Source organism: Haematobia irritans, chromosome 4 (assembly GCF_050003625.1).
Source record: "Haematobia irritans isolate KBUSLIRL chromosome 4, ASM5000362v1, whole genome shotgun sequence".
NCBI lineage: Eukaryota > Metazoa > Arthropoda > Insecta > Diptera > Muscidae > Haematobia > Haematobia irritans.
The window spans coordinates 169,628,759-170,197,058 of record NC_134400.1 but is presented as its reverse complement, the minus strand read 5'-3'; the positions used below and the strand labels follow the sequence as shown (position 1 = coordinate 170,197,058).

The 568,300-nt window shown below is 34.3% G+C and overlaps 9 protein-coding genes and 1 long non-coding RNA gene across 16 annotated transcripts; 6 read left to right on the top strand and 4 right to left on the bottom strand.

Annotated features, from left to right (window-relative positions):
• The first annotated feature begins 96,852 nt into the window (after positions 1–96,852).
• LOC142236159 (uncharacterized) lies at positions 96,853–385,864 on the top strand. Of its 2 annotated transcripts, none has more exons than XM_075307418.1 (4): positions 96,853–97,102; positions 97,271–97,971; positions 189,936–190,073; positions 385,734–385,864. In XM_075307418.1, exons 1-4 carry the CDS (start codon positions 96,976–96,978, stop codon positions 385,752–385,754), a joined length of 987 nt encoding a protein of 328 aa, XP_075163533.1. In that variant the 5' UTR covers positions 96,853–96,975; the 3' UTR covers positions 385,755–385,864. The 2 variants fall into 2 exon arrangements, with proteins under 2 accessions (XP_075163533.1, XP_075163532.1); XM_075307417.1 differs by having other exon boundaries at positions 96,854–97,102; positions 189,933–190,073.
• Positions 385,865–497,639: 111,775 nt separating this feature from the next.
• sowah (ankyrin repeat domain family member sosondowah) lies at positions 497,640–524,302 on the top strand. Of its 2 annotated transcripts, none has more exons than XM_075307419.1 (4): positions 497,640–497,710; positions 511,993–512,082; positions 520,823–520,849; positions 522,200–524,302. In XM_075307419.1, the coding sequence occupies exons 1-4, from the start codon at positions 497,662–497,664 to the stop codon at positions 522,907–522,909; spliced, it is 876 nt and encodes a 291-aa protein (XP_075163534.1). In that variant the 5' UTR covers positions 497,640–497,661; the 3' UTR covers positions 522,910–524,302. The 2 variants fall into 2 exon arrangements, with proteins under 2 accessions (XP_075163534.1, XP_075163535.1); XM_075307420.1 differs by lacking the exon at positions 497,640–497,710 and adding an exon at positions 520,189–520,240.
• A 1,614-nt stretch (positions 524,303–525,916) lies between these two features.
• On the top strand, positions 525,917–527,769 carry LOC142236158 (kelch domain-containing protein 4). The gene is made up of 4 exons (XM_075307416.1): positions 525,917–526,139; positions 526,193–526,498; positions 526,551–526,971; positions 527,036–527,769. Exons 1-4 carry the CDS (start codon positions 526,026–526,028, stop codon positions 527,725–527,727), a joined length of 1,533 nt encoding a protein of 510 aa, XP_075163531.1. The 5' UTR covers positions 525,917–526,025; the 3' UTR covers positions 527,728–527,769.
• On the bottom strand, positions 527,724–528,649 carry Pmm2 (phosphomannomutase). Its single transcript, XM_075307421.1, has one exon. It carries the CDS (start codon positions 528,562–528,564, stop codon positions 527,803–527,805), a length of 762 nt encoding a protein of 253 aa, XP_075163536.1. The 5' UTR covers positions 528,565–528,649; the 3' UTR covers positions 527,724–527,802.
• A 481-nt stretch (positions 528,650–529,130) lies between these two features.
• On the bottom strand, positions 529,131–533,374 carry nst (phosphoglucomutase 3-like protein nst). The gene is made up of 3 exons (XM_075307415.1): positions 533,130–533,374; positions 529,513–530,953; positions 529,131–529,452 (listed from the first exon to the last, which is right to left on the bottom strand). The coding sequence occupies exons 1-3, from the start codon at positions 533,228–533,230 to the stop codon at positions 529,345–529,347; spliced, it is 1,650 nt and encodes a 549-aa protein (XP_075163530.1). The 5' UTR covers positions 533,231–533,374; the 3' UTR covers positions 529,131–529,344.
• A 4,831-nt stretch (positions 533,375–538,205) lies between these two features.
• On the bottom strand, positions 538,206–541,747 carry Tsf2 (transferrin 2). The gene is made up of 7 exons (XM_075307414.1): positions 541,520–541,747; positions 540,986–541,413; positions 540,788–540,921; positions 540,572–540,732; positions 540,027–540,514; positions 539,807–539,971; positions 538,206–539,747 (listed from the first exon to the last, which is right to left on the bottom strand). The coding sequence occupies exons 1-7, from the start codon at positions 541,572–541,574 to the stop codon at positions 538,674–538,676; spliced, it is 2,505 nt and encodes an 834-aa protein (XP_075163529.1). The 5' UTR covers positions 541,575–541,747; the 3' UTR covers positions 538,206–538,673.
• A 2,130-nt stretch (positions 541,748–543,877) lies between these two features.
• On the top strand, positions 543,878–544,738 carry LOC142236155 (uncharacterized). The gene is made up of 3 exons (XR_012721920.1): positions 543,878–543,971; positions 544,036–544,141; positions 544,207–544,738. It is a non-coding gene; the product is annotated as an uncharacterized LOC142236155 (long non-coding RNA).
• Positions 544,739–546,981: 2,243 nt separating this feature from the next.
• On the top strand, positions 546,982–548,327 carry eIF2beta (eukaryotic translation initiation factor 2 subunit beta). The gene is made up of 2 exons (XM_075307409.1): positions 546,982–547,158; positions 547,306–548,327. Exons 1-2 carry the CDS (start codon positions 547,144–547,146, stop codon positions 548,110–548,112), a joined length of 822 nt encoding a protein of 273 aa, XP_075163524.1. The 5' UTR covers positions 546,982–547,143; the 3' UTR covers positions 548,113–548,327.
• A 1,102-nt stretch (positions 548,328–549,429) lies between these two features.
• On the bottom strand, positions 549,430–552,352 carry ver (verrocchio). 5 transcript variants are annotated; one of them, XM_075307412.1, is made up of 2 exons: positions 552,027–552,352; positions 549,430–550,256 (listed from the first exon to the last, which is right to left on the bottom strand). In XM_075307412.1, exon 2 carries the CDS (start codon positions 550,179–550,181, stop codon positions 549,552–549,554), a length of 630 nt encoding a protein of 209 aa, XP_075163527.1. In that variant the 5' UTR covers positions 550,182–550,256; positions 552,027–552,352; the 3' UTR covers positions 549,430–549,551. The 5 variants fall into 5 exon arrangements, 4 of the variants coding, with proteins under 4 accessions (XP_075163527.1, XP_075163528.1, XP_075163526.1 ...); XM_075307413.1 differs by lacking the exon at positions 552,027–552,352 and adding an exon at positions 551,582–551,756; XM_075307411.1 differs by lacking the exon at positions 552,027–552,352 and adding an exon at positions 551,081–551,372.
• A 120-nt stretch (positions 552,353–552,472) lies between these two features.
• On the top strand, positions 552,473–556,263 carry Gcn5 (Gcn5 acetyltransferase). The gene is made up of 3 exons (XM_075307408.1): positions 552,473–553,867; positions 554,524–555,179; positions 555,295–556,263. The coding sequence occupies exons 1-3, from the start codon at positions 552,624–552,626 to the stop codon at positions 555,822–555,824; spliced, it is 2,430 nt and encodes an 809-aa protein (XP_075163523.1). The 5' UTR covers positions 552,473–552,623; the 3' UTR covers positions 555,825–556,263.
• Positions 556,264–568,300: the final 12,037 nt, after the last annotated feature.

Sequence of the window (568,300 nt, the reverse complement as noted above, 5' to 3'; positions counted from 1 at the left end):
GAGACCACAATTGCTTATATCACTTTAGTGTTGCCGTCTACCGGTGTAGCATTTTTAGAAAATTCTTCCTAAATATAAAGGGAAATATTTTTGATTTTAAGAAATAATTCTTTATGAAAATAATTTAGTTAGTATATAAATTTTGAAGATGGAAACGCTTGAGTTGTTTGAAATAAAAAAAAAAATTGAAGCGTCTGTTATCATTTGGATTTTTAAACGGACGTTTATTTGTTTGGCAACATAGAGCTATGTCCACTGAAAAAAGCATGTCTTGTTCCAATGATTTTACCTTTACTCTAATGATTTGGGTATTTATTCCGAGCCAAAGAAGGGGAGAATTGAAGTAAGGACACCTTTAAGACACATTTTTTTTAATTTGAGTTTTGGTACTAGGAAACAAATTTGAATTTATTCCATTTTTTGCGTTTTTCTTCATGTGCTGTTAGAACTCTGCTTCAAGTAAACATAATGCTATGTTTCAAGTAAAATATATAAAGTGTTGAAAGACATGTACTTTTTTGGAACGTTTTTTCACTTTGTAGTCAAGATGTAAAAATGCAACACATTTAAATACAATTTCATTAATTTTGAAGAGTTCTCAGAATTATTAAAGCCTAGATGACTTTAATCAAACAAAATTTTCTTTCATGTAAAGATACCCATTTTTATGTCTAATCAATTTAACTATGAAGACAAAACGACTTCATTGAAAGGTTTATCCACTTTTGGACAAAATTTGCAGTTGTAGTTTAGGGACATCTTTGGCCTCAGTTTCCATCTGTCTCATTATAACAATGAGACAGATGGATATCGCTTGATTGTCTTAGAATTTTACCCTGATCAAGAAGAACTATAATAATTATAAATAAAATAAGTAAATATTTTTTGTTAAATTTATTAAAAACAAAATATTTTTAAGAATATTTAATATTTTGTAGGCAAGAAGTTGGAGTCGTAAATTGATAAAATGTCTTTAGTGTTATACAAAGTTTAAGGCAGACACAATTTAAATAAAATTTCTCATTCTAGATACTTTTGAACACAATATAATTAAAATTTTCTCATTTTAAATAATTAGAAACTATTTTGTGCTAATTTCAAATTTAGTAAAATTGTGTACATATTTCATTTGTATAAAAAATTGCTCTCATTTTTTTAGTTCATGCCATTAAAATAACAAAAAAATAGTTAAAATAAAGAAAATGTTTGCATATTTGGCAAAATTTAATTAAAATCAAATGTTCATGAATTAATATAACTCTAAATCCGCTATGGATTTTTTTCTAAGGGTATTATTGCAAAACGTTCTTAAATTCGAAGATTTTTTTGTAAGCTGAAACGTATTCAGAAATTTGTGGTTATCACGTTTAAGAGGAAATCCTTGCAACTGGACAACTTAATAAAATAAAGCACCAAAGTTTTGCTTACGAGTGATTTTGAAATAATAACATTGCTACCATGCACCAATTCCGGATTCAAAAAGAACATTTTCAATGCTTTTTTGGCGATTCTTTTTTTGCTGGGATTTTTGAAACAATTTTTATCTTTAATATACGTTAAATTAAATATCAAAGTTTTCATTACGAAGAAAATGCATTGGTAATGCGAGTTTTAATAGTGGCAACACTTTTATTCTCACATCACCCTCTGTGCTCACACTCTTACTCCTTCTCTTTCTCACACACACACACTACAGGGTTATTGTATTCAAAAACCATTTCCCCTTTGGCTTTAATAAAAAAAGACTGGAATATATTAATATTGTTGTTGCTTTCGCTTTACCATCAACCAATGACAAGCACCCAATACACCGGTCGTTTTATCGTGGGGTTTCTTTTTTTCTTTCTTGTTGTTAACTTTGATTCTTAATTTTCTTCAGCTTTGTTATTTTCTTTTGTGGACAAAGGCAGGTGTATGCTCTTGGGTAAACATGAGAATACGTTTGTTTGTGTGTGTCGGGTGGTCGTAATCCAACGAAGATGGTATCCAGTGTTTTTCGTTTTTCTCTTCTTGCTGTTGTTGTTGTTATTCGTAGTTTGCCAACGGCAAAGAAAGCATTCAACAATGAACAACCATTAATTTTCACTTGTGTGTTGTTGTTTTATGTGTAATGCTTGGTTGGCTTCTTTTTTTCTTCTTTTACTCAGGTTATTTTCAATTGGAAGAGGGGGTATGTTCAACCACTCTTCAATACTTGTAAGAAGGGTTACTCGTACACGTTGTTGTTGTTCGAGTCTGACTTGAGTATTGGTGGTAGTCGCTAGTAACGATATTTATTTTTGTTGTTTTTTGTTCCTTTTGCATTGCATGATAGACACTAGACACGCCTTTAGTTTCGTATTTTGTTGATTTTGTTTGCTATACCCCGCCAAGAGTTTTTCAATGAAATTTTTTATAGAATTTTCGCTATGGGCCGCGAGGAAACCACAAAAGTTTTGTCATCGGTATTGTTATTGATGGATGTTTGTAGGTTTCTCTCAATTCACATTTTGTTAATTATTATTGTTATCCCATTTGTTGTATGGCGACGGGTTTGGTTAAGTTTTTCTCTTTTATTTTCCCCCTTTCATAGTGGATTTCATATTGCGATCAAGTTTTGTGTATGGTTTTGTTAATTTATTTGTGGTTTCCAACCATTTTGTTCTGTTGGCTTGCATGCATTTTTTGTTTTTGTAAATAATTTTTCATTTTTGAATATATCATACGAATAGATATAGTAGACATATTTAGTTGTTTTTGCAATTTCTTTCCGCTTTTTCCTCCCAACTTTTTTCTTTGATAGAGTGCTTAGATAGACATCTGGAATAATTAATATTATATCAAGTAAGGCCGCATCTGTAGGAGTATTCTTCAACTAAATCTAAGGATTGTAATGCAAATCCAAAGACGAAAATAAATAAATAAAATGAGGGGAGTCATATCATATATAGTGAAACCTCTCAGAAGTGGACACTCCCGATCGCCTAAATTGTGTCCACATTTGGGAGTTGTCGACTTAAGAGAGGATATTTTCAGATATTTTTGCAAACATTCTGCCTCGATCAAGGCTAAACACACGCCGGTACATCAGCAGAATATAGCAGATTTGCAACTTGTAACTCAACATCATTTCTTTAGTAATGTAAAATATTATGTAATATTACATTGCAGAATTTATACATTTTTATTCAAATTAATAAACATCTAAACTATCGTGCTTTACTTGATTCCTAATTTAACGACCAAAAAAAATCTTTGTGCTTACAATATTTTATAAGACTATACAATGTTCGTCCGCCCATTTCTCTTTTGTAATTACGCTACAGCCCACACAGAAAACAAATTTCCACTAAATTTAACGTATTTTTATTGTAAAAAGCTTATTTGTTAGTGGTTAAATTTTATTACTTTTTGCGAAATTTTCCACAGCCCAATGAAATTTTCGTTTTTTTAAGTATGTCTCAAATATTTTATGTACTAAACTAAAGTTCGATGACGGTACACATAAGTTCAATATGAAGTAAAGCAAATGAAAATTTTCGTACGATTCCCAAAAATAGTAAGAATGTATGGTTACAATGGTCATGATTTAGCGCCAATGATTTTCTTCTTAACTTTTAGTTAATATTTTCTTCTATTAGAGGGTGTAATTTCGTGAACTGCAGTTAAAAAGTACAACAGGGCATTAAATTTTAAAAAGTACAACAGGGCATTAATTCGGAAGAACGTTATTAATATAGTGGGATTTTTTGTAACACTAAAAAACTGTTTGGAAATGAAAGAAACTTATTTCAGAAACATCGTTAAACGGGGTCACTAAATGCACATGTTCAGTCAATATTCCCAAAAGGGAAACACTACCATGTAATACGACATTCACATTACACTTCCGAAATCCACTTTAACTAGATTTCATTTGTCGTATGCCCTATAAATAAAGGCTTTGAAACCCAATTTTAAGATTTCAAGGTATAAGGTATAAATTTGAAATTAAATTAACTATCTTAAAAAAGGTTGGAATTTTCTTATTTCATAAAAAACATCCTTGCAATAATTTGAAATTTTGAAATTATGCAATTGCCAACGTGGGCTTACTCAGTCTACCAGTCTATCGGAATGTCGGGTTACAGAAATATGACAACCCGTGTAAAAATTGGTGGATCTGACCAGATATTATTAGATCTGCCGCCATATCTGATTAGATACGGTAGTATATCTAGGCAGATGTGGTCAGATCCGAAAAATGGTAATATCTGATCAGATCTAATTCTAAAGGAGTTAGATCTGACCAGATCTCAAATTTGGCCCACATCTAATTATATCTAATCGGATATAATTAGATGTTAATATATCTAATTATATATAATTTTATCTAGAAATTGTAACACTTCCCCGTTACATATAATATTACCCTATTTAATAAAACGAATTATATAATATACTATATTAATAATGGTAAAACTGTATTATTTAAATTACTATTGATATCGTACATTTTATGTATGTTAAGTAACTTAAGTTTTAGAATTCATTAAAAACAAAAAACGAAAAAGTTAAACTATAGTGGTCTATTTACTACTTTTGTCGTTTGATCTCGCCAAAACGTTCGGACATTGCCCTCTCGACGTCTTTTTTCGATTGTGGCTCCCAATTCCGCTCTTTCGCAACCCGGAATGAAAAATCTAAAGACAGAAACAGATTTATCAGTTAATTTGAAATTTATAGATTTGGTATAAGGGTATACTTACCAACAATAGCTTCTCTGGCCCTGTAATTTAGGGCAAAAACGGGTTCTAACTGTCTCTCCAAACCCTGTGCCCTTGGGGGTTGTCCAGTGAGGGTGGCTTTCTTAAGTACATTTCGTTTGAATACGCCTTCCAGCAACTTGCGAGCCACATGCGAAGCCTTGTGGGACGTCCCCAATGCCATGTTGTGAATGATGGCACGACAATATATGTTGTTCCCAATACATATCATCTGTAAAGAAACAAAAATAAAATTACTTAATTATGTTGAAATCATTTTATTCATTATTCCATAAAACATTTATGTATATTTCTATCAAATCTTATCAACCTATGGATGGGAAGCATCCAGAGCATTGCAAAATATTTAATTTTGTCTAAATTCATTGTTTTAAAAAAAGTAAAAGTAGGTCCAACAAAACACTTTTTACAACTATTAGATTTGCTCTTGATACTTACCTTTTCATCAAAATTTCTGCCAAGAAGCTGCTCCTCATCATCACTACATTGGACGGATTGCTTTACCGTAATTTCTGTTAAAGCCTGGCTTTGTTTTAGAGCTTCTAGTTGATCCTCCGTCTCCCTTATTTTCTTTTGCAGAACCTCAATTTCATTTTTCTGAAAGAAAAACCATTTATTTTTATATTTATATATAGATAATAACAAAATACAAAACTTACCTCGTCACTGGACGTAGTTATACGTCCTTTTATGATTTTTTTATTTGAATTTGCATTTCATCAATATATAAAAATTGCAACAAAACAATAAACTTACCTTATCACAGCTTCTCTTACTCTTTTATCTTCCTCGAAAAATGAGAAGATATTAGATTTTTATATGAAATAAAAATATCAAACTCGCATTATCAAATATTTGATATATATTTTTTTTTTAATTTAATAACAACAGGCGTTGCTAATGGTGATAGTTATGGGATGACATTTTTGAAAACAAAAAGACAGTTGTGTCTGAAAGTTAAGCATTTTATGAAGACTCTTCAAAATGATATTTAAAAGGGTTTCTTGAAACTGTCGCAATATATAAAGATTGTTTGGTTATGTTCACCACTTGTTTTGATGTGCGACCAAACATACGTGCTTGTAACCAAGTATATCACGTTAATATTCTCGTAACAAACACATTATTTTTAAACACAAACATATACAAATATTTTTTTATCCGTGTTACAGAACTGGTTCATGATTTAATGCGATATATATATATATATATATATATATATATATATAAATATATATATATATATATATATATATATATATATATATATATATATATATATATATATATATATATATATATATATATATATATATATATATATATATATATATATATATATATATATATATATATATATATATATATATATATATATATATATATATATATATATATATATATATATATATATATATATATATATATATATATATATATATATATATATATATATATATAATTAGATATGATGTCATATATGGAGATATACAATTAGATCATACCAGATATGACTGATATAAATAGATATAACAACATATATAATTAGATCTTGAATCAGATCCAATCATATATCACACTATACATAACATATCTCGGTAGATCTATTTATATCTACAACCATATCTGAGCAGATATAATTATATATACTTTGATATTATTAGATATGATTAGATCTCTCACTTTTTACACGGGAATCATAAATTAGGTTAGGTGGCAACCCGATGTATCAGTCTCACTTAGACTATTCAGCCCATTGTAATACCACATTGTTGAACTCTCTCATCATTTTTTTATACCCACCACCATAGGATGGGGGGTATATTAACTTTGTCATTCCGTTTGTAACACATCGAAATATTGCTCTAAGACCCCATAAAGTATATATATTCTGGGTCGTGGTGAAATTCTGAGTCGATCTGAGCATGTCCGTCCGTCCGTCAGTCCGTCCGTCCGTCCGTCTGTTGAAATCACGCTAACTTCCGAACGAAACAAGCTATCGACTTGAAACTTGGCACAAGTAGTTGTTATTGATGTAGGTCGGATGGTAGTGCAAATGGGCCATATCGGTCCACTTTTACGTATAGCCCCCATATAAACGGACCCCAAAATTTGGCTTGCGAGACCTCTAAGAGAAGCAAATTTCATCCGATCCGGCTGAAATTCGGTACATGGTGTTAGTATATGGTCTCTAACAACCATGCAAAAATTGGTCCACATCGGTCCATAATTATATATAGCCCCCATATAAACCGATCCCCCGATTTGGCTTGCGAGGCCCCTAAGAGAAGCAAATTTCATCCGATCCGGCTGAAATTTGGTACATCGTGTTAGCATATGGTCTCTAACAACCATGCAAAAATTGGTCCCCATCGGTCCATAATTATATATAGCCCCCATATAAACCGATCCCCCGATTTGGCTTGCGAGGCCTCTAAGAGAAGCAAATTTCATCCGATATGGCTGAAATTTGGTACGTGATGTTAGTATATGGTCTCTAACAACCATGCAAAAATTGGTCCACATCGGCTCATAATTATATATAGCCCCCATATAAACCGATCACCAGATTTGACCTCCGGAACCTCTTGGAAGACCAAAATTCATCTGATTCAGTTTTAATTTGGTACGTGGTGTTAATATATGGCCTCAAACTCCCATGCAAAAATTGGTCGATATTGGTCCATAATTATATATAGGCCCCATATAAACCGATCCCCAGATTTGACCTCCAGAGCCCCTTGGAAGAACAAAATACTTCCCATTCGGTTGAAATTTGGTACGTGATGTTAGTATATGGTATCCAACAACCATGCAGGAATAAGAAGTTTTAAGATACCACAACCCAAGTAATTCGATTGTGGATGACAGTCTTTCGTAGAAGTTTCTACGCAATCCATGGTGGTGGGTACATAAGATTCGGCCTGGCCGAACTTGCGGCCGTATATACTTGTTTTTTTTTGTATTTATTAAAACAATTCATTATAAAGATATAACAATATAATATTGAGCCCCTGCGCCTTTTGGGCATTGTTAGGGGCGAGTTGGCAAATAAACAATGTTATACTAAAGTTTTATAAAAAATGAGATCGAATTACAGATAATTAGGATTTTAATATATTAATTCGAAAATATTAAATACAAACGAAGCATTCTGGTGTTGTTAAGCAGTAGTATCTTTGCATTGCGCTTGAATTGTGATATACTCGATAAATTCTTTAAATCTTCAGGTAGGTGATTGAATTCAGCACAGCCATTGTGCTCTATTCTCTGTTTTGCTATTTCAAGGCGACATCGTTTTACTCTTAAATTTGATCTATGACGTGTATTAAATAATGATTGATTTACAACAAATTCAAAAGACCTTGGTACAAAATTGTTAACTGATTTAAACATGAATGTAATTAGTTGCATTTTATATAATCCATAAATATGTAGGATTCCTTTACAAACGTAGGAAGTGCAAACTTCTTTTTAACAATTGTGTGCCCGTTGGAATCTGGATTAGAACCCACGACTATGTATGTTCCACAAGGCAACTACTACGACTTGGTACCATAGTTATTCACATTACACTTCAAAAAAATACACCTTAACTAAATTTCAACTGTCATTGGCATTATAAAACCCTCTATTAACATATACATAAAATTTTGTAAAGAAAACTTCCCGGGAATTCCCGCACTTCATTCACGGGAAAGCGGGAGTGAAAAAATAGCAATTTCCCGGGAATTCCCGGGAATGTAACATACTCCCTAGATCTGTAGTAGTAGTAGTAGTAGTTCTTCTTTATTGAATTCATTACAATACATTACATTTTTTGTTATTACAATTTGAAAAATTTAAAAAGTATGCCATAAAGAAGTGCAAAACATATTGTTTGTAACGACAATGCTACATGGTAACGTCTGTCTTTAAATTTAATATATAATATATCTTAGTTATATTCTGATATCAAAAATTTTCTGTATCTTAGAGTGTATTTAAGATAAAGAGCTAATTTATTCCAGTGTTCAACTTCTTGACCATCCAAAATATCAATTACTTCTCTATCTGAAAGCAATGACTTTCCAAAAATGCTAACTCTGTTTTCATTCATTACAGGACAACGTCCAATTAGGTGATTAATGTTCTCCAATTCATTTAGATTACAAAGCTTGCATTTTCTGTCTTCTTCTGTTGCACCAAATTTATTAGCATTTAAGCTTATTACACCGGCTCTGGCCTTTAGTATTATTGAAACGCAGTCTTGTGAATATGTCTCGTTCATATAATATTGTGCTCGGTTGTGATTGAGATGCCGATATATTCTCGATTGGCTAGATTCCTTCTGTTGTAAATATGTGTTATGAGACTGTTCTTTGGTTTTTGCCAGCAAATTTCTACTGAATCGTTTCCATTCATTGTACGTAATATTTTGACCTGGCCATTCAACGCCCATTCTAGCAGCATGTAGTTTTATTTCCTTAACCCAAAATAATTCCCTTTGCAAAAGCAGTTTAGTGAACTTATTTGGAAGTCTACTATCGTTATATAAATATAAAGTTTTTCCGATATATGAAAGATGTAGACCTAATGTGTATTGGTGACCATCGTCTACACCTGTTTCCAACATGAGGGCATAATTTGGAGTATGACTTGGTAGTTCTAATACTTTTTTAAGAAAATATCTCAACAAGGAGTTAACTTCTTCAAATTGACTGAATCCCCACACTTGGGCCGCATAAGATTGTACTGATCTACATACTGCTAAGTAGATATTCCATTTCATCCTCAATTGCACTTCTCTTTTTCCCAAGAAATTCCTCCATGTACAATTTATGGCATTTTTTGATTGATTATTTCTATTTTCGATATGTTGCCTGAAACTCAATTTTGGTGTAAGTATTACTCCTAAGTAGTTATATTTGTTTGTTATTTTAACTTCAGTTCCTTTATATATCCATTTTTCATCTCTGCGGAGTGCTCCACCTAGATCTGTATTTCTAAACACAAATATGTTTATAGGCTATTTCTAAATTAATATATGTTTGCATTCAAACATATTATATTTACAAACATTTTATTTCCCAAACATAATATGTTCGAACATATTAACATATATGTCCCAAACATGTTATGCTAGTTTATGAACATTATATGCTTGCACTTAAAAATACTCTGTTAAAAAATTTGAATTCCAAACATATAATTTTTACACCCAAACATATGAAAAACAGTCTTTTTCGTCCATGTGGGATCATTACAAATCGATAAAAACCGATTTAAGTGTAATTGTTTGAGGGTGAAATTGACATCACAAATCAAATTTCAAATTTCAGGCGGTTCGGATGAAAACTAGATCTTTTATATGCTCGAAAAGTTATTTCTGGCAATCGATCTAATATGTCCCAAAGAGTTTTCTTCTCTGAGGAACGAAATTTCAGACAAATAAAGTTTTTTTTTGCCACTAAAATATTTTTTTTTTTTTTGTGAAAGCAAATAAAATTTAGAGACAATCGTTGAATTCGGGTTTATCAGCTTTACAAGAATATAATTTGTAAGAAAGGGGAATTTCGTTTGTCTAAAATTTCGTTCCTGAGCTCTGTATATTTTCTTTGGGTGCATTTGAGGCTGGACGGAACCCACTCACAATTTCACAACGACCAGGAATATACTCTAATGGAAAAATTACGTTCCGAAAAAAGATGTAATTTACGATAAATTAACAAAAACGATTTTGAGTTCATCGGTATTAACTTGATTTCAAATCCTGTAGAAGGCGTCAAAGTCTGTTCTATACTTTTGAACAGTGCAAAGAAAATAGCATTGTCTAAAATTTCTTTTGGGAGTAATTAATGTTGCGTGTGTGTCTAGTATTACCAACTACATGATTTTGTGGCGCTAAAAAAAATTCTTCTAAAGCTAATAAAAATAGTATCTAATCGTTGCATAGATTGTTGTAAACTCAGCGTTATTTGTTCTTAAAGAATATATGTAAAGGTTGATTTTTTAGTTATTATTTCTTTTACAACTATGGGTTAGACAGCTGATGCATGTTTCATGCTTTGTTTCAACGTCAAAAATTTTAATTTTGGCTTATAATTGAACAAAAAATCCTCTTATATTATCTTATTTTATTATCAAAATTTGTGTTCTGTTAATAAAGTTCATCGTGCGAAAAATTGTGATCAGCGGCGAAGCTCATTTTTGGCCCAATATGTATGTAAATAAGCAGTATTGTCGATTTTTGAACATCAAATGTCCAAGTATGGTGCGTGTTATGGGCTGGTGTCCATCCAAAAAAATCCAACAAGTGGGTTGCAAATAAAAGAAAATTCGCTGAAATTTTTCGATTATTGTTAACAACTATCGTCAAAAACGCATTTGCTTTTTGCATTTTTCTTTTATTTTAAATAAATACACCCAAAAAAAACATGTATATATGGCCGTAAGTTCGGCCAGGCCGAATCTTATGTGCCCTCCACCATGGATTGCGTAGAAACTTCTACGAAAGACTGTCATACACAATCACATTACTTGGGTTGTGGTATCTTAAATCGTTTTCTAAATTGTGAGTTAGTCCATACGTGGTATATATTAGACAAAAAAGTGTAGGTAGGTCTACAAATAATTACGAATCGATATCGACTTTTGCAGGGTACGTAGTGAGCCAGAATTTAAATATGGGGGTCGCTTATATGGGGGCTATATACAATTATGAACTTGATATAGACCAATTTTTGTGTGATTGGGGATCTATTTATCTGAGGGCTATATATAACCATAAACCGATATGGACCTAGTTAGGCATGGTTGTTAACGGCCATATACTAGCACAATGTACTAAATTTCAACTGACTCGGATGAAATTTGCTCCTCCAAGAGGCTCCAAAACCAAATCTGGTGATCGGTTTATATGGAGGCTATATATGATTATGGACTGATATGGACCACTTTTGGCATGGTTGTTAAATATTATATACTACCACAACGTACCAAATTTCAACCAGATCGGATGAATTTTGCTTCTCCAAAAGGCACCGGAGGTCAAATCTAGGGATCGGTTTATATGGAGGCTATATATAATTATGGACTGATATGAACCAATTCCTGCAAGGTTGTTGGATACCATATACTGACACCATGTACCAAATTTCAGCCGGACTGGATGAATTTTGCTCTTCCCAGGGGCTCCGGAGGTCAAATCTGAGGATCGGGATTATGGACCGATGTGGTCCAATTTTTGCATGGTCATTAAAGACCATATACTAACACCATGTACAAAATTTCAACTGACTCGGATGAAATTTGCTCCTCCATGAGGCTCCAAAACCAAATCTGGGGATCGGTTTATATGGGGACTATATATAATTACGGACCGATGTGGACCAATTTTGGTATGGTTGTTAAGGACCATATACTTACACCATGTACCAAATTTCAGCCGGATCGGATGAAATTTGCTTCTCTTAGAACCTCCGAAAGCCAAATCGAGGGATCGGTTTATATGGGGGCTATATATAATTATGGACCGATGTGGACCAATTTTTGCATCGTTGTTAAAGAACATATACTAACACCATGTGCCAAATTTCAACCAGATCGGATGAAATTTGCTTCTCTTAGAGGGTCTGCAAGCCAAATTTGGGGATCCGTTTATATGGGGGCTATACGTAAAAGTAGACCGATATGGTCCATTTTCAATACCGACCTACATTAATAACAACTTTTTGTGCCAAGTTTCAAGTCGATAGCTTGTTTCGTTCGGAAGTTAGCGTGATTTCAACAGACGGACGAACGGACGGACATGCTTAGATCGACTCAGAATTTCACCACGACCCATAATATATATACTTTACGGGGTCTTAGAGCAATATTTCGATGTGTTACAAATGGAATGACAAAGTTAATATACCCCCATCATATGGTGGAGGGTATAAAAATACTAACCACGGGAACGAAATTTTAGTTAAACGAAATTCCTATTTAATGTAAAGTATTTTCTGTAAGAGCAAATAAACCCGAATTTATGACAAACGAATCAACGATTGTCTCCGATATGTTTCATTTGTTCTTAAAGAACATTTTTTAATGTTAAAAGAAAAATTTGTTTGTCTAAAATTTCGTTTCTCTGAAAAGAAATCTCGAATTTGTTGTCGCCATACTAAACAACTAAAATGCTTGTTCTTAATAAATTAATCAGCTGTGGTGAAGAAATTGAAAAGCAACCACAATACATGCGTCATTCGTATTTTCCACCATGCTACTATTTAGACCGAATTGTCGCCAAACATAAAATGGTTGTCGAAATCAGATACAGAATGTTCGAGAAAATAACATGGTTGCGGAAAACATATCACATGTTCGCCGTCCAAAAATAAAAATTTGTTCTAGTATGTAATCATATTCCTTCTCTGTGTGTACCATGAGATGATATCGAACTTATTTTTGTTCAAAATGCAAGAGCTTGACTTGCATGCCATTTGGTTTCAACAAGACGGTGCCACATGCCCTACAACACGCGTAACAATAGAGTTATTGAGAGGCGAGTTCGGTTAACGTTTTATTTCACGTACGAGACCGGTCAATTGGCCGCTTAGATCGTGCGATTCAACGCATTTAGACTATGTTTTGCAAGGCTATATAAAATCTCATGTCTATACAGGCAAGCCCGCTTCAATTAACGCTTTGGAATACAACATTGAAGCATTTATTCGTGGACTGAGCGGATGGACCATTTGAGGCGCTGTCGCGATCAACGTTTACATGAAATAATCTTCAAACATTAAATTATGTGGACCGCCTTGAAGACTTCGTGTATTTTTTAGAATTTGTCTTAAAATAATCACCCTTTAGTTTATAACAAAGCGAAATTTCGGTTGTCTAAAATTTCTTGCAGAACGAAAATGTTTTTCTTTTCTTGGTGTATAGTATTATAAAGTCTGTATCACCGAAACTGTCGATCAAATAGTCGTTTTTTATTTCGTGCCATAGTCAACTATTCTCAAAAACACATTTCAATTATTTTATAAACATTACGAAAAAGTCAATCAACATATCATAGAATATGACAAAACCTCTCGATAATTACTGATAAATCTCATATATTCCTATTCAAAATAGAATAATAAATTCCAAAAAAGGGTAACCCATAGACTCCTATGGGTTACCCTTCTCAGAACATAACCCCTAATCAAACTACAATATTTTGACAAGGCAATAATTGCAAGGTATACAAATGTTTTTATTTATTACTGCCCATAGTCTCCTTTTTTCCTGCATTATCCTTAAAACCCAGCAGAACAAAAATGCAAAACTGCCAGACCAATTTCATTTGATTTAAAAGGCAATTTTACAGGCATTGTAAGAAAAACCACAGCGACAGATGTTGCAATTAAAAGCGAATAAAAATGACTCAATTTTCAGTCCAAATGCTTCATCGGCTAGTTCCCCCGACCGTCCGTCCGTCCGTCTGTACGCCAATCTATCCCTGTATCCGTGATATGGAATATGAATCAATACACAGCAGAAAATCTCGGTACAGATCATTTACGAATAAGGGTTGATGATGGTGGCAAGGACGTTTAATGCCAGCGTAAATGGAGTGGAATATCTGTCTAAATGCCTAAAGAACAACGGCATTGTGTATGACAACCACTCACTCATTGGATTGATGTCACCGATATCACTTAAAATGCTCTAACCGAAATATGGAAGCAATTACCCTGAAAAAAGGCAGTCAGCCAGTATTTGGTCTACAGGAAAGTAGTCCTTTTTTCCCTGCCAATATGAGGGTAATATTTTAGGCTCTAAAATGGGCTCAAAATATGGATGTGAGTAAACTATGGCATGGCATAATAAAAGCGAACTGTAACAACACGGCAGTAATGAATTCGAATATATGTCTGTCCGTCCATCCATCAGTTTTTCCACATGAAGGATATAAAATTGTTCGGGATTTGTTTTTAAAAATCATGCCGTGTAACGTAACCTCATTTTGGAGTGCATATTCCACTCCTCTCATTGCCAATACAGATTTGTTGTGAAAAATTGACATTCTTTTGTGACACATGACACATCAAATGTCAAAATAGCATGCATTGTTTTTAGTTTGTGCTTTTTAATGCCTTTGTTTACGTCTTCCAGCAAAGTTTTTGGTTAGGAATAAAACTAAGATTTAAAGTTGAATCACTAGCATCCCTAAAAGAAAGTTTATATCACGAAGTTATGTATTGTAGTTAATGCAGTTAACTGATACAATCAATTTTTAATAAAAAATAAAAACAAAGAAAAATAAAGTCAGTTAAGAAATTTAGTGAGATTTTTATACCCTCCACCATAGGATGGGGGTATATTAACTTTGTCATTCCGTTTGTAACACATCGAAATATTGCTCTAAGAACCCATAAAGTATATATATTCTGGGTCGTGGTGAAATTCTGAGTCGATCTGAGCATGTCCGTCCGTCCGTCTGTTGAAATCACGCTAACTTCCGAACGAAAGAAGCTATCGACTTGAAACTTGGCACAAGTAGTTGTTATTGATGTAGGTCGGATGGTATTGCAAATGGGCCATATCGGTCCACTTTTACGTATAGCCCCCATATAAACGGACCCCCAAATTTGGCTTGTGATTGCTCTAAGACAAGCAAATTTCATCCGATCCGGCTGAAATTTGGTACAGGGTGTTAGTATATGGTATCTAACAACCATGCAAAAATTGGTCCATATCGGTCCACTTTTACGTATAGCTCCCATATAAACGGACCCCCAAATTTGGCTTGCGGAGCCTCTAAGAGAAGCAAATTTCATTCGATCCGGCTGAAATTTAGTACATGGTGTTAGTAGATGGTCTCCAATAACCATGCACAAATTGGTCCATATCGGTCCACTTTTACGTATAGCTCCCATATAAACGGACCCCCAAATTTGGCTTGCGATCGCTCTAAGAGAAGCAAATTTCATCCGATTCGGCTGAAATTTGGTACATGGTGTTAGTATATGGTCTCTAACAACCATGCCAAAATTGGTCCATATCGGTCCACTTTTAGGTATAGCCCCCATATAAATGGACCCCCAAATTTGGCTTGCGGATCCTCTAAGAGAAGCAAATTTCATTCGATCCGGCTGAAATTTAGTACATGGTGTTAGTAGATGGTCTCTAACAACCATGCAAAAATTGGTCCATATCGGTTCATAACTACGTATAGCCCCCATATAAACCGATCCCCCGATTTGGCTTGGGGAGCCTCTAGGAGGACCAAATTTCATCCGACCCGGCTGAAATTTGGTACATGGTGTTAGTATATGGTCTCTAACAACCATGCAAAAATTGGTCCATATCGGTCCATAATTATATATAGCCCCCCTATCCGTGTTAGAATGTGGTCTCTAACAAACACGCAAAAATTGGTCCATATCGGTCCATAATTATATATAGCCCCCATATAAACCGTTCCCCAGATTCCCTCTTGGATAAGCAAAATTCATCCGATCCGGTTGAAATTTGCAACGTGGTGTTAGTATAAGGCCGCTAATATCCATGCCAAAATTGGTCCATATCGGTCTATAGTTATATATAGCCGGAAAACATTGTCAAAATGTTATTTCTATAGAAAATTTTGTCAATATTTTATTTCTATAGAAAATTTTTTCAAAATTTTATTTCTATAGAAAACATTTTTCCAAATTTTATTTCTATAGAAAATTTTTCCCAAATTTTACTTCTATAGAAAATGTTGTCAAAATTTTATTTTGTCAAAATTGTATTTCTATAGAAACTATAAACTTAATTATATACGTATTTAATCGCCTTTTTTTAGTTTAATATATACTACGTATGGACTACCTTGTAATTTAGAAGACGGTGTTAGGAAGTTTTAAGATACCTTGATATCGGCAAGTGTTACCGCAACCCAAGTAATTCGATTGTGGATGACAGTCTTCAGTAGAAGTTTCTACGCAATCCATGGTGGAGGGTACATAAGCTTCGGCCTGACCGAACTTACGGCCGTATATACTTGTTTTTATTAATTGAAACAATTTTCAGCTTATTAATCCAGAATCTGATCTAGTCATCATAGATAGAATCTTTAAATTTGTCTTCGGGAAGCGTACTGTTGAACTGATCTGCTTGGGAGAATACATATCTGTCATCAAATTCCCTGAAATTCTATATATTATCAAGTAACCCGCTACGACTAAGAGTTTTTGATTTGAAATCTAAAATCCTATTATTCAAATAATTATGAGAAGTAAAATTGGAAAATTTTACATTCAGTTTTGAAGTAATTTTCATGATCAGTGCGCCACCAAATGGACCTAGAAAAAGTAAATCAGGTACAGATTTTTGTGGCCAGTATATTTACAATTTCACTCAAATCGAATAAAAACTATGGTTTCTAGAAGCCCAAGAAGTAAACGCAGGAGATCGGTCTATATGGGGGCTATACCAAAACATTTTCTGAAAACCTATTTATGGTCCTAAAATACCTCTAGATTTCAAATTTCAGGCAAATTGGATATCAACTAGAAACTCAAGAAGTAAAATCGGGAGATCGGTCTATAAGGGGGTTATAGCAAAACATAGACCGATACACACCGTATGCGGCACACCTACTTATGATCTTAAAATACCTCCATATTTCCAATTCAAAGCAAATCGGATTGAAAGTACGGTTTCTAAAAGCCCAAGAAGTAAACGGAGGAGATCGGTCTATATGAGGGCTATACCAAAACATGGACCGATACACTCCATTTTCAGCACACATGTTTGTGGCCCTAAAATACATCAAAATTTTCAATTTCAGGCAAATCGTATAGAAATTACGGTCTCTACAAGTCCAAGATCCCAAATAGGGGGGGGGGGGGGGGTTAGGTTAGGTGGCAGCCCGATGTATCAGGCTCACTTAGACTATTCAGTCCATTGTGACACCACATTGGGGTTTATATGAGGGCTATATCAAAACTTGGACCGATATCGCCCGCCATCGAACTTGACCTGCCTACACTGAAAAAAAACAGCATACTCGGTTCCAAAGATTTTGTCTTTACATTAAAAAATTTGGTATTGATTCCGAGCCAAAGAAGCGGAGAATACAAGTAAGGATACTTTTAAGACACAATTCTCTTTTAAATTTAGGTTTTGTGTACTTGCTTCTAGGAAGCAAATCTTCATTTTTCGCTTTCGCAGCTTTTTTTCTTCATATGCAATCAAAGTCCTTTAAAAACGAGTTAACGGCAACTTTATTTTCCAAATTAGGACTCGACTTCCAGTAGAAATTATGCTATGTTTGAAGTAGAAAACTTCTTTAAAATAAAGTTTTGAAAAACATGTCCTATATTTGAACGATTTTTTGCTTTGTAGTCAAGATGCAAAAAGACAACAAATTTAAAGACAATTTCATTAAATTTAAACAATTTTTCTGAATTATTAAAGTCAAGTTGACCTTAGCCTATAAATTTTTTCTTTCATGTTAAGATACCCATTTTTAAGTCAAATCGCTTAATTATAAGGACAATACGACTTCATTGAAAAGTTTATCGACTTTTGGACAAGGAAAATAACTTTATTTTAGAGAAATGCGTCTTCTATGCTAAGCAAAATTTGTATTCGTATTTTAAAGACATGCAATCTTTGACCTCACGACAATATATTTTTCAGAGTACAAATAAAGAACGAAAATGTGTCAAATGCAGGACGATAGTGCCATTATTGAAAGCTGTATCCTGATTACAACAGGCAGACAGACGGACTTGATGTCGAATCCTAAGTTAGAAATTTAAGGTGTCATTAACACATTTTTAAAGGACTTAACACATCAATAAAACAAAGTTAAAAATCGAATAAATTAAAATTAGTTTCCTAGAATCACGTATGCAAAACTCAAATTTAAAAGATAATTGTGTCTTAAATGTATCCTTATTTCAATGCATCGCTTCTTTGGCTCGGAATCAATACTACAATAATTAGTGTAAAGACAAAATCTTTGGAATCGGACGTGTTTTTGTTTTCAGTGTGAATTCATTTATTAACCGATTGAATATGGCCAAAAAATTATCAACGATTCGTTATAATAAATGTAAGTTTTATACCATTTTAGGTCCACAGCAAAAAGCTTCACACCAACCATTGTCTTTGAATAACATCGTATTCAATTCTTTCATATTGCCCATTTGAAAGTTTTTGTATGAAATTTAGTAAACGCCGTCATCATTACATTTCATATATATACTATATTACTCCAACCGTTTTCAGTGATCAAAAAATAAAAAAACACTTCGGGCAACTTCATATCTCAATGGGTGGTAAATTTTGCCAATCATTCAAGACTGTGATTAATGTTTCTATTTGGAATTTGCTAACTATTCCTCCCATTTTTACTGGCATACAAAAAAAAAAAAAACAAACAAACTACACTTTATATGCCACCAACTAATCTACCATATGTTAACATAGAAAAAAATGCAAAGCAAAAATATTTAGAGAGTGTTTTTTTTATTTCTCTCCTATGTCCCACAGTGATTCTTTTTGTTTCCTCTCACCAGGATATCAATGACAGCAAACCGCAAAATTGTTTTCATTTTCATTTGGACAAAGTGCCACATCGTCAGCACTTACGAGGAACAAAAATTGAATCAGGATTATCACCATCGTCATCGCCCTCGTCATCTCCATCATCATCATCACAGTCACCGCCACCGCTGAATGTTCATGTCGGGGGCCGTCAAGTGGGACTTTGTTGCGATAAAAATCAACACTTGAACTTCACAGCTTGAAGTGGAAATGTAGTACAATGAATATTTGTTTTGCTTTTTGTTCTTTGTCCTCTGTTTTATTTTAACTCTTTGCAATATGATTGCCACATTCAAGATCAAGTATCAAATGAACAAATTGAGTTCTTAGAAAATTTTTAAAATTTTAATACAGATTTAAATTAAAACAAGTATATACGGCCGTAAGTTCCGCCAGGCCGAAGCTTATGTACCCTCCATCATGGATTGCTTAGAAACTTCTTCTAAACACTGCCATCCACAATCGAATGACCTAAGTTGCGGTAACGCTTGCCGATGGCAAGGTATCTTAAAACCTCCTAACACCATCTTCTAAATTGTATGTAAGTCCATACGTGGTATATATTAAATCAAAAAAGATCGATCTAATACGTATATAATTCAGTTTGAAAAAGTAGACATAAAATTTTGACAACATTTTCTACAGAAATAAAATTTTAACAAAATTTTCTATAGAAATAAAATTTTCACAAAATTTTCTATAGAAATAAAAATTTTGACAAAATTTTCTATAGAAAGAAAATTTTGACAAAAATTTCTACAGAAATAAAATTTTAAAACAAATTTCTATAGAAATAAAATCTTGGTAGATTATTTTTGGCTCGAGTGGCAACCATGATTATGAACCGAATAAAATTTGAACAAAATTTTCTCTAGAAATAAAATTTTGGTAGATTATTTTTGGCTCGAGTGGCAACCATGATTATGAACCGATATGGACCAATTTTTGTGTGATTGGACCAATTTTGGTGTGGTTGTTAGAGACCATATACTAACACCACGTTCCTAATTTGAACCGGATCGGATGAATTTTGCTCCTCCAAGAGGCTCCGGCGGTCAAATCTGGAGAACGTTTTATATGGGGGCTATATATAATTATGGACTGATATGGACCAATTCTGGCACGGTTGTTAAAGATCATATACTAACACCATGTTCCAAATTACAACCGAATTGGATGCAATTTGCTTCTCTTGGAGACTTCGCAAGCCAAATCTGGGGATCGGTTTATATGGGGGCTATATATAATTATGAACCGATGTGGACCAATTTTTGCACGGTTGTTAAAGACCATATACCAATACCATGTACCAAATTTCAGCCGGATCGGATGAAATTTTCTTCTCTTGGAGACTTCGCAAGCCAAATCTGGGGATCGGTTTATATGGGGGGTATATATAATTATGAACCGATATGGACCAATTTTTGCATGATTGTTAGAGACCATATACAAACACCATGTACCAAATTTCAGCCAGATCGGATGAAATTTGCTTCTCTTAGATGCTCCACAAGCCCAATCTGGGGATCGGTTTATATGGGGGCAATATATAATTAAGGACCGATATGGACCAATTTTTGCATGGTTGTTAGAGACCATATACCAACATCATGTACCAAATTTCAGCCGGATCGCATGAAATTTTCTTCTCTTGGAGACTTCGCAAGCCAAATCTGGGGATCGGTTTATATGGGGGCTATATATAATTATGAACCGATGTGGACCAATTTTTGCATGGTTGTTAAAGACCATAAACCAACATCATGTACCAAATTTCAGCCGGATCGGATGCAATTTTCTTCTCTTGGAGACTTCGCAAGCCAAATCTGGGGATCGGTTTATATGGAGGCTATGTATAATTATGAACCGATGTGGACCAATTTTTGCATGGTTGTTAGAGACCATATACCAATATCATGTACCAAATTTCAGGCGGATCGGATGAAATTTGCTTCTCTTTTAGGCTCCACAAGCCAAATCTGGGGATCGGTTTATATGGGAGCTATATATAATTATGGACCGATGTGGACCAATTTTTGCATGGTTGTTAGAGACCATATACCAACACCATATACCAAATTTCAGCTGAAGCGGATTAAATATGCTTCTGTTAGAGGCTCCACAAGCCAAATCTGAGGGTCCCTTTATATGGGGGCTATACGTAAAAGTGGACCGATATGGCCCATTTTCAATACCATCCGACCTACGTCGATAACAACTACTTGTGCCAAGCTTCACGTCGATATCTTGTTTCGTTCGGAAGTTAGCGTGATTTCAACAGACGGACGGACGGACGGACGGACATGCTTAGATCGACTCAGAATTTCACCACGACCCAGAATATATATACTTTATGGGGTCTTAGAGCAATATTTCGATGTGTTACAAACGGAATGACAAAGTTAATATACCCCCATCCTATGATGGAGGGTATAACAAGTAAGGAAAAATGGGCTGAACCGATTTCTACTAAATATAGCACAGATAACGATACTAATAATTGAATTCCATTAGCAAAATTTTATGGCATTCAGTTTCAAAATCTCCCATCGTCGCCAAAATAGTAGTGAAAATGTTCTTTTGGATCTGGAAGTGGTGCAAAATAGGTTTGTCATAGGATGGATGTCCATCATTTAACCAGCCGTTGCACTGAATAACTTTTAAGGTGTTTTGGATGTGAATTTAGAAATTTTGTGATAAATAAATAATTTTTATATTTTTTAAGATTTTTAAGTGATTCGTACGCTTATTTGAAACATTTGAATTCAAATATTTTCAAAAATTCTCAATTTTTCCAGAATGAATTTGAACCAAATATTAGGGTTTCCTTTGAAATTTCAGGAGGGCTTGAGGACTTGAGGACACTTCCCGAAGATACATTTAAAGATTTCACCTATGGGGACTATAACAGATTCTGGATTTATAAGAACCATTTTTGTTTGAGTTTTTGAGAAATCATTAACATCTCTTGTAAGTGTGCAAGAAAATTATAAAATAACGTCTTGATTTGAAATCTTAAATCTGTAGAAGTAAAATCTGGAAATTTTACATTGAGTTTCAAGCAATTTTCATGATCAGTGCGCCTTCTACACCCTCAAGAAGTGAAGTCGGTCTATATGGAGGCATTACCAAACGGACCGATAATAACTTAATCCGATACACGTTTTTGTGAGCCTAAAATACCAGAATATTTACAATTTCAGGCAAATCGGATAAAAACTACAGTTTCTAGAAACCCAAGGACTTAAATCGGGAGATCGTTCTTATGGGGGCTATACTAAAATATGGACCGATACTCACCGTTTTCGGCACACCTCTTTATGACCCGAAAATACCTCTAGATTTCCAATTTCAGGCAAATAGGATAAAAACTTCGGTTTCTAGAAGTCCAAGAAGTAAAATCGGGAAATCGGTCTATATGGGGGCTATACCAAAATATGGACCGATACTCACCATTTTCGGCACACCTCTTTATGGTCCTAAAATATCTCTAGATTTCTAATTTCAGACAAATTGGATAAAAAACTACGGTTTCTATAAGCCCAAGACCCCAAATCGGGAGGTCGTTTTATATGGGCACTATACCAAAACATGGACCGATACTCACAATTTTTGGCACACGTATTTGTGGTCCTACAATACCTCTAGATTTCCAATTTCAGGTAAATTGAATACAAACTGCGATTTCTATAAGCCCAAGAAGTAAACTCGGGAGATCGGTCTATATGGGGGCTATTTCAAAACATGGACCGATACTCACCATTTTTGGCACACCTCTTTATGGTCATAAAATACCTCTAGATTTCAAATTTCAGGCAAATTGGATAAAAACTTCGATCTCTATAAGCCCAATACCACAAATCGGGAGGTCGGTTTATATGGGGACTATATCAAAACCGGGACCGATATAGCTCATCTTCGAACTTGACCTGCCTGCAGACAAAAGACGAGTTTGTGCAAAATTTCAGCACGATTGCTTCATTATTAAAGACTGTAGCGTGATTACAACAGACAGACGGACTGACGGACATCGTTATATAGTCTTAAAAGTTCTCCCTGATCAAGAATATATATACTTTATATAGTCGGAAATCGATATTTCGATGTGTTACAAACGGAATGACAAACTTATTATACCCCCGTCACCATTCTATGGTGGTGGGTATAACAAGTAAGTAAAGTCTAAAGTTGGGCGGGGCCGACTATATTATACCCTTCACCCCTATGTAGGCCAAAATTTTGTGTTACCATCTCTCAACTACTTCACATAAAGGAGACAATTTTTTTACTTCTACAAAATCTCTAGAATTAAAATTTAAATCGGCAAACGCTATCCAGTTAATTGGAGGAAACTTCCATTGGAATGGGTCTAAAATGTATAACAGTCTACCATAACATATTTCCCCAACTCTGGTGTACGTATATATGGGAGCTATATATAATCTGAACCGATTTTGACTAAATTTATCATGTATAGTTAGAATAATAAGTCTGCTATCTATGCGAAATTTCACGTAAATGGGAGTATAACTTTGGCCCACCTGGTCATATGAGTGCAAATCGGACGGAAGATATATATCTAAATCTGAACCGATCTCAACCAAATTTGGCACAATTACCGATACTTCTAAACGTACTCCTTGCGCGAAATTTGAAGCAAATCACGGTAAAACCCTGGATTTTGAGGTCCTATAAGTTCAAATCGGACGAAAGATATATATGGGAGCTATTTCTAAATCTGAATCGATTTTGACCATATTTGGCACATACAATAGTATCGTTAAAAGTATCGCTTGTGCAAAATTTGAAGTAAGTCAGGGCAAAACGTTGGCTTTTGAGACCATATAAGTCCAAATCGGGCGAAAGATATATATGTGAGCTATATCTAAATCTGAACCGATTTTAAAACAATTTGCCACACTTAACGATACTATTAAACGTACCCCTTGTGCAAAATTTGAAGCAAATCACGGCAAACTCTGGCTTTTGTGACCATATAAGTTCAAATCGGACGAATGATATATATGGGAGCTATATCTAAATTTGAACCGATTTCAATCAAATTTACCAAGCATTGGTAGAATGTCAATTCTACCCTCTGTGCAAAATTTCACGAAAATCGGTAGTAAACTTTGGCCTCTGTGGTCATATGAGTCTAAATCGGACGAAAGATATATATGGGAGCTATATCTAAATTTGAACCGATTTGGATGATATTTTTCAAGATTTTCGAGATGCATAAAATATTCGGATGTACGGTATTTCAAGAAAATCGGTTGATAAACATGCTAACTATGACCAAATCGGGGATAAATATATATGCCAGCTATATCTAAATCTGAACCGATTTTTTCCAAAACCAATAGCGATTGTCTCTATCCCATGAAACGGCCCTATGCCAAATTTGAGAACGATCGGACTTAAATTGCGAGCTGTACTAAAAGATGGGTCTATGACCACTATTTCTTGGTGTTACATACAAATGCACTAACTTATTATACCCTGTACCACAGTAGTGGTGAAGGGTATAAATATGGGAAATATAAAGCTAGGGCAATTTTGATGCAATTGTATAAAATAGCATTTATGATTTATCGGGCAATACATATGTATTCGAGATATAAGACAATTTGAGTAATATTTACAATTTTTGCTACTCAGCAGTGGCGATTTTACAAGGATATTGGTTAAATCTCGCCAAGATATGTGGTCAATTGTGGGTTGTGATACATTATTTGGGCAATTCGGACGATATTTCCACAAGTCGGAGGTTTATTGAAAATTTGACAATTCTGTGGAAAGTTTGGCATTACAGTGTGTAGAATATGACTACGATATGGGGAAATCATCACAGAATTTTGTGTAAAATGTGGGTATTTTGGCCATATTAGATCAAGATGACTCACTTAAATAGCATATTAAATGTATTCTATGTGGAAACTATCGAATCAATTGGAGGAAACTCCCATTGAAAATGGGTCTAAAATATGAAACATTCTACCATATTTCCCCTAATCTGGCATACATATAATATATGGGAGCTATATCTAAATATAAACCGATTTTGACCAAATTTGACATGCATACACGCAAAGAAAAAAAAAAAAACTTTGGAAAACGTGTACCGAAAACGTTTTTCTTTTCTTAGTGTTTTTTGAATTGCTTCGAAAAGAATACACTTTTATCACCAAAAAATTATTTTGTTACAAAATGTTTATGTTTTTAATAAAAAAGTTATTTTTGAACCAACAACACATTCCATTTCGTTTATATCAAACACTGTTCTTTTCTGACTTTAGGTTTTTAATAACCCGTGTAAAAATTAGAGGATCCAATCCTATGTAATAATATCAAATTTTATCTAATTGGATCTGTTCAGATATTGGTTCAGATGTAATTAGATCTGCACAGATATGCTATATATGGCGCTAGATCTGGCTAAATATAATCGCAGATCTCATCATATATAGTGTAATATCTAATTATATCTCCCATATCTAATAATATATGCTTGGATAGACCCATGTATAGCACTATATCTAATAAGATATGGTATATATAACATCATATCTGACTATATATGGGGTTAATTACGGTCCAAAAGGTAAAAAAAAATTTGATGGAGTTCGTTGTTTTTTATTCGCATTGATGTGGATTGCATCCTTTCAAATGTTCGAATTTATTGGACACTTCTATCAAAAGTTATTGTTAATATTGACGCAGTCTGTGACTAAAGTTTTACAAATTTCCAATCCAAAAAGAGCAAAAAAATTTGTTCGGTCTAAAGTGGTCTAAGTTCCAAAAAAAAAACTTTTAACTTGTTTCCTGTAAAATTCACTTTTTAGAGTTTTTAGCGTACTTTGGAATAGAGACATCGATATTTTCTAATAAATGGGTTTTATACATTATAAGAGTCCTCCATGTTTCCATTAAATTCGACAAACCAATTCGGCCTTTAGTGTGAACGACCCATTAGTCTCAACAAAAACCCATTAATAACATAAAGATAACACAAGAAAGGCGAGAAAATTAAGAAATACTTGATTGTTTTAATTTGGTAAATTGTAGTTTCTTTTATTACGGAGATTATGTAGGTAAGTAGATTGTATTTGTCATTTCCTTCGTAGTCCTTTTCATATATTGTTTTAATACTTTCTAGATTAGGAAAAAGGAAACCACGGTGGTATTGGTTACCATGCCCGCTTTGCATTCAAAAAGTCATGCGTTCAATCCCAGTTCCGACCAAAAATTATCTCGGCGGTGGAGCGGAATCGGACATCACTCGATATGTTGATCACTGTTCACGAATTCTCTTTAAATGTGAGCATTAAAAGCAACATAAAATTATAACCTTTTTTTGCAACTTTCATTACAGATTGCCTTAAAAAAAAAACAAACGAAAAAACCCCTGGACAACAATACCTCCTTAATTGACTTTGATGGAATTCAATTTATATTAAAATTTTTTCAGTGTATGTAATGGTTATGGTTAGGTTATGGAGTGTTTGCATATACTTTTTGTATTTTTAAATAAATTAATTGATCTCATATTATATACAAATTATGGGCTTTTATTATGAACAGGTATCCTATGCTGTTGACAGATCTCGAAAGATACAAATGTATCAAATAATATACAATTATATCAAATTAGATCTGATTAGATGTGTCTCATTTTTGAGATCTGATCAGATCCAATTTCATAGTATTTAGATCTGAGCAGATATAACCATTTTTCGGATCTGCTCAGATCTGACCATATCTTGGCACAGATCTAACCATATCAAATAAGATCCCCCAATTTTTACACGGTAAGACACATTTTACAGTTCATAGTAAAAATTTAATATATTAGAATGTAATGTTGAACATTTTTTCGGAATCTTCCGACCATATATGTAAAAAAAAAATGGTCGAAGCAGGGATCGAACCCACGACCCTTGGCATGCAAGTCGGACGTAGCAACCACTGCTCCACGGTGCCCAACTAAATGTATTTTTCTGTTAAATAAACTTTGTTTAATCGGCTCGTGGGCGCCGCAAGCTATGCTATATAAATATAACTTATATGGGAAATTGTCTATTGATGATAATAACGGCTACTTGGCTCAGTGGATAGTGTGTTGGCTTACAAATTGCATGGTCCGCGGTTCGATTCTCCGTCCAGGCGAAAGGTAAAAAAAAAATTGTAAAAATTTATAAAATCGTATAATTTCTTCTACATTGTTTGTATTACAGAAAAGGGTGCTAAGAACTAAAAAACTTCGTGACAGTAAGAAAGATATGAGGGAAAATGCAATTAGCCAGTAAAAAAATTTTTGAGTTAGTGTTTATGAAGTTGTTTTTACATCCTGGAAAAGAATAAACGTTTATCACAAAAAGTATATACTTTTCTTCCAAATACACTAGCTTTCAACTAAAAGCAAATGAGAAACGAACTTTGTTTGTCTAAAATTTCGTTTGGGAGGAAAGAATTATTTTTTTGAGTGTAGTTAGAATAATAATCCTGCTATCTCAGCAAAAAACATAAATGGGAGAATAATTTTGGCCTCCGTGGTCATATGGGTGTAAATCGGACGAAAGATATATATGGGAGCTATTCAACCAAAATTAGCACGCTTAACGAGACTACTCATACGTACTCCTTGTGCAAAATTTGAAGCAAATCATGACAAACCTCTTGCTTTTGAGGCCATATAAGTCTAAATCGGGCGAAAGATATATATGGGAGCTATATCTAAATCTGAACTGATTTTAACCAAATTTAGCACACTGAAGTATACTCTTAAACGTACTCCTTGTGCAAAATTTTAAGCAAATCAGGGCAAAACTCTGGCTTTTGAGGCCATATTAGTCGAAATCGGACGAAAGGTATATATGGGAGCTATATCTAAATCTGAACCGATTTCAACCAAATTTAGCGCAATTAACAATACTATTAAACGTACTCCTTGTGCAAAATTTGAAGCGAATCAGGGCAAAACTCTGGCTTTTGAGGCCATATAAGTGAAAATCGGACGAAAGATATATATGGGAGCTATATCTGAATCTGAATCGATTTGGCTGATATTTTGCACATCTTACGAAAGCCCCAAAATATTTGGCTGGCCGAAATTTTGAAAAAATACGTTGATAAATACGTCAATTATTACCAGATCGGTGATAAATATATATGACAGCTATATCTAAATCTGAACCGATTTTTTCCAAAATCAATAGCGATTGTCGTTGAGCTAATGTAAAACTCTGTGTGAGGACGATCGGACTTAAACTAAGAGCTGTACTTTGCACACAAAATTACATATACACTGAAAAAAATATTGTCGTGAGGTCAAAGATTTCATGTTTTTAAAATACGAATACAAATTTTGCTTAGCATAGAAGACGCATTTCTCTAAAATAAAGTTATTTCCCTTGTCCAAAAGTCGATAAACTTTTCAATGAAGTCATATTGTCCTTATAATTAAGTGATTTGACTTAAAAATGCACGGATGAAAAAGACTGTTTTTCATATGTTTGGCTATAAACATTATATGTTTGGAACACAAATTTTTAAACACAATATTTTTGAGTGCAAGCATATAATGTTCATAAACTAGCATAACATGTTTGGGACATATATGTTAATATGTTAGAACATATTATGTTTGGGACATAAAATGTTTGTAAATATAATATGCTTGGATGCAAACATATATTAATTTAGAAATAGCCTATAAACATATATGTGTTTAGTAGCTTGGAGCGCTATTTAACAGGGAGCGATATTGAATTAAGTTGGTGGTTGTTGCTTGTTATTACAAAATTAACATTTTATTATTCCTTGGGCAATTGATCAGCTACTTCTTTGATCCTTACAAACTGTGTGGTCCGCTGTTCGAATCCCCGTCCGGCAAAAGGTAAAATTAAAATAAAAAAAAACATACAATTGAATAATTTCTTCTACAATGTTTGTATTACAGAAAAAGGTGCTAAGAAGTAAAAAATCTCGTGGAAGTGAGAAAGATGTGGGGGAATATACAATTGGGCAGAAACAACATTTTGAGCATTCAGGTCGAAAACCTATGTTGTTAGCACCTATATTACCTGTTTATTTTCATAATTCATTATGATTGTAAATATATAAATAAATAAATAAAATTTTGAGCACAATATTGTTTGGGAGAATTTTTTTAAGCATATAATATTTTTGGGTGCAAAATGCTTCCAAACATATTATATGGTCACATAATAACATATTGTTTTTTGGAAGACAACATTATTGAATTTGGATGCCAAAATACAAAATGTTTGGAACTTAGACTACCCAAACATATATTGTTTAGACCAATATGCTTTCAAACATATTATATATTGGAAGAGATCAAACATATAAATGTTTGGGCAATACCCAAAAATATATATGCTTGAAGCAAAATATGTTTGGGAGTATATGTTACAGAAGCGATTTTTTGTGAGCGTGTGGGTATCTTAACATGAAAGAAAAAATTTATAAGCTAAGGTCAACTTGACTTTAATAATTCAGAAAAATTCTTTAAAGTTAATGAAATCTTCTTTAAATTTATTTACTTTTTGTATCTTTACTAAAAACTTTATTTTATAGACGTTTCCTACTTGAAGTCGAGTCTTAATTTGAAAACTTAAGTTATCGTTATACGAATAAATGAATTTGGTATTGATTCCGATTTTGGTATTGATTCGATTTTGATAATGATTTTGGTATTGATTCCGAGCCAAAGAAGCGGAGAATTGAAATAAGAATACTTTTAACCCACAATTCTCTTTTAAATTTGAGTTCTGCGTACTTAATTTTAGGAAACTAATTTCAATCTATTCGCTTTTCAACTTTTCGTCAGATATCAAAGTCGTTTAAAAACGTGTTTACGACAATTTAAATTTCCAAATGCAGACTCGATTTAAAGTAGAAATTTTGCTACGATTCAAATAAAAAACGACTTTAAAATAAAGTACTGAACGCTTTTTTGCTTTGTAAAGATACCCATTTTTAAGTGAAATTACTAACAACATATAAGGACAAAACGACTTTATCGACTTTTCGGACAAGGAAAAAACTTTATATTACAAAAATGCGTTATCTAATCTAATCAAAATTTGCAATCTAATTTTAAGAATATGCACTCAAAAAAAGTTTACTGGGATCCAAAGATTTTGACCTTACCTTTAGGATTGATATGGGTATTGATTCCGAGCCAAAGATGCGGCATCTTTAGAATAAAGAAATTTTTTAACAACCTATTTGGCTTTAAATCTAGGATCAATAAATTTAAGATTGAGATGCAGATCTCATTTATCGAATTTTCATTCTCTTCTCCTCTTCTTCTCATTGGCAGTATATTAATAAAGCTATTCACGTACAAACAAATGCCAGTTTAAAAATCCAAATTATAACGAATACTTCAAAGTAAAAATTGTTTTCTTCACTGAAAAAAATATTGTCGTGAGGTCAAAGATTTCATGTCTTTAAAATACGAATGCAAATTTTGCTTAGCATAGAAGACCCATTTCTCTAATATAAAGTTTTTTTCCTTGTCCAAAAGTCGAAAAACTTTTCAATGAAGTCGTATTGTCCTTATAATTAAGTGATTTGACTTAAAAATGGGTATCATAACATGAAAGAAAACAATTTTGAACTAAGGTCAACTTGACTTTAATAATTCAGAAAAATTCTTTAAAATTAATGAAATTGTCTTTAAATTTGTTGTCTTTTTGCATCTTGACTACAAAGCAAAAAATCGTTCAAATATAGGACACGTTTTTTAACACTTTATTTTAAAGGTGTTTTTTACTTGAAACATAGCACAATTTCTACTGGAAGTCGAATCTGAATTTGGAAAATAAAGTCGTCGTTAACCCGTTTTTAAAGGGCTTTAATAGCATATGAAGAAAACAAGCTAAAAAACGAAAAATTAAAATTTGCTTCCTAGAATCAAGTACACAAAACCTAAATTTAAAAGAGAATTGTGTCTTAAAAGTATCCTTATATGTATTCTCCGCTTCTTTGGCTCGGAATCAATACCAAAATTGTTAAAGTAAAGACAAAATCTTTGAAACCGAGCATGCTTTTTTTTCAGTGTTAACGCCAAAAACACTTTAAACCAAAGATGCCACACCCTCAAAATACGTCTTAGCCTATACTTGAAGCGTTTTTATCTTAAATCTAAAGATTCAATATTTCAGATAATTTAAGGGCGATTTCTTTAAATAAAACAAGTAAGGAAAGTCTAAAGTCGGGCGGGCCGACTATATTATACCCTGCACCACTTTGTAGATCTAAATTTTCGATACCATATCACATCCGTCAAATGTGTTGGGTGCTATATATACAGGTTTGTCCCAAATACATTCATTTAAATATCACTCGATTTGGACAGAATTTGATAGACTTTTACAAAATCTATAGACTCAAAATTGAAGTTGGCTAATGCACTAGGGTGGAACACAATTTTAGTAAAAACATATGGGAAACATTTAAATCTGAAGCAATTTTAAGGAAACTTCGCAAAAGTTTATTTATGATTTATCGCTCGATATATATGTATTAGAAATTTAGGGAAATTAGAGTCATTTTTGCAACTTTTCGACTAAGCAGTGGCGATTTAACAAGGAAAATGTTGGTATTTTGACCATTTTTGTCGAAATCAGAAAAACATATATATATATATCTATATTTGAACCGATTTCAATCAAATTTCGCACACAATACTATATTACTATTTGTACTCCTAGTGCAAAATTTCAACCAAATTGGGCCAAACCTCTGGCTTCTGGACCCATATAAGTCCATATCGGGCGAAAAATATATGTGGAAGCTATATCTAAATCTGAACCGATTTCAATAAAATTTTTCACACTTGACTATACTACTAATTCTACTCTCTGTGCAAAATTTCAAGCTAATCGGGATAAAACTCTGGCTTCTGGGTCCATATAAGTGCATATTTCAATCAAATTTGGCACGCATAGCTACAATGCTAAATCTACTCCCTGTGCAAAATTTCAACCAAATTCGGCCAAAAATCTGGCTTCTGGGGCCATATTAGTCCATATCGGGCGAAAGATATATATGGGAGCTATATCTAAATCTCAACCGATTTCAATCAAATTTTGCACACTTGACTATACGACTAAGTGTTATGTTTGTACAAAATTTCAAGCAAATCGGTATAAAACTCTGGCTGCTGGGTCCATATTAGTGCATATCGAGCGAAAGATATATATGGGAGCTATATCTAAATCTGAACCCATTTCTTCCAAAATCAATAGGGTTCTATTCTGACCCAAATTAGGAACATGTGCCAAATTTGAAGGCGATTGGACTTAAATTTCGACCTAGACTTTGATCACAAAAATGTGTTCACAGACAGACGGACGGACGGACGGACGGACGGACGGACAGACGGACATGGTTATATCGACTCAGGAGCCCACCCTGAGCATTGTTGCCAAAGACACCATTTGTCTATCTCGTCTCCTTCTGGGTGTTGCAAACATATGCACTAACTTATAATACCCTGTTCCACAGTGTGGAGCAGGGTATAAAAAGCGTGTTTCTTTACTTCAAAGAAAATTTGCTTGGTTCAAGGACATGCAACTTTAAAGGAAGGACGCAAATTTCCAAATTTTGTGTGTAAATTGAATAAACAATTTTTTGAAGCAAAGATTATAAACTTTATTTCAATTAAAATGTATTTATTTTAAAGAAATGTGTCCTTAATATTTTGTAAATTTCGCATCCTAAAGTTTAGGTTGCGCAATCTTAATAGCACGAAAATATTTTTTTTTCAGTGTATAGTAAAAAAAAACTCTTATTTCGTATCTGGTTTCAATAGGATTGTATTCCAACTGACTTCGAACATACGCCTTTTATATTTCGGGATTACACTCAAAAAACAGTGAACCCTGTATTTCACTAAAGCTGATTTAATTACAGTCGACTCCGCTTTAGCGCAATGCGCTTTACTGAAAAACCTCGGATAACTGAAATCGATCGCATTCCCCAGTTGTTTTTTCTGTCCATTTCATTTAAATTACTCCGCTTTAGTGAAACTCCGCTTAACTGAAAAAATCGGATTACTGAAAGTTTTTTTGTGTTCAAATGAGTTTCGTCACATTAGTATGACTTCGCTTTACTGAAAATGCCACATTCTCGCTATTGAGAGAGAGTACATTTTCTTCTCCGTATTGAGAACGCTTTATTTCAAGTGAAGATGGCACTTTCAAAACAGTTTAAATCACTCTGTAAATAAAATCAACTGAAAGGTAAAATTGTAGATGGCACACACACGGAATCAAACACCTTGTTTTTATTATTTTATGTACATAGCATTGGTCATAAGTTCGGTTAACTGAAATTGAGTGGATTTTTTCCAGTTATACGGAGTCCGCTTTACTGAAACTTTTTCAGTTATCCGAAGTTCGCATTACTGGAAGTTTTTTTCAGTTATCCGTAGTCCGCTTTAGCAAAAACTTCGGATAACTGAAATTAAATGGCTGCATTTTTAACGTTTCAGTACAGCGGAGTCGACTGTATCTTTTAGTTCATGGACTTATTACGTTTTAAGAAAGTTTCCATGACTTTAATAATTTTTGGGGTACCTAAGTTAACTTAACTAAAGCAGAGGAAAAAATTATACACAAATAAAGTATCAAGATCAACTAAATTCGTATCTCCCACAAAATAGTTCAGAATTCCTTAATATTTGTAAATTTTATCAAAAATGCGCCCATCATGAACTTCGTATGGCACTAAAGACATTTTTGCAATTTTGGACTCCAATTTTTTTCTTCAACCTACGAAATTTTCTTTAATAAGTGAAAAATAATATTTTGTTCTAAAAAATTTTCTTGAATTTGTCGAAAATTGTTTACATATTTTTGTGAAATCGGCGCGACATCTGCGTTTATAATACAGTTTAGTTAAAATTTTCTACAATTAATTAAATTTTCCTAAAATTAACTAAAATGTTCTTTCCTTGTGGGTTCACTGTTTTTTCAGTGTAGAGAAAGTGTACCTAATTTGGTTGAAATCGGATCAGATTTGAAATTTGAGCTGATTAATTCCTGTCTAGATGAGACATTTGCGATAAAAATGAGCTAGTAAAAGGTGAAAATCAAAAAGTAAAGATTTTTAAAATACACCCTTAGGATATGACCATGTAACATTCTTTGATTCTGTACCACTCTCGAATCCAAAAAGGACATTTCATTGCTTTCGTGGCTACATTTTTAGCAACAGGTGTGGTATCACAATCGACTGAATAGTCTTCTCTATCATAATAATGATTAAACTTTATCAGTTTAGAAATTGTTAGGAGTTTAATTTTTTGCTAAAAGTTTAGTAGACAAACAAAGAAACAGACATCAGTGTTTGGAAAAAATATATTTTTCCGATACGGCAGTGTCCATAAATCTTTTTAGTTGAGTGGCGAATGCGAATTGGGATGTCCTTAAGGAAAGACTCCAACACTTTTTGTGGTCATTTGTAGCATGTTTTACACCTATGTATAACGTTTATGACCAAGTCTACAAAAAACAAGCTAACAAAAACATATCCACATGCCTTTTCAAATGTGGTATTGTTAACGCTGTATGTGTACGCATGTTTGCATATGCCGCTGTCTGTGTATTCAGGATATTACGTATAAAAGAATGGTTGGGAAAAAATATAGATCGAATATTCAATTGGTTTCAAGGGTACTGTAGATATGAATGCCTCGACCATAGGTTGCAACACAACGAAATATTGGTCTCAGACCCCATAAAGTATATATATATATATATATATATATATATATATATATATATATATATATATATATATATATATATATATATATATATATATATATATATATATATATATATATATATATATATATATATATATATATATATATATATATATATATATATATATTCTGGGTCGAGCCAAACTTAATTAACACCGAAAATTAAGATTATTTAACAACTTAATAGCGCCAGAAATACAGATTTGAACACAGTTATTTTTCCAATGAATATTGCGCACATTACAATATAAATATGAACTGAATAATCATACACCCTCAAAAAAATCGCTTCTCTAACATATGTTCCAAACATATTTTGCAGGAAGCACATATATTATAGGATACTGCCGAAACATTAATATGTTTGTTTTATGTGAGCATATTATATGTTTGGAAGCATTTTGAATCCATAAGTAGTATATGCTTGGAAGAATTCCTCAAAGAAGATTGTGCTCATTTCCTCAGATAATTTTCACTTCCACGAAATTTTTGAGTTCTTCGCATCTTTTTCTGTAATACAAATATGCTGTTTTTTTTCTCAAATGTCTATTCTCTTGGTTCCGAATGTCTATTCTCTTTATTCCGAATACTCATTCTAATATTCAAATTAAATAATATTGAGACTTAAGCATATTACATTTTTGGCCTTATCATGAAACAGTTTTCCGAAACTACATACAAGCGGTTTCACAGAAATTGCTCTCATTTCATTCTCGCTGTGTTATGTTGATATCTTTTTATTCAACCCTCCTGGTTTCCATCTCTATTTCTTTCTCTATACTAACTCTCTCTCTCTCTGTCGCTCTCTGAATAAAGTATCACAACATATATATGTTTACTCGAAATTTGTAAATTTATATATGTATACATTCACACATATTATTTTTATGAAACATTCATGCCCCAAACATAATATATTCTAACATATTAAAATATGTGTCCCAAACATTTTATGTTAGTTTAGGAACATTACATGTTTGCACTTAAATATATTGTGTTTAAAAATTGTGCCCGAAACACATTTTCTTTATATCGGAACATATGAAAAACATATTTTTCTAACAGTGTATCTACTATTTTTCTGTACTGAAATTCATCATAGTTCTATTATTCTACCAAACAGTAAAAATTATACCATTTTTGATAGATTTTTACACAGCAAAAATATTTGTTGCCTTCAAACACGAATTAATCAATCCATTTAATTTTTAATTGATATTTCTGCAATTGCAAAAATTAAGCAGTTAATAGATGCAGTTAAAAACTGATACAATTAAATTAAGTTAAAATATTACCCAGCAAACAAAACATCTAAAACTAAAAAAGCAATTAAAATGTTCGGTTTAAATTCGAAAGTGGTACAAAATCGGATCAGAAGCAATGAATTTTATATGAGCTTGCCATAGGACTACGTAGTGGAATCAACACAATTATTGATTATTTGAAATAATTCAAATAAAATTTAATTGGAGAAATGTTGTTGATATTTTTTTCTGTTTACCGATTGTAGCCCCGACAACCATATTGGGGCAGTCAACACCGCAGACGATTATGTCGCATCATCTTGACTGAAATATAGCAGCCAATTAATGAGACAATGTTTGTTTATATATAAAAGATAGATTTTATATTCTCCCAACCACAAGTAAATCTTTGTTGTTAATTAATCTGACAACAGTTGGCATACCAATAATTTAATTTTTTATCCCAGCAACAAGTATATACGGCCGTAAGTTCGGCCAGGCCGAATCTTATGTACCCTCCACCATGGATTGCGTAGAAACTTCTACGAAAGACTGTCATCCACAATCGAATTACTTGGGTTGTGGTATCTTAAAACTCTTAACATCGTTTTCTAAATTGGGAGTTAGCCCATACGTGGTAGAGAGCCAGAATTGAAATATGGGGGTCGCTTATATGGGGGCTATATACAATTACGAACTTGATATGGGCCAATTTGTGTGTTGTTGGGGATCGATTTATCTGAGGGCTATATATAACTCTAGACCGATATGGACCTAGTTAGGCATGGTTGTTAACGGTCATATACTAGCACAATGTACCAAATTTCAACTGACTCGGATGAAATTTGCTCCTCCAAGAGGCTCCAAAAACAAATGTAGGGATCGGTTTATATGGGGGCTATATATGATTACGGACTGATATGGACCACTTTTGGCATGGCTGTTAAATATCATATACTACAAAATTCTTCCGATCAACCAGATCGGAAGAATTTTGCTTCCCCAAAAGGCACCGGAGGTCAAATCTGGGGATCGGTGTATATGGGGGCTATATATAATTATGGACTGATATGAACCAATTCCTGTATGGTTGTTGGATACCATATACTAACATCACGTACCAAATTTCAACCGAATCGGATGAATTTTGCTCTTCCAAGGGGCTCCGGAGGTCAAATCTGGGGATCGGTTTATATGGGGGCTATATATAATTATGGATCAATTTCGTCCAATTTTTTCATGGGTGTTTGAGGCCATATTTTAACACCACGTAGCAAATTTCAACTGAATCAGATGAATTTTGGTCTTCCAAGAGGCTCCGGATGTCAAATCTGGTGATCGGTTTATATGGGGGCTATATATAATTATACACCGATGTGGACCAATTTTTGCATGGTCATTAGATACCATATACTAACACCATATACCAAATTTGCTTCTCTTAGAGGCTCTGCAAGCCAAATCGGGGGATCGATTTATATGAGGGTTATATATAGTTATTGACCGATGTGGACCAATTTTTGCATGGTTGTTAAAGACCATATACAAACGCCATGTACCAAATTTCAGCCGGATCGGATGAAATTTGCTTCTCTTAGAGGCTTCGAAAGCCAAATCGGGGGATCGGTTTATATGGGGGCTATATATAATTATGGACCGATGTGAGCCAATTTTTGCATGCTGACACCATGTACGAAATTTCAGCTGGATCGGATGAAATTTGCTTTTCTTAGAGTCCCCGCAAGCCAAATTTGGGGATCCGTTTATATGGGGGTTATACGTAAAAGTGGACCGATATGGCCCATTTGCAATACCATTTGACCTACATCAATAACAACTACTTGTGCCAAGGTTCAAGTCGATAGCTTGTTTCGTTCGGATGTTAGCGTGATTTCAACAGACGGACGGACGGACGGACGAACATGCTCAGATCGACTCAGAATTTCACCACGACCCAGAATATGGGGTCTTAGAGCAATATTTCGATGTGTTACAAACGGAATGACAAAGTTAATATACCCCCATCCTATGGCGGAGGGTATAAAAAAAGCGTTGCCAAAAAAGTAGGGAAAATGTTCTTTTTGGATCCGGAAATGGTGCCAAATTGACGCAGAAGCGATGAATTTAACATGGGCTTGTCATTGGACGTATGTCCACCATTTCAACAGCAGCTGCACTGAATGTGCATCACTTCTTAAGGTGTGAGGCGAATTTAGTGGTTTGGATGTGAATTAAGAAATTTTGTGATATTTTGACAAATAAATAATTAAAAAAAAAAAATTTTTAAGATTTTTAATGCATTATAACGCTTGTCATCAAATATTTTCAAAAATTCGCATTTTTTCTAGAAAGGATTTAGCGTTTTTTTGCCTAAATTTAAATAATTTATACAATTTTATTAATTCTTAATATGTTTTAAACCTATTTGAAACCAAAAAAATTAAATTTTTCATTAAAAATTTGAAAAAAGCTAGTTATAAATAATTGACTAAAATGAGCTTCCTATGCAGTCACAATAAAGAACATCTTTGGGAGGGAATTTCTTTAAAATTTGTGAATTTTCCCCATAAAAACAGACTTCCCAATTTGGGATCTTGTACATCTAGGCTCCGCAATTTCTATCCGATCTGCCTGAATTTAAAATCTAGAGATATTTAATGTCCTGAACATAATGTGAATCGGTCCATGTCTTGCCATATCCCCCATATACCATGATGTCCCGATTTGACTTCGTGGAATTCTAGACCCCGCAATATTGATCAGATTTTCCTGAAAATGGAAGTCTGGAGGTAATTTAGTCCATAGACAAGTGTGCCAAAGATGATATGTTCCAAAATTAGCAAAATTTTATTGTTTGAATTGAATACTAATAACAAATACAAACCAAAATCAAAAAAGAAATTACATTCAGAGTTATATTTTTTTGTTACAAGTTCTCAAAGTACCACCAAAATGGCCAAAAATGGAAAATTTTTCATTTTTGTTTTACAAACTTTTGCAAAAATGACGCTACGTTTTCAAAATTAGCCAATTTTTTTTATTTTTGATAGAAAACACAAAAAAATTAAATGAAATACACGCTTAATAAAACTAGCAGAAAACTCAATACACTGAAAAAAACAGTGAACCCACCAGGAAGAAAACTTTCGGTTAATTTTAGAAAATTTTGAATATTTGAAGAAAATTTTAACTCAACAGTATAACAAACGCTGGCATCATGCCGATGTCATAAAATAAGTAAATATTTTTCGACAAATTCAAAAAAATTTATTAGACATAATTAAGTTTTTTCATTTGTTAAAGAAAATTTTGTAGTTTGAAGGAAAAAATTGGAGTTCAAAATTGCAAGAATGTCTTTAGTGGCATACGAAGTTCAAGATGAACGAATTTGTAGTAAAATTTACAAATTTAAAGAAATATTGAACTATTTTGTGGAAGACACGAATTTAGTTAATCTTTATCGTTCATTTGTGTATATTTTTTGCCTTGGTTTTAGTTAATTTAACTAACGTACACAAAAAATTATTACAGTAGAGGAAACTTTCTCCAAACATAATAAATCCATGAACTAAACGAAAGTTAAATTGGCTTTAGTGAAATAGAGAGTTCACTTTTTTTTAGGGTACATGATAAAATCTTGTTCATCCAAAATCCCTTTTGTTGTTATACCCTCCACCATAGGATGGTGGTATATTAACTTTGTCGTTCCGTTTGTAACACATCGAAATATTGCTCTAAGACCCCATAAAGTATATATATTCTGGGTCGTGGTGAAATTCTGAGTCAATCTGAGCATGTCCGTCCGTCCGTCCGTCTGTTGAAATCACGCTAACTTCCGAACGAAACAAGATATCTACTTGAAACTTGGCACAAGTACTTGTTATTGATGTAGGTCAGATGGTATTGCAAATGGGCCATATCGGTCCACTTTTACGTATAGCCCCCATATTGACGGACCCCCAAATATGGCTTGCGAATCCTCTAAGAGAAGCAAATTTCATCCGATCCGGCTGAAAATTGGTACATGGTGTTAGTATATGGTCTCTAATGACCATGCAAAAATTGGTCCATATCGGTCTATAATTATATAGAGCCCCCATATAAACCGATCACCAGATTTGACCTGCGGAGCCTCTTGGAAGAGCAAAATTCATCTGATTCAGTTCAAATTTGGTACGTGGTGTTAATATATGGCCTCAAACACCCATGCAAAAATTGGTCGAAATCGGTCCATAATTATATATCGGCCCCATATAAACCGATCCCCAGATTTGACCTCCGGAGCCCCTTGGAAGAGCAAAATTCATCCGCTCCGGTTGAAATTTGGTACGTGATGTTTGTATATGTTATCCAACAACCATGCAGGAATTGGTTTATATCAGTCCATAATTATATACAGACCCCATATAAACCGATCCCCAGGTTTGACCTTCGGTGAATTTTGGGGAAGCAAAATTCATCCGATTTGGTTGAAATTTGGTACGTGGTGGTAGTATATGATATTTAACAACCATGCCAAAAGTGGTCCATATCAGCCCATAATCATATATAGCCCCCATATAAGCCGATCACGAGATTTGGTTTTGGAGCCTCTTGGAGGAGCAAATTTCATCCGAGTCAGTTGAAATTTGGTACATTGTGCTAGTATATGGCCGTTAACAACCATGCCTAACTAGGTCCATATCGGTCTATAGTTATATATAGCCCTCAGATAAATCGATCCTCAATCACACAAAAATTGGTCCATATCAAGTTCATAATTGTATATAGCCCCCATATAAGCGACCCCCATATTTCAATTTTGGCTCCCGACATACCGTGCAGAAGTCCATATCGATTCGTAATTATTTGTAGAATTACCTACACATACCTTTTTGGTCTAATATATACCACGTATGGACTAACTCATAATTTAGAAAACGATGTTAAGAAGTTTTAAGATACCACAACCCAAGTAATTCGATTGTGGGTGACGGTCTTTCGTAGAAGTTTCTAAGCAATCCATGGTGGAGGGTACATAAGATTCGGTCTGGCCGAACTAACGGCCGTATATACTTGTTATAAATGATGGGGTTTTACCGAAAATATACTCCAAAAGTAAAAATATTTTCTGCAATAATATGCTCCATAATCAATAATGTGCTCCATAATTAATAGTGTGTGAAAAAAAATTAGAGATATAATTTTTTTTGTTGGCGTCCTTTGTAAATTATTAAATTATTTTTGGTTAGAAAAATGCCAAAAATTTAAAAAATTGTCAAAATTTTAATATTCTCAAATTTATTTTTTTGTTTTACTTCAAAAACCACCACAAATACCTACACAAAATATTTTAATACTTGGCTAATATCGGACCATTCGTTTTTTTACACCATACACGTGATTTAACTCAATTTTCGACCTAAAAAAGCATACATTTCAAATATTTTTTAAAAATAGTTCTTGTCAATTATAGCAAAATTGTATTTTTTGCATTCGAAGCTCGATATTATAGACTATTAAAAATAGAAGTTAGAATACAAATCGAAGCACCGCTTTCGAAGCGCTGTGCGCCACAGACGCCTGTACCGAATATTGACTGACAGCAGTCGCCAACCAAAATAGTTCGGCTTCATCCGCAGTACACTGATAACACCTCATGACTGGCTCCAAAGATTTTGTCTTTACTTAAATGATTTTGTCATAGATTTCAAGCCAAAGAAGCAGCGAATTGATGTACTTAATTTGGGAAACAAAGTTTAATTTATTCGCTTTTTCAGCATTTTTTTTCTCCACGTACTATCAAAGTCCTTTAAAAAGGACTTAAATTTCCAAATTCAGACAGAATTATGATATGTTTCAAGTCAAAGACGTCTTAAAAAAATACATTTCCTATTTTTGAACGCTTTTTTGATGCAAAAAGTCAAAAAACTTAAAGACGATTTCATTAATTTAAAATTTTTTTCTGAATACTTGTGGCAACCTTCGTTCTTGAAAATTCGGGATGGCTTTTGCTAAATAACCGAGTTATTATTTTTTGACATCTCTAGATCAGATTAAAATTTCAGCAATGATCCATTTTATTCCATAAAAATTGACTCACTTTAATGTACACATTTATATGTATAGGTGTGTACTTTAGTATGCATATGTATGTGCGTTTGATTTTGTCCATGTGCCATTTTGTGGTTTTGTTGAAAATTTTGTTATTTATTTTGTTTAACATGTTTTCTCATTTGTGTAAAATAATAAAACACCACGCCACATTGACAACAACAACAACAACAATGACATTATATCACACATTCTCATACAATAGCACCTTTTTTTAGTACAATGTGTTCTATTTCACCCTAGAATCATGCAATGCACAATCACCCTATAAGTACGAGTATGTCTCATATTTTTGCTACTCTATTGAATTTTCCACTTGTTTTATGTGTTTACGCTGTTTGGAGGTCGTTCCTAATGGCCCGCCCGTATAGACCTCATGTTGTGGCTCAGCGCTTTTTTTTTGTATTTTTTGCCATGCTTTTTTATCATCATTGTCACCTCCAGCCATTACCTCCTGTTTTACGCACAGCTCAGTTCTTATGTGCTCTGTTGGCTGTTTATAGGTTAATTCGCTTTTATTAGATTTGTCTCATAAAACCAGACCAGACTTGGTGTTAGTCGGAATAGAGTGGTGATGATGGGTGTGTAACTACCTTAATTCCTGACTGGGGTGATAAGTCTATTTTGTTTTGCATCATCATCACCATCATAGGATGGTTGTGATGACATAGTAGTTTATTTCTAGTTACAAAAAAGTGGCACTCATTCCCTAGAGGAGAAGGTTTGGTCGTTTTTTTTTATTTTTTTGTTTCCCACCATTCTCTAGTTTAAGTGTGAAGATAAAAATAAAATCTTTAATGCTATTATTAATGGAAAACTTTGCAAATTTTTATAGCTTTTTAATGGAGTTATAAAAATGTCCTATGACGGTTGATGTTTTTATACGGAAAGCCTAGTAAAGAAGCCCGCATCTAATGCTGAATAGTAAATATTATGGTATTCGTCAAAAATGGGTTTCTTCCAGTTAAAAGAACATGGTCACAACCTAGAATGTTTTGATCTTTATGAAAAAACTATTTTCGTGGTCGAAAAAAGGACGCCACTTGAGAAAAGAAAACACAAAATTAACTTTATTTATTTATAAACTAATTCATTGTTTATTTGTATTTATAATGTTGTGCAAACAAACATCACATGTTTTTGTACACTCTATTTTGGCTCTATTTCAATAATAACACCCTCAAAAAAAATCGCTTCTCTAACATATGTTCCAAACATATTTTGCAGGAAGCACATATATTATTGGATACTGCCGAAACATTAATATGTCCGTTTTATGTGAGCATATTATATGTTTGGAAGCATTTTGAGTCCAAAAATAGTTTATGCTTGGAGGAATTCCCCAAAGAAGATTGTGCTCATTCCCTCACGTAATTTTCACTTCCACGAAATTTTTGAGTTCTTCGCATCTTTTTCTGTAATACAAATATGCTGTTTTTTTTTTTCAAATGTCTATTCTCTTGGTTCCGAATATTCATTCTAATATTCAAATTAAATAATATTTAGACTTAAGCATATTAAATTTTTGGCCTTATCATGAAACAGTTTTCCGAAACAACAAACAAGCGGTTTCCCAGAAATTGCTCTCATTTCATTCTCTCGCTCTGTTATGTTGATATCTTTTTATTCAACCCTCCCGGTTTCCATCTCTATTTCTTTCTCTATACTAACTCTCTCTGTCGCTCTCTGAATAAAGTATCCCAACATATATATGTTTACTCGAAATTTGTAAATTTATATATGTTTACATTCACACATATTATTTTTATGAAATATTCATGCCCCAAACATAATATATTCTAACATATTAACATATGTGTCCCAAACATTTTGTGTTAGTTTAGGAACATTACATGTTTGTACTTAAATGTATTGTGTTTAAAAATTGTGCCCGAAACACATTTTGTTTATATCGGAACATATGAAAAACATATTTTTCCAACAGTGAAGTAATCATTCCATATTTGCGTCGTGCAAATGAAAAAACGCAGATAACATGTAACTGCAAATAAAAATAAATGATGTCAAATATCAAAATGCAGAACAAACAAGTATATACGGCCGTAAGTTCGGCCAGGCCGAAGCTTATGTACCCTCCACCATGGATTGCGTAGAAACTTCTACTGAAGACTGTCATCCACAATCGAATTACTTGGGTTGCGGTAACACTTGCCGATGGCAAAGTATCTTATAACCTAACACCGTAGTCCATACGTGGCATATATTAAACTAAAAAAGGCCGATTAAATACGTATATAATTAAGTTTAAAATTTCTATAGAAACAAAATTTGGCAAAATAAAATTTTGACAACATTTTCTATAGAAACAAAATTTAGAAAAAAATTTCTATAGAAATAAAATTTGAAAAAAATGTTCTATAGAAATAAAATTTTGACAAAATTTTCTATAGAAATAAAATTTTGACAAAATTTTCTATAGAAATAAAACTTTGACAAAATTTTCTATAGAAATAAAATTTTGACAAAACTTTCTATAGAAATAAAATTTTGACAAAATTTTCTATGGAAATAAAATTTTGACAAAATTTTCTATAGAAATAAAATTTTGATAGATTATTTTTGGCTCGAGTGGCAACCATGATTATGAACCGATATGGACCAATTTTCGTGTGATTGGGGATTGGCTATATATAACTATAGACCGATATGGACTAATTTTAGCATGGTTATTAGCGGCCTTATACTAAGATTTCAACCGGATCGGATGAATTTTGCTCCTCCAAGAGGATCCGGTGATCAAATCTGGGGAACGGTTTATAAGGGGGCTATATATAATTATGGACCGATATGGACCAATTCTTGCGTGCTTGTTAGATACCACATTCTAACACCATGTTCCAAATTTCAACCGGATCGGATGAATTTTGTTCCTCCAAGTGGCTTCGGAGGACACATCTGGAGATCGATTTATATGGGGGCTATATATTATTATGGACCGATATGGACCAATTCTTGCATGGTTGTTAGAGACCATATACTAACACCACGTACCAAATTTACACCGGATCGGATGAATTTTGCTCCTCTAAGAGGCTCCGGAGGTCAAATCTGGGGATCGGCTATATGGGGGCTATATATAATTATGGGCCGATGTGGACCAATTTTTGCATGGTCATTAGAGAACATATACCAACACCATGTACCAAATTTCAGCCGGATCGAATGAAATTTGCTTCTCTTAGAGGCTCCGCAAGCCAAATCGGGGGATCGGTTTATATGGGCTCTATATATATATATATATATATATATATATATATATATATATATATATATATATATATATATATATATATATATATACCGATGTGGACCAATTTTTGCATGGTTGTTAGAGACCATATACTAACGCCATGTACCAAGTTTCAGCCCGATTGGATCGGGGGATCGGTTTATATAGGGGCTATATGTAATTATGGACCGATATCGACCAATTTTTGCATGGTTGTTAGAGACCATATACTAACATCATGTACCAAAGTTTAGGCGGATCGGATGAAATTTGCTTCTCTTCGAGCAATCGCAAGCCAAATTTGGGGGGTCCGTTTGTATGGGGGCTATACGTAAAAGTGGACCGATATGGCCCATTTGCAATACCGTCTGACCCACATCAATAACAACTACTTGTGCCAAGTTTCAAGTCGATAGCTTGTTTCGTTCGGAAGTTAGCGTGATTTCAACAGACGGACGGACGGACATGCTCAGATCGACTCAGAATTTCACCACGACCCAGAATTCATATATATACTTTATGGGGTCTTAGAGCAAAATTTCGATGTGTTACAAACGGAATGACAAAGATAATATACCCCCATCCTATGGTGGAGGGCACTTTTTTTTCAATTACACTTTCCTTCACATAAAACCACGTGCCACTTCTGAATAAATAAATTAACACAAAACACAGTAATTCCGTATTCTCCGTCCATTCCAAGAAACAATCAACACACGACTGACGCGCAAAATGAAAATCGTGTGTACCTGCTCAATGTTTTTATAAAATTATTTTCGCTGCAAAAAAATTAAATGGTCACGAAAATAATGTACATGGTCTTTATGGGCATGTAATGCTTCTAGACATGTCTATATGTAACCTATTAAAATACTTTTTCCCTGCAAAAAGTTAATTGGTCCGCGGTTCGATTCTCCGTCCAGGCGAAAGGTAAAAAAAAATTTTAAATTTTATAAAATCGTATAATTTCTTCTACATTGTTTGTGTTACAGAAAAAGGTGCTAAGAACTAAAAAACTTCGTGGAAGTGAGAAAGATGTGAGGGAAATGCAATTAGTCAGAAAACTTTTTTTTTTTTAGTTAGTCTTTATGAAATTGTTTTTACATCCTGGAAAAGAATAAACGTTTATCACAAAAAGTATATACTTTTCTTCCAAATACACTTTCTTTCAACGAAAAGCAAATGAGAAACGAACTTTGTCTAAAATTTCGTTTGGGAGGAAAGAATTATTTTTTTGCGTGTTTCGCCTTTTCATAGAACAAGCTACGAGATAAATGAACCCTTAACACGATGTCTCAATTTATTTAGTTCCATTGCCAACCGAATAGATTATCACACAGAACGACACATTTTCAAGAGAATGCTTAGAATTTTGTTTGATAATGATAACGTAAATTTTGTATAATTTGTTTGCAATGTATAAATCATATTTCAACATTATTATGAAAATTTAAGAGCATAGCTCGGTAGATGTAAATAAATAAATAATCTACCAAAATGTTATTTTTATAGAAAATGTTGTCAAAATTTTATTTCTATAGAAAATTTTATCAAAATTTTATTTCTATAGATAATATTGTCAAAATTTTATTTCTATAGAAAATTTTGTTAAAATTTTATTTCTATAGAAAAGTTTGTTAAAATTTTATTTCTATAGAAAATTTAGTCAACATTTTATTTCTATAGAAAATTATGTAAACGTTTTATTTCTATAGAAAATGTTGTCGAACTGAATTACATACGTCTTTAATCGGCTTTTTTTTTTTGTTTAATATATCCCCCGTATGGACTAACTTACAATTTAGAAGACGGTTTTAAGGATTTTTTAAGATACCTTGCCATCGGCAAGTGTTAGCGCAACCCAAGTAATTCGATTGTGGATGACAGTCTTTAGTAGAAGTTTCTACGCAATCCATGGTGGAGGGTACATAAGCTTCGGCATGTCCGAACTTACGGCCGTATATACTTGTTCTTACTGATTTAGTTTTCACTTTAGCGATTTTAGCGGCTAAACTCGAACTTAATACTCACCTTAAGGGAAGGTTAAAATCTTTGGATCCAAGTAAACCTTTTGTTTTTGAGTGTAGGTAAAACTTACATTCGTATTTTAAGCACAAGAAATCGTTATGACCACACCAAAATTTTTTTAAAGCTGCCACCATATCAAACCTAACCTAACACATATGGCTACCAATTTCACTATATGGTATTATCGGTAATATTGTTAGATCGAATATTTTGCTTTTTGCTTAGCTTTAAATCCCATTTAGTTAGGAGGTAAACATATTAGGATATATTTTCTTTCCATATTTAAACGAATGATCTAAATTCATTCGCCTCATATTTGATATCACTTTAAGAAAAATTTCAGATATTTCAACATCAGTTATGTGGACAATAAATGATTGAGGGGAAAATCACCTAAAAAAGAAGCTGATTTCAAAGAATCGTAAAACTATGTTTGATTGTTATTTCTATGATAAAGCCGCAATGGTGATGATGACGATGGCTTAAACAAAAATGGTTTAATTGCATTAAATCGCAAACAATATTTCAACATTTCGAAATCCATCTAAGTTTCGTGTGTGTGTGTGTGTGTGTGGGGAGCGGAAGGAGAGCACTCCGTGAAGTTATAAAACAAATCGAAATAATCCCAAAAACACATCTTGGAATAGTTTTCATGATTTCTATGACATGGCGTGAAGCGATCACTGACTGACCGTATGGCTAGACGAGACGAACGTCTCGTTTAAATCGAAGTCAATCGTCCAACACTTAGATGTTGGACATGGAGCCGCAGAACTTGCTCCTTCCTGAATCTGGAATAAAAAAAGATCACAACATGAAGTGGCGCCTGATAATGCAGCAGCTTAAATCTCTATAACAACTGGTTGCCAATGACGTCTGTCTGAATGAATACATCGCCGCCATGGCTTCGTGTGTTACATTGCATTACCGCAGACGGACAATACATAGTTCCTTTCTCAGCTCAACCGATTTGATATTGGTCGCTCACGCTAGCCTGGAATGTCTTAAAATGGCGTTATTGGCACTCGGTATTGATGCGCTCGATCAAATGATTTATTTTTGCAATTGCTCCATGTCGAATGACGATGATGTTGATGATGACGATGGTTGTGGTGGTGGTGGTGGTGGTGGTGCTGCTGCTGGTGGTAGTGATTGTGTCTACAATTGCCAACTTGCATGTCATGGTCGACGCGACGCCACCGATGGTAATGTCTGATGCCCTGGCAAACCAATAACAAGAACAAGATCATGCATCCCATTCACTGGCCATTGATGGACAATAAGAACGGGTACTGTGAAGCGCATCTATCAAAAATGTGGTCAAAAATTTTTTATGAATATTGTCACAAAAATCGCTCCTGCGCAAAAGTCCAACGAATTGGTAGAAACGAAGCGAGAAAATTTCATGCAATTTTTAAGACATTCTGTGAAGCGCGTCTATTAAAAATAACATAGGGTCAACAAATTTTTGGGTAAATTTTATGAACTTCGCTAAAAAAAACTCCGTTCTGAGACGTATATTTGAAGATACCTTCTGCTACAAACAAGGGCCGATGTTGATTTCAAATAAAACACAAACTATTTAGGAAATTATTGTAATTTAATTTTATTGTGATATATTGGTATTACTCAATTATGTATGGAACAAAATATCGGCCAAATGGGCGCCGCGATACAGTGCCGCGTAGGTCTTCTTCAGTCTAACTGCCGTATTCTCCAGCCAGTTTAGTATCGAGTCTAGGACAACTCCTAAGTACTTAGCCGATTTTGAGAGACTCAATCTCGTCCCTTGAAATTGTGGGTCCTTATACCCGGTCATTTTTCTCCCCCTAGCACCGTTCTCTTTGGGCTAACACGTAATGCGCACCGCCTACAATTTGTAAGGCCTCACTCATTGTCTGATGCGATTATGACAATATCATCCGCATACGCTACTATTTTTGTCCCTTTGTTATCACCCCTCCCTGAGGCAGTACCCTTGTCGTAGTTGCGTTCCTTGTAGCATTCGCCAGTTCCGCTTCTATATTCCTGTGCAGTAACATTCCCTCGATCCAGTTCTTTATTTATATAGTCACTTACACCAATTCCTCCCAATACAAGTAATACCACTTCAATCTTCGTATTATTAAAAGTTCCTTCAATGTCAAGAAAAGCCGCCAGTGTATGTTCCCTGTATCCCACTGACCTCTCAATATATGTCATTGCTCTCAATGTAGTGCAGAGTCTACAGATCTGTCCTTTAAATGGGCATGTTGACAGTTCGATAAACTCCCGTTCAGTTGATTCCTTATGTGATTATCCAGTATTCTTTCTAGCGTTTTTTGTTTGCAATCAACATTAATTAAATTTTTAATTGAATCAATTAATTGAAATTTTCTAATTAAATCAATTAGTTTTTTCATCAAAAATTTTGTTATACCAAATTAAAACCGTGACTAATACTATCATTTTCGTGATTGAAGAAAAAAATTTTTAATGTGCGATTTGTTAATATGTTTTACACCAAGATGCTTTCTGGAATACAATGTCAATTATTCTTGCAACATCACACTGTGCGAATAAGTATTCTCAGTAGATATATAGGGAAAGAAGGTAAATATTTTGGTTTTACAATTTCTGTAGCTTTAGTGTTCTTATTTTCTGATGCGAGTGCATTGCTATAGCTGTTGATGACCAGATCGATGGTGAGAAATGGCTATTGTCCATGTCGCATCACCTAAAATTAAAAACAAAAAAAGAACCTCAACCAACTTGGACTCGCGATGTTATTGATTTCTCTTCATAACACACTACGAATGGGAGTTATTTCGTATTTGCCTTATTTTGGCCAAACCCCAATGAGGAAGAAGCATGTAACTTCACATCCAGATACATTGCAATCACTCACTCTGTTTGGTTTAGATCGAATTTCTTACCTTCTACAATATGTTGGTTGGGGGAAGGAGGGAGGTTGTGATCATCTCGTTTGTTGTTGTACAGAAAAGGCGTCAATTATGTTATCTTTAACACCCTATTAAGGATATGTGAGTTCGCTTCCTAACCGCATGTTATCATTGCAATAAGATACATTTTTTTTAATTTTCATACACATTCATTGGAAAAATCGTGATAGGATTTCAAGTCCATTTAACTCTTAAGAAAATCATTAGAAAATTGTTCATGAAACCATGATGTTAATGTTCTAGCAATGTGTGATTATGTATAAATATAGAGTAAGAGTATTAAATTTCTCCTGGTCCGATGTTTTATTCCGTATTTATATATGATATATTTTACATTTATGAAAGCACAGATTGGATGGACAACTTTGTAAGGACTGTGAATGAGGAGCTTTCTTGAGAAGACATTTAAAATTCTTCAAAATCTAAATTGCTTATTTTCATCTCTTCCGGACACGGAAATATCTATACTTTACCCTGGGTAATTTAAATATTGCGCGTTAGTTGAGAATTCTGGAATTCTATAACAATAAATACATAGAAGAAATATCTCGGTGGATCTAATTATAACATATTGTTCTAAGACCCCATAAAGTACACATGGATATTCTGGGTCGTGGTGAAATTCTGAGTAGACCTAAGCACGTCCGTCCGTCCGTTGTTGAAATCACGCTAACATCCGAACGAAACAAGCTATCGACTTCAAACTTGGAATAAGTAGTATTGATTTAGGTCGGATGGTATTGTAAATGGGCCATATAGGACCACTTTTATATATAGCCCCCATATATACCGACCCCCAGATTTGGCTTGCGGAACCTCTTGGAGTAGCAAAATACATCCGATCCGATTGAAATTTGGTACGTGGTGTAAGTATACGGTTTCTACCAACCATGCCAGAATTGGTCCATAGCGGTCCATAATTATATATAGCCCCCATATAAACCGATCCCCAGATTTAACTTGCGGAGCCTCTAAGAGAAGCAAATTTCATTCGATCCGTCTGAAATTTGGTGCATGGTGTTAGTATATGGTCTCTAACAACCATGCAAAAATTTGTCCATATCGGTCCATAATTATATACAGCCCCCACATAAAGCGATCCCCAGAGTTAACCTCCGGAGCCTCTTGGAGGAGCAAAATTCATCCGATCTGCTTGAAATTTGGTACGTGATGTTAATATACGGTCTCTATACGGTCTCTAACAACCATGCCAGAATTGGTCCATATCGGTCCATAATTATAAATAGCCTCCATATAAACCGATCCCCAGATTTGACCTCCGGAGCCTCTTGAAGAAGCAAAATTCATCCGATCCGGTTTAAAGTTTTGTACATTTCGCTAGTGTATGACCGATAACAACCATGCACAAATAGGTCCATATCGGTATATAGTTATATATAGCCCCTAGATAAACCGATCCCCAATCACAGAAAAATCATGATTGCCACTCGAGACAAAAATAATCTACCAAAATTTTATTGCCATAGAAAATTTTGTCAAAATTTTATATTCCTATAGAAAATTTTGTCAACATTTTATTTCTTTAGTAAATTTTGTCAAAATTTTATTTCTATAGAAAATTTTGTCAAACATTTTATATTTCTATAGAAAATTTTGTCAAAATTTTATTTCTATAGAAAATTTTGTCAACATCTTATTACTTTAGTAAATTTTGTCAAAATATAATTTCTATAGAAGGTTTTGTCAAAAATGAATTTCTATACAAAATTTTGTCAAAATTTTGTGTCTATACACAATTTTGTCAAAATTTTATTTCTATAGAAAATTTTGTCAGAATTTTATTTCTGTAGAAAATTTTGTCAAAATGCTATTTCTATAGAAAATTTACGAAACACCTCATAGTTGAAGAGGTTCGGCCAGGCCGAATCTTATGTACCCTCCATTATGGATTGCGTAGAAACTTCTACAAAAGACTGTCATCAACAATCGAATTAATTGGGTTGTGGTATCTTAAAACTTCTTAAAATCGTTTTCTAAATTGTTAGTTAGTCCATACGTGTTATATATTAGACAAAAAGTTATGTATAGGTAAGTCTACAAATAATTTCGAATCGATATAGGCTTTTGCACGGTACGTAGAGAGCCAGAATTGAAATATGGGGGCCGGTTATATGTGGGCTATATACAATTATGAACTTGATATGGACCAATGTTTGTGTGATTGCGGATCAATTTATCTGAGGGCTATATAGAACTATAGACCGATATGGACCTAGTTAGGCAAGGTTGTTAACGGCCATATACTAGCACAATGTAACAAATTTCAACTGACTCGGATGAAATTTGCTCCTCCAAGAGGCTCCAAAACCAAATCTCGGGATCGGTTTATATGGGGGCTATATATGATAATGGACTGATATGGACCACTTTTGCCATGGTTGCTGGATACCATATACTAACATCACGTACCAAATTTCAACCGAATTTTGAAATTTGGTACGATTTTATAATCTTTGCATGGGTGTTTGAGGCCATATATTAAAACCACGTACAAGATTTCAACCGAATAGGATGAATTTTGCTCTTCCAAGGGGCTCCGGAGGTCATATATGGGGATCGGTTTATATGGGGGCTATATATAATTACGGATCGATTTGGACTAGTTTTTGCATTGGTGTTTGAGGCCATATATTAACACCACGTACCAAATTTCAACAGAATAAGATGAATTTTGGACATCCAAGAGGCTCCGGAGGTCAAATCTGGTGATCAGGGCTGTACATATTTATGGACCGATGTGGAGCAATTGTTGTATGGTTGTTAGAGATCATATGCTGACACCATGTACCGGATCGGATGAAATTTGTTTCTCTTAGAGGCTCCGCAAGCCAAATCTGGGGATCGGTTTATATGGGGACTATATACAATTATGGACCGATATGGACCAATTTTTGCATGGTTGTTAGAGATCATATGCTGACACCATGTACCAAATTTCAACAGGATCGGATGAAATTTGCTTCTCTTAGAGGATCCGCAAGTCAAATCTGGGGACCGGTTTATATGGGGGCTATATATAATTATGGACCTATGTGGACCAATTTTTGCATGGTTGTTAGAAACCATATACTAACAAAATTTCAGCCGGATCGGATGAAAGTTACTTCTCTTAGAGGATCGGCAAAACAACTTTGGGGGTCCGTTTATATGGGGACTATACGTAAAAGTGGACCGGTATGGCCCATTTGCAATACTATCCGACTTACATCCATAACAACTACTTGTGCCAAGTTTCAAGTCGATAGCTTGTTTCGTTCGGAAGTTAGCGTGATTTCAACAGACGGACGGACATGCTCAGATCGACTATGAATTTCACCACGACCCAGAATATATTAATGAACCAGATGACGAAGATGAGTCAATCAAAATTTCAACTAGGACAGAAACCTTGAGTGCGGTGCACACATTAAAACAGTATTTACGATATGGGGGTTCTGATATATAAGAGAGTTTATATAGTTCCGTTGAAACTATTGAAAGTAAATTATTACAAGAAATTCTTGTAAATAGAAAACAAACCACAATTCTAAACTATTTCCAATCTCAATAAATATGAATATACATGATAAAAAAAGTATATACGGCCGCAAGTTCGGCCAGGCCGAATCTTATGTACCCACTACCATGGATTGCGTAGAAACTTCTACGAAAGACTATCATCCACAATCGAATTACTTTGGTTGTGGTATCTTAAAACTTCTTAACATCGTTTTCTAAATTGTGATTTAGTCCATACATGGTATATATTAGACAAAAAAGTTATGTATAGGTAAGTCTACAAATAATTACGAATCGATATGGACTTTTTGTACGTAGAGAGCCAGAATTGAAATATGGGGGTCGCTTATTTGGGGGCTATATACAAATATGAACTTGATATGGACCAATTTTTGTGTGATTGGGGATCGATTTATCTGAGGGCCATATATAACTATAGACCGATATGGACCTTGTTAGGCATGGTTGTTAACAATGTACCAAATTTCAACTCACTCGGATGAAATTTGCTCCTCCAAGAGGTTCCAAAACCAAATCTCGGGATAGGTTTATATGGGGCTATGTACGATTATGGACTGATATGGACCACTTTTGGCATGGTTGTTAAATATCATATACTACCACCACGTACCAAATTTCAAGCAGATCGGATGAATTTTGCTTCTCCAAAAGGCACCGGAGGTCAAATCTGGGGATCGGTTTATATGGGAGCTATATATAATTATGGGCTGATAGGAACCAATTTTTGCATGGTTGGTGGATACCATATACTAACACCACGTACCAAATTCCAACCGAATGGGATGAATTTTGCTCTTCCAAGGGGCTCTGGAGGTCAAATCTGGGGATCGGTTTATATGGGGCCTATATATAATTATGGATCGATATCGACCAATTTTTGCATGGGAGTTTGAGGCCATATATTAACACCACGTACCAAATTTCAACTGAATCAGATGAATTTTGGTCTTCCAAGAGGTTCCGGAGGTCAAATCTGGTGATCGGTTTATATGGGGGCTATATATAATTATGAACCGATGTGGACCAATTTTTGCATGGTTGTTAGATACCATATACTAACATCACGTACCAAATTTCAGCCGGATCGGATGAAATTTGCTTCTCTTAGCGGCCTCGCAAGCCAAATCGGGGGATCGGTTTATATGGGGGCTATATATAATTATGGACCGATGTGAACCAATTTTTGCATGGTTGTTAAAGACCATATACCAACACCATGCACCAAATTTCAGGCGGATCGGATGAAATTTGCTTCTCTTTTAGGCTCCGCAAGCCAAATCTGGGGATCGGTTTATATGGGGGCTATATATAATTATAGACCGATGTGGACCAATTTTTGCATGGTTGTTAGAGACCATATACCAACACCATATACCAAATTTCAGCCGGATCGGATGAAATATGCTTCGGTTAGAGGCTCCACAAGCCAAATCTGAGGGTCCCTTTATATGGGGGCTATACTTAAAAGTGTTCCGATATGGCCCATTTGCAATACCATCCGACCTACATCAATAACAACTACTTGTGCCAAGTTTCAAGTCGATAGCTTGTTTCGTTCGGAAGTTAGCGTGATTTCAACAGACGGACGGACGGACGGACATGCTCAGATCGACTCAGAATTTCACCACGACCCAGAATATATATACTTTATGGGGTCTTAGAGCAATATTTCGATGTGTTACAAACGGAATGACAAAGTTAATATACCCCCCATCCTATGGTGGTGGGTATAAAAATTAAAACTACTGTGTACATTTATTTGGATACAACGACGTTTGGTTATAACGACGTATAATTTCGGTCCCTTGGCGGTCGCTATAACCTTTGGCGGTCTACTGTACTTTATGGGGTCTTAGAGCAATATTTCGATGTGTTACAAACGGATTGACAAAGTTAATATGCCCCCATCCTATGGTGGAGGGTATAAAAATCACCCTTTAGTTTGATTATGAACGACTATCTTCAAATCCTTTATGAAGGATACATACGAATCAGCTTGACCGAATTTTCGGCATTCTCTCCGTGTTATAAATAATTTAAATTCATTTATCAAATATTTATATGAATATATTCGATATCATCACTATATTCATTTCTCCAAATTGCTTTATCGTACACATTACATGCATCAACGATTTAAAATGACATGTTTTGTGTGTAAATATCTTAATTTGTTTATTATGTTTTATTGGATTTGTGTGTCATTTGGTATTTTTCTCTTCTCTAGTGTTTTTGTTGATTTTGGATTTTAAGCCATAATCTTTAGCTTGAAAATCATTAAACCAAGCACTTGTTGTTGCTGCCAATGCTTCTATGTTTACTAATACTTTAATGACAATTGCACTTACAACAATAGGATAGTAGTAGACCAATCACAGTAGCAAAGATTAACAGTTGGCCAGGACAACAACATCATCTTTAGACTCAGGTGTTACATTTTCCACACTCAATTTACGGCTCTTTAATGCGTAATCTTCTTTTCCTCCAACCCCTACGCAATCAAGGCTGTGGTAAATAGCAACAACACCATTTGTTCAATATTCACACATGCACACACACCCAATCGCATGAGGATGATACGCCAGAAACCAACTAAAGTCCTTTTAGTAAATACATATATATACATATATATAAATCACCATTTTCCCCTCACAAATTAACGTGAATTCACGCACCCATTATCCTTAGTTACAGAGAGAAAAAATAACTACAGAGAGAAAAATGTTGTCCGTATCATTATAAGAAAAAAAATAAAATTTTGATTTTAATAAAACAACCACCCATGAATGAGGTTGAAGTTGGTCCCTATCTCTATATATTTGAGACAAAACACTCCTATACTAGGTTATGACGCTAAAACAGGTCAATCGAAAAGTCCTAGGCCAATGGCAACAATATTCCATTTTCTTCCAAGGAATTAGAATAGATTTTAATTTGGCGACAAGCCGCTAGCCATCACGGTATCCCTAGCGATTTTCTAAATCTATATGAAATTCCCTTTAATTTAAAATCATTTAAGGCTATTCCGCCCGACTGAATTCTTAAAATCGTCTTTAAATTTGTTGACTTTTTGCATCTTGGCTACAAAGCAAAAAAAGGGTTTAAATAAGGAAATGATTTTAATACTTTATTTTAAAGACGTTTTTACTTGAAACATATCATAATTATACCCTTCACCACTACTGTGGTACAGGGTATAATAAGTTTGTGCATTTGTATGTAACGCCAAGAAGGAAAAGTCTGAGACCCATCGTTTAGTATACCGATCGTCTTAGAATTAAATTCTGAGTCGATTTAGCGATGTCCGCACGGATGAAAAAGACTGTTTTTCATATGTTTGGCTATAAACATTATATGTTTGGATCACAAATTTTTAAACACAATATTTTTGAGTGCAAGCATATAATGTTCATAAACTAGCATAACATATTTGGGACATATATGTTAATATGTTAGAACATATTATGTTTGGGACATAAAATGTTTGTAAATATAATATGCTTGGATGCAAACATATATTAATTTAGAAATAGCCTATAAACATATATGTGTTTAGTAGCTTGGAGTGCTATTTAACAGGGAGCGATATTGAATTAAGTTGGTGGTTGTTGCTTGTTATTACAAAATTAACATTTTATTTTTCCTTGGGCAATTGATCAGCTACTTCTTTGATCCTTACAAACTGTGTGGTCCGCTGTTCGAATCCCCGTCCGGCAAAAGGTAAAATTAAAATAAAAAAAATCATACAATTGAATAATTTCTTCTACAATGTTTGTATTGCAGAAAAAGGTGCTAAGAACTAAAAAATCTCGTGGAAGTGAGAAAGATGTGGGGGAATATACAATTGGGCAGAAACAAAATTTTGAGCATTCAGGTCGAAAACCTATGTTGTTAGCACCTATATTACCTGTTTATTTTCATAATTCATTATGATTGTAAATATATAAATAAATAAATAAAATTTTGAGCACAATATTGTTTGGGAGAATTTTTTTTAAGCATATAATATTTTTGGGTGCAAAATGCTTCCAAACATATTATATGTTCACATAATAACATATTGTTTTTTAGAAGACAACATTATTGAATTTGGATGCAAAAATACAAAATTTGTGGAACTTAGACTACCCAAACATATATTGTTTAGACCAATATGCTTTCAAACATATTATATATTGGAAGAGATCAAACATATAAATGTTTGGGCAATACCCAAAAATGTAAATGCTTGAAGCAAAATATGTTTGGGAGTATATGTTACAGAAGCGATTTTTTGTGAGGGTGCGTCTGTCTGTCTGTCTGTTGGTGTATTTTTGTGTGCAAAGTACAGCTCGCAGTTTTAGTCCGATTGTCCTAAAATTTGGTATAGGGTCCTGTTTCGGCTCAAAGACGATCCCTATTGATTTTGGAAAAAATCGGTTCAGATGGCGTGTATATCAACCGATCTTCCTCAAATTTCGTACATCCGAATATTCTATGAGTCTCGAAAAACTTGCAAAATATCAGTCAAATCGGTTCAGATTTAGATATAGCTCCCATATATAGCTTTCGCCCGATTTACACTCATTTGCCCACAGAGCCCAATTTTTTGCTCCGATTTAGTTGAAATTTTGCACAGGCAGTATAATTAGCATTATAGCTATGCGTGCCAAATTTGGTTGAAATCGGTTCAGATTTAGATATAGCTCCCATATATAGCTTTCGCCCGATTTACACTCATATGACCACAGAGGCCAATTTTTTGCTCCGATTTAGTTGAAATTTTGCACAGGGAGTAGAATTAGCATTGTAGCTATGTCGTGTTTTTCTGATTTCGACCAACATTTTCCTTGTAAAATTCCACTGCTTAGTCGAAAAGTTGTAAAAATTACTAATTTTCCTAAACTTCTAATACATATATATCGAGCGATAAATTATAAATAAACTTTTGCGAAGTTTCTTTAAAATTGCTTCAGATTTAAATGTTTTCCGTATTTTTTACTAAAATTGTGTTCCACCCTAGTGCATTAGCCAACTTAAATGTTGAGTCTATAGATTTTGTAGAAGTCTATCAAATTCAGTCCAAATCGAGTGATATTTAAATGTATGTATTTGGGACAAACCTTTATATATAGCCCCCAACACATTTGACGGATGTGATATGGTATCGAAAATTTAGATCTACAAAATGGTGCAGGGTATAATATAGTCGGCCCCGCCCGACTTTCCTTACTTGTTTTTACTTGTAAATAGTCGAGTATAAATTTATTAACAAGTATGAAAAAACGAATAAACTAAAATTTGTTTCCCAGAATCATGTTTGCAAAACTTACTTCAATTTTCCTTCATTTTCAATAACAAGATCATTAGTCAGAAGAATTAGCTGACAGATACGCTCCCAAGTAGATCGGTTGAAATGGTACGCTTTCCGAAGATAAATTTAAAGTGCATACATGGAAACTACATCACTTTTTGGATTTATAAGAACAATTTTTGTTTGAGTTTTAGAGGAATCAGAACAGACAGATAAATCACACCCTCAAAAAAAATCGCTTCTGTAACATATACCCCAAACACATTTTGCTTCAAGCATATATATTTTCAGGATTGGTCCAAAAAAAATATTGTTTGTATTGTTAAAAACATATTATGTTTCACCTTAGGGCATACACTGGTAGAAAAAAATTTTAATGAAATTTTCTTTGTGTGGATATATTTTTAAGGCGCCAATTGGTTACTTCCATTATTTTACTTGCAGCATACTCTAAAGGGTGATACGGTCAAAATTTGGTCAATATAAACTTGACGTATTTCTTTCAATTTTGCATTTAAAAAACCTGAACACCCTTCATTTTGAAGGTGTGTGTGTAGAATGTTGCTCTTATTTTGATTTTGGAATTCACTCTTCAGTTGTCAAAATGCCGTCCAAGCAAGAAGAGCAGCGTATCAAAATTTTGCTCGCGCATCGCGAAAATCCGAGCTACTCGCACGCAAAGCTGGCAAAATCGCTAAAAGTTGTCAAATCAACCGTTACAAATGTAATTAAAGTGTTTGGGGAACGTTTGTCGACAGCAAGGATGTCTGGATCGGGGGGAAATCGAAAACCGGAAGCCGCTGAGACGACAAAGAGAGTTGCCGGTAGTTTCAAGCGAAACTCTAACCTCTCTCTCCGAGATGCCGCAAATAAGCTGGGTGTATCGTCTACAACCGTGCATCGAGCCAAAAAACGAGCCGGACTATCGACTTACAAGAAGGTAGTGACTCCAAATCGCGATGATAAACAAAATACGACGGCCAAAGCGCGATCCCGGAGGCTGTACACGACGATGCTGACGAAGTTTGACTGCGTGTTAATGGACGACGAAACCTACGTCAAAGCCGACTACAAGCAGCTTCCGGGACAGGAGTTTTATACGGCAAAAGGAAGGGGAAAGGTAGCAGATATTTTCAAGCACATAAAACTGTCAAAGTTCGCAAAGAAATATCTGGTTTGGCAAGCCATCTGTACCTGTGGCTTGAAAAGCAGCATTTTCATAGCTTCCGGGACTGTCAACCAAGAAATTTACGTGAAAGAGTGTTTGAATAAACGTCTGCTGCCTTTCCTGAAGAAACACGGTTGTTCCGTACTGTTTTGGCTGGATTTGGCATCTTGCCATTACGGTAAAAAGGCCATGGAGTGGTACGCCGCCAACAACGTGCAGGTGGTTCCCAAGGGCAAGAACCCTCCCAACACGCCACAGCTCCGCCCAATTGAGAAATACTGGGCTATTGTCAAGCGGAACCAAAAGAAGACCAAAAAACTGCTAAGGACGAGCAGCAGTTCAAGGCAAACTGGCTTTCTGCGGCGAAGAAGGTGGACAAGGTGGCTGTACAAAATCTGATGGCAGGTGTCAAGCGTGAGGCCCGGCAATTCGGATTTAGAAAAGCGAAAGCCTAACTGAATATTTTTCCTGAATTTTATACTAATTGAACTTGAAAAAGAAATTTAATTTGATTTTTTAAATAAACGATTTCACCGATTTACACGCGTTTTCCCTTGACCAAATTTTGACCGTATCACCCTTTATAGGTCTCTCTGTCTAAACACATATATGTTTATAGGCTATTTCTAAATTAATATATGTTTGCATCCAAGCATATTATATTTTCAAACATTTTATGTCCCAAACATAATATGTTCTAACATATTAACATATATGTCCCCAACATGTTATGCTAGTTTATGAACATTATATGGTTGCACTTAAAAATATTGTGTTAAAAAATTTGAGTTCCAAACATATAATTTTTACACCCAAACATATGAAAACAGTCTTTTTCGTCCGTGCAGATGAAATAAAGCCTTAATCTAGAAGCCCACGAAGACAAATCGAGAGGCCGATCAATATAAGGGCTATACCAAACCATGAACCGATAAACACCATCTTCAGCATACCTATTTACGGACCTAATGTACCTCTAGATTTCCTATTTGAGGCAAATCGAATAAATAGTTCGGTATCTACACGGATGAAAAAGACTGTTTTTCATATGTTTGGCTATAAACATTATATGTTTGGAACACACATTTTTAAACACAATATTTTTGAGTGCAAGCATATAATGTTCATAAACTAGCATAACATGTTTGGGGCATATATGTTAATATGTTAGAACATATTATGTTTGGGACATAAAATGTTTGTAAATATAATATGCTTGGATGCAAACATATATTAATTTAGAAATAGCCTATAAACATATATGTGTTTAGTAGCTTGGAGTGCTATTTAACAGGGAGCGATATTGAATTAAGTTGGTGGTTGTTGCTTGTTATTACAAAATTAACATTTTATTTTTCCTTGGGCAATTGATCAGCTACTTCTTTGATCCTTACAAACTGTGTGGTGCGCTGTTCGAATCCCCGTCCGGCAAAAGGTAAAATTAAAATAAAAAAAATCATACAATTGAATAATTTCTTCTACAATGTTTGTATTGCAGAAAAAGGTGCTAAGAACTAAAAAATCTCGTGGAAGTGAGAAAGATGTGGGGGAATATACAATTGGGCAGAAACATAATTTTGAGCATTCAGGTCGAAAACCTATGTTGTTAGCACCTATATTACCTGTTTATTTTCATAATTCATTATGATTGTAAATATATAAATAAATAAAATTTTGAGCACAATATTGTTTGGGAGAATTTTTTTTAAGCATATAATATTTTTGGGTGCAAAATGCTTCCAAACATATTATATGGTCACATAATAATATATTGTTTTTTGGAAGACAACATTATTGAATTTGGATGCAAAAATACAAAATGTTTGGAACTTAGACTACCCAAACATATATTGTTTAGACCAATATGCTTTCAAACATATTATATATTGGAAGAGATCAATTTGGGCAATAGCCAAAAATATATATGCTTGAAGCAAAATATGTTTGGGAGTATATGTTACAGAAGCGATTTTTTGTGAGCGTGTAGAAGCCCAAGAAGTCCAATCGGGAGATTGGTTTATATGGGAGCAATACCAAAACATAGATCGATAAACACCATATTCGGAACATAATTTTCTGGACCTAAATACCTTTTGATTTCAGGCAAATCGGATAAAGGAAAGATTTCCAATTTGAGACAAATCGGATGAAAATTGCGGTGTATATAAGTCGAAAAGTCAAATCCGGGGATCGGTTTATGTGGAAGTTATATCGAAACTTGGACCGATATAGCTTATCGAACTTGACCTGTTTGCAGACAGAAAACTAACATGTGTTAAATTTCAGGACGATAGCGTCATTATTGAAGGCTGTAGCTTGATTAAAACAGACAGACAAACGGACATCGTTATATCATCTGACAATTTCTCTCAAGAATATATTTTATATAGTCGGAAATGCATATTTCGTTGTGTCACAAACTTATTATAGACCCTTCACTATTCTATGGTGGTGGGTATAAAAATGTAGATTAAACTCCTATATAAACCATTTTAGTTCTTCTTGGGTTAATACAGAAGAGTCTATAAATAACAGGTTGGCTGATAAGTCAAAATTCTTTCTCTCTTAAGCCTAGTACTAAGATCACGATTTCGCACGAAAAACTGTTATACTCCATATAAAACAACGTTAGCGCGGAATATATGCGAAATCTTTGTTTTGCGCATTTTTAAACACATTTTAAACAACCCTGGATTTTTCGCACGAAAAAATAGGCAGGCATATTATTTCGCATAAATAAGTTAACATCCCTGCGTTTGAGACCCTGTTTACGGAGATAGATGACGATATTCGTTTTTCGCAGAAACGAACTTAGTACTAAGCATTAAAGGGAACTATGTTGAATAATATTCATTCATAGTAGTACTCCTTCGGTTTTGCCTCAAAATAGGCCTCAGTTTCAACGATCACCTCTTCCTTGCAGCCAATTTTTTTCACTGCGAGCATCCTTTTGAGGTCTGAGAACAAGAAAAAGTCGCTGGGGGCCAGATCTGTAGAATACAGTGGGTGGGGAAGCAATTCGAAGCCCAATTCATGAATTTTTGCCATCGTTCTCAATGACTTGTGGCACGGTGCGTTGTCTTGGATGGGGCCATTTTGCCGCGATTTCGACCTAAAAACGCTCCAATAACACCATATAATAGTCACTGTTGATGGTTTTACCCTTCTCAAGATAATCGATAAAAATTATTCCATGCGCATCTCAAAAAACAGAAGGCCATTACTTTGCCAGCGGACTTTTGAGTCTTTCCACGCTTCGGAGACGGTTCACCGGTCGCTGTTCACTCAGCCGACTGTCGATTGGACTCAGGAGTGTAGTGATGGAGCCATGTTTCATCCATTGTCACATATCGACGGAAAAACTCGGGTGTATTACGAGTTAACAGCTGCAAACACCGCTCAGAATCATCAACACGTTGTTGTTTTTGATTAAATGTGAGCTCGCGTGGCACCCATTTTGCACAGAGCTTCCGCATATCCAAATATTGATGAATGATATGACCAATACGTTCCTTTGATATCTTTAAGGCCTCTGCTATCTCGATCAACTTTATTTTATCGTCATTCAAAATCATTTTGTGGATTTTTTTGATGTTTTCGTCGGTAACCACCTCTTTCGGGCGTCCACTGCGTTCACCGTCCTCCGTGCTCATTTCACAACGCTTGAGTTTTGCATACCAATCAATTATTTTTGATTTCCCTGGACCAGAGTCCGGAAACTCATTATCAAGCCAAGTTTTTGCTTCCACTGTATTTTTTTCCTTCAGAAAACCGTATTTTATCAAAACACGAAATTCCTTTTTTTCCATTTTTTTTCACAATAACAAAAGTTGCTTCACAAAAGACGTTCTATCTCACAAACTAATTGACTTACAGACGTCAAATTTTGACACGAATCATTTGAAGGTTGGTACTATAATATGCATTTAATACTAGCGACGCCATCTATGTATCAGACCGGGGACTTGTCAGCCAACCGTTAATTTTGAACCGATATGAACCAATTTTGGCTCAATTAGAGGCTCAAATTTCAAGCCGATCGGATGAGTTTTCTCCTCCAAGAGGCTCCGGAAGTCAAATCTAGGGATCAACATTATATGGGATATAGACCAACATTAACGGTGAATGGAATCCTCTATAGAAAGAAAATAATCGGATGTTTATAATCGAAGACAACGTTTACTGAAAGTTTCTCTCTCCTTGCGACTTCTTTTTTGAGACCACAAGAAACAGTGTTACCAATTTTTTCTGATTCTTTTCCCCAAAGTGCGATTGTTTACTCTTGCAATGTGGATTTACAAAATTTCATGAAAAGGCTTGGAATTGGCTGATATTTATTATTTATTTATAATATATTAAAAGGGTATACTTTTAATATGAATTTAAAATTCCATCCATTATTAAGATTTTTTTCAGTGTAAGAAAGGCATCCTTTTGACACCTTCCTCAGTTTCCGGTGGCTTATAAAACATTTAAACATCATTATAAACGCATTAAACTACAATCGCAACAACAACCCCAACAGGATATATGTATATCCTGCCGTATCCCTTCTCCGTATGTATATTTGTATGTGTGTGGTATACGAATTATTGAGCCTCAATTCAATTGGAATCGAATAGAGTGGAATGAAGTGATGCAGTCACTGAACCGTCATAAATAAATTATCAAAATATGGCACCAGAGCCGTTTAATGCAATTTACACACAAGCGAAAAAACACAAGGCTATGCAACATTTAGCCAACTACCCTGGGTAAGACCACCATACATGTCCTTCGGATTCTGTGTATTGGGGTGTCTGATTGATTCCATCCTATAAGAAGGATGTAGCCCTTTTTTGTTAATAGATTTTCCTTGATTTCCTTTATGCACCCCTCATTGTTATCCAGTATGGACCTTAAACGATTTCGGTTTGGGTAACCTTATGGTCGGTTTTTCTTCGAGTGCCTTTTTGTCATTTGTTTAATGCTATGCTGCTGTGTCATATCTTTTGCTCCCTTGTGCGGTCATATCGTTTAAATCCCTGTGGAATTTGGCTCTGCTTAGACGAGAGAATCCTTCAAAGTGATTTTGGAAACACTCATCAGCTTAGCCTTGGAGATTAGTTTACTTCCCAAGTGGGATTATGTCACTTTCGCTCGTTCTTTTGACATTTGCATTTGCAAAATGATTGACAGATTCATGTGAGTGAGGAAGCTGTTTTACGCTCCAGAGAAAATGAACAGATTTTATGATTTCTTTCCATATGAATGAACAATTTGAGGGCAGAAGTAGGATAGACATGTAAAAGAAATGGGAAATTTTCTGACGAGCCATGAGGATAGGTGAGGAGTTTTGCATTGATGACCTTACCATGACTTCCGAAAATTAAATTTAAACAAAGGGAAAGAAATCAAGCTGACTTACCTCTGCTTTTACGCAAATTACGCTACTATTACTACTTTTGTTTACTTAACTTACTGCAAACGGAGATCTTCTGGTCCTATAGATTGTCAAGGAATCTTTTATTTTGTAGCCAGCAGCTAGCTTTACATATGTTATAGCTTATTTGTTGATATATAATGCATCACGGTTAGGTTATGGGGGACAATCCGTGGAAACTGATTTGTTGTTCACTCATACCATGCTCCATTGCGGTTCCTCAAAGTCCTTTTCTCTTTCTCTTCGTGACTGTTCCATTCTGTTAAGCATTTTCGTGTAATATCTCTTCAGGTTTGACTAGGTCCTTCACCCAGAAGTCTTGATGAAAGCGAGTATACTCCTCAAACTGCAGGAAGAAATAAGAACCCAATATGTGGCTTATTCTAAATGATAATGTTGGACACACGCAGAGAAGGAATACGATCAGCCCAACCACACTGAAAAAACAGTGAACCCACCCGGAAGAAAACTTTCGGTTAATTTTAGAAAATTTTGAATATTTGTAGAAAATTTTAACTAAACAGTATTACAAACGTTGGCATCACGCCAATGTCATAAAAATAAGTAAATATTTTTCGACAAATACAAGAAAGTTTATTAGGCATAACTAAGTTTTTTCACTTGTTGAAGAAAATTTTGTAGTTTGAAGGAAAAACTTGGAGTTCCAAATTGCAAGAATGTCTTTAGTGACATACGAAGTTCATGATGAACGCATTTGTAGTAAAATTTACAAATTTAAAGAAATATTGAACTATTTTGTGGAAGAAACGAATTTAGTTAATCTTTATGCTTCATTTGAGTATATTTTTTCCTCGGGTTTAGTTAATTTAACTAACGTACACAAAAATGTATTAGAGTAAAGAAAACGTTCTCCAAACATAATATTTCTATGAACTAAAATAAAGTTAAATTGGCTTTAGTGAAATAGAGAGTTCACTTTTTTTTTTAGTGCATGTTCCAAAGCAAAATGTTACTTTTTCACGGAAAACATGTAGCATGTTTGTCGAAACCATGTTCTTTTCTCCGAAATTATGTATCTGATTTCGGAAAGCATGTTATGTTTGATGAGAAAAGAATATTTTTGCGACAAAAATTCTACATAGTCGCTGCGAAAAAGTAACATGGTGCTCTTGAAACATGTTTGAAGTGATCATATTCCTTCTCTGGATACACAGAAAATGATATGAACTTTCCAAAGCCTTCATTCCCAACTTTTTGCAATACATGTGCCCTCGGCAATTTTTGATCCATCCCTGTAAATATCCCTATGTTTGAGTTAAGATTACCCTCATATGTTGACATGTTGAGTTGCCATATGGTCAGTCCCATGTTATCCAAGTGTCGCCACTAGTTCAGTATGTCTGAACTCTATCGATTTCTGGTTTCTATAGAAAATTTTGTCAAAATTTTATTTCTATAGAAAATTTTGTCAAAATTTTATTTCTATAGAAAATTTTGTCAAAATTTTATTTCTATAGAAAATTATGTCAAGATTTTATTTCTATAGAAAATTATGTCAAAATTTTATTTCTACAGAAAATTTTGTCAAAATTTTATTTCTATTGCATATTTTGTCAAAATTTTATTTCTATAGAAAATTTTGTCAAAATTTTATTTTTATAGAAAATTTTGTCAAAATTTTATTTCTATAGAAAATTTTGTCAAAATTTTATTTCTATAGAAAATTTTGTCAAAATTTTATTTCTATAGAAAATTTTGTCAAAATTTTATTTCTATAGAAAATTTTGTCAAAATTGTATTTCTTTACAAACTTTAGTGAAAATTTTATTTCTATAGAAAATTTTGTCAAAATTGTATTTCTTTACAAACTTTAGTGAAAATTTTATTTCTATAGAAAATTTTGTCAAAATTTTATTTCTATAGAAAAATTTGACAAAATTTTATTTCTATAGAAAATTTTGTCAAAATTTTATTTCTATAGAAAATTTTGTCAAAATTTTATTTCTATAGAAAATTTTGTCAAAATTTTATTTCTATAGAAAATTTTGTCAACATATTATTTCTATAGAAAATTTTGTCAAAATTGTATTTCTATAGAAAATTTTGTCAAAATTGTATTTCTATAGAAAATTTTGTCAAAATTTTATTTCTATAGAAAATTTTGTCAAAATTTTATTTCTACCCAGCAAAAACTAGGTAACCACATCTCATTACAATTGGCATTACCAGAAGTACAGCAGTCATTACACGTTGCATTACATTGCGGTGAGTTATAATGACTAACTTGTAATGAGAAAAATAAATACTTCTCGGTAATTTTCGAATTGTTATTCTCAAATTTTTATGCAGTTGGCTGTTATTGACTTTATAAAATAGAATAAATGTTGGTACTATTAGGTATAATTATTCACATAATTGAGTTCAACAATCAAAAAGAATATGTTATGTAACAGTTATTCTGAATATTTTTCCGTTAAGAAATTTTTATCACAAATATCTCATAATAATTGTGCTTTAAATTAATGCTTTAACATATTATGTTTTAAATAAATGCTTCATTCACATTACACTTCCAAAATGCACTTAAACTAGATTTCAAATGCCATTTGCCTTATAAAAAAGGGACTTAAAATCCATTTTTAGTAGATTTCGAACCTAATGTGAATTGACTATTGGTTATATTATAACGTAATTCACGAATCCAAATCCCTTAAACAACCTACATTTATTTCTATTTTAAGTGTGAAATTAATTTGCGTGTAATCTTATTTAGATGATTTATTAAATTTTTTGTTTTATACAATATTCGTTTCTATTCAAGTAGTGTTCCTATCAAAGCATTACTCGCCATAGTTTGATCCATTGTAATCGGCGATACACGCAGAGAAGGAATATGATCACCTCAAACATGTTTCAAGAGCATAATGTTATTTTTGTATGGTGACCATGTAACATGTTTGTCACTAAAATGTTATTTTCTCGTCAAATATAACCTGCTTGCCGAAATCAGATACATGGTTTCCGAGAAAATTACATGGTTGCGAAAACCATGTTACATGGTCACCACCCAAAAATAACATTTTGCTCTTAAAACATGTTTGAGGTGATCATATTCCTTCTCTGGGTGTAGACACCAATATTTTCGAGATTTGGTTGTCTGAGACAATAAGTGGCTATTCTGCAAATTTTGGTGTATCTACGAATAAGTGATTACATATTAGGTGATTATATGCTCTAAAAGCACTACTTATTTCATGGCCGAAAGTATGCCTGGGGAGAAGTACTTTCCTCCTAGGACATGCGTATGTAAATGTAATCCGGAGCGATGCCAATTAATAAGTGGTTATTAATTTTTAAATAGGCTTACATGCAAGATTACCGGGTAATGAGAGTTTTTGCTGGGTTACCATACTTAGATACTATAATTCTAAGGCACAGAAATGGAATAAAAATTAACTGCTATCAAAAGCCAACAGCCACAGGACGATTGATAAATTTCAACTCCAAACATCCTAGACGAGTTATAATGAATACGGCTACAAATTTTATAAGAAGAGTACACGATATCAGCGACAAAATATTTCATAAGGACAACGAAGATAAGATAAGGACCATATTGCGATTAAATGATTTCCCGAATAAGACGATTGACGACCTAATACAACATGTAAAAGAACGACAACATATCAAACATGACGAAATTGAACCCAAAATTTATAAACCCTTGACATATGTCCCCCAATTCTCGGAAAGATTCAAATCATCAAACATGCTAAATAAGGACAAATTTCAAATTGCACAAAGGACTGATAATAATTATTTCTATAGGAAAATTTGTCAAAATTTTATTTCTATATTAAAGAAAAATGCGGAGTCAAGGGTGAAATATTCTACACGGTTTCATTTGCCATTCCGTTTGTGAACTATTGAAATATCGATTTCATAAAATCTTTTTAATTAGAGTGAAATTTCAAATTGCCTTGAGCATTTGAAATCGCCGCGCCGCATAAGTGGCTCCTCTGGAAATTCAATGCCAAAATATACCATTGACAGATTCTCAACATTTAAAATAAACAAAACGGTTTGGACTACTCCCCCAAATAGAAATGGATTTAATATGTCTTTCGAAGTGTTACACCAAATGCAGATATTGAAATCCAGCAAATTTGTGGATATTGCAACAATATTGCAATCTACATATAAATAAATCCTCGTACATTATATGGAAACAATCATAGAATCTTTATTTAGATTCATCTAACATATGCATCTATTCATTGCAACGATATTGGCAATGTTGATGAATGGTACATCTTCCTTTTAACTAAAGTCAATAACCACTGTCTATGACTATAGATATTGAAATTAATACTGTTTTGACTTATGTCCAACCGAATGGTTATGAAGAGCTGAGAATGTGGAATGGAGTGGGCGACCATTGATTCTGCGAAAATAAAAATATTCTAAGTGAGACGTAATTTGAAGTTTGTGGTAGTTGCAGAAGTTCTAACTGAATTGCAAAACACAAATTTAGAGCTCAAATACAGAGGACTATCGAACTTAATGGTTCTGTACAACAATTGGATAACTCTAAAATCGATATATTTCTGGAAAGAGCAGCCAAGGAATTGTAAGGCGTAACATGTTGACGGTAATCCAAATTGAATACGAAACGAACAATTCGATTAAAACAAACGTTTAATCTGTCCAAACTTCCTTGGGATGCAACGGACAATATTTCAAGCCCACACAAGATATGTGGTAATAATATCGTCCATCGGATATTGAAGGATAACACAAAAACAGACGTATATATTTTTCGTAACAAAAAATATATTCGGGCCATTAGCCTGTTAACATGACAATCATACTTCAAATTAGCATCGATATAGAATCCCAAAATTCTCATTGAATGGACATTTACAATATCTAAATCACCTAGGGAAAAGTACAAATTTCCGTGCCCGGAAAGGTTGAAAATTATTGATTTAGATTTTGTGGCATTTATCTGTATAAAATTAGAAGAACACCAACTGTCTAGTCTAGAAAGCTCCTCATTCACCCTCCTTACAAAGTTATCTACCCTATACGGAGAGAAAGCCGCAAAAACCAGCAAATCATACACGCAAAAAATAATTCTTTCCTCCCAAACGAAATTTTAGACAAACAAAGTTCCTTTCTCATATGCTTTTCGTTGAAAGGATGTGTATTTGGAAGAAAAGTGTATACTTTTTGTGATAAACGTTTATTCTTTTCCAGGGTGTAAAAACAGTTTCATAAAGACTAACTCAAAAAAATTTGTTTTGGCTAATTGCATTTTCCCTCACATCTTTCTCACTTCAACGATGTTTTTTAGTTCTTAGCACCTTTTTCTGTAATACAAACAATGTAGAAGAAATTATACGATTTTATAAATTTAAATTTTTTTTTTTTACCTTTCGCCTGGACGGAGAATCGAACCGCGGGCCATGCAATTTGTAAGCCAACCAGCGTTGCCAATTTAGCTTTTTTCCCGCTAGATTTGGCTTTTTTTGAAGACGTTTAGCGGGAAAAAAATGCATTTAGCTTTTAGCTTTTTTTCTGGTTTTTTTTCATGACCCTTTTAGCTATTTTTGGCTTTTTTTATTTTCGACATGTTTCTATTGAAATATGGATAAATCGGCGTTTTTATCTAAGCCTTGCTGCAAGTATAAGGGTTTCCACATATTTCAAAGCTCAGTTGAAACATTAATAATGAGTCCTGCCATTATGCTGGCATTTTTGTACCAAATACACCTTGTTGTAAAGTTTTTTCATTATATACATAAACGTTATCGTAAACTTTAAATCTACTATTACCATACAAATTTGTTAGATAAACTGTCAGTAAATTATTGGGAATATTATCATTTGACCCGTTTATCCTTTTTATGTTATTATAATATTCTAAAGTTATTACGATATTACTAAATTAAAATAGTAGATGTGAATAGCTTTGTGCACTGAAAAAATATTGTCGTCTCCTTAAAATACGAACGCGAATTTTGTTTATAATAGCATTTGTGAATTTCTTTTATATAAACTGTTTTCTTTGTCCAAAAGACGATAAAGTCGTTTTGTCCTTATAATTAAGTGATTCAACTTAAAAATGGGTATGTTTTCATGAAAGAAGGAAGAATTAATGAAATAGTCTTTAAATGTGAGGAGTTTTTGCATCTGAACCACAAACCAAAATAGCGTTCAAAAATAGAAGATGTTTTTCAACACTTTATTTTAAAAACGTATATATATAATAATTTCTACTTGAAGTCGAGTCTGAATTTGGAAATTTAAGTTGGCGTTAGCACGTTTTTAAAGCACTTTGATAGCTCATGAAGAAAAGGAAAATGTTTTTACTGGAAAATGTAAACTATAGGTATTTTCTACAATTTAAATAAAAGTAATGTATTTCGAATTTTTCACAATTTCAAATCCAAACTAAAATTTTATTTTAAAAAATGACAAATCATTTTTTTACCAAATCCAAAGCATGCTTAGATCATTTAATATTTTAAAATAACAAGTAAATAAAATAGAGGTGTTGGGAAGATAGCTCCCACAAAACGAAGGACTTCCAGTAAAAAAATTGTGATAGTAATCAAAATTTATCGAATATGCAAACAGAGCTAATATGCCTTAGATATTGTTACAGTCTCACAGAAGTGGAATTAAAATGAAAATAATATGCATTGTAAGTGAAATAAAGCATTTAAGTTTGTTAAATTTCAATAAAAAATGTGACTTTTGATACAAAAAAATTTAGCTTTTTTTCTAGCTATTTTTTAGCATTTTTTAGCTTTTTTTAGCTATTTTTTTGGACAAATCTAGCGGTTTTTGGTGAAACAATTCTGGCAACGCTGAAGCCAACACACTATCCACTGAGCTATGTAGCCGTTATTGTCATCAATAGACAATTACCCATATAACTTATATTTATATAGCATAGCTTGCGGCGCCCACGAGCCGATTAAACAAAGTTTATTTTACAGAAAAATACATTTAGTTGGGCACCGTGGAGCAGTGGTTGCTACGTCCAACTTGCATGCCAAGGGTCGTGGGTTCGATCCCTGCTTCGACCAAAGTTTTTTTTTTTGTTGTCCAAAAAAATGTTCATATTAAATTTTTACTATGAGCTGTAAAATGTGTCTTTTTAAAGACCTAAAGTCAGAAAAGAACAGTGTTTGATATAAACGAAATGCACTGTGTTGTTGGTTCAAAAATAACTTTTTTTATTGAAAAAATAAAAATTTTGTAACAAACGAATTTTTTAGGTGATAAAAGTGTATACTGTTCGAAGCAATTCAAAAAACTCTAACAAAAGAAAAACGTTTTCGGTACACGTTTTCCAAACGTTTTTTTTTTCTTTGCGTGTGTGCATATAAATGTGCTCCCATAAATGTTAATGAAGTTAATATATCTTTTATATATAATGGAAAAAAAAAACATTGGAAAAAACAAAATTGAGCCTTGGGGAACCCCTCGGTATACCATCCTCAATCTTGAGTTTGCCCCATTAACCTGAACATACTGAGTCCTTTCACAAATGAAACTTTTAATCAGTCGACATAAGCTGCTGGAAAATCCGAAATTATGATATAATCTATTGAGCAAAATCTCATGACTTATGGAATAAAATGCACGAGTAAGATTAAGACTAACAATAGCCACACATCTTCTCCTGTCTAACTCTTCTCGAATGGAATCGGTTACACTTAACATTAAAGTCGTTGTGCTGTGTCCCCTTCGAAAATCAGACTGGTATGGGGAAAGCAAGTTTCTCCCTCGTACACTCAAAAAAAAGTGAACTCACTATTTCACTAAAGCCAATTTAACTATATTTTAGTTCATGAACTTATTATATTTGGTGAAAGTTTCATTTACTCTAATAATTTTTTGCGTACGTTAGTTAAATGAACTAAAAGACGGGAAAAAATTATACACAAGTTAAGGATAGAGATTTACTAAATTCGTATTTGTCATAAAATAGTTCAGTATTTCTTCAACTTTGTAAATGTTACTACAAAAGTGTCCAATATGAACTTCGTATGGCACTAAAGACATTCTTGCAATTTTGAACTCCAATTTTTTCCTTCAAACTACAAAATTTTCTTTAAAAAGTGAAAAAAAATATTAAGGTCTAATAAATTTTCTTGAATTTGTCGAAAAATATTTACTTATTTTTGTGATATCGGCGCGATGCCTGCGCTTGTAATACTGTTTAGTTAAAAATTTCTAAAAATATTCAAAATTTTCTAAAATTAATCAAAAGTTTTCTTCCTGGTGGGTTCACTGTTTTTACAGTGTATATGAGCAGATGTGATGATGATATCCAACACCTTAGATAAAGCAGGGGGAATGCTGATAGGACGAAAATCAGACTATGAATTCGGAGAACTAACTTTCGGTACCGGGATTACCCTTGCACGTTTCCAAACTTCAAGAAAGCACGAAGTCGTCATCATAGTATTGTATATGTGGACCAAGTGGCTTGCAATCGACGGAAAAATCATTTTGATAAATTTAAGGTGAATGTCATCACAGCCTACAGCATTTGTTTTTATTCCACACATTGCGGCCCAAATCTCTGAAACGTCAGCGAAGCGTATATCCATCATACATTTCAGCAACTGTCGTTTCAAAGTCTATCGTGGTAGGACTAGCTAAAGGGTGATACGGTCAAAATTTGGTCAAGGGAAAACGCGTGTAAATCGGTGAAATCGTTTATTTAAAAAATCAAATTAAATTTCTTTTTCAAGTTAAATTAGTATAAAATTCAGGAAAAATATTCAGTTAGGCTTTCGCTTTTCCAAATCCGAATTGCCGGGCCTCACGCTTGACACCTACCATCAGATTTTGTACAGCCACCTTGTCCACCTTCTTCGCCGCAGAAAGCCAGTTTGCCTTGAACTGCTGCTCGTCCTTAGCAGTTTTTTTGGTCTTCTTTAGGTTCCGCTTGACAATAGCCCAGTATTTCTCAACTGGGTGGAGCTCTGGCGTGTTGGGAGGGTTCTTGTCCTTGGGAACCACCTGCACGTTGTTGGCGGCGTACCACTCCATGGCCTTTTTACCGTAATGGCAAGATGCCAAATCCAGCCAAAACAGTACGGAACAACCGTGTTTCTTCAGGAAAGGCAGCAGACGTTTATTCAAACACTCTTTCACGTAAATTTCTTGGTTGACAGTCCCGGAAGCTATGAAAATGCTGCTTTTCAAGCCACAGGTACAGATGGCTTGCCAAACCAGATATTTCTTTGCGAACTTTGACAGTTTTATGTGCTTGAAAATATCTGCTACCTTTCCCCTTCCTTTTGCCGTATAAAACTCCTGTCCCGGAAGCTACTTGTAGTCGGCGTTGACGTAGGTTTCGTCGTCCATTACCACGCAGTCAAACTTCGTCAGCATCGTCGTGTACAACCCCCGGGATCGCGCTTTGGCCGTCGTATTTTGTTTATCATCGCGATTTGGATTCACTACCTTCTTGTAAGTCGATAGTCCGGCTCGTTTTTTGGCTCGATGCACGGTTGTAGACGATACACCCAGCTGATTTGCGGCATCTCGGAGAGAGGTTAGGGTTTCGCTTGAAACTACCGGCAACTCTCTTTGTCGTCTCAGCGGCTTCCGGTTTTCGATTTCCCCCCGATCCAGACTTCCTGGCTGTCGGCAAACGTTCCCCAAACACTTTAATTACATCTGTAACGGTTGATTTGGCAACTTTTAGCGATTTTGCCAGCTTTGCGTGCGAGTAGCTCGGATTTTCGCGATGCGCGAGCAAAATTTTAATACGCTACTCTTCTTGCTTGGACGGCATTTTGACAACTGAAGAGTGAATACCAAAATCAAAATAGGAGCAACATTCTACACACACACCTTCAAAATGAGGGGTGTTCAGGTTTTTTAAATGCAAAATTGAAAGAAATACGTCAAGTTTATATTGACCAAATTTTGACCGTATCACCCTTTATCGGCGGTAACACAAATTTATCGTTGCACCCATCTGGGTCAATGTCATATCTCCCACGACTACCACATTTACCTTGCCGAACAGCTAGTAAAAAAATTCTGGAAATGCCTAGCCCTTTCTCTACGGATGGTCCTCTTAAGCCGATTCCGGTATCTGCAATAAAAGTCCAAAAGGAGAATTTCTAAAATTTTCTAGGAAAGTATTTTTGTTTCTGTACACGGACGAAAAAGACTGTTTTTCATATGTTTGGGTGTAAAATTTATATGTTTGAAACTCAAATTTTTTAACACAATATTTTTAAGTGCAAGCATATAATGTTCATAAACTAGCATAACATGTTTGGGACATATATGTTAATATGTTAGAACATATTATGTTGGGGACATAAAATGTTTGTAAATATAATATGCTTAGATGCAAATTTATATTAATTGGGAAATAGCCTATAAACATATATGTGTTTAGAAAGAGAGACCTAGAGAGTATGCTGCAAGTAATATAATGGAAGTAACCAATTGGCGCCTTAAAAGTATATCCACACAAAGAAATTTTCATTAAAATTTTTTACTACCAGTGTATGTCCTAAGGTGGAACATTATATGTTTGAATAATACAAACAATATTTTGTTTGGACCAATCCTGAAAATATATATGCTTGAAGCAAAATGTGTTTGGGGTGTAACATATTTGCGAGAAGCGATTTGTTTTGAGGGTGTATAGAAGGATTAATAAACGCTTCAGCAACTACCACAAACTTCAAATTACGTCTCACTTCGAGTATTTTTATTTTCGTAGAATCAATGGTCGCCCACTCCATCCCAGATTCTCAGCTCTTTATAACCATTCGGTTGGACATAAGTCAAAACAGTATTAATTTCAATATCTATAGCCATAGACAGCAGGGATGGAAAATACAATTTTTAAGAAAGTACAAAAAAGGTATTTTTTGAGCGGAAAGGTACTTTTTACTAAATTTCACTGAAAAATTATTGTCAAGAGACTAAATTTTAAAGAAAATAAAATTTTGACAAAATTTTAAAGAAAATAAAATTTTGACAAAATTTTCTATATAAATAAAATTTTGCAAAAAAAAAAAACTGTAGTTGCAAAATTTTTTCTATAGAAATAAAATTTTGCAAAAATTTCCTATAGAAATAAAATTTGTACAAAATTTTCAATTGGAATACATTTTTGACAAAATTTTCTATAAAAATAAAATTTTACAAAAATTCTATATAGAAATAAAATTTTGACAACATTTTCTACCGAAATAAAAAATCGATAATAAAGAATCACATTCTTTTTTCGACTAAAACATTCTTGAAGTTCAATAAAATCCGGTTTTTGACTATGTATTTTACAAAATCGAGATTTTCTTCCCACATGAACATGTTTGTTTTGCCATATTTGTAAAAGACTATTAGCAAATAAGGTTGATAAAGACTTTCTCAAAATATCAAAATATTTGGTCAAAGCTATTGTACCATAAATCTGATATCGACTCAAAAATGTCTACACAAAAGGTACTAAATCATTCGCGGGGGTAATACGGTACTGACCGGGGTGAAAAAGTATTGAAAAAAGTACTATAGTACTGCATTTTGCATCCCTGATAGATAGCGGTTATTGACTTTAGTTAAAAGGAAGATGTACCATTCATCAACATTGCCAACATCATTGCAATGAATAGATGCATAGATCAGTGTGGCCAGGTTAGGGGTTTTACCCCCAAATTTAGGGGGTTTTTTCACGTTTAGGGGTTTTTTTAGGGGTAAAATTTATTTGGGGGGATTTTTAGGGGTAAAAAATTATTTCAGACCTTATAAAGTGGTGCAATTCTCAAGCAAATTGGGAACAATTCTAGCATGAGTTATGAGAAAAAAGATGCGGAAAGTCAACAAGAAGATCCCTAATACAAACAAGTATCCAATAGCATTATTTTCGTTATCTTTTTTAAACTCTTCTGTTGAAAGGGCATTTTTAATATTTGACAAAATTAAAAACAATCGTATTTTAACTTAGCAGCTGAAAGCTTTTTAAGAGTTAGCCCGCTTTTAAAATTGATATACATATTGTATTATTACATCCATAGAAAAAATAATTTCCTCAGGGATGAAATTTTAAACAAACGAAAATCTCTTTTGATTTAAAGTATTTTCTTAAATAGCAAATTTTATTTTTTATTTACTTCAAATGAAAAAAAAAATTGCATCAAAAGAAAACTTAGTTTTTCTAAAATTTCGTTTCTCAGGAAAGAACTCTTCTTTCAGGATATATATTTGTGTTAAATTTAATATTTAAAGTGTATCACTAGAGGATTTTTTTTCACGTAATTTTGGGACCACTTTTTGTACTTTTATATTCTGAAATTTTTTGGGAGTTTTTGAAAAAAGCTTAGACCAATTTAGGCGTTTTTTCTTAAGATTTGGGGGGAAGAAGCAAAAATCACCTGGCAACACTGGTATAGATGAATCTACATAAAGATTTAAACCAATATTAGTCGATTCTATGATTGTTTCCATATAATGTACGAGGATTTATTTATATGTATATTGCAATATTGTTGCAATATCCACAAATTTGCTGGACTTCAATATCTGCATTTGGTGTAACACTTCGAAAGACATATTAAATCCATTTCTATTTGGGGGAGTAGTCCAAACCGTTTTGTTTATTTTAAATGTTGAGAATCTGTCAATGGTATATTTTGGCATTGAATTTCCAGAGGAGCCACTTATGCGGCGCGGCAGTATTCGATTTCAAATGCTCAAGGCAATTTGAAATTTCACTCTAATTAAAAAGATTTTATGAAATCGATATTTCAATAGTTCACAAACGGATTGGCAAATGAAATCAAATGAAACCGTATAGAATAACAGGGAGTCACCGTGGTGCAATGGTTAGCATACCCGCCTTGCATACACAAGGTCGTGGGTTCGATTCCTGCTTCGACCGAACACCAAAAAGTTTTTCAGCGGTGGATTATCCCACCTCAGTAATGCTGGTGACATATCTGAGGGTTTCAAAACTTCTCTAAGTGGTTTTTCACTGCAATGTGGAACGCCGTTCGGACTCGGCTATAAAAAGGAGGTCCCTTGTCATTGAGCTTAACATGGAATCGGGCAACACTCAGTGATAAGAGAGAAGTTCACCAATGTGGTATCACAATGGACTGAATAGTCTAAGTGCGCCTGATACATCGGGCTGCCACCTAACCTAATAACATATTTCACCCTTGACTCCGCATTTTTCTTTAATTTTTTCTAATTTTTTTTTTATTTCTATAGAAAATTTTATTAAAATTTTATTCCTGGAAATTCTATGTCAAAATCTACCAGGACAAAATTTTCTATAGAAATAAAATTTTGCAAGATCGGCATGTTAATTGCACCACGGTGGCTCCCAAGGACTATACCGACTCAACTGGGCACCAAGGGCTAGATCGACTCAGAAGCACGCTTGCCACAGTTGGCAGAATTCTATCACAACGAGTAGATTTTTTATTGTTTGATAAATTGGTAGAATTCTTGATGTTTTGGTAGAATTTGCAAAATGTTTCTCACCAACTGAGAGGTACTTTACAAATCCCATGGAAATAAAATTTTGACAATTTTTTTTTTTGCTGCAAGTAGAGGATGCTGATGAGGAATGTGGTAATTCCGAAACGTACGTCCATCCAAATTTGACAAACATTCTTTTCCTCTGTTGGTTAAGCTACACTTGTAGTTTAGTCAATGTATGGTTTTAAGCTGCAATAAAAACAACAACAAAATTTTCTATAGAAATAAAAAATTTTACAAAATTTTCTATAGAAATAAACAATTTTACAAAATTTTTCTATAAAAATAGAACTTTTGTCAAATAATATTTTTTTGGTAGTTATACCCTACGCTACACTGTGGAACAGGGTATTATAAGTTAGTGCATATATTTGCAACACCCAGAAGGAGACGAGATAGACACATGGTGTCTTTGGCAAAAATGCTCAGGGTGGGCTCCTGAGTCGATATAGCCATGTCCGTCTGCCCGTGAACACATTTTTGTTATCAAAGTCTAGGTCGCAGTTTTAGTCAAATCGACATCAAATGTGTTTTTGTCAAGTATGTGTTTTTGGCTCAGGATAGAACCCTATTGATTTTGGAAGAAATCGGTTCAGATTTAGATATAGCTCCCACATATATATTTCGCCCGATATGGACTTACATGGCCCCAGAAGCCAGAGTTTTACCCTAATTTACTTAAAATTTTGCACCAGAAGAACAATTTGTACTATAGTCAAGTGTGCCAAATTTTATTGAAATCGGTTCAGATTTAGATATAGCTCCCATATATCTTTCGCCCGATATGGACAAATAACAACCGGTCCCAGAAGCCAAAGTTTTACCCCAATTTGGTTGAAATTTTGCACTAGGAGTACAATTAGTAGTGTAGTCAAGTGTGCCAAATTTTATTGAAATCGGTTCAGATTTCGATATATCTCCCATATATAGCTTTCGCCCTATTTACACTCATATGACCACAGAGGCCAATATTTTGTTCCGATTTAGTTGAAATTTTGCACAGGGAGTAGAATTACCATTGTAGCTATGCGTGCCAAATTTGGTTGAAATCGGTTCAGATTTAGATATAGCTCCCATATATATGTTTTTCTGATTTCGACACAAATGGTCAAAATACCAACATTTTCCTTGTAAAATCGCCACTGCTTAGTGGAAAAGTTGCGAAGTTTCCTTAAAATTGCTTCAGATTTAAATGTTTCCCATATTATACCCTCCACCATAGGATGGGGGTATATTAATTTTTTCATTCCGTTTGTAACACATAGAAATATTGCTCTAAGACCCTATAAAGTATATATATATTCTGGGTCTTGGTGAAATTCTGAGTCGATCTGAGCATGTTCGTCCGTCTGTCCTTCCGTCAAGCTAACTTCCGAACGAAACAAGCTATCGACTTGAAACTTGGCACAAGTAGTTGTTATTGATGTAGGTCGGATGGTGTTGCAAATGGGCCATATCGGTTCACTTTTACGTATAGCCCCCATATGAACGGACTCCCAAATTTGGCTTGCGATTGCTCTAAGAGAAGCAAATTTCATTCGATCCGGCTGAAATTTGGTACATGGTGTTAGTATATGGCCTCTAACAACCATGCAAAAAATGGTTCACATCGGTCCATAATTATATATAGCCCCCATATAAACCGATCCCCAGATTTGGCTTGCGGAGCCTCTAAGAGAAACAAATTTCATCAAATCCGGCTGAAATTTGGTACATAGTGTTAATATATGGTCTCTAACAACCATGCGAAAATTGATCTACATCGGTCCATAATTACATATAGCCCCCATATAAACCGATCCCCCGATTTGGCTTGCGGAACCTCTAAGACAAGCAAATTTCATCCGATCCGGCTGAAATTTGGTACATGGTGTTAGTATATGGTCTCCACCAACCATGCAAAAATTGGTCCACATCGGTCCATAATTATATATAGCCCCCATATAAACCGATCAACAGATTTGACCTCCGGAGCCTCTTGGAAGACCAAAATTCATCTGATTCAGTTGAAATTTGGTACGTGGTGTTCATATATGACGTCAAACACCATTGCAATAATTGGTCGAAAGCGAAAGTTTATAGGCCCCATATAAACCGATCCCCAGATTTGACCTCCGGAGCCCCTTGGAAGAGCAAATTTCATCCGATTCGGTTGAAATTTGGTACGTGATGTTAGTATATGGTATCCAACAACCATGCAGGAATTGGCTCATATCAGTCCATAATTATATACAGCTCCCATATAAACTGATCCCCAGATTTGACCTCCGGTGCCTTTGGAGAAGCAAAATTCATCCGATCTGGTTGAAATTTGGTACGTGGTGGTAGTATATGATATTTAACAACCATGCCAAAATTGGTCCATATCAGTCCATAATTATATATAGCCCCAATATAAACCAATCCCTAGATTTTGTTTTGGAACCTCTTGGAGGAGCAAATTTCATCCGAGTCAGTTGAAATTTGGTACATTGTGCTAGTATATGGCCGTTAGCAACCATGCCTAACTAGGTCGATATCGGTCTAAAGTTATATATAGCCCTCAGATAAATCGATCCCCAATCACACAAAAATTGGTGCATATCAAGTTCATAATTGTATATAACACCCATATAAGCGAACCCATATTTCAATTCTGGCTCTCTACGTACCGTGCAAAAGTCCATGTCGATTCGTAATTATTTGTAGACTTACCTATACATAACTTTTTTGTCTAATATATACCACGTATAGACTAACTCACAATTTAGTAAATTCAAGAAGTTTTAAGATACCACAACCCAAGTAATTCGATCGTAGATGACAGTCTTTCGTAGAATTTTCTACGCAATCCATGGTGGAGGGTACATAAGATTCGGCCTGGCTGATCTTACGGCCGTATATACTTGTTTTTTTACTAACATTGTGTTCCACCTTAGTGCATTAGCCGACTTAAATTTTGAGTTTATAGATTTTGTAGAAGTCTATCAAATTCTGTCCAGATCGAGTGATATTTAAATGTACACACAAAAAAATAACTGCAAATAAATATTAACAACTTTATTTGTATGTAGAATCTGCTTATGCTCAACAAATTTGTCTATTGAACATGAGGCATTTGTTGTTGAAATGTGTTTGTAGATGCTTCACAGAGGAAATAATAGAAATATTCTGAATTTTCAACAAATTGCTTTGTTGCGAAAATAGTTGACTGCTAGCGATATGAAAACAAAAATACAAGTCTGGTTACGCACACATCGCTGAGAATATGTACGAAAGCTATATTTATATATTTTATATATTATTTGTATATTTTTCAATATGGTAGTTTCTTAAATGTGTTTTTGTATGAGATAAATAATAAAACCATATTAATATCGGGATTAGAGTTATTACAATTCTAATTAACTAGAATATATAGCACTGGGAAAAAAGTTGTCAAAATGCTTGCTAGACCCGGGACTACTCAAATTTAAAATTGTCAAACATTTACAAAACTGAATAGGATTTTCGACACAAAAATGTTACATGTTCCCCGTCCAAAAATAACATTTCGGTCATATTCCTTCTCTGTGTGTACTTAACAAAATATCTCCAAAATTGTTCCGGCAATTTTGCAATTTTGGTGCAATTCATAGCAAAATTCTGTCAACTTTAATTTCAATTTAATTTTTTATCAATACACCAATAAATTTGTTACAGGTCATTGATAAACTCCAACAAACCACAATCAAATTTTTTCGTTCAAATTCAAAAATATTTGTTGAGGATTAAACGTAACGTTCAACAACAAATATTTTGTACTGTTGGATACTCAACAAATTACTTACAAATTATGTTATTGAGAACACAAATTATTTGTTGCCTTCTGATGGTGACGATTGCTAACAACTTTTTTGTAATAATGGTTATTAAAAGTACAAATTAGTTTGTTGCAGGAAAATTAACAAATTTTGTTATTGGTTTTCCAACAAAAGTTATTGGTTCTCAAACTTATTTTTATCTGTGTACGTATTTGGGACAAACCTTTATATATAGCACCAAACACTTTTGACGGATGTGAGATGGTATCGAAAATTTAGATTTACAAAATGGTACAGGGTATAATATAGTCGGCCCCGCCCGACTTTAGACTTTCCTTACTTTTTTATACCCACCACCATAGAATGGTGACGGGGGTATAATAAGTTTGTCATTCCGTTTGTAACGCATCGAAATATCGATTTCCGACTATATAAAGTATATATATTCTTGATCAGGGAGAAATTCTAAGACGATATAACGATGTCCGTCTGTCCGTCTGTCTGTCTGTCTGTCTGTCTGTCTGTCTGTTGTAATCACGCTACAGTCTTCAATAATGAAGCAATCGTGTTGAAATTTTGCACAAACTCGTCTTTTGTCTGCAGGCAGGTCAAGTTCGAAGATGGGCTATATCGGTCCAGGTTTTGATATAGTCCCCATATAAACCGACCTCCCGATTTGGGGTCTTGGGCTTATAGAAATCGTAGTTTTTATCCAATTTGCCTGAAATTTGAAATCTAAAGGTATTTTAGGACCATAAAGAGGTGTGCCAAAAATGGTGAGTATCGGTCCATGTTTTGGTATAGCCCCCTTATAGACCGATCTCCCGATTTTACTTCTTGGGCTTATAGAAACCGCAGTTTTTATTCTATTTACCTGAAATTGGAAATCAAGAGGTATTATAGGACCACAAATACGTGTGCCAAAAATTGTGAGTATCGGTCCATGTTTTGGCATGGTCCCCATATAAAACGACCTCCCGATTTGGGGTCTTGGGTTTATAGAAACCGTAGTTTTTATCAAATTTGTCTGAAATTGGAAACCTAGAGGTATTTTAGGGCCATAAAGAGGTGTGCCGAAAATGGTGAGTATCGGTCCATGTTTTGGTATAGCCCCCATATAGACCGATTTCCCAATTTTACTTCTTGGGCTTCTAGAATCCGAAGTTTTTATTCAATTTACCTGAAATTGGAAATCTAGAGGTATTATAAGACCGCAAATACGTGTGCCAAAAATTGTGAGTATCGGTCCATATTTTGGTATAGCCCCCATATAGACCGATCTCCCGATTTTACTTCTTGGGCTTATAGAAAACGCAGTTTTTATTCAATTTACCTGAAATTGGAAATCTAGAGGTATTGTAGGACCACAAATACGTGTGCCAAAAATTGTGAGTATCGGTCCATATTTTGGTATGGTCCCCATATAAAACGACCTCCCGATTTGGGGTCTTGGGTTTATAGAAACCGTAGTTTTTATCCAATTTGTCTGAAATTGGAAATCTAGAGGTATTTTAGGACCATAAAGAGGTGTGCCGAAAATGGTGAGTATCGGTCCATATTTTGGTATATCCCCCATATAGACCGATTTCCCGATTTTACTTCTTGTGCTTCTAGAAACCGTAGTTTTTATCTGATTTGCCTGAAATTGTAAATATTCCGGTCCATTTGGTAATGACTCCATATAGACCGACTTCACTTCTTGAGGGTGTAGAAGGCGCACTGATCATGAAAATTGCTTGAAACTCAATGTAAAATTTCCAGATTTTACTTCTACAGATTTAAGATTTCAAATCAAGACGTTATTTTATAATTTTCTTGCACACTTACAAGAGATGTTAATGATTCCTTTAAAACTCAAACAAAAATGGTTCTTATAAATCCAGAATCTGATATAGTCCTCATAGTTGAAATCTTTAAATTTATCTTCGGGAAGTGTCCTCAAGTCCTCAAGCCTTCCTGAAATTTCAAAGGAAACCCTAATATTTGGTTCACGGTGGTGGGTATTTAAGATTCGGCCCGGCCGAACTTAGTGCTGTATATACTTGTTTTTTGATAAAATTGTCTCCAAATTTTAGTAGATTATTTTTTGGCTCGAGTTGTCGAAAATTCAATACTAATCCTCATTACAGTCTCTAGTTTGTACATCTCTGCTATATTCTCATCCTAATGGTTTGGATATATTCGTCATTGCCATTCATCTAATGAATGCATTGGGTATGGTGTGCATTGGTGGTGATTGTATCTTTCAGTTGCATTTCAAGTTGTTACAAAAATGTCAGGCGTTCTTTGGTTGTCATCATCATACCTCGACACATATTTTCCAGCATCGTAGAAAACTTCTTGTCAATGCCATAACCATTGTACTCTCCACCTCCACCTTTCATCTACATACCCGATAATAGAACGATGCACCACTTCTATTCATGTGGTATCAGTATTTTGTTTGCTCTGCATCACTTACCATTGCTATGGACCATTGATAAGTGGACACACACATGCACACACTTAAATCACAAACATTTGCCCAAATGAAGGACAAAGACAAATCTCTTCTAGTATCCTTTTTGTGTGTTGTCAAGGCATAATGGTGGTTTGGTAGCCAAGTCCAGCCGAGCTATGCAAATGAATTATTGCATTATTCTGCAATGACTTCCAAATGCACATGCATTTGTATACTCCTTGCATAGTGAGCATCATGATATGAATGGATGGGCCTAAAGCACAACTTGATTTGTTGTTGGCCATTTCGATGTTCATTTCAGTTGGTTTCATTGTTTCTTGTCATTTCAATAAAAATGGTATAAAGATATCAAATGTGGATGATTAGATGGGTAAAACGGCAAGACCATATATCCTTCGTTTGAAGTATTAACAGATTAAGCCTATTTCACAGTGAAAATCTTTTCTATATAGTTTTGAATTTTATGAGCTACACAGAACAAAATATTAACGTGGTATTAAAGATTACCCAACCTAAATTTTAGGATGCGCAATATACATAATATTAAGGACAAATTTCTTAAAAATCATGCAATGTTAATAACAAGAATGTTAATAACCTTTCCTTCAACATTCTTATACCCTCCACCATAGGATGGGGGGTATATTAACTTTGTCATTCCGTTTGTAACACATCGAAATATTGCTCTAAGACCCCCGAAAGTATATATATTCTGGGTCGTAGTGAAATTCTGAGTCGATCTAAGCATGTCCGTCTGTTGAAATCACGCTAACTTCCGAACAAAACAACCTATCGACTTGAAACTTGGCATAAGTAGTATTGATTTAGGTCGGATGGTATGGCCATATCGGTTCACTTTTACGTATATCCCCCATATAAACGGAACCTCTAAGAGAAGCATATTTCATCCGATCTGGCTGAAATTTGGAACATGGCGTTGGTATATGGTCTCTAACAACCATGCCAAAGTTGGTCCACATCGGTCCATAATTATATATAGCCCCAATATAAACCGATCCCCAGATTTGACTTGCGGAGCCTCTAAGAGAAGTAAATTTCATCCGATCCGGCTTAAATTTGGAACTTGGTGTTGGTATATAGTCTCTAAAAACCATGCAAAAATTGGTCCACAACGGTCCATAATTATATATAGCCCCCATATAAAACCAAACCCCAGATTTTACTTGCGGATCCTCTAAGAGAAGCTAATTTCATCCGATCCGGCTTAAATTAGGAACTTGGTGTTGGTATATCGGGCAATAATTATATATAGCCCTTATATAAACCGTTCCCCAGATCCGATCCGGTTGAAACTTAGTACGTGGTGTTAATATATGGTCTCTAACAACCATGCAAAAATTGGTCCATATCGGTTCATAATTATATATGTCCCCCATATCAACCGATCCCCAGATTTGACCTCCGGACCCTCTTGAAGGAGCAAAATTCATCCGATCCGGTTGAAATTTGGTACATTTCGCTAGTGTATGGCCGATAACAACCATGCCAAAATTGGTCCGTATCGATCTATATTATATATAGCCCCCAAATAAACCGATCCCCAATCACAGAAAAATCACGAATGCCACTCGAGCCAAAACTAATCTACCAAAATTTTATTGTCATAGAAAATTTTATATGTCTATAGAAAATTTTGTCAAAATTTTATTTCTATAGCAAATTTTGTTAAAATTTAATATCTTTAGGAATTTTTTTCAAAATATAATTTCTACACAAAATTTTGTCAAAAATTTATTTCTATAGAAAATTTTGTCAAAATTTTATTTCTTAGAATCTTATTTCAGAATTTTATTTCTGTAGAAATTTTTTCAAAATGTTATTTCTACCAATCTAACAAACAGTACAGAATCTGCCATTTTTGGTGGACTCGTGTTCATAATTGTATATAGCCCCATATAAAGCGACCCTCTTATTTCAATTCGGGCTCTATAATTACAGCACAAAAGTTCATATCGGTTCGTAATTATTTCTTCCCTATATATACCGGTCCAGAACTGAATATATAGGTTTTTAATCGACCTTTATTTTGTCTACTATATAACCTGCATGGAATTGATACAATTAATTTTTAATTGAAATGTCTTCAATCACAGAAATGATAGTATCAATCACCAAAGCCAATTAAAAATTAATTGATGCAACAAATTTTTGTGTTTTATTTTTGTTTCAATTAAAAAATTGTTAAAGCAATTATTTTTTAAACTGAATATTTTTTAAAATTCAATTAAACATTTAATTGGAAACATTTTTCGGAATCAATGTCAAAATCATTAATGTAAAGACAAAATATTCGGAATCGGGCATGCTTTTTGTACAGTGTACCCCTCCAAGGGGCTATGAAAGTAAAATCTGGGGGTCGGTTTCCATGGGCGATATAAATAATTATAATTATACCTATACATTTCTTTCGTTATCTATCTCCGTCGCCATCTTTATCTTTTTAGTCCATTCTCTCTCGCTCTCTCTCTCTCTCTCTCTCTATCTGGCGTTTCTAAACATATATATGTTTATACGAAATTTCTAAATTAAAGCATGTTTGAATCCAGAGACATTATATATATGTGTGTCCCAAACATAATATGTTCTAGAATATTAACATATACGACCCAAACTGTTATACTATTTTATGAACATTATATGCTTGCACTTAAAAATAATGTGCTAAAAGTTTGAGTTCCCAACATATAATTTTTACACCGAAACATATGAAAAACAGTTTGATTCATATGTGAAGGCGCTCCGGAAGTCATTTCTGCGGATCGCTTTATGGTGGGCTATGTATAATTTTGGACCGATATAGACCAATGTTTGCATGGATCTTTGATCTGCAAGTGCATGATCTTAGTTGAGCCAAAACTACCCTAGTCTGCCGTAGAAGGTATTTTTCCTCCGGTGCTATGAGCGGTGGTCGGACTCCGCGAACAGGCTTAATGTTGTAGCTCCTCACCGCTGCAGCTACAGTATCCACATGACTCCTGTCGAGATCAGTCTGATCTAGCAGACCACTTGAACAGGCTGTTGAATGTGACTCTGAGAATCTTGGGGTAATTTGTGATCGGAATCGTTTTGCCACATGTGGTGAACTTATACTTGTCAATGAAAGCTGCCCTATTCTATGTTTAGCTCAATGGCATGGGCATCCTTTTTATAGCCGAGTCCGAACATTTTGTGAAGTTTGTCAAAATTTTATTTATATAGAAAATTTTGTCAAAATTGTATTTATATAAAAAATTTTTGTCAAAATTTTATTTCTATGAAAATTTTTTTCTATAGAAAATTTTATCACAATTTTATTTGCGTTTGGTAGAAACTGGGATTGAACCTATGACCCATAAAAGTTGTCCGATATAGCCCATCACGGTAATCAATCGTGCCAAAAATAATCTACCAAAATTTGAAGAAAATTTTACCACACATATACCAAATTAAATAAAAACACATTTCTTTGAAGTTTGTCAAAATGTTATTTCTATCGAAAATTTTGTCAAAATTTTATTTCTATGAAAATTTTGTAGAAATGTTATTCCTATGAAATTTAGTCCAGATTTTATTTCTATAGAATTTTTTTTTTCAAAATTTTACTTCTATAGAAAAATTTCTCAAAATGTTTTTTCTATGGAAAATTTTGTCAAAATTATATTTCTATAGAAAGTTTTTAAGCATTGTTGTTGTTTTTATTGCAGCTTAAAACCATACATTGACTAAACTACAAGTGTAGCTTAACCAACAGAGGAAAAGAATGTTTGTCAAATTTATTTGTTTTAAATTTTAGTTCTATAGAAAATTTTGTCAAATTTTAATTTCTATGAAAATTTTGACCAAATTTTATTTCCATGAAAATTTTGTCAAAATTTTATTTCTACGAAAATTTTGTCAAAATGTTATTCCTATGAAATTTTGTCAAGATTTTATTTCTATAGAAAATTTTCTCAAAATTTTATTAATATAGAAAATTTGGTCAAAATTTTATTTCTATAGAAAATTTTGTCAAATTTTTATTTCTATGAAAATTTTGTCCAAATATTATTTCCATAGAAAATTTTCTCAAAATTTTATTAATATAGAAAATTTTCATATTTTCAAAATTTTATTTCTATTAAATTAAGTTTATAATTTTCTAAAACTTTAGTTTTTATACCCTTCACCACTACTGTGGTACAGGGTATAATAAGTTTGTGCATTTGTATGTAACGCCAAGAAGGAAAAGTCTGAGACCCATCATTTAGTATACCGATCGTCTTAGAATTAAATTCTGAGTCGATTTAGCGATGTCCGTCTGTCTGTCCGTCTGTCTGTCTGTTGATGTATTTTTGTGTGCAAAGTACAGCTCGAAGTTTTAGTCCGATTGTCCTAAAATTTGGTATAGGGTCCTGTTTCAGCTCAAAGACGATCCCTATTGATTTTGGAAAAAATCGGTTCAGATTTAGATATAGCTGCCATATATATTTTTCACCGATCTGGTCATAATTGGCGTGTATATCAACCGATCTTCCTCAAATTCCGTACATCTGAATATTTTATGTGTCTCGAATAACTTGCAAAATATCAGCCAAATCGGTTCAGATTTAGATATAGCTCCCATATATAGCGTTCGCCCGATTTACACTCATTTGCCCACAGAGGCCAATTTTTTGCTCCGATTTAGTTGAAATTTTGCACAGGGAGTAGAATTAGCATTGTAGCTATGCATGACAAATTTGGTTGAAATCGGTTCAGATTTAGATATAGCTCACATATATAGCTTTCGCCCGATTTACACTCAGACCACAGAGGCCAATTTTGCACAGGGAGTATAATTAGCATTGTAGCTATGCGTGCCAAATTTGGTTGAAATCGGTTCAGATTTAGATATAGCTCCCATATATAGCTTTCGCCCGATTTACACTCATATGACCACAGAGGCCAATTTTTAACTCCGATTTAGTTGAAATTTTGCACAGGGAGTAGAATTAGCATTGTAGCTATGCGTGCCAAATTTGGTTGACATCGGTTCAGATTTAGATTTAGCTCCCATATATATGTTTTTCTGATTTCGACCAACATTTTCCTTGTAAAATCGCCACTGCTTAGTCGAAAAGTTGTAAAAATTACTCTAATTTTCCTAAACTTCTAATACATATATATCGAGCGATAAATCATAAATAAACTTTTGCGAAGTTTCCTTAAAATTGCTTCAGATTTAAATGTTTCCCGTATTTTTTTTTACTAAAATTGTGTTCCACCCTAGTGCATTAGCCAACTTAAATTTTGAGTCTACAGATTTTGTAGAAGTCTATCAAATTCTGTCCAAATCGAGTGATATTTAAATGTATGTATTTGGGACAAACCTTTTTATATAGCCCCCAACACATTTGACGGATGTGATATGGTATCGAAAATTTAGATCTACAAAGTGGTGCAGGGTATAATATAGTCGGCCCCGCCCGACTTTAGACTTTCCTTACTTGTTTCAATTGTGTCTGTATAGAACTTCGTTAAAGACATTTTACCAATTCCACAGTCATGATAATTCCAAATATCTATGCAAAATAAAATATTAATTATACCATTTAAAATGTTGATCAATTAATTAAATCAACAATCAATTAATTAAACTATATTATAAACATTCTAATAGAAACAGTATTGACGATGTGTTTTTGTATAACAAACCATCATTTTATTATACTTAAAAAGTCGGTTAAACAGAAAAGGATCAGCAAAAACCGCAGTCGGTATCTGGCAGGGATGGAAAATCCAGTACTTTAGTACTTTTTTCAATACTTTTTCACCCTGGTCAATACCGTAGTACCCCCGCGAAGGATTTAATACATTTTGTGTAGATATATTTAAGCCGATATCAGATTTATGCTACAATAGTTTTGACAAAGTATTTTAATATTTTGAAAAATCTTTAACAAACTTATTTGCTAATAGTGTTTTACAAATTTGGGAAAACAGACAATTTCATTCGGGTAGAAAATCTCGATTTTGGAAAAGCCATAGTTAAAAACACGTTTTTTTTTTTTTGAATTTCAAGAATGTTGTTTTAGTCGAAGAAATCATGTGTTTCTATATTACGCTTGCACACGAACACTTTCTAGATAAGAAGTTATCGATCGCGTATTAAAATAATGCGTACCATTACAATCACGATCGAAACTTGAGACAAAAATAATGTACCAACGTTTGGAGAAAATCTTACCAAAAAAATATTATTTTGCAAAAATTTTTTTCTTCAGAAAGTTTATTTCTTTTATTTCTTCAAAATTTTATTTTTACAGATAATTTTGCCACAATGTTTTCTTTTGGAAAATTTTGTCAAAATTTTATTTTTATTTCTATAGAAACATTTGTCAAAATTTTATTTCTATAGAATATTTTGTCAAAGCTTTATTTCTATAGAAAAACTTATCAAAATTTTATTTTTATAAACAATTTTTCCAAAATTTTATTTCTATTGAAAATGATGTCAAAATTTTATTTCTATAGAAAACTTTGTCAAAATTGTATTTCTTAAGAAAAGTTTTTAAAAATGTATATATGTTGAAAATATTGTCAAAATTTTATTTGGGTAGAACATATTATTTCTATAGAATATTTTATCAAACTTTTATTTCTATAGAAAATTTTTGTAAATATTTTATTTCTATAGAAAATTTTGTCAAAATTTTATTTCTATGGAAAATTTTGTAAAAATTCTACTTCCATAGAAAATATTGTAAAAATTTTATTTCTATAGAAAATCTTGTCAAAATTCTAGTTTTATAGAAAATTTTATCAAAATTTTATTTCATTAGAAAATTTTGTCAAAATTTTATTTCTTTAGAAAATTTTGTCAAAATGTTATTTCTTTAGAAAATTTTGTCAAAATTTTATTTCATTAGAAAATTTTGTCAAAATTATATTTCATTAGAAAATTTGGTAAAAATTTTACTTCTTTAGAAAAAGTTGTTAAAATTTTATTTCTTTAGAAAATTTTGTCAAAAATGCATTTTTATTTATCTACAGAAAATTTATGAGGTACCACGAAGTACAACTGCGGCTACAGTGATTACAATACTACGGCATTTAAAATTGAGGAGTTGAGAGACACAATTTTATTTTCTTTAAAATCTAGTCTAAAGGAGCTGTTGACAATAATCTTCCAGTGGAATTTTTGTTGAAAATTAGTGAAAAGTACTTTTTCGCTCAACAAAATACCTTTTTGTACTTTCTTAAAAATTGTATTTTCCATCCCTGGTATCTGCTCTTGCCAGATACACAATTTGTAAAATGATTAGGTTCTAAAATACTATGCAAACGATTTTGAAGAACGAAAAATAGTTTTTGTTTTTTTTACATATATTCCAGCCCTCTAACATTCTTAAAAGCTTCTAAATGTAATCTTTTTTCTTAAGTTTAGATAAATTCAAATTTTTGAATAAATACAAAATATATTATCTTTATTCTGTCAAGATAGCCGCTGGATTATATGTTTTAATATAAGCGAGTTTAAATAGTTGCAGACAGTGTTTGCTATTTTAGCAAACAATGACTACTTAGCCTTTTTCAGCCGACTTTTTGCCGTTGTAGCATATTTATACCCTTCACCACTACTGTGGTACAGGGTATAATAAGTTTGTGCATTTGTATGTAACGCCAAGACGGAAAAGTCTGAGACCCATCGTTTAGTATACCGATCGTCTTAGAATTAAATTCTGAGTCGATTTAGCGATGTCCGTCTGTCTGTCCGTCTGTCTGTCTGTCTGTCTGTTGATGTATTTTTGTGTGCAAAGTACAGCTCGCAGTTTTAGTCCGATTGTCCTAAAATTTGGTATAGGGTCCTGTTTCGGCTCAAAGACGATCCCTATTGATTTTGGAAAAAATCGGTTCAGATTTAGATATAGCTGCCATATATATTTTTCACCGATCTGGTCATAATTGGCGTGTATATCAACCGATCTTCCTCAAATTCCGTACATCCGAATATTTTATGAGTCTCGATTTAGATATATCTCCCATATATAGCTTACGCCCGATTTACACTCATATGACCGTAGAGGCCAATTTTTAACTCCGATTTAGTTGAAATTTTACACAGGGAGTAGAATTAGCATTGTAGCTATGCGTGCCAAATTTGGTTGAAATCGGTTCAGATTTAGATATAGCTCCCATATATATGTTTTTCTGATTTCGACAAAAATGGTCAAAATACCAACATTTTCCTTCTAAAATCGCCACTGCTTAGTCGAAAAGTTGTAAAAATGAGTCTAATTTTCCTAAACTTCTAATACATATATATCGAGCGATAAATCATAAATAAACTTTTGCGAAGTTTCCTTAAAATTGCTTCAGATTTAAACGTTTCCCATATTTATTATACCCACCACCATAGAATGGTGACGGGGGTATAATAAGTTTGTCATTCCGTTTGTAACGCATCGAAATATCGATTTCCGACTATATAAAGTATATATATTCTTGATCAGGGAGAAATTCTAAGACGATATAACGATGTCCGTCTGTCCGTCTGTCTGTCTGTCTGTCTGTCTGTCTGTCTGTCTGTTGTAATCACGCTACAGTCTTCAATAATGAAGCAATCGTGTTGAAATTTTGCACAAACTCGTCTTTTGTCTGCAGGCAGGTCAAGTTCGAAGATGGGCTATATCGGTCCAGGTTTTGATATAGTCCCCATATAAACCGACCTCCCGATTTGGGGTCTTGGGCTTATAGAAATCGTAGTTTTTATCCAATTTGCCTGAAATTTGAAATCTAAAGGTATTTTAGGACCATAAAGAGGTGTGCCAAAAATGGTGAGTATCGGTCCATGTTTTGGTATAGCCCCCTTATAGACCGATCTCCCGATTTTACTTCTTGGGCTTATAGAAACCGCAGTTTTTATTCTATTTACCTGAAATTGGAAATCAAGAGGTATTATAGGACCACAAATACGTGTGCCAAAAATTGTGAGTATCGGTCCATGTTTTGGCATGGTCCCCATATAAAACGACCTCCCGATTTGGGGTCTTGGGTTTATAGAAACCGTAGTTTTTATCAAATTTGTCTGAAATTGGAAACCTAGAGGTATTTTAGGGCCATAAAGAGGTGTGCCGAAAATGGTGAGTATCGGTCCATGTTTTGGTATAGCCCCCATATAGACCGATTTCCCAATTTTACTTCTTGGGCTTCTAGAATCCGAAGTTTTTATTCAATTTACCTGAAATTGGAAATCTAGAGGTATTATAAGACCGCAAATACGTGTGCCAAAAATTGTGAGTATCGGTCCATATTTTGGTATAGCCCCCATATAGACCGATCTCCCGATTTTACTTCTTGGGCTTATAGAAAACGCAGTTTTTATTCAATTTACCTGAAATTGGAAATCTAGAGGTATTGTAGGACCACAAATACGTGTGCCAAAAATTGTGAGTATCGGTCCATATTTTGGTATGGTCCCCATATAAAACGACCTCCCGATTTGGGGTCTTGGGTTTATAGAAACCGTAGTTTTTATCCAATTTGTCTGAAATCTAGAGGTATTTTAGGACCATAAAGAGGTGTGCCGAAAATGGTGAGTATCGGTCCATATTTTGGTATATCCCCCATATAGACCGATTTCCCGATTTTACTTCTTGTGCTTCTAGAAACCGTAGTTTTTATCTGATTTGCCTGAAATTGTAAATATTCCGGTCCATTTGGTAATGACTCCATATAGACCGACTTCACTTCTTGAGGGTGTAGAAGGCGCACTGATCATGAAAATTGCTTGAAACTCAATGTAAAATTTCCAGATTTTACTTCTACAGATTTAAGATTTCAAATCAAGACGTTATTTTATAATTTTCTTGCACACTTACAAGAGATGTTAATGATTCCTTTAAAACTCAAACAAAAATGGTTCTTATAAATCCAGAATCTGATATAGTCCTCATAGTTGAAATCTTTAAATTTATCTTCGGGAAGTGTCCTCAAGTCCTCAAGCCTTCCTGAAATTTCAAAGGAAACCCTAATATTTGGTTCACGGTGGTGGGTATTTAAGATTCGGCCCGGCCGAACTTAGTGCTGTATATACTTGTTTTTTACTAACATTGTGTTCCACCCTAGTGCATTAGCCGACTTAAATTTTGAGTCTATAGATTTTGTAGAAGTCTATCAAATTCTTCCAGATCGAGTGATATTTAAATGTATGTATTTGGGACAAACCTTTATATATAGCCCCCAACACATTTGACGGATGTGATATGGTATCGAAAATTTAGATCTACAAAGTGGTGCAGGGTATAATATAGTCGGCCCCGCCCGACTTTAGACTTTCCTTACTGGTTTTCTATTGGGTTTTGGATGTAGAATTGTCCATATGATCCATATCCATAAGAACTTTTCCTGTTTGACTTCAGCATCGACTTATGTCTAAATATATTTTGTTTCATTGGCAGCTAAATTGTAGTCAAAGTGAGTACACCTAGACCTCGCTTTTCGACGCAGATACGTTCCAAAAAAAAAAAACGACGCAAAGTGAGGTATGAGTTTTTGTGGCAAATTATGCAAAGATTGGAGATAGATAACAACTATAACAACGCAACTTCGAAACAACGCAAAACGAAACGACGCAAAGCGAGGTCTAGGTGTAAATAGTCGGCGACGTCGACTGGCTCGATTCTTTGGCTCCTTTTTCTGGTTTTCCATCAACTCTTTCTTTTCCTTCAAAAGGCAATATTTTACCATTTTAGTTTTTTTTTATTAATTTTTGTTTCAATAACAATAGCAAACAATAACAAAAATTTTCGCACTCAATAATATGTTCTTGTAAAATGTTTTACATATTCAATTTCTTTCTTTGTATAACAACAATCTTAGAAAACTTACGAAATGTTACTCATGCAAATGTGCTTTTGCTTTTCCACCTCATATCCAACTTGTTTCGTTAAACATGACATGACAACTCTATAAACAATAGCTTTGGCTGAAAAACCGCTGAAACGAGTACAAATTAGTATAATGTTGGCACTACTTATGGCTTCTTTGACATTTCATTGCCACAGCTGTTCGTTTGTTTAGTTTCTGGTTTGTTTATTCGTCTGAGTTGTGTGCATTTTGTGTTCTTATTAAACAATTTGTGTTTTTAATTGAAATAAACGGGAAAATTTCGCGAAAAACTAAAATGGAGGGACCAAAAGAATTGTCTTTAAGTGAAATTCGCAAATATATGCTAGACAATGGCTGTAAAGTGACCAACCATTCTTTGGTCAAGCATTTCAAACGTTTCCTAACACATCCCGATACCCAAAGTATGTGTGAGTCATGCGCCGTGGTTTCGTTGGTGCTTATTTTGTTTTGTTTATCGACAAGAAATATCCATGACGAAATGCAAATACTAGATGATATGACTTGTTGCTTCATCTGGATAAATTTGGTTAATTCTGATGATACTTTCTATTTGTTTTGCATTCTTTCAGTTGAGGCCCGTAAGGAGTTCAAGACTTATGTGAATATTTTGGCTACCATTAAAAATGAAAACAATCAAAAATATTTGATACTTCGCAAAAAGTATCTAAACGAATGTCCCTCTGAAGATGTGGTGCAAAAGGCAATTTCCCAAGCTGGAGGCTTGTCGGATAGTGTGCCCGGTAGTCCAGGTGGTTTATCCTTAAATACTGAGGAAGCTATGGCTTCTCCTTTACGTAAGCCTCCACCATATATACCACCACCAGAGGTTAATAGCCCTGCTATGGCTTTAAAAGAAACTGCCCCTGTAGTTCCACTGGCCATGTATGAAGGAACACCACTAGCCCCATTGGCTCCAATTGTCCCTGGGCCCACTGAAGATGTTGACCCAGAAACAGCAAAACCTGAAGATACGGCAGACAATAAAGTCACCGAAAATATGGAGAAGAAAGCCGATAAGGAAAAAAGTGTATCTCGTGTAAACTCGGTTGATGAATCGTCGAATAAGGAAAATATTCCACGCTTTTCATTTTCCTCGGGATCATCGGCTACCGATTCCACCGATACCGGTAATGGTACTGGGGACAAATCATCTGATGTTGATACCGCAAATCCCATAAGTGTTAAAGAGGCGACTCGTAAATTTAATCGAATGGCCTCAGAAGAAGAGGCAAAAATCATATCGCCGCCTTCAAAGAAGAAACCTGAAAAGGTAAGTGAAAAGACAGTTAGTTGAGGTTCTTGTTCAAACTTTTTTGACATGAAGAAATTACCAAATTTACGTTTACGGCTGGGATTGTCATTTTAGCAGCAAATATTTTTTAAGTGAGTTTTTGCAGCGGGGTTAAAAGAGTCACACTCTTAAAAGTGAACAATTTTCATGAGAAAATCGATATTCAGTGAGACCGTTAGAAGTTGGAAACCTCTAAAAGGGAACAACTCACAAAAAATTAAAGTTTTTGTGAGACATTTGAAATATCACGTTAAAAATACTTCCACTTTGGATAAAATTTAGCGATTGGATTGTCTGAAACATAACTAGGTACTTTATCTATGAGGCATTGTTGGTCGAGAAGAGATCTTGGAGGGTTTATCGTAAGCATTTTTTTTTTAACACGAGGGGGTAAATGTTTATTTCAAAGTTTCAATTTCAATTTATTTCAAACATCAATACATAGGAAACCTAATAAGGCCTATAATACATGTATTGTAAGATTAACTACTACGACTAAGTTGTAGTATAACTAATTTAATGGTAAATTTCTTATCAATGATAAATACATTACAATTAAAACTTAGAAACCTTTAAACAAACGTAGTTACAATTGGCGTATATGTCCCAAATTTTGCTATACATTTTTGTTGCATAGTTTAGAGACCTATAAAAAAACTCTCAAACGTTATAGTTTGAGAAAAGCTAAGGGCAGTCCAGGTCGTTGAACAATTCTATCAAGTCAATCCGATATCATGGGGTACACACACATAGCAGAGTCCATTTTCTAAAACGGACCCAATTTCATAATCTATATTTTCATATTGATATCTGATTGTGAAGAGAGCCTAGAAAAAACCTGTTACTTTTTCCTATATGTGGTCGGAGATGTGGACCTCCTCTTTGTCCAATTTTTTTTTTTAAAGTATAGTGAAAAAATAAAACTTCTCAAACTTACCTGATATTTTCAGAGGACATGAGTGATGTTATGAAATTAATATGGGTACTTGATTTTGTGGTATTTTGGCGGCGAGGAGAATCTCCCCCATTGGCCGACACGCTGGACAGCGTGGTCTCTAGACAAATATCCGCTGCTACAATTTTCGATATCCGTAGTGAGGTCAAAATAACGTAACTAATTTTTTGATTTCTGCTCGGAGAGTGGGGCATCCCTCGTACGACTTTTCAAAAAATGAACGTGAGTTTTCCATTTTCTTTGAAATTTCCTGTGAAGTTCCCTGTTAAATTTCCTGTGAAATAGGTGATCCCTAGACAAGGATCTCAAATTGTTTTCCCTTTTCAGGGAATAATTAGGGTAGTCTCTAGAAAAAATCCGATTTAACATATCCGATATATTTGCGGGGAGATAAATATCCCCTTTGCACGATTTTTTTTTTCAAAATTTAACATTAGCTCCCCGATATTCTTGTAAATTGAAAAAAAGGAAAGAACCACGTCCAGGTGGTTATTTCCGTGGCTCTCCGATATATGGCCGGGAAAGACATATCTGCCGTGTCTGCCTTTTTTTATGTAATTCGTTTTTTCATGAATTTCTTTAGAATGCACAGTGAAGGTAGAGAGCGGTCCTTGACATAAATATAGTAAATACGTGGAGTGTAGAACTTTCCCGATGTTCGACTCTTTGTAGCTATTATTTTCTCCGAATTATATATAATGCATAAAGAACATAGGCGGTAATTTCACCTTAAATATTCAGATTTCCTTAAAATGCAGTACTCCCATTCCAATCTTTTGTTATATATTTAAAATATTAAACAAAAATAGTTTCTCCGCTTTAATTGACAATCAGAGAGAACACGGGCGTTTTTATACGTTTTAAGTAAGCTATTAATCTTTTGTAAATTTCAGCAAGTCACCTTTAAAATTCAACTAGTTTTATCCCCACTTGACTGGAATTGGAAGTATAGGCTTCAACAATATGGTACTTTATTTTTTAAGTGGATCACCCCCATCCCTTTTTGGGTATATCTATGAAATCCTAAGTTTTCCGAATTGAATAAAGGACACCTGCAAGGAAACCATGTCGTGAAAAAGAAGCACTTGTTTGGGGCCAATAGGAGGACTACCTCCTTGACAAAACTTTCTATAGAAATAAAATTTTGACAAAATTTTCTATAGAAATAAATTTTTGACAAATTTTCTATAGAAATAAAATTTTGACAAAATTTTCGATAGAAATAAAATTTTTACAAAATTTCCTATAGAAATAAAATGTGGACAAAATTTTCTATAGAAATACAAATTTGACAAAATTTTCTGTAGAAATAAAATTTTGACAAAATTTTCTATGGAAATAAAATGTTGACAAAATTTTCTATAGAAATACAAATTTGACAAAGATTTCTGTAGAAATAAAATTTTGACAAAACTTTCTATAGAAATAAAATTTTGACAAAGTTTTCTGTAGAAATAAAATTTTGACGAAACTTTCTATAGAAATAAACTTTTGACAAAATTTTCTATAGAAATAAATTTTTGACAAATTTTCTATAGAAATAAAATTTTGAAAAAATTTTTATAGAAATAAAATGTTGACAAAATTTTCTATAGAAATAAAATTTTGACAAAATTTTCTATAGAAATAAAATTTTATATTATGGATGTTTTTATTATATTCGACCTGTATATAGATTTTCCAATTGATAATTGTTCAGACCTCGAGTTCGTTTTTATCAACAATTATCAATTGGAAGAAATAAAATTTTGACAAAATTTTCTATAGAAATAAAATGTTGACAACATTTTCTATAGAAATACAATTCTGACACAATTTTCTACAGAAATACAATTTTGACAAAATTTTCTATAGAAATAAAATGTTGACAAAATTTTTTATAGAAATAAAATTTTGACAAAATTTTCTACAGAAATAAAATTTTGACAAAATTTTCTATAGAAATAAAATTTTGACAAAATTTTCTATAGAAATACAATTCTGACACAATTTTCTATAGAAATAAAATTTTGACAAAATTTTCTATAGAAATAAAATTTTGACAAAATTTTCTATAGAAATACAATTTTTTTATGTTTTTTGTTGATATTGTTGACCTTTTATTTTAATTTTTATGATTTTTATCTCATAATCTCGGCTGTAGGTCTATAAATTAAACTCGAAATTGTTGGTTTCTAGTTTTTTATTTTCCGATATTTCGGTTGACTTCGTCAGACCGTTTTCAAGGCTACAAATTACAAAATTAAACAAAAGTTAATTACAAAATTCACAAATTAAAGTCAAACTATTGTCATTTACATTTTATCCGATGTCTTGTTACTTCGCTGTCTGGTTTTCTACTGGTGATCACTTTCTCCTGTGTTTTTGTATCGTATGTCGATATATTCTCGCGCAGTTCTCAATATCTTTTTTATAGTTTATTCTCTCGTTAGTGAGAGTGTTAATTATGTGTAACATTTCCAGAGTAAATCTTCGTCTGTAGTTGTTTTCCTTGCATAGGATTTCTACGTTATTAAAGTTAGGTTTGTGACCAGTCAATGTACAGTGGGCCGCAAGTGCTGTTTTTTGTTCCATTGGTTTGTCTGTTGTTTTTATATCCGATTTGTGTGAAGACAATCTTGTTTTTAATTTTGTCATTGTCGTACCAATATATGTCTTTTGGCATAAGTTGGATTTGTCACCGTTGCATTTTATCTTATATACTACGTTGTGTTGGTCTTCATTCTTAATTTTTGTTTTTGTTTTACTAAATAATCCGTTGACAGTGTTTTGTAGTTTTTAACGCGAGTTGATATTTTTCTTTATTGTATATGTCAGACTTGGACAGTCTCTCGGAGAAGTTTGGTATATATGTCACTGGTTTGTAGAAAATTTTGTCAAAATTTTATTTCTATTGCATATTTTGTCAAAATTTTCTATAGAAATAAAATTTTGACAAAATTTTCTATAGAAATAAAATTTTGACAAAATTTTCTATAGAAATAAAATTTTGACAAAATTTTCTATAAAAATAAATTTTTGTCAAAATTTTCTATAGAAATCAAATTTTGACACATTTTTCTATAGAAATAAAATTTTGACAAAATTTTCTTTAGAAATAAAATTTTGACAAAATTTTCTAAAGAAATAAAATTTTGACAAAATTTTCTAAAGAAATAAAATTTTGACAAAATGTGCTATAGAAATAAAATTTTGACAAAATTTTCTATAGAAATAAAATTTTGACAAAATATGCAATAGAAATAAAATTTTGACAAAATTTACTATAGAAATAAAATTTTGACAAAATTTTCTATAGAAATAAAATTTTGACAAAATTTTCTATAGAAATAAAATTTTGACAAAATTTTCTATAGAAATAAAATTTTGACAAAATTTTCTATAGAAATAAAATTGTGACAAAATTTTCTATAGAAATAAAATTTTTTATAGACATAAATTTGTGACAAATTTTCTATAGAAATAAAATTTTGAAAAAAATTTTCTATAGAAATAAAATTTTGACAAAATTTTCTATAGAAATAAAATTTTGACAAAATTTTGTGTAGAAATAAAATTTTGACAAAATTTTCTATAGAAATAAAATTTTGAAAAAATTTTCTATAGAAATAAAATTTTGACAAAATTGTCTATAGAAATAAAATTTTGACAAAATATGCAATAGAAATAAAATTTTGACAAAATTTTCTATAGAAATAAAATTTTGACAAAATTTTCTATAGAAATAAAATTTTGACAAAATTTTCTATAGAAATAAAATCTATAGAAACAAAATTTTCTATAGAAATACAAATTTGACAAAATTTTCTGTAGAAATAAAATTTTGACAAAATTTTCTATGGAAATAAAATGTTGACAAAATTTTCTATAGAAATACAAATTTGACAAAGTTTTCTGTAGAAATAAAATTTTGACAAAACTTTCTATAGAAATAAAATTTTGACAAAGTTTTCTGTAGAAATAAAATTTTGACGAAACTTTCTATAGAAATAAACTTTTGACAAAATTTTCTATAGAAATAAATTTTTGACAAATTTTCTATAGAAATAAAATTTTGAAAAAATTTTTATAGAAATAAAATGTTGACAAAATTTTCTATAGAAATAAAATTTTGACAAAATTTTCTATAGAAATAAAATTTTATATTATGGATGTTTTTATTATATTCGACCTGTATATAGATTTTCCAATTGATAATTGTTCAGACCTCGAGTTCGTTTTTATCAACAATTATCAATTGGAAGAAATAAAATTTTGACAAAATTTTCTATAGAAATAAAATGTTGACAACATTTTCTATAGAAATACAATTCTGACACAATTTTCTACAGAAATACAATTTTGACAAAATTTTCTATAGAAATAAAATGTTGACAAAATTTTTTATAGAAATAAAATTTTGACAAAATTTTCTACAGAAATAAAATTTTGACAAAATTTTCTATAGAAATAAAATTTTGACAAAATTTTCTATAGAAATACAATTCTGACACAATTTTCTATAGAAATAAAATTTTGACAAAATTTTCTATAGAAATAAAATTTTGACAAAATTTTCTATAGAAATACAATTTTTTTATGTTTTTTGTTGATATTGTTGACCTTTTATTTTAATTTTTATGATTTTTATCTCATAATCTCGGCTGTAGGTCTATAAATTAAACTCGAAATTGTTGGTTTCTAGTTTTTTATTTTCCGATATTTCGGTTGACTTCGTCAGACCGTTTTCAAGGCTACAAATTACAAAATTAAACAAAAGTTAATTACAAAATTCACAAATTAAAGTCAAACTATTGTCATTTACATTTTATCCGATGTCTTGTTACTTCGCTGTCTGGTTTTCTACTGGTGATCACTTTCTCCTGTGTTTTTGTATCGTATGTCGATATATTCTCGCGCAGTTCTCAATATCTTTTTTATAGTTTATTCTCTCGTTAGTGAGAGTGTTAATTATGTGTAACATTTCCAGAGTAAATCTTCGTCTGTAGTTGTTTTCCTTGCATAGGATTTCTACGTTATTAAAGTTAGGTTTGTGACCAGTCAATGTACAGTGGGCCGCAAGTGCTGTTTTTTGTTCCATTGGTTTGTCTGTTGTTTTTATATCCGATTTGTGTGAAGACAATCTTGTTTTTAATTTTGTCATTGTCGTACCAATATATGTCTTTTGGCATAAGTTGGATTTGTCACCGTTGCATTTTATCTTATATACTACGTTGTGTTGGTCTTCATTCTTAATTTTTGTTTTTGTTTTACTAAATAATCCGTTGACAGTGTTTTGTAGTTTTTAACGCGAGTTGATATTTTTCTTTATTGTATATGTCAGACTTGGACAGTCTCTCGGAGAAGTTTGGTATATATGTCACTGGTTTGTAGAAAATTTTGTCAAAATTTTATTTCTATTGCATATTTTGTCAAAATTTTCTATAGAAATAAAATTTTGACAAAATTTTCTATAGAAATAAAATTTTGACAAAATTTTCTATAGAAATAAAATTTTGACAAAATTTTCTATAAAAATAAATTTTTGTCAAAATTTTCTATAGAAATCAAATTTTGACACATTTTTCTATAGAAATAAAATTTTGACAAAATTTTCTTTAGAAATAAAATTTTGACAAAATTTTCTAAAGAAATAAAATTTTGACAAAATTTTCTAAAGAAATAAAATTTTGACAAAATGTGCTATAGAAATAAAATTTTGACAAAATTTTCTATAGAAATAAAATTTTGACAAAATATGCAATAGAAATAAAATTTTGACAAAATTTACTATAGAAATAAAATTTTGACAAAATTTTCTATAGAAATAAAATTTTGACAAAATTTTCTATAGAAATAAAATTTTGACAAAATTTTCTATAGAAATAAAATTTTGACAAAATTTTCTATAGAAATAAAATTGTGACAAAATTTTCTATAGAAATAAAATTTTTTATAGACATAAATTTGTGACAAATTTTCTATAGAAATAAAATTTTGAAAAAAATTTTCTATAGAAATAAAATTTTGACAAAATTTTCTATAGAAATAAAATTTTGACAAAATTTTGTGTAGAAATAAAATTTTGACAAAATTTTCTATAGAAATAAAATTTTGAAAAAATTTTCTATAGAAATAAAATTTTGACAAAATTGTCTATAGAAATAAAATTTTGACAAAATATGCAATAGAAATAAAATTTTGACAAAATTTTCTATAGAAATAAAATTTTGACAAAATTTTCTATAGAAATAAAATTTTGACAAAATTTTCTATAGAAATAAAATTTTGACAAAATTTTCTATAGAAATAAAATTTTGACAAAATATGCAAAAGAAATACAATTTTGACAAAATTTTCTATGGAAATAAAATTTTGACAAAATTTGACAAAACAAAATCTTGTTGGGTTCCAAAAATGCTGTCTTTATACTAAGGATTTTGGTGCACTCTAAAAAAGAAACTCTATTCAATTACATTAATTTTGTGTCATGGAAATGATTATGCTTTAGTTAAAATTTCCTCAATATGAGAATGTTTCCTTCACTTTAATAATAAACACTCGGTCACAAGTTTACAAAGTCGTTTTTTCCGCTACTGTATTGTGATTGTGTTGATCGTGGATTTACTTTTTACTTGATTTCAAGCCTACCATCATCATTTCGTTGAATATTCTATCTAATAGTAAAGGGAAAACAAAAATACTGCTGGTTAGTAATTTCGATTCTTTGCATTTTCTTCCCTTGTTTTTTATGGCTGCAACTCTACTGATGGTTTAGAGGGATTTTCTTTTGGCCATATATCTATGTCATACCAGTAATTTTTGTCCAAGTTCACATAAAGTGCTGGCTGGCATTTTTGTTGTTGCCATAGTTTTTGGCTGATTTCTCCGTTGGGTTCTTGTAAACTGTCACTTGATGTCACGTAACAATTTGAAGTTGTTTTTTCGGCTATTATTACCACACATTTTCATTTAATTTCATGGCCTTGGCGGCAATGGAATGGCAAAAGGGGGGAGGTATATATTTGTGGAAAATATATGGAGACAAGGAAGAATTCTTCAAATGAATATGGGGACCACCAATAAGACAATTTCGATGTTGAAGAGGATGATTATGATGATGGCGACCAGCAGTTTTCTATGTGACAGTGTTAGCATTTATGTTTCACATTTGTCCACAACGTGGTATGCGACAAGAGACGTTTAACTTCAATGTTGTTCTATTCTATTAACAAAATCCATTTATTTTATTAGCAGACAATAAAATAATCCAGAAGGAAAAACAGAATTACTTTTCTTGTAGTTGTTATGGACTTGGACACTAAACTCCTGACATATGTAAGCAATGTATAGCGATGAACTATTTTGACTATTTGTTGTTGTACATATGTACATCCCCATATTTGTGTATGTTCAGTGTGAACAAATGGGAACACATGTATGAAAGCCGGTGCCTTGGAGGGAAGATGATGGGACAAAGGAATAAAAGGCCTTCCTAAGGGAATGGTTAGGTTTTGTTAATACGATGATATGTTCCTTTTATTATTTAAATCCTTTACGATTATATTTTAGAAATCACCAATTGTTTTTACAAAATAGTGCAGAATTTTCGAAAATTGTTACATTTCACCACAAATGCGGCCACCTTGAACTTCGCATGGCTCTAAAGACAGTTTTTACGATTTCGAACTCAAGTTTTTCTCATCAGACTACGAAATTTTCTTGCACAAGTAAACAAGTTATTTATGCCTAAAAGCAACTCTACTCTCCAGTTTAGGCGATTGTACAAAAAGGCCTTTTCTTGACACCTTATTCTGAAATTTCGCTACTGGATGATAGAATTCTCCTTGAAACAATGTATGAATGGCTATTGTTTGTTGGTAATTACAATCAATGGTAAGACTAATTTACAAGTGAGTTTTCCATTTTGTGATGGCCTCTTAAAGACACAAGAATGGACTATCATTACACCCTGTAACAGAAATTATTGCCTTGAGATCAAAACTATGCAATTCACCAGATCTGGAGTGGGATTGACAAGAATATCAACAACAGAAGCCTGTGCCGGTACTCGGGAGTTCATTAAAGATACTCGCTTTGTTATTTAGTTCGCTGGATGACAATGATGCACATGACCAACAAATAGCCCAGCTAACCCACCGAGCGACCGACCAACCAACCAAACAGCCTTTCAGCCAAACAAACTTGTAGATAAATTCATAGACCATAAAATATTTACATGATGTTAATGTTAATGCTGATGTTGCCATCGCTGGCGATGCCTTGACTGTTCTTGTTTTTGGGGTTGCTGTTGGAAGGTTGTTTGTTAGGAAGTTGTTGTGTTTTTGGAATGTATTTGATACGCTTTGGAGATTTTTCGGTTTTGGCCTAATTCATACTATCGTCGACATCATCGTCATCTTCATCAAGAGCGCCATCATTGCTGTCGTTAGCCATGATACTTACGCTTCAGTCATTGTTGTTGTCAATGTTGTTTATGGCAATGTTTGAAATGTTGCTGCATTTGTTGTTAACTCCAATAAACACATCTAATCGCTTGTTTTGTCGTTGTACATGTTGAAGATGTATGATGATGATTATATGGCCCACAGTCCATACTGGAAGACTTTGCATAGTGCAGGATGGCTACAAAATATTCAAATATATAAATATGCAATTGTCGTGCAAACGTTAAAAAAAATTTCTAATAACAATCTGATCCAATGGATCCATCCTTATACCCTACAAAATAGAATGGATAGTATAAAAAGTTTCACACTATGTTTTGTACCACATGCGATTATGGTTTTCCAATTATGAAATTTATTTTTATTCTAAAGACGGTCACATATCCTATAGATTAGTTTCTTCAAACTTTTTTGGTGGTCTTCCACGTTCTTAATTTCTCACATCAATATCATTATTTCTGAACAGGTGACACCATCGTTTGGATGTTGCTTCTGATAACAGGTTGGCTGATAAGTCCCCGGTCTAACAAAGAAAAACCCATTTTATTTTTTATTATTCAACATAGTTCCCTTCAAGAGCGATACAACGATTATAACGACCTTCCAATTTTTTGATACCATTTTGGTACTCCTTTGGTTTTGCCTCAAAATAGGCCTCAGTTTCGGCGATCACCTCTTCATTGCATTGCAAATTTTTTCCCTGCGAGCATCCTTTTGAGGTCTGAGAACAATAAAAAGTCGCTGGGGGCCAGATCTGGAGAATACGAAGGGTGGGGAAGCAATTCGAAGCTCAATTCATGAATTTTTTCCATCGTTCTCAATGACTACGGTGGTACGGTGCGTTGTCTTGGTGGAACAACACTTTTTTTCTTCATATGGGGCCGTTTTGCCGCGATTTCGACCTTTAAACGCTCCCATAACGCCATATAATAGTCACTGTTGATGGTTTTTCCCTTCTCACGACAATCGATAAAAATTATTCCATGCGCATCCCAAAAAACAGAGACCATTACTTTGCCAGCGGACTTTTGAGTCTTTCCATGCTTCGGAGACGGTTCACCGGTCGCTGTCCACTCAGCCAACTGTCGATTGGACTCAGGAGTGTAGTGATGGAGCCATGTTTCATCCATTGTCACATATCGACGGAAAAACTCTGGTGTATTACGAGTTAACAGCTGCAAACACCGCTCAGAATCATCAACACGTTGTTGTTTTTGGTCAAATGTGAGCTCGCGCGGCACCCATTTTGCACAGAGCTTCCGCATGTCCAAATATTGATGAATGATATGACCAACACGTTCCTTTGATATCTTTAAGGCCTCTGCTATCTCGATCAACTTCATTTTACGGTTATTCAAAATCATTTCGTGGATTTTTTTGATGTTGTCGTCGGTAACCACCTCTTTCGGGCGTCCACAGCGTTCACCGTCCTCCGTGCTCATTCCACCACGCTTGAATTTTGCATACCAATCAATTATTGTTGATTTCCCTGGGACAGAGTCCGGAAACTCATTATCAAGCCAAGTTTTTGATTCCACCGTATTTTTTCCCCTTCAGAAAACAGTATTTTATCAAAACACGAAATTCCTTTTTTTTCCATTTTTTCACAATAACAAAAGTTGCTTCACAAAAGACGCTCTATCTCACAGACTAATTGACTTACAGACGTCAAATTTTGACACGAACCATTTGAAGGTTGGTACTATATAAAAAGTATATGCATTTAATACTAGCGACGCCATCTGTGTGTCAGACCGGGGACTTATCAGCCAACCTGATAGAGCATGATCACCATATGCCTCGACAAGCATTCGATGCGACTCCGCAGCACTCTTCTTTAAGTGAAAACAAAAAATGTATGCTTTCCGCAAATCATCACGGGTACAAAATTGGAAATTTTTAACACGATGAAAAAATATAATGTTGTCTGTTCATATTTTTCACAGATGTCATATCAAACCAACAAAAAATAATAAGGAACCGTTCACAACAAATGTTCCCTATGGAGACATTTGCATCTTGACGCTCACTTCATACCGGTAATCCTGGTGTACTTAACCAAACTTATTATATAGGTGACCAGGGTGTTCCAATTGGTTTTGCCGAATAACCTCCTTTAACAAGGGTTAGTAAAAAAAAAATAATAATCTCCCAAATCGCTTTAGTGTTTATCAAAATATTCCGCAATAAAATCTACACTGAAAAAATATTTACATGATATTAAAAATTAGGCAACCTAAATTTTAGGATGCGAAACTTACAAAAAACAAAAAAAATAATCAAATCAAAAACCCAAATCGCTTTATTGTTTATCAAAATATTCCCCAAAAAAATCTACACTGAAACAAATAATTACGTGATATTAAAGGTTCGGCAACCTAAATTTTAGGATGCGAAACTTACAAAATATTAAGGACAAATTTCTTAAAAATAATGAAATTTTAATTAAAATAAAGTTTATAATCATTTCTTAAAAAAAAAAGAAAAAATCATTAAATTTAGGACACAAATTTTGTAAATTTGCGTCCCTCCGTTAAAGTCCCATGTCATCGAAATAAAGCTAATTTTCCTTAAAATAAAGAAACATATTTTTGATTTAAAGAAATTGTCCTTAAATTAACTGAAATATTGAACCTTTAGATTTAAGATAAAAACGCTTCAAATATAGGCTATGACTTATTTTGAGGATCTAGCGTCTTTGGTTTAAAGTTTGTTTGGCATTCAGAAAACATTTTTTACTTTGAAGTATCCGTTATAATTTGGATTTTTAAACTGGCATTTGTTTGTACGTGAGTACCTTTATTAATAAACCCCGAAAAGAGAAAGAAAATTTGATAAATGAGATCTGTATCCTAATTTTAATTTTATTGGTCCTAGATTTAAAGCCATATAGGCCGCTAAAAAAATTCTTTATTTTAAAGAAGCCGCAGCTTTGACTCGGAATCAATACTAAAATCCTTAAGGGATGGTCAAAATCTTTGGATCCAACTAAACTTTTTTTTTGAGTGTATACACTTTTGCATCCAATTTTGACCCAATTGTCGAAGAACTTCTGCCAAAACATGCAGTCGAACAGTCGACTGCTGTTTACTTCCGGGCTCAAATCTATAATTCACCACCTGTCACGATGTTATAGACGTGTTTCGAAGCACCGCGATCGTATTTTTGGAGCATTTCTTTCGGCCAATCGACACGAGCCTTTGGTTGAGCGATTGACAAATTGTGTGACTTTTTTAAATGTATGCTGGTCCCACAAATGATAGGTCACATGACGATCTTCCAGATCATCAATGGTTTCCGGAACATCGACTGATTTTGGACGATATTCTCGAAATTAGTCTTGGAGTGAACTACGACATCGGTTGTATTCACCATTCCATCGTTGATGGAGCTTTATCTCCAAAAAATTGAATTAAGTTGATCGATGCACTATTGTTGAGATATCTACGTCGAAAGTTTTAAAAAATATAATCGCACTAAAATCTTCACGAGATAAACAACACAAATAGCATCCGTATGTCACAACGCGTTGAGTACACTAAAAAAAGTTTACTTGGATCTAAAGTGTTTTACCTTTCCTTAAGGATTTTGGTATTGATTCAGTACCAAAGATGTGTCTTTTTTGAAATAAAGACATTTTTAGCGAGTCAGATAGCTTTAAATTCAATAGGATCAATAAAATTAAAATTAGGATACAGATCCCATTTATCGAATTTTCAGACAAATCTCGTTAAAAACAAGTAAGTAAAGTCCAAAGTCGGGCGGGGCCGACTATATTATACCCTTCACCCTTATGTAGGCCAAAATTTGTGTTACCATCTCAACTACTTCACATTTGTTGGAAGCTATATAAAGGAGAACATTTTTTTACTTCTACAGAATCTCTAGAATTAAAATTTAAATCGGTTAACGCTATCCAGTTAATTGGAGGAAACTTCCATTGAAAATGGGTCTAAAATGTGTAACAGTCTACCATATTTCCCCAACTCTGGTGTACGTATATATGGGAGCTATATATAATCTGAACCGATTTTGACTAAATTTGACATGTATAGTTAGAATAATAATTCTGCTATCTATGCGAAATTTCACGTAAATGGGAGTATAACCTTGGCCCCCCTGGTCATATGAGTGCAAGTCGGACGGAAGATATATATGGGAGCCATATCTAAATCTGAACCGATTTCAACCAAATTTGGCACAATTGCCGATACTACTAAACGTACTTCTTGTGCGAAATTTGAAGCAAATCACGGCAAAACCCTGGATTTTGAGGCCATCGACCAGTCGAAAGATATATATGGGAGCTATATCTAAATCTGAATCGATTTTGACCATATTTGGCACATACAATAGTATCGTTAAAAGTACCGCTTGTGCAAATTATGAAGTAAGTCAGGGCAAAACTCTGGCTTTTGAGACCATATAAGTCCAAATCGGGCGAAAGATATATATGTGAGCTATATCTAAATCTGAACCGATTTTAACAAAATTTTACACACTTAACGATACTATTAAACGTGCCCCATGAGCAAAATTTGAAGCAAATCACTGCAAAACTCTGGCTTTTGTGGCCTAACTAACTATGACCAAATCGGGGATAAATATATATGGCAGCTATATCTAAATCTGAACCGATTTTTTCCAAAACCAATAGCGATTGTCTCTGTCCCAAGAAACGGCCCTATGCCAAATTTGAGGACGATCGGACTTAAATTGCGAGCTGTACTTTGTGCACAAAATTACATATACAGACAGACGGACATCGCTAAATCGACTCAGAATTTAATTCTAAGCCGATCGGTATACTAAAAGATGGGTCTATGAGCACTATTTCTTGGCGTTACATACATTATAACCTGTACCACAGTAGTGGTGAAGGGTATAAAAATACGAATTATACTTCCAAGGATGTTTCAAAGTAAAAAATGTTTTTTTTTTTCAATTTCAAAAAAACTTTAAAAGACTCTAAATCCTCAAAATAAGTCTTAGTTTATATTTGAAGCGTTTTATCTTAAATCAAAAGATTCAATATTTCAGTTTTTTTACAAACAAATGCCTGTTTAAAAATCCAAATTGTGGCGTATACTTCCAAGCAAAAAATATTTGGAAGTATCCGCCATAAAAAACTTTAAACCAAAGATTCTAAATCCTCCAAATAAGTCTTAGCCTATATTTGATGCGTTTTTATCTTAAATCTATAGATTCAATATTTCAGTTAATTTAAGGACGACTTCTTTAAATCAAAAATGCATTTCTTTACTTTAAGGAAAATTTGCTTTAGTTTAAAGACATGCAACCTTAAAGAAGGGATGCAAATTTTTAAAATGTGTGTCCTGAATTTAATGAAAAAAAATTTGAAGCAAATATTATAAACTTTATGTTAATTAAAATTTCATTATTTGAAAGAAATTTGTCCTATATAGGGTCAAAATAAAATTTTGGCGATTAACAGTGCTTGTAATAAATTATGTTTTAATTAAAAGAAAACCTCGTTACTGTAAAATTCGTTCGTTTCGAAGAAAAATATTAGTTTTTTTTTTTGCACCAACATTGTTAAAACCGAAGTGATCGTAGGCTCAAATTGTTCAGCACTAGACATGATGGTAAAACGAAAAATAATGAAGTCATTTTACATTCGTTTTAATTTCATCTTTCACTTGACTTAATTAGCTTAAGAACAAACAAACGGGGAAATGAACAAACCTCTTATTCGTATCTGACCCAGTTGGATTATAGTTTGCACCTAATTCAAATACAGTGCCATGCAATTATTTATGGGAGCGCCGTTATTATCCATTACCGCGAAACACGCAAATATTTCACAAATAAATCCTTGGAATTTTCTCTAATTAATCAAAATGTTTACAAAACATAAGCTCCAACCATATTCTATATGACTTCGGTTGCATGGGACCAGTCTGGTTTTTTGCTAGTTTTTCTAAGATTGTATGTTTTTTTATTTTTATTTTTTGTTCTTGTCTTGCAGTGGTCGGGTGGTGGGATGCTATCCCATACCATTGCCTTGCCATTTTAGCTATATGAAGATTTTTATGATTAACAAAAAATCATAAAGACCAGAAAAATTCTGGCATTGCCATGTCTTCTATGTTTCCTTAATTTGCATTCTATGGACTTGCGTCTTCAACATGGTCTTCTCTCTTCGATAGAAAATAGTGAAACTCCCACACATTAATATGCATTTTCTTTCTGTTTAGATTTGCTTCGTTCATCATCATCATCATCGTCGTCATCATTGATATTACTGTCGAATGATAATGAGGCTAGGGGCGCTTGTCTCAATGACGGTTACTCTGTTCTCAATTAAATTTCAATTTTTTTTGCTGTAAATTTAAAAGCCACAAACAGAACAACTGAATGTACTTTTTCTGTTGTTTCTTTTGTGGTTCTCTGTTAACTGTCACAATTAAAATGGCTCTGTACAATGCCAAATGATAGCTGGATGATCTGTGATGTCAGTGGCGTCATTTGATCGGTATTTTAGAAGGAATACTTTGTTGCATCTTCTACCGCTATAAGACAGTCTTCGATAACGCTTTTATGCCCGAAAAGATGCCATTTTCATTAAACTACTCAAAAAAGTTTAGTTGAGTCCAAAGATTTGAATTTTCATTTTGTTTTTGTGATATACTAAAAATCCAAATTAGAATACTAGACACTTCAAAGTAAAAACTATTTTCTTAGATTCAAAAAACTTTAAGCTAAGGATACAACATTTCTAAAATGTCCTAGCCTATGTCAATATGTCAATGAATTAAAAAAATAGTTTTTAAGTCAAAAATTTTTTCTTTGCTTTAAGGAGAATTTGGAGAATAACGGATCCGCCATTGAAGTAAGGCAAAAAAAAATTAATCTAATGGAAAACAAGGTTAGAAAAGATTATGGAATTCCCTTTAATTATATATTCTTTATTTTAAAGAGAATTGTTCTAATATGCTATACATTGCGTATCCTAGAAATAAGGTTGTCTAATCTTTCTCATTAGGTCAATATTTTTTACTGTACCATATAGCTCAGTATCTGAATTATAATCGGCAGCCCTTCACCTGCCGGCAAAAGCCTCAGTTTTTGAAGGGAAGACCGAAGTTTCAGTGTTTGAAGTGCTGGCACGGTCGCCACTCGAGCCAAAAATAATCTACCAAAATGGGGATAAAATTTTACCAAAACAAACTACCAAACAAAAAAATTGTTGAAAATTTTATTTTTATAGAAAATTTTATCAAAATTTTATTTCTGTAGAAATTTTGTCAAAATTTTGTTTCTATAGAAAATTTTTTCAAAATTTTATTTCTATAGAAAATTTTGTCAAATTTTTTTTTCTATAGAAAATTTTGTCAACGTTTTAATTCTATAGAAAATTTTGTCAAAATTTTATTTCTATATAAAATTTTGTCAAAATTTTATTTCTATAAAAAATCTTGTCAACACTTTATTTCTATAGAAAATTTTGTCAAAATTTTATTTCTGTACGTTAGAAAATTTTATCAAAAATTTTATTTCTATAGAAAATTTTGTCAAAATTTTATTTCTATAGAAAATTTTGTCAAAATTTTATTTCTATAGAAAATTTTGTCAAAATTTTTTTTCTATAGAAAATTTTGTCAAAATTTTATTTCTATAGAAAATGTTGTCAAAATTTTATTTCTGTAGAAAATTTTGTCAAAATTTTATTTCTATAGAAAATTTGTCAAAATTTTATTTCTATAGAAAATTTTGTCAAAATTTTATTTCTATAGAAAATTTTGTCAAAAATTTATTTCTATAGAAAATTTTGTCAACATTTTATTTCTATAGAAAATTTTGTCAACATTTTATTTCTATAGAAAATTTTGTTAACATTTTATTTCTATAGAAAATTTTGTCAAAATTTTATTTCTATAGAAAATTTGTCAAAAATTTATTTCTATAAAAAATTTTGTCAACATTTTAATTCTTTAGAAAATTTTGGCAAAATTTTATTTCCATAGAAAATTTTGTCAACATTTTATTTCTATAGAAAATCTTGTCAGAATTTTATTTCTAATGACAATTTTGTCAACATTTTTCTGTATGTTAAAAAATTTTATCACAATTTTATTTCTACACAGACAAAATTTTCCGTAGTTAAACTAACGCTAAATTTAACTTTTTTTATTGTAAAAAAAATATTTGTTAGTAGTTAAATTTTATTATTTTTGGCGAAATTTTCCACAGACCAATGAAATATTGGTTTTTTTAAGTATGTCTCAAATATTTGATTAACTAAACATGACTATAAAGTTCGATGACCGTACACATAAGTTCACTATGAACTAAAACAAATGAAAATTTTCGTACGATTCCCAAAAATAGTAAGAATGAACTACTGTACGGTTAAAATGGTCATGAGTTGGCGCCAATGATTTTCTTCTTAAATTTTAGTTCATTTCTTCTTCTATAAGAGGGTATAATTTCGTGAACTGCAGTTAAAAAGTACAACAGCGCATTAAATTTTCCTGGTTTTAACAACGCTTTGGGGAAATCTCAAAATGTGAAGTAAAATTTAGTTCAATTTTCATACGAGCTAGTTTATTCTTCCTATAAAACAGTTTACTTTTTTTCGGTGTACAGAAAATTTTGTCAAAATTTTATTTCTATAGAAAATTTTGTCAAAATTTTATTGCTATAGAAAATTTTGTCAAAATTTTATTTCTATAGAAAATTTGTCAAAAATTTATTTCTAAAGAAAATTTTGTCAAAATTTTATTTCTATAGAAAATGTTGTCAAAATTTTATTTCTATAGAAAATGTTGTCAAAATTTTATTTCTATAGAAAATTTGTCAAAAATTTATTTCTAAAGAAAATTTTGTCAAAATTTTATTTCTATAGAAAATGTTGTCAAAATTTTATTTCTATAGAAAATTTTGTCAAAATTTTATTTCTATAGAAAATTTTGTCAACATTTTATTTCTATAGAAAATTTTGTCAGAATTTTATTTCTATAGAAAATTTTGTCAAAATTTTATTTCTATAGAAAATTTTGTCAAAATTTTATTTCTATAGAAAATTTTGTTAACATTTTATTTCTATAGAAAATCTTGTCAGAATTTTATTTCTAATGACAATTTTGTCAACATTTTATTTCTATAGAAAATTTTGTCAACATTTTATTTTTATAGAAAATTTTGTCAAAATTTTATTTCTGTATGTTAGAAAATTTTGTCAAAATTTTATTTCTATAGCAAATGTTGTCAAAATTTTATTTCTATAGAAAATTTTGTAAAAATTTTATTTCTATAGAAAATTTTGTCAACGTTTTAATTCTGTAGAAAATTTTGTCAAAATTTTATTTCTATAGAAAATTTTGTCAAAATTTTATTTCTATAGAAAATTTTGTCAAAATTTTATTTCTATAGAAAATTTTGTCAACATTTTATTTCTATAGAAAATTTTGTCAAAATTTTATTTCTATAGAAAATTTTGTCAAAATTTTATTTCTATAGAAAATTTTGTCAAAATTTTATTTCTATAGAAAATTTTGTCAGAATTTTATTTCTATAGAAAATTTTGTCAAAATTTTATTTCTATAGAAAATTTTGTCAACATTTTATTTCTATAGAAAATTTTGTCAACGTGTTATTTCTATAGAAAATCTTGTCAGAATTTTATTTCTATAGAAAATTTTGTCAAAATTTTATTTCTATAGAAAATTTTTCAAAAATTTATTTCTAAAGAAAATGTTGTCAAAATTTATTTCTACAGAAAATTTTATTTCTATAGAAAATGTTGTCAAAATTTTATTTCTATAGAAAATTTTGTCAAAACTTTATTTCTGTATGTTAGAAAATTTTGTCAAAATTTTATTTCTATAGAAAATTTTGTAAAAATTTTATTTCTATAGAAAATTTTGTCAAAATTTGATTTCTGTATATTAGAAAATTTTGTCAAAATTTTATTTCTATAGAAAATGTTGTCAAAATTTTATTTCTATAGAAAATTTTGTAAAAATGTTATTTCTATAGAAAATTTTGTCAACGTTTTAATTCTGTAGAAAATTTTGTCAAAATTTTATTTCTATAGAAAATTTTGTCAACATTTTATTTTTATAGAAAATTTTATCAACATTTTATTTCTATAGAAAATGTTGTCAAAATTTTATTCCTATAGAAAATTTTGTCAACATTTTATTTCTATAGAAAATTTTGTCAAAATTTTATTTCTATAGAAAATTTGTCAATACTTTATTTCTATAAAAATTTTGTCAAAATTTTATTTCTATAGCAAATTTTATTTCTACAGAAAATCTTGTCAGAATTTTATTTCTAATAACAATTTTGTCAACATTTTATTTCCATAGAAAGTTTTGTCAAAATTTTATTTCTATAGAAAATTTTGTCAACATTTTATTTCTATAGAAAATTTTATCAACATTTTATTTCTATAGAAAATGTTGTCAAAATTTTATTTCTATAGAAAATTTTGTCAACATTTTATTTCTATAGAAAATTTTGTCAAAAATTTATTTCTATAGAAAATTTGTCAATATTTTATTTCTATAAAAATTTTGTCAAAATTTTATTTCTATAGCAAATTTTATTTCTACAGAAAATCTTGTCAGAATTTTATTTCTAATAACAATTTTGTCAACATTTTATTTCCATAGAAAGTTTTGTCAAAATTTTATTTCTATAAAAATTTTGTCAAAATTTTATTTCTATAGAAAATTTTGTCAACATTTTATTTCTATAACAGGTTGACTGATAAGTCCTCGGTTTAGCAAAGAAAAACACATTTTTTTTGTTAAAATTCGTTTTTATTATTCAGCATAGTTCCCTTCAAGAGCGATACAACGATTTTAACGACCTTCCAATTTTTGATACCAGTGTGGTAGTACTCCTTCGGTTTTGTCTCAAAATAGGCCTCAGTTTCGGCGATCACCTGGTCATTGCAGCCAATTTTTTTCCCTGCGAGCATCCTTTTGTGGTCTGAGAACAAGAAAAAGTCGCTGGGGGCCAGATCTGGAGAATACGGTGGTTGGAGAAGCAATTCGAAGCCCCATTCATGAATTTTTGCCATCGTTCTCAATGACTTGTGGCACGGTGCGTTGTCTTGGTGGAAGAACACTTTTTTCTTCTTCATATGGGACCGTTTTGCCGCGATTTCGACCTTCAAACGCTCCAATAACGCCATATAATAGTCACTGTTGATGATTTTTCCCTTCTCAAGATAATCGATAAAAATTATTCCATGCGCATCCCAAAAAACAGAGGCCATTACTTTGCCAGCGGACTTTTGAGTCTTTCCACTCTTCGGAGACGGTTCACCAGTCGCTGTCCAGGGGTGTAGTGAAGGTAAAAAAGGTATTTCGTGTTTTGATAAAATACTGTTTTCTGAAGGAAAAAAATACGGTGGAAGCAAAAACTTGGCTTGATAATGAGTTTCCGGACTCTGCCCCAGGGAAATCAACAATAATTGATTGGTATGCAAAATTCAAGCGTAATGAAATGAGCATGGAGGACGGTGAAAGCAGTGGACCCCCGAAAGTGGTGGTTAACGACGAAAACATCAAAAAATCCACAAAATGATTTTGAATGACCGTAAAATGAAGTTGATCGAGATAGCAGAGGCTTTAAAGATATCAAAGCAACGTGCTGGTCATATCATTCATCAATATTTGGATATGCGGAAGCTCTGTGCAAAATGGGTGCCGCGCGAGCTCACATTTTACCAAACAAACAACGTGTTGATGATTCTGAGCAGTGTTTGCTGCTGCTAATTCGTAATACACCCGAGTTGTTCCGTCGATATGTGACAATGGATGAAACATGGCTCCATCACAACACTCCTGAGTCCAATCGACAGCCAGCTGAGTGGACAGCGACCGGTGAACTGTCTCCGAAGCGTGGAAAGACTCATAAGTCCGCTGGCAAAGTAATGGCCTTTGTTTTTTGGGATGCGCATGGAATAATTTTTATCGATTGTCTTGAGAAGGGAAAAACCATCAACAGTGACAATTATATGGCGTTATTGGAGCGTTTGAAGATCGAAATCGCGGCAAAACGGCCCCATATGGAGAATAAAAAAGTGTTGTTCCACCAAGACAACGCACCGTGCCACAAGTCATTGAGAACGATGGTAAAAATTCATAAATTGGGCTTCGAATTGCTTCCCCACCCACCGTATTCTCCAGATCTGGCCCCAGCGACTTTTTCTTGTTCTCAGACCTCAAAGGGATGCTCGCAGAGAAAAAATTTGGCTGCAATGAAGAGGTGATTGCCGAAACTGAGGCCTTTTTTGTGGCAAAACCGAAGGAGTACTACCAAAATGGTATCAAAAAATTGGAAGGTCGTTATAATCGTTGTATCGCTCTTGAAGGGAACTATGTTGAATAATAAAAACGAATTTTGAGAAAAAAAATGTGTTTTTCTTTGTTAGACCGGGGACAGAAGTAAATCTGAAATTTATCAAAGTATACACCCAGAAAAAAGTGACCCCTTCTTTAAGTTAAAATGAGCTCATTGTGAAGAAAGTTGAACTTCGTATAGCGCCAAAGACATTTTTATTGGTTTGAACGATGTGATTTTCGTAGAAATTAAGTAGAATGCATTCCATATATTAGTTAACATTTTCCTATATTTATGTACCACTATACTACAGAATGAACAAATTTAACTGAATTGAATTCATATATGGAATGATTTTATTGAACTTTTTTCATTCATTTGGACAAATCTTACATATTTGTGGTAAACCTTCTACTTCAAAGTTAGAACTGCTTACCTTCGTTTTGAAATACATTTTTATGTATTTATATAAGCAATTTTTCCTTCAGTAAAAGACATGTTTTATTAATACATTAAATATATTTATTTAAAATCAACAGCATCGACTGGCCTTGAAATATTAAAACACATTTTTTTCTTCTTCTAGTACCTTTCACTTAGAAAAAGTTGCTGCCTAGCAATTTTGTCCACCTTTTACAATGTCAATACCTACAAATATAAACAAAAAAAATCCTAAACCAATTTTTTCACAAAAGGTTAGCGTCACTGAATATTACCTGATAATTGAAGATTCCAAAATGAAGTCGAATGAAGGGGTTGTTATACTGCTGGTGTTTTCTTTTTTTATAAACAAATTTACAAAAAAACGAACATTTTTCTCACTAATTTAAAATAACAAATATTTTATATATTTTATTTGTTTTTTGTTATATTAATTTACTATATTATATTTAACAATCTCTCAGTATACCATAACAACGCGATTCCAACTAAAAAAACAACCCACGCGCAAAGACATCGATTACATCTATGACAGGTATCGATTACAGGTAGATAAAAGAAATGTAGGAAATTTTCCTATATTCTAACAAGTGTGTTTCCTTAAGTATTGAAAGGATTGACTACTTCTTAGTAGGAATGAACTAAAATATTTTTCTATGCCAAGTGTTATTCGCATGTATGATAAGCTTTCTATAATAAAGGAAGTCAGAATTATCATTTTATAAGAAATCTTACTAAATTTGAGGAAACTTGGTTTTAGTTCGGTTTTTGTTTATTTTTACGAATGCTTTGTTATCAGTGAATAAAATTTTCTTTTTCAGTAGTAAATTCTTATACCCTCCGAAGAAAACAGTATTAGTAAAATGCCATGCCTTATTCTAGTTAATGAACTATTCCTTACTGCTTTCAATTTAGGATTTTTTACTGAAACGAGTAAATTTTATTATTTCACACAAAAAATTAACTGAATGGAAATAAAGTGGCTAAACTAAATTGATGAACATTTTTTCCTTTAGTTTCGAAGACACTTTTTTCTGGGTGTAGAAACTTTTCCAAAATACCTCAAAACAAATTGCCGACTTCGCCAGATATCGCGAAAGTTCATATTTCCTTCAGCATGGATTTCAGTTATAAACATCTCTGGTCAGTATTTTAATAAATGAAATGAAACCGATTTACATGGAGTGGACGATGCTAGGGACAAATACCTGTTGAAATGTAGCAACGCATCCGTTTTATCATGCAAAGGAATTTAAAAATTAAACATATAGTATTAGAAATTGGGGTGTATCCCAATCCGGTTTGGGGCATATAATGTAATCTGGACCTACCTGGTGTGTCCAACTTTTAAGGTTGTTTTTGTAAAATGATGGAGGTTCATTTTACAGAGCTGCTGTTTCAATTTGTGTTGTTATTCTGACATATAATATAACCTGGTTTCCCTGCATATGTGACTCACTGACCATTGAGGAAGCGTATTTTTCATCCTATCTGTTTCATACAGAATTCTCCAGATAATTTGGTGGTTGCTTAGATGATTAAAAAATTACCGCAGCTGAAAATTCTGGCGTTTTAATTTGAAGTCAAAAAAAAGTGTTCTTTAGATATGAAATTAATATTTTAATAGAAATGACATTTGTAAAATAATTCAAATGAAATTTGGTTGTGAAAACCATCCGTTAGTGGTGATAACTAAGTGACAGTTACGACAGTTTAACGCAGGTCGTGTCATCCGAATTCAAGCATAATTTTTCAAAGTAGAGATATTCAGTTCCAACAACTGTCTGTCGTCTATCACAAACGTAAATCCATTGAAATACTAGAAACATTATAGTAAAGACCAACGTATGATTGCAAATATAGTACATAGATTGGGGTAATTGATATTTAATTATAAATGTAGAATTTTCATTACTTCAAACGATTTCCACACTGAAAAAACAGTGAACCCACAAGGAAGAAAACTTTTGATTAATTTTAGAAAATTTTGAATAGTTTTAGAAATTTTTAACTAAACAGTATTACAAGCGCTGGCATCACGCCGACATCACAAAAATAAGTAAATACTTTTCGACAAATTCAAGAAAATTTATTAGACATAAATAATTTTTTTCACTTTTTAAAGAAAATTTTGTAGTTTGAAGGAAAAAATTGGAGTTCAAAATTGCAAGAATGTCTTTAGTGACATACGAAGTTCATGATGGGCGCTGTTGTAGTAAAATTTACAAAATTAAAGAAATAATAAACTATTTTGTGAGAAGTACGAATTTAGTAAAACTATTTACTTCATTTGTGTACAATTTTTACCGTCTTTTAGTTCATTTAACTAACGTACGCAAAAAATTATTAGAGTAAATGAAACTTTCTCCAAATATAATAATTTCATGAACTAAAATATAGTTAAATTGGCTTTAGTGAAATAGTGAGTTCACTTTTTTTTTTTGAGTGCAACCGACCTCTTCTCTATGTGTGGTTAGCATACACCTCTGCTTGTTGGAAAATTGTGCTTTTCATTTCAACTTTCAACCAAAGCAATGGCAAATGGCCTCAAAATATGTTAATGACCATAAAAAGCATTTTGCTGCCCCCATGATGAGAGTTCTTCGTCTTACCTGAATGATGGCTTAAGACAAAAAGACAAAAGAAATCTTTGAAAACATGCAGGTTGAAATTTATTTAATTACCTTTGTAAAAATGAACTTGGTGGATTTGGTTTTTTGTTTGTGTTTGCTTGTCAGTCATTTTAAGCCAAATTGAAATGCCCGCAGAAAAAAATTAACTTCCCATTCGGAGTCTGAATATCTGTGGAGAAAAGTCAATTTATGACACAACTATTATTGACCTTCTGAACTAGAAAAAGTGAGTCTTAATGCATTGCATGCAAAAAGAAGCACGAAAACACTGGCAAAGTAATTCCCATATAAATAAAAAGATATGGGGAACTAGAACTTGTCACTTACAAAGTGCTGGAGCTAAAACATCATTGTCAACGAAAATGCTTTGCTAACATGAATACAACATTAATGGATTCATCAACCCTCTGCCGCCTTGGCAAAAGCCTATAATGTAAGAGATTATTCCATAGTTGAGGCTCTACATCATTGCCTACTCTATTTGAATTTGAGACAACGCTGTTGTACCGTACCGTGTAGCAGGCAACAATGATTGCCATTCTGGCACGTATAGAGCAGTGGCTAGGTACATTTTCTGCTCAATTCCTGACAGTCGGTCTGACTGTTATGCATTGAAAGGTAGAACAGAAAATGTTACAGAAATTTGTCAAGCGTTACGAGAAAATCGTTTCAGATCAGTGTTAACCAAAAACAAAACAGCACAAAAGCAAACGAAAAAACGCAAACAAGGAAATGTGCCAGTTCAGCTAGAACATGCGAATGCATCAAATACCAACCATTCAGTCAGTCAGTTTAATGCGCAATGAGAGAAGTTCAGCAGACCTAAGTATATTGACAAACCCGTCCCAGAAGGGAAAGGAAGTTTTCATAATTGTTTGAGCTTATATCGTGTTTCAAGTGCAAATTCATTGGTCTATGACCTGTGAGGATAGAGAGATAACACAAAATGTACATTTGATCAGAGGTGACCTTTTTTTATGAATATTCATCTGGTGAATTCGACTTTTTTATGGAACAGTTTTTGAGATATCCTTATATTTTCATTTTTATACCCTCCATCATAGGATGGGGGTATATTAACTTTGTCATTCCGTTTGTAACACATCGAAATATTGCTCTAAGACCCCATAAAGTATATATATTCTGGGTCGTGGTGAAATTCTGAGTCGATCTAAGCATGTCCGTCCGTCCGTCCGTCCGTCTGTTGAAATCACGCTAACTTCCGAACGAAACAAGCTATCGACTTGAAACTTGGCACAAGTAGTTGCTATCGATGTAGGTCGGATGGTATTGAAAATGGGCCATATCGGTCCACTTTTACGTATAGCCCCCATATAAAGGGACCCTCAGATTTGGCTTGTGGAGCCTCTAACAGAAGCATATTTCATCCGATCCGGCTGAAATTTGGTACATGGTGTTGGTATATGGTCTCTAACAACCATGCAAAAATTGGTTCACATCGGTCCATAATTATATATAGCCCCCATATAAACCGATCCCCAGATTTGGCTTGCGGAGCCTAAAAGAGAAGAAAATTTCATCCGATTCGGCTGAAATTTGGTACATGGTGTTGGTATATGGTCTCTAACAACCATGGAAAAATTGGTCCCCATCGGTCCATAATTATATATAGCCCCCATATAAACCGATCCCCAGATTTGGCTTGCGGAGCCTCAAAGAGAAGAAAATTTCATCCGATCCGGCTGAAATTTGGTACACGATGTTGGTATATGGTCTCTAACAACCATGCAAAAATTGGTCCATATCGGTCTTTAATTATATATAGCCCCCATATAAACCGATCCCCAGATTTGGCTTGCGGAGCCTAAAAGAGAAGAAAATTTCATCCGATTCGGCTGAAATTTGGTACATGGTGTTGGTATATGGTCTCTAACAACCATGGAAAAATTGGTCCCCATCGGTCCATAATTATATATAGCCCCCATATAAACCGATCCCCAGATTTGGCTTGTGGAGCCTTTAAGAGAAGCATATTTCATCCGATACGGCTGAAATTTGGTACATGGTGGTGGTATATGGTCTCTAACAATCATGCAAAAATTGGTCCACATCGGTCCATAATTATATATAATCCCCATATAAACCGATCCCCAGATTTGGCTTGCGGAGTCTCAAAGAGAAGCAAATTTTATCCGATCCGGCTGAAATTTGGTACATGATGTTGGTATATGGTCTCTAACAACCATGCAAAAATTGGTCCACATCGCTTCATAATTATATATAGCCCCCATATAAACCGATCCCCAGATTTGGCTTGCGAAGTCTCCAAGAGAAGCAAATTTCATCCAAGCCGGTTGTAATTTGGAACATGGTGTTAGTATATGATCTTTAACAACCGTGCCAGAATTGGTCCATATCGGTCCATAATTATATATAGCCCCCATATAAAACGTTCTCCAGATTTGACCTCCGGAGCCTCTTGGAGAAGCAAAATTCATCCGATCCGGTTCAAATTAGGAACGTGGTGTTAGTATATGGTCGCTAACAACCATACCAAAATTGGTCCAATCACACAAAAATTGGTCTATATCGGTTCATAATCATGGTTGCCACTAGAGCCAAAAATAATCTACCAAAATTTTATTTCTATAGAAAATTTTGTCAAAATTTTATTTCTAGAGAAAATTTTGTTAAAATTTTATTCGGTTCATAATAAAATTTTCATCATTTTCAAAATTTTATTTCTATAGAAAATTTTGTCAAAATTTTATTTCTATAGAAAATTTTGTTCAAATTTTATTCGGTTCATAATCATGGTTGCCACTCGAGCCACAAATAATCTACCAAGATTTTATTTCTATAGAAAATTTTATCAAAAGTTTATATCTATAGAAAATTTTGTTAAAATTTTATTTCTGTAGAAATTTTTGTCACAATTTTCTTTCTATAGAATATTTTGTCAAAATTTTTATTTCTATAGAAAATTTTGTGAAAATTTTATTTCTATAGAAAATGTTGTTAAAATTTTATTTCTGCAGAAAATTTTGTCAAAATTTTATGTCTACTTTGTCAAACTAAATTATATACGTATTGGATCAATCTTTTTTGATTTAATTTATACCACGTATGGACTTACATACAATTTAGAAGATGGTGTTAGGAGGTTTTAAGATACCTTGCCATCGGGAAGCGTTACCTCAACTTAAGTAATTCGATTGTGGATGGCAGTGTTTAGAAGAAGTTTCTACGCAATCCATGATGGAGGGTACATAAGCTTCGGCCTGGCCGAACTTACGGCCGTATATACTTGTTTCGTCCTATTTTCAATTGACAAATCGATCTAGAAATTTCCAGTTGTTGGTACTTAAATGCAAAGCATTGAACAAGATGACGAACAAACGTGTACAATTGGATCCGTGATCAGTTAAGTGGTTTAAAATATATCGATGAATATAGGACACATTTTCAAAAAAAATCATGTTTTACAGTGCTTCTATGCCGGCGGAAAAGTTAAAACCGTTGACAAAACGTCTTGTTTCTGTTCGTAAAGATGATGCTTTAACGTAAGAACTAAGAGCAAATAGAAGAAAAACGACCGAGAAATGACAAAGTTATAAGCAATTGAGTGAATAAATCCAAATATTCCACATTTATCAAATTCCTCAACAAAGGCAAGGGTTTCGCTGTACATGAATGGTCCTCTAAGTACTTAGTTTCGAATTACTTGGGTTGTGATAACAGTTGCCGATGGCAAGATATCTTAAACTTTCTTAGAATTGTCTTCTAAATTGTAAGTTAGTCCATATGGAGTCTATGTTTGATAGAACCGGCAAATTATATACCTTCATATATAAGCCACTTTAGTTCTTGATCGGTTTTTATAGAGCAGTCTATAAATATACACAAAAAAAAAAAAAAACTACTTAAATTCGAAAATTTGACCTTCCCTTAAGGATTTTAGTATTACTTCCGCGTCAAAGATGCAGATTCTTTAAAAAAACACATTATTGAAGGGGCTATCGTTCTCTTCTTGCGATATATCAACAAAGGTATTCACGTACAAACAAATTACAGTTTAAAAACAAAATTATTTAAAAGCAAGAAATAGTTTAATAAAAAAACAAGTATATACGGCCGTAAGTTCGGCCCGGCCGAATGTTATGTACCCTCCACCATGGATTGCGTAGAAACTTCTACGAAAGACTGTCATCCACAAATTTAAACTCACTCGGATGAAATTTGCTCCCCCAAGAGGCTCCAAAACTAAATCTCGGGATCGGTTTATATGGGGGCTATAAATGATTAGGACTGATATGGACCACTTTTGGCATGGTTGTTAAATATCATATACTACCACCACGTACCAAATTTCAACCAGATCGGATGAATTTTGCTTCTCCAAAGACTCAAGAGGTCAATTGGATAGCATATACTAACATCACGTACTAAATTCCAACCGAATGGGAAGAATTTTGCTCTTCCAAGATGCTCCGGAGGTCAAACATGGGGATCGGTTTATATGGTTCCTATATATAATTATGGACCGATATCGACCAATTCTTGCATGGGTGTTTGAGGCCATATATTAACATCACGTACCAAATTTCAACTGAATCAGATGAATTTTGGTCTTCCAAGAGGCTCCGTAGGTCAAATCTGGTGATCGGTTTATATGGGGGCTAAATATAATTATGGACCGATGTGGACCAATTTTTGCATGGTTGTTAGAGACCATATACTAACACCGTGTACCAAATTTCAGCCGGATTGGATGAAATTTGCTTCTCTTAGAGGCCTCGCAAGCCAAATTTGGGGGTTCGTTTATATGGGGACTATACGTAAAAGTGGACCGATATGGCCCATTTGCAATACCATCTGACCTACATCAATAACAACTACTTGTGCCAAGCAGAGATGGTCTGTATCACACTTTTTTAGGTTTGCGACTGTCGCAAAGTTGTAAACGTCGTAAACGTCATATACGCGTCGTAAATGGAGAAAAAGTAACAAAAGCCGCAAACTGAAAATACTTTGGTCGCGTCAGCTAGGCAACGAATTCGATGATATCCAAGACGATGGTATGTGTGAAGAAGTGCCTTTGCACGAGTACAGGGTAACCGTGAATTTTCTCGTCCTTTCTTAGCTTTAAGTTCAGTCTCCTGTCCAATATAACCCCAAGGTATTTTGCACACTCACCAACGGGAATTTCGATACCACAAATTTCTGCAGAAACTCACAGCGAATGCTGTCAAACTAAATTAAAAAATGTTCAGGATTTCTTCTATTCAAAATTTGATTTTCTACAGTAGGTTTACGACTTTTGCGACATACGTATTATACCGTCGCAAATGTATGTCGCAAAAGTCACAGTTTGTGACAGGCCAACCCTGGTGCCAAGTTTCAAGTCTATAGCTTGTTTCGTTTGGAAGTTAGCGTGATTTCAACAGACGGACCGACGGATATGCTTAGATCGGCTCAGAATTTCACCACGACCCAGAATATATATACTTTATGGGGTCTTAGATCAATATTTCGATGTGTTACAAACGGAATGACAAAGTTAATATACCCCCCATCCTATGGTGGAGGGTATAAAAAACAAGTATATACGGCCGTAGGTTCGGCCAGACCGAATCTTATGTACCCTCCATCATAGATTGCTACTAAAGGCGGTCATCCACAATTAAATTAGTTGGGTTGCGAACGATGGCAAGGCATCTTAAAACTTCTTAACATCATCTTCTAAATTGTAAGTTAGTTCATGCGGGATATATAGTAGACAAAAGAAAGGTCGATTAAATGCGTATATATTCAGTTCTTGACCGGTATATATACGGAAGAAATAATTACGAACCGATATGAACTTTTGTGCTGTAATTATAGAGCCAGAATTGAAATATTGGGTCGCTTTATATGGAGGCTATATACAATTATGAACATGAGTCTACCAAAAATGGCAGATTTGTACTGTTTTGTAGATTGGTAGAATTCTTGATGTTTTGGAAGATTTTGCAAAATATTCCTCTCCAACTATGAAATGCTTCATAAATTTTCTATAGAAATAACATTTTGACAAAAGTTTCTACCGAAATAAAATTCTGACAAAATTTTGAATAGAAAAATAGAAATAGAAAATAGAATAAAAAAATTGACAAAATTTTCTATAAAAATAAATTTTTGATAAAATTTTGTATAGATATTTTATTATATTATACGTAATATATGTTCGTTATTGTTAGCGAAGAATATGCCTTATAGAAGGCCTTACAAATTCAAATCCACCGTCATTGTTGTTTTTTTTTTTTTTTTGTCAGGATGTGAATCAAAATCAGAGTGTTGCATTGAGAACATATCTCCCCGTGCGTAGTGCTATAAGTAGTGCTGTGGCTGCCTGCCGCAGCATTGTTTACCCATTATCCAATTCAATGTTGTGAATTGTCAAACAATTGTCAACCACTCAGAGCTGTCAATCAAAAAATAGGGAGATACATGAGACCGACCAACGGAACCTGACAATGGCTGATGGAAGTGGCCGCCTTCAATCAATAGTAAAACGAGTCAGTTAAGCAGCCTACGACTGTAAACTAGATAATAAATGAGAAATAAATCACACAAATTTAATATTGTAGCCAACAGGCGGATGGACGGACACACAGACATACAGGAGGTTTATACGACTGATGATACCCAATCAGCCAGTTGTTCTCACATTTGTAAAAATAAAATGTGAATTGATATCTTAGTATTTATGAGTAGACGAGATGTTTCGTCTAAATTTTATGTGACGAGTGGAAACTAATAGATCACATAAACTCTTTTGATTCTTTGCAAATGAAATGGGTACAGTGCTACAAAGAGAAAGAATTGCGGAAACAGAATAAAATGTTGTTTTTGATTCAATAAAGGAAATTAATTGTGAACCAATTAATTTTTAATTGAAACTTCTCCAATCACGGAAATGATACTATCGCCAAAGCCAATTAAAGAATTAATTTCCTTCATTGATTTTTGTTGTGTTAAAAAATGAATAGAATTGAGAGAGAGCAACTGTCAAACCATAGTATCTCATGATGTTTATGATGGACGCTTTATTGGTAAAATTTACAAATTTTAAGAAATTCTAAACTATTTTGTTGGAGAAACGAATTTAGTAAATCTTTATGCTTTAGTTGTGTATAATTCCCCCCCCCCCCCCCCATGTAGTGCCATGTAGGGCTCACTTTTTTGAGTGCATATGGACATAGAAAAAATAGCGTCTTTCGTTAACGAAAACGTTATTTCAAAAGTTTAATAACATTTCAGACAATAACCGCGAATTTTTTTTAGTTCTTAGCGCCTTTTTCTGTAATACAAACAATGAAGACGAAATTATTCGATTTTATATATTTTTTTTAGTTTTTACCTTTCGCCTGAACGAAGAATCGAACCGCGGACCATACAGTTTATGAGCCAAAACACTATCCACTGGGCTACGTAGCTGTTATTGTCATCAACAGACAATTATCGCTATAACCATCAACGCCCAAGCAACACAAACAGTCAAACAGTTATATTAATATAGCATAGTTTTGGGCACCCACGAGCCGATGTAAAGAAACTTCATTTAACAGAAACATACGTTTAGTTGGCCACAGTGAAACAATGGTGATGGGTTCAATCCATGCTTTAACCGAACACCAAAAAGTTTTTGTTTTATATATTTTCCAAAAATTTTCGGACGATTTCGAAACGATGTTCGACATTACATCCCAGTAAAAAAATTGGAAGTTGTTGCAAAGGTACAACTTTAAACGCACTTCCAAACATGTCCTCTCAAAGATGTTCTTTATTTTAACTACACAGAAAGTTATTCTAACTAAATTTTTTACAAGTCGTGTATTCATATTTTTAATGGGTAATTTTAACTTGTTTTGTTTCAAATGGGCTAAAAACAGAGTAATAAATAATAAAATGGTACAAATATTTCAATATTTTAAAATAAAACAAGTACATACGGCCGTAAGTTCGGCTAGGCCGAAGCTTATGTACCCTCCACCCTCGATTGCGTAGAAACTTGTACGAAAGACTGTCATCCACCATCGAATTACTTGGGTTGTGGCATATTAAAACTTCTTAACATCGTTTTCTAAATTGTGAGTTAGTCCATACGTGGTATATACAATTATGAACTTGATATGGACCAATTTTTGTGTGATTGGGGATCGATTTATCTGAGGGCTATATATAACTATAGACCGATATGGACCTTGGTTATTAACGGTCATATACTAGCACAATGTACCAAATATCAACTGACTCGGATGAAATTTGCTCCTCCAAGAGGCTCAAAAACAAAATCTCGGGATCGGTTTATTTGGGGGCTAGATATGATTATGGACCACTTTTGGCATGGTTGTTGGATACCATATAATAACATCACGTACCAAATTTCAACCGAATCGGATAAATTTTGCTCTTCCAAGGGGCTCCGTAGGTCAAATGTGGGGATAGGTTTATAAAGGGTGATACGGTCAAAATTTGGTCAAGGGAAAACGCGTGTAAATCGGTGAAATCGTTTATTTAAAAAATCAAAATAAATTTCTTTTTCAAGTTCAATTAGTATAAAATTCAGGAAAAATATTCAGTTAGGCATTCGCTTTTCCAAATCCGAATTGCCGGGCCTCACGCTTGACACCTGCCATCAGATTTTGTACAGCAACCTTGTCCACCTTCTTCGCCGCAGAAAGCCAGTTTGCCTTGAACTGCTGCTCGTTTTTTTGGTCTTCTTTAGGTTCCGCTTGATAATAGCCCAGTATTTCTCAATTGGGCGGAGCTCTGGCGTGTTGGGAGGGTTCTTGTCCTTGGGAACCACCTGCACGTTGTTGGCAGCGTACCACTCCATGGCCTTTTTACCGTAATGGCAAGATGCCAAATCCGGCCAAAACAGTACGGAACAACCGTGTTTCTTCAGGAAAGGCAGCAGACGTTTATTCAAACACTCTTTCACGTAAATTTCTTGGTTGACCGTCCCGGAAGCTATGAAAATGCTGCTTTTCAATCCACAGGTACAGATGGCTTGCCAAACCAGATATTTCTTTGCGAACTTTGACAGTTTTATGTGCTTGAAAATATCTGCTACCTTTCCCCTTCCTTTTGCCGTATAAAACTCCTGTCCCGGAAGTCGGCTTTGACGTAGGTTTCGTCGTCCATTACCACGCTGTCAAACTTCGTCAGCATCGTCGTGTACAGCCTCCGGGATCGCGCATTGGCCGTCGTATTTTGTTTATCATCGCGATTTGGAGTCACTACCTTCTTGTAAGTCGATAGACCGGCTCGTTTTTTGGTTCGATGCACGGTTGTAGACGATACACCCAGCTTATTTGCGGCATCTCGGAGAGAGAGGTTAGGGTTTCGCTTGAAACTACCGGCAACTCTCATTGTCCTCTCAGCGGCTTCCGGTTTTCGATTTCCCCCCGATCCAGACTTCCTGGCTGTCGACAAACGTTCCCCAAACACTTTAATTACATTTGTAACGGTTGATTTGGCAACTTTTAGCGATTTTGCCAGCTTTGCGTGCGAGTAACTCGGATTTTCGCGATGCGCGAGCAAAATTTTGATACGCTGCTCTTCTTGCTTGGACGGCATTTTGACAACTGAAGAGTGAATTCCAAAACCAAAATACGAGCAACATTCAACACACACACACCTTCAAACTGAGGGGTGTACAGGTTTTTTAAATTCAAAATTGAAAGAAATACGTCAAGTTTATATTGACCAAATTTTGACCGTATCACCCTTTATGGGGGTTATATATAATTATGGACCGATTTCGACCAATTTTTGCATAGGTGTTTGAGGCCATATATTAACACCACGTACCAAATTTCAACTGAATCAAATGCATTTTGGTCTTCCAAGAGGCTCCGGAAGTCAAATCTGGTCATCGGTTTATATGGGGGCTATACATAATTATGGACCGATGTGGACCAATTTTTGCATGGTCATTAGAGACCATATACTAACACCATGTACCCAATTTCCCTCGATCGGATGAAATTTGCTTCTCTTAGAGGCTCCGCAAGCCAAATTTGGGGGTCCGTTTATATGGGGACTATATGTAAAAGTGGACAGATATGGCCCATTTGCAATACCATCCGACCTACATCAATAACAACTACTAGTGCCAAGTTTCAAGTCGATAGCGTGTTTCCTTCGGGAGTTAGCGTGATTTCAACAGACGGACTGACGGACATGCTCAGATCGACTCAGAATTTCACCACGACCCAGAATATATATACTTTATGGGGTCTTAGAGCAATATTTCGATGTGTTACAAACGGAATGACAAAGTTAATATACCTCCATCCTATGATGGAGGGTATAAAAATAAATAAAATAAAAAAATGTTAAATCTATTCTAGGTTAGGTGGCAACCCGATGTATCAGGCTCACTTAGACTATTCAGTCCATTGTGATACCACATTGGTGAACTTCTCTCTTATCACCGAGTGCTGCCCGATTCCATGTTAAGCTCAATGACAAGGGACCTCATTTTTATAGCCGAGTCCGAACGGCGTTCCACATTGCAGTGAAACCACTTAGAGAAGCTTTGAAACCCTCAGAAATGTCACCAGCATTACTGAGGTGGGATAATCCACCGCTGAAAAACTTGTTGGTGTTCGGTCGAAGCAGGAATCGAACCCACGACCTTGTGTATGCAAGGCAGGCATGCTAACCATTGCACCAAGGTGGCTCCCAAAAAATCTATTCTAGAAAAATTGCAAATGTTTGATGGCAAACGTTTCAGACAAAAAAAAATTATTCATTTGGAAAAATATCACAAAAAATTTTAATATGATATGAATCCAAAATAGTGACTTCGGATCACACCTTAAGAAGTGATGCAAATTCAGTGCAACGGCTGTTGAAATGATGGACATCCGTCCTACGACTAGAGGTGTGCACGGGAGTAATATTTTACTCACGCTAACGCACACTCACAACGGAAAAATCTTACTCACGCACGATACGAACAATTTTTTGAGTAATTTACCTTAGCGACGTGTCTGAAAACATGAACATTATTAAAATCGAGAGCGTTATTACACTCTTAACATCCCAGTTGTCACTAAAATTGTAAATAAATTTAACTCTTAAGCGTTTTATGTTGGTGAGCGGGATTATTTTCGTGAACGTAAATCTTTACTCACGCACACTCACTCAGGCACGACATTTTGGTTTGTTATCACGCACACTCACGCCGTCGCCGTGAGCGTGACTCACGACTCATGCGTGAGTCACGAAAATGTTCGTGAGTCACGACAATTTCGTGTCGCTTCTGCGCCAATTTTGCACCACTTCTGGATCCAAAAAAACATGTTCACTACTGTTTTGGCGACGCTTTTTTATTGCTGGGATACTAATATATTAAATTGTTACTACACGGAAATAATTTTCTTCGTAAAAAGAACTTTTCTTCTTTTTACGAAGAAAAGTTCTTACAAATTTTTCGTAATTTTTATGGAAAAGTTTCATACTTTTTATGAAACAATTTCGTTCTTTTTATGAAATTGTTACGTAGTTTTAATGAAACAATTTCGTACTTTTTATGAAAAACTTTCGTACTTTTTGTGAAAAATGTTCGAACTTTTAGAAAAAAATTGTATAGTCCGAAGGGCATTTGGTTGTAGTAACAAGTTTGAAAAGTGTCATCACTACTTTAAATCTTAAGTTTTTGAATAACTTTTTGTTTGGTTGCTTCACTTTTATTCATAATATGCTGTCACCCAAATGAGAAGTAGTATAGACATGCATTAAAAAATTCAATAAAGGAATACACTCAAGCCCATTATCAAAGACAACTTTATGTCGCGAACGGAAATTGTTTAACTTCAATGAAACTTCTTCGTTATTTCAAAGAAAATGTTTCGTACTTTTTATGAAGAAATTTTAACGTAGAATGTTTCGTAAAATATTCATAAATTCGTAAAAAAATTTTTATAAACGAAATGGTCTGTGGTTTTGGATCAAGAAATTATTTTTTTGTTATTGCAAAAATCAAAATTTTGTAACAATTTTTTTTAGTGACAAAAGTTTGAAAATTTCGAAGAAATTCAAAAAAAACTCTAACAAAATAAAAACGTTTTCGCTACAGGTTTTATTTTTCTGTCAGCTGTCAGAGGAGTGATTTAGAGGCCTGTTGTTGTTCTCATAGACCACTGTGCAACATATCCGTTTTCTTTTACCACATGCGTATGTCAAAATCAACTTGTCAACTATATGTCAAATTGTTGATATTGCCAAAAGTGTAGACATTCAGCTATTATTGTTATTCCTTGTTGTGATGTCAGTGATCTATTCATTCATGCAGCCGCCTTCAGTCATTCATTCCATCTTTCCAACATCCAATCATGAAAGATGCCGCCGTAAGGACTTAAGTGATTACAACACATTTTTGTTTGAACATCGAAAATGGATTTTTATCACTTTTGATATAGGGATTTTGTAGACATTTAAAATACACCCAATGAGTATGACAAGCATATGTCCAATGGCATGACAAATGCTGGTCTTATGCCTGATTGGAGAAGACCTCACTTATCAACGAAACACACAAAATTATATTGGTAGAAATTCTCACGTTTTTCATGTTTTGTGTCACTATTTATCCATCATTGATAAAAATTACATAAAAATAACATCTAACTTTAATATGTACATAGGCACGAATCATCATCGCCATTATCGTTTGGGAAAATATGTCTGATGACATATTGGACACATTTTGAAATATATTAAACGCGTGCTATTATTTCCCGTTCAAAACGTAGAAGTAACATTTTTTTGTTATTCTTGTTTGTGTTATAGGTTTACATTTAAAGGTGGCATGAGAAATATTTATTCAAATTTGCTAAAAACTATAAAAGCCAAATAAATTGCTTGTCGAAAAAATATGTTGAACTTTAATTCTATTTCTTAAGTTTAGTTTTAATGGCAACTAATCCAAATTAATTTAGTGCAATTCATTTTGATTTGGTCTTAGCTTATACGCCAACAAGCAAAGTTCTACTAAAGACTGTCATCCACAATCGAATTACTTCCACTGAAAAAAATATTGACCTAATATGGAAGATTATGTAACTTAAATTTTAGGAATCGAAATTTACTAAAAGTTAAGGACAAAATTCTTTAAAATAATGAAATTTTAATTAAATGAAGGTTTATAATCCTTGCTTCAAATTTTTTTTCATTAAATTAGGACACAAATCTTGAAATTTTGCGTCTCCCTGCTGAAGTTGTAGAACTTTGAAGTAAGGCAAATTTTCCTTAAAATAAAAAAAAACCTTTCTGACTTCATGCGACTTTTTTAAAATATGCAAAATATGCGACTAAAGTCGCACAAAAAGGAAGTGCTTCAATTTGAAGCAATTTTTATTAATGGGAATTCATCACCGTACACCTTGCGTGGGAGCCACTGTTGTGCAATGGCCCTCTTTGGTCATGTATTCATCCCCAGTTTCGTTCAAACAGCAAACTGTTTTCAGCGGTGGATGCTGAGTGTTTCAAAGTTTCTCTAAGTACTTCACCGCAATGTGAAACGCCTTTTGCACTTGGTTATAAAAAGGAGTTCACTGGTCATTGAGCTACCCATAAAAGCACTCATTAATAAGAGAGAAGTAAAGTAAATCACGTATAGTATCACAACACAGAAAAAAATTTCACGAACATTTTTCCAATTAAAATCTTAATTGAGTTTTAAAAAATATTCAATTAAAAACTTAATTGATTCAACAAATTTTTTAATTGAAATAAAAATCGATCACACAAATTAATATTATCAATTAAATATTTAATTGGATCAATTAATTTTTTAATTGATACTATCATTTCTGTGATTGAAGACATTTCAATTCAAAAATTAATTGGATCAATTAATTTCGTGATTGAATCAGAAAAAAATTTTTTTGTGTGAATGGACACTTAACCTACGATACCTAACCTACACGGTGTTCTGGTTTGTTCAGCTGTTGTTTCTTGCATATGGTATTCAAACAATAGCTCCGTTCTAGTATCAAATAATTTTTGATAATTATCACAAGGTTTTACTGGAAGTCGTACGTTTACTCCAAAAAGTCTGCAAAAGAGAACCAGAGAGACTTCAAATGTGACATTTGAGATATACAGTAGTTGCAAGTTTTTGCTAGGGATTTTTTGCCAGTGAAAATTTGCAAGAGTTTGTCATAAACAAATCATATGTGCAATATATTTCGTAGAGTTAATTAAAAGTGTAGTATAAAAAATAAATTTATTTATTATTTTAATTGATTAAGAAGCTTTAAATTGGCTGATGGTAAATTGGTACTGGACGGCGTTCGCGTACATTTCTGCTAATTTTAGCAAAGAGAAAAATATCCATTTTTACTCTATTGAAAGTTTCCGTTTTACTGGATTTTATGTTGGCAAAATATCTTTGTATGTTAAAGGGACTGTTCCTTTATTGTTTTTGTGTTGTTTTATAGAACATTTTTTGTAATAAAAAGACCTCACAAATGTAAGCGACTTTTTTATCATTATGCGACTTTTTTGTGCGACCTTTTTTTCAATATGCAACTTTGTTTGCGACTTTTTCAAAATTTCCAACGGTAACACTGCAGGGAGGTCCGTCAAAGATATCTTAATTTTAAAGAAGCCGCATCTTTGGCTCGGAATCAATACCAAAATCCTTAAGGGAAGGTCAAAATCTTTGGATCCAAGCAAACTTTTTTTGAGTGTAGTCTACGTTAGATAAAACAAGTATATACAGCAGTAAGTTCGGCCGGGTCGAATCTTAAATACCCACCACCATGAATCAAATATAATAGTTTACGTTGCAAATTCTTCGTCATAGCGGGTTACTTGATAATATATAAAAATTCAGGGGCTTTCATTACAGATATTCTCTCAAGCAGTGCAGTTCAACCAGTACACTTCCCGAAGATAAATTTAAAGATTCTACCTGTGAAGACAAAACCAGATTCTGGATTTATAAGAACCAATTTTGTTTGAGTTTTAGAGAAATCATAAACATATCGTGTAAATGATGAAATAAATCCTTGATTTGAAATTTTAAACCTATAGATTTTTACCGCCATTATTTAAATGATTACGAGGAGTAAAATCTGGAAACTTTACTTCCAGTTTCAAGTAATTTTTATGATCAGGGCGCCTGCTATACCCTTAAGGAGTGAAATCGGTCTATATCGATGCCTTACCAAATGGACCGGTAAAAATAAATGCGATACAGGTTTTTGAGGTTCCAAAATACATGTACAGTATGTCAAGAAAGTGTTTTGACAATAGGATAAAACTTATGTTTTGTTCCAAAATTAAATATAATTTAATTTTAAAAAATATTTTATTATGTATTTTGCAAAGTATACATATTTTATTTTTCTCAAAACGAATTAACAACTCGATTTTTACTTCAATTATTTCTGGAATTTGAAATATTTGGCAATGTCAAAAGACTTTCTTGACATACTGTATATTTAGGAGTTAAATCGGAAGATCGGTCTATGTGGAGGCTCTACTAAAACATGCACGCAGAAAAAAGTGACCCCTTCTTTAAGTTAAAATGAACTCATTGTGAAGAAAGTTGAACTTTGTAAAGCGCCAAAGACATTTTTATTTGTTTGAACGATATGATTTTCGTAGAAATTAGGTAGAATGCATTCCATATATTAGCTAATATTTATGTACCACTATACTACATATATTTCGCCCGATATGGACTTATATGGCCCCAGAAGCCCGAGATTTACCTTGATTTGCTTAAAATTTTGCACAAGAAGAACAATTAGTACCATAGTCAAGTTTGCCAAATTTTATTGAAATCGGTTCAGATTAAGATATATCCCATATATATCTTTCGCCCGATATGGACTAATACGGTCCCAGAAGCCAGAGTTTTACCCCAATTTGGTTGAAATTTTGTACTAGGAGTACAATTAGTAGTGTAGTCAAGTGTGCCAAATTTTATTGAAATCGGTTCAGATTTAGATATAGCTCCCATATATATCGTTCGCCCGATTTACACTCATATGACCACAGTGGCCAATCTTTTACTCCGATTTAATTGAAATTTTGCACAGAGAGTAGAATTATCATTGTAGCTATGCGTGCTAAATTTGGTTGAAATCGGTTCAGGTTTAGATATAGCTCCCAGATATAACTTTCGCCCGATTTAGACTCATATGACCACAGAGGCCAATTTTTGACTCCGATTTAGTTGAAATTTTGCACAGGGAACTAGCATTGTAGCTATGCGTGCCAAATTTGGTTGAAACCGGTTCAGATTTAGATATAGTTCCCATATATAACTTTCGCCCGATTTATAATCATATGACCACAGAGGTCAATTTGCTCCGATTTAGTTGAAATTTTGCACAGGGAACTAGCATTGTAGCTATGCGTGCCAAATTTGGTTGAAACCGGTTCAGATTTAGATATAGTTCCCATATATAACTTTCGCCCGATTTATAATCATATGACCACAGATTTGCTCAATTTGCTCCGATTTAGTTGAAATTTTGCACAGGGAGTACAATTAGCATTGTAGCTATGCGTGCCAAATTTGGTTGAAATCGGTTCAGATTTAGATATATCTCCCATATACATGTTTTTCTGATTTCGACAAAAATGGTCAAAATACCAACATTTCCCTTGTAAAATCGCCAATGCTTAGTCGAAAAGTTCTAAAAATGACTCAAATTTTCCTAAACTTCTAATACATATATATCGAGCGATAAATCATAAATAAACTTTTGCGAAGTTTCCTTAAAATTGCTTCAGATTTAAATGTTTCCCAAATTTTTTTACTAACATTGTGTTCCACCCTAGTGCATTATGCTTGATGCTTCTTATTTCAACCGTCGAACGGAACGGACGTGTTTTTTAATAGCGGATAAAATCATCGTAATAAGTACCTACTACTAATTTCAAGTGTGGTGGGATATTAGGCCACCATGCAGAGAAATTCAAAGACATCCACTGGGTTGCTAACTTCAGGGCCCAGTGGACGAGTATCGACTGGAGTTATAGATTTGGGCAATGACCAAGAGTTAGGCCCAATTAGTCGACCTGTAGACGGGTCGACAGGTGGCGACAATTTGACAAGTCGGACCTTTTCCAAGGTAACGGCATCAAAAGGAGGTAATCCCTCACGAAAGAGATTCAAAGAACGCAGAAATGCTTTGTTTATCCCAAAGAAATTAGGATCAGTCGACCCAAGCACGTTGTCGGCTAAACAAAGCGATTCCTTAAAATGGGCTCAAGGAATTCTTGAGGCTGAAAAAAGGGAACGATCACCGGATGAGCTGCCATCCTCCAAAAGGGATCAACGATCGTTTGCCTCAGTTGCTAAAGACAGCCTTGTGATGGCTATCATTAATAAAGGAGCATTGGACGGTATGGTTCCAAAGCAAAAATGGGGGGAAATTGAGAATGCTTTGTCTGGCGTCTACTCACAGGTGCTGGAAAAGTTTCCCGGCCCAGATCCTCGACACCAAGAGGCTGGTTGGTATCAAGGACGATTTAAGCTAGTCGCATTTGAGGACCAGAGGTCTATAGAATGTTTTAAAGCTGCTCTGATACTAATTGGTGAAGTTTGGGAAGGAGCTGCTCTAGAGTTAGTCGAGAAGAAAGACATACCGGCTAGACCAAGAGCACATGCGTGGATACCTGCAAACCCTCCTGACTCTGAATCTATTTTAAATAGACTGAAACAATGCAATCCAGATCTTCCAACAGCTGATTGGAAGGTTGGCCGTTTGGATGAAGTGGATGGGCCAAGACGGCATGCAGTGTTTATATTGAACACTCAGTCTTTGCCACATCTAGCAAAGTCCCAGGGCCGTGTATGTTATGGCTTTCATTATATCCAAATGAAGGTGTATAAAAACGATCAGCTAAAGGATTCAGAAATGGACAAGCCTCTGTCTGAATCAGAAGTAAGCGGATCCTCTTGCGAAGTCGAGGGGGATACCAAGACATTTGAAGACATGGATAGATACCGTATGCGTGAGGAGGCTTCTACTGCCTCAGAACTCACCAAAGTTGAACCTATGGTTATTGCGAGAGTCACCGATATCTCTGAAGAGGACATTCTTGATGACTCGATTGAAGCGGCTGATGTGACGGTTGTTGAAAATCTCGATGGTCCTACGGATCCTCCAGATAAATCTTCATCATTGTAAGGCTGCATGTGCTGCCTTAAAAGTTCTCCTGATGAAAGGGGACATAGATATAGTTCTTATTCAAGAACCATATGTTTATAAAAACAAAATATGTGAATTAAGTACTCCGGGGTTCAAACTATTGCAGTATAGTGGTAATGATGTAAATCGAGCCTGTATAATTGCTAAAAACGAGCTCAACTTGTTTCTGCTTCCTTCAATGTGCAATACAGACACTGTCGTTGCCAGTTTAGAAATAGCCAAATGCAAATATTGGGTATCTTCGGTCTACATGGGACATGACAGGGAGATGCCTCCATATGCCGTTAAGACCTTAGTGGAGGAGTCACGGAAAACAAAGACGAAACTCATTATGGGATGCGATGCGAATGCACATCATAGTATATGGGGAAGTAGTGATACTAATGCAAGGGGAGAGTCGCTAATAGAGTTTATTTTGCGTACTAATCTGGTAGTTTGCAACAAGGGAGATGTCCCAACCTTTGTCACTAAAAACAGGCAAGAGGTTTTGGACATCACCTTGGCCTCGCAAGAACTGAATGAAATGATATCTGAGTGGCATGTTTTAAGTGAACACAGCTTCTCAGATCATCGCTACATCAGTTTCAAATTTGATGTTCATACCACCAAGACCATATTTCCGCCAAATGCAAGGAAAGCTGACTGGAATAGGTATAGGGAATCGTTCAATATGATGATACCGGAAATACCAGAGACAAATATGAGAAATGTGCAAGATATCGAATACGCAGTGGAGCGGATTACTAAGGCCTTCAACATCTCACTGAAAGCTGCATGCCCTAGAGGAAAGCCAAGGGGGAAACATCGACCACCATGGTGGTCTACGGAATTAAGTAATATGAGGAAATCCTGCAGGAAGCTCATTAACAAGGCAAAGTCCACCAGAGCTTCTGAGGACTGGGACGCTTACAAGAAGATTCTGAGAGGATACAAGCGAGAACTGATAAAGGCTCAGCATAACTCTTGGAATGCTTACTGCAGCAGTATTGAGAATACGTCCGAGGCTTCCAGACTACGGAAGGTTCTAGCATCCACCAACTCCGCTCCAGGTTTCATTAAAACATCGGAGGGCAATTGGACAAAGTCCAGTGAGGAGACGCTGGAGGTACTATTGGACACACATTTTCCTGGAAATCAGACGGTTGAACCATGTACTGGCGGTGCCACAGTTGCTCAGCGGTCGTTTCCTGTCGAGGAAATTGTATCGGAAACTAGAATAAGATGGGCGCTAAATAGCTTTGGACCATTCAAATCCCCTGGACCTGATGGAATTACTCCGGCGGAGTTACAAGCTGTAACTGACAAAATTATCCCCTGGTTGTCGGTGATATATAAAGGATGTATCAACTTATCATATATCCCAGGAAAGTGGAGGGAAACAAAAGTCGTCTTCATACCTAAAGCGGGAAAAGCCTCTCACTCAAGGGCGAAGGATTTCCGACCAATCAGCTTATCCTCATTCCTACTTAAGACTCTGGAGAGGATGATAGATATTTATCTTAGAACTAGCATCGATTCAAGTTTGTTCTCGAAACGACAGCATGCATACTCGAAGGGCAGGTCTACTGAGACCGCACTACATGAACTAGTCAGCTTTATTGAAAGCTCACTATCTGTCAAAGAATATACAATCGTGGCGTTTCTAGACATCGAAGGGGCGTTCAATAATGTCCATCCGAGCTCGATATTAAATGGACTGACAACTCTGAATGTTGATCCATGTATACTCAGGCTGTTAGACGAACTGCTAATGAAGAGACGTATTTCAGCCACACTAGGACAAGCAAACATACAAAAGTATGTGAACAGAGGCCCTCCCCAAGGAGGAGTTCTATCACCTCTTCTTTGGAATGTTGCTATAAATAGCCTTCTGGTTACTCTAGAAAAAGAAAGGATAAAAGTGGTGGCATACGCAGATGATGTAGCTCTGGCAGTCAGGGGAAAATTCCCATCCACAATCAGAGATATTATTCAGAGGGCCCTCCGGATGACTGAAAAATGGGCGAAAGACAATGGTCTTGGGGTAAATCCCGCAAAGACAGAATTAGTCATGTACTGCAAAGATCGCAAAACTCCCACGGTTAGGCCTATTTCCTTAGGGGGTATTGAAATTCCCTTTGGTGATTGTGCAAAATACCTTGGCGTTATTTTGGACAGGAAGCTGAACTTTAAGCTTAATATTGAAGAAAGGGCGAGGAAGGCAACTGTAGCTTTGTACTCGTGCAAAAAGGCAATAGGAAAAAAGTGGGGACTAAAACCAAAAATTGTGCATTGGCTATACACGGCAGTGGTTAGACCTATAATGCTATATGGTGTTGTAGTCTGGTGGCCGGCACTTCAGAAACCGACTGGTTTAGATAAAGTTCAGCGTATGGCGTGTTTGTGTATTTCAGGCGCATTCAGCAAGACAGGAACAAATTCCCTTAATGTCATGCTGCATCTATTGCCTTTAGACATTTTGGCCAAACAGTCAGCTGCAACAACGGCTGTGCGGTTGCGCGAACTATCGCTGTGGTCGGAAAAAGGTTACGGTCACAGTTCTGTCCTCAAAACAATGTCAGATGTGCCTAACGTAGTGGATTACACTTTGGCGAGTCCACTTTTCGACAAAAAGTTTGAGACTCTAATCCCCAACAGTGAGGCGTGGTGTACACAGACCCCGGGGAATAAAGAATATATAGATTTCTACACTGATGGCTCCAAATTGGATGGACAAGTGGGTTTCGGAGTATATTCTAATGATTTGGAACTTCAAATAGCGAAAAGATTACCTAATAACTGTAGTGTTTTTCAGGCTGAAATATTAGCAATAAGAGAGGTGGCGAATTGGCTGAGAAGTAATGTTCCAAAAAATGTGGGCATTAATATATACTCAGACAGTCAACCTGCAATAAAATCCTTGGACTCTGTGTTCCTCAACTCGAAAACGGCCATCGATTGCCGCAAATCTCTCAATGAGATGGCTGAGCAGTACAATATTCACCTAATATGGGTGCCTGGCCATAGGAACATACCGGGGAACTGCGAAGCCGATGAGTTGGCAAGGCTAGGGACTACCTTACATATTCCAGGGGAACTAGAATTTGTTGGTATGCCCCTAGCTACCTGCAAGCTCATGCTGCGTGAGAAGGCTGTTATGATGGCAAATGTTCGATGGGAGAATTGCAAGGGTTGTAACGACACCAAGCAAATATGGCCCCATTTCAACTTAAACCGCACACTAGATATGCTAATGTTCTCGAGACGTCAGATATCACTCCTGATATCTGCTATAACGGGTCGCTGCCTGATAGGAGATTTTGCAAAAACTATTGGCGCGAAGTATAATGACTATTGTATGAGCTGTCATGATGCGGAGGAAAAAGAATCAATTAAACACCTCTTGTGTGAGTGTCCTGCATTTTGTGTAAAGCGCAAGCAACTTTTAGGAGCATATAGCTTCAGATTACTGGCGGATCTGGAAAACGTTAACTTAAGCAGTCTGCTAATGTTTTTGGAACAATCTGGTTGGTTCAACAAAGAAAAATAATCAAGAAGGTTCAGCGGTTAAAACTAGAAGTGCCCATATGTAATAGGTACTTTTAGTTAATGTGGTATCACAATGGACTGAATAGTCTAAGTGAGCCTGAATCTTAATCGGGCTGCCACTTTAACCTAACCTAACCTAACCTAGTGCATTATCCGACTTAAATTTTGAGTCTATAGATTTTGTAGAAGTCTATCAAATTCTGTCCAGATCGAGTGATATTTAAATGTATGTATTTATATATAGCACCCAACACATTTGACGGATGTGATATGGTATCGAAAATTTAGATCTACAAAGTGGTGCAGGGTATAATATAGTCGGCCCCGCCCGACTTTAGACTTTCCTTACCTGTTTTCTTTACTAACATTGTGTTCCACCCTAGTGCATTAGCCGACTTAAATTTTGAGTCTATAAATTTTGTACAACACTCAAAAAAAAAGTGAACTCTCTATTTCACTAAAGCCAATTTAACTTAATTTTAGTTCATGGAGTTATTATGTTTGGAGAAAGTTTCCTCTACTCTAATAATTTTTTGTGTGCGTTAGTTAAATTAACTAAAACCGAGGAACAAAATATACACAAATGAAGGATAAAGATTAACTAAATTCGTGCCTTCCACAAAACAGTTCAATATTTCTTTAAATTTGTAAATTTTACTACAAATGCGTTCATCATGAACTTCGTATGTCACTAAAGACATTCTTGCAATTTTGAACTCCATTTTTTTCCTTCAAACTACAAAATGTTCTTTAACAAATGAAAAAACGTAATTATATCCAATAAATTTTCTTGAATTTGTAGAAAAATATTTACTTATTTTTATTACATCGGCGTGATGGCTGCGTTTGTTGTACTTTTTTGTTAAAATTTTCTAAAAATATTTAAAATTGTCTAAAATTAACCGAAATTTTTCTTCGTGGTGGGTTCACTGTTCTTTCAGTGAAGTCTATCAAATTCTGTCCAGATCGAGTGATATTTAAATGTATGTATTTGGGACAAACCCTTATATATATGGCCCCCAACACATTTGACGGATGTGATATGGTATCGAAAATTTAGATCTACAAAGTGGGGCAGGGTATAATATAGTCGGCCCCGCCCGACTTTGGACTTTCCTTACTTGTTTTTTAACATAAAATCGGTCTGCATTGGTACCAGGCTAACGTAAACAATAGCATACATTGTTTTATATTAATTCAATTAGTTTAATTTAATATTAATTATAATATTATATAACACAATTAAATTTAATTTAATTATACTTCAATAAAATTAAATCAGTTTTTTGTTTCATTTAATGCTATATGGTATTTTCATATAGTTGATGCTCACTTTGGAAGATTTTTAAGGTTCAGCTCGTACATGTTTCCTAGCGTTAATCTAATCAATGTAGTGTTATAAAAATTTTTAACTTCGGCATATTACTACACCAAACTATACTCAACTATATGCATTCCCATAACTGTCGAACAAAGTTTGATGAATGAATCACAGAGAAAATACCATCATATCATGACAACTACTTCATCATCTATATCCAATACAAAAAAAAAAATAATCAATCAATTATTATTTGGTCTATCCCAGCCACCACATAGGTAATAAATGTATGTCATGTAGCTTTTCTGTGGTTAAAGTTTTTTATTCAATAATCACAAGAGAAAAAATTCGGGACCACCAACGAAATACCATATCATCAACCATGAAAACAAATTAATTAATTTCATTTTGATAGCGGAGATATTTGATATACAAGCATTGCGATGGCTTCCCAAACATGAAATGAAATTAGAAGTTTATCTGTAGTTTCATAGGATATTCTTCTTATATTTAAATATGGTATGAAATAGAATTGAAGTGTACTATATGAACTATATGAATTTTTCATTTATATGAATTACACTAAAATATATTGAATTGACAGTAGCTATAAAAAGTAATTGCACAGGAGAAAAACGTCATTTAAAGTAAGAGATTCTTATATTGGACCTCGTCTTTTATATTAAAACAAGTATATACGGCCGTAAGTTCGGCCATGCCGAATCTTATGTACCCTCCACCATGGATTGCGTAGAAACTTCTACTAAAGACTTTTGTCAACAATCGAATTACTTGGGCTGTGGTAACCTTGCTGATGGCAAGGTGTCTTAAAACTCTTCTAAATTATAAGTTAGTCCACACGGGGTATATATTTGACAAAAAGCCAATTAAATACGTATATAATTCAGTTCTTGGTCGATATGTATAGTAGAGTTACGAACCGATATGAACTGTTGCGTGGTAAAGGGTGAACTTGACGTGTTTCTTTCAATTTTGCATTTAAAAACCAGTAAGGAAAGTCTAAAGTCGGGCGAGGCCGACTATATTATACCCTGCACCACTTTGTAGATCTAAATTTTCGATGCCATATCACATCCGTCAAATGTGTTGGGGGCTATATATAAAGGTTTGTCCCAAATACATACATTTAAATATCACTCGATCTGGACCGAATTGGATAGACTTCTACAAAATCTATAGACCCAAAATTTAAGTCGGCTAATGCACTAGGGTGGAACACAATGTTAGTAAAAAAATATAGGAATTTAAATCTGAAGCTGTTTTAAGGAAACTTTGCAAAAGTTTATTTATGATTTATCGCTCGATATATATGTATTAGAAGTTTTGGAAAATTAGAGTCATTTTTACAACTTTTCGACTAAGCAGTGGCGATTTTACAAGGAAATTGTTGGTATTTTGACCATTTTTGTCGAAATCAGAAAAACATATATATGGGAGCTATATCTAAATCTGAACCGATTTCAACCAAATTTGGCACGCATAGCAATAATGCTAATTCTTCTCTCTGTGCAAAATTTCAACTAAATCGGAGTTAAAAATTGGCCTCTGTGGTCATATGAGTGTAAATCGGGCGAAAGCTATATATGGGAGATATATCTAAATCTGATCCGATTTCAACCAAATTTGGCACGCATAGCTACAATGCTAATTCTACTCCCTGTGCAAAATTTCAACTAAATCGGAGCAAAAAATTGGCCTCTGTGGTCATATGAGTGTAAATCGGGCGAAAGCTATATATGGGAGATATATCCAAATCTGAACCGATTTCACCCAAATTTGGCACGCGTAGTTATAATGCTAATTCTACTCCCTGTGCAAAATTTCAACTAAATCGGAGTTAAAAATTTGCCTCTGTGGTAATATGAGTGTAAATCGGGCGGAAGCTATATATCCAAATCTGAACCGATTTCAACCAAATTTGGCACGCATAGTAACAATGCTAATTCTACTGCCTGTGCAAAATGTCAACTAAATCGGAGCTAAAAATTGGCCTCTGTGGTCATATGAGTGTCAATCGGGCGAAAGCTATATATGGGAGCTATATCTAAATCTGAACCGATTTGGCTGATATTATGCAAGTTTTTCGAGACCCATAAAATATTCGGATGTACGGAATTTGAGGAAGATCGGTTGATATACACGCCAATTATGACCAGATCGGTGAAAAATATATATGGCAGCTATATCTAAATCTGAACCGATTTTTTCCAAAATCAATAGGGATCGTCTTTGAGCCGAAACAGGACCCTATACCAAATTTTAGGACAATCGGACTAAAACTGCGAGCTGTACTTTGCACACAAAAATACATCAACAGACAGACAGACAGACAGACGGACAGACAGACAGACGGACAGACAGACGGACAGACAGACAGACGGACATCGCTAAATCGTCTCAGAATTTAATTCTAAGCCGATCCGTATACTAAAAGGTTGGTCTATGATTACTCCTTCTTGGCGTTACATACAAATGCACAAGCTTATTATACCCTGTACCACAGTAGTGGTGAAGGGTATAAATATAGGAATTTAAATCTGAAGCTGTTTTAAGGAAACTTTGCAAAAGTTTATTTATGATTTATCGCTCGATATATATGTATTAGAAGTTTTGGAAAATTAGAGTCATTTTTACAACTTTTCGACTAAGCAGTGGCGATTTTACAAGGAAATTGTTGGTATTTTGACCATTTTTGTCGAAATCAGAAAAACATATATATGGGAGCTATATCTAAATCTGAACCGATTTCAACCAAATTTGGCACGCATAGCAACAATGCTAATTCTACTCTCTGTGCAAAATTTCAACTAAATCGGAGTTAAAAATTGGCCTCTGTGGTCATATGAGTGTAAATCGGGCGAAAGCTATACATGGGAGATATATCCAAATCTGAACCGATTTCACCCAAATTTGGCACGCGTAGTTATAATGCTAATTCTACTCCCTGTGCAAAATTTCAACTAAATCGGAGCTAAAAATTTGCCTCTGTGGTAATACGAGTGTAAATCGGGCGGAAGCTATATATGGGAGATATATCCAAATCTGAACCGATTTCAACCCAATTTGGCACGCATAGTAACAATGCTAATTCTACTGCCTGTGCAAAATGTCAACTAAATCGGAGTTAAAAATTGGCCTCTGTGGTCATATGAGTGTAAATCGGGCGAAAGCTATATATGGAAGCTATATATAAATCTGAACCGATTTGGCTGATATTATGCAAGTTTTTCGAGACCCATAAAATATTCGGATGTACGGAATTTGAGGAAGATCGGTTGATATACACGCCAATTATGACCAGATCGGTGAAAAATATATATGGCAGCTATATCTAAATCTGAACCGATTTTTTCCAAAATCAATAGGGATCGTCTTTGAGCCGAAACAGGACCCTATACCAAATTTTAGGACAATCGGACTAAAACTGCGAGCTGTACTTTGCACACAAAAATACATCAACAGACAGACAGACAGACAGACGGACAGACAGACGGACAGACAGACGGACATCGCTAAATCGTCTCAGAATTTAATTCTAAGCCGATCCGTATACTAAAAGGTTGGTCTATGATTACTCCTTCTTGGCGTTACATACAAATGCACAAACTTATTATACCCTGTACCACAGTAGGGGTGAAGGGTATAAACACCCCTCATTTTGAAGGTGTGTGTGTGTAGAATGTTGCTCCTACTTTGATTTTGGAATTCACTCTTCAGTTGTCAAAATGCCGTCCAAGCAAGAAGAGCAGCGTATCAAAATTTTGCTCGCGCATCGCGAAAATCCGAGCTACTCGCACGCAAAGCTGGCAAAATCGCTAAAAGTTGCCAAATCAACCGTTACAAATGTAATTAAAGTGTTTGGGGAACGTTTGTCGACAGCCAGGAAGTCTGGATCGGGGGGAAATCGAAAACCGGAAGCCGCTGAGACGACAAAGAGAGTTGCCGGTAGTTTCAAGCGAAACCCTAACCTCTTCGAGATGTCCTACGTCACCTACGTCAAAGCCGACTACAAGCAGCTTCCGGGACAGGAGTTTTATATGGCAAAAGGAAGGAGGAAGGTAGCAGATATTTTCAAGCACATAAAACTGTCAAAGTTCGCAAAGAAATATCTGGTTTGGCAAGCCATCTGTACCTGTGGCTTGAAAAGCAGCATTTTCATAGCTTCCGGGACTGTCAACCAAGAAATTTACGTGAAAGAGTGTTTGAATAAACGTCTGCTGCCTTTCCTGAAGAAACACGGTTGTTCCGTACTGTTTTGGCCGGATTTGGCATCTTGCCATTACGGTAAAAAGACCATGGAGTGGTACGCCGCCAACAACGTGCAGGTGGTTCCCAATTTAATTTGATTTTTTAAATAAACGATTTAAATTGATTTTTTAAATAAACGATTTAAATTTAATTTGATTTTTTAAATAAACGATTTCACCGATTTGCACGCGTTTTCCCTTGACCAAAGTTTGACCCTATCACCCTTTATGGCACTAAAGCCAATTTGATTCTATTTTAGTTCATGTTATTATTATATTTTGAGAAATATTCCTTCACTTCAATAATTTTTTGTGTACGTTAGTTAAGTTAGCTAAAAAAGGGGGAAAATTAAGAATAAAGCATAACGATTTACTAAATTCGTGTATCCCACAAAATAGTTTAGAATTGCTTAAAATTTTTGTTGTTTTGATGTAAGCTTACGTTGACTAAACTACAAGAGTAGCTTACACTCAAAAAAAAAAGTGAACCCTATATTTCACTAAAGCCGATTTAACTCTAGTTTAGTTCATGGAATTATAACGTTTTAAGTAAGTTTCCATGACTTTAATATTTTTTTGCGTACGTTAGTTAAATTAACTAAAACAGAAGACAAAATTATACACAGATGAAGCATAAAGATAAACTAAATTCGTGTCTCCCACAAAATAGTTCAGAATTTCTTAAAATTTGTACATTTTACCTATGTTGAACTTCGTATGGCACTAAAGACATTCTTGCAAATTTGAACTCCAATTTTTTCCTTCAAACTATAAAATTATCTTTAACAAGAAAAAAAAAACAAATTGATTATGTCTAATAAATTTTGAATTTGAATATGTCGAAAAATATTTACTTATTTTTGTGATATGATGTCAGCGTTTGTAATACTGTTTAGTTAAAATTTTGTAAAAATAATCGAAATTTTCTAAAATTAACCAATATTTTTTCTTCCTGGTGGGATGACTGTTTTTTTTCAGTGTAACCTGCAGAGGAAAAGTATATTTGTCAAATCCATTTGGGCAAATCAAGATAGTTGGATGGAAGGTCGTTTCGGAATTACCACATTCCTCATCAGCATCCTCTTGAAACGGTTTTTGGTATACAGAAAAATTTTATAACCTTTGAAGTTCTGGAGCTCGCCAATACTAGTCGTTTGTGATTTTCCGTCCAAATATATCATATTATCACGAAATTAAATGATCGAAGTAATTTTTTAAATTAAATTGCTACAATCTAGAGAATGATAATATCCAACGCGAAATTAGAAATAAAACATATACGTGATCAAAAAAAAAAAAAAATCACTTGTGGTTTGTGTCTTGGCTAAAATATATTGATATACCAACTTTTTTTATTCACACCCTTGTTTCAATGCATTCGTTTTTTTCTTTAATTAAAACCCGTTAACCTCTATTCTACGTGATCACAGATATTCATCAATCATTGTAGTTATCTTGAGTCCATATTTTTTTAAGAAACCCTCTTACAAACGAAACAATAAAATGAAGAACAACAACCCAAAGAAGTTAGTCAACAACAAAAAAAGTGATTATGAAAACAATGAATAAATTGCAAATCATGGAATTAATTACAAACGATCATAACGAATTTAATTGATCGCATTCCGGATCCCACGATGTCGATGAATGGCGCCAAGGTGGCAATGGCGCCAAATGCTCGAATGATGATTGACCGGCAAGGACTACATCTTTCTCCTGTTCAAATTAGAAGACAGAAGCATAAACAATATATATATTGTCTGGGGAATTATTTTTTTTAATGTTGATGGTGCCTTTTGTTTTCGCCTTGTTTGTTTTCATTTGTTTTAGTTGGATTTCTATGTTAGCCCACCTTCATACAATATCCATAGCTATTTCATTATGATTGGATTTCTATAATAGTGATGATCATGGCATGATTCAGTAGTTTCTTTTTATCCATTACGATAAGGTGTTTATTACTAGGGTTTCCATGCATGTTTGTGTGCTGTTAAATGAGGTATGAAATTGGTTGAAAACAGCGGAAGGAGTTGCAAGATAGTTTTATAATGTAAAAAATAAAACACGGCTTTGTAAGAAAATTGGGTAGGCAACGCACATATTTTTTTGTAATTTTGTTTATTTGCACTCTAATTTCTAGAAATAATTAAACAAAATATTTGTTACATATCTAAATATTAGATCTCTATTACATCTCTAATATTTACAAGACATTACTAAAATAAAAGGGAGATTAAGAACATGCCGCCTCTTAAGTACATTAGAGTGATATCTTTATCTATTCAGATAAATACTACAAAACCTTTGATTTTTGAGATCTTTGTGAAATATCCTTCAGGAAAGTCGTCTTGAAGTGAATTACGACCTTGGTATGGTGAATTCAACCATACACACAAAAAAATTTTTTTTTCTGATTCAATCACGAAATTAATTGATCCAATTAATTTTTAATTGAAATGTCTTCAATCACAGAAATGATAGTATCAATTAAAAAATTAATTGAAGGTCAATTAAAAAGTTTATTGATCCAATTAAAAAATTAATTGATACTATTATTTTTGTGATTGATTTTTATTTCAATTAAAAAATTTGTTGAATCAATTAAATTTTTAATTGAATATTTTTTAAAACTCAATTAAAATTTAAATTGGAAAAATTTTCGTGAATTTTTGTTTGTGTGTACCATTGATGAACACTGGTCCTTGAATGAGCTTCATCGCCAAAAATTCAATTAAATCCATCAATGCACTGTTGTTGAGTTATCTCCATGTCGAAAGTTTTAAAAAATAATCGCATAATGTTTCATAATTTAATTCCATTTTTTAAGCGAGATGAATCTTACAAGTTGCTGTAAATAAAACACAAATAGCGCTCGTATGTCAAAATATTCTGAGTATGTATAACCTCACAACTGTTGGCAGATTTGTCAAAATTTTATTACTATAGAAAATTTTGTCGAAATTTTATTTCTATAGAAAATGTTGTGAAAATTTTATTTCTATAGAAAATGTTGTGAAAATTTTATTTCTATAGAAAATTTTGTCAAAATTTTATTTCTATAGAAAATTTTGTCAAAATTTTATTTCTATAGAAAATTTTGTCAAAATTTTATTTCTATAGAAAATTTTGTCAAAATTTTATTTCTATAGAATACTTTATCAAAATTTTATTTCTATAGAAAATTTTGTCAAAATTTTATTTCTATAGAAAATTTTGTCAAAATTTTTTTTTTCTATAGAAAATTTTGTCAATTTTTTTCTATAGAAAATTTTATCAAAATTTTATTTCTGTAGAAAATTTTATCAAAATTTTATTTCTATAGAAAATTTTGTCAAAATTTTATTTCTATAGAAAATTTTGTCAAAATTTTATTTCTATAGAAAATGTTGTGAAAATTTTATTTCTATAGAAAATTTTGTCAAAATTTTATTTCTATAGAAAATTTTGTCAAAATTTTATTTCTATAGAAAATTTTGTCAAAATTTTATTTCTATAGAAAATTTTGTCAAAATTTTATTTCTATAGAAAATTTTGTCAAAATTTTATTTCTATAGAAAATTTTGTCAAAATTTTATTTCTATAGAAAATTTTGCAGCATTGCGATGGATTTAAAAATAATAAACAAGATTGTATTACTCTCAACATTACCAAAGTTCTAAAAATAATAATTATCATAGAAATAAATTTTTGACATAATATTCTATAGAAATTAAATTTTGATAAAGTATTCAATAGAAATAAAATTTTGACAACATTTTCTATAGATATAAAATTTTGACAAAATTTTCTATAGAAATAAAATTTTGACAACATTTTCTATAGATATAAAATTTTGACAAAATTTTCTATAGAAATAAAATTTTGACAAAATTTTCTATAGAAATAAAATTTTGACAAAATTTTCTATAGAAATGAAATTTTGACAAAATTTTCTATAGAAATAAAATGTTGACAAAATTTTTCTATAGAAACGAAATTTTGACAAAATTTTCTATAGAAATAAAATTTTGACAAAATATTCTATAGAAATGAAATTTTGACAAAATTTTCTATAGAAATAAAATTTTGACAAAATTTTTCTATAGAAAAAAAATGTTGACAAAATTTTTCTATAGAAAAAAAATTTTGACAAAATATGCAATAGAAATAAAATTTTGACAAAATTTTCTATAGAAATAAAATTTTGACAAAATTTTCTATAGAAATAAAATGTTGACAAATATTTCATGTTAGCCTGATACCGAAACAGGCAATTGACGTCCAAATGCATTATATCTAATTATACAATTATTTTTCGAGCTTTATGGACAGATAGATTAAGGAACATGGTTAATAGAGCCATTGGAAAGAAAACGCCAGATACAAATCTATACACGCCTGGACTGTACATGTTTCGGTTCGGGCGAATGAACCTTTCCACAGCCTTTAGTATAGATCTGGCTGGGAAAGATAACTCAATTTTGGGCCCTTTATGCTAAATACTTATGGAGAAAACATTTGGGAATTTACCTCTTACAAATTGAATCATCATTTCTCCCACTGTACATCATCTTTTCATATAACTTACAAGTCCCTTAATCTTATTTTTATTTCGTTTTGTTACATATTAATGCAACAACACGAAATTTATTTTTAGAAAGCTAATTTGTTAGAATTCACCTAAGTTGCAAAATTTTCTATAGAAATAAAATTGTGACAAAATTTTCTATGGAAATAAAATTTTGACATAATTTTTTATAGAAATAAAATTTTGACAAAATTTTCTATAGAAATAAAATGTTGACAAAATTTTCTATGGAAATAAAATTTTGACAAAATTTTCTATAGAAATAAAATTGTGACAAAACTTTCTATAGAAATAAAATTTTACAAAATTTTCTATAGAAATAAAATTTTGACAAAATTTTCTATAGAAATGAAATTTTGAGGAAATTTTCTATAGAAATAAAATTTTGACAACATTTTCTATAGAAATAAAATTTTGACAAAATGTTCTATAGAAATCAAATATTGAAAAAATTTTCTACAGAAATAAAATTTTGACAAAAATTTCTACAGAAATTAGAAATCAAATTTTGATAAAGTATTCTATAGAAATAAAATTTTGACAACATTTTGTATAGAAATAAAAATTTGACAAAATTTTCTATAGAAAAAAAATTCACAAAATTTTCTATAGAAATAAAATTTTCATTTGTTTTGTTTTGTTATTGTTGGTTTTGTTCTTTAAGCATTGTTGTTGTTTTTTTGATTTCAGCTTAAAACGATGCATTGACTAAACTACAAGTGTAGCTTAACCAACAGAGGAAAAAGAATGTTTGTCAAATTTATTTGGGCAAAGCCCTATAGACTGCAAGATGGTTGGATGGACGCACGTTTCGGAATTACCACATTCCTCATCAGCATCCTCTACTTGCAGCAAAACTATCAACCAATTATCAGAATAAATTCAGGCAGTTCATTAAACCCAACAATGAACCACACTTGAACCTTCCGAAAAAAGGTTTTGCATGATAACCGGCTTATGCCGAAATAAATTCGTATAAACATATCTCTTTTCCTATGCCACTGTCTTTGTCAAAATTTTATTTCATTGCATTTATATTGCAAATTTTCTATAGAAATAAAATTTTGACAACATTTTCTATAGATATAAAATTTTGACAATATTTTCTATAGAAACAACATTTTCTACAGAAATAAAATTTTGATAAAGTATTCTATAGAAATAAAATTTTGACAAAATTTTCTATAGAAATAAAATTTTGACAAAATTTTCTATAGAAATAAAATTTTGACAAAATTTTCTATAGAAATAAAATTTTGATAAAATTTTCTACAGAAATAAAATTTTGATAAAATTTTCTATAGAAAAAAATTGACAAAATTTTCTATAGAAAAAAAATTTTGACAAAACTTTCTATAGAAATAAAATTTTGATAAAGTATTCTATAGAAATAAAATTTTGACAAAATTTTCTATAGAAATAAAATTTTCACAACATTTTCTATAGAAATAAAATTTTGACAAAATTTTATTTCTATAGAAAATTTTGTCAAAATTTTATTTCTATAGAAAATTTTGTCAAAATTTTATTTCTATAGAAAATTTTGTCAAAATTTTATTTCTATAGAAAATTTTGTCAAAATTTTATTTCTATAGAATACTTTATCAAAATTTTATTTCTATAGAAAATTTTGTCAACATTTTTTTTTCTATAGAAAATTTTGTCAATTTTTTTCTATAGAAAATTTTATCAAAATTTCATTTCTGTAGAAAATTTTTTCAATATTTGATTTCTATAGAAAATTTTGTCAAAATTTTATTTCTATAGAAAATGTTGTCAAAATTTTATTTCTAAAGAAAATTTCGTCAAAATTTCATTTCTATAGAAAGTTTTGTCAAAATTTTATTTCTATAGAAAATTTTGTAAAATTTTATTTCTATAGAAAATTTTGTCACAATTTTATTTCCATAGAAAATTTTGTCAACATTTTATTTCTATAGAAAATTTGGCTGGGAGAGATAACTCAATTTTGGGCCCTTTATGCTAAATACTTATGGAGAAAACATTTGGGAATTTACCTCTTACACATTGAATCATCTTTTCTCCCACTGTACATCATCTTTTCATATAACTTACAAGTAATGCAACAACACGAAATTTATTTTTAGAAAGCTAATTTGTTAGAATTCACCTAAGTGGCAAAATTTTCTATAGAAATAAAATTGTGACAAAATTTTCTATACAAATAAAATTTTGACAAAATTTTCTATAGAAATAAAATTGTGACAAAATTTTCTATAGAAATAAAATTGTGACAAAATTTTCTATAGAAATAAAATTTTACAAAATTTTCTATAGAAATAAAATTTTGACAAAATTTTCTATAGAAATAAAATTTTGCCAAAATTTTCTATAGAAATAAAATTTTGACAAAATTTTCTATAGAAATAAAATTTTGACAAAATTTTCTATAGAAATAAAATTTTGACAAAATTTTCTTTAGAAAAAAAATTTTGACAAAATTTTCTATAGAAATAAAATTTTGACAAAATTTTCTATAGAAATAAAATTTTGACAAAATTTTCTATAGAAATAAAATTTTGACAAAATTTTCTATAGAAATAAAATTTTGACAAAATTTTCTATAGAAATAAAATTTTGACAAAATTTTCTATAGATATAAAATTTTGACAAATTTTTCTATAGAAATAAAATTTTGACAAAATTTTCTATAGAAATAAAATTTTGACAAAATTTTCTATAGAAATGAAATTTTGACAAAATTTTCTATAGAAATAAAATGTTGACAAAATTTTTCTATAGAAACGAAATTTTGACAAAATTTTCTACAGAAATAAAATTGTGACAAAATTTTCTATAGAAATAAAATTTTGACAAAATTTTCTATAGAAATAAAATTTTGACAAAATTTTCTATAGAAATGAAATTTTGACAAAATTTTCTATAGAAATAAAATTTTGACAAAATTTTTCTATAGAAACAAAATTTTGACAAAATATGCAATAGAAATAAAATTTTGACAAAATATGCAATAGAAATAAAATTTTGACAAAATTTTCTATAGAAATAAAATTTTGACAAAATTTTCTATAGAAATGAAATTTTGACAAAATTTTCTATAGAAATAAAATGTTGACAAATAGTTCATGTTAGCCTGATACCGAAACAGGCAATTGACGTCCAAATGCATTATATCTAATTATACAATTATTTTTCGAGCTTTATGGACAGATAGATTAAGGAACATGGTTAATAGAGCCATTGAAAAAAAAAACGCCAGATACAAATCTATACACGCCTGGACTGTACATGTTTCGGTTCGGGCGAATGAACCTTTCCACAGCCTTTAGTATAGATCTGGCTGGGAGAGATAACTCAATTTTGGGCCCTTTATGCTAAATACTTATGGAGAAAACATTTGGGAATTTATCTCTTACAAATTGAATCATCTTTTCTCCCACTGTGCATCATCTTTACATATAACTTACAAGTCCCTTAATCTTATTTTTATTTCATTTTGTTACATAGTAATGCAACAACACGAAATTTATTTTTAGAAAGCTAATTTGTAGAATTCACCTAAGTGACAAAATTTTCTATAGAAATAAAATTGTGACAAAATTTTCTATAGAAATAAAATTTTGACATAATTTTTTATAGAAATAAAATTTTGACAAAATTTTCTATAGAAATAAAATGTTGACAAAATTTTCTATGGAAATAAAATTGTGACAAAATTTTCTATAGAAATAAAATTTTACAAAATATTCTATAGAAATAAAATTTTGACAAAACTTTCTATAGAAATGAAATTTTGACGAAATTTTCTTTAGAAATAAAATTTTGACAACATTTTCTATAGAAATAAAATTTTGACAAAATTTTATTTCTATAGAAAATTTTGTCAAAATTTTATTTCTATAGAAAATTTTGTCAAAATTTTATTTCTATAGAAAATTTTGTCAAAATTTTATTTCTATAGAAAATTTTGTCAAAATTTTATTTCTATAGAATACTTTATCAAAATTTTATTTCTATAGAAAATTTTGTCAAAATTTTTTTTTCTATAGAAAATTTTGTCAATTTTTTTCTATAGAAAATTTTATCAAAATTTCATTTCTGTAGAAAATTTTTTCAATATTTGATTTCTATAGAAAATTTTGTCAAAATTTTATTTCTATAGAAAATTTTGTCAAAATTTTATTTCTATAGAAAATTATGTCAAATTTTTATTTCTATAGAAAATTTTGTCACAATTTTATTTCTATAGAAAATTTTGTCAAAATTTTATTTGTATAGAAAATTTTGTCACAATCTTATTTCTATAGAAAATTTTGCCACTTAGGTGAATTCTAACAATTTAGCTTTCTAAAAATAAATTTCGTGTTGTTGCATTACTTGTAAGTTATATGAAAAGATGATGTACAGTGGGAGAAAAGATGATTCAATGTGGAAGAGGTAAATTCCCAAATGTTTTCTCCATAAGTATTTAGCATAAAGGGCCCAAAATTGAGTTATCTCTCCCAGCCAGATCTATACTAAAGGCTGTGGAAAGGTTCATTCGCCCGAACCGAAACATGTACAGTCCAGGCGTGTATAGATTTGTATCTGGCGTTTTCTTTCCAATGGCTCTATTAACCATGTTCCTTAATCTATCTGTCCATAAAGCTCGAAAAATAATTGTATAATTAGATATAATGCATTTGGACGTCAATTGCCTGTTTCGGTATCAGGCTAACATGAAATATTTGTCAACATTTTATTTCTATAGAAAATTTTGTCAAAATTTCATTTCTATAGAAAATTTTGTCAAAATTTTATTTCTATAGAAAATGTTGACAAAATTTTATTTCTATTGCATATTTTGTCAAAATTTTGTTTCTATAGAAAAATTTTGTCAACATTTTATTTCTATAGAAAATTTTTATTTCTATAGAAAATTTTGTCAAAATTTTATTTCTATAGAAAATTTTGTCACAATTTTATTTCTATAGAAAATTTTGTCAAAATTTCGTTTCTATATAAAAATTTTGTCAACATTTTATTTCTATAGAAAATTTTGTCAAAATTTCATTTCTATAGAAAATTTTGTCAACATTTTATTTCTATAGAAAATTTTGTCAAAATTTTATTTCTATAGAAAATTTTGTCAAAATTTTATATCTATAGAAAATTTTGTCAAAATTTTATTTCTATAGAATACTTTATCAAAATTTAATTTCTATAGAATATTATGTCAAAAATTTATTTCTATGATAATTATTATTTTTAGAACTTTGGTAATGTTGAGAGTAATACAATTTTGTTTATTATTTTTAAATCCATCGCAATGCTGCAAGTAGTAAGTTTTTGATTACCGGTAATGGAGGATTTTTTTTATTTTTTCATTCATTTTTTAAAATGTTGAAGAATTTCTTCATTCACCTATAACCCTCTAAGCCCTTCCATTGGTTATCCCCAACATGAATGTAGCGTTTAATTAGCAAACATACACTAATTGTCGCCTCCAATAAAAATAAATATTTTTAATTTAATCTGTCAACATTAATAATTTTGTTGCAAAACATTGTCTGGTTGTGGTTTCGCTGAGTCTAACGACAATAATCCAAAATGAAAACAGTGCAATTATCGCAATTACAATATTGAATAGTGGACAACCATAATAACACACAGCTTCAAGCCTCCGCAACAGTAACAGTCAATAGTCGGTAGTAGTAGCAGGGCCATATCATTGGCTATGGACAATAAAAGTGTAGTACTTACGAGAGACACAGAGTGTGTGAGAGAGAGAGAGAGCGGCTGATATTTACACGTATTACCAGAAGTTGTTGTCGTTAATGTTGACATTGTTACTGATGGTCGTTGGTCTAAGGGGGTAAGTTAGTCGGTCGGACGATGGGTTTGATATTCTGATATTCTCGTATCGACAGCAAGAATTGCTGCCTGTTTTTAACCATCGACCACCGTTGTTTGAATTGACAACCAGCAAATTAATGTCGTACAAATTGGTTACATGACGCGAGGTGGTGTTGAGCTCAGTACACTGTTCAAATGGGTTGACTATTTGTGCTATTGATTTGCTGCGAAAGGGGTTTGGTGTTAGAATTGATTGGATCAATTGGCATAAGAATGTCGCACTATGAGATAAAGTGCATATCTCAAAGACCTACAAGAACAATAGATAATTGATTAGAATGTCTTGAAACAACTCCTGTATGGAGTTTTGTATCAGTGTAGAACATCGGCCACATAGTATGCTCAGAAAAAAAATGTTCCATGGCATCGTTCCCTTAAGGATTTTGAGCCAGAACAGCATCTTTTTGAAAATAAAGATATTTTAGGTGGCTTTATAAAATTAAAATTAGTGTACAGATCGCATTTATCGAATTTTCATTTTCTCTCTGCGATATATTAGGCCTGATTTCTTTCAGTACTGGATTCAACATTTCTAGGAAGTATCCAGTACATCGTTGCACTAGTGTTCTATCCAAAACATCTTATCACTGCAAATCTTGCCAACACTGGAAAAAATATTTACGCGATATTAACCCTTTCACTACCGAAATAAACCTAGTGTTAAAAACTTGTATTTTTCTTCTGATTTTACTTGTACTATCAGCATGTAGAACAAAAATTGTCATTTTGAAAACCTACCTCAATTACTTCAGGAGCTATATGAGCTTGTTCTGAAAATTTGATTCTTGCATTGTGACCAAATGACCTTACGGAAATAAGCGCTATTTAGCCCATCATATCTTTCAAATTGTGAGAAAAAATACAAAAAAGAACCCGATAAAGTATCAGTTATAGTTTTTGTATAAATGTCCATTTACTATAAACATACAGTAGACAAATTGTCTCAAATTTTCGTATTTTTCGTTTATTGTTAAATAAGTTTATAAAAATGTATTTTAGACCTTACCAATATGGACAATATTTATAGCTTACTTAGATTAAAGCCTCTACTTTAAAATAACATCGTGAAATAAATCGAAAGTAAGTGCACGGATGAAAAAGACTGTTTTTCATATGTTTGGCTATAAACATTATATGTTTGGAACACAAATTATTAAACACAATATTTTTGAGTGCAAGCATATAATGTTCATAAACTAGCATAAAATGTTTGGGACATATATGTTAATATGTTAGAACATATTATGTTTGGGACATAAAATGTTTGTAAATATAATATGCTTGGATGCAAACATATATTAATTTAGAAATAGCCTATAAACATATATGTGTTTAGTAGCTTGGAGCGCTATTTAACAGGGAGCGATATTGAATTAAGTTGGTGGTTGTTGCTTGTTATTACAAAATTACCATTTTATTTTTCCTTGGGCAATTGATCTGCTACTTCTTTGATCCTTACAAACTGTGTGGTCCGCTGTTCGAATCCCCGTCCGGCAAAAGGTAAAATTAAAATAAAAAAAAATCATAAAATTGAATAATTTCTTCTACAATGTTTGTATTAGAGAAAAAGGTGCTAAGAACTAAGAGTACGATTTCGGGGAATATACAATTGGGCAGAAACAAAACTTTGAGCATTCAGGTCGAAAACCTATGTTGTTAGCACCTATATTACCTGTTTATTTTCATAATTCATTATGATTGTAAATATATAAATAAATAAATAAAATTTTGAGCACAATATTGTTTGGGAGAATTTTTTTAAGCATATAATATTTTTGGGTGCAAAATGCTTCTAAACTTATTTTATGGTCACATAATAACATATTGTTTTTTGGAAGACAACATTATTGAATTTGGATGCAAAAATACAAAACGTTTGGAACTTAGACTACCCAAACATATATTGTTTAGACCAATATGCTTTCAAACATATTATATATTGGAAGAGATCAAACATATAAATGATTGGGCAATACCCAAAAATATATATGCTTGAAGCAAAATATGTTTGGGAGTATATGTTACAGAAGCGATTTTTTGTGAGCGTGTGGGAAAATAGAATTTGGTGTATTTTTCGAATGTCCTTCTAAGTGGACATCGGTAGTGAAAGGGTTAAAGATTACGCAACCTAAATTTTAGGATGCGAAATTTACAAAATGTTAAGGACAAATTTCTTTAAAATAAAGTTTATAATCTTTGCTTCACCATTTTTTCATTAAATTTAAAGTCGCATGTCTTTGAACTAAGGCTAATTTTCCTTAAAGTAATGAAACACATTTTTTATTTAAAGAAATTGTCCTTAAATTAACTGAAATATTGAAACTTTAGATTTAAGATAAAAACGCTTCAAATATAGGCTAAGACTTATTTTGAGGATTTAGCGTCTTTGGTTTAAAGTGTTTTTTTTTTTTGGAATGTAGAAAACGTTTTTTACTTTGAAGTATCCGTTGTAATTTGGATTTTTAATTGGTATTTGTTTGTACGTGAGTACCTTTATAAATAAGCCGCGAAAAGAGAATGAAAATTTGATAAATGAGATCTGTATCCTAATTTTCATTTTATTGGACCAATAGATTTAAAGCCAGACAGGTCGCTAAAAAATTTCTTTAGTTTAAAAAAGCCACATCTTTGGCTCAGAATCAATACCAAAATCCTTAAGGGAAGGTCCAAATCTTTGGATCCAAGTAAACTTTTTTTGTTAGTGAATGTTGCCAGGTTAAATTTTGGTAAAGTGACGTTCCTTCTACTCAAGCTAGCTATTTATTGTGACTAATTTGGCAATAGGATGTATTTTAAATTAAAAAAATGTCAACTTGAAGAAAAAATTGTCCTTAGTTCAATAGAATTTTCTTTTACATAAAACTACCAATTTTAAAGTAAGGACTAAACCTAATTATCGACTTTTATTCAAGGAATCCAAACTAGCATGTGTATTTTAAGGGCATACAAATTGATGTGCGTAAGTCCATAACAGGTTGGCTGATAAGTCCCCGGTCTACCAAAGAAAAACACATTTTTTGCCAAAATTCGTTTTTATTATTCAACATAGTTCCCTTCATGAGCGATACAACGATTATAACGACCTTCCAATTTTTTGATACCATTTTGGTAGTACTCCTTCGGTTTTGCCTCAAAATAGACCTCAGTTTCGGCGATCACCTCTTCATTGCAGCCAAACTTTTTCCCTGCGAGCATCCTTTTGAGGTCTGAGAACAAGAAAAAGTCGCTGGGGCCAGATCTGGAGAATACGGTGGGTGGGGAAGCAATTCGAAGCCCAATTCATGAATTTTTGCCATCGTTCTCAATGACTTGTGGCACGGTGTGTTGTCTTGATGGAACAACACTTTTTTCTTCTTCTTATGGGGCCGTTTTGCTGCGATTTCGACCTTCAAACGCTCCAATAACGCCATATAATAGTCACTGTTGATGGTTTTTCCCTTCTCAAGATAATCGATAAAAATTATTCCATGCGCATCTCAAAAAACAGAGGCCATTACTTTGCCAGCGGACTTTTGAGTCTTTCCACGCTTCGGAGACAGTTCACCGGTCGCTGTCCACTCAGCCAACTGTCGATTGGACTCAGGAGTGTAGTGATGGAGCCATTTTTCATCCATTGTCACATATCGACGGAAAAACTCGGGTGTATTACGAGTTAACAGCTGCAAACACAGCTCAGAATCATCAACACGTTGTTGTTTTTGGTCAAATGTGAGCTCGCGTGGCACCTATTTTGCACAGAGCTTCCGCATATCCAACTATTGTTGAATGATATGACCAACACGTTCCTTTGATATTTTTAAGCCCTCTGCTATCTTGATCAACTTCATTTTACGGTCATTCAAAATCATTTTGTGGATTTTTTTTGATGTGTTCGTCGGTAACCACCTCTTTTGGGCGTCCACTGCGTTCACCGTCCTCCGTGCTCATTTCACCACGCTTGAATTTTGCATACCAATCAATTATTGTTGATTTCCCTGGGGCAGAGTCCGCAAACTCAAGTTTTTGCTTCCACCGTTTTTTCCCCTTCAGAAAACAGTATTTTATCAAAACACGAAATTCCTTTTTTTCATTTTTTTACAATAACAAAAGTTGCTTCACAAAAGACGCTCTGTCTCACAAACTAATTGACTTATAGACGTCAAATTTTGACACGAATCATTTGAAGGTTGGTACTATATAAAAATAATATGCATTTAATACTAGCGACGCCATCTATGTGTCAGACCGGGGACTTATCAGCCAACCTGTTATTTGTAGAGTTGAACGTAAAATACAACGAGTAAAAGGGTTTCTATCATACACGGACGAAAAAGACTGTTTTTCATATGTTTGGGTGTAAAAATTATATGTTTGGAACCAAACCTTTTAGCACAATTATTTAAGTGCAACCATTGGCAAAATCCTGAAAATATATATGCTTGAAACAAAACGTATTTGGGGTATATGTTACAGAAGCGATTTTTTCCACCAGTGTATGCCCTAAGGTGAAACATAATATGTTTGAACAATACGAACAATATTTTGTTTGGCCCAATCCTGAAAATATATATGCTTGAAGCAAAACGTATTTGGGGTATATGTTACAGAAACGATTTTTTCCACCAGTGTATGCCCTAAGGTGAAACATAATATGTTTGAACAATACGAACAATATTTTGTTTGGCCCAATCCTGAAAATATATATGCTTGAAGCAAAACGTATTTGGAGTATATGTTACAGAAGCGATTTTTTTTTTGAGGGTGTATCCACACTATTGAAAAGTAAGGTTTGATTTCTACTCAGAATACCAGTGAGTAATGCAATGATTATGAAGGCATCAAAAACAAGGGTACGTTTTACCAATATTCTCAAGTCGTCAGATATTAGCAATAAAGGGCCATTGCTAATATATCGGTTTTTCCGAAAATGGCAATTTTTTTTATTTTGCGTAAGTGAATTCGATAAACCGGTGTTGGTTTTGGCAATTGCAATCAGCAAGAAAATGTCAAGTCCCTTCCCCTACAATATACAACCATCGGAGTTATTATTGAACGGGTAAAAAGGCTATGGAGAAAGTCGCCCCCCTTTGCATATCCAGCCAACACAATACCAATCAAGATTCAATGTTTTCAGTTTTACACAATTCCATTATGGAAAATTCAAACAGTCAGACATGTAATGTGGCTACAAGCTATAGCCCACTACCATTGTCCATCGCTAATGGTGAACAAACAAATGGCAAAACAACAACCAAAAGTACGATGTAGAAACATAACCAAAACCTTTTGGCAAAATGGCCATGTTAATGGCAAACAAAAGCCAATGTATGGCTCACTCATTTGTCTAGTTAAACCTGCCAATGGTATTCGAGGAAATAACCTTTGCACACAGTTTCTATTATCATTGATACAATACGTCATTAAAAGACATCCATTCATTCGTAATTTGCTCGACAACAAAGATGCGGTGGCAATATTATATCTTTGAAGTTCTTTTTTTGTATTTTGAGACAAATGAGATGAGTACATTGAAAAAATATTTCATGTCCCTAGACTAGACCCGAAGATAAACTCTTTTTTACGTAACGAAATTTTAATACAAATAAAATTCCCCTTTATTGTAAAGTGTTTTCTTTGAAATCAAATAAACCCGAATTAATTTTCTGTTTTGATTACATTGCAAGAACATTTTTTAGAAATAAAAGAACATTTTGTTTGTCTAAAAATGCGATTCTCAGAAAGAAAACTCTTCTTTCAGCATCAAAAAAAAAAAAAAAACAAGAAACGGACTCGGCTATAAAAATGAGGTCCCTTGTCATTGAGCTTAACATGGAATAGGGCAGCACTCAGTGATAAGAGAGAAGTTTACCAATGTGGTATCACAATGGACTGAATAGTCTAAGTGAGCCTGATACATCGGGTTGCCACCTAACCTATCTTAACCTAAAGTATATATTTCAGGCAAAAATACAAATTATTGTTATTGCAAAATAAACATATATAGCAAGAGAGCAACGTTTATTTTTGTACCCTTCACAAGTATATCCCATCACTACCAAAAATGGTAGATTTTTTGTTTGGTAGATTAGTAGAATTCTTTAAGTTTTGGTATAATTTTTAAAATATTCCTCTCAAACTAAGGGTATTTAAATTTTCTATAGAAATAAAAACTTTTCTGTAGAAACAAAATTTTGACAAAATCTTCTACAGAAATAAAATTTTCTATAGAAATAAAATTTTGAAAAAAAATTTGCTAAGCAATAAAATTTTGACAAAATTTTCTGTAGAAATAAAATTTGGACAAAATTTTCTATGGGAATAAAATTTTGACAAAAATTTCGATAGAAATAAACTTTGGAAACAATTTTCTATACAAATAAAATTTTGACAAAATTTTTTATAGAAATAAAATTTGGACAAAATTTTCAACAGAAATAAAATTTTGACAAAATTTTCTATAAAAATAAAATTTGGACACAATTTTCTATAGAAGTAAATTTTTTACTAAATTTTCTATAGGAATAAACGTTTAAAAAAATTTTCTGTAGAAATAAAATTTTGACAAAAATTTCTGTAGAAATAAACTTTGGAAACATTTTTCTATAGAATAAACTTTGGAAATAATTTTCTATAGAAATAAAATTTTGACAAAGTTTTCTATAGAAATAAAATTTTGACAAAATTTTCAATAGAAATAAAATTTTGACAAAATTTTCAATAGAAATAAAATTTTGACAAAATTTTCAATAGAAATAAAATTAAAAATAAAATTTTAACAATATTTTCTATAGAAAAAAAAAATTTGACAAAATTTTCAATAGAAATAAAATTTTGAAAAAATTTTGTGTAGAAATAAAATCCTAACAAAATTTTCTATAAAAATAAACTTTTGACAATATTTTCTATAAAAATAAGGAGCCACCGTGGTGCAATGATTAGCATGCCCTCCTTGCATACACAAGGTCGTAGGTTCGATTCCTGCTACGACCGAACACCAAAAAGTTTTTCAGCGGTGGATTATCCCACCTCAGTAATGCTGGTGACATTTCTGAGGGTTTCAAAGCTTCTCTAAGTGGTTTCACTGGAGTGTGGAACGCCGTTCGGACTCGGCTATGAAAAGGAGGTCCCTTATCATTGAGCTTAACATGGAATCGGGCAGCACTCAGTGATAAGAGAGAAGTTCATCACTGTGGTATCACAATGGACTGAATAGTCTAAGTGAGCCTGATACATCGGGCTGCCACATAACCTAACCTAACCTTCTATAAAAATAAAATTTTGACAAAACTTTCAATAGAAATAAAATTTTGACAAAATTTTCTATAGAAATATAATTTGGACAAAATTTTCTATAGAAATAAAATGTGGACAAAACTTTCCATAGAAATAAAATGTTGACAAAATTTTCTATAGAAATAAAAAACATTTGATAAAATTTTTTATAGAAAAAAAGTTTTGGCAAAATTTCCAATAGAAATAAAATGTTGACAAAATTTTCTTTAGAAATAATATCTTAGCAAAATTTTCTATAAAAATAACATTTTGACAAAATTTTCTATAAAAATAAAACTTTGACAAAATTTTCTATAGGATAATATTCTAACAAAATTTTCTATAGGAACAAATGTTAACAACATTTTCAATGCCAATAAAATTTTGACAAAATTTTCTATGGAAATAAAATTTTGACAAAATTTTCTTTAGACATAAAATTTGGACAAAATTTTTTATAGAAATAAAATTATGACAAAATTTTCTATAGAAATAAAATTTGGGCAAAATTTTCTATTGAAATAAAATTTCGGAAAAATTTGCGATAGAATTAAAATTTTGACGAAATTTTCTACAGAAATAAAATGTTGACAAAAATTCTATAGAAATAAAATTTTGAAAAAGATTCGCTATACACACAAAAAAATTTTTTTTGATTCAATCACGAAATTAATTGATCCAATTAATTTTTAATTGAAATGCCTTCAATCACAGAAATGATAGTATCAATTAAAAAATTAATTGAAGGTCAATTAAAAAGTTAATTGATCCAATTAAAAAATTAATTAATACTATTATTTTTGTGATTGATTTTTGTTTGAATTAAAAAATTTGTTGAATCAATTAAATTTTTAATTGAATATTTTTTAAAACTCAATTAAAATTTTAATTGGAAAAATTTTCGTGAAATTTTTTTGTGTGTAGTAATAAAATTTGGACAACATTTTCTATGGGAATAAAATCTTGAAAAAAATTCTATAGAAATAAACTTTGGAAACAATTTTCTATAGAAATAAAATTTTGACAAAATTTTCTATAGAAATAAAATTTTGACAAAATTTTCTACAGAAATAAAATTTTGACAAAATTTTCTATAGAAGTAAATTTTTTACTAAATTTTTTCTATAGAAGTAAATTTGGACAAAACTTTCCATAGAAACAAAATTTTGACAAAAATTTCTGTAGAAATAAACTTTGGAAAATTTTTTCTATAGAATAAACTTTGGAAAAAATTTTCCATAGAAATAAAATTTTGACAAAATTTTCAATACAAATAAAATTTTGACAAAATTTTCATAGAAATAAAATTTTGAAAAATCTTTAGAAATAAAATCTTAGCAAAATTTTTTATAAAAATAAAATTTTAACAATATTTTCTATAGAAATAAAATTTTGACAAAATTTTCAAAAGAAATAAAATTTTGAAAAATTTTTCTATAGAAATAAAATCCTAACAAAATTTTCTATAAAAATAAACTTTTGACAATATTTTCTATAAAAATAAAATTTTGACAAACTTTTCTATAGAAACAAAACTTTGACAAAATTTTAGATAGGATAATATTGTAACAAAATTTTCTATAGGAAAAAATGTTAACAACATTTTCTATGGAAATAATATTTTGACAAAATTTTCTTTAGAAATAAAATTTGGACAAAATTTTTTATAGAAATAAAAGTATAACAAAATTTTCTGTAGAAATAAAATTTTGAAAAAACATTTTTTATAGAAATAAAATTATAACAAAATGTTCTGTAGAAATAAAATTTTGAAAAAAATTTCTGTAGAAATAAAATCCTAACAAAATTGTCTATAAAAATAAACTTTTGACAATATTTTCTATACAAATAAAATTTTGACAAAACTTTCTATAGAAATAAAATTTTGATAACATTTTCTATAGAAATAAAATTTTGCCAAAATTTTCTATAGAAAAACAGTTTTGGCAAAATATTCAATAGAAATAAAATGTTGACAAAATTTTCTTTAGAAATAATATCTTAACAAAATTTCTATAAAAATAACATTTTGACAAAATTTTCTATAGAAATAAAACTTTGACAAAATTTTCTGTAGGACAATATTCTAACAAAATTTTTTATAGGAAAAAATGTTAACAACATTTTCTATGCAAATAAAATTTTGACAAAATTTTATATGGAAATAAAATTTTAACAAGTTTTTCTATGGAAATAAAATTTTGACAAAATTTTCATTAGAAATAAAATTTGGACAAAATTTTCTATAGAAATAAAATTTGGGCAAAATTTTCTATAGAAATAAGATTTTGGAAAAATTTGCGATAGAATTAAAATTTTGACAAAACTTTCAATATCTTTAAAAATTTTGATTTCTTTAAACGTTGGTAGATTATTTTTGGCGCGAATGGCATTCGTGTTTCCTATCCGTCGAACTCAGTATTATTCTAGATATTCCAAAAACTTTTCTCTTACAAAAATATATTATTTACTTACCGTTTAAGATAAATTTAAATCACAATTTTCTTCTTGCTGCTTACATAAATATAGCCAAAATTCAATGAAAAAAAATCGATAAACTAACATTAGTGGTTTCACTAGCACAACAGCCCCACCATCATCATCGTCATTATTTTTATTAGCATCTATGTTGTTGACTTTATTGTATCCCTTGAGTGCTCCGAGACACATTTGGAATTGTGTTTGTTGACAACATTTTGCCTTGGAGCAAATGTAAATGTGAAGGTATTTCATAACTTGGTTCCATGTTTATTTTATTCCCCTTTGTCATTTGTCGGGGTGGCAGGGGCGCTTTTGTTGAAAAGGTCAGTCGTTTGGCTGTGCTTGTAACATTTCTAATTGGCTCCTTTGCGGTTGTTAAACATAAATAAAAACCCCGAAAAAGGACGAAAAAAGGACTTGTTATTTCTACATTGCCATTGGCTGCTCATCTTCCACAAATCCCAGAATTGCTTGTCATTACAAGTGGTTGGGGAATTCTTTTGAAAACAAATGGTGCTCTTTGATATGCTAGTATTTGACCACAGGGGAAAGGAAGTTAATATGAGTTATGGGGTTTTGTTTGTAGTTATATTGTAGTTTGTTTTTGGGATCGGTTTTATGATGCACTCCGGGAATGAATATAAAGGTCACAAATTAATGTGGGGAGTAAAATATAAAATTAGAATTTTCAATGAAATATTTTGTACGAAAAAACACGTACAAGTGTCCTAAAGTATGTCATGAAGATTTTAACTCAAACTATGCATATATGCTTGTTATCTGGTTCTTTAAATAGTGTTTGAAATATATTTGAACTTTTTTTAGTCAAGATACACTTCGTGTCCGCTATAATAATATGGTCTCTACAAATAGAATTCGATGAGTGCTGAAGCAATGGATAAAACTCGTATATTTTTCTGATTCCAGTTACTTATCCAGACATACAATTTACTACTCGAAATTGCTGTTAAAAATAAAAGGTGGTTTCATGAAGAGCTATACACGGACGAAAAAGATTGTTTTTCATATGTTTCGGTGTAAAATTATATGTTTGGAACTCAAAGCTTTAGCACATTATGTTTAAGTGCAAGCATATAATGTTCATAGACTAGCATAACATGTTTGTGACATATATGTTAAAATGTTAGACATAAAATGTTTATACCTGTGCCACACTGTGGAACAGGGTATTATAAGTTAGCTCATATGTTTGCAACAGCCAGAAGGAGTGTAGATAGGTATAAGGTGTCTTTGGCAATATTGCTCATGGACGGTTCATGAGTCGATCTAACAATGTCCGTCTGTCTGTCAATATATATTTTTGTAATCAAAGTCTAGGTCGCAATTTTAGTCCAATCAACTTCAAATTTTGCACAAGTATCTATGTGTTTTTGGTCAGAATAAAACCCTACACGCAAAAAAATAATTCTTTCCTCCCAAACGAAATTTTAGACAAACAAAGTTCGTTTCTCATTTGCTTTTCGTTGAAAGGAAGTGTATTTGGAAGAAAAGTATATACTTTTTGTGATAAACGTTTATTCTTTTCCAGGATGTAAAAACAATTTCATAAAGACTAACTCAAAAAATTTTTTTCTGGCTAATTGCATTTTCCCTCACATCTTTCTCACTTCCACGAAGTTTTTTAGTTCTTAGCACCTTTTTCTGTAATACCAACAATGTAGAAGAAATTATACGATTTTATAAATTTTTAAAATTTTTTTACCTTTCGCCTGGACGGAGAATCGAACCGCGGACCATGCACTTTGTAAGCCAACACACTAACCACTGAGCTATGTACCTGTTATGGTCATCAATAGATAAATATCCATATAAGTTATATTTATATAGCATAGGTTGCGGCGCCCACGAACCGAATAAACAAAGTTTATTTAACAGAAACAAACATTTAGTTTGGCACCGTGGAGCAGTGGTAGCTACGTCCGACTCTCATGCCAAGGGTCGTGGGTTCGATCCCTGCTTTGGCCAATGTTTTTTTTTTTGCTTTTGTTTTTTTTTACATATATTCCAGATATGTTCGGAAGATTCCGAAAAAATGTTCAACATTACATTGTAGTATATTAAATTTTGAACTGTAAACTGTGTCTTATTAAAGACCTAAAGTCGGAAAAGAACAGTGTTTGATATAAACGAAATGGACTGTGTTGTTGTTTCAAAAATAACTTTTTTTATTGAAAAAATAAAAATTTTGTAAGAAACGAATTTTTTTGGTGATAAAAGTTTAAAATTTTCGAAGCAATTCAAAAAACTCTAACAAAAGAAAAACGTTTTCGGTACACGTTTTCCAAACGTTTTTTTTCTTTGCGTGTATTGATTTTGGAAGAAATCAGTTCAGTTTTAGATATAGCTCCCATATATACATTTCGCTCGATATCTACAAATATGGCCCCAGAAGCTAGAATTTAAGCTTGATTTGCGTTAAATTTTGCACAAGGAGTGCTATAGGTACACCCAGAAAAAAGTGTCTTCGAAACTAAAGGAAAAAATCTTTATCAATTTAGTTTAGTCATTTTATTTCCATTCAGTTAAATTTTTGTGTGAAATAATAAAATTTACTTGTTTCAGTAAAAAAAAAATCCTAAATTGAAAGCAGTTAGGAAAAGTTCATTAACTAAAATAAGGCATGGAATTGTACTATTACTGTTTTCTTCGGTGGGTATAAGAATTTACTACTGAAAAAGAAAATTTTATTCACTGATAACAAAGTATTCGTAAAAATATACAAAAACCGAACTAAACCCAAGTTTCCTTAAATTTAGTAAAATTTTTTATAAAATGATAATTCTGACTTCCTTTATTATAGAAAGCTTATCATACATACGAATAACACTTGGCATAGAAAAATATTTTAGTTCATTCGTACTAAGAAGAAACAGGTTGGCTGATAAGTCCCCGGTCTAACAAAGAAAAACACATTTTTTTGTCGTTTTTGTTATTCAACATAGTTCCCTTCAAGAGCGATACAACGATTGTAACGACCTTCCAATTTTTTGATACCATTTTGGTAGGACTCCTTCGGTTTTGCCTCAAAATAGGCCTCAGTTTCGGCGATCACCTCTTCATTGCAGCCAAATTTTTTCCCTGCGAACATCCTTTTGAGTTCTGAGAACAAGAAAGAGTCGCTGGGGGCCAGATCTGGAGAATACGGTGGGTGGGGAAGCAATTCGAAGCCCAATTCATGAATTTTTGCCATAGGGTTAGGTTAGGTTAGGTGGCAGCCCGATGTATCAGGCTCACTTAGACTATTCTGTCCATTGTGATACCACATTGGTGAACTTCTCTCTTATCACTGAGTGCTGCCCGATTCCATGTTAAGCTGAATGACAAGGGACCTCCTTTTTATAGCCGAGTCCGAACGGCGTTCCACATTGCAGTGAAACCACTTAGAGAAGCTTTGAAACCCTCAGAAATGTCACCAGCATTACTGAATTTTTGCCATCTCAATGACTTGTGGCACGGTGCGTTGTCTTGGTGGAACAACACTTTTTCTGGGGCCGTTTTCCTGCGATTTCGACCTTCAAACGCTCCAATAACGCCATATAATAGTCACTGTTGATGGTTTTTCCCTTCTCAAGATAATCAATAAAAATTATTCTATGAGCATCTCAAAAAACAGAGGTCATTACTACTATACCAGCGGACTTTTGAGTCTTTCCACGCTTGGGAGACGGTTCACCGGTCGCATTCCACTCAGCCGACTGTCGATTGGACTCAGGAGTGTAGTGATGGAGCCATGTTTCATCCATTGTCACATATCGACGGAAAAACTCTGGTGTATTACGAGTTAACAGCTGCAAACACCGCTCAGAATCATCAACACGTTGTTGTTTTTGGTCAAATGTGAGCTCGCGCGGCACCCATTTTGCACAGAGCTTCCGCATGTCCAAATATTGATGAATGATATGACCAACACGTTCCTTTGATATCTTTAAGGCCTCTGCTATCTCGATCAACTTCATTTTACGGTTATTCAAAATCATTTCGTGGATTTTTTTGATGTTGTCGTCGGTAACCACCTCTTTCGGGCGTCCACTGCGTTCACCGTCCTCCGTGCTCATTCCACCACGCGTGAATTTTGCATACCAATCAATTATTGTTGATTTCCCTGGGACAGAGTCCGGAAACTCATTATCAAGCCAAGTTTTTGCTTCCACCGTATTTTTTCCCCTTCAGAAAACAGTATTTTATCAAAACACGAAATTCCTTTTTTTCCATTTTTTTCACAATAAATTGCTTCACAAAAGACGCTCTATCTCACAAACTAATTGACATACGTCAAATTTTGACACGAATCATTTGAAGGTTGGTACTATATAAAAATAATATGCATTTAATACTAGCGACGCCATCTATGTGTCAGACCGGGGACTTATCAGCCAACCAGTTATTCAATCCTTTCAAAACTTGTTAGAATATATGAAAATTTCAAACATTTCTTTTATCTACCTTTAATCGATACCTGTCATCGATATGTTTGCGAGTGGGTTGGTTTTTTTAGTTGGAATCGCGTTGCTATGGTATACGGAGAGATTGTTAAAAAAGAATATAGTAAAATAATATAATAAAAAACAAGTAAGTAAAGTAGAAAGTCGGGCGAGGCCGACTATATCATACCCTAAACCACCCTTACTGAATTAGTAATCATAAACATTTGTGTGGTAACATTGATATAGGTCTGGGAGATAAACCGCAGTTGCATATTTAAGAAAATTAAGGGGTACATATTTATGGGTGCTTTGTCTCAATCTGACTAAAGCTCATAGTCAATGTTGCCAGGGAAAATGTTCGGCTTATCCTACAAGGACAAAAAAAGTTCCCTACTTTCCCATACAATTTTCCCTACAATATTTTTCGTTAAATTTAAAAAAATTTTACAAAACAAAAATGGTTCTAAGTACTTTATTATCTTAAAACATGAATATGCAACGTATATAACTTAGAATATAAATTTGTATTACCACCACGGTTGCCACAGTTGGTAGAATTCTACCCAAAATAGTAATCTTTTTTTGTTAAATCTCTATAAAAATAAAATTTTGACAATAAATTCTATAGAAATAAAATTTTGAGAAAAAATTCCATAGAAATAAAATTTTGAGAAAATTTTTTATAGAAATAATATTTAAAAAAAATCTATAGAAATAAAATTTTGAGAAAATATTCTATAGAAATAAAATGTTGACAAAATTTTCTACAGGAATAAAGTTTTGACAAACATTTCTATAAAAATATTTGTTTGTTAGATTTGTGGTAAATTGTGGTAATCTTCAAATTTTGTTAATTTTTTTGGCACGAGTGGTAACTTTTGTTACCACACATTGTTAAAGATCAAGCCTTGCCGGCTTCTAATTTCCTACTCTAGAGCCACCAAAATGTAAAAACTATTACAAATTGTGTTGAATGAAAATGTCCCTACATTGTGGCCCTACGTCCCTACAAGACGCTAAATATTAGAAAAACCCTACATATAGGGAATTTCCCCTACTTCTAGCAACACTGGCTGTGTTGATATTGCAACCACGGAATTAGTATGCCACTAATATTGAGCCCATTATTAAACAAGTATATACGGCCGTAAGTTCGGCCAGGCCGAAGCTTATGTACCCTCCATCATTGATTTGCGTAGAAACTTCTTAACACTGCCACCCACAATCGAATTACGTAAGTTGCGGTAACGCTTGCCGATGGCAAGGTATCTTAAAACCTCCTAAAACCATCTTCTAAATTGTATGTAAGTCCATACGTGGTATATATTAAATCAAAAAAGATCGATCCAATACGTATATAATTCAGTTTGACAAAGTGGACATAAAATTTTGAGAAAATTTTCTACAGAAATAAAATTTTAACAAAATTTTCTATAGAAATAAAATTTTCTATAGAAATAAAAATTTTGACAAAATTTTCTATAGAAATAAAATTTTGGTAGATTATTTTTAGCTCTAGTGGCAACCATGATTATGAACCGATATGGACCAATTTTTGTGTGATTGGACCAATTTTGGTATGGTTGTTAGCGACCATATACTAACACCACGTTCCTAATTTGAACCGGATCGGATGAATTTTGCTCCTCCAAGAGGCTCCGGAGGTCAAATCTGGAGAATGTTTTATATGGGGGCTATATATAATTATGGACCGATATGGACCAATTCTGGCACGCTTGTTAAAGATCATATACTAACACCATGTTCCAAATTACAACCGGATTGGATGAAATTTGCTTCTCTTGGAGACTTCGCAAGCCAAATCTGGGGATCGGTTTATATGGGGCTATATATAATTATGAACTGATGTGGACCAATTTTTGCATGGTTGTTAGAGACCATATACCAATATCATGTACCAAATTTCAGGCGGATCGGATGAAATTTGCTTTTCTTTGAGGCTCCGCAACCAAAATCTGGGGATCGGTTTATATGGGCGCTATATATAATTATGGACCGATGTGTCTATATATATATATGAACCGATGTGGACCAATTTTTGCATGGTTGTTAGATACCATATACCAACATCATGTACCAAATTTCAGACGGATCGGATGAAATATGCTTCTCTTAGAGGCTCCACAAGCCAAATCTGGGGATCGGTTTATATGGGCGCTATATATAATTATGGACCGATGTCGACCAATTTTTGCGTGATTGTTAGAGACCATATACTAACACCATGTACCAAATTTCAGCCGGATCGGATGAAATATGCTTCTCTTAGAGGCTCCACAAGCCAAATCTGGGGATCGGTTTATATGGGGGCTATATATAATTATGGACCGATGTCAACCAATTTTTGCATGATTGTTAGAGACCATATACCAACACCATGTACCAAATTTCAGCCGGATCGGATGAAATATGCTTCTCTTAGAGGCTCCACAAGCCAAATCTGAGGGTCCCTTTATATGGGGGCTATAAGTAAAAGTGGACCGATATGGCCCATTTTCAATACCAACCGACCTACATCGATAACAACTACTTGTGCCAAGTTTCAAGTCGATAGTTTGTTTCGTTCGGAAGTTAGTGTGATTTCAACAGACGGACGGACGGACGGACATGCTTAGATCGACTCAGAATTTCACCACGACCCAGAATATATATACTTTATGGGGTCTTACAGCAATATTTCGATGTGTTACAAACGGAATGACAAAGTTAATATACCCCCATCCTATGATGGAGGGTATAAAAAGAGAAAATCGTTCAATTAGTGTGGGTAATAAATCCAAATTTGTAAAAATCGTGCAATATTCTTATGTAAGAGCTACAAGTACGTATAAATACGATCGGCTAGTACATCAAAATTTGAAATTTGAGTAACATTGGTTAATAAATAAGAGTACTATGGCCAAATTTGGAAAAATAGAGCGATGCATATATATGGAAGCTATAATTAAATCTTTACCAATTTGCTATTATTTTTCGGGTTTGATTAATACCACAGACGGTTACATTGTGCAAAATTTGAGTACGATTAGGTAATAAATGAGGCCTCTATGGTCAAAAATAAGGTTATTATGGCCAAATTTGGCAAAATCGGGCGATACATATATATGGGATCTATAACTAAATTTGTACCGATTTCGATGATTTTTTGCACATACCGTTAGTACTATAGGGGACTGGATCTAGCCAACTTCGAGTAAGATCGGTTAATAAATAAGGGTTCTATGGCCAAATTTGGGAAAATCGGGCTATTCATATATGGGAGCTATATCTAAATCTGAACCGATTTCGATGTTTTTTTTGGACATATAGTAAGTGCTATAGAAGATTACACTTAGCCAACTTTAAATAAGATCGGTTGATAAAAACGGGTTTTATGGCCAAATTTATAAAAATCGGGCGATACATATATATGAGAGCTATATCTAAATCTGAACCGATTTCAACCAAATTTGTCACGTATAGCTACAATGCTAATTTTACTCCCTGTATTAAATTTCAACTAAATCGGAGTAAAAAATTAGTCTCTTATGAGTGTAAATCGGGCGAAAGCTATATATGGGAGCTTTATCTAAATCTGAACCGATTCCAACTAAATTTGGTACATTTGACTACACTACTAATTGTACTCCTAGTGCAAAATTTTAACCAAATTGGGGTAAAACTCTGGCTTCTGGGAGCATATTAGTCCATATCGGGCGAAAGATATATAAGGGAACTACATCTAAATCGGAACCGATTTCAATAAAATTTGGCACACTTGACTATAGTACTAATTGTTCGTCTTGTGCAAAATTTTAAGCAAATTAGGGTAAAACTCTGGCTTCTGGGGCCATATAAGTGTATATCGGGCGAAAGATGTATATGGGAGCTATATCTAAATCTGAACCGATTTCTTCCAAAATCAATAGGGTTCTATTCTGAGCCAAAACATATACTTGTACCAAATTTGAAGTCGATTGGACTAAAACTTCGACCTAGACTTTGATTACAAAAATGTGTTCACAGACAGACGGACATGGCTAGATCGACTCAGGGACCCACCCTGAGCATTTTGCCAAACACACCATGTGTCTATCTCGTCTCCTTCTGGGTATTGGAAACATATGCACTAACTTATAATACCCTGTTCCACAGTGTGGCGCAGGGTATAAAAATATACGGGTAAAGTTGTTTGGTACGGCGCATTCAGTGTCTTATACAGATTTTTGATCTTGTTGTTAAAATTTCCCACATTTTGGTTTTCCAATTGATTCTCTGATGCCACTTGAAATTTTATTATTTTCACCAACAAAGAATATCTCCAATCAGTTGGTTTCCGTTGCGTTATAATACGTTAGAACATAGTCGTACTCAAGTGGCCAAAAGTCAAGTGGTTTATTTTGTATTTTTTTTACCAAAAACAAGAAAGTCGCACGTGCTGCAAATTTTTTATAGCTCTTGAGACTACACAATGTTTTCTTTTTCCATACGTTTTTTTTTTTTTAACAAATAACAATTACCAAAAAAATTATGGTGAATCTTTGTAGTTCCGGATAAATAGTAAGGTCTCCGCTATTGTCTATTGTTAACGAAACTCTTGAAAGGGACATTACAAGGGGAGGCACGCGGCATGTGTGATATCTTAGCTAGTACTTGGAGCGGGCACCTTGTTTCCCATCGTCCATACACACACTCGCGGTACTCGACGAGCGACGAGTTTCCTTGCCTATTAATGTTATTTATTAGCAAGCTAATTGTTCATGAAAACAAGTTCACACAGTATTAGCCAGAATGCTAAAAGGTGTTGTTCAAGTAGCTAACAACAGCAGCTCAAAAGTAGCTCATAAAACCATAATGCGCACGTGTATCTAACAATAGTACAAGAGGGAGGGGTTAATAGGCCTTATGATTCTTACCTCTAATGAAAATATTCCTTCAAATATTCCATACAACCCTCTTGTGAGGGGAGGGATATAGAACAGCAGCACGATAATTAGTTGCCAAAAAATACACATGAAAAACGCTAATAAGAAGAATGTAAATTTTTATCATAAATAACGCAACACACATGTTTGGAAAAAAACCAACAACAGCAACAACAACAACGCGAACATAATGATAATGCGGAAAGCTTGCATATAACGCGAGATTACAATCAACTTCCATAGGAAACCAAAAGAATCCACCAGAAGCTATATAACCCCACTTCCACTTCTCGGTTATATGTTTTCATTAGGTGAAGAAGAATTTCATGAATCTTTTTGAATGCAGAAAGTCGACCGTGGTTTTCCGGGACATTTGAAACAATTTCAATATATACAGTGAGTAGTAAAAGTTAAAGTACCCTTTACACCACCCACGTAATTATATTTCATTTTTCACCAAAACAAAAAATCGAATATTTTAATATTTTTATACCTAACATACCACCACAGAATGGTGATGGGAGTAAAGGGTGATACTGTCAAAATTTCAAATCAAGGGAAAACGCGTGTAAATCGGTGAAATCGTTTATTTAAAAAATCAAATTAAATTTCTTTTTCAAGTTCAATTAGTATAAAATTCAGGAAAAATATTCAGTTAGGCTTTCGCTTTTCCAAATCCGAATTGCTGGGCCTCACGCTTGACACCTGCCATCAGATTTTGTACAGCCACCTTGTCCACCTTCTTCGCCGCAGAAAGCCAGTTTGCCTTGAACTGCTGCTCGTCCTTAGCAGTTTTTATACCCACCACCATAGGATGGGGGGTATATTAACTTTGTCATTCCGTTTGTAACACATCGAAATATTGCTCTAAGACCCCATAAAGTATATATATTCTGGGTCGTGGTGAAATTCTGAGTCGATCTGAGCATGTCCGTCCGTCCGTCCGTCCGTCCGTCCGTCCGTCCGTCTGTTGAAATCACGCTAACTTCCGAACGAAACAAGCTATCGACTTGAAACTTGGCACAAGTAGTTGTTATTGATGTAGGTCGGATGGTATTGCAAATGGGCCATATCGGTCCACTTTTACGTATAGCCCCCATATAAACGGACCCCAAAATTTGGCTTGCGAGGCCTCTAAGAGAAGCAAATTTCACCCGATCCGGCTGAAATTTGGTACATGGTGTTAGTATATGGTCTCTAACAACCATGCAAAAATTGGTCCACATCGGTCCATAATTATATATAGCCCCCATATAAACCGATCCCCCGATTTGGCTTGCGAGGCCCCTAAGAGAAGCAAATTTCATCCGATCCGGCTGAAATTTGGTACATGGTGTTAGTATATGGTCTCTACTGTCCATGCAAAAATTGGTCCACATCGGTCCATAATTATATATAGCCCCCATATAAACCGATCCCCCGATTTGGCTTGCGAGGCCCCTAAGAGAAGCAAATTTCATCCCATCCGGCTTAAATTTGGTACATGGTGTCAGTATATGGTCTCTAACAACCATGCAAAAATTGGTCCACATCGGTCCATAATTATATATAGCCCCCATATAAACCGATCCCCCGATTTGGCTTGCGAGGCCTCTAATAGAAGCAAATTTCATCCGATCCGGCTGAAATTTGGTACATGGTGTTAGTATATGGTCTCGAACAGCCATGCAAAAATTGGTCCACATCGGTCCATAATTATACATAGCCCCCATATAAACCGATCCCCCGATTTGGCTTGCGAGGCCTCTAAGAGAAGCAAATTTCATCCGATATGGCTGAAATTTGGTACGTGATGTTAGTATATGGTCTCTAACAACCATGCAAAAATTGGTCCACATCGGCTCATAATTATATATAGCCCCCATATAAACCGATCACCAGATTTGACCTCCGGAACCTCTTGGAAGACCAAAATTCATCTGATTCAGTTGAAATTTGGTACGTGGTGTTAATATATGGCCTCAAACTCCCATGCAAAAATTGGTCGATATCGGTCCATAATTATATATAGGCCCCATATAAACCGATCCCCAGATTTGACCTCCAGAGCCCCTTGGAAGAGCAAAATACTTCCCATTCGGTTGAAATTTGGTACGTGATGTTAGTATATGGTATCCAACAACCATGCAGGAATAACAAGTTTTAAGATACCACAACCCAAGTAATTCGATTGTGGATGACAGTCTTTCGTAGAAGTTTCTACGCAATCCATGGTGGTGGGTACATAAGATTCGGCCTGGCCGAACTTGCGGCTGTATATACTTGTTTTGGTCTTCTTTAGGTTCCGCTTGACAATAGCCCAGTATTTCTCAATTGGCTCCATGGCCTTTTTACCGTAATGGCAAGATGCCAAATCCGGCCAAAACAGTATGGAACAACCGTGTTTCTTCAGGAAAGGCAGCAGACGTTTATTCAAACACTCTTTCACGTAAATTTCTTGGTTGACAGTCCCGGAAGCTTTGAAAATGCTGCTTTTCAAGCCACAGGTACAGATGGCTTGCCAAACCAGATATTTCTTTGCGAACTTTGACAGTTTTATGTGCTTGAAAATATCTGCTACCTTTCCTCTTCCTTTTGCCGTATAAAACTCCTGTCCCGGAAGCTGATTGTAGTCGGCTTTGACGTAGGTTTCGTCGTCCATTAGCACGCAGTCAAACTTCGTCAGCATCGTCGTGTACAGCCTCCGGGATCGCGCTTTGGCCGTCGTATTTGGTTTATCATCGCGATGTGGAGTCACTACCTTCTTGTAAGTCGATAGTCCGGCTCGTTTTTTGGCTCGATGCACGGTTGTAGACGATACACCCAGCTTATTTGCGGCATCTCGGAGAGAGAGGTTAGGGTTTCGCTTGAAACTACCGGCAACTCTCTTTGTCGTCTCAGCGGCTTCCGGTTTTCGATTTCCCCCCGATCCAGACTTCCTGGCTGTCGACAAACGTTCCTCAAACACTTTAATTACATTTGTAACGGTTGATTTGGCAACTTTTAGCGATTTTGCCAGCTTTGCGTGCAAGTAGCTCGGATTTTCGCGATGCGCGAGCAAAATTTTGATACGCTCCTCTTCTTGCTTGGACGGCATTTTGACAACTGAAGAGTGAATTCCAAAATAAAAATAGGAGCAACATTCTAGAAACATACAAACATTCTGCAAAATTGAAAGAACTACGTCAAGTTTATATAGACCAAATTTTGACCGTATCAGCCTTTATAATTAGTTTGCACAAACTTGTTTTTGTGCCGGCAAGACAAGTTTGAATAGCGGTCCATGTTTCAATATGGCCTCCATATCAACTTGGTGGCTGATATGTAGCGCAACAAAGTACCATATTTGTATTCTTTTTATACCCACCACCATAGAATGGTGACGGGGGTATAATAAGATTGTCATTCCGTTTGTAACACATCGATAAAGTATATATATTCCTGATCAGGGAGAAATTCTAAGACGATATAAGCATGTCCGTCTGTCTGTCTGTTGTAATCACGCTACAGCCTTCAATAATGGCGCTATCGTCCTGAAATTTGGCACAGATTAGCCTTTTGTTTGCAGGCAGGTCAAGTTCGAAGATGGTCTATATCGGTCCAAGTTTTGATATAGTCCCCATATAAACCGACCTCCCGATTTGGGGTCTTGGGCTTATAAAAACCGTAGTTTTTATCCAATTTGCCTGAAATTGGAAATCTAGGACCATCAAAAAGTGTACCGAAAATGGTGCCTATCGGTCCATGTTTTGGTATAGCCCCCATATAGACAGATTTCCCGATTTTGCTTCGTGGGCCTCTAGAAAGAGTATTTTCTATCCGATGTGTCTGAAATTGAAAATCTAGAGGTATCTTAAGACCACAAAGTGGTGTGCCGAAAATGGGGTGTATCGGTCCATGTTTTGATATAGCCCCCATATAGACCGATCTCCCGATTTTATTTCTTGGGCTTCTAGAATCCGTAGTTTTTATCTAATTTGTCTGAAATGGGAAATCTAGAGGTATTCTAGGACCATAAAGAGGTGCCCCGAATATATTGTGTATCGGTACAGGTTTTGATATAGCCCCCTTATAAACCGGCCCTTCGATTTGGGGTCTAGAACACAAATTAGATGTGCTGAATATGTTACTGTGTGTATCCTTCCATGTTTTGGTATAGCCCCCATTACACTGAACTCCCGATCAGTTTTCCGATAATATTCTCTTGTCGTTTCTTTTTTGTTTTTTTTTTTTTTTATGCCACGAGCGGGGAGCAAACATCAGTGGCGCTTGAGTGGTTCTGATGGCCAATAGAAGGTGTACAATTTCAAATTGATCCTTTTGCCAATAAACCCTTTTGTTCACAAACTGTTCAATTTAGATGATGTCTTTTGATCGGAAAAACCAAATTCGATAACTGTCCACTTTCGTGCAAGCAAAACAACTCCTTGGATCTTTCCAATCTAACATTTTTCAGCATCGGTGGGCTCTAACACTTTTTGGAACTTCAATGGCTTTAATTCAAGCTTATTTTTCAATATTTTCTAACACTGCGTCGTGGATTTCGATCACTTCTAAGCTTCAGTTTTCGAATCATTTCTGGTCTTGTTACCGTTTTTTATAGTCCACTTTTTGGACTAATTTTTAAGATATGACCCGGCCGAACCTTTGTTCGTATATAATTGTTTTTGAATAGTTCAAGTCAAATAGCAACATTTTATTTTTTGTATTTGAAAGTAGGTATCATAGACTCCAGGGCTTCTTAAACTTTTTTGTTACGTGACCCATTTTCGTAATACGAAATTTTTAGTGACCCCCAACAAAGTATAATTTAATTTTGAAAATGCAGTTTCTAATGATTTTATTTAGAATGTAATTAAAATAATAAGAATGTATACAGATTAACATATTTACTATAAATTTCTTATTACAAAAAATTAAAATTAATATCAAAATTCAGAAACCAAACGAAAAATACGTATGAATGTCCATGTAAAATTTAAAATTAATACAAAATTCAGAAGCAAAAACAAACAAAAATATAAAATTAATGAGATGGGTGTGCTTGCATTAATTTACAGAGTAGATCCAATATCGGGATTATTTCAGATAGCGCAGGTCTCAGGGCTGTTTCAACATTAGTAAGGCAAGAAAGATTTTTTGATTTAATTGCAACAAGCGTTGAAAACGCTGATTCGCACAAGTAAAGGGTGGTTAAATTGTAAGGGCCGATGTTGAATTTTAGTTGGCATTTCTCTATTTCAGACTTACTCAATTTGAACCATGGATAGATACACAATCCAACAACGTGTTGAATGGTTCCAAGAAATGGCAACAGTGGATGATCAATTTTCGAAGAAAATCATCTTCAGTGATGAGGCACATTTTCACCTCAGTGGATTTGTCAATAAACAGAATTGCCGCATTTGGGCGAATGAGAATCCAAGAGTGATTGTCGAAAAACAAATGCACCCACAAAGAGTGACTGTTTGGTCCGGTTTATGGGCTGGCGGCATCATCGGGCCGTATTTTTCCAAAATGAGGCCGGTCAGGCAGTTACTGTGAATGGTGTTCGCTATCGTGAGATGATAACGAACTTTTTATGGCCCGAATTGCAAGATATGGATGTGGACGATATGTGGTTTCAGCAGCGTCATCGAAAATTTGGACCATCGGATGAAGGTGTGCCACCGAGGTCGCGGCGCCCATTTGGTCCATATTTTGTTCCATACATAATTGAGTAATACCGATATATCATAATAAAATAAAATTACGATAATTTCCTAAATAGTTTGTGTTTTATTCAAAATCAACATCGGCCCTTGAAATTTTAACCACCCTTTATATGGTAGCAAATGGCAGTAGCATTTTGATTGGTAAGTCGGAGAGTATTGGAAATTCGCCTTTAACCTTGATCCAAAAAGTATATAAGTTTGTTTGAGCAAATTGTAGCTTTAAATTTGTATCGCTCGAAAGTTTCGCGAATTCTTTTTCTCGGTCTTATAATGGAATATGTGTGATGTTTTGAATTGATTCATTGAGTGGTTCTTCAACCCAATCAAAATCTGGCTGAAAATATTTCTTGAATTGTTCTTTCAAAGATTCCAAATGATCAACTATAATCGTCTTGATAAAATTGCAATTCAAATCATTTTGAGTAATAAAATCATTCGTGTCTGAAAACATTTGGAATCTGTCATTTGTGATTAAACTTTTTAAATTTATTTTTTCCACAAATGTTTGGATTTTATTAGCCAAATTAAAAATATTTATATACGTCCCCTGAAGAGACAAAGTTTCTCGAATATATCTGACAATTAATAAAGTTGATGATCCTAACTGTAAAACCGAGTTTAGATCCAAAGATACCATCTTGGCCACCAATGCTTCGCGATGAATCATGCAATGTCTAAAAGTAATAAAATCCTGTTTCTTGCGACCCCTCATAATTTTTTCACGACCCCTAGTTTAAGAAACATTGTCATAGACTATGCACAGAAAAAAATATCACCAAAATATTTCCAATTAAAAAGTTAATTGAAGTTGAAAATGTTTTTCAATTAATTAATTAATTGATACAATTAACTTTTTAATCATGATAGAAACATTAAGTCAATGATTGAAAATTTAAAAATTTTTAATTAAAAAATTATTTGATGCAATTAACTTTTTAATCAAATTCGGAAGACTAATTCAGTTAAAACAAGTAAGTAAAGTCTAAAGTCGGGCGGGGCCGACTATATTATACCCTTCACCACTATGTTCTAGAGGTGTGCACGTGACACGAAATTGTCGTGACTCACGAAAATTTTCGTGATTCGTACGTGAATCATGAGTCACACTCATGACAACAGCGTGAGTGTGCGTGAGCGTGATTAACAAACCATAACAAATGAGCGTGAGTCACGAAAATAATATCTTCGTAAGTGTGCGTGAGTAACGAATTACACTCACGAAAATATTCCTGCTCGCGAATATAACGCTTAAGAGTTAAATTCAATTACAATTTTAGTGACACCTGGGAAGTTAAGAGTTTAATAACACTCGATTTTAATAATGCTCATGTTTTTCGACACTTCGGTAAGGTAAATTAATCATAAAATTATTCGTGAGTCACGACGTTTTCGTGCGTGAGTGTGCGTGAGTACAAATTATCTTTTCGTGAGTGTGCGTGAGCGTGAGTACTACCAAAAAATATCGTGCGTGAGTGTGCGTGAGTATGATTTTTCAGTCGTGAGTGTGCGTGAGCGTGAGTAAACTATTACTCACGTGCACACCTCTACTATGTACACAAACATTTGTGTTACCATCTCAACTACTTCAAATTTGCTGGGAGCTGTATAAAGGTTTGCGTTTCTAGATACAAATACTTTTAATGGAGACAATTTTTTGTATTTCTACAAAATCTGTAGAATTAAAATTTAAATCGGATAACGCCCTGGGATGAAACACAATGTTAGTAAAAAAATATGGGACATATGAAGCGAGAGAAATTTTAATGCAATTGTACAAAAGAGCATTTATGATTTATCAGGCGATACATATGTATTCGAGATATAGGAGAATTTTAGTAATATTTACAATTTTTGCTACTCACCAGTGGCGATTTTACAAGGATATTGGTTAGATCTCGCCAAGATATGTGGTCAAGTGTGGGTTGTGATATACTATTTGGTCGAGTCGGGCGACTTGAAGCCTTATTTAAAACTCAACCGTTCTGTGGAAATTCTGGCATTACAGTGTATAGGATATGACTAAGATATGGGGAAATCATCACAGAATTTTGTATAAAGTCAGGGAATTTTGGCCATATTTGGAGGAAAATCCCATTGAAAATGGGTCTAAAATATGAAAAAGTCTACCATATTTCCCCACCTCTGGTGTACGTATATATGGGAGCTATATACAATGTGAACCGATTTTGACTAAATTTGACATGCATAGTTAGAATAATAATACTGCAATCGCTGCAAATCGGACGCAAGATATATATGGGAGCTATATATAAATATGAACCGATTTCAATCAAATTTACCATGCATGGGTAGAATGCCAACTCTACTCTCTGTGCAGAATTTCACGAAAATTGGTAGTAAACCTTGGCCTCTGTTGCCATATGAGTCTAAATCGGACGAAAGATATATATGGGAGCTATATCTAAATCTGAACCGATTTCAACCAAATTTGGCACACTTACCGATACTACTAAACGTACTCCTTGTGCAAAATTTGAAGCAAGTCAGGGCAAAACTCTGGCTTCTGAGGCCACATAGGTCCCAATCGGACGAAAGATATATATGGGAGCTATATCTAAATCTGAACCGGTTTTAACCAAATTTGGCACACATAACGAAACCGTTAAACCTACCTCTCTGTAAAATTTGAAGCAAGTCAGGGCAAAACTCTGGCTTTTGAGGTCATATAAGTCCAAATCGGACGAAAGATATATATGGGAGCTATAGCTAAATATGAACCGATTTCAATCAAATTTACCATGCATGGGTAGAATGCCAACTCTACTCTCTGTGCAGAATTTCACGAAAATCGGTAGTAAACCTTGGCCTCTGTTGCCATATGAGTCTAAATCGGACGAAAGATATATATGGGAGCTATATCTAAATCTGAACCGATTTGGATAATATTTTGCAAGTTTTTCGAGACTCATAAAATATTCGGATATACGGAATTTGAAGAACATCGGTTGATAAACACGCCAATTATAACCAGATCGGGGATAAATATATATGACAGCTATATCTAAATCTAAACCAAAATCAATAGCGATCGTCTTAGTTCCCCAAAACGACCCTGTGCCAAATTTGAGGACGATCGGACTTAAACTGCGACCTGTACTTTGCGCACAAAAATACATGAACAGACAGACAGACGGACATCGCTAAATCGACTCAGAATTTAATTCTAAGACGATCGGTATACTAACTTTTCCTTCTTGGCGTTACATACAAATGCACAAACTTATTATACCCTGTACCACAGTAGTGGTGAAGGGTATAAAAAGTGATGATTTTTTTAATTTTTAATTAAAAATTTATTTCAAACAATCATTTGTTAATCCAAATAAAAACTCTAAGCCAATTTAGAAAGCAATTAAAAATATTTACCTTGTTAATTAATAAATTAATTTAGTTTTGCAATCAACATCAATTAAATTTTTAATTGAATCAATTAAAAAATTAATTGAAATGTGCTGCAAAAAATCAATTAATTTTTTAATCGAGAATTTTTTCCATGCCCAATTAAAACTGTGATTGATACTATAATTTTCGTGATTGAAGACATTTCAATAAAAAAATTAATTGGATCAATTAATTTCGGGATTGAATCAGAAAATTTTTTTTATGTGGAAAACGTGAATTAGATTAAAAATTGGAGAACACAATTTTTTAAACGTTTTCGAAGAAGTGTGCGGCGGGGGTCATTGGGCCCTACTTTTTCGAAATTTCGGAAATTTTACCAATTTGAAAACTTTATTAAATAAGGCACGAATTTTCGATTTCAAGTTAAACTTTCCTTTACAGAGTTTGTAAATATTATGACTTCAATTCCACTGTGGCTGGTTTTATTTTTTTTATGGAAAATTATCGTGTTATACCGCCAAAGAGTTTCCTAAGTATCCTTAAACGCACACACACACTTAACACTTTTGTCACAATTCCTATACCCATGTATTGCTCTGGATGGAAAACATGGAAAATCTTTTTCACATTGTAATAAGCTACCCTTAGCCGACTAATTAAGTTTTTTTTTGTTCATTTGATTCTAGGACTCGTATAAGATTTTTGGAATACATATATCATGAACATGCTTTACACATACGATAAAGCCATAAATATAGGTGTAGATGCATGACTGCGTGTGTGTGTATCTGTGAATGTTCAACATATTAATGTCTTTATATAGTAGTCCTTTTAGTGAGTGGAAAAAAGAAGAGTTAGAGTTTTATTGTGTGTTGGTTTGTACCTTCAGAGGCCTAATAAATTAAATTCTTTTAATACCAGTAAGAAGGCATAACCAAGTGTGTTGGAAAGGAAAGCCAACGGAAGGAACTGCCAATTAGGATCCCTTTTTAATGTTGCAGCTAATAACTTTTTTTTCTGTTTCTCTACAATTGTTGTAAAGTATATGAAAGTACATGCTTGTCTCGTTTTTTACTCACACATTCATATCCTCTAGGGATGTATTAAATAAGAACTTTTTGTTGCTTTGCTTTATGTTTCGAGTCCCATTAACATTTTCCATATATGCTCTTATTATTATTATTATTATTCCCTAATCTAATTTGGTTTCCCTTTTTTTATTTTTAGCAGCTTATCGAGGAAAAAGAATTACCCGAAGTAACTCTAGCTCATCCCAAAGCCAAGGAATGGATTGTTGCTATGGCTAAAGCTAGTTATCAGGAATTAGCCAAATTGGCCAACGATCATCCCGAATTGGTGAAATTACAGGTATGGTTGTTTTGAATAATTTATTATTTATTAATGCAAATTAATCGCTAATGATATGGTATCAAACAAATAACAGACTTCAATCTGACGGCAATAAAATGACACCATACGTGATCAATGTAACAATCACCGTTCGACCATAGCAACCAGTCGAACATAGTTAAACGCTTGCCTTGGAGAATTCATATTAACCTTTAAATGCATAAATCCGAAAAAAAGATAATATGCAAAATATTACAACATTTTTTTGGAGCTTCTTGCACAAGAAGATTAACCCTAATGTTATAAACTTTAATTTTTCTTCTGTTTTTACTTGTACTAACAGCATGTAGAACAAAAATTTTAATATTAAGGATCTACTTCAATTACTTCAAGAACTATATGAGTTTGTTCTGAAAACTTGATTCTTGAATTGTGACCAAATGGCCAAAAGTGTGGGAAAAATACAAAAAATAACCTGAAACAAGTAAGTAAAGTCTAAAGTCGGGCGGGGCCGACTATATTATACCCTTCACCCCTATGTAGGCCAAAATTTGTGTTACCATCTCAATAAAGGAGAACATTTTTTTACTTCTACAAAATCTCTAGAATTAAAATTTAAATCGGCTAACGCTATCCAGTTAATTGGAGGAAACTTCCATTGACGATGGGTCTAAAATGTATAACAGTGGAATGCTATATATGTATGGGAGCTATATATAATCTGAACCGATTTTGACAAAATTTGACACGTAACATATAGTTAGAATGATAATTCTACTATCTAAGCGAAATTTCACGTAAATGGGAGTATAACTTTGGCCCCCCTGGTCATATGAGTGCAAATCGGACGGAAGATATATATGGGAGCAATATCTAAATCTGAACCGATTTTAACCAAATTTGGCACAATTACCAATACTACTAAGCGTACCCCTTGTGCGAAATTTGAAGCAAATCACGGCAAAACCCTGGATTTTGAGGCCATATAAGTTCAAATCGGACAAAAGATATATAAGGGAGCTATATCTAAATCTGAATCGATTTTGACCATATTTAGCACATACAATAGTATCGTTAAAAGTACCGCTTGTGCAAAATTTGAAGTAAGTCAGGGCAAAACTCTGGCTTTTAGACCATATAAGTCCAAATCGGGCGAAAGATATATATGTGAGCTATATCTAAATCTGAACCGATTTTAACAAAATTTGACATACTTAACGATACTATTAAACGTAACCCTTGTGCAAAATTTGAAGCAAATCACGGCAAAACTCTGGCTTTTGTGGCCATATAAGTTCAAATCGGACGAAAGATATATATGGGAGCTATATCTAAATTTGAACCGACTTCAATCAAATTTACCAAGAATTGGTAGAATGTCAATTCTACCCTCTGTGCAAAATTTCACGAAGATCGGTAGTAAACTTTGGCCTCTGTGGTCATATGAGTCTAAATCGGACGAAAGATATATATGGGAGCTATATCAAAATCTGAACCGATTTGGCTGCTATTTTGCAAGATTTTCGAGACTCATAAAATATTTGGATGTACGGTATTTCAAGAAAATCGGTAGATAAACACGCTAACTATGACCAAATCGGGGATAAATATATATGGCAGCTATATCTAAATCTGAACCAAAACCAATAGCGATTGTCTCTGTCCCAAGAAACGGCCCTATGCCAAATTTGAGGACGATCGGACTTAAATTGCGAGCTGTTCTTTGTGCACAAAATTACATATACAGACAGACGGACGGACAGGCAGACAGACAGACAGACGGACATCGCTAAATCGACTCAGAATTTAATTCTAAGCCGATCGGTATACTAAAAGATGGGTCTATGACCAATATTTCTTGGCGTTACATACAAATGCACAAACTTATTATACCCTGTACCACAGTAGTGGTGAAGGGTATAAAAATATGAGTATAGGTTTTGTATGAATGTCCGTTTACCAGAGACAAACAGTACAAAAAGGGTCCCAAAATTTTGTATTTTTCGTTTATTGTTAAAGAAGTTCATTAAAATGCATTTTACTGTTTGCCAATATGGAAAATATTTAGAGCTTATTGAGATTAAAGCTTCTACATTAAAATAACATCGAGAAATCAATCGAATCTAACTGGGGAAATAGAGTTTGGTGTCGTTTTCGAATGTCCTCCTAAGTGGACATCGGCAGTCAAAGGGTTAAGGGAATTCAGTCGCTGGCTAATTCGAATTTCTATAGCCTTTAGTATAGGTCTGACGGTGGGATATGATTCTTTTTGGGAATTACGACGGCGGTTCGGAAACTTCTTAGCCTATCAATGAAAGAGAATAGTTAGTTTTTCAAAAATATTTTTATTATAATAAGTTTTATTATATAATAAGTTTGTGCATTTGTATGTAACGCCAAGAAGGAAAAGTCTGAGACCCATCGTTTAGTATACCGATCGCCTTAGAATTAAGTTCTGAGTCGATTTAGCGATGTCCGTCTGTCTGTCCGTCCATCCGTCTGTATATGTAATTTTGTGTGCAAAGTACAGATCGCAGTTTAAGTCCGATCGTCCTCAAATTTGGCACAGAGTTTTACATTGGCTTAAAGACAATCGCTATTGATTTCGGTTCAGATTTAGATATAGCTGCCATATATATTTATCACCGATCTGGTCATAATTGACGTATTTATCATCGTTTTTTCTTAAAATTTCGTTCAGCCAAATGGTTTTCGGCTTTCGTAAAATATGCAAAATATCAGCCAAATCGGTTCAAATTTAGAAATAGCTCCCATATATATATTTCGTCCGATTTGCACTTATATGGCCAAAAAAGCCAGGGTTTTGTCCTGATTTTCGGTTCAAATTTAGAAATAGCTCCCATATATATATTTCGTCCGATTTGCACTTATATGGCCATAAAACCCAGGGTTTTGTCCTGATTTGCTTCAAATTTTGCACAAGGAGTGCGTTTAATAATTAAGCCAAATTTAGTTGAAATCGGTTCAGATTTAGATATAGCTCCCATATATATCATTCGCCCGACTTGGACTAATATGACCACAGAGGCAAAAGTTTTACTCTGATTTACGTGAAATTTGGCAGAGGGAGTAGAATTAATATAGTAACTAAGCATGTGGGACTTTATTGAAAGTGCTTCAGATTTCGATATAGCTTCCATATATATGTTTTTCCGATTTAGGCCAAAATGGCCAAAATACCCACATTTTCTTATAAAATCGCCTGTGGTAAGTCGAAAACTTGTAAAAATGACTCAAATTTTTCTATTACTCATAAATCATAAATACGCTTTTGCGAAGTTGCCTCAAAATTGGTTCAGTTTTAAATGTTTCCCATATTTTTTTAGTAACATTGTGCTTTATCCCAGGACGTAAGCCGATTTAAATTTTAGTTCTAGAGATTTTGTAGAAGCACAAAAAATTGTCTACAAACCGGTTAAGATATAAATATTTGTATATGGGAATATATGTTAAACCTTCATGAAGGAGGTGAGATGGTAACACAAATTTTGGTTTACAAAGTGGTGAAGGGTATAATATAGTCGGCCCCGCCCGACTTTAGACTTTACTTACTTGTTTTTCAATATAATCTCCTGAAACTTCAATACACTTAGTCCAACGCTTTTCAAGCAATTCTATCCCTTGATTAAAATAGTTTTCCTCAAGGTCTTCAAAATAGTGCTTTACAACTGTAATTGCATCTTCATTTGAGGTAAAACGCTTGCCAGCAAGAATTTTTTTTAGATTTGGGAACAAGTAAAAGTCACTGGGAGCTAAAACAGGAGAATAACGTGGGTGGTCAAGCAACTCGTACTTTAATTCGTAGATTTTAGATTTTTTTTTGTTAAAACACTCTTATGCTGGTGCGTTGTCTTGATGAAAAATTATTTTTTGTGTTGTAAGCCAGGACGTTTTTCTCGAATTTGTACATTTAATTGACCCAAAAGGTTGCATTGGACTCTGAATTTATTACCCTTTGGCAGATAGTCAATCAATAAAAGACCTTTGAAGTCCCAAAAAACCGTTGCCATATTGAATTGTTTTTGCCTTCTTTGGGGCACTTCCTCCAGCTTCAGTCCATTGTTTGGATTGTTCTTTTGCCTCAGGAGTATAGTGGTGGATCCATGTCTCATCAACAGGTATGAAACGACGCTTAAAATCCATTTTATTTCGCTTAAAACGATCCAAACAAGCTTGAGAAATGTTCATTCTTAAAGGGTGATACGGTCAAAATTTGGTCAAGGGAAAACGCGTGTAAATCGGTGAAATCGTTTATTTAAAAAATCAAATTAAATTTCTTTTTCAAGTTCAATTAGTATAAAATTCAGGAAAAATATTCAGTTAGGCTTTCGCTTTTCCAAATCCGAATTGCCGGGCCTCACGCTTGACACCTGCCATCAGATTTTGTACAGCCACCTTGTCCACCTTCTTCGCCGCAGAAAGCCAGTTTGTCTTGAACTGCTGCTCGTCCTTAGCAGTTTTTTTGGTCTTCTTTAGGTTCCGCTTGACAATAGCCCAGTATTTTTCAATTGGGCGGAGCTCTGGCGTGTTGGGAGGGTTCTTGTCCTTGGGAACCACCTGCACGTTGTTGGCGGAGTACCACTCCATGGCCTTTTTACCGTAATGGCAAGATGCCAAATCCGGCCAAAACAGTACGGAACAACCGTGTTTCTTCAGGAAAGGCAGCAGACGTTTATTCAAACACTCTTTCACGTAAATTTCTTGGTTGACAGTCCCGGAAGCTATGAAAATGCTGCTTTTCAAGCCACAGGTACAGATGGCTTGCCAAACCAGATATTTCTTTGCGAACTTTGACAGTTTTATGTGCTTGAAAATATCTCCTACCTTCCTCCTTCCTTTTGCCGTATAAAACTCCTGTCCCGGAAGCTGCTTGTAGTCGGCTTTGACGTAGGTTTCGTCGTCCATTACCACGCAGTCAAACTTCGTCAGCATCGGTGTGTACAGCCTCCGGGATCGCTCTTTGGCCGTCGTATTTGTTTATCATCGCGATTTGGAGTCACTACCTTCTTGTAAGTCGATAGTCCGGCTCGTATTTTGGCTCGATGCACGGTTGTAGACGATACACCCAGCTTATTTGCGGCATCTCGGAGAGAGGTTAGGGTTTCGCTTGAAACTACCGGCAACTCTCTTTGTCGTCTCAGCGGCTTCCGGTTTTCGATTTCCCCCCGATCCAGACTTCCTGGCTGTCGACAAACGTTCCCCAAACACTTTAATTACATATGTAACGGTTGATTTGGCAACTTTTGGCGATTTTACCAGCTTTGCGTGCGAGTAGCTGGATTTTCGCGATGCGCGAGCAAAATTTTGATACGCTGCTCTTCTTGCTTGGACGGCATTTTGACAACTGAAGAGTGAATTCCAAAATCAAAATAGGAGCAACATTCTACACACACACACCTTCAAAATGAGGGGTGTTCAGGTTTTTTAAGTGCAAAATTGAAAGAAATACGTTTATATTGACCAAATTTTGACCGTATCACCCTTTATGCGTTTTTGACGACTGTTAACAAATGCGGCACCCATCTTGCAGAAAGCTTTTTCATCTGTAGTTCTTCATGCAAAATTAAATGGACTCGATCATTTGAGATGCCCATGATATTAGCAATTTCACGCACTTTTATTCGTCGATCATTTAATACCATATCATGCACTTTGGCTACAATTTAAGTTGTTGTTGTTGCTGTTTTTGGACGTCCACTACGTGGTTCATCTTCAATACTTGTACGACCACGTTTAAATTCAGCAGCCCAATTTTTTACTGTTGCATATGAAGGAGCACTTTCACCTAACACATTCACCATATCATTATGCATTTCTTGTCCCGATAAATCTTTTTTATGTAAATATTTAATGACAGAACGAATTTCTAATTTTTCCATTGTAAAAAAATTGCGGATGCGTCTTTTTTGAACACCTGTTTATATATGAAGGAGTTGTTAGATCGAAACAAACTTTAACATGTGTTCATAACACTGCTTATACCGCGCTTTTTGTGCTGGGCTAAGAAGTTTCTGAACTGCCCTTGTATATGGTTATTTCTTATTGAAATTACATACGAGTATTATTCTTCCCAGATTGAAACATTTTTCACCACCTCTGTGCATTTGGTGAAACTTAATAGTATCAATTGCCTTAATTTTCTTGTTCAATAAGTTCGAATAAATATTGTAATAAGTTCTTGTATAAACAATTTGGCCATAAAACCAGCCTGCATTGATATTATTCTAACAAATAAATAATATGCAAAATGGTAAAAAAGAACATCTGCATAGCACATTTTTTCTAAATATAGTTTTTTTCCTTTTTTTTGTTGCAAAATAGTGGTTGCATCATAAAAGATACGGGGCCCCGTAAACTAAGTTTTTATTTACAACAAAACAATTTGGTTTTAGTAGAGATCTCAAAAAAAAATGAATAGTATCAATTAATTTTTTTAATTTAATCAAATAATTTTTAATTTTTTAATTGAGTTTCAATAAATTTTTTAATTGATACTATCATTTCTGTGATTGAAGACATTTCAATTAAAAAATTATTTGGATCAATTAATTTCATGATTGAATCAGGAAACAAAAAAAATTGTGTGCGGTAAATATTAGTTACCTTCCGTTTTGTAGGTTTTTGAATTTTCGCAAAATTTTATTTTCAATTTTGGTTTCAGATTACACAGAAGTTCTATAGAAGACGTAAGAATTTTTTTCTTGTTGTATCTTAAAAGATACAGTGGTCATTTAAGGGTTACATTATTTTAGCACTGTACACTCAAAAAAGGTTACTTGGATCCAAATATTTTAACCTTCTCTTAAATATTTTGGTATTAATTCTCAGTCAAAGATGCGGTTTCTTTAATAAAGGCAAACTAGTTTTTTTAGGGAGCTAAGAGGTTGGCTGATAAGTCCCCGGTCTAACAAATAAAAACACATTTTTTTTTGTCAAAATTCGTTTTTATTATTCAACATAGTTACCTTCAAGGGCGATACAACGATTATAACGACATTCCAATTTTTTATACCATTGTCTGATATGCTGCCTGATCAAGAGGCTCACTTTTGTAACGCTGGATCGCGCGCTCTATAGGGTGAAGAGCAACCCTTACATTCCTGGGTGGAGGTTGCCTATCTACAAAATGGTGATTTGGATGACAATTTCGATAGCAACCCAAGAGGTACTGCTTTGACAACATGTAATTGTGTCGACGCACTGGGTTGATCTCGGTCTCCTCATAAAGGTGATCCAGGGGTGCTGCGGAGACATCCTGTTGCAGTTCTAAGGGCAGCGTTCTGACAGGTCTGGATGTTATTCCACTGCGTGTCGCTTGTTTGAGGTGTCCACACTAGCGCTGCATAGTTTACCACTGACCGGCCAATTGCCTTATAAGTAGTGAACAAGGTTTCTTTGTCCGCATCCCAAGTGCTGCCGACAAGTGACTTAAGGTCCTTGTTTCTACCTCGGAGCTTGTTACAAATTGCAGTGGCATGGCCAGACGACTTAAAAAGGCTGTCGCATGTAACCTCGAGTATCTTGGGGTAGTTTACTGTCGGAATTATTTCGCCATCGACTCTAACATTCAACTGCCTACGTACTTTCGCCGTCCATGTAGTGAACAGTGTGGCTGAGGATTTGGTGGCAGATAACAGGTTGGCTGATAAGTCCCCGGTCTAACAAAGAAAAACACATTTTTTTGTCAAAATTCGTGTTTATTATTCAACATAGTTCCCTTCAAGAGCGATACAACGATTATAACGACCATCCAATTTTTACCAATTACCATTTTGGTAGTACTCCTTCGGTTTTGCCTCAAAATATGCCTCAGTTTCAGCGATCATCTCTTCATTGCAGCCAAATTTTTTCCCTTAGGTTTGACAACAAAAAAAGTCGCTGGGGGCCAGATCTGGAGAATACGGTGGGTGGGGAAGCAATTCGAAGCCCAATTCATGAATTTTTGCCATCGTTCTTAATGACTTGTGGCACGGTGCGTTGTTCTTCTTCATATGGGGCCGTTTTGCCGCGATTTCGACTTTCAAACGCTCCAATAACGCCATATAATAGTCACTGTTGATGGTTTTTCCCTTCTCAAGACAATCGATAAAAATTATTATGAAGCCATGTTTCATCCATTGTCACATATCGACGGAAAAACTCGGGTGTATTACGAGTTAACAGCTGCAAACACCGCTCAGAATCATCAACACGTTGTTGTTTTTGGTCAAATGTGAGCTCGCGCGGCACCCATTTTGCACAGAGCTTCCGCATATCCAAATATTGATGAATGATATGACCAACACGTTCCTTTGATATCTTTAAGGCCTCTGCTATCTCGATAATCTTCATTTTATGGTCATTCAAAATCATTTTGTGGATTTTTTTGATGTTTTCGTCGGTAATCACCTCTTTCGGGCGTCCACTGCGTTCAGCGTCCTCCATGCCCATTGCACCATGCTTGAATTTTGCATACCAATCAATTATTGTTGATTTCCCTGGGGCAGAGTCCGGAAGCTCATCAAGCCAAGTTTTTGCTTCCACCGTATTTTTTCACTTCAGAAAACAGTATTTTATCAAAACACGAAATTCCTTTGTGTCCATTTTTTCACAATAACAAAAGGTGCTTCACAAAAGACGCTCTATCTCACAAACTAATTGACTTACAGACGTAAAATTTTGACACGAATCATTTGAAGGTTGGTACTATATAAAAATAATATGCATTTAATACTAGCGACGCCATCTATGTGTCAGACCGGGGACTTATCAGCCAACCTGTTAAAATATGACTAAACGGATGGTCCATTTGAGAGCAGTCGCGGTCAACATTTGCATGAAATAATCCTAAAAAATAAAAATAAAACAAGTATATACAGCAGTAAGTTCGGCCGGGCCGAATCTTAAATACCCACCACCATGAACCAAATATTAGGGTTTCCTTTGAAATTTCAGTAGGGCTTGAGGATACTTCCGGAAGATAAATTTCAAGATTTCACCTATGAGGACTATATCAGGTTCTGGATTTATAAGAATCATTTTTGTTTGAGTTTTAGAGGAATTATTAACATCTCTTGTAAGTGTGCAAGAAAATTATCAAATAACGTCTTGATTTGAAATCTTAAATCTGTAGATTTTCACCCGAGAAGTAAAATTTGGAAATTTTACGTTGAGTTTCAAGCAATTTTCATGATCAGTTGGCCTTCTACACCCTCAAGAAGTGAAGTCGGTCTATATGGAGGCATTACCAAATGGACCGATAAAAACTTAATCCGAAACACGTTTTTGTGAGCCTCAAATACCAGAATATTTAGAACTTCAGGCAAATCAGATAAAAACTACGGTTTCTAGAAACCCAAGGAGTTAAATCTGGAAATCGTTCTTATGGGGGCTATACTAAAATATGGACCGATACTCACCGTTTCCGGCACACCTCTATTGCCCGAAAATACCTCTAGATTTCCAATTTCAGGCAAATTGGATAAAAACTTTGGATTCTAGGTTAGGTTAGGTGGCAGCCCGATGTATCAGGCTCACTTAGACTATTCAGTCCATTGTGATACCACATTGGTGAACTTCTCTCTTATCACTGAGTGCTGCCCGATTCCATGTTAAGCTCAATGACAAGGGACCTCCTTTTTATAGCCGAGTCCGAACGGCGTTCCACATTGCCGTGAAACCACTTAGAGAAGCTTTGAAACCCTCAGAAATGTCACCAGCATTACTGAGGTGGGATAATCCACCGCTGAAAAACGTTTTGGTGTTCGGTCGAAGCAGGAATCGAACCCACGACCTTGTGTATGCAAGGCGGGCATGCTAACAATTGCACCACGGTGGATTCTAGAAGCCCCAGAAGTAAAATCGGGAAATCGGTCTATATGGGAGCTATACCAAACTATGGACCGATACTCATCATTTTCGGCACACCTATTTATGGTCCTGCAATACATCTAGATTTCCAATTTCAGGCAAATTGGATAAAAACTAGGGTTTCTATAAGCCCAAGACCCCCAAATCGGGAGATCGGTCTATATGGGGGCTATACCAAAATATGGACCGATACTCACAATTTTTGGCACACGTATTTGTGGTCCTGCAATACCTCTAGATTTCCAATTTCAGATAAATTGAATAAAAACTGCGGTTTCTATAAGCCCAAGAAGTAAAATCGGGAGATCGGTCTATATGGGGGCTATACCAAAACATGGACCGATACTCACCATTTGTGGCACACTTCCTTATGGCCATAAAATATCTCTAGATTTCAAATTTTAGGCAAATTGGATAAAAACTGCGGTTTCTATAAGCCCAAGAAGTAAAATCGGGAGATCGGTCTATATGGGGGCTATACCAAAACATGGACCGATACTCACCATTTTTGGCACACCTCTTTATGGTCATAAAATACCTCTAGATTTCAAATTTCAGGCAAATTGGATTAAAACTGCGGTTTCTATAAGCCCAAGAAGTAAAATCGGGAGATCGGCTATATGGGGGCTATACCAAAACATGGACCGATACTCACCATTTTTGGCACACCTCTTTATGGTCATAAAATACCTCTAGATTTCAAATTTCAGGCAAATTGGATTAAAACTGCGGTTTCTATAAGCCCAAGAAGTAAAATCGGGAGATCGGTCTATATGGGGGCTATACCAAAACATGGACGGATACTCACCATTTTTGGCACACTTCCTTATGGCCATCAAATACCTCTAGATTTCAAATTTCAGGCAAATTGGATAAAAACTGCAGTTTATATAAGCCCAAGAAGTAAAATCGGGAGATCGGTCTATATGGGGGATATACCAAAATATGGATCGATACTCACAACTTTTGGCACACGTATTTGTGGTCCAACAATACCTCTAGATTTCCAATTTCAGGCAAATTGGATAAAAACTACGATTTCTATAAGCCCAAGACCCCAAATCGGGAGGTCGGTTTATATGGGGACTATATCAAAACCTGGACCGATATAGCCCATCTTCGAACTTGACCTGCCTGCAGACAAAAGACGAATTTGTGCAAAATTTCAGCACGATTGCTTCATTATTGAAGACTGTAGCGTGATTACAACAGACAGACAGCCAGCCAGACAGACAGACAGTCGGACATCGTTATATCGTCTTAGAATTTCTCCCTGATCAAGAATATATATACTTTATATAGTCGGAAATCGATATTTCGATGTGTTACAAACGGAATGACAAACTTATTATACCCCCGTCACCATTCTATGGTGGTGGGTATAAAAATAAATTTTATGATCGTTATATCTAGTCAAATAAAGATTTCATATATTATTCTGAATTTTATGTGTGTTTTTGTTTTGATTGAAAAATGTTGTCATATATCTTAAAAAATCACCCTTAAGTTCTTGCGAATTAAATAGACGCCATAAAAATCGGATGTTCCTTTACAATGAAACGAATATATGAATATATATTTGAAATCAGCCTCTTCTTTAGATTCTCAATCCGATGTGTCCAAAATTTAAACTCGGTTTAATTATTATTACAGACCTTGTAATGCACATTAAATTAAAGACATACGACGACCATAGAAGATCATTTTAATAAAATATCCACCCATATTTTCTGGGTTTTAAATATTCAATAAGTCAATTTCTTGACAGTTATTATCATATTATACAAAATCCCCCCCAAATTCAAATCTCTTCCACCACCATTTTCATCTGTCCTCAAAACAGACGAAACACGAAGAAAGCAATCAATAGATTTCTCTTGTTAATTTTTAATTACCATTGTAAATTATTGTCCCCATATGTATATGTGTAGCACCTTTCTAATGGCATTTCATTTCATCTTTTTCACCACCAAAAAGCAATATTGTCAAAATATTTGATTTTTTTTAAAAACCAAAATTTTTTCCTTCCCATTAAAATAAATAGTAGATGGGGGGAAATGCAAGAAATTTCTCTAAATACCTTAAATACCTATAAATCTTTTTACGCGGTCATAAAGTGTCATAATAACCTAACCTCGCCTCTTAAATTTCCCTGCATAAAACAAAAAAAAAATATATATAACTTCTTCATCGTTATTTAAATCAAGTCGTCGTAGTTCTTTTTTCATTATTCGTACACTTTGCCCTAGAATTGAGGGCTCCTCAATTAAGATCCATATGCAAGCAGTGTATCAGTGTACATTGAGTGTAGGATAGATATGAGTGTGTCTTTTTGGGAGGTGCTGGCCCATGATATAGACTTTGTGCAGCTTAACAAGCGCATAATTCATTTTTTATATGCCTTCATCTCAACGACCTCACTCACAATCAATGCTCGAAGTGGTGGCGACTTTTTTTTTAAATTTTGTTCTTTTGGGGGCCCCCTCACCAAAAAGGGAGAGTTAGAATTTTTCTTTCCTCGAGGGAATGAAATCAAAACCGTTGTGCACATGCCTATATCTTCTTTGGCTTTTTCTTATGCTCAGTATCTTCCGTTCTTTTTGTGAATTTTGAAGAAAATCAACATTTTCTTCCCTTTTTCTGGCCTGGTGTCAGTTGATCATCGGTGATTTATAGGTCTTTAAGAAATTCCTTGCGCTGCCTAAAATCCACCACTCACCATTTGGTCCCCGGCCATTTTTCCATTGCGTACACTTTATGTGGGAAATTAGTTAATCATATAAACTAATTGGATCTTATATTACTTGATAGTTGCAGTTTTTATTCCCGGAAATATTTTCGTATTCCAAAAACTGTCATCCGAATGTTTTTGGGATCCGCTGTGGTTAGATCAAGCATATGTGCCATAGCTGTAAATAATTTGTACGACAGTGCAATGAATTCTTATTTATGAAAAATTTTGAATCTCTTTTTTTACAAGAAGAAAAAACCAAAACAAGCACACAGCAATTTTTTGATTCATTTTACTCCTATGCAAAATTATGGGGGAGTGCGAAACTCTTGTGGGGATTTTTAAAATGCATCACCCACTTATTTGGCGCTTGCAAATTCTTCGTTTCATTTGAATTTGCAACCAAACGGAAATGCATATAAATCACACCCATCTTAGGGGATTTCACATGTTCGTTTGTACACTGAAAGAAAATTGGCTTTCAAAGGTATTACGTCTACGCTAGATAATTAAAAGTTAATATTTGGTCTATAAAACTGAAAAAAATGGTTGCCTTAATTATAAGGATTTGTTAATTTTGGACTTTGATTATAATACGAGGGCAGTTCGGAAACTTCTTAGCCTAGCACAAAAAGCGCGCTATAAACAGAAAAAACTTCCATCTCTGTTATGAACACATGTTAAATTTTGTTTCGATCTGGCAACTCTTTCATATAGAAACAGGGGTTCAAGAAAGACGCATCCGCAATTTTTTTACAATGGAAATGCGTGCTGTCATTAAATATTTACATAAAAACGTGGTCGTACAAGCATTGAAGATGAATCACATAGTAGTGTAACGGCTGTTGAAATGGAGGACTTGCGTCCTATGACAAGCCCATGTTAAATTCATCGCTTCTACGTCAATTATACACCACTTCCGGATCCATAAAGAACATTTTAATGAATATGTTCTTTTTGGATGCGGAAGTGGTGCAAAAATTGACGTAGAAGCGATGAATTTAACATGGACTTTTCATAGGACGGAAGTCCTCCATTTCAACAGCCGTTGCACTGAATTTGCATCACTTCTTTAGGTGTGATTCGAATTCAATGTTTTGGATGTGAATTCAGAAATTTTGTGATATTTTGACAAATAAATAATTTTTAAATTTTATGTGTCTTAATGCATTCTTACGCTTGTGTGGAACGTTTGGCATCAAATATTTTCAAAAATTCGCAGTTTTTTCAGATTGGATTTAGCACTTTTTTCGACAAAATTTAAATGATTTGTACCATTTTATGATTTCTTACTCCGTTTTTAACCTATTTGAAACAAAAAAAGTTGAAATTACCCATTAAAAATATGAAAAAACCAAGTTATAAAAAATTGAATTAAAAGAACTTCCTGGGTAGTTAAAATAAAGAACATCATTGGGTGTGCATCTTCTGGAAGCGCTTTTAAAGTTGTGCCTTTGGAAGAACTTCCAAATTTTTTTGCTGGGTGGGTGTGTTTGTGAAATTTTGAAGTCGGGGTTTTTTCAGACCATTTAATCATTTTATCTTCACGAATATGCTGCAAATATTTCTATGGTAACTCCGAGGGTATCTGTAAACGATTAATGGGGTTGTGAAATTTTGAAGTCGGGGTTTTTTCAGACCATTTAATCATTTTATCTTCACTTAATCGAAAAATTAATCCTTGAAATTAACAACTTAGGGAATAACGCGGTTTACTTACTACAGACAATTTTTACTACGTTACAATTCTCCTCTTGATAGTGCTATGGTATGAGAAGGGAATAGTGCTCAAATTTATAGTATTTGACGTATAATTCCGATGTTATGTTAAAGGTGGGTACTAAGTTCATGTTAAACGGCTAAAATCAAAAATATATATTAAAAAAAATTGCAACTTGTTGTGGCATTTTATATAACATGAAGAAGTAAAACGACAATTCAAAAACTTTATTTTCTTTTATATAATTTTTATTAGCACGATAATGCAATCTACTTCAAAAGAAATGTTTTATTTTAGCATTCCAATGTTACTACTTCTACAAAAAGGTAGAACTTACAAAGTACTTTGATAGCACAACCGAAATTTTATATAAAAATTTTTAAAGTAATTGCATTTATAGAAAATTTTGTCAAAATTTTATTTCTATAGAAAATTATGTCAAAATTTTATTTCTATAGAAAATGGTGTCAAAATTTTATTTCTATATTTTTGCAAAAAAAAATTAAAATCTACCATTTTTGGTAGACCGTGTTCTTAGACCACCGTGGTGCAATGGTTAGCATGCCCACCTTGCATACAAAGGGTCGTGGCTTCAAACTCAGTTCCGACCAAAACACCAAAAAGTTTTTCAGCGGTGGATTATCCCACCTCAGTAATTCTGGTGACATTTCTGAGTGTTTCAAAGGTTCTCTAAGTTGTTTCACTGCAAAGGAGGGACGTTGTCATTGCGCTTAACATAGAATCGGGCAGCTCTCAGTGATAAGAGAGAAGTTCACCACTGTGGCATCATAATGGACTGAATAGTCTAAGTGAGCTTGAAAAATTGTGTAACTTTGAATTCGAGCCTTAATTGGCCTAACCATTTCAACTTTTACTGGCAAAAGTATCAATATCACGCGATACACAAATATTTGGTTGCATTGAAGTGTTTTTGTCTTGTACAAAAATCAGGTTATGAATTTATAATCAAGTATAATCCAATCACACTATAACGCTTGAACTCTACCAGGAAGAACTAGCCTTTTAAGTATACTAAGACGCTAATGTTTTTGACGAGCCATATTATGAGCTCCAATAAAACAAATGTTGTAGTGTCATTTCTAGATTCACACCCTCAAAAAAAATCGCTTCTCTAGCATATGTTCCAAACATATTTTGCAGGAAGCACATACATTATTAAATACTGCCGAAACATTAATAGGTTTGTTTTATGTGAACATATTATATGTTTGGAAGCATTTTGAGCCCAAAAATATTATATGCTTGGAAGTATTTTCCCCAAAGAAGATTGTGTTCATTCCCTCACATAATTTTCACTTCCACGATTTTTTTTTAGTTCTTGGCACCTTTTTCTGTAATACCGATAATGTTGAAGAAATTATTCAATTTTATAAATTTTGCCTTTCGCCTGGACGGAGAATCGAACCGAGGACTATACAGTTTGTAAGCCAACACACTATCCACTGGGCTACGTAGCTGTTGTAGTCACCAGTAGACAATTATCGTTATAAGTTACATTTATATAGCATATTTTGCAGCGCCCACAAGTCCATGCAAACATAACATTATTTAACAGAAACATACATTTGTTGGCCACGTGGAGCAGTGGTTAGCATGTCTGCCTTGCATGCAAAGGGTCGTGGGTTCAATCACTGTTCCGACCGAACACCAATTTTTATACCCTCCACCATAGGATGGGGGGTATATTAACTTTGTCATTCCGTTTGTAACACATCGAAATATTGCTCTAAGACCCCATAAAGTATATATATTCTGGGTCGTGGTGAAATTCTGAGTCGATCTGAGCATGTCCGTCCGTCCGTCCGTCCGTCTGTTGAAATCACGCTAACTTCCGAACGAAACAAGCTATCGACTTGAAACTTGGCACAAGTAGTTGTTATTGATGTTGGTCGGATGGTATTGAAAATGGGCCATATAGGTCCACTTTTACGTATAGCCCCTATATAAACGGACACCCAAATTTGGCTTGCGATTGCTCTAAGAGAGGCAAATTTTATCCGATCCGGCTGAAATTTGGTACATGATGTTAGTATATGGTCTCTAGCAACCATGCAAAAATTGGTCCACATCGGTCCATAATTATATATAGCCCTCATATAAACCTATCCCCCGATTTGGCTTTCAGAGCCGCTAAGAGAAGCAAATTTCATCCGATCCGGCTGAAATTTGGTACATTGTGTTAGTATATGGTCTTTAACAACCATGAAAAAATTGGTCCACATCGGTCCATAATTATATATAGCCCTCATATAAACGGATCCCCAGATTTGGCTTGCGAAGCCTCTAAGAGAAGCAAATTTCATCCGATATGGCTGAAATTTGGTACATGGTGTTGGTATATGTTCTCCAATGACCATGCAAAAATTGTTCCACATCGACCCCATATAAGCCGATCCCCAGATTTGTCCTCCGGAGCCTCTTGGAGGAGTAAAATTCATCCGATCCGGTTGAATTTTGGAACATGGTATTAGAATGTGGTCTCTAACAAACACGCAAGAATTGGTCCATATCGGTCCATAATTATATATAGCCCCCATATAAACCGCTCCCCAGATTTGATCTCCGGAGCCTCTTGGAGGAGCAAAATTCATCCGATCCGGTTGAAATTTGCAACGTGTCGTTAGTATAAGGCCGCCAAAAATAATCTTCCAAAATTTTATTTTTATAGAAAACATTGTCAAAATGTTATTTCTATAGAAAAATTTGTCAAAATTTTTTTTTATTGAAAATTTTGTCAAAATTTTATTTCTATAGAAAATTTTGACAAAATTTTAGTTCTATAGAAAATTTTGACAAAAATTTATTTCTATAGAAAATTTTGTCAAAATTTTATTTCCGTAGAAAATTTTTTCCAAATTTTATTTCTATAGAAAATTTTGTCAAAATTTTACTTCTATAGAAAATGTTGTCAAAATTATATTTTTATAGAAACTTTAAACTTAATTATATACGTATTTAATCGGCCCTTTTGTAGTTTAATATATACCACGTATGGACTATGTGGTATATATTACGTTGTTAGGAAGTTTTATGATACCTTGCCATCGGCTTCAGTAGACGTTTCTACGCAATCCATGGTGGAGGGTACATAAGCTTCGGCGTGGCCGAACTTACGGCTGTATATACTTGTTTTTTTTTTTTTTTTTAATTTACACATTTATATTTATACTATATTAAACGTTGATAATTGTTTTACCTGCTAAACTAGAACGTAATGCCAAATTTAATATTTGAAGGTATCCGTCAACTCCACCTGGGCTACTTAGTAATAAAGAGAAACTAAACTTTGTTTTTATATATTTTACTGTTTATTTTTTCACTATTTCCTCCTTTTTTCATTTTACTGACGCAACTCTAACAAGAGTATAGTGCCCTTTCGTTATTTTTATTAAGATCCCTTTGTAATTTTTGTATATTTACCATCGTTTTTGTTTTTTTTTTTTTAATTTCCTTTGCCTGAATATTTTGACTTATTCCCTGTACGTTCCGATTTCTTTTAACGAACCAAGAAAAAAAATTGCGCCCATAATGCCAAAATGATAAACAAAACACATGTCCACACATACATAAAATGCTGCTCTCAAGGCGAAAACACATGTTCTTTTTTTTCAAATGTCTATTTTCTTGGTTCCGAATGTCTATTCTCATTACTCCGAATACTCATTCTAAAATTCAAATTAAATAATATTTAGACTTAAGCATATCAAATTTTTGGCCCTATCATAAAACAGTTTTCCGAAACAACATACAAGCGCTTTCACAGAAATTGCTCTCTTTTGATTCTCTCGCTGTGTTATGTTGATATCTTTCGTCAACATTTCCGGTTTCCATCTCTTTTTCTTTCTCTATACTCTCTCTCTCTCTCTGTCGCTCTCTGAATAAAATATCACAACATATATATGTTTACTCGAAATTTGTAAATTTATATATATTTACATTCACACATATTATTTTTATGAAACATTCATGCCCCAAACATAATATATTCTAACATATTAACATATGTGTCCCAAACAGTTAGTGTTAGTTTAGGAACGTTATATGTTTGCACTTAAATATATTGTGTTTAAAAATTGTGCCCGAAACACATTTTGTTTATATCGGAACATATGAAAAACATATTTTTCAAAGAGGGCACAAGTATGCCTTATGTACTTGGTAAAGCTTCTCGGCAACTACCCCAAATATAATTTTTTTCCCTGTGTATTCCCTTTACCCTGGATCATTGTTAATTCCGTGTATTTGCTGTCATAAATTCATGTCATCCCCACTGCTATATAGTACTGATATTTCAGATACTTATTAATACAATTATTTAAATTTGTTAATATGTCAGAGCTATGTTTAACAGATTAAAGTTAATACATGTACCGGGAAAAATCCAATAATTGTTTTCAAGCGGAGTAACTAATTTTAGTAAAGATTTAAACTAAATTAAATAAACTTTTTTTGGTTTCTGTACCCAGAGGGTGGTGGGTATTTAATATACGGCCAGGCCGCACTTTTGGCCGTATATACTTGTTTTAGTTCAAAATTTAATGACTCCTCGGAAAGAGTATAATATAATTCGGATCTACTAGGCTAATTACAGGAAGTTTTTCCCTAAAATATATTTTCAAGTTTCCTCTACAACCCAACTCCCTGCGATCCATAATTTCACTAAATATATAGGGCAATACTAATTTCACATAAAAGACGAATCATTATTTTGTTCCATAATTATGGCCATTCCACATCGATATTAACAGCCAACCACCTTCAGAGCATCCGTTTCATGTATTCCTTTGTTGTTTTTAACTCAAAAAACAAACTCTTAATAAATCCCCTAAAGCTCATTATGTACAATAACATTTCACATTATTTGGAAAACAAGGGGAAAACAAACATAAAAACTGAAACGTCGGCGGAAAATTTGAATTTATGACAAATTAAGAACGTTAGACAATGTCTTAGCGAATGTTCAACATCCACCGAAATTATGTTCGACAAACGGCAGAACATAATCTCCGGTAATTTGCTGATGAAAGACGGCACAGAGCATATGCTGGCCGACGAATTGCCTCCATTCTGTTGATAAATAAAATTCACATAAAAAGAGAAATCATCGGGTTGCAAAATATTTATAAAAAAAAACAGACTTTTTCATGGAACTGAATAATTCTCAACATAGAAAAAGTGGGTGGTTACCATAAATGTTGGCCACAGTTGGACGTAGCGACCGACAACCAATAAAAATGTAAGACGTATGATACGTCATAAAAAACATGATTTTAATGGCCCCCTAGACCAATTTATTGGAATTCCCATCACAGTGAGTGATAAGAAACGTTCATAAATTTAATTATCGTTTGACATTTACTGAATGGTGGGGTTGAACGTCTAGGATGGCATAAAATGGTGATTTAAATTGAAAGGGCTAATTCAAGAAGTCACATAGACATAAAATAACAGACAAACCAAAAAAATTAACTTGATCCTATCTGGAGACAAGTATCGCAAATCGCCACCATTCATCAGTACTTCTTGCTAAAGTGTTAATGGAAATAATCATACATTAATAGAAACAAGTAAGGAAAGTCTAAAGTCGGGCCGGGCCGACTATATTATACCCTGCACCACTTTGTAGATCTAAATTTTCGATACCATATCACATCCGTCAAATGTGTTGGGTGCTATATATAAAGGTTTGTCGCAAATACATACATTTAAATATCACTCGATTTGGGCAAAATTTGATAGACTTTTACAAAATCTATAGACTCAAAATTTAAGTTGGCTAATGGGAAACATTTAAATCTGAAGCAATTTTAAGTTTTTCGAGACTCATAAAATATTCGGATGCACGGAATTTGAGGAAGATCGGTTGATATACAAGCCAATTATGACCAGATCGGTGAAAAGTATATATGGCAGCTATATCTAAATCTGAACCGATTTTTTCCAAAATCAATAGGGATCGTCTTTGAGCCGAAACAGGGCCCTATACCAAATTTTAGGACAATCGAACTAAAACTGCGAGCTGTACTTTGCACACAAAAATACATCAACAGACAGACAGACGGACATCGCTAAATCGACTCAGAATTTATTTCCAAGCCGATCCGTATACTAAAAGGTTGGTCTATGATTACTCCTTCTTGGCGTTACATACAAATGCGCAAACTTATTATACCCTGTACCACAGTAGTGGTGAAGGGTATAAAAATTATGTTCCAAAATCGTAAACGGATGGTAACAAGATGAAACGGTAACGTTCACTAACAATCAAAACGGAATGTTCGTAGTTTAGTGGACGGGCGTTCACGATTTCATGAACGGCTTTCGTTTTTCATTGGTTATGAAAAGTCTTAAAATATTCGTTAGACGTTCTTCTGGCAACTCTGTCGGCGGTGCAATGTGCTAAGGTGACTTTTAACCATGGTTGCCACTCGAGCCAAAAAATCTAACAAGATTTGGAGAAAATATTACCAAAAACTAAGGAGCAAACAATCTTATTTTGCAAATTTTTATAGAAAATTTTGTCAACATTTTATTTCTATAGAAAATTTTGTCAAAGTTTTATTTCTATAGAAAATTTTGTCAAAATTTTATTTCTATAGAACATTTTTCAACATTTTATTTCTATACTGAAAAAAAGCATGCCCGGTTCCAAAGATTTTGCCGTTACTTTAACAATTTTGGTATTCATTCCTATCCAAAGAAGCGGAGAATTAAAGTAAGGATACTTTTAAGATACAATTCTCTTTTAAATTTTGGTTTGGTGTACTTGGCTCTAGGAAGCAAATTTTAATTTTTCGCTTTTTCAGCATTTTTTCTTCATATGCTATCAAAAGTTAATGACAACTTTATTTTCGAAATTCATACACGACTTCCAGTAGAAATAATGCTATGTTTCAAGTAAAAAACGTCTTTAAAAGAAAGTGTTTAAAAACATGTCCTATTTTTGAACGAATTTTTGTTTTGTAGTCAAGATGCAAAAAGACCACAAATTTAAAGACAATTTCAATTCTTCTGAATTCTTCTGAATTATTAAAGTCAAGTTGACCTTAGCCCAAAAAATCTTTCTTTCATGCTATGATACCCATTTTTAAGCCAAATAACTTAATTATAAGGACAACGCGTCTTCATTGAAAAGTTTGTCGACTTTTGGAAAAGGAAAAAAAACTTTATATTAGAGAAATGCGTCTTCTATGCTAAGCAAAATTTGCATTCGTATTTTAAAGACATGAAATCTTTTGCCTCACGACAATATTTTTTTCAGTGTATCGAAAATTTTGTCTAAATTTTATTTCTAAAGAAAATTTTGTCTAAAACTTTATGTTTAAATGTCTGTCAAAATTGTATTTCTATACAAAATTTTGTCAAAATTTTTAGGGTTCGCAATTTACACAAATTTCGTTAAAATAAAGAATTTGGATTTTAATTTTGGATTTAAGCTGGAATTTGTTTGTACAGGAATATCTTTGTTAGTATATGGTGAAAAGAGAATAAAAATCAGATTTATATCCTAATTTTAACCCTTTCACTACCGAAACAAACCTGATGTTAAAAACTTAAAATTTTCATCTGTTTTTACTAGAACTAACAGCATGTAGAACAAAAATTGTCATTTTGAGAACCTACCTCAATTACTTCAAGAGCTATATGAGCTTGTTCTAAAAACTTGATTCTTGAATTGTGACCAAATGGCCTTACGAAAATAAGCGCTATTTGTCCTAAAAAAAAAAAAAACGAAAAAGTATCAGCTATAGTTTTTTTATGAATGTCAATTTAATAGAAACATACAGTAAAACAAGTATATAGGCCGTAAGTTCGGCCAGGCCGAATCTTATGTACCCTCCACCATGGATTGCGTAGAAAGTTGCCGGTAGTTTCAAGCGAAACCTCTCTCTCCGAGATTCCTCAAATAAGCTGGGTGAATCGTCTACAACCGTGCATCGAGCCAAAAAAGAGCCGGACTGTCAACTTACAAGAAGGTAGTGACTCCAAATCGCGATGATAAACAAAATACGACGGTCAAAGCGCGATCCCGGAGGCTGTACACGACGATGCTGACGAAGTTTGACTGCGTGGTAATGGACGACGAAACCTACGTCAAAGCCGACTACAAGCAGCTTCCGGGACAGGAGTTTTATACGGCAAAAGGAAGGGGAAAGGTAGCAGATATTTTCAAGCACATAAAACTGTCAAAGTTCGCAAAGAAATATCTGGTTTGGCAAGCCGTCTGTACCTGTGGCTTGAAAAGCAGCATTTTCATAGCTTCCGTGACTGTCAACCAAGAAATTTACGTGAAATAGTGTTTGAATAAACGTCTGCTGCCTTTCCTGAAGAAACACGGTTGTTCCGTACTGTTTTGGCCGGATTTGGCATCTTGCCATTACGGTAAAAAGGCCATGGAGTGGTACGCCGCCAACAACGTGCAGGTGGTTCCCAAGGACAAGAACCCTCCCAACACGCCAGAGCTCCGCCCAATTGAGAAATACTGGGCTATTGTCAAGCGGAACCTAAAGAAGACCAAAAAACTGCTAAGGACGAACAGCAGTTCAAGGCAAACTGGCTTTCTGCGGCGAAGAAGGTGGACAAGGTGGCTGTACAAAATCTGATGACAGGTGTCAAGCGTGAGGCCCGGCAATTCGGATTTGGAAAAGCGAAAGCCTAACTGAATATATTTCCTGAATTTTATACTAATTGAACTTGAAAAAGAAATTTAATTTGATTTTTTAAATAAATGATTTCACCGATTTACACGCGTTTACCCTTGACCGAATTTTGACCGTATCACCCTTTAGACCGATAGGGACCTAGTTAGGCACGGTTGTTAACGGCCATATACTAGCACAACGTACCAAATTTCAACTGACTCGGATGAAATTTGCTCCTCCAAGAGGCTCCAAAACTAAATCTTGGGATCGGTTTATATGGGGGCTATATATGATTATGGACTGATATGGACCACTTTTGGCATGGTTGTTAAATATCATATACTACCACCACGTACCAAATGTAAACCAGATCGGATGAATTTTGCTTCTCCAAAAGGCACCGGAGGTCAAATCTGGGGATCGATATGAACCAATTCCTGCATGGTTGTTGGATACCATATACTAACACCACGTACTAAATTTCAACTGAATCAGATGAATTTTGGTCTTCCAAGAGGCTCCGGAGGTCAAATCTGATGATCGGTTTATATGGGGGTATATATAATTATGGACCGATGTGGGCCAATATTTGCATGGTCATTAGAGACCATATACTAACACCATGTACCAAATTTCAGCCGGATCGGATGAAATTTGCTTCTCTTAGAGGCTCCGCAAGCCAAATCTGGGGATCGGTTTATACGGGGGCTATATAAAGGGTGATTCTTTTGAGGTTAGGATTTTCATGCATTAGTATTTGACAGATCACGTGGGATTTCAGACATGGTGTCAAAGAGAAAGATGCTCAGTATGCTTTGACATTTCATCATGAATAGACTTACTAACGAGCCACAACGTCGAATTTTCAGTGAATGGGCCCTAGAAAAGTTGGCAGAAAATCCGCTTTTTTATCGACAAATTTTGTTCAGCGATGAGGCTCATTTCTGGTTACGTAAATAAGCAAAATTGCCGCATTTGGAGTGAAGAGCAACCAGAAGCCGTTCAAGAACTGCCCATGCATCCCGAAAAATGCACTGTTTGGTGTGGTTTGTACGCTGGTGGAATCATTGGACCGTATTTTTTCAAAGATGCTGTTGGACGCAACGTTACGGTGAATGGCGATCGCTATCGTTCGATGCTAACAAACTTTTTGTTGCCAAAAATGGAAGAACTGAACTTGGTTGACATGTGGTTTCAACAAGATGGCGCTACATGCCACACAGCTCGCGATTCTATGGCCATTTTGAGGGAAAACTTCGGAGAACAATTCATCTCAAGAAATGGACCGGTAAGTTGGCCACCAAGATCATGCGATTTGACGCCTTTAGACTATTTTTTGTGGGGCTACGTCAAGTCTAAAGTCTACAGAAATAAGCCAGCAACTATTCCAGCTTTGGAAGACAACATTTCCGAAGAAATTCGGGCTATTCCGGCCGAAATGCTCGAAAAAGTTGCCCAAAATTGGACTTTCCGAATGGACCACCTAAGACGCAGCCGCGGTCAACATTTAAATGAAATTATCTTCAAAAAGTAAATGTCATGGACCAATCTAACGTTTCAAATAAAGAACCGATGAGATTTTGCAAATTTTATGCGTTTTTTTTAAAAAAAAAGTTATCAAGCTCTTAACAAATCACCCTTTATGATTATGGACCACTTTTGTCATGGTTGTTAAATATCATATACTACCACCACGTACCAAATTTCAGCCGGATCGTATGAAATTTGCTTCTCTTAGAGGGTCGGTTTATATGGGGGCTATATATAATTATGGATCGATGTGGACGAATTTTTGCATGCTTGTTAGATACCATATACTAACACCATGTACCAAATTTCAGCTTGATCGGATGAAATTTGCTTCTCTTAGAGGTTCCCCAAGCCATCCCATCCTATGGTGGAGGGTATAAAAATTGTCTCAAATTTTCATATTTTTCATTTATTGTTAAAGTAGTTTATAAAAATGTATTTTAGTGCTCATCAATATAGAAAATATTTATAGCTTATTTAAAGCCTCTAATTTAAAATAACATCGACAAATAAATCGAAACTAAGTGGAAAAATAGAATTTGGTGTCTTTTTCGAATGTCCTTCTAAGTGGACATCGGTAGTGAAAAGGTTAATTAATTTAAATTGATCCTAGATTTAAAGGTCCCTAAAAATGTCTTTATTTTAAAAAAGTCGCATCTTTGGCTCGCAATCAATACCAAAATCCATGAGGGACCTTCAAAATCTTTGGATCTAAGTAAAGATTGTCTAAAAGATGAGATTTAAAACCGCCGGGGACTTTTCCATTGGCCTGTTACTTCCCATTGAAGCGATTACTTACAATGCTTCCCTATTACTCATATGTTACATATTACTTTTGCATCGCTATGTGTTTCTTCAGTCGCTGACTCCCCTCTGGGTTTAGACTCTAACTGCTAGAACATATGTCTATATTTGTTGCAATCTAAATTCTAACATGCAATTTCAATGTTTGTTTCACTGATCCTCACATTTAACATGGCATAACATGGCCGATTGTATGTCGCTCTGATGAACCGACGTCGGGTATTCTGGGGGAGTTTCTCTAACATGATATTTACTTGCACTTGGGATTGATCAGTCTGACAAAAATGGAGGGAAATCCAACGAATACGCAAAACAAAGTAGGTGGAGACATTTCAGTTTTAATGCATTTAGGTATTGCATGTATCTAACTATTCGTGTATACGATATGCAGCACTGAGAATAAAAAAAAAAACAAAAAACATAGACATCAGCAGCAGCGGCAGCTATAGCTACAACAGTGACAACAATAACACGTGTCGTATTTTTTAGAAATGTTTTGCGGGTGTTGGCAGGATTGTAGTTGATGTTACTGTTGTTGTTGTTGCTAGTGTCTCCTCTAGTTACATTATTCGTGTGTAATGCTCGAGTACCAATATGTACGAGTGATTCTTGTCGTAAACCACACAGTCAGTCATCAGAGTCAGAAAAGTACATAGATTTTCTCTCATGTTAACATTTTGTTTAACATTTTGTCTCCCACATTTTACATTTGCCACTGCGGTGCCCCATATGTGCCACAAAAACAAATCGAAACAAGAGGCAATTGAAAATGGAATATAAACAAGTATGTACGTCCGAAAGTTCGGCCGGACCGAATTGTAAATGCCCACCACCGCGGCTGTCAATTTCGCCGATTTATCGGCATATTAAGGATTTTTTACTCAAAAAAAAAGCAAATACCTATTTTTCGATTTTTGCCTCAAAAAAGACGATATTAGCTCCTTTCAAAAAATTTTACTGAAAGGCGTTCTTTGCTCACACCGAAAAGCCAGCAAAAGAGAGACGGAGAGAGACTACATTTGATAGTTTTTAGATGGAGAAATTTAAAGTTTTTGCCAGAGATTTATTACATATAGCAGCTAACTTCATTTTACAACTAAAGTATTAGTATAACACTAAAATGGAGTCCATTATTAAAAACAAAGGAAACCGCTCAAATAATGCGGGTAATATGGCCAAATTAAAGAAAATCGTACAAATACAGTGAAACATTTGAATCTTTCCAAAAAAGTGGCAAATTTTAGTGGGAAGTTTGTTATAAATATTATTTCATTAAAATGTGAGCCTCTCATAAGTGGACACCTGGCAAATGTGGACAAAATTTTGGTGACCGTGAGTGCCCACTTCCGAGAAGTTTCACAGTAGTTACTGTACGGCGCACGTGTACTTTTCAGATTGAATGTGTGATACGAATAATAGGTTGGCTTATAAGTCCCCGGTCTGACACATAGATGGCGTCGCTAGTATTAAATGCATATTATTTTTATATAGTACCAACCTTCAAATTATTCGTGTCAAAATTTGACGTCTGTAAGTCAATTAGTTTGTGAGATAGAGCGTCTTTTGTGAAGCAACTTTTGTTATTGTGAAAAAAAAAATGGAAAAAAGGAATTTCGTGTTTTGATAAAATACTGTTTTCTGAAGGGAAAAAATACGGTGGAAGCAAAAACTTGGCTTGATAATGAGTTTCCGGACTCTGCCCCAGGGAAATCAACAATAATTGATTGGTATGCAAAATTCAAGCGTGGTGAAATGAGCACGGAGGACGGTGAACGCAGTGGACGCCCGAAAGAGGTGGTTACCAACGAAAACATCAAAAAATCCACAAAATGATTTTGAATGACCGTAAAATGAAGTTGATCGTGATAGCAGAGGCTTAAAGATATCAAAGGAACGTGTTGGTCATATCATTCATCAATATGTGGATATGCGGAAGCTCTGTGCAAAATAGGTGCCGCGCGAGCACACATTTGACCAAAAACAACAACATGTTGGTGATTCTGAGCGGTGTTTGCAGCTGTTAACTCGTAATACACCCGAGTTTTTCCGTCGATATGTGACAATGGATGAAACATGGCTCCATCACTACACTCCTGAGTCCAATCGACAGTCGGCTGAGTGGACAGCGACCGGTGAACCGTCTCCGAAGCGTGGAAAGACTCAAAAGTCCGCTGGCAAAGTAATGGCCTCTGTTTTTTAGGATGCGCATGTAATAATTTTTATAGATTATCTTGAGAAGGGAAAAACCATCAACGGTGACTATTATATGGCGTTATTGGAGCGTTTGAGGGTCGAAATCGCGGCAAAACGACCCCATATGAAGAAGAAAAAAGTGTTGTTCCACCAAGACAACGCACCGTGCCACAAGTCATTGAGAACGATGGCAAAAATTCATGAATTGGGCTTCGAATTGCTTCCCCACCCACCGTATTCTGCAGATCTGGCCCCCAGCGTTTTTTCTTGTTCCCAGACCTCGCAGGGAAAAAATTTGGCTGCAATGAAGAGGTGATCGCCGAAACTGAGGCCTATTTTGAGGCAAAATCGAAGGAGTACTACCAAAATGGTATCAAAAAATTGGAAGGTTGTTATAATCGTTGTATCGCTCTTGAAGGAAACTATGTTGAATAATAAAAACGAATTTGGACAAAAAAATGTGTTTTTCTTTGTTAGACCGGGGGATGTGTCTATAGACCTAACAATCATGTGGATATGGTGAGTTTTGTTTGATATGTTGGAGGACTTGTCAGTCGCTTACGATGATATCGTGGTTTCTGGTGATTTTAACTCCAATATAATATCTGATGATAATATTTCTTCTCCCATGCTGTCCTTAGGTCTATTGCCGACTAATACGTCCAGTCCCACGCACCATACGCACTCCTGCAGTAGCCTTATTGATTTGTTTTTCGTTAGTAAGCTAGGCAATGTCTTACTGTATGACCAGATTTCTGCGTCTTGCTTTTCAAAACACGACTTAATTTTCCTGTCCTACAGTTTTAGGTTTCAAAGAATACAATGTACATTTTCCTTTAGAGATTTTAGGAACCTCGACTTAGGTACCTTGGCTTCGCAGATCGAGTGGGACTTGTTTTACGACATGGACTCCCCCGACGAACAACTTAACTTTTTGGTATACAACATTAGACATCTACAGGATCTGACCATGCCCTTGAAGACGAGAAAGGTTAGATCTGGCTCTAAGCCCTGGTTCCATGAGGAGGTCCGTCTGGCTATATCGGAACGCGACTTGGCGACTAGGTGGAGGAGATTTAAAATCCCTGCTCTGAGGGATGATTTTCGCGAGAAGAGAAGACTTGCGAATGTTGCTATTAAACGCGCTAAGAAGGATTATTTCTATCGCAAATTTTCGTCGGCTTTGGGATCTAAACAGTCGTGGAATATTATACGGTCTATTGGTATAGGAAGAACCTCTGGATGCAATGACAACGTTGATGTTGATGAATTGAACATGAAATTTTTTAATATTCCTGCCACTCCAAGAGTTGATGATTTCTATGATTTTAACATTAATATCTCGGACTTTGGAACTAACACGAATGGATTTCAGTTTTCTTGTATCGATTCTGCAGATGTGATTCTTGGCATCTCATCTGTGAAATCTAATTCTGTTGGTTACGATGGTATTGATCCGCGCTTCTTCAAGGTCTTGCTTCCACTTTTATTGCCATATATAACCAGTCTATTTAACAGCACTTTTCCTTCTGCTTGGAAACACAGTAAAGTTATTCCTATACCTAAGGGTGGTGGTGAATACCGTCCTATATCCATTTTATGTTTTCTATCTAAGGCTTTTGAGAAGATAATCTATAGACAACTATCTGACTATCTTACTGATGGCTCAATGTTATTTGAAAGGCAGTCTGGCTTTCGTCCCAAGCACAGCTGCATAACCGCCTTAGCAGACGTATGCGAGGATATAAGGATTAACTTAGAGAACAATGAGGTTACTTGTCTGGTTCTTCTTGATCACTCTAAGGCCTTCGATTTGGTGGATCATAACATATTGTGTGCTAAGTTATTAAATATTTATAATTTTTCTTCATCCGCGACACGTCTCGTTTGGTCCTATTTGTGTAATCGGTCGCAATCTGTCAGTGCAAATGGTTTATTGTCAGGAACTCCGCCAGTCAACAGAGGTGTTCCTCAGGGGTCAATCTTGGGCCCTCTGCTATTCTCTGTCTATTCCAACGACCTTCCCTGTCATCTATCGTACACTAAGGTACATTTATATGCCGATGATGTACAAGTGTATATTTCAAGTCCCCTATTGGAGCTCAATGACTGTGTTGACAGATTGAATCAGGACCTGGTGAAGATTCATACTTGGGCATGTGCTAACGGGCTCTGCATAAACCTTCGAAAATCAAAGTGCCTTATCATAGGTAAGAGGAAATCGAATCTCCGATATGATGTCAATGTTAGTATTAATGACATCGGTATATCGATTGTGGCGTCGGCAAGGAATCTCGGGGTTATTTTTAATGATACACTGACATGGTCGGATCATATCTGCTCCGCTGTGGGACAAAGCTATGCTATGCTACATGCACTTTGGTCGACCCATTCTTTTACTCCTTTGGGAGTCAGACGTCTATCAGCTAAGACTTACATTTTGCCAGGTCTATTATATGGTTCTGAATTATTCGCTAGCTGTGACTCTGCTAGTCGAAGGAGATTGAACGTCATTTTTAATAGTATAACACGCTACATCTTTGGGTTGAATCGCCGGGATTCTGTTACCCGATATTCACTAACTCTATATGGTGTATCCTTTGATAGTTTGTTATCCATTAAGAGCCTTGTATTCCTCCACAAATTGGTCTACTCTGGAACACCTGAGTATTTATTCGATAGGCTTTGATTCACTCGCTCCAGTAGGGGTAAGAGAATTATACCGTTTGTGCAACGTAGCCTTGTTTCTGATTGGCAACCATACGCTAGATTTGGGGAGCTATACGTTTAAAATTAGGGAGCTATACGTTTAAAATTAGGCTCTATACGTTTAAAATTAGGATGCCCATCTGATTTATCGTACAGTTTGCTCTTGAAACATGTTCGGAGTGATCATATTCCTTCTCTGAGTGTGCGGATATTCGTATTTTAAGGACAAGATATTTGTATTGAGGGCAATATTTTTGGAGTGCATGTTGTATCAAAATAACCTATTAGCTATTAGCAAAAATTGGTCCATATCTGACCTTATTTATATATATAGTTCCATATAAACGGATTCCCAGAGTGGAATTGAGGAGTCTCTTGGAGGAGCATAATTTTATAACCATGCGTTTGAATGGTCCGAATCGGTCCGTCCCTTTTGGAGGCGATTCGATCTGGTTGAAATTTGATAAGTGATGTATCCTTTTTAATAGCGATTAAAAAAAAATTATCCATATCTGGGATATACCCCTATATAAACCGATCCCCTGATTTCACTTCCGGAGCCACTTGGAGGAATAAATTTCATCTTAACCGGTTGAAATTTGGTACGTGTATATACCCTCTAATAACCATGCAAAAAATTCTCCATATCGGTCCACTTCCAATGAAGTTCATTTGGACCAGTCTTAGAAAATACGCTATTTGGCGGTTTAACGTCAAAATTTAAATTTTGGAAAAAGAAAAAAAAAAGAAAAGAAAATCAAAAAATAAGTAACAAAAAAATTAAAAATTTCACCACCGCGGGGATGACTTTTTCACTTCCATGAAAGTTATATGAAATTACGAGAATTTTCAATTTCTTATTGAAAAAAATATATTTCCACAAAAATATACGCCGAAACACACAAAAACAAAATGAAAGTGATGTGCAACCTTTAAAATAATATTTTGAAAACATATTTGATAAAAAAATTGGTGAGATTTGAATCTATGTTCTTTAGTTTTTTGTTCATAATAATAAAGAATATATCGAGAAGGAGTCACACGGACGAAAAAGACTGTTTTTCATATGTTTGGGTGTAAAAATTATATGTTTGGAACTCAATTTTTAACACAATATTTTTAAGTGTAAGCATTTAATGTTTATAAACCAGCATAACATGTTTGGGACATATATGTTAATATGTTAGAATATATTATGTATTATATGTAAATATAATATTATATGTAAATATAATATGCTTAGATGTAAACATATATTAATTTGGAAATAGCCTATAAACATATATGTGTTTAGAAAGAGAGACCTAGAAAGTATGCTACAAGTAAAATAATGGAAGTATGTTAACCACTTGACACCTTAAAATTATATCCACACAAAGAAAATTTCATTAAAATTTTTTACTACCAGTATATGCCCTAAGGTGAAACTTAATATGTTTGAACAATACAAACAATATTTTGTTTGGACCAATCCTGAAAATATATATGCTTGAAGCAAAATGTGTTTGGGGTATATGTTAGAGAAGCGATTTTTTTGATGGTGTATATTCAATAAAACCGTTTTGCCCCCTTAGAGTTAGGAGATTCCATTTAGAAAGTAGTATCTTTACATGAAAGAAACTTCTACAGATCTGAGGTCATTTTACTCTTAAAAAATTGGATATACATTTTCAATATTATTGAGATCGTTGTTAAATACAATGTTTTTTGTGGCTTAATTGTAAAGCTAAAACGTATTTAGAAGTAGGAGATAACTTTCAAATACAACAATGAGAAAATATATGCAACCGGGCAAGCTATTTTGTCCAAAGTATACTATTAAATTATATTTTCTTATTAAATTACACATAACATCTAACCATCAAGTACAATAATATAAAACAAAAAGATTGATTAAAGAAATTTAATATCTTATCGCTCGTTTACCATCTTGAGGCCTTGCTTCCTCTTCCTTTCTATAGGGGTAGATGATTAAAACAATGGCGCTTTTTTCTCTTTCCCATTTATTTGCTACGCCCCTCACAACAACAAAAACAAAAAGAAATACTGAAAAAGATGCCAATTCATCTAAGACTTGTTAAACAATGAATAATATTTATTTACTAAACATGACTGTAATACTTTCCATGCCACAAATTCAACGAATAAAAATAATGAAAAAATTTTACACAAACCAAAAACTGACTGAAAACAGTATTCAATTAAGTTCCATGTCAAACATGTCTACGCCTAACCCTAAATGAAAATTTAAACCAAACCGAAAAAGGTGAAGGAAAAGCAAAAACATGGAATGACTAGCAGAGTCAGCATCGACCGCATATATCTAACGGATGGTTAGTTTCAAACATTGAATAAAGGGTGATGGATGGATAGATGGGGGTCATGTTATGGACGACTGTCCATAACTGCAATAAATGAAATTCTCATACTACCGGACAAGAGTTTGATGTAAAAAAAATATGGATTATAAAACTGGTGTTGTGTATTTTCATTCAAAGTTATATTAATATGTACATCTAGAGATAAGAAGATGGATTATATGTTATTTTCACTGTTTCTGTATTTTTTTTTTTTTTTTGTAAAACGGGCAAAACTAAAATAATAAAGATGTTACCTAAAATATCCTTTTGTACATACGAGTATTTGAACGGATATCAAATAGTTCGGTATTTTCGGATACCTGTAATCATCCATTAGTTCTTTGTTCAAATGACGAAATGTTTATTACAAGAAAATTTACCTATGACAAAGTTCAAATTTTTAACATTGTATGATTTTTCTATCATCCCCCATTCAATGATGGGTATACTAACTTTATGATTCCGTATAGCCTTTACAGTCTGAGACCCCATGCAATACACACAGAGAAGAGATTGGTTGGAATTCGGTTGTAGCTAGGAACATTCTATATTTAGAAATATATAAGTTGTTCATATCAATTTTCAGTATTTACATGTATTTGTTCGTATTTATAACCATTTGGTGAGATTTTCCACAAATTTTCTGTCGTGTCACAAGATAAATGGTTGTGGCAACCAAATCTACCTCCTTTTAATAATTTTGATTCAAATTGGTTGATACGACCAACCGTAAAAACATTTCTTAACTATCAGTTAGTAGCCAATATTTTCAATATAGTAGTTACAGCCGAATGATATTTCAAATACTTTTTAAATGTCATTTGATGATATTAAAATTAATTGAAGAAGAAAAATGTTCATATTTAATATCGAAATTTTAAATCGAGGAATGTGGCAAATTATGGAATCTTCACCATGGATGGGATCGCAACACATAATGAAAGGGATGTTTCCTGTGGACAAAAAAATCAAAACATTGGTTTGTATTGAAAATATTTTTTTTTTTGATAACTCAAAATAACTCCATGTACCGAATTTCTAGCATGTATGGCAAACAAACATGGAGGACTCTCCCAAAGATATTGGTTCAAATGATATGCTTCCCGAAGATAGATATAAAGTTTATACATATGGAGACTACATAAGATTCTGGACTTATAATAACTATTTTTGGTTGAGTTGTAGAGGAATTTTTAACTTCTTTTCTAAGCGTGCAAGAGTATCTGCCTATAATATGATGTCAAATCTAAATTCTACATATCTTTACTCGCATTAATCGAATGATTACGCTTTTTTACCTGAAGTTAATACAGGAGAGCGGTGTAAATGAGGATTATATCAAACCCATACCGGTATAAAGCAAATTTGATATATCAATTAATGGTTCTAGATTTACAATTTCAGGAAAAATAAAGTATTTCAAATTTTAATCAAATCGGATAAAAATGTCGGTTTTCTAGATTCAAGAATTCAAATCGGAAGATCGGCCTTTATTGAGGTTAGATGAAACCGATACGCTTCTTATACCACACATACACACATTTGCGAACCTATAATAACTTAAGATTTCAATTTTCAAGTAAATCGGATAGAAATTGCAGTGTCTCGATGATAAAGAACGCAAAACATGGGCCGATATAACCGATTTTCAAACTTGACCTATCTGCAGACAAAAGAATATCAACACGATAACTTCATTATTGAAGGCTGTAGCGTGATTACAAAAGACATTTAATCAAATACATTGTTTTTTGATTTATACTATGTATATTTAAATAAAATAAAATATAATATTTAATTGAGAAGAAATTGGTCTTTAATTTGGTCATGAGCACTATTAAGGTCGGGCAGCACAACCGAATGGTGAAGGTAGCAACAACCGATGTCGTCGGCAGACCCAACCTACACCATATGAGACATTAGTTGTGTCGACCGAATCAGTCGGGTGACACAACTGCCAACTGGTAGTTGCTACAACTGCCAAAAGGAGGTTGGCAATAAATTCGATTGTCACAACCAATCTGTATTCTCTGTGTATATATGTTATTCATGTTATGCGCTTTACAGACTAAATATCAGTTATTCCGGACGGAATGTCGGTGTTTGTAATGAATCTTACAGTGTGTCGGATCGATACGACTTATCGGCGATGACTAAATTATCAGTAAAGGTGTTATCGATCCCATAAACATGCAGCAGTATCGATTATGCCTTCGGACTTAACTTATAATATGCACAATATATGGGATATTTTCGACACGAGCACTGTCGCCCGGAATAACTGATAGTCTCTAAAGCGCATTAGTGGTAAAATTCTGTGTCGATCTAGACATGTACCTTTATCCTTCCTCTGTTGAAATTACTAAACTTTGCATAAGGAGATTTTATTGATGTATGATGGACAGCCACGGTCGCCTCAATTTTGTCCTCTTTTGAGAGGTGTCCGCTTTTTGTAGTGTCTAAGTTTGAGAGGTTCCACAGTATTTGCAAATCCCACTTGAACAGATCCCCACAATTGATTTTCTTATGGAGCCTTAATATTCAACTGATGCAGTGGAAGTTCGGCATGTTCTTTAATTAGTATGCAAAAATTGGTCCCTATCGGTACATAACTATGTAGTATACCTCCCATATGTACCGATCATCACGGCGAATCTTATGTACCTTGCATCATGTATTGCACACAAAGTACCACTGTCAACTACGATCATGTTGCCCAGAGGTTGTTCTGGGACATCATCAAGGCAGCAGCCGCTGGCTTCATTCCAGCTGGTCGAATTGCCCAAGTGAGGCCCAACTTCCAGCCGAAGCGGCTGGACTCGCAGATGAGCGTGATGAACTCCGTCGTGCTAACCCTGCTGTTCCTAGAATCAGGGAACTGAATCTAGAGATTTGTAGGATAGTCGACGAGCACAAGCGGAACACTTGGTTAGAGCACCTGAAGCAATGTAACCTAGGCACATGAACAGGTAAATTGTGGTCAACAGTGAGAACCTCTCGAACCCCGCTACTAGGGATGATGGTATTTCAGTCACCTTTGGCGACGTGACAGTGACTGATCCGAAGAGGTGCGCCACATTATTCAACCGACTGTTTGTCGATCAGTAATAGAGCGAAAAGGAGAGCCATTCGTCGCATCCGTGGTCTACGAGCCTATGACACACCACAATTTACCATAGTTAACGAAGTCATCAACAGCGCGAAACCATCCAAAGCACTGGGCCCTGACGGAATCTCTATGCTAATGCTGAAGCATCTGGGAATACCGGGATTTGAGTACTTGACCAGACTCTTCAATTTGTCCTTAGAATCTCTCATTGGAAAATTGGCAGGGTGATCCCACTACTGAAGCCAGGCAAATATTCGAGCAAGGGTGAATCGTACAGACCGATTTCCCTTCTCTCGCCAGTAGCCAAGACAATTGAGGCAATACTCCTGCCCAACCTTGTGGAGAATTTTCCAGCTGCTAACCATCAACATGGATTAATCAAAGTACACAGTACGTCTTTGCATGCCATTTCAGCATTTATAGACAGGGGACTCAATCAGCCCAAGCCGTGTCACAGGACGGTCCTCGTGGCGCTTGACCTATCGAAGGCATTTGATACGGTCAACTATGTCAGACTTTTCGAGGACATCGAGAACACGTCTGTCTAATTATCTGTGCGGGCGCCAGATAATTAGTACGTGGAATTTAGGACAGGAAATCAAGACCCCATAGAGTGAAACATGGAGCTTCCCAGAGTGGGTTGATATATCCGGCACTTTTTAGCCTCTACCAATCCTCTATTCCACACCCTTCAGACGGCGTCGAGATTGTATCATACGCAGACGATTGTACAATCATGGCATCTGGGCCCAATGTTAATGACATCTGCGATCGATTAAACGTCTACCTCGCTAATCTTACCAGTTATTTCACTGCGAGAAACTTGAGGATGTCCCCCACCAAATTCTCAAACACACTATTCACTACATGGACGACAGAAGTACACAGGCAGTTGAATATTAGTGTCGATGACGAACTAATTCCGACCACAAATTACCCCAATATTCTTCGGGTCACATTCGACAGCCTTTTCAGGTCGTCTGCCCATGTCACTGCAATTTGTAATAGTTCCGTGGTAGAAACAAGGTCCTCAAGTCACTTGCCGGCTGTACTTGGGGTGCGGAAAAAGAAACCTTGTTAACTACCTATAAGGCAATTGGCCAGTCAGTGGTAAACTATGCAGCTCCAGTGTGGACACCACAGACTAGCGATACGCAGTGGAATAACATACAAACCTGCCAGAACGCTGCCCTTAGAACTCCGACTGGGTACCTCTGCAGCACACCCCTGGATCACCTTTATGTGGGGGCAAAGATCATCCATGTGCGAAGACACAACTACATGTTGTCAAAGCAGTATCTCCTGGGTTATTATCGCAGTAATCATCCAAACCACCATCTCATGGATAAACAACCACCGCCCAGGAAGGTAAGGGTTGATATACATCATCTAGAGCGCGAGATCCAGCTCTTCAAACGGGAGCCTCTAAATCAAGCAGCGTACCAGGCAGGTTTGAACAGGATTCATGAGGATACTGTAGCTGAAGCGGTGAGAAGCTACAAGGTTAATCCTGTTCTCGGAATCCGACCACCGTCCATAGCACCGGAGGAAAGAGACCTCCCACGACAGACTAGGGTAGTTTTAGCCCAATTAAGATCAGGCAAGTGCAGCCGCGTCAATTCCTACTTATCAGTGATTGATAGCAGCGTTGCTGACGTATGTCCAATTTGTAACCAAGGGCCACACGACACGCGTCATCTTTTCTCTTGCCCAGTTAAACCAACCCGACATACCACCAGTTTTTTTTTTTGCACCAACACATGCACGCTTGTTAGACTGCATATACTTACATTACCTACCAAATTTTAGAGGGATCGGACGAAATTTACTTTTCCAAGAGGCTCCTTAAATTAAATCTGGGAGTCGGCTATATCTAAAAGTGGTCCGATATGGCCCATTTGCAAAACCATCCAACCTACATTAATAACAACTACGTGTACAAAGTTTCAAGCCGATAGCTGGTTTCTCTCCGAAGTTATCGTAATTTCAACAGACGGACGGACGTGCATCGCTAGATCGACTCAGAATTTCACCACGATTCAAAATATATATTTGATGGGATCTGAGAACAATATTTCGAAGTGCTACAAACGGAATGAAAAAGTTAGTATACCCCCTTCCTATGATGGAGCGTACAATAATTTTTGTGATCGCAGAAATTTCGATTGAAATTTAACCGGACCATAGCTGATTACCTCTGTAGCCAATGCTATTGTCTTCTAGTATTATTCCTAAATTATACTATAAGTCTAATCTTGTAATTAAATAAATTATTCGGACCAATTAATTTCGTGTTTAAAGACAAAAATATCTTTTCTCGTTTACTTAACCCCATCAGAAACTGGTATCAACCTATCCAAAAAAAACTCGGTTCAATATATAATATAACAAGTTGGCTGATAAGTCCCCGGTCTGACAGATAGAGGGCGTCGCTAGTATTAAATGCATATTATTTTTATATTGTACCAACCTTCAACTGATTCGTTTCAAAATTTGACGTCTGTAAATCAATTAGTTTGTGAGATAGAGCGTCTTTTGGGAAACAACTTTTGTTATTGTTAAAAAAATGGAAAAAAGGAATTTCTTTTCTTTGATAAAATACTGTTTTCTGAAGGGAAAAAATAAGGTGGAAGCAAAAACTTGGCTTGATAATGAGTTTCCGGACTCTGACCCAGGGAAATCAACAATAATTGATTGGTATGCAAAATTCAATGAGCACGGAGGACGGTGAACGAGGTGGACGCCCGAAAGAGGTGGTTACCGACGAAAACATCAAAAAATTCCACAAAATGATTTTGAATGACCGTAAAATGAAGTTGATCGAGATAGCAGAGGCCTTAAAGATAACAAAGGAACGTGTTGGTCATATCATTCATCAATATTTGGATATGCGGAAGCTGTGTGCAAAATGGGTGCCACGCTAGCTCACATTTGACCAAAAACAACAACGTGTTGATGATTCTGAGCGGTGTTTGCAGCTGTTAACTCGTAATATACCCGAGTTTTTCCGTCGATATGTGACAATGGATGAAACATGACTCAATCACTACACTTCTGAGTCCAATCGACAGTCGGCTGAGTGGACAGCGACCGGTGAACCGTCTCCGAAGCGTGGAAAGACTCAAAAGTCCGCTGGCAAAGTAATGGCCTCTGTTTGTAGGGATGCGCATGGAATAATTTTTATCGATTATCTTGAGAAGGGAAAAACCATCAACAGTGACTATTATATGGCGTTATTGGAGCGTTTGAAGGTCGAAATCGCGGCAAAACGGCCCCATATGAAGAAGAAAAAAGTGTTGTTCCACCAAGACAACGCACCGTACCACAAGTCATTGAGAACGATGGCAAAAATTCATGAATTGGGCTTCGAATTGCTTCCCCACCCACCGTATTCTCCAGATCTGGCCCCAGCGACTTTTTCTTGTTCTCAGACCTCAAAAGGATGCACGCAGGGAAAAAATTTGGCTGCAATGAAGAGGTGATCGCCGAAACTAAGGAATATTTTGAGGCAAAACCGAAGGAGTACTACCAAAATGGTATCAAAAAATTGGAAGGTCGTTATAATCGTTGTATCGCTCTTGAAGGGAACTATGTTGAATAATAAAAACGAATTTTAACAAAAAAATGTGTTTTTCTTTGTTAGACCGGGGACTTATCAGCCAACCTGTTACATGAAATAGACTGCATGAAATATGAATATCAAGGTGACAGACATGTCCAGAGTGCTGTTGAAAAGTTCACTAGTTAACGTTGCACTATCGGAGCCACAGTTTGTATTTTCATTTCCCAACATTGACTTTTGAATACTTTTGGTTATGTTTTAATTATGTTTTCATAACTATTTGACTTTTTGTACTGAAAATAATTGCAAAAACTTTTTACAAAACAAGACCACAACATCTACAAACAAAATTGAAATTCCACTGAAAAAACACATTCATCATTTTCAAATGTTGAAAATATCCCATGTTTTTCATAAAATTCTATTACTTAGAGTTAGATGTTATGTATCGTTGGCAACAAGAGTGGTATTTACATGATGTACTTACATACAGATATGCAAAGGTCCTATGGAAGTTGATTGGGGTAGATCGAAATATTGATTCGTATTGTGCGGCTTAAACTGAAAACATGTAAATTCTGCGCCAAAACCATCACTGGAAAAATAAGTATATACACTCCAAAAAAGTTAACACTTTGGGGAACTAAAGCTAATGGGAATAATTCCTATATGATTTCTCCATTAAAGAGCTCAAATTGATTTATCTATCTCACACTGAAAATAAAACATACCCGGTTCTAAAGATTTTCTCTTTACATGTGGTTGATTTTTTTTTTTATTTCTTAACCATAACACAATTGCTTAAATATAATACTACGACTAGTCCTTAGTATATAGGACTAACTAGTAGTTTTTTTTTTTTTAATATACATAGTAATATGAATGTGATTCAGCTTGTGATTTAATGCACAATTCGCTGGGCAAATCTGCTCTTTAAATCTATATCGACTTAGTCTTCGGGTTACGTTAGCTTCTATAATTTACGGATTTATGTGATGACGATGGTTGTCTGCTGCTTGCTGATGTATGTAGATCACTTTTCCTTATATACCAAGGGGCATTTACAATATCTCTCAAAATTTTGTTTTGCAGTATTTGAATACCTTGAATAATACTTTTTCTAGCGCATCCCCAGAGCTGGTTACCATATGCCCATATTAGCTTTGGGGCTTGTTTTTATATCATAAGTTTGTTTTCGATAGATAATGATGACTTTCTACACTGAAAAAAATATTGTCGTGAGGTCAAAGATTTCATGTCTTTAAAATACGAATACAAATTTTGCTTAGCATAGAAGACGCATTTCTCTAATATAAAGTTTTTTTCCTTGTCCAAAAGTCGATAAACATTTCAATGAAGTCGTATTGTCCCTATAATTAAGTTATTTCTTTCAAAAATGGGTATCATAACATGAAAGAAAAAATGTTTGGGCTAAAGGCCGTAGCCAGGATTTTAATTCGGGGGGGGTTCAACTTAAAAAAAAAAATATTCATATAATCTCATGTGTAGAAAATTTTATTTATGCATAGGTATGTATACAATATTTATACCCTTCACCACTACTGTGGTACAGGGTATAATAAGTTTGTGCATTTGTATGTAACGCCAAGAAGGAAAAGTCTAAGACCTATCGTTTAGTATACCGATCGGCTTAGACTTAAATTCTGAGTCGATTTAGCGATGTCCGTCTGTCTGTCTGTCCGTCCGTCTGTCTGTATATGTAATTTTGTGCACAAAGTACAGCTCGCAATTTAAGTCCGATCGTCCTCAAACTTGGCCGTTTCTTGGGACAGAGACAATCGCTATTGGTTTTGGAAAAAATCGGTTCAGATTTAGATATAGCTGTCATATATATTTATCCCCGATGTGGTCATAGTTAGCGTGTTTATCAACCGATGTTCTTACAAAATATCAGCCAAATCGGTTCAGATTTAGATATAGCTCCCATATATATCTTTCGTCCGATTTAGACTCATATGACCACAGAGGCCAAAGTTTACTACCGATCTTCGTGAAATTTTGCACAGAGGGTAGTATTGACATTCTACTAATGCTTGGTAAATTTGATTGAAATGGGTTCAAATTTAGATATAGCTCCCATATATATCTTTCGTCCGATTTGAACTTATATGGCCACAAAAGCTAGAGTTTTGCCGTGATTTGCTTCAAATTTTGCACAAGGGGTACGTTTAATAGTATCGTTAAGTTGGGCAATTTTTTTTAAAATCGGTTCAAACTTAGATATAGCTCCCATAAATATATCTCGTCTGATTTGAACTTATATGGCCGTGATTTGCTTCAAATTTCGCACAAAGAGTACGTTTAGTAGTATAGGTAATTGTGCCAAATTTGGTTGAAATCGATTCAGATTTGGCTCCCATATATATATCCCGTCCGAGATATATAAATATGAGCAGGGGGGCCAAATTTATACTCCCATTTACGTGAAATTTCGCATAGATAGCAGAATTATTATTCTTACTATGCATATCAAATTTAGTCAAAATTGGTTCAGATTGTATATAGCTCCCATATATACGTACACCAGAGTTAGGGAAATATGGTAGACTGTTTCATATTTTAGACCCATTTTCAATAGGATTTTCCTCCAATTGACTGGATAGTTTCCTCTGAGAATACAAATATGGCCAAAATTCTCGCACTTGACACAAAATTCTGTGATGATTTCCCCATGTCTTAGCCATATCCTACACACTGCAATGCCAAAATTTCCACAGAACGGATGAGTTTTAAATAAGGCTCCAAGTCGCCCGACTAGACCGAATAATATATCACAACCCACACTTGACCACATATCTTGGCGAGATCTAACCAATATCCTTGTAAAATCGCCACTGCTGAGTAGCAAAAATTTTAAATATTACTCTAATTGTCCTATATCTCGAATACAAATGTATCGCCTGAAAAATCATAAATCTCTTTTGTACAATTGCACTAAAATTTCTCTCGCTTCATATTTCCCATATTTTTTTACTAACATTGTGTTTCATCCCAGCGCGTTAGCCGATTTAAATTTTAATTCTAGAGTTTTTGTAGAAGTACAAAAAATTGTTTCCATTAAAAGTATTTGTATCTGGAAATGTAAACATTTATATAGCTCCCAGCAAATTTTAAGTATTTGAGATGGTAACATAAATGTTTGTCTACATAGTGGTGAAGGGTATAATATAGTCGGCTCCGCCCGACTTTAGACTTTACTTACTAGTTTTATAATATTAAATTGAGCCGACGGGCTTTTTGGGCAGCAAAAAAATCAATTACTTCATCAGTCGGCACATTTATTCGGCGATGAACCGACATTAATGCCAATCCATTGAGTCTACTCTCGCTAGTCGAATTTCTAAGATACGTCTTTAATCTCTTCATTGTTGAAAATGAAAGTTCGGATGGGTACGTAGTAACTGCAGGGATGGAAAATTCAGTACTATAGTACTTTTTTCAATGCTTTTTCACCCCGGTCAGTACCGTAGTACCCCCGCGAATGATTTAGTACCTTTTGTGTAGACATTTTTGAGTCGATATCAGATTTATGGTACAATAGCTTTGACAAAATATTTTAATATTTTGAGAAAGTCTTTATCAACCTTATTTGCTAATAGTCTTTTACAAATATGGCAAAACAAACATGTTCATGTGGGAAGAAAATCTCGATTTTGTAAAAGACATAGTCAAAAACCGGATTTTATTGAACTTCAAGAATGTTTTAGTCGAAAAAAGAATGTGATTCTAAATTATCGATTTTTTATTTCGGTAGAAAATGTTGTCAAAATTTTATTTCTATATAGAATTTTTGCAAAATTTTATTTTTATAGAAAATTTTGTCAAAAATTTATTTCAATTGAAAATTTTGTACAAATTTTATTTCTATAGGAAATTTTTGCAAAATTTTATTTCTATAGAAAAAATTTTGCAACATTTTTTTTCTACAGATTTTTTTTTTGCAAAATTTTATTTCTATAGAAAATTTTTGCAAAATTTTATTTATATAGAAAATTTTGTCAAAATTTTATTTATATAGAAAATTTAGTCTCTTGACAATAATTTTCCAGTGAAATTTTTGTTGAAATTTAGTAAAAAGTACTCAAATAAAATACTCAAAAAATACGTTTTTTGTACTTTCTTAAAAATTGTATTTTCCATCCCTGAGTAACTGGCAAAGGACCAAAATTTTTTAAAAGAATATGCACGTTTGGAAATATGTCTTTATTGCACTCTCCAAGTGATTCCATCGCTGAATTAGGCAGGTTCTTTTCGCAGGTTTTGCGCCATTTCATTTACACATGTGTGTTTGGCTGTTTCGTTGTTGTTGCTATGGCCAAACAAAGCGAGTCATGTTCACAAAAAGAACAACAAACACAAATAAAAAGCAGAAAGACATTTTCCAAAAATGAAATTTGTGGTGCGAGAACAAAAACAATTTGTTTTTTTTTTTTCGACCGTCGTTTGACGGGCTTTTCAACTTGACTTTAATAACAGGTTCGCTGATAAGTCCCCGGTCTAACAAAGAAAAACACAATTTTTTGTCAAAATTCGTTTTTATTAATCAACATAGTTCCCGTCAAGAGCGATACAACGATTATAACGATCTTCACATTTTTTGATACCATTTTGGTAGTACTCATTCGGTTTTGCCTCAAAATATGCCTCAGTTTCGGCGATCACCTCTTCATTGCAGCCAAATTTTTTCCCTGCGAGCATCCTTTTGAAGTCTGAGAACAACAAAAAGTCGCTGGGGGCCATATCTGGAGAATACACAGAGAGTACAGATTGGTTGTGATAATCGATTTTATTGCCAACCTCCTTTTGGCAGTTACAACAACTATCTGCTGGCAATTGTGATACCCGACAAATTCGGTCGACTCAATCGAATTATGGGAAATCCAACTAATACAGTATATGGAGTTGGTTGTATTAGACAATGAAATTGGTCGTTGCTCCCTTCTTCATTTGGTTGTATCGCCCAACTTTACCTTAACCGAATTGAAAATAATTTTTTCCTCAAAATATTGTATTTTATTTATATTTCTAAATAATAGAAACGTACATAAAATCACTTTATACCTGAATACAATACATTGATAACAATTTTAAAAAATGTTCACCTTAAAAAGTATAGCCGCTAGCATGGATTGCAGAACTGACAGGCAATTGGAGTTAAATCTTTACGACTCTTAGTACCTTAGTAAATGGGGTCCGACCTGAGCACATAGTGGTATACCATAAAATGGACCAACATAGCCAGTCTAAAAACACTACAAATTAAGTCAAGAAATTAGTGTGGAGTTAAAAAAAAAAATAAAAATCTACTCGCCACTTCTTTAGCAGCCGCATTAAAGTCATTACATGGTTTAAAATTTTGCCCTTTAAGGCACTAAAATTGTTCCACATCTAAAACTACATATATATGTAACTCGATTTTGTATTTGACTCGTGCCTTGGGTAACCTGAAGCCTGCGCGAGTTGACAGCCAGTCCACCGAGGAGTCAAATAAACTTGGAAACGGCTGACATTTTTTCCGTTTTCAGTGGTTTTTATCTTAAATTAAAAAAAAAACACGTTTTCCTTCAACATTGATAATTGGTAATAACTTTATTGACATTAAAAAAACTCCAAAGCAATTCGGCTGTGAGTATCAATTGAAAGTTCTGAATACTAAATGACAGTTATGAGGGGTTTATAAGGTTGGTTGTGCTTATCGAATTCGATAAAAATTTTTCAAAAGAGAAACAGTTAGTTCAGACAACTATTTGACTTGTATTATAAACAAAAATCTATAATAATAAGCGCCAAATGGTAGAAGGAACGAAATAATGGTTGTAAATAAAGTAAATAGATTGACACAACTTTGATTTCATTGTAAATGCAGAATTTTTATTACAGCTATCGATTTTCAACCAATAACTTCTCTGTGTATACGGTGGGTTAGGAAGCAATTCGAAGCCCAATTCATGAATTTTTGCCATCGTTCTCAATGACTTGTGGGACGGTGCGTTGTCTTGGTGGAACAACACTTTTTTCTTCTTCATATGGGACCGTTTTGCCGCGATTTCGACCTTCAAACGCTCCAATAATGCCATATAATAGTCACTGTTGATAGTTTTTCCCTTCTCTAGATAATCGATAAAAATTATTCCATGCGCATCCCAAAAAACAGAGGCCATTACTTTGCCAGCGGAGTTTTGAGTCTTTCCACGCTTCGGAGACGGTTCACCGGTCGCTGTCCACTCAGCCGACTGTCGTTTGGACTCAGGAGTGTAGTGATGGAGCCATGTTTCATCCATTGTCGCATATCGACGGAAAAACTCGGGTGTATTACGAGTTAACAGCTGCATACACCGCTCAGAATCATCAAAACGTTGTTGTTTTTGGTCAAATGTGTGTTCGCGCGGCACCCATTTTGCACAGAGCTTCCGCATATCCAAATATTGATGAATGATATGACCAACACGTTCCTTTGATATCTTTAAGGCCTCTGCTATCTCGATCAACTTCATTTTACGGTCATTCAAAATCATTTTGTGGATTTTTTTGATGTTTTCGTCGGTAACCACCTCTTTCGGGCGTCCATTGCGTTCACCGTTTTCCGTGCTCATTTCAACACGCTTGAATTTTGCATACCAATCGATTATTGTTGATTTCCCTGGGGCAGAGTCCGGAAACTCATTATCAACCCAAGTTTTTGCTTCCACTGTATTTTTTCCCTTCAGAAAACAGTATTTTATCAAAACACGAAATTCCTTTTTTTCCATTTTTTTCACAATAACAAAAGTTGCTTCACAAAAGGCGCTCTATCTCACAAACTAATTGACTTACAGACGTCAAATTTTGACACGAATCATTTGAAGGTTGGTACTATATAAAAATAATATGCATTTAATACTAGCGACGCCATCTATGTGTCAGACCGGGGACTTATCAGCCAACCTGTTAGAGCATTAAGCCATTGGCCTTGCTCATTAACACAGATCCTTCCTAATGTTCCCTTCAAACGTATTGTGGCTAAACCACGCGCAACTAACACCAGATATTGATAACCTCAACACTATTTTGTGACATAACGACGTGCTATATGTTATTTTTGGCGGGAAACGTTGAAGGGGTTATCATGCTGTTGCTTTCTCTCTCTCGCGGTCTAGGTATTTTAAATTCCATGTTGCACTTTTTTTTCTATAACGACTGAAAACACGATGAACCATAATAGAATTTAGGTTTAAACCATGACTGTTGACCAACACCAGCATGCTCATATGGGCAAACATACCATTGGTTGGTGGATATGTTGGTCACATGGTTGTTTGGTTCCATACTGTCCACAATGGTGTTAACTGGGATATGTTATGTCAAAAGCAAAAACATAAAATGTTTTCAAAATTAGCATTAATAGAAATCGAGCTTACTGGGCACATATTGCTATATTGTTTTTGGAAATATATAATGGAGTTTATTGAAATACTTGCGAGTTCGGAAAACACTTTGACAAGAAGTCCCTACGTCGAAAATCTACTTTTATGCACTGAAAAAATGCCTGCCCGGTTCAAAAGTTTTTTTCTTTACACTTATGATGTTGGCATTTATTCCGTGCCAAAGAAGCGGAGAAGTGAAATAAGGCTTCCTTAGGTGTCGAACAGTCGACTGGTGTTTATTTTCCGGCCCATACGATGTTGCGATATCATAGACGTGTTTCGAAACACCACGATCCTATTTTTGGATTAACCCGAGCCGATTGAATTGAATTTTGTGGTTCATGGAATTTGAATGTACACTGAACAAATTATTTACGTTGTATAAAAGTTTACAAAACAATGAAATTTTAATTAAAAGAAAGTTTTTAATCTTCGTTTCAAAATTGTTTCGTAAATTTAGGACATACATTTTGTAAATTTGCGTCCCTCCTTTAAAGTCGTGTGTCTTTGAACTAAGGCCACTTGTCCTTAAGGTAAAGAAAAACAATTTTTGATATAAAAACAAATCGTTCTTAAAATAAATGAAATATTGAATCCTTAGATTTAAGGTAAACAAGTATATACGGCCGTCCGGCCAGGCCGACTCTCCACCATGGATTGCATAGAAACTTGTACTAAAGACTGTCATCCACAATCGAATTACTTGGGTTGCTGTAACACTTGCCGATGACAACGTATCTTAAAACTTCGTGTTCTCAAGTTAGTTAAGTTAAGTTGGTCTATACGGGGAATATATTAAACAAAAAAGGCCGATTAAATACGTAAATAATTCAGTCTGACAAATTTTCTATAGAAATAAAATGTTGACAAAATTTTCTACAGAAATAAAATTTTAACAAAATTTTCTATAGAAATAAAATTTTGACAAAATTTTCTATAGAAATAAAATTTTGACAAAATTTTCTATAGAAATAAAATGTTGACAAAATTTTCTACAGAAATAAAATTTTAACAAAATTTTCTATAGAAATAAAATTTTGACAAAATTTTCTATAGAAATAAAATTTTAACAAAAATTTTCTATAGAAATAAAATTTTAACAAAATTTTCTATAGAAATAAAATTTTAACAAAAATTTTCTACAGAAATAAAATTGTAACAAAATTTTCTATAAAAATAAAATTTTGCTGGATTATTTTTGCGGATCGGCTATATATAACTGTAGACCGATATGGACCAATTTTGGCATGATTGTTAGCGGCCATATACTAGCGCAATGTACCAAATTTCACCACGTACCAAATTTCAACCGGGTCGGATGAATTTTGCTCCTCCAATTAAGACATGTATGGACCAATTTTTGCATGGTTGTTAGCGACCATATACTAACACCATGTCCCAAATTTCATCCGAATCGGATGAAAGTTGCTTCTCTTAGAGGCTCCGCAAGCCAAATCGGGGGATCGGTTTATATGGGGGCTATATGTAATTATGGACCGATATGGACCAATTTTTGCACAGTTGCACCATATACTAACACCATGTACCAAATTTCAGCCGGATCGGATGAAATTTGCATCTTTAAGCGTATAAGGGTAAGGGTCCTAAGAATAAGTCTTAGCCTATATTTGAAGCTTTTTATACCCTCCACCATAGGATGGGGGGTATATTAACATTGTCATTCCGTTTGTAACACATCGAAATATTGCTCTAAGACCCCACAAAGTATATATATTCTGGGTCGTGGTGAAATTCTGAGTCGATCTAACAGGTTGGCTTATAAGTAACCGGTCTAACAAAGAAAAAACACATTTTTTTCTCAAAAATCGTTATTATTATTCAAGATAGTTCCCTTCGAAAGCGATACAACGATTATAACGACCTTCCAATTTTTTGATACCATTTTGGTAGTACTCCTTCGGTTTTGCCTCAAAATAGGCCTCAGTTTCGGCGATCACCTCTTCATTGCAGCCAAATTGGCTTGCGGAGCCTCTAAGAAAAGCAAGGTTAGGTTAGGTTATGTGGCAGCCCGATGTATCAGGCTCACTTAGTCCATTGTGATACCACAGTGGTGAACTTCTCTCTTATCACTGAGTGCTGCCCGATTGTTAAGCTCAATGACAAGGGACCTCCTTTTTATAGCCGAGTCCGAACGGTGTTCCACATTCCAGTGAAACCACTTAGAGAAGCTTTGAAACCCTCAGAAATGTCACCAGCATTACTGAGGTGGGTGGTGTTCGGTCGTAGCAGGAATCGAACCCACGACCTTGTGTATACAAGGGGGGCATGCTAACCATTGCACCACGGTGGATCCCGTGGTGCAATGGTTAGCATGACTTCATCCGATCCGGCTGAAATTTGGTACATGGTGTTAGTATATGGATTATATAATTATATATAGCCCCCATATAAACCAATCCCCAGATTTGGCTTGCGGAGCCTCTAAGAGAAGCAAACTTCATCAGATCCGGCAGAAATTTGGTACGTGGTGGTAGTATATGATATTTAACAACCATGCCAAAAGTGGTCCATATCAGTTCATAATCATATATAGCCCCCATATAAACCGATCCCCAGATTTGGCTTGCGGAACCTCTATGAGATGCAAATTTCAGCCGATCCGTCTGAAATTTGGTACATGGTGTTAGTATATGGTCTCTAACAACCATGCAAAAAGTGGTCCATATCAGTCCATAATTACATATAGCCCCCATATAAACCGATCCCCCGATTTGTCCTCCGGAGCCTCTTTGAGGAGCAAAATTCATCCGATCCGGTTGAAATTTAGAAAATGGTGTTAGAATGTCGTCTCTGACAAACACGCAAGAATTGGTCCATATCGGTCCATAATTATATATAGCCCCCATATAAACCGATCCCCCGATTTGTCCTCCGGAGCCTCTTTGAGGAGCAAAATTCATCCGATCCGGTTGAAATTTAGAACATGGTGTTAGAATGTCGTCTCTGACAAACACGCAAGAATTGGTCCATATCGGTTCATAATTGTATATAGCCCCCATATAAACCGCTCCCCAGATTTGAACTCCGGAGCCTCTTGCAGAAGCAAAATTCATCCGATCCGGTTGAAATTTGCAACGTGGTGTTAGTATAAGGTCGCTAATAACCAAGCCAAAATTGGTCCATATCGGTCTATAGTTATATGGCCGATCCCCAAATCTCACAAAAATTGGTCCATATCGGTTCATATTCATGGTTGCCACTCGAGCCAAAAATAATCTACCAAAATTTTATTTTTATGGAAAACATTGTCAAAATGTTGTTTCTATAGAAAATTTTGTCAAAATTTTATTTCTATAGAAAATTTTGTAAAAATTTTATTTCTATACAAAATTTTCTCAAAATTTTATTTCCATAGAAAATTTTTTCCACATTTTATTTCTATTGAAATTTTTTTCCAAGTTTTATGTCTATAGAACATTTTTTTCCAAATTTTACTTCTTAGAAAATGTTGTCAAAATTTTATTTCTATAGAAACTTTAAACTTAATTATATACGTATTTAATCGGTCGTTTTTAGTTTAATATATACTACGTATAGACTACATTGTAATTTAGAAGACGGTGTTAGGAAGTTTTAAGATACCTTGCCATCGGCAAGTGTTACAGCAACCCAAGTAATTCCATTGTGGATGACAGTCTTCAGTAGAAGTTTCTACCCAATCCATGGTGGAGGGTACATAAGCTTCGGCCTGGCCGAACTTACGGCCTTATATACTTGTTTTTTTTTAATTAGATTTTATTATAACGCCTAGTCTAAATTAAGATGCCTAGTAAATTTTGTGCAAAGCAAAAAAAAATTAATTCTATCATCAAATTTCATCTTGCCCATATGTTGGTTTATTGTCTACTCGGTGCAAAATAATATTGGCACACAACACGATATTTTTTTATACTGTCTATTGTTAGAAGTGTCGCCTTATATTAAGTTTTGCAATGAATGTGTCAGAATTACATTATTCGAATACCATTTCAATTATCCATGTTATGTTGTTTTACATCTTGTTGTCGTCTATGTCGTTGGCACTGTTATTTTTCTAATGCCACATTAGCTTTCATTGTTAGGACTCTGAAAATGTTGTCAAGAAATTTGTTGTCCGTCCGCATAATGGCAGAGTCTGCATATGCACTTGTTGACATCTGTCATTAAATTAAAATTTTTAATTAATATGTAATCGTCGAAATACTTTATTTTATTTATTCCTTCAAGAAAAGGTACACGCAAAGAAAATTTCAAAAATTATGCTAATAAAATATATGTTTTTACATAGTGAAATAATTCTTTAAAAGACAATAAATATCAGTACACTGAAAAAAAATATTGTCATAAGGACACATATTTCTTATCCTTAAAATACGAACGCGATTTTTTTTAGCGTAGAAGACGCATTTCTCTGATATAAAGTATTCTTTCTTGTCCAAAAGTCGATAGACTTTTCAAAGAAGTATCTTTACATGAAAGAAAATTTTGTTTGGCTAAGGTCAAAATGTGTTTTTTATCTTGACTACAAAGCACAAAAGCGTTCAAAAATAGGACGTGTTTTTCAATACTTTATTTTTTTAAAGATGTTTTTTGATATGAAACATACCACAATTTATACTTGAAGTCGAGTCTAAATTTGTAAATTGAACACTGTTAGAAAAATATGTTTTTATACTCTCCACCATAGGATGGGGGTATATTAACCTTGTCATTCCTTTCGTAACACACCGAACTATTGCTCTAAGACCCCATCAAGTATATATATTCTGGGTCGTGGTGAAATTCTGAGTCGATCTAAGCATGCCCGTCCGTCCGTCTGTTGAAATCACGCTAACTTCCGAACGAAATAAGCTATTGACTTGAAACTTGGCACAAGTAGTTGTTGTTGATGTAGGTCGGATGGTATTGAAAATATATCGAACCACTTTTAGGTATAGCCCCCATACAAACCGACGCTCAGGTTTTGCTTTGCGGAGCCTCTTGGAGGAGCAAAATTCATCCGATGCGGTTGACATTTGGTACATGGTGTTTTTATATGGTCTCTCACAACCATGCAAAATTGGTCCAAATCGGTCCATAATTATATATCGCCCCCATATAAACCGTTCCCCAGATTTGGCTTGCGGAGCCTCTAAGAGAAGCAAATTTTATCCGATCCGGCTGAAATTTGGTACATTGTGCTAGTATATGGTCTATAACAAACACACAAAAATTGGTTCACGTCGGTCCATAATTATATATAGCCCCCATATAAACCGATGCCCAGATTTGACCTCCGGAGCTATTGGAGGAGCAAAATTCATCCGATCCGGTTGAAATTTGGTACATAGTGTTTTTATATGGTCTCTCACAACCATGCAAAAATTGGTCCGTATCGGTCCATAATTATATATAGCCCCATATAAACCGATCCCCAGATTTGACCTCCGGAGCTATTGGAGGAGCAAAATTCATCCGATCCGGTTGAAATTTGGTACATGGTGTTTTCATATGATATTTCACAACCATGCAAAAATTGGTCTAAATCGGTCCATAATTATATATAGCCCCCATATAAACCTTCCCCAGATTTGGCTTGCGGAGCCTCTAAGAGAAGCAAATTTTATCCGATCCGGCTGAAATTTGGTACATGGTGCTAGAAAATGGTCTCTAACAAACATGCAAAAATTGGTTCACGTCGGTCCATAATTATATATAGCCCCCATATAAACCGATCCCCAGATTTGACGCCCGGAGCTATTGGTGGAGCAAAATTCATCCGACCCGGTTGAAATTTGGTACATGGTGTTAGTATTTGGTCTCTAACAACCATGCAAAAATTGATCCACACCGGTCTTAATTATATATAACCCCCATTTAAACCGATCCCCAGATTTGACCTCCGGAGCTATTGGAGGATCAACATTCATCCGACCCGGTTGAAATTTGGTACTTGGTGAAATTTGGTATATTGCGCTAGTATATGGCCGCTAACAACCGTGCCAAAATTGTGGAACGCCGTTCGGACTCGGCTATAAAAAGGAGGTCCCTTGTCATTATATACCCCGTATGGACTAACTTACAATTGAGAAGATGGTGTTAAGAAGTTTTAAGATACCTTGCCATCGGCATGTGTTACCGCAACCCAAGTAATTCGATTGTGGATGGAGTCTTTAATAGAAGTTTCTACGCAATCCATGGTGGAGGGTACATAAGATTCGGCCTGGCCGAACTTACGGCCGTATATACTTGTTTTATTTTAAGAAACATTTTTCACTTTGAGAAATCTGTTCTTATTTAAAGTTTAAACAGACATTTACGTGTACATGCAAAGCTTTGGTAATGTTTCGCAAATTTTGTTGAGCCCAAATTTAAAGTTAGATAGCTATCCTTTAGGGAGGGAGCTACCGTGGTGCAATGGTTAGCATGCCCGACTTGCATACACAAGGTCGTGGGTTCGATTCCTGCTTCGACCGAACACCAAAAAGTTTTTCAGCGGTGGATTATCCCACCTCAGTAATGCTGGGTTTACTGCAATGTGGAACGCCGTTCGGACTCGGCTATGAAAAGGAGGTCCCTTGTTATTGAGCTTAACATGGAATCGGGCAGCACTCAGTGATAAGAGAGAAGTTCACCACTGTGGTATCACAATGGACTGAATTGTCTAAGTGAGCCTGATACATCGGGCTGCTACATAACCTAACCTAACCTAACCTACTCTTACAGACTCACGCTCACGCACGATTCACGACAATTTAACTCTATTTTAGTTGATGGAAATTAATATTTCTGCTAAAATGTCTCCAACATGGGAAAGTTTCCTTGATATTAATAATTGTTTGTCCTTGGTTTTGTGTGTAAAAAGAGGAAAACATTATTCATAAATGAAGCATAAAGATTTTCAAAATTCATATTTCCCAAATTTTGTAAATGTTACCACAAGTGCAGCCATCTTGGTTCGTAACCTATGGCGCTAAAGACATCTTTCCAATGTTTTCTTCAAACTACGAAACTTTTATTAACACGAAACTTTTATTGACATTAATGTTGTCAAATCATTTTTCTTGTATTTGCCGAAAAAAAAAAATGAGAATCCAACTTGCTGTTCCTTCCATTTTAGGGTAGCCTTTAGAAAAAATAACGTACAGGTGGAATTATAACAATAATATTTTTTGTATAAAATGGTATAGCGCTATCCCATCAATAGCTTCCTTTTCTCCACACTCACTATATAAAAATGCAACAAAACAGGATGAATAAATTAAAGTATACCTTTTTTGGTCTGTCATAGTACTGTTCCTATTACCTTTGATGGTTATGCATGCGATAGTCCATCAAAGTGAAGTTAAAACTATGCGCATATTCCCGCTTTAAGTCATGCTTGCCTTGAGAAAAAAGAGATGGCTTGAACAGATCACAATAAAGAAAAATCGATATAAACAATTGGGAGCAAAGGATCATCAGTCCAATTCACCATTCAATCAAACAATCTTGGTCAACGATCCATTCACCAGACAATAAAATGCAAAATTTTTTCCTTCACCTCTCGTCTGAAAGAAAAAACAAATCGGCACAATGAAAAAAGGAAAATAAAAAGTTATAACGATGGTCCATACAAGTCAATGGCAAAAAAAAAATAATTCGTCAATCTTGAGAAAAATTTTAAGCTCAATTTAGCGCCATCCTTTGCACTCGCAAACAAAGGGAACCCATTTTGCAAAAAAAAAAGAAACCTACACCATGCCATATAAAAATCGTTCGTCTTTGATGCGGAGATGAATTCGAAAAATACAAACAATTGACAACCAGACGCCACTGAATTCATCTGCAACTCCAACTCGTCAACCATTGATGGATGGTTGAAACGATTTGACTTATTTAGTTTTCGTCCCAGGATCCATTCTCCATCTAAATGCAGTTAATCCTTAGTAAATGGTTTACATGGCGCCTTGGCTTGTCGTTGAGGGAATTGTCACCACCACTACAGAGTTTTTGTGTTTTTTTCGTTTACTCTTAGTTGGGAGTTTTTGTCATTTCGTCAACGCGTGTACACATGCGCAGTGAGAAAAAATAACTTACCCTGAAAAAAAGACATGCCCGATTCCAAAGATGTTGACTAAACCATAATTGTATCAATGGTTTCTGCAAACACTGAGAGTTTGTCGAATAACTTTTTCGGTTGGAAAACAAACAAAAATTTGGCCAAAATTTTATTTCTATAGAAAATTTTTGCAAAATTTTCTTTCTATAGAAAATTTTGTCCAAATTTTATTTCTATAGACAATTTTGTTTAAATTTTATTTCTACAGAAAATTTTGTCAAAATTTTATTTTTGTATAACATTTTGTCAAAATTTTATTTCTATAGAAAATTTTGTCAAAATTTTATTTCGATATAAAATTTTATCAAAATTTTATTTCTATAGAAAATTTTGTCAAAATTTTATTTCTATAGAAAATTTTGTCAAAATTTTATTCCAACAGAAAATTTTTTCAAAATTTTATTCCAACAGAAAATTTTTTCAAAATTTTATTTCTATAGAAAATTTTGTCAAAATTTTATTTCTATAGAAAATTTTGTCAACATTTTATTTCTATATAAAATTTTAATAAAATTTTATTTCTATAGAAAATTTTATCAAAATTTTATTTCTATAGAAAATTTTGTCAAAATTTTATTTCTATAGAAAATTTTGTCAAAATTTTATTTCTATAGAAAATTTTGTCAAAATTTTATTTCTACAGAAACTTTTGTCAAAATTTTATTTCTATAGAAAATTTTGTCAAAATTTTATTTCTATAGAAAATTTTGTCAAAATTTTATTTCTATAGAAAATTTTGTCAAAATTTTATTTCCATAGAAAATTTTGTCAAAATTTTATTTCTGCGGAAATTTTTGTTAAAATTATAAATAAATAAAAAAAAATAGAAAAGTTTGTCAAAATTTGAGTTTCTAAAGAAACGATTATTTCTATGGAAAATATTGTCAAGATTTGAATTTCAAAATTTTATTTTTACCAGTTTTTGTAGAATTCTACCATCTGTGCCAACTATGGTCTTATCCCCACACACCACATATTCATTAACCGGCGTTGGATTACCGTCCACGTCGTTAGTCTCTTCATCATATGATGGTTGTATCTCCGGCATTCTCCGTGAATATGTCTGGAATTATAACAATATTGAGGGTTTTTTGGAGGCACGTATGTACTGCAAAGATCCCTACACTTAGCCATATTTCGACTTACAGCCTGCCAGAAATGAATGTAATCAAATATTATTTGATTAGTGCACAAACAAAATATTTTTGTTTGGAGCCAATTTATTAAATTCTGTTTCTCTGCTTCTGTAGTGATTTTTATACCCTACGTCACACTGTGGAACAGGGTATTATAAGTTTGTGCATATGTTTGCAATACCCAGAAGGAGACGAGATAGACACATGGTGTCTTTGGCAAAAATGCTCAGCGTGGGCTCCTGAGTCGATATAGCCATGTCCTTCTGTCCGTGAACACATTTTTGTAATAAAAGTAATATATATATATATATATATATATATATATATATATATATATATATATATATATATATATATATATATATATATATATATATATATATATATATATATATATATATATATATATATATATATATATATATATATATATATATATATATATATATATATATATATATATATATATATATATATATATATATATATATATATATATATATATATATGTATATATATATATATATATATATATATATATATATATATATATATATATATATTATATATATATATATATATATATATATATATATATATATATATATATATATATATATATATATATATATATATATATATATATATATATACCCTACGGGAAATTGGTGCAAATTGTCACTGACGGACCTATCACAGGACTGGTACCGGTGATCCAGTTTGTTGCAGTTTTTAAATAGTCATAATTTAATGATTTCCATACTCGCTTGATATAAAAAGCTTATTGGATCTACACATTTAGTGAAGTACAATTACCGGAATAACCTATTGTTCAATATATTTCAAAAGTTTTTCATTTCTGGTGCGATTCGAATAACCAAACTGAAACAGATTCCTAAGAGTTTGTCCCAGACTGGTTCATGAGGACCTGTCTATGGAGTGCTACTACTAAAATGTCCCAGGACGTGTCCTAAGGAACGAGTCCAAGACGTGTCCTAAAGTGTAAATTTACCCCGTCAATGACAAACCAATGTTGAAGTGACTGGTCCCTTCCATACGTCTTGACCAGAACTAGGGCTGGTCCATGCACACCAGGGACTAGTCCTGTACCGGTCCTGTGGTTGATTCATTTCCTGTAGGGTATATATATATATATATATATATATATATATATATATATATATATATATATATATATATATATATATATATATATATATATATATATATATATATATATATATATATATATATATATATATATATATATATATATATATATATATATATATATATATATATATATATATATATATATATATATATATATATATCGCCCGATATGGACTTATATGGCCCCAGAAGCCAGAGATTTACCCTAATTTGCTTAAAATTTTGCACAAGAAGAACAATTAGTACTATAGTCAAGTGTGCCAAATTTTATTGAAATCGGTTCAGATTTAGATATAGCTCCCATATATATCTTTCGCCCGATATGGACTAATACGGTCCCCGAAGCCAGAGTTTTACCCCAATTTGGTTGAAATTTTGCACTAGGAGTACAATTAGTAGTGTAGTCAAGTGTGCCAAATTTTATTAAAATCTGTTCAGATTTAGTTATAGCTCCCATATATATCGTTCACCCGATTTCCACTCAAATGACAACAGTGGCCAATCTTTTACTCCGATTTAGTTGAAATTTTGCACAGGGAGTAGAATTAGCATTGTAGCTATGCGTGCCAAATTTGGATGAAATCGGTTCAGATTTAGATATAGCTTCCATATATATGCTTTTCTGATTTCGACAAAAATGGTCAAAATACCAACATTTTTCTTTTAAAATCGCCACTGCTTAGTCGAAAAGTCATAAAAATGACTAATTTTCCTAAACTTCTAATACATATGTATCGAGCGATAAATCATAAATAAACTTTTACGAAGTTTCCTTAGGTTAGGTTAGGTGGCAGTCTGATGTATCAAGCTCACTTAGACTATTCAGTCCATTGTGATACCACATTGGTGAACTTCTCTCTTATCACTGAGTGCTGCCCGATTCCATGTTAAGCTCAATGACAAGGGACCTCCTTTTTATAGCCGAGTCTGAACGGTGTTCCACATTGCAGTGAAACCACTTACACACAAAAAAAAATTTTCTGATTCAATCACGAAATTAATTGATCCAATTAATTTTTTAATTGAAATGTCTTCAATCACAGAAATGATAGTATCAATTAAAAAATTAATTGACAGTCAATTAAAAAATTAATTGATCCAATTAAATATTTAATTGATACTATTAATTTGTGTGATTGATTTTTATTTCAATTAAAAAATTTGTTGACTCAATTAAATTTTTAATTGAAAATTTTTTAAAACTCAATTAAAATTTTAATTGGAAAATTTTTCGTGAATTTTTTTTCTGTGTAGAGAAGCTTTGAAACCCTCAGAAATGTCACCAGCATTACTGAGGTGGGATAATCCACCGCTGAAAAACTTTTTGGTGTTCGGTCGAAGTAGGTATCGAACCCACGACCTTGTGTATGCAAGGCGGGCATGCTAACCATTGCACCACGGTGGCTTCCAAGTTTCCTTAAAATTGCTTCAGATTTAAATGTTTCCCATATTTTTTTTTTACTAACATTGTGTTACGCCCTAGTACATTAGCCGACTTAAATGTTGAGTCTATAAATTTTGTAGAAGTCTATCAAATTCTGTCCAGATCTAGTGATATTTAAATGTATATATTTGGGACAAACCTTTATATATATAAGCCCCAACACATTTGACGGATGTGATATGGTATCGAAAATTTAGATCTACAAAGTGGTGCAGGGTATAATATAGTCGGCCCGCCCGACTTTAGACTTTCCTTACTTGTTTTTTACTATTTTTACGAAATAAATCCCTAATTGTGCGAAATTATTTCATTTGTGATTTTGAGAATTTTCTTTCATGGGACTTATTTCGGGCTCCCTCGATTGGAACTGTGTTCTATTTTCGTTTTGGGTCTTTTTTTATTGGGGCTTTATTTCTTGAAGCCTTTTGTAATCCTATATTTTAAATAAAAGTACATTTATCAGGGTCCTCTCAAATATTTTTCTCAATGTATTTTGAGTTTTTTCATCTGGTCCATTGTTATGGATTGACCAAAAAAATGTCAATTTCTCGATCATGGCATGTCAATCATGCGCACATCAATTGTCTGCTTGAGATTCATTTCCATTCTTCATTTGATTGTCTTTTTGTTCTTCCACTTATCCATAACAAAGAGATCCAAACTTAAAGCAAATACCATCAATACCTTGTCCTTTAGGATGAACCTGCACAGGTAATTGTCTCAAGCCATTTGGGTGACCAAGCACGCGCAAAACAATTCAATTGGACATGTGAATAAATCACTTTTGCCTTGAAGATCTTATAAGGAATGGCGTTAACTTTCGGTGTTGGTGATGTTGACGGCCGAGGATGTGTGGTGAGTGACAATCCCTGCGATAATTCCCTTGAATGAAAAGGGTTCATACGCTTATCAGATTAAGAAAATAGCTAATGAATTTTAATTTTTCTCGTCGGACAGGAAATTTGTCATAAATTTAATAATAGTGATAAAGACACATAGTTGGAGTCAAGGGAAATTAGAAAAGGCTATGGAAAATTTCGCAAAAAACATATATAAAATTAAACTGAAACCCGATAATAAGTTTTTGCAAAAAAATAGCATAAATTTAATATCAGTGCAACGATGACCGCTTCTTTGTGTACGATTACTCGTACAACATTTTGCCAACAGTGGATACCTTCGAATTATCAAAGCCGAATCCTCTAACCCCTGATTAACCCTTAAATATGAAGGTACCACACAACTTGACCACTGGTCTGTGGCAATTCCCACATTTCATAAATATCCATTAGATGAAATGTTTGTTTATATTCCCATACTCCAAAATGAAACATTATCCAGAAAGCTATACAGCTATCAAATAAAAATTGCACCCTTGGGATAAGAGTACGACATTTTATGTTGATGTTGGAATAAAAATTTATTGCAAATATTGTGAAATTCAAACGAAACTTTTGCATAGCTCTAACAGAAGCAGGGGTTGGTTTTTCGGTCACCTGTGTAGTAATTGCAAATGTTTGGCTCTGCGAACAGTTCTCTTTGAATTGTTTTGGAATTTTAATGCATAATTCAAGGATGGGATAACATGCTTATAATTAACACATTTCCTCCATTGGGATAAGGGGATATGCTCCTCGAAACAAATTTTTCTCAGTTTAATGTAAAAATATTTACTGCAGTTAACAATTTCGTAAGCAGCTCCTGACACGCATATTCCATGTTGATGGAAGAAAATATTTCGTTTTTTTTTTTGTGGTTTGTAGTAACATGGCCTCCGTTTTGTAGTGGCCATGTAAGAATGTCTTTGATTTCGAGCCGATTAATAAATATCTTAAAAATATCATAATTTTGTGTTATTCTCCTTTATACATTGGGATAGGAAAAAATTCAAACTATTATCCAAAGTCACATGCAATTTGAAAGTGAGGTTACGTTTGTAACGTCCTTAAACTCACTGAGCTTAAATATATAAACTGACAGGATTCGTGTATGTTGCTACTGCCCGTATGTGTGTACACAGATAGACATTGAAATGAACATGGTTTACTTAGGTCAAATCGAAGTTTTGTGATAAGATTAATGACTTTTTGCCACGATCTTCAGAGCCATTGGAACACCGCTTTGCTATTTTGGGATGGACAAAATTTTACGTTAATCAATTATGTCGAACATCTTTTAAGGGCTTTTGAATTCTTATATTCTCACAGAGGGTAGAGAGCACGCTCTTTCAATTTAAATCAATTAAGAAACATCGAATCTGATGAACTCTCCTCACAGACCAAAATTACACTCACAATTATGAAAGGTTTCACAAAGGTATTGCGTTAAGTTAGGTTATGTTAGCTTATGAAAACCGGGTTTGTATTGTTACAGACTCACTCCGACTATCTTTTCTTTTTCGATACAATAGGAAGTGAACTTCTCTCGTAGTTGTTGCCAGTATATTTCCGGCTCTTATCCCCGAATTGGGACGAAATTAGACGATCTTGTCCCCAAAATCACCCAATTTAAAATTCCTCACAAAAATTCTCAACAAACACGTTTAGCACGTTCCTATGAAAATGTACCAAATTTCAACTGACTCGGATGAAATTTGCTCCTCCAAAACCAAACCTCGGGATCGGTTTATATGGGAGCTATATATGATTATGGACTGATATGGACCACTTTTGGCATGGCTGTTAAATATCATATGCTACTATCACGTACCAAATTTCCACCAGATCGGATGAATTTTGCTTCTCCAAAAGGCACCGGAGGTCAAATCTGGGGATCGGTTTATATGGAGGCTATATATAATTATGGACTGATATGAACAAATTACTGCATGGTTGTTGGATACCATATACTAACATCACGTACCAAATTTCAAGCGAATCCGATGAATTTTGCTCTTCCAAGGGGCTCCGAAGGTCAAATCTGGGGATCGGTTTATATGGGGTCTATATATAATTATGGACCGATATCAACCAATTTTTGCATGGTTGTTAAAAACATATACTAACACCATGTACCAAATTTCAACCGGATCGGATGAAATTTACTTTTCTTAGAGGCTCCGCAAGCCAAATCTGGGGATCGGTTTATATGGGGGCTATATATGATTATGGACTGATATGGACCAGTTTTGGCATGGTTGTTAAATATCATATACTACCATCACGTACCAAATTTCAGCTGGATCGGATGAAATTTGCTTCTCTTAGAGTCTCCGCAAGTCAAATCTGGGGATCGGTTTATATGGGGGCTATATATAATTATGGACCGATGTGGACCAATTTCTGCATGCTTGTTAGAGACCATATACTAACACAATGTACCAAATTTCAGCCGGATCGGATGAAGTTTGGTTCTCTTAGAGGCTCCGCAAGCCAAATCGGGGGATTTGTTTATATGGAGCTATATATAATTATGGACCGATGTGGACCAATTTTTGCATGGTTGTTAGAGACCATATACTAACACCATATACCAATTTTTAGCCGGATCGGATGAAATTTGCTTTTCTTAGAGGCTCCGCAAGCCAATTTGGCTGCAATGAAGAGGTGATCGCCGAAACTGAGGCCTATTTTGAGGCAAAACCGAAGGAGTACTACCAAAATGGTATCAAAAAATTGGAAGGTCGTTATAATCGTTGTATCGCTCTTGAAGGGAACTATGTCGAATAATAAAAACGAATTTTGACAAAAAAATGTGTTTTTTCTTTGTTAGACCGGGGACTTATCAGCCAACCTGTTAGATCGACTCAGAATTTCACCACGGTCCACAATATATACTTTATGATGGGGTCTTAGAGCAATATTTCGGTGTGTTACAAACGGAATGAGAAAGTTAATACACCCCCCCATCCTATGGTGGAGAGTTAAATTAAATAAAATCTCGTGCCAAAAACAATCTACCAAAATTTGAAAAAAATTTTACCAAAAATTCTACCAAATTTAAAAACAAAATCTTATTTTGAATTTTTTTGTCAAATTTTTGTGGTTAGTATGAAAAAAATGTTTTTTTTTCGAAAGAAATGTGTTTTTACTTCAATATTTATAATATTATATCCATTATAATCATATTTGCGAAAATGTTTTGTGTGTATAAATATCTCTTTAATTGTAAGTGTGTCGAATTTTAAATGTTTGAACGATTTTACCTTGCACCAACAAGGGAAAGTTACTTCTTCTACAAAAAGGGAGAACTTACAATAGACTTTAGTAAGACCGTAATTAAAAAAAAATAAAATTTTTAAATATGTTATATTGAATTTATAGAAAATTTTGTAATTTTTTTCATCTGTGAGAAATTTTTTCAAAATTTTATTTATATAGAAAATTTTGTCAACACTTTATTTTTATAGAATATTTTGTCGAAATTTTATTTGCTGTTGGTTTCTTATTTCAGCTTAAAAGCATACATTGACTAAACTACAAGTGCAGCTTAACCAGCAGAGGAAAAGAATGTTTGTCAAATGTATTTGGGCAAATCCCTATAGACTGCAAGATGGTTGGATGGACGCACGTTTCAGAATTACCACATTCCTCATCAGCATCCTCTACTTGCAGCCAAACTATCAACCAATTATCAGAATAAACTCAGGCAGTTCATTAAACCTAACAATGAACCACACTTGAACCTTCCGAAAAAAGGTTTTGTATGCCGAAATAAATTCGAAACAAACATATCTCTTTTCCTATGCCATTAGAAATTTTCTATAGAAATTTTTGTCAAAATTTTATTTCTATAGAAGATCTTGTGAAAATTTTATTTCTATAGAAATTTTTTTTTAAATTGTTTTTCTATAGAAAATTTTGTCAAAATTTTGTTTCTATAGAAAATTTTGTCAAAATTGTATTTCTATAGAAAATTTTATTTCTATAGAAAATTTTGTCAAAATTTTATTTCTATAGAAAATTTTGTCAAAATTTTATTTCTATATAAAATTTTGTCAAAATTTTATTTCTATGGAAAATTTTGTCAACATTTTATTTCTATAGAAAATTTTGTCAAAATTTTATTTCTATAGAAGATCTTGTCAAAATTTTATTTCTATAGAAAATTTTGTCAACACTTTATATTTATAGGATATTTTGTCAAAATTTTATTTCTATAGAAAATTTTGTCAAAATTTTATTTCTTTAGAAAATTTTGTCAAAATTTTATTTCTATAGAAGATCTTGTCAAAATTTTATTCCTATAGAAAATTTTGTCAACACTTTATTTTTATAGAATATTTTGTCAAAATTTTATTTCTATAGAAAATTTTGTCAAAATTTTATTTCTATAGAAAATTTTGTCAAAACTTTATTTCTTTAGAAAATGTTGTTAAAATTTTACTTCTATAGAAGATCTTGTCAAAATTTTATTTCTATAGAAAATTTTGTCAACACTTTATTTTTATAGAATATTTTGTCAAAATTTTATTTCTATAGAAAATTTTGTCAATACTTTATTTATATAGAATATTTTGTCAAATTATTATTTCTATAGAAAATTTTGTCAATACTTTATTTGTATAGAATATGTCGTCAAATATCATTTCTATAGAAAATTTTGTCAAAATTTCATTTCTATAGAAAATTTTGTCAAAATTTAATTTCTATAGAAGACCTTGTCAAAATTTAATTTCTACAGAAAATTTTGTCAAAATTTTATTTCTATAGAAAATTTTGTCAAAATTTTATTTCTATAGAAAATTTTGTCAAAATTTTATTTCTATAGAAAATTTTGTCAAAGATTTATTTCTATAGAAAATTTTGACAAAATTTTATTTCTATAGAAAATTTTGACAAAATTTTATTTCTATAGAAGATCTTGTCAAAATTTTATTTTTATAGAAAATTTTGTCAACACTTTGTCAAAATTTTATTTCTATAGAAATTTTTGTCAAAATTTTATTTCTATAGAAAATTTTGTCAAAATTTTATTTCTATAGAAAATTTTGTCAAAATTTTGTTTCTATAGAAAATTTTGTCAAAATTGTATTTCTATAGAAAATGTTGTCAATACTTTATTTGTTTAGAATATTTCGTCAAAATATTATTTCTATAGAAAATTTTGTCAAAATTTTATTTCTATAGAAAATGTTGGCACAATTTAATTTCTATAGAAGACCTTGTCAAATTTTTATTTATATAGAAAATTTTTTCAACAATTTATTTTTATAGAAAATTTTGTCAAAATTTTATTTCTATAGAAAATTTTGTCAAAATTTTATTTCTATAGAAATTTTTGTCAAAATTTAATTTCTATAGAAAATTTTGTCAAAATTTAATTTCTATAGAAGACCTTGTAAAAATTTTATTTCTATAGAAAATTAATGTTCTTCTTAACTAGTTGGAGATATTTCGTTGGTATATTTCGCCAAATCTACCAAAACACCAAGAATTGTACCAATCTACCGCACAGTAAAAAAATCTACCATTTTTGGTAGAATTCTACAAACTGTGGCAGCCGTGGTGGCAACACAATATTATAAAGAGTTTGTAATAAAAAAAAATTTACCCAACAAAGAGAGTCTGAATTTAGAAATTTAAGTTGTGGTTAACATGTGTTTAAAGGGCTTTGAGGTCACATGAAAAAAAGCTAAAAGAATTATTAAAATTAAAATTTGTTTTTCAGAATCAAGTACGCAAAACTCAATTTTAAAAAGGATTTTAAGTTATGCTTACTTGAACTATCCGCTTCTTTGGCTCGGAATCACTACCACAATCATTACTGTAAAGACCATTGGAACCGGACATGATCTTTATTAAATGATAATTTAATAACTTAATTTTTAACAAACACAAACACATCAAGTAAATAATAATATTTTTTTAATCTCTTTTTCAGGTAATTATAAATAAATTTCTTTTTGTGAAGGTAAGTCAAATTACCAAGTCTCCCTTTCATACTCTATGTTAGAAGAGCATCTACACGCCTTCTTTTATTCCATGTAGCAGCTACATATATATTGTTGAGGATCTCCTTATTATAGGACCAACCACAGTTGTTGGCAGTCATTTTTCCATGGTTAATTATGAAAAATGGTTGCGATGACAGTGAACATGAATTAAATCGAATGTTATTAAATCCTGGGTGGGGTAGTTAGCTAGGTAGGTAAAACTGAAATAAATTCGGTAACCATGTCAAGAGATTGAAGTAAGTGGCTGCTGAACAACTCTACGAAGGTCCAATTGTAATGGCTTAAGGCAGTTTGGAATGTCTGGAATTGCATGGCATGAAGGCAATTGTCTTAAATTCTCATATTGGTATGAAATGGCGATGTTGACCAAAAATTCCTATAAAAAAAGACCAAACACTGAGCATTACGAAATTGCTCAGTGCTAACTTTCAAATTGAAGAAAAAAAAAACACAGAACTCACAATCTGCCGTGCAGATTATCTTTATTTCTGTATTTCATCCGTTTGTATCTTTAGGTTTAGAGGGGATCCCTCCCTAAATATTTTTTGTTTGAGTTTTTTTTTTTATCTCACGGGGACTTTCTGTTGGTCTGTTGCATTGTGTCAACATCATTTATTGGGTGGCGTTATTGGCGCCAACGGTTGCACGTTCCAACGACCATGTAAGTTAAACGCAATCATTGTCGTAGACGTTGACATTGCATCGTATCGAAAGACACACAGACAGACAATAATCGTTAAACGAGGTTTAGCCAAATGTCTGGCAAAAACAAAAATAGTCCCAAAATGCTACCAAATACTAAAGCCAAAGGAAGTAAGGAAGTTTGTCGTAACGTAATTTTTGTGGAATGGAATTTGTGGCGTCTTCTTAGTGTCGTTATGGTAAAAATTGGACGCCATCATCATCATCATTCGCTCAAATTTGAACCTGTAGAGAACGTCAGAGTTTCCTAAATATTTACAGATACCAACATTGGTGAAATGAGACATGCAATTCTCATAACTGACAAAACGCAATTTCAATGATTTCCAGAATAATTCTTAAAAATAGGAAGTTTTGTTATAAGCATTTTGAACTAGGTCTAGTTTTTATTTTTATTTTATTTTGAAAAGTCATTTATTAAAAACTACACCCAGAAAAGGGATAGAATCACATCAAACATGACACTTTTTCACATTGAACATGTAACATGTAACATATTTGTCGCAACCATGTTATTTTTAGGATTTCGGCAATCATTTTTATGTTTGATGAGAAAACAATATTCTTGCCAAAAAGATCTTCCACGTTGCCTCTAAAAAAGTAGCATTAAGCTCTTGAAAGAGAGTCATCGTGGAGGCATAGTTCAATAGTTTGAGAACCTCTGAATTTTGTCACTGCCACAAACCAAATGCCTGTCGTACTCCTTAACAAAAAAAAACAAACAGAACAAAAACTCCACTAACATCAAATGAACAAAAAATATATAAAACATAAACATCCTTTTGGTGGATACCGTGACTTGCTAAAAAACCTATCAAACGTATCAGGATTCTCTGCCCACCAATATAACGCTTTGCGGGCAATACCAACACAAAACAGGCAATAGCAATAACGAACAAAAAAATCAATTTTCAAATGGAATCTGTTTACTTGAGATATAAACCTTCAAATTACTTTCTAGGACGTATGAAACGTAACTACTAAATTTAATTTAAATTAAATTAAACCAAATTAAAGATTATTTATTTAAGATTACTTAAATAAATTAAATTTGTTTTTTATTTTTATTTCTGCCTTTTTGTTTCACTTGATTGTTTCCTTAATCTACACTAAACAAAGTGTAAGTGTATAAAACGTAGTAATTCAATACATTTTTTTTTCGGAATACATTTTCAAACATTTGGGAAAAATACCACATTATTAATTTACGCTACCAATAAGAAAAAAAAATCGTTAATGCATCTGTCATAATTTAAATTCTGATCTGGTAGCAAAATAGCTTCGTCTTAATAACTAAGTTGATTATTGTTCGTTGATATAACGTAATTTTTCATTATAAGATCGGAAGTGATGGTTAATACAATGTACGAATTCATACACTGAAAAAACTGTGAACCCACCAGAAAAGAAAATTTTAATTAATTTTAGAAAAATTAGATTAATTTTAGAAAATTTTAACTAAACTGTATCAAAAACACAAATGTCACTTCGATTTCACAAAAATAAGTAAATAATGTTCGACAAATTCAAGAAAATTTATAATACAAAATTAATATTTTTCACTTATAAAAAAAAGTTTGAAGGAAAAAAATTGGAGTTAAAAATTGCAAAAATTTTTGATGGTAAAATTTACGAATTTTAAGAAATTCTGAACTATTTTGTGTGAGACATGAATTTAGTTAATCTTTATGTTTCCTTTGTGTATAATTTTATCCTCTGTTTTAGTTAATTTAACTAACGTATGAAAAAAAATTTTTAAAGCCATGGAAACTTTCTTAAAATTTTAATTACGCGAACTACAATTAATTACGCGAACTACAATAGAATTAAATCAGCTTTAAAGAAATATAGGGTTCACTTTTTGTTGAGTGTAGTATTGACGAAACTTTTTCTACTAGTGTATTTGTGTATGAAGAGCTTCGTTAATGAATTTTCTAATTTTAATTTTATACAGCAGATTTAAAGCTAAATAGATTCCTAAAACTATCTTAAAATCCCTGTATTTTTCAGTGTACATATGAAATGGAAAAGCTAGAAAAAACAGTTTTTTTTATTTTATCCAAGTTCCAATTGGCACTAACAAACGTAATCTATAAAAAAATAGAAGATCAAATATCCAGCAAAAAACCTGCTGAATTTTCAGCAGCTTTGTAAGGGAAGTCAAAGTCTATTAGCGCTTAGCTCTGCGAGGAACCCACTGATGATTTTATAAGAAGATGTCTCACTTTACTGCGCTTTCAGAAGCAGTAAATTTACATGAGGAAATCATTGCAATTTTAGTACACTTATCATTATATCACAATGGAATGAATAGTCTATAAGTGAGTCTGAAACCAAATCGGGCTACCACTTAAGAATGCACATAATAATTTCGAATAGTGGAACCATTCGAAATTAAACCACAGTTCGGAACCATTCGAACTAAAGTACTTTCAGATAGCAGTAATTAAATTAAGAAATGAGCACACTTTTTTTTATCAGGCTTCATTTTTGAGAATTATACTAACTAGCTGTGTCCGGTCCGTGTTGCTGTCACGATTGCCACAGCTGGTAGAATTCGACCAAAAATGGTAGATCTTTACTGTTTGGTAGATTGGTAGAATTATTGATGTTTTGGGAGATTTCGCAAAACATTTTTCTCCACCTAAGGGGTACTTCACTAATTTTCTATAGGAGTAAAATTTTGACAAAATTTTCTCTATGAATAAAATTTTGACAAAATTTTCTCTATGAATAAAATTTTGACAAAATTTTCTATGGAAATAAGATTTTGACAAAATTTTCTATAGAAATAAAATTTTGAAAAATTTTCTATAGAAATACACTTTTGACAAAATTTTCTATGAATAAAATTTTGACAAAATTTTCTATGGAAATAAGATTTTGACAAAATTTTCTATAGAAATAAAATTTTGAAAAATTTTCTATAGAAATACACTTTTGACAAAATTTTCTATAGAAATAAAATTTTGAAAAAAATTTCTATAGAAATAACTTTTGACCAAATTTTCTATAGAAATAAAATTTTAACAAAATTTTCTATGGAAATAAAATTTTGACAAAATTTTGCATAGAAATAAATATTTGAAAAAATTTTCTATAGAAATAAAATTTTGACAAAATTTTCTCTAGGAATAAAATCCTAACAAAATTTTCTATAGAAATAAAATTTTAACAAAATTTTTCATAGAAATAAAATTTTGACAAAATTTTCTATAGAAATAAATTTTTGACAAAATTTTCTATAGAAATAAAATGTTGACAAAATTTTCTAAAGAAATAAAATTTTGAAAAAATTTTCTATAGAAATAAAATTTTGACAAAATTTTCTATAGAAATAAAATGTTGACAAAATTTTCTATAGAAATAACATTTTGACAAAATTTTCTATTGAAATAAAATTTTGACAAAATTTTCTATAGAAATACAATTTTGAGAAAATTTTCTATAGAAATAAAATTTTGACAAAATTTTCTATAGAAATAAAATTTTGGCAAAATTTTCTATAGAAATAAAATTTTGACAAAATTTTCTATAGAAATAAAATTTTGACAAAATTTTCTATAAAAATAAAATTTTGACAAAATTTTCTATAGAAATAAAATTTTGACAAAATATTCTATAGAAATAAAATTTTGACAAAATATTCTATAGAAGTAAAATTTTGACAAAATTTTCTATAGAAATAAAATTTTGACAAAATTTTCTATAGAAATAAAATTTTGACAAAATTTTCTATAGAAATAAAATTTTGACAAAATTTTCTATAGAAATAAAATTTTGACAAAATTTTCTATAGAAATAAAATTTTGACAAAATTTTCTATAGAAATAAAATTTTGACAAAATTTTCTATAGAAATAAAATTTTGACAAAATTTTCTATAGAAATAAAATTTTGACAAAATTTTCTATAGAAATAAAATTTTGACAAAATTTTCTATAGAAATAAAATTTTGACAAAATTTTCTATAGAAATAAAATTTTGACAAAATTTTCTATAGAAATAAAATTTTGACAAAATTTTCTATAGAAATAAAATTTTGACTAAATTTTCTATAGAAATAAAATTTTGACAAAATTTTCTGTAGAAATAAAATTTTGACAAAATTTTCTCCAGGAATAATATGCTGACAAAGATTTCTACAAAAAAATTTTGACAAAATTTTCCATAGAAAAAAATTTTCTATAGACAAAATGTTTACATACTTTTCTATAGAAATCAGAAACTGCAAAATAAGATTTTGTATTTGGCAGGTTTTTGGTAAAATTTTCTTCAAATTTTAGTAGATTAGATTAAATTCGTGTCTTCCACAAAATAGTTCAGAATTTCTTTAAATTTGTCAATTTTACCAAAAATGCGTCCATCATGAACTTCGTATGTCACTAAAGACATTCTTGCAATTTTGAACTCCAAGTTTTTCCTTCAAACTACATTTGAAAAAACTTAGTTACGCCTAAAAATTTTTCTTGAATTTGTCGAAAAATATTTACTTATTTATATACTGTTTAGTTAAAATTTTCTACAAATATTCAAAATTTTCTAAAATTAACCGAAAGTTTTCTACCTGGTGGGTTCACTGTTTTCTCAGTGTTCAAACACAAGAATTCAACTAGTTTATTTTTACTAATATGTCTTCGCACAAAATCGTTTGTTCGTAAGAAGTCGTGTTAAAAAAACACACAAAAATCTCTTGCTTACAGAAGTGCAACTTGATAAGCGAAGGAAGAAACACATAACGAAACTGCTCTAATTTTAGCACTTTCATATTTTAACTAATTTTTGTCAGGCGTTCAATGAAAAAGCAACTATTAAGTGCATCGCCCACTTTAAACAAAGAACGTACTTACAGGTTTAGAAGAAGTAGCGGTGAATTCTGCACTTACAATTTTGCGCAGTATTTAGGTGCTTCCAATTTTATAATTATTTTTTGCTGTGTTGTTATATCTTAACTCAATAAAACCATTGAACATAAATAATCAAAAAAATACTATTAAATTTTCTTCTCCCAAACAAAGCAGATTTCCATCCACGCCACAATTAGGTGGCGTTTTGCCACCAACGTTGTTGTCAGCAACAAAACCTGAAGTTAGCTCTTGAATATGTGATCTCCTCCTTTATTTGAGGTGGTATGAATTCATCTTATTCCGGCAAAACTCCTTCAATTTACCGCATTTTCAAAGCCAACACTTTACAGAAATCTTTGGGGAAATTATTGTGAAATGATAATTCAACTAATGAAATCATTTCTGAGGATTTGTCACGTATGTGAGTGTCTTGGGGTGAAGAAGACCACAGGGTGTAATATCATTTATGTTTCTTTGGCATTTACTGAAGATACCTTCATTATCTGTACTACTGTGTGCTTGAAAACCAACACTTTATGGTAGAATTGCTGCTATTCAAACACCAGCCATTTTCTTCATTGGATACATTTTACTGTGTATTAGCTAGAAGAGCAACATTGGGCAACTCCCGTATCACACCGTAAATTTTAATTGGTGTTCTTCAAATTGTCGGCGGTGATTGTTGTGCTGTTCCACACTGATGGTGATGATTGTGATGAGGACTTGAGTGGAGTAATTTGCTACAGGAAGAAACGTTTTATGACAAATGTTCACATACCATCCATGAGAATGTTCCAGTGGTGGTTTGAAGAGTTCTCAGAAGGCCTTTAAGGTTAAACGTTTCTGATTTTCATATTTAAATTATACACAAGGAAAATTCCCTAAAAGGGAAACAACGGTGTTAGGCGGCTAAAGAGGATTTTCAAAATATTGACATTGAGGAGACCTTTTAAATAACAAAAGAAATTATTACTATTTATTTATTAATCATAGCACGCCATTCTAAGCCTTTGTGGCCATAGATATCCGATTTTCTTGAAATTTAAGGGGAATGTATAATATACTAAAAGAAAATGTGAACCCGCCAGGAAAGAAAATGTAGGTTAATTTTATAAATGTTTAACTAAACTATATTACAATATGATGCAAATTTATTAGAAAAAAATATACTTTTTTTTAACTTGTTAAATAAAATTTCGTTTTTTGAAGGAAAAAAAATTGATGTTGGAAATTGTAAAAATGTCTTAGGGCATTTTCGTTTCGCAAAAAATATGTTGCCCTGGTGTTACACTACTTTTTCCCGTATTGTATTTTCGCTCAAATAATAGTATCATTCCAAAGTTATTGTTAATTCATAATATTGTGAGGGATACAGGATCCAAAATCTATGACAGTGTCCTTTATATTTGCCAATCAATTTCGAGAATGTTGCACCTTTTTTCCCAATCGAAATCGCCATTAGAGTCATACGAAATTCAAGATGACCACATTTTTAGTAAAATTTAAAAATTTTAGTATATTTTGAACTATATTGTGGGAAACTCAAATGTAATAAACTTTTGTGCTAAATTTGTGATTTTGTTTAGTTCATTTATATAAAATAAATGAAAAAGTGAAGGAAACTTTTCTCATAATGAGGAAATTTTAAAAAAGACATAATAATTTCCATGGATTAAAATAAAGTTAAAATAGCTTTAGTTGTCCTAGGACATTAATTTCTACACAGAATACATGTTGTTAATAATTCAGAATATATGTTGTTAATAATTATTAATTGGTCCAATTAAATTAAATTATTTAAATTGCTACAATCACGAATTAATGTCAATCACAGAATTAATTAGATACAAACAAGTATATACGGCCGTAAGTTCGGCCAGGCCGAAGCTTATGTACCCTCCACCATGGATTGCGTAGCAACTTCTTCTAAACACTGCCATCCACAATCGGATTACTTAAGTTGCGGTAACGCTTGCCTATGGCAAGGTATCTTAAAACCTTCTAACACCATCTTCTAAATTGTATGTAAGTCCATACGTGGTATATATTAAATCAAAAAAGATCGATCAAATACGTATATAATTCAGTTTGACAAAATTTTCTATAGACATAAAATTTTAAAAAAATTTTCTACAAAAATAAAATTTTAACAACATTTTCTATAGAAATAAAATTTTAACAAAATTTTCTATAGAAATAAAATTTTGACAAAATTTTCTATAGAAATAAAATTTTGACAAAATTTTCTATAGAAATGAAATTTCGACAAAATTTTTATAAAAATAAAATTTTGACAAAATTTTCTATAGAAATGAAATTTTGACAAAATTTTCTATAGAAATGAAATTTTGACAAAATTTTCTATAGAAATAAAATTTTGACAAAATTTGCTATAGAAATAAAATTTGGACAAAAATTTCTATAGAAATAAAATGTTGACAAAATTTTCTATAGAAATAAAATTTTGGTAGATTATTTTTGGCTCCAGTGGCAACCATGATTATAGAAATGAAATTTCGACAAAATTTTTATAAAAATAAAATTTTGACAAAATTTTCTATAGAAATGAAATTTTGACAAAATTTTCTATAGAAATGAAATTTTGACAAAATTTTCTATAGAAATAAAATTTTGACAAAATTTGCTATAGAAATAAAATTTGGACAAAAATTTCTATAGAAATAAAATGTTGACAAAATTTTCTATAGAAATAAAATTTTGGTAGATTATTTTTGGCTCCAGTGGCAACCATGATTATGAACCGAATAAAATTTTAACAAAATTTTCTATAGAAATAAAATTTTAACAATGATGAAAATTTGATTATGAACCGAATAAAATTTTAACAAAATTTTCTATAGAAATACAATTTTGACAAAATTTTCTATAGCAATAAAATTTTGGTAGATTATTTTGGGCTCGAGTGGCAACCATGATTATGAACCGATATGGACCAATTTTTGTGTGATTGGAGATCGGCTATAGACCGATATGTATCAATTTTGGAATGTTGCTAGCGTCACTATATACTAACACCACGTTCCAAATTTGAACCGGATCGGAAGAATTTTGCTCCTCCAAGAGGCTCCGGAGGTCAAATCTAGAGAACGGTTTATATAGGGGCTATATATAATTATGGACAGATTTGTTTTAAAAAACAACAATATGTTGATGATTGTGAGCGGTGTTTGCAGCTGTTAACTCGTAATACACCCGAGTTTTTCGTCAATATGTGACAATGGATGAAACATGGCTCCATCACTACACTCCTGAGTCAAATCGACAGTCGTCTGAATGGACAGCGACCGGTGAACCGTCTCCGAAGCGTTGAAAGACTCAAAAGTCCGCTGGCAAAGTAATGGCCTCTGTTTTTTGGAATGCGCATGGAATAATTTTTATTTATTGGAGCGTTTGAAGGTCGAAATCGTGGCAAAACGGCCCCATATGAAGAAGAAAAAAGTGTTGTTCCACCAAGACAACGCACCGTGCCACAAGTCATTGAGAACTATGGCAAAAATTCATGAATTGGGCTTCGAATTGCTTCCCCACCCACCGTATTCCCCAGATCTGCCCCCCAGCGGCTTTTGCTTGTTCTCAGACCTCAAAAGGATGCTCGCAGGAAAAAAATTTGGCTGCAATGAAGAGGTGATCGCCGAAACTGAGGCCTATTTAGAGGCAAAACCGAAGGAGTACTACCAAAATGGTATCAAAAAATTGGAAGGGCGTTATAATCGTTGTATCGCTCTTGAAGGGAACTATGTTGAATAATAAAAACGAATTTTGGCAACAAAAAAAAAAAATGTGTTTTTCTTTGTTAGACCGGGGACTTATCAGCCAACCTATTATAATTGATGTTAGTTTGTTTTTAACATTTTGCAAAAAGAGAATGAAAATTGAAAAATATTTAATTTTATGGGTCACCAACAATTTTATTTAATTTATGTCAGTTTCTCGCTGAGAGAAACAAGAAGACAAATTTTTTATTAAAATGTCTCTCGCTCTTACTCCACAAAGGGCCCTTTAGTTTTCGAAGCCTTCTGAAATTGTACAATTCTTTTTTCCAAATGAACGGAATATCCTGCCTTTGTGTGTGTGTGTGTGTGTGTGTGTGATACGATGACAACGAGTAATAATAATTATATCATTCGCAATTGCTTTGATGTGTCACATAGATGTCAAACGTGACAATTAAAACCCCTTTTTCGTTTATTTCTTTATTATTTTTTCTTGGGCGGGTTTTATGTGTTTATTTTATATTGGTGTTTCAATTTTCTTTTCTACCTCCCTCCCCCCTTCAGTAGTTGTTGTGATAGTTGTGGCATTTTATTGCTCTATAAGTATCTCCACATCCTAAGAATGGAACACCACTGGTTGCTGTCACTAACCGCGTATGGTGATGGAGGTCATGGGTGTTGGCGTCGGTAAACATCAACACTTCTCCCTTTTTAAAACTTTTCTGTGGTTTGACAATTTGAAGGGGATGACAGTAGAGCCAGTCATACGTATATCTACAGTCAACAGGGAACATGTGAGTTAATAAAAATGTTTCAAAAGAAATTCTTCAAAAAATAGAAATAATAAAAAAGAAACGGATCTAATTATTTAGCCACTTTAAGAAATCTTTCAGCGAAACTTGAAAAAAACAGAAGAACAATCAAAAAGAAGCAACTCTATTAAGGAGAGTTATTGAAAACACTTATGCAGACACCACTTTAAATGAAGCATAAAAGGTTGGACTTGAAATTTGGAAGATATTGTCAATATAAATATTAAGCAAAATTGTTAGTCATCGTGACTGGAATCCCGATAAAAATTCAAATGATTTATACACATTTTTGCACTCAAAAACGATACCACGATTGTGACCTTCGCTTAAGGATTTTTCTATTGATACAAATAAATAAAGACGTTTTTAGGGAACTGTGTAGCTTTAAATTTATCCTTTATAAATGTAAACTTCAGATCCCATTTATCGAGTTTTCCTTCTTCTTTTCCCATATAATAACAGAGGTATTCATGTACAAATAAATGTTATTTTAAATTTCCAAATTATCATAAATACTTCAAAAGGTTAGGTTAGGTAGGTGGCAGCCCGATGTATCGGGCTCACTTAGACTATTCAGTCCATTGTGATACCACATTGGTGAACTTCTCTCTTATCACTGAGTGCTGCCCGATTCCATGTTAAGCTCAATGACAAGGGACCTCCTTTTTATAGCCGAGTCCGAACGGCGTTCCACATTGCAGTGAAACCAATTAGAGAAGCTCAGAAATGTCACCAGCATTACTGAGGTGGGATAATCCACCGCTGAGAAACTTTTTGGTGTTCGGTCGAAACAGGAATCGAATCCACGACCTTGTGTATGTACGGCGGGCATCCTAACCATTGCACCACGGTGGATCCCAAATACTTCAAAATGACAAATTTTTTCTTAATTTCAAAAATTTTTAAACCAAAGATGCAAAAACCTCAAATTAATTATTAGCCTTTTGTTTAAAGCTTTTTTATCTTTGTCCTAGGTTAGGTTAGTTATAGTGGCAGCCCGACATTTCAGGCTCCCTTAGACTATTCAGTGCATTGCGATACCACAGTGGTAAACTTCTTTCTTATCACTGAGTGCTGCCCGATACTACACTCAAAAAAAAAGTTTACTTGGATCCAAAGATTTTGACCTTCCCTTAAGGATTTTGGTATTGGTTCCGAGCCAAAGATGCCGCTTCTTTAAAATAAAGCATTTTTTTAGTGACCTATCTGGCTTTAAATCTAGGACCAATAAAATTAAAATTTGGATACAAATCTCATTTATCAAAATGTCATTCTCTTTTCGCGGTTTATTAATAAAGGTACTCACCTACAAACAAATGCCAGTTTAAAAATCCAAATTATAACTAATATTTCAAAGTAAAAAAATATTTTCCTAATTCCCAAAAAAAAAAACTTTAAACCAAAGACGCTAAATCCTCAAAATAAGTCTTGGCCTATATTTGAAGCGTTTTTATCTTCAATCTAAAGTTTCAATATTTCAGTTCATTTTAGGACAATTTCTTTAAATCAAAAATCTATTTCTTTACTTTAAGGAAAATTAGCCGCAGTTCAAAGGCATGCGACTTTAACGGAGGGACGCAAATTTAAAAAAATTGTGTCCTAAATTTAATGAAAAAAATTTTTGAAGTAAATATTATAAACTTTATTTTAATTGAAATGTCATTATTTTAAAGAAATTTGTCCTTAATATTTTGTAAATTTTGCCTCCTAAAATTTAGGTTGCGTAATCTTTAATATCACGTAAATATTTTTTTTCAGTGTATATTCGAACAAGTGTGTTTCCTTAAAATTTGAAATGATTGAATAGTTCCTAGTACGAGTGAACTAAAATATTTTTCTATGCTAAGTCTTATTCATATATATATATGATACGCTTTCAATAATAAAGGAAATCAGATTTATCATTTATAAGAAATGTTTGAGGAGACTCGGTTTTAGTACGTTTTTTTCTCATTTTTATACCCTGCGCCACACTGTGGAACAGGGTATTATAAGTTAGTGCATATGTTTGTAACACCCAGAAGGAGACGAGATAGACACATGGTGTCTTTGGCAATAATGCTCAGGGTGGGTCCCTGAGTCGATATAACAATGTCCGTCTGTCCGTCCGTCCGTCTGTCTGTGAACACATTTTTGTGATCAAAGTCTAGGTCGCAATTTAAGTCCAATCGCCTTAAAATTTGGCATATATTCCTAATTTGGGTCAGAATAGAACCCTATTGATTTTGTAAGAAATCGGTTCAGGTTTAGATATAGCTCCCATATATATCTTTCGCCCGATATGCACTAATATGGACCCAGCAGCCATAGTTTTATACCGATTTGCTTGAAATTTAGTACAAACATAACACTTAGTCGTATAGTCAAGTGTGCAAAATTTGATTGAAATCGGTTCAGATTTAGATATAGCTCCCATATATATCTTTCGCCCGATATGGACTAATATGGTCCTAAAAGCCAGAGTTTTGGCCCAATTTGGTTGAAAAATTTCACAGGGAGTAGATTTAGCATTGTAGCTATGCGTGCCAAATTTGGTTGAAATCGATTCAGATTTAGATATAGCTCCCATATATATCTTTCGCCCGATATGTACTTATATGGACCCAGAAGCCAGAGTTTTGGCCCAATTTGGTTGAAATTTTGCACTAGGAGTACAATTAGTAATATAGTCATGTGTTCAGATTTAGATATAGCTCCCATATATATGTTTATATGATTTCGACAAAAAATGGTCAAAATACCAACATTTTACTTGTTAAATCGCCACTGCTTAGTCGAAAAGTTGTAAAAATGACTCTAAATTTCCTAAACTTCTAATACATATATATCGAGCGATTTAAATATTTCAGATTTAAATGTTTCCCATATTTTTTTACTAAAATTGTGTTCCACCCTACTGCATTAGCCAACTTCAATTTTGAGTCTATAGATTTTGTAAAAGTCTATCAAATTCTGTCTAAATCGAGTGATATTTAAATGTATGTATTTGGGACAAACCTTTATATATAGCGTCCAACACATTTGACGTATGTGATATGGTATAGAAAATTTAGATCTACAAAGTGGTGCAGGGTATAATATAGTCGGCCCCGCCCGACTTTAGACTTTCCTTACTTGTTATGAATGCGTTGTTATCAATGAATAGAAAATTTATTGTTCAGTTCTCAATTCTTATAACCCGAGAATAAATCAGGGTTAGTAAAATTCCATATCTTTTTGTAGTTAATGAAATATTTCTAACTCTTTCTATTTAGGATTTTTTACCGAAACAAGTACATTTTATTCATTTACACAGAAATATAACCTAATGGAAATAAAATGGCTAAACTAAATTGATGAACATTTTTTACTTTTCTGTGTGTAGGGTTGAATCCTTCAATTTTTACACGGTTTTTTAATTTTAACGTTCTTATTTTTTTTTTTTAATTTAATAATTTGTTCGGACTGAAAATCGAACTACGGACGATACTTTTTGATATAAATGACATCGATACTAAAAGTTTTTTATTATAGCGAAAATACAACTTTTGTCACATTATTTTATATTTTTGTGATTAAAGTTACAATTTTGAAAAATTTAAAAAAAAAACGGTAAAAACTATTTTCATATACCGATTGACTTCTTAATGATCTTCTATAGCAAATCTCATGACTCCAATCACTGGCATTGTAGAATATATGAGCTGCGGGTCGATCGAACTTAGTGTCATTCTTACAGGTTTAGCGTTTCATTGGCATGGTGGTAATCGATCCTTTCATATTGTTGTCGCCATCATTTGCATTTATTTTAATGAGCAATCATTAACAAAAATCTTAGCACAAAGTCTGATTATAATGCAAATTTTAGTGAATGAGCGAGTATACATGGCTGCTGCGATAAGGCAATCTTCGGTGGTGGCTGCTGTCACACAGTGGGTCATTTACCATTGAAACGCAATAACCACCAGAAGCCAAAATACGAAAATCACAAATAATCTCTCTGGTCTGGTCATTTAGATGAGATTCCTTTGCCCAACATTCATTTGAGGTTTATTTCAGTTAAAATAATTGATTTCATTTCATTTATCAACGTATGGCGACCGCCGCCACTGCCGCCAACGAAGACATTTGCAAATGGAAGGAATTGCAGCCTAATTTGCCGGCGGCCTAAATTTGCGAGCATGGAGAGATTTCGATTTGTCTTGGCCAACGTGAATACAGAAACGCATGTATTCTGTCGTTTTGGTTGCCACTGTTCGTTGTATCTTAAACAGCTACCGAAATGAATGCTACACAGAAACAATCTAACTTTGAGATATACGTTTCCCTCTCCTTTTCAATTTATCGAAAACTTCGTACAACAAACCAAGGGCCACAAACGGAAATTCAACATAAATTCATGTTCATGGCCCTAAACGAATGGCATGGAACGCCACTAAGCAAATCGATCGTTTGTGTTCTTAAAGGCGTTTTTTACAATTTGTCAATCTTGTAAAGCTCATGGAATAATAGCAGAAAGGCCCACCACCACAATGGTTACACTCACAGAAAACCCTGACAGGAGATTTGTTTCTTTAACTTGTGTGAAAATGAAAATAAGAGAACAATTATATAGAAATTTTCCTAACGATACCTAAACATATGAATATGAACGGTTCTGAAATTAGGGAATTCATTAAAGATATGCTGGATTAAGAAAATCCACCCACGAAAAATGACAGGAGAGTTTCGTAACATTGAAAAAGAGGTCCGAAGACTTTACAATGGGGCACGTCGTAAAAAGGATGAGATATACTGGGATGTTTATCACAGCAGGCTCATCGTTACCAAGACTTCGAGAATGAAGAAATTCCTCTCTAAAACCCATATCCGGAGACTAGAATGGAATCAATAGAGGATAGGATAAGACTCTTGGTGGACACTCATTTTCCCGGGAGGAGAGACTGTTAAAAACGAATGGCGAGGACAATCAGGACATTATCATGAAATGGTCAATGGATCCATAAAAAGCTTCTTACCACTTAAGTCGCCTGGATCTGATGGCACTACTTCAAAAGGTGGTGGGGGGGCTATATAGCGCCCCATAGCCGAAAACACCTGGTAGGTTGCAAGGGTAGTCTTCATACTAACAGGTTGGCTGATAAGTCCCCGGTCTAACAAAGAAAAACACATTTTATGACAAAATTCGTTTTTATTATTCAAGAGCGATGCAACGATTATAACGACCTTCCAATTTTTTGATACCATTTTGATAATACTCCTTTGGTTTTGCCTCAAAATAGGCCTCCGTTTCGGCGATCACCTCTTCATTGCAGCCAAATTTTTTCCCTGCGAGCATCCTTTTGAGGTCTGAGAACAAGAAAAAGTCGCTGGAATACGGTGGGTGGGGAAGCAATTCGAAGCCCAATTCATGAATTTTTGCCATCGTTCTCAATGACTTGTGGCACGGTGCGTTGTCTTGGTGGAAGAACACTTTTTTCTTCTTCATATGGGGCCGTTTTGCCGCGATTTCGACCTTCAAACGCTCCAAAAGCAGTCTGCTAATGTTTTTGGAAAAATCTAGTTGGTTCAACAGAAGAAAATAATCGAGAAGGTTCAACGGTTAAAACTAGAAGTGCCCATATGTAATAGGTACTTTTAGTTAGTGTGGTATCACAATGGACTGAATAGTCTAAGTGAGCCTGAATCTTAATCGGGCTGCCACTTTAACCTAAACGCTCCAATAACGCCATATAATAGTCACTGTTGATGGTTTTACCCTTCTCAAGATAATCGATAAAAATTATTCCATGCGCATCCCAAAAAACAGGGGCCATTACTTTTCCAGCGGACTTTTGAGTCTTTCCACGCTTCGGAGACGGTTCACCGGTCGCTGTCCACTCAGCCGACTGTCGATTGGACTCAGGAGTGTAGTGATGGAGCCATGTTTCATCCATTGTCACATATCGACGGAAAAACTCGGGTGTATTACGAGTTAACAGCTGCAAACACCGCTCAGAATCATCAACACGTTGTTGTTTTTGGTCATATGTGAGCTCGAGCGCCACCCATTTTGCTTCCGCATATCCAAATATTGATGAATGATAAAACCAACACGTTCCTTTGATATCTTTAAGGACTCTGCTATCTCGATCAACTTCAGTTTTTTTGATGTTTTCGTCGGTAACCACCTCTTTCGGGCGTCCACTTCGTTCACCGTCCTCCGTGCTCATTTCACCACGCTTGAATTTTGCATACCAATCAGTTATTGTTGATTTCCCTGGTGCAGAGTCCGGAAACTCATTATCAAGCCAAGTTTTTGAGTCCACCGTATTTTTTCCCTTCAGAAAACAGTATTTTATGAAAACACGAAATTCCTTTTTTCCATTTTTTTCACAATAAAAATAGTTGCTTCACAAAAGACGCTCTATCTCACAAACTAATTGACTTACAGACGTCAAATTTTGACACGAATCATTTGAAGGTTAGTACTATATAAAAATAATATGCATTTAATACTAGCGACGCCATCTATGTGTCAGACCGGGGACTTATCAGCCAACCTGTTACAAACCGGGAAGCGAGTTAGCAAATCCAGAGACATACAGCCCAATAAGTCTAACATGATTCCTGCTGAAAACATTGGAACGCGTAGTTGATGCCATAGTAACGGAATTTCGGGCGAAATGGAGTAGGGAAATTTCAACAACGCTAGCACCGACTCACTTATCAAATCTCTAGACCTGTTTCGGGTGACCGGATCTTTAAAAGATTGAACAGCCAATATGCTAAGTAATAGAAGAATAATCTGTGGATCGCATGATGTGACCATAATGGCCAATGTAAAACGGTGAACTCCAGAGGGATGTATACTATCGGTCCTACTGTGGGTAACAACTATACACGACCTACTAAGGATTCTAGCTAAAGAGGGAGTTGAACCTGTCTGTTATGCAGACGATGTTATAATACTTCTGCAGGGAACGGATCCTAGCAGACTCTGCAGTAGGGCAGATGGCATATGAGTGGGCAAGACCAATTGTTTTGAATGTTAACCCGGTGAAGACAGAATTATACCTATACCCTAGAAGGAATAAAATTGCTTAATATATCGAATCGAGTTTGTTGGACAAGACGATACCCGTGTCTGATTGAATAAAGTACGTAGCACTAACCTTAGAGCCACATTAAAGAGAGGACTGAGAAAGCCTACAGATATTGGGCACTGTGCAGAAGAGCGGTGGACGCAACATGGGACCTGAATCCAAAGACACACTGGTTATATGGGAGCGTAATTAGGCCCATTATAACATACGCGTCGATAGTCTGGTGGACATTGATGAAGAAGAAGCACAAAAATAGAAATTTTACAACGGCTCCAACGGACGTGTTGCGTTGGCATAATGGTATGATTGACACAGATTTCTTGATTGGATACTTGAACTTCTTTGTACCAAGTCGACCAATGAGACATTTTTTTGCCCTTGAGGCTACCAGGTACAACTGCGAGGTCAATAGCTCATTGAATCGTCTTGTTCCTGCAATAACTCCCGTTTAAACGATAATATTCCCTATTTCCATTTCCTCATACTGCTGTGTTCCGGATTCATCCTGGTTCCTGACTTGTAATTGCCTATATTCCTCCCTTTCATCATACATATTGTGCTCCTGTCCTTTACCTATACATTTCCTGTGTCCGTTTCGGTTATTCTTATTCCTGCTATCATAATGTTCCCGATTCATCCTAGTTCCTGACTCATAACTGCCGACATTCCTCCCTTTCATCATACCCATTATATTCCTGCCCTTTAACGAAAAACAGAATAGAAACCAGACAGAAATAGACAGACACCGAGGTCCTATTCCAACTACCCGACCATAGCACAATTCTGCGGCAGAAGTGCGTGCAATAGCGGGATGTTTTAAATGACTCGAAAATAAAACGAGGCCACAAAACGTGAATATTTTCACAGATTGCCGGAGGATAATAGCAAGTATTACGGTTCGATCGCGAACCATATAGGTGCCGGGACATGGCGAAATAAGAAGAAACGTAGATGTAAATGAAATGGCTTGGACACATTTCCTATAAACTTAGAGAACGCAAAGCCAATAAGGGAACCCAGGCCGAGTTGGATCAATGCAACGGTAGGAAGGACGACAAAAATACTATGGGGTGACGAAGACAAGAAAAAGTCTGCAGAACTGCTCAAATCGGACTACAGTCACGAGGGCCGTTGGAATAACGACCGTACACCAAGCATTTAGAGCACCTATGTGCAAATAGGAGCAGCAGTCTATGGTGCATGTAGGCCTTGTTTTGAGGATGATGAGAGCTTGAGACACTGCCTTTGTCATTACTTTGCCCTTCCTAGACAAAGAGTTTACTATATCGGTGAACAGCTGATTCGTGACCGACCCCATCTAAAATAGGGAATTCGATAAAGAATAAAATATGGGTACAATGGAAACAAGTATATACGGCCGTAAGTTCGGCCAGGCCGAATCTTATGTACCCTCCATCATGGATTGCGTAGAAACTTCTACGAAAGACTGTTATCCACAATCGAATTACTTGGGTTGTGGTATCTTAACACTTCTTAACATCGTTTGCTAAATTGTGAGTTAGTCCATACGTGGTATATATTAGACACAAAAGGTATGTATAGGTACGTCTACAAATAATTACGAATCGGTATGGACTTTTGCACGGTACATAGAGAGCCAGAATTGAAATATGGGGGCTATATCAATTATGAATTTGATATGGACCGATTTTTGTGTGATTGGGGATCGATTTATCTGAGAGCTATATATAACTATAGACCGATATGGACCTAGTTAGGCATGGTTGTTAATGGCCATATACTAGCACAATGTACCAAATTTTAACTGACTAGAATAAAATTTGCTCCTCCAAGAGGCTCCAAAACCAAACTTCGGGATCGAGGCCTATATATGATTATGGACTGATATGGACCACTTTTGGCATGGTTGTTAAATATCATATACTACCACCACGTACCAAATTTCAACCAGATCGGATGAAATTTGCTTCTCTTAGAGGCTCCGCAAGCCAAATCGGAGGATCGGTTTATATGGGGGCTATATATAATTATGGACCGATGTGGACCAATTTTTGTATGGTTGTTAGAGACAATATACTTACACCACGTACCAAATTTCAGCCGGACCGGAAGAAATTTCCTTCTCTTAGAGGCTCCGCAAGCCAGATCTGGGGATCGGTTTATATGGGCGCTATATATAATTATGGATCGATATGGACCAATTTTTGCACGGTTGTTAGAGACCATATACTAACACCATGTACCAAATTTCAGCCGGATCGGATCAAATATGCTTCTCTTAGAGGCTCCGCAAGCCAAATCGGGGGATCGGTTTATATGGGGGCTATATATAATTATTGACCAATGGGGACTAATTTTTGCATCGTTGTTAGAGATCATATACTTACACCATGTACCAAATTTCAAGCGCATCGGATGAAATTTGCTTCTCTTATGAACCGATATGGACCAATTTCCGCATGGTTGTTAGAGACCATATACTAACACCATGTACCAAATTTCAGCCGGATCGGATGAAATTGGCTTCTCTTAGAGGATCGGCAAGCCAAATTTGGGGGTCCGTTTATATGGGGGCTATACGTAAAAGTAGACCGATATGGCCCATTTGCAATACCATCCGACCAACGTCAATAATAACTAAAGGGTGATTCTTTTGAGGTTAGGATTTTCATGCATTAGTATTTGACAGATCACGTGGGATTTCAGACATGGTGTCAAAGAGAAAGATGCTCAGTATGCTTTGACATTTCATCATGAATAGACTTACTAACGAGCAACGCTTGCAAATCATTGAATTTTATTACCAAAATCAGTGTTCGGTTCGAAATGTGTTTATCGACAAATTTTGTTCAGCGATGAGGCTCATTTCTGGTTGAATGGCTACGTAAATAAGCAAAATTGCCGCATTTGGAGTGAAGAGCAACCAGAAGCCGTTCAAGAACTGCCCATGCATCCCGAAAAATGCACTGTTTGGTGTGGTTTGTACGCTGGTGGAATCATTGGACCGTATTTTTTCAAAGATGCTGTTGGACGCAACGTTACGGTGAATGGCGATCGCTATCGTTCGATGCTAACAAACTTTTTGTTGCCAAAAATGGAAGAACTGAACTTGGTTGACATGTGGTTTCAACAAGATGGCGCTACATGCCACACAGCTCGCGATTCTATGGCCATTTTGAGGGAAAACTTCGGAGAACAATTCATCTCAAGAAATGGACCGGTAAGTTGGCCACCAAGGTCATGCGATTTGAAGCCTTTAGACTATTTTTTGTGGGGCTACGTCAAGTCTAAAGTCTACAGAAATAAGCCAGCAACTATTCCAGCTTTGGAAGACAACATTTCCGAAGAAATTCGGGCTATTCCGGCCGAAATGCTCGAAAAAGTTGCCCAAAATTGGACTTTCCGAATGGACCACCTAAGACGCAGCCGCGGTCAACATTTAAATGAAATTATCTTCAAAAAGTAAATGTCATGGACCAATCTAACGTTTCAAATAAAGAACCGATGAGATTTTGCAAATTTTATGCGTTTTTTTTTTTAAAAAAGTTATCAAGCTCTTAACAAATCACCCTTTATTTGTACCAAGTTTCAAGTCGATAGCTTGTTTCGTTCGGATGTTAGCGTGATTTCAACAGACGGACGGACGGACATGCTCAGATCGACTCAAAATTTCACCACGACCCAGAATATATATATACTTATAGCAAGGGTCTTAGAGCAATATTTCGATGTGTTACAAACGGAATGACAAAGTTAATATACCCCCATCCTATGGTGGAGAGTATAAAAAGAAATAAGACACACAACAAACCGAATTCTGGCTTATGTGTATATCAGCAGACAGGAAAACCTGGATTCTCTTTTTAACCTAACCTAACCTAAATGCTCGAAATAACCATTAAAAGCTTCGGTAATCTTGTCCAAAAATGTTTTTTTCGTACAATCATTATGTGAAAGTCTTTAAACCGAATGATTCCTTTCTGAGTTCTCGTCCATTTTCACTTTGTGATTTCAAATATTTTTCTTGGTGTATCGAACGGCAACTGCAGTGCTTAGGATAGCACTTGGTCCATAAATTTCCTAAATAAATAATATTCGCATTCCCAACATAGAGCCCATGGTAACCACCTTTTGCCAACATTTGCCTACCTTCAAAAAAAGATGGCCTTAAGCTGCGCAATGCTACGAAGGATCGTATTTAGGTTTTCAATTGGTTTGGTTACCACACACACGCTCATGTGCAAAAGCTCAATTGCAATCAACAATACAAAGACATAAAGAAGGTGTTACCAACGTGTTATGAGTTTTTAAATCACTTTGCAACATATCCTCCTACTTCCCAGTGCCAAGACCATAACAAACAGCAAAAACAGATGAACTCTAAGGCAAGCGAACATTTATTCGATTTTAATCGATTTTCCATTGATTTCTGTGTCTTTTTGTTTATGGTAGAGAGTAGAGGGTTGGAAATTGAAATTTAAAAAGAGAAAAACAAAATAAAGTGCAATTTGCTTTTTAACGCCTGTCAGACCTCCCCTGTTTGTTTATTGGAGCCTTCACTCCCGCGTTAAGTAAAGAAAAATCTAAATAGTCTTCCATAACGAGCAGCATGAAAAATAGTTTCATTATTGCTTTGCAATAAATATGTGGGAGTGTCTGTAAATATTTTTCACAAAATAAAGAAAGTTTAATTTAAAGTTGATCATTTTCGTAGACCTGTGGCGCTTTAAAATCGGATTATACACAGGAAAAAAATGTGAACTGGTTGATGGGAAAAATTAAGTACCTCACGCAAAAATTTAATACAAACAGACGAATTTTTTTCACTTGTTAAAAAAAATTTTGTAGTTTGAAGGAAAAAAAATGGAGTTCAAAATTGCAAGAATGTCTTTAGTGACATACGAAGTTCATGGTGGACGCATTTGTAGTAAATTTTACAAATTTAAAGAAATAATGAACTATTTTGTGAGAAATTGCGATTTTAGTAAATCTTTATGCTTAATTTGTGTATAATTTTTTCCAGTTTTTTAGTTCATTTAACTAACATAAGCAAAAAATTATTGGAGTAAAGGAAATTTTCTCTAAACACAATAAATCTAAGAACTAATATAAAGTTAGTCACTTTTTTTGAGTGTATGTTTGGAAGTAGATGTTACACAGAAAAAAATTTCACGAAAAAATTTCCAATTAAAATTTTAATTGAGTTTTAAAAAATATTTATTTAAAAATTTAATTGAATCAACAATTTTTTTAATTGAAACAAAAATCAATCACGAAAATTAATAGTATCAATTAATTTTTTAATTTGATCAATTAATTTTTTAATTGACCTTCAATTAATTTCTTAATTGATACTATCATTTCTGTGATTGAAGACATTTCAATTAAAAATTAATTGGATCAATTAATTTCGTGATTGAATCAGAAAAATTTTTTTTGTGTGTACAGGGGCGATTTTGTTCTAGGGTGTAGATGAACATAGAAGTAGATGGATGATCGTTTCGGAACTACCGTAGTTTATGCTATGTTGATGAAGGTCGAATATTAAAAAAAAAAACTTTTTCGGGAGGTTCGAGTATAATTCCTATTGGGTTTAGTGATTTATGTGAATTTATTCTGATGATTGCACGGAGGAAAAAGAAAATATGAAACTATGTTTTGATGTAAAAATTATAGGTTTGGAACCCAAATTTGTAACACATTATTTTCATTATTTTTAAGTGCTACACTGAAAAAACAGTGAACCCACCAGGAAGAAAAATTTAGGTTAATTTTAGAAAATTTTGAATATTTTTAGAAAATTTTAACTAAACAGTATAACAAACGCTGGCATCACGTAGATTTCATAAAAATAAGTAAATATTTTTCGAAAAATTCAAGAAAATTTATTAGACATAATTAATTTTTTTCACTTTTTAAAGAAAATTTTGTAGTTTGAAGGAAAAAATTGGAGTTCAAAATTGCAAGAATGTCTTTAGTGACATACGAAGTTCATGATGAACGCCTTTGTAGTAAAATTTACAAATTTAAAGAAATATTGAACTATTTTTTGGAAGACACGAATTTAGTTAATCTTTATCCTTCATTTGTGTATATTTTTTCCACGATTTTAGTTAGTTTAACTACCGTACACAAAAAATTATTAGAGTAGAGGAAGCTTTCTCCAAACATAATAATTCCATGAACTAAACGAAAGTTAAATTGGCTTTAGTGAAATAGAGAGTTCACTTTTTTTTGAGTGTAGCATGCTCATTTGGTGTTCTATAAGAAAGAAGCAAAATTTTTTTAGGTAAAATTTTTACGACAGAATGAATGTAGGTGCCTTTTTCGAAAAAAATGGTCAATATTCGGTACTTTTTTGAAATTTCAAATTGGGGACTTTTAATCTAAAGCACATAAGTACAGTTTTTTCTTCTAAAATGCGTAGAATTTTGTAGGGAATGCATTAAAGAAAAGAGATCAAAGAACCTTCTAGGTTCAAAATACTCAGCCCTCTTTGCTAAAATTTGCGCAAAAACAAAGTAAAATAAATTGTGGGCCCATATCTGGCTAACTATTAAAAATATTCGCACACAATCGCGAACTTTTTTTAAAGCGTTTTACAAGTTCTATCCAGCAATGAAGAAAATCATCGAATTGCGGATTGACGGCTAAAACAAAATTGCATATCCCCGAGATGACCAACTTTCAACGACCACTACAATCTTGCAAACGTAAAGGAAAATATCTCACCTTTCACATAAAGAAAAAATTATTTTGATACCTTTATCTGTTCAAAAGTTACAGAATTATTTCCAAAAAAAAGGGATTTGTCTGGGTCGGAGCGAAACACTTTTTTCAAATTGTAATTAAATGATAAGAAAATGAATCTGTAATACAAACTGTTGATAAAAATAAAAAAACTTGGTGAAAAAAAAATAGTTTTTTTTGCATTCAAACGAACTTCCAAAGCACAAATTCTAAGGCAATGCAAAGGATGCAAAAACGGATTACTTCTGTTCTATGAAAAGCACATGTAAAATTCATTGGAGATGATCCAAGATTGCACTACTTCCGGATCACAAGTTGGAGATCCAGCATGGCATGTTCAATGCACCAGTGTACCGTTATCGCTGCACAGAAAGAAATAAAAAAAAAGCAACAAGGGTATTCTTTGTAAATTGCGACACCCATTTTCCGGAAATCTGAACCCGATATGACAATATTTTTTCATATATATACTAAAGGTAGCCTATACATGCTGTGAATCAAACATTATTATAATCGGATGATTATTTTATAACTTAGGAGAATACGGGTTAACTTTGTTATTCCGTTTGTACGACATCGAAATATTGTTCTAAGACCCAATAAAGTTTATATATTCTGGGTCGTAGTGAAATTTTGAGTCGATCTAAGCATGTCTGTTCGTCCGTCCGTCTGTTGAAATCACGCAAACTTCCGAACGAAACAAGCTATCGACTTGAAACTTGGCATAAGTAGTTGTTATTGATGTAGGTCGGATCCGATCCGGTTGAAATTTGGTACGTAGTGTTAGTATATGATCTCTAACAACCATGCAACAATTGGTCCATATCGGTTCATAATTAACAGGTTGGCTGATAAGTCCCCGGTCTGACACATAGATGGTGTCGCTAGTATTAATTATTCGTATTAGTTAGTATTAGTATTCGTGTCAAAATTTGACGTCTGTAAGTCAATTAGTTTGTCAGATAGAGCGTCTTTTGTGAAGCAACTTTTGTTATTGTGAAAAAAATGAAAAAAAGGATTTTCGTGTTTTGATAAAATTCTGTTTTCTGGAAGCAAAAACTTGGCTTGATAATGAGTTTCCGGACTCTGCCCAGGAAAATAAGCAATAATTGATTGGTATGTAAAATTCAAGCGTGGTGAAATGAGCACGGAGGACGGAAAGAGGTGGTTACCGACGAAAACATCAAAAAAATCCACAAAATGATTTTGAATGACCATAAAATGAAGTCGATTGAGATAGCAGAGGCCTCAAAGATATCAAAGGAACGTGTTGGTCATATCATTCATCATTTTGCTCTGTGCAAAATGGGTGTCGCGCGAGCTCACATTTGACCAAAAACAACAACGTATTGATGATTCTGAGCGGTGTTTGCAGCTGTTAACTCGTAATACAGCCGAGTTTTTCCGTCGATATGTGACAATGGATGAAACATGGCTCCATCACTACACTCCTGAGTCCAATCGACAGTCGGCTGAGTGGACAGCGACCGGTGAACCGTCTCCGAAGCGTGGAAAGACTCAAAAGTCCGCTGGCAAAGTAATGTCATCTGTTTTTTTGGGATGCGCATGGAATAATTTTTAGCGATTATCTTGAGAAGGGAAAAACCATCAACAGTGACTATTATATGGCGTTATTGGAGCGTTTGAAGGTCGAAATCCCATATGAAGAAGAAAAAAGTGCTGTTCCACCAAGACAACGCACCGTGCCACAAGTCATTGAGAACGATGACAAAAATGCATGAGTTGGGCTTCGAATTGCTTCCCCACCCACCGTATTCTCCAGATCTGCCCCCTAGCGACTTTTTCTTGTTCTCAGACCTCAAAAGGATGCTCGCAGGGAAAATTTTTGGCTGCAAGGAAGAGGTGATCGCCGAAACTGAGGCCTATTTTGAGGCAAAACCTAAGGAGTACTACCAAAATGGTATCAAAAAATTGGAAGGTCGTTATAATCGTTGTATCGCTCTTGAAGGGAACTATGTTGAATAATAAAAACGAATTTTGACAAAAAAAATGTGTTTTTCTTTGTTAGACCGGGGACTTATCAGCTAACCTGTTATATATAGCCCCCATATAAACCAATTGCCAGATTTGACCTCCGGAGCATCTTGGAGGAGCAAAATTCACCCGATCCGGTTGAAATTTGGTACGTGTTGTTAGTATATGGTCTCTAATAACTATGCACAAATTGGTCCATATCGGTCCATAATTTTATATAGCCCCCATACAAAACCGATCCACAGATTTGAACTCCGGAGCCTCTTGGAGGAGCAAAATTCATCCGATCCGGTTGAAATTTGGTACGTCCTGTTAGTATATGGTCTCTAATAATTATGCAAAAATTGGTCCATATCGGTCCATAATTATATATAGCCGATCCCCAATCACAAAAAAATTGGTCCATATCGGTTCATAATCATGGTTGCCACTCGACCCAAAAAATGTTCTATAGAAATAAAATTTTGACAAAATTTTCTATAGAAATAAAATTTTGACAAAATTTTCTATAGAAATAAAATTTTGACAAAATTTTCTATAGAAATAAAATTTTGACAAAATTTTCTATAGAAATAAAATTGTGGACACAATTTTCTATAGAAATAAAATTTTGACAAAATTTTCTATAGCAATAAAATTTTGACAAAATTTTCTATAGAAATAAAATTTTGACAAAATTTTCTATAGAAATAATTTTTTTTATTTGATAGTTTTTTTGGTAATATTTTCTCAATATTTTAGTAGATTATTTTCGACTCGAGTAGCAACCGCGATTGGAAAACAAATAAAGATTTCATGTTTTTTTCTGAATTTGATGTGTTTTTTGTTTGAAAAATTTCCCATAGCTCTTAAAAAATCACCCTTTACTATACATTTATTTCAAAAATTTACAACTAAATCCAAAAACTTCTAGAATATAATAATATTCCTCTCCCCTACCAAAAATTTCAAACTTTTAGGCTAAATTTGATCCATTTTCCAATTACAGCACTTTAGTTGTCGCAAAATGTTGTATTTTAATGTTGGCTTGTAGTGTGGAATGGGTTCCTTTGGTATGGTACACCACACATTTGCAAATGTGTGAATAATACTCTGAATTCGGAGACATTCTGCCAGGTCTTTGCCTTCGAAAATGGTTTGGCATCCCCTCTGCTGTCATGGTGTTAACGATAGACAGCAACAACATTTCGAATATATGCTACTACCATGACAATTGAGATTAGATTGAAAAGTTGTTGGTGTTGTTGTTCGATTTGTTTTTATGCATAATTAATGAGAGAATTTCAGCAGGTGTTGCTTTGTTGCTCCTTTTTCTTTCAATACCAAGACTTGCTGCCTTCTGATACACACAACGAACAAACGATGTTGAAAGGATATATGAGTATATCCGTCCCGTCCCCGCTTAGAAGTAAGGGAAGTAGTGGCCGTAGGTGGGGTAACTGCAAACATCATCACCAAATAGTTCCTCCTTCTTCCAGCATTGCTACTTTTGTGAGTTATTCACAAAACATTTGGTGTTAAACGAAATATGCAAAACGACATTAAAGATTAAGTTTTTGTTGAATTTACTGCATGAACACTACAGCACACCTTCTTCTACTCCATCTGTTACTTGTCAAAGGGGCTAAATATTTGATTTTCTTCCTCGGCCAAATATACCGAGTGAGGCGAAGGAGAGTAAATGGGAATTGTCTTTCTCAGATTTAATTTCAATAGTTATGGAGGGGGATGGGGGGACGAACCAAAATGGCATCATGAAAGAATTTAATGGAAACCTTAAAATCCTTTAATGTGTAAAATACTGAAAACTATCTATCTAGTTAACTAGATAATAACTATAAATAATCAAAATGATTATGATACCTTTTAGATGTACACTGTACATGATGTAGTGTCTCGCAATTTTATCACTTTAAATGGCAATAATTTATTTAAAAGTAAAATTGTGAATTAATTCACTATTGCTACAGTAAAAAACAAGTAAGGAAAGTCTAAAGTCGGGCGGTGCCGACTATATCATACCCTGCACCACTTTGTAGATCTAAATTTTCGATACCATATCACATCCGTCAAATGTGTTGGGGGCTATATATAAAGGTTTGTCCCAAATACATACATTTAAATATCACTCGATCTGGAAGAATTTGATAGACTTCTACAAAATCTATAGACTCAAAAGTTAATGCACTAGGGTGGAACACAATGTTAGTAAAAAAATATGGGAAACGTTTAAATCTGAAGCAATTTTAAGGAAACTTCGAAAAAGTTTATTTATGATTTATCGCTCGATATATATGTATTAGAAGTTTAGGGAAATTAGAGTCATTTTTACAACTTTTCGACTAAGCACACGCACAGAAAAACCACGTTTGGACATGGTTGCCGCATCCATTTAATGCTTATCTAGAGCATGTAATTGCTGCGAAAACCATGTATTTTGTCTTTCTAAAAATAGTTTTCGAGCGGAGAAAAATATATGGTGGCAATAAGCATTTGAATGGTTATCAAATACCACAAACATGTTCTATCATTTAAATGATAGAATTTGAGACCATTAAATGGTCGGGAAAATCATGTACCTGACCATTCAATTTTTTTTACTTTTTTACAGGGAAAAAAGTATTTTTATAGGTTAAGTATAGATATGTCTAGAACCATTACATGGCCATATAGACCATTTACATTTTTTTCGTGACCATTTAATTTTTTAACTTTTTTGCAGCGAAAAGAATTTTATAAAAACATTGAGCAGGTACACACGATTTTCATTTTGCGCGTCAGTCGTGTGTTGATTGTTTCTTGGAATGGACGGAGAATACGGATTTACTGTGTTTTGTGTTTATTTATTCATAAGTGGCACGTGGTTTTATGTGAACACAAAAAAGGAAAGTGTAATTGAAAAATATACCTGTTTTTTGTTCTGCATTTATTTTTATTTGCAGTTACATGATGTCTGCGTTTGTACATTTGATGGGCACACGATGTAAATATGGAATGATTACTTATTGTTGAAATTGAAATAAAATAGTGTGTGTAAAAATATGTGATGTTTGGTTGCACGACATTATAAATACAAACAAACAATGAATTAGTTTATAAATAAATAAAAACAAATAAATAAAGTTAATTTTGTGTTTTCTTTTCTCAAGTGGCGTCCTTTTTTCGACGATGAAAAAAGTTTTTTCATTAAGATCAAAACATTTTAGGTTGTGACCATGTTCTTTTAACTAGAAGAAAAACATTTTGAATGAATACCATAACATTTTAAATCGTGACCATTGTCTTTTCATCCAAACAAAATTCTTTTTATCAATATAATAACATTTTAGATGAGGACAATTATATTTTTCTTAGAACCATGTTCACTGATCCAACATGGTTGCAGGTTAAAATGTTACATGGTCGCCGCAAAAATAGCTCCTATCATATTATTTGGTCTTCGAATATGATTGTGACAATCATGTTTCTTCTCTGCGTGCAGTGGCGAGTTTACAAGGAAAATGTTGGTATTTTGACCATTTTTGTCGAAATCAGAAAAACATATATATGGGAGCTATATCTAAATCTGAACCGATTTCAACCAAATTTGGCACGCATAGCTACAATGCTAATTCTACTCCCTGTGCAAAATGTCAACTAAATCGGAGCAAAAAATTGGCCTCTGTGGTCATATGAGTGTAAATCGGGCGAAAGCTATATATTGGAGCTATATCTAAATCTGAACCGATTTCAACCAAATTTGGCACGCATAGCTACAATGCTAATTTTACTCCCTGTGCAAAATTTCAACTAAATCGGAGCAAAAAATTGGCCTCTGTGGTCATATGAGTGTAAATCGGGCGAAAGCTATATATTGGAGCTATATCTAAATCTGAACCGATTTCAACCAAATTTGGCACGCATAGCTACAATGCTAATTCTACTTCCTGTGCAAAATTTCAACTAAATCGGAGTTAAAAATTGGCCTCTGTGGTCATATGAGTATAAATCGGGCGAAAGCTATATATGGGAGCTATATCTAAATCTGAACCGATTTCAATCAAGTTTGGCACACATGACTATACTACCAATTGTATTCCTTGTGCAAAATTTCAAGCTAATCGGGATAAAACTCTGGCTTCTGGGTCCATATAAGTGCATATCGGGCGAAAGATATATATGGGAGCTATATCTAAATCTGAACCGATTTCAACCAAATTTAGCACGCATAGCTACAATGCTAATTCTACTCCCTGTGAAAAATTTCAACCAAATTAGGGTAAAACTCTGGCTTCTGGGACCGTATTAGTCCATATCGGGCGAAAGATATATATGGGAGCTATATCTAAATCTGAACCGATTTCAATAAAATTTGGCACACTTAACTGTAGTACTAATTGTTCTTCTTGTGCAAAATTTTAAGCAAATTATGTTAAAACTCTGGCTTCTGGGGCCATATAAGTCCATATCGGGCGAAATATATATATGGGAGCTATATCTAAATCTGAACCGATTTCTTCCAAAATCAATAGGGATCTATTCTGAGCCAAAACACATACTTGTGCCAAATTTGAAGTCGATTGGACTAAAACTGCGACCTAGACTTTGGTTACAAAAATGTATAAAATGTATCTATATCGACACAAGAGCCCACCCTGAGCATTTTTGCCAAAGACACCATGTGTCTATCTCGTCTCCTACTGGGTGTTGCAAACATATGCACTAACTTATAATACCCTGTTCCACAGTGTGAAGCAGGGTATAAAAATCGCTTCTGTAACATATACCCCAAACACATTTAGCTTAAAGCATATATATTTTCAGGATTGGTCAAAACAAAATATTGTTTGTATTGTTCAAACATATTATGTTTCACCTTAGAGCATACACTGGTAGTAAAAAATTTTAATGAAATTTTCTTTGTGTGGATATATTTTTAAGGCGCCATTATTTTACTTGCAGCATACTCTCTACGTCTCTCTTTCTAAACACATATATGTTTATAGGCTATTTCCAAATTAATATATGTTTGCATTTAAACATATTAAATTTACAAACATTTATACATACTCGTAATATGTTCTAACATATTAACATATATGTCCCAAACATGTTATGCTAGTTTATGAACATTATATGCTTGCACTTAAAAATATTGTGTTACCCAAACTTATGAAAAACATATGTTCCGTGTATATATAAAATCTCAGTCTTGTTTGTTTATATGTTCCGGGCTCTTCAACGGCTAAGCCGATAAACTTGAAATTCCAAAGAAAATGGAGAGTGATCATGTGGTGAAAATAGGATACCTCTTTTTTTATATTAGGTGGGAGAGGTGGACCTTCCCTTGGGGAATGTTATACAAATAATATGGGGTACCTTTTTTTTAATATGTGGACTTTTTGAAAATTGGACCAAAGTTCTCCTATTTGCTTGACATTTTCAGAGAAGTTTGAATGTGGCGACAAGACAACGATCCGCTCCTTTATTTTTCGATATTTGGTCGCGTGTACAGTAAAAACACTAAACTTCTCCGATTCACTAGAAATTTACAGAAAAAAATTTCTTGAAATTTCGGAGAAGTTTGGGGTTGTCTCTGGACAAAAACTCTTAAATTGTTGTTCGATAATTGTCCGGGGAATGAGACGTCCCTTTTTTAAAACAATAAATCAAAATCTAAACTTTTCCGATTTAGTTAAAATTTACCAATAACGTGGGAGAAGATGAAGAAATGAATATAGGGATAGCGAGTTTTCGAAATGGGGTCTATTCATGATTTTTTCAGATTTTCTTAAAATATGTTGGAAAGGTAGGGGGTGGGGGTTCCCCGTATGGAAACTAGGTTAGGTTAGGTATATTGGCATCGATATTTCAGGTTCACTTAGATTATTAAGTCCATTGTGATATCACAGTGTTTAACTTCTCTCTAATCACTGAGTGCTGTCCGATTCTATGTTTAGCTCGATGACAAGGGACGTACTTTTTATAGCCGATTCCGAAAGGCGTTTCACATTGCTGTGAAACCACTTAGAGTAGCTTTGAAACACTCAGAAATGTCACCATCATTAATGAGGTGTTTGGTCGAAACTGGGATTGAACCCATGGCCCTTTGTATGCAAGGCAGACATACTAACCATTGGACCACGGTGGCTCCCGAGGGAACACATTTGCCGAACAATTTTACTTCGAATTTCCGAATTCGTATTTTATCCAATTTTTATCAAATTTCAGTAGGAGAAATTTTGACAAATAAACAATTCATGTATTGTCATTTAAAATCGCTCTTCCATTACTGAACCCTGTCTTAGAAAAACACTGAAAAAAAAAAACCATGCGGTTCTAAAGATTTTATCTTTACACTAACGAGGTTGGTATTAATTCCGAGCCAAAGTAGCAGAGAATTGAAGTATATTTTTACGTAACATATTTAATATTGGGAAGCAAATTTGAATGAAATTTTGCTTTTTAATCAAGATACAAAAAGTCAACAAATTTAAAGACGATTTCACTAATTATGAAGAATTTTTCAGAACTATTAAATTCAAGTTGACCTTAGTTAAACGAAGTTTTCTTTCAGTTAGGGTACCCAATTTCAAGTCCAAGCTAATTTTATCGACGGTTAGTCAAGGAAACTCACTTTTTATGAGAAAAATGCGTCATCTAACAGATTGGCTGATAAGTCCCCGGTCTGACACATAGATGGCGTCGCTAGTATTAAATGCATATTATTATACCCTGCGCCACACTGTGGAACAGGGTATTATAAGTTAGTGCATATGTTTGTAACATCCAGAAGGAGACGAGATAGACACATGGTATCTTTGGCAATAATGCTCAGGGTGGGTCCCTGAGTCGATATAACCATGTCCGTATGTCCGTCCGTCCGTCCGTCTGTCTGTGAACACATTGTTGTGATCAAAGTCTAGGTCGCAATTTAAGTCCAATCGCCTTCAAATTTGGCACATGTTCCTAATATGGGTCAGAATAGACCCCTATTGATTTTGGAAGACATCGGTTCAGATTTAGATATAGCTCCCATATATATCTTTCGCCCGATGTGGTTTTAGCCCAATTTGGTTGAAATGTTGCACAGGGAGTAGATTTAGCATTGTAGCTTTGCGTGCCAAATTTGGTTGAAATCGATGCAGATTTAGATATAGCTCCCATATATATCTTTCGCCCGATATGCACTTATATGGACCCAGAAGCCAGAGTTTTATCCCGATTAACTAGAAATTTTGCACAGGGAGTACAATTGGTAGTATAGTTATGTGTGCCAAATTTGATTGAAATCGGTTAAGATTTAGATATAGCTCCCATATATATGTTTTTCTGATTTCGACAAAAATGGCCAAAATACCAACATTTTCCTTGTTAAATCGCCACTGCTTAGTCGAAAAGTTTTAAAAATGACTCTAATTTTCCTAAACTTCTAATACATATGTATCGGGCGATAAATCATAAATAAACTTTGGCGAAGTTTCCTTAAAATTGCTTCAGATTTAAATGTTTTAAATTTTGAGTCTATAGATTTTATAAAAGTCTATCAAATTCTGTCCAGATCGATTGATATTTAAATGTATGTATTTGGGACAAACCTTTATATATAGCCCCCAACACATTTGACGGATGTGATATGGTATCGAAAATTTAGATCTACAAAGTGGTGCAGGGTATAATATAGTCGGCCCCGCCCGACTTTAGACTTTCCTTACTTGTTTTTATATAGTACCAATCTTCAAATGATTCGTGTCAAAATTTGACGTCTGTAAGTCAATTAGTTTGTCAGATAGAGCGTCTTTTGTGAAGCAACTTTTGTTATTGTGAAAAAAAGGAATTTCGTGTTTTGATAAAATACTGTTTTCTGAAGGGAAAAAATACGGTGGAAGCAAAAACTTGGCTTGATAATGAGTTTCCGGACTCTGCCCCAGGGAAATCAACAATAATTGATTGGTATGCAAAATTCAAGCGTGGTGAAATGAGCACGGAGGACGGTGAACGCAGTGGACGCCCGAAAGAGGTGGTTACCGACGAAAACATCAAAAAAATCCACAAAATGGTTTTGAATGACCATAAAATGAAGTTGATCGAGATAGCAGAGACTTTAAAGATATCAAAGGAACGTGTTGGTCATATCATTCATCAATATTTGGATATGCGGAAGCTCTGTGCAACATGGGTGCCGCGCGAGCTCACATTTGACCAAAAACAACAACGTTGATGATTCTGAGCGGTGTTTGCAGCTGTTAACTCGTAATACACCCGAGTTTTTCCGTCGAAATGTGACAATAGATGAAACATGGCTCCATCACTATACTCCTGAGTCCAATCGACAGTCGGCTGAGTGGACAGCGACCGGGGAACCGTCTCCGAAGCGTGGAAAGACACAAAAGTCTGCTGGCAAAGTAATGGCCTCTGTTTTTTAGGATGCGCATGGAATAATTTTTATCGATTATCTTGAGAAGGGAAAAACCATCAACAGTGACTATTATATGGCGTTATTGGAGCCTTTGAAGGTCGAAATCGCGGCAAAATGGCCCCATATGAAGAAGATAAAAGTGTTGTTCCACCCAGACAACGCACCGTACCACAAGTCATTGAGAACGATGGCAAAAATTCATGAATTGGACTTCGAATTGCTTCCCCACCTACCGTATTCTCCAGATCTGGCCCCAGCGACTTTCTCTTCTTCTCAGACCTCAAAAGGATTCTCGCAGGGAAAAAGTTTGGCTCCAATGAAGAGGTAATCGTCGAAACTGAGGCCTATTTTGAGGCAAAACCGAAGGAGTACTACCAAAATGGTATCAAATTGGAAGGTCGTTATAATCGTTGTATCGCTCTTGAAGGGAACTATGTTGAATTATAAAAACGAATTTTGACAAAAAAATGTGTTTTTTCTTTGTTAGACCGGGGACTTATCAGCCAACCTGTTATGTTAAGCAAAGTTCGCATAAGAATTTGATTTATTTTGTTTCTTATTCGATCTTTTTCGGTTTAATTAAAATTCTTTATTTTGCCAAGCTCGAGATCTATTTGTTTTTATTATTTTCAATTCATCCGTCCTAATATTTCGCAATTTTCGTTGAATTGCTTCATCAGAGGTGTATGATATATAAGTCAATCACTATACACAAACTTCTTATTAGAGCATCACTGCTCTCGTCAGCTTTCGCTATTGCACATAGCTTGGCAAAATAAAGAATTTTATTTCGCATAAGAATTTTAAAGATATTAAATCTTTGGCATCGCGACAATAGTATTGAAATGCTTTAAAAACGTGTTAACCATAATTTAAATTTCCAAATTCAGACTCGACTTCAGTTAAAAAACGTTCTTAAAATAAAGCATTGAAAGATATTTTTTAAATGCGGTTAACCTCTATGGTAAATATTTATTCTCAGGTTTTAAGGGCAAATTGTCCCCAGTTCAATAGTATTTTCTTTTAATTATATGCACTAATTTAAGAGCATGTTGAAATTGGCGGTTTGTGAAAAAAGTTTTTGACGATTTTTTAAATAAATTTTGACGATTTTTGGGCAAAAGTAGCTGGCAACAATGATTTCCAGTCTTTTTGGTTTTCTGTTGGCTTTGCACCAAAAAGCGAAAATAAAACTAAAATTTCAAACTCATAAATTACCGAAAAGGACCCGACACTCTTAACAAGCTCTCGCTAAGTTACCTACCTAATGTGGTTGCTATTTCTTTTACATTCAATTTTTTTCTTCAAAAATATTCCAAATGTTGCCTTTTAGGCTGCTATTGGCTAACTGACCACCTTTTGCTAAACATTTGGACATTTTTAAGTTGAGTGCATTTGCTTGTCAATGGAAGAATGGTGGGTTAAACACCATCACATTGGCTTCTCGTCATCATCAGTATGGCGGTAGAAAATATATGGTGCTTGCATTTCTCAAAGTGGCAAAAACAAAATGTTCAAATTTCGCAAACAAACGCACTCTTATTAAATTAATCCCCAAAGAGTTTCAATTTGCAAAATAAAATAAAATGTGAAAAATGCCTTAATATCTATGATAAATTGTTGATATTTACAAACCATCTCTGCTATAGAAAAGAGGTTATAAAAAATTTCTTGTCGATTTTACTACTATGGCAAAAAGTGAGATTAATTTTGCATTTCTTCCAAACTGTTAATAAGAAATACTATGACCCATTTGCTTGAAACTATTCATCTGAAAAAACGCCACTTCAAAATAAATTATCACTATGAACAAAAAAATATTGTCCTGATGCCAAAGATTTCATGTCGTTAAAATATGAATGCGAATTTTGTTTAGCATAGAAAAGCCAATTATCTATTCAATGAAGTCGTTTTGCCCTTATAAAGGGTGAAACGGTCAAAATTGGGTAAATATAAACATGACGTATTTCTTTCAATTTTGCATTTAAAAAACCTGAACACCCCTCATTTTGAAGGTGTGTGTGTGTAGAATGTTGCTCCTATTTTGATTTTGGAATTCACTCTTCAGTTGTCAAAATGCCGTCCAAGCAAGAAGAGCAGTGTATCAAAATTTTGCTCGCGCATCGCGAAAATCCGAGCTATTCGCACGCAAAGCTGGCAAAATCGCTAAAAGTTGCCAAATCAACCGTTACAAATGTAATTAAAGTGTTTGGGGAACGTTTGTCGACAGCCAGGAAGTCTGGATCGGGGGGAAATCGAAAACCGGAAGCCGCTGAGACGACAAAGAGAACTCTCTCCGACATGCCGCAAATAAGCTGGGTGTATCGTCTACAACCGTGCATCGAGCCAAAAAACGAGCCGGACAATCGAAGGTAGTGACTCCAAATCGCGATGATAAACAAAATACGACGGCCAAAGCGCGATCCCGGAGGCTGTACACGACGATGCAGACGAAGTTTGACTGCGTGGTAATAGACGACGAAACCTACGTCAAAGCCGACTACAAGCAGCTTCCGGGACAGGAGTTTTATACGGCAAAAAGAAGGGGAAAGGTAGCAGATATTTTCAAGCACATAAAACTGTCAAAGTTCGCAAATAAATATCTGGTTTGGCAAGCCATCTGTACCTGTGGCTTGAAAAGCAGCATTTTCATAGCTTCCGGGACTGTCAACCAAGAAATTTACGTGAAAGAGTGTTTGAATAAACGTCTGCTGCCTTTCCTGAAGAAACACGGTTGTTCCGTACTGGTTTGGCCGGATTTGGCATCTTGCCATTACGGTAAAAAGGCCATGGAGTGGTACGCCGCCAACAACGTGCAGGTGGTTCCCAAGGACAAGAACCCTCCCAACACGCCAGAGCTCCGCCCAATTGAGAAATACTGGGCTATTGTCAAGCGGAACCTAAAGAAGACCAAAAAAACTGCTAAGGACGAGCAGCAGTTCAAGGCAAACTGGCTTTCTGCGGCGAAGAAGGTGGACAAGGTGGCAGTACAACATCAGATGGCAGGTGTCAAGCGTGAGGCCCGGCAATTCGGATTTGGAAAAGCGAAAGCCAAACTGAATATTTTTCCAGGATTTTATACTAATTGAACTTGAAAAAGAAATTTAATTTGATTTTTTAAATAAACGACTTCACCGATTTACACGCGTTTTCCCTTGACCAAATTTTGACCGTATCACCCTTTAGATACGTGATTCAATTTAAAATTGGGTTGACTAAGTTCAACTTGGCACTAATAATTCAGAAAAATTAAACAAAATTAATGAAATCGTCTTTAAATTTTTTGATATTTTGGATCTTTATTACAAAGCAATAAAAAGCGCTAAAAATAGGAAATGTTTTTCAATACCTTACTTTAAAGACGATTTGTACTTGATTTAAGTTGTCGTTAACACATTTTCTAAGGATTCTGACAACACAAAAACGTATAAGTCCATATTTGTTTCCTAGTATCAAATACGCAGAACTATCCTTACTTGTATTCTCCGCTTCCTTAGCTCAGAATCAAAATGTCTAAGCAAAGATGTTTGATGTAGCTCTACGAAACTCGCAACGATAAAAGTCTATTATTTAGTAATCGCAAACGTCGAAATCGACAGTTTCAAATTTATAAAAGCTCGAAGCAGAAACTAGCAAATTTCACTTTTCCAAATTTTGAAAAAAAAATCTCAACTTTTCCCAATTTTTTTAAAAAGTTTGAAAGTCGACTTCGCCACGAAAAGTAGAATTTGAATAGAGGCTTTATTGCCATGTGGCTCTTTTTATGCTGAAAGTGCACCAAAAGGTTGAAGGCCACGACTACGAAAGTCGACTTTTCATTTATCTCAAAAGTCTAAAGTTGACTTTTTCCAATTTTAAAAAATTTAATAATCGGCTTCTACAAGATTTCGGAAACTTGACTTTTTTAAATTTGGAAAAATACACCGATATTTGTCAAATTACTAAAAAGTCGATTTTTTGAAATTTTGAAAAAGAAATAAGCAAACGTCTAAAAGTCGACTTTCCAAATTTTTTTAAAATTACGAAAGCCGATTTCGCTTCAAAAAATCTAACTTTTAATTGAAAGGGGAATGTGTTGTAGATTTTTTATGCGTAAAATTTACGAAAAATCGAACGTCTCGACGATAAGAGTCAAAATTCAAATTTTCAGATTAATAATCGGAAAAATCGAAATTCAAATTTTTAAAAAGTCGAAAAGAGACTTAAATTAAAACAAGTATATACAGCAGTAAGTTCGGCCGGGCCGAATCTTAATTACCCACCACCATGCACCAAATATTAGGGTTTCCTTTGAAATTTCAGGAGGGCTTGAGGACACTTCCCGAAGATACATTCAAAGATTCCACCTACGAGGACTATATCAGATTCTGGATTTATAAGAACCATTTTAGTTTGAGTTTTAGAGGAATCATTAACATCTCTTGTAAGTGTGCAAAATTATAAAATAACGTCTTGATTCTTAAATCTGTACATTTTCACCCGAGAAGTAAAATTTGGAAATTTTACATTGAGTTTCAAACAAACTTCATGATCAGTGCGCCTTCCATACCCTCAAGAAGTGAAGTCGGTCTATATGAACCGTTAAAAACTTAATCCGATACACGTTTTTGTGAGCTTAAAATACCAGAATATTTACAATTTCAGGCAAATCGGATAAAAACTACGGTTTCTAGAAGCCCAAGAAGTAAAATAGGGTTATATGGGGGTTATACCAAAACATAGACCGATACTCACCATTTGTGGCACACCTCTTTATGGTCATAAAATACCTATAAATTTCCAATTTCAGGCAAATTGTATATAAACTACGGATTCTATAAACCCAAGATGTAAAATCGGGAGACCGGTCTATATGGGGGCTATACCAAAACATGGAACGATACGGACCATTTTCGACACACCTTTTGATGGTCCTCAAGTACCTCTAGATTTTCAATTTCAGGCAAATTGGATAAAAACTACGGTTTCTATAAGCCCAAGACCCCAAATCGGGAGGTCGGTTTACATGGGGACCATACCAAAACATGGACCGATGCTCACCATTTTTGGCACACCTCTTTACGGTTCTAAAGTACCTCTCGATTTCCAATTTCAGGTAAATTGGATAAAAACTGCGGTTTCTATAAGCCCAAGAAGTATAATCGGGAGATCGGTCTATATTGGGGCTATACCAAAATATGGACTGATACTCACAATTTTTGGCACATTTGTGGTCCTGCAATACCTCTAGATTTCCAATTTCAGGTGAATTGAATAAAAACTGCGGTTTCTATAAGCCCACGAAGTAAAATCGGGAGATCGGTCTATATGGGAGCTATACCGAAACATGGACCGATACTCACCATTTTAGGCACACCTCTTTATGGTCATAAAATACGTCTAGATTTCAAATTTCAGGCAAATTGGATAAAAACTACGATTTCTGTAAACCCCAAATCGGGAGGTCGGTTTATATGGGGACTATATCAAAACCTGGACCGATATAGCCCGTCTTCGAACTTAACCTGTCTGCAGATAAAATACGAGTTTGTGCAAAATTTCAGCACGTTTGCTTCATTATTGAAGACTGTAGCGTGGTTACAACAGACAGACAGACAAACAGATCGACAGACGGACATCGTTATATCGTCTTAGAATTTCTCCCTGATCAAGAATATATATACTTTATATAGTCGGAAATCGATATTTGGATGTATTACAAACAGAATGACAAACTTATTATACCCCCGTCACCATTCTATGGTTGTGGGTATAAAAAAAACGAAATGCCGACTTTTCTAAATTACTTAAAAGTCGACTTCTCCAAATTTTAACATAAGTCGGAATTTTGACTTCGATTCAAAAAGTATAATATGATTAGAGAGGATTCTTTTATATAGCACTATTTAGGCTGAAAATGCACTAAAATGTCCAAAATCGCGACGACAAAAGTCGATTTTTCAATAACCCCAAACGTTGAATAGTCAAATTTTTCACATTTAACAAAAAGAATCAATTCTTAAAATGAAAGGGGAATGTGCTGTAGATTTTTTGTGCTGAAAATTCGCCAAAAAGTCGAAAGTCTCGACGATAAGAGTGGAAATTTAAATTTTCAGATTAATAAACTGAAAAATCGAAATTGAAATTTTTAAAAAGTCAAAATGTCGGTAATACGACATTTCCAAATTTGAAAAAGCGCATTTTTCAAGTTAAAAAAAAATCAAAATGTCGATTTTTTTTCAAATTATTAAAAAGTTTAAAACCCGACTTTTGAAAATTTTGAACAAGTTGGAAAGTAGACTTTTTCAAATCTTGAAAAAAAAAATCCAAAAAATCGACACGTTGATCCCTACTAGCAAATTTCCCTTGAAACCTTTTCCAAATGAAGGTTAGGATAGGTTAGGTGAGGTGGCAGCCCGATGTATCAGACTCACTTAGACTATTCAGTCCATTGTGATACCACATTGGTGAACTTCTCTCTTATCACTGAGTGCTGCCCGATTCCATGTTAAGCTCAATGACAAGGGACCTCCTTTTTATAGCCGAGTCCGAACGGCATTCCACATTACAGTGAAACCACTTAGAGAAGCTTTGAAACCCTCAGAAATTTTACCAGCATTACTGAGGTGGGATAATCCACCGCTGAAAAACTTTTTGGTGTTCGGTCGTAGCAGAAATCGAACCCACAATCTTGTGTATGCAAGGCGGGCATGCTAACCATTACATCACGGTGGCTCCCATTCCAAAGGAAACCCCATTGTAAGTGGATTTCAAAGTGTCACTTCCTTTGATTTCCTCATTTCCTTCGCCTAGGTTTTTTGTAAAACTGTAAAAAACTAGGTTTTTTGTAAAACTGTAAAACTGCAAAATCGTCATGATTTTGCCTGTCCTGTCTGTCTGGTGTCCAACCAAGTTAATCAGTTCATCGCTCCTCCCCTTCTCCGGCTGATGCTGTATATTAAATTTTGTAGAGTTTTTTTCTTTGTATTTGACTACTCCGTTCTTCTGTCAGAATAATCGATAAAATCGTTACTCGTAAATCTTTACTAAAAAAAAAAAACAAAAATCCGGCACATTCGTATAGATCCCTTTGGCACGTCTACAGTGGCTGCACCATGTCATGTGACCGCTTCTGTCACATAAACAGCATTTGCAACATCCTCTTGAGAGGATAAACGTAATGTTGGTTCCCATAACAACAACAACGCTAAGCTAATTTCTTTGGGAAAATTTTATCTTTTTCTAAACAAAAGTAAAATAAATATTCTCTTAAATCGGAAAAGGTTTTAATAAGATTTGGAAGAGGAAAATTTATTTTGGAACCAGCATAAAGTTAACAAGTAAGGAAAGTCTAAAGTCGGGCGGGGTCGACTATATTATACCCTGCACCACTTTGTAGATCTAAATATTCGATACCATATCACATCCTTCAAATGTGTTGGGGGCTATATATAAAGGTTTGTCCCAAATACATACATTTAAATATCACTCGATCTGGACAGAATTTGATAGACTTCTACAAAAACTATAGACTCAAACTTTAAGTCGGCTAATGTACTAGGGTGGAACACAATGTTAGTAAAAAAATATATATGGGAAACATTTAAATCTGAAGCAATTTTAAGGAAACTTCGCAAAAGTTTATTTATGATTTATCGCTCGATATATATATGTATTAGAAGTTTAGGAGAATTAGAGTCATTTTTACAACTTTTCGACTAAGCAGTGGCGATTTTACAAGGAAAATGTTGGTATTTTGACAATATTTGTCGAAATCAGAAAAACATATATATGGGAGCTATATCTAAATCTGAACCGATTTCAACCAAATTTGGCACGCATAGCTACAATGTTAATTCTACTCCCTGTGCAAAATTTTAATTTAATTGGAGTAAAAGATTGGCCACTGTGGTCATATGAGTGTAAATCGGGCGAACGATATATATGGGAGCTATATCTACATCTGAACCGATTTCAATAAAATTTGGCACACTTGACTACACTACTAATTGTACTCCTAGTGCAAAATTTCAACCAAATTGGGGTAAAACTCTGGCTTCTGGGACCGTATTAGTCCATATCGGGCGAAAGATATATATGGGAGCTATATCTAAATCTGAACCGATTTCTTCCAAAATCAATATGGTTCTATTCTGAGCTAAAACACATACTTGTGCCAAATTTGAAGTCGATTGGACTAAAACTGCGACCTAGACTTTGATTAAAAAAATGTGTTCACGGACAGACGGACATGGCTATATCGACTCAGGAGCCCACCCTGAGCATTTTTGCCAAAGACACCATGTGTCTATCTCGTCTCCTTCTGGGTGCTGCAAACATATGCACTAACTTATAATACCCTGTTCCACAGTGTGGCTGGCGCAGGGTATACAAATTAAATTAAGTACAAAACACGACAAGTTTTAAATGCATTTAAAATGGTGTTAAATGTTAGTAAAAAATTGTGCGTGAGTCGTGAGTCACGCTGATGGTAACGGCGTGAGTGTGCGTGAGCGTGATTAACCAAACAAATGTCGTGCGTGAGTCACGAAAATAGTATCTTCGTGAGTGTGCGTGAGTAACGAATTTCGGAAGAACACGCTCACGAAAATAATCCCGCTTATGAACATAAAATGCTTACGCATTCAATTCATATATTATTTTTAGTGACATCCTAAGTATTACAAGTTTTATAACGCTCTCGATTTTAATCATACTCATATTTTCAGTCAGGTTCTATAGGTAAATTACTCATAAAATTATTCGTGAGTCACAACATTTGTCGTGAGTCACGACATTTTTCGTAATCACGATATTTTTCGTGAGTCACGACATTTAAAAGATTTTCGTGCGTGAGTACAAATTTTCTTTTCGTGAGCGTGCGTGAGCGTGAGTCCTACCAAAAAATATCGAGCGTAAGTGTGCGTGAATAAGATTTCTCCGTCGTGAGTGTGCGTGAGTGTGAGTAAAATATTACTCACGTGCACGCCTCTACTACGTAGCCCAGTGGATAGTGTGTTGGCTTACAAACCTCGGTTCGATTCTCCGTCCAGGCGAAAGGTAAAATTTAAAAAATTTATAAAATGGAATAATTTCTTCAACATTATTTGTATTACAGAAAACGCTGCCAAGAACTAAAAAAAATTCGGGGAAGTGAAAATTATGTTAGGGAATAAACACAATCTTCTCTGAGGAAAATTCATCCAAGCATACAATATTTTTGGGCCCAAAATGCTTCCAATCATATAATATGTTCACATAAAACAAACTTATTAATGTTTCGGCAGTATCCAATAATATATGTGCTTCCTGCAAAATATGTTTGGAACATATGTTAGAGAAGCGATTTTTGTGGTTGTCTAACTGTGTTTCTAGCTTTTTTTGTTTGCACGATAATCGTCCCAATTTTTATCTGATCTTTAAAAAAATTAGTTTGCATAAGACGTCTCCATCCCACCTTTCTTCCATTCATCGAAACTTAATAACATAGTAAAGTAGTTGTTATTTATTTTGGAGCCGTCTCAGTAAATGACCATTTCTTTTCATGTTTAAATTATCTCAAATTTGTATCAATAATAACATCAACCCATATACATTTCCCCAAAATGTAGTAGCCTTTGTTGAACCAATTTAGCATCTCAGTTTTAACACTGACCAACATGGGCCAATTTAATAAGATTATCGTGCATTAGTGTCTCAATGTCTGAACACAATCTAAAGCTAACATTGTCTTCTGTCTTAATTATATAAATTTCCTTAAAATTTCTGCGAAAGATTTGTTCCAATAAAACAACTAAATTTAACTTAAGGAAACTACAAAAAAAACCCCAACATGTTTCTGGGAAGCCTGAAATATTCAGAGTAATAGTAAACTTCCTGTGGGAAAGTTAAATAAAGGAAAGACCTCTATGTACCAACTAACATTGATTTGATCACTTAGATTTTCAAAAAAAGATTTCACTTAGCCCAGTTGATCTTTGAGAGACATGTTGTTTTTGTTTTGGAGATCAGACCTCACACAATGTCCATTGGCTTATTCCAGGTACAGATCAAAAACTAGTAGCAAAAGATTTTGACGTTATCATTTAAGAAAAATTAGTTCTTCAACGATGACAAATTAGATGTTATTAACTTGCCCAGTCAGTCGGCATCACCAAGCAGCAACTCGAACCACCAAGTCAGACAAACCAAATCAGTGACATTAAGCAGAAGTGTAGAATAAATGGCCTATACTCAGAGACAGGGCTCACTGATTGTGCTTAGAGCTAAATTCAGTGATAAACTTGCCATGATAAACGTGAGCTCTGAGCATGCGTACGCCATGATCACAATGAACTGTATTTCAAGAGAATTTTAGTTAGTTTTTTTCTTCTGTAAAACTGGCAACTGATGAATCCATGTGGTTGGCTGTGACTACCTGTTAATACAAAAAGGATTTTTCATAAGATTTGACCTTAGTTGAGACGAGGATGCCCAACACGTTTATTATGTGCCACTACATATTGCAGAGTAGACCAATAAGAAAATTCTCACAATATTTTTGTATCAACCTCAAAGGTTAGTGTGTGCTAATCATTCCGAGAAGGTCTTTTGTGAAATACTTTACCAAAGAAATATGAGAATACAATGCAATAACCGAATATTCTGATTTCTTGGTTTTTTTTTGTAAATCTCTTTGCTAGTTTACAGGCAAAGAAAAAAAAAACGTTTGGAAAACGTGTACCGAAAACGTTTTTCTTTTGTTAGAATTTTTTGAATTTCTTCGAAAATTTTAAACTTTTATCACCAAAAAAAAAAAATTCGTTTGTTACAAAATTTTTATTTTTTTAATAACAAAAATTATTTTTGAACCAACAACACTGTTTATTTCGTTTATATCAAGCGCTAGGTTAGGTTAGGTTAGGTTAGGTTAGGTGGCAGCCCGATGTATCAGGCTCACTTAGACTATTCAGTCCATTGTGATACCACATTGGTGAACTTCTCTCTTATCACTGAGTGCTGCCCGATTCCATGTTAAGCTCAATGACAAGGGACCTCCTTTTTATAGCCGAGTCCGAACGGCGTTCCACATTGCAGTGAAACCACTTAGAGAAGCTTCGAAACCCTCAGAAATGTCACCAGCATTACTGAGGTGGGATAATCCACCGCTGAAAAACTTTTTGGTGTTCGGTCGTAGCAGGAATCGAACCCACGACCTTGTGTATGCAAGGCGGGCATGCTAACCATTGCACCACGGTGGCTCCCTGTTCTTTTCTGATTTAATAAGACACATTTTACATTTTCATAGTATAATGTTGAACACCTTTTCGGAATCTTCCGAACATATCTGGAATATATGTAAAAAAAAAAACAAATAAACAAATTTTTGGTGTTCGGTCGAAGCAGGGCTCGAACCCAGGACCCTTGGTATGCAAGGCGGACATAGCGACTACTGCTCCATTGTGCCCAACTAAATGTATGTTTCTATTAAATAAATTTTGTTTAATCGGCTTGTGGACGCCGCAAGCTATGCTCTATAAATATAACGTAAATGGATAATTGTCTATTGATGACAATAACAGCTACGTAGCTCAGTGGATAGTGCGTTGGCTTACAAATTGCATGGTCCGCGGTTCGATTCTCCGTCCAGGTAAAATTTAAAAAAATTATAAAATCGAATAATTTCGTCTACTTGTTTGTATTACAGAAAAATGTGCAAAGAACTAAAAACCTCGTGAAAGTGAGAAAGATGTGAGGGAAAATGCAATTAGCCAGAAAAGATTGTGTTTTTGAGTTAGTCTTTGTGAAATTGTTTTTACATCCTAGAAAATAATAAACGTTCATCACAAATAAACTTCTTTAAAGCAAAAAGCAAATGAGAAACAAACATTGTTTGTCTAAAATTTCGTTTGTGAGGAAAGAATTATTTTTTTTTATTCGAGTGTCTATAGACACTTCTTCAAAATATTGAAATGCTTCTAATGTAATTTTACAACTGGAAAGTAAATGAACTGTAATATCTGGAAAACTATAAATTGTATAATATATATTTATTGTTGTAACACACATTGCCAACTCGCCCCTAAAATTTCTATAAGGCGCTGGGGCACTACGAAATTTGATATTATGTTCTGAAATACACTTAAATAAATAATAAAAAATAAATAAAGGCGTTAGTTTAAGTACGGATTTGTTGTTTCAGTACCATTGGATGGTTAGTGCCACCATATTTTTTTTTCTCTGCTAAAAAATTCTTCTGACAAAAACGAAATATATTGTTTTTGCGATAATTACATGCTTTAGATAAATGTTACATGGTCACAATCCAAAAATAACATTTTGCACTTGAAATATGTTTGGAGTGATCATTATCCATTTCTGCGTGCGAATGTTGATAAACCGCTTATTATATATTTTTATCAAGTTATGCATTTTTCATCGATAATAAACTTATAAATCAACTATGACATAATTGTTGAATAATGGTTTTGTATGTGATAAAATGCCTACGATATATTTGTTGATTAGTGGATTTTTTTTTAGCAATTTAGATTATAAAATATTTCCGATCTACAACTCTGGACGTTGAAGTTTATCGCAGGAAAATTGATTAATATATCATTTGGATCTTCGTATTTTTTTAAAATTAAATTTTCGTTCTGTTCAAGGTCTTGATACCATCATACAAGGAAAGTAGATATTTTTTCCCAGGAACGAAATTTCTGTAAATATTAAATTAACAAAACAAAAATTATAAATTTAATTTAATAAAACATTTGTTTCTAGTTTTATTATTATTACCAAATATTTCAAATTAATTATTTGTATTGTATTATTAATGTAATTTCTATGTTTCGTTTCAGGTATGTCCCAATTGAATAATAACATTTGATTGTAATAAAAAGTAAGTTTTCATTCAGAAAATTAACTGCAGTCTGTAGTTAAAAACTATAATCGGCCTGGTTGAATTTTAAACAACTCCTCTCCGGGTGCAATTCTTCGTTTTGGCTAGTTCTTTGACATCGGTGTGACGCAATATTCATATGTTTGACCAACTGCCTAAAAATATATAAATTGTTCAAAAATAGGAAATGTTTATCAATAATTATTTGAAAGACGTTTTTTACTAGGAAAGTTTCAAGTTGAATCACAACATAATTTCTACTTGAAGTCGCGTCTGAACACAGATAGAAAACAATCATGAACGGCGTGCATGTTCCGTTCATGAAAGTGAATCACACACATGTGGTGTCAAAGGGAGAACAGATTTGCACTGTAATCCGACAAAGATAAAAGGACACTGAGTTTTCAAAATAATAACCAGCATTCTTGATCTGCAACGTAATGGTTACGAATTTCTAAAATAAACCCGCTACCGTGACTAGAACATGGATTTTCTGCTCCATACGTGTTAATAGCACAGTTACCACAGTTGGTACACGCACAACAACAAAAATTCTTTCCTCCCAAACGAAATTTTAGACAAACAAAGTTCGTTTCTCAATTGCTTTTCGCTGTAAGGAAATTTATTTGGAAGAAAAGAATATACTTTTTGTGATAAAAGTTGTTCTTTTCCAGGATGTAGAAACAAGTTCATAAAGACTAACTCAAAAAAAACAATCTTTTCTGGCTAATTGCATTTTCCCTCACACCTTTCTCACTCCCACGAGATTTTTTAGGTCTTAGCACATTTTTCTGTAATACAAACAATGTAGAAGAAATTATTCGATTTTATATATTATTTAAATTTTACCTTTCGCCTGGACGGAGAATCGAACCGCGGACCGTGCAATTTGTAAGCCAACACACTATCCACTGGGCTACGTAGATAAGTTATATTTATATAGCATAGCTTGCGGCGCCCACGAGCCGATTAAACAAACTTTATTTAACAGAAGCATACATTTAGTTGGGCACCGTGGAGCAATGGTTTCTACGTTCGCCTTGCATGCCAAGGTCTTGGGTTCGATCCCTGCTTCGACAGAACACCAAAAAGTTTTTTTTACATATATTCCAGATATGTTCGGAAGATTCCGAAAATATGTTTTATTACATACTATTATATTAAGTTTTTACTATGAACTGTTAAATGTGTTTAAAGAACAGTGCTTGATATACACGAAATGGACTGTGTTCTTGGTTCAAAAATAATTTTTTTATTGAAAAAACGAATTTTTTTGATGATAAAAGTTTAAAATTTTCGAAGCAATTCAAAAAAAAAACTAACAAAAGACAAACGTTTTCGGTACACGTTTTCCAAACGTTTTTTTTTTCTTTGTGTGTAGAATTCTATGGTAGATTTTTTACTGTTTGGTGCATTGGTAGAATTATTGATGTTTTGTAAAGTACCAACTAAGAGGTACTTTACAAATTTTCTATAGAAATAAAATTGTGACAACATATTTAATAGAAATAAAATTTTACAAAATTTTCTATAGAAATAAAATTTTGACAAAATTTTCTATAGAAATAAAATTTTGACACAATTTTCTGTAGAAATAAAATTTTAACAACATTTTCTATAGAAATAAAATTTTGACAACATATTTAATAGAAATGAAATTTTAACAAAATTTTCTATAGAAATAAATTTTAAACAAAATTTTCTATAGAAATAAAATTTTGACAAAATTTTTCTATAGAAATAAATTTTTAACAAAATTTTCTATAGAAATAAAATTTTGACAAAATTTTCTATAGAAATAAAATTTTGACAAAATTTTCTATAGAAATAAAATTTGGACAAAATTTTCTATAGTAATAAAATTTTGACAATATTTTCTATAGAAATAAAATTTCGACAAAATTTTCTATAGAAATAAAATTTTGACAAAATTTTCTATAGAAATAAAATTTTGACAAAATTTTCTATAGAAATAAAATTTTGACAAAATTCTCTATAGAAATAAAATTTTGACAAAATTTTCTATAGAAATAAAATTTTGACAAAATTTTCTATAGAAATAAAATTTTGACAAAATTTTCTATACAAATAAAATTTTGACAAAATTTTCTATAGAAATTAAATTTTAACGACATTTCCTGTAGAAACAAAAGTTTGGCAAACGTAAGTCTGTGGATAAAATCGAGAAAATTCCGTTGTGATTTTTCGTGAACGTTTCCGTTTCATTTTGTTACCATCCGTTCACTAATTTGGAACATAATTGTTTCTATTTTCTTTTGAATTTGGAAGTTTAAGTTATCGTTAACACGTTTTTAAAGGACTTTGATAACTCATGAAAAAAGTTAAAAAAAAAGAAAACAAATTCAAATCAAGTATGCAAAACTCAAATTTAAGGAAGGATTGTATAATTCTCCTCATCTTTCGCTCGGAATCAGTAGTGTAAAGACAAAGTCATTCGAAGCGGGCACGCTTTTTCCAATGCATATTGTGATACGGTGAACAAACTATATAACAGGTTGGCTGATAAGTCCCCGGTCTGACACATAGATGGCGTCGCTAGTATTAAATGCATATTAGTTTTATATGTAGCAACCTTCAAATGATTCGTGTCAAAATTTGACGTCTGTCTGGCTCTATTAGTTTGTGAGATAGAGCATCTTTTATGAAGCAACTTTTGTTATTGTGAAAAAAATGAAAAAAAAAGAATTTCGTGTTTTGATAAAATACTGTTTTCTGAAGGGGAAAAATACGGTGGGAGCAAAAACTTGGCTTGATAATGAGTTTCCGGACTCTGCCCCAGGGAAATCAACAATAATTGATTGGTATGCAAAATTCAAGCGTGGTGAAATGAGCACGGAGGACGGTGAACGCAGTGGACGCCCGAAAGAGGTGGTTACCGACGAAAACATAAAAAAAATCCACAAAATGATTTTGTATGACCGTAAAATGAAGTTGATCGAGATAGCAGAGGCCTTAGAGATATCATAGGAACGTGTTGGTCATATCATTCATCAATATTTGGATATGCGGAAGCTCTGTGCAAAATGGGTGCCGCGCGAGCTCACATTTGACCAAAAACAACAACGTGTTGATGATTCTGAGCGGTGTTTGCAGCTGTTAACTCGTAATACACCCGAGTTTTTCCGTCGATATGTGACAATGGATGAAACATGGCTCCATCACTACACTCCTGAGTCCAATCGACAGTCGGCTGAGTGGACAGCGACCGGTGAACCGTCTCCGAAGCGTGGAAAGACTCAAAAGTCCGCTGAAGAAGAAAAAAATGTTGTTCCACCAAGACAACGCACCGTGCCACAAGTCATGGAGAACGATGGACAAAATGCATGAATTGGGCTTCGAATTGCTTCCCCACCCATCGTATTCTCCAGATCTGTCCCCAGCGACTTTTTCTTGTTCTCAGACCTCAAAAGGATGCTCGCAGGGAAAAAATTTGGCTGCAATGAAGAGGTGATCGCCGAACCTGAGGCCTATTTTGAGGCAAAACCGAAGGAGTACTACCAAAATGGTATCAAAAAATTGGAAGGTCGTTATAATCGTTGTATCGCCCTTGAAGGGAACTATGTTGAATAATAAAAACGAATTTTGACAAAAAAATGTGTTTTTCTTTGTTAGACTGGGGACTTATCAGTCATCCTGTTAATCATAAAACTTTCAACGATAATTATATTATTTTTGGTGACCACTTTGGTAACATAGCCCAATATCATAGTGCCAATACATTTAGCATTTTTGTGATAATTCATTCTCGTAAAATTTTAAAATTTCCTCTAATCATCAGTCCACACTCATTTTATAACCATGGTGGAAAAAAGGGCTCCAAGTGTCACGTTGATCTACTTTATTTATGATAAAATTGTCGTTTTCATGTCACCTTTTTTTCTCTTTATATGCTTATGAATGGTGAACCGAATGGTCGCGGGTTTAATCTATCTGGATTCTTGGCTAGTTGGTGTAGCTACTCGTGTACAGAAGCTCTTCCAAAAATAATCATCGATGTGTGTGGTCTCCATTTGCTTAACCCATGGGCTTATACCATGGACATAAACACCATTGCTTGTTGCTGCTATGAAAATCATCGAAATGCAGTTCTGGAGATGTGACCATCGTTGTCGCATACGGTCATTTAAAATGACATGAGACTCTCCATCTAGTTAAAGTAAAATCGAGCATAGTAGTTGACCACCAAACATCGTATTTCCAGAAGCTCATCTGATAATGACCAACTAACTTAATTTAATTGTTGCATACCACACCCCATCCCTCACCCTATGGTTTGTGGGTCCACCAATTTTAGTCGCATACAAAGTTGTTGCCTTTTCCGTTTGTCCAAGTCTTCGCATTTGGGGCCAATGGACAGACTTGATAATAAGAGGTTTCTTTGCTTCAACATCATTCCACCCAATTTGGGTCCTTGCACATGGTATCCTTATATGTTGAACCTGTGAGTTATGCGCTTTTAAAATGAGCCTTTATTTCTTTGTTGCAACCAAAAATCCGCTTAATTAACGTTTAAGCCTCTTTTAACGGTTGAGATTATGCCATTGAGATGTTCTTAAGCGTCAATTAATTTAAAAATATCTTCTCTCGATTATTCGGGTTGTTTTTGTTTGGCTTTTGCTTTTTGGTCTCCGGTTTGAAAAGGTCCGAATGTTGATTTTTAGGAAAAGATGGGTCAATATTAATGCTATTCTAAGTGGTCAATTAATTTGGTTTTAATGGGCTTGTGTGATATAAACATTTTAACGCATTTAATTGTTAAAAACAATTTACGAGATGATGAATACCATTTTGTACATGACTGACAAGTGGATTAGTTAAGCTCTTTACTAAGGGTAATTTGTATGGTCTTACTGAAGGCAATACCTTGTATTGTATATTGACCATTCATTGGATGAGCATAAAATTGTAAAGGAAAACGTATATTTCATCTACCCTAGAAAATAGATTTTGTTTAGACTATTTCAAATATGAGCCTACATGTTTCATGCCATTGAACTAACCACCCAGCAAAAAAAGCGTCGCCAAAAAAGTAGTGAAAATGTTCTTTTTGGAAGAGGTGAAAAATTGACGCAGAAGTGATGAATTTAATATGGGCTTGTCATAGGATGGATGTCAACCATTTCAACAGCCATTGCTCTCAATATGCATCACTTCTGAAGGTGTGATACGAATTCTGTGTTTTGGATGTGAATTAAAAAATTTTGGAATATTTTGATAAATAAATAATTTTTTTTAAATTTTTTGTTTATAATTTATAATGTATTCTAACGCTGTCTGAAATTTCCTGAATTTCCTGGAATGGATTTAGCATTTTTTTTTTTAAATTTTTTTTTCAAAATTTAAATAATTTTAACCATTTTATTAATTCTTATTGTTTTTAACATATTTGATATAAAAAATTTTAAAATTTCTCATTAAAAATATGAAAAGAAGAGTTATAAAAATATTTACTCAAATGAACTTCTTGTGCAGTCAATCCTTTCACTACCGATGACCACTTAGGAGGACATTCGAAAACGGCAGCAAACTCTATTTTTCCACTTAGTTTCGATTTATTTCTCTATGTTATTTTAAAGTATAAACTTTAATCTAAAGAAGCTATAAATATTTTCCATATTGGTAAGCACTGAAATGCATTTTTATAAACTTCTTTAAAAATAAACGAAAAATACGAAATTTTGAGTTCATTTTTCTACTGTAAATCTCTAGTAAATGGACATTCATACAAAAACTATAGCTGATATTTTTTCAGGTTCTTTTTTTGTATTTTTACTCACACTTTGAATGATATTATAGGCCAAGTAGCGTTTATTTGCGTAAGGCCATTTGGTCATAATTAAAGAATCAAGTTTTCAGAACAAACTCATATAGCTCTTGAAGTAATTGAGGTAGGTCCTTAAAATTAAAGTTTTTAACATTAGGTTTATTACGGTAGTGAAAGGGTTAAGATAAAAAACATCTTTGGGAGGACATTTTTGGAAGTGTTTTTAAAGTGGTGCCTTTAGTAGAACATCCAATTTTTTTGCTGGGCATAGAATCGGTATGCGGTAAGTGTCTAAGTTAGCTTGAGTTAATGGACTTCCACTATAACCTAAATTTACTTAACATCTAAATATAAAAAGTTTTCAAAAGTTCTTTCTTTTTGTAACTTCCAAACACTTTTTAAGAAAGTGAATATGTACACACAAAAAAATTTTTTCTGATTCAATCACGAAATTAATTGATCCAATTAATTTTTTAATTGAAATGTCTTCAATCATGAAAATGATAATATCAATCACAGTTCTAATTGGGCATAGAAAAAATTCTTGATTAAAAAAGTAATTGATTTCATTACCAAATTTCAATTAATTTTTTAATTGATTCAATTAAAAATTTAATTGATGTTGATTGCAAAACTCAATTAATTTAGTAATTAAAAAAGGTAACTATTTTCAATTACATTCTGAATTGGCTTAGAATTTTTATTTGGATTAACAATTGATTGTGTGAAAAAAAATTTAATTAAAAATTAAAAAAAATGCTCATGACTTTTTTAACTGACTTAGTCTTCCGAATTTGATTAAAAGTTAATTGTATCAATTAACTTTTTAATTAAAAAATTTAAAATTTTCAATCATTGAATAAATTAACTTAATGTTTCTATCTTGATTAAAAAGTTAATTGTACCAATTAATTTATTAATTGAAAAAAATTTCAACTTTTTAATTGGAAATATTTTGGTGATATTTTTTTCTGTGTACAAATTGATTTTTACATATGTGTACATTTTGCTCCATCCAAGTACATTAGCCGGTTTAAATTTCAAGTCCAGAGAAGTGTAAAAATTTTGTCCAAATCGGTTCAGATTTAAAACATAATCCTTTATATATATAGGGTCGAAAAAGACTGCTTTTATATGTCTCGGTGTAAATATTATATGTTTGGAACCTATATTTTTTATACCCTCACCATAGGATGGGAGGTATAGGGGGGTATATTAACCTTGTCATTCCGTTTGTAACACATCGAAATATTGCTCTAATACCCCATAAAGTATATATATTCTGGGTCGTGGTAAAATTCTGAGTCGATCTAAGCTTGTCTGTCCGTCTGTTGAAATCACGCTAACTTCCGAACGAAACAAGCTATCAACTTGAAACTTGGCACAAGTAGTTGTTATTGATGTAGGTCGGATGGCATTGCAAATGAGCCATATCGGCCATTTTTACGTATAGCCCCCATATAAACCGATCCCCAGATTTGGCTTGCGGAGCCTCAAAGAGAAGCAAATTTCATCCGATCCGGCTGAAATTTGGTACATGGTGTTGGTATATGCTCTCTAACATCCGTGCAAAAATTGGTCCACATCGGTCCATAATTATATATAGCCCCCATATAAACCGATCCCCAGATTTGGCTTGCGGATCCTCAAAGAGAAGCAAATTTCTTCCGATCCGGCTGAAATTTGGAACATGGTGTTAATATATGGTATCTAACAACCATGACAGAATTGGTCCATATCGGTCCATAATTATATATAGCCCCCATATAAACCGTTCTCCAGATTTGACCTCCGGAGCCTCTTGGAGGAGCAAAATTCATCCGATCCCGTCCAAATTTGGATCCCGATGTTAGTATATGGCCGCTAACAACCATATATAGAAAATTTTATTTCTATAGAAAATTTTGTTAAAATTTCATTTCTATAGAAAATATTGTCAAAACTTTATTTCTATAGAAAATTTTGTCAAAATTTTATTTCTATAGAAAATATTGTCAAACCTTTATTTCTATCGAAAATTTTGTCAAAATTTTATTTCTATAGAAAATTTTGTCCAAATTTATTTTCTATAGAAAATTTTGTAAAAATTTTATTTCTATAAAAAATTGTGTCAAAATTTTATTTCTTTAGAAAATTTTGTTAAAATTTTGTCAACATTTTATTTCTATAGAAAATGTTGTCAAAATTTTATTTCTATAGAAAATTTTGTCAAACTGAATTTAATATATACCACGTATGGACTTACTTACAATTTAGAAGACGGTGTTAGGAGGGTTTAAGATACCTTGCCATCGGCAAGCTTTACCGCAACCCAAGTAATTCGATTGTGGATGGCAGTGTGTAGAAGAAGTTTCTACGCAATCCATGGTAGAGGGTACATAAGCTTCGGCCTGGCCGAACTTACGGCCGTATATACTTGTTATTTTTAAGTCGAAGCATGTAATGTTCAAAAAACGTGTACAAAATGTTTGGGACATATATGTTAATATGTTAGAACATGTTATGTTTGGGACATTACATTTTCTTAAATATAATGTCCCTGGATGCAACCCTATATTAGTTTAAAAATTTAGTATAATCATATATATGCTTAGAAACGTCAGAGATAGCGAGAAAGAATAGAGAGGAAAAGGATAAAGAAAGCGACGTACATATTTAACGAATTTAATTACAACTTATAAACATATATTACAACATATATAACACATATTTAAGAAAGTTTGTTGGTAGCAAACAAATGTTTAGAAAATGGAAGTAATTATTTGGGACCTTAACATAGATATGCTTAGGGTAAAACATAATATGTTTCCAGTAAAAACAATTTTTTGTTTGAACATATTCTGAAAATATATATGCTTGAAGAAGAATATGTTTAGGAGTTAATGTTACAGAGACAATTTTTTTTTTGAAGGTGTAGCTCCTAACAAATTTGAATATAGTCGGTCTCGCCCGACTTTAGACTTTTCTTACTTGATTTTTTTTGTAACATACTAAAGTCTTCATATTAACAAATCTCGATATTAACCACAATAAATTCGCTATAGTCTACCAATCATAAAATACACTCCCACTTCGTTTAACGCTTTAATTTCTAGTAATGAACATACAAAGTTTTGATGATTCTAGGAATCTATCGAAAATTTTTATTTAGAAAATAAATAAATGTTTTCGTACCCACAATCTCATATATGTTCTTCATAAATTCTAAGACAAAATTACATCTGCAACAGCATTCAATGCCAAGCAAGTATCACCAGCATGACTAACTGCTTGCCGCCATAACCATCATTCGCAATATGCTAATGGCAATTCTCAAGTTGTTAACGTTTTGGAACATAACCCCCTGAACATATCCGGCGCCTAATGCCGTTGTACTAGACAGACGTGCCTACACACGAGTACATAGGTTTACGAACATTTTTTTTTTTGTTTTTTGATTCGTCTGTTTTAAGTTTATTTTCGTTTTTTTTTTCAATTGCGTAGCACAGTGCTTCAAAACAAGGATGATAACTCAAATTGGCGGAAAGGCATCGAAGAAACAGTACTTCTCCGACAAAACGATACTTTTTTTATGATGTTAGAGTTATTTTATTTTTGTTCAGTGTTGTTTTCAAAAACAACACTGAATGTTGAACTATTATAAAAGATTATGTAACCTTAATTTTAGGACACGAAATGTACACAATATTGAGGACAAATTTCTTTAAAATAATGTTGTTGTTTTTTTTTTAATGAATGTTCATTATCTTTGGTTTAATTTTTTTTTTTCATTAAATTTAGGACACTAATCCTTGAAATTTGCGTCCCTTGAATAAAGTCGTATATCTGCAAATTTTACTTAAAGCAAAGACAACATTTAAGTTAAATCATCCGATTTATCTTAAATTTGGTACGTAGTGTTATTTCTCACATCAAAATCATTATTTCTGAGCCGTGCAAAAATTCCACTACGGCCCACATTTGTATATAGCCCCCATATAAACCGATCCCCAGAGTTAGCTTTCGGAGCCTCTTAAAGGAGCAAATTTCATCTGATCAGGTAGAAATTTTATACGTTGTGTTAGTAGCAACCATGCGAAAATTGGTCCATATCGGTCCGTAATTATACCCTTCACCACTACTGTGGTACAGGGTATAATAAGTTTGTGCATTTGTATGTAACGCCAAGAAGGAAAAGTCTGAGACCCATCGTTTAGTATACCGATCGTCTTAGAATTAAATTCTGAGTCGATTTAGCGATGTCCGTCTGTCTGTCTGTCTGTCTGTCTGTCCGTCTGTCTGTCTGTCTGTTGATGTATTTTTGTGTGCAAAGTACAGCTCGCAGTTTTAGTCCGATTGTCCTAAAATTTGGTATGGGGTCCTGTTTCGGCTCAAAGACGATCCCTATTGATTTTGGAAAAAATCGGTTCAGATTTAGATATAGCTGCCATATATATTTTTCACCGATCTGGTCATAATTGGCGTGTATATCAACCGATCTTCCTCAAATTCCGTACATCTCAATATTTTATGAGTCTCGAAAAACTTGCAAAATATCATCCAAATCGGTTCAGATTTAGATATAGCTCCCATATATAGCTTTCGCCCGATTTACACTCCTTTGTCCACAGAGGCAAATTTTTTGCTCCGATTTAGTTGAAATTTTGCACAGGGAGTAGAATTAGCATTGTTGCTATGCGTGCCAAATTTGGTTGAAATCGGTTCAGATTTAGATATAGCTGCCATATATATGTTTTTCTGATTTCGAAAAAAATTGTCAAAATACCAACATTTTCCTTGTAAAATCGCCACTGCTTAGTCGAATAGTTGAAAAAATACATATATATCGAGCGATAAATCATAAATAAACTTTTGCGAAATTCCCTTAAAATTGCTTCAGATTTATATGTTTCCCATATTTATACCCTTCACCACTACTGTGGTACAGGGTATAATAAGTTTGTGCATTTGTATGTAACGCCAAGAAGGAAAAGTCTGAGACCCATCGTTTAGTATACCGATCGTCTTAGAATTAAATTCTGAGTCGATTAAGCGATGTCCGTCTGTCTGTCTGTCTGTCCGTCTGTCTGTCTGTTGATGTATTTTTGTGTGCAAAGTACAGCTCGCAGTTTTAGTCCGATTGTCCTAAAATTTGGTATAGGGTCCTGTTTCGGCTCAAAGACGATCCCTATTGATTTTTGAAAAAATCGGTTCAGATTTAGATATAGCTGCCATATATATTTTTCACCGATCTGGTCATAATTGGCGTGTATATCAACAAATTGGCGTGTATTTGATTGAAATCGGTTCAGATTTAGATATAGCTCCCATATATATCTTTCGCCCGATATGGACTTATATGGCCCCAGAAGCCAGATTTTTGGCCGAATTTGGTTGAAATTTTGCACTAGGAGTACAATTAGTAGTATAGTCAAGTGTGCAAAATTTGATTGAAAGCGGTTCAGATTTAGATATAGCGCCCATATATATCTTTCGCCCGATATGAACTAATATGGTCCTAAAAGCCAGAGTTTTGGCCCAATTTGGTTGAAATTTTGCACAGGGAGTAGATTTAGCATTGTAGCTATGTGTGCCAAATTTGGTTGAAATCGATTCAGATTTAGATATACCTCCCATATATATATTTCGCCCGATATGCACTTATATGGACCCAGAAGCCAGAGTTTTATCCCGATTAGCTTGAAATTTTGCACAAAGAGTACAATTGGTAGTGTAGTCATGTGTGCCGAATTTGATTGAAATCGGTTCAGATTTAGATATAGCTTCCATATATATTTTTCGCCCGATATGGACTTATATGGCCCCAGAAGCCAGAGTTTTGGCCCAATTTGGTTGAAATTTTGCACTAGGAGTACAATTAGTAATATAGTCATGTGTGCCAAATTTGATTGAAATCGTTTCAGATTTAGATATAGCTCCCATATATATGTTTTTCTGATTTCGACAAAAATGGTCAAAATACCAACAGTTTCCTTGTTAAATCGCCACTGCTTAGTCCAAAAGATGTAAAAATGACTCTAATTTTCCTAAAATTCGAATACATATATATCGAGCGATAAATCATAAATAAACTTTTGCGAAGTTTCCTTAAAATTGCTTCAGATTTAATTGTTTACCATATTTTTTTACTAAAATTGTGTTCCACCCTAGTGCATTAGCCGACTTAAATTTTCAGATTTTGTAGAAGTATATCAAATTCTGTCCAGATCAAGTAATATTTAAATGTATGTATTTGAGACAAACTTTTATATATAGTCCCCAATACATTTGACGGATGTGATATGGTATCGAAAATTTAGATCTACAAAGTGGTGCAGGGTATAATATAGTCGGCCCCGCCCGACTTTAGACTTTCTTTACTTGTTATATATACGAAGGTTCCCCAGATAAACCGATCCCCAGATATTACTTCTTGAGCCTTCTGAATAAGCAAATTTCATCTTTTCCTGTTAACCTTCATATAAACCGACCCCAATAGTTGACCTCTGGCTCTCTAATTTATTCCATGTTCAAGAACTGAATTATACACTCAAAAAAAATTTCTTGGACCAAAGATTTTGACCTTCCCTTAAGGATTTTGGTATTGATTCCGAGCCAAAGATGCGGCTTCTTTAAAATAAAGAAATTTTTTTGACGACCTATCTGGTCTTAAATCTAGGATCACTACAAATAAAATTGGGATTCAGATCTCGTTTATCGCATTTTCATTTTCTTTTCGCGGTATATTAATAAAGTTATTCACGTGCAAACAAATGCCAGATTAAAAATCCAACTTACAACGGATACGTCAAAATCAAAAGTTTTCTCAATTCCAAACAAACTTTAAGCCAAAGATGCTAAATCCTCAAAATAAGTTTGAGCCTATGTTTGAAGCGTTTTTATCTTAAATCTAAAGTTTCAATATTACAGTTAATTTAAGGACAATTTCTTTAAATCACAAATGTGTTTCTTTACTTTAAGGAACATTTGCCTTAGTTCAAAGACATGTGACTTTAACGGGGGGACGCAAATTTACAAAATGTGTGTCCTAGATTTAATGAAAAAAAATTTTTTGAAGTAAAGGTTATAAACTTTATTCTAAATAAAATTTAATTATTTTAAAGAAATTTATACTTAAATAAAATTAAATAATTTGTAAATTGCGCATCCTAAAATTTAGGTTGCGTAATCTTTAATATCACGTTAATTTTTTTTTCAGTGTATAGAAAGAAATTTTAAGATACCTTGCCATTAGCAAGACTTACCACAATCCAAATAATTCGATTGTGGATTACAACCTTTAGAAGAAGTTTCTACGCAATCCATGGTGGAGGGTACATAAGATTCGGCCTGCCCGAAGTTACGGCCGTATATACTTGTTTATACCTGAATAGCTTTGTTAATTTATCTGAAAGAGAAAATGAACATTCGATAATCTATAATTGTAGATTTAAAAAAGAAAAGCTTTAAAGTTCATACACAGAAAAAATTTTAGGACGCGCAATTTACAAATTTCTTTAAAATAATGAAATCTTAATTAAAATAAAGTTTATAATCTTCGCTTCAAAAATGTTTTTATTAAATTTAGTCGTATAACTTTGAACTAAGGCATAATCTCCTTAGAGTAAAGAAACACATATTTGTTTTAAATAAATCGTCCTTGAGTTAACTGAAACATTGAGTATTTAGAAAAATCTCTTCATGTATAGGCTAACACTTATTTTGAATTTAACAGGTTTGCTGATAAGTCCCCAGTCTAACAAAGAAAAACACATTTTTTGTCAAAATTCGTTTTTATTATTCAACTCAGTTCCCTTCAAGAGCGATACAACGATTATAACGACCTTCCAATTTTTACCACACTGAAAAAAAAGTATGCCCGGTTCCAAAGATTTTGTCTTTACTTTAACAATTTTGGCATTGATTCCGAGCCAAAGAAGCGGAGAATACAAGTAAGGATACTTTTAAGACACAATTCTCCTTTAAATTTGGGTTTTGTGTACTTGAAGCAAATTTTAATTATTCGTTTCTTCAGCTTTTTTTCTTCATATACCATCAAAGTCCTTTAAAAACGAGTTAACGACAATTTTATTATCCAAATTCAGACTCGACTTCCAGTAGAATTTTTGCTATGTTTCAAATAAAAAACGTCTGTAAAATAAAGTGTTGAAAAACACGTCCTATATTTGAACAATTTTTTGCTTTGTAGTGAAGATGCAAAAATACAACAAACTTAAAGACAATTTCATTAATTTTAAAGAATTTTTCTGAATTATTAAAGTCAATATGACCTTACACCAAGCAAATTTTCTTTCATGTTATGATACCCATTTTTAAGTCAAATCACTTAATTATACGGACAACACGACTTCATTGAAAAGTTTATCGACTTTTGAACAAGGAAAAAAACTTTATATTAGAGAAATGCGTCTTCTATGCTAAGCAAAATTTGCATTCGTATTTTAAGGACATGAAATCTTTGGCCTCACGACAATATTTTTTTCAGTGCAATTACCATTTTGGTAGTACTCCTTCGGTTTTGCCTCAAAATAGGCCTCAGTTTCGGCGATCACCTCTTCATTGCAGCCAAATTTTTTCCCTGCGAGCATTCTTTTGAGGTCTGAGGACAAGAAAAAGTCGCTGGGGGCCAGATCTGGAGAATACGGTTGATTGGGAAGCAATTCGAAGCCCAATTCATGAATTTTTGCCATCGTTCTCAATGACTTGTGGCACGGTGCGTTGTCTTGGTGGAACAACACTTTTTTCTTCTTCATATGGGGCCGTTTTGCCGTGATTTCGACCTTCAAACGCTCCAATAACGCCATATAATAGTCACTGTTGATGGTTTTTCCCTTCTCAAGATAATCGATAAAAATTATTCCATGCGCATCCCAAAAAACAGAGGTCATTACTTTGCCAGCGGACTTTTGAGTCTTTCCACGCTTCGGAGACGATTCACCGGTCGCTGTCCACTCAGCCGACTGTCGATTGGACTCAGGAGTGTAGTGATGGAGCCATGTTTCATCCATTGTCACATATCGACGGAAAAACTCGGGTGTATTACGAGTTAACAGCTGCAAACACCGCTCAGAATCATCAACACGTTGTTGTTTTTGATCAAATGTGAGCTCGCGCGGCACCCATTTTGCACAGAGGTTCCGCATATCCAAATATTGATGAATGACATGACCAACACGTTCCTCCACCACCGTGCCACCGTGGTGCAATGGTTAGCATGCCCGCCTTGCATATACAAGGTCGTGGGTTCGATTCCTGCTACGACCGAACACCAAAAAGTTTTTCTGCGGTGGATTATCCCACCTCAGTAATGCTGGTGACATTTCTGAGGGTTTCAAAGCTTCTCTAAGTGGTTTCACTGGAATGTGGAACGCCGTTCGGACTCGGCTATAAAAAAGAGGTCCCTTGTCATTGAGCTTAACATGGAATCGGGCAGCACTCAGTGATAAGAGAGAAGTTCACCACTGTGGTATCACAATGGACTGAATAGTCTAAGTGAGCCTGATACATCGGGCTGCCACATAACCTAACTTAACCTACACTGAAAAAAAAGCATACTCGGTTCCAAAGATTTTGTCTTTACTTTAAAAAATTTGGTATTGATTCCGAGCCAAAGAATCGGATAATACAAGTAAGGATACTTTTAAGACACAATTCTCTTTTAAATTTAGGTTTTGTGTACTTGCTTCTAGGAAGAAAATTTTAATTTTTCGCTTTGTCTGCTTTTTTTTCATATGCTATCAAAGTCCTTTAAAAACGAGTTAACGGCAACTTTATTTTCCAAATTAGGACTCGACTTCCAGTAGAAATTATGCTATGTTTGAAGTTAAAAAACTTCTTTAAAATAAAGTTTTGAAAAACATGTCAAGGCAACAAATTTAAAGACAATTTCATTAAATTTAAAGAATTTTTCTGAATTATTAAAGTCAAGTTGACCTTAGCCTATAAATTTTTTATTTCATGTTAAGATACCCATTTTTAAGTCAAATCACTTAATTATAAGAACAATACGACTTCATTGAAAAGTTTATCGACTTTTGGACAAGGAAAATAACTTTATTTTAGAGAAATGCGTCTTCTATGCTAAGCAAAACTTTTATTCGTATTTTAAAGACATGAAATCTTTAACCACACGACAATATTTTTTTCAGTGTAACACGTTCCTTTGATATCTTTAAGGCCTCTGCTATCTCGATCAACTTAATTTTACGGGCATTCAAAATCATTTTGTGTTTTTTTTTTTATGTTTTCGTCGGTAACCACCTTTTTCGGCGTCCACTGCGTTCACCGTCCTCCGTGATCATTTCACCACGCTTGAATTTTGCATACCAATCAATTATTGTTGATTTCCCTGGGGCAGAATCCGGAAACTCATTATCAAGCCATGTTTTTGCTTCCACCGTATTTTTTTCCTTCAGAAAACCGTATTTTATCAAAACACGAAATTCCTTTTTTTCCATTTTTTTCATAATAACAAAAGTTTCTTCACAAAAGACGCTCTAGCTCACAAACTAATTGACTTACAGACATCAAATTTTGACACAAATCATTTGAAGGTTGGTACTATATAAAAATAATATGCATTTAATACTAGCGACGCCATCTATGTGTCAGACCGGGGACTTATTAGCCAACCTGTTAGCATCTTTGATTTTTTGGTTTAATTAAGAAACCCCTTTTGACTTTGAAGTATATGTGATAATTTAGATAATTTAGAAACTGGAATTTCTTTGTACATGAATACCTTTATTAATATGTCATTAAAAGAGAATGGAAATTCGATAAATGAGATCAGTGACCTAATTTTAATTTTATTGATCCTAGATTTAAAGACAGGGAGGTCCCCAAACAATGTATTTTAAAAAAGCCGCATCTTTGGCTCGTATTGAATACTAAAATCCTTATGGGAAGGTTAAAATCTTTGGATCAAAGTAAACATTTTTTTGATTTTATGTACAGACAGCAACCATTGCTTTTATTAATTTTCCACAGGAATATGTAAAACCCTCCCCCCTATTTTCCGATTTTCAACCACTGTTACTTGAAGTGCGTTCAATCTTTTTTTGAGATTTGAGTTACCTTTCATTTGTTTGCTGGCAACATGGTTTTCTCTACGCAGAAGCATTAAACATCAATAATGTCCATGTGAAATGTTTTATTGATCTTAAAAGCAACATCATCACCACCGCCACCATTACAAATCCCAAAGGTTCGACCAAATCAGCCAAAACTTTTTCACATTTAAAAGCGTGAATGGCCACATTAATAATTTCGCTTGTGATTTAATTGTGCATAAATTTTGATTTTTGTTTCCTCTAGTTTGGTAACACAAGGATTTCTTTCATCGCTGTTGGTTAGTTCTTTAACTTAAAAAATTTTCCTCGAAACTTGCAGGAAGAGGAGCCAAAAACTATTCAGTCACTCCTGCATTTGGATAATTTATAATTTTGTTGATTTTCTCAAGAGGGTGCATGTTTTGATAGCTTAGGGATTGTTTCTTCTTTTTTTTTTTGGTCTCGTTGTTTTTTTTTTTTTTTTTTTGTCTTCTATGGGATACATGATGCTGATACTTTTGTGCAATAGCACCATGGCCTTTGAATGACTTTGGGTATATTTGTTATTGCTGCTTTATGATGTCAAGACACGCTGGCGCATTGGCGCATGTTGCGCCTGCATTTGGTTGTGTTGATGAGGATTTCTCTTCCAGGTTATATTTTTTTGTTTGTGGCATGTGTTTCTTTCTTTTTGACACTGACTCCTTGAGCCCATCTTGTTGATGTTGAGGTTTGTGGATTCGTTGGTTAGTGTTATCCTCCTACGTTTTTAGTACCAGGAGTTCTTCACTGAGTTGTTAGGATTTGCTGTGTGTTTTATTTTGGGATTCGTTTCTTTGGTTTTTTTTGTTGGTGGGTTTGCAAAACCAGGTTTTCTGTCCTGCAGATGAATTCGAAGGCATAAATTATTTCCCATAGGTTTATTTAGTTAGTTGTGATCTTCAACTCACAAAAAAAACAAGAGAAAAATACTACTACAAGTGATCGGAGAAGGCATTAAATAAATACAAACCAAGTTCTACTGGCACTGCACTGTGGTCAGAAATGTCAGTTTTGTGGAATTACCATTTCCTTGTTATGCCCCCATTAGTGTTACCTGATTCTAATTTGAGTTCAATGGTAAAATACTTCAGGTTTTGCATAAGGAATCGAACGTCAAATCAGTTTTACCAGTATTGGGGATTTTTCTTTAGTAATGGGGCCATGGGGAATCTGGACAGAAACTAATATACCCTCCATATAAGTTTCTGTCCAAAGAAGCCTCCCTTAACTATAAAAGAGAGATTCATTTAAATATTCGACTATTCAATGAATTAAAAAAATGTTAATGAGTAAATCATCACAAGTAAATTCAAAAAAGAAGCAAAAAGTCTATTGAGGATTTTGATGGGGAATTTTAACATCACTTACGAGTGGTTTGGGACGAAATTTGGGGACAAGAGTTAAAAAAAACACTGGCAACACTACGTCAGATTATACTATGTGAACAATTCCTCAGAGAAATATTTCTTACGCTCTCCAGTGAATAAATGAAATCGGCAAAATCGGCAGTCTGCTTGTCATCTGATGATCCAACACAAGGTTATGTTAGGTTAGGTATAGTAGTGGCAGACCGATATTTGTTTAGGCTCACTTAGATATATGTTAGACCACTTAGAGAAGCATTGATACACTCAAAGATATCACCAACATTACAGAGAATTTGGATATCCCCACATTGATGACATGTCACCTTCATAAATGGGGTTTGAGGACGGCGAAACCCAAGTAGCACCCATGTAAAGGGATGCTCTGTAGAGACTAATAGAAACAATTACGTTCCAAAATCGTGAACGGACGGTAACAAAATGAAGCGGAGACGTTCACGAAAAATCGAAACGTTCACGATTCGATGAACGTCTTTCGTTTTTCTTTGGCCATGGCAGGCAATCCAGGTTCCAGTCACGGTAACGGTTTTTTATAAACTCGTAACTATTACATTTTCAGATCATGAACGCTGGTTGTTGTTTTGTCGCCGCATGGCGTAATTTCATCGTTGTCAGGTTAACACCGTCTGTTCTCCGTTTGACACCACATGTGTGTTGATTCACTTTCATGAACGGATCGTTTTGAAACGTAACAACAATTACAATTACGTTCCAAAATCGTGAACGGACGGTAACAAAATGAAGCCGAAACGTTCACGAAAAATCAAAACGTTCACGATTCCCTGAACGGCTTTCGTTTTTCTTTGGCCATGACAGGCAATCCAGGTTCAAGTCACGGTAACGGTTTTTTTATAAACTCGTAACTATTACATTTTCAGATCATGAACGCTGGTTGTTGTTTTGACGTCACATGGTGTCATTTCATCGTTGTCAGGTTAACACTGTCTGTTCTCCGTTTAACACCACATGTGTGTTGATTCACTTTTATGAATGGATCGTTTTCATGATTTTTTCTATGGGTGTACGGTATATATTATTCAGTTCAACACTAGCTGTATGTATTAACATTGAAAGCTTTTTCAACATTGTTGCCACCGACACACTTATCTGATCCTTATGACCTAGTTATGACCGGTGTTTTATCCCCTCTTAGTAATACTGGTGACATTTCCGAGTGTATCAAAGCTTCTCTAAGTGATTTCACCTTAATGTGTTCGGACACGGCTATAAGAAGGAGTTCCATGTCAATGAACTAAACATAGAATTAGGCAGCACTCTTTGATAAAGAGAGAAGTGGTATCGAAATGGACTGAATAGTCTAAATGAGCCTAAGATATCGGACTGTCACTATTCCTACCCAGCAAAAAAATTCTAAAGGCACAACTTTAAAAGCACTTCCAAAAATGTTCTTCCAGAGATGTTCTTTATTTTAACTACTCAGGAAGTTCTTTTAATAAAATTTTTTATGACTCGCTTTTTTTCATACTTTTAAAGGGCAATTTTAACATTTTTTGTTTCAAATAAGGATTAATAGAATGGTGGAAATTATTTAAATTTTGTCAAAAACATTTCTAAATTCATTCTAGAAAAATTGCGAAATTTTGAAAATATTTGAGGTCAAGGGTTTCAGACAAGCGTTAGATAGCATTAAAACTCACCAAAAAAAAATTAATAATTAATTATTTGTCAAAATACCACAAGTTTTTTTAATTCACATCCAAAACACTGAATTCGGATCACATCTAAAGAAGTGATGCATATTCAGTGCAACGGATGTTGAAATGATGGACCTCCGTCCTATGACAAGCCAATGTTAACTTCATCGCCAATTTTGCACCACTTCCGGATCCAAAAAAAAAAAAAAACATTTTCTCTACTTTTTTGGCGACGTTTTTTTTTTTTTTTTTGCTGGGTAACCCAACATAACGTAACCTAGACCAATTTCGGATTACTGGGTCTACATATACAATATGTAAACACGGTTACATTCAGGATCATACATAACCTGACCTGAGTAATGAAGACCCCGTCAAACGACCAATATTTGGTTTTAGAACTATAGACAGATCGAAAGTTATACCGCCCTGGTGGCGGCGAAATTAAAGATGTTGGGAGAATATGGAATACAGTCTACTCTAATCCACTTGGATGACTGGACATGGGATATTAAACAAGTATATACGGCCGTAAGTTCGGCCAGGCCGAAGCTTTTATACCCTCCACTATGGATTGCGTAGAAATTTCTTCTAAACACTGCCATCCACAATCGAATTACTTAACACTGTCTTCTAAATTGTATGTAAGTCCATACGTGGTATATATTAAATCAAAAAAGATCGATCAAATACGTATATAATTCAGTTTGACAAAATTTTCTTTATAGAAATAAAATTTTCACACAATTTTCTATAGAAATAAAATTGTGACAAAATTTCTATAGAAATCAAATTTTGACAAAATTTTCTATAGAAATAAAATTTTGACAAAATTTTTTATAGAAATAAAATTTTAACAAAATTTTCTATATAAATAAATTTTTGACAAAATTTTCTATACAAATAAAATTTTAATAAAATTTTCTATAGAAATAAAATTTTCACAAAATTTTCTACAGAAATAAAACTTTGACAAAATTTTCTATAGAAATAAAATTTTGACAAAATTTTCTATAGAAAAAAAAATTAACAAAATTTTCCATAGAAATAAAATTATAACAAAATTTTCTATAGAAATAAAATTTTGATACAATTTTCTATAGAAATAAAATTTTGTTAGATTATTTTTGGCTCGAGTGGCAATTATGATTATGAACCGAATAAAATTTTAACAAAATTTTGTATAGAAATAAAATTTTGGTAGATTATTTTTGGCTCGAGTGGCAACCATGATTATGAACCGATATGGACCAATTTTTGTGTTTGGTATGGTTGTTAGCGGCCATATACTAAAACCACGTTCCAAATTTGAACCGGATCGGATGAATTTTGCTCCTCCAAGAGGCTCCGGAGGTCAAATCTGGAGAACGGTTTATATGGGGGCTATATATAATTATTGACCGATATGGACCAATTATGGCACGGTTGTTAAAGATGATATACTAACACCATGTTACAAATTACAACCGGATTGGATGAAATTTGCTTCTCTTAGAGGCTCCGCAAGCCAAATCTGGGGATCGGTTTATATGGGGGCTATATATAATTATGGACCGATGTGGACCAATTTTTGCATGGTTGTTAGATACCATATACTAACACCATGTACCAAATTTCAGCCGGATCGGATGAAATATGCTGCTCTTAGAGGCTCCGCAAGCCAAATCTGGGGATCGGTTTATATGGGGGCTATATATATATTTATTGGCCGATATGGACCAACTTTTGCATGGTTGTTAGAGACCATATACCAACATCATGTACCAAATTTCAGGCGGATCGGATGAAAGTTGCTTCTCTTTGAGGCTCCGCAAGGCAAATCTGAGGGTCCCTTTATATGGGGGCTATACGTACAAGTGGACCGATATGGCCTATGTGCAATATCATCCGACCTACATCAATAAGAAATACTTGTGCCAAGTTTCAAGTCGATAGCTTGTTTCGTTCGGAAGTTAGCGTGATTTCAACAGACGGACGGACGGACGGACATGCTTAGATCGACTCAGAATTTCACCACGACCCAGAATATATATACTTTATGGGGTCTTAGAGCAATATTTCGATTTGTTACAAACGGAATGACCAAGTTAATATACCCCCCATCCTATGGTGGAGGGTATAAAAAGCATTTGGAAAAGTACAGCAGTCGGAAGGTCGAAGAAAGTACTATGGGGAGGCTAGTCAAGAAAAATAGACTGGAGGATAATAGGGATCATGAAAGGCTTCGATTTATCTCTTTGAAAGTGTATGACTTCAACTTTTTCTTCATGATTGTCGGTGAGAGTGACTGATATTTCATGCACGGATATATCTCTAATACAGATCTAGACCATTTGGAGGACACTTTGGGTGATGGCTGAGTTTGTAATTTAGAGAAATTTGCCGATAAGTATAAGGCGTGTGGGACCGAATATCAATATGAGGTGCACTGAAAAAAATATTGTCGTGAGGCCAAAGATTTCATGTCCTTAAAATACGAATGCAAATTTTTCTTAGCATAACATATAAGACGCATTTCTCTAATATAAAGTTTTTTTCTTTGTTCAAAAGTCGATAAACTTTTCAATGAAGTCGTATCGTCCTTATAATTAAGTGATATGACTTAAAAATGGGTATCATAACATGAAAGACAAATTTTTTGGGGTAAGGTCAACTTGACTTTAAAAATTCAGAAAAATTTTTTAAAATTTAATGAAATTTGTTGTCTTTTTGCATCTTGACTTCAAATCAAAAAATCGTTCAAAAATAGGACATGTTTTTCAACACTTTATTTTAAAGACGTTTTTTACTTGAAACATAGCATAATTTCTACTGGATGTCGAGTATGAATTTGGAAAATAGTTAAAGTTGTCGTTAACTCGTTTTTAAAGGTCTTTAATAGCATATGAAGAAAAAAAGCTGAAAAAATGAAAAATTAAAATTTGCTTCCTAGAAGCAAGAACACAAAACCTAAATTTAAAGGAGATTTGTGTCTTAAAAGTATCCTTACTTGCATTCTCCGCTTCTTTGGCTCGGAACCAATACTAAAATTTTTAAAGTAAAGACAAAATCTTTGGAACAGGGCATGCTTTTTTTTCAGTGTGGAGAAGATTCGATGAATCGACAAATGTCGCCAAAAAGCGGAACAACTATCGATGTTGTTTTGGGCTTATTGTAAACTCTTGCAATAACTTCTGTCCCACTGTTTGGGGTTATTTTAGTTTTCCATATCTGTGACATAGGTGAGGGTTTACGCAAGTTTTAATTTTTTTTGCGTTTTTTTCTCATCCTCTTCTGGGTTGTAAGTTTGGCCGTGTGACTGAAGTTTATGTTTCTTAGACAGAACTGTAGAATGCTGGTCTTAGTCTGAGCTGTGTTGGCTAAATGCAGATGCTAAAGTTAAGATTGCAAATGTCCACATGTGCTGCATGTGGCATTTGCAATGTATGCCCAGTTAATTATGAAAGCTTGGACATTTTTCGTATTTCATTTGGATTTTTTTTTTGTTATTTTTTTGTTGTGGACCATCTTTGGTTTATTTCCATTTCATTGGGCATATGGGCGATGTGCGATTACATTATGATTTATGCAAAATAGTAAAAGCAGATGAAGGCAACATGTGCCAGGAGCAGCAGCAGACTCAATAATCGTACTCCAGAGTTATACACTACGACTTGCAATTCAACCGTTGTTTAGAAACATGGAGATCATTTCATGGTTTTTTCAATTTTGGTTACAATTTTTTTTTTTCATTTTCACATGATCTCTACCAATGACCAATGGGTTTCCGTTGTCTTATGCTTTGGTTGCATTGTGATCAGTTAACGCTTAAGATTTTCTTCATATACTGTTAAAGCTATCGCATTATTCGTTCCCAATGATTTTTATGGAAGTTCTTTTACACTCAACCCACTTCAACATCCATACTTACTTGTACTGTGGACTCGTCTGTGGAAGTTTTAAGTTCTCCAATAACATTCGATTGAATCTGTCTGTCAACATTTCAATCGATATCATCGGCTGATTGCTATGAATGGATCTATCCTTCGTGTAACCAACCAAACTTTTTGCCCATGGCTTATTACACTGGAAAAACAGATTGCCCGGTGCCAAATTCCAAAATTATTGATACTATCTCAAATCCTTTAAATTTGTTGCGAGCTATATAAAGTTTTATATTCCCACACCCTCAAAAAAAATCGCTTCTTTAACATATGTTCCAAACATATTTTGCAGGAAGCACATATATTATTGGATACTGCCGAAACATTAATATGTTTGTTTTATGTGAACATATTATATGTTTGGAAGCATTTTGAGCCCAAAAATATTATATGCTTGGAAAAATTTTTCCCAATGACAATTGTGCCCATTGCCTAACATACTCGTAATTTTCACTTCCACGAAATATTTTAGTTCTTGGCACCTTTTTCTGTAATACAAATAATGTTGAAGAAATTATTCACTTTTATAATTTTTTTAAATTTTACCTTTCGCCTGCACGGAGAATCGAACCGAGCACCATACAGTTTGTAAGCCAACACACTATCCACTGGATTACGTAGCTGTTATAGTCACCAGAAGATAATTATCCTTATAAGATACATTTATATAGCATAGTTTGCAGCGCACACGAGCCCATGCAAACATAACATTATTTAACAGAAACATACATTTGTTTGCCACGTGGAGCAGTGGTTAGCATGTCTGCCTTACATGCAAAGGGTCGTGGGTTCAATCCCTGCTCCGACCGAACACTTTTTATACCCTCCACCATAGGATGGGGGGTATATTAACTTTGTCATTCCGTTTGTAACACATCGAAATATTGCTCTAAGACCCCATAAAGTATATATATTCTGGGTCGTGGTGAAATTCTGAGTCGATCTGAGCATGTCCGTCCGTCCGTCCGTCTGTTGAAATCACGCTAACTTCCGAACGAAACAAGCTATCGACTTGAAACTTGGCACAAGTAGTTGTTATTGATGTAGGTCGGATGGTATTGCAAATGGGCCATATCGGTCCACTTTTACGTATAGCCCCCATATAAACGGACCCCCAAATTTGGCTTGCGAGGCCTCTAAGAGAAGCAAATTTCATCCTATCTGGCTGAAATTTGGTACATGGTGTTAGTATATGATCTCTAACAACCATGCAAAAATTGGTCCACATCGGTCCATAATTATATATAGCCCCCATATAAACCGATCCCCCGATTTGGCTTGCAAGGCCTCTGAGAGAAGCAAATTTCATCCAATCCGGCTGAAATTTGGTACATGGTGTTAGTATATGGTCTCTAACAACCATGCAAAAATTGGTCCAGATCGGTCCATAATTATATATAGCCCCCATATAAACCGATCCCACGATTTGGTTTGCGAAGCCTCTAAGAGAAGCAAATTTCATCCGATCCGGCTGAAATTTGGTACATGGTGTCGGTATATGTTCTCTAATGACCATGCAAAAATTGGTCCACATCGGTCCATAATTATATATAGCCCCCATATAAACCGATCCCCCGATTTGGCTTGCGAGGCCTCTAAGAGATGCAAACTTCATCCGATTCGGCTGAAATTTGGTACATGGTGTTAGTATATGGTCTCTAACAACCATGCAAAAATTGGTCCACATCGGTCCATAATTATATATAGCCCCCATATAAACCGATCCCCCGATTTGGCTTTCGGAGCCTCTAAGAGAAGCAAATTTCATCCGATCCGGCTGAAATTTGGTACATGGTGTTAATATATGGTCTCTAACAACCATGCAAAAGTTGGTCCACATCGGTCCATAATTATATATAGCCCCCATATAAACCGATCACCAGATTTGACCTCCGGAGCCTCTTGGAAGACCAAAATTCATCTGATTCAGTTGAAATTTGGTACGTGGTGTTAATATATGGCCTCAAACTCCCATGCAAAAATTGGTCGAAATCGGTCCATAGTTATATATAGCCCCCATATAAACCGATCCCCAGATTTGACCTCCGGAGCCCCTTGGAAGAGCAAAATTCATCCGATTCGGTTGAAATTTGGTACGTGATGTTAGTATATGGTATCCAACAACCATGCAAGAATTGGTTCATATCAGTCCATAATTATATATAGCACCCATATAAACCGTTCCCCAGAGTTGACCTCCGGTGCCTTTTGGAGAAGCAAAATTCATCCGATCTGGTTGAAATTTTGTACGTGGTTAGTATATTATATTTAACAACCATGTTAAAAGTGGTCCATATCAGTCCATAATTATATATAGCCCCCATATAAACCGATCCCGAGATTTGGTTTTGGAGCCTCTTGGAGGAGCAAATTTCGTCCGAGTCAGTTGAAATTTAGTACATTGTGTTAGTATATGGCCGTTAACAACCATTCCTAACTAGATCCATATCGGTCTATAGTTATATATAGCCCTCAGATAAATCGATCCCCAATCACACAAAAATTGGTCCATATCAATATTTGTATATAGCCCCCATATAAGCGACCCCGATATTTCAATTCTGGCTCCCTACGTACCGTGCAAAAGTCCATATCGATTCGTAATTATTTGTAGACTTACCTACACATACTTTTTTTTGTCTAATGTATACCAGGTATGGACTAACACACAATTTAGAAACTATTTAAGCTATCACAACCCAAGTAATTCGATTGTGGCTGACAGTCTTTCGTAGAAGTTTCTACGCAATCCATGGTGGAGGGTACATAAGATTCGGTCTGGCCGAACTTACGGCCGTTTATACTTGTTTATTTTTAATTTACACATTTATATTTATACTATATTAAATTTTTATAATGAAACTTCGAAATGTGGGTTATTAAAGATTTATAGTCAGTAACAGTGCTTGATATAAACGAAATTGACTGATTTTTGGATAAAATATTATTTTTTTATTGCAAAAATAACAATTTTGTAACAAAAAACTGTTTTTGGTACAAAACTTTAAAATTTGGAAGGCATTCAAAAACTCTAACAAAAGAAGAACGTGGAGTGGAGTATACATAAATAATTTTATAATATAAACATAAATTTAGTTAGGCGTGAACAGTTTTTTACTAGCATTTAACACCGTCGCTCTAAAATGCCTTTTATTTTTCTTTAATAATTCATTTTAAAGAAAATAAACTTGTTAAATTGTTTTAGCTGCAAAACTCGAATTTAATGGCCGCTTTTATATTTGAAGGTATCCGTCAACTCCTCGTGGACTACTTATTAATAAAGAGGAACTAAACTTTGTTTTTATACATTTTACTGTGTAATTTTTCACTATTTCCTCCTTATTTCATTTTACTGTCCCAACTCTAAAAAGAGTATAGTGCCCTTTCGTTATTTTTATGAAGACCCCTGATTTCTTTCAACGAAAAATTGTGCCCATAATGCCAAAATGATAAACAAAACACATGTCCACACATACATAAAATGCTGCTCTCAAGGCGAAAATATATGGTGTTTGTTTTTCAAATGTCTATTCTCTTGGTTCCGAATGTCTATTCTCTTTATTCAAATTAAATAATATTTAGACTTAAGCTTATCAAATTTTTGGCCTTATCATAAAATAGTTTTTCGAAACAACATACAAGCGGTTTTACAGAAATTCTTCTCTTTTGATTCTTTCGCTGTGTTATGTTGATATCTTTCGTCAACTCTCCCGGTTTCCATCTCTATTTCTTTCTCTATACCCTCTCTGTCGCTTTGAATAAAATATCACAACATATGTATGTTTAGTCGAAATTTGTAAATATATATAAGTTTGCATTCACACATATGATTTTTATGAAACATTCATGCCCCAAACATAATATATTCTAACATATTAACATAGATGTCCCAAACATTTAGTGTTAGTTTAGGAACATTACATGTTTGCACTTAAATATATTGTGTTTTAAAATTGTGCCCGAAACACATTTTGTTTATATCGGAACATATGAAAAACATATTTTTATAACAGTGCATATGCATGAATTTGAATCTGAATCGATTTAGACAAAATTGTATATGCTTCTACAAAATCTACACGCAAAAAAATAATTCTTTCCTCCCAAACGAAATTTTAGACAAACAATGTTCGTTTCTCATTTGCTTTTCGTTGAAAGGAAGTGTATTTGGAAGATAAGTATATACTTTTTGTGATAAACGTTTATTCTTTTCCAGGATGTAAAAACAATTTCATAAAGACTAACTCAAAAAAAAAAAAAATTCTGGCTAATTGCATTTTCCCTCACATCTTTCTCACTTCCACGAAGTTTTTTAGTTCTTAGCACCTTTTTCTGTAATACAAACAATGTAGAAGAAATTATACGATTTTATAAATTTTTAAAATTTTTTTACCTTTCGCCTGGACGGAGAATCGAACCGCGGACCATGCAATTTGTAAGCCAACACACTATCCACTGAGCTATGTAGCCGTTATTGTCATGAATAGACAATTACCTATACAAGTTATATTTAATAGCATAGCTTGCGGCGCCGACGAGCCGATTAAACAAAGTTTATTTCACAGAAAAATACATTTAGTTGGGCACCATGGAGCAGTGGTTGCTACGTCTGACTTGCATGCCAAGGGTCGTGGGTTCGATCCTTGCTTCGACCAAAGTTTTTTTTTTGTTTTTTTTTACATATATTCCAGATATGTTAGGAAGATTCCGAAAAAATTTTCAACATTTCATTGTAGTATATTAAATTTTGAACTGTACAATGTGTCTTATTAAAAACCTAAAGTCAGAAAAGAACAGTGTTTGATATAAACGAAATGGTTTAAAAATATTTTTTTTTATTAAAAAAATTAACACTTTGTAACAAACGAATTTTTTTGCTGATAAAAGTGTATACTTTTCGAAGCAATTCAAAAAACTCTAACAAAAGAAAAACGTTTTTTTTTTCTTTGCGTGTATGTACTTCAAATTTACATCTAACGTTATGGGACGTAACACAATTAAAAAAAAAAAAAACAAGTAAGGAAAGTCTAAAGTCGGGCGGGGCCGACTATATTATACCCAGCACCACTTTGTAGATCTAAATTTTCGATACCGTATCACATCAGTCAAATGTGTTGGGGACTATATATAAAGGTTTGTCCCAAATACATACATTTAAATATCACTCGATCTGGACAGAATTTGATAGACTACTTCAAAACCTATAGACTCAAAATTTAAGTCGACTAATGCACTAGGGTGGAACACAATGTTATTAAAAAAATATGGGAAACATTTAAATTTTAAGAAAACTTCGCAAACGTTTATTTTTGATATATCGCTCGATATATATGTATTAGAAGTTTAGGAAAATTAGAGTCATTTTTACAACTTTTCGATTAAGCAGTGGCGATTTGAAAAGGAAAATGTTGGTATTTTGACCATTTTCGTCGAAATCAGAAAAACATATACACTGAAAAAAAAAAGCATGCTCGGTTCCAAAGATTTTGTCTTTACTTTAACAATTTTGGTATTGATTCCGAGCCAACGAAGCGGAGAATACTAATAAGAATACTTTTAAGACATAATTCTCTTTTAAATTTAAGTTTTGTGTACTTGACTCTAGGAAGCAAATTTTAATTTTTCGTTTTTGCAGCTTGTTTTCTTCATATGCTATCAAAGTCCTTTAAAAACGGGTTAACGACGACTTTATTTTCCAAATTAAGATTCGACTTCCAGTAGAAATTATGCTATGTTTCAAGCAAAACACGTCTTTAAAATAAAGTGTTGAAAAACGTGTCCTATATTTGAACGATTTTTTGCTTTGTAGTCAAGATATAAAAAGGCAACAAATTTAAAGACAATTTCATTAATTTTAAAGAATTTTTCTGAATTATTAAAGTCAAGTAGACCTTAGCTCAAAAATTTTTTCTTTCATGTTATGAAACCCATTTTTAAGTCAAATCACTTAATTATAAGGACAATACGACTTCATTGAAAAGTTTATCGACTTTTGGACAAGGAAAAAAACTTTATATTGGAGGAATGCGTCTTCTATGCTAAGCAAAATTTGCATTCGTGTTTTAAAGACATGCAATCTTTGACCTCACGACAATATTTTTTCAGTGTATATGGGAGATATATGTAAATCTGAACCGATTTCAACCAAATTTGGCACGCATAGCTACAATGCTAATTCTACTCCCTGGGCAAAATTTCAACTAAATCGGAGCAAAAAATTGGGCTCTGTGGCCATATGAGTGTAAATCGGGCGAAAGCTATATGTGGGAGCTATATATAAATCTGAACCGATTTCAATAACATTTAGCACACTTGACTATACTACTAATTGTACTCCTAGTGCAAAATTTCAACCAAATTGGGGTAAAACTCTGGCTTCTGGGACCGTATTAGTCCATATCGGGCGAAAGACTCTGGCTTCTGGGACCGTATTAGTCCATATCGGGCGAAAGATATATATGGGAGCTATATCCAAATCTGAACCGATTTCAATAAAATTTGGCACACTTGAGTATAGTACTAATTGTTCTTCTTGTGCAAAATTTTAAGCAAATTAGGGTAAAACTCTGGCTTCTGGGCCCATATAAGTCCATATAGGGCGAAATATATATATGGGAGCTATATCTAAATCTGAACCGATTTCTTCCAAAATCAATAGGGATCTATTCTGAACCAAAACACATACTTGTGCCAAATTTGAAGTCGATTGGACTAAAACTGCGACCTAGACTTTGATTACAAAAATGTGTTCATGGACAGACGGATATCGCTATATCGACTCAAGAGCCCACCCTGAGCATTTTTGCCAAAGACACCATGTGTCTATCTCGTCTCCTTCTGGGTGTTGCAAACATATGCACTAACTTATAATACCCTGTTCTACAGTGTGGCCCAGGGTATAATAAAAATGCAAGGAAAGTCTAAAGTCGGGCCGGCCGATTATAATATACTCTGCACAACTTTTTATTTAGATCTACATTTTGATAAAATATCAAATCAGACTTCTACAAAATCTCGGGCAATATTTGGGAAATATTTATAATTGTTTAGACAATTTCGCAAAAATGCATTTATGATTCATTCATTGAAAAATTTGAAAATTTGAAAATTTGAGTCATTTCTACAAGTTTTCGACTTAGCAGTGAGTATCTGTGAGCATACAATTTTGGAAAAATTTTCTACAGAAACAAATTTTGACTAAATTTTCTATAGAAATAAAATGTTGGCAAAATTTTCTATAGAAATCATATTTTGACCAAATATATAGAAATACAATTTTGAATAAAATTTTCTATAGAAATAAAATTTGGCAAAATTTTTTATAGAAATCAAAGTTTGAGAAAAATTTGTGTAGCAAACAAAATTTTACAAAATTTCCTATAGAAATAAAATTTTTAATAAATTTTCTATAGAAAAAAATATTTCTATAGTAATAAAATTTTGAATAAATTTTTTATAGCAATAAAATGTTGTCAAAACTTTTTATAGAAATAACATTTTCACAAAGTTTTCTATAAAAAACAACTTTGAAAAAATTTTCTGTCAATATTCTACATATGTATGTTGTTCGATTGTTCAAAATATTTCAAATATGGGCATTAAAATGGATCGATCCAGCCCATCTGCTAGTCTAACATTCTAGGAAACATAAAAAGATAGCCGTAATTGGAATTTGATTTTCATTTACAATCATGCTGTACCAATGTAAGAATGCTGTACCAATCGAAGAATAACTCAATGGAAACTAATTTGCGTAAAAACTTGTTTAGTTACAAAAATGTGAAGTGTTTTAAAAAATTTGGTTTAGCCGGAGTCGGAGTCGAGCAAAATTTTTACAACTCCGACTCCAGCAAAATATTCAGACTCCGACTCCGGCTCCACAGCCCTGGTTCCACCAAGACAACGCACCGTGCCACAAGTCATTGAAAACGATTGCAAAAATTCATGAATTGGGCTTCGAATTGCTTCCCCACCCACCGTATTCTCCAGATCTGGCTCCCAGCGACTTTTTCTTGTTCTCAGACTTCAAAAGGATGTTTGCAGGAAAAAATTTGGCTGCAATGAAGAGGTGATCGACGAAACTGAGGCCTATTTTGAGGCAAAATGGTATCAAAAAATTGGAAGGTCATTATAATCGTTGTATCGCTCTTGAAAGGAACTATGTTGAATAATAAAAAATGTGTTTTTCTTTGTTAGACCGTGGACTTATCAGCCATCCTGTTAAATACTTTATTTTTATCAGACCCTGGTATCGTCTTGCCCAAAACCCTCGGTTCGATATATTCGACAATATTAGCCCTTTTAAGCATAATTCTGGCTTCTCCGCGCTAACATTCAGACCCTTGGATATTGCCCAATTATATGTTCTTCTTATATAATTCATAGTCCATTCATCTCTCCTGTCGATGTTGAGTATCTTTCCTCATAGGTTTGTGTTTGTTTTTTTATTTTTCAGTGTATAATTTTTCCGATGCCATGTTCTCCTACATTTATCTATGTAATGTAATCAGATTCCTTCATTGGTTAATATTGAATATGACTTGGTTTCGACTCCACCTATTCGCAGAGGTTTGGTTTATTTCTTTGCCAACTTGCCTATCCCCATATATATCAGAGTTGTATGTAAGAAACTGAGATTGTATTTGATTTTACACATTCATGGTCATGAATTTATTTCTTTGTTTTTTTTTTAATACAAAATGATTGGTATATGGTTTAAATTTCAACATTGCGTGACTTAAACAGCTTCTGTTTAATAAATATGTCGAAACATGAACAGATAGTCAGCGACATTGGATCGGAAAACTTTGGCTAAGCATGGTTTCAATTTAATACTGAATATAATAGCTGTCAAAAGATTGTCACATAACCAAAACAGTAGCTATTTAAATAGAACATTTTATCACATTTATAATACAATTTGTTTGAAAATGAAATACACTCAAAAGTCATTAGAAAATCAATACAAAAACACATTAACAAGTATATATGGCCGTAAGTTCCGCCAGGCCGAATCTTATATATTGCGCACAAAGTTCTACTAATGACTAGCATCCACAATCGAAACTTGGGCTGTAGTATCAGTTGCTTATAGCAAGAGCAAGGTAGCATATGAAGTCTATATTAGATAAAACAAGTGAGTAAAATAGAAAGTCGGCGATATCCTTCCTTAAACCACCCCTATTGAATTACTAAACCTATGCATTTGAGGCGTAATATTATTAAATTGATGGCAATTTCGATTAAAATAAAAGGTGCAACTTTCTTTCTTCCATAGATTTTGGGTCCTGTTTCTCTCACAATATTATAACAATAATTTTTGAATGACACTATCATTTGGGCGGTAAAACAATAAGGACAAGTAGTGTAACACCAAGGCAACTTATGTTTTGCTAAACGAAATCGCCATACGATTGGGAGATAAAAATTAATCTCAGACTACACTGAAAAAAAGCATGCCCTGTTCCAAAGGTTTTGTCTTTACACTTATGAGTTTGGTATTGGTTCCGGGTTAAAGAAGCTGAGAATTGAAGTTAGGGCAAATTTAAGACACAATTGTCTTTTAAATTAGAGTTTTGCGTACTTGATTCTTGATTTTATTTATATTTTTTCAGCTTTTTTCTTCATGTGCTATCAAAACCCTTTAAAATGGTGTTAACGATAACTCAGCAAATTTAAAGACGATTTCATTAGTTTTGAAGAATTTTTCAAAATTAGTAAAGTCAAATTGACCTTAATCAATCAAAATTTTTTTTCATATAAAGATTCTCATTTTTAAGTCGAATAACCTACCTATAAAGACAAAGCAACTTCATTAAAAAGTTTATTGACTTTTTATCAGAGAAATGCGTCTCCTACACAGAAAAAAATATCACCAAAATATTTCCAATTAAAAAGTTAATTGAAGTTGAAAATTTTTTCAATTAATAAATTAATTGATACAATTAACTTTTTAATCATGATAGAAACATTAAGTTAATTAAGTCAATGATTGAAAATTTTTAAATTTTTAATTAACAAATTAATTGATACAATTAACTTTTTAATCAAATTCGGAAGACTAATTCTGTTAACCCTTTCACTACCGAAATAAACCTAATGTTAAAAACTTTAATTTTTCTTCTGTTTTTACTTGTACTACCAGCATGTAGAACAAAAATTGCCATTTTGAAAACCTACTTCAAGAGCTATATGAGCTTGTTTTGAAAATTTGATTCTTGAATTGTGACCAAGTGGCCTTACGAAAATAAGCGCTATTTGGCCTATAATGTCCTTCCAAGTGTGAGCAAAAATACAAAAAAGAACCCGAAAAAGTGTCAGCTATAGTTTTCGTATGAATGTCCATTTACTAGAAACATACAATAGAAAAATTGTCTCAAATTTTCGTATTTTTCGTTTATTTCTAAAGAAGTTTACAAAAATGTATTTTGGACCTCACCAATATAGAAAATATTTATAGGTTATTTAGATTAAAGCCTCTACTTTAAAATAACATCGAGAAATAAATCAAAACTAAGTGGAAAAATAGAATTTGGTGTCTTTTTCGAATGTCCTTCAAAGCGGACATCGGTAGTGAAAGGGTTAAAGAAAAGTGCTGATTTTTTTTTTAATTTTTAATTAAAAATGTATTTCAAACAATCATTTGTTAATTCAAATAAAAACTCTAAGCCAATTCAGAAAGTAATTAAAAATAGTTACCTTTCTTAATTACTAAATTAATTGAGTTTTGCAATCAACATCAATTAAATTTTTAATTGAATCAATTAAAAAATTAATTGAAATTTGCTGAAAAAATCAATTAATTTTTTAATCAAGAATTTTTTCTATGTCCAATTAAAACTGTGATTGATACTATCATTTTCGTGATTGAAGACATTTCAATTAAAAAATTAATTGGATCAATTAATTTTGTGATTGAATCAGAAAAAAAATTTTTTGTGTGTATGCTAAGTAAAATTCGCATTCGTATTTTAGGGACATGAAATATTGGGGCTCATGACAATATGTTTTTCAGTGGATGGAGTAAATTTCATCCGACGAAATTGAAACTTGGTAGGTGATTTTAGTATGCGCCCTCTAACAGCCATGCAAAAATTGGTCCATATCGGTCCATAATTATAACAGGTTGGCTGATAAGTCCCCGGTCTGACACATAGATGGCGTCGCTAGTATTAAATGCATACTATTTTTATATAGTACCAACCTTCAAATGAATTGTGTCAAAATTTGACGTCTGTAAGTCAATAAGTTTGTGAGACAGAGCGTCTTTTGTGAAGCAACTTTTGTTATTGTGAAAAAAATGGAACAAAAGGAATTTCGTGTTTTCATAAAATACTGTTTTCTGAAGGGAAAAAAATACGGTGGAAGCAAAAACTTGGCGTGATAATGAGTTTCCGGACTCTTCCCCAGGGAAATCAACAATAATTGATTGGTATGCAAAATTCAAGCGTGGTGAAATGAGCACGGAGGACGGTGAACGCAGTGGACGCCCGAATGAGGTGGTTACCGACGAAAACATCAAAAAATCCACCAAATGATTTTGAATGACCGTAAAATGAAGTTGATCGAGATAGCAGAGGCCTTAAAGATATCAAAGGAACTTGTTGGTCATATCATTCATCAATATTTAGATATGCGGAAGCTCTGTGCAAAATGGGTGCCGCGCGAGCTCACATTTGACCAAAAACAACAACGTGTTGATGATTCTGAGTGGTGTTTGCAGCTGTTAACTCGTAATACACCCGAGTTTTTCCGCCGATATGTGACAATAGATGAAACATGGCATCATCACTACACTCCTGAGTCCAATCGACAGTCGGCTGAGTGGACAGCGACCGGTGAACCGTCTCCGAAGCGTGGAAAGACTCAAAAGTCCGCTGGCAAAGTAATGGCCTCTGTTTTTTGGCATGCGCATGGAATTTTTTTTTTCGATTATCTTGAGAAGGGAAAAACCGTCAACAGTGACTATTATATGGCGTTATTGGAGCGGTTGAAAGACGAAATCGCGGCAAAACGGCCCCATATGAAAAAGAAAAAAGTGTTGTTCCACCAAGACAACGCACCGTGCCACAAGTCATTGGGAAGGATGGCAAAAATTCATGAATTGGGCTTCGAATTGCTTCCCCAGCCCCCGTATTCTCCAGATCTGGCCCCAGCGACTTTTTCTTGTTCTCAGACCTCAAAAGGATGCTCGCAGGGAAAAAATGTGGCTGCAATGAAGAGGTGATTGCCGAAACTGAGGTCTATTTTGAGGCAAAACCGAAGGAGTACTACCAAAATGGTATCAAAAAATTGGAAGGTCGTTATAAGCGTTGTATCGCTTTTGAAGAGAACTATGTTGAATAATAAAAACGAATTTTGACAAAAAAAATGTGTTTCTCTTTGTTAGACCGGGGACTTATCAACCAATCTGTTATAAGCAAATGAATTTAAAGTTGATTCCTAGAATCAAATACGCAAAACTTAAATTTAAAAGATTATTGTGTTTTGAAGGTGTTAGGATACCTTCCAATTCCAATTCCTTGCTTCTTTGGCTCGAAATCAATACCAAAATCATCAAGTAAATTTGCATCTAAAGATTTTGACCTTCCCTTAAGGGATTTGGTATTCCTTCCGAGCCAAAGATGAGGCTTCTTTAAAATAAAGACATTTGTTAAGGGCCTATGTAACTTTAAAACTAGAATCAATAAAATTAAACTTAGGGTACTGATCGTCGTCAGTGTATAAAGACAAAATCTTTGGAACCGGGTATGCTTTTTTTTTAATGTCAAGAGGTTCCGGAAGTCACAACTGGGGAAGGGTTTATATGAGGGTGGTCTATATGTAACATAATTATGGACCACTTTGAACAAATTTTTGCATGGTGTTAGATGGCATATACTAACTAATTCATCATTAGTAGCTCCTTTATTAATGAGCAATTTTACCAATATATGGAAGCACACAGTTTAAGTTGCAGTTAATTTCTTTCGTATTGCCTAGCAAAGCTTTTCAATTTTAATGTTTTTAGGATTTCACCCACCCCATTGGGAAGATTTTCCAATCTCGTTCACCTATAGCCCTTTATCACCAATTTAATTCCTATAAAGTTTTTCTTCTTCTTCTTCTTCTTTCCTGACAACAATTTGTCAACTCCTTAAAAAAGAATTGGGTGAATGTAAGGTGAGCAAAACAATCCTAGCATGTATTTCCACTTAGTTTTATTTTAGGAATGTATTGAAACCTCGTATTGAGACGCCACGTTTTCGTAAACATTTTTTTCGGTCATTTTTTTCTCGAAGTGAACATCGGCATAAAAAATCCAAAGCGATCTTCTTTATTTATTTTTTTTTGCCTAAATCACGTTTAATTGATAGACAAGACTCCAACGACGAATGAAAGAAAAGGGCCAGTGAAACGAACGACTACAACAAATCGTGAGGATTTTTTCCCCGTTTCTGTGGAGTGGCCTCAGACATAAATGAAAACGTTTCAATTGTCCATGAGCACTACGGCATCGGAGAGCAGAGCTTCACCTCGTGGAACAAAAAGTGAAAAAAGTAATTATTTCCATTAATTTTGTTCGTGATTTAATTGAAAATGAATGACAAAACGTAAAACGACTCAAGCACAACCACAGCAACTGGATCAACAAACGCCACAAAAATCCCATTGCACTATGGGTTGAAAATTTAATTTAGATAAAAGTTTAATATTAAAAACATATTTCGTGTATTGATAAAATTTATAATTTTTAAGGGGAAAATACATTTAAAGCAAAGTTTGCGAGTTTCTGGGCAATGCCCTACACTAAAAACAAGTAATTAAATTCTAAAATCGGGCGGTATCGATTATATTGTACCCTTCAAACGAATTATCCTTTTCTTAAAAAGTATTTTCTTAAAGAGAAAATAAACCCGATTTTGTGACAAGTGTTGCAACAAGTTTTTCTAGTTATTTTTATTTCATTGTTATTTATTTCATCTTTATTAGTAACATAGCCACATAGAGGCCCTATTCGTTACTAAAGCTAGTATTGGTTAAACTTCAATATTTCTTAAAAATAATAATAATAATTAATAATCAACTAAATATGTTAGAATTTACTTCAATAGAAAAAATTTTCGCATCAAACGAAAACTTAGTTTGTCTAAAATTTCGTTTCTTCGGAAAGAAAACTCGTCTTTCGGTGTATGTAGACCAACATTTTTGATCTTCTTAACTCTTAACTTAACTCCTTCAAATTGGTTGGGAGCTACACTCAAAAAAATATTGTCGTGAGGTCAAAGATTTTATGTCTTTAATATACGAATGCAAATTTTGCTTAGCATAATATATAAGACGCATTTCTCTAATATAATTTTTTTTCCTTGTCCAAAAGTCGATAAATGAAGTAGTGTCCTTATAATTTCAATGAAGTAGTGTCCTTATAATTAAGTGATTTGACTTAAAAATGGGTATCATAACATGAAAGAAAAAATGTTTGGGCTAAGGTCAACTTGACTTTAATAATTGAGAAAAATTCTTAAAATTTAATGAAATTGTCTTTAAATTTGTTGTCTTTATGAATCTTGACTACAAAGCAAAAAATCGATCAAATATAGGACATGTTTTTCAACACTTTATTTTAAAGACATTCTTATATCCACCACCATAGAATGGTTTGTCATTCCGTTTGTAACACATCGAAATATAGATTTCCGACTATATAAAGTATATATATATATTCTTGATCAGGGAGAAATTCTAAGACGATACAAGCATGTCCGTCTGTCTGTGTGCCTGTTGTAATCACGCTACAGCCTTCAATAATGGCGTTATTGTCCTGAAATTTGGCACAGATTCGTCTTTTGTTTGCAGGCAGGTCAAGTTCGAAGATGGGCTATATCGGTCGAAGTTTTGATATAGTCCCCATATAAACCGACTTCCCCATTTGGGGTCTTGGGCTTATAAAAACCGTAGTTTTTATCCAATTTGCCTGAAATTGGATATCTAGAGGTACTTTTGAACCGTCAAAAAGTGTACCGAAAATGGTGCCTATCGGTCCATGTTTTGGTATAGCCCTCATATAGACCGATTTCCCGATTTTGCTTCTTGGGCGTCTAGAAGGGGTATTTTCTATCCGATTTGCCTGAAATTGGAAATCTAGAGGTATTTTAAGATAACAAATTGGTGTGTCGAAAATGGGGGGTATAGGTCCATGTTTTGGTATAGCTCCCATATAGATCGATCTCCCGATTTTACTTCTTGGACTTCTAGAATCCGTAGTTTTAATCCAATCCGTAGTTTTTACCCAACTTGCCTGAAATTGGAAATCTAGAGGTATTCTAGGACCATAAATGGGTGTGCCGAAAATGGAGTGTATCGGTCCATGTTTTGATATAGCCCCCATATAGGCCGATCTCCCGATTTTACTTCTTGGGCTTCTAGAATCTGTAGTTTTTTCCCAATTAGCCTGAAATTGGAAATCTAGAGGTACTCTAGGACCATAAATAGGTGTGCCCAAAATGGAGTGTATCGGTACATGTTTTGATATAGCCCCCATATAGACCGATCTCCCGATTTTACTTCTTGGACTTCTAGAATCCGTAGTTTTTTTTCCCAATTAGCCTGAAATTGGAAATCTAGAGGTATTCTAGGACCATTAATAGGTGTGCCGAAAATGGAGTGTATCGGTCCATGTTTTGATATAGCCCCCATATAGACCGATCTCCCGATTTTACTTCTTGGGCTTCTAGAATCCGTAGTTTTTACCCAATTTGCCTGAAATTGGAAATCTAGTGGTATTCTAGGACCATAAAGAGGTGTGCCGAATATATTGTGTATCGGTACAGTTTTTGATATAACCCCCTTATAAACCGGCCCACCGATTTGGGGTCTAGATTCTAGAACTACAATTAAATGTGCTGAATACTGTATGTATCTTTCCATGTTTTGATATAGCCCCCATTACACCGGACTCCCGATTTTACTCCTAAGGTTTCTAGAAATTGTAGTTTTTATCCGATTTGCCACAAATTGAAAATATACTGGCATTTTAGACCCATAACAAAGTGTATATGATTTATAGCGATTTCGATTGGGAAAAAAGGTGCAACATTGTCGAAATTGATAGCAAAATATGAAGGACACTGTGATAGATTTTGGATCCTGTATCTCTCACAATATTAGGAATTAACAATAACTTTGGAATGACGCTATCATTTAGTCGAAAATGCAATAAGGAAAAAAGTAGGGTAACACCAAGCCAACATTTTTTTTGCGAATCGAAAACGCCATTAGTTTTATTTGATAAGGCCTCCATACACGGATGAAAAAGACTGTTTTTCATATGTTTGGCTATAAACATTATATGTTTGGAACACAAATTTTTAAACACAATATTTTTGAGTGCAAGCATATAATGTTCATAAACTAGCATAACATGTTTGGGACATATATGTTAATATGTTAGAACATATTATGTTTGTAAATATAATATGCTTGGATGCAAACATATATTAATTTAGAAATAGCCTATAAACATATATGTGTTTAGTAGCTTGGAGCGCTATTTAACAGGGAGCGATATTGAATTAAGTTGGTGGTTGTTGCTTGTTATTACAAAATTAACATTTTATTTTTCCTTGGGCAATTGATCAGCTACTTCTTTGATCCTTACAAACTGTGTGGTCCGCTGTTCGAATCCCCGTCCGGCAAAAGATAAAATTAAAATATAAAAATCATACAATTGAATAATTTCTTCTATAATGTTTGTATTACAGAAAAAGGTGCTAAGAACTATAAAATCTCGTGGAAGTGAGAAAGATGTGGGGGAATATACAATTGGGCAGAAACAAAATTTTGAGCATTCAGGTCGAAAACCTGTTGTTAGCCACCTATATTACCTGTTTATTTTCATAATTCATTATGATTGTAAATATATAAATAAATAAATAAAATTTTGAGCACAATATTGTTTGGGAGAATTTTTTTTAAGCATATAATATTTTTGGGTGCAAAGTGCTTCCAAACATATTATATGTTCACATAATAACATATTGTTTTTTGGAAGACAACATTATTGAATTTGGATGCAAAAATACAAAATGTTTGGAACTTAGACTACCCAAACATATATTGTTTAGACCAATATGCTTTCAAACATATTATATATTGGAAGAGATCAAACATATAAATGTTTGGGCAATACCCAAAAATGTATATGCTTGAAGCAAAATATGTTTGGGAGTATATGTTACAGAAGCGATTTTTTGTGAGCGTGTATAGACTGATTTCACTTATTGAGGGTGTAGAAGGCTCATTGATCATGAAAATTGCTTGAAACTGAATGCAAAATTTCCAGATTTTACTTCTCGTAATCATTTAAATAATTGGGATGAAAATCCTCAGATTATAGATTTAAAATCAAGGCGTTATTTCATCATTTTTTTTCACACTTACAAGAGATGTTTATAATTCCTCTAAAACTCCAACAAAAAATGGTTCTTATGAATTCAGAATCTGATCTAGTCTTCATAGGTAAAATCTTTACATTTATCTGTGGGAAACGTATTGGTTGAACTGATCTTCTTGGGAAAATATCTGTCATCAAACCCCCCTGAAATTGTCAAAGGAAACTATGTTATTATGTTCGATTCATGGTGGTGGGTATTTAAGATTCGGCCCGGCCGAACTGTATATACTTGTTAACTTGAAATATAGCATAATTATTACTGAAAGTCGAGTCTTAATTTGGAAAATAAAGTTGTCATTAACTTGTTTTTAAAAGACTTTGATAGCATATGAAGAAAAAAGCTGAAAACCCCCGAAAAATTAAAATTTGCTTCCTTGGAGCAAGTACACAAAACCCAAATTTAAAAGAGAATTGTGTCTTAAAAGTATCCTTACTTGTATTCTCCGCTTCTTTGGCTCGGAATCAATACCAACATTTTTAAAGTAAAGGCAAAGTCTTTGAAACCGGGCATGCTTTTTTTTAAGTGTATATAAAAGTTAAAAAAGGAAAACATTTAAATTCTAAAAAATCTGTAGACTAAAAATGTAAATCGGGTACCGCCCTGGGACTAAACACAATGTTAATAAAAAATATGAAAATATATAAAGCTAGAGTCATTTTTATTTAATTGCACAAAATTTGTGAATGATGTCTATGTTCCTACACTGAAAAAAATTACGTGCTATTAATATTTACTTGGAATTACGCAACCTTAATTTTAGGATGCACAATTTACAGATTATTAAGAATAAATTTGTTTAAAATAATGAAATTTTAATTAAAAGAAAGTTTATAATCTTTGCTTCAACAATTTTTGGACACAAATTTTGGAATTTTGCGTCCCTCCGTTAAAGTCGCATGTCTTTGAACTAAACCAAATTTTCCTTAAAGTAAAGAAAAACATTTCGGTTTAAATTAATTGTCCTTAAATTAACTGAGATATTGAATCTTTAGATTTACGATAAAAACACTTCATATATAGGCTAATACTTATTTTGAAGATTTTGTATCTTTGGTTTTTAGTTTCTTTTTTTTTTTTTTTGAATATTTATTTGAATTTTTTAATTTGAAGTATCTGTTCTAAATTGAATTTTTTAATTCGTATATGTGTTTACGTGAATAGATTTATTAATAAATCGAAAAAAGGCAATGAAAATTCCTCAAATGAGATCTCTATCCCAATTTTGATTTGATTGGTCCTAGATTTAAAGCTAAATGGGCCCCTACAAACTGTCTTTATTGGAAAGAAGCCGTATCTTTGGCTCTAAATCAATACCAAAATCCTTAAGGGAAGCTCAATATCTTTGGATCCAAGTTTTTTTTTTTTGTAGTGTAGGAGAAACAATCAAAAATTGGTTTTCTGATTCAATTACGAAATTAATTGATCCAATTAATTTTTTAATTGAAATGTCTTCAATCACAGAAACGATAGTATCAATTAAAAAAATAATTGATACTATTAATTGTTGTAATTGATTTTTGTTTCAATGAAAAAATTTGTTGAATCAATTAAAATGTTAATTGAAAATTGTTTAAAACTCAATTAAGACTTTGGAAAAATGTTCGTGATTTTTCTGTGCAGTGGTGGGATATTTTATTTATAATGCGCACATCCTATGGTGGAGTTTATAAAAATTGACCATCCGATTACTTAAATGTTTGTAAAAAAATGGCCCTGTTTTCATTACCATTGCCAATGTGCGTAAAGCGTTGTTGAATTGGCGACGGCGATCTGACTTAAGGAAGGACATATGGGAGACAATCGTTTAGTTGTTGTGAGGCTAACTTTTGGACTGATTTCTTGTGGGTCATGAAGCACGACCAACAGGGAAATAAAAAAAACAACTACCAAAAAATTTCAATTGCTTTTGATTTTTGAACGAACTACGAAGAAGTTTGGCATTATAGCTCCTGAACTCGTTGTCGCTCTCTCTTTCTCACTCCCTCTCTCCATGGTCTTAACGAGTGGGCCTGATTATTGGAGGGTTCTTTTTTTTAAGTTTGAAATAAACAAAATACCGCCGATAATGCATAATTTAACAAATTGGCAATTATTTGATATTTTGGTCATGACAAAATTCCTTATCGCTGTATACCATATATTGGACCATGTTTGGCTTCTACGTTTGTTGTTGCCTTCGCCAAGTTAGCAGTAAGTCCAGTTGCCAGTTTTGGTCTAAGCCACGACATTATGGCAACCTGTATTGCCAACATGTATTACAGCCGTCTTTGGCCGGCCAGTGGCTTAGCCAAAGCTCACATAGAGATTATAACCTTAAATGGTTGATTGTTATGGCCTGTATGTATACATATATGTTGTGGTTGTTGTTGTTGGTTTCTTTTTGTTTATAATATTATGTCCTGTTCGTTACTCTCTAACCAAATTTAAACAAAATGCGATTTTGAGGCAACACTTTTTACATTTGTGGTAATATCCCAGACATTAGCTGCTTTCTTAGAGCAAAAGGAAATACGACGGATGGTAACATATTGCGTGGGCTATTATTCATCAGTCAAGTAGGCTATTTTCTTCTGATCGGATTACTGACTTCGTACACTCAAAAAAAAGTTGACTTGGATCCAAAGATTTTGACCTTCCCTTAACGATTTTGATATTGATTCCGAGCCAAAGATGCGGCTTCGTTAAAAGAAAGACATTTTTTTAGCGACCTATCTGGCTTTAAATCTAGGACCAATAAAATTAGGATACAGATCTCATTTATCGAATTTTCATTCTATTTTTCCGGTATATTAATAAAGCTATTCACATACAAACAAATGCCAGTTTAAAACTCCAAAATATGACGGATACTTCAAAGTAAAAAGTATTTTCTTAATTCCAAACAAACTTAACCAAAGATGCTAAATCCTCAAAATAAGTCTTAGCCTATATATTGGAAGTGTTTTTATCTTAAATCTAAAGTTTCAATATATCGGTTATGTCAAAAATCTGTTTCTTTACTTAAAGGAAAAGTTGCCTTAGTTTAAAGACATGCAACTTTAACGAAGGGACGCAAATTGTCAAAATGTGTGTCCTCAATTTAATGAAAAAAATTTTTGAAGCAAAGATTATAAACTTTCTTTTAATTAAAATTACATTATTTTTAAAGAAATTTGTCCTTAGTAGTGTGTAAACTTTGCATACTAAAATTGAGGCTGCGTAATCTTTAATAAGTATAGGTAACTTAAATTTGCTTTTTCTTACGACTAGAGAGCACATCGCAAACCACCCAGGACTATAAAGTCATGTTACGTGGGATACGTATTGTGCGTCTTGTTTGATTCTTTTGCACTGAAAAAAAGCATGCTCGGTTCCAACGACTTTGTCTTTTGGTATTTCATTCCGAGCCAAAGAAGCGGGCAATTTGAGTAAGGACACATTTAAGACAAAATTTGAGTTTTGCGTACGTGATTAATTTTTGAAAAAAAATTCTGAATTATTAAAGCCAATTTTAAACCGAATCACTTAACTAAAGGGTGATACGGTCAAAATTTGGTCAAGGGAAAACGCGTGTAAATCGGTGAAATCGTTTATTTAAAAAATCAAATTAAATTTCTTTTTCAAGTGCAATTAGTACAAAATTCAGGAAAAATATTCAGTTAGGCTTTCGCTTTTCCAAATCCGAATTGCCGGGCCTCACGCTTGACACCTGCCATCAGATTTTGTACAGCCACCTTGTCCACCTTCTTCGCCGCAGAAATCCAGTTTGCCTTGAACTGCTGCTCGTCCTTAGCAGTTTTTTTGGTCTTCTTTAGGTTCCGCTTGACAATAGCCCAGTATTTCTCAATTGGGCGGAGCTCTGGCGTGTTGGGAGGGTTCTTGTTCTTGGGAACCACCTGCACGTTGTTGGCGGCGTACGACTCCATGGCCTTTTTACCGTAATGGCAAGATGCCAAATCCGGCCAAAACAGTACGGAACAACCGTGTTTCTTCAGGAAAGGCAGCAGACGTTTATTCAAACACTCTTTCACGTAAATTTCTTGGTTGACAGTCCTGGAAGCTATGAAAATGCTGCTTTTCAAGCCACAGGTACAGATGGATTTACGCGATGCGCGAGCAAAATTTTGATACGCTGCTCTTCTTGCTTGGACGGCATTTTGACAACTGAAGAGTGAATTCCAAAATCAAAATCGGAGCAACATTCTACACACACACACCTTCAAAACGAGGGGTGTTCAGGTTTTTTAAATGCAAAATTGAAAGAAATACGTCAAGTTTATATTGACCAAATTTTGACCGTATCACCCTTTATAAGGACAAAACGACTTCATCGACTTGTGGACAAGGAAAAAAAACATTATATCAGAGAAATACGTGTTTTATGATAAGCAAAATTTGAATTCGAAATTTAAGGACATGAAATCTTTGGCCTTACGACAATATTTTTCAAAATTCAAACACATTTGACAAGATGTGCTGCAGCAAAGCCATAAGCTTTAATGAGAAATTTATTTTTCATGAAATAAAGCAAATTAGAAACAGCTAAAGTACATACGCAGAGACATTTAGAACAAGTATTTACTGCCAAAAGTTCGATCAAGACAAATTTGAAATGCCCACCACCATGCATACACTGAAAAAAAACTATTGGCCTACTATGAACGATTATGCAACCAAAGTTTTAGTATACGCAATTTACACAATATTAAGGACAAATTTCTTTAAAATAAAGAAATTTTAATTAAAATAATATTCATAGTATTTGCTTTAAAAATTGTTTTCTTTATGTTTAGGTCACGAATCTATGAAATTTACGTCTCTGCGTAAAGTCTTTGAAGTAAGGGAAATTTCCCTTAAAGTAAACGAAAACATTTTTAATTTGAAGAAATCATCATTAAATTAACTGAGATATTGAATCTTCGGACTAAAGATCAAAAAGCTTCAAAAATAGGCTAATACTTATTTAGAGGTGGTGCACGCAAAGAAAAAAAACGTTTGGAAAACGTGTACCGAAAACGTTTTTCTTTTGTTAGAGTTTTTTTAATTGCTTCGAAAATTTTAAACTTTTATCACCAAAAAAATTCGTTCGTTACAAACTTTTTATTTTTTCAATAAAAAAGTTATTTTTGAAACAACAACACAGTCCATTTCGTTTATATCAAACACTGTTCTTTTCTGACTTTAGGTCTTTAATAAGACACATTTTACAGTTAATATAGTACAATGTAATGTTGAACATTTTTTCGGAATCTTCCGAATATATCTGGAATATATGTAAAAAAAAACAGAAGCAAAAAAAAAAAAACTTTGGTCGAAGCAGGGATCGAACCCACGACCCTTGGCATGAGAGTCGGACGTAGCTACCACTGCTCCACGGTGCCAAACTAAATGTTTGTTTCTGTTAAATAAACTTTGTTTATTCGGTTCGTGGGCGCCGCAAGCTATGCTATATAAATATAACTTATATGGATATTTATCTATTGATGACCATAACTGGTACATAGCTCAGTGGTTAGTGTGTTGGCTTACAAAGTGCATGGTCTGCGGTTCGATTCTCCGTCCAGGCGAAAGGTAAACAAATTTTAAAAATGTATAAAATCGTATAATTTCTTCTACATTGTTGGTATTACAGGAAAAGGTGTTAAGAACTAAAAAACCTCGTGGATGTGAGAAGATGTGAGGGAAAATGCAATTAGCAAGAAAACAATTTTTTTTTTGAGTTTGTCTTTATGAAAGTGTTTTTACATCCTGGAAAAGAATAAACGTTTATCACAAAAAGTACACTGAAAAAAAAGCATACTCGGTTCCAAAGATTTTGTCTTTACTTTAAAAAATTTGGTATTGATTCCGAGCCAAAGAAGCGGAGAATACAAGTAAGGATACTTTTAAGACACAATTCTCTTTTAAATTTAGGTTTTGTGTACTTGCTTCTAGGAAGCAATTTTTTATTTTTCGCTTTCTGAGCTTTTTTTGTTCATATGCTATAAAAGTCCTTTAAAAACGAGTTAACGGCAACTTTATTTTCCAAATTAGGACTCGAATTCCAGTAGAAATTATGCTATGTTTCAAGTAAACAACGTTTTTAAAATAAAGTGTTGAAAAACATGTCCTATATTTTAACGATTTTTTGATTTGTAGTCAAGATGTAAAAAGACAACAAATTTAAAGACAATTTCATTAAATTTAAAGAATTTTTCTGAATTATTAAAGTCAAGTTGACCTTAGCCTATAAATTTTTTCTTTCATGTTAAGATACCCATTTTTAAGTCAAATCACTTAATTATAAGGACAATACGACTTCATTGAAAAGTTTATCGACTTTTGGACAAGGAAAATAACTTTATTTTAGAGAAATGCGTCTTCTAAGCTGAGCAAAATTTGTATTCGTATTTTAAAGACATGAAATCTTTGACCTCACGACAATATTTTTTTCAGTGTATATACTTTTCTTCCAAATACACTTCCTTACAGCGAAAAGCAAATGAGAAACGAACTTTGTTTGTCTAAAATTTCGTTTGGGACGAAAGAATTATTTTTTTGCGTGTGGATTATCATAAATAGTATATATATATAATATGACAATATTTATTGCAGATAAAACATGGTGAAAATTCGGCTAATAGGAGGTATTAGACGGACCCGGCCCGCTGAGAGACTATTTATCGCATGGTACTTCGAAGTACATTTTTAAGCAACACTTCTTGTTAACTTAGTCAACCCTACCTGTCACAGAACGTTTCCAAAGTTAAGATAATATGATATTCCTTCTGAAAAAAACAAAGGATTTGAAGTTATTTTCGGATTTCAATTTTCACGGTTTATTTATTTGTTCTTTAAACATAAAGTTAGGAAAGAAGATAAAGACTCGTAACATACAATGGTTCCAGACGAACACAACATTTTTCTTTCAGCTGTAGCTGATTTCTATTCCAGTGTTGTCACCCTTAGCATTATTACTCTGTAAAGAGAGGGTTCTCTTATGGAAGAGTTTCATGTTTGTCCGACCAATATTTGATAAAATTTTGATAAAAATTGTAATAAAGTTTGACAATCTTCCAATTGTCGATTTAAAATTATTCCGACAATGCGTAACCAAATTTTTATTGCTGGATCACATCGAATAAAAAATTAAATTTCTGGATTCTAACAGTAAAAGACTTGCAGAAATATCAACATGATTTATAATTCTCCACATTCTGATCTTATCAAACCAAAATATAAAATGGATCCCCTTACCGGCACAAAAAATGAAGTAGTCACACACCCTAAATTTATATCATAACCTTCCCACATAAATTCCAAGTAAATCGGAGAAGTCTAGGTTTTGTTGTATTTCCTTTCAAAAAGGTACTCCCTAAAGCTTTCCTCAAAATTTTTCGGAAAAAATGTGTGAAGTTTCAAAATTTCGGGCACAGGGGTGGGGGTATCACCCCTGTGCCCGATATCGCAACAATATCGCAACAATGTTAAGGGATTTTTGTCAAGAGGCCACACTCAAACCTACTTAAAAATTTCAATAAAATTGTGAAAGTTGGACAAGGAGGAGGTTCTCCTCCCTTATCTTTGTTTCGAATTTTTTTGTTCATTAAATATAGGACACAAATTTTGTAAATTTGAGTCCCTCCGTTAAAGTCGCATGTCTTTGAACTAAGGCTAATTTTCCTTAAAGTAAAGAAACACATTTTTGATTCAAAAGAAATTGTCCTTAAATTAACGGAAATATTGAAACTTTAGATTTAAGATAAAAACGCTTCAACTATAGGTTAAGACTTATTTTGAGGTTTTAGCGTCTTTGGTTTAAAGTTTTTTTTTTTTTTTAATTATTGTTGGTTTTGATCTCAGCTTAAAACCATGCATTGACTAAACTACAAGTGTAGCTTAACCAACAGAGGAAAAGTATGCTTGTCAAATATATTTAGACTGCAAGAGGGTTGGATGTACAGCTGTCTCCGAATTACCACATTCCTCATCAGCAGTAAAAATAGAAAATAGAAAGAGAAAAAAAGAAAACAGTATGGTCTATAATTTAATCTTAGGTTAGGTATAGTGGCAGCCCGATATTGCAGGCTCACTTACTATTCTCTCTTATCACTGAGTGCTGCCGGATTCTGTGTTCAGCTCAATGACAAGGGGCCTCCTTTTTATAGCCGGGACCCAACGGCGTTCCACTTAGAAAAGCTTTGAAACACACAGAAATGTCACCAGCATTCAGTGTTGCCAGGCCAACAAAAGCGTTTGAAAAAAAAAACGAAAAAAATGTTATTTTATACCTGCATATATTTTGGAACTTGGTTTGACTTGTTTGTTCTCATAATTCATGACAGAATTATTCCGAATTTGGTTTAGAATTGCTCCACTATATAAGGTCTAAGATATTTTTTTACCCCCAAAAATCCCCCTAAACCTGTAAAATCCCCTAAATTTAGGGGGAAAACCCCCCAACCTGGCAACACTGCCAGCATTACTGAGATGGGATAATACACCGCTGAAAATTTTTTTGGTGTTTGTTCGAATCTGGGATTGAACCCATGACCATGTACCACTGTGGCTCCCATAATTTAACCGCAAATCGTCTCACAAACGAACAATTTTATTATCAAAATGTGTGCTCTGTTAAAGAAAGTTCATCGCGTGCATTTTATCGAGAAATCTCATTTTTGACTCAATGGGTACATCAATGGGTACCGCATTGTATATTTTGGAGTGAAGATCATCCAGAAACATTGCTAAAGCTACCAATGCATCCCATAAAAAGTCAATTTCGGCGAACATTTTATTTCACATCCGGGACCGGTCAGTTGGCCGCCTATATCGTGCGATTTAACGCCTTTACACTTTTTTGTGAGGCTATGTTAAAGCTCATGTCTATACAGAAACTCCCACTTCAATTTGAAGACAACATTGTAACATTTATTCGTGAGATAGCGGCAAAAAGTATACCGGCATTTGCATGAAATAATCTTCATTAAATATTTATCGTCCACACGCAGAGAAGGAATATGATCACCTCAACCATGTTTTAAGAGCAAAATGTTATTTTTGGGTGGTGACCATGTAACATGGTTTTCGCAACCTTGTTATCTTCTCGGAAATCATGTATTTGATTTCGGCAAGCAGGTTATATTTGACGAGAAAATAACATTTTAGTGAAAAACATGTTACATGGTCACCATACAAAAATAACATTTTGCTCTTAAAACATGGTTGAGGTGATCATATTCCTTCTCCGCGTGCATAAAGGGTGATACGGTCAAAATTTGGTCAATGTAAACTTGACGTATTTCTTTCAATTTTGCATTTAAAAAACCTGAACACCCCTCATTTTGAAGGTGTGTCTGTAGAATGTTGCTCCTATTTTGATTTTGGAATTCACTCTTCAGTTGTCAAAATGGCGTCCAAGCAAGAAGAGCAGCGTATCAAAATTTTGCTCGCGCATCGCGAAAATCCGAGCCACTCGCACGCAAAGCTGGCAAAATCGCTAAAAGTTGCCAAATCAACCGTTACAAATGTAATTAAAGTGTTTGGGGAACGTTTGTCGACAGCCAGGAAGTCTGGATCCGGGAGAAATCGAAAACCGGAAGCCGCTGAGACGACAAAGAGAGTTGCCGTTAGTTTCAAGCGAAACCCTAACCTCTCTCCCCGAGATGCCGCAAATAAGCTGGGTGTATCGTCTACAACCGTGCATCGAGCCAAAAAACGAGCCGGACTATCGACTTACAAGAAGGTAGTGACTCCAAATCGCGATGATAAACAAAATACGACGGCCAAAGCGGAGGCTGTACACGACGATGCTGACTAAGTTTGACTGTGTGGTAATGGACGACGAAACCTACGTCAAAGCCGACTACAAGCAGCTTCCGGTACAGGAGTTTTATACGGCAAAAGGAAGGGGAAAGGTAGCAGATATTTTCAAGCACATAAAACTGTCAAAGTTCGCAAAGAAATATCTGGTTTGACAAACCATCTGTACCTGTGGCTTGAAAAGCAGCATTTTCATAGCTTCCGGGACTGTCAACCAAGAAATTTACGTGAAAGAGTTCCTGAATAAACGTCTGCTGCCTTTCCTGAAGAAACACGGTTGTTCCGTACTGTTTTGGCCGGATTTGGCATCTTGCTATTACGGTAAAAAGGCCATGGGACGCCGCCAACAACGTGCAGGTGGTTCCCAAGGACAAGAACCTTCACAACACGCCAGAGCTCCGCCCAATTGAGAAATACTGGGCTATTGTCAAGCGCAACCTAAAGAAGACCAAAAAACTGCTAAGGACGAGCAGCAGTTCAAGGCAAACTGGCTTTCTGCGGCGAAGAAGGTGGCTGTACAAAATCTGATGGCAGGTGTCAAGCGTGAGGCCCGGCAATTCGGATTTGGAAAAGCGAAAGCCTAACTGAATATTTTTCCTGAATTTTATACTAATTGAACTTTAAAAAGAAATTTAATTTGATTTTTTTAAATAAACGATTTCACCGATTTACACGCGTTCCCTTGACCAAATTTTGACCGTATCACCTCTTACTATCGATTCAAATAAAGATTTCATGATTTTTTACTAAATTTTGTGTGTTTTGTTTTTCTTTTGTAAAATTTTTTTTCTACTAAGTCTATGAGTTAAAAATCAGCCTTTAGTAAATTATAGATACTTACACTGAAAGTGCTCAAATTTTCTTTCTGAGCACCGAAATTTTAGACAAAGCTTTCTTTCCCTTGGGGTTATAATATTCCTTCTCAGCGTCTTGCTTTACCCGACTGATGTTCACCTACTACTCTATTGTGTTCAGCATTTACACCATTTCAGAAACTTGGTCTGCTTGCACTAGTTCCAAGTTGTTTACAACACTCTTCTCATAAGGCATAATAGCTGGCATTTCGCTTATGGTTTCAGCGTTTATAAAAGTTTCCTTCGTCAATACTGCGAAGGCGAACAAACTGCAGGCTAGCAATAAAGACAATGATGGTGATAATAAATCAACGCAGCAATGAAAAGGTATCATAAAATCGCTTAAATTAATCATTTTAAATGTTTATTTGTTTGTTATTTAACTCATTCAGTTTTATGACGACAACGGCAAAGTTTCGAACATTGAACAATGCAGGCAGTTAGCCATTGTGGAACTCAACAACATAACCAGCGCCACGATACACCTAAGCGAGTCCATCCATTGCTCTACCACTCACTGGTCTGGTAATGTTCGACGCATTCGTGCTTCTAGCTTTGCTCCACATGCCACTGCGGCACGACTTTGGCAACAGGTTGTTTGTTGTAGTTGCCAAAAAGAAGAGAAACAATTGCCTGACTGTTTGGTTTTGTTTTTTTGTTGGCCTGGTTAAGCGCCACCAGCAACGTTCGACCGCAAAGTGGAGCTTTGGTAACAAGCTTCCAGGGATCAACATTCGCCTGTATGGACACCATTACATCACTGGTAGGGCGCACAAGGTTTTCTTTTTTTGTTACCAGATTTATGAGCGGTCATCATAAAAGTTTTGTCGTAAATTTTATTGTAAGCCACAAAGGCAAAATATCTCTAAAGTTGATCAAAGGATATGCAAAATAGAACTACACCAAAGCACTTATTCAGCTATAGCTCATGTGAAGCGAAATCTTTTGTCTTATTAGCGAAAATGGGAAACCATAAGGAAACTATTTACTGAAGTGCATCCCCATTGGGACTTTGTTAGTGTTAATAAAATCCAATTAGTATTCATATAATTCGCTTAAATTGAAAACAATTAATGTGGCCTCCTCTCATTAGCCATTGTTTACTATATGGTATCGTAAATTCCTGAACAATATTCCCAGAACATATGGAACCTCCAAAAGTCTACGGCGAAACTTTCTTTTTAATTAGAGTATCCACTATGCATGTTTGGAAGCAATTGTCATCTTAAATAATGAAGATTATAAATTCAATCCTATACTCCAAAACAAAACATCGCTAATTTTTATACCCTCCAACATAGGGTGGGGGGTATATTAACATTGTCATTCCGTTTGTAACACATCGAAATATTGCTCTAAGACCCTATAAAGTATATATATTCTGGGTCGTGGTGAAATTCTGAGTTGATCAAAGCATGTCCGTCCGTCCGACTTTTGAAATCGCGCTAACTTCCGAACGAAACAAGCTATAGACTTAAAACTTGGCATCCCCAGATTTGACCTCCGTTGCCTTTTGGAGAAGAAAACTTCATCCGATCCGAATGAAACTTGGTACGTGGTGTTAGTATATGGTTTCTAACAACCATGCAAAAATTGTTCCATATCGGTTTATAATTATATATAGCCCCCATATAAACCGATCCCCAGATGTGACCTCCGAAGCCTTTTGGAGAAGCAAAATTCATCGGATCCGGTTGCAATTTGCTACAAGGTCTTAGTATATGGTCTTTAACAACCATGCCAAAATTGGTCCATATCGGTCTATACCCAGCAAAAAAGCGTCGCCAAAAAAGTAATGAAAATGTTCTTTTTGGATCCGGAAGTGTTGCAAAATTAACGCAGAAGCGATGAATTTAAGATGGGCTTGTCATAGGACGGAAGTCCTCCATTTCAACAGCCGTTGCACTGAATTTGCATCACTTCTTCAGATGTGATCTGAATTCAATGTTTTGGATGTAAATTAAAAAATTCTGTGATAATTTGTCAAATAAATAATTTATATAATTTTTTTATAATTTTTTATAGATTCTAACGCTTGTCAGAAACGTTTGACCTCAAATATTTTCAAAAATTCACAATTTTTTCAGATTGGATTTAGCATTTTTTTCGACAAAATTTAAATGATTTGTACCATTTTATCAATTCTTACTCTGCCTTTAACCTATTTGAAACAAAAAAAGTTAAAATTACCCATTAAAAGTATGAAAAAACCAAGTTATAAAAAATTGAATTAAAAGAACTTTCTGGGTAGTTAAAATAAAGAACATCATGGGGAGTGCATCTTCTGGAAGTGCTTTTAAAGTTGTGACTATGGTAGAACTTCCAAATTTTTTTGCTGGATAGTTATATATAACCCCCATATAAACCGATCCCCTGATTTGATGTTGGAGCCTCTTGGAGGAGCAAATTTCACCTGATTCAGTTGAAATTTGGCACATTGTGCTAGTATATGGCCGATAACAACCATACCAAACTATCCATATCGGTCTGTATAGCCCTCAGATAAACCGACCTTCAATCACACAAAAATTGCTCCATATCTCCAAACATAATCTACCAAAATTTTATTTCTACAAGAAAATTTTGTCAAAATTTTATTACTATAGAAAATTTTGCCAAAATTTTATTTCTATACAAAACTTTGTCAAGATTTTATTTCTATAGAAAATTTCGTCAAATGTTTATTTCTATAGAAAATTTTGTCAAAATTTTATTTCTATAGAAAATTTTGTCAAAATTTTATTTCTATAGAAAATTTTGTCAAAATTTTATTTCTATAGAAAATTTGTCAAAATTTTATTTCTATAGAAAATTTCGTCGAAAGTTTATTTCTATAGAAAATTTCGTCGAAAGTTTATTTCTATAGAAAATTTTGTCAAAATTTTATTTCTATAGAAAATTTTGTAAAAATTTTAATTCTATAGAAAATTTTGTCAAAATTTTATTTCTATAGAAAATTTTGTAAAAATTTTATTTCTATAGAAAATTTTGTAAAAATTTTATTTCTATAGAAAAATTCGTCAGAAGTTTATTTCTATAGAAAATTTTGTCAAACTGAATTAATTATATACGTATATTAATCGTAATACCTCGGACACGTTCACGCCCGCAAATGTCTCCAGTTATCGTAACAGGTTGGCTGATAAGTCCCCGGTCTGACACATAGATGGAGTCGCTAGTATTAAATGCATATTATTATACCCTGCTCCACACTGTGGAACAGTGTATTATAAATTAGTGCATATGTTTGCAACACCCAGAAGGAGACGAGATAGACACATGGTGTCTTTGGCAAAAATACTCAGGGTGGGCTCTTAAGTCGATATAGCGATGTCCGTCTGTCCGTCTGTCCGTGAACACATTTTAGTAATCAAAGTCTAGGTCGCAGTTTTAGACCAATCGACTTCAAATTTGGCACAAGTATGTGTTTTGGCTCAGAATAGATCCCTATTGATTTTGGAAGAAATCGGTTCAGATTTAGATATAGCTCCCATATATATATTTCGCCCGATATGGACTTATATGGCCCCAGAAGCCAGAGTTTTACCCCAATTTGGTTGAAATTTTACACAGGGAGTAGAATTAGCATTGTAGCTATGCGTGCCAAATTTGGTTGAAATCGGTTCAGGTTTAGATATAGCTCCCATATATAGCTTTCGCCCGGTTTACACTCATATGACCACAGAGGCCAATTTTTTGCTCCGATTTAGTTGAAATTTTGCACAGGGAGTAGAATTAGCATTGTAGCTATGCGTGCCAAATTTGGTTGAAATCGGTTCAGATTTAGATATAGCTCCAATATATAGCTTTCGGCCGATTTACACTCATATGACAGAGCCCAATATGTTGCTCCGATTTAGTTGAAATTTTGCACAGGGAGTAGAATTAGCATTGTTGCTATGCGTGCCAAATTTGGTTGAAATCGGTTCAGATTTAGATATAGCTCCCATATATAGCTTTCGCCCGATTTACACTCATATGACCACAGAGGCAAATTTTTAACTCCGATTTAGTTGAAATTTTGCACAGGGAGTAGAAAAAGCATTGTAGCTATGCGTGCCAAATTTGGTTGAAATCGGTTCAGATTTAGATATAGCTCCCATATATAGTTTACGCCCGATTTACACTCATATGACCACAGAGCCCAATTTTTTGCTCCGATTTAGTTGAAATTTTGCACAGGGAGTAGAAAAAGCATTGTAGCTATGCGTGCCAAATTTGGTTTAAATCGGTTCAGATTTAGGTATAGCTCCCATATATATGTTTTTCTGGTTTCGACAAAAATGGTCAAAATACCAACATTTTCCTTGTAAAATCGCCACTGCTTAGTCGAAAAGTTGTAAAAATGACTCTAATTTTGCTATACTTCTAATACATATATATCGAGCGATAAATCATAAATAAACTTTTGCGAAGTTTCCTTAAATTTGCTTCACATTTAAATGCTTCCCATATTTTTTTTACTAACATTATGTTCCACCCTAGTGCATTGCCGCCTTAAATTTTGAGTCTATAGATTTTGTAGAAATCTATCAAATTCTGTCCAGATCGAGTGATATATGTATTTGGGACAAACCTTTATATATAGCCCCCAACACATTTGACGGATGTGATATGGTTTAGAAAATTTAGATCTACAAAGTGGTGCAGGGTATAATATAGTCGGCCCCGCCCGACTTTAGACTTTCCTTACTTGTTTTTATATATCAAAATTTGACGTCTGTAAGTCAATTAGTTTGTAAGATAGAGCGTCTTTTGTGAAGCAACTTTTGTTATTGTGAAAAAAATTGAAAAAAAGGAATTTCGTGTTTTGATAAAATACTGTTTTCTAAAGGGAAAAATACGGTGGAAGCAAAAACTTGGCTTTATAATGAGTTTCCGGACTCTGCCCCAGGGAAATCAACAATAATTGATTAGTATGCAAAATTCAAGCGTGGTGAAATGAGCACGGAGGACGGTGAACGCAGTGGACGCCCGAAAGAGGTGGTTACCGACGAAAACATCAAAAAAATCCACAAAATGATTTTGAATGACCGTAACATGAAGTTGATGGAGATAGTAGAGGCCTTGAAGATATCAAAGCAACTTGTTAGTCATATCATTCATCAATATTTGGATATGCGGAAGCTCTGTGCAAAATGGGTGCCACGCGAGCTCACATTTGACCAAAAACAACAACGTGCTGATGATTCTGAGCGGTGTTTGCAGCTGTTAACTCGCAATACACCCGAGTTTTTCCGTCGATATGTGACAATGGATGAAACATGGCTCCATACTACACTCCTGAGTCCAATCGACAGTCGGCTTAGTGGACAGCGACCGGCGAACCGTCTCCGAAGCGTGGAAAGACTCAAAAGTCCGCTGGCAAAGTAACGGTCTTCTGTTTTTTGAGATGCGCATGGAATAATTTTTATCGATTACCTTGAGAAGGGAAAAACCATCAACAGTGGCTATTATATGGCGGGTTTGGAGGGGTTGAAGGTCGAAATCGCGGCAAAACGGCTCCATATGAAGAAGAAAAAAGTGTTGTTCCACCAAGACAACGCACCGTACCACAAGTCATTGAGAACGATGGCAAAAATTCATGAATTGGGCTTCGAATTGCTTCCCCACCCACCGTATTCTCCAGATCTGGCCCCCAGCGACTTTTTCTTGATCTCAGACCTCAAAAGGATGCTCGCAGGGAAAAAAATTGGCTGCAATGACGAGGTGATCGCCGAAACTGAGGCCTATTTTGAGGCAAAACCGAAGGAGTACTACACCCTCAAAAAAATCGCTTCTCTAACATATGTTCCAAACATATTTTGCAGGAAGCACATATATTACTGGATACCGCCGAAACATTAATATGTTTGTTTTATGTGAGCATATTATATGTTTGGAAGCATTTTGAGTCCAAAAATAGTATATGCTTGGAAGAATTCCCCAAAGAAGATTGTGTTCATTCCCTCACATATTTTTAACTTCCACGAAATTTTTGAGTTCTTCGCAACTTTTTCTGTAATACAAACACGCTGTTTTTTTTTTCAAATGTCTGTTTTCTTGGTTCCGAATGTCTATTCTATTTATTCCGAATACTCAATCTACTATTCAAATTAAATAATATTTAGACTTAAGCATACCAAATTTTTGGCCATATTATAAAACAGTTTTCCGAAACAACATACAAGCGGTTTCACAGAAATTGCTCTCATTTCATTCTCTCGCTGTGTTATGTTGATATCTTTTTATTCAACCCTCCCGGTTTCCATCTCTATTTCTTTCTCTATACTAACTCTCTCTCTCTCTCTCTCTCTCTCTCTCTCTCTCTCTGTCGCTCTCTGAATAAAGTATCACAACATATATATGTTTACTCGAAATTTGTAAATTTATATATGTTTACATTCACGCATATTATTTTTATGAAACATTCATGCCCCAAACATAATATATTCGAACATATTAACATATGTGTCCCAAACATTTTGTGTTAGTTTAGGAACATTACATGTCTGCACTTTAATATATTGTGTTTAAAAATTGTGCCCGAACACACATTTTGTTTATATCGGAACATATGAAAAACATATTTTTCTAACAGTGCACCAACATGGTATCAAAAAATTGGAAGGTCGTTATAATTGTTGTATCGCTCTTGAAGGGAACTATGTTGAATAATAAAAACAAAACAAAAATTTACAAAAAAAATGTGTTTTTCTTTGTTAAACCAGGGACTTGTCAGCCAACCTGTTATACGAGGCTTACCAAATTGGTGTAATGCTTGTTTTAAACAAATTGCCGGCGCAGGAACTTCACTGATTTGCCCCTTATCATATACAAACTCGCATAGATTAATTTTAATATTTCATTGGATTTTATACGCACAGACAATAATTGGTGTTGCATATCAATGCCGCCGTTGTAATTTTAATTAAATTCCTTTTTTTCCGCAGTACTGCCAACATTGAAAATACCAATACTAGTTATTTTATATGACAGCTTACAAATACTCATTCACAATAGGCCACTTCAAAAGAACGTTGCCACTGCTAATTTTGGGGAATCATTCAAAATTGTCGGGATATTAGAGCAGATAAAATAATTTGAATTATTTTAGTTAATTAGAGGACTGTATCAATTACTAGATGATTACAAGAGAGGTTAGAAGGAACATGATGATTATAATGATCGATTACTTAAATGAACTTAGGTTCAGCGATGAGTTATGGACGAAAAGGGAAGAGGAGGATCACCTTTCAATAGTAGACGGAACTTAGGCTCCGATATGGCACTACTAATTCACAGAAAGAGAAATCGCTCATGCTCCTTTGACGGTTTTGGGATTTAAACCAGAACAGATACTTACATGTCCTAATATGGGAATACTAAAACAGGGATTATGCGAGAGATTCGGTTTCAATATGAGGTTTTATTAGACGTTGGAGAGTGATGTGTTCTAGGCGACGGCGAAAGAGGAAGTCGAAAGTGAGCTCGCAGGCTATTTGATCGAATGAATAAAAGGACAGAAAAGAACAGAGTTGCCACTTAGAATATTTTCTCCTTTAGCCTATTACATTATTTTCCTTTAATCTATTACATATTATCGGATATTGGGAATTTAATCAGAGATAAAGAAATTCAAATACAGAAAATATGAGAATACAATTTAATCTATTTTAATTCAATTCAATTAATTCATTACAATTTGTTATATTAAGCTTAATTAAATAATCTGATGGGAGAAGAAGAAATACATTAAACATGGACTAACTTAAAATTTAGAAGACTGCAAGTATTACCGCAACCCAAGTAATTCGATTGTGGATGACAGTCTTTAGTAGAAGTTTCTATGCAATCCCTGGTGGAGGGTATACAAGATTCGGCCTGGCCGAACTTACGGCCGTATATACTTGTTTTCATTGGATTTTCAAGAGCTTCAGCTCTTAAACCTTCTCCTGTACACACGCAGAGAAGAAACATGATTGTCACAATCATATTCGAAGAGCACCATGTTCACTGTTGGCTCAGTGAACATGGTTCTAAGAAAAATAAAATTGTCCTCATCTAAAATGTTATTATATTGATAAATAGAATTTTGTTTCCATAAAAAGACAATGGTCACGATCTAAAATGTTATGGTATTCGTCAAAAAAGTTTTTTTTTCAGTTAAAAGAACATGGTCACAATCTAAAATGTTTTGATCTTTATGAAAAAAAACTTTTTTCGTCGTCGAAAAAAGGACGCCACTTGAGAAAAGAAAACACAAAATCAACTTTATTTATTTATAAACTAATTCATTGTTTATTTGTATTTACTATGTCGTGCAAGCAAACTTCACATATTTTTACACACTCTAGTTTGGTTCAATTTCAACAATAAGTAATCATTCCATATTTACTTCGTGCCCATCAAATGTACAAACGCAGACATCATGTAACTGCAAATAAAAATAAATTATACCATATATCAAAATGCAGAACAAAAACCAGGTACATTTTTTTTCAATTGCACTTTCCTTTTTTGTATTCTCATAAAACCACGTGCCATTTCTGAATAAATAAATTAACACAAAACACAATAATTCCGTATTATCCGTCCATTCCAAGAAACAATCAACACACGACTGACGCGCAAAATGAAAATCGTGTGTACCTGCTCAATGTTTTTAAAAATTCTTTTCGCTGCAAAAAAGTTAAACATTTAAATGGTCACGAAAAATTTTAAATGGTCTTTATGGCCCTATAATGGTTCTAGACGTGTCTATACGTAACCTATAAAAATACTTTTTTCTCTGCAAAAAAGTAAAAAATTGAATGGTCAGGTACATGATTTTCCCGACCATGTAATGGTCTCAAATTCTATCATTTAAATAATAGAACATATTTGCGGCATTTGAGAACCATTTAAATGCCCAGCAAAAAAATTTGGAAGTACTTCCAAAGCATAACTTTAAAATCACTTCCAGAAGATGCACTTCCAATGATGTTCTTTATTTTAACTACCCAGGAAGTTCTTTTAATTCAATTTTTATAACATGGTTTTTCACACTTTTAATGGGTAATTTTAACTTTTTTTGTTTCAAATAGGTTAAAAGCAGAGTAAGAATTCATAAAATGGTACAAATCATTTAAATTTTGTCGAAAAAATGCTAAATCCAATCTGAAAAATTTGTGAATTTTTGAAAATATTTGATGTCAAACGTTTCCGACAAGCATTAGAATCCATTAAAAATTATAAAAAACTATAAAAATTATTTATTTGACAAAATATCACAGAATTTTTTAATTTACATCCAAAACATTGAATTCGGATCACACCTAAAGAAGTGATACAAATTCAGTGCAACGGCTGTTGAAATGGAGGGCTTCCGTCCTATGACAAGCCCATGTTAAATTCATCGCTTCTGCGTCAATTTTGCACCACTTCCGGATCCAAAAAGAACATTTTCATTACTTTTTTGGCGACGCTTTTTTTGCTGGGTGCTTATTCCCAACATATATTTTTCTCCGCTCGAAAATAATTTTTACAAAGACAAAATACATGGTTTTCGCGACAATTACCTACTCTAGATAACCATTAAATGGATGCGGCAACCATGTCCAAACAGTTGTTTCTGTGCGTGCACTGTATTGTACATCGTCTATAATTGCATACAAAAAAATAATTTGAAGATTCAATCATTTTTATTGCTATAGGAAATTTTGTAAAAATTTTATTTCTATTGAAATGGTTTTCAAATCTTTATTCCTGTAGAAGATTTTGTCAATATTTTATTTCTATAGAAAATTTCAGAAGAACCTTTAGTTGGCGAAATATTTTGCAAAATCTACCCAAACATTAAGAATTCTATCAATCTACCAAACATTAAAAAAACTACAATTTTTGGTAAAATTCTACCAATTATGGCAACCGTGATATTCGAATATAGAAACAATATTATTGTCCTTAGAATGACTAACAATTTTTTTGCTGGATGTTTGTAGATTAACTACACCCAGAAAAGGAATATGATCACCTCAAACATGTTTCAAGAGCAAAATGTTATTGTTGGACGGGGAACATGTAACATGTTTGTCGCTAAAAGATTATTTTAACTGAAGCAATTAATTTTTTAAGCGAATTAAAACATAAAGTCAATTAAGAAACAGTTTGAATCTTTTTAATTTTTAATTAAAACAATTAAATAAAAAATATTTCCATTTAAATGAAATAGTAAATTTTATTGGGAAATAATTAGTTTCATACTATTCATTAAATTTTGACTCATATATAAATAAAAATCCAACTATAAACTTTAATCGGAAAATTCATAAGAGAGTATATACTCTTTTGTTAAATCACAAGAAATTTATTTCATCTAAAAGGAAAATGATTATAAATAAGTAAACAATAATACAATAAAGAATTGATTGCCGCAATTAAAAATTTAATTGAATACTTTCCCACAGCAAATTAATTGAAATTGGCGGGAGAAACTGATTAATTTTTATCATGTATATTTTTAATTTCTAATTAATTCTGTGATAGATTCAATAAGTTTCCTATTGCATCAAATAATTTTGATTGAAACAAACTTGAATATATTCTCAATACAATTGAATTGTAAAAGGTTTCAGATGATTTGAAAATGTATGTATTTGATTTAAAGAAGGTTTCACTTGGTTTGCAAAAACTATGATTTGAAATGAAAATTCTATATAGTCTGGATCCCTTATATCGCTTTAGTAAAGTACAACAAAACATTGTTCCGAGTTATTTTTGTAGCTATTGTAACTTTTTTTTTTTTTTTTTTGTGTAACATGAGACTTTTCTATCAATACGCACACCTTTAACATTTCATTTTAAAAAACAAAGGTTCCATTCCCTTGTATGAAATTGTACCATAATTTATGAATTGGTTTTGAACACGTAATTTGTTTCTGGCACAGCTTAATTCCTTCAATATCTGGAAATAATTGTATAATTGACCATTAAAATATCTAATATCGCAATCATTAATTCACCACATAATACTGCAAGAAGATCAATGGCGAAGAAGCTGAAATAATTATTTGATAATGTTGTTGCTGGAACATGGCTTCCTACGACTACTTGCAACCATGTTGCAACTCTCAGTGGGTACACGTAGAAATTCTATTTAGGTAAAAATTGTGATCACAGATACAATGAATCTGAATAAAAGGTCGATGCTAAAACTTATTCTAATATCTCTCTTATTTTTCGCCTCTTAGTTTTTGAATCGACGGCAAATCGGAAACTTTCCTCAAAATGCTGCCGTTTGGCATTGCTGATTTCTTTATTTACTTGTTTCCTTAGTAATCGCAATTCTTCGGTTTTAAAACGTCTCCAACGTTTATATGCAATGTCTCGTTGTTTAATCACGATTTTGCACCAAAAGAATAACAGGTTGGCTGATAGGTCCCCGGTCTAACAAAGAAAAACACATTTTTTTGTCAAAATTTTTTTTTGTTTTTTTTATTATTCAACATAGTTCCCTTCAAGAGCGATATAACGATTATAACGACCTTCTAATTTTTTGATGCCATTTTGGTAGTACTCCTTCGGTTTTGCCTCAAAATAGGCCTCAGTTTCGGCGATCACCTCTTCATAGCAGCCAAATTTTTTCCCTGCGAGCATCCTTTTGAGGTCTGAGAACAAGAAAAAGTCGCTGGGGGCCAGATCTGGAGAATACGGTGGGTGGGGAAGCAATTCGAAGTCCAATTCATGAATTTTTGCCATCGTTCTCAATGTCTTGTGACACGGTGCGTTGTCTTGGTGGAACAACACTTTTTTCTTCTTCATATGGGGCCGTTTTGGCGCGATTTCGACCTTCAAAAGCTCCAATAACGCCGTATAATAGTCACTGTTGATGGTTTTTCCCTTCTCAAGATAATCGATAAAAATTATTCCATGCGCATCCCAAAAACAGAGGTCATTATTTTGCCAGCGGACTTTTGAGTCTTTCCACGCTTCGGAGACGGTTCACCGGTCGCTGTCTACTTAGCCGACTGTCGATTGGACTCAGTAGTGATGGAGCCATGTTTCATCCATTGTCACATATCGTCGGAAAAACTCGGATGTATTACGAGTTAACAGCTGCAAACACCGCTCAGAATCATCAACACGTTGTTGTTTTTGGTCAAATGTGAGCTCGCGCGGCACCCATTTTGCACAGAGCTTCCGCATATCCAAATATTGATGAATGATATGACCAACACGTTGATATCTTTAAGGCCTCTGCTATCTCGATCAACTTCATTTTATGGTCATTCAATATTATTTTGAGGATTTTTTTGATGTTTTCGTCGTCAGCCTTTTCAAATCGCCAGCCTTTTCAAATCGTCTGCCCACGATTTGAAAAGGCTGGTCTTCAAGTCGCTTGCTGGCAGCATTTGGGATGCTGAGCAGCATTTTGAGATGCATATAAGTGATACGTTGTGGAACTGCCAGCACTCTGTCCTTAAAACAGGATTCATGAGGATACGATAGCTGAACCGATGAGAAGCTACAACGTTAATCCTGTTATCAGAGGCCTTCCACGGCAGACTAATCAAGATGATAACAGCCTTCTGCTCTCTGGACGCATCCCATCTTACACCCAGAGAAGGAATATCATCACCTCAAACATGTTTTAAGAGCAAAATGTTATTTTTGGGTGGTGACCATGTAACATGGTTTTCGCAACCATGTTATTTCCTCGGAAATCATGTATCTGATGTCGGCAAGCAGGTTATATTTGACGAGAAAATAACATTTTAGTGGCAAACATGTTACATGGTCACCATACAAAAATAACTTTTTGCTCTTGAAACATTTTTGAGGTGATCATATTCCTTTTCTGCGTGTAGTCGCAGAGTTCCGTGATCTGGACACAAGCTGATGTACTAAGGCACAGAACAAAAAATTTTTATAAGCTGCTGCAACCGAGTAAAATGATCGCTACAGTATCGAATTCAATTGAGCCAACAAGATGATTTTGCAGGACGATAGCGCTTACTTGGAAATATTCAAGCGGGAAGTCCTACCCGACCCACGTATAACCCGCACAATGCAGCTTCTGATTACCGCCTCTTCCGATGACGCATGATCTGAATGATCACATTTTTTTTTGTGGCGTGAATACATGACGTCTTAAACTAAAATTTCTCTGAGTATATCTGTTAGTGGAAAGGCGGAAGCCAGAGAGGTATTGAAAACAAGAATGTTTTCTAAAATAAAACCTAGATTTTTTTTGCTTTACTCCTTTACTTAGTCGTTGCTTCTCGCAAGTCCTCCTCTTTACTAAGAGCGTATAACCACCAAACCAAAAGGTTGCTGCATTTTATTTTCCCTTGTTTAAGTAGTTTTCTTTATTATTTTAATAATATTTATATTTAATAATAGCATGTAGAAAAATGAATTCTTGTACGTGTCCATCTACTATGACGACCAGTCCTCCTCCTTCGATGGATGGTTTCTTTCCGAAATGCGTTTTTCTTTTTTTCGTCAGTAAAATTGACCAAGGGTGGAGGGAAACATGCATTTTGCAGCAGGAAGCTAAATCGCTGTTATTATTGCTTGTACTGTGTGGTTCACAAATTAAATTCCACATAAAAGCAATTTTGCAAAATGTTTTTAATGGAAATGTTCCAATGGACAACGAAAAACTATGTGTGAAGGACGGACTGCAATGGATGTAGAAAAACATCGTTTAATATTCATTTCATTTCATATCAAATCAACCAACTACTGAAGACCACAGATGGACCAGTGTTATAGTCCTTGCGTGGACGAATTAAATCTATTAACTTCCGGTCAATATCCGAAACAGTTGTTGTTGCCGCCAATCCTGATGATGATACCCCGGCTCTGGGTTATTTCTTCTGGAGATGTGTAATGGAAAATGAGTATTCTGGTGGTCAGTATGTTCTTTATTCATTTACTTAGAGTACGTGACAACGATGAGCAAAATAATATTGAGTTTTTTTTTTCTTTTCATAGTACAACCAATGTGAACAAGGAAGATTTTCATTTTCAATTCGATATTATTGAGTTTATAAAACAAAGTCGTTGCATGCATCATTTCATTTACATCAAAACATGAGATGAACATGAGTTTTGACGGCAGTACGGCAATAAGGGTACCTATATTTTGACAAAGATTTTTCAACTTGAGAGTATCCTACGATACTGGAAAATTAGGTTTGGGTTTGGTTAATAAAAGGAGCTATAAAGCACACCATTTCACGAATACTTAGATTTCTTTTCTCCAAGTTAACTTATATTTTGAGTTTTTTCCGTTCTCCAAGTGATGGAATCTACATACACACCAAAAAACTATTTTCTGATTCAATCACGAAATTAATTGATCCAATTAATTTTTGAATTGAAATGTCTTCAATCAAGAAAATAATATTATCAGTCGTAGTTTTAATTGAGCATAATAAAATACTTGATTAAAAAATTTATTGTAAATTTAGTAAATTTAAATTAATTTTTCAATTGATTCAATTAAAAATTTAATGAATGTTGATTGCAAAATTCAATTAAACTTTTAATTAAAAGCGTAACTATTTGTAATTACTTTCTTAACAGACTTACCCCCCATTTTCATGTAGCTCCGTTAGTGATCTGTTAACTAACGAACTTTTAAACCGTATTATGGACATAGCTAAAGGGTGATTTGTTAAGAGCTTGATAACTTTTTTTTTAAAAAAAACGCATAAAATTTGCAAAATCTCATCGGTTCTTTATTTGAAACGTTAGATTGGTCCATGACATTTACTTTTTGAAGATAATTTCATTTAAATGTTGACCGCGGCTGCGTCTTAGGTGGTCCATTCGGAAAGTCCAATTTTGGGCAACTTTTTCGAGCATTTCGGCCGGAATAGCCCGAATTTCTTCGGAAATGTTGTCTTCCAAAGCTGGAATAGTTGCTGGCTTATTTCTGTAGACTTTAGACTTGACGTAGCCCCACAAAAAATAGTCTAAAGGCGTCAAATCGCATGATCTTGGTGGCCAACTTACCGGTCCATTTCTTGAGATGAATTGTTCTCCGAAGTTTTCCCTCAAAATGGCCATAGAATCGCGAGCTGTGTGGCATGTAGCGCCATCTTGTTGAAACCACATGTCAACCAAGTTCAGTTCTTCCATTTTTGGCAACAAAAAGTTTGTTAGCATCGAACGATAGCGATCGCCATTCACCGTAACGTTGCGTCCAACAGCATCTTTGAAAAAATACGGTCCAATGATTCCACCAGCGTACAAACCACACCAAACAGTGCATTTTTCGGGATGCATGGGCAGTTCATGAACGGCTTCTGGTTGCTCTTCACTCCAAATGCGGCAATTTTGCTTATTTACGTAGCCATTCAACCAGAAATGAGCCTCATCGCTGAACAAAATTTGTCGATAAAAAAGGGGATTTTCTGCCAACTTTTCTAGGGCCCATTCACTGAAAATTCGACGTTGTGGCTCGTTAGTAAGTCTATTCATGATGAAATTTCAAAGCATACTGAGCATCTTTCTCTTTGACACCATGTCTGAAATCCCACGTGATCTGTCAAATACTAATGCATGAAAATCCTAACCTCAAAAGAATCACCCTTTATAATCTTACCTGTATATTCCATGTGCCAGTTAGGAACTTAACTGTCGAAAATTTTATCAATTAAAGTTAACCGGAGAGAAGATATTTGCAATTTACTTTCTGTTAACTGGGAGTTAACGCCTAACGGAGCTACATGAAATTGGCCGTTAGTGTTTTCAGTTTGATAAAAAAATAGATTTTTTGAAATAAATTTTTAATTAAAAATTTAAAAAAAAAATCCATCGCTTTTTTAACATAGTCTTCATTAAAAAGTTAAGTGTATCAATTAATTTTTTAATTAAAAGTTTCAATTATTAACTTAATTAACTTAATATTTCTATCTTGATTAAAAAGTTAATTGTATCAACTAATTTATTAATTGAAAAAAAAATTTCAACTCCAATTAACTTTTTTATTAGAAATATTTTGGTGATAGTTTTTCTGTGTATCTTGTAGGGATACAAAATTCGAAAATCGACTATTTGTCAAAAAAAAGTCGAATAGTTGGAACCGGCTTTTTGTAAACTTCAAATTCGACTTTTGAAGTTTTCTGACACAAATTGACTAATCGACTGACAAAAATCGATTAATGGACATTTAAGGATTACTATGGAAATATGTCTATGGTAATTCTAGGAGTATTTGTAAACATTATTTAGTTTAAAAAATCGGAAAGTTTTTCCAAATTTTGGAAATTTCAAAAGTTGATACTTTCAGAAATTTTCAAAAAGTCGATCCCTAATCTCGTAAAGTGGAGATTTATTTAAGTGCATATTTTTCCATTTCGTTACCGTTTTCTTCACGATTTTGGAACGTTACTCTCCAAATAATATCGTTTTGGTTGTAATTAATTTCGCAAAACCTAGAGTTGATAATAAAATTTTGACAAAATGTTCTGTACAACAAAACAAAATTTTCTATAGAAATACAATTTTGAAAAAATTTTCTATAGAAATAAAATTTGGACAAAATTTTCTACAGAATTACAATTTTTACAAAATTTTCTATAGAAATAAAATTTTGACAAAATTTTCTATAGGAATAAAATTTTGACAATTCAGGCAGTTCATTAAACCCAACAATGAACCACACTTGAACCTTCCGAAAAAAGGTTTTACATGATAGCCGGCTTATGCCGAAATAAATTCGTACAAACATATCTCTTTTCCTTTGCCACCGTCAAATCATCGATTTGAGTGCAGTTGGATGTACTTCCTCTTTCTTTCATTCGTTTTGTTTTATTATTGTTGCCGAAATAAATTCGTACAAACATATCTCTTTTCCTTTGCCACCGTCAAATCATCGATTTGAGTGCAGTTGGCTGGGTTTATTTTGAGCGTGCTTCCTCTTTCTTTCATTCGTTTTGTTTTATTATTGTTGGTTTTGTTCTTTAATCATTGTTGTTTTTTTGATTTCAGCTTAAAACCATGCATTGACTAAACTACAAGTGTAGCTTAACCAACAGAGGAAAAGAATGTTTGTCAAATTTATTTGGGCAAAGCCCTATAGACTGCAAGATGGTTGGATGGACGCACGTTTCGGAATTACCACATTCCTCATCAGCATCCTCTACTTGCAGCAAAACTATCAACCAATTATCGGAATAAATTCAGGCAGTTCATTAAAACCAACAATGAACCACACTTGAACCTTCCGAAAAAAGGTTTTACATGATAGCCGGCTTATGCCGAAATAAATTCGTACAAACATATCTCTTTTCCTTTGCCACCGTCAAATCATCGATTTGAGTGCAGTTGGCTGGGTTTATTTTGAGCGTGCTTCCTCTTTCTTTCTTTCGTTTTGTTTTATTATTGTTGGTTTTGTTCTTTAATCATTGTTGTTGTTTTTGATTTCAGCTTAAAACCATGCATTGACTAAACTACAAATTTGGACAAAATTTTCTATAGAAATTAAATTTGGACATTTACAATTCAAGGGATATTTATAAACCCAAACAATTTTACAAATAGGATATATAATATGGCAATTACTGAAATAAGCTTTTAAAATAAAATAATAAATCATTTCTTTCGAAGATAAACAGTTGTTTTAGAATAACCACACAAATATGAACAAAATCTTTGAAATAAGATTTTTTAAATTTGGTCGTTTTTTGGTGAAATTGTCTTGACATTTTTATAGATTAATTTTGGCACGAGTGGCAACCTACTACTTGGAAATAATGACTTACTCTTGTCGTATAAGCTTTGGTTTTAGTAGTGAGTTTTTCACTGCAAGTACTTACAAAGATTTTTCTTTGAATTCTCTACTAATTTCGAATATTCCATACAGGACTGTAATCTGCTATAACAGCTATTGTCATATATCGCATACACACAGAGAAAATTTCATTAAAATTGAGCCAACGAAAATTTTTCATTGATACAACGAAACATTTTCATTAAGACAATGAAAATGTTCGTTAATACTACGAAACGTTTCGTTGACTAACAGAAAATTTGTTATAATAACGAAAAATTTCGTTATATTAATGAATTTGTTTCATTGGCTCAATTTTAATGACACATTTCATTAATATAACGAAACTTTTTCTACCAGTGTATGTCCCTACATAATTCACAGCTGCTGCATTTACCATCAGATGGTGAAATTCAATGATTAAAACTTCATCAAGTCAAGCAAATTCACAATCGATTTTAAATTAACTTTAGTAGCAATTTAGACTTTTTCATCTGCTGAATGAATTAGCTGATGTAACCGTCTTAAAGCATTAGTATGTGGATGTAAAGACCCACAGGAAAACCTGAAGTTCTCCCCAATTACTGACACGTGATCAATAAGCATCCCAATGAGGACTACATGTTTGAATGATGATGGCAATTCTTCCTCGGGTTAATGGTACTAAAAATGTTTCTTAATCAAATCAATTTTAGGACCTTCATCATTTCATTTTATATAAATCGTTTTGACGATAAAATTAATTTGCTTTAGTGCTCATAATTTGCAACTGCTTCATTTTCGTAATCCTTGAACAAACACAATGATGTTGTTTTTTTTTGTAAGTAAACTTTGCATTCAAATAAAATTCCCACTGGAGAACTCTTACTGTTGGGAAAATAGACTGTGGTTAGATGTCCAAAGGAATTGAAGGAGGTCGTAACTATTTTGAATATTTGCATAAATCTTGTCATCAAATTCTATTGGCGCCACTTTGTAGATAGTTTGAACTCTACAATGCCATATTGTAACCAGCGAATCTTCCTTGGTGATCACTATAAGCCAAGCCGAATTGTATCCAGAGATAATGGGTACAATGTTAAAAAATAAAAACGAACAAAGGAGTAAGAAGCCTTATGACCTGTCTACGTTTACGGTTTTCTTACTTCTAGGGTTTTGCATTACTTCTTTTTTTGGCTCTAGTAACATCACAAACTCCTAAACTATTGCACAGTGGATGGAAACAATTGATGGACAATTGGAAAACGTTGACCTCATTAAGGAGCATAGACCCTCAAAACATCGCTTCTGTAGTTTATTCTGCCAAGCATATATTAGACCTGTTTTGTTTTAAAACCAGATGCAATATTTGTACAAAATATGCAGAACATTATTGTAATGGTGTTTTATCCAGAATAACTTATTAGTGTATATATTTACTATTTGAGCACTTCATACATTAAAAAGGTAAGATTTCAATAGTTTTCTGTGATTGTTTTTGAACAGCTGATGACAGTGTTGCACTTTTTTGAACATGTCCTGGATAAACGAGTACTCGGTTTTTTTAGTCCATCACGGCTTGGATATCTAGTGCTAAAAAACACAAGCCTGTTGTAGCTTCCAACCTATTCGCTATAGTATGCTCATGAATCCTGTGCAGACGTGCCTGATATGTTGTCTGATCTAGAGGCTCTATTTTGTATCGCTGGGTCTCGCACTCTAGATAGTGAAGACCAACTCGTTCATTCTTGGGAGCGGGTTGTTTATCCATAAGCCAGGAGATACTGCTTTGACAGCATGTAATTTTGTACGCATGGAGGGAACCTTTATCCACATAGTGAAGTCTCTTTCCTCCGGTGTTATGGGCAGTGGTCGGACTCCGAGAATAGGATTAACATTGTAGCTTCTCGCCGCTTCAGCTACAATATCCGGCGACCGGACATATCCCCCAACGAACATTTCGCCCAAAATGATTTTTGGGCGTTATGACCTCCAATGGGACGGTCACATCGCCCAATTTTAGTTTGGGCTTTATGTCCTCCCTCATCGCGGTCATATGTCCCAAAAAATAGGCGGTCAAAACGCCCAATATTTTATGGGGAAATAATGTCGGAATACAAATCAAAAACTATCCTAAATGAAGTAGTTTTGATCCCCAATTTTGGTTAACTAAATACGTACGGTATTTAATTCAAAATGCCGTAACTAGAAACGCAGTGCAGATCTCGTGGTCTATAAGAAAATTAAGGAGAAAATGGTGCAAAACGCTCCACAAAGCCCCCAAGAACTCATAGCACTATTTGCCAAATCAGAACATATGAGTGAATACTAAATGTGCGAAAGTGTGCCGGAAAAGATATTTTAGCAAACCACTATTATGGAAGCCGATTTGGCATACAGTCTCTTTGTGTTCCACCCCAGAGATGCTATTGTTTTATTGATGTCCCTTTTTCGGTCGTTCCATTTTATTTTATGGGTACAATAAATTACTAATATTTACGAAGGTTACAAACTGTGTATAACTGTGTTAATTTTTTAAATCAAGTTAATAAAACGAAAGATGCAAGAACTTGAGGACAAACTGAATGTGATGAATTTAACAAAGGATTCGCGTGCGCGATTTCTCGTCGTCCTCAAATACTAGCAACTTTCAGTATATTATCTTGTTCTAAACATTAAAATTGGAAAGAGATGAAATGATCGACGTGCTGCCTCCACATCGCGCGCGCGAATCCTTTTTTAAATTCATCACATTCAGTTCATCCTCACATTCTTGCAACTTTCGTTTTATTATCTTGTTCTTGTGATGGGTACTTGAAATAAATCGCACGCGCGATGTTTTCACGTACCCATCAGCAGCAAATCGATCATCTCATCTTGTTCCAATTTTCAGTTTAAAATACATATATTTTTCAATTCAGCATTTGTCTGGTTTGTTCAAAAGAAAAAATTATCAATTTCCGAATTTTCATGTTTCAATATATAAATTCAAATGTCTTGGAGCTTAAACCGACCTATTTCACAAGCGAAATAGGTCTTCGTAGTGCCACTTTAGCCGCTTTTCCATTTCAATCGCACGCTGAGAAGCAAAATAGTCAAAAATTATGTTCCAGTCAAAAAAAAAAAAAAATTTAAACTATTGTTTATATTCAATTATATTCAAACGGTCATAACACCCACATTTTTTTGTGGGGCTTATGACCGCGATAAGGGAGGACATAAAGCCCAAATTAAATTGGGCGATGTGACCGCCCCAATGGAGGTCATAACGGCCAAACATCATTTTGGGCGAAATGACCGTTGGGGGATATGTCCGGTCGCCACAATATCCTCATGAATCCTGTTCAGACTTGCCTTGTTGCTGCCTGATCTAGAAGCTCTCTTTTGGATCTTGCACTCTAGATAGTGAAGATCAACCCGTACATTACTGGGAGGTGGTTGTTTATTCATAAGATGATGGTTTCAATGGTTACTGTTATAACAACCCCGGAGATACTGCATTGACAAATGTAATTGTGTACGCATGAAGGGAATCCTCGTCTTCACATAAAGAAGATTTAGATGCGTAGACACCCTTACACAGTTCTAAGAGGAGCATTCTGTCAGGTTTGTATGGCGCAGATCAATAGCGCAACATAGTTTACCACTGGCCAGCCAATTGCCTTATAGGTAGTCACAAAGGATTCTTTTTCCGCATCCCCAAGTGCTGCAGGCAAGCGACTTGAGTACCTCGTTTCTACCGCGAAGTTTATTACAAACTGCAGTGGCGTGGACTTGGACGATTTTGGAAAGGCTGTCAAATGTGACCCCATGAATCTTGGCTTAGTTTGTTTTTGGAATTATTACGATGGCGTACTTCAGCGGTCAATGTAAAGGGTGATACGGTCAAAATTTGGTCAATATAAACTTGACGTATTTCATTCAATTTTGCATTTAAAAAACCTGAACACCCTTCATTTTGAAGGTGTGTGTGTAGAATGTTGCTCCTATTTTGATTTTGGAATTCACTCTTGAGTTGTCAAAATGCCGTCCAAGCAAGAAGAGCAGCGTATCAAAATTTTGCTCGCACATCGCGAAAATTCGAGCTACTCGCACGCAAAGCTGGCAAAATCACTAAAAGTTGCCAAATCAACCGTTACAAATGTAATTGAAGTGTTTGGGGAACGTTTGTCGACAGCCAGGAAGTCTGGATCGGGAGGAAATCGAAAACCGGTAGCCGCTGAGACGACAAAGAGAGTTGCCGGTAGTTTCAAGCGAAACCCTAACCTCCCTCTCCGAGATGCCGCAAATAAGCTGAGTGTATCGTCTACAACCATGCATCGAGCCAAAAAACGAACCGGACTATAGACTTACAAGAAGGTAGTGACTCCAAATCGCGATGATAAACAAAATACGACGGCCACAGCGCGATCCCGGAGGCTGTACACGACGATGCTAACGAAGTGTGACTGCGTGGTAATGGTCGACGAAGCCTACGTCAAAGCCGACTACAAGCAGCTTCCGGGACAGGAGTTTTATACGGCAAAAGGAAGGGGAAAGGTAGCAGATATTTTCAAGCACATAAAACTGTCAAAGTTCGCAAAGAAATATCTGGTTTGGCAAGCGATCTGTACCTGTGGCTTGAAAAGCAGCATTTTCATAGCTTCCGGGACTGTCAACCAAGAAATTTACGTGAAAGAGTGTTTGAATAAACGTCTGCTGCCTTTCCTGAAGAAACACGGTTGTTCCGTACTGTTTTGGCCGGATTTGGTATCTTGCCATTACGGTAAAAAGGCAATGGAGTGGTACGCCGCCAACAACGTGCGGGTGGTTCCCAAGGACAAGAACCCTCCCAACACGCCAGAGCTCCCCCCAATTGAGAAATACTAGGCTATTGTCAAGCGGAACCTAAAGAAGACCAAAGAACTGCTAAGGACGGGCAGCAGTTCAAAGCAAACTGGCTTTCTGCGGCGAAGAAGGTGCACAAGGTGGCTGTACAAAATCTGATGGCAGGTGTCAAGCGTGAGACCCGGCAATTCGGATTTGGAAAAGCGAAAGCCTAACTGAATATTTTTCCTGAATTTTATACTAATTGAACTTGAAACAGAAATTTAATTTGATTTTTTTAATAAACGATTTCACCGATTTACACGCGTTTTCCCTTGACCAAATTTTGACCGTATCACCCTTTAGTGAATCAGCAATGTTTAACAGATAACATATGTCATCACTAAGGGGCCCGGATGCCTAAATTGTAGAGTCATCCACATATGATACAATATCAAAGCCGCTAGGGGAGCGTGGTGTAGAAGAAATGTAGAGGTTGAAGGTTGCCGGAAATATCACCCCATCTTGGGGAACTGCCCGCCGCCCACACAATTAACTAAGAACCCAACGTTCGGTTCCTACCGATAGGGACGAGTTTTCGATGTCCTCACATAGTCTGCTTTGGCCTTCGATAAGTCTAGCGCCACGAGGACCGTCCTGTGACACGGCTTGGGTTGGTTGAGCCCTCTATGTTTGCAGCAATGGCGTGCAAATTGTTGCTATGCTATGTACTTTACGGAATCCATCCATTATCAACATCAGCATGTTGGCAGCTGGAAAATTCTACACAAGGCTGGGGTAGAGAATGGCCACAAGGTTGTTGGCTACTGGCGTGAGAGTGGAGATCGATCTGTATGTTCGAGTCTTTGCCTGGCTTCAGTATTGGATTCACTCTACCCATTTTCCAGACATGAAATGTGATTCCATGCTGATGGTCCGTGGTTTGATTCTCCGTCCGGGCAAAAGCTAAACAAGTTTATGAAAACTGATATCCGCTTTCACATTTTTTGCTTTACAGAAGATAATATGAGCTGAAATTAGCCAGAACCAAATAAACTTTTCCCCCTCAAGAAGAAATTTCCAAACTATGTTCGTTGATCTAACATTTCGTTTTCGAAGAAACAGCTTGCGTGTATATAAACCACTTTAGTTATGGATCGGTTTATATAGGGTCTATTGACCCCATTAAGTACTAAACTTCGCTAGAGGATGGTAAGCAAACACTCCAGGATGGGCAACAATTGAAATTTGGTATGGACCGATATGGATGAATTCATAAGTGAACGTTAATGATTTAGAAAAACATAGAGTTGCGGACGGATATGGACCAATTTTTTGCCATTACTAAAAGGCGGGCACTGATAACACCTGTTGTATTTCAACTGGATGGAATGATCGGCAACAGGAGATTGCTTATGGGTACTAAGCAATAGGGGTCGGTTTATATGGGGCTACATATAATTATTGTTCTATGGATATTGACATCCGGTTGTAATTAGCCACTAATTAAAACCGGATCGGAAGGAAGATCGGTTCTCAGGAAGCTCAAGAAATCAAACCTGGGGATCGGTTTATATGGGGGCTACATATAATTATTTTTGTATGGATATTGACATCCGGTTGTAATTAGCCACTAATTAAAACCGGATCGGAAGGGAGATCGGTTCTCAGGAAGCTCAAGAAATCAAACCTGTGGATCGATTCACAAGTAGGTTATATATGATTGTAGACCGATATGTACCAATTGTTGAATAGTAATTAGAGGAGTAAATAATTTAATTCTATTCTATCTTTTTTGTATCAAATACAAAAGAAAAATTTCAAGCTTGAAATTTTAAGCCTCAAGCTTTCTTTTCTGTTTGATAATTACCGGACCAAGGGTGTTTTAAAAGTCAAGTCTTGGAATCGGTTGATATGGGGACTATATATAATTATATACCGATATGAAACCGTATTTGCATGTTTTTACCGGCTAACTTATTGGCGATGAAAATATGATTTGTGGAGATATTTTCGTATTTTAATTAAACTTTAATATATGACACTGTGACACGTTTATTCAATGAAATACCATTGCTATCAAAAAGAACATTTATATGGTTTTTTTAGACTTACTTGTAAAAAAAAAGCAAAAACGATGCTAAGATGGTAAAAATCGGATGAGGAAGAATATGAGGAGAAACCATGACCAAAGCTACAGCTGTCTGCCGCCACACATGCTTTTCATATAAAACGACATGAATATTGTATGCTTCTGTGTGTCCTCGCCCGTCGTGTCTAACAAGACATCAACAAAAGATTCCAGACTCCCCGCCCCCTTCCTCTCTTCCTATAGATCACAGATCCTTGCTAACAGAACAATGACAAAAATTAAAAGTTTCAACTACTTGTGAGGTTCCGATTTCTACCATCACAATCCCGTGCGTCCATTGGGCCAGGTTAATTAATTCTCCATTGATATATCATATCGTTGTTGAAGGACACCACATACATACTAACACTGAATCATGCCCGGGAAGATCAACTAATACATATATCAACAATTGGCCAGAAGTTCATGATGAACAATTTTCAGTATTCATTGTCGCCGTGATGCCGCCCGCGAAGCAGTCAGGCATGCATGCCCGCATGAAAGCATGCATTCATGCTTTCGAAACTTCATTGCAGGCAATTGTTGGCGGCGACAATTCGGTGATAGTTGTGCACTTGCTTACAACGTTTTTGCAGTCAATTTCAAGATTCATTCCATCGATACTGCAAGATTTTGCTTTTGCCCATGTCATGATCACTGTGTTGCGATGATGTTGTTTGCTGGTCATGGTTATGGGATAGTGACTCGTATTTGGAGCACACAAACGAAATCAAGTCATTACGCTTGTCACCACCAGCACACAACATTGCCATGGTCAATGATCACTGGAGCCAGCCACCACTTCATCATAGTTGAATGACACAGAAAAAAAAACTTCTCAAACTCACAATCACAAATGAACCTATCGCCCGTCTCCAGACCTGGATGGAAAAAATGGAAATCTCTCAATTAGTCAAACAATTAAATCAGTAATCGAAACGTATTGTGATTGCATTCTGTGGCCACTCTGGAATGAAATGGAATACATTCCACTCAGGTTTCCTAAATTAATGCCAGTGCCTTTTTGAGATGCCAGTGTAACAGAAGAGGTTAGTATCTCATATGCATGACAATTCTCTGGCATTGACTTAGTTTTACTGACCATCTATGGAGGATGTTTACGTGGACCTTTGCTGGTGGCAACTTATGTGGAGAACCACCCGCAGTTTTTTCTACTTAACATTCGATTCACAAATTACCACCGATTTTTTTCTTCTTGGACTTTCGGAACGTCTGTCTTTTCCACGCCTGTTTAACCTGATTGTTATAGTTTTGCTATCCATCCATCAATGTTTCACTTGAAATGAGTTATTTTTATTTCCAAGTATGGAATCTTCCTGTGGCGGTTGATGATTTCTTTGCTTTCTACTGCTAAGTATCGGTAGACCAGATGGCGAAAAAGACTTTATTTTGTACTGTTGTATATCAATAAGATGAGAAGCACTAATCGAGTAAGTCGACTTGAAAATACCCGTACGCCGGGTGACTCATAATTCTCAAATGTTTTTATTGAAGTCACTTAAAATCGAAATCAAAACGTAATTAAAATTGAAAGAAAAACAAGTAAGGAAAGTCTAAAGTCGGGCGGGGCCGAGAATATTATACCCTGCACCACTTTGTAGATCTAAATTGCAGTGGCGATTTTACAAGGAAAATGTTGGTATTTTGACCATTTTTGTCGAAATCAGAAAAACATATATATGGGAGCTATATCTAAATCTGAACCGATTTCAACCAAATTTGGCACGCATAGCTACAATGCTAATTCTACTCCCTGTGCAAAATTTCAACTAAATCGAAGTTAAAAATTGGCCTCTGTAGTCATATGAGTGTAAATCGGGCGAAAGCTATATATTGGAGCTATATCTAAATCTGAACCGATTTCAATCAAATTTTGCACACTCGGCTATACTACCAATTGTACTCCTCGTGCAAAATTTCAAGCAAATCGGGATAAAACTCTGGTTTCTGGATCATTATAAGTGCATATCGGGCGAAAGATATATATGGGAGCTATATCTTAAACTGTACCGAGTTCTTCCAAAATCAATAAGGTTCTATTCTGACCCCAAACAGGAATATGTGCCAAATTTGAAGTCGATTGGACTTAAACTGCGACCTAGACTTTGATCACAAAAATGTGTTCACAGACAGACGGACGGACGGACGGACAGACGGACATGGTTATATCGACTCAAGGAACCACCCCGAGCATTATTGCCAAAGACACTATGTGTCTATCTCGTCTCCTTCTGGGTGTTACAAACATATGCACTAACTTATAATACCCTGTTCCACAGTGTGGCGCAGGGTATAAATATGGGAAACATTTAGATCTGAAGCAATTTTAAGGAAACTTCACAAAAGTTTATTTATGATTTATCGCTCGATATATATGTATTAGAAGTTTAGAAAAATTAGAGTCATTTTTACAACTTTTCGACTAAGCAGTGGCGATTTTACAAGGAAAATGCTGGTATGTTGACCATTTTTGTCGAAATCATAAAAACATATATATGGGAGCTATATCTAAATCTGAACCGATTTCAACAAAATTTGGCACGCATAGCTACAATGCTAATTCTACTCCCTGTGCAAAATTTCAACTAAATCGAAGTTAAAAATTGGCCTCTGTAGTCATATGAGTGTAAATCGGGCGAAAGCTATATATGGGAGATATATCTTATTCTGAACCGATTTCAACCAAATTTGGCACGCATAGCTACAATGCTAATTCTACTCCCTGTGCAAAATTTCAACTAAATCGGAGTTAAAAATTTGCCTCTGTGGTCATATGAGTGTAAATCGGGCGAACGATATATATGGGAGCTATATCTAAATCTGAACCGATTTCAATAAAATTTGGCACACTTGACTACACTACTAATTGTACTCCTAGTGCAAAATTTCAACCAAATTGGGGTAAAACTCTGGCTTCTGGGACCGTATTAGTCCATATCGAGCGAAAGATATATGGGAGCTATATCTAAATCTGAACCGATTTCAATCAAATTTGGCACACATGACTATATTACTAATTGTACTCCTAGTATAAAATTTCAACCAAATTGGGCAAAAACTCTGGCTTCTGGGGCCATATAAGTCCATATCGGGCGAAAAATATATATGGAAGCTATATCTAAATCTTAACCGATTTCAATCAAATTTGGCACACATGACTATACTACCAATTGTACTCCTTGTACAAAATTTCAAGCTAATCGGGATAAAACTCTGGCTTCTGTGTCCATATAAATGCATATCGGGTGAAAGATATATATGGGAGCTATATCTAACTCTGAATCGATTTCAACCAAATTTGGCACGCATAGCTACAATGCTAAATCTACTCCCTGTGCAAAATTTCAACCAAATCGGGCCAAAACTCTGGCTTTTAGGACCATATTAGTCAATATCGGGCGAAAGATATATATGGGAACTATATCTAATTCTGAACCGATTTCAATCAAATTTAGCACACTTGACTATACTACTAATTGTACGCCTAGTGCTAAATTTCAACCAAATTCGGCCAAAAATCTGGCTTCTGGGGCCATATAAGTCCATATCGGGCGAAAGATATATATGGGAGCTATATCTAAATCCAAACCGATTTCAATAAAATTTTGCACACTTGACTATACGACCAAGTGTTATGTTTGTACAAAATTTCAAGCAAATCGGTATAAAACTCTGGCTGCTGGGTCCATATTAGTGTATATCGGGCGAAAGATATATATGGGAGCTATATCTAAATCTGAACCGATGTCTTCCAAAATCAGTGGGGTTCTATTCTGACCCAAATTAGGAACATGTGCCAAATTTGAAGGCGATAGGACTTAAATTGCGACGTAGACTTTGATCACAAAAATTTGTTCACAGACAGACGGACGGACAGACGGACATGGTTATATCGACTCAGGGACCCACCCTGAGCATTATTGCCAAAGACACCATGTGTCTATCTCGTCTCCTTCTGGGTGTTGCAAACATATGCACTAACTTATAATACCCTGTTCCATAGTGTGACGCAGGGTATAATAAAGATTTTGACATCAATACAGGCTGGTTCTTCATCCAAATTCTTCTTCGTTTCTTCTTTGCAAGCGTTTTTCGTTTGTAAAGCGATTTATGATTAAATTATACACCAAACTGAAGGTGCTTGATTCTGACACTGGTATCAGAAGTCAAAGAATATACAATTTGGTGGCCCAAAACACTGGCAACAGCACTGATAGCATGATCTTAATTTAGACTATCATTGACAATTAGTTTATTTCGATAATATACCACACAAAAAAAAAATTTCACGAAAATTTTTCCAATTAAAGTCTTAGTTGAGTTTTAAAAAATATTCAATTAAGAATATAATTGATTCAACAAATTCTTTAATTGAAACAAAAATCAGACATAAAAATTAATAGTCGCCCATGTTTCAATATTCGGAATAGCAAAATTTTCGTTCGGTGATATATTCTTAACCCTAAAACGTATTAACATAAAACATGACAATAAAGTTATCTTTTATGAAAAGTTCAAATTGAAATTTGGTTGAAATCCGAAGACTTTTTCGTTAAAGAAATCCGAAGATTTTTTCGTTATAAGAAAAATAAATTCTTGCGATTCCGAATATCAGAACATGGGGGAATATCAATTAATTTTTTAATTGGATCAATTAATTTTTAATTGGGTCAATTGACTTAAATTGATTTAATTGATTTCTGTGATCGAAGACATTTTAATTAAAAAATTAATAGGATCAGTTAATTTCGTGATTGAATCAGAAAAAAATGTTTTGGTATATAACAACGTATTGTCAATTTTTGCTATTAAATCCACCCTATTATACCCTTATCTGCTTCCAATATTTTACCAAATGCTGAGCTCCACATCAGTGTGACTTATTTCCTTTTATCGTCAGTACCGTATCTGAACCTAAGTTCCCCTCTGCCCTTTAAAGGTGATTCTCGGTTTTCTCCTTCTCGGCCTTTTGCCCTATTATGAACCTAAGTTCATTTATAAATTTTTTTAATATACGAGTAATCATCACCAACATTTTATTCTTCAATCAATGGAGTTCAATTTACCTTCTGTAGGGTGTACAAGAAATGCCATCAAAATAACTCGAACTCATCCGTCCTTATATCTACTTCATTATATTGATCAAATAATGCCCTTTAAAGGTGATTCTCGGTTTTCTCCTTCTCGGCCTTTTGCCCTATTATGAACCTAAGTTCATTTATAATTTTTTTTAATATACGAGTAATCATCACCAACATTTTATTCTTCAATCAATGGAGTTCAATTTACCTTCTGTAGGGTGTACAACAAATGCCATCAAATTAACTCGAACTCATCCGTCCTTATATCTACTTCATTATATTGATCAAATAATTGACGTGAATAAATGCATATGAATGTTGAGATAGGTTTCCAAAGGATACAAAATTACTTGATTGCGTTCCCACATTTTATTCCATTGTTTGGTGTCTTTGTCCACAAAATAAGAAATTAAACGTGGTCGATAGTGATTATTTAGTTGTTTTGAAATAAATCCCATGGGACCCGTTGGCTTTCTGTGAAATTCAATGTTGTGATCATGTTTCCTCTTGTGTACACGCTTCAAACAATCCATTTTCAGTTTCTTTTGAATGTTCCAATAAGAAAATCAATATGCTGATCTCGTTCGTAGTAGTAGGTTTATAGTAGTATTTTGCGTCTAATTTTTTTTATTAAATATTGTTGCAAGTTCAATATTTACACTGAATGAAGAGTAAATAAATAAAATTGGGGACAATCGTTGCATCGCTTATCTTAAACTCGGGTTTGTTTTTGCATTGTTGGCTAAAGCGGTAATTGTGTATTAATGACAATAAAACCTACATGACTCAGTGGATAGCTTATTTGCTCACAAATTGTTTGATCCTCTGTTCGATTTTCCGTCTGGACGAAATAGTAAATATTTCTAGTCTACATTGTTTATATTGCAGAAAAAGTGCTGAGAATTAAATAAATTTATTCGATCGGTATTTGTGAACAGTTAGGAAACACAATGAAGGTGCACTGTGTTAAATCAGGAGAATGCCGAGGATGGGCAGCAGTTCGTAATTGTATTCGCAAAAGTTGCCAGTGGCAAGGGGTATTTCGAGTCAGTGCGGAGAAAGATTAGACGAGAAGTTTTAAGCATCACTGGATCTATTGAGTTACAAGGATTCAATTGTGAAAATACCAATGACCCAGCAATGGATGCGAAACAAAATTTAAATATTCTGAAAGGTCATTTGATATACACACACAGAAAACATGAAAAAGAATTAAAAAGTAAATTGATATAATTAATTTTTTAAACGAACCAAAAATTACAAACAGTAATTTATTGGATCAATCAAAAATGTTTGGGAAATGGCAAGAAATAGTGTGATTCGTCACTCTTTCTTCTTTGATGTTATTAAGTGTTATAGTTGTCACCCTCCGTTTATACTGAATGCATTCCTTATATTTGTAAAATCAAATTATTTCAAATGATATTAATTGTTCTTAATTTTATTTTCTTTTCAGGATCCTACTACGGTAAGTTAATATCAATATTAATTTCGTATTGGGCTTAGTGAAAACGCATGATGCGAATTCAATCAAAAACAACTAAATAAGTTCGAAAATTACACTGGACCAACAGTATAATTCTCTCCATCCTGACAATAACTTCTTACATCCTAATTGGTATTATAGAGTCATATACTACCAACATATATACCATATACTCCAAATTCCGACCAGATCGGATGAAATTTGTTCCTCAATGAGACACAAGAAATCAAAATTGGGGACTAGGATATATAGGATATATCAAAATACCGATCGATATGGCCCAATTTTGAATACTTATTAAATGGCGTATGCTGAAATCACGGCAAACTTTCGACTGGATCAGATGAACTTTGCTCCTCAAGAAAGCTCTGGGGTATATTTCTGTGGCGGCTATACTATATACCTAGCAAAAAAAAAAATTTTAAGTTGGTCCACAAACATTGCATTTTAAGGGCATCCCGAGATCCTCCATAATTTTTTTCCATTTCCGATGAAGTTTTTTGGGCCAATCTTAGAAAAACTATTTGGAGGTTTAAGATCATTTTTTTATAATTAAAAGACGAATAGAAAATCAATAAAAATTACAAAATTCATGAAAATAAAATTAACAAGTATATACGGCCGTAAGAGCGGCCAGGCCGAATCTTATGTACCCCAGAGATGGTATGTATCAAACTTTTTTAGGTTTGCGACTGTCGCAAAGTTGTAAACATCGTAAACGTCACATACGCGTCGTAAATGTAGAAAAAGTAACAAGAGTCGCAAACAGAAAATACTTTGGTCGCGTCAGCTAGGCAGCGAATTCGATGATATCCAAGACGATGGTATGTGCGAAGAAGTTTCAATTCTTGGGAATGTTCAGAATTTTCGGTTTTAGTCCCCACATTTTCCCCATTGCTTTTTGCACGAGAACAGTGTATCCTTGACTTTTCTCGTTCTTTCTTAGCTTTAAGTTCAGTCTCCTGTCCAATATAACCCCAAGGTATTTTTCACACTCACCAACGGGAATTTCGATACCACCTAAGAAAATAGGCTTGACCATGGGAAAACTTTCACAAATTTCTGCAGAAACTCACAGCGAGTGCTGTCAAACTAAATTAAAAAATGTTCAGGATTTCTTCTATTCAAAATTTGATTTTCTACAGTAGGTTTACGACTTTTGCGACATACATATTATACCGTCGCAAAAGTCACAGTTTGTGACAGGCCAACCCTGATGTACCCTCCACCATGGATTGCGTAGAAACTTCTACGAAAGACTGTCATCCACAATGCAAAAGATTCGATGGTTGATTTTCCTGATTTCTTGGAAGATAACTGGGAAACAAATGGTTGTGCACCACTGAGACTTGGCCTGTTTTTGAACGATGGACAAATTGTGTGGAATCCACATCGAAAAAAAAATTTGACGGTCAAATGTTCATACAGTATTGAATGTATGCTAGTCGCACTAATACCCAAAGTTTTCTCAATACGACGATAGGTCACATGGCGATCTTGCAATCAGTTGGCATCAATGGTTTCCGGAACAGCAACTGATTTTGGACGATCTTCGAAATTCAACCTTTGTTAATTCACCATACCGATAAGCACCTGTCCTTGACGGAGCTTCTTTGCCAAAAATTGAATTAAGTTGACCGATGCACTGTTGCTGAGAGTCCACGTCGAAAGCTGTAAAAATAATCGAACAAAAATTTTCTATTTTTTTGGTAAGATCAATCTTTTAAGTTGCTGTAAAGAACACAATTAGAGCTCGTAACAGGTTGGCTGATAAGTCCCCGGTTTAACAAAGAAAAACATATTTTTTGTCAAAATTCGTTTTTATTATTCAACATAGTTCCCTTCAAGAGCGATACAACGATTATAACGACCTTCCAATTTTTTGATACCATTTTGGTAGTACTCCTTCGGTTTTGCCTCAAAATAGGCCTCAGTTTCGGCGATCACCTCTTCATTGCAGCCAATTTTTTCCCTGCGAGCATCCTTTTGAGGTCTGAGAACAAGAAAAAGTCGCTGGGGGCCAGATCTGGAGAATACGGTGAGTGGGGAAGCAATTCGAAGCCTAATTCATGATTTTTTGCCATCGTTCTCAATGACTTGTGGCACGGTGCGTTGTCTTGGTGGAACAACACTTTTTTTCTTCTTCATATGGGGCCGTTTTGTCGCGATTTCGACCTTCAAACGCTCCAATAACGCCATATAATAGTCACTGTTGATGGTTTTTCCCTTCTCAAGATAATCGATAAAAATTATTCCATGCGCATCCCAAAAAACAGAAGACCATTACTTTGCCAGCGGACTTTTGAGTCTTTCCACGCTTCGGAGACGGTTCACCGGTCGCTGTCCACTCAGCCGACTGTCGATTGGACTCAGGAGTGTAGTGATGGAGCCAAGTTTCATCCATTGTCACAAATCGACGGAAAAACTCGGGTGTATTACGAGTTAACAGCTGCAAACACCCCTCAGAATCATCAACACGTTGTTGTTTTTGCTCAATTGTGAACTCACGCGGCACCCATTTTGCACAGAGCTTCCGTATATCCAAATATTGATGAATTATATGACCAACACGTTCCTTTGATATCTTTAAGACCTCTGCTATCTCGATCAACTTCATTTTATGGTCATTCAAAATCATTTTGTGGATTTTTTTTATGTTTTCGTCGGTAACCACCTCTTTCGGACGTCCACTACGTTCACCGTCCTCCGTGCTCATTTCACCACGCTTGAATTTTGCATATTTACCAATCAATTATTGTTGATTTCCCTGGGGCAGAGTCCGGAAACTCATTATCAAGCCAAAATTTTGCTTCCACCGTATTTTTCCCCCTTCAGAAAACAGTATTTTATCAAAACACGAAATTCCTTTTTTTCCATTTTTTCACAATAACAAAAGTTTTTTCACAAAAGACGCTCTATCACAAAAACTAATTGATTTACAGACGTCAAATTTTGACACGAATCATTTGAAGGTTGGTACTATATAAAAATAATATGCATTTAATATTAGCGACGCCATCTATGTGTCAGACCGGGGACTTATCAGCCAACCTGTTATAACCGCATAAATGCCAAGCTTTACGATAGAACTATCAGATGTCAGAATGCAAAACTAAAGTATTTATTTGGGGTATAGCGTGCTTTTAACACATGGACTGACAGACGGATGGACGGACATCACTAAATCATCCACGATCAAATATTGGGGTCTGAGGCCAATATTTCGATGTTTTACAAATGGAATGACTAAATTAGTATGACCCCCATCCTATGGTGGAGGAGATAGCATAACAAATAGTTTTTTTGTATTGTTTCAAAAGAACTTCATGTGCAAAAAAATTTAGCGTATATCATTTTTGTAACGACTTCCAATCCGTTTCGCTGGTAGGTCTATCTATACATATCCTCCTCAGCTCATTCAGAGTTCATATATTTTTGCCCGTTCATCGGTCTGCTAGAGTTGACAATTAGCATTATGAATATAACTCAAATACCGTAATCTAAGGAAACATACCAGGTGAAAACATTATTCGTTTACCTACAAACATGTAGATTACATGTCATACTTAAAATCTAACTGCAATTAGTCTCAAATATCATTCGACAGAAAACGCTAAAAAAATAGCCATAGAATACAACAATCATAATCTTGATCAAATCTACATGGACATTAACAAGGTGTTTTAATTCCCAAGGCCAATTGGCCTATAGACTAGACATAATCGAGAGTAGGTCTCCCCTACACAAAAACAATTACATTGAATATCCCAGTGAAATGGAAACTTATCTCCTAAACTGAAAAAAAAAACAGTAATTCAGGTCATTTGAATCAAAATAAATTGGAACTAAGGAACAGTTGTTGTCCCAAATATCTTCAATTAGAATCTATTTCCATGTTTTCATTCATCGCATTATTCAACGATAAAATTTAATTGATTAGAAGAAAGTTGATTTCCGGTCAACATGGACGGACGGTATACATTCGTATATTCGAATACTTGAATGAATTGGAAACTCATGAAAACATTGTTTCATTGTTTTTTTTTTTTACCACGTATTTCCTAAGTTCCCCAAATAATGGTTACAATTACACATTTGGTCTGATTCCAAAAACTAAGGCAATGAAAAAAGGAGAACTTCGTGGTCGTGACCTTTACATGGGGCACGTACATTAAATGGTGATGCATATGAATTGAGGCGTTTACATGGCCTCTCTAACAAGACATTCAAACTAACTGCTCCTTCTACTGTTTTTTTTCAGTGGTCGTGATGACTGGAATGGGTATAACGATGGCTATGATGATGATAATAATACCCGGGAACCTCCTTCCAATCATTGCCACCACCATCATCACTTCCACTTAGTACTCTGCTCACGCATGTCAGTCACATTTTTATCTCTGGCCAACCATCTAAATGACATATTAAGCGCTAAACAACTGCAAACAATGAACCACAAGGGCCACCAACCAACTACCTAACCCCATTGTCGGAGTTAACTAGAACCTCGTCAAATGTTCTGCTTCTCCTTGATCGTTTTCTTAGTTGCTTAGTTTGGATAGTTCTGTCAATTTTGTGTCATTTCTTGGGGGAGATTTCTAAGGGCTAACGACGTTGATAATTATGATGGGTTGCGATGATTCCGAAACCCTAAAATTATGTTTATTATTAACTTAAGTGGTCTGTTAAAGGCCTTTTCATTAAAATTGATCTAAGGCAATGGTGAGAGGATGTCTTGAAAATAAGAAATACTATAAAAACACAGAAAATTTTAACCCAAATATTTTCAATTAAAATATTGATATATATACACACAAAAAAAATATTTTTGTCTTCAATCACGAAATTAATTTCTCCAATTAATTTTTAATTGAAATGTTATCAATCACAGAAATTATAGTATCAATTAAAAAGTAATTGATCCAATTAAAAATTAATTGATGCTATACATTTTTATACCCTCCATCATAGGATGGGGGTATATTAACTTTGTCATTCCGTTTGTAACACATCGAAATATTGCACTAAGACCCCATAAAGTATATATATTCTGGGTCGTGGTGAAATTCTGAGTCGATCTAAGCATGTCCGTCCGTCCGTCTGTTGAAATCACGCTAACTTCCGAACAAAACAAGCTATCGACTTGAAACTTGGACTTGAATATCGGTCTACCTTTGCGTATAGCCCCCATATAAAGGGACCCTCAGATTTGGCTTGTGGAGCCTCTAACAGAAGCATATTTCATCCGATCCGGCTGAAATTTGGTATATGGTGTTGGTATATGGTCTCTAACAACCATGCAAAAATTGGTCCACATCGATCCATAATTATATATAGCCCCCATATAAACCGATCCCCAGATTGGGCTTGTGGAGCCTCTAAGAGAAGCATATTTCATCCGATCCGGCTGAAATTTGGTACATGGTGTTGGTAGATGGTCTCTAACAATCGTGCAAAAATTGGTCCACATCGGTCCATAATTATATATAGCCCCCATATAAACCGATCCCCAGATTTGGCTTGCGGAGCCTCAAAGAGAAGCAAATTTCATCCGATCCGGCTGAAATTTGGTACATAATGTTGGTATATGGTCTCTAACAACCATGCAAAAATTGGTCCACATCGGTCCATAATTATATATGGACCCCATATAAACCGATCTCCAGATTTGGCTTGCGAAGCCTCAAAGACAAGCAAATTGCATCCGATCCGGTTGAAATTTGGTACATGGTATTGGTATATGATCTCTAACAACTGTGCAAAAATTGGTCCACATCGGTCCATAATTATATATAGCGCCCATATAAACCGATCCCCAGATTTGGGTTGCGGAGCCTCAAAGAGAAGCAAATTTCATCCGATCCGCCTGAAATTTGGTACATAATATTGCTATATGGTATCTAATAACCATGCAAAAATTGGTCCACATCGGTTCAAAATTATATATAGCCCCCATATAAGCCGATCCCCAGATTTGACTTGCGAAGTCTCCAAGAGAAGCAAATTTCATCCAATCCGGTTGTAATTTTGAACATGGTGTCAGTATATGATCTTTAACAACCGTGCCAGAATTGGTACATATCGGTCCATAATTATATATAGCCCCCATATAAAACGTTCTCCAGATTTGACCTCCGGAGCCTCTTGGAGGAGCAAAATTCATCCGATCCGGTTCAAATTAGGAACGTGGTGTTAGTATATGGTCGCTAACAACCATACAACAATTGGTCCAATCACACAAAAATGGGTCCATATCGGTTCATAATCATGGTTGCCACTAGAGCCAAAAATAATCTACCAAAATTTTATTTATATAGAAAATTTTGTCAAAATTTTATTTCTATAGAAAATTTTGTCAAAATTTTATTTCTATAGAAAATTTTGTCAAAATTTTATTTCTAGAGAAAATTTTGTTAAAATTTTATTCGGTTCATAATAAAATTTTCATCATTGTCAAAATTTTATTTCTATAGAAAATTTTGTTCAAATTTTATTCGGTTCATAATCATGGTTGCCACTCGAGCCAAAAATAATCTACCAAGATTTTATTTCTATAGAATATTTTGTCAAAAGTCTATTTCTATAGAAAATTTTGTTAAAATTTTATTTCTGTAGAAAATTTTGTCAAAATTTTCTTTCTATAGAAAATTTTGTCAAAATTTTTATTTCTATAGAAAATTTTATTTCTATAGAAAATTTTATTTCTATAGAAAATTTTGTTAAAATTTTATTTCTGTAGAAAATTTTGTCAAAATTTTATGTCTACTTTGTCAAACTGAATTATATACGTATTGGATCGATCTTTTTTGATTTAATATATATCACGTATGGACTTACATACAATTTAGAAAATGGTGTTAGGAGGTTTTAAGATACCTAGACATCGGCAAGCGTTACCGCAACTTAAGTAATTCGATTTTGGATGGCAGTGTTTAGAAGAAGTTTCTACGCAATCCATGATGGAGGGTACATAAGCTTCGGCCTGGCCGAACTTACGGCCGTATGTACTTGTTTTTTTTTTGTTTTTTTTTTTCAATTTAAAAACTTTTTAATCAAATAAATTTTTAATTGAATATGTTTTAAAACTCAATTAAGTCTTTAATTGGAAAACATTTTCGTGAATTTTTTTTCTGTGTATCGTTGTTTATGGGCTGGAGTTGATTCGTAGCTACGTTTGGAAAATATTCCACGCTAAAACTGGCAAAATTTTAATGTGCTCCAGTATAACATAGAATAAGGAGGTTTACTAACTTTGTCATTTCGCGTGTAACATATCGAAGTATTGGTCTCAGACCCTAGATCCTGGTGAAATTCTGAGTCGATCTTCCGAACGAAACTAGCTATCCACTTGAAACTTGACACAAGTAGTTGATATTGATGTCGGTAGGATGGTATTGGAAATGTGCTTTATCGGACCACTTTTAGGTATAGTCACCATATCAACCGCAGAAATTGCTCCATATAGCTCCATAACATGATAAAGGGTGATTTGTTAAGAGCTTGATAACTTTTTTTAAAAAAAAAACGCATAAAATTTGCAAAATCTCATCGGTTCTTTATTTGAAACGTTAGATTGGTCCATGACATTTACTTTTTGAAGATAATTTCATTTAAATGTTGACCGCGGCTGCGTCTTAGGTGGTCCATTCGGAAAGTCCAATTTTGGGCAACTTTTTCGAGCATTTCGGCCGGAATAGCCCGAATTTCTTCGGAAATGTTGTCTTCGAAAGCTGGAATAGTTGCTGGCTTATTTCTGTAGACTTTAGACTTGACGTAGCCCCACAAAAAATAGTCTAAAGGCGTCAAATCGCATGATCTTGGTGGCCAACTTACCGGTCCATTTCTTGAGATGAATTGTTCTCCGAAGTTTTCCCTCAAAATGGCCATAGAATCGCGAGCTGTGTGGCATGTAGCGCCATCTTGTTGAAACCACATGTCAACCAAGTTCAGTTCTTCCATTTTTGGCAACAAAAAGTTTGTTAGCATCGAACGATAGCGATCGCCATTCACCGTAACGTTGCGTCCAACAGCATCTTTGAAAAAATACGGTCCAATGATTCCACCAGCGTACAAACCACACCAAACAGTGCATTTTTCGGGATGCATGGGCAGTTCTTGAACGGCTTCTGGTTGCTCTTCACTCCAAATGCGGCAATTTTGCTTATTTACGTAGCCATTCAACCAGAAATGAGCCTCATCGCTGAACAAAATTTGTCGATAAAAAAGCGGATTTTCTGCCAACTTTTCTAGGGCCCATTCACTGAAAATTCGACGTTGTGGCAGATCGTAAGTCTATTCATGATGAAATGTCAAAGCATACTGAGCATCTTTCTCTTTGACACCATGTCTGAAATCCCACGTGATCTGTCAAATACTAATGCATGAAAATCTTAACCTCAAAAGAATCACCCTTTATATCTATGAATCGATCCCCAAATATGACCTCCGAAATCTCGTAGTGGAGTAAATATCATACGATACGGTTGGAATTCGTAACGTGATGTTTGTACACGCAAAGAAAAAAAAAACGTTTGGAAAACGTGTACCGAAAACGTTTTTCTTTTGTTAGAGTGTTTTGAATTGCTTCGAAAATTTTAAACTTTTATCACCAAAAAAAATTCGTTTATTACAAAATTTTTATTTTTTCAATAAAAAAAGTTATTTTTGAAACAACAACACAGTCCATTTCGTTTATATCAAACACTGTTCTTTTCTGACTTTAGGTCTTTAATAAGACACATTTTACAGTTCAAAATTTAATATACTACAATGTAATGTTGAAAATTTTTTCGGAATCTTCCGAACATATCTGGAATATATGTAAAAAAAAAAAAAAAAAACTTGGTCGAAGCAGGGATCGAACCCACGACCCTTGGCATGCAAGTCGGACGTAGCAACCACTGCTCCACGGTGCCAAACTAAATGTTTGTTTCTGTTAAATAAACTTTGTTTATTCGGTTCGTGGGCGCCGCAAGCTATGCTATATAAATATAACTTATGTGGATATTTATCTATTGATGACCATAACAGGTACATAGCTCAGTGGTTAGTGTGTTGGCTTACAAAGTGCGTGGTCCGAGGTTCGATTCTCCGTCCAGGCGAAAGGTAAAAAAAATTTTAAAATTTATAAAATCGTATAATTTCTTCTACATTGTTGGTATTACAGGAAAAGGTGTTACGAACTAAAAAAAACTCGTGGATGTGAGAAAGATGTGAGGAAAAATGCAATTAGCAAGAAAACAATGTTTTTTTTTTTAGTTTGTCTTTATGAAATTGTTTTTACATCCTGGAAAAGAATAAACGTTTATCACACAAAGTATATACTTTTCTTCCAAATACACTTCCTTACAGCGAAAAGCAAATGAGAAACGAACTTTGTTTGTGTTGAAATTAAATAATGAAAATAACTTGTCAAACGTTTTATTTAAAAATCTAGTTATCATAGATTTCTTGTTATAATTTGTGTATTGAAATGCAAGGCATACTAAGATTTTTATGTTAAGATTTTCTATCATTTTGGTTCATTTTTGAATTGTATAAGGCTCAGTCGTTTTTGAATTCTCGTCAGAATAAATATAACTTGTTTTTGTAAATATTCGTGCTTCGATTCATTTATTTTTCCAACAAAGGTTATGGGCCTTTAGCTGAAAAATGGCATCGGCGTTCAATATAGAAAAATTAGAAAATGGAAACTACGATTGATGGAGAATTCACATGAAAAGCTTATTGATTCATTCCGATCTGTGGGGCTATGTGACTGGAGATATTTGTAAACCGGAAGATAGAAATGAATTAGCCGTGTGGCATAGGAATGACCAGAAGGCCTTGTCATCAATATTTCTTTGTATGAAGAGCGAACAGCTTGGGACTGTAAAGAATTGTCAGACATCTCGAGAGGCATGGAAGAAGCTGGAGGAAAAATTTCAATCAAAAGGACCTTCTCGAAAAGTATTATTATTTCGAAAACTATTGTCGACCAAAATGGCGTCTAACCAAACCGTGAATGAACATCAAATAATTTTCAATGATATCGTTGGAAAACTGCAAGAGGTAGAAATTCAGATTCCAGATGAGCTATTGGTCATAATAATGTTAAGCAGTTTGCCGGATAATTATGAAAGTTTTGTCGTGGCTATGGAATCAAGAGATTTCTTGCCCTCTTTAGACGTTTTAAACAATAAGCTGCTGGAGGAATATGAGAGGAAAAATTCAATCATCGGTGTAGAGGAGGGAGCTCAAGCCTTTTTGTCAAGAATCAATGAAAGAAATTGTCAAAAATATCTAGGTGAGAATAAATATAAAAACTTTAAGTGCTACAAGTGTGGAAAAGTTGGACATATCGCGCGAGACTGTTGGAAAACAAACGCAGAAGCAAATGCCCTGCTGCATGGAAGTGATTCGTACAACTTGTCTGAAAGAACATGGGTATTTGACAGTGGAGCCACATGTCACATGATTTGCAGTCGACAAAATGCAAAAAATTTCCGAATCCACAAAGAACGAATTGAATTGGCTGGTGGTTATTATTTGCATTCAGAAGGAATTTGTAATATAAACTTGTCAACAGATGACAAAGTTATTGAATTAAAAGACGTTCTCTTTGTTCCAAAGATAAAATACAACTTTATTAGTATTGCAAAGTTGTCAGAAGAAAAACTCACTACAATTTTTGAGAATGATAAAGTAAAAATAGTGGATGCTTTGGGTAATATAACTTTAACCGGCCATCGTAAGGGTCAACTTTATATTTGTGGAAACGAAATGTCTAACAAACTATATAGCATTTGTTCTGAAGATGAGTTCTTAAAGTGGCATCAGCGTTTAGGTCACCTGAATGGGCAAAGTATGTTGGAGCTTTCAAAGAAAAACATGGTGCATGGATTAAATATAAGTAGCATTCCGCAGAATTTTAAGTGTGAAATATGTTTAAAAGCAAAAATATGTGTTCAGCCGTTTCCTAAAGAGGCGACATTCAGGGCACAGGAGCCGCTTGAATTAGTTCACACAGATGTTTGTGGGCCAATGAGAGTACCATCAGTCGGGAAAAATAGATATTTTGTATTATTTATTGACGATTATTCCCGGATGATGTTTGTTTACTTTTTAAAAAATAAGAGCGATGTTTACAAAACATTCCAAAGTTTCATTGAGATGGCAGAACGGCAGATATCGAAAAAGCTCAAGACAATTAGAAGTGACAATGGCCGAGAATATCTGAATTCTGAATTTTCATTTCACCTAGAGAAACTTGGAATAAATCGGCAACTTTCTGTGGAATATACTCCCCAACAAAATGGGGTAGCCGAAAGAGCAAATCGAACTGTTGTTGAAATGGCTCGATGTATGCTGCTTGGTTCTAAGTTGCCTGAAAATTTGTGGGGCGAAGCGGTTGGTACATCTGTTTATATAAGGAATAGAAGTCCCTCGAAAGCGTTGTGCGAAAAAACCCCGATTGAGCTTTGGAGTGGCATAAAACCAACAGTATCACATTATAAAGTATTTGGATGCAAAGCAATTATGCTAGATAAAAAACCTGGAAAATCAAAATTCTCGGCTAAAGGTAAAGAGTGCGTTTTAACAGGATATTCTGCTGAATCTAAAGCATATCGGCTTTTTGATACAAAAACTGGAAAAATACACAAGAGCCGAGATGTTAAGTTTCTTGAAAATTCTTTAGGGGCTAAGGACTACGATTTATTTCCACAAGTTGAATATGAAGAAACCGATATGGTAAGATTTGAAGCAGATATTCAGCCGAATATATCATCTCAAAATGAAATTTATCATGATGAGAATACATCTAACATGAATGAGGAAAGTGCAAATGATATTAGCATAATTGATAATGAAAGGGATTTCAGAGTTCTGCGATCTGCGATCTGGTAAAAGAATACCCATGAATCAATTACAGATTGCGCAAAGCAATGTGAACAATCTGCCAAAAAATATTTCAGAGGCTATGTCCAGCAGCGACTGGGAGTTTTGGAAGAAAGCTATGTGTTGTGAGATTGAATCGCTTAAGTCAAAACATACCTGGGAGTTAGTAGATAAGCCACCTGGAGAGCCAATATTAAGAAATAAATGGGTTTTTAATATAAAATATGATAAAGATGGAAGAGTAGATCGCTATAAGGCACGACTGGTGGCCAAGGGATGTGCACAAAGATATGGAATAAATTATACAGAAACATTTTCTCCTGTGGCAAGGTATTCCACTGTAAGAACTGTGCTTGCTTTGGCTGTAGAATATAAATTATACGTCCATCAAATGGACGTTACCACCGCATATTTAAATGGAGAAATAGTTGAGGACATATTTATGGCTCAACCCGATGGTTTTGTGGACGTCAATTACCCTGAAAAGGTATGTAAGATTAAAAAATCAATCTATGGCCTAAAACAATCGGGCCGAAAATGGAATGAAAAGCTTGATACAGTTTTAAAACAAATTGGATTTACCCGATGCACTGTAGATCAATGTGCTTACACGTTGAACAAAGATGGTGAAATTAACATAATTATTGTCTATGTAGATGACTTATTGTTGGCAAGTTCGAAAGAATCAAGTCTAAATATTATAAAATCTAAGATAATGAACGAATATGAGACAGTAGATAAAGGTCCAGTTGATTATTTCCTAGGGATGGAGATAGAGAGGAAAGAACCAACTGGAGCTTTGAAGTTATCACAGAAAAATATGATCAACGAACTTCTAGAGAATCACAATATGTTGGACACCCGCAAATGTAATACTCCTCTAGATCCAGGAGCAAAGTTTAGATCCTGTCAAGATTGCACTACGTGCGAGAAAGTAGACACGACCAAATATCAATCACTTATCGGATCGTTAATGTATATTGGCATATGTACGCGCCCTGATATCGTGCATGCAGTTAATATATTGTCTCAGTTTAATAAAAATCCTCATTTGGAACACTTAAATGCGGCAAAACACGTATTAAGATATCTTGCTAATACACGTGATTATGAACTTTTTTACAAACCTGATGGAAAAATATTAAGAGGATTTGCAGACGCCGATTGGGCCAACAGTTCTGATGATAGAAGGTCATATACTGGGTATGTTTTCCTGTTAGCTGGATCAGCAATTTCGTATGAGTCAAAAACAACAAACTGTTGCACTAAGTAGTACCGAGGCAGAGTACATGGCAATATCTGCAGCTACGAAAGAAGTAATATACTTGAGAAATTTGTTGAATGAATTAGGATTTCATGATATTGTGAAATCTGCGACAACTATTTATGGAGATAATTTGAGTGCTCAAAAATTAGTTCGGAATCCTGTTTACCATGCTAGGAGTAAACATATTGACACTCGCGTTCATCATGTCAGAGAGGTCCATGAAAGAGGAGATATTAAATTGGTATTTACACCCTCCACTGAAAACACGGCGGATATCTTAACAAAAATCCTGAAACCACTTCCACAGAAGAAGTTTACAAAGAAACTTGGCATTGGAGAATTTTCATTAAGGGATGGTGTTGAAATTAAATAATGAAAATAACTTGTCAAACGTTTTATTTAAAAATCTAGTTATCATAGATTTCTTGTTATAATTTGTGTATTGAAATGCAAGGCATACTAAGATTTTTATGTTAAGATTTTCTATCATTTTGGTTCATTTTTGAATTGTATAAGGCTCAGTCGTTTTTGAATTCTCGTCAGAATAAATATAACTTGTTTTTGTAAATATTCGTGCTTCGATTCATTTATTTTTCCAACAGTTTGTCTAAAATTTCGTTTGGGAGGAAAGAATTATTTTTTTGCCCTCTAACAACCCTACAAGGCTTGATCCATATCGCCTTATAATTATATACTCGTATAGCCCCCACAGGTATGTATAGTCGGAGTCTCAGTCTGTAGATTTTATAATCGGAATCGTAAAAATTTAGCTCAACTCCGGCTAAACTAACTTTTCTAAAACTCTTCACATTTTTGGAACTAAATAAGTTTTTATGCAAAGTAGATTCCATTTGTGGATATGCAACTTCAATTATGGAATTATGTTTCTTAGTCGGTTAGACTACCAGATGGGCTGAATCGATCCATTTTAATGCCCACCACCATAAAAGTTTGTTTGAAATATTTCGAACCATCGATTTTATTTATTTTTAATTTTATTTTAAGACCATATAGAAATTTTTTATTTCTATAAAAAAAATGTATCAAAATTTTATTCCTATAGAAATTTTACTTCCATAGAAAATTCTGTCAATATTTTATTTCTATAGAAAATTTTGTCAAAATTTTATTTCTATAAAAAATTTTATCAAAATTTTATTTCTATACAAAAATTTGTCAAAATTATACTCCTATAGAAAATTTTGTACAAATTTTACTCCTATAGAAGTTTTGTCAAAATTTTATTTCTATAGAAACCTTTGAGAAATTTTATATCTATAGAAAATTTTATCAAAATTTTATTTCTATAAAAAATTTTATCAACATTTATTTCTATAGAAAAATTTGTCAAAATTTTACTTCTATAGAAAATTTTGTCAAAAAAAAAATTTTGTTTTAAATTTTATTTAAAAACAAGTATATACGGCCGTAAGTTCGTCCAGGCCGAATCTTATGTACCCTCCACCATGGATTGCATAGAAACTTGTACTTAAGACTGTCATTCACAATCGAATTACTTGGGTTGCCGTAACACTTGCCGATGGCAAGGTATCTTCAAACTTCGTAATACCGTCTTCTCAATTGTAAGTTAATCCATATATACCCCATATTATAAAAAAAAGCCAATTAAATACGTACATATATTATTCAGTTTGACAAAATTTTCTATATAAATAAAATGTTGACACAAATTTCTATAGCAATAAAATTTTTTCTGCGGCGAAGAAGGTGGACAAGGTGGCTGTACAAAATCTGATGGCAGGTGTCAGGCGTGAGGCCCGGCGATTCGGATTTGGAAAAGCGAAAGCCTAACTGAATATTTTTCCTGAATTTTATACTAATTGAACTTGAAAAAGAAATTTAATTTGATTTTTTAAATAAACGATTTCACCGATTTACACGCGTTTTCCCTTGACCAAATTTTGACCGTATCACCCTTTATATTGCTATTACTTGGAACAAAATATCGGCCAAATGGGCGCCGCGACCTCGGTGGCACACCTTCATCCGATGGTCCAAATTTTCGATGACGCTGAGGCATAATGGAGGTTCTATGCCGTTAATGTGCCGAATTATCGCATCCTTTAGCTCTTGAATTGTTGCTGGCTTATCGACGTACACCTTTTCTTTCAAATAACCCCAAAGAAAAAAGTCCGACGGTGTCAAATCACATGATCTTGGCGGCCAATTGACATCGCCATTACGTGAGATAACACGGCCATTGAATTTGTTGCGCAAAAGAGCCATTGTTTCGTTAGCTGTGTGGCATGTGGTGCCGTCCTGCTGAAACCACATATCGTCCACATCCATATCTTCCAATTCGGGCCATAAAAAGTTCGTTATCATCTCACGATAGCGAACACCATTCACAGTAACTGCCTGACCGGCCTCATTTTGGAAAAAATACGGCCCGATGATGCCGCCAGCCCTCTTTTGGGGGCATTGGTTTTTCGACAATCACTCTTGGATTCTCATTCGCCCAAATGCGGCAATTCTGTTTATTGACGAATCCACTGAGGTGAAAATGTGGCTCATCACTGAAGATGATTTTCTTCGAAAATTGATCATCCGCAGTTGCCATTTCTTGGAACCATTCTGCCCATTCACGACGTCCATGGTTCAAATTGAGTAAGTCTGAAATAGAGAAATGTCAAATAAAATTCGGAAAAAAACTTGGCGTTTAGGTGTGGTTCACATTCAACATCGTGTGTAAGACCTATATTGACTTATGGCTGTCAAGTTTGGAATGACTGTGCCAGGACACATAAAAAGAAAATACAAATTATTCAAAACAAGAATCTAAAGATTATTTAAAGGGTGATTCTTTTGAGGTTAGGATTTTCATGCATTAGTATTTGACAGATCACGTGGGACTTCAGACATGGTGTCAAAGAGAAAGATGCTCAGTATGCTTTGACATTTCATCATGAATAGACTTACTAACGAGCAACGCTTGCAAATCATTGAATTTTATTACCAAAATCAGTGGCAGAAAATCCGCTTTTTTATCGACAAATTTTGTTCAGCGATGAGGCTCATTTCTGGTTGAATGGCTACGTAAATAAGCAAAATTGCCGCATTTGGAGTGAAGAGCAACCAGAAGCCGTTCAAGAACTGCCCATGCATCCCGAAAAATGCACTGTTTGGTGTGGTTTGTACGCTGGTGGAATCATTGGACCGTATTTTTTCAAAGATGCTGTTGGACGCAACGTTACGGTGAATGGCGATCGCTATCGTTCGATGCTAACAAACTTTTTGTTGCCAAAAATGGAAGAACTGAACTTGGTTGACATGTGGTTTCAACAAGATGGCGCTACATGCCACACAGCTCGCGATTCTATGGCCATTTTGAGGGAAAACTTCGGAGAACAATTCATCTCAAGAAATGGACCGGTAAGTTGGCCACCAAGATCATGCGATTTGACGCCTTTAGACTATTTTTTGTGGGGCTACGTCAAGTCTAAAGTCTACAGAAATAAGCCAGCAACTATTCCAGCTTTGGAAGACAACATTTCCGAAGAAATTCGGGCTATTCCGGCCGAAATGCTCGAAAAAGTTGCCCAAAATTGGACTTTCCGAATGGACCACCTAAGACGCAGCCGCGGTCAACATTTAAATGAAATTATCTTCAAAAAGTAAATGTCATGGACCAATCTAACGTTTCAAATAAAGAACCGATGAGATTTTGCAAATTTTATGCTTTTTTTTAAAAAAAAAAGTTATCAAGCTCTTAACAAATCACCCTTTATAATCTACCTTGGAGATTTCCCACTCAAGAATTACATTGTAAATCGAAACAGAGAATGATTGAATCCCTAATAAACGATATGACACTATCATTTTATGAGAAATGTAGAAGGTCAACACATGATCATCTGAGAAGTTTGGTTTAACAGCTACTAATTCAGCTATAAGAGTTATTATAGCTATGTTTAGTGACTGTTATTAAAATTTCTTTAAACTTAAACTTGTGATATTAAATTTAGGTTTTTTACTATCTTTTTCCTAATGTACTGACATATTTTTAAATTGCCACTATATAATTATAAATCGTCTATTTGCTGAAATATCTTTAAGATAAAAACTCAAAAACCTGTATATATGTAAAACCAATGTATGAAATATTGATAGAAATAAAACAAACAAACAAACAAAACATTCAACATCGGCCCTTACAATTTAACCACACTTTATTGTCGTGTAGCCTAAGATTTCATGTCCTTAAAATACGAAAGCGAATTTTGCTTATTATAGAAGACACAGTTTTTCTGATATATTTTTTTTTTACCTTGTCCAAAAATGGATCACTTTTCAATCAAGTCGTTTTGTCCTTATAGTTAAGTGATTAACCCGGGCCGAACCTAACTCTGCTTTTGCTCGCTCTCTCTCTCTCTGGTTATATTTATGTTGTAATTTGTACTTTGAAAATTCGTCTGAATTCGTTTAAAGATGACAGTTCATAAAAGAAATAAGGTAAAATGGGTCAAACGGGATATTAGAACTTACAACGCTCAGAACCCAGCTTGCCATTCCAACATGCAAGTATCGTCTGTTATTTGCTGGATTCGAGTGATTACCACCTATAATTTTCTTTTAAATATTCTAGTTGGTCTTGTATAACTGCCAATGGTGGTCATGTGTATCGTGTTATTGTCAATGTTAGCCCTAGTGAATTCTTCTTACAACAACATTTGACAACATGTCAAAATGTTGTCATTTAATCGACAATTGGAGCTTGTTAATTTTAATTGTTGCTTTGGTTGGCCACTCCAAATGAATTCAAAGATAAAGTGAATGTTATTCATAAGGGTTCACTTGACCAAGCCAGGTCGTAATCCACTTTAAAAACCTACATTTTCATCACTTTTTTAAGTTTGCCACACTTTTCGGAAATTTATGTCAAACCATTGGTTTTAGTCTCATCTGGAGTTTATCATACATAAAGTAAAAACAAAAAGTGCTACATATTTTCCAATATACAGGCGCAGTTTCTGGTTTTCGCTTCCAAAAATTGCATATTCAACACTGTTATTTCTACTAACGCGTGGTCTTCTCTATAGCTGCTGACGATTGATACTTAAGTGGTGTGGATTGACAGGTGCATACCTCACATAGTTTTTTTTTGTGAAAAAAAGTTGACTGTTTGGTTTTTTCGCTTTTGGCCATACTATAAAGCTTCCAGGACAAATGTTGGCGAAGTCTTTCTTGTCTTAATGCCGTTTATCATTTCTAATCGGCTTGAAAGCAACTTAAGATAACGACAACTTTGACATTAGCCTCTTGTTAGCAACTCATATTTTTTTGTGCCTCTTATCCCCAGCCCCCGAGTTCTAAACATGTGATTTCATTTATGAGGTGTCTCCCCCAAAGATCGGTAGCTACAAGGAATTGAAAATGATGCCGATATTGATGATTTAGCAGTATTACTGTACGCCTCAATGTCATTGTCATCGGCTTTATTGTGCAAATGTGTCAGTTTAATATTCTGGTGTTATTTGATATCCTTAATTGCTTCTCATAGGCACAAGGCATTTGTAAACTCGAAAAAAAAATCCTTGTCTACGTTAAGTTGTTAATTTATTTTTTTATTTCTTGGTGTTTTATTCGATCTTTTTCTTTTTAATAAATGTCAATAGTTTTATTAAACTTGAGATCTTAGTTTCTTTATTTATTTTTAATCCATCATTCCTAATATTTCGCAATTATCATTGAATTGCTTCTTCAGAGGCGATTTGATATATGAGCCAATGATCACAAAACAATTAGTATTCTAATGGAGCATCCCTGCTCTCGTCTACATTATCTGTTGTTAATTTATCGCAGCAAACAAAGTCGCAGCCAATAAAACAATAGAAATATTTTTGAATTCCGAAAGTGGTGAAAAGCGGATCAGCAGTTTTTCTTTTAACCATCCTCTACATTTATTTCGTATTCTTCAGATATTATGCTATTTGAGTGATTCGGATTTCATTTGCAAAAATAGAAAAGGAATCCAAATCATTGGCTGTTACAGAACAATCAAATAGGTTGTGCTCCAAGGTCGCATACTCACAACACACCCTAAATATTGGATCGTAACATAAGATCGCAGAATTTTTTTCACAAAGAGGCATCCATATTTCTCTTATATGATCACGCAAACGCACAATTTAACAGTAGCGTGGCAGGAGGTGTGAACCACATGGCATAATACCCTATCAGCGTTGTACCCATCTCCCAATAGTCGATATGGATCTGACCTTTGAAACCCAGAAAACGGTAGTCATTACATTTCCGGCAATTTGGCAAAGCTCCCCTTTCTTCGGAGCATGACCACTGCATAATCTATTGGGTAGTATCCGGTGTGTACCAGTTGATCCATGGTTCGTCGACTTTCACGAAACAAAGATGGGGGTTGCTTATTTCGGATTTGACTTCCAAACGGGTAGCCATCGCAATGACAACTTTCTCATGCTTAATACTTCGTGCAGATAATTACCCACGAAATCTTTTGACATTCTCACTGTCTCAGCTATATCGTGCACCTTTTATTGGCGGTCTTATAATACGGGATCGTGGATTTGTGTCACTTTATGTCCAGTGAGAGGCGTTTTTGGGACTCCTGGTCGTGGCTCATTAAAAAACCGACTTGCTATCACAACGATATCCAAAACATTATCCACAGGGAAGAGTCACCGTACACTCCATTCATGTACTCTTTGATGTCGCTAAGCGTTTTACTGTCAAAAAACAAGAATCACGCAAAAAGAAACCCTTTCCTTCGAAACGAAATTTTAAACAATCGATATTTTTTTCTTGTTAGCCATTGCCATGTTCGTCCCCAACAAACATTGTTTGGCCTGAAACTAACAACCGACGAAAACCTTGTTTCGCGCAGAGTTAGAATATGATCGCCTCAAACATATATTTCAAGAGCATAATGTTATTTTTGGACGGAAAACAATGAATATGTTTGACGTAACAATATTGCTTTCTTGCCAATCATACTTGCCGAAATAAAATACATAATTTCCGAGAAAATAACAGCGGCCCAAAAATAACATTTTGCTGATGAAACAGGTTTGAAACCACAACGCCAGCATCTTCATTAGTCCATGACCTCAAGCCAAGGAAAAATCCTAAAATTAGTTTCATCCAGCCAAACTATGTCAAGATTACGTTTCTATAAGAATTTAACAATAATTAATAATTAGAAGAGATTGATAAAATGGATATTTGATGGTAATAGTAGTTGTACAACAAATCTCATACCGGTCCGGACGATCGGCGCCGAATTTTGGATTTTTCTACCCAAAAAGCATAAATTATAAAACGCGCAAAAAAATTATATCTCTCAATGTTTTCACACTATTTTTGTATTGACTATAGAGTATATTATTGAAATAGAAGAAAGGAATATTTTTAAAACAAACTTTTCGAGCATACTTTTGGTAAACATCCCTCATTTCTAACAACGAAGATGTCCGTGAAGTTAAAGTTAAGTTTATCTTAGCGGAGACACAAACTGAGCTATGTTCAGTTGGTCCAACAGATCAGCTAAATAAGAAATGATGAACATAGCTCAGTTAGGTACGTAGGAAAAATGAATATTAAATAAAATTACGATTTTTTAATACAAAAACTATTGTCAGCAGACGAAGGTAAAACAATATAGTAGAAATACTTGAGGCGCTGAAAAAATTAAATATTTACTGAATGTCACAGATGTGGGCAAAAATTGCGTTATAAAACTGAAAGTCAGATTTTAGTATTTGAGCCACTATGTCAAAAATCGGCATGAGGGGAATATACCAAGTACTGGTGGAGACAGCTCTTCACGAGTATAATACGAATCTGAAATCAGTTTATCCGATTGGTTAACAGTTTTTGAGAAAATTGGGTCTTAAACTCAAAATTAGATATTAGTCCGATTTTAGTATTTGAGCCACTGTGCCAAAAATCGGCATGGGGGGAATATACCAAGCACTGGTGGAGACAGCTACTCGTGGAGTAGAATACGAATCTGAAATCAGTTTATCCGATTGGTTAACAGTTTTTGAGAAGATTGGGTCTTAATGTTCTATAGATATTTAGATATCTTAGACATTAGATCTCGTCTTTTGTTGAGATCAGACCAGATTTAATTCCACAGTTATTACACATGTAGTAATATCATTCTCAGATATATGTTACGTTGGAAGGATTTTGAAGTGCTCTTTCGTTGCTATAAAAATTGTGAGCAATTTAATATATTTAACAATACAAGTCAAAATTTCAAACAAAATAAAAATTGAATAAGTTTTCCCAAAAGCCGAAGTGGCCCATTTTAGAGGCCTGTCAATAGACTTCCGGTGCACTTATGTAATTTGGCTCACCACTAGGTCAATATCTCGGCTGTAGTCATACAAAATTTCAAAGAGCGATATATACCCGTTCACAAATGACGGAAATTTTGCTATTTGTGTTATCTAACCCCCCTATGCAATTATAGATTTTAGATGGGAGGTACGTGAAAGAGGGGTCCAATCGAAACCACATTTCGCTTTCCTTCGACACATCCTTCTAGTTTTGGTCATTCGTTGTATGGGATAGCTACACTATGCGTCACCGGCAAAAATTGGCCGGCTTCGTTCTCTGTTTCGCACTAGTAGTTACCACATGAACTACTTTCGTAACAAACAGACGGACATTGGTATATCATTTGGGAATTCTTAAGTTTACTTGCTATCCTAAAAGTCGGCCGAATGCATAGAATCCCAGCAACAAGGTTAGGTTAGGTTAGGTTAGGTGGCAACCTGATGTATCAGGCTCACTTAGAATATTCAGTCCATTGCGATACCACATTGGTGAACTTCTCTCTTATCATTGAATGCAGCATTCAAGCTCAATGACAAGGGACCTCCGTTTTATAGCCGAGTCCGAACGGTGTTCCACATTGCGGTGAAACCATTTAGAGAAGCTTTGAAATGCTCAGAAATGTCACCAGCATTACTGAGGTGGGATAATCCATAGCTGAAAAATTTGTTGGTGTTCGCTCGAAGCAGGAATCGACCTTGTGTATGCAAGGCGGGCATGCTAACCATTGCACCACGGTGGCTCCCATCCCAGCAACAAACAAATTGGAAGTCCATCTAAAAGAACAACATTAGAAGCACTTCCAGAAATGTTCTCCCAAAGATGTTGATTTTAACTGCACAGGAAGTTCATTTGAATCAGTTTTTATACCCTCCACCATAGGATGGGGGTAGATTAACTTTGTCATTCCGTTTGTAACACATCGCAATATTGCTCTAAGACCCCATAAAGTATATATTCTGGGTCGTGGTAAAATTCTGAGTCGATCTGAGCATGTCCGTCCGTCCGTCTGTTGAAATCCACTAACTTCCGAACGAAACAAGCTATCGACTTGAAATTTGGCACAAGTAGTTGTTATTGATGTAGGTCGGATGGTAATGCAAATTGACCATATCGGTCCACTTTTACGTATAGCCCATATAAACCGATCCCACGATTTGGCTTGCCGAGCCTCTAAGAGAAGCAAATTTCATCCGATCCGGCTGAAATTTGGTACATGGTGTTGGTATATGGTCTCTAACAACCATGCAAAAATTGGTCCACATCGATTCATAATTATATATAGCCCCCATATAAACCGATCCCCCGATTTAGTTTGCCGAGCCTCTAAGAGAAGCAAATTTCATCCGATCCGGCTGAAATTTGGTACACGGTGTTGGTATATGGTCTCTAACAACCATGCAAAAATTGGTTGACATCGGTCCATAATTATATATAGCCCCCTTATAAACCGATCACCAGATTTGACCTCCGGACCCTCTTGGAAGACCAAACTTCATCTGATTCAGTTAAAATTTGATACGTAGTTTTAATATATGGCCTCAAAAACCCATGCAAAAATTGATCGAAATCGGCCCATAATTATATATAGGCCCCATATAAACCGATCCCCAGATTTGACCTCTGGAGCCCCTTGGAAGAGCAAAATTCATCCGATTCGGTTGAAATTTGGTACGTGATGTTAGTATATTGTATCCAACAACCATGCAGGAATTGGTTCATATCAGTCCATAAGTATATATAGCTCCCATATAAACCGATCCCCAGATTTGATCTCCGGTGCCTTTTGGAGAAGCAAAATTCATCCGATCTGGTTGAAATTTGGTACGTGGTGGTAGAATATGATATTTAACAACCATGTAAAAAGTGTTCCATATCAGTCCATAATCATATATAGCCCCCATATAAACCGATCCCGAGATTTGGTTTTGGAGCCTCTTGGAGGAGCAAATTTCATCCCAGTCAGTTGAAATTTGGTACATTGTGCTAGTATATGGCCGTTAACAACCATATCTAACTAGGTCCATATAGCCCTCAGATAAATCGATCCCCAATCACACAAAAATTGGACCATATCAAGTTCATAATTGTATATAGCCCCCATATAAGCGAACCCCATATTTCAATTCTGGCTCTCTACGTACCGTGCAAAAGTCCATGTCCATTCGCAAATATTTGAAGACTTACCTATACATAACTTTTTTGTCTAACATATACCACGTATGGACTAATTTAGAAAACTATGTTAAGAAGTTTTAAGATACCACAACCCAATTAATTCGATTGTGGATGACAGTCTTTCGTAGAAGTTTCTACGCAATCCATGGTGGAGGGTACATAAGATTCGGCCTGGCCGAACTTACGGCCGTATATACTTGTTTTTTATAACTCGTTTTTATACCCTAAACCACATAGTGGTCATGGTATAATAAGTTTGATCTACCAAAAAATGTGCCTACCAGAAATATTGATTTTAGACCCCATTAAATATATACCGTTGATGAAATTTGGTACAGGGAGTTTTTTGGGCACAAGGACGAACGCTATTGAATTTGGAAGAAATCGGATCAAATTTAGATATAGCTCCCATATATATGTATCGCCCGATTTCGACAAATGGGATCACGTTGCACTTTTTTACTAACCGATCGTCGTCAAATTTAGCACAAATTAATCTTCTGCATCACCCTTTAAGTCTGCAAAATTTCATCGAAATCGGTTCAGCGTTAGATATAGCTCCCATATATATGTATCGCCCGATTTTGCCAAATTACTTACTCAAAGTTTGCTAAATGTAATCTTCTATAGCACTAACTATATGTCTGCCGCCTGATTTTTCTAAATTTGGCTATAAAACCCTTATTTATCAACCGATAGTCAGTCAAAGTTGGCCAAATATAATCTTTTGTAAAATTTGTTTAAATTTAACGAAAAATATTATAAGGAAAATTGTTTGGAAATGTATGGGAAAGTAGGGAACCTTTTTTTTTCCTTGTAGGGTAAACTGAACATTTTCCCTGGCAACACTGACTATGAGCTATAGTCAGATTGAGACAAAGCACCTATAAACATTTACCTCTTAATTTTCTTAAATATGCAACTGCGGTTTATCTCCCAGACCTACACACTCTCACATAAGTTTACATACCCCTGAGTTTTTTACCTCTTAACTAAACATGTTTCTTGTTGTTGTTTATAACCCATATCAAAAAAATCTTCTTCAAAATTAAGAATTACTTTGATTTTCAAATTAATTTACTAAAACGAAAGGATAAATATGCATATTTTTTAAAATTTGATTATTTAATGAAAATATAAATTATTTAACCGTATGTAAACTTGTGTGAGACTGTGTATATCAATGTTACCCCACAAATGCTTATGATTACTAATTCAATAAGGGTGGTTTAGGGTATGATATAGTCGGCCCCGCCCGACTTTCTACTTTACTTACTTGTTTTTTCATACTTTTAATGAGAAATTTTGTTTCAAATACACCCAGAGAAGGAATATGATCACATCAAACATGTTTTAAGAGCAAAATGTTATTTTTGAGTGGTGACCATGTAACATGGTTTTCTCAATCATATTATTTTCTCAGAAATCATGTATCTGATTTCGGCAAACAGGTTATATTTGACGAGAAGATAACATTTTAGTGACAAACATGTTACATGGTCACCATACAAAAATAACATTTTGCTCTTGAAACATGTTTGAGGTGATCATATTCCTTCTCTGAGTGTAGGTTTAAAACAGATATAATAATATGGTACAAAGCTACATTATTCAGTTGCAATATTTTAAAGTGTTCAGTTCTGTGATATTAGTAAGTTCTGTGATATTAGTAATTCGACGTTGTGGCTCGTTAGTAAGTCTATTCATGATGAAATGTCAAAGCATACTGAGCATCTTTCTCTTTGACACCATGTCTGAAATCCCACGTGATCTGTCAAATACTAATGCATGAAAATCCTAACCTCAAAAGAATCACCCTTTATAAGGGGTTTCGCTGCAATAATTTTACTTATTATTATTAATTATTATTAAAATGTGTGTCGTGATGTCCAGTTTTATATTAATTAATAAAAAAACGTAAAACTAATTGTAAGTAGAGCTTATTATACACATCATAGAAGAATGTAAAAATTGTGAAATTTTGTCTCTAGGATTTTCAATAAACACTCCTGATGAAGTTGGAAAGAACCACGAAACGTTGAGTAAAATATGAAATAAATTAGTTTTATTTAATTCATAAAAAGACCATCTGACCAAAGAGCCCAGTTGAACAACTATAATAATACAAATTATTTATATTTTGCTGATAAAAATTCTACATCCATTCTAGGAAAATTCCGAATTTTTAAGATTTTTAATGGCAAACGTTCCAGACTTCCAATCCTAAAAAATTGTACAAATTATTTATTTGTCAAAATATCACAAAACATTGACGGCCTATTCGTGGAATTCTCGTTCGCCTCGAGACGAACGATTCGTTAAAAATCCCATATTTAAATCTAGAAAACCAGAATCTGTTGAATCCCAATTGTTCCCGGTGTTCGATAGTAAATCATAAATAATGAGTTCGTGACAATTTTCTGAATTTTCAAGCAAATATATCTAAAGTGATTTTAGTTTCATTTTTGTCGAACGATTCGTCTCGAGTCGATTTTGTGTTTCATGAACATGCAGTGAATTTGCATCACATCGTAAGAAGTGATACAAATTCAGTGGAACGGCTGTTGAAATGGTACACATCCGTCCTATGATAGGCCCATGTTAAATCCATCGCTTCAATTATGCACCACTTCCGGATCCAAAAAGAACATTTGCACTACTTTTTTGGCTACGTTTTTTTTTTTTTGCTTTCGTTACATTCTATGCGCATCTCTTCCAAATTTCCTCAAGATATAAGAAACGGTCTTTCATTTTTGTTCGAGTGTTTCAACCCAGAAGAAAACTTGCTCATCGCAGAACTCATTTGTCAGTTCCAACGGTTAAGTTTCAGAGCATATTTCCGTGTCAAGTCTTTTTCGATAAACTTACATAGCAATCTAACAGATCAATCGGTAAATATGCAGACAGGTGGAAAGGCATAATTGTAAGTGGCTCAACTTTGGTCATCCAAGCTATAACAGTGAAACGAAGATCAAAAACAGCAATCATCCACGCGGCAGAATACTGCTGCTCAGTTCAGTAATAATGATGGATGATGATACATAGGGGATATTTCCAAAAACAAGCCACCATCGAATATGGCCACTAAGCAAGGTGATTATAATGATGACTCTGGTGGAAGGAATCTTCGATCCGATCACTCATATATTTCAATGTAGATGAGCATAAATGTAGCACGTTCGACGCTCGCCGCCGTCTACACAAACGAAAAATGTTTTATGTACTGTTTTGTAGCACCTTCATTCGCAGTACCAGATGCATTTTTGTATATTAGCCTGTAGTTTCGGGGGCTTTTGAATTGAGAGGAGTGTGAGTGGTGGTAAGCGGTGACTATGTTGAATGAACGATGTGTGTATGTACCGTGCCGCCTTATTAAGTTGTTAAAATGCATTTCAACTTGTTTCCATTTTTACATGTCAAAATATCAATAACATTCAGTTCTCTCCATCCAGGCACTGTTTTTTGCTTCAGACATTTCATGGTGTTGTTGTGTGCAATAACGACGATGATGAATTGCCTGGTCAACATGGTGTTGTTTTATTTGGATTTTTGTGGCATTTCATGTCATCCTGTTGTGGCCCCCTTTTTTTACATTAAAACTAATGAATACGTTTGCACTTGACCGCCAATCTTCCTGGGATTGTGGAAGGATTTTTACTGCTTATTAAGATTATTACAGTGATAATTTTTTGATCGTAAAACTACACAGAGAGGTGTTTCGTGTGAGTACCACCAAACAAATATGTAATATGTTTTTAATGACCATAAGGTGAGACCATTAAGTTTTTGAAGTGTTTTGTGTTTTGGTATCTTAAACTTGTAAAATGGTCGTGCAAATTTGCAATAAAGTTTGAAGTGATTAAACAGTTTTGCTAAGTGCTTGAAACATTGTTATTGTGCACTGGGAACTCAAATGGCCTATGTATTGGACATAAAAACCGTCTAATAATTTGCTTGGTATCTTGCAGGTTATTGCACTATTTTCGTATCCTTTGAAACAAATCAATGTATTGCATTATAATCGTATAAATTGTACATAATGTTGGAACTCAAATGGGATTTTTAAGTCACTCAAAAGTTACGCAACCTAAATTTTTGTATGCGCAATTTACACAATATTAAGGACAAATTTCTTTAAAATAATGAAATTTAAATTAAATGGAATTATATAATCATTGTTTATTTTTATACCCTCCATCATAGGATGGGGTATATTAACTTTGTCATTCCGTTTGTAACACATCGAAATATTGCTCTAAGACCCCATAAAGTATATATATTCTGGGTCGTGGTGAAATTCTGAGTCGATCTAAGCATGTCCGTCCGTCCGTCCGTCTGTTGAAATCACGCTAACTTCCGAACGAAACAAGCTATCGACTTGAAACTTGACACAAGTAGTTGCTCTCGATGTAGGTCGGATGGTATTGAAAATGGGCCATATCGGTCCTCTTTTACGTATAGCCCCCATATAAAGGGACCTTCAGATTTGGCTTGTGGAGTCTCTAACAGAAGCATATTTCATCCGATCCGGCTTGGTATATGGTGTTGATATATGGTCTCTAACAACCATGCAAAAATTGGTCCACATCGGTCCATAATTATATATAGCCATATAAACCGATCTCAAGATTTGGCTTGCTAAGCCTAAAAGAGAAGCAAATTTCATCCGATCCGGCTGAAATTTGGTACATGATGTTGGTATATGGTATCCAACAACCATGCAAAAATTGGTCCATATCGGTCCTTAATTATATATAGCCCCCATATAAACCGATCCCCAGATTTAGCTTGTGGAGCCTCTAAGAGAAGCATATTTCATCCGATCCGGCTGAAATTTGGTACATGGTATTGGTATATGGTATCTAACAACCGTGCAAAAATTGGTCCACATCGGTCCATAATTATATATAGACCCCATATAAACCGATCTCCAGATTTGGCTTGCGAAGCCTCAAAGAGAAGCAAATTGCATCCGATCCGGCTGAAATTTGGTACATGGTATTGGTATATGGTCTCTAACAACCGTGCAAAAATTGGTTCACATCGGTCCATAATTATATATAGCGCCCATATAAACCGATCCCCAGATTTCGGTTGCGGAGCCTCAAAGAGAAGCAAATTTCATCCAATCCGGTTGTAATTTGGAACATGGTGTTAGTATATGATTTTTAACAACCGTGCCAGAATTGGTCCATATCGGTCCATAATTATATATAGCCCCCATATAAAACGTTCACCAGATTTGACCTCCGGAGCCTCTTGGAGGAGCAAAATTCATCCGATCCGGTTCAAATTAGGAACGTGGTGTTAGTATATGGTCGCTAACAACCATACCAAAATTGGTCCAATCACACAAAAATTGGTGCATCTCTATTCATAATCATGGTTGCCACTAGAGCCAAAAATAATCTACTAAAATTTTGTTTCTATAGAAAATTTTGTCCAAATTTTATTTCTATAGAAAATTTTGTCAAAATTTTATTTCTAGAGAAAATTTTGTTAAAATTTTATTCGGTTCATAATAAAATTTTCATCATTGTCAAAATTTTATTTCTATAGAAAATTTCGTTCAAATTCTATTAAGTTCATAATCATGGTTGCCACTCGAGCCAAAAATAATCTACCAAGATTTTATTTCTATAGAAAATTTTGTCAAAAGTTTATTTCTATAGAAAATTTTGTTAAAATTTTATTTCTGTAGAAAATTTTTTTAAAATTTTATTTCTGTAGAAAATTTTGTCAATCTCGATCTTTTTTGATTTAATATATACCACGTATGGACTTACATACAATTTAGAAGATGGTGTTAGGAGGTTTTACGATACCTTGTCATCGGCGTTACCGCACCTAAAGTAATTCGATTGTGGATGGCAGTGTTTAGAAGAAGTTTCTACGCAATCCATGATGGAGGGTACATAAGCTTCGGCCTGGCCGAACTTACGGCCGTATATACTTGTTTTTATTAAATTTAGGACACAATTTTTGGATATTTGCGTCCCTCCGTTGAAGTCGAATGTCCACCATGCAGCGAAATTCAAAGTCATCCACTGGGTTGCTAACTTCAGGGCCCAGTGGACGGGTAACGACTGAAGTTATAAATTTGGGCAGCGACTAAGAGTCAGGCCCAATTAGTCGATCTGTAGACGGGTCGACTGGCGGTGACACTTTGGCAAGTCGAACCTTTTCTAAGTTGACGACATCAAAAGGTGGCAATCCCTCTCGAAAGAGATTCAAGGAACGAAGAAACGCTTTGTTTATCCTAAAGAAATTAGGATCAGTCGACCCAAGCACGTTGTCGGCTAAGCAAAGCGATTCCTTAAAATGGGCTCAAGGAATTCTTGAAGCTGGAAAAAGGGAACGATCACCGGATGAGCTGCCATCCTCTAAACGGGATCAAAGATCGTTTGCCTCAGTTGCAAAAGACAGCCTTGTGATGGCTATTATTAATAAAGGTGCATTGGACGGTATGATTCCAAGGCAAAAATGGGGGGAAATTGAGAACGGGATGTCTGGTGTCTACTCAGAGGTGCGAAAAAAGTTTCCCGGACCAAGCCCTCGACGGCAAGATGCTGGATGATATCAAGGACGATATAAGTTAATAGCTTTTTCGTACCAGAGGTCTATGGATTGCTTTAAAGCTGCATTGATGCTAATTGGTGAAGTTTGGGAAGCAGCCGCTTTGGAGTTAGTCGATAAAAAAGACATACCGGCTAAACCTAGAGCACATGCATGGATACCGGCAAACCCTGATCCTGAATCAATACTAGAGAGACTAAAAGAATGTAACCCAGATCTTCCAACCGCCGATTGGAAGGTTGGTCGTTTGGATGAGGTGGATGGACCAAGACGACATGCGGTGTTTATATTAAACATAGAGTCGCTGCCACATCTAGCCCAGACCCAAGGACGCGTAAGTTATGGCTTTCATGATATCCATATGAAGGTATACAAAAGCGATCAGCCAAAGGATACCGAAACGGACAAGCCTCCGGTAGAGTCAGCAGTGAAAAAATCTCCTAGCGAAGCCGAAGGAGACATAAAACCTACAGACTATGGCGAAAATCATATGCGGGAAGTTTCTACAGGCTCAAGCCTCACCAAAGCTGAACCGCGGATTGTTGCGAGAGTCACCGAGATCTGTGAAGAGGAAGCCCTTGATGACTCAATTGAAGCGGCTGATGTGACGGTGGTTGAAAATTTGGATGGTTCTACGGTTCCTCCAGATAAATCTTCACCATTGTAAAGCCGCTTGTGTTGCCTTAAAAGTTCTCCTGATGAAAGGAGACATAGATATAGTTCTTATTCAAGAACCATACATATATAAGAACAAGATCTGTGAATTAAGCACTCCGGGTTTCAAACTTTTGCATAATACCTGTAACGATATAAATCGAGCATGTATAATTGCTAAAAACGAACTAAACTTGTTTCTGCTTCCTTCATTGAGCAATGCAGACACTGTCGTAGCCAGTCTAGAGATATCCACATGCAAATATTGGGTATCTTCGGTCTACATGGGACATGATAGGGAGATGCCACCCTGTGCCGTTAAGACCTTAGTTGAGGAGTCACTAAAAACAAAGAGAAAACTCATTATGGGATGCGATGCAAATGCACATCATAGTATTTGGGGAAGTAGTGATACTAATGCAAGGGGAGAGTCGCTAATAGAGTTTATTTTACGTACTAACCTGGTAGTTTGCAATAAGGGAGATGCACCAACCTTCGTCACCAGAAACAGGCAAGAGGTTTTGGACGTCACGTTGACCTCTCCGGAACTGAATGATAAGATATCTGAGTGGCAAGTTTTAAGGGAACATAGCTTCTCAGATCATCGCTACATCAGTTTCAGATTGGCTGTTCGTACTTCAAAGACCATATTTCCGCCAAATGTTAGGAAAGCTGATTGGAATAGGTATAAGGAATCGTTCAATTTGATGATACCGGAAATGCCAGAGACAAATATGAGCACTGTGCATGATATCGAACACGCAGTGGAGCAGATTACTTCAACATGTCACTGAAAGCTGCTTGCCCTAGACGAAAGCCAAGGGGAAAAAATCGGCCGCCATGGTGGACTACGGAGTTAAGTAATATGAGGAAATCCTGCAGGAAGCTCTTTAACAAAACAAAGTCCACAAGAGCTCCGGAGGATTGAGACACTTACAAGATGAATCTGAGAGTATATAAACGAGAACTGAGAAGGTCTGACAAAACTCTTGGGATGATTACTGTAGCAGAGAATACGTCAGAGGCTTCCGGTGTAACAGAGGCTCAGCGGTCATTTCCTATCGAGGAAATTGTGTCGGAATCTAGAATAAAATGGGCTTTAAATAGCTTTGGACCATTCAAATCCCCCGGACCTGATGGAATTACTCCGGCGGAATTATAAGCAGTAGCTGAAAGAATTATCCCCTGGTTGGCGGTGATATATAAACGATGTGTACACTTAGCATATATTCCAGAAAAGTGGAGGGAAACAAAAGTCGTCTTCATACCTAAAGCAGGAAAAGCCTCTCCCTCGAGTGCGAAGGATTTCCGACCAATCAGCTTATCCTCATTCCTACTTAAGACCCTGGAGAGGATGATAGACATTAGATAGGGTCACGAAAAAAAGTTAATGCGGTCACACCCCAGTTTTGTAGCATATTCGAAGACAATTTCAGAATACCAAAACTTTTTTTTCCGTGCACCCTACGGCTCCCCGAAATACAATTTATTGTGCTGTGTCGTCATTTGAAGTCCGATCGAAAAGAAACGCATATCGTTGTTCGTGATTGATCAGGGGCTATATTTCGTGCATTTGACTCCGACGTCTAATTTGATTTTTATTTTTTTTTTTTATTTCGCTTCGTATACCTTTATGATGCCCATTTCTGATAACCATTATAAATATCTTAACAAAATATGAAACTTTTGCTTTTGAAGTATTTACTTATATTCATAAACAAAAAAGTTACAGAGATTTTAAAAATGCTCAGGGTGGGCTCCTGAGTCGATATAGCCATCTCCGTCTGTCCGTGAACACATTTTTGTAATCAAAGTCTAGGTCGCAGTTTTAGTCCAATCGACTTCAAATTTGGCACAAGTATGTGTTATGGCTCAGAATAGAACCCTATTGATTTTGGAAGAAATAGGTTCAGATTTAGATATAGCTACCATATATATCTTTCGCCCGATATGGACTAATACGGTCCCAGAAGCCAGAGTTTTACCCCAACTTGGTTGAAATTTTGCACTAGGAGTAAATATAGCTCCCATATATATCGTTAGATATAGCTCCCATATATATCGTTCGCCCGATTTACACTCATATGACCACAGAGGCCAATTTTTTGCTCCGATTTAGTTGAAATTTTTCACAGGGAGTAGAATTAGCATTGTAGTTATGCGTGCCAAATTTGGTTGAAATCGGTTTAGATTTAGATATAGCTTCCATATATATATGTTTTTCTGATTTCGACAAAAATGGTCAAAATACCAAAATTTTCTTTGTAAAATCGCCACTGCTTAGTCGAAAAGTTGTAAAAATGACTCTAATATTCCTAAACTTCTAATACATATATATCGAGCGATAAATCATAAATAAACTTTTGCGAAGTTTCCTTAAAATCGCTTCAAATTTAAATGTTTCCCATATTTTTGTACTAACATTGTGTTCCACCCTAGTGCATTAGCCGACTTAAATTTTGAGACTATAGTTTTTGTAGAAGTCTATCCAGATCGAGTGATATTTAAATGTATGTATTTGGGACAAACCTTTATATATAGCCCCCAACACATTTGACGGATGTGATATGGTATCGAAAATTTAGATCTACAAAGTGGTGCAGGGTATAATATAGTCGGCCCCGCCCGACTTAAGACTTTCCTTACTTGTTTTTACTAACATTGTGTTCCACCCTAGTGCATTAGCCGATTTAAATTTAGAGTCTATAGATTTTGTTGCAGTCTATCAAATTATGTCCAGATCGAGTGATATTTAAATGTATGTATTTAACACAAACCCACATTTGACGGATGTTATATGGTATCGAAAATTTTGATCTATAAAGTGGTGCAGGGTATAATATAGTCGACCCCGCCCGACTTTAGACTTTCCCTACTTGCTGGTATGCTAATAGCTTTACGTGAATATCGTAAAAAAGCCTTTATTTTAAAGAAGCCGCATCATTGGCTCGGAATCAATACCAAAATCCTTACGAGAAGGCCAGAACAACAGTAATTTTTATGGGTCAATTGACACCTAAATGTATTTATTTTATTGGCCTAATCATATGATTATGTCCTACTCTGAACAAAAATATTTACGTGATATTAAAGATTACGCAACCTAAATTTTAGGTTGCGCAATTTACAAAATATCAAGGACAAATTTCTTTAAACTAATTAAATTTTAATTAAAATAAAGCTTATAATCTTTGTTACAAAAAACAATATTAAATTTAGGACACAAATTTTGGAAATTTGCGTCCCTATAATAAAGTCGTATGTCTTTGAACTAAGGCAAATCTTGTCATTGAGCTTAGCACTCAGTGATAAGAGAGAAGTTCACCAATGTGGTATTTATCACATAGTCTAAGTGAGCCTGATACATCGGGCTGCCACCTAACCTAAGGCAAATTTTCCTTAAAGTAAGGAAATAGATTTTTGTTTTAAAGAAATTGTCCTTAAATTTATTGAAATGTCGAATCTTAAAATTTAAGATAAAAACGCTTCAAATATAGGCTAAGACTTATTTTAAGGATTTAACGTCTTTGGTTTAAAGTTTTTTGGAATTATGAAAACATTTTTTACTTTGAAGTATCCATTATAATTTGGAGTTTTAAAGTAGCATTTCTTTGTACGTGAATATTAGCTTTATTAATATACCGCGAATAGAAAATGAAAATTCGATAAATGAAATTCCTATTCTAATTTCAATTTTATTGATCCTAGATTTAAAGCCACATAGGTCACTAAAAAATGTCTTTATTTTAAAGAAGCCACATCTTTGGCTCGGAATCAATACCAAAATCCTTAAAGGAAGGTCAAAATCTTTGGATCTAAGTAAACTTTTTTTCTTGAGAGTATAGAAATAATAATTGTTTTCAATGCGTTAATATTAATATTTTAAACCAAAACATATAATAATTTGACAACAGGTTTGCATTGCCCACATTAAGCGAAATCATCAAAACTGCAATAAACCTAAATAGATAATTCATTAATTCAAACAATTCGTAGCTTTAGATTTTAGATTTAAAATTTACAATATTTAGCAGTTATTTATACTAAATGAAAATAAGGAAATTTTTAAAAATAGTAAAGATCTTTTTCTCAATGCATTAATCTTATACTCAATTACTTTGTTTTATATTCTAATTTAAGTTTTTTCTCTATTTTCTATTTTACATGCAACTGTCAACATACCTACAATATCTTTCAACATCTGGCTAACCGTTTTATCATCTTTGGAATATGCATGCGTCAACACCAACATATATATGGCAACGATTATAACCATCATCATTGCTATCAAAATAAAAATCTACCAAAATGACAATTGATCTGGATATCTTATATGTCTATGGATGCAATGATATTGATTACAAACATCTCGGTATGGTCTAATTGAAACACATTCAATGGCGTTGATTTTTTGTTAAATGTCATTTTATCCCGCTGGCAATGTGCAACATGAATGGAATATTTCTGGACTTCGTTATGGTGGCTTTGGGTGTACATGATTTTCTTGTGATCTCTTTGGCATTTGGCTACACTCCCTACATATCCACAATTTCCCGTTTTTCTTAATTGTGAATACTGAACTCTTATGGAAACTTTGCAACATTCCATGCCACACAATGATTGATGATCATTTCGATGCCTTTTGACTAAATGCTCTTAATGACTACGGGATGTGCTTGAACCAATGTATTTCTTGGGGCTCTATGCTATTTGATTGGCATATATATGCCTGAATGAATGAATGAATCTTCCCACTTCGTTTGTATCCTCCTTCTGGCTCCTTCTGAAATTATCTGCAAATGTCAAAACCATCACAATTTCCACATGCATTCAACCAATCAACGAACGAACTAACAGGGTGTAAGTATACTCATTCCAATTCACTTAGAGATCTAAATCATATATAATTAAGAACTCATTAAGATTGTTATGCCAAGTAACCTATTTGACTAGGTCCCTCATCAAAATGTGCCGTGGAATAATTTCTACAAAACAAAAGTAGAAATTGCTCCAGTTCTGCAAATGTTAGAAAAACATTTTCGAAATTCTCCAAAAGCAATTTTCGGGTGTTTTTTCCACATTGGTTCTCTGCAGTTCACTGGTGCGAATCGTTGGTTTAAATACTTCTGCATTAGCGCCTACCACAATGACCTTATCCCAAAGGCAGACATATATCATTTTCTTCCACCACTACTCTGCAGGAGGAAATTATCCAAAGATACGAAATGGGCGTAAAACTGTTGACAGTTGAAACACACATTTCGTTTCCACACTTTTCAGTAGCATTTAAGTCGTCAGTGGTCCTTAACGAGACTCAATTTTTCAAATTGAACAAATCAACATTTAAAAGCCTATAAACGAGTGAATGTGGCGAAGGGAAAATGTATTTTTCAAAACCACACTATGCACCATATGATTTTCCCGACGCTGAAAGATCAACATCGTCAAGCAATGATTAATGATATTCGTTGGCATTGGCAAAATTGTAAAATTGAATTAGCTAAGCAAGCATATGATCTTCGAAGTAGGTTACAAGTATATATCCTGAAACCAAATATATAGTGACCTGAGAGCCATGGGTTTAATTTCGGACGCGAATAAATCACCAAATGAGCTTTCAATGGTGGATAAACTTCAGATTTCTAATGGTTGGCTCGATAAGTACCCAACCTACAAACATATTGTTTCAACATAGTCTTCTTTCACCTCCATACACTTATCCCACCAACTGCTTCAAACGGTGTCCGCTCGAATCCTTAATATGGGCCTCTGTGGGAGAAGTCACTCAAGGCAAATTCAGGAGAATACGGTGTGTGGCGATTTTTGTGAAAATTACTTGTTATTGAATTTCAAAAAAAAAAAAAAAAAAAACAAATCGAATTCACACATATTAGATATATGAAATAAGTCTCCATGATATAAAATCCCAGAAATAAAAACTTCATTTTGTCTACAACGATTTTTTCAGAGTTATTCCATTTTTGGAGACTTTTTTATACCAACCACCATAGAATGATGATGAGGGTGTAAGAAGTTTGCCATTCCGTTTGTAACTTATAGAAATATCGATTTCCGACTAATCCAAATGTGCATATTCTTGATCAGGGAGAAATTCTACAACGATATAACGATGTCCGTCTGTCTGTCTAGCTGTCTGACAGTCTTCAATGATGAAGCTATCGAACTGAAATTATGCACAAATTCGCCTTTTGTCTGCAGACAGATGAAGTTCGAAGATGGGCTATATCAGTCCAGATTTAGATATAGCCCCCGAACAAACCGACCACCCGATTTGGGGTCTTGAGCTTCTACACACCACAACTTTTATCCGATTTGCTTGAAATTCAAAACTTAGGGACATGGTGTGAATCGGCCCACGTTTTGTTGTAACCCCCTCTTGATTTAACTTCTTTGGCTTCTAGACACCGCAATTTTTATCCGATTTGCCTGACATGGGAAATCTAGAAGGTATTTTAGGTTCACACATAAGTATGCCGAATATGGCGTGTTTCGGTCCATATTTTCGTATAGATCCCATATAGACCAATCTCCCGATTTGACTTCTTAAGCGTCTAGACATCCTAATTTTTATCCGATTAGCTTGAAATTAAAATTCTAAATATATTTTAGATACATAGTTAGGTATGGCGAATATGTTGTGTTCGGTCCATGTTCGGTCGGTATAGCCCCCACACCCTCACAAAAAATCGCTTCTGTAACATATACTCCCAAACATATTTTGCTTCAAGCATATACATTTTTGGGTATTGCCCAAACATTTATATGTTTGATCTCTTCCAATATATAATATGTTTGAAAGTATATTGGTCTAAACAATATATGTTTGGGTAGTCTAAGTTCCAAACATTTTGTATTTTTGCATCCAAATTCAATAATGTTGTCTTCCAAAAAACAATATGTTATTATTTGAACATATAATATGTTTGGAAGCATTTTGCACCCAAAAATATTGTATGCTTAAAAAAATTCTTCCAAACAATATTGTGCTCAAAATTTTATTTATTTATTTATATATTTACAATCATAATGAATTACGAAAATAAACAGGTAATATAGGTGCTAACAACATAGGTTTTCGACCTGAATGCTCAAAAGTTTGTTTCTGCCTAATTGTATATTCCCTCACATCTTTCTCACTTCCACGAGATTTTTTAGTTCTTAGCACCTTTTTCTGTAATACAAACATTGTAGAAGAAATTATTCAATTTTATGATTTTTTTTATTTTAATTTTACCTTTTGCCGGACGGGGATTCGAACAGCGGACCACACAGTTTGTAAGGATCAAAGAAGTAGCTGATCAATTGCCCAAGGAAAAATAAAATGTTAATTTTGTAATAACAAGCAACAACCACCAACTTAATTCAATATCGCTCCCTGTTAAATAGCGCTCCAAGCTACTAAACACATATATGTTTATAGGCTATTTCTAAATTAATATATGTTTGCATCCAAGCATATTATATTTACAAACATTTTATGTCCCAAACATAATATGTTCTAACATATTAACATATATGTCTCAAACATGTTATGCTACTTTATGAACATTATATGCTTGCACTCAAAAATATTGTGTTTAAAAATTTGTGTTCCAAACATATAATGTTTATAGCCAAACATATGAAAAACAGTCTTTTTCATCCGTGCATATGACCCAATTTCCTGATTTGCCTTCTTGTGCTTCTACACACCGTGTCCATAAATCAATGTGCCGAATATTGTGTGTATCTGTCCATGGTTTGTGTAGCCCCCATTTGATTTGACTTCTTCGGCTTCTGGACACCGCAATTGTTATCCGATTTCCCTGAAATTGGAAAACTAAAAGTATTTTATGTTCACACGTAAGTGTGCCTAAGATGGTATGTACCGGAAATTCCTATTCAACCGTCGAACGGAACGGACGTGTTTTTTCAATAGCGGATAAACTCATAGTAATAGGTACCTACTACGAATTTCAAGTGTGGTGGGATATTAAGCCACCATGCAGCGAAATTCCAAGTCATCCACTGGGTTGCTAACTTCAGGGCCCAGTGGACGGGTATCGACTGGAGTTATAAATCTGGGCAATGACCAAGAGTTAGGCCCAATTAGTCGACCTGTAGACGGGTCGACAGGTGGCGACACACTGACAAGTCGAACTTTTTCTAAGGTAACGACATCAAAAGGAGGTAATCCCTCACGAAAGAGATTCAAGGAACGCAGAAATGCTTTGTTTATCCTAAAGAAGTTAGGATCAGTCGACCCAAGCACGTTGTCGGCTAAACAAAGCGATTCCTTAAAATGGGCTCAAGGAATTCTTGAGACTGGAAAAAGGGAACGATCGCCGGATGAGCTGCCATCCTCCAAAAGGGATCAAAGATCGTTTGCCTCAGTTGCTAAAGATAGCCTTGTGATGGCTATCATTAATAAAGGAGCATTGGACGGTATGGTTCCAAAGCAAAAATGGGGGGAAATTGAGAATGCTCTATCTGTCGTCTACTCACAGGTACTGGAAAAGTTTCCCGGCCCAGATCCTCGACACCAAGAGGCTGGTTGGTATCAAGGACGATTTAAGCTAGTCGCATTTGAGGACCAGAGGTCTATAGAATGTTTTAAAGCTGCTCTGATACTAATTGGTGAAGTTTGGGAAGGAGCTGCTCTAGAGTTAGTCGAGAAGAAAGACATACCGGCTAGACCTAGAGCACATGCCTGGATACCTGCAAACCCTTCTGACCCTGAATCTATTTTAAATAGACTGAAACGATGCAATCCAGATCTTCCAACAGCTGATTGGAAGGTTGGCCGTTTGGATGAAGTGGATGGACCAAGACGGCATGCAGTGTTTATATTGAACACTCAGTCTTTGCCACATCTGGCAAAGTCCCAGGGCCGTGTATGTTATGGCTTTCATTATATCCAAATGAAGGTGTATAAAAACGATCAGCTAAAGGATTCAGAAATGGACAAGCCTCTGTCTGAATCAGAAGTAAGCGGATCCTCTTGCGAAGTCGAGGGAGATACCAAAGTTGAAGACATGGATAGATACCGTATGCGTGAGGAGGCTTCTATTGCCTCAGAACTCACCAAAGTCGAACCTATGGTTATTGAGAGAGTCACCGATATCTCTGAAGAGGACATTCTTGATGACTCGATCGAAGCGGCTGATGTGACGGTTGTTGAAAATCTCGATGGTCCTACTGCCTTAAAAGTTCTCCTGATGAAAGGGGACATAGATATAGTTCTTATTCAAGAACCATATGTTTACAAAAACAAAATATGTGAATTAAGTACTCCGGGGTTCAAACTATTGCAGTATACTGGTAATGATGTAAATCGAGCCTGTATAATTGCTAAAAACGAGCTCAATTTGTTTCTGCTTCCCTCAATGTGCAATACAGACACTGTCGTTGCAAGTTTAGAAATAGCCAAATGCAAATATTGGGTATCTTCGGTCTACATGGGACATGACAGAGAGATGCCTCCATATGCCGTTAAGACCTTAGTGGAGGAGTCACTGAAAACAAAGGCGAAACTCATTATGGGATGCGATGCGAATGCACATCATAGTATATGGGGAAGTAGTGATACTAATGCAAGGGGAGAGTCGCTAATAGAGTTTATTTTGCGTACTAATCTGGTAGTTTGCAACAAGGGAGATGTCCCAACCTTTGTCACTAAAAACAGGCAAGAGGTTTTGGACATCACCTTGGCCTCGCAAGAACTAAATGAAATGATATCTGAGTGGCAGGTTTTAAGTGAACACAGCTTCTCAGATCATCGCTACATCAGTTTCAAATTTGATGTTCATATCACCAAGATCATATTTCCGCCAAATGTTAGGAAAGCTGACTGGAATAGGTATAGGGAATCGTTCAATATGATGATACCGGAAATAACAGAGACAAATATGAGAAATGTGCAAGATATCGAACACGCAGTGGAGCGGATTACTAAGGCCTTCAACATCTCACTGAAAGCTGCATGCCCTAGAGGAAAGCCAAGGGGGAAACATCGACCACCATGGTGGTCTACGGAATTAAGTAATATGAGGAAATCCTGCAGGAAGCTCTTTAACAAGGCAAAGTCCACCAGAGCCCCTGAGGACTGGGACGCTTACAAGAAGAATCTGAGAGGATACAAGCGAGAACTGAGAAAGGCTCAGCATAACTCTTGGAATGCTTACTGCAGCAGTATTGAGAATACGTCCGAGGCTTCCAGACTACGGAAGGTTCTAGCATCCACCAACTCCGCTCCAGGTTTCATTAAAACATCGGAGGGCAATTGGACAACGTCCAGTAAGGAGACGCTGGAGGTACTATTGGACACACATTTTCCTGGAAATCAGACGGTTGAACCATGTACTGGCGGTGCCACAGTTGCTCAGCGGTCGTTTCCTGTCGAGGAAATTGTATCGGAAACTAGAATAAGATGGGCGCTAAATAGCTTTGGACCATTCAAATCCCCTGGACCTGATGGAATTACTCCGGCGGAGTTACAAGCTGTAACTGACAAAATTATCCCCTGGTTGTCGGTGATATATAAAGGATGTATCAACTTATCATATATCCCAGGAAAGTGGAGGGAAACAAAAGTCGTTTTCATACCTAAAGCGGGAAAAGCCTCTCACTCGAGGGCGAAGGATTTCCGACCAATCAGCTTATCCTCATTCCTACTTAAGACTCTGGAGAGGATGATAGATATTTATCTTAGAACTAGCATCGATTCAAGTTTGTTCTCGAAACGACAGCATGCATACTCGAAGGGCAGGTCTACTGAGACCGCACTACATGAACTAGTCAGCTTTATTGAAAGCTCACTATCTGTCAAAGAATACACAATCGTGGCGTTTCTAGACATCGAAGGGGCGTTCAATAATGTCCATCCGAGCTCGATATTAAATGGACTGACAACTCTGAATGTTGATCCATGTATACTCAGGCTGTTAGACGAACTGCTAATGAAGAGACGTATTTCAGCCACACTAGGACAAGCAAACATACAAAGGTATGTGAACAGAGGCACTCCCCAAGGAGGAGTCCTATCACCTCTTCTTTGGAATGTTGCTATAAATAGCCTTCTGGTTACTCTAGAAAAAGAAAGGATAAAAGTGGTGGCATACGCAGATGATGTGGCTCTGGCAGTCAGGGGAAAATTCCCATCCACAATCAGAGATATTATTCAGAGGGCCCTCCGGATGACTGAGAAATGGGCGAAAGACAATGGTCTTGGGGTAAATCCTGCAAAGACAGAATTAGTCATGTACTGCAACGATCGCAAAACTCCCACGGTTAGGCCTATTTCCTTAGGGGGTATTGAAATTCCCTTTGGTGAATGTGCAAAATACCTTCGCGTTATTTTGGACAGGAAGCTGAACTTTAAGCTTAATATTGAAGAAAGGGCGAGAAAGGCAACTGTAGCTTTGTACTCGTGCAAAAAGGCAATAGGAAAAAAGTGGGGACTGAAACCAAAAATTGTGCATTGGCTATACACGGCAGTGGTTAGACCTATAATGCTATATGGTAGTCTGGTGGCCGGCACTTCAGAAACCGACTTGTTTAGATAAAGTTCAGCGTATGGCGTGTTTGTGTATTTCAGGCGCATTCAGCAAGACAGGAACAAATTCCCTTAATGTCGTGCTGCATCTATTGCCTTTAGACATTTTGGCCAAACAGTCAGCTGCAACAACGGCTGTGCGGTTGCGCGAACTATCGCTGTGGTCGGAAAAAGGTTACGGTCACAGTTCTGTCCTCAAAACAATGCCAGATGTGCCTAACGTAGTGGATTACACTTTGGCGAGTCCACTTTTCGACAAAAAGTTTGAGACTCTAATCCCCAACAGTGAGGCGTGGTGCACACAGACCCCGGGGAATAAAGAATATATAGATTTCTACACTGATGGCTCCAAATTGGATGGACAAGTGGGGTTCGGAGTATATTCTAATGATCTGGAACTTCGAATAGCGAAAAGATTACCTAATCACTGTAGTGTTTTTCAGGCTGAAATATTAGCAATAAGAGAGGTGGCGAATTGGCTGAGAAGTAATGTTCCAAAAAATGTGGGCATTAATATATACTCAGACAGTCAACCTGCAATAAAATCCTTGGACTCTGTGTTCCTCAACTCGAAAACGGCCATCGACTGCCGCAAATCTCTCAATGAGATGGCTGAGCAGTACAATATTCACCTAATATGGGTGCCTGGCCATAGGAACATACCGGGGAACTGCGAAGCGGATGAGTTGGAAAGGCTAGGGACTACCTTACATATTCCAGGGGAACTAGAATTTGTTGGTATGCCCCTAGCTACCTGCAAGCTCATGCTGCGTGAGAAGGCTGTTATGATGGCAAATGTTCGATGGGAGAATTGCAAGGGTTGTAACGACACCAAGCAAATATGGCCCCATTTCAACTTAAACCGCACACTAGATATGCTAATGTTCTCGAGACGTCAGATATCACTCCTGATATCTGCTATAACGGGTCGCTGCCTGATAGGCGATTTTGCAAAAACTATTGGCGCGAAGTATAATGACTATTGTATGAGCTGTCATGATGCGGAGGAAAAAGAATCAATTAAACACCTCTTGTGTGAGTGTCCTGCATTTTGTGTAAAGCGCAAGCAACTTTTAGGAGCATATAGCTTCAGATTACTGGCGGATCTGGAAAACGTTAACTTAAGCAGTCTGCTACTGTTTTTGGAACAATCTGGTTGGTTCAACAAAGAAAAATAATCAAGAAGGTTCAGCGGTTAAAACTAGAAGTGCCCATATGTAATAGGTACTTTTAGTTAATGTGGTATCACAATGGACTGAATAGTCTAAGTGAGCCTGAATCTTAATCGGGCTGCCACTTTAACCTAACCTAACCTAACCGGTCCACGTTTTGGTATCTTCCCCATACGAATCGATCTCCCGATTTGACCTCTTGAGTATCTAGACAACACGAAATTTTCGTGACATGCTTAAATCACGTGAGTCGTGAATGAAATTTTAACCAAATATCGTGAAAGTGCGTGATTGGAACTAAACAAAATTGTGGCGTGCGTGAGCATGAGTGAAAATCAAATTCTGTTCGTGAATATGCGTGAGTAAAATTTCTTCGAAATCACTCTCACGAAAACAATGGATCACTGGTGAACAATATTCTAATTTTGATATTTTACTAATGGTTCTGTCGTGAGACATGATATTTGTAGTGAATCACTAGAATTACCGTGAATCATACGAATTGTGCTTGAGTATAATTTTACATTTCTTGAATGTGCGTGATTGTGAATTTCTACTCAAATATTATATTTCATGAATGTGCGTGAGTAAAATTTCATGCGTGAGCGCGAGTAAAATTTCATGTTCACTTGGCAGAGTATCTGTCACCAAATCTACCTTAAATTCTATATATGTTCAAGTAACCCGCTACGACGGAGAGTTTTAGTGTCAGCCGCCGCCGACAAAACTGGGTCGGCTTCATTCTCTGATCGTCTTGCTACCCTATGTGGAGTAGACGAATTAATAAATAAGGGAAATATTGCCATATATAGTGATTTTATTCCGAAAATTTAATACTTTTAATAGTTTTTCCAAACCTATACCATCTACCACAATTCATGAAGATCGAATAAATTTGTTGTGGAAAATTTTCAAATCCGAAAATTTTTCCACAACAAATGCCAAATCGACTGTTAGCCTTATGGCAAACCATTGAAATGTTTGCCACCTCAATATGCAAAATTTTTTAAAAGTACCCACATTTAGAGGCAAAACTTTGATAGTTTGGCGCTTTATCATCCAATACCTCTTCCATCAAACAAGCAAAAAGGTGGCAAAACAATTCGCATCATCATCAACAGGGCACCACACATCGCAACAAACAATCCATGAAAAGACACAGGCATCTGCCGAATGTACTCCCAACTTGCTGATGCACCGCAACGGAAGTGCATCAAACGCAACAGTGGCAGCAACAAAACACGATGCGTGTTTATTATCGAATAAATATCAAATTTCGATCACAACTAAACAAGAATAACACCTTCAGGGGGGAAAACTGGCTTCATTTTTCCTTGTACCTTGAGTACCCAGTGAATAATTGGTCTTTTGCATTTGATGATGACGATGATCCGGAGAGAAAGAGAGCGAGAGAACGAGAGAATAAGCAAAAACACGATTCCTACCCAGTGTTGCCAACTCCCCAAGGCCAAAAAGCACCAAAAAAAAATATAAATTCTAACATACCACCTTCCACCACAAAATCGATGCTCCACCACAAATAAATGCTCTACTAAAAAAAAAAAAAAAAAAAAAAAAAAAAAAAAAAAAAAAAAAAAAACTTCCGAAGACGTATTAAGATGGGTATTAGATCGAGTTTAGCCGCTAAAATAGTCATTTTTTCACAATTACTTTTCTTTAATAAATCATTTTAAGGAATACAAACTTTGTGAAAATTTGGTTATTCCCCATCAAGTAATAATAAAATTTGCAGCAAATATGCATAATTTTATGCCCATTTTCACTTTAGCGGCAAAACTCAAACTTAGTACTCACCATTATGAACCGCTATTCAAGTATACACCTTGATCAGTTTTAATGCTTTCGTCCAATTCATTTTGATCAGTGATGTTTTTCACATTTCAAAATATTAATATATGGAAGGAGTCTATTGCTTATTTCATTTGTACGTGCTTTTGTGAATTTAATACAAACGTTTTTAATGACATCTTTACCAAATTCAAAAATTCGACACTCATCGCTCGACTTTCCTACAGAATACCCTAAATAACAATATTAATTAAAAAATAATTAATACCAACTTCCTAACAATCAAATTCTATATTTGGCAATAAATTTGAGTTTCTTCGGCTCTTGAAAGTCTAATCAAAATTTTTGTATCAATTAAACTTAATACTGTTCAAAAAAAAAGGCACCAAAAGCACTAAATGAAAATGCCAGAAAGCACCAAGTTGGTGCTTTTTTTGAAAAGGCACCAAAAAGGCAATTTGGTGCTTTTTAGAAATCAAAAAGCACTAAATTTGGTGCTAAAAGCACCAAATTGGCAACACTGTTCCTACCTGATGGGGGTTGTAAAACCAATCCTTTCGAAAGGGTTCTTAAATTGACTCTTAATAGGATTTCAGCTTAAAACCATGCGTTGGCTAAACTACAAGAGTAGCTTAACCAAGAGAAGAAAAGAAGCATGCTTGTAAAATTTATTTGGGCAACACTCAAAAAAAAGTGAATCCTCTATTTCACTAAAGACAATTTAACTTTATTTTAGTTCATGGAGTTTTTATGTTTGGAGAAATTTCCCTTTACTCTAATAATTATACCCTTCACCACTACTGTGGTACAGGGTATAATAAGTTTGTGCATTTGTATGTAACGCCAAGAAATAGTGGTCATAGACCCATCTTTTAGTATACCGATCGGCTTAGAATTAAATTCTGGATCGATTTAGCGATGTCCGCCTGTCTGTCTGTCTGTCCGTCCGTCTGTCTGTATATGTAATTTTGTGCACAAAGTACAGCTCGCAATTTAAGTCCGATCGTCCTCAAATTTGGCATAGGGCCGTTTCTTGGGACAGAGACAATCGCTATTGGTTTTGGAATAAATCGGTTCAGATTTAGATATAGCTGCCATATATATTTATCCCCGATGTGGTCATAGTTAGCATGTTTATCAACCGATTTTCTTGAAATACCGTACATCCAAATATTTTATTAATCTCGAAAATCCTGCAAAATATCAGCCAAATCGGTTCAGATTTAGATATAGCTCCCATATATATCTTTCGTCCGATTTAGACTCATATGACCACAGAGGCCAAAGTTTACTACCGATCTTCGTGAAATTTTGCACAAAGGGTAGTATTGACATTCTACCAATGCTTGGTAAATTTGATTGAAATCGGTTCAAATTTAGATATAGCTCCCATATATATCTTTCCTCCGATTTGAACTTATATGGCCACAAAAGCCAGAGTTTTGCCGTGATTTGCTTCAAATTTTGCACAAGGGGTACGTTGAATAGTATCGTTAAGTGTGTCAAATTTTGTTAAAATCGGTTCAGATTTAGATATAGCTCACATATATATCTTTCGCCCGATTTGGACTTATATGGTCTCAAAAGCCAGAGTTTTGCCCTGACTTACTTAAAATTTTGCACAAGCGGTACTTTTAACGATACTATTGTATGTGCCAAATATGGTCAAAATCGATTCAAATTTAGATATAGCTCCCATATATATATTTCGTCCGATTTGAACTTATATGGCCTCAAAATCCAGGGTTTTGACGTGATTTGCTTCAAATTTCGCACAAGGAGTACGTTTAGTAGTATAGGTAATTGTGGCAAATTTGGTTGAAATCGGTTCAGATTTAGATATGGCTCCCATATATATCTCCCGTCCGATTTGCACTCATATGACCAGGTGGGCCAAAGTTACGTGAAATTTCGCATAGATAGCAGAATTATTATTCTAACTATGCATGTCAAATTTAGTCAAAATTGGTTCAGATTGTATATAGCTCCCATATATACGTACACCAGAGTTGGGGAAATATGGTAGACTGTTCCATATTTTAGACCCATTTTCAATGGGATTTTCCTCCAATTGACTGGATAGTTTCCTCAGAGAATACAAATATGGCCAAAATTCTCACACTTTACACAAAATTCTGTGATTATTTCCCCATATCTTAGCCATATCCTACACACTGCAATGCCAAAATTTCCACAGAACGGATGAGTTTTAAATAAGGCTCCAAGTCGCCCGACTAGACCAAATAATATATCACAACCCACACTTGACCACATATTTTGGCGAGATCTAAACAATATCCTTGTAAAATCGCCACTACTGAGTAGCAAAAATTGTAAATATTACTGTAATTGTCCTATATCTCGAATACATATGTATCGCCTGAAAAATCATAAATCTCTTTTGTACAATTGCATTAAAATTTCTCTCGCTTCATATTTCCCATATTTTTTACTAACATTGTGTTTCATCCCAGGGCGTTAGCCGATTTAAATTTTAATTCTAAAGTTTTTGTAGAAGTACAAAAAATTGTTTCTGTTAAAAGTATTTGTATCTGGAAATGCAAACTTTTATATAGCTCCCAGCAAATTTTAAGTAGTTGAGATGGTAACACAAATGTTTGTCTACATAGTGGTGAAGGGTATAATAAAGTCGGCTCCGCCCGACTTTAGACTTTACTTACTTGTTTTTTAAGTACGTTAGTTAAATGAAATAAAAAAACGGACAAAATTATAAAGATTTACTAAATTCGTACTTCTCACAAAATAGTTCACTATTTCTTTAAATTTGTAAATTTTTCTACAAATGCGACCATCTTGAACTTCGTATGACACTAAAGACATTCTTGCAATTTTGAAATCCAATTTTTTCCTTCAAACTACAAAATTTTCTTTAACAAGTGAAAAAAAAGTATTGATGTCAAATAAATATTCTTGAATTTGTCAAAAAATATTTACTTATTTTTGTGATATCGGCGTGATGTCAGCGTTTGCAATACTATTTAGTTAAAATTTTCTAATAAAGGGTGATTTGTTAAGAGCTTGATAACTTTTTTTTTAAAAAAACGCATAAAATTTGCAAAATCTCATCGGTTCTTTATTTGAAACGTTAGATTGGTCCATGACATTTACTTTTTGAAGATAATTTCATTTAAATGTTGACCGCGGCTGCGTCTTAGGTGGTCCATTCGGAAAGTCCAATTTTGGGCAACTTTTTCGAGCATTTCGGCCGGAATAGCCCGAATTTCTTCGGAAATGTTGTCTTCCAAAGCTGGAATAGTTGCTGGCTTATTTCTGTAGACTTTAGACTTGACGTAGCCCCACAAAAAATAGTCTAAAGGCGTCAAATCGCATGATCTTGGTGACCAACTTACCGGTCCATTTCTTGAGATGAATTGTTCTCCGAAGTTTTCCCTCAAAATGGCCATAGAATCGCGAGCTGTGTGGCATGTAGCGCCATCTTGTTGAAACCACATGTCAACCAAGTTCAGTTCTTCCATTTTTGGCAACAAAAAGTTTGTTAGCATCGAACGATAGCGATCGCCATTCACCGTAACGTTGCGTCCAACAGCATCTTTGAAAAAATACGGTCCAATGATTCCACCAGCGTACAAACCACACCAAACAGTGCATTTTTCGGGATGCATGGGCAGTTCTTGAACGGCTTCTGGTTGCTCTTCACTCCAAATGCGGCAATTTTGCTTATTTACGTAGCCATTCAACCAGAAATGAGCCTCATCGCTGAACAAAATTTGTCGATAAAAAAGCGGATTTTCTGCCAACTTTTCTAGGGCCCATTCACTGAAAATTCGACGTTGTGGCAGATCGTAAGTCTATTCATGATGAAATGTCAAAGCATACTGAGCATCTTTCTCTTTGACACCATGTCTGAAATCCCACGTGATCTGTCAAATACTAATGCATGAAAATCCTAACCTCAAAAGAATCACCCTTTAGTAGTCTAAATTTTCTAAAATTAACCAAAGTTTTTCTTCCTTGGTGGGTTTACTGTTTTTTCAATGATCTCTACCATAGATCTGTATCCTAATTTTAAATTTATAGAGCCTAGGTTTAAAGCTAGATACACCCCCCTAAAAAGTGTTTTCATTTTAAAGAATCAGCATCTTTGGCTCGTAATCAATACCAAAATCCTTATTGGAACGTCAAAATCTTATGAATTCAAGTAAACTTTGTTTTGAGTGTATAAAGTTAAAATTAGAGTACAGATATCGTTTATCGAATTGTTATGTCGATTTCGATTGGAAAAAAAGGTGCAACATTCTCGAAATTGATTTCAAAATATGAGGGATACTCTCATTGCTTTTGGGTCCTGTATTCCTCACAATATTACTAATTAACAATAACTTTGGAATGACGGTAACAGTTGGGCGAAGATACATTGAGGGAAAAAGTAGTGTAATACCAAGGCAACATATTTTTTGCGAAACGAAAACGCCCTTAGTTTCTTGTTATATATTTACATAGCTATTCACTAAAACTTCAAATCATACTTTAATTAAAAAAAAAAAACTATCTACACTGAAAAAAATATTGTCGTGAGGTCAAAGATTTCATGTCTTTAAAATACGAATACAAATTTTGCTTAGCATATAAGACCCATTTCTCTAAAATAAAGTTATTTTCCTTGTCCAAAAGTCGATAAACCTTCGTATTGTCCTTATAATTAAGTGATTTGACTTAAAAATGGGTATCTTAACATGAAAGAAAAAATTTATAGGCTAAGGTCAACTTGACTTTAATAATTCAGAAAAATTCTTTAAATTTAATGAAATTGTCTTTAAATTTGTTGTCTTTTTGCATCTTGACTACAAAGCAAAAAATCGTTCAAATATAGGACATGTTTTTCAAAACTTTATTTTAAAGAAGTTTTTTACTTCAAACATAGCATAATTTCTACTGGAAGTCGAGTCCTAATTTGGAAAATAAAGTTGCCGTTAACTCGTTTTTAAAGGACTTTGATAGCATATGAAGAAAAAAAGCTGAGAAAGCGAAAACTTAAAATTTGCTTCCTAGAAGCAAGTACACAAAACCTAAATTTAAAAGAGAATTGTGTCTTAAAAGTATCCTTACTTGTATTCTCCGCTTCTTTGGCTCGGAATCAATACCAAATTTTTTAAAGTAAAGACAAAATCTTTGGAACCGAGTATGCTTTTTTTAAGTGTACCATGTTCTGCTTTACCAATTCGCAAAACGCAAAATTTTGAATTGGAAATAACTTATGAACCATTCCATGTTTTGCGATTAAATTTCTCTCAAATTTTTATCCATAAGAACTATGTGTACAAATTTCGAATTATATATCACTATGGTTCAAAATCATCACAATGGACTGAATAGTCTAAGTGAGCCTGAAACTTAATCGGGCTGCCACTTTAACCTAACCATGGTTCAGAAAATAGTGTTTGAAGAAAATTTTGTGTTTTGCGAATGCGTAAACCAGAACTGGTTCAATATAAAATTTGAAAACATTGAAATACATTTGAAAAGTCTTTGGAATTCTTTATGCAAAAGATTACCAAAAATTAAATTACTCAAATTGCTTTAATTAATGAAAATTAACAATGACTTTCTCAGAATGTGTATAATAAACAGAATGTGTAATAAAACAAGCAAGTAAAGTCTAAAATCGGGCGAGACCGACTATATTATACCCTTCACCATTATGTAGACCAAATTTTGTGTTACCATCTCAACTCCTTCAAATTTGTTGGGAGTTATTATCAAGGTTAATATTCCCATATGCAAATATTTATATCTGAAACGATTTGGAGACAATTTTTTGTACATCTACAAAATCGCTAGAATTAAAAATTAATTCGGCTAACACCATGAAACACAACGTTTGTAAAAAAAAAAAAAACAAGTAAGTAAAGTCTAAAGTCGGGCGGGGCCGACTAAAGGGTGATACGGTCAAAATTTGGTCAATATAAACTTGACGTATTTTTTCAATTTTGCATTTAAAAAACCTGAACACCCCTCATTTGGAAGGTGTGTGTGTGTGTAGAATGTTGCTCCTATTTTGATTTTGGAATTCACTCTTCAGTTGTCAAAATGCAGTCCAAGCAAGAAGAGCAGCGGATCAAAATTTTGCTCGCGCATCGCGAAAATCCGAGCTACTCGCACGCAAAGCTGGCAAATCGCTAAAAGTTGCCAAATCAACCGTTACAAATGTAATTAAAGTGTTTGGGGAACGTTTGTCGACAGCCAGGAAGTCTGGATCGGGGGGAAATCGAAAACCGGAAGCCGCTGAGACGACAAAGAGAGTTGCCGGTAGTTTCAAGCGAAACCCTAACCTCTCTCTCCGAGATGCCGCAAATAAGCTGGGTGTATCGTCTACAACCGTGCATCGAGCCAAAAAACGAGCCGGACTATCGACTTACAAGAAGGTAGTGACTCCAAGTCGCTATGATAAACAAAATACGACGGCCAAAGCGCGATCCCGGAGGCTGTACACGACGATGCTGACGAAGTTTGACTGCGTGGTAATGGACGACGAAACCTACGTCAAAGCCGACTACAAGCAGCTTCCGGGACAGGAGTTTTATACGGCAAAAGGAAGGGGAAAGGTAGCAGATATTTTCAAGCACATAAAACTGCCACAGTTCGCAAAGAAATATCTGGTTTGGCAAGCCATCTGTACCTGTGGCTTGAAAAGCAGCATTTTCATAGCTTCCGGGACTGTCAACCAAGAAATTTACGTGAAAGAGTGTTTGAATAAACGTCTGCTGCTTTTCCTTAAGAAACACGGTTGTTCCGTACTGTTTGGGCCGGATTTGGCATCTTGCCATTACGGTAAAAAGGCCATGGAGTGGTACGCCGCAAACAACGTGCAGGTGGTTCCCAAGGACAAGAACCCTCCCAACATGCCAGAGTTCCGCCCACTTGAGAAATACTGGGCTATTGTCAAGCGGAACTTAAAGAAGACCAAAAAAACTGCTAAGGACGAGCAGCAGTTCAAGGCAAACTGGCTTTCTGCGGCGAAGAAGGTGGACAAGGTGGCTGTACAAAATCTGATGGCAGGTGTCAAGCGTGAGACCCGGCAATTCGGATTTGGAAAAGCGAAAGCCTAACTGAATATTTTTCCTGAATTTTATATTAATTGAACTTGAAAAAGACATTTAATTTGATTTTTTAAATAAACGATTTCACCGATTTACACGCGTTTTCCCTTGACCAAATTTTGACCGTATCACCCTTTATATTATACCCTGCACCACTTTGTAGATCTAAATTTTCGATGCCATATGACATCCGTCAAATGTGTTGGGTGCTATATATAAAGGTTTGTCCCAAATACATACATTTAAATATCACTCTATCTGGACAGAATTTGATAGACTTCTACAAAATCTATAGACTCAAAATTTAAGTTGGCTAATGCACTAGGGCAATTTTTAGGAAACTGCGCAAAAGTTTATTTATGGTTTGTCGCTCGATATATATATAATAGATGTTTAGGAAAATTAGAGTCATTTTTACAACTTTTCGACTAAGCAGTGGCGATTTAACAAGGAAAATGTTGGTATTTTGACAATTTTTGTCGAAATCAGAAAAACATATAGATGGGAGCTATATCTAAATCTAAACCGATTTCAATCAACTTTGGCACATATGACTATATTACTAGTTGTACTCCTAGTGCAAAATTTCAACCAAATTGGGCCAAAACTCTGGCTTCTGGGGCCATATAAGTCCATATCGGGCGAAAAATATATATGGGAACTATATCTAAATCTGAACCGATTTCAATCAAATTTGGCACTCATGTCTATACTACCAATTGTACTCCTTGTGCAGAATTTCAAGCTAATCGGGATAAAACTCTGGCTTCTGGGTCTATATAAGTGCATATCGGGCGAAAGATATATATGGGAGCTATATCTAAATCTGAATCGATTTCAACCAAATTTGGCACACATAGCTACAATGCAAAATCTACTCCCTGTGCAAAATGTCAACCAAATTCGGCCAAAAACCTGGCTTCTGGGGCCATATAAGTAGATATCGGGCGAAAGATATATATGGGAGCTATATGTAAATGTGAACCGATTTCAATAAAATTTAGCACACTTGACTATACTACTAATTGTACTCCTAGTGCAAAATTTCAACCAAATTCGGCCAAAAATCTGGCTTCTGGGGCCATATAAGTACATATCGGGCGAAAGATATATATGGGAGCTATATCTAAATCTGAACCGATTTCAATCAAATTTTGCAAACTTGACTATACGACTAAGTGTTATGTTTGTACAAAATTTCAAGCAAATCGGTATAAAACTCTGGCTGCTGGGTCCATATTAGTGCATATCGGGCGAAAGATATATATTTTGATATTTTGTATATCTTACGAAAGCCCCAAAATATTTGGCTGCCCGAAATTTTGAGAAAATATGTTGATAAAGACGCCAATTATGACCAGATCGGTGATAAACATATATGGCAGCTATATCTAAATCTGAACCGATTTTTTCAAAATCAATAGCGATTATCTTTGAGCCAATATAAAACTCTGTGCCAAATTTCAGGACGATCGGACTTAAACTGCGAGCTGTACTTTGCATTGCAAAAGCTACAAAAGCATCAAAAATGCAAGAGCTTGACTGAGCAAAAAACTGTGCAACATAGTTAGGCCAGGGATGGAAAATGTAGTACTATAGTACTTTTTTCAATACTTTTTCACCCCGGTCAGTACCGTAGTACCCCCGCGAAGGATTTAGTACCTTTTGTGTAGACATTTTTGAGTCGATATCAGATTTATGGTAGAATGGCTTTGACAAAATATTTTAATATTTTGAGAAAGTCTTTATCAACCTTATTTGCTAATAGTCTTTTACAAATATGGCAAAACAGACATGTTCATGTGGGAAGAAAATCTCGATTTTGTAAAAGACATAGTCAAAAACAGGATTTTATTGAACTTCAAGAATGTTTTAGTCGAAAAAAGAATGCGATTCTATATTATCGATTTTTTATTTCGGTAGAAAATGTTGTCAAAATTTTATTTCTATATAGAATTTTTGCAAAATTTTATTTTTATAGAAAATTTGGTCAAAATTTTATTTCAATTGAAAATTTTGTAAAAATTTTATTTCTATAGGAAATTTTTGCAAAATTTTATTTCTATAGAAAAAATTTTGCAAAATTTTATTTCTATAGAAAATTTTTGCAAAATTTTATTTTCTTTAAAATTCAGTCTCTTGACAATAATCTTCCAGTGACATTTTTGTTGAAATTTAGTAAAAAGTACCTTTCCGCTCAAAAAATACCTTTTTGTACTTTCTTAAAAATTGTATTTTCCATCCCTGAGTTAGGCGCGTTCCAATGGAGTTATTGAGAGGCGAGTTCGGTGAACATTTTATTTCACTTTCGAGACCGATCTATTAGCCACCTAGCTCGTGCGATTTAAGCCTTTCGACTATTTTTTGTGGGACTATGTTAAAGCTCATATCTATACAGACAACCCCTTTTCAATTGACGCATTCGAAGGCAACATTGAACAATTTATTCGTAATGTTACAAAGGCAAGCCCGCCTCAATTGACGCATTCGAAGGCAACATTGAATCGTTTATTCGGCCGTAATGTTGCACAGAGTTTGCCTAAATTGGACTAAGGGGATGGTCCATTTGAGGCGTAGACGTGGTTGACATTTACATGAAATAATATTCAAACAATAAATCTATCTACTATCAATTCAAATAAAGATTTCATGCATTTTTCTAAATGTTATGTGTTTTGTTTTTAGTTATAACTATAGCTCTTAGAAAATCACCCTTTACACTGAATAAACAGTGAACCCACCAGGAAGAAAAATTTTGGTCAACTTTAGAAAATTTAAATTATTTTTTGAAAATTTTAACTAGACAGTATTACAAACGCTGACATCACGCCGATATCACAAAAATAAGTAAATATTTTTCGACAAATTCAAGAAAATTAATTTGGCATAAATAATTTGTTTCACTTGTTAAAGAAAATTTTGCAGTTTGAAGGAAAAAAAATTGAGATCAAAATTACAAGAATGTCTTTAGTGTCATACGAAGTTTATGATGGGCGCATTATTGGTAAAATTTACAAATTTTAAAAAATATGAACTTTTTTTGTGAGAAGTGCGAATTTAGTAAATTTGTATGCTTCATTTGTGTATAATTTTTATCCGTTTATTAGTTGATTTAAATAAAGTACTCAAAAAATTATTAGAGTAAAGGAAACTTTCTCCAAACATAATAATTCCATGAACCAAAATAAAGTTCAATTGGCTTTAGTGAAATAGAGAGTTCACTTGTTTTTTTTTTTAATGTACAATTAAAATTTCTTTAGTTTAAAGAAATTTATTCTTTATATTGTAAAATTTTTTTTCGGTGTAGGTGGCGCATTTAGACTTTAGCTCTTACTTACTCCTTACTTATTTAATTCGCTTTTCATAACCCGTTCCATGACGAAACAGTCACGTTTGAAAAATACTTTTTTTATTATTATTATTATTTTTTTTTTTTAATTTTATGCGTCGTTTGGTTTGTTTCGTTTGCATAAAACGAGGCTTATTAAAAGCCTATCTGCATTTTTGCACATCTTTCAATGAACATCGTGACTGTGGCGACCACAGTGTATGCATGAAGGACTTATGTGGTCTATTTTTCCAGGCCCTCCCCAAATATAAAAGTGAAGATGAAAAATGCAACATGATATCACACTGCAATAATTATCATATTTAGCGATATAAATGCAATTTATGTACTACCCTCTTGTATCATTATCGGGCAAGGACACTTTAACTTTATGCTTTGCTCCCTCCGCGTAGACAGTAGTTTTCATTTGTTTTTCGACTATGGTTAAAATCTACCAGTTCTCAGTAGAACAAAACAGCTGCTATTTGCTTTGCAGGACAACCTCAAACGTCCTTCCCATTTGTCCGTCCGCGTCTCCACTTATTGCAGGATATTTGGTATTGTTATTAACGCTCTTACACTAACGAGCTGCATTAGCCGCTAATTACAAACTGATCACAATTGCAGAATGCCAATAAAACAAGTACATACATTTTGAGTCCATTCGAGGATAATGAGATAACACAACAATAACAGAAATTATTTTGTATTACCACCTCGTTGTTTTAGTGATCTTCATTGGTAAAGTCACCGTTTACGTGCCTTAAATACATAACAAGGCATCTACACCTGCACCAAAGGATCATTCCCTTGTCTATAGAAAATTATCCAACAATGTAAGGCGTTGTCCCACTTTTATATGAGTGAGCAAAGGGAGAACGTCCAATTACTTCCGAAATTATGAGCAACAAATTATTCATTATCAACACTCATTACGCTTCTTATTCCATGTGCTCACCCAAGGGTAGTTGTACCAATGATGATCTCTTCAAGTGTTTTTGTAATGTTTTTAGATATATAGTTTTACATTTCCATTGAACTATTATTTTAATATGGTTATTTTTCTTTTCTCTTTTTCATGTAACTTTGATGCTGGTTTTGTGGTATTTCAGTATGTAAGTATTGATGCTTTTTGTTTGCTTATTTTTAGAAAAAGAAATTTTCAATATAATATCGAATCTAATGGCGATTTTGATTGGGAAAAATGTACAACATTCTTTGCAATCAATTGCAAGCTATGAAGGACACTGTCATAGATTTTGGATCCTATAACCCTCACAATATTAGCAATTATTTTGAAATGACGCTATCAATGAGAAAAAAAAGCTGTACAACACCAAGGCAACATATTTCTTCGAAACGAAAACGCTGGGTTTTGTACAAACCCCTGATTGAAAATAAAGACAATTTTTAGGAAGTTAAATTTAGAACACAAATTCCGTTAAAGTAGCACGTCTTTCAACTAAGGCAAATTTTCCTTAGAGTGAAGTAACACATTTTGATTTAAATAAATCGCCCATAAGGTTAGGTTAGGTTAGGTGGCAGCCCGATGTATCAGGCTCACTTAGACTAGTCAGTCCATTGTGATACCACATTGGTGCACTTCTCTCTTATCACTGAGTGCTGCCCGATTCCATGTTAAGCTCAATGACAAGGGACCTCCTTTTTATAGCCGAGTCCGAACGGCGTTCCACATTGCAGTGAAACCACTTAGAGAAGCTTTGAAACCCTCAGAAATGTCACCAGCATTACTGAAGTGGGATAATCCACCGCTGAAAAACTTTGTGGTGTTCGGTCGAAGCAGGAATCGAACCCACGATCTTGTGTATGCAAGGCGGGCTCCAACGTGGCACCACGGTGGCTCCAACGTGCCACCACGGTGGCTCCAAAATATTGGGAGTAGGAACAAGATCCAAAAGACATTGGCTGGTAGCACTTTGAGGAAGATAAGGAAGCGATTTAAAAGACCTATGAGTCTATTGGGGGTCTCATTAACGATTATGCGGTCCCGTTTGGACTTCCAATATTAGCGATACCCAATGGAAAAAACCTTCAAACGATGCAAAATAGTGCGTTTCAGATTGTCACGGAAGTTCACTCCAAGACACCAGAACAGCATCTGCAAATGCGTCCAGAATGCTCTCGGTGAGGCAACCCTCCGACCTCCTCACCCAATTAACTTGATCAGTGAGAGAGAGTAAGGACGCGATTAGAGATCGCAAACACGCAGCCAGCTGAACCAGGCAATGCCAGCTGAACCAGGCAATGCCAGCTGAACCAGGCAATATCTTCCTACGAGTGCATAATTGCGCTGGTTGGAAGACCACCACCTATCAGTAATGACGAGACAGATCATGTCGGTGATATTTCAGCAAAGATCCAGCATCTCCACACAGAAAAAAAATTCAAGAAAATTTTTCCAATTAAAATTTTACTTGAGTTAAAAACAAAAATAATCAATTAAAAATGCAATTGATTTAACAAATTTTTTTATTAAAACAAAACTCAATCACAAAAATTAATAGTATTTAATTAATTTTTTAATTGGATCAATTAATTTTTTTAATTGAATTTCAATAATTTTTAATTGATGCTATCATTTCTGTGATTGAAGACATTGCTATTAAAAAATTAATTGCATCAATTAATTTCGTGATTGAATCAGAACATTTTTTTGTGTATGCAGGCACTTGAACAAGGTGTCTACCCGAATTGTGGAGATTCGCCTCACATCACTAGGCATCTCTTTGCGTGCCCTTCGACACGGACAGTAACTTCACTCTGGACTCATCCAGTAGGAGCAGCTCACTTGCTAGAACTGGATGTAGAAACTTAAATGTTAATTCATTGTAATTTGTTAGGGATTCAGTTCAAGATACAATCATTGTTCTCAAGCACCTGCAAAATTTACTTCCTTATTCTTTTTTAGAATTTAGATGCATTCATGAATATAATATATGAGAAGGACTCCAGTCACTCATGGGTATGTTCGTAAGATTTGCAATTGCCATGAAAATTACATGAGCAGACGAACGTTTGTCGCTAGGAATTTCATTGTGACCAATTATGTTATGCATCTGAGACTAATCTTTCTGAGATTTATAAGCAAGCATATTAATTTTTAATATTATATTTTCTATTGGAAAAGATAGCCCAAGAAGAAGAGCTGGTAAACTCTATCAAAATATGTTTCCCCTTTTTTAGTTTGCTATTCTTAAATCTATTTTCATGCAAACCAATTGTTCTCTTCTGACCATTGATCTATCTGAGCATCCTATGTACAAGGCAGGGCGAAATGAAAATCGCCACTGTGGCGCATATTTTTTGTGTGTAAGAAACTTGTAAAACAACGAAACAAGTTTGTTGAACATAAATGCGACAAAATTTGCGGCAGTTTGTCATTTTTCTGCGCCGTCTGCTGCTGCTATGTGGTGTGACTATTTTTTTTCAGCGCTCTTTTGGGACTTTGGGATAAGGAAGGGTCAGCGTGTATAGCATTGGGTACAAAGGGTATATTACCATGGGAGGAGGAATATGGAAATACATAAATGTGACAGCAACATTTATAACTACGGCAACAAGGCAAACCCCAACATTGTAACCACAATCACCGCCACAATATGTAGGAATGTTGAATGGTCTGTCATTGGTCCACATTGGAACGCCAACACCATGTTCGTTCCCAACATACCATTGCTAATGGGGTGGAAGGGTAAGAAATAAATGGTCAGACATCTTCATGTCCCCACTCTTCCCGCTTCCATTCGTTTTATAGCTAGATTCGAAAATTTTCGTAGATTAACTTGCTAAGTAAATCGGCTTTCCCAGGGAATGGTGGCTGACATACGCAAAATCAAAAAGTGAGAGAGAACAATGGTACTTTTTTCAAGTTTTAAAAGACTTGGCAACATAAATCACTTTGGTTTTCATGAGACAGGGATCGTATACGCACTGTTTGTTGTTTTCTCTCACTCTCGCTGTGCTGGTACCATTATCTCATAAATACATCAACACCATCGATATATTTTTGCATATGCCGCCATTGATGACAATGCGAACGTAGACATGGTCACAGATTTGCTGGGATTTGTTGGTTATTTGTTTATTGTATCTTGGCGAACTACTGATGGGCCATCTCAGAGAACTCGTTGTCGCCAAGATGTTGCCACCTTCACCGCTGCCTGCTAGTCGTACATATCCTAGTCGTGTGTTAGGATGAAAACCAGGGAGTGTTTGCTTGAACAAGATGTTTAAGTGGAATTTGCAAATGATCATGTCATGCTTAGCAATTGCAATTATGATGGAATCGTCTGACGCTTTACTAAGTCTTCAGAAGCCAACTCCTATTTGTCTGTATAGTGGGTATGACGTTCATAAAGTCTCCTACTTCAAGATAGATAGAGTATAGATGTCGCCATCATTATAATGACATGTGTTGAAAAGATTCACTTGTTACTCAATTTAATTGTAATGGAGGCACTTCACAACATTGGAGATATGTATGTGGCATATTCCATGATGTTGCATGCAAAGAAATATGCTTTCATCCCAATCGAAGTTTTAGACTAACGAACATCGTTCGGAATTTTCTTTTTGCTGTACGAAAGTTTATAACATATGATATCTTCGAATGATATGTTTTATTTTTTTTATTTTAGATATTTTCCGTATTAGCCATATTATATATAACGATCTCTCCTATTAGAGACAATTTTTTGGGTGTATAAATATCCTTCGAATTGTAAATGTGCCGAATTTTAAAGGTTTTAATGATTTTAGCTTGCACTAACAAGGGAAGTTACTATTTATACAAAAAGGGAGAACTTATTCACAATGGACTTTGATAGTATGACATTAAATATATTGAATTTGCTAAATATTTTTCAAACTATGATTTCTATAGAATTTTATTTCTAAAGGAAATCTTTACAAAATTTTATTTTTATAGCAAATATTGTTGAAAGTTTATATTTAGTAGAAAATTTTGCAAATTTTTTTTTCTATAGAACATTTTATTTCTATAAAAAATTTTGTCAAAATTTTATTGCTACAGTAAATTTTGTCAAAATTATATTGCCATAGGAAATCTTGCCCATTTTTTTTTATTTTTATAGAAAATCTTTTCAAAATTATATTTTTATAAAAAAGCTTGTCAAAATTATATTTCTATAGTAAATTTTGTCAAAGTTTTATTTCTGTAGAAAATTTTGTCAAAATTTTATTTCTGTAGAAAATTTTGTCAAAATTTTATTTCTGTAGAAAATTTTGTCAAAATTTTATTTCTGTAGAAAATTTTGTCAAAATTTTATTTCTATAGTAAATATTGTTAAAATTTTATTGCTATAGAAAATCTTGTCAAAATTTTAGTTCTGTAGAAAATTTTGCCAAAATTTAATTTTGTAATATTCTTGTCAACATTTTAGGGGACCTCCTTTTTATAGCCGAGTCCGAACGGCGTTCCACATTGCAGTGAAACCACTTAGAGAAGCTTTGAAACCCTCAGAAATGTCACCAGCATTACTGAGGTGGGATAATCCACCGCTGAAAAACTTTTTGGAGTTCGGTCGAAGCAGGAATCGAACCCACGACCTTCTGTATGCAAGGCGGGCATGCTAACCATTGTATCACGGTGGCTCCCATGTTTGAACAATACAAACAATAGTTTGTTTGGACCAGTCCTGAAAATATATATGCTTGAAGCAGAATGTCTTTGGAAGTATATGTTACCGAAACGATGTTTTTTTTTTCTTTTTTGAGAGTGTACTAGAAAAAATTCTGTCGCCACTAAGCCAACGCCGCCGTGGCTAAAAATGAAATAATTGATCATATCCACAATTGTAAATTTACCCCGTCCATAACACTCTATGCCAATTCTGTTAACAAAATAATAATAGATTTTGGTTTCGGGTCCAGAAGCAGCAATTTTCGATTGTGTATTTTAAGTTTTCCATGCGAAATACACTTAACCATGTATTCGTCTAACGATAGTCGCTCTTATTGTGTGTTTACAAACTAATGCTGTGCCCAAAATATCGCTTTAATTTTGATGCACTAACCGAAAATGGTTTAGAGTGTAATATATATGTATCTATCATTATGTTGGTAGTTACATATCTCATGCTGATACAATCGTTTCCCAAAGAGCAATGTAAATTCCATTCAACGCCTAAAATCTGGCGAAGCGTCTCAAATGCAAATGTTCATATTTGAATATTGAATACACCATGATGCTAACAACGCACGGCCAACACTAAATGCTGCTTGTTGCACAAACAATTAAGTTAACATGATCGATATGTGAAAACATCTATCTTCGCCACTCTACTCTAATCGATCTTTATCGTCCATGCAAGAGGCAAATTCTTTTCCATTCTATAACATGATTGCTCTGGTGTGTTAACTGCAGGCAATACATGCCTGATTGAAAATTTAACGTACACGAAAACGTTTTCGCTGAACCGCGAACAAAAACATTTTCAGGGCAAAGTAATGTGTACAACGCTTAAAGTAATTAAGAGAATAATTAATTTTCAAAAATCAATTTTCTTTGAATTTTTATATTATAAATAAGTTGGGCTATATTTTGAATAATATCGAATAGTGTAATCTCTACACCCAAGGAAAGAATACTTTTCTCCGTAACGAAGTTTTAGAAAAAAGAAATTCCCCTTTCTTGTAAAGTGTTCTCTTTGTGATAAACGATTCAACGATTGTCTGTAAACATTTTTATTTGTTTTTAAAAGAAAGTTTCGTAGTGTCAAAAGATCGTCTATACTTTGTTATTATAGTTATGAAATAGAGTAGCTCAACGACTTATCCAAAGATCTTCATTGAAAATTAAAATTAATAAATGATGATTTTGGAACAAATTCTAAATTTATTGACATAAAATTCTCAGCACATTGACCAGTACACTCGACAGGTCACATTAAGAAAAAACCTGAATATTGAATGAATTGGAAGCACTTTTTGTTTGTTGAAAATTTTTTGGAAGTGTCCCTCTATCTATAGCTGAGAAATATGTGATATAAAAAAATCGCATATGTCTTCGTATTTCATGTCAATACCGTGAATTGTTTTGCTCGTGATTATAAAAGGAATGTCACAAATATTTGTGGGCATTCTTTTTTGTTATTTTTGTTTTTTCCATATCCAAAGAAATACAGGATTTGGTTATTGGGGATTTGGTGTGATACACATTAGCACTATACCTGAGCCATAATAACCATAGAAAGGTGGGAGATAAGTGAACGAACACATGGTATTTCTTTACTTACCAAAGACGAAGTATATTTTAAACTCTGGCTGCTGCAGCTTTAGAATTGCAGATTAAACTGAACCAAAAACCTTCCCCTCTAGCATCTACTTCTCTAGAAAGCCCTATTCTCTAAACGAAATCGTTATAAATCTTTCCATCTGATTTTAGTCTTTTGGATGAAAGGAAAGCAAAATCGTACTCCCAAGATTGGTGGCATGCCCTTGTTGGCTATCATCGACTTGGCCATATACTTGTGATTGTTTTTATTCCTGGCTTCCTGGTGTATCTGGCAATGGCATTTCGGCGACAATGCTGGAATGCGTTTGCGTATAATATTAAAGAATGAATAGGGTTCGTTTTTATCCAGATGATAGCAAAGATTGCAAACTCTTGATAAGTATCTTTTTCCTGGACAATGAAACCCAAAATCTTTGAAACGATAAGCAAAACTTTTAGACAAACCTTCAGACCGACATACGAGTAAGCACAGCAGCATATACAAAAATTTGCATAAATATGATCACTACAAAATGCGAGACAAAAGCAAAATACAAAAAAAAAAAAAAATCGTGGGATAGAAATGTCCCAGGCTAAGGATGAAGACCAGCAAAGCATAGTTTACTTTGTGGTTAGGAGACAAGACAAATTTTCCTTATTTGACTTATTTTTTTGTTAAGATTTGTTAGTAACGCTACTTAGCTAATGTGAGAAACATTAAAGACTAATTTCAATGCGTGTGCATCACCCTTTCATATGTTTCGTAACCATATCTACACTCAAAAAAAATGAACCCACCCTGAAAGAAAATTAATGTTTAGTTTAGAAAATTTTATCTAAAATATATTAAAGTGGCAACTTGATACAAAATGGGTAAATGTTCCGATTCAAATTGAAGAAAAATTATTAACTTAAGTTTAATAATTTTTATTTAATTTATTTCATTAAAGTTTTATGGAAATTTATTAAAATTTATATAGCATAAATACCAGTTTCAAGATGGAAATAATTTATGTAAAACTTATCCATTTCATATAAAATATAAACTATTTTTTAAGAAATTCGAATTTAGTAAAATTGTGAAGAACTTTTTCCTTATTTTGTGTTCTTGCTATTGGTGAGAAAAAAAAATAAATAGTTAAAATCAGGAAAAAATTCTCACATTGGGTAAAATTTAATTACGATCAACAAATTTTCATAGAACAAAATTAAGATAAATTGGCTTTTGAAATTTTCTCTGACTTTGCTCTGAGAGTATGTTCATTAGAGTGACCGCAACTTATATGGGGCAAACAAAATGTCGGAATCTTGTTCGCCTTAACCCCACAAAACGAATCCCCTTTCCAGATATTAGGATAGCCAAAATTTGAGCCCGATTAAACGACATTAACACATGCCGCTCATCGCTGAGTCAAACCGAGTTACGTCAGCATTGAGCATCGAAAACGCGACCTGGTGCCACTGGGAGCATTCGCCTTAACCCCACAAAACGAATCCCCTTTCCTGATATTGGGATAGCCAAAATTTGAGCCCGATTAAACGACGTTAACACGTGCCGCTCGTCGCTCAAAATTTGAAAAAAAAAGAATTTTTTGGCCAAAAAGTTTGGCGCCACGTGTTAACATCGTTTAATCGTACTCAAATTTTGGCTATCCCAATATCTGGAAAGGGGATTCGTTTTGTGGGGTTAAGGCGAACAAGATTCCGACATTTTTTTTGCCCCATATAAGTTGCGGTCACTCTAATGTTCATTAATGCAAGAGAATTATGCCATTTAGTTTTGGCTGACGGTGGTCGATATCGAATTTTTCAACGGATATAGTAGTTAAAAGTATGAAAATGAGGCTGAAATCAGGCTAAACAAACTTCTTTGGGGGCAAACGTGACAACGTGTACCAAAAACAATGATTTATTGTCCTTTAAAGGTACAACTTTACAACTAAAAGAACTGAACTAAAAATCAAATTAAAAATAAAATTAATTTGCTTTTAACATAACACAAAATTCAAGCGGATCGTATGGAATCTACTTTTCCAAATGGCTTCAAATGTCAAATCTGTGATATGCCGATACCTACAAGTGGCCGATACGGACCATTTACAATAACATTCGACCTACATCAATGAAATATATTTGTGTCAAGTTTCAAGCCGATAGCTTGTTGCGTTCGGAAGTTAGATGGACGGACAAAAATTTTGTGATTTAGTCACGAAATCAATTAATGCAAGTAATTTTTTTAATTGAAATGTCTTCAATCACGAAAATGATAGTATCAATCACAGTTTTAATTGGGCATAATTATTTGATTAAAAAATTAATTGATTTAATTTCAATTAATTTTTTAATTTATTCAATTAAAATTTTAATTGATGTTGATTGTAAAAAACAATTACTTAACCGCGAAAATGTTCACTCGTTTTGTTAACTAATCATTTTTAATCAAACTAAGAACACAAAAGTTTGATTAACAAATGATGGTATCAATTAATTTACTTTGTGTTTTTATTTTGTTTACAAAATTGATTGAATCTTGTACTTTTTATTAAAAATTGAAAAAAAAAAACAATAATATTTTTTAAGTTTTCCGAATTTGAATAAAAGTACATTGTATCAATTAATTTTTCAATTGAAATTTTTAACATAGGGTCGTTTTTTGGGACAAAGATAATCGCTATTGATTTTGAAAAAAACCGGTTCAGATTTAGATATAGCTGTCATATATATTTATCCCCGATCTGATCATAATTGGCGTGTTTATCAACCGATGGTCTTCAAATTCAGTACATCCGAATATTTTATGAGTCTCGAAAAACTTGCAAAATATCAGCTAAATCGGTTCAGATTTAGATATAGCTCCCATATATATCTTTCGTCCAATTTAGACTCATATGACCACAGAGGCCAAGGTTTACTACCGATTTTCGTGAAATTTTGCATAAAGAGTAGAATTGACATTCTACCACTGTTTGCTAAATATGATTAAAATCGGTTCAGATTTAGATATAGCTCCCATATATATCTTTCCCCCGATATGGACTAATACGGTCCCAGAAGCCAGAGTTTTATCCCAATTTGGTTGAAATTTTGCACTAGGAGTACAATTAGTAGTATAGTCAAGTGTGCCAAATTTTATTGAAATCGGTTCAGATTTAGATATAGCTCCCATATAAATCGTTCGCCCGATTTTCACTCATATGACCACAGTGGCCAATCTTTTACTCCGATTTTATTGAAATTTTGCACAGGGAGTAGAATTAGCATTGTAGCTATGCGTGCCAAATTTGGTTGAAATCGATTCAGATTTAGATATAGCTCCCATATATATCTTTTTCTGCTTTCGGCAAAGTACCAACATTTCAAAATACCAATGTTGGTACTTCGCCACTGCTTAGTCGAAAAGTTGTAAAAATGACTCTAATTTTCCTAAACTTCTAATGCATATATAAATCGAGCGATAAATCATAAATAAACTTTTGCGAAGTTTCCTTAAAATTGCTTCAGATTTAAATGTTTCCCATATTTTTATACCCACCACCATAGAATGGTGACGGGGGTATAATAAGTTTTTCATTCCGTTTGTAACACATCGGAATATCGATTTCCGACTATATAAGGTATATATATTCTTGATCAGGGAGAAATTCTAAGACGATTTAACGATGTCCGTCTGTCTGTCTGTTGTAATCACGCTACAGTCTTCAATAATGAAGCAATCGTGCTGAAATTTTGCACAAACTCGTCTTATGTCTGCAGGCAGGTCAAGTTCGAAGATGGGCTATATCGGTCCAGGTTTTGATATAGTCCCCATATAAACCGACCTCCCGATTTGGGGTATTGGGCTTATAGAAATCGTAGTTTTTATCCAATTTGCCTGAAATTTGTAATCTAGGTATTTTATGATCATAAAGAGGTGTGCCAAAAATGGTGAGTATCGGTCCGTGTTTTGGTATAGCCCCCATATAGACCGATCTCCCGATTTTACTTCTTGGGCTTATAGAAACCGCAGTTTTTATTCAATTTACCTGAAATTGGAAATCTAGAGGTATTGTAGGACCACAAATACGCGTACCAAAAATTGTGAGTATCGGTCCATATTTTGGTATAGCCCCCATATAGACCGATCTCCCGATTTTACTTCTTGGGCTTATAGAAACCGCAGTTTTTATCCAATTTACCTGAAATTTGAAATCGAGAGGTACTTTAGAACTGTAAAGAGGTGTGCCAAAAATGGTGAGCATCGGTCCATGTTTTGATATGGTCTCCATATAAACCGGCCTCCCGCTTTTGGGTCTTGGGCTTATAGAAGCCGTAGTTTGTATCCAATTTGCCTGAACTTGGAAATTTATAGAAATTTTAGGACCATAAAGAGGTGTGCCACAAATGGTGAGTATCGGTCCATGTTTTGGTATAGCCCCCATAGAGACCAATATCCCGATTTTACTTCTTGGTCTTCTAGAATCCGAAGTTTTTATCAAATTTGCCTGAAATTGGAAATCTAGAGGTAATTTCCGGCCATAAAGGGGTGTGTCGAAAACGGTGAGTATCGGTCCATATTTTAGTATAGCCCCCATAAGAACGATCTCCCGATTTAACTCTTTGGGTTTCTAGAAACCGTAGTTTTTATCCGATTTGCCTGAAATTGTAAATATTCTGGTATTCTGGTGGTATATTTAGGCTCACAAGAAAGTGTATCGTATTAAGTTTTTATCGGTCCATTTGGTAATGCCTCCATATAGACCGACTTCACTTCTTGAGGGTATAGAAGGCGCACTGATCATGAAACTCAATGTAAAATTTCCACATTTTACTTCTCGGGTGAAAACCTACAGATTTAAGATTTCAAATCAAGACGTTATTTTATAATTTTCTTGCACACTTACAAGAGATGTTAATGATTCCTCTAAAACTCAAACAAAAATGGTTCTTATAAATCCAGAATCTGATATAGTCCTCATAGGTGAAATCTTTAAATTTATCTTTGGGAAGTGTCCTCAAGACCTCGTGAAATTTCAAAGGAAACCCTAATATTTGGTTCATGGTGGTGGGTACTTAAGATTCGGCCCGGCCGAACTTACTGCTGTATATACTTGTTTTTACTAACATTGTGTTCCACCCTAGTGCATTAGCCAACTTCAATTTTGAGTCTATAGATTTTGTAGAAGTCTATCAAATTCTGTCCAGATCGAGTGATATTTAAATGTATGTATTTGGGACAAACCTTTATATATAGCCCCCAACACATTTGACGGATGTGATATGGTATCGAAAATTTATATCTACAAAGTGGTGCAGGGTATAATATAGTCAGCCCCGCCCGACTTTAGACTTTCCTTACTTGTTTTTAAATTAAAAAAGTTTTCAGCTTCAATTGACTTTTTAATTGGAAATATTTCGGTCACATCTTTTCTGTGTTACAAAAGGAATGACAAAGTTAGTACAGTCCCATCCTATGTAGGGAATAAAACAATAACGGGCTGCTACTATAGCTAACCTATCCTAACCTAACCATTTATTTGCCACTGTCGTTAAAAATTTTTAATGTTGACTATTTCATAAAATATTCGTTTTTTAACAGAATGGAAATTACCAAAAAATACATTTCAATCAGCTTATCGGAGCCACCGTGGTGCAATGATTAGCATGCCCGCCTTGCATACACAGGGTCGTGGGTTCAAACCCAGTTTCGACCAAACACCAAAAAATGTTTCAGTAATGCTGGTGACACCTGAGTAATGCTGGTGACATTTCTGAGGGTTTCAAAGCTTCTCTATAAGTGGTTTCACTGCAATGTGGAACGCCGTTCGGACTCGGCTATAAAAAGGAGGTCCCCTGTCATTGAGCTTAACATAGAATCGGGCAGCACTCAGTGATAAGAGAGATGTTCACCACTGTGGTATCACAATGGACCGAATAGTCTAAGTGAGCCTGAAATATCGGGCTGCCACTATACCTAACCATACCAAACCTAATCAGCTTATCGTTAGGAAATAACCACATAACCAATTGTCATGCCTTCAGCTTAGTCAAAGGACAATAACTAGTTATATGCTACCCGAATGTACAACTTCCAAAGGATGACATCTACCGTCACTTGAACACCATAATCAAACGCCCCAGATTATTGGCAGATGATAAAACTAAATGTGTAAGTTTGTGCCAACTTGTCGAATATGGCATGTGTAGTTGTCAATGCATTGGTAAAAAAGGAGAAAAAACCCTATGTTTGAGTCTCCATCACCCTCTTCCAATAGTGAGTACATAGTTTCCATTTACCTTTTCGTGATAACCTCAGGCTAGCCATATCCAAGATATGAAATTATTTTGCAGTTTTAATAATTATTGTGCAAAAGGAATAAAGTAGCCATTAACAAATTGCCAGTGTATTATTAATATCAAAACTGAAACATGATTATGACATGCGTTAGTGGAGAGGAGGAGTCCAAAATTGTTATTGGCTTTTGTCACAAAATACAGTAGGGCATACAGAAAGCGCCTAACAATTAACAATTCCATACTACTAATTATTGACTTGAAGTCATTGAGGTCATCACACATGTTTTCTATAGTAAAAGGAACTGAAGAGTACTCGTTTATGCAAAGCGGGAGTCCTTAATAAAATGCGGGTACAATTGACCTGTATTGCTGGTGGATGTAAATAGGAATATGAATTAATTTAATTTAAAAACTATGCCAAAATATTACTCTTGAGAGCAAATAGAGAAATTTAGATCAGCACAACTAAACGGAAAAGTTACGATCGTAATGAATATACACATCGACAAAGAAGCGTTTTTTATGTTTTCAATCATGAATTTAATTGATTTAGTCATTTTTTAATTAAAATTGATTCATTCAGGGAAATTGTAATGTCAATCACACTTGTCAGTTACAAAATTATTTTTGTGTTGTTTCCAATCATGAAATCAATTGATCTAATTAATTAAATTATAATGTCAATTAAAAAAAATTGACTAATAAAATTAATTGATTACAATTATTTTAATAATATTAATTAAAAAATTAATTGCATTCATTACTTATTTGATTGCATGATTTGCGAAATTCAATTAGGATACGGAAGATAGTTTGTTCACAGAGAAAAATTTCAGCAAAATATTTTCAATTAAAATTTTAATTGAATTTTTAAACCTATTCAATAAAAAATTATTCAACGAATTTTTAATTAATACAAAAATCAATCACAAAACTTAATAGTATCAAATAGTTTTTTAATTGATACTATTAATTTTTTAATTGACTCCGGTGATTGCTACTATCATTTCTGTGATTGAAGACATTTAAATTAAAAATTAATTGAATCAATTAATTTTGTGATTGAATCCAAAAAAATGCTTTTTGCGTGTTCTTGGTAGTGATCAATTGCGAAAATTAAATTATTGGCTTTGTCGCGATGACAATAATGTTAATGATCACGGAAGAGGGCCAGCGAATTGACTTGTCATCTAGATATTTTACTTAAATCGTTTAAACCTAAGTTACTATTATAGATCCAGTGTAGTCATAATCAGGGCTGTGGAATCGAGCCAATTTTGCTCGACTCCGACTCCGACTCCAGCATTTTTCATCAGCTCGACTCCGACTCCGGGTAATATAACTAAATCTCATTTTAATACCATTAATTTGTAGTTCTATTGTGGGGGTACCGTAAGTGGATCGATATAAAGTATCGTATTTATTTATGTGTACAAAAAAGGTCTTAATTTCACATTAGATGCCAATTGAACTCTATATTTCAAATTTAGGGCAATGTTTAATAAATAAAATAATAATATAAATACCCATTATAATATGAGAAGATACCAACAGTATATGTATTTGTGGATCAAAATTATTGATACTATCTCAAATCCTTTAAGTTTGTTTCGAGCTATATAAAGGTTTATATTCCCATATGCATGAATTTGAATCTGAATCGATTTAGACAAAATTGTATACACTTCTACAAAATCTATGTACTTCTAAATTTACATCTAACGTTATGGGACGTAACACAATTTAAAAAAAAAATAAAAATGCAAGGAAAGTCTAAAGTCGGGCGGGCCGATTTTAATATACTCTGGACAACTTTGTATTTAGATCTACATTTTGATAAAATCTCAAATCAGGCTTCTACAAAATCTCGGGTAATATTTGGGAAATATTTATAATTGTTTAGACAATTTCGCAAAAATGCATTTATGATTCATTCATTGAAAAATTTGAAAATTTGAGTAATTTCTACAAGTTTTCGACTTAGCAGTGAGTATCAGTGAGTATACAATTTTGGAAAAATTTTTGTCTAGTAAATAAAATTTTGCTAAATTTTCTATAGAAATAAAATTTTGCAAAATATTCTATAGAAACAAAATTTTGACTAAATTTTCTATAGAAATACAATTTTGACTAAATTTTATATAAAAAAATATTTCTATAGTAATAAAATTTTGAATACGTTTTTTATAGCAGTGAGTACCAGTGAGCATCAGTAAGAAAAAAGTTTGAGAAAATTTGCTATAGAAATAAAATGTGACAATTTTTACTTATAGAAATAAAATTTTGAAAAAATTATCAATAAAAATACAATTTTAGAAAAATTTTTGTGTAGTAAATAAAATTCTGCAAAATATTCTACAGATGCAAAATTTTGACTAAATTTTCTATAGAAATAAAATTTTGACTTAAATTTTTATAGAAAGAAAATTATCAATAGAAATAAAATTTTGAAAAATTTTTGTGTAACAAACAAAATTTTCAAAATTTTCTATAGAAATAAAATTTTGCAAAATATTCTATAGAAACAAAATTTTAACTCAATTTTCTATAGAAATAAAACTTTGAATAAATTTTCTATAGAAAAATATATTTCTATAGTATATTTATATAAAATTTGGAATAAATTTTTTATAGAAATAAAATTTTGAGAAAATTTGCTATAGAAATAAAATTTTGACAACACTTTTTATAGAAATACCATTTTGACAAAATTTTCTATAAAAAACAACTTTGAAAAAATTTTCTGTCAATATTCCACATATGTATATGGCCTTAAAATTGATCGAATGAATAACGCAATGGAAACTAATTTGCGTAAAAACTTGCTTAGTTACAAAAATGTGAAGTGTTTTAAAAAATTTGGTTTAGCCGGAGTCGGAGTCGAGCAAAATTTTTACGACTCCGACTCCGACTCCACAGCCCTGGTCATAATAATAACATTTTAGAAGAATGTTATTATTGGACTGGAAACATGGAACATTTTTGGGGCACATATGTTCCATGTTTTCTCGCCAAACATAAACATCCTTAACATCGAAATGAGATAAATAATTTCCGAAAAAATAATAATGGTTCCGACAGACGTACACAGACAAAAAGGTAAGCTGTTTTATAGCAAGAATGAACTACCTCATGCGAAAATTTAACAAAATTATATACCACATTTTGAGATTTTCACAAAGCGTTGTTAACACCAGAAAAATGTAAAACCTGTTGTACTTTTTAACTGCAGATTACATCCTCTCATAGAAGAGAAAATTATCTAAAAATAAAGAAGAAAATCATTGGCGCCAAATCATGGTCATTTTAACCATACAGTAGTTCATTTTTACTATTTTTGGAAAGCGTACGAAAATTTTCTTTTGCGTTAGTTCATATTGAAGTTATAAAGGGTGATTTGTTAAGAGCTTGATAACTTTTTTTTTAAAAAAAACGCATAAAATTTGCAAAATCTCATCGGTTCTTTATTTGAAACGTTAGATTGGTCCATGACATTTACTTTTTGAAGATAATTTCATTTAAATGTTGACCGCTGCTGCGTCTTAGGTGGTCCATTCGGAAAGTCCAATTTTGGGCAACTTTTTCGAGCATTTCGGCCGGAATAGCCCGAATTTCTTCGGAAATGTTGTCTTCCAAAGCTGGAATAGTTGCTGGCTTATTTCTGTAGACTTTAGACTTGACGTAGCCCCACAAAAAATATTCTAAAGGCGTCAAATCGCATGATCTTGGTGGCCAACTTACCGGTCCATTTCTTGAGATGAATTGTTCTCCGAAGTTTTCCCTCAAAATGGCCATAGAATCGCGAGCTGTGTGGCATGTAGCGCCATCTTGTTGAAACCACATGTCAACCAAGTTCAGTTCTTCCATTTTTGGCAACAAAAAGTTTGTTAGCATCGAACGATAGCGATCGCCATTCACCGTAACGTTGCGTCCAACAGCATCTTTGAAAAAATACGGTCCAATGATTCCACCAGCGTACAAACCACACCAAACAGTGCATTTTTCGGGATGCATGGGCAGTTCTTGAACGGCTTCTGGTTGCTCTTCACTCCAAATGCGGCAATTTTGCTTATTTACGTAGCCATTCAACCAGAAATGAGCCTCATCGCTGAACAAAATTTGTCGATAAAAAAGCGGATTTTCTGCCAACTTTTCTAGGGCCCATTCACTGAAAATTCGACGTTGTGGCAGATCGTTCGGCTTCAGTTCTTGCACGAGCTGTATTTTATACGGTTTTACACCAAGATCTTTGCGTAAAATCTTCCATGTGGTCGAATAACATAAACCCAATTGCTGCGAACGGCGACGAATCGACATTTCACGGTCTTCAGCAACACTCTCAGAAACAGACGCAATATTCTCTTCTGTACGCACTGTACGCATTCGTGTGGTTGGTTTAATGTCCAATAAAGTAAACTGAGTGCGAAACTTGGTCACAATCGCATTAATTGTTTGCTCACTTGGTCGATTATGTAGACCATAAATCGGACGTAAAGCGCGAAACACATTTCGAACCGAACACTGATTTTGGTAATAAAATTCAATGATTTGCAAGCGTTGCTCGTTAGTAAGTCTATTCATGATGAAATGTCAAAGCATACTGAGCATCTTTCTCTTTGACACCATGTCTGAAATCCCACGTGATCTGTCAAATACTAATGCATGAAAATCCTAACCTCAAAAGAATCACCCTTTATGTACGGTCATTGAACTTTATACCCACGGTCATTGAACTTTAAAATGTTTGAGACATACTTAACAAAAGGAAAAATTCATTAACTTCATATTCCATGTAATGCCTATATATGGAATATATAAATTACAAACTGTATCCTATGTTTTCAAATGTGTACATAATGTGGGACATCATACTATCAAATTTTTGCAAAATCAGAATCATTTCAACACACGGAACAGTCAACATTTTAGAGTAGCTTTATATCGTACTGAAACGACAAAACAGCGAATAGAACACGCTGGTTGCAGAGAGTTTAATAACTTACCACAGAATATTAGATCTTGCGCAGTGCTGCCGCTACTACTTCAATCGAAGTATTTTGCTTCATTTTCATAAAATTTACTTCGTCACTCCTTCTTCCAAAAATCTGCTTCACTTTTTGTTCTGCTTCAAATTTTTAAATTTTTCCCCATATTACCTAATTGTTTTTCCTATTCCTTTAATTACGATGAACATAGCGGTTTTAATCATTGAATTATTAAACGATGTGGACCAATTTTTGCATAGTTGTTAGAGACCCTATACTTACACCATGTACCAGCCGGATCGGATGAAATTTGCTTCTCTTAGATTCTACGAATGCCAAATCTGAGGATCGGTTTATATGGGGGCTATATATAATTATGGACCGATGTGGACCAATTTTTGCTTGGTTGTTAGAGATCCTATGCTGAAACCATGTACCAAATTTCAGCACGATCGGATGAAATTTGCTTCTCTTAGAGTCCCCGCAAGCCAAATTTGGGGGTCCGTTTATATAGGGCTATACGTAAAAGTGGACCGATATGGCCCATTTGCAATACCATCCGACCTACATCAATAACAACTACTTTTGCTAAGTTTCAAGTCGATAGCTTCTTTCGTTCGGAAGTTAGCGTGATTTCAACAGACGGACGGACATGCTCAGATCGACTCAGAATTTCACCACGACTCAGAATATATATACTTTATGGGGTCTAAGAGCAATATTTCGATGTGTTACAAACGGAATGACAAAGTTAATATACCCCCATCCTATGGTGGAGGGTATAATAAAATGAATTCTATTGTTTTGTTTTCAAAAATGTATACTACTTCAATTTTATTCAATCTGCTCCACTTCTTTCCAAAATCTACTTCACTCAATTTTTCACTAGCGGCAGCACTGATCTTGCCTAACGATTTCGGGATTCAAAAAGTTTGTTAAAGAGCACATTAAATCACAAATGGAAAATATTTTGTCGTAATTTTCTCTGCTTCTGGTATACTTTGTATGTAACGCCAAGAAGGAAATGTCTGAGACCCATCGTTTAGTATACCGATCATCTTAGAATTAAATTCTGAGTCGATTTAGCGATGTCCGTTTGTCTGTCTGTCTGTCTGTTGATGTATTTTTGTGTGCAAAGTACAGCTCGCAGTTTTAGTCCGATTGTCCTAAAATTTGGTATAGGGTCCTGCTTCGGCTCAAAGACGTCGATAAACTTGCAAAATATCAGCCAAATCGGTTCAGATTTAGATATAGCTCCCATATATAGCTTTCGCCCGATTACACTCACTTGCCCACAGAGGCCAATTTTTTACTCCGATTTAGTTGAAATTTTGCACAGGGAGTAGAATTAGCATTGTAGCTATGTGTGCCAAATTTGGTTGAAATCGGTTCAGATTTGGATATGTCTCCCATATATAGCTTTCGCCCGATTTACACTCATATGACCACAGAGGCCAATTTTTAACTCCGATTTAGTTGAAATTTTGCACAGGGAGTAGAATTAGCATTGTTGCTATGCGTGCCAAATTTGGTTGAAATCGGTTCAGATTTAGATATAGCTCCCATATATATGTTTTTCTGATTTCGACAAAAATGGTCAAAATACCAATATTTTCCTTGTAAAATCGCCACTGCTTAGTCGAAAAGTTGTATAAATGACTCTTATTTTCCTAAACTTCTAATACATATATATCGAGCGATAAATCATAAATAAACTTTTGCGAAGTTTCCTTAAAATTGCTTCAGATTTAAACGTTTCCCATATTTTTTTACCAACATTGTGTTCCACCCTAGTGCATTAGCCGACTTAAATTTTGAGTCTATAGATTTTGTAGAAGTCTATCAAATTCTGTCCAGATCGAGTGATACTTAAATGTATGTATTTGAGACAAACCTTTATATATAGCCCCCAACACATTTGACGGATGTGATATGGTATCGAAAATTTAGATCTACAAAGTGGTGCAGGGTATAATATAGTCTGCCCCGCCCGACTTTAGACTTTCCTTACTTGTTTTGTATATATGGAATTTTATTTTTCATTATTATAATTACTATTTTTCTTTTTCTTATTTATATATCTTTTTTTTCTTAATAATTCGAAAGATTTTGTTTACTATATACTTCTTTAATTATATGAGATGAATAGTTTGCCAACAAGCCTCTATCATGCCTCTTGGCGCTGAGGCGCGTATATAATAAAAATAAATAAAAAATTCCCAATATAAATAAGTTAAATATAGCGTTGCGAATTTTTGATTGCATTAAAAATCATAAAAAATTATAAAAATTATTTATTTGTCAAAATATCACAAACATTTTTAAATTCATATCCTAAACACTAAATTCGGATCACACTTCAAGAAGTGATGCAAATTCAGTGCAATGGCTGTTGAAATGGTGAACATCCGTCATATGACAAGCCCATGTTAAATTCATCGCTTCTGCACCAATTCTGCACCACTTCCAGATCCAAAAAGAACATTTTCACTACTTTTTTGGCGACGCATTTTTACTGGGTAGCGCACCCAGAAAAAACGTGACCCTTTCTATAAGTTAAAATTAACTAATTGTGAAGAAAGTTGAACTTCGTATAGCGCCAAAGACATTTTTATTTGTTTGAACGATGTGATTTTCGTAGAAATTAGGTAGAATACATTCCATATATTAGTTAACATTTTCCTATAGTTATGTACCACTATAGTACAGAATGAAAAAATTTAACTGAATTGAATTCACATATGGAATGATTTTATTGAACTTTTTTCATTCATTTGGACAAATCTTACATATTTGTGGTGACCTTTTACTTCAAAATAATGCTTCAATAAAATGCTAAACTACGTTTTTAAATATAATTTTATTTATATAGGCAATTTTTTCTTCAATAAAAGACATTTTTTATGAGAATATTAAATATATTTATTAAGAATCAACAGCATCAACTGGCCTTGAAATATTAGTTTATTATTCCACTATTTCCAATTTCCATGTAATGTTACCAACTGTAAAACGTATTTTATTTTCTTGTTTTTGTACCTTCCAGTTTTAATAAGTTGGTTCCTAACGATTTGGTCCTCCTTTTACAATTTCAATACCTACAAATATAAAATATTATAAAACAATTTTTTCACAAAAGGTTAGCGTCATTGAATGTTACTTAATAATTGAAGATTCCAAAATGAAGACGAATGAAGGGGTTATTATTCTTCTGGTGTTTTCTTTCTTCATACACCACCACGAACATTGATAGACGTATTGTTTGTTGTTTACGTTTAATAATTTCCAAAAAACGAAAATTGTTCTCACTAATTTAAAACAACAAATATTTTATATATTTTATTTGTTATTTATTATATCATTTTTTAACAATGTCTCCGTATACCATAACAACACGATTCCAACTAAGAAAAAAAAAAACAACCCACGCGCAAACATATCGATTACATCGATGACAGGTATCGATTACATGCAGATAAAAGAAATATAGGAAAATTTCCTATATTATAACAAGTGTGCTTCCTTAAGTTTTGAAAGGATTAACATTTGGCATAGTATATGTTATTCGTAAAGGGTGATACGGTCAAAATGTGGTCAATATAAACTTGACGTATTTCTTTCAATTTTGCATTTAAAAAACCTGAACACCCCTCATTTTGAAGGTGTGTGTGTAGAGCGTTTCTCCTATTTTGATTTTGGAATTCACTCTTCAGGTGTCAAAATGCCGTCCAAGCAAGAAGAGCAGCGTATCAAAATTTTGCTCGCGCATCGCGAAAATCCGAGCTACTCGCACGCAAAGCTGGCACAATCGCTAAAAGTTGCCAAATCAACCGTTACAAATGTAATTAAAGTGTTTGGGGAACGTTTGTCAACAGCCAGGAAGTCTGGATCGGGGGGAAATCGAAAACCGGAAGCCGCTGAGACGACAAAGAGAGTTGCCGGTAGTTTCAAGCGAAACCCTAACCTCTCTCTCCGAGATGCCGCAAATAAGCTGGGTGTATCGTGTACAACCGTGCATCGAGCCAAAAAACGAGCCGAACTATCGACTTACAAGAAGGTAGTGACTCCAAATCGCGATGATAAACAAAATACGACGGCCAAAGCGCGATCCCCGACGATGCTGACGAAGTTTGACTGCGTGGTAATGGACGACGAAACCTACGTCAAAGCCGACTACAAGCAGCTTCCGGGACAGGAGTTTTATACGGCAAAAGGAAGGGGAAAGGTAGCAGATATTTTCAAGCACATAAAACTGTCAAAGTTCGCAAAGAAATACCTGGTTTGGCAAGCCATCTGTACCTGTGGCTTGAAAAGCAGCATTTTCATAGCTTCCGGGACTGTCAACCAAGAAATTTGCGAGAAAGAGTGTTTGAATAAACGTCTGCTATCTTTCCTGAAGAAACACGGTTGTTCCGTACTGTTTTGGCCGGATTTGGCATCTTGCCATTACGGTAAAAAGGCCATGGAGTGGTACGCCGCCAACAACGTGCAGGTGGTTCCCAAGGACAAGAACTCTCACAACACGCCAGAGCTCCGCCCAATTGAGAAATACTGGGCTATTGTCAAGCGGAACCTAAAGAAGACCAAAAAAACTGCTAAGGACGAGCAGCAGTTCAAGGCAAACTGGCTTTCTGCGGCGAAGAAGGTGGACAAGGTGGCTGTACAAAATCTGATGGCAGGTGTCAAGCGTGAGGCCAGGCAATTCGGATTTGGAAAAGCGAAAGCCTAACTGAATATTTTTCCTGAATTTTGTACTAATTGAACTTGAAAAAGAAATTTAATTTGATTTTTTAAATAAACGATTTCACCGATTTACACGCGTTTTCCCTTGACCGAATTTTGACCATCACCCTTTATGTATGATAAGTTTTCTATAATAAAGGAAGTCAGAATTATCATTTTATAAGAAATTTTACTAAATTTGGGGAAACTTGGTTCTTCGGCTCGGTTTTTGTTTATTTTTACGAATGCTTTATTATCAGTGAATAACATTTTCTTGTTCAGTAGTAAATTCTTATACCGAGCGAAGAAAACAGTATTAGTAAAATCCCATGCCTTATTCTAGTTAATGAACTGTTCCTAACTGCTTTCAGTTTACGACTTTTTTCTGAAACATGTAAATTCTATTATTTCACACAAAAATTTAACTTAATGGAAATAAAATGACTAAGCTAAATTGATGTACAATTTTCCTTTAGTTTCATGGGAGCCACCGTGGTGCAATGGTTAGCATGCCCGCCTTGCATACACAAGGTCGTGGGTTCGATTCCTGCTTCGACCGACCACCAAAAAGTTTTTCAGCGGTGGATTATCCCACCTCAGTAATGCTGGTGACCTTTCTGAGGGTTTCACTGCAATGTGGAACGCCGTTCGGACTCGGCTATAAAAAGGAGGTCCCTTGTCATTGAGTTTAACATGGAATCGGGCAACACTCAGTGATAAGGGAGAAGTTCACCAATGTGGTATCACAATGGCCTGAATAGTATAAGTGAGCCTGATACATCGGGCTGCCACTTAGCCTAACCTAACCTAACCTAACCTTAGTTGCGAAGACACTTTTTTAATATTTGAGTTTTACGTAGTTTACACCAGTAAAAGACCCTAACCAAATTAGAAACAGTATGATTTCATTGACTTGGGAAAAGTGTTTTTGCAGGACTATAAACTAAAACAAAAAATCTTTTTTTTTATTTATGTTCATGAACTTTAGTAGAACTTGTTGGCTTTCTAAAGGAAGTGTCATGAAGAGATCATTATGATTGAGTTTTTGATTAAATAAAGTCTCTAGATATTTATTCCACATTGCTACCCAATATCATGGGACACTTTTGTAAAATAACTCAATTCCAGAGACTTTCAAATGACAACCTCAATGATTATCTCTCTAATCTACTACAATGAAACAGCGTATAAAACATCAGTACCTTCTCCTTTAATGCAGCAGCCCCAGCTAAATATCATTGCCGTTGGACCATACACAGTTTGCTGAAGATGCATTACGTTGCGTATTCAAGGCAACGCAAATCGAGCTCGTTTCACTAAATTATTATGTTAACATGGATATAATTGAAACAAGAATTCACTTATACTGGGCAATTTATTTATTTTATTCAAACCTCCTTTACCCGAAGTCCGGTTGCTTTGTTGATACAGATGCTGCAGCTACTCCTGATATTATGGCTACTCAATGTCGTTTGCAGGCCATCTAGCTGGGGAACAGAATGAGCATAACAATAGCTGGCAATTGATGGTCGAACAAATGTGTTTGGATGTACAGGCAGATTGCAGGCAATAGCTACACCCCCTCTTTGCTTGCTCATCGTCTCAGTCTTTTATCCTTGTGGCCGTACAACAATCGATGGCAATGTTTCTTTGTACAAATATGCACTTAGATTTCATTTACCGATAGCTAAAGCTCTTTGGAATCGGTCTTTTTGTATTTTTTTGCTTCTGGTGGTTACATATGTTTGATGGTCTTAATCCTAACCTATAGTATCCATATGTTTAGTTCAGTGGGCTTTTATGGTTTTGGCCATTGTACCGCCGCCGTTGCCGCTTTTTGAATTTTTGTTTTTTTGTTTTGTAAAATGCAAACGCTACTGCAACATGAATAGTCGGAAGGACAGACATCGAGAAATGCAGGATAACAAGAATCACCAGACCATCCAGAACAAAGTGTCTCCATTAAATGTCAATTTATTTAGGGCCAAGTGAATTTTGGCATTTCACTGAAGAACATCATCAGCGGGAGAAGCATCAGCCGCTTCGGCCAACATTCCTGCAACATCTTTTCCGTACATAAAAATTCATGTTAGGGTTGCAGTAGAAACTATGTACCTTTCCATATGAGACATTGCGCTTGAAATTTACTTTTTAAATCGACGTTCATCTTTAATTTGAACAATGGATTTGTTAAAAATACTAATTTTAATACAATTATCATAAAGTCCAACATTTCTATAATAAGTTTGTGATTCCCTTGTAACACATAGAAATGTCGATTTCCGACTATATAAAGTATATATATTCTTGATCAGGGAGAAATTCTGAGACGATATAAAATATCTGGGCCTCTGTCTGCCTGTTGTAATCACGCTACGCCTTCAATAATGAAGCTATCGAATCTTTTATATGCGTGCACATAATTCGAAGATGGACTGTTTCGGTCCATGTTTTGGTAATGCCCATATATAGACCGATCTCCCGATTAGACTGGGTCTGGGTCTTCAAGCTACTGCAATTTTTATCCGATTTGCCTGAAAGTGGAAATCTGGAGATATTTAAGGCCCACGTACACACAGAAAAAATATTTTTGATTCAATCACGAAATTAATTGATCCAATTAATTTTTTAATTGAAATGTATTTAATCACAGAAATGATAGTATCATTTAAAAAATTAATTGATCCAATTAAAAAACTAATTTTTGTGATTGATTTTTGTTTCAATTAAAAAATTGGTTGAATCAATTAGATTTTTAATTGAATATTTTTTTTTAAACTTAATTGAGACTTTAATTGGAAAAAAATTCGTGATTTTTTTTTCTGTGTATTGATGTTCTGAATATGGTGTGTATTGCTCCATGTTTTGCCATAGCTCCCATATAGACCGATATCCCGATTTGGCTTCTTGGGCTTCTAGATACCGCAATTTTTATCCGATTTGCCTGAAATTGGAAATCTCGAAGTATTTTAGGTCCCCACATATACTATATTAAAAATATGGCTTGTATCGTTCCATGTTTTGGTATAAACCCTATATATATCGATCTCCCGATTTGATTTGTTGGTCTCCTACATAACGTATTTTTATTTAATTTTCCTAAAATTGCAAATCTATAGGTTTTTTAAGCTCACAAATAAATGTTCTGAATATGGTGTATATCGGGCCATTTTTAGGTATAGCCCCCATATATACCGATATCCCGATTTGGTTTCTTGCACTTCTAGATACCGCAAGTTTTATCCAATTTGGCTGAAATTTTAAATCTAGAGGTACATTGACATCACAAATAGATGTTCCGAATATGACATGTATCCGTTCAGTACAGAGAAATCAGAATGATATAGATTATTTAACAGGTTGGCTGATAAGTCCCCGGTCTAACAAAGAAAACCAAATTTTTTTGTCAAAATTCGTTTTTATTATTCAACATAGTTCCCTTCAAGAGCGATACAACGATTATAACGACCTTCCAATTTTTTGGTACTCCTTCGGTTTTGCCTCAAAATAGGCCTCAGTTTCGGCGATCACCTCTTCATTGCAACCAAATTTTTTCCCTGCGAGCATCCTTTTGAGGTCTGCGAACAAGAAAAAGTCGCTGGGGGCCAGATCTGTGGAATACGGTGGGTGGGGAAGCAATTCGAAGCCCAATTCATGAATTTTTGCCATCGTTCTCAATGACTTGTGGCACGGTGCGTTGTCTTGGTGGAACAACACTTTTTATACCCTTCACCACTACTGTGGTACATAATAATAAGTTTGTGCATTTGTATGTAACGCCAAGAAATAGTGGTCATAGACCCATCTTTTAGTATACCGATCGGCTTAGAATTAAATTCTGAGTCGATTTAGCGATGTCCGTCTGTCTGTCCGTCCGTCCGTCCGTCTGTCTGTATATGTAATTTTGTGCACAAAGTACAACTCGCAATTTAAGTCCGATCGTCCTCAAATTTGGCATAGGGCCGTTTCTTGGGACAGAGACAATCGCTATTGGTGTTGGAAAAAATCGGTTCAGATTTAGATATAGCTGCCATATATATTTATCCCCGATGTGGTCATAGTTAGCGTTTTTATCAACCGATTTTCTTGAAATACCGTACATCCAAATATTTTATGAATCTCGAAAATCTTGCAAAATATCAGCCAAATCGGTTCAGATTTAGATATAGCTCCCATATATATCTTTCGTCCGATTTAGACTCATATGACCACAGAGGCCAAAGTTTACTACCGATCTTCGTGAAATTTTGCACAGAGGGTAGAATTGACATTCTACCAAAGCTTGGTAAATTTGATTGAAATCGGTTCAAATTTAGATATAGGTCCCATATATATCTTTCGTCCGATTTGAACTTATGAAATCGGTTCAGATTTAGATATGGATCCCATTTACATCTTCCGTCCGATTTGCACTCATATTACTAGGGGGGGCAAAGTTATACTGCAATTTACGTGAAATTTCGCATAGATAGCACAATTATTATTCTAACTATACATGTCAAATTTAGTCAAAATTGGTTCAGATTGTATATAGCTCCCATATATACGTACTCCAGAGTTGGGGAAATATGGTAGACTGTTTCATATTTTAGACCCATTTTCAATGGGATTTTCCTCCAATTGACGGGATAGTTTCCTCATAGAATACAAATATGGCCAAAATACTCACACTTTATACAAAATTCTGTGATGATTTCCCCATATCTTAGCTATATCCTACATACTGCAATGCCAAAATTTCCACAGAACGGATGAGTTTTAAATAAGGCTCTAAGTCGCCCGACTAGACCAAATAATATATCACAACCCACACTTGACCACATATCTTGGCGAGATTTAACCAATATCCTTGTAAAATCGCCACTGCTGAGTAGCAAAAATTGTAAATATTACTCTAATTGTCCTATATCTCGAATACATATGTATCGCCTGAAAAATCATAAATCTCTTTTGTACAATTGCATTAAAATTTCTCTCGCTTCATATTTCCCATATTTTTTACTAACATTGTGTTTCATCCCAGGGCGTTAGCCGATTTAAATTTTAATTCTAGAGTTTTTGTAGAAGTACAAAAAATTGTTTCCATTAAAAGTATATGTATGTGGAAATGCAAACCTTTATATAGCTCCCAGCTAATTTTAAGTAGTTGAGATCGTAACACAAATGTTTGTCTACATAGTGGTGAAGGGTATAATATAGTCGGCTCCGCCCGACTTTAGACTTTACTTACTTGTTTCTTCTTCATATGGGGCCGTTTTGCCGCGATTTCGACCTTCAATCGCTGCAATAACGCCATATAATAGTCACTGTTGATGGTTTTTCCCTTCTCAAGATAATCGATAAAAATTATTCCATGCGCATCCCAAAAAACAGAGGCCATTACTTTGCCAGCGGACTTTTGAGTCTTTCCACGCTTCGGAGACGGTTCACCGGTCGCTGTCCACTCAGCCGACTGTCGATTGGACTCAGGAGTGTAGTGATGGAGCCATGTTTCATCCACTGTCACATATCGACGGAAAAACTCGGGTGTATTACGAGTTAACAGCTGCAAACACCGCTCAGAATCATCAACACGTTGTTGTTTTTGGTCAAATGTGAGCTCGCGCGGCACCCATTTTGCACAGAGCTTCCGCATATCCAAATATTGATGAATGATATGACCAACACGTTCCTTTGATATTTTTAAGACCTCTACTATCTCCATCAACTTCATTTTACGGTCATTCAAAATCATTTTGTGAACTTTTTTGATGTTTTCGTCGGTAACCACCTCTTTCGGGCGTCCACTGCGTTCACCGTCCTCCGTGCTCATTTCACCACGCTTGAATTTTGCATACCAATCAACTATTGTTGATTTCCCTGAGGCAGAGTCCGGAAACTCATTATCAAGCCAAGTTTTTGCTTTATCAAAACACCAAATTTTTGCTTTATCAAAACACCAAATTCCTTTTTTTCCATTTTTTTCACAATAACAAAAGTTGCTTCACAAAAGACGCTCTATCTCACAAACTAATTGACTTACAGACGTCAAATTTTGACACGAATCATTTGAAGGTTGGGACTATATAAAAAAATATGCATTTAATACTAGCGACGCCATCTATGTGCCAGACCGGGGACTTATCAGCCAACCTCTTATTCTGCAATGTATGTAACGTACATATGAAATAATAACTACCCTAAGGAAATAGGTCGACCCCAGGACCGGTACATACCTAGTCCCTGATATAAATGGACCAGTCCCAGTTTTGGTCAAACCGTAAAATTTAAAAATTGTGAAAAACTGGAGCATACACGCTCACAAAAAATCGCTTCTGTAACATATACTCCCAAACATATTTTGCTTCAAGCATATATATTTTTGGGTATTGCCCAAACATTTATATGTTTGATCTCTTCCAATATATAATATGTTTGAAAGCATATTGGTCTAAACAATATATGTTTGGGTAGTCTAAGTTCCAAACATTTTGTATTTTTGCATCCAAATTCAATAATGTCTTCCAAAAAACAATATGTTATTATGTGAACATATAATATGTTTGGAAGCATTTTGCACCCAAAAATATTATATGCTTAAAAAAATCTCCAAAACAATATTGTGCTTAAAATTTTATTTATTTATTTATATATTTACAATCATAATGAATTATGAAAATAAACAGGTAATATAGGTGCTAACAACATAGGTTTTCGACCTGAATGCTCAAAATTTTGTTTCTGCCCAATTGTATATTCCCCCACATCTTTCTCACTTCCACGAGATTTTTTAGTTCTTAGCACCTTTTTCTGTAATACAAACATAGTAGAAGAAATTATTCAATTGTATGATTTTTTTATTTTAATTTTACCTTTTGCCGGACGGAGATTCGAACAGCGGACCACACAGTTTGTAAGGATCAAAGAAGTAGCTGATCAATTGCCCAAGGAAAAATAAAATGTTAATTTTGTAATAACAAGCAACAACCACCAACTTAATTCAATATCGCTCCCGGTTAAATAGCGCTCCAAGCTACTAAACACATATATGTTTATAGGCTATTTCTAAATTAATATATGTTTGCATCCAAGCATATTATATTTACAAATATTTTATGTCCCAAACATAATATGTTCTAACATATTAACATATATGTCCCAAACATGTTATGCTAGTTTATGAACATTATATGCTTGCACTCAAAAATATTGTGTTTAAAAATTTGTGTTCCAAACATATAATGTTTATAGCCAAACATATGAAAAACAGTCTTTTTCATCCGTGTAGGTACCACCAGTGCTGAGATAGATCCGTTAGCGGCAATATGCACCAGCTTTCCGTAGGATAATCACAGGTTTTTTCCTATATTCCTTTTATCTACCTGCAATCGATACCTGTAATCGGTATGTTTGCGCATGGGTTGTTTTTTTTTTAGTTCGAATCGTGTTGTTGTGGTATACGGAGAGATCGTTAAATAATAATATATTAAATAACAAATAAAATAACAAACAAATAACAAATATTTTAAATATTTGTTATTTGAAAATAGTGAGAACAATTTTCGTTTTTTGGAAATTATTAAACATAAACAACAAACAATACGTCTATCAATGTTCGTGATGGTGTATAAAGTAATAAAACACCAGAAGAATAACAACCCCTTGCTTCGTCTTCTTTTTGGAATCTACGATTATCAGGTAACATTCATACAGTGACGCTGACCTTTTGTGAAAAAATTGTTTTATGAGTTTTTATATTTGTAGGTATTGAAATTGTAAAAGGAAGACAAAATCGTTAGGCATCAACTTATTAAAAGTGGAAAATACAAGAAAAAGAAAAAATTTATTTTACAGTTGATAACATTACATGGAAATTGGAAATAATGGAATAATAAACTAATATTTTAAGGCAGGTCGATGCTTTTGATTCTTAATAAATATATTCAATACATTACTAAAACATGTCGTTTATTGAAGAAAAAGTTATCTACACTCAAAAAAAGCGAACTCACTATTTCACTAAAGCCAATTTAACTATATTTTAATTCATGAAACTATTATATTTGGAGAAAGTTTCATTTACTCTAATAATTTTTTGCGAACGTTAGTTAAATGAACTAAAAGACCCGAAAAAGTTATACACAATTTAAGCATAGAGATTTACTAAATTCGTATTTCTCATAAAATAGTTTTAAATAGTAAATTTTACTACAAAAGCGTCCATCATGAACTTCGTATGTCACTAAAGACATTCTTGCAATTTTGAACTCCAATTTTTTCCTTCAAACTACAAAATTTTCTTTAAAAAGTGAAAAAAATTATTTATGTCTAATAAATTTTCATGAATTTGTCGAAAAATATTTACTTATTTTTGTAATATCGGTGTGATGCCAGCGCGTGTAATACCGTTTAGTTAAAAATTTCTAAAACTATTCAAAATTTTCTAAAATCAATCAAAAGATTTCTTCCTGGTGGGTTCACTGTTTTTTCAGTGTATATAAATAAATAAAATTGTATTTAACCCGTATTCTCCCGAGTTATAAAATAATCATCCGATTATAATAATGTTTGATTCACAGCATGTATAGGCTACCTTTAGTATATATATGAAAAAAATTGTCATATCGGGTTCAGGTTTCCGGAAAATAGGTGTCGCAATTAACAAAGAATATCCTTGTTGTTTTTTATTTTTTTTTCTGTGCAGCGATAACGGTACACTGGTGCATTGTACATGCCAATGTTTCTGTCGTCATATGACGACGCTATAAGAATATGGGTTAAAAACGAAGTTAAGCAGTTCTAATTTTGAAGTAAAAGGTTCACCACAAATATGTAAGATTTGTTCAAAAGAATGAAAAAAGTTCAATAAATTCATTCCAAATATCAATTCAATTCAGTTAAATTTTTTCACTCTGTAGTATAGTGGTACATAAATATAGGAAAATATTAGCAAATATATGGAATGCATTCTACCTAATTTCTACGAAAATCACATCGTTCAAACAAATAAAAGTGTCTTTGGCGCTATACGAAGTTCAACTTTCTTCACAATGAGTTCATTTTAACTTATAGAAGGGGTCACTTTTTTCTGGGTGTATATGTAGAAGTAGGAATTTTCCCAAGTTAGTGTCAGTTAAAATCGGTTGGTAGATTATTTTTGGCTCCAGAGGCAACCTTGGATAGAAAACGCCCTGATAATACACATACGCCTAGACTATTTAAAAGTAAAATTTGATAATTTTGCTTCTCGTGCTCATTCGAGTAGTGGGGGTAGGTTAGGTTAGTTTAGGTTATGTGGCAGCCCGATGTATCAGGCTCACTTAGACTATTCAGTCCATTGTGATACCACATTGGTGAACTTCTCTCTTATCACTGAGTGCTGCCCGATTCCATGTTAAGCTCAATGACAAGAGACCTCCTTTTTATAGTCGAGTCCGAACGGCGTTCCACATTCCAGTGAAACCACTTAGAGAAGCTTTGAAACCCTTAGAAATGTCAGCAGCATTACTGAGGTGGGATAATCCACCGCTGAAAAACTTTTTGGTGTTCGGTCGTAGCAGAAATCGAACCCACGACCATGTGTATGCAAGGCGGGCATGCTAACCATTGCACCACGGTGGGGGTAAATTTACAGAAATTACATAGCAAGTTATATGAATGTAGTTATTTCATCGGATTTTTTTCACGCTTGGACGAGATGTTTAAAATTCCCGTAAAAATCAAATCCGCTACGACGAAGAGGGTTTCAAAGGATAAAAACAAGAATGTTGTAATCATTAGCGTAGCTAGACAATTTTCCTAGGGGGGCTATAGCCCCCCTAGCTAGACAATTTTCCTAGGGGGGCTATAGCCCCCCTAGCTAAAACTTTAAAGACTGAACTTATAGGTTCAACTAATGTTTTATTTCATAAAATTGAATAAAAAATAGACATCAAAATAGCTCGACAATCAATTTATAATAAATCAACTAAAAGTACCCTACGGGAAATTGGTGCAAATTGCCACTGACGGACCTATCACAGAACTGGTACCTGTGCTCTAGTTAGTTGCAATTTTCACATTTAGTGAAATAAAATTATCAGAATAACCTTTTGTTCGACATATATCAAGTTTTTTTTCATTTCGGATTCGATTAGGAGCCCAAATTGAAAGAGATTTCTAAGAGTTTGTCCGAGACTGGTTCCTGAGGACCTCTTTATGGGTTGCTCCTGCTAAATTGTCCCAGGACGTGTCCTTTGGGATGAGTCCAAGACGCGTCCTAAAATGTAAGTTTACTCCGTCAATGACAAACCCATGTTAAAGTGGACGGTCCCTTCTATACGTTTTGATCAGAACTGGGACCGGTCCATACACACCAGGGACTAGTCCTGTACCAGTTCTGTGGTTGATCCATTTCCCGTAGGGTAGTTCCACACTTTTCCCAGCAAAAAATTGGGAGTTGTTCTAAAGGCACAACTATTTTAACTACACAGAAAGTTTTTTACTTCATTTTTTTATATTTTAATGCGTAATTTTTTGTTTTCTTTTTTTAAATAGTTTAAAAAAAGAGTAAGAATAAATAAAATGGTACAAATTATTCATATTTCGCCACAAAAATGCTAAAAATCGATAATATTTGAAAAAACGTTTCAAACAAGCGTTAGAATGCATTAAAAATCATAAAAGAGAATAAAAATTATTTATTTGGGAAAATATCACAAAATTTTTAATTCACATTCAAAGCACTGAATTCGGATCACACCTTAAGAAGTGATGCAAATTCATTGCAACGGTTGTTGAAACGGTGGACATTCGTTCTATGACAAGTCCATATTACATTCATCGCTTCTCCGCCAATTTTGTACCACTTCCAGACCCAAAAAGAACATTTTCACTTCTTTTATGGCGACGCTTTTTTGCAGCATTATTAAGATATTAATTTATGAAAGAATAAGTTCAACCACAGCTTTATTTCATAAATATCAGACTTCTACCACAACCCAAGTAATTCGATTGTGCATGAAAGTCTTTAGTGGAACTTTGTGCGTTGTACGAGTATATACTTGTTTAATTTTTATAAAAATGTAAAATCGTAAATAGGTTTTCAAATTCTGGGGGGGGCTAAAATTTTTCTGGGGGGGTCTAAGCCCCCTCCCCAGAGGCCTTCCTACGCTTATGGTTGTAATTGAATTGAATTTATTTTATAATGAGAAAAAAACATGTGCTGTATCTTTTACACCTTTGCCCGGTAAATTTAACATTCTTGTTCGATTGGAAAATTCAGGACAGTCTAAACAAAATGTGCACATTCGATTGACGGGGTGTAACCCATCGCAATACCAAAATTATAACCCATTCTGCTACCGTAGGCATTCTACGGTGCAGATGGTTGCACATTGAAAAAGTTGTTGAAGACGCTTTTATTCTTCGGCCTAAATAATAGCGTAGTTGAAAATACGACAGAATTTGTATGACACATGTATTGTGGTTGCTTTTCAATTTCTTCACCACAGCTAATTAATTTAGCAAGAGAAGCATTTTAATTGTTTAGTGGCGCGACAGCAAATTCAAGATTAAATGTATTTAAAATAAAAGAAAAATGCAAAATGCAAAAAGCAAATATGTGATAGTTGTTAACAACAATCGAACAATTTCATTGAATTTTCGTTTGTTTACATCGGTGTTGAACATTTCGGTTCGTTTTCAAACGCAAACAGTGCGATCTTTGCAGGGGGTTTTGGAAGAACACCATAATATATTGTACGAAATTAGTTAAATTGAAATCGATATTCAAATTCACAGATGAAAATACTACAAACACTTTTTCAATTATAATCTTACTTCGAATTCGAAAATATGGAATTAAAAATGAATTGATTAAAATTTTTTAAACAAACCTAAAATCAGTGGCCAAAGAAAAAAAATATCATCTATTTTCTTTTTTCAATAAAAAATTTAGTTTTAAATTATAAATAATTTCATTTAGAAATTATATATTTTTTTCAACCAAAACAAAGATCGACATTTTTACACACCCAGAGAAGGAATATGATCACCTCAAACATGTTTTAAGAGCAAAATGTTATTTTTGGCTGGTGACCATGTAACATGGTTTTCGCAACCATGTTATTTTCTCGGAAATCATGTATCTGATTTCGGCAAGCAGGTTATATTTGACGAGAAAATAACATTTTAGTGACAAACATGTTACATGGTCACCATATAAAAATTACATTTTGCTCTTGAAACATGTTTGAGGTGATCATATTCCTTCTCTGCATGCAGTTTCAATTATTTTTTTTAATTAAAAAAAAAAAAATTAAAAAATTACAAAAAAAAAATCAAATTAAAAAATTTAATGAAAATTCTAAAATTTTCAAATAAAAATTAATTGATTCATTTTACTTTTATCATTTATTGGCTATCTTCACATCTTATGCTTTTTCAGCAAGATCCCTCAGACAAATTTTGGAAATGGCATTCGGCGACCAATAGACAATTATCACAAATCTTATTTAAATTATGACCCTGGCATACATAACCTTTATATTTTCTTTATTTAACATGCAATGTCTCTGATGTGCATGTGAATATGTGGCCTTTTTTATAGGATTTGTTTTAGCGTCGCCCTATTTTGTCCAACGATTTGTTTGACTTCATGTAATTTCTCTGTTAGGATACACGCAACGAGACACTCTTCTTGAGAACCTTTAAAGCCAAACTACCAATCCAACTGATGACTTTTTGGGAATACACTGCAAATTCAGAACAATTATTGTGTTCCCTTAGTCAGTAATACAATAGAGTATAGGAAAACCGATCGGGCGGATGAGGAGCGGTAATGCGATATAATAAAAATGTTGCAAATATTTCAAGACAAATGGCGTACACAGACAAGGTCTTTATTATGTTGCCACTTTATGTTGCATTAAAATGTGTTCACAAACACTTTATCTTCGCATTAGGGTGATCAGCTAAAACTCTTGTTCTTGCTGATAGTTTGGAACTATTTACGGTTGCAAAAACAACGTTTAAGTATTTTTGCAAAGTATTGGAATTTTTACATAAAACTTGAAAAATACTGGATTTTTTTATTTATCCGATGTAGTGCGATGAGTGAAGCGTTTGCATCTTTAAGATAACACTGTTAAACAGAAATTTATTTTTTAAGTAATAAACGTTGAAGACTTTTACAGTATCTAAAAACGATTTAAAATAAATTCTTTTATACTCTCCACCATAGGAAATTTATTTTTGAAGTAATAAACGTTGAAGACTTTTACAGTAACTAAAAACGATTTAATATAAAATTTTTTTTATACCCTCCACCATAGGATGGGGGTATATTAACGTTGTCATTCCGTTTGTAACACATCGAAATATTGTTCTAAGACCCCATAAAGTATATATATTCTGGGTTGTGTTGAAATTCTGAGTCAATCTAAGCATGTCCGTCCGTCCGTCCGTCCGTCTGTTGAAATCACGCTAACTTCCGAACGAAACAAGCTATCGGCTTGAAACTTGACATAAGTAGTTGTTATTGATGTAGGTCGAATGATATTGCAAATGGGCCATATTGGACCACTTTTACGTATAGTCCCCATATAAACCTACTCCCCAGATTTGGCTTGCGGAGCCTCTTGGAGATGCAAATTTTATCGGATCCGGTTGAAATTTGATACGTGGTGTTAGTATATGATCTGTAACAACCATACAAAAATTGGTCCATATCGGTTCATAATTATATATAGCCCCCATATAAACCGATCCCCAGATTTGGCTTGCGGAGCCTCTTAGAGATACAACTTTTATACGATCCGGTTGAAATTTGGTACGAGATTTAAGTATATGGTATCTAACAACCATGCAAAAATTGGTGCACATCGGTCCATAATTATATATAGCCCCCATATAAACCGATCCCCAAATTTGACCTCCGGAGCATCTTGGAGGAGCAAAATACACCTGATCCGGTTGAAATTTGGTACGTGGTGTTAGTATATGGTCTCTAACAACCATGCAAAAATTGGTCCATATCGGTCTATAGTTATATATAGCCGATCCCCAATCACACAAAAATTGGTTCATATCGGTTCGTAATCATAGCTGCCACTCGAGCCAAAAATAATCTACCAAAATTTTATTTCTATAGAAAATTTTGTCAAAATTTTATTTCTATAGAACATTTTGTCAAAATTTTATTTCTATAGAAAATTTTGTCAAAATTTTATTTCTATAGAAAATTTTGTCAAAATTTGATTTCTATCGAAAATTTTGTCAAAATTTTATTTATATAGGAAATGTTGTCAAAATTTCATTTCTATAGAAAATTTTGTCAAAATTTTATTTCTATAGAAAATTTTGTCAAAATTTTATTTCTATAGAAAATTTTGTCAAAATTTGATTTCTATCGAAAATTTTGTCAAAATTTTATTTATATAGGAAATGTTGTCAAAATTTCATTTCTATAGAAAATTTTGTCAAAATTTTATTTCTATAGAAAATTTTGTCAAAATTTTATTTCTATAGAAAATTTTGTCAAAATTTGATTTCTATAGAAAATTTTGTCAAAATTTTATTTTATAGGAAATGTTGTCAAAATTTCATTTCTATAGAAAATTTTGTCAAAATTTTATTTCTATAGAAAATTTTGTCAAAATTTTATTTCTATAGGAATTTTCTGTAGAAAATTTTGTTAAAATTTTATTGCTATCGAAAACTGAATTATATACGTTATATCGGCCTTTTTATACCCTCCACCATAGGATGGGGGTATATTAACTTTGTCATTCCGTTTGTAACACATCGAAATATTGCTCTAAGACCCCATAAAGTATATATATTCTGGGTCGTGGTGAAATTCTGAGTCGATCTAAGCATGTCCGTCCGTCCGTCCGTCTGTCCGTCTGTCCGTCCGTCTGTGGAAATCACGCTAACTTCCGAACGAAACTAGCTATCGACTTGAAACTTGGCACAAGTAGTTGTTATTGATGTAGGTCGGATGGTATTGAAAATGGGCCATATCGGTCCACGTTTACGTATAGCCCCCATATAAACCGATCCCCAAATTTGGCTTGCGGAGCCTTCCGGAGCAGCAAAATTCATCCGATCCGGTTGAAATTTGGTACGTGGTCTAAGTATACGGTCTCTAACAACCATGCAAAAATTGGTCCATATCGGTCCATAATTATATATAGCCCCCATATAAACCGATCCCCAGATTTGACCTCCGGAGCCTCTTGGAGGGGTCAAATTCATCCAATACGGCTGAAATTTGGTACCTGATGTTAGTATACGGTCTCTAACAACCATGCAAAATTTGGTCCATATCGGTCCATAAATATATATAGCTCCCATATAAACCGATCCCCAGATTTGACCTCCGGAGCCTCTTGGAGGAGCAAACTTCATCCTACCCGATTGAAATTTGGTACGTGGTGTTAGTATATGGTCTCTAACAACCATGCAAAAACTGGTCCATATCGGTCCATAATTATATATAGCTCCCATATAAACCGATCCCCAGATTTGACCTCCGGAGCCTCTTGGAGGGGCAAAATTCATCCGATCCGTTTGAAATTGGGTACCTGATGTTAGTATACGGTCTCTAACAAGCATGCAAAAATTGGTCCATATCGGTCCATAATTATATATAACTCCCATATAAACCGATCCCCAGATTTGAACTCTGGAGCCTCTTGGATGAGCAAAATTCATCCGATCCAATTGAAATTTAGTACGTGGTGTTAGTATGTGGTCTCTAACAACCATGCAAAAATTGGTCCACATCGGTCCATAATTATATATAGCTCCCATATAAACCGATCCCCAGATTTGACCTCCGGAGCCTCATGGAGGAGCAAAAGTCATCCGATGCGGTTGAAATTTGGTACATTTCGTTAGTATATGGCCTCTAACAGCCATGTAAAAATTGTCAAATTTTATTCCTATAGAAAGTTTTGTCAAAATTTCATTTCTATAGAAAGTTTTGTAAAAAGTTTATTTCTATAGCAATGTTTGTCAACATTTTATTTCCATAGAAAATTTTGTCAAAATTTTATTTCTATAGAAAATTTTGTAAAAAATTTATTTCTGTAGAAAATTTTGTCAACATTTTATTTCTATAGACAATTTTGTCAACATTTTATTTCTATAGAACATTTTGTCAATATTTTATTTCTATAGAAAATTTTGTCAACATTTTACTTCCATAGAAAATTTTGTCAACATTTTATTTCTATAGAAAATTTTGTCAACATTTTACTTCCATAGAATATTTTGTCAACACTTTATTTCTATAGAAAATTTTGTCAAGTTTTTATTTCTATAGAAAATTTTGTCAAAATTTTATTTCTATAGAAAATTTTGTCAAACTGAATTATATACGTATTTAATCGGCCTTTTGTTTTTGTTTAATATATACCCCTTATGGACTAACTTACAATTTAGAAGACAGTGTTAAAAAGTTTTACGATACCTTGCCATCGGCAAGTGTTATCGCAACCCAAGTAATTCGATTGTGGATGACAGCCTTTAGTAGAAGTTCCTACGCAATCCATGGTGGAGGGTACATAAGATTCGGCCTGGCCGAACTTACGACCGTATATACTTGTTTTAGTTTAATATATACCACGTATGGACTAACTTACAATTTAGAAGACGGTGTTAGGATGTTTTAAGTGTTACCGCAACCCAAGTAATTCGATTGTGGATGACAGTCTTTAGTAGAAGTTTCTACACAATCCATGGTGGAGGGTACATAAGCTTCGGCCTGGCCGTATATACTTGGTTTTGCTTATTTTATCTTCCCTATAACTCTCACTCCCACATGATTTATATAGCTCTCAACACTTTCTCTTCTGCACTGAAAAAATATTGTCGTTAGGCCAAAGATTTAATATCCTTAAAATACGAATGCCAGTTTTGCTTAGTATAGAAGACGCATTTTTCTGATATAAAGTATTTTTCCTTGTCCAAAAGTCAATAAACTCTTCATTGAAGTCGTTTTGTCCTTATAGTGATTCGGATTAAAAATGGGTATATAGTGCCAACTTGACTTTAATAATTCAGAAAAATTCTTCAAAATTAATGAAATCGTCTTTAAATGTGCTGCCTTTTTGTATTTTGGCTACAAAGCAAAAAAGCGTGTAAAACTAGGAGATTTTTTTAATACTTTATTTTAAAGACGTTTCTTACTTGAAAAATACCATAATTTCTACTTGAAGTCGAGTCTGAATTTGGAAATTTAAGTTGTTGTTAACACGTTTTTAAAGGATTTAATAGCACATGAAGAAAACAGCTGAAAAACGAATAAATTAAAATTTGTTTCCTACACTGAAAAAAAAACAGTTAACCCACCAGGAGAGAAAATTTTAGAAAAAATAGTTTAGCTGTAGAAAATTTTAACTAAACTGTATTAGAAAGGCAGATGTCACCCCGATTTCACAAAAATAAGTAAATAATTTTCGACAAATTTAAGAAAATTTATTAGACATAATTAATTTTTTTTTCACTTATTAAAGAAAATTTCGTAGTTTGAAGGAAGAAATTGGCATTTAAAATTGCAAAATGTCTTTAGTGCCATACGAAGTTCAAGATGGGCGCATTATTATTTTGAACTATTTTGTGGGAGACACGAATTTAATTAATCTTTATTTGTATATAATTTTTTTCCTGTATTTTAATTAATGTAACTAACGTCTGCAAAGAAATATTAAAGTAATGAGAACTTTCTTAAAACTTTATAATTCAAGGACCTAATTAAAGCGGCTTTAGTGAAATATAAGGTTCCCTTTTTTTGAGTGTAGAAACAAATACGCGAAACTCAAATTTAAAAGAGAATTGTATCATAAATTTGACCTTACTTCAATTATCCGATTCCTTGGCCTGGAATCAATACCAAAATCATTAGTGTAAAGACAAAATCTTTGGAACCGGGTATGCTTTCTTTTGAGTGTAAGATTTCATTAACAATTTTTAAATTTTACATTTTGACCGTTCGAAGAATCGAACCACAGACCATTCTCTTATACACACAACTTTTATGCATAAAAAGAACGAAAATACTCTCAAAACAAATTTACTTTGGATCTCATAAGGATTTTGGTATTGATTCAGAGCCAGAGATGTTGCTTCATTGAAATTGTGTAATTTTATTGTTTAGAGATCGTCACCAGTAGAGATCCCAAATGTAAAGTGTTCCTTCTACTCGACATTTTAGTATTTGGTAACTTATGTTTCATTTTCAATTTTATACATACATATTTCTTTTTTCTGACATTTCAATTATTGGTAGATAATAATTCACAATAATTCGAACTACGTAGTTTCAGGTTTTTTCCCCATGGATTCAGATATGTATCTTACAATTGAATACGTCGTTACAGAACTAGTGTTTAATATAAATTTAAGGTGTCTCAAGTAAATGTTTAAAAATAATGTCCATTTCATTTCAATTTTGGACAATCGTCATTCGGCCAAAAATCGATAATCGGCCTGCGTCGTTAAGAGGCCGAATAACCAAAGCCGAATCTTTTTTAATAATTCACATTATTAGATTTTCGTTTATATAAAACGAAATTCAACTGTTTTTGAAACAATAAATAAAATAAAAATTTCAAAGTCTTTCATATGGGAAAACATGGATCCACGCCAAATAAAATAATAAAACAAGATGAGTAGAATTAGAGAATGAAATGGATTCATTTATTACGGAACCTACTGTGGGACGTAACGGTAACATAACATATTTGGAAGAGTTCTCTTTTCAAACATTTAGGAGCAGCGACAATTTATGCGCTCCATCGACAAGCGTGACCAGCGAATAATTGTTCAGTGCAGCCTAACGTATTTTTCCGAACGAAGATCGAGTTTTCATGTAGAAAATGTACAAAAACTCTTTTTTTGTCCTTTATCAAACTACTGCATTGTGAATACTAACAAGTAGGGCTGTGGAGTCGAGCTAATTTTGCTCGACTCCGGCTCCGAATCCGACTCCAGCATTTCTTATAAGTCTCGACTCCGACTCCGTAGTCGACTCCAGGTGGTGTATCTAAATCTCATTTTAACAGTATTCCAATTGTATTTTCAAGGTTTCAAAAAAAAAGACCGATATTAGTATTCTATTTGTCCAAAAGAACTCTCATTTTAAATTTTGATACGACTCGACGACAAACCTCAGTATTTTAGGGATGTGAAAGCTCTGCATTTTAAATACGACACAAGACAATATAGAAACCACATCAAAATATGGGTACACTGAAAAAAATATTGTCGTGAGGCCAAAGATTTCATGTCCTTAAAATACGAATGCAAATTTTGCTCAATATAGAAGACGCATTTCTCTAAAATAAAGATTTTTTCCTTGTTCAAAAGTCGATAAACTTTTCAATGAAGACGTATCGTCCTTATAAATACGTGATTTGACTTAAAAATTGGTATCATAACATGAAAGAAAAATTTTTTGGGGTAAGGTCACTGTATTTAATAATTCAGAAAAATTCTTTAAAGGGTCAAGGGAAAATGCGTGTAAATCGGTGAAATCGTTTATTTAAAAAATCAAATTAAATTTCTTTTTCAAGTTCAATTAGTATAAAATTCAGGAAAAATATTCAGTAAGGCTTTCGCTTTTCCAAATCCGAATTGCCGGGCCTCACGCTTGACACCTGCCATCAGATTTTGTACAGCCACCTTGTCCACCTTCTTCGCCGCAGAAAGCCAGTTTGCCTTGAACTGCTGCTCGTCCTTAGCAGTTTTTTTGGTCTTCTTTAAGTTCCGCTTGACAATAGCCCAGTATTTCTCAATTGGGCGGAGCTCTGGCGTGTTTGGAGGGTTCTTGTCCTTGGGAACCACCTGCACGTTGTTGGCGGCGTACCACTCCATGGCCTTTTTACCGTAATGGCAAGATGCCAAATCCGGCCAAAACAGTACGGAACAACCGTGTTTCTTCAGGAAAGGCAGCAGACGTTTATTCAAACACTCTTTCACGTAAATTTCTTGGTTGACAGTCCCGGAAGCTATGAAAATGCTGCTTTTCAAGCCACAGGTACAGATGGCTTGCCAAACCAGATATTTCTTTGCGAACTTTGACAGTTTTATGTGCTTTAAAATATCTGCTACATTTCCCCTTCCTTTTGCCGTATAAAACTCCTGTCCCGGAAGCTGCTTATAGTCGGCTTTGACGTAGGTTTCGTCGTCCATTACCACGCAGTCACACTTCGTCGGCATCGTCGTATACAGCCTCCGGGATCGCGCTTTGGCCGTCGTATTTTGTTTATCATCGCGATTTGGAGTCACTACCTTCTTGTAAGTCGATAGTCCGGCTCATTTTTTGGTTCGATGCACGGTTGTAGACGATACACCCAGCTTATTTGCGGCATCTCGGAGAGAGAGGTTAGGGTTTCGCTTGAAACTACCGGCAACTCTCTTTGTCGTCTCAGCGGCTTCCGGTTTTCGATTTCCCCCCGATCCAGACTTCCTGGCTGTCGACAAACGTTCCCCAAACACTTTAATTACATTTGTAACGGTTGATTTGGCAACTTTTAGCGATTTTGCCAGCTTTGCGTGCGAGTAGCTCGGATTTTCGCGATGCGCGAGCAAAATTTTGATACGCTGCTCTTCTTGCTTGGACGGCATTTTGACAACTGAAGAGTGAATTCCAAAATCAAAATAGGAGCAACATTCTACACACACACACCTTCAAAATGAGGGGTGTTCAGGTTTTTTAATTATTTATAATATTATATAATTACAAAGATATGAAGTGTTTTTCAAATTTTGTTTCGCCGGAGTCGGAGTCGAGTAAAATTTCTACGACTCCGGCTCCGACTCCAAAACTCCGGCTCCGATTCCACAGCCCTGCTAACACGTATATACAGCAGTAAGTTCGGCCGGGCCGAATCTTAAATACCCACCACCATGAATCAAATATAATAGTTTACTTTGAAAACTCTTTGTCGTAGCGGGTTTCTTGATAATAAAGGGTGATTTGTTAAGAGCTTGATAACTTTTTAAAAAAAAAAACGCATAAAATTTGCAAAATCTCATCGGTTCTTTATTTGAAACGTTAGATTGGTCCATGACATTTACTTTTTGAAGATAATTTCATTTAAATGTTGACCGCGGCTGCGTCTTAGGTGGTCCATTCGGAAAGTCCAATTTTGGGCAACTTTTTCGAGCATTTCGGCCGGAATAGCCCGAATTTCTTCGGAAATGTTGTCTTCCAAAGCTGGAATAGTTGCTGGCTTATTTCTGTAGACTTTAGACTTGACGTAGCCCCACAAAAAATAGTCAAAAGGCGTCAAATCGCATGATCTTGGTGGCCAACTTACCGGTCCATTTCTTGAGATGAATTGTTCTCCGAAGTTTTCCCTCAAAATGGCCATAGAATCGCGAGCTGTGTGGCATGTAGCGCCATCTTGTTGAAACCACATGTCAACCAAGTTCAGTTCTTCCATTTTTGGCAACAAAAAGTTTGTTAGCATCGAACGATAGCGATCGCCATTCACCGTAACGTTGCGTCCAACAGCATCTTTGAAAAAATACGGTCCAATGATTCCACCAGCGTAGAAACCACACCAAACAGTGCATTTTTCGGGATGCATGGGCAGTTCTTGAACGGCTTCTGGTTGCTCTTCACTCCAAATGCGGCAATTTTGCTTATTTACGTAGCCATTCAACCAGAAATGAGCCTCATCGCTGAACAAAATTTGTCGATAAAAAAGCGCGAAACACATTTCGAACCGAACACTGATTTTGGTAATAAAATTCAATGATTTGCAAGCGTTGCTCGTTAGTAAGTCTATTCATGATGAAATGTCAAAGCATACTGAGCATCTTTCTCTTTGACACCATGTCTGAAATCCCACGTGATCTGTCAAATACTAATGCATGAAAATCCTAACCTCAAAAGAATCACCCTTTATATAGAATTTTAGGGGGTTTGATGACAAATTTTCTCCCAAGCAAATCAGTTCAACCAGATTCTACCTATGAAGACTAGATCAGATTCTGGATTTATGAGAACCAATTTTGTTTGAGTTTTAGAGAAATCATAAACATATCGTTTATATAATGAAAAAACGCCTTGATTTGAAATCTTAAATTTGTAGATTTTTCCGCCATTATTTAAATGAATACGATGAGTAAAATCTGGAAATTTTACTTTCAGTTTCAAGCAATTTTCATTATCAGTGCGCCTGTTACACCCTGAAAGAAGTGTTTTCTTTTCTGAGGTACGAAATTTTAAACAAGCCTAGTTTTCTTTTGACACAAATTTTAGAGACAATCGTTGAATCGCTTATCAAAAATTCGGATTAGTTTGCTCTAAACGAAAATACTTTATACGAAAGGGAAATTTCGTTTGTCTAAAATTTCATTCCGGAGGAAAATATTTTTTTCTTTGGGTGTACCCTCAAGAAGTTAAATCGGTCTATATCGATGCCTTACCAAACGGACCGGTAAAAATAAATGCGATACAGATTTTTGAGGGTTTAAATTTCCAGAATATTTAAATTTTTGTGGAAATCGGTTTCTAGAAGCCCAAGGAGTTAAATCTGGAGATCGGTCTATGTGGAGGCTATACTAAAACATGGGTCGACACACACCATATTCGGCTGACCTATTTGTGGTCAGCCGGATTCCAGAAGTCCTAGAAATAAATTCGGGAGTTATCTCTATATGGGGGCTATACCAAAACATGGACCAATACTTACCACCTCTTATTGTTATACCTCCAAATACCTCCAGAATTCCACTTTCAGACGAATTGGGTGAAAATTACGAATTCTAGAATCCCAAGAAGTAAAATCGGGAGATCAGTCTATATAGGGCTATATCAAAACATGCACCGATACGGACCATTTTCGACACAGCTCTTCATGGTCCAAAAATACCTCTAGATTTCTAATTTCCGGCAAATTGGATAAAAACTACGGATTCTAGAAGCCCCAGGAATAAAGTCGGGAGATAGGTCTATACCAAAACATGAACCGATAGGCACCATTTACGACACACCTATTTGTGATCTTAAAATACCTCTAGATTTTACATTTCAAGCAATTCGTTATACCAAAAAGGGACCGATACACCTCCATTTCGGCACACCTATTTGTGGTCCCAAAATACCTCTAGATAATAAATACAGTTTCTAGAAGCCCAAGAAGTAAAATCGGGAGATCGGTCTATATGGAGGCTATACCTAAACATGGACCGATACACTCCATTTTCGACACCTCTTTAAGGTCCAAAAATACTTCCAGATTTTCAATTTCAGGCAAATCGGATAGAAAATACAGTTTCTAGACACCCAAGAATAAAAATCGGGAGATCGGTCTATATGGGGGCTATACCAAAACATGGACCGATAGGGACCATTTTCGACACACCTCTTTATATTACCAAGATACCTCTAGATTTCCAATTTCAGGCAAGTCGGATAGTAAATACAGTTTCTAGAAGCCCAAGAAGCAAAATCGAGAGATCGGTCTATATGGGGGCTACACCAAAACATGGACCGATGGGCACCATTTTCGATACACCTCTTTAAGGTCCAAAAATACTTCCAGATTTTCAATTTCAGGCAAATCGGATAGAAAATACAGTTTCTAGACGCCCAAGAATAAAAATCGGGAGATCGGTCTATATGGGGGCTATACCAAAACATGGACCGATACGGACCATTTTCGACACACCTCTTTATATTCCCAAGATACCTCTAGATTTCCAATTTCAGGCAAATCGGATAGTAAATACAGTTTCTAGAAGCCCAAGAAGCAAAATCGGGAGCGGCACACCTTTTAATGGTCCTCAAGTACCTCTAGATTTTCAATTTCAGGCAAATTGGATAAAAACTACAGTTTTTATAAGCCCAAGACCCCAAATCGGGAAGTCGGTTTATATGGGGACTATATCAAAAATTGGACCGATATAGCCCATCTTCGAGCTTGACCTGCCTGCAAACAAAAAACGAATCTGTGCCAAATTTCAGGACGATAGCGCCATTATTGAAGGCTGTAGCGTGATTACAACAGACACACAGAAAAAAATTTCCGTAGTTAAACTAACGCTAAATTTAACTTATTTTTATTGGAAAAATATTATTTGCTTGTAGTTCAATTTTATTATTTTTATCGAAATTTTCCACAGTATGTCTCAAAATTGTCTGAAAAATTTTATGAACTAAACGTGAGTATAAAGTTCAATGACCGTACACATAAGTTCAATATGAACTAAAATAAATGAAAATTTTCGTACGATTCCCAAAAATATTAAGAATGAAGTACTGTATGGTTAAAACGGTCATGATTTGGCGCCAATGATTTTCTTCTTTACTTTTAGTTAATTTTTTCTTCTATGAGATGATGTAATTTCGTGAACTGCAGTTAAATGTAAAGGGTGATTCTTTTGAGGTTAGGATTTTCATGCATTAGTATTTGACAGATCACGTGGGATTTCAGACATGGTGTCAAAGATAAAGATGCTCAGTATGCTTTGACATTTCATCATGAATAGACTTACTAACGAGCAACGCTTGCAAATCATTGAATTTTATTACCAAAATCAGTGTTCGGTTCGAAATGTGTTTATCGACAAATTTTGTTCAGCGATGAGGCTCATTTCTGGTTGAATGGCTACGTAAATAAGCAAAATTGCCGCATTTGGAGTGAAGAGCAACCAGAAGCCGTTCAAGAACTGCCCATGCATCCCGAAAAATGCACTGTTTGGTGTGGTTTGTACGCTGGTGGAATCATTGGACCGTATTTTTTCAAAGATGCTGTTGGACGCAACGTTACGGTGAATGGCGATCGCTATCGTTCGATGCTAACAAACTTTTTGTTGCCAAAAATGGAAGAACTGAACTTGGTTGACATGTGGTTTCAACAAGATGGCGCTACATGCCACACAGCTCGCGATTCTATGGCCATTTTGAGGGAAAACTTCGGAGAACAATTCATCTCAAGAAATGGACCGGTAAGTTGGCCACCAAGATCATGCGATTTGACGCCTTTAGACTATTTTTTGTGGGGCTACGTCAAGTCTAAAGTCTACAGAAATAAGCCAGCAACTATTCCAGCTTTGGAAGACAACATTTCCGAAGAAATTCGGGCTATTCCGGCCGAAATGCTCGAAAAAGTTGCCCAAAATTGGACTTTCCGAATGGACCACCTAAGACGCAGCCGCGGTCAACATTTAAATGAAATTATCTTCAAAAAGTAAATGTCATGGACCAATCTAACGTTTCAAATAAAGAACCGATGAGATTTTGCAAATTTTATGCGTTTTTTTTTTAAAAAAAGTTATCAAGCTCTTAACAAATCACCCTTTACAACAGGGCATTAAAATGTCCTGGTTTTAACAACGCTTTTTGGAAATCTCAAAATGTGTAGATGGCAATGTAATAAGGGAATCCACATCTGTATGTTATTTGGGGTTGTGGCTGAGTTATAATCTAACATGGGATGAACACATTACTCGATTGAGGTCTCAGGCTTCATCAGCATAAATTTGGGTGGAAACTTGATACTAGGGTGAAGCTTATGATGTATCAGTCGTTAGTCCAGTCGCATTTGTGCTACCTCCCTATAGTATATGGGTATACGATGAGTCATTCACTACGAGCATTGCAATCCACTCAGAACAAAGCTCTAAAAATTGTATATAATCTTCCAATCCGATTTCATACAATACATTTATATAATAATTATGCGAGGAATATTTTGCCCATAAGAGGTCTTTTTAAATATCAACTTCTGATATATGTGTTTAAGTCCTTGAGGGGACTGGGATCCTACGGAATTAAGTTTCGTCGTAACATATCCCATACGAATAGAATGACGAGACATGCCATGGAATTAAGTACAGCAAGATGCCGCCTTGAAGCTACCAAGCAGAGAATATCTTATTCTGGTCCTTATGAATACAATCAACTTCCGACTGGTCTCAAAGAAATACACGCCTCAAAAACTTTCTTCTTAATAATATGGAAATACTTATTGCATAAATTTTACTTTAAACTGAAAATTTTTTTTATAATTGATTGATTATCTATGTATTAATAACAAGCTCAAGCAGTTGCTCTTTTTAGCCTCTCTTAAACCCCTGTGCGCTGAGGCATTATATATTTGAATATTGTAATATATTGTATATAAAAATAAATATATAAAACAGTTCACTTTTTTCGGTGCAGACAGACGGACATGCTTATGTTATATCGTCCTAGAATTTCTCCCTGATCAAGAATATATATATACTTTATATAGTCGGAAATCGATATTTCGATGTTCTACACACGGAATGACAAACTTATTATACCCCCATCACCATTCTATGGTGGTGGGTATAAATAGTGTATAAGTTCTTATATATAAAGGGTGATTCTTTTGAGGTTAGGATTTTCATGCATTAGTATTTGACAGATCACGTGGGATTTCAGACATGGTGTCAAAGAGAAAGATGCTCAGTATGCTTTGACATTTCATCATGAATAGACTTACTAACGAGCAACGCTTGCAAATCATTGAATTTTATTACCAAAATCAGTGTTCGGTTCGAAATGTGTTTATCGACAAATTTTGTTCAGCGATGAGGCTCATTTCTGGTTGAATGGCTACGTAAATAAGCAAAATTGCCGCATTTGGAGTGAAGAGCAACCAGAAGCCGTTCAAGAACTGCCCATGCATCCCGAAAAATGCACTGTTTGGTGTGGTTTGTACGCTGGTGGAATCATTGGACCGTATTTTTTCAAAGATGCTGTTGGACGCAACGTTACGGTGAATGGCGATCGCTATCGTTCGATGCTAACAAACTTTTTGTTGCCAAAAATGGAAGAACTGAACTTGGTTGACATGTGGTTTCAACAAGATGGCGCTACATGCCACACAGCTCGCGATTCTATGGCCATTTTGAGGGAAAACTTCGGAGAACAATTCATCTCAAGAAATGGACCGGTAAGTTGGCCACCAAGATCATGCGATTTGACGCCTTTAGACTATTTTTTGTGGGGCTACGTCAAGTCTAAAGTCTACAAAAATAAGCCAGCAACTATTCCAGCTTTGGAAGACAACATTTCCGAAGAAATTCGGGCTATTCCGGCCGAAATGCTCGAAAAAGTTGCCCAAAATTGGACTTTCCGAATGGACCACCTAAGACGCAGCCGCGGTCAACATTTAAATGAAATTATCTTCAAAAAGTAAATGTCATGGACCAATCTAACGTTTCAAATAAAGAACCGATGAGATTTTGCAAATTTTATGCGTTTTTTTTTTAAAAAAAAGTTATCAAGCTCTTAACAAATCACCCTTTATTATAAGACTTAGACTGAATTACATTTTATTTTTGTATGCCTTTGCAATAAAATATGCTAATATTGAAGTAAAACACTCCAAACTTCTTTAATTATAAATATTAGGAAAATGTTCAGCTTCGGCCGATTATTGCTTTTTTGACGAACTTCGGCTTCGGCAAAAAAAAACCCGCTTCGGTCGAGCTCTATTGCATAGTACAACACTCAAAAAACAAATAACTCTCCAGAGCAATAAAGCCAATTTAACTTTATTTTAGTTTATGTAATTTATGAAGTAAAAAGATTACTAAATTCGTATTTTCCACATAATATTTCTACTGAGAATCGACTAGGGGATAGATTTCAATACTTGAGATGTTGTAACTATTTCTTTAAATATGCAATACAACATTCGAGACTAACTTGCATTTTTGTTTTATATTTCAGACTGCACTACATTGGGGAGCCAAACATGGCAATGAAGATGTCATTAAACTTATAGCCGGCACCTACAAGGCTGATGTTAATGCGAGAACCGTAAATTTGTGTAAATTTTATAACATAACAAAAGATTTACTAATATTTTCTCTTTTTCTTTTTTTAACTGTCTGCTTACAATGGTTTATCCTGCAATGGTTTTTACCTTTGCATCCATAGAATGGGGTAAGTCTTAATTTGGATATTATTACCATAAATATCTTCAATATAATTTTTATAAAATTGTTCTTCCATCAGCCAATAAAGCAAGCAAACATGAAACAATGTCCTTTTTTGATATATTTCAATCAAATAGCTTTTAATAAAACAATTGTCATCGTCTTCTATGCCAGCCAGTTATCTTCAGTCGCATGAAAGAGACACTTCAGCATACGACATGGATGGAACACATGGTGACATGATGTTATATTCCTTGAAAATCACTTTATTAGCAACAACTGCAACAACAGCTTTATACGAACATTAATATTTCAATCCTTTTGGGGATTCTTGCGATGTTGGTATGAACATATTGGGAAATTGTTGGAAGAGATAAACCATCGCTGAAAAACGTGATGATTTTCGGCAGATAATACAAAGAATTTTTCTATCTCTGAAAAGTGGGATATAAAATTTTAAATTGCGTAGTAAATTTCCGTAGCGGCCATAGCCTACTCAATGGACTGATATTTGTGCCCTTGCGAGTGTCTTTTTTCGCTTAGTGAATAACTAAAAATTCTGTGGTCGTTTCGCACTTCAACGCTTTCTTCATTGCACATTTGCCAGGTATAGTCCACTCTTTGTCTCCAGTTCCGTTTTATACTAGTGGAACTACGTTTCGTTGATTATCATGAAACGATACCGAAAACTCTCTGGAATGATAACTCACCTTGTTGTCCGAAAACGTGAACATTTTCATAGATTGCCGGAGGATAATGAAAGCAATAGCACATTATGGTTCGGCAAATGACGAGTTCTTGGAATTGAAGAAGAAGTTAGAGCTAGCCAAACTCTGGCTTATGTCAGCCGACATGAGACAGAGAAACCTGGATCATCTTGTTAACCTAACCTAACATAAACCATTGTTCCGCAAACAATAACGCGTTTTACCTTCCATAATCAAATTCGAATCTATCATCGATATTGTTCTTGTAAAATTTTTATAGAATATTTTTTTTTATAGAAAAAATCCGCATCCGTAGTTTGTAAGAAACAACTTCGTACTTTTTATGAAAAAGTTTCATAATTTTTATGAAAAAGCTTCGTACGTTTTGTGAAAAAGGTTCGAACTTTCAGAAAAAATGTACCAAAGTGCATTTGGTAGTAGTAACCAGTTTGAAAAATGTCATCACTACTTTACATCTTACGTTTTTGAATAACTTTTAGTTTGGTTGCTTCACTTTTATTCATAGCATCACCCAAATGAGAAGTAGCATAGACATGAATTAATCAAAGACAATTTTATGTCGTGAACGGAATTTTTACAACTTCAATGAAACTTCTTCATTATTTCAAAGAAAATGTTTCGTACTTTTTATGTAGAAATTTTAAGCCAGAATGTTTCGTAAAATATTCAGAAAATCGTAAAAACTTCTTCACAAAAGTCATGAAATTTGAAGAAAGTTTCGTCAAAAACTTTTTACGAAGAAAAGTTAATGTAGAATATCTCGTAGACGTTTCGTATATTCGTAAAATGTTCTTCATAAAATTTACGAAAACGAATGAAAATTTCGTTGTTTTAAAGAAGAATTCACGAAGAATAATTAATGAAGACTTCTTCGTAAAAAAACGATTCCGATCTAGTTGAAATTTCGACAGTGACCGTTTGCCAGAGATGTAGACAGAAAAAAAGTCCGTTGTTAAACAGGTGATTAAAAACTTATAATAAGAACTTTTTCCCAACGCAATAAAATTTTCTTTATTCCAAGTACATATGTCTTAACAATGTTACCATATGAACTAAACGTGAGTATAAATTTCAATGCGTGTACAAAACAGTTCAATGTTAACTAAGGCAGATGAAAAATTTCATACACTTATCAAAAATAGTAAGTCAAATTGACTATAGAAATTTTCGTTGACTTTTTTCTGAAGGTGTAAAATAATTCCAATCTATTTAAAATTTCGATAATAGCCGTTTATGAGAAGGTATGCAGGTAAAAAGCCAAATAAACTGATGCTAAAATTTAAAATTCACCAACGCAATGAAATTTTCTTGATTGCAAGTACGTCTCAAATATTTTATGAACTAAACGTGGCTGTAAAATTCAATGACAATGCTTACGCAAAGCAAAATCAAATTTTCATACGATTTTCAAAATAGTACGAATTAACCATGGAGTGATTAATACGGTAATAACTTCTTCTTTTAGAAGGAAGAATTTCATAAACGGTACACCCAGAGAAGGAATATGATCACCTCACCATGTTTCAAGAGCAAAATGTTATTTTTGAATGGTGACCATGTAACATGTTTATCGCAACCATGTTATTTTCTCGGATATTATGTGTCTGAATTCAGCAAGCATATTATTTTTGGCGTGAAAACAACATTTTTGCCATAAACATGTTACATGGTCACCATCCAAAAATAACATTTTGCTCTTGAAACATGGTTGAGGTGATCATATTCCTTCTCTGCGTGTAGTTAAAAATCCAAAAATGCTGTAAATTCTCATTATTTTAACAACGCGTTATAGAAATCTCTAAAATTAGAATACAATTTAGTTCAATTTTCGTACGTTATAGATCAGGTTTTCCCACAGTTTACTTTTTTCTGTGTACTACAGGATAGTGAAATGCTCTAGCGATGGTCTTAGGTTGGGTAAAGTGGCAGCCCGATTAAGTTTCAGACTCACTTAGACTATTCAGTCCATTGTGATACCACATTTAACTAAAAGTACTCATTACATATGGGCACTTCTCGTTTTAACCACTGAACCTTCTCTATTATATTCTTCTGTTGAACCAACCAGATTGTTCCAAAAACATTAGCAGACTGCTTAAGTTAACGTTTTCCAGGTCCTCCAGTAATCTAAAGCTATATGCCCCTAAAATTCGCTTACGCCTTACACAAAATGCAGGACACTCACACAAGAGGTGTTTAATTGATTCCTTTTCCTCCGCATCATGACAGCTCATGCAATAGTCATTATACTTCGCACCAATAGTTTTTGCAAATTCGCCTATCAGGCAGCGACCCGTTATAGCAGATATCAGCAGTGATATCTGGCGTCTCGAGAACACTAGCATATCTAGTGTGCGGTTCAAGTTTAAATTGGGCATATTTGCTTGGTGTCGTTAGAACCCTTGCAATTCTTCCATCGAACATTTGCCATCATGACGGCCTTCTCACGCAGTAAGAGCTAGCAGGTTGCCAGAGACATACCAACAGATTCTAGTTCCCCTGGAATATGTAAGGTAGTTCCTAGCCTTGCTAACTCATCTGCTTGACAGTTCCCCGGTATGTTCCTATGGCCAGTCACCCATATTAGGTGAATATTGTACTGCTCAGCCATCTCGTTGAGAGATTTGCGGCAGTCGATGCCGTTTTCGAGTAAAGGAACACAGAGTCCAAGGATTTTATTGCAGGTTGACTGTCTGAGTATATATTAATGCCAGCAATTTTTGGAACATTACTTCTCAGCCAATTCGCCACCTCTTTTATTGTTAATACTTCAGCCTGAAAAGCACTACAGTGTTTAGGTAATCTTTTCGCTATTCGAAGTTCCAGATCTTTAGAATATACTCCGAAACCCACTTGCCCATCCAATTTGGAGCCATCAGTGTAGAAATCTATATATCTTTTATTCTCCGGGGTCTGTGTACAATGTTGGGAATTAGAGTTTCACACTTTTTGTCGAAAAGTGGTTTCGACAGAGTGTAATCCACTAAGTTAGACACATCTGGCATTATTTTGAGGACCGAACTGTGGCCGTACATTTTTTCCGACCACAGCGATAGCTCGCGCAACCGCACAACCGTTGTTGCAGCTGACTGTTTGGCCAAAATGTCTAAAGGCAATAGATGCAGCATGACATTAAGGGAATCTGTTCCGGTCTTACTGAGATACGCAAGCACGCCATACGCTGAATTTTATCTAAACCTATCGGTTGCTGAAGTGCCGGCCACCAGACTACAACACCATATAGCATTATAGGTCTAACCACTGCCGTGTATAGCCAATGCACAATTTTCGGTTTTAGTCCCCACTTTTTTCCTATTGCCTTGTTGCACGAGTACAAAACTACCGCGGCTTTCCTCGCCCTTTCTTCAATTTCAAGCGATGGTCTTACATCACGCGGTGAGGCTAAGTATATTGTCGGACCACCCTCATATTTAATCGGGGATTGCTTAAAATTCCTATGAGCCCTCCTTTATTTAAGGTAGTGTAAAATAAGTCAAATTCAATAAAACCATAACGAATCTCTTAACAATGTGGCTAAATAAGGGGGTTGAATCGGTTACTGCTTGGATGATGTGTGATTGACAAAAAGGGTTGTGTGAGCAACTCCCATTGCAAAGATTGTGAGGCATGAATACAACTGAATAAGTTTGCCATTTCAATTTGGTAACTGTCAAATGTGAAATTTTAAAATTTAAATATTGTTGCTCTGCTGGATGTGTTGTATTCGTGTACCTTGGCACACATACAACATCTAACGTAATAGGAATAAAATTGAAATTGGCGACACATTTGTCGCGGCGACAAATGAAATGGTTTCTTGTCATTGTCACCAATTCGTTCAGTCCCTCAGTCAACCATCCATGGGCACATCTTCAATTCAATCACAAGTTGTTGTATACCAACAACCTATGAATCAACATCTATATCAGAATCAGATTCGTCAAATGATTGACACCTGGAAGGTTTTTGAAAACAGCCTTTATTAGATACGGTTGCTGTTGGTATGTTTCCAAAATCTGGTATTTCTAAAATTGCTATGCTTTTCATTTTTCAAATAAAAGGTACATTTTAATTTCATCCGAAAATCTGTCATGTTTGCTTGATTCGTTTGGCTTTACTATTTATGCGTATGTGTACATACAACGATTAAATTTTAATCCTTTCCTTTTTATATCTAAATTATTTTTAGGGTTATACTCCTCTTCACATAGCCATGCAATTTGGAAGGGTCAATGTGTTTGCTTTGCTCTGCAATACTTACAGTAAGTACAAAATTAATTTTTACTCAATCCTACACAATATTGTGGTCAGCCTGTAATGGCTTCTTAATTCTGTTTAACACTGTCCGTCCTTCCGTGCATTTGTAAATGTGTTCTTTACAAAATTTATCAATTTAATTACACACAAAAAAATTCATAAATTAAACAAGTAAAGTCTAAAGTCGAGCGGGGCCGATTATAAAGGGTGATTTGTTAAGAGCTTGATAACTTTAAAAAAAAAAAAAAACGCATAAAATTATCAAAATCTCATCGGTTCTTTATTTGAAACGTTAGATTGGTCCATGACATTTACTTTTTGAAGATAATTTCATTTAAATGTTGACCGCGGCTGCGTCTTAGGTGGTCCATTCGGAAAGTCCAATTTTGGGCAACTTTTTCGAGCATTTCGGCCGGAATAGCCCGAATTTCTTCGGAAATGTTGTCTTCCAAAGCTGGAATAGTTGCTGGCTTATTTCTGTAGACTTTAGACTTGACGTAGCCCCACAAAAAATAGTCTAAAGGCGTCAAATCGCATGATCTTGGTGGCCAACTTACCGGTCCATTTCTTGAGATGAATTGTTCTCCGAAGTTTTCCCTCAAAATGGCCATAGAATCGCGAGCTGTGTGGCATGTAGCGCCATCTTGTTGAAACCACATGTCAACCAAGTTCAGTTCTTCCATTTTTGGCAACAAAAAGTTTGTTAGCATCGAACGATAGCGATCGCCATTCACCGTAACGTTGCGTCCAACAGCATCTTTGAAAAAATACGGTCCAATGATTCCACCAGCGTACAAACCACACCAAACAGTGCATTTTTCGGGATGCATGGGCAGTTCTTGAACGGCTTCTGGTTGCTCTTCACTCCAAATGCGGCAATTTTGCTTATTTACGTAGCCATTCAACCAGAAATGAGTCACATCGCTGAACAAAATTTGTCGATAAAAAAGCGGATTTTCTGCCACTGATTTTGGTAATAAAATTCAATGATTTGCAAGCGTTGCTCGTTAGTAAGTCTATTCATGATGAAATGTCAAAGCATACTGAGCATCTTTCTCTTTGACACCATGTCTGAAATCCCACGTGATCTGTCAAATACTAATGCATGAAAATCCTAACCTCAAAAGAATCACCCTTTACCTTTAACCACTATGTAGACCATAATTTGTGTTTCTATCTAAACTCCTTCAATTTTTTTGGGAGTTACAAGTAAGGAAAGTCTAAAGTCGGACGGGGCCGACTATATTATACCCTGCACCACTTTGTAGACCTAAATTTTCGATACCATATCACATCCGTCAAATGTGTTGGGGGCTATATAACATATAAAGGTTTGTCCCAAATACATACATTTAAATATCACTCGATCTGGACAGAATTTGATAGACTTCTACAAAATCTATAGACTCACAATTTAAGTGGGCTAATGCACTAGGGTGGAACACAATGTTAGTAAAAAAAAATATAGGAAACATTTAAATCTGAAGCAATTTTAAGGAAACTTCGCAAAGTTTATTTATGATTTATCGCTCGATATATATGTATTAGAAGTTTAGAAAAATTAGTCATTTTTACAACTTTTCGACTAACCAGTGGCGATTTTACAAGGAAAATGTTGGCATTTTGACCATTTTTGTCGAAATCAGAAAAACATATATATGGAAGCTATATCTAAATCGGAACCGATTTCAACCAAATTTGGCACGCATAGCTAAATGGTAATTCTACTCCCTGTGCAAAATTTCAACTAAATCGGAGTTAAAAATTGGCCTCTGTGGTCATATGAGTGTAAATCGGGCGAAAGCTATATATGGGAGATATATCTAAATCTGAACCGATTTCAACCAAATTTGGCACGCATAGCTACAATGCTAATTCTACTCCCTGTGCAAAATTTCAATTAAATCGGAGTAAAAGATTGGCCTCTGTGGTTATATGAGTGTAAATCGGGCGAAAGCTATATATGGGAGCTGTATCTAAATCTGAACCGATTTCAACCAAATTTGGCACGCATAGCTACAATGCTAATTCTACTCCGTGTGCAAAATTTCAATTGAATCGGAGTAAAAGGATGGCCACTGTGGTCATATGAATCCAAATCGGGCGAACGGTATATATGGAAGCTATATCCAAATCTGAACCGATTTCAATAAAATTTGGCACACTTGACTACACTACTAATTGTACTCCTAGTGCAAAATTTCAACCAAATTGGGGTAAAATTCTGGCTTCTGGGACAGTATTAGTCCATATCGGGCGAAAGATATATATGGGAGCTATATCTAAATCTGAACCGATAAAATTTGTCACACTTGACTATAGTACTAATTGTTCTTCTTGTGCAAAATTTTAAGCAAATTAGGGTAAAACTCTGGCTTCTGGGGCCATATATGATAGCTATATCTAAATCTGAATTTGAACCGATGAGCCAAAACACATACTTGTGCCAAATTTGAAATCGATTGGACTAAAACTGCGACCTAAACTTTGATTACAAAAATGTGTTCACGGATAGACGGGCATGGCTATATCGACTCAGGAGCCCACCCTGAGCATTTTTGCCAAAGACACCATGTGTCTATCTCGTCTCCTTCTGGGTGTTGCAAACATATGCACTAACTTATAATACCCTGTTCCACAGTGTGGCGCAGGGTATAAATATGTGAAATATAAAGCTAGAGCAATTTTAATGCAGTTGTACAAAAGAGCATTTATGATTAATCGGGCGATACATATGTATTCGAGATATAGGATATAGATCAAGATGGCACACTTAAATAGCATATTAAATATATTCTCTGTGGAAACTGTCGAGACAATTGGAGAAAACTCCCAATGAAAATGGGTCTAAAATATGAAGCATTGTACCATATTTCCTAAACTCTGAGGTACACAGAAAAAAATTTCTGTAGTTAAACTAACGCTAAATTGAACTTATTTTTATTGTAAAAAATTATTTGTTAGTATTTAAATTTTATTACTTTTTGCGAAATTTTCCACAGCCCAATGAAATTTTCGTTTTTTTAAGTATGTCTCAAATATTTTATGAACTAAACGTGAGTATAAAGTTCGATGACCGTACACATAAGTTCAATATGAACTAAAGCAAATGAAAATTTTCGTACGATTCTCAAAAATAGTAAGAATGACTACTGTATGGTTAAAATGGTCATGATTTGGCGCCAATGATTTTCTTCTTAACTTTTAGTTAATATTTTCTTCTATTAGAGGGTGTAATTTCGTGAACTGTAGTTAAAAAGTACAAGAGGGCATTACAATTTCCTGGTTTTAACAACCCTTTGTGGAAATCTCAAAATGTGTAGCAAAATTTAGTTCAATTTTCGTACGAGTTAGTTTATTCTTCCTATAAAACAGTTTACTTTTTTTCGGTGTACATATACATGGGAGCAATATCTAAATCTAAACCGATTTCAACCAAATTTGACACACAAATTTGACTGACAAACGTACTCCTTGTGCAAAATTTGAAGCAAATCGGGTCAAAAATCTAGCTTTTGCGACCATATAAGTGCAAATCGGACGAAGGATATATATGGACGTTATGTCTAAATCTGGACCAATTGAACCAAATTTGGCACAGATAACGACACTATTAAACGTACTCCTTGTGCAAAATTTCAAGCAAATCAGGACAAAAGTCTGGCTTTGTGGAGGCCATATAAGTGCAAGTATATATGGGAGCTATATCTAAATCGGTACCGATTTTAACCAAATTTGGCACAATTAATGATACCATTAAACAGACTTCTTGTGCAAAATTTGATGCAAGTCAGGGCAAAACTCTGGCTTTTGAGACCATATAAGTGTAAATTGGACGAATGATATAACAGGTTGGCGAATAAGTCCCCGGTCTGGCACATAGATGGCGTCGCTAGTATTAAATGCATATTATTTTTATATAGTACCAACCTTCAAATGATTCTTGTCCAAATTTGACGTCTGTAAGTCATTTAGTTTGTGAGATAGAGCGTCTTTTGTGAAGCAACTTTTGTTATTGTGAAAAAATGGAAAAAAAGAAATTTTGTGCTTTGATAAAATACTGTTTTCTGAAGGGAAAAAATACGGTGGAAGCAAAAACTTGGCTTGATAATGAGTTTCCGGACTCTGTCCCAGGGAAATCAACAATAATTGATTGGTATGCAAAATTCAAGCGTAAAATGAAGTTGATCGAGATAGCAGAGGCCTTAAAGATATCAAAGGAACGTGTTGGTCATATCATTCATCAATATTTGGATATACGGAAGCTCTGTGCAAAATGGGTGCCGCGCGAGCTCACATTTGACCAAAAACAATAACGTGTTGATGATTCTGAGCGGTTATTCGTAATACACCCGAGTTTTTCCGTTGATATGTGACATTAGATGAAACATGGCTCCATCACTACACTCCTGAGTCCAATCGACAGTCGGCTGAGTGGACAGCGACCGGTGAACCGTCTCCGAAGCGTGGAAAGACTCAAAAGTCTGCTGGCAAAGTAATGGCCTCTGTTTTTTGAGATGCGCATGAAATATTTTTTATCGATTATCTTGAGAAGGGAAAAACCATCAACAGTGACTATTATATGGCGTTATTGGAGCGTTTGAAGGTCGAAATCGCAAAACGGCCCCATATGAAGAAGAAAAAAGTGTTGTTCCACCAAGACAACGCACTGTGCCACAAGTCATAGAGAACGATGGCAAAAATTCATGAATTGGGACTCGAATTGCTTCCTCACCCACCGTATTCTCCAGATCTGGCCCCCAGCGACTTTTGTTCTCAGACCTCAAAAGGATGCTCGCAGGGAAAAAATTTGGCTGCAATGAAGAGGTGATCGCCGAAACTGAGGCCTATTTTGAAGCAAAACCGAAGGAGTACCACCAAAATGGTATAAAAAGTGGAAGGTCGTTATAATCGTTGAAGGGAACTATGTTGATTAATAAAAACGAATTTTGACAAAAAAAATGTGTTTTTCTTTGTTAGACTGGGGACTTATCAGCCAACCTGTTATATGGGAGCTACTCGTATATCTAAATCTGAAACGATTTGGCTGATATTTTGCATATTTTAAGAAAATACGTTGATAAATACGTCAATTATGGCCAGATCGGTGATAAATATATATGGCAGCTATGTCTAAATCTGAACCGATTTTTTTCAAAATCAATAGCGATTGTCTTTGAGCCAAAGTGAAACTCGGACTTAAACTACGAGCTGTACTTTGCACACAAAATTACGGACAGACAGACCGACGGACATCGCTAAATCGAATCAAAATTTAATTCTTAGATGATCGGTACGAGGGCAGTTCGGAAACTTCTTAGCCTAGCACAAAAAGCGCGGTATAAACAGAAAAAAGTTAAGTGTTTTGGAAACTTCCAACTCTGTTAAATTTTGTTTCGATCTGACAACTCCTTCATATAGAAACAGGTGTTCAAACAAGACGCATCCGCAATTTTTTTACAATGGAAAAATTAGAAATGTGTTCTGTCATTAAATATTTACATAAAAAAGATTTATCGGGACAAGAAATTCATAATGATAAGGTGAAAGTGCTCCTTCATATGCAACAGTAAAAAATTGGGTTGCTGAATTTAAACGTGGTCGTACAAGCACTGAAGATGAACCACGTAGTGGACGTCCAAAAACAGCAACAACAACAACAGAAATTGTAGCCAAAGTGCATGATATGGTATTAAATGATCGACGAATAAAAGTGCGTGAAATTGCTAATATCATGGGCATCTCAAATGATCGAGTCCATTTAATTTTGCATGAAGAACTACAGATTAAAAAGCTTTCTGAAAGATGGGTGCCACATTTGTTAACGGTCGATAGAAAACGCATAAGAATGAACATTTCTCAAGCTTGTTTGGATCGTTTTAGGCGAAATAAAATGGATTTTAAGCGTCGTTTCATAACTGTTGATGATACATGGATCCACCACTATACTCCAGAAATGAAAGAACAATCCAAAAAATGGACTGAAGCTGGAGGAAGTGCCCCAAAGAAGGAAAAAACAATTCAATCGGCTGGTAAGGTTATAGCAACGGTTTTTTGGGACTTCAAAGGTATTTTATTGATTGACTATCTGCACCGAAAAAGAAGTGAACTGTTTTATAGGAAGAATGAACTACCTCGCACGAAAATTGAACTAAATTTTACTCCACATTTTGAGATTTCCACAAAGCGTTGTTAAAACCAGGAAATTTCAATGCCCTGTTATACTTTTTAACTGCAGTTCACGAAATTACATCATCTCATAGAAGAAAAAATTAACTAAAAGTAAAGAAGAAAATCATTGGCGCCAAATCATGACCTTTTTAACCACACAGTAGTTTATTCTTACTATTTTTGGGAATCGTACGAAAATCTTCTTTTGCTTTAGTTCATATTGAACTTACGTGTACAGTCATTGATCTTTATACTCACGTTTAGTTCTTAAAACTTTTGAGACATACTTAAAAAAAGTAAGATTTCATCAAGCTGTAGAAAATTTCGATAAAAATAATAAAATTTAACCACAAGCAAATAAATTTTTTCCAATAAAAATAAGTTAAATTTAGCGTTAGTTTAACTACGGAAATTTTTTTCTGTGTGCAAAAGGGTAAAACAATTCCTTGCTGGCAAGCGTTTTACCTCAAATGAAGATGCAATTACAGTTGTAAACCACTATTTTGAAGACCTTGAGGAAAACTATTTTAATCAAGGGATAGAATTGCTAGAAAAGCGTTGGGCTAAGTGTATTGAAGATTCAGGAGCTTATATTGAAAAATAAAACAAGTAAGTAAAGCCTAAAGTCGGGCGGGGGCGACTATATTATACCCTTCACCCCTATGTAGGCCAAAATTTGTGTTACCATATCAACTACTTCACATTTGCTGGAAGCTATATAAAGGAGACCATTATTTTTACTTCTACAAAATCTCTAGAATTAAAATTTAAATCGGCTAACGCTATCCAGTTAATTGGAGGAAACTTCCATTGAAAATGGGTCTAAAATTTGTAACAGTCTCCCATATTTCCCCAAATCTGATGTACATATGGAAACTATATATAATCTGAACCAATTTTGACTAAATTTGACATGTATAGTTAGAATAATAATTCTGCTATCTATGCGAAATTTCACGTAAATGGGAGTATAACTTTGGCCCCCCCTGGTCATATGAGTGCAAATCGGACGGAAGATATATATGGGAGCCATACACGCAAAAAAATAATTCTTTCCTCCCAAACGAAATTTTAGACAAACAAGGTTCGTTTCTCATTTGCTTTTCGCTGTAAGGAAGTGTATTTGGAAGAAAAGTATATACTTTTTGTGATAAACGTTTATTCTTTTCCAGGATGTAAAAACAATTTCATAAAGACTAACTCAAAAAAAAAATTTTTCTGGCTAATTGCATTTTCCCTCACATCTTTCTCACTTCCACGAAGATTTTTAGTTCTTAGCACCTTTCTCTGTAATACAAACAATGTAGAAGAAATTATACGATTTTATAAATTTTTAAAATTTTTTTACCTTTCGCCTGGACGGAGAATCGAACCGCGGACCATGCACTTTGTAAGCCAACGCACTAACCACTGAGCTATGTACCTGTTATGGTCATCAATAGATAAATATCCATATAAGTTATATTTATATAGCATAGCTTGCGGCGCCCACGAACCGAATAAACAAAGTTTATTTAACAGAAACAAACATTTAGTTTGGCACCGTGGAGCAGTGGTTGCTACGTCTGACTCTCATGCCAAGGGTCGTGGGTTCGATCCCTGCTTCGACCAAAGTTTTTTTTTTTTTTTTTTTTTACATACATTCTACATATGTTCGGAAGATTCCGAAAAAAATGTTCAACATTACATTGTACTATATTATATTTTGAACTGTAAAATGTGTTTTATTAAAGACCAAAAGTCAGAAAAGAACAGTGTTTGATATAAACGAAATGGACTCTGTTGTTGTTTCACAAATAACTTTTTTAATTGAAAAAATAAAAATTTTGTAACAAACGAATTTTTTTGGTGATAAAAGTTTAAAATTTTCGAAGCAATTCAAAAAACTCTAACAAAAGAAAAACGTTTTCGGTACACGTTTTCCAAACGTTTTTTTTCTTTGCGTGTATCTATTTGGCTACCAAATTTGGCACAATTACCGATAATACCAAACGTACGAAATTTGAAGCAAATCACGGCAAAACCCTGGATTTTGAGGCCATATAAGTTGAAATCGGACGAAAGATATATATGGGAGCTATATTTAAATCTGAATCGATTTTGACCATATTTGGCACATAAAGGGTGATTCTTTTGAGGTTAGGATTTTCATGCATTAGTATTTGACAGATCACGTGGGATTTCAGACATGGTGTCAAAGAGAAAGATGCTCAGTATGCTTTGACATTTCATCATGAATAGACTTACTAACGAGCAACGCTTGCAAATCATTGAATTTTATTACCAAAATCAGTGGCAGAAAATCCGCTTTTTTATCGACAAATTTTGTTCAGCGATGAGGCTCATTTCTGGTTGAATGGCTACGTAAATAAGCAAAATTGCCGCATTTGGAGTGAAGAGCAACCAGAAGCCGTTCAAGAACTGCCCATGCATCCCGAAAAATGCACTGTTTGGTGTGGTTTGTACGCTGGTGGAATCATTGGACCGTATTTTTTCAAAGATGCTGTTGGACGCAACGTTACGGTGAATGGCGATCGCTATCGTTCGATGCTAACAAACTTTTTGTTGCCAAAAATGGAAGAACTGAACTTGGTTGACATGTGGTTTCAACAAGATGGCGCTACATGCCACACAGCTCGCGATTCTATGGCCATTTTGAGGGAAAACTTCGGAGAACAATTCATCTCAAGAAATGGACCGGTAAGTTGGCCACCAAGATCATGCGATTTGACGCCTTTAGACTATTTTTTGTGGGGCTACGTCAAGTCTAAAGTCTACAGAAATAAGCCAGCAACTATTCCAGCTTTGGAAGACAACATTTCCGAAGAACTTCGGGCTATTCCGGCCGAAATGCTCGAAAAAGTTGCCCAAAATTGGACTTTCCGAATGGACCACCTAAGACGCAGCTGCGGTACATTTAAATGAAATTATCTTCAAAAAGTAAATGTCATGGACCAATCTAACGTTTCAAATAAAGAACCGATGAGATTTTGCAAATTTTATGCGTTTTTTTTTTTTAAAGTTATCAAGCTCTTAACAAATCACCCTTTACAATAGTATCGTTAAAAGTACCGCTTGTGCAAAATTTGAAGTAAGTCAGGGCAAAACTCTGGCTTTTGAGAACATATAAGTCCAAATCGGGCGAAAGATATATATGTGAGCTATATGTAAATCTAAACCGATTTTAACAAAATTTGACACACTTAACGATACTATTAAACGTACCCCTTGTGCAAAATTTTAAACAAATCACGGCAAAACTCTGGCTTTTGTGGCCATATAAGTTCAAATCGGACGAAAGATATATATGGGAGCTATATCTAAATTTGAACCGATTTCAATCAAATTTACCAAGCATTGGTAGAATGTCAATTCTACCCTCTCTGTTGTCATATGAGTCTAAATCGGACGAAAGATATATATGGGAGCTATATCTAAATCTGAACCGATTTGGCTGATATTTTGCAAGATTTTCGAGATTCATAAAATATTTGGATGTACGGTATTTTAAGAAAATCGGTTGATAAACACGCTAACTATGACCAAATCGGGGATAAATATATATGGCAGCTATATCTAAATCTGAACCGATTTTTTCCAAAACCAATAGCAATTGTCTCTGTCCCAAGAAACGGCCCTATGCCAAATTTGAGGACGATCGGACTAAAATTGCGAGCTGTACTTTGTGCACAGAATTACATATACAGACAGACGGACGGACATCGCTAAATCGACTCAGAATTTAATTCTAAACCAATCGGTATACTAAAAGATGGGTCTATGACCACTATTTCTTGGCGTTACATACAAATGCACAAACTTATTATACCCTGTACCACAGTAGTGGTGAAGGGTATAAATATTTTTGAAAAACTAACTATTCTCTTTCATTGATAGGCTAAGAAGTTTCGGAATAGTCCTCGTATACATATCTTTCGACATAATATTTACGGAAACATCATACATTAAATGTGACTTTTCCTTTTTTCTTTTTAATTACACCTAATTGGAAATTTGGATTTCGCCCTCTTACTAATGTAATGCAGCCTCTTATTAGAAAACAACTCGTTCAAGTCGAGCATGCACGGAGAATAATTTTATAGTATTATATTTTACTTATCAACATGAACAAATGTTGTAAATTGAATCAACAAAAAATATTTTTACTCCAAAAAATACAGTCGTTTGAATTGTTAACATTTCGGCTCTCCTACATTCGACCTAAGTCGTTACTCTTTTCGTACTTATTAGTTATTAAATATTTGATTTGATACCATAATATTGCTATCATCTGATAAGAAAATATCACTTGAATAAGATTCAAATTTGGTGCGTCCATTACATCAGCTGTCAATCATAATTAGTTTTTTTTTTATTTATCAATGTACTCTAGGTAGTAACTATCACACTTTGATCTATGCCTTCCTCAGCAATGATACAAACTAATTGTCAAATTCAATATTGACTCACACGAATGAATGTTTTCTGTGATAGGATCTCCTTCCTAGATTCATAGATAAAAATGCGGCATTGTTTTGTATTGGAATTATATTGCGTATATTTGATTCGGGAGGGTATTCAACCATAGAATATAGTACACCATTCAAAAAAATTGCACTAAAACCATTTTAACTTTATTTAAATTATTATGTAAAGGTAAGCACTATGTTCGCTTTTCAAGTTGAAATTTTCGCGGTTACTCGTACTTTATTATAATAGTTCAATATAAAGTAGAAAACTTAACTCAATTAATACGCACACTCAAAAAAGTTTACTTGGATCCAAAGATTTTGACGTTCCTTTAAGGATTTTGGTATTGATTCCGAGCCAAAGATGCGGCTTCTTTAAAATAAAGATATTTTTTAGGGACCTCCCATGGCTTTAAATCTAGGATCGATGAAATTAAAATTTGATACAGATCTCATTCATCGAATTTTTATTCTCTGTTTACGATATATTAATAAAGGTATTCATGTACAAACAAATTCCAGTTTCAAAATCCAAATTATGCTAAGTACTTCAAAGTAAAAACTGTTTTCTTAATGCTAAAAAACCTTAAACCATAGATGCAAATCCTTGAAATAAGTCTTAGCCTACATTTGAAGCATTTTTATCTTAAATTTAAATATTCAATATGTCAGTTGAGTTAAAGACGATTTCTTTAAATTAAAAATGTTTTTCTTTATTTTAAGGAATATTTGCCTTACTTCAAAGATCTACAACTTCAACAGAGGGACGTAAAATTTCAAGATTTGTGTCCTAAATTTAATGAAAAAAATTTTTGAAGCATGGATTATAAACTTTCTTTTAATTAAAATTTCATTATTTTAAAGAATTTTGTCCTTAGCATTGCGTAAATTTCGAGTCCTAAAATTTAAGTTGCATAATCTTCCATATTAGGTCAATATTTTTTTCAGTGCAGTTTCTTGTTCCTCTAAATTTCGGCAAGACAATATGGGAATATGTTTGTTTTCATTTATAATTTTGATTATTTCAGGAAAAGTAATCGCGAAAATAAAGTGATTTTCAACTCGAAACTCGAACATAGTACTCACATTGTTCGAAAAATATATTTTTCATATAAACAAAATGTTTTTCGGGCACAGTTTTTAAACACAATATATTTAAGTGCAAACATGTAATGTTCCTAAACTAACACTAAATGTTTGGGACACATATCATTATGAATTTCTTGCCTCGATAAACCTTTTTTATGTAAATATTTAATGACAGCACGCATTTCTAATTTGTCCATTGTAAAAAATTGCGGATGCATCTTTTTTGAACACCTGTTTCTATATGAAGGAGTTGCCAGATCGAAACAAAATTTAACATGTGTTCATAACAGAGATGGAAGTTTCCAAAACACTTAACTTTTTTCTGTTTATACCGCGCTGTTTGTTTCCGAACTGCCCTCGTTTGTTTCTTGGTTCGTTAAAAGAAATCGGAACGTACGAGGAGTAAGTCAAAATATTCAGGCAAAGGAATTTAAAACAAACGGTGGAAAATATACAAAAATTACAAAGGGATCTTCATAAAAATAACGAAAGGGCACTATACTCTTTTTAGAGTTTGGACAGTAAAATGGAAAAAGGAGGAAATAGTGAAAAATTAAACAGTAAAATGTATTGGCTTGCGGAGCCTCTAAGAGAAGAAAATTTCATCCGATCCGGTTGAAAATTGTACATGGTGTTAGTATATGGTCTCTAACAACTATGCAAAAATTGGTCCACATCGGTCAATAATTATATATAGCCCCCATATAAACCGATCCCCAGATTTGACCTCCGGTGCCTTTTGGAGAAGCAAAATTCATCCGATCTGGTTGAAATTTGGTATGTGGTGGTAGTATATGATATTTAACAACCATGCCAAAAGTGGTCCATAATCATATATAGCCCCCATATAAACCGATCCCGAGATTTGGTTTTGGAGCCTCTTGGAGGAGCAAATTTCATCCGAGTCAGTTGAAATTTGGTACATTGTGCTAGTATATGGCCGTTAACAACCATGCCTAACTAGGTCCATATCGGTCTATAGTTATATATAGCCCTCAGATAAATCGATCCCCAATCACACAAAAATTGGTCCATATCAAGTTCATAATTGTATATAGCCCCCATATATCAATTCTGGCTCTCTACACGGATGAAAAAGACTGTTTTTCATATGTTTGGCTATAAACATTATATGTTTGGAACACAAATTTTTAAACACAATATTTTTGAGTGCAAGCATATAATGTTCATAAACTAGCATAACATGTTTGGGACATATATGTTAATATGTTAGAACATATTATGTTTGGGACATAAAATGTTTGTAAATATAATATGCTTGGATGCAAACATATATTAATTTAGAAATATCCTATAAACATATATGTGTTTAGTAGCTTGGAGCGCTATTTAACAGGGAGCGATATTGAATTAAGTTGGTGGTTGTTGCTTGTTATTACAAAATTAACATTTTATTTTTCCTTGGGCAATTGATCAGCTACTTCTTTGATCCTTACAAACTGTGTGGTCCGCTGTTCGAATCCCCGTCCGGCAAAAGGTAAAATTAAAATAAAAAAATCATACAATTGAATAATTTCTTCTACAATGTTTGTATTACAGAAAAAGGTGCTAAGAACTAAAAAATGTCGTGGAAGTGAGAAAGATGTGGGGGAATATACATTTAGGCAGAAACAAAATTTTGAGCATTCAGGTCGAAAACCTATGTTGTTAGCACCTATATTACCTGTTTATTTTCATAATTCATTATGATTGTAAATATATAAATAAATAAATAAAATTTTGAGCACAATATTGTTTGGGAGAATTTTTTTAAGCATATAATATTTTTGGGTGCAAAACATATTATATGTTCACATAATAACATATTGTTTTTTGGAAGACAACATTATTGAATTTGGATGCAAAAATACAAAATGTTTGGAACTTTGACTACCCAAACATATATTGTTTAGACCAATATGCTTTCAAACATATTATATATTGGAAGAGATCAAACATATAAATGTTTGGGCAATACCCAAAAATGTATATGATTGAAGCAAAATATGTTTGGGAGTATATGTTACAGAAGCGATTTTTTGTGAGCGTGTACGTACCGTGCAAAAGTCTATATTGATTCGTAATGAACTAACTCACAATTTAGAAAACGATTCAAGATGCCACAACCCAAGTAATTCGATTGTGGATGACAGTCTTTCGTAGAAGTTTCTACGCAATCCATGGTGGAGGGTACATAAGGTTCGGCCTGACCGAACTTACGGCCATTCATACTTGTTTAAATTGGCATTTGTTTGTATGTGAATAGCTTTATTAATATACCGCGAAAAGAGAATAAAAATTCGATAAATGAGATCTGTATCTTAATTTAGTTTTATTGATTCTAGATTTAAAGTCAGATAGGTCGCTAAAAAATGTATTTATTTTAAAGAAGGCGCAATACCAATACACAATCAATACCAAAATCCTTAAATGTCAAAATCTTTGGATCCAAGTAAACTTTTTTTGAGTGTACCGTATTATTAATGGAAATGTAATTTATTTGGTAATATTTCGTTATATCAATGAAAATTTGTATTGTTCTCTATCTTCCTTTTCAGAGGCCAATCGTGATCTTCTTGATTGGGCAGGTAACAAGGCATTGGATTACAGTAAACAGCAGACCAGTGTCTCGGCATCTACGTACAGCAGTGAGTATTGTTCGAAGTTTCTGCTCAACGAACTTAATAACAACTATCACTTTGAACTGCCATCTAATATGAAAAATACTGGAGGTGGTACAGTAGGTAGTGCATTGACGCGCGGCAAAAAACGCTCTCATCTCAACTATGCTACAATTAGTGGTGGCAGTAATCCCCTATCGCGTACCCAATCGCTTCTAACAACATCGGCAAGACGTCGCGAGAAGAAACAGGCCATACAATCGATGAAATTCTATAACAATAATAACAACAACAACAATGATGAAGGTTCTCTAATGCCAGGCGGTAAGATGTCTTCGCCACAAAGTTCGCCGGAATCGACACCACGGAGTATGTCACCAAATGATAACCGAGGCAGTGGTGGAGGTATTGTGGCCCGTCGTAAAGAGAGTTTTTTGCGTAAAACACTACGTGCTGCTACCGCCTCCAATCGCTACAACAATAATCCTGATAATGTTACTAACCAAATACTAAAGGAATAATATTGTATACCTTTTATTCTGAGTGTACATAACCATCCATTCCACTATCAGAAACACAAGAACTAAAATTCCAAAAAGGGTGTAGTCGGTTGACATATTTATTTTTTTTTTCTTCTTTTAAATATCTTACTTTTTTCATACAAATTTATTTGAAAAAAAATTTCACTAACATTACTTTATTAAACATATTTTATCATCTTTATTTTTCCAATTTATATTTTGTTGTTTTTTTTTCTATTATATTTGATTATTTTTGCTTATTACACGCCCATTGATAGCATGCTACAAACTATTTGTTTAAATTAATTATTTTGAAATCGTTGAGTTTTTTTTTGCTTATTTTAAATTTATTATGGATTTATTTACAATCATCATATCATTATATTTTTGAATAATATATTATGTCATTGAATTAACCAAAATGTGTTTTTATGTATGGTTTTGTATTCTATTTAATTAATTATTTTGTTTTCCGGGAAAAAAATATTAAGCTCAATTTATTCGTAATTGAAATTAATTAAATCACTAATATGGTTGTTGTCAAGGGGGGAGGTATCTATTAACATGGGCCCAGATCGAGAAATTCTACGATTAGTGTAAGGTATGTTCAGTATGATCTTCGGAGATGGTTTAACAGGACTATTGGACATGCGAAGTTTTGGCACCTACGTATTTTAGGGTGTTAGTTGACAGAAGAGAGATGCCAATTTACGCATTATTAAACAAATGTGGGAAATCAAATTCTTGGACCTTGATATCATCAATTTGAACACTGCATTAGACTGCCTCCAATCTTCCCACGATATGGCTGAGCAGTACACTATTATCTCATATGTGCACAGAAAAATGCTGAGGAGTTCTTCGGCGGCTAAGTTTACAGGACTTATTATATAGTCCAGTCCAATTAGTTAATATGGATCTTGCTACACTCAGAGAAGAATGATGGTAGTCTCGTTCATATTCAAAGAGCACAAGAGTTTTATTGAGCCTTTTTTGTGGAGCCACCGTGGTGCAATGGTTAGCATGCCCGCCTTGCATACAAAGGGTCATGAGTTCAATCCCAGTCTCGACCGAACACCTCTTAATAATGCTCGTGACATTTCTGTGTGCCTCTACACTGAAAAAATATTTACGTGGTATTAAAGATTACGCAACCTAAATTTTAGTACACGCAATTTACACTATATTAAGTAAACATTTCTTTAAAATAATAACATTTTAATTAAAAGAACCTTTATAATCTTTGCGTCAAAAATTTCTTCCATTAAATTTAGGACACAAATTTCGGAAATTTGCGTCCCTTCATTAAAGTTGTATGTCTTGGAAATAAGGAAAATTTTCCTTAAAGTAAACAAAAACATTAAAGAAATCGTAGTTAAATTAACTGAAATATTGAATCTTTAGATTTAAGATAAAAACGCATCAAATATAGGCTAACCTTATTTTGAGGATTTTGTATCTTTGCTTTAAAGTTTTTTTTTTTTGAAATTAGGAAAATATTTTTAACTTTGAAGTATCTTGAACTTGAATATATTACATTATGAATACTTTCGGTGTAACCGAATTATTTATATATACAGTTCAATTCAATGCACACTGAAAAAATATTCGCCGATTGCAAAAACCAATTTTTATGGCGCACAATGTTAGTGACATATTTTTTTTTCAATAATGACATTTTATTTAAAAGAGAGCTCTCATTAACCTTCAAGTACTGAGGTGATATATATACAGTGGTGGTAAATTTTACCCCTTTAATTCTTGTGAAATTTTGGCAAAAACTTATATTTTTTAATATTTTTAATATATTTATTTTTTAATATTGCTTTTAATATGAATTTGTTGAAGCGAGTTCAAAAACATTACTTCAACTTGATTGGGAAGCGTATTAGGATCGCTCCTACAACACTTTTTATTCATTTTACATTAATTGCATCTTTCTTTTATTTCATAATTCCTTATTCTCTTAAATTTAGAATATTCCGTTCTCCGAGAGAACGTTTGTTATTTCTCCTTAATCTTAGTTTATCGAATTTCGTTTTCTACTTTATTTATCCTTTTTATATTGTTTTCGTTAAGATTTACCGTGTTAATGGAATTTGTAAATTAACTTTGAATTTTTCTCTATTAGAGTTAGTTACGGTTGAAATGTTAAACGAATAGGTCACGAAGACCAATAAATCGTCAGAAAAGAAAATTTAACGTCGTATAGCGCGAAGCCTAACCAAGGTTCAGGCTTCGCGCTATACGACGTGCGCGATAACCAAACTCAAAAGCCCTTATGTTCATCAACGTATGAAATAAGGCATTTCAATATAAAACCCCATAAACCCTTTAAATCTATAACGAGTACAGAATTAGATAACACTGTTGTCAATGGCTAAAGTAAAATATTAAAGACATCAGACGTGTAGTTAAACAAAATAAGAATTAATGGTACTAAGTAAATTAAAAAACAAGTAAGGAAAGTCTAAAGTCGAGCGGGGCCGACTATATTATACCCTGCACCACTTTGTAAATCCATATTTTCGATACTATATCAAATCCGTCTAATGTGTTGGGTGCTATATATAAAAGTTTTTGTCCCAAATACATACATTTAAATCTGACTCCATCTGAACAAACTTTATAATCTATTGACTTAAAATTTAAGTCGGCTAATGCCCTGGGATGGTACACTATGTTAGTAAAAAACAAGTAAGTAAAGTCTAAAGTCGGGCGGGGCCGACTATATTATACCCTTCACCACCATGTAGACCAACACTTGTGTTACCATCTCAACTACTTCAAATTTGCTGGGAGCTATATAAAGGTTTGCATTTCCACATACATATACTTTTAATGGAAACAATTTTTTGTACTTCTACAAAAGCTCTAAAATTAAAATTGAAATCGGCTAACGCCCTGGTATGAAACACAATGTTAGTGAAAAATATGGGAAATATGAAGCGAGAGAAATTTTAATGCAATTGTACAAAGGAGCATTTATGAGTTATCAGGTGATACATATGTATTCGAGATATAGGACAATTTTAGTAATATTTACAATTTTTGCTACTTATCAGTGGCGATTTTACAAGGATATTGGTTAGTTCTCGCCAAGATATGTGGTCAAGTGTGGGTTGTGATATATTATTTGGTCAAGTCGGGCGACTTGGAGCCTTATTTAAAACTTCTGTGGAAATTCTGGCATTACAGTGTGTGACTAAGATATGGGGAAATCATCACAGAATTTTGTGTAAAGTGTGGGCCATATTTGTATAAACCAGAAGAACGAATATATGGAGGCTTTATCTAGAACTGAACCAAATTAGAACAAACTTGACACACTTAAATATCATATTAAATATATTCTCTGTGTAAACTATCCAGTCAATTGGAGGAAAATCCCATTGAAAATGGGTCTAAAATATGAAAAAGTCTACCATATTTCCCCAACTCTGGTGTACGTATATATGGGAGCTATATATAATCTGAACCGATTTTGACTAAATTTGAACTGCATAGTTAGAATAATAATTCTGCAATCTCTGCTAAATTTCACGTAAATGGGAGTATAACTTTAGCCCCCGTGGTCATATGAGTGTAAATCGCGAAAGATATATATGGGAGCTATATCTAAATTTGAACCGATTTCAACCAAATTTGGTACCCATACTATTAAACGTACTCCTTGTGCAAAATTTGAACTAAATCACGACAAAGTTCAAATCGGACGAAAGATATATATGGGAGTATATCTAAATCGGAACCGATTTCAATCAAATTTACCAAGCATTGGTAGAATGTCAATTCAACTCTCTGTGCAAAATTTCACGTAAATCGATAGTAAACTTTGGCCTCTGTGGTCATATGAGTCTAAATCGGACGAGAGATATATATGGAAGCTATATCTAAATCTGAACCGATTTGGATAATATTTTGCAAGTTTTTCGAGACTCATAAAATATTTGGATGTACGGAATTTGAAGAACATCGGTTGATAAACACGCCAATTATAACCAGATCGGGGATAAATATATATGACAGCTATATCTAAATCTGAACCGATTTTTTCCAAAATCAATAGCGATCGTCTTTGTTCCCCAAAACGACCCTGTGCCAAATTTGAGGACGATCGGACTTAAACTGCGACCTGTACTTTGCGCACAAAAATACATGAACAGACAGACAGACAGACGGACGGACAGACAGACAGACAGACAGACGGACATCGCTAAATCGACTCAGAATTTAATTCTAAGACGATCGGTATACTAAACGATGGGTCTCAGACTTTTCCTTCTTGGCGTTACTTACAAATGCACAAACTTATTATACCCTGTACCACAGTAGTGGTGAAGGGTATAAATATGGGAAACATTTTAATCTAAACCAATTTTGAGGCAACTTCGCAAAAGTGTATTTATGATTTATTGGTCGATAGATATGTATTAGAAATAAAGGAAAATTGAGTCACTTAGTCGACTTAGCAGTGGCGATTTTATAAGGAAAATGTTGGTATTTTGGCCATTTTTGCCTAAATCGGAAAAACATATGGAAGCTATATAGAAATCTGAACCGATTTCAACCAAATTTGACTGCATACTTAGTATTTTAATTCTACTCCCTGTGCAAAATTTCACGTAAATCGGACTACAACTTTGACCTCTGTGGTCATATGACGGAAAATCGGGCGAAAGATATATATGGGAGCTATATCTAAATCTGAACCGATTTCAATAAAATTTAACACACTTGACTACACTACTAATTGTACTCCTGGTGCAAAATTTCAACCAAATTGGGCTAAAACTCTGACTTCTGGGGCCATATAAGTCTATATCGGGAGAAAGATATATATGAGAGCTATATCTCAATCTGAACCGATTTCAATCAAATTTGGCACACCTGACTATAGTACTTATTGTTCTCCTGGTGCAAAATTTCAAGCAAATTAGGGTAAAACTCTGGCTTCTGGGTCCATATAAGTGCATATCGGGCGAAAGATATATATGGGAGCTATATCTAAATCTGAACCAAAATCAATAGGGTTCTATTCTGACCCAAAAGAGGAACTTGTGTCAAATTTGAAGGCGATTGGACTTAAACTGCGACCTAGACTTTGATCACAAAAATGTGTTCACAGACGGACGGACAGACGGACATGGCTACATCGACTCAGGGATCTACCTAAGCATTATTGCCAAAGACGCCATGTGTCTATCTTGTCTCCTTCTGGGTGTTGCAAACATATGCACTAACTTATAATACCCTGTTCCACAGTGTGGCGCAGGGTATAAAAAATAAAAGAGGGTAAAATTTACCGCCGCCGTCCGTTACAGTCATATGACTTTGAATGTTAAAGAAAAACATTTTTGATATAACAGTTGGCTGATAAGTCCCCGGTCTAACAAAGAAAAACACATTTTTTGTTAAAATTCGTTTTTATTATTCAACATAGTTCCCTTCAAGAGCGATACAACGATTATAACGACCTTCCAATTTTTTGATACCATTTTGGTAGGACTCCTTCGGTTTTGTCTCAAAATAGGCCTCAGTTTCGGCGATCACCTCTTCATTGCAGCCAAATTTTTTCCCTGCGAGCATCCTTTTGAGGTCTGAGAACAAGAAAAAGTCTACAGATCTGGAGAATACGGTGGGTGGGGAAGCAATTCGAAGCCCAATTCATGAATTTTTGCCATCTTCTCAATGACTTGTGGCACGGTGCGTTGTCTTGGTGGAACAACACTTTTTTCTTCTTCATATGGGGCCGTTTTGTCGCGATTTCGACCTTCAAACGCTCCAATAACGCCATATACTGTTGATGGTTCCCTTCTCAAGATAATCGATAAAAATTATTCCATGCGCATCCCACAAAACAGAGACCATTACTTTGCGAGCGGACTTTTGAGTGTTTCCACGCTTCGGAGACGGTTCACCGGTCGCTGTCCACTTAGCCGACTGTCGATTGGACTCAGGAGTGTAGCGATGGAGCCATGTTTCATCCATTGTCACAAATCGACGGAAAAACTCGGGTGTATTACTACGAGTTAACAGCTGCAAATACCGCTCATGAATGATCAACACGTTGTTGTTTTTGGTCAAATGTGAGCTCGCGCGGCACCCATTTTGCACAGAGCTTCCGCATATCCAAATATTGATTAATGATTTGATATCTTTAAGGCCTCTGCTATCTCGATCAACTTCATTTTACGGTCATTCAAAATCATATTATGGATTTTATTGATGTTTTCGTCCGTAAACACCTCTTTCGGGCGTCCACTGCGTTCACCGTCCTCCGTGCTCATTTCACCACGCTTCAATTTTGCATACCAATCAATTATTGTTGATTTCACTGGGGCAGAGTCCGGAAACTCATTATCTAGCCAAGTTTTTGCTTCCACCGTATTTTTTCCCTTCAGAAAACAGTATTTTATCAAAACACGAAATTCCTTTTTTTCCATTTTTTCACAATAACAAAAATTGCTTCACAAAAGACGCTCTATCTCACAAACTAATTGACTTACAGACGTCAAATTTTGACACGAATTATTTGAAGGTTGATACTTTATAAAAATAATGTGCATTTAATACTAGCGACGCCATCTGTGTGTCAGACCGGGGACTTATCAGCCAACCTGTTAAAGAAAAGACCTTTGAAATGATTGAAATAGATAATCATCGTATTAAAAATAAAACGCTTCCAATATAGACTAAAACCTATTTCGAAGAATTTCCTTCTTTGGCTTAACTTTTCGTGAAATTTGGAAAACATTCCAGCTATCTGTTTTAATTTGGATTTTTAAAGTGGCATTTATTTTTAAGTGCATAATTTTCATAATATATCGCAAAACCATAATGAAAATTCTATAAATGACATATATATCCTAAGCTTAAATTTAAGGCAAGAAAGCTTCTTAAAAATGTCTTTATTTTAAAGAAGCAGCATCTTTGATTAGCAATCAATACTCGAATCCTTAAGCAAAGGTCTGAACCTGTGTATCCAAGTAAAATTTTTTAGTGCAGCTTACTATAAAGTTTCGTAATTCCTTCTTTACATTTCCAAACAAACATATATAAATATATTTTGTTTTATTATTTGAATAACGTGAATAAAAAATATTTTAATGTGTTGCTGCAACTACATATTCAATAGTAATTCATTAACAAATGTTAAAAACTTGTTTGCATGGTCAATTTTGTTTAACGACTATAACAGACTACTAAATATTATCATTTTATTAACATAAGGGAATAGATAACCGATGTTCAACTCCATGGAGCCTAACGGAACTACACAAACCATCCAATAAAACCCATCCATCTTTGGCAAAAGTCGTTGTTAAAGATTACCTATAATTTCATTATACAAACACTTGACCATAATACAAATGAAATTAGATTTATTTATAAATTTAATAAAAACTTTTATTTTTAAATGGACAACAACGATCAATGGCACTGCACAAACTATAACATCCTGATGTATTTACTGTGTCATCCCTTATATTATGTGGACCAACAACACATCTCCTACTATGCCACAATATACCACCTGAAAAACGCAATCTGATGATGTTTTTCTATGGTGGTAACTATTTTTGTATGGATTATGCTTTTCCACCTACAGAGATCCAGGCAATGCGTCAACAGTTGATCAACAGTGGATATGGTAGCTGTAGGCAAGTGGACAATCCTAACAATTACAATGCCAGCAATCAACGTCATTCTGCTATTGAAAGCTTGCTGGCTAAAACAATTTCATTCGATATTGCCTAATATATATTTTATTAAAATTCAAACTCAATTTTATATATTTTTTAAATCTTGTTTTTAAACAATAACCTATAATATCTAAAAATATGTTTACAAGAAATTGGAGCTTATTCCATAATTGGCTTGCTTGTTTCTTATATTTGCATTTTATTGTACTAAATTGAATGAATTTTACTATGAGGTTATGCGCATCAAATATGCCACAATGATTGAATGCACAATAAATATGATTTTAAATTTTTAAAACTTGGTTGTTTTTTTGTTTGAAATGATCTACATTTGTTTGTTTATTGTGTGTGTGTTTTTTTTTTTAGAGAAATTGGGTAAGTTGTTTTGCTTCGATCTTTAATTCATATTTATAATCTCACAACGCATGCACTGATTTGCTTTTTATATTCATGCTTTTTGATTCATTTTAAATTCTTTATACTAATTTTCTTCTAAATTTTGTATTAAAAAACTAAATTCTCTTTGTTTCCTTTTTACAGAAATCAAGGCAAAGAGAAAACCTACAGGTAAGTTACATTCATACACTCAAACAACCGTGGCATAAGGCCAATTTCATGTTCATGATTTTTTTTATGTTTTAGTAAAAATTAATAAAAAAAAAATCATGACCATAATAACTTTTTTATACCTTAGTTAATGGAACTAAAAAGGTGAAAAAAGTTATACACAAATGTAGTATAAAGATTTGCTAAATTCGTATTTCTCCAAAAAATAGTTCACATTTTCTTTAAGTTTGTTAAATTTAGCAATTTTTAATTAGAAATAATGGTCTATGTGGAGTCCATATTTGATGTATTGTATTTCATATATGCAGTTTGCATCTAATATTCCCAAATGTTATATTTTATAGTCAGATAGATGTCAGATACACATCGAACTCCAAATTTTAAATTTCTTATCCCATTTGATTCTAATTTGGTTAGTACCTAAAATATGTGTACAATATAATTTATATTGGACACTCAATTAAGTAGGACTTCACGAGCGTTTTGACGACGAACTGATTATTTCAAATTGCACGAAATAGATCATTGTAGAACCATTGTACTATTGAGAAGTGGAATGTACCAAATTTAGTACAATGGTGCCAGCGCACATCTTGAAAGCAGTATCCAAAATGTTTTCCTGTTACTAAATTGCATTTACATTCCCCCATGTTCCGGAATTCGGAATCGCAAAATTTTCGTTTGGCCATAGTTTCTTTATACTGAATCTTTTAAACTTAAATCTAGGTTATTTAGTTCTCTTTAATGAAAAGTTGAAACTAAATTTGTGTTGAAGTCCGAGAGTATGTATAATTTTTCGTTAGAAGAAAAATAAATTCTTGCGAATTGTGATTCCGAATTTCGGAACATGGGGGATCGGCATTAAGCTCGATGAAAACGGACCTTGTCATCGGCGGTCACAGTTGGTGTCTATGATGCGCTTGGTGTCTGGGGATCTAAAGTAGAACAACGTCAAGCAAAAACGATCATGGTTGAAATGCCCTTCTATATAAAATATACTCCCATAGAAAAAAATACTTTCCTCTGGAACAAAATTTTAGACAAACAAACCTGTCTAAAATTTCGTTCCTCGGAAAAGAAAACTCTTCTTTCAGTGTAGCGTTACTGAGAAGGCATAATCCACTGCTGGAAAACATTAATTCGTGGGAATATGTAGTTCAAAATAATAGTGATTGCGAGATGTTCATTATTTTCCCGAATAATTGAAATAACTGATTATAAGTGTGATAAATTAAACCGCAAACTTAAATTCTGACTGTGTAATAAAAATTTTTTTAAAACAATTTTTTTCAGTGTACAATTGTATATATTTATGTTTGGTATTTTCTTTTCTTTTCAATTTAATTCTAGCCGAAAAAGATTCGGGATTCCTACGGATTGGTTCTTTGAATGTCCGAGTGAAGAAAACGACCGAAGCGTTCAGCAACTTCTTGGGTGTGGGCAATGGCAATGGGAGCTCAATGCCGCCGCATCCACACGCAGCCTCAACAGCAAGTCTCCCTCACCAGCGCCACCCTCGTCACCATCATTATCCACATCATCTTCATCACGGTGGTACGATGCGGACTCATCCGATGCATCCGACAATGATGAAAAAATCGTCCACAACGATGTCAAAGAAGAAAATGCATCACCATCTACAGCCGGGGTCCAGAGCCAGTGCTCCAATTAATAACAAACAATTCGATATGCTACATAAGTCATGGGGCTCAGCTGATAATATTACGCAAAATGGTGGTACATCGAATGATGACGAGTCTTTAATGCCCCCACCAAAGGGACTAGATACAGTAAAAAAACGTCAACAAAATACCAAACGATCTTCAATCTCATCTACAGCTACAGATTCACCAAGAGATTCCATATCATCAACATCTAGTTCGAATTTTAATTCAGGTTATAGTAGCATGCCAACCACACCGAATCAATTAAGATCGCCCCTCGGTCTTGTTGGTGTAGTGCAGCATTTAAATGGTGATTCTGATTCCGACTCAGCATGTGGTTTTGACTCCAATTGGTCTATTAATGGTCGCGAATTTCCAACACAGCGAAAATTTTGAATTTAAATAGACCACTACCAAAAGAGGACAAAAGTTATATAGAAAATAAAAAACTTATTTGAAACGCAACCAATCGCCCCTAACATGTAACCTTTCTTTTTAATAAATGCTCGAAAAAATACTAATTTCCTCCGAAACGAAATTTTATACAATGAAAGTCCACTTTTGTGTTTCAAGTAATTTCCTTAAGGCCATATCAATTTCTAATTATGCTAAACATTTGCTCTGTTTGTCCCCAATTAGGCTGCTTGAAGAAGCTTCGTCATTTTAAGGAAATTTATTATTAATATTGAACAAATGTAATAAATTATTGTCGTCATAAATTATAAAGTATTTTCTTTTAGAGCCAATATTGTTTATTTGATTTTAAAGAATTTTTTTTTAGTGTCAAAAGAAAACTTCGCTTGTCTAAAATTTCGTTCCTCAGAAAAGAAAAACCTTCTTTTAGTGTAGTGATATTGCAGATGATGAAATTCTCTCGGGCGTTCTTATACTAGAATCCACATTTTCGTACTGTACATAGTACACTGAAAGAAGAGTTTTCTATTCTGAGGAATGAAATTTTAGACAGATGTTTTCTTTTGGCGATAAAAAATTTTCTTAAAAAGCATATAAAAATATTGATGAATCGCTTGTCATAAATTCGCTTTTATTTGCTTATAAAGAAAGTCATTTATATCAAAGGGGATTTCTGTATGTCTAAAATTCCCGTTCCCGTTTTTCTGTGGATGTATATAGTGTCACTCCTAGCAGTAGCATTATTTACTTTGTTAGCTATATTGTTATGCACTGCTACTAGCAATATCTTTGTTCAACTGTGTAGTAATAAAAAATAAGTTCATCATAACGATTGCAAAAAAACTTTCATAAAAAAGTATCATCAGCTGTGCAATATATGCCACCTTATTTCATAGGTACTTCGTTGTTTTAAAATTTCGTTTCGGAGAAAAGATTTTTTCTCGAATTAGAAAATTAACTATAACTACTAAGCCTACCATATATACATAATATATGTATGTGGTTTTTAAATGTCCACTACTTAAATTAGAATTTGATATAGAGAGAATGCGATTCAAACGCTCCTAAATGTTTTATTACTATTATTACTAAAGTTGTTACAACACTACTATATTAATAATAATAACAATTTATGTTATATTCCATGTTGAATATTTCACATGTCTTTTCGTATTTTATTTTAAGTTTTCAAATTTAAGTATTGTATTCACAAAATTTCATGTGTCTTTCGTGTTAGTTCTAACGTTTTAAAATATATGGTATACAATTATTACCATGTTATATTTGAAAAAAAAAATCTATCTCGAATATTATTTTTAAAATGTAGCATTTTTTTTCCTTGTATAATAAATAATTAAAAAGCTTGCAAAACAAATGTATAATTCATTGTTTTTAATGCACAAAAATCCTATTTTAAGCTCAACATTCTAGTACAGTTCCCAAGAAAAAATAAAGAAAAAATTGTATAGCAGATTAACTTAAATTTCGCCAAATGGGAGAAAATTTTTCATATTTAATTTTTTGTTTTTTTTTTTTTTGCTAACCTCGATGGCATGAACTAAAAATGTGAAAAAAAACTGCTATACAAATGAAGTGCCCAATTTTACTAAATTTGAAAATAGTTTATATTTTTCTAAAGTGTAAAATAACTACGTGCATAAAATACTCAAATGAGTAAAGTTTCTTAAGTTTTGTCTGTCTTGAACGTCATATAGGGCTAAAAATATTTTAACAATTTTTAACTCCGATTTTTTTTTCTTCAAAAATGAAATATTCTTAAACAACAGACAATAACATATTTTCTCCAATTTGATAATAGTAGTGACTTATCTGTGTCACTGGACGCATAGTAAAGATACTCCAAAAACCCTTTAACTCCCCGGTGGGTAATGTCGCGTGGTACAACTTCTAAATAATGACTGTGCCTTTCCGATGAGAATTCTAATCGTGTTTTCTTTTCTGAAAAAAGTGATTTGCCTTCATTTTGTCTGTACCGAATGAAATGTTGCCAGCAACCTAAAAAATGCTATAATTTCAGCGGTCAGAAAAGAATTCAAAGGAGCAAACAGGGCAATCGCAGCACTCTCGTTTCGGCAATGCTGAAAATGTCCGCAATTTGCCTATATTTTTGCAACAGAATTCGAAGCCTTTTCGCACTTTTACCTGTTTTTTAGAAAAGAACCTAAAAAGTGCATTTTCCGGGCAAAATGCAAAAAAAATGTGCGCCTTTTTACACTTTTTTAAATATTATTCGAAAGAATTGTGTGCACTTTTTAAAAAAATATTACATAGATTGTCAACACTGTTTATATTAAACGGGCGCAAGCGTCTTTATTTAGTTGTACTATCACTCACTCCAAATATCAAGTAATCCGAGAACTGTCATTAATTAAATGCTGAAACACGTGTGGTAAACATTTGTTTTCATTTTAGCGACAACAACCGTTTTAATAAAGTAACCGCGGTCGAGAAATCCCACCATCCAAATTTTCTTCGTATATTACGAGCGCTTTATTTGTTTTGTTCTGTTAGCATCACTGTATTCTGACTACGTGCTGGGATTGCAAGTACTCGGTAACCGCTCGCACAAGCGTCACGGATAATTTTCTTTTGTTGTTTGTTACCCCCCCAACCGTCTTACCTTAGGCAATCATCGGGACCTTGGGTACCGATGATCTTCGGTAGGCCAGGGGTATTTGCGATGCGGTGATGGGACACACATTTTCCACACCCCCCAACCGTCTTACCCAAGGCAATCATCGGGACCTTGGGTACCGATGATCTTCGTTAGGCCAGGGGTATTTGCGATGGGTGAGGTGAGGGGAACGATGTAACTGATTGAGAATTTAAAAAAAATAACGAGCGGCGTCCGTATCGATTCAATATTACATAGATTGTCAACACTGTTTATATTAAACGGGCGCAAGCATCTTTATTTAGTTGTACTATCTACTCACTCCAAATGTCAAGTAATCCGAGAACTGTCATTAAATGCTGAAACACGTGTGGCAAACATTTGTTTTCATTTTTAGCGACAACAACCGTTTTAATAAAGTAACCGCGGTCGAGAAATCCCACCATCACCATCCAAATTTTTAATGGGTAAAAAAGATAAAAATAAGAAAAAAGGCAAAGGTGCCGAAAAAACGGCCATGAAAACGGATAAAAAGTTAGCAGCCAAACAAAAGAAAATGTTGGAGAAATTGGGCGAAGTATAATCAATGCTATATAAAATGTGAAAATAGAAAACCTAATGTATTTGCAGGCAGATATTGCTGAGTTTGTGGCTAAATTAGAATCTGAAGAGGCTAGACTGAAGACTGTTACGGAGGAGGTTTGTTCGCCGCCCAGCCCAAGGTCTAATTTTTCTTTAGTAGTTCACCCAGAAAAGGAAGAGATTATATTGTTTGGTGGTGAATTTTTTAATGGCCAACGAGTTTGTGTTTACAATGACTTATATTTCTATAACATAAATAAGTCAGAGTGGAAACAGGTGAAGTGTCCGGGAGGACCAACGCCTAGAAGCGGCCATCAAATGGTCACGGTAGCGACGGATGGCGGGCAATTATGGGTATAATTCTTTAATAGTTTTGTAGATAGTTTTCTTATTAATATATTTTTAGCTTTTTGGTGGAGAACATGCGAGTCCTTCTCAGTTGCAATTTTATCATTACAAAGATCTATGGATGATGAGTCTAAAATCGCGCAAATGGGAAAAAATTAACGCACCTAACGGACCCAGCGCCCGTAGTGGACATCGTATGGTAACAGCTAAAAAGAAGCTATTTGTGTTTGGTGGCTTTCATGATAATAATCAGTCGTATCGATATTTCAATGACATACACATATTCTCATTGGAAACATACTCGTGGCTGCAAGTAGAAATTAGTGGTGCCATAGTTCCTCCACCGAGATCGGGATGCTGCATGGCGGCTACATCAGATGGAAAAGTTGTTGTTTGGGGTGGCTATTCAAAGTCGCAAATGAAAAAGGACGTTGACCGTGGAATAACTCATACGGACATGTTTACTTTAACACCAGATAGTAGGTACCATATTTACTAAATTGTAAGTGCTCTACTTATATATTGCAATTTAATCCCTAACAGAGAATGCACCCGATTCCAGTAAATTTAAATGGCTTAATACTAAATGCGGAGGTTATAAGCCATTGCCACGCAGTAGCGTAGGCTGTTGTACAGCCCCTAATGGAAAGGCCTATTGCTTCGGGGGTGTTATGGATATCGATGAAGATGAGGAAGATGTCAAAGGGCAATTCGGAGATGATCTGCTTGCACTGGATCTATCTTCCATGACTTGGCGTTTAATTGAAATCAATAAAAAATTAAAGCCAGATAAAAAGGTTAAAACCGATCCCACAGACATTGAAATGAATGAGGACAACGAAGCAAAACAAACAACAACTACTACATCAGATGGAATTTTTACCGTTACTGTTGGAGGACCCACAACATCAACCATGGCTTTACCTAAAGTTCCGAGTTTATTTCCGAATAGAAGACCGAAAAATGTACCATCACCCCGAATGAATCCTGGCCTATGTGTATGCAAGGGGATTTTGTATATTTATGGAGGCCTCTATGAAGAGGATAATAAGCAATACACATTCAACGATTTTTATGCTTTAGATTTGCATAAAATGGAAGAATGGAAAGCCATTATACCAAACGATATGAACGCTCACGATTGGTTAGAAAGTGACAGTGATAGTAGTGACTCCGAGGGAAGTGACGACGAAGAGGACGATGATGACGACAGTTCTGAAATGGATACGGATTAGATTTTTAGACAACGCATTTTTTTATTAAACATTAATATGGTACATGGAAGTTTTATTTTTAAGGAATGCATTGCACTAGCTTAGCCCCAACAATTCTTGCAAATATCGTTTAGTATCATCTGGAGTCTCCACCTTGTGAGATATGGTACGTGGATCTATAAAAATTTCATAATCATTGCCACCAGGTTCAGTTTTGTCGCCGAAGAAATGGATTTCTTTAAAATTATAGTGTTCCTCTATATATCGCAGAGAGTACGTTTTATCCCAACCTTTGGGGAAGACATCGAAACTTATTTGGCCACCTATACTGTATGTCAAATCCACGTCTGCAAACTCATTTTTGAGAACATCAATCATTTTGCTGCGTACTTGATGATTTTTATCATAAGATGCAAATGCATTTCGTTCCTCCCTAGAGCATTGTCTTCCAATTGGGCATATGTTCATCATGCCATTACGAAATTCCAGGAATGTGCCCCTTTTGAATGGCAATGTAAGTTCCGACAAATACCGCAGTACAAAATTGATGAATCGCTGCAATGTGTCTTCACCCAAATGCTTTACTATGTTTTGTTTACCCATTTCTTGGCCTTTTTCAATTTGCACCAGTCCATTTTCAGGAAATACAAAATCGAATTGGTCAAGGATTTTACGTCCATTTAATTGTTCGAACATTTTTTCCAAATCGGAACCACCTACAATACCTATAGTAGCCCGCGGTTTCACTTGAGTATACATAAATTCTTCGAATTCTGGAGCAACGGTAGAACGTGGTAGTGTTAAAGTACCATCAACATCAAATAGCAAAAGGATTTCTTCCCTTTTCAACGATGTCATTTTGGCGACTTTTAATGGAATGTTCTCTGCTATATTTTATATTTCTTCTTTGTAACCAAACCATATGGTAAAGAACACGTCAACTTGACAACTTCACTAAATACATAACATCGATACAGCAGTGTCTAATACAACACTGAATATTGATACATAGTAATATCCCAATGAACACTAGATGCGTACGGGTGTTTTTGCTACAGAAGATTCCGTGAGCATGTTACAGATTTTAAATTTTCGGTATTAATTACAACATTACATTTCTGTTTGGTTCCGAGCTAGAACTGCCTATTGGTACATGGAAATTTCGTTTGCTTGTCAATAACACAGTTTCACTACTTATTTCTTAAGGGAGCAAAATGTAAACAATCGATAACAACGATTCACGGTATTATTTTTAAAGTTGCATGCGTCAAGTTGATTGGTTATTTTTTCTCATACAACAAAACGGTCTTACTGGACTTTGCTATTATTAAGAGTTTTTTTTCTGTAAGTGTATCATAGTCACAAAAGGTTCTTTTTCCCCATTCTCCCAATTTTTATTTGTAATAAATAAAATATGCTCTGCATTCATAATCTCAATAACGTATTTTATTGCTGTAAATTAACATTAACTTTTGTTCTACAATAATACAAAATGACCACATGTGGTGAACTGAAATATTAAAACAAGTGCATTTTATATATAACAAACGTATGAGATTGATAGCACTGGACTCTTGATGATAACTAAATATTCTTAAGGGTAGACAAATTTTATTGATGTATAGCTAAAATATCTGCTTAGAAATGGGCTTGAACAGACTTGTTTGGATGAACTAGTTCTGGGCCAACACCACCAGCCATTTTATGTACCAAAATTCCAACATCGTAGGCTAAATTTTCACAATCCTGCAAAAGAACAAAAATTCGATACTTTGTTTATAACTGAAGGAAGAATTCATGATGTACCTCTTTTGTAGATGCCTCGGCATATACTCTAACAACATCTTCTGTTCCCGAAGGTCGTACAAAAGAACGACCTTTTTTGTAGTTTGACACAGTTTGGTTTATAGCTTCTTGCAAACCCACGGGTGCAACACAAACTCTCTCAGCATCTGTGGTTGTAATAACATTACGATCCTGAACTTTTATCTTTAATTGCAAATTTGGTAGGTCCTCATAGCAAGCCAACCAATCCGATACATCCCAACCTTTACAATTCAGTATCGTTTCGACAAGTAACATATCCGATATGGCATCACCCACTGTTTCGTTTATAACATCGATTATAAGTAAAAACCTTTTTGCTTCTTCATTCCCATCCTCTGCTGCTTTCTTGATTAATTTTTTGGCATTATCGCTAAATATTACCGTGCCATGACCGTTTGCTTCAAAATAAACACCAATATCGAATTCTAAAGCCTTATGATGCAAATGTTTTACTCCAGTAGGTACACATGCTACCGGAACTTTCAGTTTATTCACTATATAATCCGTAGAAGCGCCATTAGCATAGGCTGTTTGAACTAAGCCCAAATTCAATTCTAAACCGCACCGTTTAACACAGTTCATAAGAAAATCAGCTATCAAAGTCGCAATGCGATCACCATCCAATAGGTGGAATATACCTTTATCGTCAGTAAAGAAATAAACAACACGATCAGCATCACCATCCACGCTAACACACCTCGTAAAAGGTTCTGAAATGGGCATGCAAATGGGTGCTTTTTGAAGTACCTTAACATGATCTGCTCCACATTCATGATTGATTTTGCCATCGCCTTTGTTGAAAACTTCTACATTCAACGTATTATTCAATCGCTTTATGAACTGCAACATTTTTCGAGCTCCCACACCATTGGCACCATCAAATAACAGACGATTTTTATAATTACCGTTTTCCAATTTATCTCCTCTAAGGGCATTAAATGCTGTTATCAGTTTTGTATAGTAACCATCCTCGCTTGGTATGCCATATGCTCCTTTGGTATTGGCTGCAACAACGAAATAATGCACCATTGGTGTTGTTACAATACCAAACTCTTTCACGTTGCCTTTGAGCGCTATAACACCATCGGCCACAGCTTTCAAGAGCCTTGGACTATGATATCGATTATCCATGCCTACATACACATTTGACGATGAGCTAACATCAATGTTATTTTCACGAATAATCTTAGCCACTTGCTGTTCTAGATCTTGATCACTGACATTCGCCAATTCTGTAGCAATAACTTCCCAACTGGGATCTAACATCTCCCCTTTGGGATCAATGAGTTTTACGCCGTTGTCTGGCTCGGGATTATGAGAAGCAGTTATCATTACACCAATAACGGAACCACCAAGTATACGAGATCTTAATGTTGCCAAAACGCCCATACGGAACATTATGCTATCCAAGATTTCTGCCCTGGGAAGAAAAACAATAATAAAATGTGACGATTTGGGACGGATAAAAAAAAACATATTATGAGTTGTTTCGAAGCGAAATTTCCATTACTCATAAGAAATGCATTAGTGTTTTTCCTAAGTTGTCTTCAACAAATTTCTCAATCAAAGAAATCTTGGATACGAAAATCTCTCATAATGCATACTCACATTTGCCAATACGAAACCGTACATTTTCGTCGATTTCTTTTTTTTATTCTTTGTTAGCCGTTGTCGTGACGTCTGGTCGTGGCTTGTCAAATCCGAAGTGCTGAAATTATTTTTTGATTATACCATTGAAGGAGAGGGTCATACACAGCGTAACAACGGTGTTTGATTTATCCATAAGTTAGGTTAGGTTAAAGTGGCAGCCCGAAGTACCTATTACATATAAACACTTCTAGTTTTAACCGCTGAACCTACTCGATTATTTTCTTCTGTTGAATTGACCCGAACCCAAAAACATTAGCAGACTGCTTAATTCAACATTTTCCAAGTCCGCCAGTAATCTAAAGCTGTGTGCTCCTAAAATTCGCTTACGCCTTAAGGTAGGTATTAAGTTCGAGTTTAGCCGCTAAAATCGTAATTTTTTCACGATTACTTTTCTTTAATAATCCATTTTAAGGAAAACAAACTTTGTGAAAATTTGCTTTGGGCCATTCCCCATCAAGTTATAATAAAATTTGCTACAAATTTGTATAATATTATGTCTTTTTCTTACTGATTTAGTTTTCACTTTAGCGATTTTAGCGGCTAAACTGGAACTTAATACTCACCTTTACACAAAATGCAGGACACTCACTCAAGAGGTGTCTAATTGATTGATTCATTTTCCTCCGCATCATGCAGTAGTCAATACACTTCGTGCCAATAGTTTATGCAAACTCGCCTATCAGGCAGCGACCCGTTATAGCAGATATCAAGAGTGAACATTTTGAAAATTTACACATACGATTTGTCTTTCAAAAAGTAGAATCGAATTACAAACCAGTATATAGCTCTTTTTCCATTTTCTAGAATTCGCGAGCACTTTCTCATTCATCATCAGAACATATTCTTGTTCTACATTTTTAAAGATAAATCCAATAGTTTGAGAAAAAAAACTTGTTATTTTCGAATGACTTGTGTGAAACATTTCTTGTCCTACACCAATCAGTGATGTGCGCATGTACTGTTTTATGAACTTCATGAAGAAGCAAATAAACAATACCTGCTCATGGAAATAATCATTAAAGCTGAAAATCTACTTTTCCCAATTGTATGAAGAAAATTAATATAGGGGCCTAATCACGCATCATTTGCCATCATTTGTTGGTGATTCTATATTCGAATCGAGTTATGAATATTTGTGATACAAATTTTCCGTTTATTACAGTTGACTGACTTTTTCTTATCTGTGGTTTAGTGTAGTGTTTTCATTCAGAACCCTTACAAAAATGTTGCTTTCGAGTACAATAAAGTTTTCATTTTGAGTCTATTCATTATTGATCTGCGCGTGAGTGAAGTTTCATTCACTCGTACATCTCCAATGCCACTTCACCAAATGATTGTTTCACTTGAAACGAGGCTAATATGGTTGTATTGGAATGGAATCATAATAGACTACTTTCAACTACATGCAGCCACGTTTGTTCTGTTTTTTTTTGTTTTTTCTTTTCTGAGGTGGAACAACTTATATCTTGAAAAAAGTAAAAGTGATATAAACACATTCCAGTGGTGCCCATGTATTTGTTTGAGCAACAACTAAAGAGTATCTGTATTTAAATCAGCCTCATGAATATTTTTCATTTTCGTTGCTATTTAGCTGGTTTCATATAAGCGTAGTTAAAATTGTACAATGGGTATATTTCTACTAAAAATATAAAATAATCTGGCATTTTATGTAGCCTCACTAATATTTTGATATGTTGCAGTTAATTTGAATTCTTTTATATTCGATGCTATTGGTATATGTAGCTGATGCAATTTGATGACACAGATTGATTGCATTGATTTTCCTAATAACTTTTCAATTTTTTAATATAACGAAAAGGCGCGTTCCTATGTAATGTAGATTTCTATAAATAGATTTGACAGTTTGCCGGTTATATCTATCTTAATTGGGGAAACACCTACATATTTGGATGACACAGACTCTTCTTAAACATTTTAGTACATACTTGCCACGAAATCCAGCTGTTCCATATTGTATGGGGTCGTTCGATTTTTTTGGGTACATCTCCCGTGCAAATGCGTAAACTGTTCTTAAATTTATAGACATATTTGAAAGCGATCAAATAAATATTGCGGTACTTTTACAGAGGAAGTAGTTAATCAACTCTCTTATTCCAGCAGATGTTATTCACGGAAATCCTAACAACAAACAAGGAGAAGCAAACCAATGGTTATTGAATTGACAGATGAGTTTTGAGTGATGCCACATGATAATGAAAGCACTTGCAGGGTAACCATATTTTTTTTAAGAAAAAGCTGATAGGGAAAATTGAGTTTTTGTAAACTTCAAAATTGACTATTCGGCTTTTAAAACACGAGTCAAATCGATTTCTAATAGTGACCAAAATCGACTAGCCGAACTTAACTTTCAATCGACAGAATTTCATTTCATTTATTTAACAAATTAGTTTTACAAAGCCTTTCATAGACCAATATATATATTACTTAGAAAGAATACCTGAATACAATACAAAATTCTTAACTGAATATAAAAATAACTAATTAAAATTATAATATATCTAACTTAAATGATTTAAATAAAATCTAGTACCAAAATACATTTTAAGTTGTTTTCTTTTTTTTGCACTCTTAACAAATTTTTTGTAACAGTATTCAATTTGTCGGCTCCCCAGCCTAAAGGCCGGTATGCACCTCTAGCGAAAAATTTCATTCCCATAAGAAATGCATTGCTATTTATGCTAACGAAATTTTCGGTAGCGTTCAATTTCGTAAGGTGGTACGCACCTCTAATGAAAATAACAGGGTTGTCAAAAGGATATTTTGGCAGCAAACATTTAAATTATTGCAATAATTGTGTGCGTAAAAGTTTTAAAAGGTCTGTTTCTGTATCAACAATTTATTTGAAAAATATTTGGAACATATATTAACAATTTTTAAAAGCGATTAGCTGGTTTAAAATTTGTGCACACAGCCCTGTTTTTTTGTTGTAGACTTAAATAAATTTTTGCTACCGAAAATTTCGCTAGAGGTGCATACCGGCCTTAACTATAAATTAGCAGTATTAAAAATGTAAAAAATAAATAAATAATATTAGTCCCGCTCGAGGTAGACATATACAAATAGACCAAGAGTAGTTTCAATGTGGCAAGATCGAATCCATATACTGCATCAGTTTCAACCGAAAGGAGTTATTACACTGTGAAAATATTCGCAACTGAAGCGGTAACCCATTCCAACAACGTATAATTCTCACTTGAAAAGATTTAGCAAAAATACTTCTCCTAATACGGGGAACAAATAGCTGTGGATTCCTAGACGAGCGCGAAAAGGAGAAGGAAGAGCTTAAAGATACAGGCCTAGAGTAATATATAACCTTATAAAATAAAATTAGATTCCGATAGTCAACAAAATTGCGAAAAGAGAGACCAAGAAAACGCCTTACGAACCCAGAAATAGAATCCCTCCTTCGAACATTGTAAATAAAGCGCACAATCACATTCACAGTTCGTCTTAACTTCGCAAAAAGTTGTCCAGAGCAGCCTGAGATAACTTCAAGACCATAAAGAACTTGAGACATTAAGAGCGAGTGAGCCAATTTGAGTCTGACATTGAGTGGTAAAAATAAATTCGATGAAGAAATCCTACGCAATGTAGACCAGATCCTACCAGACAGAGCATCAATATGGAATTGAAACGAGAGCTCCGAGTCAAGTACAACACGCAAACAACGATGCCTATCAACAAATTCAATGCGTTCATATCCAAGGAACAAATTGGGTAATTGAGGGAGCCCCCTATTCGACCTAAACATCAAGGCTTTAGTCTTAGCCACATTAACCAACAAATCATTCATCAATGCCCAATGTCTAAAACGATCCAACACGGCATTAATCTCAATCTCAAAGTTCTCAGTAGAAGAACCACAACCGCTAAACAACAAGAAAACGTCATCCGCGAAAACGAACGTTCTACACACCCTAGAATCAGTGTAGCAGTGGATATCATTAACATACAGGATGAATAAGAGTGGGCCCAAGACCGAACCTTGAGGTATACCAGAAGCAAGTGGAAGAATGCTAGATTCTGCACCATTCATAGCAACAAATTGTTCCCTATTTCTCAAATATGAATAAATAAGCTTACACGCCGATAACGAAAATCCAAACTGCCCACCAAGTTTAGCAACTAATCTAGCATAACTCACGGAGTCGAAGGCCTTAGATAGATCAAGGGAAACAAGAGAGCTCGAACAACCATTGTTAATATCTGTGCGGACATGATCCGTCAGTGACAAGAGCAGATGCGTAGTATTTAGACCTTGGCGGAACGCATATTGAGACTCATGAATAAGATTTGAAGTAGCCATAAGTATCTGCCCCTTCATAATATGCTCAACAATTTTAGAAATTGCAGGTAATATTGAAATTGGACGTAAATCAGCAGGTTCAGAAACAACTCGAGACTTCGGTATAGGAACTACACGAGCTTTCTTCCAAGCGGAAGGAAAAGTGGACGTTGCCAGAATGCAATTCACCAAATCCAAAATAAAGCTTGATACAAGCGGGAAAATATACTTAATAAAATGAATAGGCACACCATCCAATCCTACCGACCTCGATTTAACTTTTCCCATCGCTTCAAAAAGCTCAAGCTCATTGACACCACGAAAAGAAAACGGCGAATCTGACTCATGGAAACTATCAAAATCAAATTCTTCAATTCGGCTGCCAAGAGCCGAACCGTTAGCAAAAAAAGAATTGATACATTTGACATCCAAATTAGTTTCCACGAAGTCATCAGTAACACACCCAGACCTACGCAAAATCCTCCACATGCCACATGAGTCCAAAGATTCAAACCGAGCAGAAAAGTGCAACCTTCTCGCTTTGCGAATCATAGCCTTAGCCCTATTTCGGTATTTACGATACGTTGTCCAATTCTCTAAGTGATCTGGCCAACCTTATATGGGAGGAATTCATCCAATTTTCATCCCTGCGAAGCTTCTTCCTAACAGTTGGTACGAAATTAAAAAGATCACTAAGTAGAGCAGACAAAAACGTGCATTTCGTATCAACATCAGTAGCATTAAAAATTCGACTAGATTCAAATGAATCCACATATAAAGCCAATGCATCCCAGTCAATGTTCCGATAGTCTCTATATTCAACGTACTCAGTCATGGAAGCAAATTCGAATAACAGACTAGAAAAAATTAAGGCATGATCTGAGATCGAAGGACACTGTACCTGATGCGAGAAGTTACATAGAGAAATATCACTTATAAGCATATAATCAATAAGTGATGTGGACCTCCTGCATAAATCGAAATGAGTCGGAGCTGAATTGTGTACAACAGACATGTTATATCTAGTACAAAGACTACGAAGGATACTAGCTCTAGAATAATCAAAAAGGTTACAATTGAAATCACCAAGTACTACAATATGGTTATATCTCCAAAAAAGATCGCGGTGGAATGTCTCAAATTGCTCCAGATTACCTGATGGCAGATAGACAACACCGAACAGTAGTAAAGGGTGATTCTTTTGAGGTTAGGATTTTCATGCATTAGTATTTGACAGATCACGTGGGATTTCAGACATGGTGTCAAAGAGAAAGATGCTCAGTATGCTTTGACATTTCATCATGAATAGACTTACTAACGAGCAACGCTTGCAAATCATTGAATTTTATTACCAAAATCAGTGTTCGGTTCGAAATGTGTTTCGCGCTTTACGTCCGATTTATGGTCTACATAATCGACCAAGTGAGCAATACGTAAATAAGCAAAATTGCCGCATTTGGAGTGAAGAGCAACCAGAAGCCGTTCAAGAACTGCCCAGGCATCCCGAAAAATGCACTGTTTGGTGTGGTTTGTACGCTGGTGGAATCATTGGACCGTATTTTTTCAAAGATGCTGTTGGACGCAACGTTACGGTGAATGGCGATCGCTATCGTTCGATGCTAACAAACTTTTTGTTGCCAAAAATGGAAGAACTGAACTTGGTTGACATGTGGTTTCAACAAGATGGCGCTACATGCCACACAGCTCGCGATTCTATGGCCATTTTGAGGGAAAACTTCGGAGAACAATTCATCTCAAGAAATGGACCGGTAAGTTGGCCACCAAGATCATGCGATTTGACGCCTTTAGACTATTTTTTGTGGGGCTACGTCAAGTCTAAAGTCTACAGAAATAAGCCAGCAACTATTCCAGCTTTGGAAGACAACATTTCCGAAGAAATTCGGGCTATTCCGGCCGAAATGCTCGAAAAAGTTGCCCAAAATTGGACTTTCCGAATGGACCACCTAAGACGCAGCCGCGGTCAACATTTAAATGAAATTATCTTCAAAAAGTAAATGTCATGGACCAATCTAACGTTTCAAATAAAGAACCGATGAGATTTTGCAAATTTTATGCGTTTTTTTTAAAAAAAAAGTTATCAAGCTCTTAACAAATCACCCTTTACAATATCGTTAAAAGTAAACTCTAAAAATAAGGACTCACAAAGATAATCAGACGACTTGAAGATTAATTTAAATCTTAATCCATTGCTAATATAGACAGCAACTCCACCCCCCCTCGATGAGAATTGAGGGGGGGTGCAAAAGCCGACTTCAAAAGTCATTCGGTACGGTCACATTTCACATTCATTTTTGATTTCTGTCAAAGATTTTCCATCTCAGAAATCAAGAATGAATTCGTCCCCATAGTAAAACAAGGAAATATGTTTAGCTCATATTGGATATACATACATCAATATAGGTGTCTTTTAAAAACAATATCATAATGAAATAGCTTAGACTTGGCAACCGATTTTGTCATGACTGTATTCTTATACCCTCCACCATAGAATTGGGGTGTACTAACTTTGTTATTCCGTTTGTAACGTATCGAAATATTAACAGACCCAAAATTGATTGCTGGTGCATCATGGTGGTTACATAAAATCCGGCCGATGATTCGGTCGTATATACTTGTTCTCGCTCTAATTTAATTATGAAATATTAAGTGAATGTCCACTCCACTGTACAATTAATGTCGAGAGAATAAAAATTCGTTTCTTATTTATAAAATTGTTTGTATTTATTAAGATTAATCATTGTACAAAATATTGGACGGAAAAATAATTATCTTACAATATATTCTCAATGCACTTCTTATTGGACGGAGTATGTATACGTATATGGAATTTTTATTGTAAGTAAATACAATTTCCAAAAGGCACTTCGCAATTTTTTGTATATATCAAATATACAAATAATGTATCTAAGTTCAGAAAGTGATAAAAATGTTTGTATAAAATGTTATAGAAAAATGTTTAGCTGCACAAACATATAAATTGTATAAAATCTTTCTACATATTCTAAACTATAAATTATTTTGTGCTGTGTAAAATCAATCACTTTGTACCTAATGCATTTCGAAAAAATTGCAACATGCTGAATGTGCAGGTATATCTTAATTTAGATTATAAAACGAGTTTGGAATGTATAGTTTGAAAGTAGAGATTTTGACAATATTCGATTTAATATGAGATTCGAACTGTTAATAACGATGTCAACAACATTAGCAACATTGAAAGTGATGCCGAAATTTTTACGGAACCTGCATGACAGTCGGTAATACGTCTAGCTCTCATAAAGTCATTGCCCAAATAAATATCATAACGACGTTTGTTAGGAGGAATAACTTTCAATTGACGTGTTGCATCTTGGAAGATAAGATCATAGTGATTGATTGGGGATGAGAACATACTAAAACTGAATGCATCCACATTCTTACGTCCATACAATTGTTGGGCATATGTTAACAGATTTATGTAGGCATTAATTTCGGTTTCGTTGTATTGCATTCCTCCACGGGTAACTATAGCATTGGCTTTAACCTTACCCAAATTGCATCTTTTGTAATCTTGTAGTTCTGCTCGCTTACCATCTGTGCATAAAAGTTCAAAGTCATCATTTAGAGTATTTCTCGCCCACCACTCTTTACGTTTTCCTCCAGTACTTTCCATTACTGTAGTATGCTTCATAAAGGCCACGTGTCCTCCCCCCTCTACCAAGCATCGGAAAGCACCTGTATGACCGTAATAGTCTTCGGAAGCATCTCTACGGCAATATCTGTAGCTAGTACCGTGGCACAAATCACACATGCTATCGTAAGGGACACCGGTATTATATTCATTACTTATGGCTCCCGGAATACAAGACTTTGTAAAATATTCGGCAGCAGCACGAATTGAATCACATCCATAAGGTCTTATCCAACCATTTGAAATCATATACGCCATGGGATATGTCCATCCAGCGGCAGTATTTATGCCTGTATGACACGTATATTTCCCTTTCAAATATGTTAATTCGGTGTCCCGATCTTCTTCTTTTGCTACAGCAACGACATAGTACTCGGGTTCACCAAGATTATATACTTCCGACATAAAGGGAATTAGATCATATCTTAATCCACCTGTGTATACATCTCCAGCATCAAAAACTGCAATATCGGCTTTGCCCGAATGAATCCATTGCATACAATTTATATGAGAATGCATTTTCTTGCAAATTAACTCTGGTTTCAGGATTTGTGCTTTTAAAGCGATCTGAAATTGTTATATGATTCTTTTTATGAACTTTTGGACTAACATTTCTTTGAACATACCCTCATTTTAATGCATTTTTCCAATTCCGGATCTGATGTTACACATAATGTCATTGCGGATACCGGACATTCGCGTAGGCCATATATATAGTCTATAGAGTTTTGCAAATATTTACTAAATTGTTGGTCATCTTCGTTTATAAGGGATAACGATTTTGCAGCATCCTAAAAAGAATTTATAACGTTTCAAACAAAAAGTACTCTTCGGATTTGGACTTACTTGGAACAGAAGATTTGTTTTGCCGTAGCGCTTTGATTCGAAAATTCTGAACTTTTCGTATTGTATAGATTCATTAAATCCCTCTATACGTTCTGTAGTAAAACTACTATCCAATCGATCATTTCGTCCATTGTTGGCAAAACGATTTCGGTTATATGGGTCGTAAGTATTCGAATTGTAATTGAAATTATTGTCATATGAGTCATAAGGATTGTTATGACCGCTATTATAGTTATCATTGTTATAATTATTTCCCCTATTTCCCATTAACCCTTGGCTTTCAGGATCGTCTTTGACACCATCTGAGTACAATTCAACTATCTTTTTCAAAAACTTCTGGTATTTTTTGCGTTCTAATGCGGTGCGGGCTGAAGATGTTACGACTGCGTCGGAGGGTACAAGTCCCCAGTTACATTGACGGTATTCTGTAATAGGTACACGACGACCATCACGACACAACAGCTGAAAGCGTTCAGGCGACATCGTTTCTGTAGAAAAACATTTTTTTTGCCAAAACATCACTATTTATATTTAAATTGACTTACTAAACTCAGGACTGTTTAACATTTCGAATACTGTAGAATCACGAAGAAATGCAATATCGCCAGCCTCGAGCAAACAACGGAATGCACCATCATAGCCATAGTATGGATCTGAAGCAGAACAACGACCTACTGGCACCTTTCCCGTGCACAATGTACACAATCTGAAATATGCAATAAACTGTCAAATTTGCTCTCGTCTTAATTTGTTCAAGTTACTTGTCTGAATTGTCCCCAATTGGATTATATTTATCTATAAGGGAATAAACAGCACAGGAATTGTTGAAATAGTCCGCGGCAGTTTTAACCTGGTTATTGCAGTCAACTACTTCCATACCACCTTCTCGTTGAAGCTAAATGAAATAGAAAGAGAACTTTTTTCACCATGAAGACACACATTCTGCCAGAACAACGTACCGTATATATTGGAATTATCCATCCAGCTAAACTGCCAACCCATGGGAAACATGCCCGTTTCTGTCTTAAATCTCTTAAACTCGCCACTTCAGGAAGAGTGCCCGCTTTAACTACTGCTACAGAATGATAATTTGTGAAACCGCCTTCGAATTTTTCTTGCATTAGAGGTATAAGAGAATTATAACGACCAGCAGTAAAAACATCTCCAGCATCTAATGTAGTTATGTGCGCCTTTTCATGGTCGATATGATGGATACATTCATCCGCACTATACGCCATAAAACAAGTAAGTTTGAGCAAAGAGTCATCGAACAACGCTCGATCTCGTTCAATAGCAACAGTTAAATTTTGGCATTTATATTGCTCTGCCTGGCTTTTTGTACACCAAATGACATGGTCAACTTTCTGTTCGCTAAAATCGTATTGGCCTGCAATTATATGGTAATATCATATTTTGTTATAAGTTCTAACTAAATGTTTATATATCAATTATATACCACTAGAGTCCCAACACGCCTATTATGACGTACATACCTCTTATCAAAGTGAACAATCCTAAAAGAGCGACAACTAATAATTTATTTGACATTTTTGGACACGAACAAATTGTTTGACAAATTAAAACATATTCAACTAAAACTTAAGCTAAAAATTTAGGCACGCTCACAATTGTCAAATTGTAAAATTTGTATTGTAAATCGTAAAAAGGCACGCCCAACAATCTCGATTCCACTAGTACGATTCAATTGAAGAAGAAGTAAAGAAGCATACCCCGCATACCATCATACAACCCTCTCCTTTAGACGATCATATGCCCTCAGGACATATATCGGGGGCGGCATCGTAAAAATTGACGCCGAATAACAATGCCAGACTAAATAGTCCCTAGCCTAGTACGCACCATAGATGTTCTTTAAAAGATGTGGCATGTTCATTTTTCCAGTAGGGATATTTTTGGCCCCATAGATGTCGCTCACAATTGGCTGGAATTTCATTCCAATATAAACAATTGAGTTAAAAAAGTTTGAAAAGTTGTATTATTGGCTTTCTGTTAGTTCATTTAAGTCTTATAGCCAAATTTCTCATAACCAAAACAAACGCTTTCGTTCAACTGATATGTCAAAAACAGCTAATTTTCCTTTTTAATTTCAGCTGTTTTGGCCATCCTAGTCGAACGAAATAATTCGTTTCGGATATGAGAAATTACCCAATAAACACAGGATGAGCGTTTTTCAAATGCAACAACTTTTCAGTTTGAGGGTAAATATAATTTTCAACATAAATTCAACTTAACTCGATATAGCTCATATTCAATACATCTTCAAATTGTTTGCGAATTACTTCCAATTTGCCAAAATGTTGACGAAATCTTTGAAAAGGTGTTGCAGATAATATGAGAAAACTTTGACAAAACACTACCCTAAAATGCAACGAAAAAACCATCCCAATAAACACAAACGTTTGAAAAATGCTAAATTTCAACAATTTTTCAAACATTTTTTCAAAGGATTAGGGTAATATTCAAGTTGAGAAATTGTTGAGAAAATCGCGTTCTCAACAAAAAACAGACATTACCCTCAACAGTGAAATTCAACACATTAGCAATAATATCTCAAGTGTTATCCTCAAATTGAAATGCATCGCTAATCAATAATTTGTCAAACAATTTTCGATGCGAGTCAAATTCAAAATTAACATCGTTGCAAATACTTTTCAACCTAAATTTGTATGAATGATATCCCCACTTCAAATTGAAAGTCAAAGCCAAAATTCTATGAATTTTGTATAATTTATTCATTTTCATCAAAATAAAATATATAATAATACACTACACTACATAATACACTATAATACCAATTGATAAATAATAATCTTATTAAACATATCAACAAATAAGAACAAAAAAAAAAAAAAACAAACAAACAACAAAACTTTAAATATCTTAGACATTATTAGTAAACACTTTTCCATTGATAATTCGATTTCCTTCCTTTTGGTTCCTTCCTTTTATTAACATGCGGGCAATTTGAAATTAGGAACGTACTGGACCGCGTGTTAGAATTGATTTCCAGCAGAAGGAATTCCCAAAATAACCATTTTAAAATGATAATATCATATGAATTAAACTGACGATGTGATGCACATTTTCATCCAGAAGTTGTTGATTTCAACAATTTATTGTTTTTAACAATTTTAATTGATTGCACTTGTAATGTTTCTGGAAACTTTTTCTTGTCGATAAGCCACTCATTTTTCATTGGTCAGCTTCTTATTGTTTGCAAGAATGTGGCATCCAAAGATTTTAGTTTTCTGCAAAGAGATTTAAATTTAGTGACTTCTTTAAAGTGTTGATTTAATTTTTCATATTGACGTACCAATTATTATAAACTATTTGAGCAGTTCCAGTTAATTGTCCACCATTTTTTCATTGGTCAGCTTTTTAATGTTTTCAAGAACGTAGAATCCATAATTTTAGTTTTCTGCAAAGAGATATACATTTAGTGACTTCCTTAAGTTTTATTTAATTTTTTATTTTCACTTACCTATTTTTATAAACTATTTGGTTATTTGTCTAAAATTTTCCATTTTTTTTATTTCTTGCAATTGACCACGAACTTCGTTGCACAAATAAGTATTGAAAACCACATGGTTTTTCGTTGCATTTTAGGGTAGTGTTTTGTCAAAGTTTTCTCATATTATCTGCAACACCTTTTCAAAGATTTCGTCAACATTTTGGCAAATTGGAAGTAATTCGCAAACAATTTGAAGATGTATTGAAGATGAGCTATTTCAAGTCAAGTTGAATTTATGTTGAAAATTATATTTACCCTCAAACTGAAAAGTTGTTGCATTTGAAAAACGCTCATCCTGTGTTTATTGGGATGTGATTTTCAATACTTATTTGTGCAACGAAGTTCGTGGTTAATTGCAAGAAATAAAAAAATGGAAAATTTTAGACAAATAACCAAATAGTTTATAAAAATAGGTAAGTGAAAATAAAAAAAGAAAAAAAACTTTAAGGAAGTCACTAAATGTATATTTATTTGCAGAAAACTAAAATTATGGATTCTACGTTCTTGAAAACATTAAAAAGCTGACCAATGAAAAAATGGTGGACAATTAACTGGAACTGCTTCAAATAGTTTATAATAATTGGTACGTCAATATGAAAAATTAAATCAACACTTTAAAGAAGTCACTAAATTTAAATCTCTTTGCAGAAAACTAAAATCTTTGGATGCCACATTCTTGCAAACAATAAGAAGCTGACCAATGAAAAACGAGTGGCTTATCGACAAGAAAAAGTTTCCAGAGACATTACAAGTGCAACCAATTAAAATTGTTAAAAACAACAAATTGTTGAAATCAACAACTTCTGGATGAAAATGTGCATCACATCGTCAGTTTAATTCATATGCTATTATCAGTTTAAAATGGATATATTGTTACTTCCTTCCGCTGGAAATCAATTCTAACACGCGGTCCAGTACGTTCCTAATTTCAAATTGCCCGCATGTTAATAAAACGAAGGAACCAAAATGAAGGAAATCGAATTATCAATGCAAAGGTGTTTACTAATAATGTTTAAGATATTTAAAGTTTTGTTGTTTGTTTTTTTCTTTGTTCTTATTTGTTGATATGTTTAATAAGATTATTATTTATCAATTGGTATTGTAGTGTATTATGTAGTGTAGTGTATTATTATATATTTTATTTTGATGAAAATGAATAAATTATACAAAATTCATAGAATTTTGGCTTTGACTTTCAATTTGAAGTGGGGATATCATTCATACAAATTTAGGTTGAAAAGTATTTGCAACGATGTTAATTTTGAATTTGACTCGCATCGAAAATTGTTTGACAAATTATTGAGTAGCGATGCATTTCAATTTGAGGATAACATTTGAGATATTATTGCTAATGTGTTAAATTTTACTGTTGAGGGTAATGTCTGTTTTTTGTTGAGAACGCGATTTTCTCAACAATTTCTCTACTTGAATATTACCCCAATCCTTTGAAAAAATGTTTGAAAAATTGTTGAAATTTAGCATTTTTCAAACGTTTGTGTTTATTGGGTAGTTGTTGTGCGAAATAATTAAAATTTCTCGCAAGAATGAACATGAACATTAACCGAAAAAGTGCACATAGTACAAACCTTCTTAAAAAACTCGTTGAATTGTGGCTTTTGACCGCTTCCTCCGAGTTATGTAAGATTTTCCATAGAGAAGCCGTATACAAATGCGATCAATTTTATGATCAGTTTTATTTAGTTGATATTGGGGTTTCATCAAAATGTAATAGTTTTGCATTTGAAAACTACTCGTACTTCTCTCGGAGTATTAAAACGGCTTTTTTAGTAGGTTGCTTTTTAACAAGTTAAGGTGGCAACTGCAAACATACTACGACCAAAGATAATTGAGAATAAGATGCAGTCTTGTCATAGCAAAACTGAAGCACTAGAGGACTCTGCCAACAAAATATCATAAAGTTTGCGTCGACGTGTCTCTCAAATGTACTGCCGTTTGCGTCGGAAAATATCATAACATTTGTGTTTTTCATAAATTTCTGAATAAAAACCCACAAAAGCAATACCAAAACGATTGTAGAAAATTAAAATAAAACGTGTATTTTAAAGCGAATATTCATTATGGTTTTATGTGAATATTGCCGTTTTGAATTTATTCCTGGGCAGAGCTGCTTTGGAAAAAATTGACAAATAAAACAATTTTTTTCTCATAGCCCTCTACACCTTGACATTTGTTTTTTCTTTATAAGAGCACAATGCTTAATCTTGTTATACTCAATTATCTTTGCTACGACAACTTTCTCAAGTACCCTACTTCCGGTTGTTCAGGTACACAAAGGTGATGTACGATTTTTTCTATAAATAAATTTAAAGGGTGATTCTTTTGAGGTTAGGATTTTCATGCATTAGTATTTGACAGATCACGTGGGATTTCAGACATGGTGTCAAAGAGAAAGATGCTCAGTATGCTTTGACATTTCATCATGAATAGCCGAACGATCTGCCACAACGTCGAATTTTCAGTGAATGGGCCCTAGAAAAGTTGGCAGAAAATCCGCTTTTTTATTGACAAATTTTGTTCAGCGATGAGGCTCATTTCTGGTTGAATGGCTACGTAAATAAGCAAAATTGCCGCATTTGGAGTGAAGAGCAACCAGAAGCCGTTCAAGAACTGCCCATGCATCCCGAAAAATGCACTGTTTGGTGTGGTTTGTACGCTGGTGGAATCATTGGACCGTATTTTTTCAAAGATGCTGTTGGACGCAACGTTACGGTGAATGGCGATCGCTATCGTTCGATGCTAACAAACTTTTTGTTGCCAAAAATGGAAGAACTGAACTTGGTTGACATGTGGTTTCAACAAGATGGCGCTACATGCCACACAGCTCGCGATTCTATGGCCATTTTGAGGGAAAACTTCGGAGAACAATTCATCTCAAGAAATGGACCGGTAAGTTGGCCACCAAGATCATGCGATTTGACGCCTTTAGACTATTTTTTGTGGGGCTACGTCAAGTCTAAAGTCTACAGAAATAAGCCAGCAACTATTCCAGCTTTGGAAGACAACATTCCCGAAGAAATTCGGGCTATTCCGGCCGAAATGCTCGAAAAAGTTGCCCAAAATTGGACTTTCCGAATGGACCACCTAAGACGCAGCCGCGGTCAACATTTAAATGAAATTATCTTCAAAAAGTAAATGTCATGGACCAATCTAACGTTTCAAATAAAGAACCGATGAGATTTTGCAAATTTTATGCGTTTTTTTTAAAAAAAAAGTTATCAAGCTCTTAACAAATCACCCTTTAGAACCCTTTAGACATACTTACATACTGCTTAACTGTATTAAAATATCGAGTATTCTTCTCAATGCTAGATTGTGAACAAGCATAAGTTAAAGAAATTACTTTTGTTACATCCGTTAATACTTGCCTACAAATACATACCATTAGTAGCTCATTGAACATTTGTATATGATCTGAAATAGTCTGGTAACACTTACTAAACATTTGCCACGATTTTTCTTTCTTTGCTAATTTTCTGATGCAATACGGTGAAATTTAGCTGCTAAATACTTGGAATACACTTATTAAACTTCAACAATAGAATAGAGACGCAATTATATTTTAATATGGAAGAAGAAAATGTAAGTTATCTGGATTTATAGTGAGTTACAAATTTAATCAAATAACAACTTGCTAAGCCATAGTTGAGGTTATGTGTTTATGGTGGAATGCATTGTTTCATACCGCATATAAAAAAGATATTAAAATTGTCTTTTCATTGCTTTCAGTTTGATCCGACTTTGTTGAAGAAAAAGAAGAAGAAGAAGACCTTTGATTTAGATGCAGCGTTGGGGTTGGATGATGGCTCCAAAAAGGAGGAAACAAAAGAAGTCCCCAACGACGAAACAGCAGCCAATGAAATTGATGATGATCTAGATTTAGAGAGTTTTGGTAAAAAGAAGAAAAAGAAGAAGAAGAATGCCCTCAATTTGGACGATTTGGAAAGTGCTTTACCAAAAGTTGATGGCGAAGATGGGCAAGGCGAAGAGAACACAGGTGACTCCATGGAGGCCGCTGATGAGAGCGCAAATGCTGACGCGCCTTTTCGTGATTATACATACGATGAATTATTGAAGCGTATATTCGAGATTATATTGGACAAGAATCCGGAAATGGCAGCGGGACGAAAGCCAAAATTTGTTATGAGACCACCACAAGTATTACGTGTCGGTACAAAAAAGACTTCCTTCGCAAATTTCCTCGATATTGCAAGAACTTTACATCGTTTGCCAAAACATTTATTGGATTTTCTCCTTGCGGAATTGGGCACAAGTGGATCTCTTGATGGTAACCACCAGTTGATCATCAAAGGACGTTTCCAACCCAAACAAATAGAAAATGTGCTGCGACGATACATTAAGGAATACGTCACATGCCACACCTGCCGTTCACCCGAAACAATATTGCAAAAGGATACCCGTATATTCTTCCTACAATGTGAATCTTGTGGTTCTAGATGTTCTGTTGCTAGTATTAAGTCTGGTTTCCAGGCTGTCACTGGCAAACGAGCAGCCATCAGAGCAAAGACTACGTAAATATCGGAATAGTTTTAAAGTTTGATGTTCTCTCCATATATACTATAAAAAAAAACATAGCTAAGAACCGAACCCGGTCGACGAAGAGAAATTATTGGAATGAGAAACACATAAGTTACGCGACAGGTTCGTTTTTTGAGGTTCATTTTATATTTTTTAGATCAAACGCAAAATAAAGCGATTCATAAACGACAAAATGAAGCTACAATATAAAAGTTATTTTATCTATCAGAATAATATAATGAGGAAAATGTATGTACAACTTTTTTAAATAGATTTATATCTAATTGAAAACTATGCTCCTTCATTTTGCCCTTAAGGTGGGTATTAAGTTCGACTTTAGCCGCTAAAAACGTCATTTTTTCACGATTAATTTTCTTTAATAATCCATTTTAAGGAATACAAACTTTGTGATAATTTGCTTTGGGCTTTTCCCCATCAAGTTATAATAAAATTTGCAACAAATACGTATAATTTCATGCATTTTTCTTACTGATTTAGTTTTCACTTTAGCGATTTTAGCGGCTAAACTCGAACTTAATACTCACCTTTAGGTATTATACATGTATTTCATACAGCAAAATAGCTACCACTACGAATGCTGTTAATGTAAGCCCGAACTCACGTTAATTTAACATTTTCTTTTTCAATTTTCATACTTGGGCAAGTCTTAAAGTTTCTCAAAAACCATCTACTTTGTGTTTTTTTTGACAAGTTATGTATATTGGACGTCTGCATTCACAAAACGCACTCTTACACCAACATAATCGGAAAATGTTGGACAGTTATATTATAAAGGTGAGTACTAAGTTCGAGTTTAGCCGTTAAGTGAAAACTAAATCAGTAAAAAAGACATAAAATTATACATATTTGTTGCAAATTTTATTATAACTTGATGGGGAATAGCCAAAAGCAAATTTTCACAAAGTTTGTATTCCTTAAAATGGATTATTAAAGCAATCGTGAAAAAATTACGATTTTAGCGTCTAAACTCCAACTTGATACCCACCTTAAAGATAAAATGTGTAATGATCAGACGTTGATAGTATGAAACTTGACGGAGTCATTAGAATGGTCTCAGCCATACAAATATACTATTATCACTGCAGTCCTTCCTAAATGATGTGGTCCACATAAGCACTGACACCTCGTCCAAAGACTGACAGGTCAGGTATGTTTATTTAAGACAACTGAATACCTAAAAAACCAAGGTACTACAACAAATTACTGCGTAAATAATTCAATTCAAAAGTTTGTGATATCCGAACCTGCGGCGATAATTTAGTTATGCAGTCGTAAAAGAAAAAGCAAAGATAATTATTTGATATAACTTTGTTGTATTTATAATTAAAATGTAATTAAATAACTATTAATTAACACAATGTACGTTGGAAATGAGGGAAACGTTATTCATTTATTTATTAATAATGAAATAATTTTTATTTTAAAATATACCTTTTATGCCAATCGACCAGCTCATCCTTGAAAGCGATCTCTACACTACGGTCTACTTCATTGTCTTGCAAAATATTGTATACATCAAGCGACACCTTATTGTTATAAATCGTCGGTTTTCCATAAAGTAAAGCTTTCGTCCCTGGCCTAATGGTACTAGTATTAAATTGATGCTTTGTTGTCGATAAAATATTCTGTAAACTATTTACAATTTTCTTTTCATTTAATTCTATGTCACATAAATTTCTTTGCAATTTGGTAATGTTTGCCATATTTTTTTTCTTTTGGAAAAGAGAAATTTCTAAACATGCAGTCCCATCATCTAAAGTATAAACATATCTGTTGTCTAATTCTCTAATTTTCTCTACAATGTCGCCGTACACTAAACAATTTTTGAATTTTATATTGCCTTCAAGAAAACATATAATTGAATTTTGTTGCAAACCACTTTCCTTTAAATTGGTTAATTGTTTGAGTGTTGATGGGATATATTCATGGATCGTCGACATATCTCTATGGACAATGGCTGGAATATTTTCATTTCTTGCGCCTATTTCGTCACGAAGAATATCCTTCCTTATATAATGACTCTCCAACTCTTCTTCAAAATCCATTATGGGGAAATATTTAAATCTTGATAAACAATTTAATAATCGGAATGTTATTAGACAATGATCAGAATGAAATAGCTGTAAGAGAAACAAGTTATTCCACGGTAATAAATATTTATAAATTACATTTATATTATATGGAATATAATAAAAAGGATGATATTCATATAGTACGAAATTAAGAATGCATGGAGAAATGGATCTGAAATCTGAACATTAAAAATATATAATTCGCATGCCGACTTTTTTCATGGACACACAAGTTATTATGTGAGTACAAATTGGACGGTGCCGTGAAAACAATTTATATTCTTTTCAAAACGGAATATTTTTCCTGGTATCAGTATAAATTTGGTGTAGATCAAGGAGAGTATAAGTTTACTAGCTCTGGGGCCGGCTGAAAATATTACAGATTGTATATTACAATCGACTGATCACGGCTGCAAGCGCAAAATTAAAATCCGGATGCCAAATAACATTTAAGGATTATGATTGATACTAGGTTCGTGTTCCTCTGCAGAAAATCAAATATTTTCACGGTTTTCTTTCCTAAAGGTAAGTACTATGTTCGCTTTTCGAGTTGAAATTTTCGCGGTTACTTTACTAAAACAATGCAATATAAAGCAGATAAATTAACTCAATTGATGCGCAATTTCTTGTTCCTATAGATTTCGGCATGACTTTACGGGAATATGTTTGTTTTCATTTATAATTTTGATTATTTCAGGAAAAGTAATCGCGAAAATATAGTGATTTTCAACTCGAAAAACGAACATAGTACACACCTTAATAACGAAAGAAATTTTATTGAATTGATCACTTGGACCATTCCCTCAAAGCCATATCATTATTTGTATTTTTAACTTTATTTTTTTTGCATTTATGAATCATTAACTTAGTACCGTTCTTTAAATAGGGTACAATTTTAAAGCCCGGATGCACCTCTAGCGGTTGGGTGCCAATAACACTGTTTTGTAAATTATTACTTACGGAAGCAAAATGTAAACAATCGAAAGCAACACCTCATGCAATTTTCGTTATCATTTGGGTTGCATCTCTTATGGGTTACAAAAATTTCATCAGAGGTGGACACAGGCACAAATAAATGAAATCAAGAGGTGTACCCTGAATGTTAAATACATGTTAAGGAAATTACTCATAAAATTACTCGTGAGTCACGACAATTTTCTTGAGTCACGATATTTTCGTGTCACGGTATTTTTCGTGAGTTACGTACGTGAGTACAAATGTTCTCTTCGTGAGTGTGCAATCTCGTGCGTGAGTAAAATTTTTCCGTCGTGAGTGTGCGTGATTTTGAGTAAAACATAACTGATAGTCTGTAAAGCGCATTACAGACTATCAGTTATTCCGGACGGAATGTCGGTGTTTGTAAAGAATCTTACAGTGTGTCGGATCGATACGACTTGTCGGCGATGACTAAATAATCGGTAAATGTGTTATCGATCCCATAAACATGCAGCAGTATCGATTACTCCTTCGGACTTAACTTATAATGTGCACAATATATGGGATATGTTCGACACGAGCACTGTCGTCCGGAATAACTGATAGTCTGTAAAGCGCATAAGGAGGTTGAATCACGATAACAAAAACAACAAATTCCAATATGTTGTTTACAATTTTAAGAAGTCAAAATCAGCTGATAAAAGAATCGTATGGCAATGGTAAAAGTGGCAATTATTTATTCTTTCAATTGTCCTGAAAAAATAATTAAAATCCAGAGAAAAATAAAGGTTCAAATTTAATTGCGTCACCTATGAGTGATTGTGAAGTGGATAATTCATCCGAGGAACGCCGATATGAGACAAATAAGACTATAATACCCACCAATGTTAAGAATGGAAGTCAGTCAAATGGATCTTCGCCATCTATTAACAAGTACAGTTTTTGATGCAGTTTAAAAACTGATGTTCGTGGTATTTCGGGTCTGGAATATGTTATCAAGATACTCAAGTCATCTTTGAACAATTCTCCAGCTATGAATGCGCGAGTTTGTTTGAGATGCATTTGCTATGCGGTGTCATTTGGAGAGCTGCAATCACCATAAACATATGATTTTGACATCTTAAAATTTTGTCGAAATAAAAAAATTGTAATCATATGGGCCCATGATTTAACCTTCTTGTTCAGCCATGTTGGCTACATTTCAAAACAGAAGAGCCGCATTGCAGACGCGGCAGAACAAAAGTTGTCAGAGGCAGCGTTTCATACATTGGTAATGTATCCACCAACCGCTTATCGTTAATCGACGTGGATGTGTTTTGCGTTGTATTGCAGCTGTTAGTAAAAATTGTGAAATTAGGCTTCTCTTTGTGTGAATTTTATGGAAAGATTGTGAAATTGCCATCTTAACTTCAAAATTTATACGCGGAAGATCCATAACTCAATAACACAAAAACATATTAAGGCTCTTTGTACAACACAATGTCCGGTGGATCGCTTATAGCACTGAAAGAAGAGGATGGAACTGGCGCAGGCAACAATAGTACTAGTAGTGTACAACAGCAGCAATCCAGTACCCAACAAAATGTTAATTCGAACAGTAGTGGTTCAACAGTGGTTCAACAAAGTAGTTCGAACAGTGGGTCAACATCGGCTCCAGCTGAGGGGAGCCGACAAAACAGCTTGCAACGCATACAACAACGTAAACAAAAAGTTTTCAGCTTACCAGTAGCCCAAAAACTGGCAAAACTCTCAATGTACTCGGCTTGTCAGAGTGAGGGCTGTCGATGCACGGGATGGAAGACACCGCAAGAAAATCGTCATCGTGATGTGGAGTCATCTTATTGTCCCGAATTCAATGAAGAATGTCGTAATACGAGCTGCCGACATTCGTTGCAAAGTCATATTGCTCATTTGGATGGTATATCAGGATCGGAAATGAATAATTTGTTAGGAGCAATAATCGACATGGAAAATCTCTTCATGTCTATGCAGCGAGTTGACGATGAAGATACTAAAAAGGTTTATCTGTATCTCTTCCGTTTATTACGCCAGTGTGTTATAACCCGACAGCAGGCGGTAATCCGCGGTCCGCTTGGAGATCCTCCATTCGAGTCACCCTGCATAGCTAAAGCTGTTTATTCATTTGTCTTCTACAAATATAACCATTTAAGTCCTTATGAATTGCAGACCATGACCGAAGTAGCAAAAACATTTTTGAATTTTCTTAATCACTATAATTTCGAACCACCATCAATGAGGAGAGCCGATTTGAAGAATGATGATGCCTCAACATATAAAATTAACTATACTCGTTGGCTGGTTTTCTGCCATGTTCCTGCATTTTGTAATTCACTGCGTCACTTTGAAACGTCATTGGTATTTGGAAGGACTTTGCTAAGAACCGTTTTTCAATATATGGCTCAGCAGTTGAAGAAGAAGTGTATATCGGAACGAGATCGTTTTCCTGCCGACAAGCGGTCAATTATTACTCAAATGCCAAAGTTTCTGGAAGCTCTAAAAGGGGAGCTCCTTAAAGATGACTCACCCATTTGGGACCAGTCCTATCGTCCCCCAACAGCATTTTTATTACAACAGCGGAAACGCCAACAAGATACTGCTGGAACAACAACAGGTATATCCGGCTCGAACGCATCCAAGAAAGTTGGTAATGGTGAGCCCGCTCATAAAAGAGTCAAAAAAGAAATTGGAGAACGTTCATGTGGGTGAGTATAGGAGTAAACACTACTCCCATAGTTTACTATAGTAAGGCATTGCATTGGAAGCAAGGATAAATCCGAATGAAGTATTTTAAGACTGTAAATTTGTACACGTAACATGGAATAAATTATAATACTGTGTCTTTTCTTGTCTACTCACTTGTGTCATATTGCGAAATAGCTATTGAGAACAGGGGTCAAGGTGTTATGTGCGTTAGTTGAGCTATTACACTTACAAATATGCCATGCATTTTGTGAGCAACTTTTTCTAAGAATGACTAATTTTTCTAAAAATGCCTGATCTACAAGTGTGAAATAATCTACATCGAATTTCATAAGGGTCGATGAATTCTTCAAGTCTTGAAATTTCCAAAAAATCCTTAACTATGATTAAAAGAATTGGCAGTAGCTTTTTAGTTATTGGAAGGATTACTCCATAGTCATAAAATTGACTTCATATCCGCAATCTCTTATGAACGCTATGTCTCAATATATTTAACTAATTTGCCACTTATTCTCTTTAATGTCTTTCGGCGCCAAGGCACGAATATTAACATGAATTTATATGGATCAAGTTTTGCAAACCTCTTAATAAAAAATAAATGTTCTCTCAATTTCAATAATTTATAATTGGAAAAATTCTCTCAATTTCTTTATTACAGAGAAACGAGCTATGAAGACCTTTCAGATGAAACCGTTATAAGAGCTATGAAAGCTGTATCCGAATCAAAAGCTATTAATAAAAATGAAATTCTATTTCCTGTCAATGTATCACGGGATGAGAATGTTAAGGCTGAAGAGCAAAAGAGAGCTATTGAATTCCATGTGGTGGGAAATTCATTGACAAAAGCAGTCAACAAACAGACAATACTTTGGTTATTGGGCCTACAGAGTGTATTTTCCCATCAATTACCGGAGATGCCTCGTGAATACATATCACAACTTGTATTTGATACGAAACACAAAACACTGGCACTAATTAAAGAAAATATGCCAATTGGCGGAATATGCTTTAGACCATTTGCTAGTCAAGGATTTACGGAAATAGTATTTTGTGCCGTTACCATGTCGGAACAAGTGAAAGGCTATGGCACCCATTTAATGAATCACTTAAAGGATTACAGCATACAAAAGGGCATATTACATTTGCTAACATATGCAGATTGTGATGCCATCGGATATTTCAAAAAGCAAGGATTTTCCAAGGATATAAAATTAGCTAGGCCAGTATATGCAGGATTTATCAAAGAGTATGATGGCGCAACTTTAATGCATTGTGAATTACATCCCAGTATTGTTAATACGCAGTTCATATCAGGTAAGATCAATCCCGATTCTCATTAAGGCCATTTGGTAAATTTTTGGGGAATATTAACAAAGAATTTCTAACATAGATTATGGACAGTTTATATAAATGATATTAATATTTTTAGTTATACGACGACAAAGTGAAATTCTGAAAGAACTTATTGCTCAGCGCCATAATGATGTACAGAAAGTACGGCCTGGTTTGACTTGTTTTAAAGAGGGATTACCTTCAATACCAGTTGAATCGATTCCTGGATTAAGGGAAATTGGATGGAAACCCCAAATGCGCGCTCATAGAGCTGGACGCCCGTTGGAAGAATCATCAGATCCTGAAAAATTAGCTGCTTCATTTGCAGCGGTTTTACAATCTGTTCGTCATCACGCTTCGGCCTGGCCTTTTCTAAAACCAGTTACCGCATCCGAAGTCCCCGACTATTATGATCATATAAAATATCCCATGGATCTAAAAACTATGGGAGAACGTCTCAAAAAGGGATATTATGTAACTCGAAGGCTTTTTATGGCCGATATGGCTCGTATATTTACTAATTGTCGTTTTTATAATTCACCCGAAACCGAGTACTATCGTTGCGCTAATAATCTAGAACGATATTTTCAGACCAAAATGCGTGAATTAGGTTTGTGGGATAAATGATGTCGCGCTTTGTTGGCCACTAACTTTGATCCACCACCTAATGAGAAACATGGCGAAGACGATGCAGATGTTAAGACTTACGAAATATCCGACAATGACGACGAAAAGAAAATCCTTAAGGATGAACGAAGTGTAACAAATGTTATAGCAAACACTAGTGTTAATAATTCGTCGCAAAATACTCTACTTAATACCACGTTTGAGAACACATTTTTAAGCGGGAATTTGGGAGTATTTGCAACCCTACCAGAAGATATATTTAAAAATTAAATGAATACATATAAATAATAGCATTACATTAATGTGTCCTCTAGATCATAATATTTATTTTCTTTCAGTCTATTATTAATATTTTTCTTTTCAGACAGGATGTCGAAAAAATTACCTAAAAAATATGATGAATATGGCATAAATAAAAATAGTTCATAATATACACAAACTGACCTAAAAAGAGTTTATTTCATCTTCAATTTGTTCAGCTATTTATACATTCATCTTCCACCATAGGATGGGAGTTATATTAAGTTTGTCATTCCGTTTGTAGCGCATAGAAATATTGGGTTCAGACCCTATATAGTCCGAAAAATTTTTGTATTTTGTCAATAAATGTAGTTGGACTCGTCCAGTGCAACGAATGGCATTCATCCTTATTTTTGAATCAACCCCGCTGCTGCTTTTCGTCTGTTGCCACTAATTGGTTATATTGATCAATATTTTAAGAAGTTTTATAGACTTTAGTGATAGTAAAAATAAATTAAAATGTGGAAACAGGAAAGAGGTATGTGACTAATACTCAACAATTAAAAAAAAGTGGTTGAGGAACTAGAAATGAATCAGTCATTTGACAGGATTTGGGAGGAGCTGGACTCCAAATAATTTGAAACTAAAAAACAATATTGCTCAACTAATTATTCCTGCTTTCAGTTATGTTCTCACATACTATTTTTTTTTATTATTAGTATTCATTCATATAATAATTATATACAATGTGTTTCTATGCCTCAGCGCCACTCGGGCATAGTTGAGGCTAGCTGGCATTTTACTACACTCTTATGATATGTAACTACAATTTTCCCAGTTCAATAAAAGATAATAGAACAGTGTATTAAATAAATTCTGCTAATTACAATTACAGAAAAAAGGGAACATTTTACTAAATCCAAATATTATAACACAAAATTAAAATTTAAAAATTTAAAAATCACATGAGAAGTGCTTCTAAGTTGCATAGAAGATAATCCTTGAGTGCAATCTTAAAACGTGAAACTTGTACTATGTTTCTTATGTATTGTGGGAGGCAGTTATACTCATTAGGCCCTATATATTTACGACTCAGGTCGGAGAAAATAGTACCAGGTACGGAAGTACATCATGTTTGCAATTTAGATGTAATGGGCTCCGATGAAAGAATAGTGAGATTGAGATTTTATGCCACATAAGCATATGTGTTGTTTCGCCTCTCGTTTTGTGTTGAAGGAGGTGCATCCCGGGGAGCCTCCTTCGTTTGCTTTTCGTCCGTTGTGCAGTTCAGTCTGCCGAAACCAGATTCCCGCGTAGTCTCACGCATAACAATATACTCCGCAGCAGCATGTAACACCCAATATTGTACCAGTTCCGGAAAGTGCATAATGTTTGCAATTTAATTGCAACGGGCTCCGAAGATTTGTGAGATTGTAGACATTATGAATCGGAAGTGAATCAGGGTCGCGGCGATCAAAAGAGACGAAGCTGAATGACAACAGTAGCTTGCGCCATTGTGATGGATACAAAGTGCTATGTAAGGATCGCACACGAAGTGAAGGTGGTGGCTTTCATATTACACCATTCTTAGCTATCTTGGCTGTGCCAGACACTAGTGACTACTACATGTATGGGTTTGCCGAGATAGAGATATACAATGCCTACATACTGCCAATTGGTAGCTGTAATCCAGGTTATAGTTCACAAATGAGTGGCTATTGTGTGGACATAACCGATTGGTGATAGGTAACTTCAAATGTCCACAATGAAATTTGGCATTCTCTCCTAAGTACTGACCAGAGAGGCATAGCTTTGGCTATGCCGGGCAACACGTCATTTCACTGGGATCAAAACACCTCCCCATAATTATCACCATTGCACTATGGGCGAAATCATGATTTTAGCGGCAAAATATACTTCCCACCAAGTTAGCTTCACAAAATTTGGTGAGCAGATTTGTAGATATAAAAAAATGGATTTTAGAAAAAATGGGCGGGTCACGCCCCTTTTTAGAGTAATGGCTATAAATACCTCGTAAAATGGTGTTATTTGTTTTTGCATCCTTCAAAGTTGTAGCTCTTGACTAGGCAAACAAAAATGCTGAATATATTAAGCCGGAAAAAAATTCATCTTCATGCTCAAAACCCCAAAAATTACAATTTCTTCAGGGAGTTCCCCAAGGTGGGGTGATATCTCCGGCACTGTTTAACCTCTACATGTCCTCGATTCCACCCCCTCCTGACGGCGTCGAGATTGTATCATATGCGGATGACTGTACAATCTTGGCATCTGGGCCCAATGTTGATGACATTTGCGATCGGTTGAACGTCTACATAGCTAATCTTACCAGTTATTTCACTGCGAGAAACTTGAGGATATCCCCCACCAAATCCTCAGCCACACTATTTACTACATGGACGGCAGAAGTGCGCAGGCAGTTGAATATCAGAGTCGATGGAGTAATAATTCCGACCACAAATTACCCCAAGATTCTTGGGGTCACATTCGACAGCCTTTTTAGGTCAACTGCCCATGCCACTGCAATTTTTAATAAGCTCCGTGGTAGAAACAAGGTCCTCAAGTCACTACAAAGAAACCTTGCTAACTACTTATAAGGCAATTGGCCAGTCAGTGGTAAACTATGCAGCGCCAGTGTGGACACCGCAGACCAGTGATACGCAGTGGAATAACATACAAACCTGCCAGAACGCTGCTCTTAGAACTGCGACTGGGTGTCTCCGCAGCACACCCCTGGATCACCTTTATGTGGAGACAAAGATCATCCCTGTGCGAAGACACAACTACATGTTGTCAAAGCAGTATCTCCTGGGTTGTTATCGCAGTAATCATCCAAACCACCATCTTATGGATACACAACCACCACCCAGGAACGTAAGGGTTGATATACATAATCTAGAGCGCGAGATCCAGCGCTATAAAAGAGATCCTCTAGATCAAGCAGCGTACCAGGCAGGTTTGAACAGGATTCATGAGGATACTGTAGCTGAAGCGGTGAGAAGCTACAAGGTTAATCCTGTTCTTGGAGTCCGACCACCGCCCATAGCACCGGAGGAAAGAGACCTCCCACGGCAGACTAGGGTAGTTTTGGCCCAATTAAGATCAGGCAAGTGCAGCCGCCTCAATTCCTACTTATCGGTGATTGATAGCAGCGTAGCTGACGTTTGTCCAATTTGCAACCAAGGGCCACACGACACGCGTCATCTTTTCTCTTGCCCAGCCAAACCAACCCGACTTACCACCAGATCACTCTGGACACACCCCATCTTAGTCGCAGAGTTCCTTGATCTGCCAACAAGCTGATGTACCAAGCGTATAACATGAAATGGATGAGATCACAATAAACTGTTACAACAACAACAACAACAACAACAATTTCTTCGCCGATTTTTTCGGTTTTCCTATTATAGCTCATGAATTATTGAAAATTTTACCAAACAATCAAAGAAAGAAATGTAGCCTATATATTTATGAATAACTTTGTAGCTCACACAAGGTTCATAAGATTACTCCTTAACAAAAATTTTTGCAATTTTAGTAGTTTTTTTGTAATCCAAACAATTTACAACGTTTAGTGACTTTCCGAGTAACTTGAGGTTTTTTTAATTGTGGTATGTGTAGGTTCTTGTAAACAAGAAATATATGAGCCAGAGCTATCCATAGCTCAGAGATGCATGTGAAGTTATGGTGCACTCTGAATCCTTACGAGCGGTACCTGTTCGATCTTTTTTTCAACACTTGTTTCGGGCCTTAGATTAATTTTCTGCAAGGAAATCTACAGTTACTACTGAAACCTTGTTTCTTTCACATAAATATACTAATATTTTGTATATTGCGGCAGACATCGGGGACCATTCATATTTTGTGAAAAATATTTCACTATTTTTAATGTAATGACAACAAGACTTTTGAGTACCATTTTAAAATTCCGAGGAGAAAGCTATTAAGATTGACCGTAAATGTTTTAAAAACCAATACTAATACCAGTAAAAGATGCTAAAAGGTCCTTTCGGGAAAATGCTCTTCTCTCTTTCGTGCGAGAAATGGTTTTCATCACCGTTTCCACTGCCATTTGATTTCGGCTTTTCGACATTAAGACCCAAAACTTTTTCTTTTAATTTTGAGTTTGTTTTTTGCTGCCACGACTACGTCTTCAAACGATTTATTCATATCTCAATATGTAATTTCTATAATATAATTCGAATCATTTCTCTTATTTGCCAACAAAAGCTCAAAGATATCAAATTTTTTTAATCCTGAGTGTTTTCGAAAAAAAATCTCTCATTCATTCATTAGCAGTCAAATGCAGACAGTTTTGCTATGGTATAAAACTGAAGATTTCCACAAACAATCACATGTAAACGTTTCCAATGACACTTCAAAACACATTTAGTTTTACTCCACGAAAAACGATAAAACTCTTCAAAATTTCACAAAAAAGTACACTCAAAAAAAAAATAACTACGAAATACAAACATTTAGCAAATTCTATTTGTATATAGTTAAACTACTCTCCTTGAGTATTGAACTCATACTTACATATTTTTTTTATAAAAATATTTATCTAAAAAACCGTTTTTAATTTTAAGGAAATTGCGCTGCTTTACTCTTGTTACCACATATTAAAAGTTTTGTCAATATTAACGGCTTTTTGTGCATAAACAGGGTTGCCAACAGTAACAATTTATTTTTTTTATTTATATTTACTATCAATATGTTCGTTAGTAAGCCCCATCTAGAAAATATTAAAAATCTAAAGTTGACATTTTGACTTTTTGCCGCTAAAATCGTGATTTCAGCCATAGTGCATTGACCGACCCTCTGATTTCATAACCTCTAAACACAGGAAATTGTTAACCAAAAGAAAGCCAACTGCTGCCTTCAGAGAATACACAGATCACCGCTTCAGTGAGCTCCCGCCCCCTCTCATGTTCATGTTGTCCATAGTGTCTTCCGGGACATCATCAACACAGCTCGCTTCATACCCGCTGGTCAAATTTCCCAAGTGAGGCCAACTTCCCAGCAGACGCGGCGGGATTGGCATACGAGCGTGATTAACACCGTCGTACTAATCATGTTGATCCTAGAATCTGGGAAATGAATCGTGAGATTAGTAAGGTAGTCGACGAGCACAAGCGGAACTTATGGTTGGAGCCCCTGAACAACAGTGAGTGCCCTCTCGAGTCCCGCTACAAGGGATATAGGATTTCAGTCATTTTGACGGTGACTGATCCGAAGAGGATAGCCATTAGTCGCATTCGTAGTGTCCGAGTCAGTGATACACCACAATTTACCAGAGCCGAGGTTACCAATGCCATCAACAACGCGAAACCGTCGAAGGCGCTGAATACAGTAGACAGAATGTCGCCAATCATGTTTTTCAATTTACGCGAAAAACAAAAACCCAACCGTTCGTTACGAGTTACTTTCACAGACTGATCTCTCCATCATACATTGTTGAATAAATATCCATTCTCTTGTTCTCTTTTCACTCTTTCCATTGCTCAAAATTATTCAATTTCAATCACAAAGGTGATTGAATTGGATGTGTAATTGGAAACGGAAAAATGTTCAATCACGTTTGTAATTGAAAATTATTTCCGAATTGATTGAATCAATTAATATTTTAATTGGAAACGTAACAAATATCAACCATTCTTTAAATTGGTTTTTATTCGGATTTGATTAAATAATTAATTGAATCAATTAACATATAAATTGAATCCGTTTCCAAATTCAATTAAGTGATTAATTGAAAAAATTTAATATTCTGGATGATGACCAAGTTCTTTTGAAGTGAGAAAAAAAAAATTTAAAGATCTTAACATTTTAGATTGCGGCATATTGTTTTAACTAGGGAAAAAACATGTTTGTTAAAGTCCACTTATAGTCCACGCCCATAGTTGCACAAATTTTTTGGACAATATGTGAAATTCGACAGTTAAGCTAATTCTTTTATATGCCACTTTGGCATATAACTGTTTTCGCACATATCCAGGAATATGCCTATAAAAGGAACAAGTATATATGGCCGTAAGTTCGGCCAAGCCGAATCTTATGTACCCTCTACCATGGATTGCGTAGAAAAGACGGTCAATTTACTATAGAATTGACTTTTTGACGAAATTTTCTACAGAAATAAAATTCTACCAAATTTTCTATAGAAATAAAATTTTAACAAACTTTTCTATAGAAATAAATTTTTGACAAAATTTTGTATAGAAATATATTTTGACATAAGACATAAAATGTTTTCTATAGAAATAAAATTTTGACAAAATTTTCTATGGCAATAAAATTTTGGTGGATTATTTTTGGCTCGAGTTGCAATAGTGATTTTTCTGTGATTGGGGATCGGTTTATTTGGGGGCTATATATAATATAGATCGATACCGACCAATTTAGTGACATACGAAGTTCATAGTGGACGCATTTTTGGTAAAATTTACAAATTTAAAGAAATTCTGAACTATTTTGTGAAAGACACGAATTTAGTTAATCTTTATGCTTCATTTGAGTATATGTTTTCCTCGGTTTTAGTTAATTTAACTAGCGTACACAAAAAATTATTAGAGTAAAGGAAACTTTCTCCAAATATAATAATTGCATGAACTAAAATAAAGTTAAATTGGCTTTAGTGAAATAGAGTTCACTTTTTTTGAGTGTACATGGTCCGCGGTTATATTCTCCGTCAGGACGAAAGGTAAAATATAAAAATTTTATAAAATCGAATAATCTCTTCTACATTGTTTGTATTACAGAAAAATGCTCATAAAGGGTAATACGGTCAAAATTTGGCCAAGGGAAAACGCGTGTAAATCGGTGAAATCGTTTATTTAAAAAATCAAATTAAATTTCTTTTTCAAGTTCAATTAGTATAAAATTCAGGAAAAATATTCGGTTAGGCTTTCGCTTTTCCAAATCCGAATTGCCGGGCCTCACGCTTGACACCTGTCATCAGATTTTGTACAGACACCTTGTCCACCTTCTTCGCCGCAGAAAGCCAGTTTGCCTTGAACTGTTGCTCGTCCTTAGCAGTTTTTTTGGTCTTCTTTAGGTTCCGCTTGACAATAGCCCAGTATTTCTCAATTGGGCGGAGCTCTGGCGTGTTGGGAGGGTTCTTGTCCTTGGGAACCACCTGCACGTTGTTGGCGGCGTACCACTCCATGGCCTTTTTACCGTAATGGCAAGATGCCAAATCCGGCCAAAACAGTACGGAACAACCGTGTTTCTTCAGGAAAGGCAGCAGACGTTTATTCAAACACTCTTTCACGTAAATTTCTTGGTTGACAGTCCCGGAAGCTATGAAAATGCTGCTTTTCAAGCCACAGGTACGGATGGCTTGCCAAACCAGATATTTCTTTGCGAACTTTGAAAGTTTTATGTGCTTGAAAATATCTGCTACCTTTCCCCTTCCTTTTGCCGTATAAAACTCCTGTCCCGGAAGCTGATTGTAGTCGGGTTTGACGTAGGTTTCGTCGTCCATTACCACGCAATCAAACTTCGTCAGTATCGTCGTGTACAGCCTCCGGGATCGCGCTTTGGCCGTCGTATTTTGTTTATCATCGCGAGTTGGAGTCACTACCTTCTTGTAAGTCGATAGTCCGGCTCGTTTTTTGGCACGATGCACGGTTGTAGACGATACACCCAGCTTATTTGCGGCATCTCGGAGAGAGAGGTTAGGGTTTCGCTTGAAACTACCGGCAACTCTCTTTGTCGTCTCAGCGGCTTCCGGTTTTCGATTTCCCCCCGATCCAGACTTCCTGGCTGTCGACAAACGTTCCCCAAACACTTTAATTACATTTGTAACGGTTGATTTGGCAACTTTTAGCGATTTTGCCAGCTTTGCGTGCGAGTAGCTCGGATTTTCGCGATGCGCGAGCAAAATTTTGATACGCTGCTCTTCTTGCTTGGACGGCATTTTGACAACTGAAGAGTGAATTCCAAAATCAAAATAGGAGCAACATTCTACACACACACACCTTCAAAATGAGGGGTGTTCAGGTTTTTTAAATGCAAAATTGAAAGAAATACGTCAAGTTGACCAAATTTTGACCGTATCACCCTTTAACTAAATAAAAAAAGTTAAATTGAGAAATACTCGTATATGAGGGAAGATGCAATTAGTCAGAAAATTATTTTTTTTTGAGTTAGTATTTATTAAATTGTTATCACTTCCTGTAGTCATCGTTTATCACAAATATTCTGTACTTTTCTTCTAAATAAACTTCCTTACAGCGAAAAGAAAATGACAAACGATATTTTTGTCGTTTGGAAGGAAATTATTTTTTTGCGTGTACAAGAGACTTTGCACAGAAAAATGTCCGTAGTTAATCTAAAGCTAAATTTAACTAACGAGTATTTTTACTGGAAACACTTATTTGTTTGAAGTTAAATTTTATTATTTTTTTTCGAAATTTTCCCACCCAAGTATGTCTCAAAAACTTTATGAACTAAACGTGGGTACAATGACCATACACACACGTTCATGTGAACTCAAGCAGAAGAAAATTTTCGCACGATTCCCAAACATAGTATGAATGAACTACCGTATGACTAACAAGTAAGGAAAGTCTAAAGTCGGGCGGGGCCGACTATATTATAGCCTGCACCACTTTGTAGATCTAAATTTTCGATACCATATCACATCCGTCAAATGTGTTGGGTGCTAAATATAAAAGTTTGTCCCAAATACATACATTTAAATATCACTCGATTTGGACAGAATTTGATAGACTTTTACAAAATCTGTAGACTCAAAATTTAAGTTGGCTAATGCACTAGGGTGGAACACAACTTTAGTAAAAAACAAGTAAGGAAAGTCTAAAGTCGGGCGGAGCCGACTATATTATACCCTGCACCACTTTGTAGATCTAAATTTTCGATACCATATCACATCCGTCAAATGTGTTGGGTGCTATATATAAAGGTTTGTCCCAAATACATACATTTAAATATCACTCGATTTGGACAGAATTTGATAGACTTTTACAAAATCTATAGACTCAAAATTTAAGTTGGCTAATGCACTAGGGTGGAACACAATTTTAGTAAAAAAATATGGGAAACATTTAAACCTGAAGCAAATTTAAGGAAACTTCGCAAAAGTTTATTTATGATTTATCGCTCGATATATATGTATTATAAGTTTAGGAAAATTAGAGTCATTTTTTACAACTTTTCGACTAAGCAGTGGCGATTTAACAAGAAAAATTTTGGTATTTTGACAATTTTTGTCGAAATCAGAAAAACATATATATGGGAGCTATATCTAAATCTGAACCGATGTCAACCAAATTTGGCACACATAGCTACAATGCTAATTCTACTCCCTGTGCAAAATTTCAACTGAATCGGAGTTAAAAATTGGCCTCTGTGGTCATATGAGTGTAAATCGGGCGAAAGCTATATATGGGAGATATATCCAAATCTGAACCGATTTCAACCAAATTTGGCACACATACACACAAAAAAAAATTTTTTGATTTCAATCACGAAAATCGCGGATTCAATAATTTTTTTAATTGAAATGTCTTCAATCACGAAAATGATAGTATCAATCACCCATTTTGATTGAAAACCAACACGATTTTTAATTAAAAATTTAATTGACTTTTGTCACGGAATCAATTAATTGTGTGATTGAATCAATTAAAAACGTGATTGATTTTTAACATAAAATTCAATCATAGTTTTAATTGAATCAATTAAAATTTTAATTAATTTCGCGACAAAAATCAATCAACTATTTGATTCATTCAATTAAATAATTAATTGAAATTGGCTATAAATTTCGATCAAAAAATTTATATATTGCGACCTCAAAATCGTATTTAGTTTTTTTTTTCTTTTGAAATAAAAGAAAATATGTGTTTCTTATAAAACATATTTAATATTTTATTATTTTTTGAATTATGCAATAGACACACCCAGAAAAAAGTGCCTTCGAAACTAAAGGAAAAAATTTTCATCAATATAGTTTATCCATTTTATTTCCATTAAGGTAAATTTTTGTGAAAAATAATAAAATTTGCTCGTTTCAGTAAAAAAATCTTAAACTGTAAGCAGTTAGGAATAGTTCATTAACTAGAATAAGGCATGGAATTTTACTCATACTATTTTCTTCGCTGGGTATAAGAATTTACTACTGAAAAAGAAAATTTTATTCACCGATAACAAAGCATTCGTAAAAATAAACAAAAACCGAACTAAAACCAAGTTTCCTCAAAATTAGTAAAATTTCTTATAAAATGATAAGTGCGACTTCCTTTATAATAGAAAGTTTTTCATACATACGAACAACACTTGGCATAGAAAAATATTTTAGTTCATTCGTACTAAGAAGTATGCAATCCTTTCAAAACTTAAGGAAACACACTTGTTAGAATATAGGAAATTTTCCTAAATTTCTATTGTCTACCTGTAATCGATACCTGTCATCGTAATCGATGTGTTTGCGTGTGGGTGTAATCGATATATTTGCGCGTCGGTTGTTTTTTTAGTTGGAATCGCGTTGTTTTGGTATACGGAGAGATTGTTAAAAAATAATATGGTAAAATAATATAATAAATAACAAATAAAAGATATAAAATATTTGTTATTTTAAATTAGTGAGAAAAATTTTCGTTTTTTTTTTAAATAAATCTATCAATGTTCGTCATAGTGTATAAAGAAAGAAAACACCAGCAGAATAACAACCCTTTCATTTGTCTTCATTTTGGAATCTTCAATTATCAGGTAATATTCAGTGACGCTAACCTTTTGCAACAAAAATGTTTTATGATTTTTTATATTTGTAGGTATTGAAATTGTAAAAGGAGGACAAAATCGTTAGGCAGCAACTTATTAAAAGTGAAATGTACAAGAAGAAGAAAAAGTGCGTTTTACAGTTGATAATATCACACGGAAATTGGAAATAGTGGATTAATAAACTAATATTTCAAAGAGATTCGATGCTGTTGATTCTTAATAAATATATTCAATATATTAATAAAACATGTCTTTTATTGAAGATAAAATTGCTTATAGAAATAAATAAAATTGTATTTAAAAACTAAGGTAAGCAGTTCTAATTATGAAGTAAAAGTTTTACCACAAATGTGTAAGATTTGTCGAAATGAATGAAAAAATTTCAATAAAATCATTCCATATATGAATTCAAATTAGTTAAATTTTTTCATTCTGTAGTATAGTGGTATATAAATATAGGAAAATGTTAACTAATATATGGAATGCATTATTCCTAATTTCTACGAAAATCACATCGTTCAAACAAATAAAAATGTCTTTGGCGCTATACGAAGTTCAACTTTCTTCACAATGAGTTCATTTTAACTTAAAGAAGGGGTCACTTTTTTCTGGGTGCAGATAATTTTGGTTCTTGTCATTTGTATTTTGTTCTAACATAACTTACAAATACAACTACTATCAATAACAACTATAGGGTGAAAAAATAAATTATATAAATCATTATCTTCCTTATAATAATAACCGTGTTAGCATGTTCCTTCTAATATGTAGATGCGCCTAGATTTCCAATAAATCAGCAGCCTGTAAGCTAAATTAGTTTTTCTGAAAGTAAACAGAATAATTCGAATTTCATTTTGTTCAATTAAAAGTTAATTTTGTTAAACATTACCTGCATAGAATATCAAGTTCAATTCATAGTTCCAGGTTGCAGATTTATAATCTTCTTTTGCAGTTGTAGTCTTTTATCATAAAAATGTGTATTAAGGAGCTCGGTAATTTAATTTTAGTACCAATTCCTTTCCAAAATTTCCACACATTAAAAACGTCTATTAAAATTTGAACCAATCAAAGACAAAAATAATGGGAAAGCAATGTAATATTTGGTATTATATTGATGATACTTTGCAAATTCTGGAAATAAAAAAATATAAATGGAAAATACATATATTTATTATTTTCGGATATTTTTCATATTTTTAAATCCAAAAGAAAGAACTCTTTTACCATTACATAATTCAGCTCATTAGTTTATATACCAGATATACTGCTCTCTACTTGGGTTCAAACTGAAAAAGGCAGGTAAAACAAAAATGCAATTTAATGCCAACGCTACTTCGCAACTTCAAGGTGAATCTTCCACCAAACCCATACCGCTCTTGGTTTTAAGAAAACTAGGAGTGAAAAAAATTTATAATTTTAAAAGATCAATACGGTACCCACTTTTTTATTGCAAACATATTATTATATAT

Bases quoted from the DNA above. Each gene is read 5' to 3' on its own strand.
- LOC142236159 (XM_075307417.1), top strand. From the start codon at position 96,976: ATGGAGGGACCAAAAGAATTGTCTTTAAGTGAAATTCGCAAATATATG. The intron at 97,103-97,270 runs GTATGTGTGAGT...GCATTCTTTCAG, and splicing joins AACACATCCCGATACCCAAA to TTGAGGCCCGTAAGGAGTTC. The intron at 97,972-189,932 runs GTAAGTGAAAAG...TTTTATTTTTAG, and splicing joins CAAAGAAGAAACCTGAAAAG to CAGCTTATCGAGGAAAAAGA.
- nst (XM_075307415.1), bottom strand. From the start codon at position 533,230: ATGTCTATAAATTTAAGAACAGTTTACGCATTTGCACGGGAGATGTAC. The intron at 530,954-533,129 runs GTATGTACTAAA...TTTTCTTCCCAG, and splicing joins ACAGCTGGATTTCGTGGCAA to GGCAGAAATCTTGGATAGCA. The intron at 529,453-529,512 runs GTACATCATGAA...GTTCTTTTGCAG, and splicing joins CCGAGGCATCTACAAAAGAG to GATTGTGAAAATTTAGCCTA.
- LOC142236158 (XM_075307416.1), top strand. From the start codon at position 526,026: ATGGGTAAAAAAGATAAAAATAAGAAAAAAGGCAAAGGTGCCGAAAAA. The intron at 526,499-526,550 runs GTATAATTCTTT...ATATATTTTTAG, and splicing joins CGGATGGCGGGCAATTATGG to CTTTTTGGTGGAGAACATGC. The intron at 526,972-527,035 runs GTAGGTACCATA...AATCCCTAACAG, and splicing joins GTTTACTTTAACACCAGATA to AGAATGCACCCGATTCCAGT.
- Pmm2 (XM_075307421.1), bottom strand. From the start codon at position 528,564: ATGACATCGTTGAAAAGGGAAGAAATCCTTTTGCTATTTGATGTTGAT.
- sowah (XM_075307419.1), top strand. From the start codon at position 497,662: ATGCAATTTGGAAGGGTCAATGTGTTTGCTTTGCTCTGCAATACTTAC. The intron at 512,083-520,822 runs GTGAGTATTGTT...TCCTTTTTACAG, and splicing joins CTCGGCATCTACGTACAGCA to AAATCAAGGCAAAGAGAAAA. The intron at 520,850-522,199 runs GTAAGTTACATT...ATTTAATTCTAG, and splicing joins GGCAAAGAGAAAACCTACAG to CCGAAAAAGATTCGGGATTC.
- Gcn5 (XM_075307408.1), top strand. From the start codon at position 552,624: ATGTCCGGTGGATCGCTTATAGCACTGAAAGAAGAGGATGGAACTGGC. The intron at 553,868-554,523 runs GTGAGTATAGGA...TCTTTATTACAG, and splicing joins ATTGGAGAACGTTCATGTGG to AGAAACGAGCTATGAAGACC. The intron at 555,180-555,294 runs GTAAGATCAATC...TAATATTTTTAG, and splicing joins TAATACGCAGTTCATATCAG to TTATACGACGACAAAGTGAA.
- Tsf2 (XM_075307414.1), bottom strand. From the start codon at position 541,574: ATGTCAAATAAATTATTAGTTGTCGCTCTTTTAGGATTGTTCACTTTG. The intron at 540,922-540,985 runs GTACGTTGTTCT...TATTTCATTTAG, and splicing joins GGATAATTCCAATATATACG to CTTCAACGAGAAGGTGGTAT. The intron at 540,515-540,571 runs GTAAGTCAATTT...GTTTTTCTACAG, and splicing joins GTTAAACAGTCCTGAGTTTA to AAACGATGTCGCCTGAACGC.
- ver (XM_075307412.1), bottom strand. From the start codon at position 550,181: ATGGATTTTGAAGAAGAGTTGGAGAGTCATTATATAAGGAAGGATATT.